Source organism: Pseudophryne corroboree, chromosome 7, assembly GCF_028390025.1.
Source record: "Pseudophryne corroboree isolate aPseCor3 chromosome 7, aPseCor3.hap2, whole genome shotgun sequence".
In the NCBI taxonomy this organism is placed as follows: Eukaryota; Metazoa; Chordata; class Amphibia; order Anura; family Myobatrachidae; genus Pseudophryne; species Pseudophryne corroboree.
The window spans coordinates 42,612,653-43,189,368 of NC_086450.1; the positions used below are offsets into that span (position 1 = coordinate 42,612,653).

The 576,716-nt window shown below is 46.9% G+C and overlaps 1 protein-coding gene and 1 pseudogene across 1 annotated transcript; one reads left to right on the top strand and one right to left on the bottom strand.

The window, feature by feature from the left end:
- The first annotated feature begins 53,453 nt into the window (after positions 1-53,453).
- Positions 53,454-318,599, top strand: SLX9 (SLX9 ribosome biogenesis factor). The gene is made up of 6 exons (XM_063933085.1): positions 53,454-53,714; positions 65,628-65,736; positions 217,869-217,931; positions 232,422-232,584; positions 294,369-294,440; positions 318,240-318,599. The coding sequence occupies exons 1-6, from the start codon at positions 53,556-53,558 to the stop codon at positions 318,361-318,363; spliced, it is 690 nt and encodes a 229-aa protein (XP_063789155.1). The 5' UTR covers positions 53,454-53,555; the 3' UTR covers positions 318,364-318,599.
- A 59,887-nt stretch (positions 318,600-378,486) lies between these two features.
- Positions 378,487-378,605, bottom strand: LOC134946334 (5S ribosomal RNA; annotated as a pseudogene).
- Between the last annotated feature and the right edge of the window lie 198,111 nt (positions 378,606-576,716).

The following is a 576,716-nucleotide window of genomic DNA, read 5'->3' on the forward strand; positions in this document are numbered from 1 at the left end:
TGTGATCATCACTTCAATATCAGACCTCCGATCCTTTGTTCTGGTATGTGTCCACTATCCCTAGTCCCTTCCATTAAGCCTCACTCTAGTGCCTAACTCTACCCCCCCCCCCCCCCCCCCCCACGTACGACCGGCAAACCTCTTGCCCGCTGCATAACTAGAGATGTGCACCGGAAATTTTTCGGGTTTTGTGTTTTGGTTTTGGGTTCGGTTCCGTGGCCGTGTTTTGGGTTCGAACGCGTTTTGGCAAATCCTCACCGAATTTTTTTTGTCGGATTCGGGTGTGTTTTGGATTCGGGTGTTTTTAAAAAAAACCTAAAAAACAGCTTAAATCATAGAATTTGGGGGTCATTTTGATCCCAAAGTATTATTAACCTCAATAACCATAATTTCCACTCATTTTCAGTCTATTCTGAACACCTCACACCTCACAATGGGGGTCATTCCGAGTCGTTCGCTCGGTAATTTTCTTCGCATCGCAGCGTTTTTCAGCTTAGTGCGCATGCGCAATGTTCGCACTGCGACTGCGCCAAGTAATTTTGCTATGAAGATAGTTTTTTTACTCACGGCTTTTTCTTCGCTCCGGCGATCGTAGTGTGATTGACAGGAAATGAGCGTTACTGGGCGGAAACACGGCGTTTTATGGGCGTGTGGATAAAAACGCTACCGTTTCCGGAAAAAACGCGGGAGTGGCTGGAGAAACGGAGGAGTGTCTGGGCGAACGCTGGGTGTGTTTATGACGTCAAACCAGGAACGACAAGCACTGAACTGATCGCAGATGCCGAGTAAGTCTGAAGCTACTCTGAAACTGCTAAGTAGTTTGTAATTGCAATATTGCGAATACATCGTTCGCAATTTTAAGAAGCTAAGATTCACTCCCAGTAGGCGGCGGCTTAGCGTGTGTAACTCTGCTAAAATCGCCTTGCGAGCGAACAACTCGGAATGAGGGCCAATATTATTTTTAGTCCTAAAATTTGCACCGAGGTCGCTGGATGACTAAGCTCAGCGACCCAAGTGGCCGACACAAACACCTGGCCCATCTAGGAGTGGCACTGCAGTGTCACGCAGGATGGCCCTTCCAAAAAACACTCCCCAAACAGCACATGACGCAAAGAAAAAAAGAGGCGCAATGAGGTAGCTGTGTGACTAAGATAAGTGACCCTAGTGGCCGACACAAACACCTGGCCCATCTAGGAGTGGCACTGCAGTGTCACGCAGGATGGCCCTTCCAAAAAATACTCCCCAAACAGCACATGACGCAAAGAAAAATGAAAGAAAAAAGAGGTGCAAGATGGAATTGTCCTTGGGCCCTCCCACCCACCCTTATGTTGTATAAACAGGACATGCACACTTTAACCAACCCATCATTTCAGTGACAGGGTCTGCCACACGACTGTGACTGAAATGACGGGTTGGTTTGGACCCCCACCAAAAAAGAAGTGTCACGATCCGGGTATCTGGACGCCATTTCTTACCCATCAGATGCCTCCTAAGGCTGGCTCAGCGCTCCAGGACCGGATCCCATCTGTTATCCTAATGTTCACATTCCTGCATCCTCTCCTGTCTCTCTGAGACGCTGTCACAGTAACGCCTTATTACATCTGGCATGGCGTCTCCCGCGGCCTCCGCCGCCGTCCCTGAGCTTCTGCATGCAGAGTGTCAGAGTGGCGATTACGTCAGCCGCGGCCTCCGCTGTGTCCGCGTGGTTGGATGTGCACTTGTCAGCCTGGCGTCTCCTGTCTCCAGTGGCCGGCGCCGCCATTACTGTTTTCATTACCACATGGATTACAAACCAAACTTCCCTCCAAGTGTCTGCATGGGCGCAGCCATCTTGGATTCTGTCAGATGATCATTTCCTCCAATCTGTTGTCAGTATTGTTAATCTGCATAATTGCCTAGCCAATCCCTTCCTTGCTGCAGGTATAAATACACTGTGCCTGAGCAAGGAAGGCGTCAGTGCTTTGGTTGTCAAACCTAGTTCCTGTTTGTCTCTCTCCTGTGATTGTCTTCCAGGTTCCAGCTCCTGTCTCAAGACTTCCACCATAGAGACCCGCACCAGCATTCCACCTGCGGTGTAGCCTGACTCTCCAATCCATTGTGGATTCATCTGTTTCCAGCTACAACATTACCTGCTTCCAGCTCAGCTTCCAGCAGAGTACAGCTTCCCTTAAAGGGCCGGTGTCCTTTCTACACTTTACCACTCTCCACCGGTATTATTATTTCTCCGCTCTCAAGTTCTACATTTCAGTTCATATTTCATCGCTCCCAAGTTCATTTATTATTTAACTGGTTCCAGCCAGTATCCACTCCGTGCTAACAACAGTCTGGTTCCAGCCAGTATCCACAGCAGCTGTTTTATCTTCAGCAACCCAGCTTTTCCTGGAACACCAGCTGGCACAATCCTGGGTTATCTCCATTGCTACAGTCGGGCCTGGTAAGGACTTTCCATCTAGAAGATCATAAGAACTATCTCACACTACCAGTGCCCTGTGGCTCCTGCCATCCTGTAGTACCCAGGAACTGTATTTATTCTTTGCTGACTTTTACGTTTTCTTTTACTGCTGCTGTGTTGCGGAGTTGTCATAATAAACATCATTGACTTTTATCCAAGTTGTCGTGGTCACGCCTTCGGGCAGTTATTATTCATGTTACTTACATGTCCAGGGGTCTGATACAACCTCCCAGGTTCCGGTACATCTCAGCCCCTACAACTGAGGCTGCCTCCCGTCAGCTCAGGCCCTCAGTTGTGACAGTAAGCACTGACCTAATGAATCCAGCCGGAGACCAGGATCAAGCGGCCAGGCCGATGCAAGAACTGGCAGCCCGACTAGAACATCAGGAGGCTGCACAGGGCCACATCATCCGCTGTCTCCAGGATCTCTCTACTCGGCTGGATGGGATTCAGACAACTCTCCGTGGATCAGGCGCGTCTGGTGCGTCAACCACAGTGACTCCAGCTATAACCCCACCCACCTTACCCATTTCTGCTCCACGTCTTCATCTTCCAACGCCAGCAAAATTTGACGGATCTCCAAGATTCTGCAGGGGATTTCTCAACCAGTGTAAGATTCAGTTTGAGCTACAACCTGGCAATTTTCCCAGCGACCGCACAAAAATTGCCTACATTATTTCTCTTCTCAGTGGCTCAGCCCTTGATTGGGCATCACCGTTATGGGAGAGGTCCGACACCCTGCTATCTTCCTACACTGCCTTCGTGTCAACATTCAGGCGCATCTTCGACGAGCCAGGCCGGGTAACCTCAGCTTCATCCGAGATTCTCAGTTTACGCCAGGGGTCACGTACTGTAGGACAATATCTGATACAGTTCCAGATCCTGGCATCCGAACTGGCATGGAACGACGAGGCCCTGTATGCTGCATTCTGGCATGGCTTATCTGAGCGTATTAAAGATGAGTTAGCTACCAGAGACTTACCTTCTAAGTTAGATGAGCTAATCTCACTCTGCACGAAAGTTGATTTACGTTTCAGAGAGAGAGCAACTGAGCGTGGAAGATCATCTGCTCCAAAATCTTCTGCTCCTCCTCCTCGTCAACTGTCACCATCTAAAGATGAGCCCATGCAACTTGGCCGTTCCCGTTTAACTCCTGCTGAGCGCCGAAGACGTCTCTCCGAGTTTCTCTGTCTCTATTGTGCAGCTCCGTCTCACACCATTAATGCCTGTCCCAAACGTCCGGGAAACTCCAAATCCTAGCTCGCCAAGGAGAGGGCCGGCTAGGAGTAATGATCTCCTCTCCATCTCCTCAAGATTGTAATCTCCCAGTCTCGCTTCAAGTTGCTCAACGTTATCGGAACGTCATTGCCCTCCTTGATTCCGGAGCAGCTGGGAACTTTATTACCGAAGCCTATGTTAAACGGTGGTCCCTACCCACCGAGAGACTTCCTTCGTCCATTTCTTTAACTGCCGTGGATGGCAGCAAAATTTTTGATGCAGTCATTTCTTTAAGGACTCTACCAGTTCGTCTGAGAGTGGGAGTTCTTCATTCCGAACTTATTTCTTTTTTAGTGATTCCAAGAGCCACACATCCTGTGGTCCTGGGCCTTCCATGGCTCCGTCTTCACAATCCTACAATTGATTGGACGACTACGCAAATCCTGGCATGGGGTTCCTCCTGTGCTGAGACATGTTTGTTTAAAGTATTGCCTGTCTGTTCTTCCTCCCCCAGGTCGTCTGATGTTCCACCTCCTCCATATCAAGATTTCACGGATGTGTTCAGTAAAGCTTCTGCTGATATCCTTCCTCCTCATAGAGAATGGGACTGTCCGATTGATCTCGTTCCAGGGAAGGTTCCACCTCGAGGCCGAACTTATCCGTTGTCTCTGCCTGAGACGCATTCTATGGAGGAATATATTAAAGAGAACCTAGCAAAGGGGTTCATTCGACCTTCTTCTTCTCCAGCCGGCGCAGGCTTCTTTTTTGTAAAAAAGAAAGATGGTGGTCTGCGGCCGTGCATCGACTACAGAGGTTTGAACGACATTACCATCAAGAACCGTTATCCTTTACCCCTGATTACTGAGCTCTTTGACAGAGTTAGCGGAGCTACCATCTTTACAAAGCTGGACTTGCGAGGTGCATACAATCTCATCCGGATCCGTGAGGGTGACGAGTGGAAGACCGCCTTTAACACCCGTGACGGACATTATGAGTACCTCGTCATGCCCTTCGGATTGAGCAATGCTCCAGCTGTCTTCCAGCATTTTGTCAATGAGATCTTCAGAGACATTCTATACCGTCATGTCGTGGTCTATCTAGACGATATCCTCATTTTTGCCAACGATTTAGAGGAACATCGTTTTTGGGTTAAAGAGGTTCTGTCCCGTCTCCGTGTCAATCATCTCTATTGCAAATTAGAAAAATGCGTCTTTGAAGTCAAGTCCATTCCGTTTCTAGGGTACATTGTGTCCGGTTCCGGACTAGAGATGGATCCTGAGAAACTACAAGCAATCCAAAATTGGCCGGTACCCTTAACCCTCAAAGGGGTCCAGAGGTTTTTAGGGTTCGCCAACTATTACCGAAAGTTTATACGAGACTTTTCCACCATTGTGGCGCCTATTACTGCTTTCACTAAGAAGGGTGCTAACCCGTCCAAGTGGTCTGAAGAAGCCATGCAAGCATTTCATCTTTTAAAACAAAGGTTCATCTCTGCGCCTGTTCTGAAACAGCCTGACATCGACTCTCCTTTCATCTTAGAGGTGGATGCCTCCTCCGTTGGAGTAGGAGCGGTGTTATCTCAGAGGGCTAAAGATGGCCATTTACACCCTTGCAGTTTCTTCTCCCGGAAGTTCTCCCCAGCTGAGCGCAACTATGCCATTGGCGACCAGGAGTTGCTAGCCATCAAGCTCGCTCTAGAAGAGTGGAGGTATCTGTTGGAGGGAGCTTCTCATTCAATCACCATACTTACAGACCACAAGAACCTTTTATACCTGAAGGGCGCACAATGTCTCAACCCTCGTCAGGCCAGATGGGCACTTTTCTTTTCCAGGTTCGACTTTAAACTCCAGTTCTGTCCGGGCTCTCAGAATCGCAAGGCCGATGCCCTTTCCCGCTCATGGGAGCAAGAAAATGAGTCAGAGTCTTCAGACAAGCATCCTATTATAAATCCGTTGGCATTCTCTACGGTAGGGATGGACTCTACGCCCCCATCAGGGAAAAGTTTTGTGAAGCCGATGCTAAGGAAGAAGCTCATGCATTGGGCCCATGCTTCCCGTTTTGCCGGACATACAGGTATCCAAAAAACCCTGGAGTTTATCTCTAGGTCCTATTGGTGGCCAACTCTGAAAAAGGACGTCTTGGAGTTTATTGCATCTTGCCCAAAGTGTGCCCAACATAAAGTATCCCGCCAGTCGCCTGCGGGGCAACTGGTTCCACTATCCGTTCCCCGTCGACCATGGACCCACTTGTCGATGGATTTCATTACAGACTTACCCATGTGCAACAAGTTCAATACCATCTGGGTGGTAGTTGACCGGTTCACCAAGATGGCACACTTCATTCCTCTCACCGGTCTTCCGTCAGCTTCCAAGTTGGCTCAAGTATTCATACAAGAGATCTTCCGACTCCACGGTCTTCCTGAAGAAATTATCTCAGATCGAGGAGTTCAATTCACAGCCAAATTCTGGCGAAGTTTATGTCAAGTCCTCCAAGTCAAGCTAAAGTTTTCCACGGCTTACCATCCTCAGACCAATGGTCAAACCGAGAGGGTGAATCAGGACTTGGAGGCCTTCCTCCGCATCTATGTGTCCTCCTCTCAAGATGACTGGGTTCAATTACTTCCCTGGGCCGAGTTCTGTCATAACAACCAGTATCATTCTTCATCTGCTTCAACACCATTCTTCACTAACTTTGGATTCCACCCTAAAGTCCCTGAGTTCCAACCGCTTCCAGCAACTTCTGTTCCCGCAGTGGATATCACCTTGCATCAGTTTGCCAATATCTGGAAGAGCGTACGATCAGCTCTGCTCAAGGCATCGTTCAGGTACAAGAAGTTTGCGGATAAGAAGCGTCGAGCAGTTCCTGCTCTCAAGGTGGGTGATCGGGTATGGTTATCCACGAAGAATTTGAGGTTAAGGGTTCCCAGTATGAAGTTTGCACCTCGCTATATCGGTCCTTTCAAGATTGAACAAGTCATCAATCCTGTTGCTTACAGACTCCTGTTGCCTCCCTTCTTAAAAATACCCAGGACATTCCATGTTTCCCTGTTGAAACCGCTAATCTTGAATCGGTTTCATTCCTCACTTCCTCCAACTCTGAAAGTCCAAACTCAACGAGGCGTTGAGTATGAAGTGGCCAAGATCCTGGACTCACGTCACCGTTACGGTCAACTACAGTATCTTATTGACTGGAAGGGTTACGGCCCTGAGGAACGTTCATGGACCAATGCTTCTGATGTCCATGCTCCTGCCTTGGTCCGGAGATTCCATTCCAAGTTTCCTCAAAAGCCAAAGAAGTGTCCTGGGGCCACTCCTAAAGGGGGGGGTGCTGTCACGATCCGGGTATCTGGACGCCATTTCTTACCCATCAGATGCCTCCTAAGGCTGGCTCAGCGCTCCAGGACCGGATCCCATCTGTTATCCTAATGTTCACATTCCTGCATCCTCTGCTGTCTCTCTGAGACGCTGTCACAGTAACGCCTTATTACATCTGGCATGGCGTCTCCCGCGGCCTCCGCCGCCGTCCCTGAGCTTCTGTATGCAGAGTGTCAGAGTGGCGATTACGTCAGCCGCGGCCTCCGCTGTGTCCGCGTGGTTGGATGTGCACTTGTCAGCCTGGCGTCTCCTGTCTCCAGTGGCCGGCGCCGCCATTACTGTTTTCATTACCACATGGATTACAAACCAAACTTCCCTCCAAGTGTCTGCATGGGCGCAGCCATCTTGGATTCTGTCAGCTGATCATTTCCTCCAATCTGTTGTCAGTATTGTTAATCTGCATAATTGCCTAGCCAATCCCTTCCTTGCTGCAGGTATAAATACACTGTGCCTGAGCAAGGAAGGCGTCAGTGCTTTGGTTGTCAAACCTAGTTCCTGTTTGTCTCTCTCCTGTGATTGTCTTCCAGGTTCCAGCTCCTGTCTCAAGACTTCCACCATAGAGACCCGCACCAGCATTCCACCTGCGGTGTAGCCTGACTCTCCAATCCATTGTGGATTCATCTGTTTCCAGCTACAACATTACCTGCTTCCAGCTCAGCTTCCAGCAGAGTACAGCTTCCCTTAAAGGGCCGGTGTCCTTTCTACACTTTACCACTCTCCACCGGTATTATTATTTCTCCGCTCTCAAGTTCTACATTTCAGTTCATATTTCATCGCTCCCAAGTTCATTTATTATTTAACTGGTTCCAGCCAGTATCCACTCCGTGCTAACAACAGTCTGGTTCCAGCCAGTATCCACAGCAGCTGTTTTATCTTCAGCAATCCAGCTTTTCCTGGAACACCAGCTGGCACAATCCTGGGTTATCTCCATTGCTACAGTCGGGCCTGGTAAGGACTTTCCATCTAGAAGATCATAAGAACTATCTCACACTACCAGTGCCCTGTGGCTCCTGCCATCCTGTAGTACCCAGGAACTGTATTTATTCTTTGCTGACTTTTACGTTTTCTTTTACTGCTGCTGTGTTGCGGAGTTGTCATAATAAACATCATTGACTTTTATCCAAGTTGTCGTGGTCACGCCTTCGGGCAGTTATTATTCATGTTACTTACATGTCCAGGGGTCTGATACAACCTCCCAGGTTCCGGTACATCTCAGCCCCTACAACTGAGGCTGCCTCCCGTCAGCTCAGGCCCTCAGTTGTGACAAGAAGCAATTAATCTCTCCTTGCACAAACTGGCTCTACAGAGGCAAGATGTCCACCTTATCATCATCCTCCGATTCATCACCGTGTACATCCCCCTCCTCACAGATTATCAATTCGTCCCCACTGGAATCCACCATCACAGCTCCCTGTGTACTTTGTGGAGGCAATTGCTGCTGGTGAATGTCTCCATGGAGGAATTGATTATAATTCATTTTAATGAACATCATCTTCTCCACATTTTCTGGAAGTAACCTCGTACGCCGATTGCTGACAAGGTGAGCGGCGGCACTAAACACTCTTTCGGAGTACACACTTGTGGGAGGGCAACTTAGGTAGAATAAAGCCAGTTTGTGCAAGGGCCTCCAAATTGCCTCTTTTTACTGCCAGTATACATACGGACTGTCTGACGTGCCTACTTGGATGCGGTCACTCATATAATCCTCCACCATTCTTTCAATGGTGAGAGAATCATATGCAGTGACAGTAGACGACATGTCCGTAATCGTTGGCAGGTCCTTCAGTCCGGACCAGATGTCAGCATCAGCAGTCGCTCCAGACTGCCCTGCATCACCGCCAGCGGGTGGGCTCGGAATTCTGAGCCTTTTCCTCGCACCCCCAGTTGCGGGAGAATGTGAAGGAGGAGATGTTGACTGGTCGCGTTCCGCTTCACTTGACAATTTTCTCACCAGCAGTTCTTTGAACCCCTGCAGACTTGTGTCTGCCGGAAAGAGAGATCCAAGGTAGGTTTTAAATCTAGGATCGAGCATGGTGGCCAAAATGTAGTGCTCTGATTTCAACAGATTGACCACCCGTGAATCCTTGTTAAGCGAATTAAGGGCTCCATCCACAAGTCCCACATGCCTAGCGGAATCGCTCAGTGTTAGCTCCTCCTTCAATGTCTCCAGCTTCTTCTGCAAAAGCCTGATGAGGGGAATGACCTGACTCAGGCTGGCAGTGTCTGAACTGACTTCACGTATTGGCAAGTTCAAAAGGTTGCAGAACCTTGCACAACGTTGAAATCATTCTCCACTGCGCTTGAGACAGGTGCATTCCACCTCCTATATCGTGGTCAGTTGTATAGGCTTGAATGGCCTTTTGCTGCTCCTCCAACCTCTGAAGCATATAGAGGGTTGAATTCCACCTCGTTACCACTTCTTGCTTCAGATGATGGCTGGGCAGGTTCAGGCGTTTTTGGTGTTGCTCCAGTCTTCTGTACGTGGTGCCTGTACGCCGAAAGTGTCCCGCAATTCTTCTGGCCACCGACAGCATCTCTTGCACGCCCCTGTCGTTTTTTAAATAATTCTGCACCACCAAATTCAAGGTATGTGCAAAACATGGGACGTGCTGGAATTTGCCCAGATTTAATGCACACACAATATTGCTGGCGTTGTCCGATGCCACAAATCCACAGGAGAGTCCAATTGGGGTAAGCCATTCTGCGATGATCTTCCTCAGTTGCCGTAAGAGGTTTTCAGCTGTGTGCGTATTCTGGAAAGCGGTGATACAAAGCGTAGCCTGCCTAGGAAAGAGTTGGCGTTTGCGAGTTGCTGCTACTGGTGCCGCCACTGCTGTTCTTGCGGCGGGAGTCAATACATCTACCCAGTGGGCTGTCACAGTCATATAGTCCTGAGTCTGCCCTGCTCCACTTGTCCACATGTCCGTGGTTAAGTGGACATTGGGTACAACTGCATTTTTTAGGACACTGGTGAGTCTTTTTCTGAGGTCTGTGTACATTTTCGGTATCGCCTGCCTAGAGAAATGGAACCTAGATGGTATTTGGTACCGGGGACACAGTACCTCAAACAAGTCTATAGTTGGCTCTGCAGTAATGATGGATACCGGAACCACGTTTCTCACCGCCCAGGATGCCAAGGCCTCAGTTATCCGCTTTGCAGCAGGATGACTGCTGTGATATTTCATCTTCCTCGCAAAGGACTGTTGGACAGTCAATTGCTTGGTGGAATTAGTAAAAGTCGTCTTACGACTTCCCCTCTGGGATGACCATCGACTCCCAGCAGCAACAACAGCAGCGCCAGCAGCAGTAGGCGTTACACGCAAGGATGCATCGGAGGAATCCCAGGCAGGAGAGGACTCGTCAGAATTGCCAGTGACATGGCCTGCAGGACTATTGGCATTCCTGGGGAAGGAGGAAATTGACACTGAGGGAGTTGGTGGGGTGGATTGCGTGAGCTTGGTTACAAGAGGAAGGGATTTACTGGTCAGTGGACTGCTTCCGCTGTCGCCCAAAGTTTTTGAACTTGTCACTGACTTATGATGAATGCGCTGCAGGTGACGTATAAGGGAGGATGTTCCGAGGTGGTTAACGTCCTTACCCCTACTTATTACAGCTTGACAAAGGCAACACACGGCTTGACACCTGTTGTCCGCATTTCTGTTGAAATACTTCCACACCGAAGAGCTGATTTTTTGGGTATTTTCACCAGGCATGTCAATGGCCATATTCCTCCCACGGACAACAGGTGTCTCCCCGGGTGCCTGACTTAAACAAACCACCTCACCATCAGAATCCTCCTTGTCAATTTCCTCCCCAGCGCCAGCAACACCCATATCCTCCTCATCCTGGTGTACTTCAACACTGACATCTTCAATCTGACTATCAGGAACTGGACTGCGGGTGCTCCTTCCAGCACTTGCAGGGGGCGTGCAAATGGTGGAAGGCGCATGCTCTTCACGTCCAGTGTTGGGAAGGTCAGGCATCGCAACCGACACAATTGGACTCTCCTTGTGGATTTGTGATTTCGAAGAACGCACAGTTCTTTGCTGTGCTTTTGCCAGCTTAAGTCTTTTCATTTTTCTAGCGAGAGGCTGAGTGCTTCCATCCTCATGTGAAGCTGAACCACTAGCCATGAACATAGGCCAGGGCCTCAGCCGTTCCTTGCCACTCCGTGTGGTAAATGGCATATTGGCAAGTTTACGCTTCTCCTCCGACGATTTTATTTTAGATTTTTGAGTCCTTTTTTTACTGATATTTTGTGTTTTGGATTTTACATGCTCTGTACTATGACATTGGGCATCGGCCTTGGCAGACGACGTTGATGGAATTTCATCGTCTCGGCCATGACTAGTGGCAGCAGCTTCAGCACGAGGTGGAAGTGGATCTTGATCTTTCCCTATTTTTGGAACCTCAACATTTTTGTTATCCATATTTTAATAGGCACAACTAAAAGGCACCTCAGGTAAACAATGGAGATGGATGGATACTAGTATACTTATGGATGACGAGTGACTGACGACACAGAGGTAGCTACAGCCGTGGACTACCGTACTGCGTCTGCTAGTATAGAGATGATAATGATATAAAAAATATATATATATCACTACTGCAGGTATATATAATATAATGACGGACCTGCTGGACACTGTCAGCAGACTCCTAAACTACTAGTATGAAGAAGATAGAAAAAAAAACCCACCACAGGTAGGTATACAATTATGGACGAGCACTGACGACACAGAGGTAGCTACAGCCGTGGACTACCGTACTGCGTCTGCTAGTATAGAGATGATAATGATATAAAAAATATATATATATCACTACTGCAGGTATATATAATATAATGACGGACCTGCTGGACACTGTCAGCAGACTCCTAAACTACTAGTATGAAGAAGATAGCAAAATAAACCCCACCACAGGTAGGTATACAATTATGGACGAGCACTGACGACACAGAGGTAGCCACAGCCGTGGACTACCGTACTGCGTCTGCTAATATAGAGATGATAAAGATGATAGAGATGAACAAAAAAAATATAGCACTACTGCAGGTAAATATTTATATAATATAATGAATGACGGACCTGCTGGACACTGTCAGCAGAATGCGTTTATAGAATTAAAAAAAAAAACACCACAGGAGTGTTTAACTTTTTCAGGCAGACAATATACTGGTGGTCACTGGTCAGTCACACTGGCAGCAAAAGTGTGCACTGTACTCCTGCTATAACTGCACCCCAGTCTCCCCCACAATTCAGCTGTGTGAGCAGTGAGCACTCAGCACAGTCAGATATACATAGATTATATTATCATGCAGCACACTGAGGCTGAGCACAGATATGGTATGTGACTGTGTATCGTTTTTTTTCAGGCAGAGAATGGATTATATTAAATAATAAATAAAACTGGTGGTGGTCACTAGTAACTATCAGCAAAACTCTGCACTCTGAGTACTCCTAATGCTCCCCAAAATTACTAAGTTAGTAGTAAATCAACTCAAGTGTCTCTATCTATTCTAACGGAGAGGACGCCAGCCACGTCCTCTCCCTATCAATCTCAATGCACGTGTGAAAAAATGGCGGCGACGCGCGGCTCCTTATATAGAATCCGAGTCTCGCGATAGAATACGAGCCTCGCGAGAATCCGACAGCGGGATGATGACGTTCGGGCGCGCTCGGGTTAACCGAGCATGGCGGGAAGACCCGAGACTGCCTCGGACCCGTGTAAAAAGGCTGAAGTTCGGGGGGGTTCGGATTCCGAGGAACCGAACCCGCTCATCTCTATGCATAACCCTATTGTAGTATGACTGCAGCATGAATACACCGGTCTCTGTGAGGCTCCCTCAGGTAGTTGGTGCATTTTCAAGGAAAGACTACAGAATGGAGGGAAGAGGACATTCCAAGCAGATTGGGGACAAAGTGAATGAGACGCAACAATCAGGAAAAGGGTGCAAGAATATTTCCAAGGCATTGACTATACCATGAGGTGCTGCAATCCCCCCTCATAAAAACATATAGAAAATATGGAACGACTGTGAGCCTGCCTAGAACATTTCATCCTCCATTCCTAAGTGCCCGGAGGAGAAGAGCTGCAGTAAGGGATGGAAACAAGAGGCCAATGGCAACTCTAAATGAGTTACAGTCCTCCATGGCAGAGATAGGAGTAACTGTGCCTGGGACAGCAATAGCACGCTACATACATCCGGGTGTATGGGAAGGTGGCAAGAAGAAAACCCATGTTGCAGCAAACTCACATCAAAGCCCAACTACAGTTTGCCCAAATGTGGGAGACATGACCATGTGGAGGCAGGTTCTATGGTCTGGAATGAAGTCCTCAGCTACAGGGCTAAGTGCTTGGCGCAAGCCTAACGCTGCATATCACCGGCACAGCATCATCCTTACAGTGATGAATGGCGTTGGCTGCATCTTGTCATAGGGAAGCTTATCTGCAGCAGGGACTGGGGAGCTCATAATTATAGAGGGGGAAATGGATGGAGCAAAGTACAGAGAAATCCCGGAGGAGAACCTGCTGCAGTCTACATGGAAGGTTTATCTTCCAGCATGACACGGATGGAAAGCTTACAGCAAGAGCTATGCTGGACTGGCCTAAGAACAATAAGGTTATTGTCTTGCAGTGTCCTAGTCAAAGCGCAGATCTCAACTGAAAAGAGATTCTGTGGTAACATTTAAAAACTCCTATAGTCCAAGAATCACCGTACATCCCGGTGGAGCTCCACCAATTTACACAAGAAGAAAGAGCTATAATCCCAGTGTCTATATGTGCAAAATGGGATGTAGTCATGTGACCGGCGGAACACCGACCCCTGCATCCCGCAGGCTCGTAATCCTGACAGTCGGCATGCCAACTAGCAGGGACTATTCCCACTTGTGGGTGTCCATGACACCCATAGAGTGGCAATAGAACCTCGCCACTGAGCCTGCTACGCTCGCCGCTCCCGCCAGCATTCTGTGGCCGGGATCCCGGCTTAGGTATGCTGACCGCCGGGATCCCAGCTGCCGGTACAGCATTCCCAACCCATGCAAAATAGATAGACTATTATAGAGTTATAATGGTCTGTCAAATGTGGTTTTACTTAGTATTTACTGTTTTTGGAGGGGGGAGGAGAGAGCTGGTGCAATTACTCATTTTCTGTTTTTTTGTTTTGTTTGCTTTTTTGGCACATTATCGAGTACTCTCTGTTGATAAGATGGAATACATTTCCATTATATCCATCCATGGTTCCATTTTGTAACATAGCAATATGGGCGGGATATACTAAGCATCGCATTCGCGATGCGTTACATACCTCCACTTATCAAATACATACCGGCATTATTAATGTCAGTATACCATACTTACCTACATTTACTTTCTCCTCTCCGGGAGATACTCGGAGAGGAGAAGCAGGTGGGCGTCGACAGAGGTGGGGCCAAGCCAATGATGTCATTAGGCCCACCCACTACACAAGCAAATACCGCGATTGGGCGGTATTTGCATATGGGTGGAGCTTCGATTATGCGATTAGCATATAATCGCGTCATCAAGCCCTGCCCCCTCCGCCAGGTCCGCGATTTGTCACTATTTAGCGCCCCATTCTGCCCACTTACATAGGAAGTGGGCAGAATGCGGGAGGGGTGCCCACTCTTCCGGGGCTGCGGGGGACTACCTGAGAAACCGGGTGTAAGCTGATCACACACGTATGAGGTGTATAGATCTATTGTGTCTAGTTAGACAGTCAGTAGGTCAACACCAAATTGTCGACACACATGAGGTCGACACAGTCATTAGGTGATGACTGTCATTATGCTTATGGTATAAAAAGGTCTAAAGGTTCAAATGGTCGACACAAATATGGTTGACGTGATGTGTGTGTTTTTTAAATCACCTTTAAAAAAAAAATTCAACTTTTTCATACTTTACCATCCACGTGGTCTACAATCGGGAATAGCAAGTAACCTGTGTGGAGCGCAACGGCAGCAGAGCGAGGCACCTTGTCTGAAGCGAGGGGACGCGGTACACAAGTGAAAAATTGTGCCAACCTTTTTTGTGTCGACCAGTTCCATGTCAACCTTTTGATAATGCTGGCTTTTGACCCTGTCGATATTTTCTGCTGTCTAACTACTCCATGTCGACCTAATGCATGTCGATCAATAGTGGTCGACTGGAGACCTTTTTAGTGTAGATCTAATGATCCACACCCCATGTATGCAGGAGGCGTCTATTTGCGCCAGAAGCCTGCTGCCGCATTACTATATGTTACCTAACAACGACCACATCGGAATTAGGCCCTATATTCACTAACCCTGATAATCCAATCACAAATATGAAATCAGGAAAATATTCTACATTTAAAGGGAACAAAAATAGCAAAAAAAAAAAAAATATTCCTCCCTTCCTCCCCCAAAATTATGTGGCCGTGGCCCTTTGGTGGGCAGCTTCTGCAGAAGGTCCCGAGTAGGGTGGCCAATCCAGGGCCATTTTTTCAATCCCGGGATTGGCTTGTTTTGTGTAAATTTACTTTTTTTCAATGTTTCCCTACGGGTAGGTAGGAGGGTCCACTTGCTGCGGCCTGCAGCGGTGTGAGATCCGTGTGGCTGGCATCAAGGTGTGCAAGGTGCAAGAGGAACTGGGCAGGGGGATCCGGGCAGCATCTGAAACTCCTGAGGACGCTCAACGCTGCCCGGCATTGAAAAAACAAAGGGAGCTGGCAATTCCAGAAATTCCAGGGATTGAATCCCGGGCAATTTTTGGTCAAAATCCCGGGATCCCTCCAATCCTGATCCCAGGATTGGCCACCATAGTCCCAAGATTCACAACAAGGCGCTGCCCTGCCTCAACACACTAGGTCATGCCCCTTAGTAATCGACACATGCAGCATTCACTTTAAACACATTGTTAAAAATATGAGGGCCAAGCATGAAGGAAATGGTTCCCCTGAGCCTCAAGATTTCTACTGTCAACCTAAGTACAGTATACATAGGACAAGGCATTGAGCCTTCTAAAGACTGAAAAAGTGGAGAAGTTGCCCTTAGCAACCAATCAGTTTGAGTTTTCAAGTACATTCTATAATAATAGGTACAAGCTGATTGGTTGCTGGAGCAGCTTCTTCACCTGTCCACTTCTCCACTCTTTAGAAGGCCCCAACCATGGTTTTGAGGCGCTAGGAACGTAGGTGCAGTCAGGCCTTAGACCTGTGGTGTATGTTAGGTGGGCAGAGAGCCCATGCCCCTGGTAAACGACCCTGGGGCATTAGGCCCAGGTCACTGGGCATTATTTTGAAGTGCGGGTATGCAAATATCGGGCGCTCAGGCCTCTGATATTTCCATACCCTCACTTCAAAACTTCCACTTCGACCACTGATTTGTATGGTGGCTGGTAGACAATTATATGTCCCATGTATATAACTATAAATTCTACATTGCGAATACCTGCTATTACATGCATGTGGATAGTATATCTTGATACATACGTCTAAGTCAGAGCAGAAAAGGAAAAGTATTTCTGGCTAAACTGGAAACTGTCTTTGTGAGTGGTTTAGCATGAGACTACTTATTATAGGCGTTTCTATAATGTGTGCAGTGTGTGCAGTGCACACAAGCTCCTGGGTCCAAGGGGGCCCCACACCGTACACCCTGCACTTATATTTAATAACTTACCTCTGCGGAGTCCCACATCGGCGCTGTTGTTACCAGAGAAATCACCAGGAAAATGGCACAACATCCATTTTCCTCGTGGTTCGCGCATGCACTGTGCAGATTTGTCTCCAGGAACGCAGTGGGCGCCATGTTTCCAGAGACTTGCGCATGTGCAGATTCTATGACACTGCAGAGAGGAGGGGGCTCACTCGAGTCTGCACACGGGTCCACTCCATTCTTAAGCCGCCCTTACTACTAATTATGGTCATACGAGCAGGGCTGGATTAAGGCCATGGGGGGCCCATGACACTTCAGTCAGGGGCGCACTATTCAAGAGGCAGGCAGACAAATATAAGTGTATATATATATATATATATATATATATTCAATGGATATTCTGAGCACCACAGGGATGCTTTGATATCTAATGGTGTGACCGATTTGAATGAAAACCCGTCTTCATATGCACATCGCCAGATTTGCGGTACAGCCGTTGGATGTCACATTAAGACACCCACCGGCTGTGGCATTAGCATAAAGACGCAGTAGTAGGGGCGTGCGCTGAGGTAAATGGCTGAGGAGGCACTGGCTTGTCCCAGAGCCAGATTTACACACAATATATAAGCCAAACAGTACATGTGGGCATTATACAGAGGGGCAGCAGTATATGGACTTATACGGCAGTACCACTGGACTGCATTTATTCGGCAGTACCACGGGACTTATATAGCAGTACCACTAGACTTATACAGCAGTACCACTAGACTTGACTTATATGGCAGCACCACTGGACTTACACGGCATTATCACTGGAGTTACACGGCAGTACCACTGGACTTATACGGCAGTACCACTGGACTTATACAGCAGTACCACTGGACTTACACAGCAGTACCACTGGACTTATACAGCAGTACCACTGGACTTATACAGCAGTACCACTGGACTTGACTTATACAGCAGTACCACTGGACTTACACGGCAGTATCACTGGAGTTACACGACAGTACCACTGGACTTATACGGCAGTACCACTGGACTTATACGGCAGTATCACTGGACTTATACGGCAGTATCACTGGACTTATTCAGCACTTATATGGCAGTACCACTGGACTTGACATATATACGGCAGCACCACTGGACTTATACGGCAGCACCACTGGACTTATACAGCAGTACCACTGGATTTGACTTATACGGCAGTACCACTGAACTTGACATATACGGCAGCACCACTGGACTTATACGGCAGTACCACTGGACTTATACGGCAGTACCACTGGACTTATACGGCAGTACCACTGGACTTATATGGCAGTACCACTGGACTTATACAGCAGTACCACTGGACTTGACTTATACGGAAGTACAACTGGACTTATGCGGCAGTATCACTGGACTTATGCGGCAGTACCACTGGACTTATACGGCAGTACCACTGGACTTATACGGCAGTACCACTGGACTTATACGGCAGTACCACTGGACTTATACGGCAGTACCACTGGACTTATACAGCAGTACCACTGGACTTGACTTATATGGCAGATCCACTGTACTTATGGCAGCACAGGGATACCACCACTGGACTGATGCAGGACAACACAGTACCACTGCAATGGACTGGACTTATACAGCAGCACTGGACATATGGCAGCAGAGGACACCACCACTGTGACTGGACTGATGCAACACAAGACACCACCACTGGACTGATGCAGCACAACAAAGCACCACTGGACTGGACTTATACAGCAGCACTGGACATATGGCAGTAGAGCACACCACCACTGTGACTTATACGGCAGTACCACTGGACTTATACAGCAGTGGTACCACTAGACTAATACGGCAGTATCACTGGACTTATACGGCAGTACCACTGGACTTATACGGCAGTACCACTGGACTTATACGGCAGTACCACTGGACTTATACGGCAGCACCACTGGACGTATATGGCAGTACCACTGGACTGGACTTATACGGCAGTACCTCTGGACTTATACGGCAGTACCACTGAACTTATACGGCAGTACAATCGAACTTATATGGCAGTACCACTGGACTGGACTTATACGGCAGTATCACTGGACTTATACGGCAGTACCGCTGGATTTATACGGCAGTACCACTTGACTTATGGCAGCACAGGGACACCACCACTGGACTGATGCAGGACAACACAGCACCACTGCAATGGACTGGACTTATACAGCAGCCCTCGACATATGGCAGCAGAGGACATCACCACTGTGACTGAACTGATGCAGCACAAGACACCACCACTGGACTGATGCAGCACAAGACACCACCACTGGACTGATGCAGTACAACACAGCACCACTGGACTGGTCTTATACAGCAGCACTGGACATATGGCAGCAGAGGACACCACCACTGTGACTGGACTGATGGCAGCACAAGACACCACCACTGGACTGATGCAAGACAACACAGCACCACTGGACTGGACTTATACAGCAGCACTGGACATATGGCAGCAGAGGACACCACCACTGTGACTGGACTGATGCAGCACAAGACACCACCACTGGACTGATGCAGCACAAGACAGCACTGGAATGACACATAAGACAGAGCAGGTCGCCACACCACTTTCCTGCACAGACAGACACTGAGGAAAGAGGCACGTCCTCTCGCTACACTCTCCAGGACTGGAGTGAAAATGGCGGCGACGCGCGGCTACTTATATGGAATCTAAAACCTGCGAGAATCCGACAGCGGGATGATGACGTTTTGTCTCGTTCTGGTTTCCGAGTCAGACGGGAAGTCCCGAGCCGGACTCAGATCCGGGGCTCGGGACGTGAAGTTAATGGGGGTTTGGTTCTCAGAGAACTGAACCCGCTCATCTCTAATTAATACACACCCCCACCCTTTCACCCAGATTGCAGTAATATACCCCCTTAACAGGGCCGTAACTACGTGTGTGCCAAGGGGGCTTGGCACACAGTGCAGTTGCCCTGTCGGCGCAACGGCCAGCGGCATGTAATGAGTCAAATTGACTCATTAAATGCCGCCTCTGTGTGCGCCGTGCGCCGCGCTGGAGGAGAGAGACCAGCGCCGGGTTCAAGGAGGAGGAGGGAGGGGGAGCAGGGAGCCGCAGCAGCGCTATTTGATTGGTAGTAAGCGCCGCTGCAGCATCCCCCTCTCCTTCTGTATTGGCTGCCCGGCGCTGCTATGGATGCTGGGATGCGGTTCCTTCATCCCAGCATCCACAGCAGCGCCAGGCAACCAATACAGAAGGAGAGGGGGATGCTGCAGCGGCGCTTACTACCAATCAAATAGCGCTGCTGCGGCTCCCTGCTCCCCCTCCCTCCTCCTCCTTCTCACCTCACACAGCCTGCACCGAGAGGGAGCTGCACGAGGAGCCTGTCAGCGGGGAGAAGGTAAGTATGTCTCTCTCTCTCTCTCTCTCTCTCTCTTTCTCTCTCTCTCTCAGGGGGACACCGTCTGCCGCAATGTGTAAAAAGGGGTCCTGGCTGCCGCAATGTATAAAAAGGGGGTCTGGCTGCCGCAATGTGTAAAAAGGGGTCCTGGCTGCCGCAATGTGTAAAAAGGGGGACTGGCTGCCGCAATGTGTAAAATGGGGTCCTGGCTGCCGCAATGTGTAAAAAGGGGGACTGGCTGCCGCAATGTGTAAAAAGGGGGCCTGGCTGCCGCAATGTGTAAAGAGGGGGCCTGGCTGCCGCAATGTGTAAAGAGGGGGACTGGCTGCCGTAATGTGTAAAAAGGGGGGGTCCTGGCTGCCGCAATGTGTAAAATGGGGTCCTGGCTGCCGCAATGTGTAAAATGGGGTCCTGGCTGCCGCAATGTGTAAAAAGGGGGACTGGCTGCCACAATGTATAAAAAGGGGGTCTGGCTGCCGCAATGTGTAAAAAGGGTGCGTGGCTGCCGCAATGTGTAAAGAGGGGGCCTGGCTGCCGCAATGTGTAAAGAGGGGGACTGGCTGCCGTAATGTGTAAAAAGGGGAACGCTGTCTGCTGTAATGTATAAAAGGGGCTCTACCTGGTGTAGTGGCGCTACTGTGCAGCATAATTTGAATAATGTAGACTACTGTGCACCGTAGTATGAATTGCTGTTATTTTGTGGCCACGCCCCTTCCCCGTGAAGCCACGCCCCTATAATTTTTTTGCACGCCTGCGGCGCGCACTGCCCCTGCCTTACATGGGGGGGGCGCCACTGTCGTTTCTTGCACACAGCGCTAAAATGGCTAGTTACGGCACTGCCCCTTAATATTAATACACCCCTGCCTATCCCACCATCCAGATAGCAGAAATATGCCGCCATAATAATTATACACCCCCACCCCACCACCCAGATAGCAGTAATGGGGGTGGATCATAGGGTCGACAGTAACTAGGTCGACAGTCATTAGGTAGACCAATATTGGTCAACAGTGAATAGGTCAACACAGTCATTATGTCGACTTTAACATGGTCGACATGGAAAAGGTGGACATGAGTTTAAAAAAATAATTGGTGTTGTTTTCTTCGTAAAGTGACCGGGAACCCCAATTAGTGCACCTTATCCCCTCGCATGGTGAGCGAGCTTCGGGCAAGCTTCCTGGTTACTATTCCCAAACGCAGTCCACGTGGTTCGTAAAGTATTACAAAGTTTTTAAAAAAAGAAAAAAAAAGTGAAAAACGCATGTCGACCTTTTTCAACATCGACCTTGTCCATGTCGACCTATAGACCATGTTAACCTAATGCATGTCAATCAATAGTGGTTGACCTAATGAGTGTCGACCTAAGTGCAGTCGATCTAAAGACTGGATCCCAGCAGTAATATACCCCCTTGGTGTACACAGGGGCGGATTGGGGACAAAAAGCGGCCCTGGAAAAAAATTGTACTAGTGGCCCCACTTGGGCAGCACCAGAGGTGTAAGGTCTAGCCATGGGCCATGGCAGCAGCACCTTCCCACCAAGACTTTCCAGATAGTGGGGATGTCCAGCATCAAGGGGAAGTTAAAAGGAAATAAAATTAAATGTTATGAGCACATTATATGATACACCTTTAGAATTTAGGAAACTATATAATTCTTTAGAAAGATATATTTTCTTGCTTATTACACCTGATAAAGCTAAATATATTTATCGTATAAATTACCCTTTAAGAGGTCTAAGAACACTGTACGCTGACTACGTAAGAAGTACCGTAAGGGTACGCTACTTGCGTAACGATCGCTCAGCCGTAGGCGAGACACTCAAGCGTCGCGTTCGCTCACGGCCCAGAGATCACAGACTGGCACACTATTGGCTACAGACAAACGTAATGACTCGCTATGGCGTAGCGGACGCTCGAGACCACGAGGAGATCACCAGCGGCGCAGACGCTCACAACGCTATACCTTGATATCTATACCTTTAACAATGAGATACACAGTATACCTTTATGTAGAGACAATGTGTAAGTGCAACCTGGTGTAACCTGATTAACTACAAAGCTGCTTGAGCGTCACCGACGCTCTGTGAACACTTAACACTATGAGAAAATACACAGATACTTGTTTAGGGTCCAAAGCCTATTAAATGTATTATAACTAATATACTTGTAAAAAGGAATCACAGTACAAATGATACACTACAATATAACAGAGACTTCCTAACCAAATAACTACACTATAAATACAATACAATTCAAGATACTTTAAGGAAAATATGAGAGAAAGAGTAGAGAGAGAGAGAGAGATGAGAGAAATGGCTCACAGTAAGACAATATGATCACGGAGAAAAACTTACGCACAAGGGGAAACGATCGCATGCGCCTGGACATCCAGCACCCGATTTTCAGCAATGAGAACCGTTGAAGAGTGAGAGCTGGATGTGGTCGGCCTGCCTATTTATGCCCCACACACAATGCAATCCAATGGTCCCTACAATCTTATCGTCCATTGGACACAGGAATTCGGCTTCGCACTATAACAAGAGGTCATAGGTTGATTCATACAGGTGGGCTGTGACGATTTCAAACAGCTCAGGTGGGTGGGACACTGGGTTTCCCACCGCATACCTGAGTAAGAGTAAATAATAGTAATGGACATAAACTTCTTATGTCCATAACTATTCGCACGAGCGATTAATACGCTCCAAACCAACACCGGAATATTGCTATTTAAATACTCTTCCGATGGGTACCAAACACTACTGTATGACTCCTGTTAGACCCTTCCTACAATACAAAGAGGGATTCCTCCGTTCAGGGACACTCTATATTAACCAAACTTTCAGAATCTATCAAAGGGACCATGATCTATAAACTACGTTAATTGTGGAAATATGTAACGATTGAGTCGCACGCTACGACTACATACTCTCTACCGTAAATACGCATACCGATGCGAGCGGGTGCACGCATCAGCGGGTATGCGCTATCACGGGAAAGCGCACGCATGCGCAGCGCGGACCAGTGCGAGGTGCAAATATGGCAGCGTGTATAGGGATATTTTTCTGACTTTGACAGTCCACCCTTTGGCAGTCAATAATAACTGCCACCTTCTAAAACATTTCAAAAAGAGAAAAATATATGTCAGGGGTTAATTCATTTCCATGGTTGGGTAGGGGAGGAGAGAGGAGTAGGTGTGAAGAGGGTATGACCTAGTGAGATAGCAGAAGCATGTGTGTATGAGTCCATGTTTGGGGGGGGGGTCATGTATCATCGTGCCGTACGTGTTGTAAATCAAGCTTCGAGGTATTGCGAAGTATACATTTGAATTCCTTCTTATCCTGTGGTACAGGTCTGTGGATGGGCTGTCAAACTTTACCGAGCTCTTTTCGGATTTTGAACAAAATGGGGAGCACATTTTAGTTGATGATACATGAATGGGGGAATATGTGATTGCTGATATCTGTGCCTGTATTCCCTATACTATGTGTGTTATTACCTGAGGGTTGTAGAGATGAAGATGAAGAACACTTATGGAAAAAGCAATGATATTCTATGTCAGGTAAATGTACATCTGTCGTCGAAGTTTTGTTCGGTATCAGTTGAAAGTCGTCTTCTTTGCGCTGTTTTGCTCCTTAGGCATGAGCAACAAGCTTTGTCAGTGCCATCAGATTTACAAAAAATGTTGGGCTAGCGTGAGTTTAAAAATACTAGGGAAACTGGGGATCCATGGCAAAGTTCATCAAGTGTCCATTTCTCAAGTGGTCAAAACTCTTTCTTTGGTCCATCCGTTGTCTGTATAGCGTCTCGTCAACTTCCTCGTCCAAGGGGGTCTTTTTATCTTGGAGAAAAGCAGAAAAACAGGTGAAAGAAACGGACCGTATAATCGCATTTTCATCACATCCTGGTTTCTATCATTGGGTCATAAATCAAATCCAGGTTAATTACAGTTTCCTCACTCCTCAAGCTCATCACTCTTGTACTTTGTTTGCACCTCATTAAAGCCTGCCCGCATCTAAATATCAATCCAATAGATATAACAACACCTAAAATACATAGGAGAAACTTTCCAACATCCATTATGACTCCTTGAGCCCAGTCTCCCAAACCGGAGAACCAATTTCGCGGGTTCAACCATGACACCCAACCAGTCAGCTCATTACCTACAGCAGCAAGAGTGAGATTGTGTTTTCGGCGAAATTCCCACTTCACTTGGAGAATATCGTCCATCTTTTGGTCTATGACCTCTACCGGATCCTCGGTGCTATTCGTGATATACGTGCAACACTTCACGCCGTACTGTGTTGCCAATGTAACACAATATCCGCCTGTCACTGCTGTGAGGTAATTAAGAACCATTCTATGCTGTACCAGTTCTGTTTTATAAGCTTGGAGTTCTCTTCCAGTGTATCTAAACGTGTCATCATACATTTCAGTGATATTATCTAACAAATTGGCGAGTGCGGAAATGTATTTATAATTCATCACTCCTCGAGCGGTGCGAGTGAAATCTAACGCCACCAGAACCTGAATCCCGGTGGATTCATGGATCAGATCAGAGGCCGGATGCTCTAACCTTTCTGACAGTTGTCTTTTAACGAGGTGCTCGTAATGAGTGTGAGTATAAGGAGCTTGGGCACCACGGTGTATGTCTTTCATTTTATCATGTGTTACAGTCATCACTTCAGGCAATACTTTTCCAATATAACACAATCCTTCAGAGTTTGGGGCAAGCCACTTGTACGCCTTTCTCCCGCATATGAAATATGCATCATCGGGGAGAACATATGGGACGGAGAAAGACATTACCATATTACAGACCTTCCAGGTGAAATCTCCTAGCCCTAATTCTTCCATCTACTTAATGCACGTATCAGGTTGTACGATATGTGCACAGTATCCTGGTGATACTTCTCCAACTCTAGTAATCCTATTTCCTAAGGTATATCTATACCTGAAAGATTTCCCTCTACTGGCTATGTGGCGTACAAGCTCTGTATCTGTAGGCATTCTATCTGCTCTATGCGAGAAGGTCATGGTCAGGTTGCTCCATGACACTTCCCAATTTCCCGGCTGTCGGGGATTGGAGATGTTGAAACATAAGAGGGACCTATCCACATGGTATTGGTGGAGCTTCAAACTAGGAGGGCTGGAGATATTAAACCTCCTGTCCACCGGTCTCCCACCATTTAACTCAAGTACCTCCCCTATCGTTAAAGGAAATGGTACTAGCCCTGATTTGCTATGACCCTGAGGTACTTGAGAGCATACCCAACAATCTGTTTTGTTTAACACATTACCCACTAAGGAGTGATAGTCACTCAATGGATGCCGGTCCATATGGATATTAAAACTGGATTGGCATTTTTGTTACAGAGCCTACAGATACAGTTTTCTTCAGCTAACAATCCTTCAAAGAAAATGTTTACAGATAACATGGTTGTTAGATCGTGCCCGGTACTCGCCTTTGCTTGGTGGTTGGGTTGCTATTGGAAATTTACACCTCCGTCTCAGTCATTAGAACCTTTCTGGATCCTTTCTCGACCTCACTGGTACTCTCACCGAAACAGACTGCTCTGGTCAACATCATGGTTAACGGGAAAATCCATATCACAGTCTCTTGGGGCAAGTCCATCTTACAGGAGGAGAAAAGAAGACATTTGTAAAGGGGGTATAAGAAAATCAGTTTGAGGGGGAGAGAACTCGTTACGATAATAAGTTCTCTCGTCTTGTTGTTCTTCTTGTTCTGCTGTCCTCTCAAAAGGTGCTGTCTCTTCAGTCTTCCAAACGAACATTCTGGTGATGCAATATTCCCTCCCTAACCGACGATCTTTCTGTAAGGAGCAAAAAATCTGGCATTACCATTGGTCCAACTGAGGGGTGACATAACATCTTTAAACCATGGAAACATGAGTGGGAAGAGAGAGACAACAAAAAAAAACAAAAGAGATAGAGAACAATTCATGTACATATATACATTACATAACTCGACAATAACCATCAATAAGAAAAGAGAAACAAAACATTTTTAAACATTGTCAACATTAAGAAAACATTGTTAGCATTAGAAAAACATTGTCAGACTTATTAGGCTGTCATATCTATGTATCTAATGGTCTCCTTGAGCAGTCCCTCCCCACCAGCACCTGCATTACTCCACTGTCTGTATCTGGCCAGAAATACATTGTGGCGGAGGTCAAGCTGGGGTTTGGTAGACTTCTGCAAGGACCAAGTGGATATGCAATGTGTGAATTCTTACCAATACTCGTCAGAGATGGGGATAGAGAGAGGGAGAGAAAAAAAACATTTCACTGATACATTTACAACGTTTCACCTGGTCATTCCTGTGTCTTTCAGTGAATGACCTCCCACTTTGTTAACCGTCACCTCAGGCTTACCATCAGTCCTAATGTTCACCTTTCCTGACTATATATCATGGGTGTGGCCCAAAATCCTTCCTATATGATCCCTGATTATAATTTGGTGTGTCATAACTTTTGCTCATTTTCATGTCTAGGGGGTCTGATTTTATGTGGGCTGTTGCAGTTACTGGCATAATGCCCTTCTCTTTTGCACAGATCACAAATCCTTAAGTTCCTCCATGTGCCGATGGCCTGGGGTTTTGGTTGATTTGATGCCTCCTCAAACGCTTGGATGCTCATCACCATCAACCGCTTTCCCTGTACCTACCTGATTCCTTGGATACCATGATTATGTCGTTGTCTAGGGGGTTCATATACCTTCTGTGAATCTTTGATCATACAGTTAGATCTTTCCTAGGATCTGGGTAATCAGACATGATTGATCTCAATTCTGTCCGGGACCAGGGATGGCGCATTGCACTGTCCTTGACGGGAATGGTTTCCTGATCGTCAGTCTCCCCATTGGGGACTGTGATCACCCTGACAGGGCTAAACTCAATTACATCACCTTGTTTTGGGTCTTACAATATGGGGTACATTTGTTTGTGCGTGATATAAAACATTGTACGTACCTGTGGACACGACCTCACCTGACCCTCCGTTAGGGGGTTTGATTATTGCCTTTACCAATTTGGTCGCGTCCACCTGGATGTCTTGTAGGATGGCTTCTGGAAGAGGTGTCGACATTGTTCTGGGCTCACTTTCTTGTTTGTATTCCTGAGGGAAGTTTGACATGGGGTGCAACTTGCATAGGTTAATAGTTGTACGTTCAACAACATTACAATAATCATTGTTACCTTTATTACACTTATTCTTATGATCTATACTACAGTTGCTAAGAGCGTTTTTATTGTTCAACCTTGTGCTTTTCTCCGCAACCACAATCCTCCCTGATGCCATGTCTCTCCTCTCAAGATAAGAGTCAGAAAAGTCAATTGACTCTCTTTGTAATTCACCTTCCTGTTGCCATAACTGTAAATAATCATAATGTTTACTTCGTCTCTTTGTTGGTTCAATGAGACATATCCTCCTCCTTAAATTTCGTAACACTTTTGGGCTGAAGCTACCTATTCTTGGGAATTTCTCCCTGTCTTGTACAGTCATTCTCTCCCATTCATCACATAAAACCTCTGTGTGACTTCCGTATTTCTCACACATGATGTACCTTGCCGACCCGACAGGTCGGTTCTCTGAATCAACCCGAACCGAGGTTGATCGCCCCCTACCTGAACAACTGGCCCCCATAATCTGCAGGTGTTGCTTACTACTCCTTTGATCTTTATATCACGGTCTTCAGCGAACCCTTACAGCAAACCAAATTATTCAAAATAGGCCGGCGGTGGCGGTTTACCGAGTACCCCACTCACTCGCCCACCTCGACCAATACGACCTGATCACACCGATATGGTGCTGGCGTACTCGATACAGGGCCCTACCAAAAAACCTTCTGTTTACTGGAACATATGAGGGTTACCCGCAGGACACTTACTCTTTCCAGTAAAGGTGGGGCTGTTAGATAGTTCCTGAGTGACCAGCGAACTTCCCTTCAAAAATAAAAAATTACACAAATCACGTCAGAATGTACAACTAGCGTTTATGACTTTTGTACGCAAAATGATACTAGTCAGGTTTACTAATGCACACAATGACGTGCGGTACAATCGTTCAGTACATAAGCACTACCTGTTATGTACTGAGAGATCAGTGGAATCGAAAATTTCGGCTGCGAATTCCTTCAGCCAGAGCTTATATGGCCTATATGGGTTCTGCACCAACCCCCGGGGTTGTGCCTCTTACCTTTATAGCGGACTTCTTTGTCTCCTTATGACCTCCTGGTCTGTTATGACCTCCTGGTCTTGTTCTGTACGACCTCCTGGTCTGACCTCCTGGTCTTGTTCTATACTGGTCCGCTATACTCTAATGCTCAAATATTATGTTTAACCAAGGATGCCTCCCTAGCCACCGTATATGTCACTTACACGTATGTCCCTTACGAGTACCCGATTTCTTTTTGGTTCAACCTCTTATGTGATAAAAACACACTCACTCAACACATGTACACTTTCGTTTCTATATCTATTTCTGCGCAGAAATTTTCTTTAGCCCAGCTGTGTTACCAATTAGGAGCAGGATCTGTTAAACTAAATTTCAGATTTTCCAAAAATAGACTTGCGTTATTTATCGCCTCTTGCGCTATTTACCACTTAGCGCTAACCATCGCCTTTGCGTTAATTATCGCTTTGCGCTAAAGTTTCAACTTTTCGTGATTTGAGCTACGTGGGCGTAACCGGACGCTCCGTTGCGTAATGTACGCTGCGTGCGTCGGCCTTTGGATTGCGTACGCTAGTCTTTGTTAGAGACACGTGTACGCAATGCAAAGATCCACCGTAACACAATATACTTTTATCAATGTAGACGATCCCTGATCATCTACCGCGTACCCCACTGGCTTTGCCTTATCTCCCAGGCAAACCTGTGTGTTTCTCTACACTTTTAACTATTACCTCTATTCTTAAACTATAAAATAACAGCAAGTCTCTTTTAGCACTTTTCTATCAACTATAAAATTGGCAAACGGGATAGTGATATACGAAAATGAAAAAGAAATGCAGATATATGTATGCGTGCGTGTGTACGCAAGACAGAAGACAAATAAACAGTTTTAAAAGACACAAGCGTTTTGTTCTTACCTCCGGTTCCCGGATTCCTTCAGCACTCTTTATCTAAGCGAAGCAGACGCTTATCCCGTCAGCACTGCGAGACAACCTCCCACCCTTTGCTGGGGGATAATGTCTGCTGATCTACCTAGTGCAGATATGTGAAGGACAGGACGAGCCGCCAATTGATAAAGCTAAATATATTTATCGTATAAATTACCCTTTAAGAGGTCTAAGAACACTGTACGCTGACTACGTAAGAAGTACCGTAAGGGTACGCTACTTGCGTAACGATCGCTCAGCCGTAGGCGAGACACTCAAGCGTCGCGTTCGCTCACGGCCCAGAGATCACAGACTGGCACACTATTGGCTACAGACAAACGTAATGATTCGCTATGGCGTAGCGGACGCTCGAGACCACGAGGAGATCACCAGCGGCGCAGACGCTCATAACGCTATACCTTGATATCTATACCTTTAACAATGAGATACACAGTATATCTTTATGTAGAGACAATGTGTAAGTGCAACCTGGTGTAACCTGATTAACTACAAAGCTGCTTGAGCGTCACCGACGCTCTGTGAACACTTAACACTATGAGAAAATACACAGATACTTGTTTAGGGTCCAAAGCCTATTAAATGTATTATAACTAATATACTTGTAAAAAGGAATCACAGTACAAATGATACACTACAATATAACAGAGACTTCCTAACCAAATAACTACACTATAAATACAATACAATTCAAGATACTTTAAGGAAAATATGAGAGAAAGAGTAGAGAGAGAGAGAGAGATGAGAGAAATGGCTCACAGTAAGACAATATGATCACGGAGAAAAACTTACGCACAAGGGGAAACGATCGCATGCGCCTGGACATCCAGCACCCGATTTTCAGCAATGAGAACCGTTGAAGAGTGAGAGCTGGATGTGGTCGGCCTGCCTATTTATGCCCCACACACAATGCAATCCAATGGTCCCTACAATCTTATCGTCCATTGGACACAGGAATTCGGCTTCGCACTATAACAAGAGGTCATAGGTTGATTCATACAGGTGGGCTGTGACGATTTCAAACAGCTCAGGTGGGTGGGACACTGGGTTTCCCGCCGCATACCTGAGTAAGAGTAAATAATAGTAATGGACATAAACTTCTTATGTCCATAACTATTCGCACGAGCGATTAATACGCTCCAAACCAACACCGGAATATTGCTATTTAAATACTCTTCCGATGGGTACCAAACACTACTGTATGACTCCTGTTAGACCCTTCCTACAATACAAAGAGGGATTCCTCCGTTCAGGGACACTCTATATTAACCAAACTTTCAGAATCTATCAAAGGGACCATGATCTATAAACTACGTTAATTGTGGAAATATGTAACGATTGAGTCGCACGCTACGACTACATACTCTCTACCGTAAATACGCATACCGATGCGAGCGGGTGCACGCATCAGCGGGTATGCGCTATCACGGGAAAGCGCACGCATGCGCAGCGCGGACCAGTGCGAGGTGCAAATATGGCAGCGTGTATAGGGATATTTTTCTGACTTTGACACACCAACCGTATCCAATCACTATTCACTCAATCTTATATGTCAGCCAAGCAGGCAGACAGAGCATACACTAGATCATCTGCAATCACAGGCTAAGTGGCACAGTAATTTTCATATATGCAAATTGTTTGGCATCTTATTCATTATGTCTATAAATAGGACCACATGTCCTCAAACAAAACAGGCCCCACGGGTGCGTCGGCCCACCGGGAATCTTCCCTGTAGACCCTATGGCCAATCCGCCTCTGGGTGTACATCTGCACAGCTGAATGTGCAAGGACTGAGATGCTCAAGTCTCAGCATCCATGGGCGCTGAAACAACGATTAGTGCATCTTTATACGCAACAACAGACGCACCATCCAGATTTGCGCCAACCCTATAGCGGGTGCATTTTCTCCTTTCCCGTATTTCCTCCTATGTGGGCGGATAAGCATCTATGGGGGTAATTCCGAGTTGATCGCAGCAACAAATTTGTTAGCATTTGGGCAAAACCAGGGTCCTCATTCCGAGTTGTTCGCTCGCTAGCTACTTTTAGCAGCTTTGTACACGCTAAGCCGCCGCCCTCTGGGAGTGTAACTTAGCATAGCAGAATTGCGAACGAAAGATTAGCAGAATTGCGAATAGAAATTTCTTAGCAGTTTCTGAGTAGCTCGAGACTTACTCCTACACTGCGATCAGTTCAGTCAGTTTCGTTCCTGGTTTGACGTCACAAACACACCCAGCGTTCGCCCAGACACTCCCCCGTTTCTTCAGACACTCCCGCATTCTTCCCTGAAACGCCAGCGTTTTTCGCACACACCCATAAAACGTCCATTTTCTGCCCAGAAACACCCACTTCCTGTCAATCACACTACGATCACCAGAACGATGAAAAATCTTTGTTAGGCTGTGAGTAAAATAACAAACTTTTGTGCTAATTTACTTGGCGCAGGCGCAATGCGAACATTGCGCATGCGCAGTTTGCGACTAATCGCTCCGTTGCAAAAAAATCTAACGAGCGAACAACTCGGAATGACCCCCCCATGTGCACTGCAGGGGGGGCAGATGTAACATGTGCAGAGAGAGTTAGATTTGGGTGGGGTGTGTTCAAACTGAAATCTAAATTGCAGTGTAAAAATAAAGCAGCCAGTATATACTCTGTACAGTAACAAAATAACCCACCCAAATCTAACTCTCTCTGCAAATGTTATATCTGCCACACCTGCAGTGCACATGGGCCCTCATTCCGAGTTGTTCGCTCGCAAGCTGCTTTTAGCAGCATTGCACACGCTAAGCCGCCGCCTAGTGGGAGTGAATCTTAGCTTCTTAAAATTGCGAACGAAAGATTTGCAATATAGCGAAAAGACATCTCTGTGCAGTTTCTGAGTAGCTCGAGACTTACTCGGCATCTGCGATCAGTTCAGTGCTTGTCGTTCCTGGTTTGACGTCACAAACACACCCAGCGTTCGCCCAGACACTCCTCCGTTTCTCCAGCCACTCCCGCGTTTTTCCCAGAAACGGTAGCGTTTTTTTGCACACACCCATAAAACGGCCAGTTTCCGCCCAGAAACACCCACTTCCTGTCAATCACACTACGATCACCAGAACGAAGAAAAAACCGTGAGTAAAAAACCTAACTGCATAGCAAATTTACTTTGCGCAGTCGCACTGCGGACATTGCGCATGCGCACTAAGCAGAAAATCGCTGCGATGCGAAAAAAATTACCGAGCGAACAACTCGGAATGACCCCCCTGGTTTTGCCCAACTGCTAACAAATTTGGTGCTGCGATCAACTCGGAATTACCCCCTATACTGTATGTAACCGATTTCACCGACACGGCTGCAGCACTCCCATAACATCCCATAAGACTATCTCCGTGCGTGTGGTAAGCCACCTCCCTGTCACCAACCAGGAGCGACCAGCACTTTTCCAAGACATTTCTGATACTGGGGGTCATTCCGAGATGATTGTAGCTGTGCTAAATTTAGCACAGCTACGATCATTCACACTGACATGCGGGGCGATGCCCAGCACAGGGCTATACCCTTCCCCCCCCCCGCAGAAGTCCAAAGGCATCGCACATTTCAGGAGTAGCTCCAGGCCAGCTCAGCTTTAGCGTGCTGGCTGGGAGCTACTCCTTGGTCCCCGGCCCGCAGCGGCTGCGTGTGACGTCACGCAGCCGCTGCGGCCCGCCTCCCATTCGATCCAGCCACGCCTGCGTTGGCCGGACCGCACCCACGAAACGGCGGCCAAACGCTGCCGTTCCGCCCCCGCCCAACGACCGCCTCTGACTGTCAATCAGGCAGAGGCGATCGTAGCGGCCCGACGGCCTTCGCCGTCTGGCGTGCGCTGGCGCACCGCGGCGCCGGTGCATGCGCAGTTCTGACCCGATCACACCGCTGCGATAAACTGCAGTGTGCGATCGGGTCAGAATGACCCCCACTGTGCGCTTGGTAACAGTGCCTCTGTACATACACTCTAAACGGCGGTTTACTGCATTCTCCGTTTAGTACATCCTGCCCTCTGTCTGAGGCATGCGCCGTTGGAGTCTTTAGGGATTTTCGCACACGCACGGCAGCAAAACAGCGCTCAGCTGCATAAACATCGTCACTGCATGTGTCTCTGAGGACCTCTGTTTCACTTACAGCAACCTAAAAGAAAACCCCAAAAAATAAAAACCAAACGCTTTGGTCAGAATTGAACATCCAGCCCCACATTACAAATGCAGCTACTAAACCTCTAAACCAAACCCACATCCTCATAAGGTCTGTGCACTACAATACGCCAAAAAACAATTAAACTGTTACTATGGACCTCTAAACGATTTAAAACATGTAGCATAGACTTATCGAGATCAGCCCCACCTAACCTGTGCTAGAAATAGTTAATATGGGGCTAAGAATTGCATTTTAATTTTACAATAAATATGTTAAAAATTGTTGAAGCAACCACATTTTTTTCAGAGATTGCACAAATATAACTTTGTAAGAAAAATGCTTATTTTATATTATTCTGTCTGTAAAAATAAATGCAATTATAACAATATTTACAAATGCATAATAACAGTTTATTTGGTCCAACTCATGATCACATTTTACATAGTCGACTCTAAAGTTGCTTTCATAGTGTTTAGCAATAACAGATAAACATAGCTTACAGCCTGAGTACTAAGGCCCCAAGTTCCGGATCACGCTGCTCCTGCTGGGCTGCCTGGCACCGAATCCTGTGCACTGCAGTGACGGTAGATGCTAGAATCAAGTTGGAGAAAGGACCAGGGGGAGGAGCCATTACACCAGGGGGAGGAGCTAGGCCAGCGGGATAGTTCTTGTATTATCCACACCACCAACTACTCCCTTAAGTAACCCGGTGGCGAGTGAAGCAAGCCCGCGAGGGTACATTTTGGGTACCCTGTATGGGCATGACTCCTCCCCCTGGTGACTTGGTTTTAGAACTAACCCTGCTGTAATCCCCGGTGCTGTAAAGTGCGCTGCAGCTTTGCAGCAGCACTTTACTAAACCGGGGTCACAGCGCAGCATATGGGGGACCCGGAGGCGGCAGCGCCTACCAGAGCAGCAGACACCGGTTCCCTGGACTGGTAAATATGTTTGGTTTTTTTTACAACTTTTTTTTTCTTTTTACACTTTGATCAGCTTGTGTGTCCATCGGACACACAGAGCTAATCACTGGAGCCAGGGCCCCGCTCAGCTTTCTCTACCAGGGGCAGAGAAAGCTGGTCTAATGCCTGCCTATCACAGTTAGAGATGAGCGGGTTCGGTTCCTCGGAATCCGAACCCCCCCGAACTTCAGCCTTTTTACACGGGTCCGAGGCAGACTCGGATCTTCCCGCCTTGCTCGGCTAACCCGAGCGCGCCCGAACGTCATCATCCCGCTGTCGGATTCTCGCGAGGCTCGTATTCTATCGCGAGACTCGGATTCTATATAAGGAGCCGCGCGTCGCCGCCATTTTCACACGTGCATTGAGATTGATAGGGAGAGGACGTGGCTGGCGTCCTCTCCGTTTAGATAGAGAGTTAGACACTTGATTTACTAGTAATTTAATTTTAGTAATTTTGGGGAGCATTAGGAGTACTCAGAGAGTGCAGAGTTTTGCTGATAGTTATACTAGTGACCACCAGTTTTATTTATTATTTAAAATCCGTTCTCTGCCTGAAAAAAAACGATACACAGTCACATACAATATCTGTGCTCAGCCTCAGTGTGCTGCATGATAATAATATCATCTATGTATATCTGACTGTGCTGAGTGCTCACTGCTCACACAGCTTAATTGTGGGGGAGACTGGGGAGCAGTTATAGCAGGAGTACATAACAGTGCACACTTTTGCTGCCAGTGTGACTGACCAGTGACCACCAGTATATTGTCTGCCTGAAAAAGTTAAACACTCGTGTGGTGTTTTTTTTTTTTATTCTATAAACGCATTCTGCTGACAGACAGTGTCCAGCAGGTCCGTCATTCATTATATTATAATATATACCTGCAGTAGTGATATATATATATTTTTTATATCATTATCATCCAGTCTATACTAGCAGACGCAGTACGGTAGTCCACGGCTGTAGCTACCTCTGTGTCGGCAGTGCTCGTCCATAATTGTATACCTACCTGTGGTGGGTTTTTTTTTTCTATCTTCTTCATACTAGTAGTTTAGGAGTCTGCTGCTGACAGTGTCCAGCAGGTCCGTCATTATATAATATATACCTGTCCTGCAGTAGTGATATATATATATTTTTTATATCATTATCATCCAGTCTATACTAGCAGACGCAGTACGGTAGTCCACGGCTGTAGCTACCTCTGTGTCGGCAGTGCTCGTCCATAATTGTATACCTACCTGTGGTGGTTTTTTTTTTTCTATCTTCTTCATACTAGTAGTTTAGGAGTCTGCTGCTGACAGTGTCCAGCAGGTCCGTCATTATATAATATATACCTGTCCTGCAGTAGTGATATATATATATTTTTTATATCATTATCATCCAGTCTATACTAGCAGACGCAGTACGGTAGTCCACGGCTGTAGCTACCTCTGTGTCGGCAGTGCTCGTCCATAATTGTATACCTACCTGTGGTGGGTTTTTTTTTTCTATCTTCTTCATACTAGTAGTTTAGGAGTCTGCTGCTGACAGTGTCCAGCAGGTCCGTCATTATATAATATATACCTGTCCTGCAGTAGTGATATATATATATTTTTTATATCATTATCATCCAGTCTATACTAGCAGACGCAGTACGGTAGTCCACGGCTGTAGCTACCTCTGTGTCGGCAGTGCTCGTCCATAATTGTATACCTACCTGTGGTGGGTTTTTTTTTTCTATCTTCTTCATACTAGTAGTTTAGGAGTCTGCTGCTGACAGTGTCCAGCAGGTCCGTCATTATATAATATATACCTGTCCTGCAGTAGTGATATATATATATATTTTATATCATTATCATCCAGTCTATACTAGCAGACGCAGTACGGTAGTCCACGGCTGTAGCTACCTCTGTGTCGGCAGTGCTCGTCCATAATTGTATACCTACCTGTGGTGGGGTTTTTTTTTCTATCTTCTTCATACTAGTAGTTTAGGAGTCTGCTGCTGACAGTGTCCAGCAGGTCCGTCATTATATAATATATACCTGTCCTGCAGTAGTGATATATATATATTTTTTATAAAATTTTGTCATCCAGTCTATACTAGCAGACGCAGTACGGTAGTCCACGGCTGTAGCTACCTCTGTGTCGGCAGTGCTCGTCCATAATTGTATACCTACCTGTAGTGGGTTTTTTTTTCTATCTTCTTCATACTAGTAGTTTAGGAGTCTGCTGCTGACAGTGTCCAGCAGGTCCGTCATTATATAATATATACCTGTCCTGCAGTAGTGATATATATATATTTTTTATATCATTATCATCCAGTCTATACTAGCAGACGCAGTACGGTAGTCCACGGCTGTAGCTACCTCTGTGTCGGCAGTGCTCGTCCATAATTGTATACCTACCTGTGGTGGTTTTTTTTTTTCTATCTTCTTCACACTAGTAGTTTAGGAGTCTGCTGCTGACAGTGTCCAGCAGGTCCGTCATTATATAATATATACCTGTCCTGCAGTAGTGATATATATATATTTTTTATATCATTATCATCCAGTCTATACTAGCAGACGCAGTACGGTAGTCCACGGCTGTAGCTACCTCTGTGTCGGCAGTGCTCGTCCATAATTGTATACCTACCTGTGGTGAGGTTTTTTTTTTCTATCTTCTTCATACTAGTAGTTTAGGAGTCTGCTGCTGACAGTGTCCAGCAGGTCCGTCATTATATAATATATACCTGTCCTGCAGTAGTGATATATATATATTTTTTATATCATTATCATCCAGTCTATACTAGCAGACGCAGTACGGTAGTCCACGGCTGTAGCTACCTCTGTGTCGGCAGTGCTCGTCCATAATTGTATACCTACCTGTGGTGGTTTTTTTTTCTTCTATCTTCTTCATACTAGTAGTTTGGGAGTCTGCTGCTGACAGTGTCCAGCAGGTCCGTCATTATATAATATATACCTGTCCTGCAGTAGTGATATATATATATTTTTTATATCATTATCATCCAGTCTATACTAGCAGACGCAGTACGGTAGTCCACGGCTGTAGCTACCTCTGTGTGGGCAGTGCTCGTCCATAATTGTATACCTACCTGTGGTGGGTTTTTTTTTCTATCTTCTTCATACTAGTAGTTTAGGAGTCTGCTGCTGACAGTGTCCAGCAGGTCCGTCATTATATAATATATACCTGTCCTGCAGTAGTGATATATATATATTTTTTATATCATTATCATCCAGTCTATACTAGCAGACGCAGTACGGTAGTCCACGGCTGTAGCTACCTCTGTTTTGGCAGTCACTCGTCATCCATAAGTATACTTGTATCCATCCATCTCCATTGTTTACCTGAGGTGCCTTTTAGTTGTGCCTATTAAAATATGGAGAACAAAAATGTTGAGGTTCCAAAAATAGGGAAAGATCAAGATCGACTTCCACCTCGTGCTGAAGCTGCTGCCACTAGTCATGGCCGAGACGATGAAATGCCATCAACGTCGTCTGCCAAGGCCGATGCCCAATGTCATAGTACAGAGCATGTAAAATCCAAAACACCAAATATCAGTAAAAAAAGGACTCAAAAATCTAAAATAAAATCGTCGGAGGAGAAGCGTAAACTTGCCAATATGCCATTTACCACACGGAGTGGCAAGGAACGGCTGAGGCCCTGGCCTATGTTCATGGCTAGTGGTTCAGCTTCACATGAGGATGGAAGCACTCAGCCTCTCGCTAGAAAAATGAAAAGACTTAAGCTGGCAAAAGCACAGCAAAGAACTGTGCGTTCTTCGAAATCACAAATCCACAAGGAGAGTCCAATTGTGTCGGTTGCGATGCCTGACCTTCCCAACACTGGACGTGAAGAGCATGCGCCTTCCACCATTTGCACGCCCCCTGCAAGTGCTGGAAGGAGCACCCGCAGTCCAGTTCCTGATAGTCAGACTGAAGATGTCAGTGTTGAAGTACACCAGGATGAGGAGGATATGGGTGTTGCTGGCGCTGGGGAGGAAATTGACCAGGAGGATTCTGATGGTGAGGTGGTTTGTTTAAGTCAGGCACCCGGGGAGACACCTGTTGTCCGTGGGAGGAATATGGCCATTGACATGCCTGGTGAAAATACCAAAAAAATCAGCTCTTCAGTGTGGAAGTATTTTAACAGAAATGCGGACAACATTTGTCAAGCCGTGTGTTGCCTTTGTCAAGCTGTAATAAGTAGGGGTAAGGACGTTAACCACCTCGGAACATCCTCCCTTATACGTCACCTGCAGCGCATTCATCATAAGTCAGTGACAAGTTCAAAAACTTTGGGCGACAGCGGAAGCAGTCCACTGACCAGTAAATCCCTTCCTCTTGTAACCAAGCTCACGCAAACCACCCCACCAACTCCCTCAGTGTCAATTTCCTCCTTCCCCAGGAATGCCAATAGTCCTGCAGGCCATGTCACTGGCAATTCTGACGAGTCCTCTCCTGCCTGGGATTCCTCCGATGCATCCTTGCGTGTAACGCCTACTGCTGCTGGCGCTGCTGTTGTTGCTGCTGGGAGTCGATGGTCATCCCAGAGGGGAAGTCGTAAGACCACTTTTACTACTTCCACCAAGCAATTGACTGTCCAACAGTCCTTTGCAAGGAAGATGAAATATCACAGCAGTCATCCTGCTGCAAAGCGGATAACTGAGGCCTTGGCATCCTGGGCGGTGAGAAACGTGGTTCCGGTATCCATCATTACTGCAGAGCCAACTATAGACTTGTTTGAGGTACTGTGTCCCCAGTACCAAATACCATCTAGGTTCCATTTCTCTGGGCAGGCGATACCGAAAATGTACACAGACCTCAGAAAAAGAGTCACCAGTGTCCTAAACAATGCAGTTGTACCCAATGTCCACTTAACCACGGACATGTGGACAAGTGGAGCAGGGCAGACTCAGGACTATATGACTGTGACAGCCCACTGGGTAGATGTATGGACTCCCGCCGCAAGAACAGCAGCGGCGGCACCAGTAGCAGCATCTCGCAAACGCCAACTCTTTCCTAGGCAGGCTACGCTTTGTATCACCGCTTTCCAGAATACGCACACAGCTAAAAACCTCTTACGGCAACTGAGGAAGATCATCGCAGAATGGCTTACCCCAATTGGACTCTCCTGTGGATTTGTGGCATCGGACAACGCCAGCAATATTGTGTGTGCATTAAATATGGGCAAATTCCAGCACGTCCCATGTTTTGCACATACCTTGAATTTGGTGGTGCAGAATTATTTAAAAAACGAGAGGGGCGTGCAAGAGATGCTGTTGGTGGCCAGAAGAATTGCGGGACACTTTCGGCGTACAGGCACCACGTACAGAAGACTGGAGCACCACCAAAAACGCCTGAACCTGCCCTGCCATCATCTGAAGCAAGAAGTGGTAACGAGGTGGAATTCAACCCTCTATATGCTTCAGAGGTTGGAGGAGCAGCAAAAGGCCATTCAAGCCTATACAACTGAGCACGATATAGGAGGTGGAATGCACCTGTCTCAAGCGCAGTGGAGAATGATTTCAACGTTGTGCAAGGTTCTGCAACCTCTTGAACTTGCCACACGTGAAGTCAGTTCAGACACTGCCAGCCTGAGTCAGGTCATTCCCCTCATCAGGCTTTTGCAGAAGAAGCTGGAGACATTGAAGGAGGAGCTAACACAGAGCGATTCCGCTAGGCACGTGGGACTTGTGGATGGAGCCCTTAATTCGCTTAACAAGGATTCACGGGTGGTCAATCTGTTGAAATCAGAGCACTACATTTTGGCCACCGTGCTCGATCCTAGATTTAAAACCTACCTTGGATCTCTCTTTCCGGCAGACACAAGTCTGCAGGGGTTCAAAGAACTGCTGGTGAGAAAATTGTCAAGTCAAGCGGAACGCGACCTGTCAACATCTCCTCCTTCACATTCTCCCGCAACTGGGGGTGCGAGGAAAAGGCTCAGAATTCCGAGCCCACCCGCTGGCGGTGATGCAGGGCAGTCTGGAGCGACTGCTGATGCTGACATCTGGTCCAGACTGAAGGACCTGCCAACGATTACGGACATGTCGTCTACTGTCACTGCATATGATTCTCTCCCCATTGAAAGAATGGTGGAGGATTATATGAGTGACCGCATCCAAGTAGGCACGTCAGACAGTCCGTACGTATACTGGCAGGAAAAAGAGGCAATTTGGAGGCCCTTGCACAAACTGGCTTTATTCTACCTAAGTTGCCCTCCCACAAGTGTGTACTCCGAAAGAGTGTTTAGTGCCGCCGCTCACCTTGTCAGCAATCGGCGTACGAGGTTACTTCCAGAAAATGTGGAGAAGATGATGTTCATTAAAATGAATTATAATCAATTCCTCCATGGAGACATTCACCAGCAGCAATTGCCTCCACAAAGTACACAGGGAGCTGTGATGGTGGATTCCAGTGGGGACGAATTGATAATCTGTGAGGAGGGGGATGTACACGGTGATGAATCGGAGGATGATGATGAGGTGGACATTTTGCCTCTGTAGAGCCAGTTTGTGCAAGGAGAGATTAATTGCTTCTTTTTTGGTGGGGGTCCAAACCAACCCGTCATTTCAGTCACAGTCGTGTGGCAGACCCTGTCACTGAAATGATGGGTTGGTTAAAGTGTGCATGTCCTGTTTATACAACATAAGGGTGGGTGGGAGGGCCCAAGGACAATTCCATCTTGCACCTCTTTTTTCTTTCATTTTTCTTTGCGTCATGTGCTGTTTGGGGAGTGTTTTTTGGAAGGGCCAGCCTGCGTGACACTGCAGTGCCACTCCTAGATGGGCCAGGTGTTTGTGTCGGCCACTTGGGTCGCTGAGCTTAGTCACACAGCTACCTCATTGCGCCTCTTTTTTTCTTTGCGTCATGTGCTGTTTGGGGAGTGTTTTTTGGAAGGGCCATCCTGCCTGACACTGCAGTGCCACTCCTAGATGGGCCAGGTGTTTGTGTCGGCCACTAGGGTCGCTGAGCTTACTCACACAGCTACCTCATTGCGCCTCTTTTTTTTCTTCTTTGCGTCATGTGCTGTTTGGGGAGTATTTTTTGGAAGGGTCATCCTGCCTGACACTGCAGTGCCACTCCTAGATGGGCCAGGTGTTTGTGTCGGACACTTGGGTCGCTGAGCTTAGTCACACAGCTACCTCATTGCGCCTCTTTTTTTCTTTGCGTCATGTGCTGTTTGGGGAGTGTTTTTTTGAAGGGCCATCCTGCGTGACACTGCAGTGCCACTCCTAGATGGGCCAGGTGTTTGTGTCGGCCACTAGGGTCGCTTAGCTTACTCACACAGCTACCTCATTGCGCCTCTTTTTTTCTTTGCGTCATGTGCTGTTTGGGGAGTGTTTTTTTGAAGGGCCATCCTGCGTGACACTGCAGTGCCACTCCTAGATGGGCCAGGTGTTTGTGTCGGCCACTAGGGTCGCTTAGCTTACTCACACAGCTACCTCATTGCGCCTCTTTTTTTCTTTGCATCATGTGCTGTTTGGGGAGTGTTTTTTTGAAGGGCCATCCTGCGTGACACTGCAGTGCCACTCCTAGATGGGCCAGGTGTTTGTGTCGGCCACTTGGGTCGCTGAGCTTAGTCACACAGCTACCTCATTGCGCCTCTTTTTTTCTTTGCGTCATGTGCTGTTTGGGGAGTGTTTTTTTGAAGGGCCATCCTGCGTGACACTGCAGTGCCACTCCTAGATGGGCCAGGTGTTTGTGTCGGCCACTAGGGTCGCTGAGCTTACTCACACAGCTACCTCATTGCGCCTCTTTTGTTCTTTGCGTCATGTGCTGTTTGGGGAGTGTTTTTTTGAAGGGCCATCCTGCGTGACACTGCAGTGCCACTCCTAGATGGGCCAGGTGTTTGTGTCGGCCACTAGGGTCGCTTAGCTTACTCACACAGCTACCTCATTGCGCCTCTTTTTTTCTTTGCGTCATGTGCTGTTTGGGGAGTGTTTTTTTGAAGGGCCATCCTGCGTGACACTGCAGTGCCACTCCTAGATGGGCCAGGTGTTTGTGTCGGCCACTAGGGTCGCTGAGCTTACTCACACAGCTACCTCATTGCGCCTCTTTTTTTCTTTGCGTCATGTGCTGTTTGGGGAGTGTTTTTTTGAAGGGCCATCCTGCGTGACACTGCAGTGCCACTCCTAGATGGGCCAGGTGTTTGTGTCGGCCACTAGGGTCGCTGAGCTTACTCACACAGCTACCTCATTGCGCCTCTTTTTTTCTTTGCGTCATGTGCTGTTTGGGGAGTGTTTTTTAGAAGGGCCATCCTGCCTGACACTGCAGTGCCACTCCTAAATGGGCCTGGTGTTTGTGTCGGCCACTAGGGTCGCTGAGCTTAGTCACACAGCTACCTCATTGCGCCTCTTTTTTTCTTTGCGTCATGTGCTGTTTGGGGAGTGTTTTTTTGAAGGGCCATCCTGCGTGACAATGCAGTGCCACTCCTAGATGGGCCAGGTGTTTGTGTCGGCCACTAGGGTTGCTGAGCTTACTCACACAGCTACCTCATTGCGCCTCTTTTTTTCTTTGCGTCATGTGCTGTTTGGGGAGTGTTTTTTTGAAGGGCCATCCTGCGTGACACTGCAGTGCCACTCCTAGATGGGCCAGGTGTTTGTGTCGGCCACTAGGGTCGCTTAGCTTACTCACACAGCTACCTCATTGCGCCTCTTTTTTTCTTTGCGTCATGTGCTGTTTGGGGAGTGTTTTTTTGAAGGGCTATCCTGCGTGACACTGCAGTGCCACTCCTAGATGGGCCAGGTGTTTGTGTCGGCCACTAGGGTCGCTGAGCTTACTCACACAGCTACCTCATTGCGCCTCTTTTTTCTTTGCGTCATGTGCTGTTTGGGGAGTGTTTTTTTGAAGGGCCATCCTGCGTGACACTGCAGTGCCACTCCTAGATGGGCCAGGTGTTTGTGTCGGCCACTAGGGTCGCTGAGCTTACTCACACAGCTACCTCATTGCGCCTCTTTTTTTCTTTGCGTCATGTGCTGTTTGGGGAGTGTTTTTTGGAAGGGCCATCCTGCCTGACACTGCAGTGCCACTCCTAGATGGGCCAGGTGTTTGTGTCGGCCACTAGGTTCGCTGAGCTTAGTCACACAGCTACCTCATTGCGCCTCTTTTTTTCTTTGCGTCATGTGCTGTTTGGGGAGTGTTTTTTGGAAGGGCCATCCTGCGTGACACTGCAGTGCTACTCCTAGATGGGCCAGGTGTTTGTGTCGGCCACTTGGGTCGCTGAGCTTAGTCATCCAGCGACCTCGGTGCAAAGTTTAGGACTAAAAATAATATTGTGAGGTGTGAGGTGTTCAGAATAGACTGAAAATGAGTGAAAATTATGGTTATTGAGGTTAATAATACTTTGGGATCAAAATGACCCCCAAATTCTATGATTTAAGCTGTTTTTTAGGGTTTTTTGAAAAAAACACCCGAATCCAAAACACACCCGAATCCGACAAAAAAAATTCGGTGAGGTTTTGCCAAAACGCGTTCGAACCCAAAACACGGCCGCGGAACCGAACCCAAAACCAAAACACAAAACCCGAAAAATTTCCGGTGCACATCTCTAATCACAGTGCTGCCATGTGATCTCGCCAGCCTGACCTGGCGAGATTATCACAGGGCACACTGCTGTGTTTTTTCACATTTTGTTTTTCAGTAAATTTGGCCACATCGCATTTCCCATTATAAGTATGTGGAATGCGATGTGGCTTACTAAAAAAAAAAGTGAATTAAAGGGTTTGGAGCAGTTTTTCATGAAAACTGTTCCAAATGCCATTTAATACATTCAGTGATACTAAAATAATATGAAAAAGGTGTGAAAACACCCTTTTTCACATTATTTTAGTAAAAATAATGTTAATAAATGGGCCCCTTAGCCTTGAAAAGTGATAAATTTCACAGTGATAAAATACCAGCCAATCAGCTCCAAACCGCCATGTCACAGGCGAGGTTTGAAAAACGACAGTCTGGAGACTAGGGGAAAGTCTTATGCTGGGTACACACTGGCCGATATATCGTCTGTTTTATTGAACGGCCGATATATCGCCAGTGTGTACCAATGATATGTTTGTGAACACCGTCGTTCACAGATATATTGCGTCGGCCCTGCAGCACACACAATGACCAGTATAGCTACAGATATATTGGTGCATCGTTGTGTGTGTAAGACAGCCCGTACACTCCCTGCAAGATCCGGCGCTGATTGAAAGCACAACTGGGCGGGCGCATATAAATGCCCGCCCACTTTGTGACGTCAGTCCCGATGGATCGGGCAGTGTGTATGCACAACACACTGCCCAGTCCGTCTATAGATATATCTGCAAATCAATTGATCTGCCGATATATCTAAGTGCGTACCCAAAATTACTGTGGGTGGGGGGACATTCTGCAAAGTGGGTGCAGCCTGAAAAAAAGTCTTCTAACCATGATTGGGAGCAGTAAATGAGTATGGATAAGAGATGCAGATCTTGTGCTGATCGTTTGAGTTAAGAGATATTATGGGATAAGCAATTCTGTAGAATACAGGTAACCAATGGCGGGACTGCCAGAGCGGAGCAGTAAACCATGAAGATTTAGCAGGAATCATGCATGTGAGACTTCAGCACCCAGCTGAGTATCGGGAACTCCAACGGAATCTGCATATCGAGGAGGCCAAAGCCTAATGGAGAGGTCAACGGGGGTTAGTGCTGACACTTCTAAATGGCTTTTCCAGCTGGGCAGAAACAGAGGTGGTATACCATACCGCCAGCAGGGAGGGTTGGTCGGTAGATTTTGAGTGACTTTTTGTCAGTTTGCTGTGAGGTGTTTTTTTTTTGTGCAACTGGAGCGGGGTTTCTGGTTACTTGGAAACACCTCCTAAGTGTACCACTGGTACCTGTCACATTCTGTGCTGAATATTGTGCATTATATTTAAGCCTTATTCTTATATATACCTTTTATATGGCGCTGTATACACCTTGTGGGCCCTAACAAATATATTTTGGTAATAGAAGCTGAATAACTTTTGTAACACTGTAAGGGTACAAGGTGCCGTTTCCTGGGGTAAATGGCAGCACGCAGCAGCTGAGGAATCACACAAGTCCAGTTTATGGTGCAACTGGCCACAGCCAGTTTATTAAACAGAAAATAAAACAAACACCAAAAGAAAATACCTTGCCTGTCCGGCACTAACTAAACACAAGACGTTCCTAACTATCACTAAACAAAAAACACAGAGTTCTCCAGTAAACACTGTATAGCTCACTTGTATAAAGAAGCGTGTTTCTCTCTTCAGAGAGTCTCCTGTCTCCTCAGGCAGTTTGCACACACTAATCAGGCTAGCAGCCCTAAAAGGCTCTTGCACAGCTGAAAGCCCTGATTAGCCCTCTGTGAGGCCAAAGACCCGAACTGGGCCCAATGTCTGGAACTTGCCCTATCTCTCTTTCAGGGCCCTTATCCAGCTTTTCCAATAAACTGAAAAGGTTCTGACAAAACAAAACATTTTCCTAGAAGTTTTCATTTTTCTAATACATGTAAGACAAGAACCTGGGACAAACATACCTGCCCTCAAACACTATTCCAGTGTTCTTGTCACATATCCCCCTCCCCTGTTTCGACCTAGGGGCCGGAACACTTGTAGCCCCCAAACAGGAGATGCGGGACAATGCATCTGCGTTGGCCAATTGTGTACCCGGTCTATGTTCAACAGTAAACTTAAAATCCTGCAATGCTAGAAACCATCTAGTTACCCGAGCATTCTGACCTCTATTTACATACATCCATTTTAAAGGGGCATGATCTGTCACTAGCCTGAATTGTCTACCCAAGAGGTAATATCTCAAGGCATCTAGTGCCCACTTAATGGCCAAAGCCTCCTTTTCCACAATGGCATACCTTTTTTCATGCTCATTGAGTTTCCTACTCAAATAAATGATAGGGTGTTCGTCCCCATCTCTGATTTGGGACAACACAGCCCCTATCCCTACCTCTGAGGCATCTGTCTGTACAACAAATTCTTTTGAAAAATCTGGTGTTATCAATACCGGTTGTGAACACAAAGCCACTTTTAATGTTTGGAACGCTTTTTCTGCATCAGGGTTCCATTTCACCATATTTGACTGCTTCCCTTTGGTAAGGTATGACAACGGCACTGCTGTGGTCGCAAAATTGGGAATAAACCGTCTATAGTACCCAGTTATTCCCAAAAAAGCCCTTACCTGTTTTTTATTTACTGGACGAGGCTAGTTTTGAATAGCATCAACTTTATTCATTTGGGGCCTAATCAGACCTCTGCCTATGGTGAAGCCCAAGTATTTGACCTCCTCCATTGCGAGGCAGCACTTCTTTGGGTTAACAGTTAACCCTGCCTCTCTGATTGAGTCCAGTATTGCTTGTACTTTAACCAAATGGGACCCCCAGTCTGTACTGTGAATTACCACATCATCTAAATAAGCAGCTGCATATTTTCTATGGGGCCTCAAAATTTTATCCATCGCCCGTTGAAAGGTTGCTGGAGCCCCATGCAACCCAAAGGGTAACATCTTATACTGGTATAGCCCCTCCGGAACCGAAAAGGCTGTTTTTTCTTTTGCGCTATCAGTCAAAGGTATTTGCCAGTAACCTTTGGTCAGGTCCAATGTGGTGAGAAACCTGGCTGTTCCCAGCCTTTCTATAAGCTCATCCACACGGGGCATGGGGTATGCGTTAAATTTGGACACCTCATTTAACTTACGAAAGTCATTACAAAAGCGTATGCTACCACCTGGCTTCGGGATGAGAACTATGGGACTGGACCACTCACTGTTAGATTCCTCTATGACTCCAAGTTCTTACATGGTTTTAACTTCTTTAGAAACAGCTTCTCGCTGAGCTTCAGGAATCCTATATGGCTTTAAATGGACCCTGACCCCTGGTTCTGTGACAATGTCATGTTTTGTTATGGTCGTTCGGCCAGGCAGCTCTGAAAATATCTCCCTATTTTGTATGAGAAATTATTTAACCTGATTGTTCTGATCAGCTGATAATGTCTCTGACACCTTTACTGCGGGAAGCAACCGAGGTGAAGACACCGAAGGGCAAGGCTCCGCTGACAGAGACAACCTATCTTTCCAGGGTTTGAATAAATTAACATGGTAGATTTGTTCGGGTTTTCTCTTTCCTGGCTGGTATACTTTGTAATTAACCTCATTCACTTTTTCCCTAATATCAAATGGACCCTGCCATCTAGCTAGGAATTTGCTTTCCACAGTGGGTACCAAAACAAGAACTCTATCTCCAGGAGCAAATTCCTGTATCTTGGCACTCCGGTTATATACCCTCTGTTGAGCACTTTGGGCCTGTTCCATGTGCTCTCTGACAATAGGTACCACGGCTGCAATCCTATCCTGCATTTGTGTTACATGTTCAATAACGCTTCTATAAGGAGTGGGCTGTTCTTCCCACGTCTCTTTGGCAATGTCCAACAACCCTCTGGGGTGTCTACCATACAACAAATCAAATGGAGAAAACCCCGTAGAGGACTGAGGAACTTCTCTGATGGCCATTAACAAGTAGGGCAACAAACAATCCCAGTTTTTCCCATCTCTATCAACAACCTTTTTTAACATACTTTTTAATGTTTTATTAAACCTTTCCACTAACCCGTCAGTTTGGGGATGGTAGATGGACGTCCTGAGGTGAGTGACCTTAAATAATTTGCACAATTCTTTCATGATCCTTGACATAAATGGAGTACCTTGGTCAGTCAAAATTTCTTTTGGTATTCCCACTCTACTAAAAACCTGCACCAGCTCCCTAGCTATCGCCTTGGTTGTGATAGTGCGTAAAGGGACAGCCTCAGGATATCGAGTGGCATAGTCCATAATTACCAGGATATACTGATGGCCCCGAGCGGACTTTAACAAGGGCCCCACGAGATCCATGGCTATTCTGTCAAACGGGACCTCTATAATAGGCATGGGAACTAGTGGGCTCCTGAAATGGGGTCTAGGGGCATGATACTGGCATTCAGGACAGGAAGAACAATATTCAGACACTTCTTTATAAACCCCTGGCCAAAAGAACCTTTGTGAAACTCTTTCAGTGGTTTTTTCTGCCCCTAAATGTCCTGCTGTAACGTGACTATGAGCTAAATCTAGTACCGTTCTCCGATAAGGCTGGGGAACTACCAGCTGTTCCACCACATCCTCACCCCTTTTGACAATGTGGTACAAGAGCTCATTACAGATGGCCATGTGGGGATACGTAACCCTGTCACCTGGTACCACAGGATCCCCATTAACAACCTTAACATTCTCTCTAGCCTTTATTAAGGTAGGATTCTTTAACTGTTCAGACGCAAACAGATCCTTCTTTACCTCCAGGTCAGGCACGCTTTCAGTTCTAACTACTATGTCTCTGTTCCCAGCAAGAGGGTCCTCACTGGACTCCCCATCTGTCACTTCCCCAGCCAAACTAGCAAAAGGCAAATGGTCAGAAAGTTCTGAAGACACACGTACATCCATAAAATCACTGGTATTATCAACTGGCTCTTTACTTCTCACATCTGTTGATAAACGTGATTCCCACAGTTTCCAAAAATGAGGAAAATCCCTCCCTATTATGGCCTCATGCACCAAGGTGGGGACCAGTCCTACTTTAACAATTGCTGACCCACAACAAGTTTCTATATTCACTTCAGCAGTGACATAATGTTGGGTATCCCCATGTATGCAAGTTACCCTAATAGGTATTTGCTGGACCTTTAAGGGGTTCACTAACCCAGCTTTCACGAGGGTAACTAAACTTCCTGAATCTAGCAAGGCCTCTACCCGGTTACCCTCTAAGAACACATCACACATTTGTTTTTCCAGCTCAGGTGAAGGTACCACAGTACAGGCTAACCTAGCAAAGAAAGACATTCTGCGACATTCAAAGGCAGCATCACATTGCATGGGTTCTTGCGTGACTGAGCAATTGGCAATAACATGACCTGGCATACCGCACCTAAAACATTTAACCACACGATTATCAACCCGTTTGGGCAGCATAGACCGTTCTAGCCCCATTGGCCTGTCTCCAGAGCTAGTGTTTACAGTCTCTCCAGCCTTGCGTTCTCTTAACCGCCCAGCAACGGTTTCCCACGGAACAGTCTTACCAGTCTTTACTGAAGGGCGCTGTCGAGGATCTATGGGTTGCTGGGTGGTCATCAGTATTTCCTCTGCCGCCAAATACCTCTCTACCATGTCCACTAATTGGTCAGCAGTATCCGGGTTTCCATGGCTCACCCACTTGCGCAGGACCACGGGCAAAGATCTCAAATAGCGGTCCATGACGACTCTTTCAACCATCTGGGGACCAGTTAATGTCTCTGGCTGTAACCATTTTTTTGTTATCTGAATAAGGTCATGCATCTGGGAGCGAGGAGGCTTCTCCATGGCGTACACCCAACGGTGCACCTGTTGTGCTCGTACTGACAGCGTGACTTCCAGGCGGGTCAGGATCTCAGTCTTTAGTTTATCATAGTCCCGAGCCTCAGCAGGGCTTAAATCAAAGTACGCTTTTTGGGGCTCACCTGACAGAAAAGGTGCCAGCAGACTGGCCCACTGTGCTTTCGGCCAGTTCTCACGCTCAGCAGTCCTTTTAAACGTGGTCAGGTAGGCCTCCACATCATCAGCCTCTGTCATTTTCTGCAGGAAGTGACTGGCCCGTATAGAACTAGAGCTGGTCGGAGCACTGATGGCCATATCCCCAATCCGGGCTGCAAGGCTCTGTACCACTTCTGTTAAGGCCTCTCTATCCTGACGCTGTTGCCTGTAAAGTTCGTCAATAGCCACCTGCTGCTGTCCTCCATTGCCACCTGCTGCTGTCTCCTATTTTCCTCCATTGCCACCTGCTGCTGTCTGTTGGCCTCCTGCTGAGCCGCTGTAGCTTGCAGCAAGGCTGTGAGCAGTTCCTCCATGTCGACAGACTTTTCAGGCGGCTTTGTAGCTGCTTTCACCCAGGACATATATCAAATCCTCAGGGCGAGTCTCAGTAACTTCACACTGGGCTGTATCTGCATAAACCACCGTTTTCTGCAGGTCTCATAAAGCTGCTGCTTTCACTTATGCGCAGAACGGCATGCTCGCATTCTCCACCAAGTTGTAACACTTAAGGGTACAAGGTGCCGTTTCCTGGGGTAAATGGCAGCACACAGCAGCTGAGGAATCACACAAGTCCAGTTTATGGTGCAATTGGCCACAGCCAGTTTATTAAACAGAAAATAAAACAAACACCAAAAGAAAATACCTTGCCTGTCTGGCACTTACTAAACACAAGACGTTCCTAACTATCACTAAACAAAAAACACAGAGTTCTCCAGTAAACACTGTATAGCTCACTTGTATAAAGAAGCGTGTTTCTCTCTTCAGAGAGTCTCCAGTCTCCTCAGGCAGTCTGCACACACTAATCAGGCTAGCAGCCCTAAAAGGCTCTTGCACAACTGAAAGCCCTGATTAGCCCTCTGTGAGGCCAAAGACCCGAACTGGGCCCAATGTCTGGAACTTGCCCTATCTCTCTTTCAGGGCCCTTATCCAGCTTTTCCAATAAACTGAAAAGGTTCTGACAAAACAAAACATTTTCCTAGAAGTTTTCATTTTTCTAATACATGTAAGACAAGAACCTGGGACAAACATACCTGCCCTCAAACACTATTCCAGTGTTCTTGTCACACTTTGTATAGTGTACCTGAGTAAAGGCTCTTTCTTATAAAGCAGTCCTATGTGCTTTTTGTCTTGACTCAATTAGTTCCAACATTTTGTGTTTCTTTGTCAATGGTGTGAGTCAGCATTAATGACTTTTTTTAATTGACTGCAGATTTAATTTTTATTTTTTTATTTTAGCACGACTGTGGAACCCAAATCCTTTTTGTCAAGAAGTCCTTGGATTTTAATTGATTGTTATATGGGTGAGAGACAATGAATTGAATTTTAGATTGTGATAAACTTTGTCATTTACTATTTGTGATGCCGCTGTTGTTATGTTATCATCCTGTTGTTGTGAATATGATGAAAAATGTAAACTTACTGAAATATTACCACAGCACTGTAATATTGTCCTGCGGTTCTATTGTCCCACACCATCATAGCTCAGGGTTTTTCTTTGTTATTATAGAAGTATTCACCTTATATTGATTACCAAGGTCTGTATAACTAAAGTACCCTCAAAAGTAAATATTCCCTATTATTAAAATGGTATGCAGTTAATTTGTCGATGGTCGAGATCCCGGCGGTCAGGATACCGACCCCGGGAATCCCGACCGCTGACAATGCTGACAGCCGGAATCTCGGCTAACAGGGTCTATTCCCACTCGCGGTATCCACGACACTCATAGAGTGGGAACCACAGAGTGCAGTAAGCCCGCAAGAGGCTGCCGGCATACTAACGGCCGGGATGCCGTTGATGGTATACTGATTGCCGGCATCCCGGCCGTCGGTATATCATACTGATCACATTATTATTATCTTTATATTTTTATGGTTCCACCAGGTGTCTACAGTACCATACAGGGATTATACATATTACCAATATATAGAATAACTATAACAAATCCATAGAACGCAGGGTGGAATGAAAGGGGGAAGCGAGTATGAAAGCTACTCATTATCATACTTCCTAATTGTCACGCCAGTCCCACTTTTTGTGGCCCCACCCATGGGCCACAGTGGCCTGTGGGGAAAGGGGGGGGGGTGAGTTGGGAAGGGGAGCACTGTTACCGTTGCTCTCACAGCAGCTGGTGAATAGCTTGCACTGCGTCTGTTCACAATGCGGGGAGAGTCTGGGGTCAGCCCAGCATCTCTGGAAGTGCTGGACACACCCCTAGAGTGATAAAAATGGGGGGGGGGGGGTCATGATGCCCCCTTTCTGCGCCACGCCATCGGCGCATGCTGAGCCCCGAATTTACACTGCAAAATGTCTGGTGGTATGTGTTATAGCTAATGAAAGCAAGTAACTAAAAATTTCTAGGGGAGAGGAGTATTATGTTAATCAGAATTCGACAAGTGGGTGTACACACAAGATCAGAGTTGCTGGTAGGAAATGGGAGACAGGGGAAAAGGGGAACATGTGCACTGGTGACGGTTATAGTGCTAGGACTAGCGAATAAGAGAGAAGGGCTCTGCCAGTAAGGGCTTCCAATCTACTGAGAGGGCCATACCCAGGAGGGTGAACTGAAAAGAGAGTAGGTGGGATGTCAGATTTGTATATTAATGAGTTATGAAGAAGCTGCTAGGCTTTTAGGAAGAGGTAAGTCTTAAGGGATCATGTGAAGGTATGGATACTGGAAGAGAGTCTTATAGGAAGAGGTAATGTGTTCCAGAGCAGTTGGGCAGCACAGGAGAAATCTTGGATGCTGGAGTGAGAGGTGTCCAGAGGTAAGGTAATGCGGGGGACAGTGAGCTGAGAAGGAGGAAAGGAGCGTGAACAGAAATGAGGCTGGAGACGTAAGGTTGGTCCTTCCCTTTGTACAGTAACAAAACTACTCAGTATAATGCAAAACAACAACATTTTATCTATGCTAGATTTTAAAGAAACCTATAACTGAAACCCGACAAAGGCCTTAAAGAAAAATGTCTTCTAACTTTCAGGATCATTTGTAGCCATTTATATTGAAGTCATATTTATATTTCCCTCTCCTTTGGAGGAATACCGTAACCACATCCAAGTAGGCCAAGCTCAAAGTAATTTATTTGTCTGACATGCTTGAAAAATATAATAAAAGTCAAAATCTATGGAAGATCCATTTCTTAGGTATGCAATTGTCAACTCAGGGTAGCACATGAATTCTATATACAGTATATAAAATTCTGTGTGCGTGTTATATATATATATATATATATATATATATATATATTATGCGCATACCCTCCAACATGACCTGCCCCACTAGGTACAAAATGCTCTGTTTCTGGACTTCCCTCTTAATTTTTTATTGCCATCACCTGTAAAGAAACAGCTTTCTTATCATTGAGCTAGTTCAACACAGGTGATGGAAATCATAAATTAAGAGGGAAGTCCAGGAACAGAGCATTTTGTACCTAGTGGTGCGGGTCATGTTGGAGGGTCTGTGTATATATATGTATATATATAGATCTATCGAATTTTATGATTTTTACACGGAAGAACTGAAGAGACCACAATCGCACCCGGAACGCGTTAGCATAACACCGGGGAAGGGGGAAGTATATGTTACCCGGACCGTTGCCGTGGAGACGCGGCTCTCTCTTATTTCCGTGCTGCCAGTGCTGCCAGCAATATGGTTGGCAAAATAAAACGTGCTCGGCAGAAGCTCCACCATGCTGCTGTGCGAGTCGCTTCCCCGGGGGAGAATGTGCTGTGTGCCCCGGAGTACAAGGCGCCCAGTCCCGCGGAGCTGTCGGGAGCCCTGGCGTGGAGCAAGCCGCTGGGGGGGAAGGTGAGAGCCCGTCTGGCTGCTGGGGGGTGGGGAGGAGAGATCCAGTACAGGGGTGAGGTGTGTGTATGGGCATGTCTCCCTGCAGCTGCCACCGCTGTCCGGCCTGTGGCCTCACTTCTGTTACCTTTCTGTGCAGTGTTGCCAACTGTGAAATGAAAAGCAATCAACTGATGACTAAAAAAAAAGCCCAAACCATTCCTAAAAAGCGACCCAAAAAGCCCAACTTAAGTCTTTAGTTTTTCTAATTAAAATACATATAATTATAAGTACTAAGGGGGTCATTCTGACCAGTTCGCTCGCTGCTTTTTATCGAAGCCGAGCAAACAAACGGGTCCCTACTGCGCGGCGCCAGCGCATGCCAGACTGCAAAAGGCCATAGCAGGGCTGTGATCGCCTCTGCTTGATTGACAGGCAGAGGTGGTCGCTGGGCGGAACGCCGCCGTTTAGGTGGAGCAGTCCGGCCAATGCAGGCGTGGCCGGGGACCGTTGGAGGGCGTCCGTGGCTGCGTGACGTCACATGCAGCTGCTGTGGGCTGGGGAGTGATGAGTAGCTCCCAGCCAGCACGCTAAAGCTGCGCTAGTCGGGAGCTACTCTTGAAGTGCAAAGGCATCGCCGCTTTGCAACGCCTTTGCACTTCTGCGAGGGGGGGGGGGGGGCGGCACTGACATGCAGGGCGGACTAGCCCTGTGCTGGGCGTCCCCCTGCATGTCATTGTGAATGATCGTAGCTATGCTAAATTTAGCACAGCTACGATCGACTCTGAAGACCCCCAATGTCTGGCTACTACTCAGTGTTATCTCAGCTGCTGCTGGATGGACTGAAGACAAGTTCTGGAACTTGAAGTCAAGTGGACAGCTTTCAGTTTCTTGAACTTTTTCTTCTGGTATCTGGTTCTCCAGTCGGGATGATAATGATATCCCGGCGGACAGGATGCTGGCTGTCAACATACCAAGAGCGGAATCCCGGCAGCGGGTCAAGCGCAAAGAGTCCGCTTGTGGGCTCGGTGGCTTGCTGCACTCACCACAGGTTTTATTCCCACTCTGTGGGTCTTGTGTACACCCACGAGTGGGAAAACCCGTGGCGAGTGCTGTTGGCATTCCCGTCTGCCAGAATTTCAGCTTTAGGATCCTGAACGCCGGGATCTCGACAGCCGGGTTATCTACATCCCCTCCAGTCTGTGGTAGACATTATGGGCCTTTTTCAGACCCTGACACAAACGGGCAAAAATAATCGCAAACAACCGATTTTCAGCCATCTGCGTATGCTATCATGATGCGATCGCATTACAGCATTGTGGGGGAGTGTCAGGGGAAATGCAGGCGTGTCATGGCCGTTTTCGGGGCCGACCAATGATGTCGCCTGCGTTTCATGCGACAGGACACATGGCGGCGGTGCCCCTGCTTATGCAGTTGTGCTACATAGGCAGGGGTCAACCTCTTTTTGAATTGCGATCGCATCACGGGGAGGCACCACACATGCTGGGTGGCCTTGCCCTGTGTGATTTTGGTGGTTGCAAAGTTTGCTAAAATAGCAAAATCTGCAACCAACTCTGAATAATCTCCTTAAGGCCCATACACACTGGGCGATTTTGAGCTGAAAGCAGGTCACTTTTGGTATGTTGAGCTGCTTTCAGCTCAAAGCCGCCCAGTGTGTATGCCCAAACGATGAGCGGTGAGCGCTGATGAGCGCTCCCGCTTCATCGCTGGCGGCCGCCGTTCATCTACTGGTATTATCAGTAGATGAACGGCGGGGTGAACGGCTTTCCATAGCGTCCTGCTATAGAAAGCCGCTCACCCCTGCTGATATCGCTGGGCAGTGGGGAAAAGCGGGGTGAACGGCTTTCCATAGCGTCCTGCTATAGAAAGCCGCTCACCCCTGGTGACATCGCTGGGAAGGGGGGAAAGCGTGTGTATGTACTGAGCACTTTTCAGCCCAGGGGTGTCAGTGATCATCGCTATGCATACACGCTGGGTAAAAACGCCAAGTGTGTATGGACCTTTAGTTTGCAGAAAAGAACTTTGCTTACTATAATTTCTCTGACGTCCTAGTGGATGCTGGGGACTCCGTAAGGACCATGGGGAATAGACGGCTCCGCAGGAGACTGGGCACATCTAAAGAAAGATTTAGGACTATCTGGTGTGCACTGGCTCCTCCCCCTATGACCCTCCTCCAAGCCTCAGTTAGATTTCTGTGCCCGGCTGAGCTGGATGCACACTAGGGGCTCTCCTGAGCTCCTAGAAGAAAGTATAGTTTAGGTTTTTTATTTTCAGTGAGACCTGCTGGCAACAGGCTCACTGCAACGAGGGACTAAGGGGAGAAGAAGCGAACCTACCTAAGTGGTGGTAGCTTGGGCTTCTTAGGCTACTGGACACCATTAGCTCCAGAGGGATCGTACACAGGACCCGACCTCGTCGTCCGTTCCCGGAGCCGCGCCGCCGTCCCCCTTACAGAGCCAGAAACAAGAAGGTGGTCCGGAAAATCGGCGGCTGAAGACTTCTGTCTTCTCCAAGGTAGCGCACAGCACTGCAGCTGTGCGCCATTGCTCCTCATGCACACCACAGTCCCTGAGCAGCAATAATAACACCTTGGCTGGCAAAACTAACACCATATATAGCCCCAGAGGCTATATAGGTGTATATTAACCCCTGCCAGAAACGATAAAATAGCGGGAGAAAGCCCGCCGAAAAAGGGGCGGAGCCAACTCCCTCAGCACACTAGCGCCATTATTCCCTCACAGCTTCGCTGGAAGGAAGCTCCCTGGCTCTCCCCTGCAGTCCTGCACTACAGAAAGGGTAAAAAAGAGAGGGGGGGCACAATTTAGGCGCTATATATATATATATATATATATATATATATATATATATATATATATATATATATATATATATATATATATATATATATATATATATATATATATATATAGGCAGCTATAGGGGAAAACACTCTGTATAGTGATATCCCTGTGTTATATAGCGCCCTGGTGTGTGCTGGCATACTCTCCCTCTGTCTTCCCAAAGGGCTTTGTGGGGTCCTGTCCTCTGTAAGAGCATTCCCTGTGTGTCTGCTGTGTGTCGGTACTGCTGTGTCGACATGTATGATGAGGATAATGATGTGGAGCAAATGCCTGTGAATGTGATGTCACCCCCTGCGGGGTCGACACCAGTGTGGATGGACTTATGGAAGGAATTACGTGACAGTGTCAGCTCCTTACATAAAAGGTTTGACGACATAGGACAGCCGGCTACTCAGCTTGTGCCTGTCCAAGCGTCTCAAATGTCATCAGGGGCTATAAAACGCCCGCTACCTCAGATGACAGATACAGATGTCGACACGGATACCGACTCCAGTGTCGACGATGATGAGACGAGTGTACCCTCCAATAGATCCACCCGTTATATGATTGAGGCTATGAAAAATGTATTACACATTTCTGATGATACCCCAGGTACCACAAAAAAGGGTATTATGTTTGGTGAGAAAAAACTACCAGTAGTTTTTCCTGCATCTGACGAATTAAATGAGGTGTGTGAGGAAGCGTGGTCTTCCCCAGATAAGAAATTGATCATTTCTAAACGGTTAATGGCTGCGTACCCTTTCCCGCCAGAGGATAGGTCACGCTGGGAAACTCCCCCTAGGGTAGATAAAGCGCTGACACGCTTATCAAAGAAGGTGGCACTACCGTCTCCGGATACGGCCGCCCTAAAAGAACCTGCTGATAGAAAGCAGGAAAGTACCCTAAAAGCTATATACACACACACGGGCATTATATTGAGACCCGCTATTGCATCAGCTTGGATGTGCAGTGCTGCTGCTGCGTGGTCAGACTCCCTGTCGGAAAACATTGATACCATGGATAGGGACAATATTTTGCTAACGATTGACCATATTAAAGACGCGGTCTTATACATGCGTGATGCACAGAGGGATATTTGCCGGCTGGCATCAAAAATAAGCGCTATGTCCATTGCCGCCAGACGGGGGTTATGGACTAGGCAATGGTCAGGTGATGCAGACTCCAAGCGGCAAATGGAAGTTTTACCCTATAAAGGGGTGGAACTTTTTGGGGAAGGTCTTTCAGACCTCGTTTCCACAGCTACTGCTGGGAAATCGACTTTTTTGCCACAGGCTACCCCACAGCAAAAGAAAGCACCGTATTATCAGGTACAGTCCTTTCGGCCCCAGAAAAATAAGCGGGCTAGAGGCTCATCCTTTCTGCCGAGGGGCAGAGGAAGGGGGAAAAAGCTGCAGCGCACAGCTAGTTCCCAGGAGCAGAAGTCCTCCCCTGCGTCCGGTAAGTCCACAGCATGACGCTGGAGCTGCTCAGGCGGAATCGGGAACGGTGGGGGCGCGTCTCAGGTTTTTCAGCACACAGTGGGCTCTCTCACAAGTGGATCCCTGGGTCCTTCAAGTAGTATCTCAGGGGTACAGGCTGGAATTCGAGACGTCTCCCCCTCCCGCCGTTTCCTAAAATCTGCCTTGCCGGCAACTCCCTCTGCCAGGGAGGCAGTGTTGGTGGCTATTCAAAAACTGTATTCACAGAAAGTGATCGTCAAGGTACCCCTCCTTCAACAAGGAAAGGGTTACTACTCCACAATGTTTGTGGTACCGAAACCGGACGGTTCGGTGAGACCCATCTTAAATTTAAAAGCCTTGAACACTTATATCAAAAGGTTCAAGTTCAAGATGGAATCGCTCAGGGCGGTTATTGCGAGCCTGGAGGAGGGGGATTACATGGTATCCCTGGACATCAAGGATGCATACCTGCATGTCCCCATTTACCCTCCGCACCAGGAGTACCTCAGATTTGTGCTACAGGACTGTCACTATCAGTTCCAGACGCTGCCGTTTGGGTTATCCACGGCACCGAGGGTCTTTACCAAGGTAATGGCCGAAATGATGATACTCCTTCGCAAGAAGGGAGTTTTAATTATCCCGTACTTGGACGATCTCCTGATAAAGGCGAGGTCCAAAGAACAGTTGATAGGGGGGGTGGCACTTTCTCAGGAAGTGCTACAACAGCACGGCTGGATTCTAAACATTCCAAAGTCACAGCTGGTCCCGACGACACGTCTTCTGTTCCTGGGAATGATTCTGGACACAGACCAGAAAAGAGTGTTTCTTCCACTGGAAAAAGCAGAGGAATTGTCATCTCTGGTCAGAGACATCCTAAAACCAGGAAAAGTGTCGGTACATCAATGCACACGAGTCCTGGGAAAAATGGTAGCTTCGTACGAAGCAATTCCATTCGGAAGGTTCCACGCAAGGACGTTCCAGTGGGACCTGTTGGACAAATGGTCCGGGTCCCATCTCCAGATGCAACAGCGGATAACCCTATCGGCCAGAACCAGGGTGTCGCTGCTGTGGTGGCTGCAGAGGGCTCATCTACTAGAGGGCCGCAGATTCGGAATACAGGACTGGGTCCTGGTGACCACGGATGCCAGCCTTCGGGGCTGGGGGGCAGTCACAAAGGGAAGAAATTTCCAGGGACTGTGGTCAAATCAGGAGATTTCTCTTCACATAAATATCCTGGAGTTAAGGGCCATTTACAATGCCCTAAGCCAGGCAAGACCCCTGCTTCAAAACCAGCCGGTACTGATCCAGTCAGACAACATCACGGCGGTCGGCCCATGTAAACAGACAGGGCGGCACAAGAAGCAGGATGGCGATGGCAGAAGCCACAAGGATTCTCAGATGTGTTAGCACTGACGGCAGTGTTCATTCCGGGAGTGGACAACTGGGAAGCAGACTTCCTCAGCAGACACGACCTCCACCCGGGAGAATGGGGACTTCATCCAGAAGTTTTCCAAATGCTGGTCAACCGGTGGGAAAAACCACAGGTAGACATGATGGCGTCCCGCCTCAACAAGAAGTTGAAAAGATATTGCGCCCGGTCAAGAGACCCTCAGGCGATAGCGGTGGACGCTCTAGTGACACCATGGGTGTACCAGTCGGTTTATGTGTTTCCTCCTCTACCTCTCATACCCAAGGTACTGAGAATAATAAGAAGGCGAGGAGTGAAAACCATACTCGTGGTTCCGGATTGGCCAAGAAGAGCTTGGTACCCGGAACTTCAAGAGATGCTTACAGAGGACCCTTGGCCTCTACCGCTCAGACAAGACCTGCTGCAGCAGGGACCCTGTCTGTTCCAAGACTTACCGCGGCTGCGTTTGACGGCATGGCGGTTGAACACCGGATCCTGAAGGAAAAGGGTATTCCGGAGGAAGTCATCCCTACCCTGATCAAAGCCAGGAAGGATGTCACCGCAAAACATTATCACCGCATTTGGCGAAAATACGTTGCTTGGTGTGAGGCCATGAAGGCCCCGACGGAGGAATTTCAACTGGGTCGATTCCTGCAAGCAGGGGTGACGTTGGGCCTCAAATTGGGGTCCATAAAGGTCCAGATTTCGGCTCTGTCGATTTTCTTCCAAAAAGGACTGGCTTCACTGCCCGAAGTTCAGACTTTTGTCAAAGGAGTACTGCATATTCAGCCTCCTTTTGTGCCCCCAGTGGCACCTTGGGATCTCAATGTGGTTTTGGCATTCCTGAAATCACATTGGTTCGAACCACTTAAGACTGTGGATTTAAAATATCTCACGTGTAAAGTGGTCATGCTGTTGGCCTTGGCGTCGGCCAGGCGGGTTTCAGAATTGGCGGCTTTGTCTTGTAAAAGCCCTTATCTGATTTTCCATATGGATAGGGCAGAATTGAGGACTCGTCCTCAGTTTCTCCCGAAGGTGGTCTCCGCTTTTCACTTGAACCAACCTATTGTGGTGCCTGCGGCTACTAGGGACTTGGAGGATTCCAAGTTGCTGGACGTAGTCAGGGCCCTAAAAATTTATATTTCCAGGACGGCTGGAGTCAGAAAGACTGACTCGCTGTTTATCCTGTATGCACCCACCAAGCTGGGTGCTCCTGCTTCTAAGCAGTCTATTGCGCGCTGGATTTGTAGCACTATTCAGTTGGCGCATTCTGCGGTAGGCTTACCGCAGCCTAAATCTGTAAAAGCCCATTCCACACGGAAGGTGGGCTCATCTTGGGCGGCTGCCCGAGGGGTCTCGGCTTTACAACTTTGCCGAGCAGCTACTTGGTCGGGGGCAAACACGTTTGCAAAATTCTACAAATTTGATACCCTGGCTGAGGAGGACCTGGAATTCTCTCATTCGGTGCTGCAGAGTCATCCGCACTCTCCCGCCCGTTTGGGAGCTTTGGTATAATCCCCATGGTCCTTACGGAGTCCCCAGCATCCACTAGGACGTCAGAGAAAATAAGATTTTACTCACCGGTAAATCTATTTCTCGTAGTGGATGCTGGGCGCCCGTCCCAAGTGCGGATTGTCTGCAATACTTGTACATAGTTATTGTTACAAAAATCTGGTTTTGTTGTGAGCCATCTCTTCAGAGGCTCCAATTGTTATCATACTGTTAACCGGGGTTCCTATCACGTGTTATATGGTGTGATTGGTGTGGCTGGTATGAGTCTTACCCGGGATTCAAAATCCTTCCTTATTGTGTCAGCTCTTCCGGGCACAGTTCCTAACTGAGGCTTGGAGGAGGGTCATAGGGGGAGGAGCCAGTGCACACCAGATAGTCCTAAATCTTTCTTTAGATGTGCCCAGTCTCCTGCGGTGCCGTCTATTCCCCATGGTCCTTACGGAGTCCCCAGCATCCACTACGGACTACGAGAAATAGATTTACCGGTGAGTAAAATCTTATTTTTTCCATTGTTTTAGAAAAATGCAGCCATTTGACACAATTTAAGACCCCCAAATTCATCTATTCATCCACAGCTTCTAACCTATGTCTTTGTGAGGATCTGTGTTGAATGAATGGCTACTTCTGATGGTCGGTGCCATCTGTACCTATAGAATTTTTTTTTTTCTAAATAGCCCCAAAACAAGCAGCACAATAAATATTAAGCCCAAAAACAAGCAACAAGCAACCATCAAAAAAATAAAGCAACTTGGAAATAAAGAAGAAGCCCAATTCCGCTTGTTATAAGCTGAATTGGCAACTATGTCTCTGTGCTGAGCCCTGGTGCCCCAGCCTGGGATCCCTTACACATTGTGATAAGTGCATGGTGATAAACGCACCAGCCAATCAGCTTCAATATGTAAATTAATAGTTAGGAGTTGATTGGCTGGTGTGTTTATCACCTTGCATTAATCACTGGTTTATCACTTCCTTATGCCTTCTCCATGTTAACACATCTGCCCCCCCCCCCCTCTATGTGTGTAATGTATATTCTGGCCTGTAGCAGTGTTAGGAGGGGTGTGGTTCGTTGGCTCGACAATAACTAGGTTGACCACTATTGGTCGACAGTGACTAGGTCGACACCTGAAATAGGTTGACACGGTCATTAGGTCGACATGGAAAAGGTCAACATGACAAAAGGTCAGCATGAGTTTATTTTTTTCTGTGTCGTTTTCACTCATGTTGACCGTTTCATGCGTTCACTTGTGCTATGTTGACCTAAAGACCATGTCGACCAGTAGTGCTTGACCTAATGCATGTCGACCTAAAGGCCGGATACCGTTAGGAGCTACACCCAGCTTTTGCCATGAATCATGATGGCACGGGGCAAGATGAATAAACTGTTACCGCTCGCACATTGCCCGTCGTCTCTGTAATAAATGACACTTGTCCTTCCGGCAGCTTGTTTCCAGCTGACCCATAGAAGTGTGCACACAAATCTGCCATGTTGGAGTACTGCTATAAACGCTGATGTACACTGACAAAACTAAATGCTATCCAGATGATAAGTCTACAGTCAGTATCTTCAAAACCGTGCAGTGTGTGCTGTACGTTCATTTGTGTATTATCTTTACTATATGCTTTGCTGTAAGTGAGCTGCTGCTATATGATATACCATCATCACTTCTCTCCCCACTATGGAGCTACTCCCCTGCTCTGCAATGTAACATCAGAATGCAGAGCCTGATATTACACACACTGCTGCTTCATTTTTATTGTCCCCGTGGGATACGGTCGTTGGGTCGACCCAACTTAGGTCGACATGTACTAGGTTGACAGGTCAAAAAGTCGACACGAGTTTTGTAAAAAAAAAAAAAAAACCCTTAAATTTTTTGGCTCTTTTCATACTTAGCGATCTACGTGGACTACGATTGGAACGGTAACAGAGCGAAGCAAGCCATGCGATCGGACACAGTGCACTAATTCGGGTTCCCCTACGGAGAAAACGTCACCAAAAACACTCAAATCTCAAGTCGACCTTTTGACCTGTCGACCTAATGCATGTCGACCTAATGGCAATGTCGACCTTCAGTGGTTGCCCTAATGAGTGTCGACCTAAGTTGGGTCGGCTCAACGACCCATACCCGTCCCCGTCAAGCCCATGAAAATCCATTGATGATCTCCTTTGCTGCACCCCATCAATCCTACCCGGTGGCCGGTTACCAACGTGGGATAGGCCTGCTATTATGGAACTATATGCTGTTCCTCCAGTGTCTTCCCTCCTGAGTAGGCTGGGACTTGTAGTCATGAAATAGCTGGAAAGCCACAGGATGGCATTTGAGTTCGATTCTTCTGGTATTCCCAGTCTTTTGTCTGTCTGTCTGTCTGTCTGTGTGTGTGTGTGTGTGTGTGTGTGTATATATATATATATATATAATATATATATATAAATATAGCAAAGTCACAGAACCGAGTCCCGGGAAGCCGCACTGACACTCTCCATTAGTTAAAAACAGGTGTCCGGTTAATTCATAAATAAAGTCACATGCCAAACACTCGGGATGAGGTTTAAGACAGAACCAGCACTCTGTGTAGTTTGCAAGATAGATTTTACTCCAAGCTGTGTTCCAAACATAGGTAATCACATCGACATCAGCATGAAAGACAAAGGCATATACTCATCACTGGTAACTTCCCAAACAGCCGTGTTCGGTGAACAACCTTCCTCAGGGGAATAACCATGTATACGGTCTAGCTGCCATGTGAAAAAGTGCTCACACAAGCACTTTTTCACATGGCAGCTAGACCGTATACATGGTTATTCCCCTGAGGAAGGTTGTTCACCGAAAACGGCTGTTTGGGAAGTTACCAGTGATGAGTATATGCCTTTGTCTTTCATGCTGATGTCGATGTGATTACCTATGTTTGGAACACAGCTTGGAGTAAAATCTATCTTGCAAACTACACAGAGTGCTGGTTCTGTCTTAAACCTCATCCCGAGTGTTTGGCATGTGACTATATATATATATATAATGTGTGTGTGTGTATATATATATATATATATATATATATATATGTGTATGTATATATGTGAGTGTGTGTGTGTGTATATATATATATATATATATATATATATATATATATATATATATGTGTGTGTATGTATATATATGTGTGTGTGTGTGTGTGTGTGTGTATGTATATATATATATATATATATATATATATATATATATATATATATATATATATATATATATATATATATATATATATATATATTTACATAAAAAAAAATTACCTCGCTAAAAAATAACTGGTATGATGAAGAAAGGAGCCAAAATGAATACCATTATACCATACAAGTAAATGCACATCTTGTGTGATGAATCATACGGATATCTTGAATAATTGATATTCGGTTCTGGTGCAATGGTTATATACTTAAAAATGTACTTTAAACTCCAATATCTCTTCCAAAGGGTTTCCAGTAGTGAATTGTTAAAAATACTTACAACCCACGGTCTTAAAAGCATAAAGCAAGTTCTTAATGTTGATTAGCAATGCAGAGTAACCACAGGTCATTGGTGGCCATTCAGAGTTGTTCGCTCGCTAACAGTTTTTAGCAGCTGTGCAAACGCTAAGCCGCCTCCCCCTGGGAGTGTATCTTAGCTTAGCAGAAGTGCGAATGAAAGGATCGCAGAGCGGCTACAAAGTTTTTTTTGTTTTTTTTTTGTGCAGTTTCAGAGTAGCTTCAGACCTACTCAGCGCTTGCGATCACTTCAGACTGTTTAGTTCTTGTTTTGATATCACTAACGCCCTGCGTTCTCCCAGCCACACCTGCATTTTTTATGGCACACCTGTGTTTTTCCGAACACTCCCTGACACCCAGAAACGCCCACTTCATGTCAATCACTCTGCGGTCAGCAGTGCGACTGAAAAGCTTTGCTAGACCCTGTGTGAAACGATAACGTTCGTTGTAATATTACTTCGCGCGTGCGCATTGCGCCGCATACACATGCACAGAAGTGCCTTTTTTTGCCTCAACGCTGCACAGCGAACGAATGCAGCTAGCGATCAACTCGGAATGACCACCATAGCCAAAAATATCATGTGCAATGCATGCACAATCCTGGAGCCTGTAATGATCTTTTACGGAATAACAGGTGCCAGCAAGGAATGGTAATGAAAATGTATTTGATAAATTCCACCATAATGAATAGAGATTATTGAAGGCTTGGGAAAGTAATACTGGAAGTTTATTCAGAGTCTTCGGTCTCCCAGTCCATTTCTCTTGACAATTATTCTATTAGTATGTAGTTTTATTGAGAATGCCACAAATGGGGGGAAATTCCATTCAATGCACACTGCACACATCAGCATCACAAGTTTTCTTTCTATATGAATTATTTGTATTGCTCATTTTGGCAATTTTACGATCAAACGGGCTATTTACTATATGTGGGTGGTAAGTACGATTTTCTATAACCGTGTTTGTTTTTTTCTTCTTTTTCTCGCTCAATTTACATACATAATGTTGTTATGACAACTGAATGATGCTCAGCTTCCCGGCATTTCTGGCTGGCGTTGGTAAAAGGAGCATTACAGTTCGCCGGTTCACACGCGCAGTGGACAGGAAGCCTGCAAACAAATACTAAAAGTAAAAGAAAAGAAAAATTTATTCTACAGAGTAATGTTTTTTTATTTTATTCCACAGGATTGGACGTTTTCATCCTCTGATATATTTGCCTCAACAACAATTGACCCTAAAGTTTTAACGCAGAAGTTGGACGTGGACACACAAAGTTTGGTGTCTGTTAAAAAAGGTATGTAGTCTACAATATTCATCTAACAATATGGGTTCTCTAATGAACAGTGTGTGTGTCTATAATATATTTTATAGTTGATTCCCCATCCCACCTCGTTCCTTATTATTCCCTATGTCAGGGATGGGGAACCTTCGGCCCTCCAGCTGTTGTTGAACTACACATCCCAGCATGCCCTGCAACAGTTTTAGCATGGCCAAATAGTAGCAAGGCATGCTGGTCCCTGCCCTATGTAGTAGATTACCTGATATAACGTAGTGCTTACAGTATAATACACTAACATTGGGGGTCATTCCGAGTTGATCGCTCGCTGACGTTTTTCGCAGCGCAGCGATCAGGTTACTACTGCGCATGCGTATGCACCGCAATGAGCACGCGCGTTGTACGTGCACAAAGCAAATCGTTGCTCGGCGATGGATTTAACAAAGAATCCATTCGCACAGCGATCGCAAGGAGATTGACAGAAAGTAGGCGTTTGTGGGTGTCAACTGACCGTTTTCTTGGAGTGGTTGGAAAAACGCAGGCGGGTTAAAGCGTTTGCAGGGCGGGTGTCTGACGTCAATTCCGGGACCGGACAGGATGAAGTGATCGCAAGGGCTGAGTAAGTCCAGAGCTACTCAGAAACTGCACAAACTGTTTTTGTACCGCTCGGCTGCACACACGTTAGCACACTTGCATAGCGAAAATACACTCCCCCGTGGGCGGCGACTGTGCGTTTGCACGGCTGCTAAAAGTAGCTAGCGAGCGATCAACTCTGAAGGACCCCCATTGTACACATTGTTCTACGTTTATCAAGTGTTACACGGGTCTCACTAGTTTGTGAATACACAACTCTGCATACTCGGAATACCGACCGCTCGCTGGAATCCCCACTCGGGTTGTGGCCCACGCCACCACCCGAGGGGGAATCTAATCCTGGCCACCGGGCCCGAAGTGTGGCAAACGCAGCGAGCCCGCGAGAAGACACGCTGCGCTCGCTGCCGGTATTCCGGCTATTGGGATCCTACGCCGGCCTCCTGACCGCCGGGATATCATACTGAATGCGTGTGGGACTGATCTAGCCTAAGTGTGGTAATAATTGTGGTTCTTGGATCTTCATGGCAAAGACCACTTTATTGAAATAGACCAGGGATCAACAATTCAGTACTTTAGCTCTTCTGTCATACACTGATCTGAGTTTCCATAACTCTGAATGCTTTCTTATTTCTTTGATTTAATATGTGTGTTCTACCAGGGTGTCCTTAGTAATTTTCAGGTCTGTAGTCTGTCCCCCTAGTACGCTGCTTTCTGCGCGCTTGTTTTGAACATAAACCATTTACATTTGAGAAACAAGAGAACGAGAAGTTGGTTAATGATTCATACTCTGCTTCTGTAAAACGATGTGGATGAAAGTGATTGCTTCTGTAAAATATATTGCCCATTGTTTGTCACTAGTATTTTGGACACACTATAAAACAGAATGCAAAGTAAAATTTCCATTTACAAAAAAGGGGATTATTGTAGCTTTGCAGGTGGTCTGAAGACGATAAAACTAAATAGGGGACTGATTTAAGCAAGGGACTTTTATCTGCAAGTTGATGGTTTTGAATGTTTTATCGTGGAGGAAAAGGTGGAGTTAAGAGGATGCTGCAAGGCCAAATAATAGGACACCACCCATGTACCCGAAAACTATATAGACTACAGATTAAAAGTTTTCATTCAAACTTGTTGGAAGTTTTTTAACTAATGGGAAGCAATCTGAAATATCCTGTAAGCACATTGGCCCATTTTGCTTACAGATCCAGACATTGCTGTTTTAAAGGATAAAGGGGGGGGGGGGGGGGGGGGGGTTGCAGAGTTAAAGGATGTCAGACACCGTTTTTGGGGTGTGCCTGCAAATATTAAGTGTCCCCAAGAAATATTGTGGAGCGATCACAGAACATTTATCTGATACAGAACATCTATCCGTTATATGCCACAGTCCCTCCATTTAGGCTTCTACGGGAGCTGCTTTGCTGCTGTATTTACCAAGCTCTGCTGGCTCCGATTGGTAACGCTATCTCCATATGGTATTATCCTACAGTAGACTATGGGCTACTGTTTTGCATATTTTTATGGAGTGGGATCCCCTGGATCCCTCTGTGTTGGTCAACTCTGACGCCAGTTGACTCATGCACATTCTGCGCCGGAGGCCGGAGCCAGGAAGCTGTGTAATAGTGTTACGCTATCCCACTGCTTCCTTCTCTTCACCAGGAGGACCTGTTATCGGAGCCTGGATGCTGGTAAGAGAAACATAGTAAATTTGCAGGAAAATACTCATTTTCACTTTGCAAATTTACTCAACCAATTATTTATCACATTCGCATCATGCGGTTTGTGATAAATATGCCCCTAAACATCAAGGACTTCCAGAGATTGGAAAGATGCAAAGCTTTTGGTTATGGAACAGAACTCTGGGAATTTCAGGACAAACGTTATTGCACTTGGGAAAATGAAATCCTTTATTACCTGACCTGACCACAAGTCCCTGTTAGCGAAGACTCCTAGATAATGAAGTGATGAACTATGAATGCAAAATATAAATGTATAGTAATTATTATAATTTCTGATTACGTATGTGCACTAACGCCATGCACACGCTGCCGGTATATTGGTAAATGCACGCTCCGCCCCACACTCGTGCACTGTATGTATCGGGGACACAACAGGTTCAATGTTTGGTGCATCGAGAACTTTGTTCTGTTCGGAACACCAAAAAATACAGGTTGGATAGGGGAGACCGCCAGCCGGGATCCCAGTGATCAGCATAGTGACAGCGGTATCCCGGCAGCAGAGCTCGCCACAGGTTCTATTCCCACTCTATGGGTGTTGTGGACACCCACAAGTGGGAATAGTCCCTGTGGGTCGGCAGCGCGTTTGGCGGCATTTTGTATGATCAGGATTCCGGCACGGGCATGGTGACATAACCGCTTCCCAAAAATACATCTGACCACATTTATAGCCAACTTATGGTATTCACTGTCGGCGGCATGCGCCCTCCATTTTTTTAAATAATGCTGAAATGATAGCCCACAAACTTGACACGCCCTTAATGGGGCTAAATCCGATGTGGGTGGAGTTGCTGTCACTTCCTTGGAATCAGCTGCGATAGCTAGCACTGTACGGTGATGCAGCAGGAAGCGTCTATTACAAGCACCCATAGGGTCCTGCAAGCCGTCTATTGCAGATCGATTGTAAGTGGCCTCATTCCTCCCACAGCGGCAGCATGCCCCCATTTTCCCAAACGGAGACCGTCACAGCCCCCCCCCCCCCGTTGATTTATACTGACAATCACTAACAGTCTGATGCCGTACTACATCCTGTGACGCAGGACCCAGTCGAGCACGCACAGAACGGATCCTGCTAATGCTGAACATTGGTACTTTGCGCATCAGGACACATATCCTATGGGATGAGAATGGGAAATGTGTGATAAACTTTAGATCCAAATAATGAAAGTAATGTTGTCATGGGATAAGGATAAAAGGATGGAATGTAACTGATGAAAACCTACCACCAGTGTATGTGGAATGATAGGGTGGATGTTGTCTAAAGGTGGCCATCCACTACTCAGACTTGTCTGAACTGCAGATAGCATCAGATTTCTCTTGAACTCTCCCGGGAGCGTCCCGGGAATCGGATCTGACCCTGGCTTTAATTTTCATTACATTCACTTCAGATATATCTGATGCAATATATCATGTGCCAGATCGCATGAGATATATCTGATGCACACATGCTACATGCGATTGATCTGATGCTGCTGCTGCCGCTGTTCCTCCTCTTGGTGGGTGGGAGTGGTCAGGGAGATGCCAGTCAAGTGACGCTTCAGATGAATCTGATCAGATACATCTGAAGTAAATAAAACAATCCGATGTGCACCTGTTTTCTTCAGATTCAGATAAATAGTTGGGGCAGCCTCAGAGATCTGTAGTTCAGACATATCTGACACGGGAGTGAGCATTGGATCTGAAGAGCCATCCAATGTGACACTTTTCTTCAGATATGACGGTCAGATGCATCGAAATCTGAAAAAAACTGCCCAAATCTGACTAGTGGATGGGGGCCTTAACATTGGGAGTCATTCCGAGTTGATCGCTAGCTGCCGTTGTTTGCAGTGCAGCGATCAGGCTAAAAATCAGCATTTCTGCGCATGCGTATGCACCGCAATGCGCAGGCGAGTCGTACGAGTACAATGAGCATTGTGCGTTTGCACAGTGTGTAACGAAGATTCCAGTCGCACGGCCGAATGCAGGAAGATTGTCATGAAGTGGGCGTTTCTGGTTGGCAACTGACCGTTTTTAGGGAGTGCTTAGTAAAACGCAGGCGTGGCTGGGCGAATGCTGGGCGGGTATGTGACGTCAAAAGCCGCCCCTCTGTCGTTAGAATCAACGCACACTGAGAGTAACTACAGGGCTGGTCTTGTTTTGCAGAAAATTATTTTGCAGACGCTCTGCTGCACAAGCGTTCGCACTTCTGCAAAGCGAAAATACACTCCCCAGTGGGCGGCGACAATGCGTTTGCACGGCTGCTAAAAGTAGCTAGCGAGCGATCAACTCGGAATGACCCCCTATATCTCTTCATTTGAAACCGCTCAAACTGTTTATAGCGGTGTAGTATGGTATGCCGGCGGCCGGTTTCCCGGCGACCAGCATACCGGCGCCGGGAGCCTGACCGCCGGCATACCGACAGCGTGGCAAGCGCAAATGAGCCCCTTGCGGGCACCGGGGAGAATATCTGTCGGTATGCTGGGTGTCGGGATTCTGGCGCCGGTATACTGTGTGCCGCGATCGCGACATTTGGCAACCTGAAGACCACCCGTTTTTAGATCTGCCCATGTCGCCCACAGTGCCCCAAACGCTGCAGTATGATTGACACGCAGCCGGTGTTTGGGGGGCGTTAGGGGGCCGAGCCGCTGTATCGGTAGCTGTTAATAAATCGATGAGTACAACATGGGTTGGTGTAAACTGAATGTTGGACAAGAATCCTAAAGAAAATGTGCCGGTTTATTCATTAAATGGAACAAAGAAGGTGGCATTGAATACAGCACTCTACAAAAATGATCGCTCGTAGATGTAAGAATAGATTGAATGCAGTAAGAGGTTCTAGACTAGGGGTGGGCAAAATACGGCCCGCTGCCTCCCACCTGCATGCAATGACAAGCGGCCCGACAGGGCCGCTTGTCATTGTCCCGGCCAGCTTCCAGCCCAGGTCACCAGCAGCGGCTGCGAGCTGATGCCTGCGGCAGCGCGGCTCTCTTAACCGCAGCCGGCACTATGCGATCTCTCCCCCCCTGCTACCTGTCAGCGCAGCTCCTCCTCCCCCCCCTGCTACTCTCACTCACCCAGCCAGGCAAAGCTCCGCCTCTGAGACAGGGGGAAGGACTGCTTGCTTTGCCGTGCGGAGAATGGAGGGCTCTCAGTAGCAGGGGTCTCTCGGGGCATGTGTCCTGGGCCCCCCTCCTTCAATGGGCCATCCCTGATTATCAGAAGTAAGAAAGAAGGAGGAAGTAGTGTCCCTGCAGGGGGCGGGGCTATCCAGCACGGAGCACAGCCCTGATGCTCCTGCACTTTATATGCATGGCAGGTAGGATGATGGACTTCCAAAGAAGTCAAAGTTTTCATGCAGTGACATTCTTTCATTTAAGGTATGAGGGACCATAACTTATATTATGTCTGTGTAAATGATAATGTGCCTGTAACTCTGTGTATGTGTCTGTATATGTATATGTCTCTGTGTAACTCTATATGTGTCTATAGCTCTGTATATGTGTCTATAGCTCTGTATATGTGTCTATAGCTCTGTATATGTGTCTGTAGCTCTGTATATGTGTCTGTAGCTCTGTATACGTGTCTGTAGCTCTATATGTGTCTGTGTAACTCTATGTATACTGTATGTCTGTAACTCTGTATATGTGTCTGTGTAACTCTGTATATGTAGCTCTGTGTATGTGTTGGATCAGTATGATTCACCGCCACTTGGGATCCCGTCGGTCAAAATACCGACGCTGGGATCCCGATATCTCGAAACTGACAGGGGTGAGTAAGGGGTGTTCTCCCTTCTCCCCAACCCCCTAACCTTCCCTCCCCGCAACCTAACCCTTGGTGCCTAACCCTAACCACCCCCCATGGCTGCCTAAACCTAGGGCCCTTTCCCCAGTAGCCTAACCCTAACCCTCCGAGGGCGGTGCCCAACCCTAACCTCCCCTCCCCACAGCCTAACCCAAACCCTCCCCCCCCACCCACAGTGTGTAAAAGAGAGCTCTACCTGCTGTAATGTAAAAGGGGCTCTACCTGGTGTAATGTGTGTAAGTGGCGCTACTGTGTGGCATCATTTAAATAATGGAGACTATTGTGCAGCCTAATATGAATCTGTATGATTTTTGGCCACGCCCCTTCCACACAAGCCACATCCCTATATTTTTGGTGCATTGAGGAGGGGGGGAGCTGCTATTTTGTGTGCGGCCCTCGAATACTGACAGGAAAGTGTCAAGTGGCCCCTCAGCTGAAATAATTGCCCACCCCTGTTCTAGACTCTAAAGCTAAAGTGATGGCACATTGTATGTGCTTTTTGTTATGTAATATGCTTAACCAAACACTTTGTTCTCCCTTCGCTTGTGTGACGTTGTATAACCTTCAATGTGAATCTATTGAGCTATATATGTAGCACTACTAAAAGAATGCTCAGGCTGAACGAAACTGATCACATTAACTATATGAATTGTGGGGGTCATTCCGAGTTGATCGCTTGCTAGCAGTTTTTAGCAGCTGTGCAAATGCTCTGCCGCCTCCCACTTGGAGTGTATTTTAGCTTAGCAGAAGTGCGACCGAAAGGATCGCAGAGCGGCTACAAAATGATTTGGTGCAGTTTCAGAGTAGCTTCAGACCTACTCAGCGCTTGCGATGACTTCAGACTGTTCAGTTCCTTTTTTGACGTCCCGAACACACGCCCTGCGTTCGCCCATCCACACCTGCATTTTTCCTGGCACGTTTTTCCGAACACTCCCTGAAAACGGTCAGTTTACACCCAGAAATGCCCACTTCATGTCAATCACTCTGCGGCCAGCAGTGCGACTGAAAAGCTTCGTTAGACCTTGTTGTGAAAGTACGTCACATGTGCGCATTGCGCCGCATGCGCAGGAGTGCCTTTTTTCGCATCATCGCTGCGTAGCGAACACTTTCATCTAGCGATCAACTCGGAATGACCCCCTGTGAGTGCACTGATCACTGGATCCCTTAAATATATATCAGAGTGAAAGACCAAAATGTGTCCGCCTATTGTTTTGAGAATTAATAAATCAGTAAGGGGTCTATTCATGAAGCAGTGAAAAGTGTGGAAGTTGCCCATGGCAACCAATCAGCATTGAAGTAACATTTTATAATTTGCATACTATACAATTGTACGGAGCAGCTGATTGGTTGCCATGGGCAACTTCTCCACAGGGTCACTTCTTCACTCTTATCACTGCTTCATGAATAGACCCCTAAATAGGTTTAAGAATATATCCTGCATATACAACAGTTTGTTCACAAATAAAATAATAATAATAATAATAATAATAATAATAATATTAATAAATAGATGGACATGAAAGTACCAGGGATGTGCTAACCGCTACAAAATGGTAATTAAATAACTCCTCCAACCCACTGTATGGCTATATTAGTGTTGAAGGTGAATGCAAAACAAACGTAAGGAGCCTACAGTGGGGCCAAACTCTCAAACACTGATCAATAAATCTGTGTGTATCTTGGCATGGCAAGTTTTCATCGTCTGCGTTAACCCTTTATCGCGTCAAATTTACTTACTGTCTATTATGAAAAGCAGCAGTCAGGCTATTGGCAAATGGGACTAGTGCAGGGGTGGGGAACCTTTTTTCTACCGAGGGCCATTTGGATATTTATAAAATCCTTCGGGGGCCATACAAGTCTTCCCTCGCGCGCGCCAAAAAATGGGTGTGGCCCGTTAAAATGGGATGTGATACACATATGCCCCCAATAGTGCAGTGCCAGATCCACAATTGCCCCTCACAGTGCCAGGTATACAAATGCCCCTCACTGTGCCAGGTATACAGATGCCCCTCACTGTGCCAGGTATACAGATGCCCCCACAGTGCCAGGTATACAGATGCCCCCACAGTGCCAGGTATACAAATGCCCCTCACAGTGCCAGGTATACAAATGCCCCTCACAGTGCCAGGCATACAGATGTCCCTCACAGTGCCAGGCATACAGATGCCCCTCACAGTGCCAGGCATACAGATGCCCCCCACAGTGCCAGGTATACAGATGCCCCCCACAGTGCCAGGTATACAGATGCCCCTCACAGTGCCAGGTATACAGATGCCCCTCACAGTGCCAGGTATACAGATGCCCCTCACAGTGCCAGGTATACAGATGCTTCCCCCCCCCCCCCCCTTCCCGCTTACCGCTCCTTTCGGAGGGGACACGGAGGAGAGCGCGGCTATATTAGGCGGCGGCGTGTAAGACTTGAAACCAGCCGCCGGTTCGAGAGCCAATCAGAGCTCGCGGACCGGCAGCCGCGGCTCCTGATTGGCTGCCGGTCCGCGAGCTCAGATTGGCTCACGAACCGGCGGCTGGTTTCAAGTCCTACACGCCGCCGCCGCCCGACAATAGCCGCGCTCTCCTCCGTGTGGTGACAGCTGAAACACGCTGCCGCCGGACTGTGTGGCGGCGTGTCTCACTGAGAGGAGCGGGTGGGCCGGACCAAGCGGCTTCGCGGGCCTTATTCGGCCCGCGGGCCAGAGGTTCCCCACCCCTGGACTAGAGTAAAGCTTTTGGGCTATGGGGTGTATTCAATAGATGTCGGATGCTTTCCAGCGGATAGGATCTGACATCTCAGTATTAAATGAATGGCCAAATTCGACAGGATTTGGCCGCTCCCAACAATGCCAACCAGAGGTTGTTTTTTTTAAGTCGGATTGACGTTGTCGGAACCGGGGCCAAAACCTGTCGGATTTGGCCGTGGAATCCGACAAAACACATGGATCCGCGGCTAATCCGCATATGCACGTGTTTTCAGACGTGTCAAGAAAAAAAGCAGCCCGATTGAATTGGTCGGAACCCCTTCCAACCTAAAAAAGTCGGAAACTTTTCTTTCCGACAAGACGGCAGTTTCCGTCTTCAATTGAATACCCCCCTATGTAGATACAGGTGATCTGTACTGTTTGTGTTCTATGGGAGTCATTCCGAGTTGATAGCTCACTAGCAGTTTTTAGCAGCCGTGCAAACGCTATGCCGCCGCCTACTAGGAGTGTATTTTAGCTTGGCAGAAGCGCAAACGTTTTAATCGCAGAGTGGCTGCAAAAAGTTTTTGTGTAGTTTCAGAGTAGCTCAAAACCTACTCGGCGCTTGCGATCACTTCAGCCTATTCAGTTCCGGATTTGACATCACACACCCGCCCAGCGTTCGCCCAGCCATGCCTGCGTTTTTCCAAACACTCCCTGAAAACGGTCAGTTGCCACCCAGAAATGCCCACTTCATGTCAATCACTCTGCGGCAAGCAGTGCGGCTGAAATGCATCGCTAGACCCTGTGCAAAACTGCATGGTTCGTTGTGCCCGTACATCGCGCGTGCGCATTGCTACGCAGAAATGCAGTTTTGTAGCCTGATCACTGCGCTGCGAACAAATGCAGCTAGCGATCAACTCTGAATGACCCCCTATTTCTGATGCCGTTAGAAAATGAATGAGTATGCACAATGTATTTCTGAAAGCTTCTAGAGACGTCATACACTCAAGAATTGTTTCTTTTCTACTAATAAAGTTTCCCTTTTTGAGTCTTATCTGCAGCTCTTGAGCATCAAATAGACCTTAAAACCAGGGTTTTCATTGTTAAAATGTTCTTTATTGATATGCTTCTGTATTGGTTGGTCCAGGAGACGGGGGTATTGGGTTCCTCTCCTGGGACTGGCAGGGCAGCAGCATCCGGTTACATGTTCTCTGTGTGCACAGTATAGATGTGTGATTTCCTAGCTCCTCCGGGAGACAGAAGCAGCTCTGTATCTTTCCTTGTGCTACAATCTGTCATTCCTCATTTGCCGTAGAAATGCAGACTCTATTGTCCGTTCAGTCTGGGCTCTGTGTTAGCATTGCTTCGGAGCTGTAATACATTAGTTGCTGCGTGGTTGTCAGTATTTAATTTTGTCCTATTTTAAATATATATATATGTATATGTATATATATATATATATATATATATATATATATATATATATATATATATATATATATATATATATATATATATATATATATATAAAAATATATAAAAAAAAAATAAAATTTTTTTTTTTATATATTTTTATATATATATATATATATATATATATATATATATATATATATATATATATATATATATATATATATATATATATATATATATATATATATATATATAAAAAAAATTTTTTTTTTTTTTTTAATTATTTTTTCTAATAGAGAGAAATAGTGTTTCTGGAGTTGGTTCTTGGGAACTTGTCAGCCATTTGTTTTTTTTGTTTTTTTTTGGGTGTCAAAGAATTCCATTGAAAATGGAGACCTTCCCCCTATCCCATAACCCAGAGGTTCCCAAACTTGGTGGTCCAGGACCAATTCAAATTATTCATGGTCAATATAATAGGCAAAACCAGTGCTAGTGGCTGCCAGTCATAAAATATGTGGCCAAACAGAAGCAAATCTTGTCCCTCACCACACAACTGACCCTAAGGATGACATATAAACGCGATAAACTTTATGTAATATTTCTTTCAAAATTTCTCAATAAGAAATTTTTGGCCTAGGGGTGCCGTGAAAAAAATTCTGATATTCTAGGGCGCCGTGATTCAAAAAAGTTTGGAAACCACTGTCATAACCCCTTCTCCCCTTTCTCGTTTTTTAAAGTTGTAGCAGTAGTCAGCTAAGTGGTTACATACTGTATATGTCTGCTGCAGCTTTTGCCTATTTAACATTTATACAGGTTGAGTATCCATTATCCAAAATGCTTGGGACCAGAGGTATTTTGGATATCGAATTTTTCCGTATTTTGGAATAATTGCATACCATAATGAGATATCACGGTGATGGGACCTAAGTCTAAGCACATAATGTTTTTATGTTTTATATACACCTTATACACACAGCTTGATGGTAATTTTAGCCAATATTTTTTATAACTTTGTACATTAAACAAAGTGTGTACATTCACACAATTCATTTGTCATATACACCTTATACACACAGCCTGAAGGCCATTTAATACAATATTTTTAATTCTTTTGTGTATTAAACAAAGTTTGTGTACATTGAGTCATCAAAAAACAAAGGTCCCTCACCGAGAGGCTGAATCCCTTTGCGCCAACTTCAATTTTAAATGGCAGCCCACAAAGATTAAATATTTGTGGAGTTATTTGATCTCCCGCTACGACTCTCTCTTCCGGGAAAACTTTCCACCCCTCCTCACCAAAACACTCGCTGACCTGACATCCTGGAACAGTCTCTTCATTTCGTGGCTGGGCAGGATCATAGCGGTTAAGATGACCATAGTCCCCAAATGGCTTTACCTTTTCCAGACCCTCCCTGTGGCAGTCCCGGCCTCCTTTCTTCGCACTATCCAACGAGCCCTCGTGCGTTTTATCTGGAACCACAGACCCCCCCGCATCGCCGCCAATACCCTGAAACGGCCAACCTCCGCTGGCGGTAGAGGTCTTCCTGATGTCAAACTCTACTACCTAGCCTCTCACCTATCCCATATTGTCACCTCTTATGCTCCCCTGGGGTCTGTATCCTGGTTGGATATCGAGGCAGCCCTCGTTAACCTCTCGGACCTGACCCCCTTATGGGGTCTGCCCTCTACCTCCCGACCCCCAACCTCCAAACTCCTCCCCACTATTAAATTTAACCTTCAAATTTGGTATTCCCTCTCCCTGAAGATGGGTCTTACCACTACCCCCTCGCCCTTGACCCCTATCTGGCAGAACCCTATGTTTCCTCCAGGATTCTCGATTACGAGATTCCGTACATGGATAACGCTGGGCTTCAAATTTCCGACTAATTTTGCCGATCGGGGTGAATGGCTGTCCCTGCCTGACCTCCAACAGAAGACCCCTTCGTACTCACTTAATCCCTTCCAATTCCTACAAATCCGCCACTTCCTAGGTTCTCTGCCCTCCTCCGCTTTGCTTCGAGTCCTCACCCCCTTTGAAAGTTTATGCATTAACTCTCACGTCTCCAAAGGCTTAATCTCCCAACTTTACTCCCTTTTACTAGATTCTTCCCTTCCCTCCTCCCGGCCCCACGAACTCGCATGGGAACGTGATCTTGGACCTCCTCCAGAGAGCGAAGATTGGGAGGACAGGAGACTGGGGATTGCTAAATGTTCTATTGCTACTGCTTTTAAGGAGACTGCTTACAAAATTTACTACCGTTGGTACTACACCCCTGATAGACTTGACTTAAACTCTTTCCGTCTTCCTCCCCTAGTTGCTGGAGGAACTGCGGATCTAGAGGCACTATGCTACACATATGGTGGACCTGCCCGTCCATCGTTTCCTTTTGGAATCTAGTCCACTCCCTCCTTAACTCGCTTCTGGATTCTCCCGTGCTGAAGGATCCCTGGATCTTTTTGCTGTGTTACCCTCCCCCGATGCTTAATAAATTCTCCCAAAAACTGGCTACACATATTCTAACGGCGGCGAAATCGCTGATAGCTCTAACTGGAAGAACCCCTCCCCGCCCTCTCTCCCGTCTCTTAAAACCAAAATTTGGCATATTGCGTCAATGGAGAAGATTACATATTATCTCCATGACCGGGGTCACATTTTTGAGCAGGTTTGGGCCCCCTGGCTCGCTGCTGAACAAAAATCGCCGTCACCCCCCTCTTGCTCCTAGTTCCTTCCGTAGACCCATGGGCATTGCCTACTACTCCTCCTCCATCACCTCCCTCCTCCTCTTCTCTTTTCTCTTCCTCTCTCCTCTTTTCTCTTTCTTATCCTTATCTTCTTTCGTCTCTCCCTTGACCTCCCTCTCCCTCTTTCTCCTGATCTCACTACTTCCAAGATATGTACTGTGATTGGATTATACCGTGGTCTTCCCCCCGTCCCCCTCTCCCTCCTTTTCCTCCCTCCCCGAATTTCATACTTGATTACTATTGTTAATTTTTTGATTATTCTCGCTGTTTATTGTAAAATTGTGGTTTCTGCTGGACGTTGGGTCTTATGACCACCTGTCCCATATGTCCATGTAATGTTTGTCTATCTTGTTTAACCACGCACAAATAAAGAATAAAAAAAAAAAAAAAGGTTTTACTATCTCACGCTCACTCAAAGTCCGTATTTCGGAATATTTGGATATGGGATACTCAACCTGTATTAATGTATACATTTTTGCGTTATTGCTCGACATCCTTCAGAATGGATTGCTATTTGCTGTTTCACCATAGATGGTTAGAGGATTTGTGATCAGTGTCCTTTGGATTGTGAAGGGGTTAAAGATTCTGATGGCCTTTTTGTGGCGAAACATACTGTGCCTGTTAATGAATAAGCAGGATGCAATGTCCGAAGGCCGTTGGTGTGACAAAATGAAGGTGTTTGTGGTTCTCCCCTGACTCTTGTGAGATAAATAAATATGTATAATGTTTTCAATAGGACTTTCTGCCCTTTAACTTGTATTTACTTCCAAAGAGATTTTGGCACTACTAAAACTTTAGTGGGCCCAATGTAATGTTTAGTTCACGGTTTCAGCTGCGCTGTTCAAGTTATGTCGGTTAGTTAGAATATTGGTTGGATTTCACGTTCCCTTTTACCTCCACATGAAAACTGATAACGTGTTATACTTTGGGGAGGAGTTGGTGGTTCCATCCTATTGGCTATCTGCAACTTATGCCCCCTCCCTATTGGTTAGACCAAATTAATCAGCGTTACTCGCCTATCCACAGATGTACGCAAACCCCGTTCTATATCAGTACTTGAGGAAATATATATACTGAAATGCTTCAATGTGACATTTCATTTTTTTTGTAATTATTAACCCTTATCCGTCTTACGTTTTTTGTTTTTTTTTAACCACGCCTATTTTTTTTTTTTTGGGGGGGGGGGGGGGGTGTCAATATTTTTGTTACATTGGGATCCAGGTCTATAAAGGCTTGAAAATGAGACATACAGTAGTGCAAGCAGAGGTAACTGATTAATCTTCAAATTTGCACAACCCTACGCTGAAGGATAATTAGAAAATATTTGGCATGTACATACATTTCACCAGGCTAGGCACAGTTAAGCACAGAGGTGATTTAGATCCTCAAAACAACTTCCCCACGGTGAGTTAAAGCACAGCAGGTGAACTAGCCTTCCCTTGAAACCGGGTAGATCCCTTGATGTATGCTTCTTATAGGGTAATGGAGCATCGGCACATGTCAAATTCTTTTTACATCACCAATCTAATATTGGAGACTTCAGATCATAATTTACACCTGTAACCCCTAACAAAGACTTTTCTAAGTGAAACGCGTTGGTTTTGTGGCAGTGCCTTTTATTTACTTGTTTTTGGCAAACATCTCTTATGTACTGATGGTATACTCTGGTCCTTTCTTTAGGGAGTGTGGTTTTTAGATATACTTGTACGCCATCTTTCGTCTGATACTGCTGGGAACCATTATGAACCGGATCTCCAATATTGGATTAGTGATTAGTTTATGGATTTTGTGATGTGCGGGTAAGCCATTACCCCATAGTAAGAACATAACTATTAAGTGGTCGTCTTACCCCCCCCACTCATATCAAGGGGAACTTCTTTGAGTGACTAAATCAACTTTGTCACTGAGGTGTGAAAGGTTGGATTCAAAGCACCATTATTTTGTTTCTTCTTTTCTTAAGTGAAACATCTCTGAGCCGGCCCTAAATTGGAAGAATGAGGAAAACTTTTCTCTTTACCGTTTGGAGTGACATAGGAGAGTCCAAGTTTCTGGACTGTACAGGAAAATAATTAGTGACATTCCACTGTCTGCTGGTCTGTGTATAGTGTATTCAATTGGAGATTTAGTGGTCTCTGGTGGGTCAAAGAGTCTGCTAGTAAGAGATTATGGTGGTCATTCCGAGTTGTTCGCTCGCTAGCTGCTTTTAGCAGCATTGCAAACGCTAGGCCGCTGCCCTCTGGGAGTGTATCTTAGCTTAGCAGAATAGCGAACGAAAGATTAGCAGAATTGCTACAAAAAATTTTCAAGCAGTTTCTGAGTAGCTCCAGACCTACTCCTAGATTGCAATCACCTCAGTCCGTTTAGTTCCTGGTTTGACGTCACAAACACGCCCTGCATTCGGCCAGCCACTCCCCCGTTTCCCCAACCACTCCTGCGTTTTTACCTGGCACGCCTGCGTTTTTTAGCACACTCCCTGAAAATGCTCAGTTACCTCCCAGAAACGCCCCTTTGCTGTCAATCACTCACCGATCAGCAGTGCGACAAAAAGTTTTGTGTTAAATAACTTAGCGCATGCGCACTGCGTACCATGCGCATGCGCATTTTCCATCTATTCGCTGCGTTGCGAAAAATGGCAACGAGCGACCAACTCGGAATGACCACCTATGTTTGCATACAATTAAGAACAGAACACTTGAGTTTAGTGTCTTTTAAAAAATTAAAAAAATGCAATGCTACTTATGTAGACACAGTTTGGTTGCTATGGGCGATAAAATTGCGCTTTAGTTAATTTACCCCTAAGGGCTGTATTCAATTAAAGTCGGAAGTTCCGACAGGGCGGAAAGCCGTCACTTTCCGCCGTTGATCGGAACTTTCGACACATCAATATTCAATTGAAGTGCCGGTTTTCCACCCTGTCGTAGATTCCGACAAGTCTAAAAACACATGGAAGAGCGGAATCTCTGGTCATACATGTGTTATCAACACCGGCGCTGTCGAAAACGGGCCATTTACGACCATGAATGGTCGAAAGGGAGGGGGAAACGGCTCGCTACTGAATAGGCTGCATTCGGATCCTTTCCGTTAGAGAGGATCCGACTGTAATTGAATATAGCCCAAGTGTTATTGGGTGGTTTTTTTTGTTTTTTGTAATGGATCTTTGTGATATAGGGCAGCGATTCTCAAACGTTTTTGAATCACGGCTCCCTAAAGTATCCCTAAACATTTTTTTTTTCACGGCACCCCTAGGCCAAAAATTTCTCGGAAATAAATATTAAATTAAGTAAATTGTGTTTATATGTCTTACTTAGGTTTAATTGAGTGGTAAGGGACAAGATTTGCTTCTGTTTGTCCACATATTTTAAGTTAAATACCAACCAGCTCATCCTCAATGTGATCACTTTGTATGCCGTCTGGATTATTTTACATTCTTAAAGTATTGTCATTAACATCTGGTTTCAAAATACAGGAACATTTGCGACGAATTGGCCAAGCAGAGGAAGACTTGTGCTGTAACTACAGAAAACCTGTTATCTGATCCCTTGTCTTTCCTCTGAAAGTTGCTCGCTATTACTTGCAGGATACTCTATTAGTTTGTTTGAAAGGTGGTAGATCCAAATGATAGTAATAGGATCCGAGTCCCAAATGTGATACCGTTCAAGAAAACAATCAATGATTGAAGGTCGTGTTGGTTTGGAAAGCTAACCTATGTGACTTGGAATCAATGAGATAAATTTCATAAGGTTAATGGGCCAAAACCATTTATTAATTATTCATGTTGTCTGCAGCTCATATTTTGCACATGGTAAGCATAGTAGAACGCGGCGTGTGTTGTATACTGTATGTGGAGTTTTAAAATTGTCTATTTGTTGGTCATCACTTTGGGCCTAATTCCGATCTGATCGCTGGGCTGCGTTTTTTGCTGCCCTGTGATCAGATAGTCGCCGCCTACAGGGTGAGAGTTAAATCTCTGTGCAAGAGTGCGTTCCTATGTGTTGCAGAGCTGCACAAAAATCAGTTTGTTCAGTCTCTGCGCAGCCCAAGACTGACTTATCCCAGTGCGATTGAATCCCGCTGATCGGGGCCGGAGCTGACGTTAGACACCCTCCCTGAAATATGCTTGCGCCCGCCCGCATTTTTCCGGACGCTCCCTGGAAACGGTCAGTTGCCACCCACAAACGGGCTCTTCCTGTCGATAACTTTGCGAACGCCCGTGCGAATGGATCCTTCTCACCATCCCGTCGCTGACCACTGATGCCGTTGTAGCCGTCCGACGCGCCTGCGCATTGTGGTGCATAGGCAGTTCGGATCTGATCGCCCGCTGCGTGATCACATCTGAATTACGCCCATTGTTCGCGAACATTAGCCAGTCTTGACTGGACTATAACACGTTGTAGATAATGACCATGTAATGGAATAGTACAGTATTGTATGTTTGTTTTCACATAATTTAACCCTTTGGTCTAATTTTGAATCACGGCACCATCAGATTTTTTTTTTTTTTTTACTGCACATCATAAGTTTCTTATACCCCTTTCACATCGCAAAAAATAACCCGGTATCGACCCGATATATTGCCGGGTCGACACTGGTCACTGTGCGGTGTGAAAGGGTCCATGGAGAATTCTCCGTTCACCTGACACTGTAATTCAACCCGAGCTATAAGAAGGATTACTCCCGGGTCAGTGGCAGTGTGAATGGGTTGCTGGGTCGATGCGACACGGGACCCTTTACTACATAGGGAGAGGCGGCGCGGAGATGAGCTCACCTTCCAGCACCGCCCCCAGAGCTGGCTCCAGCCCTGCAGTTACTTACCCTGTGCGATGGATTCAGCGATGAATGTCCTGGAATTGACGTCAGACAACCTCCCTCCAAACGCCTGCTTTCGGATCTCCACGCCCGGAAAATGGTTAGTATCCGCCCCGGAACGCCTCCCCGCTGTCCATCTTCTTGCGATCGTGCTAGTGATAACTTTCTTCTGGTCGTTACCCGGCGACAGCTGTCGCTGGGCAGCGACGCGCGTGCGCATTGCGGACGCCGCGCATGCGAATTTCCGACCCGTTCGCACCGCAGCGACGAACCGCTGCGTGCGAACAGGTCGGAATGACCCCCAGTGTCTTTCTGGACCTAGTGTGTGTTTTAGTTCTGCATGCTCTAGCTCACGTCTGACCGTGCTATGAGTCTTTGTAAGATGTTTCTCATGTGTCTAGTTGTATTCGCGTCTGCCTGTCAGCATGGAAGAACTGCACATTCCATGGTGTAAGGAGCAGATTTTGAAAATAGGATGTGACGTCAGGGTCGCTCATTGTTTATAACCATGGCTGGATTATAGGTAGGCGATTGCCCAGGGCCCTGCACACACAGCTTACCCCTCCCCCAAAAAAACTCACATCGCAGACTGTAAATGCGTTGGGACGCTTCCATTAGTGGATGTTGGTCAGATTCCCGAGAAAGCAGGTTAGGCTGAGGTAAGCTTAGCGATGGGATGCGCAGAGGTGAATGGTGGCCAATGGATGCTTGACTGTAGGGGCCCACACAAGTCAGTTGCCCAGAAGCCCACAAACTGCTTAGTCTAGCCCTGTTTATGAGTAATATTGGTTAAAATGTAAAGCACAGTCCCTTCTGTACAGCATTGGCGTTGCAGAGTATTTTGGAGATTTCATCATCTTGTGTTTGGGAATGTTTTAGGCCGCTGTGTAGTTTTGACAGGCAGTGAAGGACCAAAGGTCATTTCCCTTCCTCACCATGAATTCCCTGGGCGTGCTTGGAGGTCATTTCACCAGCTCCGGTTATTAGGCCTGCGTCTGTGTAATGATTTGTTTTCCCTGGAGCTTCTTCTACCGCTGCGTCCTGACACTTTGTGTCATTTCTCACTGTACTCTGCCCTGTCCTGGGTGCTCAAATACATATACATATTTTTTTACTTGATGTCATTAACAGGGAAAATCAATTAAGAATTGATTATTTATGTATTTTGCTCATGGCACCATCAGAGCAAAACTAATGTAGCTTTCCATTTAGGCATGTCCTCTGATGACTCCTCATATGTCTTGTGCCTCTCCATCAGCAGGGTATGCATTATTATTTATATACCCGGTGTATCAGGCTCTCCGTGCTGCAGCGAGTGCGGCTGAGTATACGGCTGATTTCCAGTAATGGAGGGTGGCCCTATTCCTAAATATAATTTTATTGTGGTTGTTAGAGTCTAAACTTGTTGCAGAACTTGGGACATAGTCAGTGGAATTACGGCGGGTGCACCCGCTCCCTATACCCACAGTATTCAATTTTAAAAAAAATATTTTAATTTTTGTTTCTTTAAATCCGACCAGGAAGATCCACTATTGAACCAGGGGAGTCTGGCACCAAGGCTGGCACCAGGGGCATGCAGCATGAGACCCCTCATCTAGTAAGATCAGTCCCTCCCTGCAGCCTTTTCTGGTTCCTGAGAGGTTGAGGTGTGAGGTTCCCCCCTCCCTTCCCCTCCCCTCTCTTCCCTTCTCCTCCCCTCTCCTGCCTCATCCTCCAACACTCCTCTTCTGCTCTGTGGCCCCCTGTGTGATAGCGGAGCAGATGATGGGGGGTGGCAAGTTAGAGAGGTGATAGGACACAATCCCTTAGGCCCCCTCCTTAGCAGCCATCTTGTGTCCCCCACACACCTCACATAATGGTAGCACAATCCTTTGGCCCTCTCCTCAGCAGCCATCTTGTGCCCCCCGCACCCCTTACCTCACATGGTGGCTGTGCAATCCATTGACTCCCTCCTCGGCAGCTATTAGATGCCCCCCCTCAACCCCTACCTCACATGATGGCTGCGCAGCGTTTGCTCCCTCCTCAGCAGGCATCCTTTGCCCTCATCACCCCTTACCTCAGATGGTGGCAGCGCCTTCATGAAAATCCCAGGCTGGTGATCAGGCGAATTCCTTCATCACTGCATGTCGGGCAGGGCTGCAGGCACAATAATGACATGTAATTAATGTCTAATTTAAGCAAATTGGAAACTTCCAATTGCCTAATGAGTCATTAGAAGGAGGTGTCCAGAAGTTCAGTATCAAGTCCCGACAACATTTTTATAAAATAACGATTTTAGGAAAATTTTGACTTTCTCTAAAGCTGCGAAAAAATAAGAATTTACTTACCGATAATTCTATTTCTCGTAGTCCGTAGTGGATGCTGGGAACTCCGTAAGGACCATGGGGAATAGCGGCTCCGCAGGAGACTGGGCACAAAAAGAAAAGCTTTAGGACTACCTGGTGTGCACTGGCTCCTCCCCCTATGACCCTCCTCCAAGCCTCAGTTAGGATACTGTGCCCGGACGAGCGTACACAATAAGGAAGAATTTTGAATCCCGGGTAAGACTCATACCAGCCACACCAATCACACCGTACAACCTGTGATATGAACCCAGTTAACAGCATGATAACAGAGGAGCCTCTGGATAGATGGCTCACAACAACAATAACCCGATTTGTTAACAATAACTATGTACAAGTATTGCAGATAATCCGCACTTGGGATGGGCGCCCAGCATCCACTACGGACTACGAGAAATAGAATTATCGGTAAGTAAATTCTTATTTTCTCTGACGTCCTAGTGGATGCTGGGAACTCCGTAAGGACCATGGGGATTATACCAAAGCTCCCAAACGGGCGGGAGAGTGCGGATAACTCTCTGCAGCACCGAGTGAGAAAACTCCAGGTCCTCCTCAGCCAGAGTGTCAAATTTGTAAAATTTTACAAAAGTATTTGACCCTGACCAAGGAGCAGCTCGGCAGAGTTGTAAAGCCGAGACCCCTCGGGCAGCCGCCCAAGAAGAGCCCACCTTCCTTGTGGAGTGGGCTTTTACAGATTTTGGCTGTGGCAGGCCTGCCACAGAATGCTCAAGCTGAATTGTACTACAAATCCAGCGAGCAATAGTCTGCTTAGAAGCAGGAGCACCCAGCTTGTTGGGTGCGTACAGGATAAATAGCGAGTCAGATTTTCTGACTCCAGCCGTCCTGGAAACATATATTTTCAGGGCCCTGACAACGTCCAGCAACTTGGAGTCCTCCAAGTCCTTAGTAGCCGCAGGTACCACAATAGGCTGGTTTAGATGAAACGCTGAAACCACCTTTGGGAGAAATTGAGGACGAGTCCTCAATTCTGCCCTGTCCGTATGAAAAATCAGGTAAGGGCTTTTGCAGGATAAAGCCGCCAATTCTGACACACGCCTGGCTGAAGCCAGGGCCAACAACATGACCACTTTCCATGTGAGATATTTTATTTCCACAGTGTTGAATGGTTCAAACCAATGTGATTTTAGGAAATCCAAAACAACATTCAGATCCCAGGGTGCCACTGGAGGCACAAAAGGAAGCTGTATATGTAGCACTCCCTTAACAAACGTCTGGACTTCAGGCACTGAAGCCAGTTCTCTCTGAAAGAAAATCGACAGAGCCGAAATCTGGACCTTAATGGATCCTAATTTTAGGCCCATAGACACTCCTGCTTGCAGGAAATGCAGGAATCGACCCAGTTGAAATTCCTCCGTCGGGGCCTTTTTGGCCTCGCACCACGCAACATATTTCCGCCAGATGCGGTGATAATGCTTTGCGGTTGCATCCTTTCTGGCTTTTATCAAAGTAGGGATGACTTCGTCTGGAATGCCTTTTTCCTTTAGGATCCGGCGTTCAACCGCCATGCCGTCAAACGCAGCCGCGGTAAGTCTTGGAACAGACAGGGTCCCTGCTGGAGCAGGTCCCTTCTCAGAGGTAGAGGACACGGGTCCTCTGTGAGCATCTCTTGAAGTTCCGGGTACCAAGTCCTTCTTGGCCAATCCGGAGCCACGAGAATAGTTCTTACTCCTCCCCGCCGTATAATTCTCAGCACTTTGGGTATGAGAGGCAGAGGAGGGAACACATACACCGACTGGTACACCCACGGTGTTACCAGAGCGTCCACAGCTATTGCTTGAGGGTCCCTTGACCTGGCGCAATACCTGTCCAGTTTTATGTTGAGGCGGGACGCCATCATGTCCACCTTTGGTTTTTCCCAACGGTTTATCATCATGTGGAAGACTTCTGGGTGAAGTCCCCACTCTCCCGGGTGGAGGTCGTGCCTGCTGAGGAAGTCTGCTTCCCAGTTGTCCATTCCCGGAATGAACACTGCTGACAGTGCTATCACATGATTTTCCGCCCAGCGAAGAATCCTTGCAGCTTCTGCCATTGCCCTCCTGCTTCTTGTGCCGCCCTGTCTGTTTACGTGGGCGACTGCCGTGATGTTGTCCGACTGGATCAGCACCGGCTGACCTTGAAGCAGAGGTCTTGCTTGGCTTAGAGCATTGTAAATGGCTCTTAACTCCAGGATATTTATGTGAAGTGATGTCTCCAGGCTTGACCACAAGCCCTGGAAGTTTCTTCCCTGTGTGACTGCTCCCCAGCCTCGCAGGCTGGCATCCGTGGTCACCAGAACCCAGTCCTGAATGCCGAATCTGCGGCCCTCTAGAAGATGAGCACTCTGCAACCACCACAGGAGAGACACCCTTGTCCTTGGGGACAGGGTTATTCGCTGATGCATCTGAAGATGCGATCCGGACCATTTGTCCAGCAGGTCCCACTGGAATGTTCTTGCGTGGAATCTGCCGAATGGGATTGCTTCGTAGGAAGCTACCATTTTTCCCAGGACCCTTGTGCATTGGTGCACTGATACTTGGCCTGGTTTTAGGAGGTTTCTGACTAGCTCGGATAACTCTCTGGCTTTCTCTTCCGGGAGAAACACCTTTTTCTGGACTGTGTCCAGGATCATCCCTAGGAATAGAAGACGTGTCGTCGGGATCAGCTGCGATTTTGGAATATTGAGAATCCAACCGTGCTGCCGCAGCACTACTTGAGATAGTGCTACTCCGACTACCAACTGTTCCTTGGATCTTGCCCTTATCAGGAGATCGTCCAAGTAAGGGATAATTAAAACTCCCTTCCTTCGAAGGAGTATCATCATTTCGGCCATTACTTTGGTAAAGACCCGGGGCGCCGTGGACAATCCAAACGGCAGCGTCTGAAACTGATAGTGGCAGTTCTGTACCACAAACCTGAGGTACCTTTGGTGAGAAGGGTAAATTGGGACATGGAGGTAAGCATCCTTGATGTCCAGAGACACCATATAATCCCCTTCTTCCAGGTTCGCGATCACCGCTCTGAGTGACTCCATCTTGAATTTGAACCTCTGTATGTAAGTGTTCAAAGATTTTAGATTTAGAATAGGTCTCACCGAGCCATCCGGCTTCGGTACCACAAACAGCGTGGAATAATACCCCTTTCCCTGTTGCAGGAGGGGTACCTTGATTATCACCTGCTGTGAATACAGCTTGTGAATGGCTTCCAATACCGCCTCCCTGTCGGAGGGAGACGTCGGTAAGGCAGACTTTAGGAAACGGCGAGGGGGAGACGCCTCTAATTCCAATTTGTACCCCTGAGATACCACTTGAAGGATCCAGGGATCCACTTGTGAGTGAGCCCACTGCGCGCTGAAATTCTTGAGACGGGCCCCCACCGTGCCTGAGTCCGCTTGTAGAGCCCCAGCGTCATGCTGAGGACTTGGCAGAAGCGGGAGAGGGCTTCTGTTCCTGGGAACTGGCTGTTTGCTGCAGCCTTTTTCCTCTCCCTCTGCCACGGGGCAGAAATGAGGAGCCTTTCGCCCGCTTGCCCTTATGGGGCCGAAAGGACTGCGCCTGATAATACGGCGTCTTTTTATGTTGAGAGGCTACCTGGGGTAAAAATGTGGATTTCCCAGCAGTTGCCGTGGATACCAGGTCCGATAGACCTACCCCAAATAACTCCTCCCCTTTTATAAGGCAATACTTCCATATGCCTTTTGGAATCAGCATCACCTGACCACTGCCGCGTCCATAGCCCTCTTCTGGCAGATATGGACAGCGCACTTACTCTTGATGCCAGTCGGCAAATATCCCTCTGTGCATCACGCATATATAAAAACGCATTTTTTAAATGCTCTATAGTCAGTAATATAGTGTCCCTATCCAGGGTATCAATATTTTCAGTCAGGGAATCCGACCAAGCCACCCCAGCACTGCACATCCAGGCTGAGGCGATTGCTGGTCGCAGTATAACACCCGTGTGAGTGTATATACATTTTAGGATATTCTCCTGCTTTCTGTCAGCAGGTTCCTTAAGGGCGGCCGTATCCGGAGACGGTAGTGCCACCTGTTTTGACAAGCGTGTGAGCGCTTTATCCACCCTAGGAGGTGTTTCCCAACGTGCCCTATCCTCTGGCGGGAAGGGGTATGATGCCAATAACTTTTTAGGAATTATCAGTCTTTTATCGGGAGAAACCCACGCTTCATCACACACTTCATTTAATTCCTCAGAAGCAGGAAAAACTACAGGTAGTTTTTTCTCACCAAACATAATACCCTTGATAAAGCTAAATATTTATCGTATATAATACCCTTTATGAGGTCTAAGAACACTGTACGCTATCTACGTATGAAGTACCGTAAGGGTACGCTAGTTGCGTAACAATCGCTTTGCCGTGATCAAGACGCTCAAGCGTCACTTTCACTCACGGCCAAGAGATCACAGGCAGGCACGTTATTGGCTGTTGACTAACGTAATGATTCGCTATAGCGTAGCGGACGCTCGGGACCACGAGGAGATCATCAGCGGCGCTGACGCTCACTATATTAAACCTTTGTATCTAAACCATAAACAGTGTATTGTGCAGTAAAACCTTAGTGTAATGTAAGAGTGTAAATGCAACACAGTATAACCTTATTACCTTTAAAGCTGTTCGAGCGTCACCGACGCTCTGAGAATACTTAATACTATAAGAAACACACAGATACCGTGCTCAGGGTCCAACGCCTAATATATATATTATGAATGCTATACTTGCAAAAGAGTTAAACACAATACAAGTCATACACTACAATATAACATAGACTACCTAACCAGATAACTACACAGGAAATACAATACAATACAATTTAAGGGAAAATGAGAGAGAAAGAGAAGGAGAGAGAGAGAGAAATTGAGAGAGATTGGCTCGGAATAACAAGAAGATCAATATGATTGCGGAGAAACACTTACGCACAAGGGGAAACGATCGCATGCGCCTCGATATCCAGCTCCCGATTATCAGCAATGAGAACCGTTGAAGAGAGTGTACTGGATATGGTCGGCCTGCCTATTTATGCCCCACACACAATACAATTCAATGGTCCCTACAATCTCATTGTTCATTGGACACAGGAATTCGGCTTCGCATTATAACAAAAGGTCATAGGTTGATTCATACAGGTGGGCTGTGACTGCTTCCAACTGTTCAGGTGGGTGGGATACTGAGTTTCCCGCCGCATGACTAAATAAGAACAAATAATAGTAAATGGACATAAACTTCTTATGTCCATAACTATTCGCATGAGCGATTAATCCGCTCCAAACCAACACCGGAATATTGCTATTTAAATACTCTTCCGATGGGTACCAAACACCACTGTATGACCCCTGTTAGACCCTTCGTACAATACAAAGAGGGATCTCTCTGTTCAGGAACATGCTATATTAACTAAACTTTCAGAATCTATCAAAGGGACCATGATCTACAAAATACATTATTACTGAAAATATGTAACGATTGAGTCGCACGCTACGATCACATAAACTCTACCGTAAATACGCATACCGTGCGCCTGCGGGTGCCCGCGACTGTGAGTATGCGCACGCACGGGAGAGCGCACGCATGCGCAGCGCGGACCAGAATGAGGTGCAAATATGGCAGTGTGTATAGAGATATTTTTCTGACTTTGACAGTCCACCCTTTGGCAGTCAATAATAACTGCCACCTTTTAAAACATTTCAAAAGAGAAAAATATATGTCAGGGGTTACATGGTTGGGTAGGGGAGGAGAGGAGAAGGTAGGAAAAGGGTATGACCTAGTGAGATAGCAGAAGCATGTGTGTATGAATCCGTGCTTGGGGGTCATGTATCATCGTGCCGTACGTGTTTTAAATCAAGCTTCGAGGTATTGCGAAGTATACATTTGAATTCCTTCTTATCCCGTGGTACGGGTCTGTGGATGGGCTGTCAAACTTTACCGAGCTCTTTTCGGCTTTGGTTGTAACAAAATGGGGGAGTACATTTTAGTTGATGATACATGAATGGGGGAGATATGTGATTGCTGATATCTGTGCCTGTATTCCCTATCGACTATGTGTGTCATTACCTGAGGGTTGTAGAAATGAAGAAAAGACATAATTACGGTAAATGCGGTGGTATTCTATGTCAGGTAAATGTACATTCGTCGATTGAGGTCTTGTTTGGTGTCTGTTGAATGCAGTCTTCTTTGTGCTTTTGCCCATAAGGTGCGAGCAAAAGCTGTCAATGTCCATAGATTTACAAAAGTGTTGGGCTAGCGTAATTTTAAAATTTCTAGGGAAACTGGGGATCCATGGCATAGTTCAGGCCTGGCCAACCTGTGGCTCTCCAGCTGTTGTAAAACTACAAGTCCCATCATGCTTTGCCACAGTTTTGCTATTAAGGAATGCTAAAACCATGGCAGGGCATGCTGGGATGTGTAGTTTCACAACATCTGGAGAGCCACAGGTTGGCCAGGCCTGGCATAGTTCATCAAAAATCTGTGTATCAGGTTGTCAAAACTTCTTCTTTAATCCCTCTGTTGTCTGTATATCGGCTCATCAAATTCCTCGTCCAAGTGGGTCTTTTTACCTTGGAGAAAACGGAAAAACAGGTGAAAGAAACGGACCGTATAATCGCATTTTCATTACATCATTGTTTCTACCGTTGGGTCGTAAATCAAGTCCATTGGAATTACAGTTTCCTCACTCCTCAAACTCATTACCCTTGTACGATGTTTGCACTTCATTAAAGCCTGACCGCATCTAAATATCAATCCAATCGATATGACAACACCTAAGATACATAGGAGAAACTTCCCAACATCCATTATGACTCCTTGAGCCCATTCTCCTAAACCAGAAAACCAATTTCGCGGGTTCAACCATGACACCCAACCAGTCAGCTCATTACCTACAGCAGCAAGAGTGAGATTGTGTCTCCTGCGAAATTCCCACTTCAATTGGAGAATATCGTCCATCTTTTGGTCTATGACCTCGACCGGATCCTCGGTGCTATTCGTAATATATGTGCAACATTTCACGCCATATTGTGTTGCCAGTGTGACACAATATCCGCCTGTCACTGCTGTGAGGTAATTGAGAACCATTCTATGCTGTACCAGTTCTGTTTTGTAAGCTTGAAGTTCCCTTCCAGTATACATAAATGTGTCATCATACATCTCAGTGATATTATCTAACAAATTGGCGAGCGCAGATATGTATTTATAATTCAGCACTCCTCTAGCGGTGCGGGTGAAATCTAACGCGATTAAGAATTGAATCCCGGTGGATTCACTTATCAGATCAGAGGCCGGATGCTCTGTCTTCTCTATCAGGTGCCTTTTAACAACGTGCTCGTAATGGGTGTGAGTATAAGGAGCTTGGGCACCACGGTGTATGTCTTTCATTTTGTCATGTGATACAGTCATTACTTCAGGCAGTACTTTTCCAATATAACACAATCCTTCAGAGTTTGGGGCAAGCCACTTGTACGCCTTTCTCCCGCATATGAAATATGCATCATCGGGGAGAACATATGGGACGGAGTAGGACATAACCATATTACACACCTTCCATGTGAAATCTCCTAACCCTAATTCTTCCATCTGCTTAGTACACGTATCAGGTTGTACGATATGTGCACAGTATCCTGGTGATACCTCTCCAACTCTAGTAATCCTATTTCCTAAGGTATACCTATACCGGAAAGATTTTCCTCTACTGGCTATGTGGCGTACAAGCTCTGTATCTGTAGGCATTCTATCTGCTCTATGCGAAAAGGTCATGGTTTGGTTACTCCATGACACTTCCCAATTTCCCGGCTTTCGGGGATTGGAGATGTTGAAACATAATAGGGACCTATCCACATGGTATTGGTGGAGCTTCAAACTAGGAGGACTGGAGATATTAAACCTTCTGTCCACCGGTCTCCCACCACTTAACTCAAGTACCTCCCCTATCGTTAAAGGAAATGGTACTAGTCCTGATTTGCTATGACCTTGAGGTACTTGAGAGCATACCCAACAATCTGTTTTATTTAACACACTACCCACTAAGGAGTGATAGTCACTCAATGGATGCCGGTCCATATGGATATTAATACTGGATTGGCATTTCTTTATGCACCCATCCTCAATGACATTGTTACAGAGCCGACAGATACAGTTTTCTTCAGCTAACAATCCTTCACAATTCCTTCTATGGTCAATGCTATCGGATCGTTTTCTGATACTCGCCTTTACTTGTTGGTTAAGTTGTTCTTGGAAAACTACGCCTCCATCTCTGTCATCAGAACCCATTCCAGAACCTCTCTCGACCTCCATGGTACTCTCGCCGGAACAGACTGCTCTGGTCAACATCATGGTCAACAGGAAAATCCGGATCACAGTCTCTTGGGGCAAGTCCATCTTGTAGGAGGAAACGGAGAAGAATGAGAAGGGGGAAAAAAAATAATTTGAGGGAGAGGGGATGGGGAGTTGGAGAAAGACAATAAAAGGGAACAGGGGATCGACAACTGCTTTTGGTCTTGTGATTTTCAATGCTCAGGTGCCGCCTCAATCTTCCTGGAACAGACACTCCAGTGATACAACCTCTACCGTCTGTTCCTTATCACGGGACCTCTCTGGATCAGCAACCTTTTTACAGTGGGACGAATGAACCCAAGTCTCTCTCTCAGCAACCTTCAATGCTGTAGTGCTAGTCAATAAGACCTGGTATGGTCCTTCCCATCTGTCAATAAGGCAACCTGAGGGTAGAAAATTCCGTATCATTACATAATCCCCAGGTTCAATGTCATGACAATTACTATCTGGTAAATCAGGAATCACTAACTTCAGATTATCATTTTGATTCCTTAACTGTTTACTCATGTTAATCAAGTATTTTACAGTCACTTCATTGTTACATTTCAAATCATCCTGAGGGTTAATCATGACATGCGGTTGTCGACCAAACAAGATTTCAAAGGGAGACAGATTAAGAGGGGACCTGGGAGTGGTTCTGATGCTGTACAGTACAATGGGTAAAGCTTCTGGCCATGTCAATCCTGTCTCTGCCATCACTTTACTCAGTTTATTTTTAATAGTGCTGTTCACTCTTTCCACTTTCGCACTCGCTTGTGGACGGTATGGAGTGTGCAGCTTGCTATCAATTCCCATCAATTTACACATTCCTTGAAAGACATCACCTGTAAAATGGGTACCCCTATCACTTTCGATAATTCTAGGGATACCATATCTACATACAAATTCCTGCACAATTTTCTTAGCAGTAAACATAGCGGTATTTGTGGCCGCCGGAAATGCTTCGACCCAATTTGAAAAAACATCTATACAAACAAGTACATATTTCAAATTTCGACAAGGGGGTAATTGAATGAAGTCAATCTGTATTACCTGGAAAGGGCCGCCGGCAGGTGGGATATGGGATGGTTCTGTAGGTATTGCCTTTCCAATATTCTTTCTCAAACAGGTAAGGCATGACATGGCTCTTTTACTCGCATGAGAGGAGAATCCTGGGGCGCACCAATATGCTCTTACCAACTTGCACATCCCTTCCTTGCCTAGATGAGTCAGCCCGTGAGCTGCTTCAGCCAAACATGGAAGATATGCTCTGGGGGCCACTGGTTTACCATGTCCATCCGTCCAGAGTCCTGAGGACTTCTGGCCATATCCCTTTGCCTTCCAGACTGCCTTTTCCTGTGTGGAACACAAATTTTGCATTTCACACAACTTCTGTGTGTTGATGGTATTAAATACCATCAGTTGTGTGGTGTCTGTCTGGGGGTAGCAGCTGCTAATTTAGCAGCTTCGTCTGCTCGGCTGTTACCAAGTGATACTGGGTCTTGGCTATGTGTATGTGCTTTACATTTGATAACAGCCACTCTGTCGGGTTCCTGTATCGCTGTTAGAAGCCTTTTTATGTGAGCTGCATGCGCTACCGGTGTACCAGCTGCCGTCATGAAATTTCTGAGGCGCCATAGGGCTCCGAAATCATGGACTACCCCGAATGCGTATCTAGAATCGGTGTAGATATTGGCTGATTTGCCCTTAGCCAATTCACATGCTCTGGTTAGGGCGACCAGTTCAGCAACCTGGGCTGAGTGAGGTGGGCCCAGCGGTTCCGCTTCTATGGTGCCTTGGTCATCTACGACTGCGTATCCAGTACACAAGTCTCCCGAGTCTGACTGTCTATGACAACTACCGTCCGTGTAGAACGTAAGTTCTACATCTTCCAGTGGGTTGTCACTGATGTCAGGCCTTGCGGTAAAATTTTGGGTCAAATATTCCATACAATCATGAGTGTCTTCCTTTGTATTAAATCCTCCTTCCCCACCACTCTCATCCTCCACCCTTTGTGCCTGTCCAGGCACACCTGGGAGATATGTTGCAGGATTTAATGCACTGCATCTCCTTATGGTGATGTTTACGGGGGCCATTAGTGCCAATTCCCATCTTGTAAACCGCGCTGATGAGACGTGCCTGGTTTGGGCAGAATTTAACAAGGCTGACACTGCATGTGGTGTATGAATTGTGAGGTTGTGACCTAGCACGACGTCTTCGCTTTTTGTTACTAGCAATGCTATCGCAGCAACGCTTCGCAAGCATGTGGGGAGGGATCGCGCTACCGTATCAAGCTGAGCGCTGTAATATGCTACTGGCCTGCTGGCATCACCGTGCTTTTGGGTTAGTACGCCTGCCGCGCAACCAGCACTTTCTGTTCCGTATAGTTCAAAGGGTTTCCCATAGTCTGGCATACCTAATGCTGGTGCCTGCGTTAGGCACTGTTTAAGTCTCTCAAATGCTGCCTCAGACTCGTCTGTATGCGAAATCCGATCAGGTTTGTTTGAGGAGACCATCTCCTGCAAAGGTAACGCTAAAATGGAAAACCCTGGGATCTAATTACGGCAATACCCACACATTCCTAAAAATGTTCTGATCTGTTGCTGGGTTTGTGGCAGAGTCATGTCTCTAATTGCTTGAATTCTATCAGCGGTCAGGTGTCTCAGTCCTTGTGTTAAACAGTGTCCCAAATATTTTACCTTAGTTTGGCATAATTGCAACTTGTCTTTGGAAACCTTGTGTCCTGTGTCTGAAAGATGAAACAGGAGCTGTTTCGTATCCTTCAGGGATGCCTCCAATGAATCAGATCACAGTAGTAGATCATCCACGTACTGTATTAATACTGATCCACTCACTGGTTGGAAAGACTGTAAACAATCATGCAAAGCCTGAGAAAATATACTTGGGCTATCTATGAATCCTTGTGGTAATCGAGTCCATGTGTATTGGACTCCTCTGTATGTAAATGCAAACAAATATTGACTGTCAGGGTGCAGAGGTACCGAAAAGAAAGCGGAGCAGAGGTCAATAACAGTGAAAAATTTCGCAGTGGGAGGGATTTGCATTAGGATGACAGCTGGATTTGGCACTACGGGGAACTGACTCTCAACTATTTTGTTAATCCCCCTTAGATCCTGCACTAGCCTGTAACCCCTCCCCCCACTCTTTTTCACAGGGAAGATGGGACTATTAGCAGTGCTGGACGTTCTTACCAGAATGCCCTGTTGTAGCAAGCGCTCTATTACTGGGTAAACTCCTAACTCCACTTCTGGCTTCAGAGGGTACTGTGGGATTTTTGGAGCTATCCTACCATCTTTTACTTGTACAACTACCGGAGCTACGTTTGCCATTAATCCAGTGTCCTGTCCATCTTTAGTCCAAAGTGACTCTGGTATCTGAGATGTCATTTCTTCTACTTGGGATGGAGTCCTATTTGTCATAATGGTATGTGACATTAATTTTGATGGGGAGTCTAACATGTCTCGCACTTCCTGAGCGTGATTCTCAGGTATGTCCAAGAATACACCTTCAGGAGTACAATAAATGACGCACCCCATTTTACACAGTAAGTCTCTACCCAGGAGATTGGTCGGTGCCGATGCAGCCAGCAAAAAGGAATGCTTGGTATGTAAAGGCCCTACTGTAATCTCGGCTGGTTTGCTAACAGGGTAGTGCTGGACTACTCCCGTTACCCCTATGGCTGGAATTGTCTTACCAGTGGTTCTCATGCCCACTGTCGAATTTATCACTGATTTGGCCGCCCCTGTGTCTACAAGAAAGTTTAATGATTTACCAGCTACATTGATTGCAATTTCTGGTTCACTTCCAAGATTTGCAATCAATTTTACTGGCTGCAGATTACAGGTATGGCCACACCCCTATTGGGTATGGTGACCTCCCTGAATCCCGCTGGCAGCAACTACTTGTGATGGAGTTAATTGGGAGCTACCAGAGGCGTGCCAGTCTCTGTTCGGGGGGTATCTTTTTGTTTCCCCTGCATGTGGCTCATAACTCCGTTTCTGCGGACCCTGATCCCAATGTCGCGTGTCGTGTCGTTGTCTAGGGGGTTGGTATGAGTTTCGTGAATTCTTTACTCTACAATCTCGTGCCATGTGTCCCTGTTTATGACAAGAATAACAAGTAACCACACTTGACTTACCCACAGGGTTTGGTGATACAAACAAAGGCTGCCTTGTGGTCAGGGCCTGTATACTTACGGCCATTAATTTATCACCTTGTTGTTCCCTGTGTCTGGTGATGTTCCTATCGTGATCAATAGCAGCCTCTCTCAAAGTAGCCACAGACAGACCTCGCCAACATGGTTGTGTGGTCTGTACCCTAGTCTTCAATTACTCTTTTAAACCATCCATCAGTACCGATACTGCTACTTCTCGATGGTTTGTGTCTGTTTCAATGTCCTCTATGCCTGTGTATTTTGCCATTTCTGATAATGCTCTGTGAAAATACTCTGCAGCTGTTTCTGACTCCTTCTGTTTAATGGAGAATATCTTGTTCCATCTGACTACCGCTGGGAAATACTCTTTTAACTGTAAGCTTATTCTTTTTACATTATCTTTGTTGTACACATCTGTAAGAGGTACATCCTGATCTAATCCGCAATCAGCTAAAAATTGAGTTGCGTCAACATTGGAGGGTAAACATGCTCTCAGCAATATCTGCCAGTCTTTATTGTTGGGCTCTACAGTGTTACCTAAGTCTCTGATGTATTTTTGACTGGCAACTAAGTCTTTTCTAGGGTCAGGGAATTCAGACACTATGGTCCTTAATTCCATTCGGGAAAATGGGGTGTACATGGCAATGTTCCTAATGGGAGTGGCTCCTGATGTGTCTGTTTTCCCATTTGGCACTGCTATTACTCTAACGGGATTAACTCTAACAACCTCATTCTGTGTAGATTCTACAGGCTGTGGTGAAATAGTTTCAGCATAGTGTATGGTGCCGTACTTACCTGTTGATACGACCTCACCTATCCCTCCGCTAGGGGCCTTTGTTACTAATCTCGGGGGTGGAGCTGTGCCTACTGTGGTCTCTGCTATGGTGGCTGCTAGAGAGAGCGCTGAAATTGTTGCCGATTCGTCCTCTTGATCACACTCCTGAGGGAAGTTCAAAACAGGGTACAACTTGCACGGGTTAATACTTGCATTGGTTAATTGGTTAACATTATCTTTAACATTTACACAGTTGCTAAGAGTTTGTTGTTTGTTACACCTTAATGCGTCATTCTCCGCAACCAATTTTTCTCCTGATATATATGGTGGCGGTGGGGCCGTGGCGATCAGTTTCCTGATAGGGCCAGATCCCGCCGCTTGAGCCAATCCTCTCTGTATGTCACCTTCCTGTTGCCACAACTGCAAATAATCGTAATGTTTGATTCGTCTCTTTGTTGATTTAATGAGACATATCCTCCTCCTTAAATTTTGTAACACTTCTGAGCTGAAGCTACCTACTCTTGGGAATTTCTCCCCGTCATGTACTGTCATTCTCTCCCATTCATCACATAAAGCTTCTGTGTGACTTCCGTATTTCTCACACATTACATACCTTGCCGACCCAATTGGTCGGTTCACTGAATCAACCCGAACCGAGGTTGATCGCCCCCTACCTGAACAAGTGGCCCCCATAGTTCGAAAGTGTTGCTTTATCCAGCCAACCCTTACGCAAACCAAATGTCCAAAATAGGCTGACGGTGGCGGTTTACCGAGTACCCCACTCACTCGCCCACGCCGACCAATACGACCTGATCACACCGATATGGTGCTGGCGTACTCGACCTAGGGCCCCTGCGACCTGAACCTCTATTTACTGGAACCTGTGAGGGTGATCCGAAGAACACTTACTCTTTCCAGTAACTATTGGTTGCTGGATAGTTCCTGAGTGAGCAGCGAACTTCCCTTAAAATAAAAAAAAATTACACAAATCACGTTAGAATGTACAAATAGCGTTTATGACCTTCGTACACAAATAGTACCGGTCAGGTTTACTAATGCACACAATTACGTGCGGTACAATCGTTCAGTACACAAGCAACTAATCTTATGTACTGAGCGACCAACGGAATCGAAAATTTCGGCTGCAAATTCCTTCAGCCAGAGCTTATATGGCCTATATAGGTGTTGCACCAACCCTTTCTTGGTGTTGTGCCTGTGGACTGTATAGCGGACTTCCTTGTCTGCTGTACCTGAACCTGCTGGTCTGTTATGACCTCCTGGTCTGTTACAGTATGACCTCCTGGTCTGCTACACTCTAATGCTCAAATTGTATATTTCTCTATCGTCCTAGTGGATGCTGGGGTTCCTGAAAGGACCATGGGGAATAGCGGCTCCGCAGGAGACAGGGCACAAAAAGTAAAGCTTTTTCAGATCAGGTGGTGTGCACTGGCTCCTCCCCCTATGACCCTCCTCCAGACTCCAGTTAGATTTTTGTGCCCGGCCGAGAAGGGTGCAATCTAGGTGGCTCTCCTAAAGAGCTGCTTAGAAAAAGTTTAGCTAGGTTTTTTATTTTACAGGGATTCCTGCTGGCAACAGGATCACTGCAGCGAGGGACTGAGGGGAGAAGGAGTCAACTCACCTGCGTGCAGGATGGATTGGCTTCTTGGCTACTGGACATCAAGCTCCAGAGGGACGATCACAGGTACAGCCTGGATGGTCACCGGAGCCGCGCCGCCGGCCCCCTTGCAGATGCTGAAGTCAGAAGAGGTCCAGAATCGGCGGCTGAAGACTCCTGCAGTCTTCTAAAGGTAGCGCACAGCACTGCAGCTGTGCGCCATTTTCCTCTCAGCACACTTCACACGGCAGTCACTGAGGGTGCAGGGCGCTGGGAGGGGGGCGCCCTGGGAGGCAAATGAATACCTATAAAGGCTAAAAATACCTCACATATAGCCCCTAGAGGCTATATGGAGATATTTAACCCCTGCCTGATTTTTCTAAATAGCGGGAGACGAGCCCGCCAGAAAAGGGGCGGGGCCTATCTCCTCAGCACACGGCGCCATTTCCTCTCACAGCTCCGCTGGTCAGGACGGCTCCCAAGTCTCTCCCCTGCACTGCACTACAGAAACAGGGTAAAACAGAGAGGGGGGGGCAAATTTATGGCGATATTTTGATATAACAAAGCAGCTATAAGGGAGCACTTATTATAAGGCTATCCCTGATATATATATAGCGCTTTTGGTGTGTGCTGGCAAACTCTCCCTCTGTCTCCCCAAAGGGCTAGTGGGTCCTGTCTTCGTTAGGAGCATTCCCTGTGTGTCTGCTGTGTGGCGGTACGTGTGTGTCGACATGTATGAGGACGATATTGGTGTGGAGGCGGAGCAATTGCCAAATATGAGGATGTCACCCCCTAGGGAGTCGACACCAGAATGGATGCCTTTATTTATGGAACTACGGGATAGTGTCAACACGCTAAAGCAGTCGTTTGACGACATGAGGCGGCCGGACAATCAATTAGTGCCTGTCCAGGCGACTCAAACACCGTCAGGGGCTGTGAAACGCCCTTTGCCTCAGTCGGTCGACACAGACCCAGACACAGGCGATGACTCCAGTGGTGACGGTGACGAATCAACCGTATTTTCCAGTAGGGCCACACGTTATATGATTTTGGCAATGAAGGAGGCGTTACATTTAGCTGATACTACAGGTACCACTAAACAGGGTATTATGTGGGGTATGAAAAAACTACCTATAGTTTTTCCTGAATCAGAAGAATTAAATGACGTGTGTAATGAAGCGTGGGTTGCCCCTGATAAAAAGCTGATAATTTCAAAGAAATTATTGGCATTATACCCTTTCCCGCCAGAGGTTAGGGAGCGCTGGGAAACACCTCCTAGGGTGGACAAGGCGCTAACACGCTTATCTAAACAAGTGGCGTTACCCTCTCCTGAGACGGCCGCACTTAAAGATCCATCAGATAGGAGGATGGAAAATATCCAAAAAAGTATATACACACATGCAGGTGTTATACTACGACCAGCTGTAGCGACTGCCTGGATGGGCAGTGCTGGGGTAGTTTGGTCAGAGTCCCTGATTGAAAATATTGATACCCTGGACAGGGACAATATTTTACTGTCGTTAGAACAAATAAAGGATGCATTTCTTTATATGCGTGATGCACAGAGGGATATCTGCACACTGGCATCACGGGTAAGTGCTATGTCCATTTCGGCCAGAAGAGCTTTATGGACGCGACAGTGGACAGGCGATGCGGATTCAAAACGGCATATGGAAGTTTTGCCGTATAAAGGGGAGGAGTTATTTGGAGTCGGTCTATCAGATTTGGTGGCCACGGCTACAGCCGGGAAATCCACCTTTCTACCTCAAGTCACTCCCCAACAGAAAAAGGCACCGACTTTTCAACCGCAGCCCTTTCGTTCCTTTAAAAATAAGAGAGCAAAGGGCTATTCATATCTGCCACGAGGCAGAGGTCGAGGGAAGAGACAGCAACACGCAGCTCCTTCCCAGGAACAGAAGCCCTCCCCGGCTTCTACAAAAGCCTCAGCATGACGCTGGGGCTTCTCAAGCGGACTCGGGGACGGTGGGCGGTCGTCTCAAAAATTACAGCGCGCAGTGGGCTCACTCGCAGGTAGATCCCTGGATCCTGCAGATAATATCTCAAGGGTACAGGTTGGAATTAGAGACAGATCCACCTCGCCGTTTCCTGAAGTCTGCTTTACCAACGTCCCCCTCCGAAAGGGAGACGGTTTTGGAAGCCATTCACAAGCTGTACTCTCAGCAGGTGATAGTCAAGGTACCTCTTCTACAACAAGGGAAGGGGTATTATTCCACTCTTTTTGTGGTACCGAAGCCGGATGGCTCGGTAAGGCCTATTCTAAATCTGAAGTCCTTGAACCTGTACATAAAGAAGTTCAAGTTCAAGATGGAGTCACTCAGAGCAGTGATAGCGAACCTGGAAGAGGGGGACTTTATGGTATCCTTGGACATCAAGGATGCGTATCTCCACGTTCCAATTTACCCCTCACACCAGGGGTACCTCAGGTTCGTTGTACAAAACTGTCACTATCAGTTTCAGACGCTGCCGTTCGGATTGTCCACGGCACCTCGGATCTTTACAAAGGTAATGGCCGAGATGATGATTCTTCTTCGAAGAAAAGGCATATTAATTATCCCATACTTGGACGATCTCCTAATAAGGGCGAGGTCCAGAGAACAGCTAGAGATGGGATTAGCACTGTCTCAAGAAGTGCTAAAACAGCACGGGTGGATTCTGAATATTCCAAAATCCCAGTTAATGCCGACAACTCGTCTGCTGTTCCTAGGGATGATTCTGGACACGGTTCAGAAAAAGGTTTTTCTCCCGGAGGAAAAAGCCAAGGAGTTATCCGAGCTTGTCAGGAACCTCCTAAAACCAGGAAAGGTGTCTGTACATCAATGCACAAGAGTCCTGGGAAAAATGGTGGCTTCTTACGAAGCAATTCCATTCGGCAGATTCCACGCAAGAATTTTCCAAAGGGATCTGTTGGACAAATGGTCAGGGTCGCATCTTCAGATGCACCTACGGATAACCCTGTCTCCAAGGACAAGGGTGTCTCTTCTGTGGTGGTTGCAGAGTCCTCATCTATTGGAGGGCCGCAGATTCGGCATACAGGATTGGATCCTGGTGACCACGGACGCCAGCCTGAGAGGCTGGGGAGCAGTCACACAAGGAAGAAACTTCCAGGGAGTATGGACAAGCCTGGAAACGTCTCTTCACATAAACATTCTGGAACTAAGAGCAATATACAATGCTCTAAGCCAGGCAGAACCTCTGCTTCAGGGAAAACCGGTGTTGATCCAGTCGGACAACATCACGGCAGTCGCCCATGTGAACAGACAGGGCGGCACAAGAAGCAGGAGTGCAATGGCAGAAGCTGCAAGGATTCTTCGCTGGGCAGAGAATCATGTGATAGCACTGTCAGCAGTGTTCATCCCGGGAGTGGACAACTGGGAAGCAGACTTCCTCAGCAGACACGATCTTCACCCGGGAGAGTGGGGACTTCATCCAGAAGTCTTCCACATGCTGGTAACCCGTTGGGAAAGACCAATGGTGGACATGATGGCGTCTCGCCTCAACAAAAAACTGGACAGGTATTGCGCCAGGTCAAGAGATCCGCAAGCAATAGCTGTGGACGCGCTGGTAACGCCTTGGGTGTACCAGTCGGTGTATGTGTTTCCTCCTCTGCCTCTCATACCAAAAGTATTGAGAATTATACGGCAAAGAGGCGTAAGAACGATACTAGTGGTTCCGGATTGGCCAAGAAGGACTTGGTACCCGGAACTTCAAGAGATGATCACGGAAGATCCGTGGCCTCTACCTCTAAGGAGGGACTTGCTTCAGCAGGGTCCCTGTCTGTTTCAAGACTTACCGCGGCTGCGTTTGACGGCATGGCGGTTGAACGCCGGATCCTAAAGGAAAAAGGCATGCCGGAAGAAGTCATTCCTACTTTGATTAAAGCAAGGAAGGAAGTAACCGTGCAACATTATCACCGAATTTGGCGAAAATATGTTGCGTGGTGCGAAGATCGGAGTGCTCCGACGGAGGAATTTCAACTGGGTCGATTCCTACATTTCCTGCAATCAGGATTGTCTATGGGTCTCAAATTGGGATCTATTAAGGTTCAAATTTCGGCCCTGTCCGATTTTCTTTCAAAAAGAATTGGCTTCAGTCCCTGAAGTCCAGACCTTTGTTAAGGGAGTGCTGCATATACAGCCTCCTGTGGTGCCTCCAGTGGCACCGTGGGATCTCAATGTGGTTTTGGACTTTCTAAAATCTCATTGGTTTGAACCACTAAATAAGGTGGATTTGAAATATCTCACTTGGAAAGTGACCATGCTTCTAGCCCTGGCTTCTGCCAGGAGAGTATCAGAATTGGCAGCTTTATCTTACAAAAGCCCATATCTGATTTTCCATTCGGACAGGGCAGAACTGCGGACTCGTCCGCATTTTCTCCCTAAGGTGGTGTCAGCATTTCATCTGAACCAGCCTATTGTAGTGCCTGCGGCTACAAGTGACTTGGAGGACTCCAAGTTACTGGACGTTGTCAGAGCATTAAAAATATATATTGCAAGGACAGCTGGAGTCAGAAAATCTGACTCGTTGTTTATATTGTATGCACCCAACAAGATGGGTGCTCCTGCGTCTAAGCAGACGATTGCTCGTTGGATCTGTAGCACAATCCAACTTGCACATTCTGTGGCAGGCCTGCCACAGCCTAAATCTGTAAAGGCCCACTCCACAAGGAAGGTGGGCTCATCTTGGGCGGCTTCCCGAGGGGTCTCGGCATTACAACTTTGCCGAGCAGCTACGTGGTCAGGGGAGAACACGTTTGTAAAATTTTACAAATTTGATACTCTGGCTAAGGAGGACCTGGAGTTCTCTCATTCGGTGCTGCAGAGTCATCCGCACTCTCCCGCCCGTTTGGGAGCTTTGGTATAATCCCCATGGTCCTTTCAGGAACCCCAGCATCCACTAGGACGATAGAGAAAATAAGATTTTACTTACCGATAAATCTATTTCTCGGAGTCCGTAGTGGATGCTGGGCGCCCATCCCAAGTGCGGATTATCTGCATAAATTGTACATAGTTATTGTTAACTAATTCGGGTTATTGTTGAAGGAAGCCATCTTTCAGAGGCTCCGCTGTTATCATACTGTTAACTGGGTTTAGATCACAGGTTGTACGGTGTGATTGGTGTGGCTGGTATGAGTCTTACCCGGGATTCAAAATCCTCCCTTATTGTGTACGCTCGTCCGGGCACAGTACCTAACTGGAGTCTGGAGGAGGGTCATAGGGGGAGGAGCCAGTGCACACCACCTGATCTGAAAAAGCTTTACTTTTTGTGCCCTGTCTCCTGCGGAGCCGCTATTCCCCATGGTCCTTTCAGGAACCCCAGCATCCACTACGGACTCCGAGAAATAGATTTATCGGTAAATAAAATCTTATTTTAACCAGGGATGCCTCCCTAGCCACCGTGTACGTCACTTACACGCATGTACCTCACGAGTACTCGACTTTTCTTGTGGTTCAACCTTTAAAATTGTAAAAACAAACACTCATTCACCGCATATACACTTTTGTTTCTATTTCTATTTCTGCGCAGAAATTTTTTCTTTAGACCAGATGTGTTACCAATTAGGAGAAGGATCTGTTAATTTAAATTTGGAATGTAAAAAAAAATAGATTTGCGCGATTTATCGCCTGGCGTTATTTACCGCGTGGCGCTACTTATCGCGTTGAGAGGAGAGAAAAAAAAACTTGTGATTTGAGTTACGTGGGCGTACCCGGACGCTCCGCTGCGTGGTATACGCTGCGTGCATCGGCCTTTGGTTTGCGTGCACAAATCTCAGTCCTTGTTAGAGACACGTGTACGCAAAATAAAGATCCACCGTAACACAATTTATATGTTTATCAATGTAGATGATCCTTGATCATCTACCGCACACCACACTGACTTCGCCTTATCTCCCAGGCAAAACTGTGTGTTTGTCTATACTTTAACTATGTTACCTTTACTCTTAAACTATAAAATAGTGACAAATCTCTCTAAGCACGTTTATCAACTATAGAACTGGCAAACAGGAGAGTGACATACGAAAATACACCAATGAAAAGGAAATGCAGATATATATGTGTGCGTGCGTGTGTACGCAAGACAGAAAAATAAACAGTTTTAAAAAGACACTATTGTTTTGTTCTTACCTCCGGTTCCCGGATTCCTTCAGCACCCTTTACTAAGAGAAGCAGACGCTTATCCCGACAGCACCACGAGGAATACAACCTCCCGCCCTTTGCTGATGGATAATGTCTGCTGTATCTACCTAGTGCAGATATGTGAAGGACGGGCGAGCCGGCAATTGATAAAGCTAAATATTTATCGTATATAATACCCTTTATGAGGTCTAAGAACACTGTACGCTATCTACGTATGAAGTACCGTAAGGGTACGCTAGTTGCGTAACAATCGCTTTGCCGTGATCAAGACGCTCAAGCGTCACTTTCACTCACGGCCAAGAGATCACAGGCAGGCACGTTATTGGCTGTTGACTAACGTAATGATTCGCTATAGCGTAGCGGACGCTCGGGACCACGAGGAGATCATCAGCGGCGCTGACGCTCACTATATTAAACCTTTGTATCTAAACCATAAACAGTGTATTGTGCAGTAAAACCTTAGTGTAATGTAAGAGTGTAAATGCAACACAGTATAACCTTATTACCTTTAAAGCTGTTCGAGCGTCACCGACGCTCTGAGAATACTTAATACTATAAGAAACACACAGATACCGTGCTCAGGGTCCAACGCCTAATATATATATTATGAATGCTATACTTGCAAAAGAGTTAAACACAATACAAGTCATACACTACAATATAACATAGACTACCTAACCAGATAACTACACAGGAAATACAATACAATACAATTTAAGGGAAAATGAGAGAGAAAGAGAAGGAGAGAGAGAGAGAAATTGAGAGAGATTGGCTCGGAATAACAAGAAGATCAATATGATTGCGGAGAAACACTTACGCACAAGGGGAAACGATCGCATGCGCCTCGATATCCAGCTCCCGATTATCAGCAATGAGAACCGTTGAAGAGAGTGTACTGGATATGGTCGGCCTGCCTATTTATGCCCCACTCACAATACAATTCAATGGTCCCTACAATCTCATTGTTCATTGGACACAGGAATTCGGCTTCGCATTATAACAAAAGGTCATAGGTTGATTCATACAGGTGGGCTGTGACTGCTTCCAACTGTTCAGGTGGGTGGGATACTGAGTTTCCCGCCGCATGACTAAATAAGAACAAATAATAGTAAATGGACATAAACTTCTTATGTCCATAACTATTCGCATGAGCGATTAATCCGCTCCAAACCAACACCGGAATATTGCTATTTAAATACTCTTCCGATGGGTACCAAACACCACTGTATGACCCCTGTTAGACCCTTCGTACAATACAAAGAGGGATCTCTCTGTTCAGGAACATGCTATATTAACTAAACTTTCAGAATCTATCAAAGGGACCATGATCTACAAAATACATTATTACTGAAAATATGTAACGATTGAGTCGCACGCTACGATCACATAAACTCTACCGTAAATACGCATACCGTGCGCCTGCGGGTGCCCGCGACTGTGAGTATGCGCACGCACGGGAGAGCGCACGCATGCGCAGCGCGGACCAGAATGAGGTGCAAATATGGCAGTGTGTATAGAGATATTTTTCTGACTTTGACACCCTTTTTAGTGGTACTTGTACTATTAGAAATGTGTAAAACATTTTTCATTGCCTCAATCATGTAACGTGTGGCCCTACTGGAAGTCACATTCGTCTCTTCATCGTCGACACTGGAGTCAGTATCCGTGTCGGCGTCTGTATCTACCATCTGAGGTAGCGGGCGTTTTAGAGCCCCTGATGGTCTTTGAGACGCCTGGACAGGCACCAGCTGAGTAGCCGGCTGTCTCATGTCATCAACAGTCTTTTGTAAAGAGCTGACACTTTAACGTAAATCCTTCCATAAGCTCATCCACTCAGGTGTCGACTCCCTAGGGGGTGACATCACCAGTACAGGCAATTGCTCCGCCTCCACATCATTTTCCTCTTCATACATGTCGACACAGTCGTACCGACACACAGCACACACACAGGGAATGCTCTGATAGAGGACAGGACCCCACTAGCCCTTTGGGGAGACAGAGGGAGAGTATGCCAGCACACACCAGAGCGCTATATATATGTTGGGATAACACCATACAGAGTGTTTTTCCCTTTATAGCTGCTGTGTATATTATACTGCGCCTAATTAGTGCCCCCCCCTCTTGTTTTACCCTTTTCTGTAGTGCAGGACTGCAGGGGAGAGTCGGGGAGACGTCCTTCCAGCGGAGCTGTGAGGGAAAATGGCGCCAGCGTGCTGAGGAGATAGGCTCCGCCCCCTTCTCGGCTGACTTTTCTCCCGCTTTTTTTCGAAATCTGGCAGGGGTTAATATACATCCATATAGCCCTGGGGGTTATATGTGATGTAATTTAGCCAGCCAAGGTGTTTATATTGCTGCTCAGGGCGCCCCCCCCCCCCCAGCGCCCTGCACCCATCAGTGACCGGAGCGTGTGGTGCATGAGGAGCAATGGCGCACAGCTGCAGTGCTGTGCGCTACCTTGGTGAAGACATGTCTTCTGCCGCCGATTTTCCGGACCTCTTCTTGCTTCTGGCTCTGTAAGGGGGCCGGCGGCGCGGCTCTGGGACCGGACTCCGAGGCTGGGCCTGTGTTCGGGGTCTCTGGAGCTAATGGTGTCCAGTAGCCTAAGAAGCCCAAGCTGGCTGCAAGCAGGCAGGTTCGCTTCTTCTCCCCTTAGTCCCTCGATGCAGTGAGCCTGTTGCCAGCAGGTCTCACTGAAAATAAAAAACCTAAAACTTACTTTTCCTAAGAAGCTCAGGAGAGCCTCCTAGATTGCACCCAGCTCGGTCGGGCACAAAAATCTAACTGAGGCTTGGAGGAGGGTCATAGGAGGAGGAGCCAGTGCACACCAGGTAGTCCTAAAGCTTTTCTTTTTGTGCCCAGTCTCCTGCGGAGCCGCTATTCCCCATGGTCCTTACGGAGTTCCCAGCATCCACTAGGACGTCAGAGAAAAAGCTGTGTTCATTTCTATAAAGTATAGACATTAATCAACTGATTTCCTCTCCTTCGATCTGAATAGAAAAACCTTGTGGCCGCAGGAAAGACCCCACCCCTGCAGGGTTTTTCAGTATTTCACCCCTAATTGACCCCGCCCCTTCGTTTTGTTTACAGGGAACCAACATCCTGACTGTAAAACTCTCAGTCCGTCTAGTTACTGCTCTTTTAGACCAGTTCTTCCCAAGCGCAGTCCTTAAGGCACACTAACAGTCCAAGTTTTAAGGCCATCCATGTTTGAGCATAGGTGACTCAGTTAGTACCTCAGTCACTTTTGCTTTAACCCTCTGTGGTCATGCATGGATTTACTTAAAGCCTGGACGGTTAGTGCGTCTTAAGGACGGGGTTTGAGAAGCACTGACTGGCTGTAGGCTAATTCACATAGACGGGCAGAGAACAGTGAGCAACCGTACCAAAGGTAGACAACATGTCATCCTGGATATACACATTCATTTACAGTATACACTATAGCATGACAGCATAGTGGAGGAGAGGCGGCCAGTACGTATAAAGTAAGTGGTTCAATGAAAGAAAAGCTCTGCAGGTTTCAGACACAAACTCCCCCACCTCCTATTACTTTTTATGGAAAGAGGATGTCTGGGAATAGTATTTATTAGTAGTCCATTATTACATCATATTTCCGTCTTTGTCTAGAGTGGCCAGCACTATGGTTACACTATTTACAGTATATTCAACAGAGATAATAGAACACTCACTAGAGATTTAATTTAGACTTATTTTGAAATATGTCCTTTTTGTATTTAAAGTAAATTTGACACTGGCTGAACCTTCTCGACCCAATTTATCGTATGTTGTGTTTTTTTATTATGGAACGTCACTTTCTGGTTTCCGCATTAAAACTGACAGAATGGACGCTATAGGGAATAGACTTGACTATACATTACAGGGTGTGAAACCTAGTGTTTGGGTGGTCCCCATGTTGTATCAGGCAAGTTTACATTTTGGTCTGCCAAACAGTAAGCTTTATCTACGCCAAAAGGTAACCTAGATATTTTCCATTTAGTGCAAGTTATTCTCCTCTTAACTGTTTATACAAAGCTCCTATAACTCTTCAACCCCACTCATCCTTTGTAATTCATTTTCCACCAATAGCACCCTACCATCCTATAGAATTAATTTCACCACATCCAACCCATTACCATATATTCCTCGGAGGCACCGACAAGAGTTTTTGTTTACTTATTAAAATAATTGGATTGCAATTAGGAGTCAGTGGACTGCTTTTTTTTTGTTACTCGGCAATGAAGTTTATGTGCAACCCTTTCACTGCTGAGTTGTTGTTTTTCTGCTGCGGGGTACACTGGGCTCCACAAGGATTAACATCGTGGTGTAGAGTAGGATCTTGTTTCGAGACACCAACAGGCTCAAAGCTTTGACTGTTCCCAAGATGCACAGCGCCGCCTCCTGTATAACCCCGCCTCCGTGCACAGGAGCTCAGTTTGTAAGTTGGTGCCATGCAGTAAGCAGACACTTAACAGGGGGGCTGCCTTTTGCAGCCCATTTGATAGCTTTATTTGAAGAAAGAAGAATACTTTTACAGACTACAGGGGCTGCAGCGTGTAAAGTCACTTAGACTTTCTTTGCTGCAGCTTCATCACCCCCAGCGGCGCTGTATACTCCCGCGCCCTGGTTGCCGGGTCACTGCAGAGGAGGCTCCGGTGTTTTTCCAGTGTCAGTCACACACACGCCGCTGTCCTCCAGGATCGCGTGGCCGCAGGTAAGGGGTCTCTTTGGCCGTTCTGTACCGCGATCCGTTGCGGCCGTGGATGGCGGGCCGCGCGCTTGATGGCGTGGACATTGTTATTGGGCAGCCGCTCCAATAGCCACCAGGGACATTGGGCACAGGTGTGGGGGTTTTTACTCTCTAAAAAGCCCCGTTTTCAGAGCCCGCAGCGCCTGGTGGGGATGCCAGAAGGGGGAGAAGGCCTAACCTGTAGTCCCCTTGCCCCAGGGCGCCATTTCTGTGAATGCTCCCGCCCTGGAGCTGCATATCTCTCCCTGTCAGCAGCCATTACAAACTGAGCTGAGCTGTTCCTGGGACTGTTGGGGCAAATCCTCCTCTGTAAAGCCGCCTGATCGCCAGCGCTGAGCATTTTACAGGACACTTAAGGGGTATATGCAATTGCGGTCGAATTCCCGAAAATGTCGAAAAACGGGACATTTTCGCCCCCCCCAAAAAAAGTCGACAATGCAATTCAGTACTTTTCGTCAAAAAAACGGACTTGTAAAATTCAACTTTTTGAAATTCGACATTTGTCAAATTCGACATTTCTGCAATGGTACAAATGTGGCAATTCGACAAAAGTATATTCAATTGAAGATTGTAAATTCGACAACAGTGCTTTTAGACAGTAAATTCGTCATTTTCAATCCGCCACACTTTGCTGGCCGAATCTAATAAAAAAATTTAAAAACATGTTTTTTTTGTGTTTTTTTTTTATTGGTAATAGCATATCTATTTATATTAGAAGGGATTAGGTACTTTGTTTGTCTATTTTGGAGGCACAAGTATTTATATATTTAAAAATAAAATAAAAATAAATATATATATATTTTTAAATGGAATGGTAAAAATCAGAAAAAAAAAATGCGTGGGGTCCCCCCTCCTAAGCATAACCAGCCTCTGGCTCTTCAAGCCGGTCCTGGTTCTAAAAATCCGGGGGAAAAACTGACAGGGGATCCCCCGTATTTTTAAAACCAGCACCGGGCTCTGCGCCTGGTGCTGGTGCAAAAAATACGGGGGACAAAAAGCGTAGGGGCCCCCCGTATTTTTTACACCAGCATCGGGCTCCATTAGCTGGGTAGATAATGCCACAGCCGGGGGTCACTTTTATACAGCGCCCTGCGGCCGTGGCATTAAATACGCAACTAGTCACCCCTGGCCGGGGTACCCTGGAGGAGTGGGGACCCCTTCAATCAAGGGGTCCCCCCCCTCCAGCCACCCAAGGGCCAGGTGTGAAGCCCGAGGCTGTCTCCCCCCCCCCCCCCCCCCCCCATCCAAGGGCTGCGGATGGGGGGCTGATAGCCTTGTGAAAATTGAAAGAATATTGTTTTTTCCAGTAGTACTACAAGTCTCGGCAAGCCTCCCCCGCAAGCTGGTACTTGGAGAACCACAAGTACCAGCATGCGGGAGAAAAACGGGCCCGCTGGTACCTGTAGTTCTACTGGAAAAAAATACCCAAATAAAAACAGGACACGCACACCGTGAGAGTACAACTTTATTTCACATATGTCGACACACACATACTTACCTATGTTCACACGCCGACCTCTGTCCACTTGTCCAAGTAGAATCCACGGTGTACCTGAAAATAAAATTATACTCACCTGATCCAGTGTCCTGTGGTCTTTTATTATTATCCACGTACTTGGCAAAAAAAAAAAAAAACGAACACCCGGACCAGGCGGACTGAAAGGGGTCCCATGTTTACACATGGGACCCCTTTCCCCTAATGCAGAGACCCCCCCCGTCACAGAAAGGTCTCTTCAGCCAATCAGGAAGCGCCACTTCGTGGCAGACAGCGCTTCGCACAGCTCCCTCCATTAGTTTCAATGGTGGGAACTTTTCGGTCAGCGGTGGGGTTACCCGCGGTCAGCCGCTGACCGCGGGTGACCTGACCGCAAAGTTCCCACCATTGAATATAATGGTAAGGCTTTGCGATGCGCTGTCTGACAGCTCAGACGCGCATAGCCAATCAGCAGAGTGCCACGACGTTGCGCTCGCTGATTGGCTGAAGGGACCCTCTGTGACAGGAGTCACGTGGGGTCCCGGCATTTGTGGAAAGGGGTCCCATGTGTAAACATGGGACCCCTTTCAGTCCGTTTGGTCCGGGTTGCCGTTTTGTTGTTTTGCCAAGTACGAGGATTATTTTAAAAGATCCGGACACTGGATCAGGTGAGTATAATTTTATTCACAGGTACCCCGGATTCTTCAGTGACGAGGGGGGCGTGGCAGTCGGCGGGTCAACATAGGTAAGTATGTATGTGTCGGCATGTATGAAATAAACTTTTACTTTCACGGTGTGTCTCCTGTTTTTATTTGGGTATTTTTTTTCCAGTAGAACTACAGGTACCAGCGGGCCCGTTTTTCCACCCGCATGCTGGTACTTGTGGTTCTCCAAGTACCAGCTTGCGGGGGAGGCTTGCTGGGACTTGTAGTTCTTCTGGAAAAAACAATATTCTATCATTTTACTCAAGGCTATCAGCCCCCCATCCGCAGCCCTTGGATGGGGGGGACAGCCTCGGGCTTCACCCCTGGCCCTTGGGTGGCTGGGGGGGGGACCCCTTGATTGAAGGGGTCCCCACTCCCCCAGGGTACCCCGGCCAGGGGTGACTAGTTGGATATTTAATGCCACGGCCGCAGGGCGCTGTGTAAAAGTGACCCCCGGCTGTGGCATTATCTACCCAGCTAGTGGAGCCCGATGCTGGTGTAAAAAATACGGGGGACCCCTACGCTTTTTGTCCCCCGTATTTTTTGCACCAGGCGCAGAGCCCGGTGCTGGTTTTAAAAATACGGGGGATCCCCTGTCAGTTTTCCCCCCGGATTTTTAGAACCAGGACCGGCTCGAAGAGCCCGAGGCTGGTTATGCTTAAGAGGGGGGACCCCACGCAATTTTTTTTTCGTGGTTTTTCCCGTTTTTTTTTTTTACATTTTTACAAGTCTAATCAAAATCCGTCAAATCGGCCGTTTTTCGACAGCGGGACTGTCAAATCCGTTTTTTATTGAATATGTTGAATTCCGGCACCCACTTGCCGGAATTCGGCGGTCGAATTGTGTAGAATTAAAAACCGGGCGAAAAATTGCCGCGATTCGCCGGCAATTGCATATACCCCTTAAGTATTCTACCTGTCACTGGGACAGTGCATACATTCAGGGTTGTGTGGTACAAACGCCCTGTGATATACATCCAGTATCTACTGTGCTTTGTTATATCTATTGTTGACACCTATAGCTTTACTGAGTATTACTTTGTATTGCTAGTCCAGTGCAGTTTTATGATGCATAATTTCTGCATGGTACGCTTGTGACTGTGTGTGCATGTAGCTGCTACGTGGCTGCCTTATTGGGTATTTCACTCAGCGTGCTATTCCTATATTCCATAACCTGTGGGGGCTAAGTGTATCAGGTTTTCTGTATAATATAGGATTTTTCTCTGACGTCCTAGTGGATGCTGGGAACTCCGTAAGGACCATGGGGAATAGACGGGCTCCGCAGGAGACTGGGCACTCTAAAAGAAAGATTTGGTACTATCTGGTGTGCACTGGCTCCTCCCTCTATGCCCCTCCTCCAGACCTCAGTTAGATTTCTGTGCCCGGCCCGAGCTGGTTGCACACTAGGAGCTCTCCTGAGCTTCTAGAAAGAAAGTTTAAATTAGGTTTTTTATTTTACAGTGAGACCTGCTGGCAACAGGCTCACTGCATCGAGGGACTAAGGGGAGAAGAAGCGAACCTACCTGCCTGCAGCTAGCTTGGGCTTCTTAGGCTACTGGACACCATTAGCTCCAGAGGGATCGACCGCAGGACCCGTCCTTGGTGTTCGTTCCCGGAGCCGCGCCGCCGTCCCCCTTACAGAGCCAGAAGCATGAAGATGGTCCGGAAAATCGGCGGCAGAAGACTTCAGTCTTCATCAAGGTAGCGCACAGCACTGCAGCTGTGCGCCATTGCTCCTCATACACACTTCACACTTCGGTCACTGAGGGTGCAGGGCGCTGGGGGGGGGCGCCCTGAGCAGCAATAAAAACACCTCGGCTGGCAAAATAGCCACAATATATAGCCCCAGAGGCTATATATGTGGTAATTACCCCTGCCAGAATACAGAAAAAAGCGGGAGAAAAGTCAGCCGAAAAAGGGGCGGAGCCATCTCCCTCAGCACATCGGCGCCATTTTCTCTTCACAGTGTAGCTGGAAGACAGCTCCCCAGGCTCTCCCCTGTAGTTTTCAGGCTCAAAGGGTTAAAAAGAGAGGGGGGGCACTAAATTTAGGCGCAATATTGTTTATACAAGCAGCTATTGGGGAAAATTCACTCAGTGATAGTGTTTATCCCTACATTATATAGCGCTCCGGTGTGTGCTGGCATACTCTCTCTCTGTCTCCCCAAAGGGCTGTGTGGGGTCCTGTCCTCAGTCAGAGCATTCCCTGTGTGTGTGCGGTGTGTCGGTACGGCTGTGTCGACATGTTTGATGAGGAGGCTTATGTGGAGGCGGAGCAGATGCCGATAAATGAGATGTCGCCCCCTGTGGGCCGACACCAGAGTGGATGGATAGGTGGAAGGTATTAACCGACAGTGTCAACTCCTTACATAAAAGGCTGGATGACGTAACAGCTATGGGACAGCCGGCTTTTCAGCCCGCGCCTGCCCAGGCGTCTCAAAGGCCATCAGGGGCTTAAAAACGCCCGCTCCCTCAGATGGCAGACACAGATGTCGACACGGAGTCTGACTCCAGTGTCGACGAGGTTGAGACATATACACAATCCACTAGGAACATCCGTTACATGATCCCGGCAATAAAAAATGTGTTACACATTTCTGACATTAACCCAAGTACCACTAAAAACAAAAAAGGGTTTTATGTGTGGGGAGAAAAAGCAGGCAGTGTTTTGTTCCCCCATCAAATGAGTGAATGAGGTGTGAAAAAGCGTGGGTTCCCCCGATAAGAAACTGGTAATTTCTAAAAAGTTACTGATGGCGTACCCTTTCCCGTCAGAGGATAAGTTACGCTGGGAGATATCCCCTAGGGTGGATAAGGCGCTCACACGTTTGTCAAAAAAAAGGTGGCACTGCCGTCTTAGGATACGGCCACTTTGAAGGTACCTGCTGATAAATAGCAGGAGGCTATCCTGAAGTCTGTATTTACACACTCAGGTACTAGACTGAGACCTGCAGATAGTGCTGCTGCAGCGTGGTCTGTAACCCTTTCAAACAGGGATACTATTTTGCGAACATAAGACGTCGTCTTATATATGAGGGATGCACAGAGGGATTTTTTGCCGGCTGGCATCCAGAATTATTGCAATGTCCATTCTGTCAGGAGGGTATTAGAGACCCGACACTGGACAGGTGATGCTGACTTTAAAAGGCACATAGAGCCTTATAAGGGTGAGGAATTGTTTGGGGATGGTCTCTGGGACCTCGTATCCACAGCAACAGCTTGGATGAAATTTTTTTTACCTCAGGTTTCCTCACAGCCTAAGAAAAACACTGTATTATCAGGTACAGTCCTTTCGGCTTCAGAAAAGCAAGCGGTTCAACGGCGCTTCCTTTCTGCACAGAGACGAGGGAAGAGGGAAAAAGCTGCACCAGTCAGCCAGTTCCCAGAATCAAAATTCTTCCCCCGCTTCCTCTGAGTCCACCGCATGACGCGGGGGCTCCACAGGCGTAACCAGGTACGGTGGGGGGCCGCCTCAAAAATTTCAGCGATCAGTGGGCTCGCTCACAGGTGGATCCCTGGATCCTTTCAAGTAGTATCTCAGGGGTACAAGCTGGAATTCGAGGCGTCTCCCCCCCGCCGTTTCCTCAAATCTGCCTTGCCGACAACTCCCTCAGGCAGGGAGGCTGTGCTAGAGGCAATTCACAAGCTGTATTCCCAGCAGGTGATAGTCAAGGTGCCCCTACTTCAACAAGGACGGGGTTACTATTCCACACTGGTTGTGGTACCGAAACCGGACGGTTCGGTGAGACCCATTTTAAATTTGAAATCCTTGAACACATACAAATTCAAGTTCAAGATGGAATCGCTCAGGGCGGTTATTGCAAGCCTGGAGGAGGGGGATTACATGGTATCCCTGGACATCAAGGATGCTTACCTACATGTCCCCATTTACCATCCTCATCAGGAGTACCTCAGATTTGTGGTACAGGATTGCCATTACCAATTCCAGAAACCAAAACAGGTATCGGTGCATCACTGCACACGAGTCCTGGGAAAAAATGGTAGTTTCTTACGAAGCAAAATTCCATTCGGCAGGTTCCATACATACAGGACAGGGTCCTGGTAACCACGGATGCCAGCCTTCGAGGCTGGGGGGCAGTCACACAGGGAAGAAACTTCCAAGGACTTTGGTCAAGTCAGGAGTCGTCCCTACACATAAATATTCTGGAACTGAGGGCCATTTACAATGCCCTAAGTCTGGCAAGGCCTCTGCTTCAAAACCAGCCGGTGCTGATCCAATCAGACAACATCACGGCAGTCGCCCATGTAAACCGACAGGGCGGCACAAGAAGCAGGATGGCGATGGCAGAAGCCACAAGGATTCTCCGATGGGCGGAAAATCACGTCTTAGCACTGTCAGCAGTGTTCATTCCGGGAGTGGACAACTGGGAAGCAGGCTTCCTCAGCAGACACGACCGACACCCGGGAGAGTGGGGACTTCATCCAGAAGTCTTCCAACTGTTGGTAAACCGTTGGGAAAGGCCACAGGTGGACATGATGGCGTCCCGCCTAAACAAAAAACTAGATATTGCGCCAGGTCAAGGGACCCTCAGGCAATAGCTGTGGACGCTCTAGTGACATCGTGGGTGTACCAGTTGGTTTATGTATTCCCTCCTCTGCCTCTCATACCAAGGGTACTGAGAATAATAAGAAAACGAGGAGGAAGAACGATACTCGTGGTTCCGGATGGGCCAAGAAGAGCTTGGTACCCAGAACTTACAGAAATTATATCAGAGGACCCATGGCCTCTACCGCTCAGACAGGATCTGCTACAGCAGGGGCCCTGTCTGTTCCAAGACTTACCGCGGCTGCGTTGGACGGCATGGCGGTTGAATTCCGGATCCTAAAGCAAAAGGGCATTCCGGAGGCAGTCATTCCTACGCTGATAAAAGCCAGGAAAGAAGTAACCGCAAACCATTATCACCGTATTTGGCGAAAATATGTTGCGTGGTGTGAGGCCAGGAAGGCCCCAACAGAGGAATTTCAGCTGGGTCGTTTTCTGCACTTCCTACAGTCGGGAGTGACTATGGGCCTAAAATTGGGTTCCATTAAGGTCCAGATTTCGGCTCTGTCGATTTTCTTCCAGAAAGAACTGGCTTCACTGCCTGAAGTTCAGACTTTTGTAAAGGGAGTGCTACATATTCAGCCCCTTTTTGTGCCTCCTGTGGCACCGTGGGATCTCAACGTGGTGTTGAGTTTCCTGAAATCACATTGGTTTGAGCCACTTAAAACTGTGGATCTGAAATATCTCACGTAAAAAGTGGTCATGTTATTGGCCTTGGCTTCGGCCAGGCGTGTGTCAAAATTGGCGGCTTTGTTATGTAAAAGCCCTTATCTGATTTTCCATATGGATAGGGCAGAATTGAGGACTCGTCCCCAGTTTCTCCCTAAGGTGGTATCAGCTTTTCACTTGAACCAACCTATTGTAGTGCCTGCGGCTACTAGGGACTTGGAAGATTCCAAGTTACTGGACGTAGTCAGGGCCTTAAAAAATTATATTTTCAGGACGGCTGGAGTCAGGAAAACTGACTCGCTTCTTATCCTGTAGGCACCCAACAAAATAGGTGCTCCTGCTTCTAAGCAGACTATTGCTCGCTGAATTTGTAGCACAATTCAGCTGGAGCATTCTGCGGCTGGATTGCCGCATCCTAAATTAGTGAAAGCCCATTCCACGAGGAAGGGGGCTCATCTTGGGCAGCTGCCCGAGCGGTCTCGGCTTTACAACTTTGCCGAGCTGCAACTTGGTCAGGGGAAACACGTTTGCTAAATTCTACAAATTTGATACCCTGGCTGAGGAGGACCTTGAGTTCTCTCATTCGGTGCTGCAGAGTCACCCGCACTCTCCCGCCCGTTTGGGAGCTTTGGTATAATCCCCATGGTCCTTACGGAGTTCCCAGCATCCACTAGGACGTCAGAGAAAATAAGATTTTACTCTCCGGTAAATCTATTTCTCGTAGTCCGTAGTGGATGCTGGGCGCCCATCCCAAGTGCGGATTGTCTGCAATACTTGTATATAGTTATTGCCTAACTAAAGGGTTATTGTTGAGCCATCTGTTGAGAGGCTCTGTTATATTTCATACTGTTAACTGGGTATAGTATCACGAGTTATACGGTGTGATTGGTGTGGCTGGTATGAGTCTTACCCTGGATTCAAAATCCTTCCTTATTGTGTCAGCTCTTCCGGGCACAGTATCCTAACTGAGGTCTGGAGGAGGGGCATAGAGGGAGGAGCCAGTGCACACCAGATAGTACCAAATCTTTCTTATAGAGTGCCCAGTCTCCTGCGGAGCCCGTCTATTCCCCATGGTCCTTACGGAGTTCCCAGCATCCACTACGGACTACGAGAAATAGATTTACCGGTGAGTAAAATCTTATTTTTTCACAAGATATACTTGCTGTGTATTTTTACTTGTGATTTATATTCACCCTATATATGTCTTGGATTCCCGGTAATTGTTCTGCCACAGTCGCACTTCACGGGGGGTTCTTGCTAGGTATATCGCTGCTACGAATTGTACCAGGTTGCCCAATATTATGCTTTCTATTATGTCAGCTACAAGAGGTAATGGAACTGGGGCTTCTTCCACACTGCGTGGTGATGATGCTGCAGACGTCTTGGAGGAAAATTTGGCAGCAGAGAGTTCAGGTTCAGGGGGTTCCTTACCCCCCAGTGGGTCCGTAGCACCGGGGGCAACAAATGACCCACCTTTGGCTGCCTTTTCCATGCTATTAAACACGCTTGTAACTAAATTGGTGCCCCCTGTGGGACCACCTGTGCCATTGCAGCAGTTTATGGTCCCTGCTATTAATCCGCCATGGGCAGATCAAATCTCCATTCAGTTACAGCATTTGAACCGGTCACTGACTAAATCTGAGTGTCACTCTCGCCCGCCTAAGACTAAGTCGTTTTCTAAACGGGCCATTACCTCCTCCCAATCCACTGTTATCCCGGCCACGTCCTCTGAGGAGTATGGTGCATATACTGATCCCACAGACACTGACTCAGATGTATCTGATGGGGAAGGGAAGACATTGGTGGATGTCCCTGATCTGATTGAGGCAGTTAGGCTCATTCTTCAGGTGTCTGATGATCCTGAGGCTGTCTCTAAAAAGCCGGATAGGTTTAAATGTAAAAAGGTTGTTAAACAAGTTTTACCTCATTCTGAACACCTGGTTGACATACGTCAGGAATCCTGGGAAAATCTGGGGACAAAATTCACACCTAATAAGAGATTGTTGGCTCGCTATCCTCTCTCTGAGATATATGTAAGAATTGGGAAACTACTCCCCCTGTAGATTCTCATGTGGCGCGCATGGTAGTTTCCTCTGCTCTGCCAGTAACTACCGTCACCTCTCTGAAGGAACCGACGGATAGACGTGTGGAGGGTTGTTTGAAAGCGATTTACACCCTAACAAGGGCTGTGCATAGGCCAACCATTGCAGCAACATGGGCTTCTGGAGCTGTTGAGGCGTGGGCTCAGGAGCTTGAGGAGGAGCTGCCTTCCAACGCAGCTCGGCTTCTCTGTACCTTAAGGAGGTGGCCTCCGATGCCGCGGTGCTGGCGGCCAAGGCTGCTGCTACGTACGTCTTAGCCAGACGTATCCTTTGGTTGAGATCGTGGTCGGTGGATATGGATTCCAAGAAATCATGGAGGTGCTTCCTTTCAAGGGAGACATCCTCTTTGGAGAAGACCTCAATAAGATTGTGGCTGATCTGGCTACAGCTAAAACAGCTTGCCTACCTAGTACGGCTCCTTCCGCACAGAAGGCTAAAAGTACTTTCCCTCTGCCCTTTTGTCGTCCAGGTAAAGCAAAAGGTCAGGCGTACCCAAAGCAAGCTCGTGCTTCCAGACCTGCCAAGCCCAGACCTAAACGAGCCTGGGCTGCCCGTCAGCCTGCTTCCAAAACTGACGAGCCTGCCGCATGACGGGGCAGACCTCCCTCTGGGGGGATCCCAGGGTGGGGGGCCGACTGCTAGGTTTTGCCCAGGAATGGTTGAAGACCACTTCCGATGCCTGGGTAAGGGAAGTCGTCACTCGAGGTTACGCCGTACCCTTCAAGAATCGTCCCCCTCTTCGATTTTGCCTGAGAGATGTTCCTTTGGACCCGACCAAGGAAAACAATCTGTATTCGGTGGTACATTTCCCTCCTGACCACAGGAGTGGTAGTACAGGTGCCTCTGGCTCAGAGAGGCAAGGGGTACTATTCACCGCTGTTTCTAGTCCCGAAATCAAACGGGTCCTCGCGGCCCATTCTCAATCTGAAGTCCTTGAACAAGCATGTGTGGGTCTCCGAGTTTCGTATGGAAACTCTGCGCTCTATTGTTCTGGCCTTGGAGAATGGGGACTATATGGTCTCCCTGGACATACAGGATGCCTACCTGCATATTCCTATTGCAGTGTCTCATCAGCAGTACTTGAGGTTTGCGGTTGGCAACCTTCATTACCAATTTCGGGCGTTACCCTTTGGTTTGACAACGGCTCCCCGAGTTTTCAACAAAGTAATGGCGGCAATGACGGCTGTACTCCGCTGTCAAGGGGTCAGGATCCTACCGTACTTGGGCGATTTGTTGATCCTGGCAAATTCCCCAAAACTTCTCCTGTGTCATCTCGATCTGACGGTCCAGTGCATGAAAGCCCACGGGTGGCTGATCAACTGGATGAAATCCTCCCTGGTTCCTGCTCGGAGTATGTTACATCTGGGTGCGTTATTGGACACTCACAACCAACGGTTGTTCTTGTCTCAGAAGAAAGTCCTGAAGCTTCAGGACAGGATTCGATGCTTCCTATCTTGTCCGCAAGTGTCGATACATTCGGCAATGCAAGTACTAGGTCTCATGGTGTCGGCTTTCGACATGGAGTATGCTCAATTCCATTCTCGCCCTCTACAGAAATTAATTCTGACCAAGTGGGACGGCCTGCCTTACCGGATCAGATCTCACATGATCTCCTTGTCTCCGGAGGTCCGCCTGTCACTGAGCTGGTGGCTTTGGGACCAACGATTGAGCAGGGGCCGTCCCTTCTGGATATCCAATTGGGTCCTTCTCACGACGGATGCTAGTCTGAGAGGTTGGGGCGCGGTGTTGGAACAACACTCTCTTCAGGGTGGTGGACCAAGGAGGAGTCTCTACTCCCGATAAATATTCTGGAACTGCGGGCAGTGCTCAATGCATTGGCAATGGCCCAGCATCTAAATACAGAACAGGCCTGTTCAAGTACAATCTGACAACGCAACCACGGTGGCGTACATAAATCATCAAGGCGGCACTCGAAGCCGCATGGCACTGAGGGAAGTATCACGGATTCTTCAGTGGGCAGAACGCCATATGCTGGCCATATCGGCAGTGTTCATTCCGGGGGTCCTAAACTGGGAAGCAGACTTTCTCAGTCGTCAGGACATACACGCCGGAGAATGGAGCCTCCATCCAGAGGTGTTTCAACTTCTCATGGACAAGTGGGACCTTCCAGATTAGGACCTGATGGCATCTCAACACAATCGCAAGGTTCCGGTCTTCGGAGCAAGGACAAGGGATCCTCAAGCATTGTTTGTGGATGCTCTGTCAATCCCATGGAACGTTCGGCTGCCGTACGTGTTCCCTCCGGTGTCACGCCCAGAGTAATACGGAAGTTCAAGATAGAAGGAGGAAACCTTCTTCTGGTCGCTCCAGCGTGGTCCAGACGGCACTGGTTCTCCGATCTACAGGGCCTCTACTGACCTTAAGTGGCTTTCCCTTAAGGTGATATTTCTACTGGCAATTGCCTCAGCTAGAAGGGTCTCGGACTTGGGTGCCTTATCCTGTAAGTCCCCCCGTTTGATTTTTCGTCGTGACCGGGCGGTTCTTAGAACGCGACCAGGTTATTTACCAAAGGTGGGGTCTGCCTTCCACCTTAACCAGGAGATTGTGGTTCCGGCCTTTAATTCTCCTGAGTTGTCTTCCAAAGAGCGGTTTTTGGATGTGGTACGGGCTCTCCGTATCAATGTGAAGAGAACATCCTCCATTAGGAAATCTGATTCTCTGTTTGAATTGTTTGGTTTTCACAAACGTGGCTGGCCTGCTTCCAAGCAGACTCTGGCCAGATGGGTTAGAATGGTGATTGCACATGCTTATGTACAGGCTGGTCGTCCAGCTCCTGCTACCATCAAATCCCATTCTACTCGGTCGGTTGGACCTTCTTGGGCGGCCCACCGTGGTGCGACCCTTAAACAATTGTGCAAGGTGGCTACGTGGTCCTCAGGGAACACGTTTATAAGGTTCTATGCCTTTGATACTTCCGCCTCCCAGGATTCTTCTTTTGGACGCCGGGTTCTTGTGCCCGCTACAGTGCGTCCCCTCCCATAAGGAACTGCTTTAGGACATCCCCGATGTGGATCATTGTGGAGCCCAGTGTATCCCGCAGCAGAAAACGAGATTTATGGTAAGAACTTACCATTGTTAAATCTTTCTGCGAGGTACACTGGGCTCCACCCTGACACACTTAGCTTCTTTGGGTTGGTGTGGCATAGCCGCTGACACCGTCTCCTGTGGTGAGTGTGTTGTGTAATTGGCTACGAGCGATTGTCGTCTCTAGTACATGCTACTGCATTGGGCTGGTTAACGAAACTGGGCTCCTGTGCACGGAGGTGGGGTTATAGAGGAGGTGGCGCTGTGCATCTTGGTAACAGTCAAAGCTTTGAGCCTGTTGGTGCCTCGGATCAAGATCCTACTCTACACCCCGATGCTAATCCTTGTGGCGCTCAGTGTACCTCGCAGAAAGAGATTTAACAACCGTAAGTTCTTACCATAATTCTCATTTTTCTCAACCCTGTGCTGAGCCCATTTTGGAATTTCAGCTGATTCACTGTAAAAAACTATTTGCGCTGGTTGGTTTGACAGTGGTCCTCTTTCTGTGGCATCAAATATGACTACTGTTCTGAATAGAGAGAAGTCCATGAATGGCGCAGAGCCTCTTTGTTGGCACTAGTACGTATACGGTGTTGTTTAGTATACATTCGCATCTATCTTTATATCTAATCTTATTTCAGGTGTCAAGTTCTCCTTTTAATATAAATTCCCCTTCCCATTCTTGAGAAATAGTCATGTGTAATCTGTATATCGTCTTCCTTTTTTTTTTTTTTTTTTTTTACATTTGGAAACCACGCTTCACCTTCCGCCCACTGGGGTGAGCAAACCTTCATAAATGACCACAATATCTGCCTCGTGGCAATGCATGCATCCACTTCAGCTGCATGTGCAAAGGGATGTGAAAATGGTTCTAAATGAGCCAGTACATATAATTTAACTTGCATTGCACTGCAGGTATTTTTTCAATCCATGTCTCGCGCACATCAGCCCAGTTTAATGCCTGAATGTATGTAATTGTGAGCGCATTCTGAACGCGCCAGAGAAGCACTTACATGTGTTTAGCATCAACCAGATAAAATCCTGTTTTGTCCGATGCCCCCAAAGCTCTCCTTGCTGAAGGCAGGAAAAGATTCAGGGCCGGTGTCAGAAGATGGCACCATTGATGGAGATGGTTAAACCTTCGATGGCCATCCCTCGGCCAATCTCTGAAAAGTAATACTTGGGAAATAGGGGCATCTGTTATTTAGACTTGTTTCTGGTATCTCTTGCATTTAGCATATACACCCCAATACCTAAATCGTGTAAATTTTGCCATTTTTGCATCATTTAACATCAAAGGGGCTTGATAAATAGATTCCTTAGAGTTAACCCCTACCTCCCCAACTAGTAAAGCAAGGAGGATAATGGCGCCATTTTGTGTTGGGTAGAGACTGGATCAGCGTTACATACTCTGGTTTTGGTTCTTATGAAAGTCATCTTTTACCTTCAGCTTAGCCGTCATTAAAGTCTTGTTAATGTTTGCCCCACCCTGGCACCCTCCATGCCAATTATACTGGGTGAGGCAAAAAAAACCTCCCCCAGTTTATTTTCAATTGGTTTTAAATATGATAATGTTATTTCTTGGCTTATTACACCCTTAATGTGTGTGGACCTCCGCTGTCAGATGGCCCCATTGTTGGTGTAGGGGCCTGTCATGAAGCGGGTGAGGATTCTTTTTTTTTATTATTGTTTTTTTTTAGTTTAGTTTTTTTTACCCTTTAACGAAAATTCTGCTTGCTAACGCAGCCAGACAAATGAATGTAAGCTTCGGCAAGAAATGACGCCGGAAATGACGCGCAGAGTGATGACTACAAATGTGTATCACGAATGAAGGCCACATCTGGACCATATCCTATTCAAAATCAGCTGAAAATAATCTATTTCATGCACTTTTAGATTATATACCAACGTTTTGAATAGCATTTACCAAGCCTTTTTTTGTGTGACCCTTTAATATCTGGGAGCTTCTTTGCCCCACCGCTGTATAATGTTTTTCTTACTTACAGTTAGTCTGCCACCAGTGTTTGCACCGTGCTTATCATGCGTTGTGCGTATTTGGGACGATTACAAGGTGCTGCTTAGAGGTGCTGGAATTCACACGCTGCATCTATAACTACTTCTTGTAACCTGTATACATATTACTGTACGCCACCAATGGACTTAAAATGCTTTTTTCACATCTATATACTTGAGCGTATTAGAGGAGGTGTTTGAGGTTTGGGAGTGGAAACCATTGTGTGTAAGCGTGCTGTGCTCTGCTGCTGGTTGTGGTGCAGAGGGCTGATTACAGAAGATGTGGTGAGCAGCCTTTCTCTAGCACTCGCAAGAAGTATGTTCATTAGTATCTCCGTCTTCTTGGTAAGTGTAGATGAGCCAGGTGTAATGAGGTGCTCTTGTTTGTGTGCAGATCATTAGGTCAACCCCATATGGCCGATACGCTCGTGGTCGGCAGGGTCATAAGGTAGACATCTGAAAAGGTTGACACAGTGAAAACAGAAAGGTTGACATAGGTCCCCCCTTCATTTTTGGATGCCATTTTGTATGTCTAACCACATGAGCCTCTTTGCTCACCATACTTTGGGCAAGGTTACTATCTCCTATATATTTGCCCAAGTCTGTGACTCTGTGCCCGTAACGCTGGGCGGAGTCACAGGCACAGATCTGGCCAGGACAGTCCCCTCCCGCTCTCCGCCCAGTCCCCTCCCCATCTCCGCCCAGTCCCCTGTCTCCCTCCTCCCCGTACACTCTCTGGTGACATCGCAGCCGCTGACTGTGAGCGCAACTCACACTACCCGCCTCACAGACTAGCGGCTGCTGCAGAGTTCAGGGGGACATGCTGAGCACTGGCAGCTGCTCTCGCTCCCTCTCCCACCCGCGGCAACCACCCGTCACTTACCCGCGGTCGCGGGTGAAAAGGGTGCGTGGCTTCGCGGAAGGGGGCGTGGCTCCGCGTCCGGACCCCCATTTTCGGCACAACTCTCCCCCCCCTCCCACCCGCGGCAACCACCCGCATCTGCCCCCCACCCGCGGCATCCACCCGTCACTTACCCGCGGTCGCAGGTGAAAAGGGGGCGTGGCTTCGATGAAGGGGGCGTGGCTCCACGTCCCGACCCCCGTTTTCGGCACAACTCGCCCACCCTCCCACCCGCAGCAACCACCCGCATCTGCCCCCCACCCGCGGCATCCACCCGTCACTTACCCGCGGTCGCGGGTGAAAAGGGGGCGTGGCTTCACGGAAGGGGCGTGGCTCCGCGTCCCGACCCCCGTTTTCGGCACATTGTGGGTCGGGGCATGCGGCCTTCACCCGGACACTGCTGAATCTGCAGTGCTGGCTTCTGGACTGTGACAGAAGCCGGCACTTTGGTGTCACCCCTCAGAGGGTAACACCCGGGTGCGGGCCGCACCCCCCGCACCCACGTTGTGGCGCCATTGCTCCCGCCCCCACCCGTAGCACAAACACCCGCCGCATCCACCCACCACCCGCGGCACTCCCGTCCCCTCCCCCACCCAGAGCACAAGCACCCGCGCCACCCACCCGCGGAACTCCCGCCCCCTCCCCCACCCGTAGCACCAACACCCGAGGCAACCAACTGCATTCGCCCCCCACCCGCGGCACTCCCACCCGCAGCACCAACACCCGCGCCACCTACCCGCGACACCCACCCACCACCCGTGGCACTCCACCCCCTCCCCCACCCGCAGCACCAACACCCGCACCACCCGTGGCACTCTGCCCCCTCCCCCACCCACAGCACCAACACCCGCTGGCCCCCAACGCATCCCCCACATCCGCTCCCACCCGCGGCACTCACGCCCCCACCCGTAGCTCCCACACATGCAGCACCCCCCGCCCCTCCCCCACCCGCTGCAACCCTGCCCCTCCCCCATACCCACCTCTCCCCCCTGCTGCACACTTCACCCAACCCGCACCACCACCGCAACTGCCCCATCCTGCACCCACCCCTCCTGCACCCGCACCACCGCCCCAACCCTCGGAACCCCAGCAGCTGCCTCCCACCACCCAACTGCACCACCACTGCTCCAGCCCCTGCCCCCCCATCCGCACCTGTCCCTCCACCCCCCCTCCCCCATCCACGGCACTCCCACACCAGCTTCTCCCACACCCACATCACCCCTGCTCCCAACCCCCCACCCATGGCACCCCCGCCCCTCTCCTACGCACAGCACCCCTGCTCCCGCACCCCCACCCCTCCCCTACCTGTAGCACCTGCCCCTGCAACCGTGGCACCCTCAAACCCACCACCCCCCTAAATGCACCACACCGGCAAACCGCCCCCTCCCCCACCCGTGACACCCCCCCACTCCACCCCCATACCCACCTCTCCCCCCGCTACACCCGGTTAATGGGGCGTAGCCCCTAACGACGGTGTGAAGAGCGCCCGTAGGGCGCGATGAATCACCTAGTTCCCAATAATAGTCTACGTTGATGGTTAAATATGAAAAAGAATGGGAAAAATAAAAATGTGTGTCAACCGTTTGTGCCTGTCGACCTATTAACCTTTTGAACCAGTTGACCTAATGCATGTCTATTATATGGGGTCGACTTATTACTGACGGCCTATCATCCGAATACCGTGTGCAGACCTGTGTTTCTTATTTGCACACAGGAACCAGACACAGTAGTATTTTTAACACTTTTTAACTCTTCAAACCGTTTCACACTGTGCGATGTGCGAGTATTTGTGTGGCTTAAAATAATGCAAATGATACATATACTTTTTTTTTTAACTCGGGACCAAATAGATCATTTTGGTAGTCAGTATAGTCTATGGTAGTCTATGTAGAGAATGATTACTGACTGAGTACATTCACGCAAAGAAGACACTGCACACGCTGTGGCTCACCCATACCAGGCACATTGAGCTGCATGCTGTATTGAGGCTAAGGGGGGTATTCAATTAGCCGCACCAAGGGAAACCTGTTAGTGGGGATTGCCCCCCATAATACCCCCCGCTCCGCGTGAATCCCCGCAGTCATACTGAACCTTGCAGCTACATGAGCTGTGAGATAAAGTCTGTGTAAAAAAGACAAAATCGGGATCCGACGTGGGAAAAACCCATGGATTCCACCAGGTTGGATTCCGCGCATGAATCACGATTTTTAGGTGCGGAAAAAGGCTATTTAATTGTATAGTCTTTTCCTTTCCTGCACCATGGGGATTTTAGCAGGCAATTAGCCACGGGGTAAACCCGGCAGCTAATTTAATATCCCTTAATTGTGTTCAGCCTCTGAAGACTGTATAATGGGGGTCATTCCGAGTTGTTTGCTTGTTGCTGATTTTCGCAACGGAGCGATTAAGGCAAAAATGCACATGCGCATGGTGGTCCGCAGTGCGCATGCGCTAAGTATTTTAGCACAAAACTTAGTAGATTTACTCGCATCCGAACGAAGAATTTCCATTGTTGAAGTGATCAGAGTGTGATTGACAGGAAGTGGGTGTTTCTGGGCGGAAACTGACCGTTTTCTGGGAGTGTGCGGAAAAACGCAGGAGTGGCTGGAGAAACGGGGGAGTGGCTGGCCGAACGCAGGGCGTGTTTGTGACGTCAAACCAGGAACTAAACGGGCTGAGCTGATCGCAGTGTAGGAGTAAGTCTCGAGCTACTCAGAAACTGCTAAGAATTATTTAATCGCAATTCTGCTAATTTTTCCGTTCGCAATTCTGCTAAGCGAAGATACACTCCCAGAGGGCGGCGGCCTAGCGTGTGCAATGCTGCTAAAAGTAGCTAGCGAGCGAACAACTCGGAATGAAGGCTAATATCTTTGTGTGCCACAGGATTTTTTTTGTTGTTGTTGATATTTTAGTTTATTTTTTTCTATGTTTTGGCAAACCTATTAGACCACATCTCAGTCACTTTGGTCTAGATACCCCTGGGTGCTTTCTATCCTACTGTGTTTATGATGATGCATGAGGCAGATATGGGAACTCATGATCTCTTTGTACTAATGAATGTGGGTTAAAGGAAATGTAAGCGGCACAAGCATCCTTTAGTCCTTTGTAAAGAGTTTGATTTCATTTGCTACATGAAGAAGGATCGCTGTGTATGCATTATTGGCTGCTAGATACCTCCAAGGTGTTCTCATTTTAGTAGCAGTAGTACCTGTTCTTTCAAATTTAAATCTAGCCTATATTGGAAAAATGACGGACAATTAATTTTCAAAACTGTATATTGTAAGTTAACTTCTGTTGGGCGCTTTATGATGGTGCTTCTTCGTTAGTCAGTTAAAAAAGTATTTGTGTTATTTGTATGGGATTTAATTGTTTGCGCTGCCAGTAGATGTAGCTCAATGGAGAGATTCAATTGTTGCTCAGTTCGGTCGTGATCACCTGCTCTGGTGCCTGCAATACAGCTCACATGCCCAAGGGGTGAGATTAGCGAAATAGTGACCCGTTCGGGCACCCAAACTAAACTTTCCGGGGTGTGCCTAATACTTTGGTTGGGTTTAGCTGCTTCATGTGGCTAAACCCAACCTCTCTGGGCACAATCAACAAGATACAAAAACAATTGAATATCACCCCCTCCCCCGATCTTTCATCACTTTAAAGAGGAGATAGGGCATAATAAAACAATTGAATCTGTCCCTTTGTGTTGAAACTAATTTGCATACGAACGTGTGTTATTATTAAAATGTGTTTTAGTGGTCGTTTACCAACTACAATATTTGTGTATGATGACTACTTTAGGAGGAAGCTCCAAATTTGTTTAAGATACGACTTTACTGTGATGACTAATTTCTGTAATGTTTCATGCCTGACTTTTTTTTATTTTTTCTCTAACGTCCTAGTGGATGCTGGGGACTCCGTAAGCACCATGGGGAATAGACGGGCTCCGCAGGAGACTGGGCACTCTAAGAAAGATTTAGTACTACTGGTGTGCACTGGCTCCTCCCTCTATGCCCCTCCTCCAGACCTCAGTTAGAATCTGTGCCCGGACAGAGCTGGGTGCATTTTAGTGAGCTCTCCTGAGCTTGCTAATAAGAAAGTATTTTAGTTAGGTTTTTTTATTTTCAGAGAGTTTCTGCTGGCAACAGACTCTCTACTACGTGGGACTGAGGGGAGAGAAGCAAACCTACTAACTGCGGCTAGGTTGCGCTTCTTAGGCTACTGGACACCATTAGCTCCAGAGGGATCGAACACAGGACCTGACCTTGTCGTCCGTTCCCGGAGCCGCGCCGCCGTCCCCCTCGCAGAGCCAGAAGTCAGAAGCCGGCGGGTTGAAGAAAGAAGACATCAAAATTGGCGGCAGAAGACTCCTGTCTTCATATGAGGTAGCGCACAGCACTGCAGCTGTGCGCCATTGCGCCCACACTAACCCACACACTCCGGTCACTGCAGGGCGCAGGGGGGGGCGCCCTGGGCAGCAATTTGATACCTCCTGGCAAAAGCAGCATATATACAGTTGGACACTGTTATATGCATGAGCCCCCGCCATTAATTTTACACAATCGCGGGACAGAAGCCCGCCGCTGAGGGGGCGGGGCCTTCTTCCTCAGCACTCACCAGCGCCATTTTCTCTCCACAGCTCCGCTGAGAGGAAGCTCCCCAGGCTCTCCCCTGCAGACTCACGGTAGAAAGGGTAAAAAGAGAGGGGGGGCACATAAATTTAGCGCATTTAATATATATACAGCAGCTACTGGGTAAACACTAAGTTACTGTGTGATTCCTGGGTCATATAGCGCTGGGGTGTGTGCTGGCATACTCTCTCTCTGTCTCTCCAAAAGGCCTTGTGGGGGTCCTGTCCTTATATAGAGCATCCCCTGTGTGTGTGGTGTGTCGGTACGTGTGTGTCGACATGTTAGACGAAGAGGGCTATGTGGAGGCAGAGCAAGTACAGATGAATGAGGTGTCTCCGCCGACGGCGCCGACACCTGATTGGATGGATATGTGGAAGGTGTTAAATGATAATGTAAACTCCTTACATAAAAGGTTGGATAAAGCTGATGCCTTGGGACAGTCGGGGTCTCAGCCCATGCCTGATCCTACAGTGCAGAGGCCGTCAGGGTCTCAGAAGCGCCCACTATCCAAAATGGTTGACACAGATATCGACACGGATTCTGACTCCAGTGTCGATGACGATGATGCAAAATTGCAGCCTAAAATGGCTAAAGCCATCCGCTACATGATTATAGCAATGAAGGATGTATTGCACATATCAGAGGTAAACCCTGTCCCTGACAAAAGGGTGTATATGTATGGGGAGAAAAAGCAAGAGGTGACTTTTCCCCCTTCACATGAGTTAAATGAATTATGTGAAAAATCGCGGGATTCCCCCGATAAGAAAGTGCTGATTTCCAAAAGGTTACTTATGGCGTACCCTTTCCCGCCAACGGACAGGATGCGCTGGGAATCCTCCGCTAGGGTAGATAAAGCTCTGACACGCTTATCTAAAAAGGTGGCCCTGCCGTCACAGGATACGGCCGCCCTAAAGGATCCTGCAGATAGGAAGCAGGAAAGTATCCTGAAGTCTGTTTATGCACACTCAGGTACTATACTGAGGCCGGCCATTGTGTCGGCCTGGATGTGTAGTGCTGTAGCAGCATGGACAGATAATCTGTCTGAGGAAATGGATACCTTAGACAAGGATACCATTTTACTGACCCTGGGGCATATAAAAGACGCTGTCCTATATATGAGGGATGCCCAGAGGGACATTTGCCTACTGGGCTCTAGAATAAATGCAATGTCAATTTCTGCCAGAAGGGTCCTGTGGACTCTGCAATGGACAGGTAATGCCGACTCCAAAAAGCACATGGAGGTGTTACCTTACAAGGGTGAGGAATTGTTTGGGGACGGTCTCTCGGACCTAGTTTCCACAGCTATGGCTGGGAAGTCAAACTTTTTGCCATATATTCCCTTACAGCCTAAGAAAGCACCGTATTACCAAATGCAGTCCTTTCGATCACAGAGAAGCAAGAAGGTCAGAGGTGCGTCCTTTCTTGCCAGAGGCAGGGGTAGAGGAAAGAAGCTGTACCAAACAGCTAGTTCCCAGGAACAGAAGTCCTCCCCGGCTTCCACTAAATCCACCGCATGACGCTGGGGCTCCACAGGAGCCAGGAGCGGTGGGGGCGCGTCTCCGAAATTTCAGCCACCAGTGGATTCGCTCACAGGTGGATCCCTGGGCTGTACAGATTGTGTCTCAGGGATACAAGCTGGAATTCGAAGTGATACCCCCTCACCGTTACCTCAAATCGGCCCTGCCAGCTTCCCCCATAGAAAGGGAAGTAGTGTTAGCGGCAATTCACAAGTTATATCTCCAGCAGGTGGTGGTAAAGGTTCCCCTCCTTCAACAAGGAAGAGGTTACTATTCCACAATGTTTGTGGTACCGAAACCGGACGGTTCGGTCAGACCCATATTGAATTTAAAATCCCTGAACATTTATCTGAAAAGATTCAAGTTCAAAATGGAATCGCTCAGAGCGGTCATTGCAAGCCTGGAAGAGGGGGATTTTATGGTGTCTCTGGACATCAAGGATGCTTACTTGCATGTCCCCATTTATCCGCCTCATCACGAGTACCTCAGATTTGTGGTACAGGACTGTCATTAACAATTCCAGATGTTGCCGTTTGGGCTCTCCACGGCACCGAGAATATTTACCAAGGTAATGGCAGAAATGATAGTGCTCCTTCGAAAGCAAGGAGTCACAATTATCCCATACTTGGACGATCTCCTCATAAAGGCGAGGTCCAGAGAACAGTTGCTAATCAGCGTAGCACACTCTCAGGAAGTGTTGCAACAGCACGGCTGGATTCTGAATATTCCAAAGTCGCAGCTGATTCCTACGACGCGTCTGCCTTTTCTGGGCATGATTCTGGACACGGACCAGAAGAAGGTGTTTCTCCCGGCGGAGAAGGCTCAAGAGCTCGTGACTCTAGTCAGAGACCTCTTGAAACCGAAACAGGTGTCGGTGCATCGCTGCACGCGAGTCCTGGGAAAGATGGTGGCATCATACGAAGCCATTCCCTTCGGCAGGTTCCATGCGAGATGCTCACCTTCTCGAGGGCCGCATGTTCGGCATACAGGACTGGGTCCTGGTGACCACGGATGCGAGCCTCCGAGGATGGGGGGCAGTCACTCAGGGAAGTAACTTCCAAGGGTTGTGGACAAGTCAGGAGGCTTGTCTGCACATAAATATCCTGGAACTAAGGGCCATATACAACGCCCTGAGTCAAGCGGAGCCTCTGCTTCGCGACCAACCGGTGCTGATTCAGTCAGACAACATCACCGCAGTGGCTCATGTAAACCGCCAGGGCGGCACAAGAAGCAGAGTGGCGATGGCAGAAGCCACCAGGATTCTTCGTTGGGCGGAGAATCACGTGCAAGCACTGTCAGCAGTGTTCATTCCGGGAGTGGACAACTGGGAAGCAGACTTCCTCAGCAGGCACGACCTCCACCCGGGAGAGTGGGGACTTCATCACGAAGTCTTCACTCAGATTACAAATCGATGGGAACTGCCACAGGTGGACACGATGGCGTCCCGTCTCAACAAAAAGCTACAAAGGTATTGCGCCAGGTCAAGAGACCCTCAGGCGATATCTGTGAACGCCCTGATAACACCGTGGGTGTTCCAGTCGGTCTATGTGTTTCCTCCTCTTCCTCTCATACCCAAGGTGCTGAGAATCGTAAGAAAAAGAGGAGTGAGAACAATACTCATTGTTCCGGATTGGCCAAGAAGGACTTGGTACCCGGAACTGCAAGAAATGCTCACAGAGGACCCATGGCCTCTGCCTCTCAGACAGGACCTGTTGCAACAGGGGCCCTGTCTGTTCCAAGACTTACCGCGGCTGCGTTTGACGGCATGGCGGTTGAACGCAGGATCCTAGCGGAAAAAGGCATTCCGGATGAAGTTATTCCTACGCTGATAAAGGCTAGGAAGGACGTGACGGCAAAACACTATAACCGTATATGGCGAAAATATGTTGCCTGGTGTGAGGCCAGGAAGGCCCCTACAGAGGAATTCCAGCTGGGCTGGTTCCTGCACTTCCTACAGTCTGGAGTGACTATGGGCCTGAAGTTGGGGTCCATAAAGGTCCAGATTTCGGCCCTATCCATTTTCTTTCAAAAGGAACTGGCTTCTCTTCCTGAAGTTCAGACGTTTGTTAAGGGAGTGCTGCATATTCAGCCCCCTTTTGTGCCACCAGTGGCACCTTGGGATCTCAACGTGGTGTTGGGTTTCCTGAAATCCCACTGGTTTGAGCCACTTAAGACCGTGGAGCTAAAGTATCTCACGTGGAAGGTGGTCATGCTATTGGCCTTAGCTTCGGCTAGGCGTGTGTCAGAATTGGCGGCTTTATCATGTAAAAGCCCCTATCTAGTTTTCCATATGGACAGGGCAGAATTACGGACTCGTCCGCAATTTCTGCCGAAGGGGGTGTCATCTTTTCATTTGAACCATCCTATTGAGGTGCCTGCGGCTACTCGTGACTTGGAGGATTCCAAGTTGCTTGATGTAGTCAGTGCTTTGAAGATCTATGTAGCCAGGACAACTGGAGTCAGGAAGACTGACTCGCTGTTTATCCTGTATGCATCCAACAAGCTGGGTGCTCCTGCTTCAAAGCAAACTATTGCTCGCTGGATCTGTAGCACGATTCAGCAGGCTCATTCTGCGGCTGGATTGCCGCATCCAAAATCAGTGAAAGCCCATTCCACAAGGAAAGTGGGCTCTTCTTGGGTGGCTGCCCGAGGGGTCTCGGCATTACAGCTTTGCCGAGCAGCTACTTGGTCGGGTTCAAACACATTTGCTAAGTTCTACAAGTTTGATACCCTGGCTGAGGAGGACCTTGTGTTTGCCCATTCGGTGCTGCAGAGTCATCCGCACTCTCCCGCCCGTTTGGGAGCTTTGGTATAATCCCCATGGTCCTTACGGAGTCCCCAGCATCCACTAGGACGTTAGAGAAAATAAGATTTTACTCACCGGTAAATCTATTTCTCGTAGTCCGTAGTGGATGTTGGGCGCCCGTCCCAAGTGCGGACTTCTTCTGCAATACTTGTATATAGTTATTGCTTAATAAAGGGTTACGTTATGTTGGCATCCATTGTTGATGCTCTGTTGTTGTTCATACTGTTGACTGGGTAAGTTTATCACAAGTTATACGGTGTGATTGGTGTGGCTGGTATGAGTCTTACCCTGGATTCCAAAATCCTTTCCTTGTAATGTCCGCTCTTCCGGGCACAGTTTCCTTAACTGAGGTCTGGAGGAGGGGCATAGAGGGAGGAGCCAGTGCACACCAGTAGTACTAAATCTTTCTTAGAGTGCCCAATCTCCTGCGGAGCCCGTCTATTCCCCATGGTCCTTACGGAGTCCCCAGCATCCACTACGGACTACGAGAAATAGATTTACTGGTGAGTAAAATCTTATTTTTTCCCTTGTTTTATTCTTCATGATTGTAATGTATTTTCATGCTTTTGGTTGTTTTTGTTTTTTTCGCTCCAATAAAATAAAATGTAAAAAAAGAAAATATTTTAGTAAAAATTATAGAGCTTGGACTCTACTGTCCAGCTTGCTATTCATAAAGGGTCTAGCGGCAACTTAAATTAACCAAGACACAAAATACTGCTTTTGGTTTTTAGAATTACTCATGTATTTCTCTAGCATACATAAGGGAAATTGGGGACAGATTAGTACGATGGGTATAGACTGGTCCAAAGGAGCCAGTGCACTTTACATTTCTTCAACTGGGTGTGCTGGCTCCTCCCCTCTATGCCCCCTCCTACAGGCAGTTTAGAAAAGAGTGCCCTCAGGAGAGGATGCACATCTCGGGTGTGGTTCATCAAATCGACAGTATCTAGGTCGACAATGTTTAGGCCGACCACTATAGGTCGACAGTCACTAAGTCGACAGGGTTTCTAGGTCGACATGTGCTAGGTCGACAGGTCAAAAGGTCGACATGAGGGTTTTGGTGGGTTTTTTTTGTGTTGTTTTCTTCGTAGAGTGACTGGGAACCCCAATTAGTGCACCGTGTCCCCTCGCATGGCTCGCTTCACTTACCATGCTTCGGGCACAGATTACCGTTCCAATCGTAGTCCACGTGGATCGTTAAGTATGAAAAAGTTCAAAAAAAGATTATTTTTTTGAAAAACTCATGTCGACCTAGCACATGTCGACCTACAAACACTGTTGACCTTCCATCCCTGTCAGCCTAGTGACTGTCGACCTAAATATTGTCGACCTAGACAGTGTCGATCTTCAGACCGGATCCCGCACATCTCTGCAAGCTTCAGAGTTTTTTCTTCAATTTCTTTAAAACTTTTATTTCTTTCGGTATGCGGTTTGTGCAACAGCATACCTGCGCCGTGGGAGTTAGGGGGGGGGGATGGTCACTGGCCTCGTGAGGTGCAGAGCCGCTACCCCGCTGCAGGACCACCGTCCAGAGGGGCTGTTTGTTCAGCGGGGCATTGCACCGTAGCTGTCGCAGCCTCAGCATGCCGCATACCCCAAACAAAGCCTGAAGGTGAATGTCGTGGTGAGTACAAACCGGGGGCCCCGCAAGGGGGGTCCACCGGTTCATTGTGCAGAAGAGGTGCGGGCGAGGCGCACGGGTCCCTCCTGGGGGGGGACCCGCTGGAGCCCCTGCGTGAGACTGGCTGGCGTTATTGTACCAAACATTTATGTGAGGCTACAAATGGTGTGGGAGACATAGCCAGTATAAATCATTATTAGTAGCTCCGGCGCCATTACGGGGGGTGGATCTACATCAGCGCGGTCTCAGCGGCATTTTGGCGCCTTCCTCTGCATAAGCAGCACCCTCATACAGCTCATCCACACATTCACAGGATCACTGGTACCAGGTGTAGAGGGGGAGAGCCGCTATTGGTGCACAGTTTACAGACCGTATACATAAACGCTGACGGCCTCACTGGGGCTGTACAGCGTTTGGTGCGATGGGTTCCACTCTTCTGTGTCTCCTCTCACATGCATTAGTGCAGGCTTGTATTGTAATCAGTCTGTGTGTATGTGTATTGTATCTGTATTTCATTATGGTGAAACAGAAGTTATGTAGTGCCAGATTCTCCCCTATTTCATCTGGCTCCATATCCTATGAGCAGTATAGTCAGTCATCACAAAATACTGATAATGTGGGGGAAGAGTCCAGAGCCTTCCTGGCTGGGGGCTATCAAAACTATGATGTCTGATATGTCATCTCAACTCTTTGCCAATGGCAATAAAACACAAGAACTGCAACAAGCAGTAGCTAACCTAGCTGCCAAGGCTGATGTTCCCCATCCCCCCATGTCTACTACAGGTGCACAAAAACGTGCTTTACCTGCAATCCTATCAGATACTGATGATAGGGATGATGTGGATGCCATTAGTGGGGATTCCACTCCTACACAAGGTATTGAACCCATCATATTGGCTATACTGGATGTGTTACAGCTCCCCCTGGAGGACGATACTAATCGGCAGTCGTTTTTCCTCCCACAAGACAAACTGACAGTCACATTTCCTAATTCCAAGGAATTGGATGATTTATTTAAATTAGCCTGGAAAAATCCTGATAAAAAATATCAGGTGTCCAAACGGTTTTTGCATACCTTCCCCTTTGCCCCTGAATGCAGGAAATTCTGGGAAGAATCTCCAGCAGTAGACGACTCAGTCTCTCGCCTTTCTAAGAAGGCGGTGCTCCCAGCTCCGGGCTCCTTTACGGTAAAGGACTTGGGGGATAGGAAAATTGAGACCACGCTGAAATCTATCTACATTGCTGCAGGTGTAGCTCAAAGACTGATCGTTTCTGGTTGATGGATGACACATGCAATTCATACGTAGGCTACTCAAATTCAGGAGGGTCTTTTGGGTGATATGACCTTAGTCACTACTGTAATGTTCCTAAAACACATTCAGGACACCGCAAGAGATTGACAATATTAATGCTAGGACCACTGCTATGGCTGTGTCTGCACGCAGAGCCATATGGTTGCGTCAGTGGATTGCAGACGCTGACTACAAACGTAATGTGGAATCTCTTCCCTTCACAGGGGAATGGCTCTTCGGAGATGAGTTGGACGCATGGATCTCCAAAGCTACTGCTGGGAAATCCACGTTTCTCCCTTCAGGGGCTCCGCCTGCTAGGCGTGCCTACCCGGGACCGTCTACTTAGTCCTTTTGGTCCTCCAGATTTCGATCAAGAGCCAGGGGTGCCTCCAACGCAGCTAGAGGCTCCAGAGGTAAGCCTAAGAAATCAGCCGTTGCCGGTTCTCAAGAACAGAGCACCAGTTCAGCTTCCACAAAGACTTTGGCATGATGGTGGCAACCCACCCCGAGGGGATCTCGTGGTGGGAGCTCTGTTACGTCACTACAGCCACATCAGGGACGGTTCCTGCCAAGCTGCCTGGGTAAGGGACCTTCTCACAGGGTTACAAGCTGGATTTCGACGGTGCTCCTCCCCAATGATTATTCAAATCAAGCTTACCAGCTTTAGAAAATATGCGTGTTACGCTACTACTGGCCATCGACAAGTTGGTCTAGTCCCAAGTTATTGTTCCAGTACCCCTGCTACAGCAAGGACAAGGTTACTACTCCAGTCTGTTCGTAATGCCAAAAGCAGACTGGTCTGTGAGACCCATTTTGAATCTGAAGTCCTTGAATCCTTACCTGAAGTTTTTCAAATTCAAGATGGAATCTTTGAGAGCAGTGATCGCAGGCCTGGAACACCGAGAATTTATTAGTGTCCCTGGATATCAAGGATGCTTACCTCCATATCCCAATTTGGCCTTCTCATCAGGCCTATCTGCGGTTCGCCCTACTGAGCGATCACTACCAGTTTCAGGCATTACCCTTCGACCTGTCTACAGCTCTTAGGGTGTTCACGAAGGTGATGGTGGAAATTATGTTTCAACTCAGAGTCCAGGGGGTCAACATTGTCCCTTAGCTGGACCATCTCCTGATAAAAGCCAGCTCCAGGGAGCTTCTACTGCTCCATATAGATCTCACTATCCAACTTCTGTCTTACCACGGGTGGATTCTCAATTTACAGAAGTTCCATCTGGAACCGTCTCAACGGCTCCTGTTTCTGGGCAGGGTACTGGATACTGTAGCTCAGAGAGTGTTCCTCCCATAGGACAAAGTGAGAAAACTTCAAGAAATGGTTCGCATGGTTCTCCGACCTGCTCGAGTTTCCATTCATCTTTGCATAAAATTGTTGGTAAAGATGGTGGCCTCATACGAGGCGATACAGTTCAGAAGGTTCCATGCCAGACCCTTCCAATTGAACATCCTGAACAAGTGGTCCGGTTCCCATCTTCAGATGCACCGGATGATTCGGCTGTCACCCCAGGCCAGGGTTTCACTCCTGTGGTGGCTACAGTCTTCCAACCTACTGGAGGGTCGACGATTCAGGATGAGATACTCCTCACGACGGATACGAGTCTGAGAGGATGGGGAGCTGTAACCCAGGGGGTGCAGTTCCAGGGCAGGTGGTCAGCCCAAGAGGCCCTACTTCGAATCAACATACTGGAACTTCGGGCTATCTACAATGCTCTGATTCAGGCCTCCCCTCTATCAGGCGATCCAGGTTCAGTCGGACAACGCCACGGCAGTGGTGTACATCAATCGACAAGGAGAGACAAAAAGCAAGGCCTGCATGCGAGAAGTGTCCAAAATACTTCTCTGGGCAGAAAGAAATGCAAGAGCACTGTCCGCAATTTTCATTCCGGGAGTGGACAACTGGGAAGTGGACTTCCTGAGTCGCCACAATCTCCACCCGGGGGAGTGGGGATTACACCCTCAGTTGTTTCAACAGATCGTCGACAGGTGGGGATGCCCACAGATCGACATGATGGCGTCTCGCCTCAACAAGAAGCTTCGCTGCTACTGTTCGTGAGCCAGAGACCCTCAGGCTAGTGCAGTGGATGCGCTGAGATCACCTTGGCCTTACCAGCTGGTCTACCTATTCCTCCGATTCCGTTGATGCTAAGTGTGCTAAAGCGGATCAGACATCACGGAGTACAAGCAATCTTGATTGCACCGGATTGGCCCCAGAGAGTGTGGTACGCGGCTCTTCTGGACATGTCCATAGAAGACCCTTGGCCTCTCCCACTAAGAAGGGTTCTTCTTCAGCAAGGACCATTCGTCTACCCGGACTTACGGCGGCTTCGTTTGACGGCATGGAAGTTGAGCGGAACATCCTAGCTCAAAAAGGGCTTTCCAAAAAGGTCATTGCCACATTGGACCAAACAGAAAACCTGTGACGTCTTGATACTATCATCATATCTGGCGGAGATATGTCTCTTGGTGCGAGGAACGCACATATCCATCTGCAGAATTCCACTTGGGAAGATTCCTTCATTTCCTACAGTCTGGAGTGGATAAAGGCTTACGTCTTGGATCCATTTAAGATCCAGATTTCAGCTCTTTCCGTCTTCTTCCAGAAGAAGTTGGCTATCCTGCCAGAAGTTCAGACCTTCTTGCAAGGGGTGTTTCACATACAACCTACGGCACCTTGGGATTTGGATGTTGTGTTACGCTTTCTACAGTCCTGGTTTGAACCTCTGACGATAGAAGACAAATACCTCACGTGGAAGACAGTGATGTTACTGGCCCTGGCTTCTGCTAGACGTGTCTCAGAATTGGGGGCCTTATCGTGTATAAGTCCATAGTTAGTCTTTTACGAGGACAGAGCGAAGCGGAGCACTAGGCAGCAGTTCCTGCCAAAGGTGGTCCCCGCATTTCACTTGAATCAACCTCTTGTGATTCCGTCCAGTTCTGGCTCTTCTGCCCCTCCGGATGCATTGGATGCAGTGCGAGACTTGAAGATCTAAGTTAAGAGGACGGCTCGGATCAGAAAGACTGATTCCTTGTTCGTGCTGTATGATGTGCAGAAAAATGGTTGCCCTGCTTCAAAGCAGTCCATTGCCCGTTGAATGCAGCTTACTATCCAACAGGCCTATGTGTCGGCAGCCTTGCCGGTTCCTATGTCTCTAAACGCCCACTCTACTAGATCGGTGGGCTCCTCCTGGGCGGCTGCCTGGGGAGTCTCGGCCTTGCAACTATGCCGAGCTGCTACCTGGTCGGGGAAGAACACCTTTGTGAAGTTCTACTAGTTTGATACCCTGGCCAAAGAGGATACCCAGTTTGGGCAGGCAGTGCTGCAGATGTCTCCACACGTTCCCGCCCGTTCTGGAAGCTTTGGGACATCCCCATCGTACTAATCTGTCCCCAATATCCCTTATGGATGCTAGAGAAAATAGGATTTTAACACCTACCGGTAAATCCTTTTCTTGTAGTCCATAAGGTATATTGGGCGCCCGCCTCTGTGCGGTGACTTTCTGCAGGTTTTCTGTTTGTGTTGCCTGTTAAGATGTTGCTGTTTCTGTTGCTGGCCCGGTTATGTTATGGTGTGCCGGTATAAATCTCACCACACTTACTGTTATGTTCCTTCTCTCAAGTATGTCATTTCTACTTCGGGTACGGTTTACCTATACTGCCTGTGGGAGGGGGCATAGAGGGGTGGGTCCAGCACACCCAGTTGAAGACATTTAAAGTGCACTGGCTCCTTTGGACCCGTCTGTACCCATCGTACTAATCTGTCCCCAATTTCCCTTATGGACTACGAGAAAAGGATTTACTGGTAGGTATTAAAATCCTGTTTTCCTCCCACCATCACTGACCCCCTTTGAGATGCTGGACATTGATGACCCAGATCAGTAGTTCTCAACATGGTCCCCAGGGCATCCTAATACTATTAAAGATGACCATGCTTAAGCACAGATGATTTAGTTAGTACCTTATGGTGCCCATACACTTATGAGATAATCGGTGCTGTCCTTCGATTTCGACCACATCTATGAGAGAAATCGAAGGATTGTATGCACATTTTAGGTACCTTGAGACGTGATGCGCGGGCACGCCAGTTGAATATCGCGTGTCAAGATATTATGTGCTGCACTTAATATTTCTCGCATAGCAGTGCGATCGCATGTGGTTTTAAGCCCACATGAGATATATTGCACTGCGATGTGCGATGGGCACCTGCCGGGAGCGGCCAGGGGCCGCTCCCACTCGGCGGTGACGTGCCCATCGTGATTACCATGCGATCTATAGCATGATTGCATGGTAATCACTTTGGCAGTTCAGGTGCGATTTCATCGCACCTGAACTGCCGGTGCGATGCCCCGCAATGTCGCGGGGCATCGCACAAGTGTATGGCAGCATTAGTTTGATTATACCATCAGTGCATAAGCATGGATATCCTTAAAACCTGCACTGGAACAGTAACTCGTTGTTATTACAGTTACTGTAAATCAGTATATATTTGGACTCCGACACAATTTTTGTTCTATAACTGTTTACCAACACATTCAATTTAGGCTGGATGCACACTGGAACAATATATATATCGGAGGACGGATGTGTGCACCCAGTATGTCTGTGAACGGCGTCGTTCGCAGACATATTGCATCGTCCCTACAGCACAGCCGATGGGCATGTGTGTATGGGCAACCTGCCGCCTGCCCGTCCGCCAATTGGCTAACGGGACCGCCAACACTGACATCACAACTGAGTGGGCAAATTCATATGTCCACTTAGTTGTGTTATCTGCACAGACCTATCGAGCAGCCGTGCGTATGTTTACCAAATCGGCAGCTATGTCGGCGGCTATGTCGGCATAGTGTGTACCCAGTTTTACAGTCCTTTAATCGTTTCGAAGTACAGCTTTTAATTTGAAGGTATTCACATCCAAATTGGAAGAAGGTTTTAGGAATTACAGCTGCTAAATATGTAGCCGCCTCTTTTTTTGAGGGACCAAAAGTAATTGGGCTATTGACTCAAAAGCGGTTTCCTGGACAGATGTGGGCTATTCCTTTGTTATTTCTTTATCAATTAAGCGAGCGAAAGGTTTGGAGATGATTCCAAGTGCTGCATTTGTATATGGAAGATGTTGCTGTGAATCCACAACATGCAGTCGAAGGAGCTCTCAATGCAAGTCACACACCCAATCCAAATGAAGCTAAAAAAAAGAATCCAAGATCCTTTCTATTTTAAAGTAATACGTTGTGCACAACACCTAGCCAATTGAACATTTTCTAGGAGGTAGGCATATCCTTGTCCAAGTCTACTGTAAAGAGAAGACTCCACAAGAGCTCATACAAAGGGTTCACCACAAGGTGCAAACCATTTAGAAGCCTCAAGAATAAAAGGCCAGAATAGACATTGGCCAAAAAAACATCTAAAAAAGCCAGCCCAGCACTGGAACTGCTTTCTTTGGACAGATTAAACTAAGATCAATCTGTACCAGAATGATGAAAAGAAAAAACATATGGAGAAGGCTTGAAATGGCTCGTGATCCAATGTATACCACATGATCTGTAAAACACAATGGAGGCAGTGTGATGACATGTTCCTGCATGGCTTCCAATGGCACTGGGTCACTAGTGTTTACTAATGATGCAGTCGGATGAATTCTGAAGTGTATAGGACTATACTGTCTGCTTGGATCAGACAAATTCTGCAACGTTGATTGGTCGACACCTCACAGTACATACTGACTATTTTTTTAAGGCAAAGAAGTGGAATATTCTGCAATGGCCTGGTCAGCCACCTGATCTCGCCCTGATCAAGAATGCATTTCACTTGCTGAAGACAATACTAAAGACAAAAAGAACCACGGACATTCAACCGCTGAAGACATCTGCATTAAAGGCCAGGCAAAGCAGAACAAAGTCGGAAACCCAGCATTTGGTGATGTCCTTGGGTTCCAGCTTTTAGGCATTCAGTGCCTACAAGAGATTCCTGAGAAAGTATTAGCAATTAGCATTTTATTTATTATTGTTAATTTGTACAACTAAATTTGAGCCTTGGAGAACGAGACAATGGGTCTGAATCAGAGATGTATGCCTTTCCGCTCCTAACATTATTTCTTAAAATTCTGTTTGCACTGTCTTTTGCTTACATTACTCCCCACATTCTCCTTGTTCATTATATATTACACCCACACCATTCTATTCCTCTGAACACTACTGTACCAAATTATGGCTCCTCGATCATGTCACATACCAATCCTCACTGCCAGGTCTCACCTCCCAAATTCAAAATCACCCACAAACACTCAGAACCCAGCCAACCTTATCCCTATCTCCCCTGTCCCCTCCCTTCCTTTCTCCTGTGCACTCTGGAATGCTAGATCAATCTGCAACAAGCTGCCAACTATCCACGACCTCTTCATCTACCACTCTTTTCACCTTCTCGCCATCAGTGAAACCTGGCTCTCCTCCTCTGACACCACCTCCCCTGCTGCCCTCTCCTACGGAGGTCTCTCCTTCACCCACACGGTCAGACCTGATGGTCGCCAGGGTGGAGGCGTGGGCATCCTTCTCTCCCCTAACTGCACCTTTCGTGTCATCCCACCTGAGCCCTCCCTCACCTTCTCCACCTTCGAGGTCCACACTATCCGCCTCTTCTACCCCATTCACCTCCTTGTGGCAGTGATCTACCGCCCCCCTGGCCACTGTTCACCTTTCCTTGACAACTTTGCTGCCTGGCTTCCCCACTTTCTCTCCTCCGACCTCCCCTCTGTCATCCTCGGTGACTTTAACATCCCTATTGACATCACTAATGCCGCTTCCACTAATCTTCTCGCCCTTTCCACCTCCTTTGGACTTTCTCAATGGACCACCACCCCTTCTCACAATCTCGGCCACTCCCTCGACCTTGTCTTCACCCACCGATGTGATCTCTCTGATTTCTCAAACTCTTCCTACCCTCTCTTTGACCACCATCTGCTTTCTTTCACCCTCTCATCCTCCTTCCTCCTCTCCACGCCCAGACCCACCACCACCAGACGCAATCTCGGGTTTCTCAACCCCACTTTCATGTCCTCCCTCGAAACTTTCCTATCTCCTCTTTCCACTATAACTTGTTCCAACCAGGCAGCCTCCTTTTTATAACTCTTCCCTAACCGCTGCTCTCGACTCTGTGGCCCCCCTCTCCTCTGTCCCCCTCCGCCGCTCCAAACCCCAACCCTGGCACACCACACTAACACGTTTCTTACAAAAATGCTCACGCTCCGCTGAACGCTGCTGGAGGAAATCACACTTTCTGCCGGACTTCCTCCATTTCAAGTTTATTCTCTCTTCCTACAGCTCTGCTCTTTCCCTCGCCAAGCAATCCTTTTTCCAAGCACTCATCTCGTCTCAGTCCTCCTGTCCACGCCGTCTCTTTGAAACTTTCAACACTCTCCTTCGCCCCCCTCCTCCTCCCCTCCCATCCTCCCTCACTGCCACTGACTTTGCCTCCTTCTTCATCTCCAAAATTGAGGACATCCAACACGACATCTCCCACCGTCACCCCTCTGCTACCCCCTGCCCCCTTTATCCCTCCCCTCCATCTATCCCACCCTGTCCTCCTTCTGTCCCACTTCAGAAAATGAAGTCCACTCCCTCATCTTATCCTCCCCCCCCCCCCCCCCCCCCCCCTCCACCTGCCCCCTGTACCACCTTCCCTCCCGTCTTCTCCGCTCCCTCTCCCCCACTGCCTGCTCCCACCTTGCTTACCTCTTTAACCTGTCCCTCTCCACCGGCATCTTCCCCTCACCATTCAAACATGCTCTGGTCTCTCCTATTCTCAAAAAACCCAACCTCGACCCCTCATCACCCACTAACTACCGCCCCATCTCTCTTCTCCCTTTCGCCTCCAAATTTCTTGAACGGCTAGTCTACAGCCGTCTCACAAGCTACCTCTCTGACAACTCCATCCTCGATCCACTACAATCTTGCTTTCGCCCACTCCACTCAACTGAGACTTCCCTGGTGAAAGTCACCAATGACCTGCTTTCGGCCAAATCCAAGGGCCACTTCTCTCTGCTCATCCTTCTGGACCTCTCTGCTGCCTTTGACACCGTAGATCATCCTCTCCTCCGCACACTCCAAAACGCTGGCCTCTCTAGCACTGTCCTTGACTGGTTTTCTTCTTACCTCACTAACCGCTCCTTCTCTGTGTCTGCCTCCAGCACCACCTCACACCCTTCCATCCTTCCTGTTGGTGTCCCTCAGGGTTCTGTCCTTGGACCCCTTCTGTTCTCCCTGTATACCTCTGCCCTGGGTGCGCTCATTAACTCATTTGGCCTTCAATACCACCTCTATGCTGATGACACACAACTCTACCTCTCATCTCCTGATCTGTCCCCCTCTGTCCTCTCTCAGGTTTCCAGCTGCCTCTCCGCAATCTCCTCCTGGATGTCTGAACGCTCTCTAAAGCTCAACATTTAGAAAACTGAACTCCTCATCTTCCCCCTATCCAGAGCAACACCCCCGACCAATATCTCCATCATTGTTGACAACACCACCATCTCCCCCGTTCCCCAACTCCGCTGCTTGGGCGTCACTCTTGACTCCTCCCTCTCCTTTGCACCCCACATCCAAGCTTTGGCACAATCCTGTCGTTTCCAGCTACGCAACATTGCTCGTATCAGGCCATATCTCTCCCAGAGTGCAACTAAACTCATCATCCACTCACTGGTCATCTCACGACTTGACTACTGCAATGTCCTCCTCACTGGCCTCGCTTGCTCCCATCTTGCTCCCCTCCAATCTGTCCTGAACTCCACAGCTAGGCTTATCTTCCTCTCCCGCCGCACCACATCTGTCACTACCCTTCGACAAAATCTACACTGGCTCCCATTCCCCTACAGAATCCTCTTTAAACTCCTCACCCTCACATACAAGGCCATCTCTAATTCCACTGCTCCCTACATCTCCAACCTCCTTTCCCTTCATACTCCCTCCCGCCGCCTACGGTCGACTAATGACCGTCGCCTCTCCACCGCCCTGGTCACTGCTTCCCAGGCACGAGTTCAGGATTTTGCCCGTGCTGCACCCCTTCAGTGGAACGCACTCCCCCGCTCCATTAGACTCTCCCCGACCTTGCAAAGCTTCAAACGGGCACTAAAAACCCACCTATTCATCAAATACCCTCCCGATGCATAACCCAGTGCTGAAGCCGCACCTCCACCCCCCTGTCTCATGCCGTGAACATCTCAGCTTTGCTTGCATACTGCCATCAGGCTACCTCCCACTTGCCTGCACCTCTTGTCATCTGTCTGTCGCCCCTCCCCACTAGATTGTTAGCTCTTCAGAGCAGGGCCCTCTTTCCTCTTGTTATCTAAGCCCTCGTCTCGACACATTTCACTCGCAGCTCTCCCCTACTCAACGACCATCTTTATCCTGCTGGTAAAGGCTCATCTCCATCTATGGCCACCAGCCTCTAGTAGTACGATGATCACTCCATCAATACTTACATCTTAGCTGTATTATGTCTTGAAAACGTGTGGTGCTCTGTTACTTGTATTCTATTTCTGTTATTTATTTACTGTAATGCTATGTTTTGTCTCCCTGTTTTGTCCTTTGTACGGCGCTGCGAAACACATGTGGCGCCTTATAAATAAAATGTAATAATAATAATATGCATTGCCGATCGGTACATCTGTCACATGCGCATGTACCAAGGTGCTTTTGCAAAATCAGTGGCTGAAGAATACTGGATACTAGGGTTTGGAAAGCCAATGTTGAATTTTAGCCTATTGTAGGAGGCAGTAGCGGTGTGACAGGAGATGAAAATGTGTCGCTCCTCAGAAAAAAGGATGGATTAAAGTAGAGAAGAGGTTGCAGTAGTCGAGCTTGGAGCTGATAAGTTGATTGGAGATTTGATGGCATCATGGGTGAGAAAGTGTTTTGACTTGGCAATGTTTAGAATGGACAATATTGAGAGAGCGATTGGAAGGTGGAGTCTAGGATGACACACAGGCAGCAAACATGAGGAGCAAAGGAGAGTATTGGGTTGTCCATGGAGAGAGATGTGGAGAGTTTTGAGACTAGTTAGGGAAGGAAGTGGAGTGGTTACAGGAGGAGAGGTAGATTTGGATGTCATACGTGTAGAGGGAGTACTGGAGACCAAAGGAGTTTATTAGTTCACCAAGGAGTTCACCGGGGAGATGTTCAGCAAGAAATGGAGCTGAAGACACAGCCTTATAAGATCCTGACAGGTGAGAAGAGTTGAGGGAAGAAAGATCAGCAAGTAGAAACCAGGAGAAAACTGTGCCATGATGACCAAATGAGTGAGGGGTGCACTGGAGGAGAGTAGGGTCCAGACTGTAAAAACAAAGGGAGACCCAGGATGTTGTGTATGTCGAAATTACTTCTAGGCTTGGCAGAGAGAACATCATTGGTTACTTTGAGAGCAGTTTCTGGACCAAAGAAGATATCTGATTGGATTTAGGAATGGAAGGAACGGGAGGAGCTGAAAATTGAGTCAGTTAATTACTTGCCCCTCGTTTAGCTGTGAGGTAAATAAGAAAAAATTACTATTGAATAGAAATAGGTTCAAGAAAGTAGAGTTTATATATATATATATATATATATATATATATATATATATATATATATATATATATATATATAATATACACTGCTCAAAAAAATAAAGAGAACACTAAAATAACACATCCTTCGATCTGAATGAATGAAATATTCTGATTAAATACTTGTTCTTTACATAGTTGAATGTGCTGACAACAAAAACACACAAAAATTATCAATGGAAATCAAATTTATTAACCCATGGAGGTCTGGATTTGGAGTCACACTCAAAATTAAAGTGGAAAAACACACTACAGGCTGATCCAACTTTGATGTAATGTCCTTAAAACAAGTCAAAATGAGGCTCAGTAGTGTGTGTGGCCTCCACGTGCCTGTATGACCTCCCTACAATGCCTGGGCATGCTCCTAATGAGGTGGCGGATGGTCTCCTGAGGGATCTCCTCCCAGACCTGGACTAAAGCATCCGCCAACTCCTGGACAGTCTGTGGTGCAACGTGGCGTTGGTGGATGGAGCGAGACATGATGTCCCAGATGTGCTCAATTGGATTCAGGTCTGGGGAACGGGCGGGCCAGTCCATAGCATCAATGCCTTCGTCTTGCAGGAACTGCTAACGCACTCCAGCCACATAAGGTCTAGCATTGTCTTGCATTAGGAGGAACCCAGGGCCAACCGCACCAGCATATGGTCTCACAAGGGGTCTGGGGATCTCATCTCGGTACCTAACGGCAGTCAGGCTAGCTCTGGCGAGCACATGGAGGACTGTGCGGCCCCCCCAAAGAAATGCCACCCCACACCATTACTGACCCACTGCCAAACTGGTCATGCTGGAGGATGTTGCAGGCAGCAGAACGTTCTCCTTGGCGTTTCCAGACTCTGTCACATCTGTCACATGTGCGCAGTGAGAACCTGCTTTCATCTGTGAAGCGCCAGTGGCGAATTTGCCAATCTTGGTGTTCTCTGGCAAATGCCAAACGTCCTGCACAGTGTTGGGCTATAAGCACAACCCCCACCTGTGGACGTCGGGCCCTCATACCACCCTCATGGAGTCTGTTTCTGATCGTCTGAGTAGACACATGCACATTTGTGGCTTGCTGGAGGTCATTTTGCAGGGCTCTGGCAGTGCTCCTCCTGTTCCTCCTTGCACAAAGGCGGAGGTAGCGGTCCTGCTGCTGGGTTCTTGCCCTCCTACGGCCTCCTCCACGTCTCCTGATGTACTGGCCTGTCTCCTGGTAGCGCCTCCATGCTCTGGACACTACGCTGACAGACACAGCAAACCACCTTGCCACCACTCGCATTGATGTGCCATCCTGGATGAGCTGCACTACCTGAGCGACTTGTGTGGGTTGTAGACTCCGTCTCATGCTACCACTAGAGTGGAAGCACTGCCAGCTTTCAAAAGTGACCAGAACATCAGCCAGAAAGCATAGGAGCTGAGAAGTGGTCTATGGTCACCACCTGCAGAACAACTCCTTTTATTGGGGGTGTCTTGCTAATTGCCTATAATTTCCACCTGTTGTCTACTCCATTTGCACAACAGCATGTGAAATTGATTGTCAATCAGTGTTGCTTCCTAAGTGGACAGTTTGATTTCACAGAAGTGTGAGTGACTTGGAGTTACATTGTGTTGTTTAAGTGTTCCCTTTTATTTTTTTGATCAGTGTGTATGTATGTGTGTATATATATGTATATATATATATATATATATATATATATATATATATATATATATATATATACACAGAAAGTTCAGCACTCACCATAGCAAGCTCACTTATCCTCACAACATTTTAATGTGAATGCCAGGCGTCCTGTTTAGAGGAAACCAGGCACCGCTCATCACCGGGCCACTACCATCCCTACAGTGAAGCATGGTGGTGGCAGCATCATGCTGTGGGAATGTTTTTCAGTGGCAGGAACTGGGAGATTAGTCAGGATAGAGGAAAAGATGAATGCAGCAATGTACAGAGACATTAGAGCGCTCTTGGCCTCAGACTGGGGTGATGGTTCATCTTTCAACAGGACAACGACCCTAAGCACACAGCCAAGATAGCAAAGGAGTGGCTTCAGGACAACTCTGTGAATGTCTTTGAGTGGCCCAGCCAGAGCCCAACCTGATGGAGCTTGAGAGGTGCTGCAACGAGGAATGGCCGAAACTGCCCAAAGATAGGTGTGCCAAGCTTGTGGCATCATATACAAAAAGCTTGCGGCTGTAATTACTGCCAAAGGTGCATCAACAAAGTATTGTGCAAAGGCTGTGAATACTTATGTACATGTGCTTTCTTAGTTTTTTATAAATTTGCAAAAATCTCAAAAACACTTTTCACGTTGTCATTATAGGGTATTGTGTGTAGAATTTTGAGGGAAAAAATTAATTTATTCCAGTTTGGAATAAGGCTATAACATAACAAAATGTGGAAAAAGTGAAGCACTGTGAATACTTTCTGGATGCACTGTATATTATAATATTACTGTATATACCAAAGATTATACTTGCCATTCAAATAGAGGCAGCATATAATCACATTACATAGACCTGACCGAGTCGCCTATGCTGGGAAGCAGCCTACATAGATTGTAGAGACGTACGCACCAGATTCTCCAGCGGCATGTAAGCACCCTGAGAAGTGTGGGCAAGACATGTCATTTTGCTTTTCTGCTTGAAGTACACTGTAAAGAGTGTTTTCATACGGAGTGATGTCACTGAATGAGTAAAGCAATTTAGATGTAACATTTGTTTCGTCGTCGTTCCCCTCCCATCTCCCACTGGCAGAAGGGATTTAACGAAATGTTTGGGTGTACAAATGGTAAGCGTATATACAAGCGGTGCGCTGTGCATTGGCTGTAGTCTAGAAGAATGACTCACTGCCCTCATGGGGCCATTGGTGCTCTGTTGCTATGGTAACCTTTTTAAATATTACCATACCAAGGCGGACTTTCCTTACTTTGCAGCACTGAATTCTTCTCTCTACCTTCTGCTTTATCCTCCTTGTTTCATATTCCTGTTCTATTAGTCTGGCATCAACCGTACAGCCAATCTGCAATTCATTAGTGGGAAATGGCAATCAATTACTGTCAGCAGCTGATAGTGTGTTATTTTCCGAAAATGTGCCAGGAATGGCTGAAGCCTGTTTTACGTTAGCCGTGCCTTGGGCAGTTTCTTATAAGCGGCATCAAATGGGAGAGCTCCTGCCTTTTATGAAAATATAACAATTTTTTTTTTTTTTTTTTTTTTTTAAGTTTCTCAGCTTGCATGCCAGTCTATTACCCAAAAATGGAGTTTATTCATAGGTATGGCGAACGTGCAGACTGCACTGTAAAATGAGGAGTAATACAATTTGTGGTTCTAGCAGCCATGCTTCTAAAATCCATATTGCAGTGATGGACAGGTCCTGTACTCCATGTGGTCGTGAATGCATCCTCCCGTGATGTGTGCTGATTAAGTGCCACTAGAGACCTTAGGTTGCGGATAACGGCTCATGTTTTGGACAAACTCTGAATCCCTTCCCAGAGAAATGCAGAATGGCAGCTTGTTCTGTATTTGGTGGAATGTTTTACTCCATAGCTCGGCAAATAAAGGGAAACGCACTCTCCGAGCATTCTCTCTGCCAGGCAGAGACTTGTAGACTCGCACAGAAAAAAGGAAAGATGCAGGTGCACACTCCAAACATCAAGAGCACTGGTAATCAGAACAATTATAACAAACTCTGCTATTTCACATAGAGTAATAATGAGGTTCTTTGCATTTTTGGGAAAAAAATTATGGCCTACATACCACGGCCAGGTGACATCATCAGGTGGGTCCATAACATTACTAAGCTTCAGCACACGGTAACACACACGCTCATCCCAATGTTGCCTTGTTTCATGTCACTAAAATATATCAGATATTATTAAGTATAGGGGTATGGGTCATTAGGTCGACCACACTTAGGTCGACAGTCATTAGGTCGACATGGTCACTAGGTCAACATGAACAAGGCCGACATGGAAAAAGGTCAACGTGAGTTTTTTTTTTTTCCTTTTTTTTTTTGGTGTAGTTTTCTTCGTAAAGTGACGGGGAACCCCAATTAGTGCACCATGGTGGTCATTCCGAGTTGTTCGCTAGCAGTTTTCGTTTGCAGCGCAGCGTTTAGGCAAAAAGCGACACTTCTGCGCATGTGCAATGCGCATGCATATGCGGCGCATGCTCGACGTACTTTCGCAAAAGCCGAAGTAGTTTTACACCAGGTCTAGCGACGCTTTTCAGTCGCACTGCTGACCGCAGAGTGATTGACAGGAAGTGGGTGTTTCTGTGAGTTAACTGACCATTTTCGGGGAGTGTGTGGGAAAACGCAGGCGTGTCAGATACAAATGCAGGCATGCCGTGTGAAACGCGGGCGTGGCTGGCCGAACGCAGGGCGCGTTCGTGACGTCAAAACAGGAACTAAATAGTCTGAAGTGATCGCAAGGTAGGAGTAAGTCTGCAGCTGCTCAGAAACTCCACAATATTTTTTTCTTAGCCGCGCTGCGATCCTTTCAGTCGCACTTCTGCTAAGCTAAAATACATTCCCAGAGGGCGGTGGTATAGCGTTTGCACGGCTGCTAAAAGCAGCTAGCGGGCGAACAAATTGGAATGAGGGCCTGTGTCCCCTGGCGAGCGATACTATACCCAATCGTAGTACACGTGAATCGTAAAGTATGAAAAAGTAAAAAAAAAGATGTGAAAAACGCATGTCGACCTAATGACCGTATCCCCTCTTAAGCATTTGCAAACAATGTGGTTTGGATTATCGGAAATTATAATAAAATATTAATATCCATTGCACTCCGATGACTGAAATATTGTTCATTAAAAAAAATTAATTTGCAGAACAGGAAAGTGTGGTACGCGCTAAGTTTCAGAATTCCCATCATTACATCAGGCAAAGCTGAAATCCATTAGTCGTCTGGCATTTAAAATGATTTTAGGAACTTCTGAGGTCTGTAAAATGCTGGGTAAATGAGACACAGACTGTAGTGAAAGCAGGGGCGGCTTCCAGCTAGACCATGTTTTGTGCAAAATAATGTACTCTACCACCTCTTTAAACTGTGTCATCGTCTCCATTTTTCTCAAGTTTTACCTCCTTGCGGAAAAGATTCCAGGGTCCTCCGGTCATCAAACCAAATTGATACGCCACATCATATCAGTGTGATGTATTGGACGAAACCTCTTGTTATCCAACATGTTTATAAAATGGAGTTTATGGTGTTTTATAATAAATCCCTATCTTTTTCGAAGAGGTAGAATCCATGGATATTCTTATACTTCCAACTCCAGCCCTTTATTCACTTAGGGCAGTATTCAATTGATGTCTGATCCTTTCCGACAGAATGGATCCGACAGTTCAGTATTCAATTTGAGGCCAAATCCGTCAGGTTCTGATCGTTTTCAACAATGTCAATCCAATTTATTTTTAAAGTCGGATTGACATTGTCGAAAACGAGGCTAAAACCTGTCTGATATGTCCACAAATCCGACAAAACACGAGGATCGGCGGCTAATCTGCCGATCCACGTGTGTTACGACAAGTCGGAAAAATGTCAGGACCATTTGAATAGGTTGAATCATGAATTGAATACTGCCCATAGTCTGCAGGTCTTCCCACTCTCCGCGTCTTCTTTCCCCTCAATGTTCAAAACACAACTCTGCCTTTTTATTTTGAGAAATCGCTTGGATCTTCCCCTCTTGCGTTCTCCCTCTATTTTTTTTTTTTAAATAATCCCCCCTCCCCCGTTCTCTTGCCCCAGCCTCTTCTGAATCACCACTCCACCATGCTTCTCTACTCTCCAATACAATAAGCAGACCAACACTGTTCCTGTTGATTTTTGTTTTGTTTTTTTTAACGTGCAATTAGGGTGGCCAATCCCGGGCCATTTTTTTCAGTCCTGGGAATCGGGATTGAAAAATGTTTAATCCCAGGATTCCCGGCATTGGCTGAATTTCAGTGTCTTCCCCCGCCCTGCCGAAGTTATGTAAATCACAACAATCTCACTGAGCGGGTTGGAGGAATACTTGCGTCGTTTTCTGGCGGCTGGGTGGGCACTGCGGCGGTAAGGTCCTGCGGCTGCGCAGGGTGACGTAAAGTCAGAGGTCACTCTGCGCAGCTGCCGGATCTCACCGCTGGAGCCGGGGGAGGTGAGCAGAGGGAGCCGGGCAGTGTCGGAGTGTCCTGAGGACGCTCAACGCTGCCCGACATATCCAAAAATAGGTTGCTGGCCGATCCCAAAATCCCTGGGATTGGAAGCTCCAATCCCGGGATTGAATCCCAGCCAATTTTAGGCCGGGATCCCGCCGATCCCAATTTCGGGATTGGCCACCGTACGTGCAATCTTTCATTATGTTTTTTTCTATTATTATTATTATTATTATTATTTACCAGTAACAGCTTAGTTTTTGTAATTTTGTGGTTCTTTGAACTTTGTTTCGCTCATGCCTGTCTGCTTTTGTGTGCTATTGACCTGTTCCACAAATAGCCTAGGGGTACTCATAATTTAAATCCGAGTTTGTCATTTTGAATATCAATTGAAACTCCGTATTTATTCTGTCGCAGACACAGGTCTATAAAAATGTTATCTAAATTTGCTAATTCATAGTAAATTTACATGGCACTTTGTATGTTACAGTTTTGTCACGTGAAGCTTACGGATATCGTACACAAGTACCGGTATAGCAATCACACTGCTTGCTAGAATATAGTAGTGTTCATATCTCATACATCAATTTTTATTTTTGTATTATCGTATGCCAACTATATCCGAAATATCAGCCCAAGTCTAGAAGCTTGTCCTTCCATATTTTAACTTGGTTTGTTGGTTACTTTTCCACCATCTTCTCAACAACGTCAGACGTTTAATTTTTCTTAGGGTTACCAAAATTTTGCCTTTTTAAGTACAGTAGGTTTATAATTTGTGAACGCACACATGTTGGGGGACATTCAGGTGCGGTTGGTTTAGCTATCGCTGCTGTTTCCTTGGAAGCAGCAGTAATAGCGCTGTATGTAGATGCAGCAGGAAGCATCTATTACATGCAAACACCTCCTGCTGCGCTAGTGGACAGAGCTGCGGCCCGCATCTGATCAAAGCACCCACCATGGGGCAGCTTGTGGGACTCATGGTGCCGGGCAAGCCACCCGTCGCAGAGGCCAGGAAATCTCCATCCTACGACGGAGATCCCTGGCCTCTTCCCACCTCGGAAATGGCGGTAACAATCATCCATTTTTCCAAACTGAGCCTCTTGCTGCCCCGAAACTGCATCAGACTGTCAGTGAATGAGTCTGATCCCTGCCTGCGTCCTGTGCCACAGGACCCGTTCACGCACGTGCAGAACAGGTGCTACGCCTGCGTAAAGTCTTGAAAATTGGTACTTTGCGCTGATGGTCTCAGGTGCAACCGCACCTGAATTACCCCCGTTATTTCCACATTGCTTCAATTTAGTGTTTAGACTCTTTAATGCGCCGTAAAATATAAGTGAATGGTATCAGTCATAAATATTGCTTGGGTGCGGGTTCCTGACCAGGAAAATCCTGTACATTTTCGGTTAGTATTCTAGGGCTAACCCTAACCCACACATCCCATATCCTAACCCTAGCCGCTCCTCTCCCCAGCCCCCCCCCCCCCCCCGCTCCCCTGCAACCTTACTCTACCTGCTCCCTCGACCCTCCTTCAGCCAAACTCTAACCACTTCCTCGACCCCTCCCACAGCCTCACCCTAATCCCTTCCCTCTTGCGGCCCATCCCTAACTCTGATACTTACCGTTTACAGTTGTCGCCATTTTGACCCGTCACGTTTCCACCTCCGGCATTGAGTGTTCAGATTCTGACCACCAGGATCCTGACTGAATCCCATAAGTGCAATGTAAGACTTTTTATGAGGCTCCCATAAAGCTTGGACAAAGTACAATGATTTGCATAAAAAACAATGTTTTTTCTTCTTCTTCTGAAACCCCAGCCAGTAATTGTGCACACGCAGTACAGCATACACAAGGTGCCGACTGGGAATCCTGACTCTGACCAGCGAGTACCTTGTGAAGTGTAAAGAATGATTTCTCAGTATGCAGAGCGAGTCCTTCACTGTCCTTCCATCTGTAGTAGCTGCTTGGGCCTGGTCCAGGTATTGCGGCTAGCTATTTTCTCTCAAGGTGCCCTAGATGCCGGTTATATTTGAAAGCCATAACTGCCAGGCTTCTTTTTTAATTGGTGCTTTATTTTGTGTGTGGTTGCTTCAAGACTGATGCTCTGGACTCCCAAAAAAGACAGCTATGATCAAGAAATACTGACCTTACAGAAGCACGTAAAGTAACTAATGTTGGGTTATTGGGTTACTGAGCTGTGTCGCTGAATTCATGGTGGTTCAGTGCGAGTTTTCATCCCAATGATTGTATACAGATATATTTCAGAATATGGGTGTAAGTTGCGAGACGCCATATATTTTTGCACAAAGAGGGTTTTTACTAGTCTATATTATCGTCCAGTTCTAAATCAGGACCAAAGATGACGAAGCGGGCCTTAAGGAAATGTGTGTCTGTATGGACTGATGTACACTACCGCATGTATGAGACTTGGTGTACTTCTACAGTATGTTGCTATGTATTCCTGGCTATAGGAACTCTACTTTAGGTTTATATTTATAGCCAGTGAGATTAATTACTGAAGAGTACCATAAAATAATTTATGCACAATTAATTAAAACATTTTTAACTGTCTAGAAAGACACATATTTAGCTGACTGTTCTACTCCTTTTCCACCAAACTTATATCCCGGGTTATTGCCAGGTAACCTGGGACTAAATGACAGATGTATTAAGCCTGGAGAAGTGATAAATGTGGACGGTGATGGCGCATTAGCCAGTTCGTTCCCAAGTCATTTTTCAAACACACTGAGGCAGATGTATTAACCTGGAGAAGGCATAAGGAAGTGATAAACCAGTGATAAGTGCAAGGTGATAAAGGCACCAGCCAATCATCTCCAATATGTAAATGAACAGTTAGGATCTGATTGGCTGGTGCACTTATCACCTTGCACTTATCACTTCCTTATGCCGTCTCCAGGCTTAATACATCCGCTCCATTATTATTGCTATAATCCTTTATGTATCTTGCACTGCCAAGTGTCCATACTGTCGTACAGAAAACATTCACACAATCTGTAAGCTATGAGGAGGTTAGCGGTGACCGTACATTGGGGAAAATCCTCAGAGGAGACATAAAGACAAGAGTGACCATTATTAACAATAGATCAGTGACTTAACCATGGGCCAAATGTAACCGGGCACGGGATTCCAAGGCTGCTAAGACTGTTCTAAATTACCAGTTAAATTTAAGGCGGCAATGCTTCATACTGTGCTAAATTACCAGTCAAATTTAAAGCGGCAATGCTTCATAAGAAAACACAGGGTGCTTCTGCCTTCTCTTCATATAGGAAGATGTAATCAGAACATAACCAGCCATTCTGTCACAAAATCACCCAACACCCTCATACATCTCCCGGAAGAAAATACTCTTTGAATTCATTAATTTAATAAAATGGTGTAACCAGAATGTGGGGGGTGGTATTTTAGTAATGATGGGTGAATTTGTTTTCTTTATTGTGAGGTACACTAACGTGGCACTTGTATGCTCCATGTGCCCTAGTCCTAGTGCTGGCATGTGGCTGCCATGGGCAATACTTGTGGCTGATTCACAAGCAGTGACTGAGTATGTAACAGAGTAATTAGTGATGATGCGCTTTATTACCCTGGCGCCCACCACCCCAGAGGTTGCCCTGTGGGGGAGCGGTTCGTTTCTCATTACGACAGGGGGTCTGTACTCTATGTACTCTGTGCCGCGAGTTGCTAATATAGGGAGTGTGTATTAATTCAGGCCGTTACATTAGAGTATGGCCGTTCACATGCATCACTAATGGTGCAGCATAATATCCGGTTCATGCTTTCTAAGTCTGTAGCTTCCATAAGGTCATTTTCTTGAATGCAGAAGCTGGGGCAGCAGTTGATTTACCGACGGACACAATACAGACTGTCGTAATCCCAACACCCATTGACCGACAGTCAAAATATCGACACTGTCAAAATATCTGCATTCATTATGCCGACATACATAGAATACCTGCATGCGTTTTAAAGGAATTTTTGCCCAAAAACAGACTTGTTCATACTTTACCATCCCAGTGCAACTGGAGGAGGAATATAATAGTGTGCCGAGCGCAGCGAGGCACCGTGCCCGAAGCATAGCGAGCGCAGCAGTCCACTTAGACGGTGTCCATGTTGACTTATGTCACCAAAAACCCCAGAAAATCTCATGTTGGTATTTTGACATGTCAGCATTTCAAATGTCGGTATTCTGATTATGTCGGCATTTTGAACATGTCGGCATAATGAATGTCTGTATTTTCACCGTGTCCGTATCGTTACTGTAGGCCAATGGCTGACGGGGATTATGACCATCGGTATTGTGTCCGACGGTATCTCATACTGAACCCAATAGCTGTGGATTTCTTTGGGGTGTGGTTTGCAAGGTCGACATGAGGGTTTTTTTTTATGTTTTTTTTTTTTTAAATTAAAAAAAAATAAAAATTTGAGTCGTTTTCACTGTACAGTGACCGGGAACCCCAATTAGTGCACCGTGACCGGGTTCAGGCAAGGTTACTATTCCCAATCATAGTCCACGTGGATTGTAAAGTATGAAAAAGTAAAAAAAAAAAAAAGAAAAGAAATAAATTGTGAGAAACTTATGTCGACCTAGAGACCCTGTCAACCTAGTTGGTGTTGACCAATAGTGGTAGACCTAGGTACTGTCGACCTAGAGACCGGATCCTATTTCTTTGCACTAAAAATATGATCCTACTTCCTACCTCTCAGCCTTTTATGTTTGCTACAATTATGTGCTTAATTTATTTGCTAGTGTTATGGGCCCTACACGATATGAACGTTCTCGTTCATTAATAAATGACAACTCGTTCATATCGTTCAGTGTGTAGGCACCAGCGATGAACAATGCGCGGCCCCGCAATCGTTCATCGTTGGTGCCCCGTCGCTTATGCATGCAGGCTAATATAGACAATCACGTCCATGTTAGTACATACTGCTATGGAGCCGGGTGACGGAGGGAGTGAAGAAACTTCACTCGCCCCGTCATCCCCCCCCCCCCCCCCCCGCCTCTGGGGCGCCCGACTGCCGTATTAGCGGTTGAGCAGCTCGGCGGCGGGTCACCGAGTCTGTAGGACCCAGTAGTGTTTGTACTTTGTAATGTGTTCATGTTTTCTGTATTATTCATATACGGAGCACTGGTTGCTATATGTGGGTTCGTTTTATATCAGAATTATTAATAGGACCAAAAAAAAAACCCCACCTTAACTACTGTTTTTGGGCAAAATCTCAAATGCCAGATGATCAGCGCATCTGCTGCCAAAGGTTCGGGAGTCCATTCTGTGGAGGTAGCTGGATGAATGTGTTTCCTGGCTTATTTCTGAAAGATCCTGCAGGCTCCTTGACTTCTACTTCACTTTGGGGGTCATTCCGAGTTGGTCGCTGCGTAGCGATCAGTGAAAAAAACGGGTAATCTGCGCATGCACCGCAATGCGCATGTGTGTCGTATGGGTACGAAGTCCATTGTGGTTTTACACTGGTTCTAGCCAAACGCAAGGAGATTGACAGGAAGAGGGCATTTATGGGTATCAACTGACCGTTTTCTGGGAGTGTTTGGAAAAACGCAGGCGTGGCCAAGCATTTGCTGGGCGGGTATCTGACGTCATTACCGTGTCACTCGTCCCAGCAATCACCACACAGGATAAGTAACTACAGGGCTGGTCTTGTATTGCACAAAATGTGTTTGCAGGCGCTCTGCTGCACAGGCGTTCGCACTCCTGCAAAGCGAAAATACACTCCCCTGTGGACGGCGACTATGCGTTTGCACGGCTGCTAAAAACTGCTAGCGAGCGATCAACTCGGAATGACCCCCTTTATCCACTCTTGATGAACAGACATCAGTCATCACTCACATGTATCTAAAGCTTTGCATTCCACCACAGGAGGAAAGATTCTTGTTGGTGTATAACATTTTCTAATAGATGGCAGAATACAGGCTGATAACCAAGTTACACATAAATGTGTCTATATACCGACAGTTGCCTCTTTTATTAGGTGCACTTGATTGTTAATGCAAATATCAAATTGGCAAACCATGGTGCAGCAACTCAATGCATAAAAGCATACAGACCTGATCAAGTGGTTCAGTTGTTGTTCAGTCTAAACACAGGAATGGGGAAGAAGCGTGATCTGTGTGACCTTGTAGCTGGGCTAATTATTAGTGCCAAATGGTCGGGTGTCTTTGGGTGATATTCAATTGTTTATCGCGCCCCATCTCCTGTTTAAAGTGACAGGAGATTGCGGAGGCGATATCCGATTGTTTCTGGTTTTTCGTGCTGATTGCGCCATAGCGCAAGTGGCGTTTGGGCGCCCAAACGGGTCACTTTTCGCACATTTCAGCTCGCCACCCCTGGTGGGTATGAGCTGAAATGCAGACGCTGGCAGCCATCGAGCCCGAACAGAGATACAATCGAATAGCTCCATTTCGGTGCTATGTAGTGGCTGCTGGCGGATAAACATTTCTGTGGGCAAATGCCTTATTAATGAGAGCATTTAGAGAATAGAGGCCAGACTAGTTCAAGCTTATCGGAAGGTGCACCCCCCCTCCCCTGCAGGTAGATCTCCAGCTTCCTAGTGAAGCTGGCAGGATGGGGATATAAATCATGGCACTGTGTGCAGGGGGCAGATCTAAATGGCATTTTAGCCACACCCTCCCCACGTATCTTCAAATCGGGGTATTATCCAGAGGGCCTAATGACATAAGAGCCTGGCCCGCTCCCGGAAGTGGCCAGCAGCGTCTGCTCTCCGGACTTCTCCTCGAGAGACGGAAAAGGTAGGCAACTATGGATAAAGTACCAACCAATCAGCTGCTGTTATTTTCCAGCCTGTATTTGAAAATTGACTATTAGGAGCTGATTGGTTGGCACTTGATCTCTCCAAACTTTGATAAATCCCCCCCCTTCCCCATGTGTTAGATCTGAGACACACACAAGAGCCTCTCTGATTGCACAGCACAGCGGCACATGATCACACTGGGCTCCACTCCTGCAAACACTGCATGATGCTGTTAGCGTTCCTACCAACTGTTATTCCTCAGTGTGTCTCACGAGCGCATATGACAATAGTGGGCAGATGTATTAACCAGGAGAAGGGATAAAGCAGTGATAAGATCAAGGTGATAATGCACCAGCCAATCATTACGGATTTGAAAAATGACAGGAGCTGATTGTCTGGTGCGTTATCACCTTGCACTTATCACTGCTTTATCCCTTCTCCAGGCTTAATACATCTGCCCTTAGGAGTGTTATCAGCAACACTTTTTTCTGCCATGGCGGTGGTATTTTTGAGACTGTTATTTTTTTCTATTTTTGCATCTTGGTAAGCCCACCGTGAGTTCTAAAATGTTAGTTGAAAAGCAATATCCAACGTGTAAGATAAAGGCCAGTGGGCATGAAGCCTTAACTGCACTGTTGTTTTGTACAGCTCTTGGAATTTAATAACCCTTATTTATGTGTGTTTGAGAAGTGGTTCGTGTCCGGCTATACTATTTACAGATTCTGAGCCAATTACAGTATAACTGTGATTACCCCTGGCCAGTTCTAGGGAAGGAATGTCACCGTAAGCACCTGTAAATGTAAATATTTTAGCACACGGTCTGCCTGGCACACAATGCATAGGCCTTCCATGAAAACCGAGATGTCTGACATCAATAGCTGCTGTCCGACTAGATTGTGAGCCAGCGCGAGAAGATATAAGAAAGCCTGTTATAAATAATGCAGACGTGACTGTCTACATCTTCTCATGCCAAGTCTGGCCGATGACGAGAAAGCTTTGTGCGTTATCACAATACTCCGGGGCACACACCAGGGTGACTGATGTTCCCATGCCTTATTTATCTGTTTGGAATTTGGCAGGTTAGCATGCTTGCATAACTGTATACATTACTTCCACATTGGGTTTACTCTTAACTCTTAGTTCTTAATTCTATCCGTAAACTTATTTTCTCTGACGTCCTAGTGGATGCTGGGAACTCCGTAAGGACCATGGGGAATAGCGGCTACGCAGGAGACTGGGCACAAATAGAAAGCTTTAGTACTACCTGGTGTGCACTGGCTCCTCCCCCTATGACCCTCCTCCAAGCCTCAGTTAGATCTTTGTGCCCGAACGAGAAGGGTGCACACTAGGGGCTCTCCTGAGCTTCTTAGTGAAAGTTTTAGTTTAGGTTTTTTATTTTCAGTGAGACCTGCTGGCAACAGGCTCACTGCATCGAGGGACTAAGGGGAGAAGAAGCGAACTCACCTGCGTGCAGAGTGGATTGGGCTTCTTAGGCTACTAGACACCATTAGCTCCAGAGGGACCGATCACAGGCCCAGCCTTGGAGCTCGGTCCCAGAGCCGCGCCGCCGGCCCCCTTACAGAGCCAGAAGCAAGAACAGGTCCGGAAAATCGGCGGCAGAAGACATCCTGTCTTCCACAAGGTAGCGCACAGCACTGCAGCTGTGCGCCATTGCTTCTCAGCACACTTCACACTCCGGTCACTGAGGGTGCAGGGCGCTAGGGGGGGGAGCCCTGAGCAGCAATAGAAACACCTTGGCTGGCGAAAATGCATCACATATAGCCCCCTGGGCTATATGGATGAATTTTAACCCCTGCCAGATTTCCACAAAAAGCGGGAGAAAGGCCGCCGAGAAGGGGGCGGAGCCTATCTCCTCAGCACACAGGCGCCATTTTCCCTCACAGCTCCGCTGGAAGGACGTCTCCCTGACTCTCCCCTGCAGTCCTGCACTACAGAAACAGGGAAAAAAGAGAGGGGGGCACTAATTGGCGGGATATTAACAATACAGCAGCTATAAAGGGAGAAACACTTTTCTCTAACGTCCTAGTGGATGCTGGGGACTCCGTCAGGACCATGGGGAATAGCGGCTCCGCAGGAGACAGGGCACAAAAGCAAGCTTTTAGGATCACATGGTGTGTACTGGCTCCTCCCCCTATGACCCTCCTCCAAGCCTCAGTTAGGTTTTTGTGCCCGGCCGAGAAGGGTGCAATCTAGGTGGCTCTCTTAAAGAGTTACTTAGAAAAAGTTTTTAGGTTCTTTATTTTCAGTGAGTCCTGCTGGCAACAGGCTCACTGCATCGAGGGACTTAGGGGAGAGATTTTCAACTCACCTGCGTGCAGGATGGATTGGATTCTTAGGCTACTGGACATAGCTCCAGAGGGAGTCGGAACACAGGGCTCGCCCTGGGGTTCGTCCCGGAGCCGCGCCGCCGACCCCCCTTGCAGACGCTGAAGATGAAGAGGTCCGGAACCAGGCGGCAGAAGACTCTCAGTCTTCATCAGGTAGCGCACAGCACTGCAGCTGTGCGCCATTGTTGTCAGCACACTTCACACAGCGGTCACGGAGGGTGCAGGGCGCTGGGGGGGGGCGCCCTGGGCAGCAATGTATAATACCTGTATGGCGAAAAATACATCACATATAGCCCTTGAGGCTATATGGATGTATTTAACCCCTGCCAGATATCTAAAACTCCGGAGAAGAAGCCCGCCGAAAAGGGGGCGGGGCCTATTCTCCTCAGCACACAGCGCCATTTTCCCTCACAGAAAGGCTGGTGGGAAGGCTCCCATGCTCTCCCCTGCACTGCACTACAGAAACAGGGTTAAAACAGAGAGGGGGGGCACTGATTTGGCGATATGTATATATATTGAAATGCTATAAGGGAGGAACACTTATATAAAGGTTGTCCCTGGATAATTATAGCGTTTTGGTGTGTGCTGGCAAACTCTCCCTCTGTCTCCCCAAAGGGCTAGTGGGTCCTGTCCTCTATCAGAGCATTCCCTATGTGTGTGCTGTATGTCGGTACGTGTGTGTCGACATGTATGAGGAAAATATTGGTGAGGAGGCGGAGCAAATTGCCTGTAATGGTGATGTCACTCTCTAGGGAGTCGACACCGGAATGGATGGCTTATTTATGGAAATTACGTGACAATGTCAACACGCTGCAAGCCGGTTGACGACATGAGCGGGCCGGCGAACAAATTAGTATCTGTCCAGGCGTCTCAAACACCGTCAGGGGCTGTAAAATGCCCATTTACCTCAGTCGGTCGACACAGACCCAGACACGGACACTGATTTCAGTGTCGACGGTGAAGAAACAAACGTATTTTCTTTTAGGGCCACACGTTAAGGGCAATGAAGGAGGTGTTACATATTTCTGATACTCCAAGTACCACAAAAAAGGGTATTATGTGTGAGGTGAAAAAACTACCTGTAGTTTTTCCTGAATCAGATAAATTAAATGAAGTGTGTGATGATGCGTGGGTTTCCCCCGATAGAAAATTATTGGCGGTATACCCTTTCCCGCCAGAAGTTAAGGCGCGGTGGGAAACACCCCTCAGGGTGGATAAGGCGCTCACACGCTTATCAGAACAAGTGGCGGTACCATCTACGGATAGGGCCGTACTTAAGGAGCCAGCTGATAGGAGGCTGAAAAATATCCTAAAAAGTATACACACACATGCTGGTGTTATACTGCGACCAGCGATCGCCTCAGCCTGGATGTGCAGAGCTGAGGTGGCTTGGTCGGATTCCCTGACTAAAAATATTGATACCTTTGACAGGGACAGTATTTTATTGACTATAGAGCATTTAAAGGATGCATTTCTATATATGCGAGATGCGCAGAGGGATATTTGCACTCTGGCATCAAGAGTAAATGCGATGTCCATATCTGCAAGAAGATGTTTATGGACACGACAGTGGTCAGGTGATGCAGATTCCAAACGGCACAAAGATGTATTGCCGTATAAAGGGGAGGAGTTATTTGGGGTCGGTCCATGGGACCTGGTGGCCAGGGCAACTGCTGGAAAATCCACCGTTTTTTACCCTAAGTCACATCTCTGCAGAAAAAGACACCGTCTTTTCAGCCTCAGTCCTTTCGTCCCTATAAGAGTCATATCTGCCCAGGGATAGAGGAAAGGGAAGAAGACTGCAGCAGGCAGCCCATTCCCAGGAACAGAAGCCCTCCACCGCTTCTACCAAGTTCTCAGCATGACGCTGGGACCGTACAGGACCCCTGGATCCTACAAGTAGTATCCAAGGGGTACAGATTGGAATGTCGAGAGGTTTCCCCCCTCGCAGGTTCCTGTAGTCTGCTGTACCAATGTCTCCCTCCGACAGGGAGGCAGTATTGAAAACAATTCACAAGCTGTATTCCCAGTAGGTGATAATAAAATTACCCCTCCGACAACAAGGAAAGGGGTATTACTCCACACTATATGGTGGTACTGAAGGCTAGGTGAGACCTATTCTAAATCTGAAAAATTTGAACACTTACAAGGGTTCAAATCCAGATGGAGTCACTCAGAGCAGTGATAGCAAAGAACAAGGGGACTATATGGTGTCCCGGGACATCAGGAATGCTTACCTCCATGTCCCAAAATTTGCCTTTTCTCACCAAGGGTACCTCAGGTTCGTGGTACAGAACTGTCACTATCAGTTTCAAGACGATGCCGTTGGATTGTCCAAGGCAACCCGGGTCCTTACCAAGGTAATGACCGAAAGGAGGATTCGTCTTCAAAGAAAATGGACGACCTCCTGATAAGAACAAGGTCCAGAGAACAGTTGGAGGTCGGAGTAGCACTATCTCAAGTAGTTCTACGACAGCACGGGTGGATTCTAAATATTCCAAAACCGCAGTTGTTCCGACGACACGTCTGCTGGTCCTAGGGATGATTCTGGACACAGTCCAGGAAAAGGTGTTTCTCCCAGAGGAGAAAGCCAGGGAGTTATCCGAGCTAATCGGGATCCTCCTAAAACCAGGAAAAGTGTCAGTGCATCATTGCACAAGAGTCCTGGTAAAAATGGTGGCTTATTACGAAGCGCTTCCATTCGGCAGATTTCACGCAAGAACTCTTCAGTGGGATCTGCTGGACAAATGGTCCGGATCGCATCTTCAGATGCATCAGCGGATAACCCTATATCCAAGGACAAGGGTGTCTCTCCTGTGGTGATTACAGAGTGCTCATCTTCTAGAGGGCCGCAGATTCGGCATTCAGGATTGGATGCTCGTGACCACGGAGGCCAGCCTGAGAGGCTGGGGAGCAGTCACACAAGGAGTGTGATCAAGTCTGGAGAATTCTCTCCACATAAATATACTGGAGCTAAGAGCAAATTTATAATGCTCTAAGCTTAGCAAGACCTCTGCTTCAAGGTCAGCCGGTATTGATCCAGTGGGATAACATCACGGCAGTCGCCCACGTAAACAGAAAGGGCGGCACAAGAAGCAGGAGGGCAGTGGCAAAACTGCAAGGATTTTTCGCTAGGCGGAAAATCATGTGATAGCACTGTCAGCAGTGTTCATTCCGGGAGTGGACGACTGGGAAGCAGACTTCCGCAGCAGGCACGACCTCCACCCGGGAGAGTGGGAACTTCATCGGGAAGTTTTCCGCATGATTGTGAACCGTTGGGAAAGACCAAAGGTGGACATGATGGCGTCCCGCCCGAACAAAAAATGGGACAGGTATTGCGCCAGGTCACGAGACCTTCAGGCGATAGCTGTGGACGTCCTGGTAACACCGTGGGTGTAACAGTCGGTGTATGTATTCCCTCCTCTGCTTCTCATAACCAAGGTATTGAGAAGTATAAGACATAGAGGAGTAAGAACTATACTCGTGGCTCCGGATTGGCCAAGAGGGACTTGGTAACCGGAACTTCAAGAGATGCTCACAGAGGACTAATGGCCTCGGGAGCTAAGAAGGGATTTGCTTTCAGCAAGTACCATGTCTGTTCCAAGAGGAACCGTGGCATCGGCCTTTAAGAAAGGACCTGCTCCAGCAGGGACCTTGTCTGTTCCAAGACTTACCGCGACTGCGTTTGACGGCATGGCGGTTGAACGCCGGATCCTAAGGAAAAAGGCATTCCGGAAGAGGTCATACCTACCCTGGTCAAAGCCAGGAAGGAAGTGACCGCACAACGTTATCACCACATGTGGTAAAAATATGTTGCGTGGGTGAGGCCAGGAAGGCCCCACGAAAAAATTTCAACTAGGTCGATTTCTGCACTTCCTGCAAACAGGAGTGTCTAGGAGCCTCAAATTGGGGTCCATTAAGGTTCAAGTTTCGGCCCTATAGATTTTCTTCCAGAAAGAATTGGCTTCAGTTCCTGAAGTCCAGACGTTTGTCAAGGGAGTATTGCATATACAGCCCTTGTGTGCCTCCAGTGGCACCGTGGGATCTCAACGTAGTGTTGGGATTCCTCAAATCATATTGGTTTGAACCACTCAAATCTGTGGATTTGAAATATCTCACATGGAAAGTGACCATGCTGTTGGCCCTGGCCTCGGCCAGGCGATTGTCAAAATTGGCGGCTTTGTCTTACAAAAGCCCATATTTGATTTTCCATTCGGACAGGGCAGAACTGCGGACTCGTCCCCAGTTTCTTCCTAAGGTGGTGTCAGCGTTTCACCTGAAACAACCTATTGTGGTGCCTGCGGCTACTAGGGACTTGGAAGACTCCAAGTTGCTAGACGTTGTCAGGGCCCTGAAAATATATATATATATAATTCCAGGACGGCTGGAGTCAGAAAGTCTGACTTGCTGTTTATATTGTAGGCACCCAAAAAGCTGGGTGCTTCTAAGCAGACTATTGCTCGTTGGATTTGTAGTACAATTCAGCTTGCACATTCTGTGGCAGGCCTGCCACAGCCAAAATCTGTAAATGCCCATTCCACAAGGAAGGTGGGCTCATCTTGGGCGGCTGCCCGAGGGGTCTCGGCTTTACAACTTTGCCGAGCAGCTACTTGGTCAGGGGCAAACACGTTTGCTAAATTCTACAAATTTGATACCCTGGCTGAGGAGGACCTGGAGTTCTCTCATTCGGTGCTGCAGAGTCATCCGCACTCTCCCGCCCGTTTGGGAGCTTTGGTATAATCCCCATGGTCCTGACGGAGTCCCCAGCATCCACTAGGACGTCAGAGAAAATAAGAATTTACTTACCGATAAATCTATTTCTCATAGTCCGTAGTGGATGCTGGGCGCCCATCCCAAGTGCGGATTGTCTGCATTACTTGTACATAGTTATTGTTACAAAAAAATCGGGTTATTATTGTTGTGAGCCATCTTTTTTAGAGGCTACTTCATTGTTATCATACTGTTAACTGGGTTCAAATCACAAGTTGTACGGTGTGATTGGTGTGGCTGGTATGAGTCTTACCCGGGATTCAAGATCCTTCCTTATTGTGTACGCTCGTCCGGGCACAGTACCTAACTGAGGCTTGGAGGAGGGTCATAGGGGGAGGAGCCAGTACACACCATGTGATCCTAAAAGCTTGCTTTTGTGCCCTGTCTCCTGCGGAGCCGCTATTCCCCATGGTCCTGACGGAGTCCCCAGCATCCACTACGGACTATGAGAAATAGATTTATCGGTAAGTAAAATCTTATTATAAAGGTTGTCCCTATATATATATATATATATATATATATATATATATATATATATATATATATATATAGCGCTCTGGTGTGTGCTGGCATACTCTCCCTCTGTCTCCCCAAAGGGCTAGTGGGGTCCTGTCCTCTATCAGAGCATTCCCTGTGCGTGTGCTGTGTGTCGGTACGTTTGTGTCGACATGTATGAGGAGGAAAATGATGTGGAGGCGGAGCAATTGCCTATAATAGAGATGTCACCCCCTAGGGAGTCGACACCTGAGTGGATGGCTTTATGGTAGGATTTACGTGACAATGTCAGCTCTTTACAAAAGACAGTTGATGACATGAGACAGCCGGCTAATCAGCTAGTCCCTGTCCAGGCGTCTCAGAAACCATCAGGGGCTCTAAAACGGCCGTTACCTCAGATGGTAGATACAGACGTCGACACGGATACTGACTCCAGTGTCGACGGTGAGGAGACAAACGTGACTTCCAGTAGGGCCACACGTTACATGATCACGGCAATGAGAGAGGTTTTAAACATTTCTGATACTGCAAGTACCACTAAAAAGGGTATTATGTGGGGTGTGAAAAAGCTACCTGTAGTTTTTCCTGAATCAGATGAATTAAATGAGGTGTGTGATGAAGCGTGGGTTTCCCCCGATAAAAAACTGATAATTTCTAAAAAGTTATTGGCATTATACCCTTTCCCGCCAGAGGTTAGGGCGCGTTGGGAAACACCCCCTAGAGTGGATAAAGCACTCACACACTTATCAAAACAAGTGGCGTTACCGTCTCCTGATACGGCCGCCCTCAAGGAACCAGGTGACAGAAAACTGGAGAATATCCTTAAAAGTATATACACACATACTGGTGTTATACTGCGACCAGCAATCGCCTCAGCCTGGATGTGCAGTGCGGGGCTGGCTTGGTCGGATTCCCTGACTGAAAATATTGATACCCTGGATAGGGACAGTATATTGTTGACTATAGAGCATTTAAAAGATGCATTTCTATATATGCGAGATGCACAGAGGGATATTTGCACTCTGGCATCAAGAGTGAGTGCGCTGTCCATTTCTGCCAGAAGAGGGTTATGGACGCGACAGTGGTCAGGTGATGCGGATTCTAAACGGCATATGGAAATATTGCCTTATAAAGGGGAGGAGTTATTTGGGGTCGGTCTATCGGACCTGGTGGCCACGGCAACTGCTGGGAAATCCACATTTTTACCCCAGGTCGCCTCTCAGCATAAAAAGACGCCGTCTTATCAGGCTCAGTCCTTTCGTCCCCATAAGGGCAAGCGGGCAAAAGGTTCCTCTTTTCTGCCCCGGGGCAGAGGAAGGGGAAAAAGACTGCAACAGACAGCCAATTCCCAGGAACAAAAGCCCTCTCCCGCTTCTGCCAAGTCCTCAGCATGACGCTGGGGCCTTACAAGCGGACTCAGGCACCGTGGGGGCCCGTCTCAAGAATTTCAGCGCGCAGTGGGCTCACTCGCAAGTGGACCCCTGGATCCTTCAAGTAGTATCTCAGGGGTACAAATTGGAGTTCGAGACGTCTCCCCCTCGCCGGTTCCTGAAGTCTGCTTTACCAACGTCTCCCTCCGACAGGGAGGCAGTATTGGAGGCAGTTCACAAGCTGTATTCCCAGCAGGTGATAATCAAGGTACCCCTCCAGCAACAAGGGAAGGGGTATTATTCCACGCTGTTTGTGGTACCGAAGCCGGACGGCTCGGTGAGACCTATTTTAAATCTGAAGTCTTTGAACACTTACATACAGAGGTTCAAATTCAAGATGGAGTCACTCAGGGCAGTGATCGCGAACCTGGAAGAGGGGGACTATATGGTGTCTCTGGACATCAAAGATGCCTACCTCCATGTCCCCATTTACCCTTCTCATCAAGGGTACCTCAGGTTTGTGTTACAAAACTGTCACTATCAGTTTCAGACGCTGCCGTTTGGATTATCCACGGCACCCCGGGTCTTTACCAAGGTAATGGCCGAAATGATGATTCTTCTTCGAAGAAAAGGCGTTTTAATTATCCCTTACTTGGACGATCTCCTGATAAGAGCAAGATCCAGAGAACAGTTAGTAGTCGGAGTAGCCCTATCTCAAGTAGTGCTACGGCAGCACGGCTGGATTCTAAATATCCCAAAATCGCAGCTGATTCCGACAACACGTCTTCTGTTCCTAGGGATGATTCTGGACACAGTCCAGAAAAAGGTGTTCCTTCCGGAGGAGAAAGCCAGGGAGCTATCCGAACTGGTCAGAAACCTCCTGAAACCAGGGCAAGTCTCAGTGCTTCAATGCACAAGAGTCCTGGGAAAGATGGTAGCTTCCTACGAAGCGATTCCATTCGGCAGATTCCACGCAAGAACGTTCCAGTGGGATCTGCTGGAAAAATGGTCCGGATCGCATCTTCAGATGCATCAGCGGATAACCCTGTCCCCAAGGACAAGGGTGTCTCTTCTGTGGTGGCTGCAGAGTGCTCATCTTCTAGAGGGCCGCAGATTCGGCATTCAGGACTGGGTCCTGGTGACCACGGATGCCAGCCTGAGAGGCTGGGGAGCAGTCACACAAGGAAGAAATTTCCAGGGCTTGTGGTCAAGCCTGGAGACAACACTTCACATAAATATACTGGAGCTAAGAGCCATTTACAATGCTCTAAGCCTAGCAAGGCCTCTGCTTCAGGGTCAGCCGGTGTTGATCCAGTCGGACAACATCACGGCAGTCGCCCACGTAAACAGACAGGGCGGCACAAGAAGCAGGAGGGCAATGGCAGAAGTTGCAAGGATTCTTCGCTGGGCGGAAAATCATGTGATAGCACTGTCAGCAGTATTCATTCCGGGAGTGGACAACTGGGAAGCAGACTTCCTCAGCAGACACGACCTCCACCCGGGAGAGTGGGGACTTCACCCAGAAGTCTTCCACATGATTGTGAACCGTTGGGAAAAACCAAAGGTGGACATGATGGCGTCCCGCCTCAATTGCGCCAGGTCACGGGACCCTCAGGCAATAGCTGTGGACGCTCTGGTAACACCGTGGGTGTACCAGTCAGTGTATGTGTTCCCTCCTCTGCCTCTCATACCCAAGGTACTGAGAATCATAAGAAGGAGAGGAGTAAGGACTATACTCGTGGCTCCGGATTGGCCAAGAAGGACTTGGTACCCGGAACTTCAAGAGATGCTCACAGAGGACCCGTGGCCTCTACCTCTAAGAAGGGACCTGCTCCAGCAGGGACCCTGTCTGTTCCAAGACTTACCGCGGCTGCGTTTGACGGCATGGCGGTTGAACGCCGGATCCTGAAGGAAAAAGGCATTCCGGATGAAGTCATCCCTACCCTGATCAAAGCCAGGGAGGATGTAACCGTGCAGCATTATCACCGTATTTGGCGTAAATATGTTGCGTGGTGCGAGGCCAGGAAGGCCCCTACAGAGGAATTTCAACTGGGTCGTTTCCTGCATTTCCTGCAAACAGGACTGTCTATGGGCCTAAAATTAGGGTCCATTAAGGTTCAAATTTCGGCCCTGTCGATTTTCTTCCAGAAAGAACTGGCTTCAGTTCCTGAGGTTCAGACGTTTGTCAAAGGGGTAAGAAATGCTCTGCGCACCAAAAATCACTTTGAATTGATTGATTAATTAAGTGCAGTCTAGCAAGGAGAATGATTGACTCAATGAAACTTGACCTTTTTTATAGTGAATGCAGAGTCCTGTATGCCCCTTTCTACGAGTGCAGTGCAGTGGATATCAGTTACTCCACAGACGGGCTCCTACCATCTCGGTCCTGCTATTCCGGTTCCGTCCACATCTAAGCCAAGTGACCTACAGTAATTATACCTCCGCAGTGAGGTTAAAGGGAGTCCAGCTGCTAACGGCACTTCTACATCAGAATCCCGCTGCGACAAGCTGGATATAGACGGATCTCCGCTGTGAGACCAGTGCGGCGCCAGCCATCAGCGGTTTTGCCGTTCCATGCTGTTACCGATAGCCATACGGATCAGGTCCCTTGCTGGGAAACTCCCTACATGTCATCATCTGACGGTCAACTGACGGCTATTATTACGGAGAATAAATATTCCAACAAGTCTGTCCTTTAATTACCATTGTGGCAGCAACTACAAATCTTTACATTCTCCCCGTGCAAATGCATACAGGACTCTGCATTACATCTCAGGAATCAGCACGAGGGTAACTATTATTACTTGCTTTGCTTCTAATAATTTTATTGTGGAGCCATCTGTGGACATTTTATTTGATTCCACACTGGGACGCCAGTGTTAGAATCGATTGTTGCTCTTTGTATAGAGCCTCTTTCACTTAAGATATCCGATCTGCATTTTAGATACAGTGTATGCTGTTTAAACAGCACGTTTATAAAAGTTAGATACAGTGTTTCTATTTACACTTGCAAGAGGTGAAATACCTCCGGTTTCTCTGACGTCCTAGTGGATGCTGGGAACTCCGTAAGGACCATGGGGAATAGCGGCTCCGCAGGAGACTGGGCACATCTAAAGAAAGCTTTAGGACTAGCTGGTGTGCACTGGCTCCTCCCCCTATGACCCTCCTCCAAGCCTCAGTTAGATTTCTGTGCCCGACGAGAAGGGTGCACACTAGGGGCTCTCCTGAGCTCTTTGTGAAAGTTTTAGTTTAGGTTTATTATTTTCAGTGAGACCTGCTGGCAACAGGCTCACTGCATCGTGGGACTAAGGGGAGAAGAAACGGACTCACCTGAGTGCAGAGTGGATCGGGTTTCTTAGGCTACTGGACATTAGCTCCAGAGGGACGATCACAGGTTCAGCCTGGATGGGTCACCGGAGCCGCGCCGCCGTCCCCCTTACAGAGCCAGAAGAGCGAAGAGGTCCGGTGAAATCGGCGGCAGAAGACGATCCTGTCTTCAGATAAGGTAGCGCACAGCACCGCAGCTGTGCGCCATTGCTCTCAGCACACTTCACACTCCGGTCACTGAGGGTGCAGGGCGCTGGGGGGGCAGCGCCCTGAGACGCAATAAATCGATAAAACCTTATATGGCTAAAATAAATGCATCACATATAACTCCTGGGCTATATGGATGCATTTAACCCCTGCCAAAACATATAAAAAAACGGATGATAAGGACGCAGAGAAAGGGGCGGAGCCTATCTCCTCAGCACACTGGCGCCATTTTCCCTCACAGCTCAGTTGGAGGGAAGCTCCCTGGCTCTCCCCTGCAGTCACTACACTACAGAAAGGGGTTAAAAAAGAGAGGGGGGCACAAATTAGGCGCAGTATAAACAATACAGCAGCTATAAAGGGAAAAACACTTATATAAGGTTATCCCTGTATATATATAGCGCTCTGGTGTGTGCTGGCAAACTCTCCCTCTGTCTCCCCAAAGGGCTAGTGGGTCCTGTCCTCTATCAGAGCATTCCCTGTGTGTGTGCTGTGTGTCGGTACTTTTGTGTCGACATGTATGAGGAGAAAAATGATGTGGAGACGGAGTAGAGTGTCTGTAATAGTGTTGTCACCCCCTAGGGGGTCGACACCTGAGTGGATGTACTGTTGAAATTGCGTGACAGTGTCAGCTTTGTATAAAAGACAGTGGTTGACATGAGACAGCCGGCTACTCAGCTTGTGCCTGTCCAGACGTCTCATACAGGGGCTCTAAAGCGCCCGTTACCTCAGATACAGACGCCGACACGGATACTGGCTCCTGTGTCGACGGTGAAGAGACAACCGTGATTTCCAATAGGGCCACACATTGCATGATTGAGGCAATGGTAAATGTTTACACTTTTCTGATAATATGAATACCACCAAAAAAGGGGTATTATGTTTGGTGAGGAAAAACTTCCTATAGTTTTCCTGACTCTGAAAAATAAAATGAGGTGTGTGATGATGCGTGGGTTTTCCTCCGATAACAATTGATAATTCTAAAAAGTTATTGGCAGTATACCTTTTCCCGCCAGAGGTTAGGGTGCGTTGGGAAACACCCCCTACAGGGGATAAGGCGCTCACACGATTGTAAGAACAAGGGATCTACCCTCTCTTGAGATGGCCGCCCTTAAGGATCCTGCTGATAAAAAGCAGGAGGGTATCCTAAAATGTATTTACACACATACTGGTGTTATACTGCGACCAGCAATCGCCTCAGCCTGGATGTGCAGTGCTGGGTGGCGTGGTCGGATTCCCTGACTGGAAATATTGATATCCTAGATAAGGACAGTATATTATTGCCTATAGAGCAATTAAAAGATACTTTTCTATATATGCATGATGCACAGCGGAATATTTGCCGACTGGCATCAAGTATAAGTGTTTTGTATTCTAGTAAAGTGGTCAGGGATTCCAAACGGCATTTGGAAGTATTGCCTTAAAAAAGGGGATGTACCCTAGGTCGCCTCTCAAAATAAGACGCCGTATTATCAGGCGCAGTCCTGGTTGGCAAGCGGACAAAAGGGTTCCTCTTTTCTGCTCGTGACAGAGGGAGAGGAAAATGGCTGCAGAGATCAGCCAGTTCCCAGGAACAGAAACCCTTTTCCACCGCTGCCAAGCCCTCAGTATGACGCTAGGGCTTTACAAGTTCAGGCACGGTGGGGGCCCGTTCTCAGTGAATTTCAGTGCGCAGTGGGCTCACTCGCAAGTAGACCCCTGGATCCTTCAGGTAATATTTCAGGGGTACAAATTGGAATTCGAGACGTATTCCCCTCGCCGTTTCCAAAAGTCTGTTTTACCGACGTCTCCCGCTGACAGGGAGGCAGTTTTGGAAGCCATTCACAAGCTGTATTCCCAGCAGGTGATAATAAAGGTACCCCTCCTGCAACAGGGAACGGGGTATTATTCCACACTATTGTGGTACCGAAGCCAGACGGCTCGGTGAGACCGATTTTAAAATCTAAAATCTTTGAACACTTACATACAGAGGTTCAAATTCAAAATTGAGTCACTCAGAGCAGTGATTGCAAACCTGGAAGAAGGGGACTACATGATGTCTCGGGACATCAAGGATGCTTACCTTCATGTCAAAATTTACCCTTCTCACCAAAGGTATCTCAGGTTATGGTACAGAACTGTCACTATCAGTTCAGACGCTGCCGTAGGGATGGTCCACGGCACCCCGGGTCTTTACTGAAGTAATGACCGAAATGATGATATTCCTTCGAAGGAAGGGAATTTAGTTATCCTTTACTTGGACGATTCCCTGATAAGGGTAAGATCCAGAGAACAGTTGGAGGTCGGTGTAGCACTATCTCAGGTAGTGTTGCGGCAGCACGAGTGGATTCTCAATATTCCAAAATCGCAGCTGGTTCCGACGACTTGTCTTCTGTTCCTAGGGATGATCCTGGACACAGTCCAGAAAGAAGGTGTTTCTCCCGGAGGAGAAAGCCAGGGAGTTATCCGAGCTAGTCAGGAACCTCCTAAAACCGAACCAAGTCTCAGTGCATCAATGCACAAGGGTTCTGGGTAAAAATGGTGGCTTCCTACGAAGCAATCCCATTCGGCAGATTCCACACACAAATGGTCCGGGTCGCATCTTCAGATGCATCAGCAGATAACCCTGTCACCAAGGACAAGGGTGTCCCTCCTGTGGTGGTTGCAGAGTGCTCATCTTCTAGAGGGCCGCAGATTCGGCATTCAGGACTGGGTCCTGGTGACCACGGATGCCAGCCTGCGAGGCTGGGGAGCAGTCACACAGGGAAGGAATATCCAGGGCTTATGGTCAAGCCTGGAGACAAAAATATCCTGGAACTAAGGGCCATTTACAATGCCCTAAGTCAAGAAAAGCCTCTGCTTCAGGGTCAACCGGTATTGATCCAGTCGGACAACATCACGGCTGTCGCCCACGTAAACAGACAGGGCGGCACAAGAAGCAGGAGGGCAATGGCAGAAGCTGCAAGGATTCTCTGCTGGGCGGAAAATCATGTGATAGCACTGTCAGCAGTGTTCATTCAGGGAGTGGACAACTGGGAAGCAGACTTCCTCAGCATGACCTCCACCCGGGGGAGTGGGGACTTCGCCCAGAAGTCTTCCAACTGATTGTAAACCGTTGGGAAAAACCAAAGGTGGACATGATGGCGTCCCATCTTAACAAGAAACTGGACAGATATTGCGCAAGGTCAAGGGACCCTCAGGCAATAGCGGTGGACGCTCTGGTGACACCGTGGGTGTACCAGTCAGTGTATGTGTTCCCTCCTCTGCCTCTCATACCAAAAGTACTGAGAATCATAAGAAGGAGAGGAGTAAGAACGATACTCGTGGTTCCGGATTGGCCAAGAAGGACTTGGTACCCGGAACTTCAAGAGATGCTCACGGAAGACCCGTGGCCTCTACCTCTAAGAAAGGACCTGCTCCAGCAGGGGCCTTGTCTGTTCCAAGACTTACCGCGGCTGCGTTTGACGGCATGGCGGTTGAACGCCGGATCCTGAAGGAAAAAGGCATTCCAGATGAAGTCATCCCTACCCTGGTCAAAGCCAGGAAGGATGTAACCGCAAAACATTATCACCGCATTTGGCAAAAATATGTTGCGTGGTGTGAGGCCAAGAGGGCCCCTACAGAGGAATTTCAACTAGGTCGTTTCCTCCATTTCCTGCAGACAGGACTGTCTATGGGCCTAAAATTAGGGTCCATTAAGGTTCAAATTTCGGCCCTGTCGATTTTCTTCCAGAAAGAACTGGCTTCAGTACCTGAAGTTCAGACATTTGTAAAAGGGGTACTGCATATACAACCTCCTTTTGTGCCTCCAGTGGCACCTTGGGATCTCAATGTTGTTTTGAGGTTCCTTAAGTCACATTGGTTTGAACCACTCACCACTATGGACTTAAAATATCTCACATGGAAGGTGACGATGCGGTTAGCCCTGGTTTCAACCAGGCGTGTGTCAGAATTGGCGGCTTTTATCATATAAAAGCCCTTACTTAATGTTTCATTCTGACAGGGCAGAATTGAGGACTCGTCCTCAATTTCTCCCTAAGGTGGTTTCTGCTTTTCACATGAACCAACCTATTGTGGTGCCTGCGGCTACTAGGGACTTGGAGGACTCCAAGTTACTTGACGTTGTCAGGGCCCTGAAAATATGTTTCCAGGACGGCTGGAGTCAGAAAGTCTGACTCGCTGTTTATCCTGTATGCACCCAACAAGCTGGGTGCTCCTGCTTCTAAGCAGACTATTGCTCGTTGGATTTGTAGTACAATTCAGCTTGCACATTCTGTGGCAGGCCTGCCACAGCCAAAATCTGTAAAAGCCCATTCCACAAGGAAAGTGGGCTCATCTTGGGCGGCTGCCCGAGGGGTCTCGGCTTTACAACTTTGCCGAGCAGCTACTTGGTCAGGGGCAAACACGTTTGCTAAATTCTACAAATTTGATACCCTGGCTGAGGAGGACCTGGAGTTCTCTCATTCGGTGCTGCAGAGTCATCCGCACTCTCCCGCCCGTTTGGGAGCTTTGGTATAATCCCCATGGTCCTTACGGAGTTCCCAGCATCCACTAGGACGTCAGAGAAAATAAGATTTTACTTACCGATAAATCTATTTCTCGTAGTCCGTAGTGGATGCTGGGCGCCCATCCCAAGTGCGGATTGTCTGCAATACTTGTACATAGTTATTGTTAACTAAATCGGGTTATTGTTGTTGTGAGCCATCTTTTCAGAGGCTCCTTCGTTGTTATCATACTGTTAACTGGGTTCAGATCACAAGTTGTACGGTGTGATTGGTGTGGCTGGTATGAGTCTTACCCGGGATTCAATATCCTTCCTTATTATGTACGCTCGTCCGGGCACAGTATCCTAACTGAGGCTTGGAGGAGGGTCATAGGGGGAGGAGCCAGAGCACACCAGCTAGTCCTAAAGCTTTCTTTAGATGTGCCCAGTCTCCTGCGGAGCCGCTATTCCCCATGGTCCTTACGGAGTTCCCAGCATCCACTACGGACTACGAGAAATAGATTTATCGGTAAGTAAAATCTTATTTTTTATACTGCTATATATATATATGTATTGTTTGTCTTATTTACTTTGTTTTGTGTCATTAACTGTTTTATAAAATATTTTTCACTATAAAAAAGGTCAAGTTTCATTGAGTCAATCATTCTCCTTGCTAGACTGCACTTAATTAATCAATCAATTAATTCAAAGTGATTTTTGGTGCGCAGAGCATTTCTTTCTCCTTTTGTATTTCAATTAGTTGTTCAGCCTAACCAGCTGTTTTTGCTCAGCAGCCCTAGAGATCACAATTTTCACTGATTACCATCTGGTAAATTACTACCATACATTATTTTAGCGCCAGATATATATACAGTTTGAGATTTATCTCTAGCTGTAGGTATATATAAGTTTTCACGCTAAGTTTGTCAAAGGGGTACTGCATATACAGCCTCCTTTTGTGCCTCCAGTGGCACCTTGGGATCTCAATGTAGTTTTGGGGTTCCTAAAATCACATTGGTTTGAACCACTCACCACTGTGGACTTAAAATATCTCACATGGAAAGTGGTAATGCTGTTGGCCCTGGCTTCAGCCAGGCGTGTCTCAGAATTGGCGGCTTTGTCATATAAAAGCCCTTACCTAATTTTTCATACGGACAGGGCAGAATTGAGGACTCGTCCTCAATTTCTCCCTAAGGTGGTTTCAGCGTTTCACTTGAACCAGCCTATTGTGGTACCTGCGGCTACTAGGGACTTGGAGGACTCCAAGTTGCTGGACGTAGTCAGGGCACTGAAAATATATGTTTCCAGGACAGCTGGAGTCAGAAAATCTGACTCGCTGTTTATCCTGTATGCACCCAACAAGCTGGGTGCTCCTGCTTCTAAGCAGACTATTGCTCGTTGGATTTGTAGTACAATTCAGCTTGCTCATTCTGTGGCAGGCCTGCCACAGCCAAAATCTGTAAAAGCCCATTCCACACGGAAAGTGGGCTCATCTTGGGCGGCTGCCCGAGGGGTCTCGGCTTTACAACTTTGCCGAGCAGCTACTTGGTCAGGGGCAAACACGTTTGCTAAATTCTACAAATTTGATACCCTGGCTGAGGAGGACCTGGAGTTCTCTCATTCGGTGCTGCAGAGTCATCCGCACTCTCCCGCCCGTTTGGGAGCTTTGGTATAATCCCCATGGTCCTTACGGAGTTCCCAGCATCCACTAGGACGTCAGAGAAAATAAGAATTTACTTACCGATAATTCTATTTCTCGTAGTCCGTAGTGGATGCTGGGCGCCCATCCCAAGTGCGGATTGTCTGCAATACTTGTACATAGTTATTGTTAACTAAATCGGGTTATTGTTGTAGTGAGCCATCTTTTCTAGAGGCTCCTCTGTTATCATACTGTTAACTGGGTTCAGATCACAAGTTATACGGTGTGATTGGTGTGGCTGGTATGAGTCTTACCCGGGATTCAAAATCCTTCCTTATTGTGTACGCTCGTCCGGGCACAGTATCCTAACTGAGGCTTGGAGGAGGGTCATAGGGGGAGGAGCCAGTGCACACCAGGTAGTACTAAAGCTTTCTATTTGTGCCCAGTCTCCTGCGGAGCCGCTATTCCCCATGGTCCTTACGGAGTTCCCAGCATCCACTGCGGACTACGAGAAATAGAATTATCGGTAAGTAAATTCTTATTATTTTCTATATTTTATTAAGCCTGTGCTTCAGATAAGACATTGGACAGCTTTCATTACGTAACCTCACCAGTAGGGAGGCCAATCCCAGGGATGGGTGGGATCCCGGGACTTAGGCCCAAAAACGTCCGGGATTGGAAGCTCCAATCCCGGGGATTGAGGAATCCGCGTTGAGCGTCCTCTGGACGCACAGACGCTGCCTGGCTTCCTCCTCCCGGTTCTCCAGCGCAGCGTGACATGCAGTAAGAGGTCACGCTGCGCCGTCACCCACAGCTGACCGCCGCCGGGAGAGAAATGGTGTTTCCCACCCGCCCGCGATATACGGTGAGTTATGTGGGCGGCGGGGCGAGGGGTGGCCACATAGGGAAAAGCCAATCCCGGGAATCCCGGGGGTTGACCATTTTTCAATCCCGATACCCGAGATTGAAAAAATGGCCCGGGATTGGCCTCCCAACTCACCAGCTATTTGCACACTGTTCCTTCAAGACATGAGGGGGCCAAGTGAGATGATCATAACTGTTGTCTCCCAGCCTGGAATACATACTATATCCCGGCGGTTGGGATGCCGACAGTCAGATGACCGAACGTGCCGGCATCCTGACATCAGAGGGGGTATATATTTCTACACCCAAACCTTAGGGGGTGACTGCTATGGCTATCCTCGGGGGTGCCAAATAGGAGGCTAATTCCCCCTAGTGATTAACCCTAACATTTACCCCCCGGACTCTAACCAATACCACAATACTTACCTTTGGGATGTCGGTAATCTGGCGTCAGGATTCCGGCGTTGTTCACATGTGCGCCAACATCCCCCCCCCCAGACCCCAGTGGCATGGCAAAATAAACTATTGTTATAATTCAGATTGTCTTGGAGCTTGAGCGGCTTTGGATTTTGTGGCCATATTTAGATCCAGGACTTCACAATGCAGCTATGGCAGGGCTCAGAATAAGCGTGTGATGTTGGAGGTTAGAGGAATATGCTCAGTTGAAAGAGAAGACTCTTCCTTTTGAAACAAGTGAGCAGATTTCCGAAGCGGCGTTTTTACAAAGCAGCCGGGATTTTAAACACCAGGATATCATACCCAATCCGTAGTAACGAATGCTAAACCAGGCTGATTTAGCAATAATGACTGTTGCCCTCTGTAAACAGGACGGAGAGTAAAGGCCCATACACACTAGGAGATTTTCATTTCAAAAGACTTTGACAACAAGTGCGTACACACTGAGCTATTTTCCCAGAGAGCAAGAGATTTTTAGGAGGCGAAAGACTTTGCTGAAAATCTTTCATTAGAAAGGCTATTTACATAATGGGCTGGGTTTGAATTTTACGACTCTGCTGCCGTAATGTGTACAAAGGGGGACTTTGCTGCCGTAATGTGTAAAAAGGGGGGCTGCAGCCATAATGTGTAAAAAGGGGGGCTGCTACCATAATGTGTAAATAGGGGGGCTGCTACCATAATGTGTAAAAAGGGGGGCTGCTACCATAATGTGTAAAAAGGGGGGCTGCTACCATAATGTGTAAAAAGGGGGGCTGCTGCCATAATGTGTAAAAAGGGGGACTCTGCTGCCGTAATGTGTAAAAAGGGGGGCTGCTGCCGTAATGTGTAAAAAGGGGGACGCTGGCTGCCGTAATGTGTAAAAAGGGGGACGCTGGCTGCCGTAATGTGTAAAAAGGGGGACGCTGGCTGCCGTAATGTGTAAAAAGGGGGACGCTGGCTGCCGTAATGTGTAAAAAGGGGGACGCTGGCTGCCATAATGTGTAAAAAGGGGGACTCTGCTGCCGTAATGTGTAAAAAGGGGGCTGCTGCCAGAATGTGTAAATAGGGGGACACTGCTGCTGTAATATGTATAAAGGGGGGCTGCTGCCGTAATGTGTAAAAAGGGGGACGCTGGCTGCCGTAATGTGTAAAAAGGGGGACGCTGGCTGCCGTAATGTGTAAAAAGGGGGACGCTGCTGCCGTAATTTGTAAAAAGTGGGGCTGCTGCCATAATGTGTAAAGAGGGACACTGTCTGCCGTAATGTGTAAAAAGGGGGGCTGTCTGCCATAATGTGTAAGAAAGAGGACTCTGCCTGCATTTTATATATTATGTATATATTATACATAATCATTGGTGGGCAGTGGTGCCAGAACATATACATTTGCTGGCCTCTGCCAGCAATGTATATATTACTGGCATACATACTGTAACCATTGGTGGCCGGTGGATACCTGGTCACTGCAGTGCTCCTGCATTGTGCTGCTGCTGCTCCGTGAGTTATGGTGCGGGAGGGAGCAGGACGGGCCGGAGTGCGAGGACAGTTCATCCATCATTGCTCGTCGCCGTACACACTGAGCGATCATAGATGAACAGGGAGCGAGGTGGGCAAAACATTGCGTGCAAAACACACGATTGCCCACCTCGCTGGCGATGATGTGGGAGTGCGCATCAGCGCTCATCTCCCACCCATACAGACTAGCAGATTCTGAGCTCAAAGCAGCTCAAAACGCCAAAAGTAGCTGCTTCCAGCTCAAAATCTTCTAGTTTATATGGGCCTTAAATCTACCCCAAGGTGTATGTTGTCCTGAACTATAATTGTATGTAATCCAGTGGTAATACGTGTAAAAAAACAAAACAAAAACAAATAAACCTGTTCTATGAAATGAGACCTTACATAATTGCGTATAGTGCATGTTGCAAATGTTTCTTGTTTCATTCCATGGTCTGTGACGCACACAAACACACTTGTAAGACTGCGGGGTCATACCTGCCTTCTAAACGGTTATTGCACCGAGTGTACATACAGTAGTAACTGTCTCTTTTTAAACACTAAAGGGCCCTACAAACTCTGCGACCCGCCGCCGAGCTGTCCGACAGGTGATACGGCCGGCGGGCATCCCGGCGGCGGGGGGGATGTGACGGGGCGAATTAAGTTTCTTCACTCCCCCCGTCACCCGGCTCCATAGCAGTGCATGCTAATATGGATGAGGTTGTCCATATTGGCCTGCATGCATAAGTGACGGGGCACCAACAATGAACAGGGGGCCGCGCGTCGTTCATCGTTGGTGCCTCCACACTGAACGATATGAACGAGTTCATATCGTTCACTGAAATCTTTTAAGTGTGTAGGGCCCATTAGTCTATATAGTGCAGCCATTTGAGAATACATAGTGTATCTTGAGTAGAATCTGTTGTGGGCAGGAAAGTAGAAGAGGAAGTGTAAAATTAGGGAAATGAGCCTGTTCTATACATTACAGAAGGAGTGGACTGTAATATTATGCTCCAGGAAAGGATAAAGTGGGGCTCTGACTATATGTGCAGAAGCATCCAATAGTCTCAGTCTGTGTGTACACCGTCACAGTCTGCACTGCTCAATGATGATGTCACGCTAGGGCTTATACCTGTCAGATTGCTGAATCAGCCCTGTGATGTCACGCTAGGGCTTGTACCTGTCAGATTGCTGAATCAGCCTTGTGATGTCATGCTAGGGCTTATACCTGTCAGATTGCTGAATCAGCCCTGTGATGTCACGCTAGGGCTTATACCTGTCAGATTGCTGAATCAGCCCTGTGATGTCACGCTAGGGCTTATACCTGTCAGATTGCTGAATCAGCCTTGTGATGTCACGCTAGGGCTTGTACCTGTCAGATTGCTGAATCAGCCCTGTGATGTCACGCTAGGGCTTGTACCTGTCAGATTGCTGAATCAGCCCTGTGATGTCACGCTAGGGCTTATACCTGTCAGATTGCTGAATCAGCCCTGTGATGTCACACTAGGGCTTATACCTGTCAGATTGCTGAATCAGCCTTGTGATGTCACGCTAGGGCTTGTACCTGTCAGATTGCTGAATCAGCCTTGTGATGTCACGCTAGGGCTTATACCTGTCAGATTGCTGAATCAGCCCTGTGATGTCACGCTAGGGCTTGTACTTGTCAGATTGCTGAATCACCCCTGTGATGTCACGCTAGGGCTTGTACTTGTCAGATTGCTGAATCACCCCTGTGATGTCACGCTAGGGCTTGTACCTGTCAGATTGCTGAATCAGCCCTGTGATGTCACGCTAGGGCTTGTACTTGTCAGATTGCTGAATCACCCCTGTGATGTCACGCTAGGGCTTGTACTTGTCAGATTGCTGAATCACCCCTGTGATGTCACGCTAGGGCTTGTACTTGTCAGATTGCTGAATCACCCCTGTGATGTCACGCTAGGGCTTGTACCTGTCAGATTGCTGAATCAGCCCTGTGATGTCACGCTAGGGCTTGTACTTGTCAGATTGCTGAATCACCCCTGTGATGTCACGCTAGGGCTTGTACTTGTCAGATTGCTGAATCACCCCTGTGATGTCACGCTAGGGCTTATACCTGTCAGATTGCTGAATCAGCCCTGTGATGTCACGCTAGGGCTTGTACCTGTCAGATAGCTGAATCACCCCTGTGATGTCACGCTAGGGCTTGTACCTGTCAGATTGCTGAATCAGCCTTGTGATGTCACGCTAGGGCTTGTACCTGTCAGATTGCTGAATCAGCCCTGTGATGTCACGCTAGGGCTTATACCTGTCAGATTGCTGAATCAGCCCTGTGATGTCACGCTAGGGCTTGTACCTGTCAGATTGCTGAATCAGCCCTGTGATGTCACGCTAGGGCTTATACCTGTCAGATTGCTGAATCAGCCTTGTGATGTTACGCTAGGGCTTGTACCTCTCAGATTGCTGAATCAGCCCTGTGATGTCACGCTAGGGCTTATACCTGTCAGATTGCTGAATCAGCCCTGTGATGTCACGCTAGGGCTTGTACCTGTCAGATTGCTGAATCACCCCTGTGATGTCACGCTAGGGCTTGTACCTGTCAGATTGCTGAATCACCCCTGTGATGTCACGCTAGGGCTTGTACCTGTCAGATTGCTGAATCAGCCCTGTGATGTCACGCTAGGGCTTATACCTGTCAGATTGCTGAATCAGCCCTGTGATGTCACGCTAGGGCTTATACCTGTCAGATTGCTGAATCAGCCCTGTGATGTCACGCTAGGGCTTATACCTGTCAGATTGCTGAATCAGCCCTGTGATGTCACGCTAGGGCTTGTACCTGTCAGATTGCTGAATCAGCCTTGTGATGTCACGCTAGGGCTTGTACCTGTCAGATTGCTGAATCAGCCCTGTGATGTCACGCTAGGGCTTGTACCTGTCAGATTGCTGAATCACCCCTGTGATGTCACGCTAGGGCTTATACCTGTCAGATTGCTGAATCACCCCTGTGATGTCACGCTAGGGCTTGTACTTGTCAGATTGCTGAATCAGCCTTGTGATGTCACGCTAGGGCTTGTACTTGTCAGATTGCTGAATCACCCCTGTGATGTCACGCTAGGGCTTATACCTGTCAGATTGCTGAATCACCCCTGTGATGTCACGCTAGGGCTTGTACTTGTCAGATTGCTGAATCAGCCTTGTGATGTCACGCTAGGGCTTGTACTTGTCAGATTGCTGAATCACCCCTGTGATGTCACGCTAGGGCTTGTACCTGTCAGATTGCTGAATTGCTCCTTGCATGACTGAGATGTTCCGAGTGGGGTAGCAGCGTACAGGGCCGACGGAGGTTGTTGTTAGCGACGACGTGCTGCAGAATGCAGCATGTCACGTGCCTCCCCCCTGTCAGACCTGGCAAGTGTGTATTCCATTGCTGCTTGCCGGGTCCTGCCGGCGGCAGTGTCGGGCTGGGTACTCATCGCTAAATGTGTACACAGCTTTAGTTGCACTGACACAGAGAATCCCCACCCACAGTGTACCAGAGACGCCGGGCTGTGACTGTAACCGCACAGGAACTGGTATAACACATACAAAGTCGCAGATGAAGCACAACAGAACTTGCAGTAAGAAAAATCCACGGCTGCTGGCACCGGAGCCTTTCTTACACAGATTCGGACTCCGTCGCACACAAATGTACAGACATCGCAAGCCCCAGTGGTCAGTGTTTACTACGATCACAGTATGAATTCTTTTGTGGACACGAGTACAGCCCCGGGAGTCCAGTGAGATGCTAAAAGCATCTCTGCTGCGATTGCCTCTGTCTGATTGGCAGGCGGAGGTGTTCGAGGGGCGGGAGGGGGCTTTAGAACGCCATTGGTGGGGCACAGTCCGGACAACGGAGGCATGTCCGGACCGTTGCGGGGGGGGGGGGGGGGGCTGCGGCGGCGCAGGAGCTGTACCAGCAGTGAGCTGCTCACCAGGTACAAATGCATTGCCGCCGTGCGATGCTTTTGTGCCTGCGCAAGGGGGTAGAGCCTGACATGCGGGACGGACTAGTCCTGTGCTCGGCGTCTTCCCGCATGTCAGAGTACATGATCGTAGGAGTGCTAAATTTAGCACATCTACGATCAGATCTGAATTGCCCCCATAGCTGGAGGAAGTTCTGCCAGTATGGCGCCATATTGGGGGCTCTCCGGGTGCCTCCAGGTAAGTTAGCTCTAAATGTAAATACACATGTATATATGAAAAGACTCCGTGTAGGAGATGATATATAATGTTAGGGCCACCTTAGGACAGGTGCCATGATGTGGCTAGTAGTTTGCTATACATTTGTAAATGTGCGTAACCGCGTCTTCTGCGTTTTATTACCATGTAGAGTGCAGGCCTTTTTGCTGGTTTATTGCAATGTGCTGGGGGATCTTTTGTGTCTTTTTTTTGTGACTTTTCTAAATAGTGCATGCATACATATCAGTGTGTGCACAGTGCTGTATTCTGCATTTAGATCTTTATATAAAAGAAACTATTGGGTCCCAGGCAGAGAAATGTACGGTTTACTGTAACCGCGTAAAAGGTCTCGGTGAAGTAATAATACTTTTGTGATCCTAATCGGCCTATGTTATCAGGAACTGTGACAAGTCCTTATTGCTGATCTGAAGGTCAGTGTTTGCGCATTCCACTGAGAAACTCTTTGGGCAAGATGCAATTGTTTGTGCTGCCAGCAGATGGGGCCCAACGGAGCTATTCAATTGTTGCTCCTTTCGGGAGCGATCAGCTGTCGGCGCCAGCATTTTAGCTCGCAATCCCTTGGCGATGGCGAGCAGAAATGAGCAAGAAGGGACCCGTTTGGCGCCTAAACTGGACTTTTCACGACAATTGAGTATCGTCCCCGGATCTTCCGTCACTTTACATGAGAGATCAGGCACAATAAAACAATTGAATCCCGCCCTTTATGTCACATTTGTACATCTCCACCATTTGTAGTTACGTGGCTAACCAAGGGCAGAAAGAAGGCTTTCCAGAGAGAAGTTTCCAAATGCCTGATTGCAAAACATACAGAAAACAACAACTTGCAGCATCATTTTGTAACAGATCCTTTTTTTTCTAATGAAATTACTTTATGTACATCTACATACAGCTTAGTCACAAGACGTTTCTACACATCGTATTTGTAAGATTTACGCTAATGGCAACATTGAGAATTAATAGTACATTTTACCTTTTTGGAACACAAGTTTTGTGAGCTACTAGGTCTTAAGGGGCGTACACACTTAAAGATTTTACTGAAAGATATGAACGATCTCGTTATACCGTTCATATCTTTCAGTGTGTAGGCACCAACGATGAACGATGCGCTGCCCCACGCTTGTTCATCGTTGGTGTCGGCTCATTCATACCTGCAGGCCAATATGGAAAATTTCGTCCATATTAGCAGGCAGGGCTATGGAGCCGGGTGACTGAGGGAGTGAAGAAACTTCACTCCCCCCGCCGCCAGGTCGTCAGCCGGTCGTATCGGACGCCCGTCAGCTTGGCGGCCATTCGCTGAATGTGTAGGGCCCATTATGCTCCTTAATTGTGTGCCCTGAAGTGGGTGTCTGCTTGGTTTGCTACCAGTCACCATCTGTGTGCGTGTACACCGGCTCTATCCTTGCTGCAAAAGATATATCTGAGAACTCACGTTACAGCCTTGTTACGCCTACTCACTCTCAAGTGTAGATGCGCTGGACTCCCTCATGCTTCCATATGCCTGGTTCCAGAGCATGCACATTGTGAAAACATGCGGGATCAACTCTGCATCAAGTCCCTTGTGTCTTATGTTTAGTGTATAGTTTGTCTTGATTTACATGATGCAATGGTTACTTGGCCATAAAGAAATGACACGGGATGATACCAAAGAAGCTGAAGAACTGAAGTAGGGATGGCCATCAACCATCGATAATTCGAAATACTCGATGGTCTATGACTGATGTTGAATACTTTTACCATCAATGGAAGAGAACCAGATTGTTTCTTGCCATCGATTCAGTGCCACCTTTTTTTTTTTTTAATCCCTCAAAGTGTCAGGGCACGGAGCTTAGCCCGGCCCCTGACACCACATGAAGCCACGCCCCCAGGCCCTGATTGGCCCGCATTTCATTGTACTGTAATGCAGGGTTGACCATCGATGGGTAAAACCATAGATGGATCCCTTCCAGATGGTTTTACACCATCAAGGTTATCCATTAATGGTACCATCGATGGGGACCATCAATGGATAACCCACCGATGGCCATCCCTAAACTGAAGAAAGTTTTCCATGCCCAGCTGTTGGCCCCACTTATGGGGGGCGTGCCCAGCCATCAGTGTCACCAGTGGGAGGGTTCTGGGTTTCCCCCAAGCTCTCCCTTTAATGTGAACAGCATGGCAACAGGCAGGCCGTTTTAGCAGGGCGCTGCTAATAGGGCAGGCCAGCATTCCGTGATGAACTCGTAAATGGTAAAACAGTATATTCATAGGGATATCTCCATGCCTTTTTTTTATTTTCATATACGGTACTAGTGTTCCCTCTTGACTTTGGGCAGGACAGGATGCTGAGGTTCCGGACACGAATAGGGGTCGCGGCGTGGCTGGCGGGGGGAGGAGGGAATGGCAACGTCATTACCGCTCTTGGATGCGTGCCTAGCACTTACGGACATGCTGGGCTGCCCCATAGCTCTTCCTTCACTGTGAGTAAATGGCGTGCACATGTGCATGACCTCTCACCTGGCGGTGATTGTTTAACGCAACTTTTCCCACCTGCAGGACACTGTGGCCCGCGGGGCAGGCTGCTTTAGCAGGGCGCTGTAAAAAGGGCAGGGTACGTTTTGCCATTTAAAAATTGTGCGGCACCCCGATAAGGCAGCCTAGAGCGATCCGTCCAGTACGGATACAAAATGAATTTTACAAAAGGATAATTGTTCATGGGTAATTAATTTATATTGGTGCATTTTTCACACATTACTACTGTTTCATTCATACACAGCACTAACAGGTTTTTTCCTGGTTTATCACTAGATGGAACGGCGGGTTGTGTAGAGTTGGACATAAGAGGAAAAACAGCTGTTTCCCGGCACCTAGATAGGGCAGGGGCAGAGGTTCACTGATCATGACCAGGTGCAATCTAGGCATAAAGATAGGTGCGTCACATTGCAAGGTGCATGCAGCGCTGCATACATGCGTATAAACACGTGCTTCTTTTCCAAGTAGTACAGCAACATACACCTGATTGCTGTCAGCACTTCATCAGGCCCATTGTGTTTAACAGTTCTCCCTTCACAGGAAGATAAGGAAATGCGGAACATTGAAAACAAAAATAAATAAATAAATAAATAATAATTTAAAAAAAAAATAAAAAAAAAAAAATATATATATATATATATATATATATATATATATATATATAAATTTGTTGATACTTCAGAATGTCAAATGATGTACGTGGGACAGGCAGAAGACTGGTGGTGTATATGGACCTTGGCATTACAGATGCAGTGTGAGAGTACGTGGGTGTAGAGGGGGTTTTAGCAGGAAGAAGGAAGTTCTATCGCCTTGTCATAGGTCACTAGTGGTAAGACCTCGGCTTGAATCAGAGATCATGCTGAAGTATGACTCCTGATCAGTCCTCTATGTCCTGATGGAAGTAGGTGGCCAGGAACGAGTCACTAAAAGCAGAATTTTAGCATTTACTAAAGGTCTGTTTTAATTTATCTGAAATCCGTGAAAATCTATCTAAATTGACGTGGTGTTTCAGGGGGTAACTTTTTTCAGAATTAATATTCAAAATAGTCTGTTAGTAAATGTGTGGTATAGCCCCTGAAACACAGTGATGTTGGTTAAGATTGATTCTCTATTATTTTAAATATATGAAAATGATCCCTTTGTAAATATACCACTAACTATTAAAAGAAGGCAATCCACTGATACAATAGAACCCAATCACAAAGGCCTAGTAAAGTGCTGCATGGGCTGGGTAACCAGGCTGATCAGGACAGACCTCAGGAGCTGAACACGTGCTGCTTATTAGAGAGGAGATGGAAACATTTATACGTTTTTTGTTTTTTTTACACTAGAGAATATTTAGAACAAGGGGACACATTTTAAAGCAGAAATCACACATAGGTTTATTTTTCGCCTTTAAATAGCAAATGATGAGTATTTAAGCACAGATCTGTCCTCTTATCTGTGCTGTCCTACAAATCAATGGGGTGATGTATCAAGTTGGGATCGCTTATGGTATCCCGCTGCACGGGATGCAGAAGGTCAGTATACCGACATCGGCATCCCAGTCGGTGGAATGCCACCAGTGGGGCGAGCGTAGGAAGCCACTTGCGGGCTTTGTGGTGAGCTACGCTCGCCACAGGTTCTATTCTCCCTCTATGTGTGTCGTGGACACCCATAGAGGGGGAATCCCCTACCTCGCCAGTATACCGGCGGCGGTATGGTGCCCCAGTCGAGATCCCAGTGTCAATATTGTGACAGCCGCGATCCCGATGAGCGGGAAGCTGACCGCATACCATCAAGTCTTCTAAATAGTGGAGAAGTTACTCATATCTTCTAGTTATAACTCTGTAGAAAGCACTCGAGTTATGCTAGATGGAAGCCGGGCGCTAGGAGCAACTTCTCCACTCTTTAAAATACTTCATACACCCCCCCCCCCTTTTAAAAAAAAAACTGGGCTCCTGAGGGAACTATTTACAAGCCCCACCACGACAAGCGTACATTCCCGCAGCACGCCGCCACCCCTAACAGAGCCAGAAGAATGAAGAGTGGTAAGTTCTAAGCTGGCGTCCCGGTTAGCGTGGTGCCGGCCGTTATGCCGGCACGAGATTACGGAGGCGCACGGCTTGTAAACGGGGTGGAATGCATCTCCAGACACAGTGCACAACTGCGTCTCAGTAGACTGTACTCAGTACCCACACTGGCAAACACAGCCTCAAAACGGTTCTGCTCCATTTTAAGCACACAAATTACCTCAGCCAGTATAAAAAAAGCGGGAAGACGCGCGCCATTGAAGGGGCGGGGCTTCACTATGAGAGGATCCAGCAGCTCACCAGCGCCATTTTCCCTGTGCAGTGGACACAGACGCTGACTGGCAGGGACGCGAAGCTCCTCTGGTGTGACTCCAAATTACCTCAGCGGTACCAGGGGGTCATAGCAGGGGGGGGGAATGACTATTAGTGTACTAAGTCCCCAATGAGGGTACTTAGTCTGCGATCATTAGCGGACAAGGGCGCAGTGGGGGCTGGCTCAAAACAACTGTGTCTTCCTGGTGGGCTCTTTGTGGGTTACTTGTGCTTAACCTTTTCCTGTGTGTGTGTGTGTGTGTGTGTGTGTGTGTGTGTGTGTGTGCCGTCACATTTACATTGTACCAGGCAAAGCGGAGTGTTCCTCTTCACCAGAGGGCTCACTATTGGGTACTCAGGGTTCACAGAATAGCGGGGCTGAACCGGAGTGGGTTAATTCTCTTAAAGGAATGATCTCCACTCTTTCTACATAATTGTCCCGCAATGAGAAAGAGACGCAATACTTAAAACAGACTGTAGATGAGTTTGTGAACAGAGACTCAGTCCCCAAAACAGCGTCAATCCCCTCCCATTTGTCCGCAAAACCGTTCTCTGGCCCATATCCTGCAATCGGACTCTGATGGGTCAGACTTGGAGTAGGGTGAGGTGGACTTGGAGCGGGGAATGCGGCTCTGTCACAGGGAATAGAGGCTCTTATAGAGGCTATCGGAGATGTTCTGCATATTCCTGATCAGGTGTCAGAGGAGTGTGAGGAATCTTATTTTAATGTAAAAAAGAAGTCCTCAGTCACTTTTCCTGTGTCAAAGGAATTGAATACCCTGTTTGAAGAACCGTGGGTTAATCCTGTTAAGAAATTTCAGATCCCTAAAAGGTTACTCTCATCTTTTCCCTTTCCTCTGGAGGATAGGAAAAAAATGGGAAAATCCACCGATAGTGGACGCATCAGTCTCTAGGCTGTCACGAAAAATTGTATTACCTGTTGCTGGTGCAGCCTTCCTAAAAGACACGGTTGATCATAAAATTGAGACTACACTCATATCATTGTACACAGCTGCTGGGGTGGCCCAAAGACCCACTATTGCATGTGCGTGGATCGCAAAAGCCATTGCTAAATGGTCAGGTAACCTAATTGAGGGGTTAGATTCGTTGTCTAGGTGGGATGTTTTACTCCTGCAGCATATACAGAACTCTGCAAACTTTATGGTGGAAGCCATAAAAGAGATATATTTGCTTAACGCACGCACCACCGCTATGGCAGTGTCGGCACGCAGAGGCTTGTGGCTATGCCAGTGGACTGCTGACGCGGACTCCAGGAAATGCGTGTCAGGCCTACCATTCACAGGAGAGGCCTTGTTTGAAGATGAACTAGACAAATGGATCTCCACAGCTACTGCGGATAAGTCTACTTATCTTCCTTCTGCAGCCCCCCAACCAAGAAGACTTATTCAGCTTCTAAGTTACAGTTCTTTAGGACCGCCAAGTTTAAGGGCAAATCCAGAGGTGCTTCTATGTCCTCCAGTGACGCAAGAGGTAAACCATGCAAACCAGCAATTGCAGGTGCTCAGGAACAGAGCTCAGGCTCTGCTTCCTCAAAGACTTCAGCATGACGGTGAACTGCAATGTCTGGAAGGCTGTCAGGTGGGAGCCCGCCTACAATTCTGCAGTCAGATCTGGTCACGTTCGTGCCAAGATCCCTGGGTCATAGATTTTATTTCCCAGGGCTGCAGACTGGAGTTCCAAAAGCTCCCACCTCACAGATTCTTCAAATCGGGCTTGCCAGTTTCACAAGAGACAAGTATTACTTTACAACATGCCATCCAAAAACTGGTACAGACTCAGGTCATTGTTCCAGTTCCACCTCATCTGCTCAACAAGGGGTACTACTCCAACTTGTTTGTAGTACCGAAACCGGACAGTTCGGTAAGACCGATTCTGTACATCAAGTCTTTGATCCTGTACTTACGAGTGTTCAAATTCAGGATGGAGTCTCTGAGGCCGGTAATCTCAGGTCTGTAGGAGGAGGAATTCCTAGTGTCTCTGGATATCAAGGATGCGTACCTTCACATTCCGATCTGTCCACCTCATCAGGCTTATCTACGGTTTGCATTGCAGGACTGTCTCTACCAGTTCCAGGTACTGCCATTTGGTGTCTCCACGGCACCGAGGGTGTTCACCAAGGTGATGGCAGAGATGATGTTTCTGCTCCGCAAACAGGGAGTGAACTTATTTCCGTACCTGGACGATCTACTGATAAAAGCACCATCCAGGGAATGGTTGCTGGACAGCATTGGTCTCTCAACCAAACTCCTCCAGTATCACGGGTGCATTCTGAACCTTCGAAAGTCTCACGTAGGGCCAACAAGTACGCTCTCATTCCTGGGAATGATACTTGACACTGAGTCGCAGAAAGTGTTCCTTCCGTTGGAGAAGGCATTGGTAATACAATCGATGGTTCGGGATGTCCTGAAGCTAACCCGGGTGTCGGTGCATCTATGTATTCGTCTTCTGGGGAAATGGTGGCCTCTTACGAGGCTCTTCAATACGGAAGGTTTCACGCACGACCCTTCCAGCTATATCTGTTGGACAAATGGTCTGGATCGCATCTTCACATGCACCAGAGGATCCGTCTGTCGCCAAAAGCCAGGATCTCCCTTCTGTGGTTGCTACAGGCTTTTCACCTTGTCGAGGGTCGGAGGTTCGGAATTCAGAACTGGATTCTGCTAACTACAGATGCAAGCCTCAGAGGTTGGGGAGCAGTCACTCGGGGTGCAGTTTCAAGGAAGATGGTCCAGTCAGGAAGTCATCCTTCTAATCAACATTCTGGAACTCAGGGCCATATACAACGCTCTTCTGCAGGCCTCGCATCTTTTTCAAGATCGGTCCATTCAGGTCCAGTCGGACAATGTGAAGGCAGTGACGTACATAAACCGACAGGGCGGAACGAAAAGCAGAGCAGCAATGTCAGAGGTGTCAAGAATTCTCCTCTAGGCAGAAAGAAACGCTGTGGCGTTGTCAGCGGTCTTCATTCCGGAAGTAGACAACTGGGAAGCAGACTTCCTCAGCAGACACGACCTTCACCCGGGGGAGTGGGGCCTTCACCCGGAAGTGTTCAGGTGCTTGACAAGTCGATTGGGAATATCCACAGATCGACATGATGGCCTCTCGTCTCAACAAGAAGCTCAAGCGGTATTGTTCCAGGTCGAGAGACCCACAGGCAGTGGCGGTGGACGCCTTGACGACTCCATGGGTCTATCAGATGGTGTACGTGTTTCCTCCACTTCCTCTGATCCCAAGAATTCTAAAGAGAATAAAAAGGGAAAGGATTCAAGCAATATTCATTGCTCCGGGCTGGCCAAGAAGGGCCTGGAACGCGGACCTTCTGGAGTTGCTCCTCGAAGATCCGTGGCCTCCTACTTCTTCGCAAGGATCTTCTGCAACAGGGCCCATTCGTCTTTCAGGACTTACTGTGTCCCTATTTAATTTTCCATGAGGACAGAGCTGAACTCAGAACTCGTCTGCAATTTCTTCCTAAAGTGGTGTCCGCATTTCACATCAACCAACCTATTGTGGTTCCGGTTGTCACCGGCACCTCTGCTACTTCAAAGTGTTTGGATGTTGTGAGGGCTTTGAAGGTGTGTGTAAAGCGAACAGTTCGTCACAGAAAATCTGACTTGCTGTTTGTTCTTTATGATTCTAATAAAATTGGGTGTCCTGCTTCAAAGCAGTCCATTGCACACTGGATCAGGCTTACTATTCAGCATGCTTATTCCACGGCAGGCTTGCCATGTCCAAAATCTGTACAGGCCCACTCTACTAGGTCGGTGGGTTCTTCCTGGGCGGCTGCCTGGGGTGTCTCTGCTTTACAGCTCTGCCGAGCGGCTACTTGGTCAGGTTTGAACACGTTTGCTAAGTTCTACAAGTTCGATACTTTGACCAATCTGAAGGTCCTCAGAGGCCAATCAGTTGTGCGGGCACCTCAGCACTCTCCCACCTGGTTTGGGAGCTTTGGTACATCCCCATGGTACTAAATGGACCCCAGTATCCTCTAGGACGTAAGAGAAAATAGGATTTCAATTACCTACCAGTAAATCCTTTTCTCGTAGTCCGTAGAGGATACTGGGCGCCTGCCCGGTGCTTCGTTCTTCCTGCACTGTTACTTGGTTAAGTATTGTTGGTTCAGCCGTTGCTGTTCCTGTTTCAAGTTTGGTTAGCTTGGCTTTCCTCTTTTTGTGTGTGCTGGTTCGGAGTCTCTCCACTATCCTTATCTATCCTTCTCTCAAAGTATGTCCGCCTCCTCGGGCACAGTTTCCTAGACTTTGAGTCTGGTAGGAGGGGCATAGAGGGAGGAGCCAGCCCACACTATCAAATTCTTAAAGTGCCCATGGCTCCTAGAGGACCCATCTATTCCCCATGGTACTAAATGGACCCCAGTATGCTCTACGAACTACGAGAAAAGGATTTACCGGTAGGTAATTAAAATCCTATTTTCCCTCTCCAGTGGCATGGTTTTGTACAGTACCTGCTTTGAATCTCCATTTGTTTAGCAATTGCTTTTAGTTGGCGCTGCCATTTTGTTTGTACCCTGGAGGTAAAATTAAAGATTTCATGAATCTTAGATTGAGGCCAGTTACCGGACTGTTATGAAAAAAGACGACATAATTTTTTGTTTTTCTATAGCTGCTCTCTGCATATGTTTTTGATAAATATATGTCTTGTTAGAATTTTTTTTTTTTTTTTTTTTTAGCTTAAAAAGGAAGGGCACTAGGTTACGCTGCATAGCAAATCAGCATATCTTATGAAATATCCGTTTTAGAATTAGGACATGATATATCAGCAGTGACACCTGCAGGTTGTAAAACACTGGCTTGCCAGTATATTAAAGTGAATTTTAGTGGAACAATATTTCACAAAGTCCTTGACACCCACAGGCAGTCACTCAAGTCTCACCCATTGGAAATCCCCATGTTTCTGAAGTTCCAGATGTTTTGTAAGAATTTATGGATGAGGCGCTCCCTGTTGTTAAATTTTAAGATTATTGTAAGGCTGCAAGGTCTTCCTTGACTTGGGTGGAGATGTACTAAGCAGTGATAAAAGTGAAAAGTGAGCCAGTGGAGAAGTTGCCCATGGCAACCAATCAGCATTGACGTAACATTTATAATTTTCGTAATATAAAAGTATACAGAGGTAATGGGTCTAGACTGCACATCCTAGTGGTTGTAATGAGAGGTGTTATCTGCTGAGATTTTATGGTAATACAGGGGAAGAAATGGGTACAGATGAACTATGCAATCATTACTGTAAATTACAATATATAATAAGAGGTTAGCATATAATTGGCCAATGATATGGGCTTGCTCACCATGTTGAGGTCACCTCTATCGAGCAAGTCCCTAACACTTTGGGGTTCACACTGGGGCGCAGGGCACCCCCAAAACAGCCCAGCCACGAACCCCCCCCCCCCCCCAGGGCATCACACTAGTAGAAAATCGTGAGGTGTAATAAAGTATAGGATAAGCATATGAAGTTACTGAGTGTAGAAAGTGTTTTAAAATTAAATATAAAGTGGGTGAAAAAAATATACATGGATAAAATAACACATAATGATATAAAAGTATACAGAGCAGCTGATTGGTTGCCATGGGCAACTTCTCCACTGGCTCACTTCTCCACTTTTATCACTGCTTAGTTTATGTCCCCCTATATCTCAGTCTGGGATGCAGTCATTTTACCTTCATTCAAAATCCTGACGGTCAAAATACCGACAACCATTGACCTATGGTCAAAATACCGACATTTAACATGTCGGCAAGTCACACAAAAAAATCAACATTCGTTTTTCATGATTTTTTCATTGAAACCAATTTGTTCGTACTTTACCATGCCAGTGGACATGGAGGAGGAATATAATAGTGTGCCCGAATCATGGCGAGTGGGCGTGGTACACTTATGTGGTGTCCATGTTGACCTATGTTGTCACATAACCACCATTTCAAAAAAAAAAAAAAACCTTGTGTCAACTTTTTTGACCATGTTGACATTTTGACCTTGTTGGTATTTTGACCATCGGTCAATTGCTGTCTGTATATTGGGGGTCATTCCGAGTTGATCGCTTGCTGAAAATGTTTGCTGCGCACCGATGATGCAAAAGAACGGCACTTCTGCGTATGCGGTGCAGTGCGCATGCGCGACGTACTTACACAACGGCCGATGTAGTTTCACACAGGGTCTAGCTGAGCTTTTCAGTCGCACTGCTGGCCGCAGAGTGATTGACAGGAAGGGGGTGTTTCTGGGTGTCAACTGACTGTTTTCAGGGAGTGTTCGAAAAACACAGGCGTGCCAGGAAAAACGCAGGTGTGGCTGGCAAACGCAGGGCGTGTTTGTGACGTCAAAACAGGAACTGAATAGTCTGAAGTGATTGCAAGCGCTGAGTAGGTCTGGAGCTACTCTGAAACTGCACAAAATTGTTTTGTAGCCGCTCTTCGATCCTTTCGTTCGCACTTCTGCTAAGCTAAAATACACTCCCAGTGGGAGGCGACCTAGCGTTTGCACAGCTGCTAAAAACTGCTAGCGAGCAATCAACTCGGAATGACCCCCCATTGATTGTAGGTAAATCTTACTGATCTTACTGATCTCCTCAGTCTGCACCCTGCTCTGTCCTCTGTTGTGACTGTTTGGCATCCTGTTTCCCCTCTGCCCTACCTGTCCCTCTCCCACTCCCATGCTTAACCCATCCCCATTGCTCTTCTGCGGTAGGTCTGACCCGTCGCCCTCACAGTTTCTGTCATCTGAGCCGTTGGAGGGGGCTGCGCGCTCCCCGGTTCCGACTAAGACAATACCTTAGCAAATGTGTGTGTATGTATATATAGATAGATAGATTTGAATCCATTATTTAGCTGTGAAGAACTGGTATATGCACCTGACAGTGGCAGCTCTTTTCTTGCTAACCTTCAGAGACTGTCTAGTCCAGTCCTCGAGATCTACCAACAGTTCATGTTTTCCAGGCCTCCTGGAGATCTGTAGAATTGTCAGTTAGGAATGAATGCAGCACATCTTAATTAGTAATGACTACACCTGTGGACTAGCTAGGTGGTCTGGAAAATGTGAACTGTTGGTAGATCTCGAGGACCGGTTTGGCCAGCCCTGGTCTAGTCTGTGTGTGATGAGATTAATTGAAAATCCAGATTAATGGCGTCTGTGAATGGTCAGGGTAATTCCTCTTCAGCTAGAACCTAACTGAGCTTTAGTGACCTGCCATCCTTGGGCCTCATTCTGCCTTGCCACGCAGCAGCCGGCTCACCATGGGAAGGTGCGGAAGGTCTACATGACTTGTCATTGCAACGGCCGTTAGGCTGCAGCTCTGTCGGATGTGGCTGAGCTCTGTTGTGCTAGGATAGAAAGATACTGAATGTCTGTATATTTGCAGGATCTGTCAGCTCCTCTGCTGCTCTACAGAGACATATTGGGCCTATTAAGTATGCACCGTTTTTCCACTTAAGAGCAACACCCACATATCTGTATAGAAATATGTTCTCCATATGGCTGCAGCATTTCACCAGCGCATTAGTATTCTCTACAGTCCATTCACAATGTGATACATGGACCTTTCAATAAACTAATGTAAGCTGTCACGAGCAGGGTACTCAACCCTCATGTGCTTATTCTTCTCTAACTTAAACCGTCTTCGACAGCACCAAATCCCGCGGTTTTCTGCCACCCTGATACTTATGTCAGTGTCGCCTGCGTATGTAGCTGTGTTTATTCACCTTGTACTTGTCCTATATTGTCTTCAACTGTAAGTCGCTGTTTTCCTGATTTGATTATTTTGTTTATGTACTCTGTAATTGGGCGCTGCGGAACCCTTGTGGCGCCATATAAATAAAGTATAATAACGTATGTATATACTGTGAGCAGAAAGTAGCCTTTTGTTTAAAGTTCCATGGAGACGGATTGGGTTGGAAATGCTGGGATCCTTTCCGGATCACTGTTTAAATTTAGATGTGACAGTCCGTCCTGCTTTGGGGGTTCCTTTCCTTTGCTCCTATTGGGACTGCTTTGTCCCATCTGGGTAGTAAGCTGGGAAGGTCTATAACTGATGCTCTGCATGACGGCAAATGGGGCGGCACATGCTTTTTAGGGGAGCACAAAGTGTTTGGGGGCAGTTCATTGCTTCCGAAGTTCTGCACACGGGAATCATGCACTCTCCTGCCTTGTGTGTGTCCTGATTCCCCAACCTAAAAGTTGGGGGGTAGATGGGTTTTTCCGCTGACATTCCATGACTTCTATGTCATTTTTGGATCTGCCATAATGGGTTGGGGCTGTGAGACCGGCAGTGGGGATCCCGGAGGTCAGCATACCGACCCGGGATCCCGACCGCAGAATGCCACCGGGGGAGGCCAGTGCAACAGAGCCCCTTGTGGGTTCGCTGCGTTCGCCACAGGTTCTGTTCCCACTCTATGGGGCAGATGTATTAACCTGGAGAAGGTATAAGGAAGTGATAAACCAGTGATCAATGCACCAGCCAATCAGCTCCAATATGTAAATGACCAGTTAGGAGTTGATTGGCTGGTGCGTTATCACCTTGCACATATCACTGGTTCATCACTTCCTTATGCCTTCTCCAGGTTAATACATCTGCCCCTATGGGTGTTGTGGACACCCACGAGTGGAAATAGTCCCTGTTAGTCGGCATGCCGACTGTCGGGCGCTTGATCACCCGGGATCCCGGCATCGGCATGGTGACCGCCAGGACCCCGAGCGGCGGCCACATGAACGCATACCTGCCATAATAGCTACTAATAGATCTAGTTATGAAAATGGATGATGGTAATACATAAAACTGAACGATTTGCTTTTCTTCCATTGCACCATACTATACTGGTAGTGCACTTTAGTACATAAGACATACGGCCTGCTGCAGTGCACCAACATTTTACAATGCAATGCTGGGAATAAGCGCATAAGCTAAAGCAAGAAAACCAGTACCAGGCCCCATAAAACGGTGCCTCGTATTGCAGTAAGAATAACTGCTGCTCCCACATGTGGGATGTAGACGGCTACAAAATAGAGAATTAGCAGCGCTGATAAGCCAGCCGTAAAGCTAGTGAGATGGATGTGTGCACGCAGGCTCATACAGTACCTCCGATGTTCTGTAATCACTGATGATTTATACAGAACATTCTGTTTGCACAGTAGATGCACGACACAGAACTGGAATGCAGCGCACAAACGTATCGCAGTCAGTAATGTGTCAGCATTGGAGATATGTGCTTGAAAAATCATTCTCCTAAGTCTGTTTATAAAACAAAAACGTAATGCGCCGTCAGCTGGGCTCTTAAAGTGTTTATTTGGCAGGAGATTCTTTTTTTTTTTACCCCCCTTAATAACCTGTATGTTTTGGAAATCTTGCTCACATTTCTGGCAACCTTTGTTACATTAACAAAACCGTATCCTATTGTTTGTCACATCGTTCAATTCCGACATTAAATCAATAGCCATAATCTATAATGCAGCCAGGGTATAGGTTGTTGGGTCGACACACATTAGGTCGACATGCATTGGGTCCACCACGGAAGGTCGACATGCACTAGGTCGACAGGGTCGTTAGGTCAACATGTGCAAGGTCGACAGGTCAAAATGTCGACTTGGGATTTTTGACTGTTTTTGGTGTCGTTTTCTTCGTAAGGTGACGGGGAACCCCAATTAGTGCACCGCGTCCCCTCGCATGGGCAAGGTGCCTCGCTCCGCTACCCCTGCGCCCGGCACAGCTTTCCGTTCCCATTAGTAGTCCACGTGGATCGTAAAGTATGAAAAAGATCAAAAAATTAAAACACTCGTGAAAACTCATGTCGACCTTTTGACCTGTAGACCTTGCACATGTCGACTTAATGACCCTGACGACCTAGTGCATGTCAACCTTTAGTGGTCGACCGAACGACCGCAACCCTGCAGCCATTTGGCCTCTGTTTACATGTTTCTGAAACAAATGCAAAGCCAGCCTGGTTTTGCCTTTAAATTAATTGGCGCTATAAATTTAATTACGATCTTGCCGGAATTGCATCGGCTCCTGCAAATTGCAGGATGTTGCGTTTGGCCCCAAACCCTATAGAGGGGATGTAGTTAATATTCCAGCTGTCGGGATCCCAGCGTTCAGGATCCTGGCTCCGGAATCCCGACAGCCGGTAAAATTCCGACTGCTCCCCAGTATTCCCATTCGGGTGGTGGGTCAAAGCCACCACCCGAGGGAGAATAGAACCTGTAGCGAGCGAAGCCGGGATATCATCCTGAACCCACTTAGAGCTCTATCTGCCAAATTCCTTCCTTATTCCAACATAATAAATTCAGGCCTTGCATGAAGCTTCACGTTTAGGCCATAATAACTCTTTGAAGAAGGTAATTATCGACCAGTTTATTTACAATGTTAGACCAATTTCTTGTCCCATACAATTTTTGTTTTCCTAAAAGAAGCTTTCACAGTCTTATTCGGGGACAAATACCCACAAGCATAGCCTGATTCATTATTAACATCTCTAATCTGCGATGTGAATTAAAGGCTTAATGCGCAGCAGTCATTTCAAGCGGTTTTAAGCTACTTCTCTGACAACTCCATGCCCACTTCACTTCACTTCACTGAAGCTGCCCTGGTCAAAGTCACCAATGACCTTCTTTTGCCCAAATCCAGTGGTTACTTTTCTCTGCTTATCCTTTTTAACCTCTCCTCTGCCTGACACCATGGACCAGCCTCTCCTGCGCCGCACTCTACAGTCCATTGGCTTCTCTTGCACTGTCCTTGCCTGGTTCACTTCTTACCTCACCAACCGCCATCCTTCTCTGCCTCCTGCTCCACTTCACCCTCTTCTATCCTTCCCGTTGGTATCCCCCAGGGTTCTGTCCTTGGCCCCCTTCTCTTCTCCCTGTACACCCCTTCCCTGGGTGAACTCCTAAGCGCCTTGGCCTCCAATACCACTTCTATGCCGACAACACTCAACTATACCTCTCCTTGCCTGACCTCTCCGCCTCCGTCCTTTCTCAGGTATACAGCTGCCTCTCCACCATCTCCTCCTAGATGTCTGAGAACTTCCTGAAGTATGGACATAACCAAACTCATTATCATTCCCCCCCCCCCCCCCCATTGTATAGACCCCACCTTCTCCTCCCCACCCCATAGCTCTATCTCTGTTGACAACACAATCATCTCCCCTGTTCCCCAACTCCATTGCCTGGGTGTCACTCTTGACTCCTCGCTGGATTGAGATTTGTAGTACACTTGTTACTCCCTCGCTGGATTGAGATTTGTAGTACACTTGTTACTCCCTTGCTGGATTGAGATTTGTAGTACAGTGATTACTCCCTCGCTGGATTGAGATTTGTAGTACACTTGTTACTCCCTCGCTGGATTGAGATTTGTAGTACACTTGTTACTCCCTCGCTGGATTGAGATTTGTAGTACACTTGTTACTCCCTCGCTGGATTGAGATATGTAGTACAGTGATTACTCCCTCGCTGGATTGAGATTTGTAGTACACTTGTTACTCCCTCGCTGGATTGAGATTTGTAGTACACTTGTTACTCCCTCGCTGGATTGAGATTTGTAGTACACTTGTTACTCCCTCGCTGGATTGAGATTTGTAGTACACTTGTTACTCCCTCGCTGGATTGAGATTTGTAGTACACTTGTTACTCCCTCGCTGGATTGAGATTTGTAGTACAGTGATTACTCCCTCGCTGGATTGAGATTTGTAGTACACTTGTTACTCCCTCGCTGGATTGAGATTTGTAGTACACTTGTTACTCCCTCGCTGGATTGAGATTTGTAGTACACTTGTTACTCCCTCGCTGGATTGAGATTTGTAGTACAGTGATTACTCCCTCGCTGGATTGAGATTTGTAGTACACTTGTTACTCCCTCGCTGGATTGAGATTTGTAGTACAGTGATTACTCCCTCGCTGGAGAGATGTGTGCTGAGCGAACCGCTCAGCACACATCTCTCCCGGCGCTCAGCACAGCGCGATCTGTGCTGAGCGTGCGGGGGGAGACGGGGGGGCCGCTCACTTCACCCAGCGGGTGAAGTGAGCGACCCGCTAGATTGGCCTGCATGCAGGCCAATCTAGCAGCAGCGATAGCGATGCGTGGGGCTGCGCATCGCTATCGCTGTTAGGGCTACACACGGAGCGATCTTGCTGAAAATCTAAGCAATCTAGTCAGATTGCTTAGATTATCGCTCCGTGTGTACCCCCCTTTACTCCCTCGCTGGATTGAGATTTGTAGTACACTTGTTACTCCCTCGCTGGATTGAGATTTGTAGTACACTTGTTACTCCCTCGCTGGATTGAGATTTGTAGTACACCGAGTACTCCCTCGCTGGATTGAGATTTGTAGTACACTGAGTACTCCCTCGCTGGATTGAGATTTGTAGTACATGGAGTATTCCCTCGCTGCATTGAGATTTGTAGTACACTTGTTACTCCCTCGCTGGATTGAGATTTGTAGTACACTTGTTACTCCCTCGCTGGATTGAGATTTGTAGTACACTGATTACTCCCTCGCTGGATTGAGATTTGTAGTACACGGAGTACTCCCTCGCTGGATTGAGATTTGTAGTACACTTATTACTCCCTCGCTGGATTGAGATTTGTAGTACACGGAGTACTCCCTCGCTGGATTGAGATTTGTAGTACACTGATTACTCCCTCGCTGGATTGAGATTTGTAGTACACGGAGTACTCCCTCGCTGGATTGAGATTTGTAGTACACGGAGTACTCCCTCGCTGGATTGAGATTTGTAGTACACTGAGTACTCCCTCGCTGGATTGAGATTTGTAGTGCTAATCGTAACACTCCAAAAATATACAGGTATGTCAATTCGCTCCTAACAAAAAAATAACCCTAGTATGTATGCATCTACAATGTAGCAGGGAAAATAGATTGCAAGCTCCACTGGTACAGGGATCGATTTGCTGGTAGTAAACTGCAGTCCATATATCTATCCGTAGGTTTGACAATTGTTCCCATCAGAAATCATTACTAAATGAACGAATAGATCTCTTTTATTTATTTTTCTCTTACGTTCTAGAGGATGCTGGGACTCCGTAAGGACCATGGGGTATAGACGGGCTCCGCAGGAGATAGGGCACCTAAAAAGAACTTTGACTATGGGTGTGCACTGGCTCCTCCCTCTATGCCCCTCCTCCAGACCTCAGTTAGATCTTGTGCCCAGAGGAGAATGGGTGCACTGCAGAGAGCTCTCCAGAGTTTTCTGTGGAAAAAGAATTTTGTTAGGTTTTTTATTTTCAGGGAGTCCTGTTGGCAACAGGCTCCCTGCATCGTGGGACCGAGGAGAGAGAAGCAGAGCTGGCTTGTCAAGTTGGGCACTGCTTCTAAGGCTACTGGACACCATTAGCTCCAGAGGGAGTCGGAACACAGGTCTCACCTGGGGTTCGTCCCGGAGCCGCGCCGCCGTCGTCCTCACAGATGCCGAAGGTAGAAGCGGATAGAGAAGACAGAAGACATCTTAGGCGGCAGAAGACATCAGATCTTCATGAGGTAAGGCGCGCAGCGGTAAGCTGCGCGCCATTGCTCCCAGTCACACACACACAGAGCAGCACTGAAGGGTGCAGGGCGCAGGGGGGGGCGCCCTGGGCAGCAATAAACCTCACATTTTGGCACAAATACAGTGGGATTAGACTGCGGAGGCAGTAAATCGCTGATCCCCCGCCATTTTATTGAAAAATCACTGGGACCGAAGCCTGCCGTCGGGTGGGCGGGGCTTGATCCTCAGCACTAACCAGCGCCATTTTCTCCACAGAAACTGCATGAGAAAGAAAACGCTAGCTCCCTGGTCTCTCCCTTGCTGAACACAGGCTGGAAAAAAGAGGAGGGGGGCACTTTGGCGACGCTGTGAGTGGGAATTGACAATATATATAAAAAAGCGCTATCTGGATATATATATATTTTTTTACAGTGTTGTTAAGCGCTGGTGTGTGCTGGCATACTCTTTCTCTGTCTCTCCTTAGACCTGGTTGGGGTTTTGTCCCCTTATAGGTTAATCCCTGTGTGTGTGGGGTGTCGGTACGTGTGTGTCGACATGTCTGAGGCGGAAGGCTTCTCCAAGGAGGAGGTGGAGCAAATGAGTGGTGTGTCCCCGTCGGTTGTGCCGACTCCAGATTGGATGGACATGTGGCATACGTTGCATGCAAGTGTGGCATCTTTACATAAAAGGCTTGATAAGGCTGGTTTAGGGGGAACATCAGGCGGTCAATCCTCAGATTGGACCGACTCACAGGGCCCGTCGGGGTCTCAAAAGCGTCCCTTAACACAAGACACTACTACCGACACGGATTCTGATTCCAGTGTCGACTATGACGAAGTAAAATTGCACCCTAGGGTGACTAAAACCATTCAGTGTATGATTGTGGCAATAAGGGATGTGTTGCATATTGTGGATGAACCCTCAGTCCCCGACACAAGGGTACACATGTTTAAGGAAAAGAAACAGATTATTAACTTTCCCACATCTCATGAATTAAATGAGTTCTTTGGAAAAGCTTGGGAGACTCCGGATAAGAGACCGCAGATCCCCCAAAAGAATTTTTATGGCATACCCTTTCCCTAAGCAGGACTGGGAGATTTGGGAATCACCCCCCACTGTGGACAAGGCCCTGACGCGCTTGTCCAAGAAAGTGGCGCTACCGTCTCCTGACACAGCGGCCCTTAAGGACCCTACAGATCGCAGGCAAGAAACTACCTTAAAGGGTATTTATTCTCATACGGGTGCTGTGTTAAGACCAACGATTGTGTCGGCATGGGTGTGTAGCACAATTGCAGCTTGGACAGATGAGCTGACAGATCAATTTGATACTATGGATAAGGATACTATATTCCTAACTCTAGCCCATATAAAAGACGCAGTCTTATTTATGAGGGATGCTCAAAGGGACATTGGATTGCTAGCTTCTAGGGCCAATGCCATGTCTATCTCAGCGAGAAGATCCTTATGGACTCGCCAATGGACGGGTGATGCGGATTCCAAAAAACATATGGAAGTACTACCCTATAAGGGTGATGTATTGTTTGGGGATGGGCTGACGGACCTGGTTTCCACAGCTACAGCAGGTAAATCAAATTTTTTTACCATATATTCCCCAACAGCAAAAGAAAGCAACACCCTATCAGATGCAGTCCTTTCGGTCGCACAAGTCCAAAAGAGGTTGGGGATCCTCTTTCCTCGCCAGAGGTAAGGGCAGAGGCAAGAGAGCACCTGCTTCGGCAGGTGCCCAGGAACAAAAGTCCTCCCCAGCTGCTCCAAAAAACACAGCATATCGCTGGGACTCCCCTGAGGGAGTCCGCACCGGTGGGGGCACGTCTTAGACTTTTCAGTCAGGCCTGGGTCAGTTCGCACCTGAATCCCTGGGTGTTGGAAATAGTTTCCCAGGGTTACAAATTGGAATTCGAGGATGTGCCCCCGAGACGATTTTTCAAATCGGCCCTACCAGCTTCCACATCGGAAAGGGATGTAGTGTTAGCTGCAATTCAAACGCTGTGTATACAGCAAGTGATAATCAAGGTTCCACTGCACAACCCTATTTGTGGTCCCGAAACCGGACGGTACGGTCAGACCGATTTTGAATCTGAAATCCCTAAACCTGTACATAAAAAGATTCAAATTCAAAATGGAATCTCTCAGAGCAATAATAGCCAACATGGAGGAGGGGGAGTTTATGGTGTCTCTGGACATGAAGGATGCGTACCTTCATGTCCCCATATATGCCCCCCATCAGGAATACCTGAGATTCGCTGTACAGGATTGTCATTACCAATTTCAGACGTTGCCGTTTGGACTTTCCACGGCCCCGAGGATTTTCACCATGATAATGGCGGAAATGATGGTGGTCCTGCGCAAGCATGGAGTCACAATTATCCCATACTTGGACGATCTCCTGATAAAAGCGAGATCAAGGGAGAAATTGCTGAGCAGTGTGGCGCTCTCTCTGAGAGTGCTCCATCAACACGGTTGGATTCTAAATCTACCGAAGTCTCAGTTGATTCCGACAACTCGACTACCGTTCCTAGGTATGATACTGGATACGGAACAAATGAAGGTCTTCCTCCCAATAGAGAAAGCCCAAGACATACAGAACATGGTCAGAGACCTGCTAAAACCGAAAAGGGTGTCAGTTCACCAATGCACTCGAGTTTTGGGGAAAATGGTGGAGGCCTACGAGGCCATTCCCTTCGGAAGGTTCCATGCAAGGACTTTTCAATGGGACCTTCTGGACAAGTGGTCCGGGTCCCATCTGCACTTACATCGGAAAATAACTCTGTCCCCAGGAACCAGAGTGTCCCTCCTGTGGTGGTTGCAAAGTGCTCACCTGCTGGAGGGTCGCCGGTTCGGGATTCAGGAATGGATCCTGGTTACCACGGACGCGAGCCTCCGAGGATGGGGAGCGGTCACACAGGGAAAGACTTTTCAGGGTCTTTGGTCAGACCTGGAGTCCTGTCTACACATCAATGTGTTGAAACTCAGGGCCATTTACAACGGCCTTCGACATGCGGAGAGTTTTCTTCGAAACCTTCCGGTTCTGATTCAATCAGACAATGTCACAGCAGTGGCTCATGTGAACCTCCAAGGCGGGACAAGAAGCAGAGTCGCGATGGCGGAAGCCACAAGGATCCTTCGCTGGGCGGAAAATCATGTAAGCGCTCTGTCGGCTGTCTTCATTCCGGGAGTGGACAACTGGGAAGCAGACTTCCTCAGCAGACACGATCTCCATCCAGGAGAGTGGGGACTTCATCAAGAAGTCTTTGCAGACGTAACACGTCTTTGGGGAACTCCTCAAATAGACATGATGGCGTCACGCCTCAACAAAAAGCTTTGGAGGTATTGCGCCAGGTCTCGGGACCCTCAGGCAGTAGCAGTAGATGCACTGGTAACACCGTGGGTGTTCGAATCGGTCTACGTGTTTCCTCCTCTTCCTCTCATCACGAAAGTGTTGAGGATCATAAGACGAAGAAGAGTACAGACGATACTCGTTGTCCCAGACTGGCCTCGAAGGGCCTGGTACTCGGATCTACAAGAGATGCTCACAGGAGACCCCTGGCCTCTTCCTCTGAGGGAAGACCTGTTGCAGCAGGGGCCCTGTGTATTTCAAGACTTACCGCGGTTACGTTTGACGGCATGGCGGTTGAACGCCGAATCCTAGCAAAAAAGGGGATTCCGGAAGAGGTCATCCCTACTTTAATAAAGGCTAGGAAGGAGATGACGATAAAACATTATCACCATATCTGGCAAAAGTATGTGTCTTGGTGTGAGACCAAGAATGCACCTACGGAAGATTTTCATCTGGGTCGTCTTCTCCACTTCCTACAGACAGGAGTGGATATGGGCCTGAAATTAGACTCCGTTAAGGTACAGATTTCGGCCCTCTCGATTTTCTTTCAGGAGGAATTGGCTTCTCTTCCAGAAGTCCAGACGTTTGTAAAGGGAGTGCTGCACATCCAGCCCCCTTTTGTGCCTCCAGTGGCACCATGGGACCTGAACGTGGTGTTGCAGTTCCTAAAATCACACTGGTTTGAACCGCTTAACAAGGTTGAGTTGAAATTTCTTACCTGGAAGGTGGTCATGTTGTTGGCCTTAGCATCAGCAAGGCGAGTGTCAGAATTGGCGGCTCTATCACACAAGAGCCCCTACTTGATTTTTCATGTGGATCGAGCTGAATTGAGGACACGTCCGCAATTTTTGCCTAAAGTGGTTTCGTCGTTCCATATGAATCAACCTATTGTGGTGCCTGTGGCTACCGATGACCTGGAGGATTCCAGATACCTGGACGTAGTCAGGGCCTTAAAAATTTATGTAGCCAGGACGGCTAGAATTAGGAAAACAGAGGCTCTGTTTGTCCTGTATGCGGCCAATAAGATTGGCGCTCCTGCTTCAAAGCAGACTATTGCTCGCTGGATCTGTAATACGATTCAGCAGGCTCACTCTACGGCTGGATTGCCGGTACCAAATTCGGTTAAGGCCCATTCCACTAGGAAGGTGGGCTCTTCTTGGACGGCTGCCCGAGGCGTCTCGGCTTTACAACTTTGCCGAGCGGCGACTTGGTTGGGGTCAAACACTTTTGCTAAATTCTACAAGTTTGATACCCTGGCTGATGAGAACCTAGCGTTTACTCGGTCGGTGCTGCAGAGTCGTCCGCACTCTCCCGCCCGATTGGATGCTTTGGTATAAACCCCATGGTCCTTACGGAGTCCCCAGCATCCTCTAGGACGTAAGAGAAAAATAAGATTTTACTCACCGGTAAATCTATTTCTCGTAGTCCGTAGTGGATGCTGGGAACTCCGTAAGGACCATGGGGAATAGACGGGCTCCGCAGGAGACTGGGCACTCTAAAAGAAAGATTAGGTACTATCTGGTGTGCACTGACTCCTCCCTCTATGCCCCTCCTCCAGACCTCAGTTAGGATACTGTGCCCGGAAGAGCTGACACAATAAGGAAGGATTTTGAATCCCGGGTAAGACTCATACCAGCCACACCAATCACACCGTATTACTCGTGATACTATACCCAGTTAACAGTATGAAATATAACTGAGCCTCTCAACAGATGGCTCAACAATAACCCTTTAGTTAGGCAATAACTATATACAAGTATTGCAGACAATCCGCACTTGGGATGGGCGCCCAGCATCCACTACGGACTACGAGAAATATATTTACCGGTGAGTAAAATCTTATTTTCTCTGACGTCCTAGTGGATGCTGGGAACTCCGTAAGGACCATGGGGATTATACCAAAGCTCCCAAACGGGCGGGAGAGTGCGGATGACTCTGCAGCACCGAATGAGAGAACTCAAGGTCCTCCTCAGCCAGGGTATCAAATTTGTAGAATTTAGCAAACGTGTTTGCCCCTGACCAAGTTGCAGCTCTGCAAAGTTGTAAAGCCGAGACCCCTCGGGCAGCCGCCCAAGATGAGCCCACCTTCCTTGTGAAATGGGCTTTTACTGATTTAGGATGCAGCAATCCAGCCGCAGAATGCGCCAGCTGAATTGTGCTACAAATCCAGCGAGCAATAGTCTGCTTAGAAGCAGGAGCACCTATTTTGTTAGGTGCATACAGGATAAAAAGCGAGTCAGTTTTCCTGACTCCAGCCATCCTGGAAACATAAATTTTCAAGGCCCTGACTACGTCCAGTAACTTGGAATCTTCCAAGTCCCTAGTAGCCGCAGGCACTACAATAGGTTGGTTCAAGTGAAAAGCTGATACCACCTTAGGGAGAAACTGGGGACGAGTCCTCAATTCTGCCCTATCCATATGGAAAATCAGATAAGGGCTTTTACATGACAAAGCCGCCAATTCTGACACCCGCCTGGCCGAAGCCAAGGCCAATAACATGACCACTTTCCACGTGAGATATTTCAGATCCACAGTTTTAAGTGGCTCAAACCAATGTGATTTCAGGAAACTCAACACCACGTTGAGATCCCAAGGTGCCACAGGAGGCACAAAAGGGGGCTGAATTTGTAGCACTCCCTTTACAAAAGTCTGAACTTCAGGCAGTGAAGCCAGTTCTTTCTGGAAGAAAATCGACAGAGCCGAAATCTGGACCTTAATGGAACCCAATTTTAGGCCCATAGTCACTCCCGACTGTAGGAAGTGCAGAAAACGACCCAGCTGAAATTGCTCTATAGGGGCCTTCCTGGCCTCACACCACGCAACATATTTTCGCCAAATACGGTGATAATGGTTTGCGGTTACTTCTTTCCTGGCTTTTATCAGCGTAGGAATGACTTCCTCCGGAATGCCCTTTTCCATTAGGATCCGGAATTCAACCGCCATGCCGTCAAACGCAGCCGCGGTAAGTCTTGGAACAGACAGGGCCCCTGCTGTAGCAGATCCTGTCTGAGCGGTAGAGGCCATGGGTCCTCTGATATAATTTCTTGAAGTTCTGGGTACCAAGCTCTTCTTGGCCAATCCGGAACCACGAGTATCGTTCTTACTCCTCGCCTTCTTATTATTCTCAGTACCTTTGGTATGAGAGGCAGAGGAGGGAACACATAAACCGACTGGTACACCCACGGTGTCACTAGAGCGTCCACAGCTATCGCCTGAGGGTCCCTTGACCTGGCGCAATATCTCTTTAGCTTTTTGTTGAGGCGGGACGCCATCATGTCCACCTGTGACCTTTCCCAACGGTGTACCAACAGTTGGAAGACTTCTGGATGAAGTCCCCACTCTCCCGGGTGTAGGTCGTGTCTGCTGAGGAAGTCTGCTTCCCAGTTGTCCACTCCCGGAATGAACACTGCTGACAGTGCTAAGACGTGATTTTCCGCCCATCGGAGAATCCTTGTGGCTTCTGCCATCGCCATCCTGCTTCTTGTGCCGCCCTGTCGGTTTACATGGGCGACTGCCGTGATGTTGTCTGATTGGATCAGTACCGGCTGGTTTTGAAGCAGGGGTCTTGCCTGACTTAGGGCATTGTAAATAGCCCTCAGTTCCAGAATATTTATGTGTAGGGACGACTCTTGACTTGACCAAAGTCCTTGGAAATTTCTTCCCTGTGTGACTGCCCCCCAGCCTCGAAGGCTGGCATCCGTGGTCACCAGGACCCAGTCCTGTATGCCGAATCTGCGGCCCTCTAGAAGATGAGCACTCTGCAGCCACCACAGTAGAGATACCCTGGTCCTTGGAGACAGGGTTATCAGCCGATGCATCTGAAGATGCGATCCCGACCACTTGTCCAAGAGGTCCCACTGAAAGGTTCTTGCATGGAACCTGCCGAATGGAATTGCTTCGTAAGAAGCTACCATTTTTCCCAGGACTCGTGTGCAGTGATGCACCGATACCTGTTTTGGTTTCAGGAGGTCTCTGACTAGAGATGACAGCTCCTTGGCTTTCTCCTGCGGGAGAAACACTTTTTTCTGTTCTGTGTCCAGAACCATCCCCAGGAACAGTAGGCGTGTGTTAGGAACCAGCTGTGACTTTGAAATGTTTAGAATCCATCCGTGCTGTTGTAGCACTTCCCGAGATAGTGCTACTCCGACCAACAACTGTTCCTTGGACCTCGCCTTTATAAGGAGATCGTCCAAGTACGGTATAATTAAAACTTCCTTTTTTCGAAGGAGTATCATCATTTCTGCCATTACCTTGGTAAAGACCCTCAGTGCCGTGGACAGTCCAAACGGCAGTGTTTGGAATTGTTAATGGCAATCCTGTACCACAAATCTGAGGTACTCCTGGTGAGGAAGGTAAATGGGGACATGTAGGTAAGCATCCTTGATGTCCAGGGATACCATGTAATCCCCCTCCTCCAGGCTTGCAATACCGCCCTGAGCGATTCCATCTTGAACTTGAATTTTTTTATGTATGTGTTCAAGGATTTCAAATTTAAAATGGGTCTCACCGAACCGTCCGGTTTCGGTACCACAAACAGTGTGGAATAGTAACCCCGTCCTTGTTGAAGTAGGGGCACCTTGACTATCACCTGCTGGGAATACAGCTTGTGAATTGCCTCTAGCACAGCCTCCCTGCCCGAGGGAGTTGTCGGCAAGGCAGATTTGAGGAAACGGCGGGGGGGAGACGCCTCGAATTCCAGCTTGTACCCCTGAGATACTACTTGAAGGATCCAGGGATCCACCTGTGAGCGAGCCCACTGATCGCTGAAATTTTTGAGGCGGCCCCCCACCGTACCTGGCTCCGCCTGTGGAGCCCCACCGTCATGCGGCGGACTTGGAAGAAGCGGGGGAGGACTTTTGTTCCTGGGAACCTGCTGTTTGTTGCAGCTTTTTTCCCCTACCTCTGCCTCTGGACAGAAAGGACCCGCCTTTTCCCCGCCTGTTTTTCTGGGGTCGAAAGGACTGTACCTGATAATACGGCGCTTTCTTAGGCTGTGAGGGAACATGGGGCAAAAATGCTGACTTCCCAGCTGTTGCTGTGGAAACTAGGTCTGAGAGACCATCCCCGAATAACTCCTCACCCTTATAAGGCAAAACTTCCATGTGCCTTTTCGAATCTGCATCCCCTGTCCACTGCCGAGTCCATAAGCCTCTCCTAGCAGAGATGGACAGTGCACTTATTTTTGATGCCAGCCGGCAGATCTCCCTCTGTGCATCTCTCATGTATAAGACTGAGTCTTTTATATGCTCTACGGTTAGCAGAATAGTGTCCCTGTCTAGGGTGTCAATATTTTCCGACAGGGAATCTGACCACGCAGCTGCAGCACTGCACATCCATGCCGAAGCAATCGCTGGTCTCAGTATAATGCCTGAGTGTGTATATACAGACTTCAGGATCGCCTCCTGCTTTCTATCAGCAGGCTCCTTTAGGGCGGCCGGAGACGGTAGTGCCACCTTTTTTGACAAACGCGTGAGCGCTTTATCCACCCTAAGGGGTGTTTCCCAACGTGACCTATCCTCTGGCGAGAAAGGGAACGCCATTAGTAACTTTTTAGAAATTACCAATTTTTTATCGGGGGAAGCCCACGCTTCTTCACACACTTCATTTAATTCTTCAGACGGGGGAAAAACTATTGGTAGTTTTTTCTCCCCAAACATAATACCCTTTTTTGAGGTTCCTGGGTTTATATCAGAAATGTGTAATACCTCTTTCATTGCCTCAATCATGCAACGAATGGCCCTAGTGGACATTAAATTAGACTCTTCGTCGTCGACACTGGTATCAGTATCTGTGTCGACATCTGTGTCTGCCATCTGAGGTAGCGGGCGCTTTAGAGCCCCTGATGGCCTTTGAGTCGTCTGGGCAGGCACGAGCTGAGAAGCCGGCTGTCCCGCATTTGGCATGTCGTCAAATTTTTTATGTAAGGAGTCGACGCTTGCACGTAATTCCTTCCATAAGTCCATCCACTCAGGTGTCTGCCCCGCAGGGGGTGACATCACATTTATAGGCATCTGCTCCGCCTCCACATAAGCCTCCTCATCAAACATGTCGACACAGCCGTACCGACACACCGCACACACACAGGGAATGCTCTGACAGAGGACAGGACCCCACAAAAAGCCCTTTGGGGAGACAGAGAGAGAGTATGCCAGCACACACCAGAGCGCTATATAATACAAGGATTAACTAAATTATATCCCCTTATAGCTGCTATAATTTATATACTGCGCCTAAATTTAGTGCCACCCGCTCTCTTTTTTTACCCTTCTGTAGTGCAGACTGCAGGGGAGAGCCAGGGAGCTTCCTTCCAGCGGAGCTGTGAGGGAGAAATGGCGCCAGTGTGCTGAGGGAGATAGCTCCGCCCCTTTTTCGCGGCCTTTTCTCACGCTTTTTTATGGATTCTGGCAGGGGTATTTATCACATATATAGCCTCTGGGGCTATATATTGTGATTATTTTGCCAGCCAAGGTGTTTTTATTGCTGCTCAGGGCGCCCCCCCCCCCAGCGCCCTGCACCCATCAGTGACCGGAGTGTGAGGTGTACATGAGGAGCAATGGCGCACAGCTGCAGTGCTGTGCGCTACCTTGGTGAAGACTGAAGTTTTCTGCCGCCGATTTTCCGGACCATCTTTGTGCTTCTGGCTCTGTAAGGGGGACGGCGGCGCGGCTCCGGGAACGAACACCAAGGACGGGTCCTGCGGTCGATCCCTCTGGAGCTAATGGTGTCCAGTAGCCTAAGAAGCCCAAGCTAGCTGCAAGCAGGTAGGTTCGCTTCTTCTCCCCTTAGTCCCTCGATGCAGTGAGCCTGTTGCCAGCAGGTCTCACTGTAAAATAAAAAACTAAAATAAACTTTCTTTCTAGGAGCTCAGGAGAGCCCCTAGTGTGCATCCAGCTCGGCCGGGCACAGAAATCTAACTGAGGTCTGGAGGAGGGGCATAGAGGGAGGAGACAGTGCACACCAGATAGTACCTAATCTTTCTTTTAGAGTGCCCAGTCTCCTGCGGAGCCCGTCTATTCCCCATGGTCCTTACGGAGCTCCCAGCATCCACTAGGACGTCAGAGAAATAAGATTTTAAACCTACCGGTAAATCAATTTCTCCTAGTCCGTAGAGGATGCTGGGCGCCCGTCCCAGTGCGGAAACTCTGCAAGACTTGTATATAGTTGTTGCTTACATAAGGGTTATGTTACAGTTGACATCGGTCTTGGACCGTTACTGTTGTTTTTGTTCATACTGTTAACTGGTTATGTATGTTACAGGTTACATGGTATGATTGGTGTGGGCTGGTATGAATCTTGCTCTTGGATTGCTAAATCCTGCCTTGTATTGTCCATCTCCTCTGGGCACAGTTCTCTAACTGAGGTCTGGAGGAGGGGCATAGAGGGAGGAGCCAGTGCACACCCATAGTCAAAGTTCTTTTTAGGTGCCCTATCTCCTGCGGAGCCCGTCTATACCCCATGGTCCTTATGGAGTCCCCAGCATCCTCTACGGACTAGGAGAAATAGATTTACCGGTAGGTTTAAAATCTTATTATTTATTTATTTATTTATTTATTTATTTATTTAGGGGGGCGGGGGTCACAAATTTGGGCCCCCTGTAGTATCAAATTACCAAGCTTACAACAAAAGCAAAAATTAATTAAACCCGAGCTCATAAAGCAGTAGGAAAGCGGTCGTAAAATATTGTGGAAATGTGATTTCCATCTCATTAACAGTTGCCTGGCTAATCCTTTTTAATTTAACCCTGTCAGAGCTCTACTATAATGTTACCTTTTTTTAAATCCTGATATTGAATGCAATAAGACATCCTGCATCCAATCTTGGTGCTTCCCAACTCCATGCATCTTTCTCCAAGTTATTATTGAGTATCAGTGATTCTTTATCCATTTAGTTAGAGCCGTACGACTATGAATGGGAAAAATGGACGCATTTTGTATGTTTAAAACAACACTGTTGCACAGTGATTAGCATTGCTGCCTCACAGCACTGAGGCCGTGACTTTGATTCCGTCCATGGCTTTATCTGTGTGGAGTTTGTATGTTATCCATGTTTCTGTGTGGGGCTTCCCTCGGGTACTCTTGGTTTCCTCCCACAATACAAAAAAGTAAAGGTAGGTTAATTGACCTTGGGACGACACTTACTAAATCTCTCTATCTCTTTCTTTCATTCCAGAAGAGAAGATATTACTGCCCAAGAAAGAAAAGGCAAAGCAGAGGCGGGAGCGATGGTTACAGAGTGAGTACTTCTATCTTTGCAAGTTAAAAACTAAAAAACAAATAAAAAAACAAATGTATTTTTAAGTATATTACCTTTTGTGTAAAGATCTGATATACGCAGACAGGGATCAACTACTTAAGCTCGCACGGATGGTGTAATGGTTAGCATTACTGCCTCACAGCACTGAGGTCATGGGCTAAATTCGCACCATGGCCTTAACTGTGTGGAGTTTGTATATTCTCCCCATACTTGAGTGGGTTTCCTCTGGGTACTCCAGTTTCCTCCCACAATCCAAAAATAAACTGGTAGGTTAATTAGCTCCCAACAAAATGAACCCTAGTGTGAATCTGTGTGTGTATAAATGTGCAAGGGAATATAGATTGTAAGCTCCACTGGGGCAGGGACTGATGTGAATGGCCAAATATTCTATTTAAAGCGCTACGGAATATGTGTGCGCTATATAAATAACTGGTAATGAATAAATAAATAAGCATATTAAAGTTTTTGTTTTTCCGCCAGATGTTTTTGTACCATTAAAAGCAGCCGCATTAAACCAAAACTAATTTTGCCTTTCCGCGTTAGTAAATAAAAATATTACCGGCAACAAATTGTTAGACACACATTTAGGCAATAATATTTGGCAAAGGATAGGAATAACTGAGAGGGCACAGATTGGATATTCTACAGCGTGCTGTCGCCTGTAGAGCTTGGGCTATGGGTTCTCCTGTACCCCACATTACGGGTGGGGGTTCTTACATATGCTACATTTAATGCAAAATCACATCACATCACATTACATATTTTTAGTGGAGTATAAACCCTTTGTAGAACTATTACCAAAGTATTGTATATGAGCAATGAATGCCAGCGCTATAACAGTTAATAATAAATACATAGGAGGTGGCTTGGTGTGCATTATATACGTGTAGACAGATTAGGGAGCTGGTTCCCAGATGGTGTCTGGTGGGATTGGAGATCCTTATGGTGGTGTAGTGGCAGGAGCAAGCATTGAAAGTTGTTTACATGGTTATTTTGCTATTTTCTTTACTCTGCTAAAAGATGACGGCATTATGTAACGAGAGCACCTCTGCTGAGCAGCAGGCGTCGCACTATGGGATGTGGTATATCCGTGCCACTGGAGTATTAGGGCTGCAGGCTATTCTTTCCCTCTGCTGTGTACCCTATACTTCTCTGACCCCTTTTAGGTGAATGTGGCGTTTCTCTGTTGTACACGACGGTCAGTGGGACACTAGAGGTTCTTTTATTGCGGAGTTATTGTACTGGCATAATGGCTATAGGTAATCAGACCACACCGATCACTTCTTACAGGCTGAGATTTGTTATTTCAGTCACTACAATCATCAGATTGATACCACTGGTCGTACAATGACCTAAAGAGGGGCATCACGATGCATGCTCTGACCTGCTAGATTCCCAGAATGATATATTAGGAACGATTCAAAACAGCAACTCTACTTTCTGATGCATGTGTGTATAAAGCCATTTGTATGAGGAACATATTGGCATGGACTGGAATGTGCTATCCAAGTGTCCAATAGCCCAAACTTATCATCATAGTGTTCATTCTAGCATCCTGCACCTGTCACAACCCGTGCAGTTCCTCTTTCCTGCCTGGGATGTCTCTTTGCTCTGGTGCTTCTAGCACACTCTGTATCTTGGTGCTGAGATACAGACCAGAATGTGCTAGAAGCACCAGAGCAGAGAGCGACACCCCAGGCAGGAAAGAGGATCTGCACGGCTTGTGACACATGCAGGGTGCTAGAATGAACATTAAATGATGTGAATGGAACATACCTTTTACTTCCAATATAGTTGTCTTTAAACCCGCTTTAATTATTACTTTTGGCACATTATTTAATTAGCTGTACTGACGGAGACCCCCAAAATGGGCCACTAACCTGCTTCACTGACCTAGTTAGGTCCTGGTTAAAAGGCTTAAGAACCAACTAAACATTTAGACTGTTGCGGTTTTCCAAGGCTTATCCTTTGCTCCTTTCTATGGAACACCCCCCCCCCCCCCAGCTTCTTTATCTCAAGTTACTAATCTTTATTTGGCATTCTCCAAAGTAAATACAATGTTCCATGCACTAGGCTCCAGGCACAGCCAATGTGTATAATTCATGATTCCTACAATATAACTCATTCACTTGCCTAATTGCTCTTTCAGAGGTTGGACGAGGCTGCTAACGTACAGTTGAGTTCTGCAGAACACGTCATTGTGGTGACAAATCTGTCAGTGTATAAGGTTTGGTCAGGCTTACGTGATTTATTTATAATAGACAGAGAAGAGCTTACGTTTACTTAACACAAGCAGTGATTCTGGCCAACTGCACGCTACTAATGTTCCCTTTAAAAATATATATTCAGAAGTTATTCAATATATAAAAAACAGAGCCTGATTTACAGACGGACTCTAATGCCGCCGCAGCTGGGAATGTGCACGCAGCCACTGTGCGAAACTCTGCAAATGCTGCAGCTGCCTTGGTTTGTATTGAGATGCCCACCGGCATAGGTGTGCGCAGGGGGGGTGCCTGGTGCGCACAGGCACCCCCTAATGTCTGGCACCCCGATCTCACATGCCTGATACAACGATCGCCGAGCAGGCTGATTACTGACCCCTCTGCGCTGCACCCTGTCAGGACTGCATTACTGACCGGACGCCTGGGTTAATCAAGGGTGCCACTGCCACCGGCTTTCAAACTCCTGGCTCCACCTCTATGTACAAAAACAGCGTGATGTGACGTAATGACATCATGCTGCTTGCACGCCCACCCGTCACACCAGCCACATATACACCTCTCTCCTTCTATGCTATGCCAACGCCAGCCACTGATGAGGATCAGCATGCAGCCAGCATTCCTCTTAGGAAGACAAATTCAATACTGGAAGGTGGTCGGCAGCAACATTGACACGTCACTTGTTTTTCCAGCAGCAGCAGCAGTACTAGTCTGCGACTGTCAGTTTCAGTGAGTGACTGACTTGTAAGTAAGCTGCTGCAGCTTGCACGGGAAAGAGAGGGGGAGCCAGACCAGGCTGAGGAGGAGCAGTGTAATTGCAGTGAGTGCCATCAGGGTGTTTGTTTGGTGCACACCACAACATCTGACAATGTATCTGCTTTATTAGGATTGGTACAAGGGTGGATATTTTATATGCGTTTACCACCAATAGATGTTGCTAGACACGCCCAGAAGGCGGTGCTAGACACACCACTCCAGCGGTGCACCCCCTAATAAAATGTGCTGCGCGCGCCAGTGCCCACCGGCAACTTTGCGAGGTCCAGCCGGTACGTGCAAAGAGTCAGCATTGGTGGATTATTACCAAACTTCTCCTTAGCCGTATGACTGCACTGTGTGGCCGCAGAAATTAAGATGCCGGAGCCATTGCAGCTGCATTCAGAATTGCAGTAGCAGGCTGAGACGCATCCCTAAAATGGTCTGCGGTTTCCCCCCCCCCCCCCCCCCCCACTCCCTGTTACCACCTCTTAGCGATCCCTGACTGTCAGTCACTTTGCAAAAAAATCCTCCCTGCGAATTCCTTCACAAGACCTTCATTGTAAATGGGCAATATGACTTAGGTGCATCAGCAGTCGGAAGATGATCGCTCAACTGCTTAAAAATCGGGTTTAGTTCATCTTTGAATCAGGCCCACATTTCGGATTCCTTTGACTGTCTTTTGATATCTATTTACGGACTTGTCAGATCTAGTTTGGCTTGTATGTAATAAATTTTGGGTTTTCAAAGAACTCTTTGTAACATGCCTGGTGTCATGTGTAAAAGGGGGCTCTGCCTGGCGTCATGTGTAAGAGGGGGCTCTGCCTGGCGTCATGTGTAAAAGGGGGCTCTGCCTGGCATCATGTGTAAAAGGGGGCTCTGCCTGGCGTCATGTGTAAAAGGGGGCTCTGCCTGGCGTCATGTGTAAAAGGGGGCTCTGCCTGGCGTCATGTGTAAAAGGGGGCTCTGCCTGGCGTCATGTGTAAAAGGGGGCTCTGCCTGGCGTCATGTGTAAAAGGGGGCTCTGCCTGGCGTCATGTGTAAAAGGGGGCTCTGCCTGGCGTCATGTGTAAAAGGGGGCTCTGCCTGGCGTCATGTGTAAAAGGGGGCTCTGCCTGGCGTCATGTGTAAAAGGGACACTGCTGTGGTGTAATTTGAATAAGGGAGACTACTGAGCAACATAATATTAATTGGTATTATTATGTGGCCACGCCCTTCCCCATGCATTGTCCCTATATTAAATATGGGGTGGGGCTCCAATTCTCTTTCTGGCACTAGTTACGGCCCCGCTATCATGTTTGAGTGTATAGCCAGCCTGATTACGGCAGAGCACTTGGAATGATAGAGAAACTGCTGTTAGCTGCAACTGACATTTGTGTTGACTTCTGTTATGTGATTATACATACATTTCTTTTACACTCTGTTTTATACTTAAGATTTACAGTGCAGTGCCATTACTGTCATCTGAATGAATACAATGTGCAGAGGCTTGTAATAATTCCTTTTAGGTATAGTTTCTTAGTGTAAAGTGACAGTCTGTATACCGCCTTGTGTATGTAATTATCCTGTACCCGATGTGATCGTTAACCAAGTATACCCCTATAGCTAGTTCTCTTTCTATAGATAGATAGATAGATAGATGGATAGATGGATTATGCAATGTATGGTAAGACAATATTGAGCAGGTTGTATTGTAGTGCACATAACAATAAAATATCTTGCAAATACTAGACAAGCACTAATTATTATTTTCTCTAACGTCCTAGTGGATGCTGCGGACTCCGTAAGGACCATGGGGATAGACGGGCTCCGCAGGAGACATGGGCACTTTAAGAAAGAATTTAGGTTCTGGTGTGCACTGGCTCCTCCCTCTATGCCCCTCCTCCAGACCTCAGTTTGATACTGTGCCCAGACGAGCTGGGTGCTTTTCAGTGAGCTCTCCTGAGTTTGCTGAGAGAAAGTATTTTGTTAGGTTTTTTATTTTCAGGGAGCTCTGCTGGCAACAGACTCCCTGCATCGTGGGACTGAGGGGAGAGAAGCTAGGTCCTGCTTCTTAGGCTACTGGACACCATTAGCTCCAGAGGGATCGGTACGCAGGATCTCACCCTCGCCGTCCGGTCCCGGAGCCGCGCTGCTGTCCCCCTCGCAGAGCCGGAAAACAGAAGCCGGGTGAGTATGAGAAGCAAAGAAGACTTCACAGGCGGCACATCTCCCCTGCAGATACACGGTAGAAGAGGGTAAAAAGAGAGGGGGGGGGCACATAATTAGGCGCAAAAAGCAATATAAACAGCAGCTACTGGGTTAACATTAAGTTACTGTGTTATTCCTGGGTTTATAGCGCTGGGGTGTGTGCTGGCATACTCTCTCTCTGTCTCTCCAAAGGGCCTTGTGGGGGAACTGTCTTCAGAGAGGGCATTCCCTGTGTGTGTGGTGTGTCGGTACGCTTGTGTCGACATGTCTGATGAGGAAGGCTATATGGAAGCAGAGCGGGAGCAAATGAATGTGGTGTCTCCGCCGACGGCGCCGACACCTGATTGGATGGATATGTGGAAGGTTTTAAATGATAATGTTAATTCCTTGCATAAAAAGTTAGAAAAAGCTGAAGCCTCGGGACAGTCAGGGTCCCAACCCGTGCCTGATCCTATGTCGCAGAGGCCGTCAGGGTCTCAGAAGCGCCCACTATCCCAAACTGTTGACACAGATACCGACATAGATTCTGACTCCAGTGTCGATTACGATGATGCAAAGTTACAGCCAAAATTGGCTAAATCCATCCGTTATATGATTATAGCAATTAAGGATGTGTTGCACATCACAGAGGAAACCCCAGTCCCTGACAAGAGGGTGCATATGTATGGGGAAAAGAAGACTGAGGTAACCTTTTTCCCCCTCACACGAGCTAAATGAGTTATGTGAAAAGGCTTGGGAATCTCCAGATAAAAAACTGCAGATTTTCAAAAGGATTCTTATGGCGTATCCTTTCCCGCCAACGGACAGGTTACGCTGGGAATCCTCCCCTAGGGTGGACAAAGCTTTAAGACGCTAATCCAAGAAGGTAGCCCTGCCGTCACAGGATACGGCTACCCTCAAAGATGCTGCGGATCGCAAACAGGAGGTTACCCTGAAGTCCATTTATACACATTCAGGTACCTTACTGAGGCCGGCAATCGCGACGGCCTGGGTGTGTAGTGCTGTAGCAGCATGGACGGATACCTTATCTGAGGAAATTGATACCTTAGACAAGGATACTGTATTGTTGATCCTGGGGCATATTAAAGACGCTGTCCTATATATGAGAGATGCTCAAAGAGACATTCGTCTACTGGGTTCTAGAATAAATGCTATGTCGATTTCTGCCAGAAGGGTCCTGTGGACTCGGCAATGGACAGGTGATGCCGACTCAAAAAGGCATATGGAGGTTTTACCTTACAAGGGTGAGGAATTGTTTGGGGAGGGTCTCTCGGACCTGGTCTCCACAGCTACAGCTGGAAAGTAAAATTTTTTGCCTTTTATTCCCTCACAGCCTAAGAGAGCACCGTATTATCAAATGCAGTCCTTTCGATCACAAAGAAACAAAGTCCGAGGTGCGTCCTTTCTTGCCAGAGGCAGGGGCAGAGGTAAGAAGCTGCACAACACCGCTAGTTCCCAGGAACAGAAGTCCTCCCCGGCCTCTACAAAATCCACCGCATGACGCTGGGGCTCCACAGGCAGAGCTAGGCCCGGTGGGGGCACTTCTTCGAAATTTCAGCCACAAGTGGGTTCACTCCCATGTGGATTCCTGGGCGATAGAAATTGTGTCTCAGGGATACAAGCTGGACTTCGAACAGATGCCCCCTCACCGATACCTCAAATCGGCCCTACCAGCTTCCCCCCACGAGAGGGAAATAGTGTTAACTGCAATTCACAAATTGTATCTTCAACAGGTGGTGGTCAAGGTTCCCCTCCTTCAACAGGGAAGGGGTTATTATTCGACCATGTTTGTAGTCCCGAAACCGGACGGTTCGGTCAGACCCATATTGAATTTAAAATCCCTGAACATATACCTGAAAAGGTTCAAGTTCAAGATGGAATCGCTGAGAGCGGTCATCGCAAGCCTGGAAGGGGGGGATTTTATGGTGTCTCTGGATATAAAGGATGCATACCTTCATGTCCCCATTTATCCACCTCATCAGGCGTACCTCAGATTTGTGGTACAGGATTGTCATTACCAATTTCAGACGTTGCCGTTTGGTCTCTCCACGGCAACGAGAATATTTACCAAGGTAATGGCGGAAATGATGGTACTCCTGCAGAAGCAAGGGGTCACCATTATCCCGTACTTGGACGATCTCCTCATAAAAGCGAGATCAAGAGAGCAGTTGCTGAACAGCATCACACTTTCTCTGGAAGTGTTACGGCAACACGGCTGGATTCTGAATATTCCAAAGTCGCAGTTGGTTCCTACAACTCGTCTGCCTTTCCTGGGCATGATTCTAGACACAGACCAGAAAAGGGTTTATCTCCCGATAGAGAAAGCTCAGGAACTCATGACACTGGTCAGGAACCTATTAAAACCAAAACAGGTGTCAGTACATCACTGCACTTGAGTCCTGGGAAAGATGGTGGCATCATACGATGCCATTCCCTGCGGCAGGTTCCATGCGAGGACCTTTCAATGAGACTTACTGGACAAGTGGTCCGGATCACATCTTCAAATGCATCAGTTAATCACCCTATCCCCCAGGGCCAGGGTGTCACTCCTGTGGTGGCTGCAGAGCGCTCACCTTCTCGAGGGCCGCAGATTCGACATTCAGGACTGGGTCCTGGTGACCACGGACGCAAGCCTCCGAGGTTGGGGAGCAGTCACACAGGGAAGAAATTTCCAAGGTCTGTGGTCAAGTCAAGAGACTTGCCTTCACATCAACATCCTGGAACTAAGAGCCATATACAACGACCTACGTCAAGCGGAGACCTTGCTTCGCGACCAACCGGTTCTGATTCAGTCAGACAACATCACCGCAGTGGCTCATGTAAACCGACAAGGCGGCACAAGGAGCAGGGTGGCGATGGCGGAAGCCACCAGAATTCTTCGCTGGGCGGATAATCACGTAAGCGCACTGTCAGCAGTGTTCATCTCGGGAGTGGACAACTGGGAAGCAGACTTCCTCAGCAGACACGACCTCCGCCCGGGAGAGTGGGGACTTCATCAGGAAATCTTCGCACAGATTACAAGTCGGTGGGAACTGCCACAGGTGGACATGATGGCGTCCCGCCTCAACAAAAAGCTACAGAGGTATTGCGCCAGGTCAAGAGACCCTCAGGCGATAGCTGTGGACGCCCTGGTGACACCGTGGGTGTTCCAGTCGGTCTATGCTTTTCCTCCTCTTCCTCTCATACCCAAGGTGCTGAGGATAATAAGAAAAAGAGGAGTGAGAACAATCCTCATTGTTCCAGATTGCCCACGAAGGACTTGGTATCCAGATCTGCAAGAAATGCTCACAGAGGACCCGTGCCCTCTTCCTCTAAGACAGGACTTGTTGCAACAGGGGCCCTGTCTGTTCCAAGACTTACCGCGGCTGCGTTTGAACGCCGGATCCTAGCAGAGAAAGGCATTCCGGATGAGGTCATTCCTACGCTGATAAAGGCTAGGAAGGACGTGACAGCTCAACATTATCACCGTATATGGCGAAAATATGTTGCTTGGTGTGAGGCCAGGAATGCTCCTACGGAGGAATTCCAGCTGGGCCGTTTCCTTCACTTCCTACAGTCCGGAGTGAATTTGGGCCTAAAATTGGGTTCCATTAAGGTCCAGATTTCGGCCCTATCCATTTTCTTTCAAAAGGAGTTGGCTTCTCTACCTGATGTTCAGACGTTTGTAAAGGGAGTGCTGCATATTCAGCCTCCTTTTGTGCCTCCAGTGGCACCTTGGGATCTTAACGTGGTGTTAAGTTTCCTAAAATCCCACTGGTTTGAACCACTTAAAACGGTGGAGTTGAAATATCTCACGTGGAAGGTGGTCATGCTATTAGCCTTGGCTTCGGCTAGGCGTGTGTCAGAGTTGGCGGCTTTGTCACATAAAAGCCCCTATCTGGTTTTTCATGTGGATAGAGCAGAATTGCGGACCCGTCCACAATTTCTGCCGAAAGTGGTTTCATCTTTTCATATAAACCAACCTATTGTGGTGCCTGTGGCTACTATTGACTTGGAGGATTCCGAGTTGCTTGATGTGGTCAGGGCTTTGAAGGTTTATGTAGCCAGAACAGCTAGGGTCAGGAAAACAGTTGTTTATCCTGTATGCATCCAACAAGCTTGGTGCTCCTGCTTCAAAGCAAACTATTGCTCCCTGGATCTGTAACACGATTCAGCAGGCTCATTCTGCTGCTGGATTGCCGCTGCCAAAATCAGTTAAGGCCCATTCCACTAGGAAGGTGGGCTCTTCTTGGGCGGCTGCCCGAGGGGTCTCGGCATTACAACTTTACCGAGCGGCTACTTGGTCAGGTTCAAACACTTTTGCAAAGTTCTACAAGTTTGATACCCTGGCTGAGGAGGACCTCTTGTTTGCTCAATCGGTGCTGCAGAGTCATCCGCACTCTCCCGCCCGTTTGGGAGCTTTGGTATAATCCCCATGGTCCTTACGGAGTCCCCAGCATCCACTAGGACGTTAGAGAAAATAAGATTTTACTTACCGGTAAATCTATTTCTCGTAGTCCGTAGTGGATGCTGGGCGCCCGTCCCAAGTGCGGACTTCTTCTGCAATGCTTGTATATAGTTGTTGCCTCAATAAGGGTTATGTTATGGTTGCATCAGGGTTTGACCTGATGCTCTGTCGTTTGTCATACTGTTAACTGGTTGTTTTCACATGTTATACGGTATGATTGGTGTGGCTGGTATGAATCTTGATCTGGATTACCAAAATCCTTTCCTTGTACTATCAGCTCTTCTGGGCACAGTTTCTCTAACTGAGGTCTGGAGGAGGGGCATAGAGGGAGGAGCCAGTGCACACCAGAACCTAAATTCTTTCTTAAAGTGCCCATGTCTCCTGCGGAGCCCGTCTATCCCCATGGTCCTTACGGAGTCCCCAGCATCCACTACGGACTTCGAGAAATAGATTTACCGGTAAGTAAAATCTTATTATTTATTATTATCCTATATTTATATGGTGCCACAAGGGTTCCGCAGCGCCCAATTACAGAGTACATAAACAAATAATCAAACATGAAAACAGCAACTTAACAGTTGATGACAGTATAGGACAAGTACAGGGTAAATAAACATAGTTACATCAGCAGATGACACTGGAATAAGTATCAGGTGGCAGAAGACTGCTGGATTTGGTGCAGTTGAAGATTATTAAAGTAAGAAAGGATAAGCACATGAGGGAAGAGGTCCCTGCTCGTGAGAGCTTACATTCTAAAGGGGAGGGGTAGACAGACAGGGGTGACATAGATGGGGTACATAGAGAGCGTGGAACAGAGGGTTATGATGAGATTTGGCTGGGTTCGGTGAAGAAGTGGGTCTTGAGAGCCCGTTTGAAGTTTTGTAAAGAGGTGGAGAGTCTGAGGGGGAGAGGTAGGGAATTCCAAAGAAGTGGTGCAGCACGTGAAAAATCTTGGAGGTAGGAGTGGGAGGAAGTAATCCGTAGGCAGGAGAGTCAGCGTGCATTAGCAGAGCGAAGAGGACGGGTGGGAGAGTAAAGGGAGATAACGTCAGAGATGTAGATGGGAGAGGAGTGGGTGAGGGCTTTGTAATAAATATCCTTCACTGAATGTTATACCTGCCTCTTTAGCAATAGACTCCTAGCCTTACAGGGTAAATACCTTGTTTCTCCCAGGTGTAAAAAATCAGGAAGTATAGAAAAAGCAGTGTAGGGGGTATCGTGATGAAATGTCAAACTAGTACGGACAAGTAATCATTTACCAAATAAAAAGTAATGGTATCTGAGAACCAGAAAGAACTACCTTTTTCCAGACGGCCCTTGCTGTGTATATTAATTATACTCCAAGGTAGAGCAGCAGTATAAAGACACGTACAGTGTAATATTGCTAAAAATGTTTATTGGCAGTTTTAGGAAAATGTACATTTTTTAAAAGGGGCAATAAAATCTGCAAGGTGAGGCGTACCTCAAAAGCTTCATTGAACCGATGATCCTAGAATCTCTTTGCATATTGTAACAGCCAGTTATAGTATTGGTAGAATTGCCTGTTTGTTTCACTGCTGTTGCCATTGGTATTTCTGAGAAAAGAAAGATATATAAGATAAATTCTACAATTTCACATGGATTAAGATTGCAGTGTGATTTCTTGTCTGTATAATGGAAGAATGCATTGCATTTGCGGACTGAGGAAGAGATTTATCAAAGCTTTGAGAGAGAGAAAGTACTTAGCCAGTCAGCTTTTGTGATTTTACAGGCTGTGTTTGCAAAATGGCAGTTAGGAGTTGATTGGTTGGTACTTTACCTCTCTCTGCACTATATTTCACTCCAAGCTTTGATAAATCTCCCCCACAGTTGGAATGGTGACACCCTTTTTGAGGACGGCGAAGTACAGACCTATATTCCCCACCCCGTCACTAGTGCTCAAGATTATGTGTGTGTGCAAATAATTTTGGGTCAACAAAGTTTTTTGGTTTTTTGTACGTCAAGTGTACATGAAAATAGAGCACCCTGCACTTGCCACAACCCCTGCAGTTCCTCTTTCTTGCCTGGGGTGTCAGCCTCTGCTCTGGTGCTTCTAGCACACTCTGGTCTGTTTCCAGGCAGGAATGAGGAACAGCACGGGTTGTGACAGGTGCAGAATGCCAGCATAAGCACTACCGAATATATATTACAAGATCTTAAAAATGTTATTTGTATGCTCATAGATTTTATAGCAAATGAATGTCCTTTTACTTTTTTGAACTGTAGATAGATGTTATCTTTGTATAGCCTAGCTTAGTAGTGTAGATTTTAAACAATATTGGCTCTTATAAGATTATAACCATTTTAATTTGAAATTTTCTCTTTTAACATTTGCAAAGAACGTATTGAATTCCTGGGCTGCATTGTGGAGAAATCCCATTGTGAAAATGGCAATATCGCAACAAAATGCTTCTATTTAGTGTAGATGCCAGCAACTCTCCGCATTTTGTGCTTGTTACCATAAAAGGAAATGAAACACAAATTTTCCATTTTCATTTTGGAAGAAACTGTAACAGTACTGATATATTTGAAGAACGGTTACTGGAATGTGGTAATAGGTTAAGAGAAAGAGGATACCCCTGGGCGAGCATGCCAGGCTGACGCAGAGGAACACGTGATTGAGAGCAATTTTTTTTTTTTTTAATTAAGATGAGCTAAAATTAGTAATGAATTTTGTTTTTATTTTTTACATAATTCAGTAGTGAAATATAAAAAGTATTAATTATTAGTAGGATTCTTAACCGCTATTGGAGCATTCCATTAGTGGATCTCATCTTGGCACCTTAGCTCTCTATAAACCTGAAATTGTTTTCAGGATGACATTAAGGGGAATGCCGAGCCCCTACCGTACAGTTATTTGTCTATAACGCAGATTTTTTTTGTCTTCTTTTTTTTTTTTTTTAAAGAGAAAATTAGTCTGATTTTGTCTTTTAAAAAATTGCTGCTTTAAATTCTTTATCAGAAATGGCAGAAAATCCTGCTAATTACGTTTCCTCCTCCATTCTGTAGACTGGAAGGAGGCTAGGTACTAAATCATTAGGTATTTCAACTTCAGTCAGAGCAATATTTTTAGTATAGCAGTAAGAGTAACAGATCTGTCAAGAGGTTGCTCTCTGAAACCATTCTAACATCATATTGCTAACTGTACAGTGCGTTTCGTTGTCGAGTGATCCACAACTTCATCAGAGGTGAAATGGAGAGAGATTTACAAGGCGCAGTGGATTTGATTTGAAATGCTTCATCAGAGTCTGTATAGAAAAGGCAGGTCTGAGCACCTGTATGTCTCTACAAATAGTCTGGTTCACATTCTATTACTATAACTATACTTTAAATCATCTAAGGAGGCAATTCCTTCTTTAATAACACGACCGTTCCAAAAAAATACATACATTATTTTGTAGAATCTAACATATCGTAATGTAAATTGAACAAGTCAAATTAGCAGATCGTAGGTGTTTGAGGAAAAAAACATTTGCTCCACAACTGAGGTCTAGTAAATTTATCCCTGAATATCCAAAAGTATTGGTTTACAAAAACTGGAGGTTGGGGAGTAAGAGATGAGAAAAATGGTGAGGGAGAGGGGGCAGAGATGAAACGGAGAGGGGACAGATGAAAGAGAGAAGGTGAAGGAGAACAGTGATGAAAGGGACAGTTGGAGCAGGTTGTGGGGATGGGAAGGTGAGGAAGATACTTAGTGGCACTTGGAGCTTGGGCTGGAGAGAATACAGGAAGGGCAAGAGACTGGTTGGCAAGTTAATTTATAGCTCTTACTCATAGGTTTTCATTTAAAAAAAAATAACAGGCTCATAATACAAAGTGTTGAGCAGAATTATCAAGTAGATGTTTCCTTTATGTCCTGTATGTGACCTGGAATGGTCAACTCAACAAGCCTCCACAGCTATTTTATTATAGCTGCCCAGTCTAGTGTCCGTGCCAAGGTTAGCAATACACTTAAAGCATATCACGTAAGCAAGCCACTGTATCTGTTCTAAAGTACAGCTGGGGAGGGGAATATAATTTACTGTCTGTCAGCACCGCATTTCTATTGCGCCTGAACATCTGTCTTCAATAGCTTTCTGGGCCTGGCTTCCCTACATGTCCTTTCATTCTGACCCATTCTGCATTACATTTTCTCCGTTTGATTTTTTTTTTCTTAGTATACAGTTTTGTACAGTCATCCTCTATCCCAGACAGAATGTGGCCCTGTACATAAAAGTCGCAAGCAACCAGAGCTTAACCTACTGTATGGCTTGCACACGCGATTCTTTCTCCCAGATGCGTTCTCTCGTTATTCTGTCTCACGGACACTTATTTTTACAAATAATTAGGAGTTAATAGAGTCTCTGGCATATTTGCAGATGGATTATGAAACTGCGGTTACAGAGATCACGTAGAGGTGTTATAAAGTTAATTGTCAGATTATATGTTAGGGCAGCGTTTTACAATGTAAATATAGCTGCAGAGCCTGTTGTTACGATGGGGCTTGGTAGCAATCCAAAACATGGATTACTGTAGGAATTCCAGCGTTTTGGCATGAATTGAGGTATTTAAATTAAATACATTTGTTTCTGCTAACTCTGTACAGAATGTACGTTATTTTCAATGTACTTGGTGAGATATCAAAGTAACAGACTATTGGAAACCTTGTAAGTGGAAGGTCCGCCGTAACACGGAGAACATTAAACAGCTGTGTAAAGAGCTGGAGTCATCAGGTGCAATGCTTACAGATGTGTAGCTCTGGTTACACAATGCACTTTTATGTAGGTTCGTGGATGCCTGTTGTCTGTACATTGTGACAATATGAAGCTTTGCCATTGTTCTGTATGCCTCCATGTGTTCTAGAAATCGATTCCTTGATACTGGCTCAGCAGACCAAGAAGGCCCAGGCCAAGAGGAGAGCTACACCTGTTGTCGGCGACATGCGACCACTTGCAGACGCCCTACCTGATCTATCAGAACTAACCTCTGCCCGCAAACCCAAAGCACCAAGGAAGCAGCCTAAAGAGTAAGTCCCACTGAGCGAAACCCATGGGAAAGTCTTTGTAATGTGTAAAGAGTAAGTCCCACTGAGCGAAACCTATGGGAAAGTCTTTGTAATGTGTAAAGAGTAAGTCCCACTGAGCGAAACCCATGGGAATGTCTTTGTAACGTGTAAAGAGTAAGTCCCACTGAGCGAAACCCATGGGAACGTCTTTGTAATGTGTAAAGAGTAAGTCCCAGTGAGCGAAACCCATGGGAACGTCATTGTAATGTGTGAAACTAGATTGTTTCAGAAGACCTGTTTATTGCATATAATGTCATGTTCTAGAACACAGGTTCTCAAACTTGGTCCTCAGGACCCCACACAGTGCATGTTTTGCAGGTAACCCAGCAGGTGCACAGGTGTATTAATTACTCACTGACAGTGTAAAAGGTCCACAGGTGGAGCTAATTATTTCACTTGTGATTCTGTGAGGAGACCTGCAAAACATGCACCGTGTGGGGTCCTGAGGACCGAGTTTGAGAACCTATGTTCTAGAATGATGCACTCTTGTGACACCAGCCGTATATATCACACAGCGTGTAACCTCCTTTCACCTTTTCCCTTGTAAAACACAATCAACAATTGCTCCTGATGTGCCCATAGAGATAACAGGAGCTTACCCGTACTCGTTCATATATGAGCTGCATTGTGGCAAATTAATTCCGTGCTTCCCTGACAGCCTGGCAGCTTCCAATGCTAAGCCTAAGGCAAATGAGATTGAAGCAGCAGATACAGAGGGATCGGTAAAGTATTACAGATGATTACAGATGCACTGTAAGGTACATTTAAGGTCATTGGTTGAAATGACATTTGTGTTTTATATGGATAGGTAGCGATTTGTTCACTTGCAGCCGTACAGGGGTGTAACCCAGTAAAGGGAAGACCAGGTGCGCCCAGGTGAGGCGTTATGACTGCGTTGTGACCCGTATAACTGCACAACTAATTATTCTTTGGACAGAAACTTTGGAACAGTGTTTAAAGCAAATATCAAAACTTCTTAAGCACTGTGAGAGTTGGAGGCTTAGGGGGAGATTTATCAAACCTAAAGAGGACAAGTTGGGTGGTACAGTATGTTATCCCGGTTGTTGGGATCACGACAGTCAGAATACCAGTGGTGAGCGCAGCGTGCCCCCTTGCGGGCTAACTGCGCTCACTACTCTGCGGGCCCGGTGGCGACCTCCGCCACACTAATTTTATTCCTCCTCAGGTGGTGGCGTGGACCATTACTCAAGTGGGGAATGTGGCCGGGATTTTGACCGGATTAGTACCGGGTTTCGGGATTCTGGCGTCTGTATCCTGGCCGCCGGGATTCCGTCAGCTGGTTAAACTGATTGCCTCCCAAGTGGGGTGGTCCCCGTAGTAACCAATCAGATTGGAGCAGTCAGCTAGTACACTGGATAAAATAAGAGCTTGGATCTGATTTTTTTTCCTACAGGGAATTTCTCCACTTTTCCTCTTGGGAAGGTTTGATAGATCTCCCTGAATTTCGCTTTGAAGGGAACAGAAATAAAGTTTATATGGTAATTCCAGCAAATTGACCTAAATGAGTGTAGATGCCTGTACAGCCATACTCTGTAGGGGGGTTTGGATTGTAAGCTCTCTGGGAAAGGCTCCTCTACCGTAATGTAATTTTCTCTGACGTCCTAGTGGATGCTGGGAACTCCGTAAGGACCATGGGGGATAGCGACTATACATTACAGGGTGTGAAACCTAGTGTTTGGGTGGTCCCCATGTTGTATCAGGCAAGTTTACATTTTGGTCTGCCAAACAGTAAGCTTTATCTACGCCAAAAGGTAACCTAGATATTTTCTCTGACGTCCTAAGTGGATGCTGGGGACTCCGTCAGGACCATGGGGAATAGCGGCTCCGCAGGAGACTGGGCACAAAAGTAAAGCTTTAGGACTACCTGGTGTGCACTGGCTCCTCCCCCTATGACCCTCCTCCAAGCCTCAGTTAGATTTTTGTGCCCGGCCGAGAAGGGTGCACACTAGGGGCTCTCCTGAGCTTCTTAGTGAAAGTTTAGTTTTAGGTTTTTTATTTTCAGTGAGACCTGCTGGCAACAGGCTCACTGCATCGAGGGACTAAGGGGAGAAGAAGCGAACCTGCCTGCTTGCAGCCAGCTTGGGCTTCTTAGGCTACTGGACACCATTAGAGACAGAGGGACCGAACACAGGCCCAGCCTCGGAGCTCGGACCCAGAGCCGCGCCGCCGGCCCCCTTACAGAGCCAGAAGCAAGAAGAGGTCCGGAAAAATCGGCGGCAGAAGACATCAGTCTTCAACAAGGTAGCGCACAGCACTGCAGCTGTGCGCCATTGTTACTCAGGCACACTTCACACTTCGGTCACTGAGGGTGCAGGGCGCTAGGGGGGGGCGCCCTGAGCAGCAATGTAAACACCTTGGCTGGCATAAATACACCACATATAACCCCCAGGGCTATATGGATGTATTTTAACCCCTGCCAAAACTCACCAAAAAGCGTGAGAAAAGGCAGCCGAGAAGGGGGCGGAGCCTATCTCCTCAGCACACGGGCGCCATTTTCCATCACAGCTCCGCTGGAAGGACGTCTCCCTGACTCTCCCCTGCAGTCCTGCACTACAGAAAAGGGTAAAAAAGAGAGGGGGGCACTAATTTGGCGCAGTTTTAATACTAACAGCAGCTATAAAGGGAAAAGCACATTTTATAGTGGTATTCCTGTCTATATATAGCGCTCTGGTGTGTGCTGGCATACTCTCCCTCTGTCTCCCCAAAGGGCTAGTGGGGTCCTGTCCTCTATCAGAGCATTCCCTGTGTGCGTGCGGTGTGTCGGTACGATTGTGTCGACATGTTTGAGGAGGAAAATGAGATGGAGGCGGAGCAATTGCCTATTATAGAGTTGTCACCCCCTAGGGAGTCGACACCTGAGTGGATGAGCTTATGGAAGGAATTGCGTGACAGTGTCAGCTCTTTACGACAGACAGTTGACGACATGAGACAGCCGGCTACTCAGCTTGTGCCTGTCCAGGGGTCTCAAACGCCATCAGGGGCTTTAAAACGCCCGTTACCTCAAATGGCAGACACAGACACGGATACTGACTCCAGTGTCGATGATGAGGAGACAAACGTGACTTCCACTAGGGCCACACGTTACATGATTGAAGCAATGAAAAATGTATTGCATATCTCTGATAATACAAGTACCACTAAAAAGGGTATTATGTTTGGTGAGAAAAAACTGCCTGTAGTTTTTCCTGTATCCGAGGAATTAAATGAAGTGTGTGATGAGGCGTGGGTTTCCCCTGATAAAAAACTGATAATTCCTAAAAGGTTATTGGCATCGTACCCTTTCCCGCCAGAGGATAGGGCACGTTGGGAAACACCCCCTAGGGTGGATAAAGCGCTCACACGCTTGTCTAAACAGGTAGCACTACCCTCTCCTGATACGGCCGCCCTAAAGGAACCTGCCGATAGAAAGCTGGAGAATATCCTAAAATGTATATACACTCACACGGGTGTTATACTGCGACCAGCAATCGCCTCAGCCTGGATGTGCAGTGCGGGCCTGGCGTGGTCGGATTCCCTGACTGAAAATATTGATACCCTAGATAGGGACAGTATATTACTGACTATAGAGCATTTGAAGGATGCATTTCTATATATGCGTGATGCACAGAGGGATATTTGCCGACTGGCATCAAGAGTTAGCGCGCTGTCCATTTCTGCAAGAAGAGGTTTATGGACGCGGCAGTGTTCAGGTGATGCGGATTCTAAAAGGCATATGGAAGTATTGCCTTATAAGGGGGAGGAGTTATTTGGAGTAGGTCTATCAGACCTGGTAGCCACGGCAACTGCTGGAAAATCCACATTTTTACCCCAGGTAGCTTCTCAACCTAAGAAGACGCCGTATTATCAGGCGCAGTCCTTTCGGCCCCATAAGCGCAAGCGGGCAAAAGGCGCCTCATTTCTGCCCCGTGGCAGAGGGAGAGGAAAAAGGCTGCAACAAACAGCCAGTTCCCAGGAACAAAAGCCCTCTCCCGCCTCCGCAAAGTCCTCAGCATGACGCTGGGGCTTTACAAGCGGACTCAGGCACGGTGGGGGCCCGTCTCAAGAAGTTCAGTGCGCAGTGGGCCCACTCGCAAGTGGACCCCTGGATCCTTCAGGTGGTATCTCAGGGGTACAAATTGGAATTCGAGACGTCTCCCCCTCACCGTTTTCTAAAGTCTGCTTTACCGACGTCTCCCTCAGACAGGGAGGCAGTATTGGAAGCCATTCACAAGCTATATTCCCAGCAGGTGATAATCAAGGTACCCCTCCTACAACAGGGAAAGGGGTACTATTCCACACTATTTGTGGTACCGAAGCCGGACGGCTCGGTGAGACCAATTTTAAACCTAAAATCCTTGAACACTTACATACAAAGGTTCAAATTCAAGATGGAGTCACTCAGAGCAGTGATTGCAAACCTGGAAGAAGGGGACTATATGGTGTCTCTGGACATCAAAGATGCTTACCTACATGTCCCAATTTACCCTTCTCACCAAGGGTACCTCAGGTTTGTGGTACAGAACTGTCACTATCAGTTTCAGACGCTGCCGTTTGGATTGTCCACGGCACCCCGGGTCTTTACCAAGGTAATGGCCGAAATGATGATACTCCTTCGAAGGAAGGGAGTTTTAGTTATCCCTTACTTGGACGATCTCCTGATAAGGGCAAGATCCAGGGAACAGTTGGAAGTCGGAGTAGCACTATCTCAGATAGTGCTGCGCCAGCACGGTTGGATTCTCAATATTCCAAAATCGCAGCTGATCCCGACGACACGACTTCTATTCCTAGGGATGATCCTGGACACAGTCCAGAAAATGGTGTTTTTCCCCTATGGAGAATGCCAGGGAGTTATCCGAACTAGTCAGAAATCTCCTAAAACCAGGCCAAGTCTCAGTGCATCAATGCACAAGGGTCCTGGGAAAGATGGTGGCTTCTTACGAAGCAATCCCATTCGGCAGATTCCACGCAAGAACCTTCCAGTGGGATCTGCTAGACAAATGGTCCGGGTCGCATCTTCAGATGCATCAGCGGATAATCTTGTCACCAAGGACAAGGGTGTCTCTCCTGTGGTGGTTGCAGAGTGCTCATCTTCTAGAGGGCCGCAGATTCGGCATTCAGGACTGGGTCCTGGTGACCACGGATGCCAGCCTGAGAGGCTGGGGAGCAGTCACACAGGGAAGAAATTTCCAGGGCTTGTGGTCAAGCCTGTAGACATCACTTCACATAAATATCCTGGAGCTAAGGGCCATCTACAATGCTCTAAGCCTAGCAAGACCTCTGCTTCAAGGTCAGCCGGTGCTGATCCAGTCAGACAACATCACGGCAGTCGCCCACGTAAACAGACAGGGCGGCACAAGAAGCAGGAGGGCAATGGCAGAAGTTGCAAGGATTCTTCGCTGGGCGGAAAATCATGTGATAGCACTGTCAGCAGTGTTCATTCCGAGAGTGGACAACTGGGAAGCAGACTTCCTCAGCAGACACGACCTCCACCCGGGAGAGTGGGGACTTCACCCAGAAGTCTTCCACATGATTGTGAACCGTTGGGAAAAACCAAAGGTGGACATGATGGCGTCCCGCCTCAACAAAAAACTAGACAGGTATTGCGCCAGGTCAAGGGACCCTCAAGCAATAGCTGTGGACGCTCTGGTAACACCGTGGGTGTACCAGTCAGTGTATGTGTTCCCTCCTCTGCCTCTCATACCCAAGGTACTGAGAATCATAAGAAGGAGAGGAGTAAGGACTATACTCGTGGCTCCGGATTGGCCAAGAAGGACTTGGTAACCGGAACTTCAAGAGATGCTCACAGAGGACCCGTTGCCTCTACCTCTAAGAAAGGACCTGCTCCAGCAGGGACCCTGTCTGTTCCAAGACTTACCGCGGCTGCGTTTGACGGCATGGCGGTTGAACGCCGGATCCTGAAGGAAAAAGGCATTCCGGATGAAGTCATCCCTACCCTGATCAAAGCCAGGAAGGATGTAACCGTACAGCATTATCACCGTATTTGGCGTAAATATGTTGCGTGGTGCGAGGCCAGGAAGGCCCCTACAGAGGAATTTCAACTGGGTCGTTTCCTGCATTTCCTGCAAACAGGACTGTCTATGGGCCTAAAATTAGGGTCCATTAAGGGTCAAATTTCGGCCCTGTTGATTTTCTTCCAGAAAGAACTGGCTTCAGTTCCTGAAGTTCAGACGTTTGTCAAGGGGGTACTGCATATACAGCCTCCTTTTGTGCCTCCAGTGGCACCTTGGGATCTCAATGTAGTTTTGGGGTTCCTAAAATCACATTGGTTTGAACCACTCACCACTGTGGACTTAAAATATCTCACATGGAAAGTGGTAATGCTGTTGGCCCTGGCTTCAGCCAGGCGTGTCTCAGAATTGGCGGCTTTATCCTATAAAAGCCCTTACCTAATTTTTCATACGGACAGGGCAGAATTGAGGACTCGTCCTCAATTTCTCCCTAAGGTGGTTTCAGCGTTTCACTTGAACCAGCCTATTGTGGTACCTGCGGCTACTAGGGACTTGGAGGACTCCAAGTTGCTGGACGTAGTCAGGGCCCTGAAAATATATGTTTCCAGGACGGCTGGAGTCAGAAAATCTGACTCGCTGTTTATCCTGTATGCACCCAACAAGCTGGGTGCTCCTGCTTCTAATCAGACTATTGCTCGTTGGATTTGTAGTACAATTCAGCTTGCACATTCTGTGGCAGGCCTGCCACAGCCAAAATCTGTAAAAGCCCATTCCACAAGGAAGGTGGGCTCATCTTGGGCGGCTGCCCGAGGGATCTCGGCTTTACAACTTTGCCGAGCAGCTACTTGGTCAGGGGCAAACACGTTTGCTAAATTCTACAAATTTGATACCCTGGCTGAGGAGGACCTGGAGTTCTCTCATTCGGTGCTGCAGAGTCATCCGCACTCTCCCGCCCGTTTGGGAGCTTTGGTATAATCCCCATGGTCCTTACGGAGTTCCCAGCATCCACTAGGACGTCAGAGAAAATAAGAATTTACTTACCGATAATTCTATTTCTCGTAGTCCGTAGTGGATGCTGGGCGCCCATCCCAAGTGCGGATTGTCTGCAATACTGGTACATAGTTATTGTTACCAAAAAATCGGGTTATTGCTGTAGTGAGCCATCTTTTCTAGAGGCTCCTCTGTTATCATGCTGTTAACTGGGTTTAGATCACAAGTTATATGGTGTGATTGGTGTGGCTGGTATGAGTCTTACCCGGGATTCAAAATCCTTCCTTATTGTGTACGCTCGTCTGGGCACAGTATCCTAACTGAGGCTTGGAGGAGGGTCATAGGGGGAGGAGCCAGTGCACACCAGGTAGTCCTAAAGCTTTACTTTTGTGCCCAGTCTCCTGCGGAGCCGCTATCCCCCATGGTCCTTACGGAGTTCCCAGCATCCACTACGGACTATGAGAAATAGAATTACCGGTAAGTAAATTCTTATTTTTCCATCATTGCAAATCTTGCTTCCAATATGAGGTTTTCGTTTATTTTATGCCCAGTGATGTCACCTGTATACTTACGTGTATACACACCTAGTCATTTACTAATGGTTGCAGGGTAGGAATGAGATCTCTTAAATTAAGAGCAGCCTTGATGAGTGAATGCGTCTAATGGTGACAGAATTGATGTGTTCGTGAGAATGGAAGACGAAAAGAAGCTGGAAAAGGGATTTGAGATTAAGGGTGGGACGACGCGTGACGGAACTTGCTCAGTGTATGCCCTAGTGCTGTATATACTGTTGCTTTGGATGACATTGCTTTCAGGAAACAAATGTGCCAGTAGCGGGTTAGGCCATTTACAGGAAGTTTTTTTTTTACATGTGATTAGAAATACCCAGTAATCAACTAATCAAATAAAAACCAAATATGACCATCTGGGTTTTATTAGACATGCAGTGGACATTTTTCCTTTAAACACTTGTCTGTGCTCTAATACTCATATAAACTAAGTATTTAATAGTATTCATGTACGTCGGTTACTATGTAAGCGCTGAGACTATAGTCTATAAGAAGGTTTCTATAAAGAACATGTAAGGGTCACACATGGACTGTGGGGGGAATTCAGACCTGATCGTAGCAGCAAATTTGTTAGCAGTTGGGCAAAACCATGTGCACTGCAGGGGGGGGGGGGGCATATATAACATGTGCAGAGAGAGTTAGATTTGGGTGGGGTGTGTTCAAACTGAAATCTAAATTGCATTGTAAAAATAAAATAAAGCAGCCAGTATTTACCATGCACAGAAACAATATAACCCACCCAAATCTAACTCTCTCTGCATATGTTACATCTGCCCCCCCTGCAGTGCTCATGGTTTTGCCCAACTACTACCAAATTTGCTGCTACAATCAGGTCTGAATTGCCCCCTGTGTGCCGACGCCCTTGTATAGTCTGTATTAGAATAATAAAATCAGAAGCACATATTAGAGCTGTATACACAGGTGGAGAGAGAATTGTGTATGTACACCAATATTCAATATGTAAAATACAGGTTAGGTTAAGTACCGGCTATGTTCTTACACTTTATAGGCAGATGTTTCCTAAAGTTGACAAAGGTTCGGGTGGTAGGCGTCTAAAAAGAGGAGGGGGGGGGGGGGGGGAGAGGGATAGTATCACAGCAGCAAGTCAGGCCTGGTCTGCACTGTTTAGTCCTACTTCTTCCCATCTGAGTGGGGAATTCAGTTGTGTTGCGTGCCCAATCGCCTATCTAAAATGACAGGAGGTCACGGGGTGCACTGATCGCACCCAGATGGCTAAACCCAAGCAAAGTGCTGGGTGCGATGCGAAAAGTGCCGTTTTGGGCACCCAAATGGATCACTTTTCGCTCATTTCTGGTTGCCAGCACGGGGAAGGGGGTGGTGCGAGCAAAGAGGTCAGCGCCGGCGGCTGCTCGCACTCGATATGGAGCAACAATTGAATTGCTGTATCTGGCTCCACCTAGTAGCAGCCAGTGCAAGCAACAATTGCATTCATCCCAATGTATCTCTTGGTATATTACAATAATGCACAGATAGGCAATGCTTTCATTGGCCAACTCCCACTGCGCTTGCTTTTTTAAGGGTTAAAACAGGGATGTTGAGCAAGGAGAAGGTCTACATTGTGTTTTTCATTATGCTATAATTGTGACCATGATCTGGGGCCGATTCAATTGTTCTACCACTAGGGGGGCGCAAAACGGAGCAATTCAGTTGTTGCTCCGTTTAGACACACAGTAGCTGCAGGGATTACATTTCTTTCTGCAGCTTCCTGAGGTGTAAGAAGTAATGTGCGCTGCTAAGCAGGACTTTAGATGGGTTTAGCAGTTTTACGTGGCTGAACCCTGTCTTTTTGGGCGTGACATGCCCAATGTGCATGTGTGCCCAAACATCAATTGAATCCTGACAGTTGTTTTGGCGTCTAAACAGTCTTGTTTAGATGGGAAAATCAGATTTTTAAAACCATTGAATCGGCCCCTATATTTCTCTTACGTCCTAGAGGATGCTGGGGACTCCAAAAGGACCATGGGGTATAGACTGGATCCGCAGCAGCTTGTGCACACTGAAAAGACTTTAACTGGGTGTGAACTGGCTCCTCCCTCTATGCCCCTCCTCCAGACCTCAGTTAGACTTTGTGCCCAGGACTGACTGGACACTCACTAGGGGAGCTTTACTGAGTTTCTCTAGAAAGACTTTTGTTAGGTTTTTTTTTTCAGGTAGACCTGCTGGCTACAGGCTCCCTGCAGCGTGGGACTGAGGGGAGAGAAGTCAGACCTACTTCTTCTTAGTTTAAGGACTCTGCTTCTCGGCTACTGGACACCATTAGCTCCAGAGGGTTCGATCACTTGGTGCGCCTAGCTGCTTGTTCCCGGAGCCGCGCCGTCACCCCCCTCACAGAAGCCAGAAGAAAGAAGCCGGGTAAATATTGGAAGAACAGAAGATTTCAGTGATGGCAGAAGACTTCAGTAATGAGGTACAGCGCAGCGCTCCATGCTCCCACACACTTCTGCAACGGCACTCACAGGGTGCTGGGGGGGGGGGGTGCGCCCTGGGCAGCATCTACTGAGGTCTGGGATACCGGTAGAAGGCTTTTCGGTGTGCCTCGGCACCGTTTTTCAAACCCCCGCCGGCATTTTCATCTTTCAAATTTAGCGGGCTGAAGCGCGCCGGGAAGGGGCGGAGCTTAGTCGCGCGGCTCACCAGCGCCATTTTCCCTCATACACGCGGCTGCATGAGACGCTGGCCCGGGACCTCCAAAAGCTCCACTACAAGTAACCGGGAGCTAATCGGGGGGGGGGGGGGGGGAGCACAGTTTTATGGTGCATAATGTAATGTTTTAAAGCAGCGCTTTTTCCATATATTAGTTGGTGTGATATATGGGCGCTGGGGTGTGAGCTGGCATACTCCCTCCGTGTTCCTCTATCCGGGCTTCCTTGTGGGCTTGTCCCCTAGCTGAGGCATTGTGTGTGTGTGTGTCGCTGTGTCGATACTCCGTGTCGACATGTCTGAGGCTGAATGTTATTCACCGGAGGAGGTTACTGGGGGAGCAGATGCGGGTCTGGAGTTGGCTCTGTCGGCGCAGCCGACACCTGAGTTATTCACATTGTTAAGTACACTTAATACAAATGTGGCTTCTTTGTCAAAGAGGTTAGATAAATCGGAGTCGCAGACACAGGTGTGGAGAAAATCCATGGAGGATGCTTTGTCTCAGGTGCAGACCCCATCGGGGTTGCAAAAGCGGCCGTTTACCCAGGTAGATACTGATACCGACACGGATTCTGATTCCGAGGTCGATTTCACTGAGGCTGCTTTACATCCACGAGTGGTTAAGAGTATTCAATACATGATTGTGGCTGTAAAAGATGTTTTACGCATTTCTGATGAACCTGCGGTGCAGGAAACAAGGATTTGTTTGTTCAAAGGGAAAAAACCTGAGGTGAAGTTTCCCCCCTCTCATGAAATGAATACTCTTTGTGAAAAGGCTTGGGAGTCGCCGGACAAGAGGTGGCAGATTCCCAAGAGGATTTACATGGCGTATCCTTTCCCCTCTGATGACCGGGAAAAATGGGAGGCGTCTCCAAATGTTGACAAAGCTCTATCTCGTTTGTCTAAGAAGGTGGCGCTTCTGTCTCCTGACATGGCAGCTCTCAAGGATCCGGCGGATCGCAAGCTGGAGACGTCTCTGAAGTCCATTTTCGCTAATACGGGTGCATTGCTCAGACCTGCTGTGGCGTCCGTAAGGGTGAGTAGTGCTATAGCTAAATGGGCTGAGAATTTAGCTGCTGATATGGATACCCTTGATAAAAGATACTGTTCTTTTGACTCTTGGTTATATCAAGGACGCTGCAGATTACCTGAAGGATGCGGCAAGGGATGTTGGTCTCTTGGGATCAAGAGCCAATGCCATGTCGATCTCGGACAGGAGGGCGCTGTGGATCCATCAATGGAATGCTGATGCCGACTCCAAGAGAGCTATTGAAGCTTTACCCTTCAAAGGTAATGTCTTGTTTGGGGACGGCTTGGCTGACCTGGTTTATACCGCGACTGCGGGTAAGTCGTCTTTTCTTCCCTATGTTCCCACACAACAGAAAAAGGCACCACATCAGCAGATGCAGTCCTTTCATCCAAATAAATACAGGCGGGGAAAAGGTTCGTCCTTTCTCGCTTCAAAGGGTAGAGGAAGGGGAAGGAAGTCGCCTGCAGTGTCAGGCGCCCAGGACCAAAAGTCCTCCCCTGCCTCTACCAAGTCCACCGCATGACGCTGGGGCTTCCCTGGGGGAGTCCGGACCGGTGGGGGGCCGTCTGCGGATCTTCAGTCACGTCTGGATTCAATCAGGCCTGGATCCTTGGGTCCTAGAGATTGTATCTCAGGGATACAAGCTGGAGTTTCAGGAGGTGCCCTCTCACCGGTTTTTCATTTCGGCCTTGCCAGTGTCTCTTCCGGACAGGTAGGTGGTGCTGGCAGCAATACAAAAGTTGTGTCAACAGAGGGTCATTGTTCCCGTTCCCCCATCCCAACGGGGGGAGAGGTTCTACTCGAGCCTCTTTGTGGTACCGAAACCGAACTGTTCGGTCAGACCGATTCCGAACCTAAAGTCCCTCAATCCATACTTGAAGGTTTTCAAGTTCAAGATGGAATCTCTTCGAGCTGTGATTGCCAGCCTAGAAGGGGGGGGGGACACTTTATGGCGTCAGTCGACATAAAGGATGCCTACTTACACGTCCCGATATATCCTTTGCACCAAGCCTTCCTAAGGTTTGCGGTACAGGATTCTCATTACCAATTTCAGACGTTGCCGTTTGGGCTTTCCACGGCCCCGAGGATTTTCACCAAAGTCATGGCAGAAATTATGGTTACCATTATCCCGTACTTGGACGATCTCCTGATAAAGGCGATGTCCAGGGAACGGTTACTAAGAAATGTGGATTGGTCTCTGTCCGTTCTGCGACAACACGGTTGGCTGCTAAATTTGCCAAAGTCTCAGTTGATTCCGACCACTCGGTTGCCCTTTCTGGGCATGATTCTGGACACGGGCTTACAGAAGGTGATTCTTCTGGAAGAAAAAGCTCTGGAACTTCAGACGATGGTCAGGGAACTTCTGAGGCCAAAGAGTGTGTCGGTTCATCAATGTACTCGGGTTCTGGGGAAGATGGTTGCGGCGTACGAAGCCATTCCGTTTGGCAGGTTTCATGCCCGGGCGTTTCAGTGGGATCTGCTGAGCAAGTGGTCCGGGTCTCACCTGCACATGCACTGGCAGATACGTCTATCTCCCAGGGCCAGGATTTCTCTCCTGTGGTGGCTACAAAGTTCTCACCTCCTAGGAGGCCGCCGATTCGGTATCCTGGATTGGGTCCTGTTGACAACAGATGCAAGTCTCCGAGGCTGGGGCGCAGTCACCCAGGGAAGAAACTTCCAGGGGAAATGGTCGCTCCAGGAATCTTGTCTCCACATAAATGTTCTCGAGTTAAGAGCCATTTACAACGGCCTGCTACAAGCAAGAAGCCTTCTTCAGGGTCGGCCTGTCCTGATACAATCAGACAACATAACTGCGGTGGCGCATATAAACAGTCAAGGCGGAACAAGGAGCAGGGCGGCTATGGCGGAGGCCACAAGAATCCTTCGCTGGGCGGAACAGCACGTGAGCGCCCTGTCAGCAGTCTTCTTTCCAGGAGTGGACAACTGGGAAGCAGACTTCCTCAGCAGACACGATCTCCATCCAGGAGAGTGGGCTCTTCATATAGAGGTGTTTGCAGAACTGACGAAGCGTTGGGGAACTCCGATGATCGACATGATGGCGTCTCGCCTCAACAAGAAGCTTCCGAGGTATTGTTCCAGGTCAAGGGACCCCCAAGCCAGTGCAGTGGATGCCCTGGTGACTCCGTGGGTCTTTCAGTCGGTGTATGTGTTCCCTCCGCTTCTTCTCATTCCAAAGGTGCTGGGAATCATTTGACGAGCAAGAGTGCAAGCAATTCTTGTCGTTCCAGATTGGCCAAGAAGGGCCTGGTATCCAGATCTTCAGGAATTACTTGTGGAAGATCCTTGGCCACTTCCTCTAAGGGAGGACCTGTTATTGCAGGGACCATGCGTGTTTCCAGACTTACCGCGGCTGTGTTTGACGGCATGGAAGTTGAGCGCCAAATCTTAGCTCGTAAAGGTATTCCCGGGGAGGTCATTCCCACTCTCCTTAAGGCGAGGAAGGAAGTTACGGCGAAACATTATCACCGTATTTGGAGAAAGTATGTTTCGTGGTGTGAAACTAAAGCTGCTCCTGCGGAAAAATTTCACTTGGGTCGGTTTCTCCATTTTTTGCAGGCAGGCGTCGATGCCGGCCTGAAATTGGGTTCCATCAAGGTGCAGATTTCGGCTTTATCTATCTTCTTTCAGAAGGAATTGGCGGTTCTCCCTGAGGTTCAAACTTTTGTGAAGGGAGTGATGCATATCCATCCTCCGTTTGTGCCCCCGGTGGCACCATGGGACCTTGACGTGGTCTTACAGTTTCTTATGTCTTCCTGGTTTGGACCTTTGCGTAAGGTTGAGTTAAAATTTCTCACTTGGAAGGTGGTCATGCTGTTAGCTCTGGCGTCTGCCAGGCGGGTGTCTGAGTTGGCGGCCTTGTCACACAAGAGTCCGTACTTGATCTTCCATTCGGATAGGGCGGAATTGAGGACTCGTCAACAATTTCTGCCGAAGGTGGTTTCTTCATTTCACATTAACCAACCTGTTGTGGTGCCTGTGGCTACAGATGCTGTGGCAGTTCCAAAGTCTCTAGATGTTGTGAGAGCTTTGAAGATCTACGTCGCCAGAACGGCGGTGGCCAGGAAAACAGAGGCGCTGTTTGTCCTGTATGCTTCCAACAAGATTGGTCATCCTGCTTCGAAGCAGACTATTGCACGCTGGATTTGTAACACGATTCAGCAAGCTCATTCTTCGGCTGGGCTACCGGTGCCAAAGTCAGTGAAGGCCCATTCTACCAGGAAGGTGGGCTCATCTTGGGCGGCTGCCCGAGGGGTCTCGGCACTTCAGCTTAGCCGAGCAGCTACGTGGTCGGGTTCAAACACCTTTGCTAAGTTTTACAAGTTTGATACCCTGGCTGAGGAGGACCTCATGTTTGCTCAATCGGTGATGCAGAGTCGTCCGCACTCTCCCGCCCGTGTTGGAGCTTTGGTATAGACCCCATGGTCCTTTTGGAGTCCCCAGCATCCTCTAGGACGCAAGAGAAAATAGGATTTTAGTACCTACCGGTAAATCCTTTTCTCCTAGTCCGTAGAGGATGCTGGGCGCCCGTCCCAGTGCGGACGGTTACTTGCAGTGTGTTCTTATTAGTTGCATTGGTTTACACACAGGTTGTGTATTTGTTGTTTCAGCTTGTTGCTGTTGTTAATTCATACTGTTATCTGGTTTACTGTTACTCCGGTTGTACGGTATGTTTGTGGTGTGGGCTGGTATGTTCTAGCCTTAGTTTGAACTAAAATCTTTTCCTCGAAATGTCCGTCTTTCCTGGGCACAGTTCCTATAACTGAGGTCTGGAGGAGGGGCATAGAGGGAGGAGCCAGTTCACACCCATTTAAAGTCTTTTCAGTGTGCCCAAGCTCCTGCGGATCCCGTCTATACCCCATGGTCCTTTTGGAGTCCCCAGCATCCTCTACGGACTAGGAGAAAAGGATTTACCGGTAGGTACTAAAATCCTATTTTTTTCTATCCTTTGCTTCATTTGTTCATTCTGGTCCTTGCATTAATTCAGGTTGGCCCTGATAACCCCAGCTTCTGTTCAGGCTGTGATCTAGTTTCTGTGCTGTGACATGGTATAATTTGGGATCATTTGTTTGCTACTAGTTATACTTTTATTGATATGGTTTTGTGGGCTTTTTATGTCACCGACCCACCCAGCTAGTATTGAAATGCAGCCTGTCATAGCGGGTTACGGTTCAATAAATTTACGGTAAGAAGATCTACAATCATTAGGTCGACAGTGAAAAGATCGATAGGTGCAAAATATCGACGCATAAAAAGGTCGACATGGAAAATGGTCTACACAAAACAAAGGTCAACACAACATTTTTTTTTGTTTTTGTGTGTCCTTTTCAACGTCTCTGCACGTGGACCCCCATTTACTGCACCGCGTCCCCTCGCATTGTTCGATTAACTCACCATGTTTTCGGCAAGGTGATCCACTACCGCTGCGCTTGGCACAGGTTACTTTTTTCCAATCGTTGTCGATGTGGATGGTAAAGTATGAAAAAGTTGCATTCCCCCCCCCCAAAAAAACTCATGTTGACCTTATGTGAGTTGACCATTAGTATGTCGATCATGTGAACCCGTTGACCTTTTCGTACCTGTTGACCATAAACACTGTTGGCATGTTGACATATTGACTAGACTAGAGGTTCCCAAACGTGGCCCTCAAGGCACCCCAACAGTCCAGAATTTCGGTATATCCATTGCTCAGCACAGATGGTTAAATCAAATTAACTGAGGTGCTGATTAAGTCACCTGTGGCCAAGCATGGATACATTTACAACCTGGACCGTTGGGGTGCCTTGAGGACCGCGTTTGGGAACCTCTGGCCTAGACACTGTAGATCTGTTGACTGCATACCTCATAGCGGACCTCATCAGGAGACTTAAGGTGCCCACACACTGGAACGATTCTATGGACGATGTGCACGATTTCAACACATCTGATTGATATATTGTTAGCAAAAGTGCAAATAGTGTACCTTTCACTAACGATCCGATGCGCAGTCCCTCAGGTCGTTTGAAATATCTATAGATCTTCCCTACTGCATGGAAGGTCTGAAGCTATCATTAGTGACCACATGCTCCTGGATGTGGCCGCTCCTTAGATCTTAAGATCTGTTTTATGTGTATGCACAAAATTGTTTGTCCTGGACTGCCAGGGAGTTCAAGGGAAATCGTTAAAGGATTCGCATATTTTGCAAGTCCTTCTAGTGTGTGGGCACCTTGGGATTTCTGCAGCTGCTCTGTTACATGCAGAACATTTGCACAGGGGGTAACTTGCTGGCTGGTAAGGAACACGCACATTCTGTAACACACTGGTACATCGTTAATTATACAAAGCTACTGAAATAGTTTGGCTACAATTATCTGGAGAGAAAGCAGCCTAGTTCTGAGAGGATTTCTGGGTCACGCTAGGAGCCCATAGTTTGGAGATAGACTGGAGGAAACACAAGGAGCTGGACGCACACTGTACCGGTAATGTGACTAAAATGTAATGGAAGAGAGAAGACCACTTCTAGAGATTCACAGCCCAAGCTTTCCCCAGGGACGTCCTGAGTGATGCTGGAAGCTCCGTGCAGAACTTATCTCATACCCTCATGAACCCTGCCAATAAAAATCCTGCTTTGTCACTGCTGAATGTTACTTCTGTCATATCAATAAAGCTACTTTTAAATGATTTAATTAGTAGGGTGTATACTGATAGGGATAATGCAGGTTTCCTCTTACAGTTGCTGGTCCCATCCGTCACAGAAAGCACGTGCCCCACAGTAATTACAGTGGGCCAATGGTTCTAAATAAAATATCAAAGCTGGAAAATGAGCCTTAGTGAGACGATGGACCTCATTCATCAAGGATTGCCGTTTCTACTAAAAAGCAGTTGCTGCGATCAAATAGTTGCCACCCAGAAAGAGAAAAAAACGCCCAGTGCAGAAATTGCGAATGCATCGCAATGTGCACTCTGATCGCAAAACCACGAGATTACCGGAACATCAAAGTCTTTTCCCATGTGCGGCAGGCAAAGTCGTCCACAATTCTTGCAACGCAAGAGGCTGGAAGTGGTAATCACAGATGTCCGAGGCACTGCTTAAAAATGACTGGGCACGCCTGCGTTTTTTTAGACACACTCAGAAAACGTCAGGTTTCCGGCCAGAAACGCCGGCTTCCTGTCGAACAAACAGCGGCTAAGTTGCGATTACGATCTCTGCACAATTTATGTTGCTATTTTCCCTCGCACGTGCGGAATCTGAACACTGCGGATGCGCAGTCGTTCGATAATTGGTCGGATTGCGATTCTCAAATTTTGAAATCCAACCTTAATAAAGCCCTATATATGATTTAATTACTCGGCATTGTCAGGGGGGTCAGGAGGTTGAGCATAGTGCAGCAGTAAATGTTAAGGGGGGTACTCACGGAGCGATCGCTGCTTAAAATCTAAGCAATCTGACTAGATTGCTTAGATTTTAAGCACGATCGCTCCGTGTGTAGCCCCCTTAGCGATAGCGATGCGCAGCCCCGCGCATCGCTATCGCTGCTGCTAGATTGGCCTGCATGCAGGCCAATCTAGCGGGTCGCTCACTTCACCCGCTGGGTGAAGTGAGCGGCCCCCCCGTCTCCCCCCGCCCGCTCAGCACAGATCGCGGTGTGCTGAGCGCCGGGAGAGATGTGTGCTGAGCGGTTCGCTCAGCACACATCTCTCTGCCATCGGCCAGTGAGTACTGGCCTTTAGTTTTGAATGAACTGTGCGGATGGGTGGTAATCCGGTAATATAGCATGGGAAGGTTAAAATGATGGTTTGGGAATTCGGAAGTCATTTAAATTTCCCATGGAGGGAATGCTTGGATGCTGGGAGAACACCTCGTTTTACAAAGTCGGTGCATTAAAAAAAAAAAAAAAAAAAAGTATTTTATGATATTGGATTTGTTAAGTACAGGCAGCAATGATAGGAGCTGAGTGGTAGGTAGGGGCAAAGAATCAGCCTAGCAGCAACATTCATATTACTGTGGATAATTGGGGTAAATAGCTTGTTAGGGGAAGAAGGAAGGAATTGCAATAGTCTGTGCAGGAGATGATCAGGGCGTGAAATCTCTGTGTATAATTAGCTAAGTGCAGATAGACTCAGAATATGCCAAATTCCCCCATCATATATTGGGGTGTGGTATGTTAGATAGACTAGACTTGGGTCGACAGTGTCTAGGTCGACCACTATTGGTTGACATGGTTTCCAGGTTGATATGTACTAGGTCGACATATATTGTTTGGTGTCGTTCTCTTCGTAGAGTGCCCGGGAACCCCAATTAGTGCACCGTGTCGCTTCGCTCACCATGCTTCGGGCAAGGTGCCTCACTCCGATGCTGCTGTGCTCGGCACAGGTTACCGTTCCCAATTGTAGTCCACATGGATTGTAAAGTATGAAAAAGTCCAAAAATGTAAACAATTTTTTGAAAAACTCATGTCGACCTTTTGTCATGTCGACCTAGAGTCCCTGTTGACCTAATAACCATGTCAACCTACTTACTGTCAACCAATAGTGGTTGACCTAGACAATGTCGACCTAAGACCGGATCCCCATATATTGCACCCCCCATACACTGCCATCTTTCCTCAAACATCTCTATCAAACCTATATTTGTATATCCTGAAATACCTCCCAGCACCTCCTCTACTGCCACTGAAAACCATTCATCTGTCTGTGATTGTCACTACCTTTTATAAGTCTGTTTCTTACCATGACAAGTAACATGGCACTTAGGTGATGCCGCGTCCCACCCTCCTGTACACAACTGTGACCACCCACCATGCCCAAATTGTACCAAAGCACTTTACACTGTAACGTTTCTGATAAGACTTGAACGTTTGCATTTAAAAGCTGAATATGTATGACGAGCTGGGCATTTTCTAGGCTTGTCAGCACTGTATGACCCGGACAACTCTCCCTGAAATGCCTTTAGTTTAGTATATTTGGGCTAGTTTGGATGCTGACATAAGTGACGTTTACAACACTGACCTTGGATACGGGGTTATGGTCTTGGGTTGTGTATAGTATATTGTAATCGTGTGGTAGCAGTCTCTCTGAATTACACAAAAACTGTATGTCCCTTTTTCAGTATTGACTGTGATGGCGGGTGTGGAAAGCAAGGTCAACCACACTTAGATCGACAGTAAGTAAGTCAACAGTAAGTAGGTCGACGGGGACTATAGGTCAACATGTACAAAAGGTCGTCATGAGTTTTTGCACTTTTTTGGGTGTCGTTTTCTCCGTACAGTGACCCGGAACCCCAGTTAGTGTGCCGTATCCCCTCTCATGGCTCGCTTAGCTCGCCATGCTTCAGGCAAGGTGCCTCGCTGCGCTCGTTTAAAAAAAAATCTCATGTTGACTTTTTGTCATGTCGACCTACTTACTGTCAACCAATAGTGCTCGGCCTAGACACTGTCGACCCAATTGCGCTCGACCTAGAGACCGGATACCGTGAAGGCATCCCAAGTGTGGGACAGCAAGAACCCAACAGCACCGTGTACTCACCTGCCAGCTCACAAAATCCCGTATCCTCTCTACAGCAGCCAGAATAGTGTTAGTACATGTCTGCAGATACTATATCATGGGGGTCATTCCGAGTTGATCGCTAGCTGCCATTGTTCGCTGCGTAGCGATCAGTGAAAAAAATGGCTAATCTGCGCATGCGTATGGTCCGCAATGCTCACGTGTGTCGTACCGGTACAAAGTCCTTAGTGGTTTTGCACTGGTTCTAGCGACGATTCCAATCGCACAGACGGCCGCAAGGTGATTGACAGAAAGTAGGCGTTTCTGGGTGTCAACTGACCGTTTTCAGGAAGTGCTTAGAAAAACGCAGGCGTGTCGGGGAAAACGCAGGCGTGGCTGGGCGGGTGTGTGACGTCAATAGAAGCAACGAACAGGATAAGTACCTACAGGGCTGGTCTTGTTTTGCACAAAAAGATTTTGCAGGCGCTCTGCTGCACAGGCGTTCACACTTCTGCAAAGCGAAAATACACTCCCCGGAGGGCGGCGACAATGCGTTTGCACGGCTGCTACAAACTGCTAGTGAGCGATCAACTCGGAATTACCCCCCATGTACGTTAATTGTATATGCACTAACTGTGGCCCACTTTTATAGACCCAGCCTGCAATAAATGTATTTGTTACTACTGCAGGTGCTAGAAGTAGCAGAGCGACATTGGGGGTAATTCAGACCTGATCACAGCAACAAATTTGTTAGCAGTTGGGCAAAACCATGTGCACTGCAGGAGGGGCAGATGTAACCTGTGCAGAGAGAGTTAGATTTGGGTGGGGTGTGTTCAAACTGAAATCTAAATTGCAGTGTAAAAATAAAGCAACCAGTTTTTACCCTGCACAGAAACAAAATAACCCACCCAAATCTAACTCTCTCTGCACATGTTATATCTGCCCCCCCTGCAGTGCACATGGTTTTGCTCAACTGCTAACAAATTTGCTGCTGCGATGAACTCTGAATTATCCCCATTATCGGTATATCTCATAAATTCAGATACGTTTCTGAAAGACACAAAGGAAATACAATTATAAAATGTCTAGTGCTGTATTTCACTTCTGAATGATGGTTTATAGGATATGAAATGGGTAGCAGTTGATTTACCGTCTGACGCAATACCGACGGTCATAATCCCGACAGTCAAAATACCGACATTCATTATGCCGACATGTTGAAAATGCAGACTTAGTCCGATTACCGACATGTCAAAACGCAGACATGCATTTTAAGGAATTTTTGCCCCAAAACAGACTTGTTGATACTCTACCATTCCAGTGGACCTGTAGGGGGAATATAATAGTGTGCCGAGGGGATGCGGTACACTTAGACTGTGTCCATGTTGACCTATGTCAACATTTACAGAAAAACTTGTGTCGGTATTTTGACATGTCAGCATTTAAAATGTCTGTATTCTGACTATGTCGGCATTTTGAACAAGTCTGCACAATTAATGTCTCTATTTTGACCATGTCGGTATTTTGACTGGCGGGATTATGTCTGTTGGTATTGTGTCTGTCAGTAAATCATACTGAACCCTATGAAATCGTTAGCGAGCACAGAATGAGATAAATGTTGGTAATTCCTTACTTCACAGCTGGGCATCCCCTCGCTACTGACAAACAGGAAAGTGGACAGATGTGATACTGTGACGATGGATTAAATTCTTCGCTGACGTTTAAGGGATATTGTTTATATCAAGGTTTTTTTAATCCATGTCAGGCATGCAGAGACGTTAGAGGTCATTAGTGGTTTGTTAATCCAGCAGGGCAGCTTTATATTCACTTACGTGGTAATACACAGTCTGCCGCTAGATTACATTGCCGAGACTTTCTTCCGTTCTAATGTGCAACTCTGACCCCCTAATGTAATATGACCATTATTAAAATCATCTATTTGGAATCTGTGGTTCTCACTTTTATTGCAATTGCTTAATTGCACCTTGAAGGTAATGATCTGCCTTGAAAGGGGGTGGCGAGATTAGGGATCAGCCTCCCAATAGGGCCATGTGAAATTTAGAGACTTGTGGATTCTTTGGGAGACTCCTTCACCTTGTATTCTTGTACTGATAGACCCCCCCCCCCCCCTCCACCACCCCCAATCCCTGCCCCAAGTGCACATACAATATGCAATAGTTACTGATCTGCTATTATTTTCCTCGGTGTGACCAGACAGATGCGGCTGGTAGTCCAAAGCAGTGAATTGCAAGGGCATAATGTCTCCTGATGGGTTGGGATGGATATGGTGGGTGCAGGGAATACTGACCGCATAATCCCGATGCTCAGAATCCTGACAGGGTGTTCTTACCTTCCCCCGATGGCGCCCTGGCCCTGATCCTACCTTGGCCCGCAGCCTAACACTTTCCCCGGAGCCTAAACCCAACCTCCTCCCTCTCTGCGGTCCGGCACACAATCGTTCGGGGTCCCAGTGCCAGTTTTGTGACCCTATTCTCCTGCGGTCCGGCAGACGATCGGTTGGGATTTTGGCGCCGGTCTTGGTATGCCGGTGTCGGTATTTCGACAGCTGGGATTTTGAGCGGATCCCCAGACAAATAAATAGACATTCCATTCTGATTATGTGCCAACAAAGATTTAAAGCCGATTGAAGAATTTTGGCAAACACATCGGAGATACAGAACATTGTACAGTTTACCTAATGTTCTCTTCGGCTTTACTCTTGGCCTCATTACTTGCACGGAGTAGCTTTGTTTTTTTTATTTTTCTCATACGTCCTAGAGGATGCTGGGGATGCTTCAAGAACCATGGGGTATAGACGGGATCCGCAGGAGACATGGGCACTTTAAGACTTTAAAAGGGGTATGAACTGGCTCCTCCCTCTATGCCCCTCCTCCAGACTCCAGTTAGATTCTGTGCCCAGAGAGACTGGACACACACTAGGGGAGCTCTACAGAGTTTCTCTAGAAAAGACTTTATTAGGTTTATTATTTTCAGGGAGACCTGCTGGCTACAGGCTCCCTGCATCGTGAAACTGAGGGGAGAGAAGCAGACCTACTTCTTCTGAGTTAAAGGCTCTGCTTCTTAGGCTACTGGACACCATTAGCTCCAGAGGGTCCGATCACTTGGTGCGCCTAGCTGCTTGTTCCCGGAGCCGCGCGCCGTCACCCCCCTTGCAGAGCCAGAAGAAAGAAGCCGGGTGAGTAAATGAAGAACAGAAGACTTCAGTGATGGCAGAAGACTTTGTGGCTCTGAGGTACCGCACAGAGGGCGCGCTGCGCGCCATTGCTCCCACACACAAGCGGCACTACAAGGGTGCAGGGGGGGGGGGCGCCCTGGGCAGCATGTATACCTCAGAGTTAGACTGGCAAGAGAGATATTAAGTGCCTGTGCACTAAATACAGATCCCCGCCAGTGTAAATATCTAGAAAATAGCGGGGCTGAAGAGCGCCATTAAGGGGCGTGGCTTAGCCCTCCAGCTCTATCCAGCACCATTTTCTCCTCAAAAACGCTGGCCCTGCCAATCAGCACTGCTGAGCAGATCACAGTAAAAAATGTTTAGTGCAATATATGTTAGAAATAAAGCACAATGTATAATGAGTATGGTGTAAATAGAGCTGCTAAACGTCTGCTATGTTTCCCTGACAGAAAGTACTGGGTCTATTCCTTACAGTCGGCATGTCTGAGGCTGAGGGCTCTGCCACAAACGGCTATAGGAGTGTGTCTATCTGCACTGCCGACTCCTGGGGGTACTTGGTTCATGTAAATAATGTCAGTAGATGTATGCTCTCCCAATGAGAAAACTATATGGGAGACACAGACGTGTGTGGGTGACCCTGTCGGCACCAACTAATCTGACTGGGTAAAAAAAAAATGGACATGATGATAATGTGATGCATTTCAGAAAGCTATACCTGTATGTATGTATGTATGTATGTATGTATGTATGTATGTGTATATATATATATATGTATGGCACGATTGCATAGATCTGTGGCTCGAACACAGACGTAGTAATTTTGTGGAGGGCGTAATATTAATAATATATTTCCCTCAGACCACTTGGGGTTGCAAAAATGTTATTTTGCCCAGTTACTACTCCCTGATATCGACACGAATATTATTTCTTATGTCGACCATGATGTTTCCTGATTAGATGCACAACATCGGCATTCAGTACATGTTTCATACACATTAAGAACGTATTAACGTCACGAGGGACCCTGCTGTTCCTGACAAAAAAAAAAAATATATATATATAGATATATAGATATATAGATATATATAGATATATATATATAGATTATAGATATGTGTGTATTTAAATGTGTATATTCATATTAAAATTTATAATGACTGCTGAAGTAAAGTTATTCCTTCTCATGTGCTGATCGCTCTGTTGAAAAAGTCTAGGTCAGCCGTGACAAGATGGTTTCGAATCCTCACGAGGAGTCCGAGGGTTTATTCTTTTCCTGCCGTGGATAGAATAAAGTGAGAGTCAGCCCCTAGTCTGCACGAGGCCCTGATCACAAAGGATCGCATACTGGAAGCTAAGTGATATTTTAATCATATGCTTTGATTATATTTGCATTACATGCGCATGGGGGAGTGCTTGTATTCAGAAATGGTCGGTTACCTTGTCATCCGATATAATTACCCTGGGGAGAGATGGGATACTTCTTAAGTTGGGTCATATCTAAAACATTGCAGCATGCTGCCGTGCGACAAGAGGTATGGGACTCTTGGGTTCGCGGGCCAATTCCATGGCGGTCTCGGCTAGGAGGGCGTTGTGGATTCACCAATGGAATGCTGAGGGTGACTCCGAGAAGTTCTGGAGTATCTTCCCTATGAAGGTGAAACCTGGTTTGGGGATGGCTTTGTTATGTTGATCTCGGCAGATGCCACTGGTAAGTCTAACTTCTTGAGCTATGTTCCCTCACAACGGTTGGTGACGCATTTTTGTAGGATGCAGTCATTTCGACCGGATGGATACGGTTTTTCCCCTTCTTTGCAGGTAGAGATAGGTGAAAAGGTAAAAGGTCAGCAGCCTTTTTCAAGTTCGCAGAAGCAGAAATCATCCTTTGTTTCTGCCACATCCACCGCATGTCGCTGGGTCTATCTTGCGGGAGCCCACACCGGTGGGACCATGTCTAATATTCTTCAGTCAGTCCTGGAATGGACATGGACCAGTGAGTTAAGAATAGAGTCCCAAGGGGAACATACTGGAGTGTCCAGATAATTCCCCTCCCTGATTTTTCAAATAGATCTTACCGATTCTCCTCTGGACGGGGAGGTAGTATGCAACGCCATACAAGAGTTGGGTCAGGATCAGGACATTACAAAAAAGAAAAGAAAAAGCTGTTATTCAAGCTTTTTCGTGCTTCTGAGCCCGTACAGCTCGGTCAGAACAATTCCAAAAAATTTCTACTTAAGAAGTTGAACTACAAGATGGAATCTCTAAGGGCAGGGATCTCCAATCTGTTAAAGGAGAAAGAGTTTTTAAGTGCGGTTTCTTCCTCGTTAGGCTTACCTGGGTTGGCTATTCAGGTTTGTCATTGCCAGTTCACCGGAGTGATGGCAGTATGATGGTTTTCCTTCGATAGTAAAAGCCATTATTATTCTGTACTGGGACGCTCTCCTGACTACGGCAAGGTCAAGAAACAAGTGGTGCAAGTCGTTGTTTCTCTCTGACAGTTCTTCAACACAGTGGTTGGCTCCTGAACTTGCCAGAATCACTGTTGATCCCAACGACGCGGATGTCGGAGTTAGGATTAAGGTTAGATACAGAACTGTTGAGAGTTCGTTTTTCCAGTGGAAAGAGATCTGAGGATCCAGAGTAGGTTCAGATTTTCAACAGTGTAAACCCATCAATACGTTCCGTTGATGAAGAAGATGGTTGCGGCCTACGAGGCCATTCGGTGAGCAGGTTAAATGCCAGAGTGGTTTTAGCGGGACCAGTTGGACATGTGGTCCGGGTCTCACCTGCACATGCACCGGAAAATAATCCTATTTCTCTGACGTCCTAGTGGATGCTTTGAACTCCGTAAGGACCATGGGGAATAGACGGGCTCCGCAGGAGACTGGGCACTCTAAAGAATAGATTAGCTACTATCTGGTGTGCACTGGCTCCTCCCTCTATGCCCCTCCTCCAGACCTCAGTTAGAATCTGTGCCCGGTAAGAGCTGGGTGCTCCTAGTGGGCTCTCCTGAGCTTACTAGTAAAGAAAGTATTTATTAGGTTTTTTATTTTCAGTGAGCTTCTGCTGGCAACAGACTCACTGCTACGTGGGACTAAGGGGAGAGAAGCAAACCTACCTGCTTGCAGCTAGCTTTTTGCTTCTTAGGCTACTGGACACCATTAGCTCCAGAGGGTTCGAACACAGGCACCTGTCCTCGATCGTCCGTTCCCGGAGCCGCGCCGCCGTCCCCCTCGCAGAGCCAGAAGAACAGAAGCTTGAAGACGACGAAATCGGCGGCAGAAGACTCCTGTCTTCATTTAAGGTAGCGCTGGAACTGTATATATGTAAAAAACCCCGCCATTTTTTTACACAGAAAGCGGGACAGAAGCCCGCCACTGAGGGGGCGGGGCCTTCTTCCTCAGCACACCAGCGCCATTTTCTCTTCACAGCTCCGCTGGAAGCAGCTCCGTATGCTCTCCCCTGCAGTATCCAGGTACAAGAAGGGTAAAAAAGAGAGGGGGGGCACATAAATTTAGGCGCAAATAAAACATATAAGGCAGCTATTGGGTAATCACTTATTATAAGTGAAAATCCCTGTGTTATATAGCGCTGTGGTGTGTGCTGGCATACTCTCTCTCTGTCTCCCCAAAGGACTTTGTGGGGTCCTGTCCTCAGTCAGAGCATTCCCTGTGTGTGTGCGGTGTGTCGGTACGGCTGTGTCGACATGTTTGATGAGGAGGCTTATGTGGAGGCGGAGCAGGTGCCGATAAATGTGATGTCACCCCCTGCGGGGTCGACACCAGAGTGGATGGATATGTGGAAGGTATTAACCGACAGTGTCAACTCCTTACATAAAAGGCTGGATGACGTAACGGCCGTGGGACAGCCGGCTTCTCAGCCAGTGCCTGCCCAGGCGTCTCAAAGGCCATCAGGGGCTCAAAAACGCCCACTACCTCAGATGGCAGACACAGATGTCGACAAGGAGTCTGACTCCAGTGTCGACGAGGATGAGACATATACACAATCCACAAGGGGCATACGTTGCATGATTACGGCAATAAAAAATGTGTTGCACATTTCTGACATTAACCCGGGTACCACTAAAAAGGGTATTATGTTTGGGGAGAAAAAGCAACCAGTGGTTTTTCCCCCATCTGATGAGTTAAATGAAGTGTGTGAAGAAGCGTGGGCTTCCCCCGATAAGAAACTGGTGATTTCTAAAAAGTTACTGATGGCGTACCCTTTCCCGCCAGAGGACAGGTTACGCTGGGAGACGTCCCCGAGGGTGGATAAAGCGCTCACACGCTTGTCAAAAAAGGTGGCACTGCCGTCTCAGGATACGGCCGCCTTAAAGGAGCCTGCGGATAGAAAGCAGGAGGCTATCCTGAAGTCTGTATATACACACTCAGGTACTATACTGAGACCTGCTATTGCTTCAGCATGGATGTGCAGTTCTGCAGCAGCGTGGTCTGATTCCCTGTCTGATAACATTGATTCCCTTGACAGGGACACTATATTGCTAACCATAGAGCATATTAAAGACATAGTCTTGTCTATGAGAGATGCACAGAGGGATATTTGCCGGCTGGCATCTAGAATAAATGCAATGTCCATCTCTGCCAGGAGAGTATTATGGACTCGGCAGTGGACAGGTGATGCGGATTCTAAAAGGCACATGGAGGTTTTGCCTTACAAGGGTGAGGAATTGTGTGGGGATGGTCTCTCGGACCTCGTTTCCACAGCAACAGCTGGGAAGTCGACATTTTTACCTCAGGTTCCCTCACAGCCTAAGAAAGCACCGTATTATCAGGTACAGTCCTTTCGGCCCCAGAAAGGCAGGCGGGTTAAAGGCGCGTCCTTTCTGCCCAGAGGCAGGGGTAGAGGGAAAAAGCTGCACCATACAGCCAGTTCCCAAGAACAAAAATCCTCCCCTGCTTCCACTAAATCCTCCGCATGACGCTGGGGCTCCACTGGTGGAGCCAGGTGCGGTGGGGGCCCGTCTCCGGGACTTCAGCGACCGGTGGGTTCGCTCACAGGTGGATCCCTGGGTTCTACAAGTGGTATCTCAGGGATACAAGCTGGAATTCGAGACGTCTCCCCCTCGCCGTTACCTCAAATCGGCCTTGCCAGCCACTCCCCAGGACAGGGAGGTAGTACTGGCGGCAATTCACAAGCTGTACCTCCAGCAGGTGATAATAAAAGTTCCCCTCCTTCAACAGGGAAGGGGTTACTATTCCACAATGTTTGTGGTACCGAAACCAGACTGTTCGGTGAGACCCATTCTACATTTGAAATCCTTGAACACTTATATAAGAAGGTTCAAGTTCAAAATGGAATCGCTCAGGGCGGTTATTGCAAGCCTGGAAGAAGGGGATTACATGGTATCACTGGACGTCAAGGATGCTTACCTGCATGTCCCCATTTACCCACCTCACCAGGTGTACCTCCGTTTTGTGGTACAAGACTGCCATTACCAATTCCAGACGTTGCCGTTTGGTCTGTCCACGGCACCGAGGGTATTTACCAAAGTAATGGCCGAAATGATGATACTCCTTCGAAAGAAGGGAGTTATAATTATCCCATACTTGGACGATCTCCTTATAAAGGCGAGGTCCAGGGAGCAGTTGTTGGTCGGAGTAGCACTATCTCAGGAAGTGCTACAATAGCACGGCTGGATTCTGAATTTTCCAAAGTCGCAGCTGGTTCCTACGACGCGTCTGCTGTTCCTGGGTATGATTCTGGACACAGAACAGAAAAAGGTGTTTCTCCCGGAGGAGAAGGCCAAGGAGTTGTCATCTCTGGTCAGAGACCTCCTAAAATCAAAACAGGTGTCGGTGCATCACTGCACGCGAGTCCTGGGAAAGATGGTAGCTTCTTACGAGGCAATTCCATTCGGCAGATTCCATGCAAGGATCTTTCAGTGGGATCTGTTAGACAAGTGGTCCGGATCGCATCTTCAGATGCATCGGCTGATCACCCTGTCCCCGAGGGCCAGGGTGTCTCTGCTGTGGTGGCTGCAAAGTGCTCATCTTCTCGAGGGCCGCAGATTCGGCATACAGGACTGGGTCCTGGTGACAACGGATGCAAGCCTCCGAGGTTGGGGGGCAGTCACTCAGGGAATAAACTTCCAAGGACAATGGTCGAGTCAGGAGGCTTCCCTACACATAAATATTCTGGAACTAAGGGCCATTTACAATGCCCTAAGTCAGGCAAGACCCCTGCTTCAAAACCAGCCGGTGCTGATTCAGTCAGACAACATCACGGCGGTCGCCCATGTAAACCGACAGGGCGGCACAAGAAGCAGGATGGCGATGGTAGAAGCCACAAGGATTCTCCGATGGGCGGAAAATCACGTGATAGCACTGTCAGCAGTGTTTATACCGGGAGTCGACAACTGGGAAGCAGACTTCCTCAGCAGGCACGACCTCCACCCGGGAGAGTGGGGACTTCATCCAGAAGTCTTCCAACTGATTGTAAACCGTTGGGAAAGGCCACAGGTGGACATGATGGCGTCCCGCCTAAACAAAAAGCTAAAAAGATATTGCGCCAGGTCAAGGGACCCTCAAGCAATAGCTGTGGACGCTCTAGTGACACCGTGGGTGTACCAGTCGGTTTATGTGTTCCCTCCTCTTCCTCTCATACCAAAGGTGCTGAGGATAATAAGAAAGAGAGGAGTAAGAACTATACTCATCGTTCCGGATTGGCCAAGACGGACTTGGTACCCGGAACTGCAAGAAATGATCTCAGAGGACCCTTGGCCTCTGCCTCTCAGACAGGACCTGCTACAGCAGGGGCCCTGTCTGTTCCAAGACTTACCGTGGCTGCGTTTGACGGCATGGTGGTTGAACGCCGGATCCTGATGGAAAAGGGCATTCCGGTTGAAGTCATTCCTATGCTGATAAAAGCTAGGAAAGATGTGACAGCAAAGCATTATCACCGCATATGGCGAAAATATGTTGCTTGGTGTGAGGCTATGAAGGCCCCCACAGAAGAATTTCAGCGGGGTCGTTTTCTGCACTTCCTACAGTCAGGACTGACTATGGGCCTAAAATTGGGTTCCATTAAAGTCCAGATTTCGGCCCTGTCTATTTTCTTTCAAAAAGAACTGGCTTCACTGCCTGAAGTTCAGACGTTTGTTAAGGGAGTGCTGCACATTCAGCCCCCTTTTGTGCCCCCGGTGGCACCTTGGGATCTCAACGTTGTGTTGGATTTCCTAAAATCACATTGGTTTGAGCCACTTCAGACCGTGGAATTAAAATATCTCACGTGGAAAGTGGTCATGCTTTTGGCCTTGGCTTCGGCTAGGCGGGTGTCAGGGGCTTTTACAGGACAAAGCCGCCAATTCTATCTGATTTTCCATATGGACAGAGCAGAATTGAGGACGCGTCCCCAATTCCTCACTAAGGTGGTATCAGCGTTTCATTTGAACCAACCTATTGTGGTGCCTGCGGCTACTCGGGACTTGGAGGCCTCCAAGTTGCTGGACGTAGTCCGGGCCCTGAAAATCTATGTTTCCAGGACGGCTAGAGTCAGAAAGACTGACTCGCTGTTTATCCTGCATGCACCCAACAAGCTGGGTGCTCCTGCTTCTAAGCAGACTATTGCTCGCTGGATCTGCTCCACGATTCAACTTGCACATTCTGCGGCTGGACTGCCGCATCCTAAATCAGTCAAAGCCCATTCCACGAGGAAGGTGGGCTCTTCTTGGGCGGCTGCCCGAGGGGTCTCGGCTTTACAACTTTGTCGAGCTGCTACCTGGTCGGGATCAAACACTTCGCTAAATTCTACAAGTTTGATACCCTGGCTGAGGAGGACCTTGAGTTTGCTCATTCGGTGCTGCAGAGTCATCCGCACTCTCCGCCCGTTTGGGAGCTTTGGTATAATCCCCATGGTCCTTACGGAGTTCCCAGCATCCACTAGGACGTCAGAGAAAATAAGAATTTACTCACCGGTAATTCTATTTCTCGTAGTCCGTAGTGGATGCTGGGCGCCCATCCCAAGTGCGGATTGTCTGCAATACTTGTATATAGTTATTGCCTAACTAAAGGGTTATTGTTATGAGCCATCTGTTAGTGAGGCTCAGTTGTTATTCATACTGTTAACTGGGTATAGTATCACGAGTTGTACGGTGTGATTGGTGTGGCTGGTATGAGTCTTACCCGGGATTCCAAATCCTTTCCTTATTGTGTCAGCTCTTCCGGGCACAGTTTCCCTAACTGAGGTCTGGAGGAGGGGCATAGAGGGAGGAGCCAGTGCACACCAGATAGTACCTAATCTTTTCTTTAGAGTGCCCAATCTCCTGCGGAGCCCGTCTATTCCCCATGGTCCTTACGGAGTTCCCAGCATCCACTACGGACTACGAGAAATAGAATTACCGGTGAGTACATTCTTATTTTTTCCAGGACCAGGATATCTCTCCTGTGGTGGCTTCACAGTTCTCACCTCCTAGAGGGACGAAGGTTCCGGATCCAGGATTAGATCCCGGTGGCCATGGATACAAGTCTCCAGGGCTGGGGAGCAGTCTTTCCAGGGGAAGAATTTCCAGGGAAAAAGGTCAAGCCGGGACGCTTGTCTGCAATAAGCATTCTGGAATAAAGAGCTATTTACAACGGAACATCTTCTTCGCGTTCTGCCCGTCTTAATTCAGTCGGACAGCTTAACAGCAGTGGCGTAAGTAAACCGCTAGGGCGGAACGAAGAGCAAAGCGGCAATGGCAGAAGCCACAAAGGTTTTCCGCTGGGCGGAAAGGCATGTAAACGTTCGTTAGCGATCTTCATTCCGGGTGTAGACAACTGAGAAACAGACTTCCTCAGCAGACACGATCTCCATCCAGGAGAATGGGATCTTCATCATGAGGTTTTCACGGAAGTGACAAGTCTTTGGGGAATTCCTCAAATAGACATGATGGCGTCTCGCCTCAACAAGAACCTTCAGGGGATATTGTTCCAGGTCGAGGGACCCTCAAGCAATAGCGGTGGACGCCCTTGTGACACCGTGGGTGTTTCAGTCGGTCTATGTGTTTCCTCCACTTCCACTCTTTCCGAAGGTGATAAAAGTCATAAGAAGAACAAAGGTCAGGCGATCCTCATTGTTCCGGTCTAGCCAAGGAGGGCTTGGTATCCAGATCTTTAAGAATTACTCATAGAAGATGCCTGGCCTCTTCCTCTACGAGAGGACCTGTTACAGCAAGGACAGTGCGTGTATCAAGGCTTACCGCGGCTGCGTTTGACGGCATGGCGGTTGAACGCCATATCCTAGCCCGAAAGGGTATTCCCAGTGAAGTCATTCCCACACTGCTTCAGGCTAGGAAAGAAGTAACGCCGAAGCTTTACCACCGTATTTGGAGGAAGTATGTGTCTTGGTGTGACTCCCAAGAAGGCTCCTACGGAAGAATTTCGTCTGGGGCGTTTGCTCTATTTTTTGCAAGCAGGTGTGGATGCGGGCCTAAAGTTAGGCTCCATTAAGTACAAATTTCGGCCTTATCTATTTTCTTTCAGAAAGAATTGGCCTCCCTTCCAGAAGTTCAGACCTTTGTGAAGGGCGTGCTGCACATCCAACCTCCCTTTGTGCCCCGGTGGCACCATGAGATCTTAATGTGGTGTTCCAGTTCCTGCATTTCTCATTAGTTCGAACCTTTCCGTGAGGTTGAGTTGAAATTCCTTACTTGGAAAGTGGTCATGCTTTTGGCCTTGGCATCCGCAAGGCGGGTGTCTGAATTGGCGGCTTTGTCTCACAAAAGCCCCTATTTAATCTTCCATGCTGATAGAGCGGAGTTGAGAACTCGTCAGCAATTTCTGCCAAAAGTGGTTTCATCGTTTCACGTAAACCAGCCTGTTGTTGTGCCAGTGGCTACTGACGCCTGGGCGGAAAATCGAAGTCTCTCGATGTGGTCAGAGCTTTGAAAATCTATGTCGCCAGAACGGCTCAGATTAGGAAAACAGAGGCTCTGTTTGTCCTGTGGGCTCCCAACAAGATTGGGGCTCCTGCTTCCAAGCAGACTATTGCACGCTGGATCTGTAATACGATTCAGCAGGCTCAATCTACGGCAGGTTTGCCGTTGCCAAAATCGGTGAAGGCCCATTCTACCAGAAAGGTGGGCTCATCCTGGGCGGCTGCCCGGGGGATCTCGGCATTACAACTTTGCAGAGTAACTGCTTGGTCATGTCCACCTTTGCAAAGTATTACAAGTTTGATACCCTGGCTGTTGAGGACCTCTTGTTGGGTCAATCGGTGCTGCAGAGTCATCCGCACTCTCCCGTCCGTTCTAGAGCTTTGGTATAAACCCCATAGTTCTTGAAGCATCCCCAGCATCCTCTAGGACGTATGAGAAAATAGGATTTTAATACCTACCGGTAAATCCTTTTCTCTTAGTCCGTAGAGCAGTGATTTTCAACCTTTTTTTACTCGCGGCACACCGAACAATATTTTTAAAATTGCCAAGGCACACCATCACTTCACCCACAGGAAAAAGTAAAAAATAAAAACACACATTGGCCCTCACAGTGAGAAAAAAAAATCCACACATACATTGGCCTACACAGAAAATACAATCACATTGCTCCCCACATAAATCATGTTGCTCCCTACATACATCCTATTGCTTCCCACATTAATTATTCACATTGTTCCCCCCCAATAAATACTATTGCTCCCCACAGAAGAAATAAAATAACAAATATTAGCCCCTACCGGTCAGCTGTCCCTCAGTGGCGTGGGTTATTCATAGTGGAGTGCTGCAAATACTGAGCAGCGAGCGGTCGGGCAGGTGTGGATGTGGGCTGGCAAGGAAAGCTGTGGATGCAGGTGGGAACTGGAAGTTGTGTATGCAGGCGGGTGGGCTGGCTGAGTGATGAGACGCGGTGGCCGTGACCTGTGATATCACACCGCCGCGTCACCAAGGCATAGGTCATGACCGGAGTATGACTGATCCGCTAAGAGGAGCCTGGGCCAACAGTTCATTCTGAAGGTGCAGGAAGCTGCTCTGGCTCCGCGGCACACCTTGCAACTGGTCGCGGCACACTGGTTGAAAAAGACTGCCGTAGAGGATGCTGGGCGCCCGTCCCAGTGCGTACTGTATCTGCAGTCATTGGATATGTTTACACACATGGTGTGTTGTGGTTAAGTCGGCCTGTTGCTGTCGTTATTCAGGCGATAACATGCGTTATGCTGTTACTGGTTGTGTTTACACATAGATTGTGTTACGGTTTATGTCAGCGTATTGCTGCATATTCTTCATGCCGTCGGCTGGTGTTCTATTGAAGGCCACGTTCTGCGGCATACTGCAGGTGTGAGCTGGTAAAATGCTCACCGTGGTTTAACAATAACTTCTTTCCTCGAAATGTCCGTCTCCCTGGGCACAGTTCCTATAACTGGAGTCTGGAGGAGGGGCTTAGAGGGAGGAGCCAGTTCACACCCCTTTTAAAGTCTTAAAGTGCCCATGTCTCCGGATCCCGTCTATGCCCCATGGTTCTTGAAGCATCCCCAGCATCCTCTACGGACTAAGAGAAAAGGATTTACCGGTAGGTATTAAAATCCTATTATTATTTTTTTTACTTGCATTGCTTGTTACCTACTTTTAATATTAAAATCCTACCCTGTATACTATGGGTGAAATACTGTAGTCATTTGTTTCACACTTTGGTCACACGCATAGTCCTTAAACAAAACATCCTTTAACTTATTAATTAATGGGCAGTACGGATGGTGTAATGGTTAGCATTACTGCCTCACAGCACTGAGGTCATGGGGTTGATTGCCAGCATGGCCCTAACTGTGTGGAGTTTGTATATTCTCCCCGTACTTGCCTGGGTTTCCTCCGGGTACTCCGGTTTCCTCCCACAATCCAAATATATACTGGTAGGTTAATTGGCTCCCAACAAAATTAACCCTAGCGTGACTGTGTCTGTGTGTACATGTGATAGGGAATATACATTGTAAGCTCCACTGGGGCAGGGACTGATGTGAATGGCCAAATCTCTGTAAAGCGCTGCGGAATATGTGTGCGCTATATAACTAACCGTCTATATAAATTAAATGAATTTGCTTGAGTGGCTAAACATCTTACTGTTGTCAGTCTGAACGGGCGTCTTATGCTGGCCATAGATTAGTACGATCCAGTTCTACAGCTGATTTACCTTCAATTCCCCCTGGCACACGATTTGGTTTTTATTTTACATACGATCTATCGTATGATCATATGCCTCACCTAAGCACGCAGTCACTAAAAGCAAAAAAGAATTGCATTTAAAAGGACGCTAATCATGTGCATACGATTATGACTGATAATAATATATTCTTATACGAGATAGCTCTAGTGTATGGTCAGCATTACAGTCCTGTGTCCTGCGCTTTTCACACCATCTATATAATCCACTCCCTGCTGATCGCCCTAGCTTTACTTATGAAAGTCTACAGTATACAACAAGCATGTGCTGTATGTAGGATTTGCATGTCTGCAGGAAAATAAGCAGAATCAGAAAGAAAGGAGATTATTCTTTATTTACAGCCACCCACTCTTTGCACGTTGTCAGCAGTGCTGTTTTATTACGAGCTGGGGGAGTATTGGACACGTGTTTGTGCTGTCAAATGCAAGTATTAGTCAGTGTAAGCAAAACCAAACCATTTTGGAGTAGTCGTTTCTACAGCTGGGAATTGAGCAGAGACACATAGGAAACCATTTACAAGCGGACACTAAATTTACTCCATGGCATTATTTTGCTCAGAGGTCCCTTACTCCTCCATTTCTTGCATTCATGCTTCCCATCCACTTTCTAGTCTTTGGAGCGGCAGGTCAGGCTGGTGTCTTTGGCGGTTTCAGCATGTAGATTTGGGCCATTCCATGAAAATTAACAAATATGTCAAATATGTGACATTGGAAAAAAACAAAAAAACTATAGATGTGTATCTTTAATATTACACCCATCTTATTATAATGACTTCCTCGTATTAAGTTTGCACAAAAACTGATATGTTAAAACTTGTACAAATGTCCCGTACGTGACAGTGGAATGGCCCATTTAAAGCAGCAATAATATGGAGTTCAAAAATCAGACCTGTTTTGTTTAATAGTTTTGCCCTTTAAATCTACCGGCGGAAGGCACGGCGACTTTGAAATGGGCCACCTAGGAAATTTAGCCTGACGTGTGAAGACACCACTCCAGATTTATCCTACTGTGACATTAAGATCTTCTCTGTTTTTTCGTTTAAAATCTGCTGGTTTCGGCCTCGACTATGGCTTAAATTAATTATGAAGTGAAGTCAGCATTGTTAAATAGCTGTAACACACACACACACACACACACACACACACACACACACACACACACACACACACATAATGTCTCATAAGGGAATACTTGTGTATTTCTTGTTTCAACATTAATATGTTTTTGCAAACGGCAGCCGTGTAAGTTAAGTTTTTACTCAAAGAAATGTGCACTTGAAAATGATAATGCCTGTATTTCTGTTTTTGCACATTTTTCCAGTCTCCGTTTAAACTCTTAGGGCAGTATCCTATTAGCCGCTGTAATTTACAGCATCGAGTTGCCTCCCCTGGGGCTATCCAGTTATCCCCCAAGGCTGGCACTTATTTGGGATTTAATTAGCTAAAACCAAGGGCCTAATTCAGATCTGATCGCTGGGCTGCGTTTTTTGCAGTCCTGCGATCAGATAGTCGCCGCCTACAGGGGGAGTGTATTTTCGCTGTGCAAGTGTGCGATCCTATGTGTAGCAGAGCTGCTCAAAATCAGTGTGTGCAGTCTCTGCGCAGCCCAGGACTCACTCCTCCAGTGCGATTGGATCCTGCTGATCGGGGCCGGAGCTGACGTCAGATACTCTCCCTGAAAATGCTTGGACGCGCCTGCGTATTTCCGGACACTCCCTGTAAGCAGTCATTAGCCATCCACAAACGCCTCTTCACCTTGCGTACGCCCGTGCTACTTGATCCTTTTCCACCATCCCGTTGCTGAATGCCGATGCCCATTGTAGCCGTCATGACGCATGTGCGCATTGTGGCGCAGTGATCAGACCTGAATTAGACCAAATCCGCAATAAGCTTTATTTTGTTTTTTACCTGAATGCGGCAGTGCAAAATACAAAGGGTCCTCAACTTTTCAATTTTTGGGCAGAAAAAAACGGGCTATTTAGTGCAAAATACACTAGTTTTTCACACCTGAAAAAGGTTCAGGACAAGATAGCAGGTTCAAGGGTACTCCCATCTTTTATCTTCTATGGGACGTAAAGTCCTCCTCCTACCACTATTATTATTATTATATTTTATTTTTTTGTAACAGTGCTGCCGGTGCACATATATATATGTCCACGTCATCTCCGTATTCAGCGGTCTCTGCAGGGAGTCACCACTGGTCGCCTGGACTGGTGGACACAAGGTCATTTCATTTGGGGGGACACTCTACCCATTGTTGTGCAGTATGAGTGGGGCCCGTCCTCCACACTCTGGGTATATATGTGAGGACGAGTCCCACTTGTCCTCTGCAGTAAAGTAGTTAACGTTTTAAACATGCTTTGGCACTGATAGCACAAAAAATAAAATAAGCATGTAGATTTTTGTGACACGCCTGATTCATGTTTGTAAGTAAAGCAAAAAAGCAAGTAACTGGGCAAAACCATGCTGCCCTGCAGGAGGGGCAGACGTAACATGTGCAGAGATATGTAGATTTGGGTGGGGTGTATTCAAACTGAAATCTAAAGTGCAGTGTAAAATTTAAACCTGTCCGGTGTTCGTGGGCTACATGCAAAAGCAGCCAGTATGTGCCCTGCGCAGAAATAATTTTATTTATTAACAGTTTCTTATATAGCGCAGCATATTCCGTTGCGCTTTACAATTAGAACAACAGTAATAGAACAAAACTGGGTAAAAACAGACAGACATAGAGGTAGGAAGGCCCTGCTCGCAAGCTTACAATCTATAGGGAAATAGGCATAGATACACAAGGATAGATGCTACCTATTGCATAATGGTCCACCAGATTGCTAGGTTCTTAATGGGTTGTATGATGATACCCCACAAAGTTATCCAAGTGTCAGGAGGGTGTGAGACTGAAGAAAGACAAGATATGTGATGTTATGAATACTCTACAGAGGATGTAATTAGATAGGGAAGCACTGAAGGTTATGTGGGTGGGTCTGGAATTTGATAGGCTTGTCTGAAGAGGTGAGTTTTCAGGGAACATTTAAAGGTTTGGAGACTAGAGGCGAGTCTTACTGTGCGTGGGAGGGCATTCCACAGAGTGGGTGAAGCCCGGATAAAGTCCTGTAATTTTGAGTGTGAACAAGTAATGCGTGTGGATGAGAGACGTAGATCTTGTGCAGAGCGGAGAGGTCGGGTAGGGAGATATTTTGAGATGAGTGAAGAGATGTATGTTGGTGCAGTTTGGTTAATAGCCTTGTATGTGAGTAAAAGTATTTTCTCTGACGTCCTAAGTGAATGCTGGGGACTCCGTCAGGACCATGGGGATTAGCGGCTCCGCAGGAGACAGGGCACAAAAATAAAAGCTTTAGGACTAGGTGGTGTGCACTGGCTCCTCCCCCTATGACCCTCCTCCAAGCCTCAGTTAGGTTTTTGTGCCCGGCCGAGAAGGGTGCAATCTAGGTGGCTCTCCTAAAGAGCTGCTTAGAATAAAAGTTTGTTAGGTTTTTTATTTTCAGTGAGTCCTGCTGGCAACAGGCTCACTGCATCGAGGGACTAAGGGGAGAAGAAGTGAACTCACCTGCGTGCAGGATGGATTGGCTTCTTGGGCTACTGGACACTAGCTCCAGAGGGACGATCACAGGTACAGCCTGGATGGGTCACCGGAGCCGCGCCGCCGGCCCCCTTACAGATGCTGAAGAGAGAAGAGGTCCAGAAATCGGCGGCTGAAGACTTCCCAGTCTTCTTAAGGTAGCGCACAGCACTGCAGCTGTGCGGCATTGCTCTCAGCACACTTCACACCGCGGTCACTGAGGGTGCAGGGCGCTGGGGGGGGCGCCCTGGGCAGCAATGTAATTACCTTTACTGGCTAAAAATACATCACATATAGCCCCTGGGCTATATGGATGTATTTAACCCCTGCCAGGATTACAGAAAAAACCAGGAGAAGAGCCCGCCGTGAAGGGGGCGGGGCCTATCTCCTCAGCACACAGCGCCATTTTTCCCACACAGATCCGCTGGTGGGAAGGCTCCCAGGCTCTCCCCTGCACTGCACTACAGAAACAGGGTTAAAACAGAGAGGGGGGGCATATTTTGGCGATATAAATATATATTAAGCTGCTATAAGGGAAAACACTTACTATAAGGTTGTCCCTGTATAATTATAGCGCCTTGGTGTGTGCTGGCAAACTCTCCCTCTGTCTCCCCAAAGGGCTAGTGGGGTCCTGTCCTCTATCAGAGCATTCCCTGTGTGTGTGCTGTGTGTCGGTACGTGTGTGTCGACAGGTATGAGGACGATGTTAGTGGAGGCGGAGCAATTGCCTGTAATGGGATGTCACCCCATAGGGAGTCGACACCGGAATGGATGGCTTTATTTATGGAATTACGTGATAGTGTCAACACGCTACAAGGTCGGTTGACGATATGAGACGGCCGGCAAACCAATTAGTACCTGTCCAGGCGTCTCAAACACCGTCAGGGGCTTTAAAACGCCCATTACCTCAGTCGGTCGACATAGACACAGACACTGACTCCAGTGTCGACGGTGAAGAAACAAACGTATTTTCCAGTAGGGCCACACGTTACATAATCACGGCAATGAAGGAGGCGTTACATATTCTGATACTACAAGTACCAAAAAAAATGGGTATTATGTGGGGTGTGAAAAAAACTACCTGTAGTTTCTCTGACGTCCTAGTGGATGCTGGGACTCCGTCAGGACCATGCTGGGACTCCGTCAGGACCATGGGGAATAGCGGCTCCGCAGGAGACAGGGCACAAAATTTAAAAGTTTGACCACTAGGTGGTGTGTACTGGCTCCTCCCCCTATGACCCTCCTCCAAGCCTCAGTTAGGTTTTTGTGCCCGTCCGAGCAGGGTGCAATCTAGGTGGCTCTCATAAAGAGCTGCTTAGAGTAAACGTTTTGATAGGTTTCTTATTTTCAGTGAGTCCTGCTGGCAACAGGCTCACTGCAACGAGGGACCTAGGGGAGAAGGAGTGAACTCACCTGCATGCAGGATGGATTTGCTTCTTAGGCTACTGGACACTAGCTCCAGAGGGACGATCACAGGTACAGCCTGGATGGGTCACCGGAGCCGCGCCGCCGACCCCCTTGCAGATGCCGAAGTAAGAAGAGGTCCAGAAACCGGCGGCTGAAGGCTTTTCAGTCTTCATGAGGTAGCGCACAGCACTGCAGCTGTGCGCCATTGCGCTCAGGCACACTTCACACCAGCGGTCACGGAGGGTGCAGGGCGCTGGGGGGGGGCGCCCTGGGCAGCAATGAGATTACCTTTCTGGCTAAAAAGAATACATCACCCCTGCCAGGTCTCAGAAAAACCGGGAGAAGAGCCCGCCGGAATAGGGGGCGGGGCCTATCTCCTCAGCACACAGTGCCATTTTCCTACACAGCTCCGCTGCTAGGAAGGCTCCCAGGCTCTCCCCTGCACTGCACAGAAACAGGGTAAAAAACAGAGAGGGGGGGCATTTTTTGGCGATATTATATATATTTAAGCAGCTATAAGGAAACAACACTTATATAAGGTTGTTCCTATATAATTATAGCGCTTTGGTGTGTGCTGGCAAACTCTCCCTCTGTCTCCCCAAAGGGCTAGTGGGGTCCTGTCTTCTATCAGAGCATTCCCTGTGTGTCTGCTGTGTGTCGGTACGTGTGTGTCGACATGTATGAGGACGATGTTGGTGTGGAGGCGGAGCAATTGCCGGTAATGGTGATGTCACCCCCTAGGGAGTCGACACCGGAATGGATGGCTTTGTTTATGGAATTACGTGATAATGTCAGCACGCTGCAAAAGTCGGTTGACGACATGAGACGGCCGACAAACCAATTAGCACCTGTACAGGCGTCTCAAACACCGTCAGGGGCTGTAAAACGCCCTTTGCCTCAGTCGGTCGACACAGACCCAGACACGGACACCGAATCTAGTGTCGACGGTGAAGAAACGAACGTATTTTCCAGTAGGGCCACACGTTATATGATCACGGCAATGAAGGAGGCTTTGCATATCTCTGATACTGCAAGTACCACAAAAAGGGGTATTATGTGGGGTCTGAAAAAACTACCTGTAGTTTTTCCTGAATCAGAGGAATTGAATGACGTGTGTGATGAAGCGTGGGTTACCCCTGATAAAAAACTGCTAATTTCAAAGAAGTTATTGGCATTATACCCTTTCCCGCCAGAGGTTAGGGCGCGCTGGGAAACACCCCCTAGGGTGGACAAGGCGCTCACACGTTTATCCAAACAAGTGGCGTTACCGTCTCCTGATACGGCCGCCCTCAAGGATCCAGCTGATAGGAGGCTGGAAAATACTCTAAAAAGTATATAAACACATACTGGTGTTATACTGCGACCAGCAATCGCCTCAGCCTGGATGTGCAGTGCTGGGGTGGCTTGGTCGGAGTCCCTGACTGAAAATATTGATACCCTGGATAGGGACAGTATTTTATTGACTATAGAGCAATTAAAGGATGCATTCCTTTATATGCGAGATGCACAGAGAGATATCTGCACTCTGGCATCAAGAGTAAGTGCGATGTCCATATCTGCCAGAAGAAGTCTATGGACACGACAGTGGTCAGGCGATGCGGATTCCAAACGGCATATGGAAGTATTACCGTATAAAGGGGAGGAATTATTTGGGGTCGGTCTATCGGATTTGGTAGCCACGGCAACAGCCGGGAAGTCCACCTTTTTACCTCAAGTCCCCTCCCAACAGAAAAAGACGCAGTCTTTTCAGCCGCAGTCCTTTCGTTCCTATAAGAACAAGCGAGCAAAAGGACATTCATATTTGCCCCGAGACAAAGGAAAGGGTAAGAGACTGCACCAAGCAGCCCCTTCCCAGGAGCAGAAGTCCTCCCCGGCTTCTGCAAAGGCCTCAGCATGACGCTGGGACCTTACAAGCGGACTCAGGGGCGGGGGGGGGTCGCCTCAAGAATTTCAGCGCACAGTGGGCTCACTCGCAGGTGGACCCCTGGATCCTGCAGGTAGTATCTCAGGGTTACAGGTTGGAATTCGAGAAGTCTCCCCCTCGCCGGTTCCTAAAGTCTGCTTTGCCAACGTCTCCCTCCGACAGGGCGACGGTATTGGAAGCCATTCACAAGCTGTATTCTCAGCAGGTGATAGTCAAGGTACCCCTTCTACAACAGGGAAAGGGGTATTACTCCACGCTATTTGTGGTACCGAAGCCGGACGGCTCGGTAAGACCTATTTTAAATCTGAAATCTCTGAACCTGTACATACAAAAATTCAAGTTCAAGATGGAGTCACTCAGAGCAGTGATAGCGAATCTGGAAGAAGGGGATTTTATGGTGTCCTTGGACATCAAGGATGCTTACCTTCATGTCCCAATTTGCCCTTCACACCAAGGGTTCCTCAGGTTCGTGGTACAAAACTGTCATTATCCGTTTCAGACGCTGCCGTTTGGATTGTCCACGGCACCCAGGGTCTTTACCAAGGTGATGGCCGAAATGATGATCCTTCTTCGAAGAGAAGGCGTATTAATTATCCCTTACTTGGACGATCTCCTGATAAGGGCAAGATCCAGAGAACAGCTGGAGGTCGGAGTAGCACTAACTCAAGTAGTGCTCCAACAGCACGGGTGGATTCTGAATTTTCCAAAATCCCAACTGATCCCGACGACACGTCTGCTGTTCCTAGGGATGATTCTGGACACTGTTCAGAAAAAGGTATTTCTTCCAGAGGAGAAAGCCAGGGAGATATCCGAACTAGTCAGGAACCTCCTAAAACCAGGGACAGTGTCTGTGCATCAATGCACAAGAGTCCTGGGAAAAATGGTGGCTTCTTACGAAGCGATTCCATTCGGCAGATTCCATGCACAAATTTTTCAGTGGGATCTGCTAGACAAATGGTCCGGATCGCATCTGCAGATGCATCAGCGGATAAAATTGTCGACAAGGACAAGGGTCTCTCTGCTATGGTGGTTGCAGAGTGCTCATCTGTTGGAGGGCCGCAGATTCGGCATACAGAACTGGGTCCTAGTGACCACGGATGCCAGCCTGAGAGGCTGGGGAGCGGTCACACAAGGAAGAAACTTCCAGTGCGTGTGGTCAAGCCTGGAAACGTCTCTTCACATAAATATACTGGAACTAAGAGCAATCTACAATGCTCTAAGCCTGGCAAAACCCCTCTGCTTCAGGGTCAGCCGGTGTTGATCCAGTCGGACAACATCACGGCAGTCGCCCACGTAAACAGACAGGGCGGCACAAGAAGCAGGAGGGCAATGGCAGAAGCTGCAAGGATTCTTCGCTGGGCGGAAAATCATGTGATAGCACTGTCGGCAGTGTTCATTCCGGGAGTGGACAACTGGGAAGCAGACTTCCTCAGCAGACACGATCTTCACCCGGGAGAGTGGGGACTTCATCCAGAAGTCTTCCACATGATTGTGGTCCATTGGGAAAGACCAATGGTGGACATGATGGCGTCCCGCCTCAACAAAAAACTGGACAGGTATTGCGCTAGGTCAAGAGATCCTCAGGCAATAGCTGTGGATGCTCTGGTAACACCATGGGTGTACCAGTCAGTGTATGTGTTCCCTCCTCTGCCTCTCATACCCAAGGTACTGAAAATTATACGGCAAAGGGGAGTAAGAACGATACTAGTGGCTCCGGACTGGCCAAGAAGGACTTGGTACCCGGAACTTCAGGAGATGCTCACGGAAGATCCGTGGCCTCTACCTCTAAGAAGGGATCTGCTTCAGCAGGGACCGTGTCTATTCCAAAACTTACCGCGGCTGCGTTTGACGGCATGGCGGTTGAACGCCGGATCCTAAAGGAAAAAGGCATTCCGGAAGAGGTCATCCCTACCCTGTTCAAAGCCAGGAAGGAGGTGACTGCACAACATTATCACCGCATTTGGAGAAAATATGTTGCATGGTGTGAGGCCAGGAAGGCCCCGACAGAGGAATTTCAACTGGGTCGATTCCTACATTTCCTGCAAACAGGATTATCTATGGGCCTCAAATTAGGGTCCATTAAGGTTCAAATTTCGGCCCTGTCGATTTTCTTCCAGAATGAATTGGCTTCAGTTCCTGAAGTCCAGACTTTTGTAAAAGGAGTACTACATATACAGCCCCCGGTTGTGCCCCCAGTGGCACCGTGGGATCTCAATGTAGTTTTGGATTTTCTCAAATCCCATTGGTTTGAGCCACTCAAATCGGTAGATTTGAAATATCTTACATGGAAAGTAACCATGCTACTGGCTCTGGCTTCAGCCAGGAGAGTGTCAGAATTGGCGGCTTTGTCGTATAAAAGCCCATATCTGATTTTCCATTCGGACAGGGCAGAATTGAGGACGCGTCCTCATTTTCTGCCTAAGGTGGTATCAGCGTTTCACCTGAACCAGCCTATTGTGGTGCCTGCGGCTACTAGCGATTTGGAGGATTCCAAGTTGCTGGACGTTGTCAGAGCATTGAAAATATATATTTCAAGGACGGCTGGAGTCAGAAAATCTGACTCGCTGTTTATACTATATGCACCCAACAAGATGGGTGCTCCTGCTTCTAAGCAGACGATTGCTCGTTGGATTTGTAGCACAATTCAACTGGCACATTCTGTGGCAGGCCTGCCACAGCCTAAATCTGTCAATGCCCACTCCACAAGGAAGGTGGGCTCATCTTGGGCGGCTGCCCGAGGGGTCTCGGCATTACAACTCTGCCGAGCAGCTACGTGGTCAGGGGAGAACACGTTTGTAAAATTCTACAAATTTGATACCCTGGCTAAGGAGGACCTGGAGTTCTCTCATTCGGTGCTGCAGAGTCATCCGCACTCTCCCGCCCGTTTGGGAGCTTTGGTATAATCCCCATGGTCCTGACGGAGTCCCAGCATCCACTAGGACGTCAGAGAAAATAAGATTTTACTTACCGATAAATCTATTTCTCATAGTCCGTAGTGGATGCTGGGCGCCCATCCCAAGTGCGGATTGTCTGCAATACTTGTACATAGTTATTGTTACAAAAAAATCGGGTTGTTTATTGTTGTGAGCCATCTTTTCAGAGGCTCCTACGTTATCATACTGTTAACTGGGTTCAGATCACAAGTTGTACGGTGTGATTGGTGTGGCTGGTATGAGTCTTACCCGGGATTCAAAATCCTTCCTTATTGTGTACGCTCGTCCGGGCACAGTATCCTAACTGAGGCTTGGAGGAGGGTCATAGGGGGAGGAGCCAGTACACACCACCTAGTGGTCAAACTTTTAAATTTTGTGCCCTGTCTCCTGCGGAGCCGCTATTCCCCATGGTCCTGACGGAGTCCCAGCATGGTCCTGACGGAGTCCCAGCATCCACTACGGACTATGAGAAATAGATTTATCGGTAAGTAAAATCTTATTTTTTCCTGAATCAGATAAATTGATTGAAGTGTGTGATGAAGCGTGGGTTACCCCCGATAGGAAGTGCTAATTTCAAAGAAGTTATTGGCATTATACCCTTTCCCGCCAGAGGTTAGGGCGCGCTGGGAAACACCCCCTAGGGTAGATAAGGCGCTCACACGCTTATCAAAACAAGTGGCGTTACCGTCTCCTGATACGGCCGCCCTCAAAGATCCAGCTGATAGGAGGCTGGAAAATACTCTAAAAAGTATATACACACATACTGATGTTATACTGCGACCAGCATCGCCCCAGCATAGATGTGCAGTGCTGGGGGGGTTTGGTCGGAATCTCTGACTGAAAATATTGATACCCTTGACAGGGACAGTATTTTATTGACTATAGAGCATTTAAAGGATGCATTTCTATATATGCGTGATGCACAGAGGGATATTTGCACTCTGGCATCAAGAGTAAGTGCGATGTCCATTTCTGCCAGAAGATGTTTATGGACACGACAGTGGTCAGGTGATGCAAAAACGGCACATGGAAGTATTGCCGTATAAAGGGGAGGAGTTATTTGGGGTCGGTCTATCGGACCTGGTGGCCACGGCAACAGCTGGAAAATCCCAAGTCACCTCTCAGCAGAAAAAGACACCGTCTTTTCAGCCTCAGTCCTTTCGTCCCCATAAGGGCAAGCAGGCAAAAGGCCAGTCATATCTGCCCCGGGGTAGAGGAAAGGGAAAAAGACTGCAGCAGGCAGCCCCTTCCCAGGAACAGAAGCCCTCCACCGCTTCTGCCAAGGCCTCAGCATGACGCTGGGGCCTTACAAGCGGACTCAGGTACGGTGGGGGGTCGTCTCAAGAGTTTCAGCGCGCAGTGGGCTCACTCGCAAGTGGACCCCTGGATCCTACAGGTAGTATCCCAGGGGTACAGATTGGAATTCGAGACGTCTCCCCCTCGCAGGTTCCTGAAGTCTGCTTTACCAACGTCTCCCTCCGACAGGGAGGCAGTATTGGAAGCAATTCACAAGCTGTATTCCCAGCAGGTGATAATAAGAGTACCCCTCCTACGACAGGGAAAGGGGTATTATTCCACACTATTTGTGGTACCGAAGCCAGACGGCTCGGTGAGACCTATTTTAAATCTGAAATCTTTGAACACTTACATACAAAGGTTCAAATTCAAGATGGAGTCACTCAGAGCAGAGATAGCGAACCTGGAAGAAGGGGACTATATGGTGTCCCTGGACATCAAGGATGCTTTCCTCCATGTCCAAATTTGCCCTTCTCACCAAGGGTACCTCAGGTTCGTAGTACAGAACTGTCACTATCAGTTTCAGACGCTGCCGTTTGGATTGTCCACGGCACCCCGGGTCTTTACCAAGGTAATGGCCGAAATGATGATTCTTCTTCGAAGAAAAGGCGTCTTAATTATCCCTTACTTGGACGATCTCCTGATAAGGGCAAAGTCCAGGGAACAGTTGGAGGTCGGAGTAGCACTATCTTGGATACTGCTACAACAGCACGAGTGGATTCTAAATATTCCAAAATCGCAGCTGATCCCGACGACACGTCTGCTGTTCCTAGGGATGATTCTGGACACAGTCCAGAAAAAGGTGTTTCTCCCGGAGGAGAAAGCCAGGGAGTTATCCGAGCTAGTCAGGAACCTCCTAAAACCAGGAAAAGTGTCAGTGCATTATTGCACAAGGGTCCTGGGAAAAATGGTGGCTTCCTACGAAGCGATTCCATTCGGCAGATTTCACGCAAGAACTTTTCAGTGGGATCTGCTGGACAAATGGTCCGGATCGCATCTTCAGATGCATCAGCGGATAACCCTGTCTCCAAGGACAAGGGTGTCTCTTCTGTGGTGGCTGCAGAGTGCTCATCTACTAGAGGGCCGCAGATTCGGCATTCAGGACTGGGTCCTGGTGACCACGGATGCCAGCCTGAGGGGCTGGGGAGCAGTCACACAGGGAAAAAATTTCCAGGGAGTGTGGTCAAGTCTGGAGACTTCACTTCACATAAACATACTGGAGTTAAGGGCAATTTACAATGCTCTAAGCCTAGCAAGACCTCTGCTTCAAGGTCAACCGGTGCTGATCCAGTCGGACAACATCACGGCAGTCGCCCACGTAAACAGACAGGGCGGCACAAGAAGCAGGAGGGCAATGGCAGAAGCTGCAAGGATTTTCCGCTGGGCGGAAAATCATGTGATAGCACTGTCAGCAGTGTTCACGATCTCCACCCGGGAGAGTGGGGACTTCATCCGGAAGTCTTCCACATGATTGTGAACCGTTGGGAAAGACCAAAGGTGGACATGATGGCGTCCCGCCTCAACAAAAAACTGGACAGGTATTGCGCCAGGTCAAGGGACCCTCAGGCAATAGCTGTGGACGCTCTGGTAACACCGTGGGTGTACCAGTCAGTGTATGTGTTCCCTCCTCTGCCTCTCATACCCAAGGTACTGAGAATTATAAGACGGAGAGGAGTAAGAACTATACTTGTGGCTCCGGATTGGCCAAGAAGGACTTGGTTCCCGGAATTTCAAGAGATGCTCACAGAGGACCCATGGCCTCTGCCGCTAAGAAGGGAATTGCTTCAGCAAGGACCCTGTCTGTTCCAAGACTTACCGCGGCTGCGTTTGACGGCATGGCGGTTGAACGCCGGATTCTAAGGGAAAAAGGCATTCCGGAAGAAGTCATACCTACCCTGGTCAAAGCCAGGAAGGAGGTGACCGCACAACATTATCACCGCATTTGGCGAAAATATGTTGTGTGGTGTGAGGCCAGGAAGGCCCCCACGGAGGAATTTCAACTCGGTCGATTCCTGCATTTCCTGCAAACAGGAGTGTCTATGGGCCTCAAATTGGGGTCCATTAAGGTTCAAATTTCGGCCCTGTCGATTTTCTTCCAGAAAGAATTGGCTTCAGTTCCTGAAGTCCAGACATTCGTCAAGGGAGTACTGCATATATAACCCCCTTTTGTGCCTCCAGTGGCACCGTGGGATCTCAACGTAGTTCTGGGATTCCTCAAATCACATTGGTTTGAACCGCTCAAATCTGTGGATTTGAAATATCTCACATGGAAAGTGACCATGCTGTTGGCCCTGGCCTCGGCCAGGCGAGTGTCAGAATTGGCGGCTTTGTCTCACAAAAGCCCATATCTGATTTTCCATTCGGACAGGGCAGAACTGCGGACTCGTCCCCAGTTTCCCCCTAAGGTGGTGTCAGCGTTTCACCTGAACCAACCTATTGTGGTGCCTGCGGCTACTAGGGACTTGGAGGACTCCAAGTTGCTAGACGTTGTCAGGGCCCTGAAAACATATATGTTTCCAGGACGGCTGGAGTCAGGAAAACTGACTCGCTGTTTATCCTGTATGCACCCAACAAGCTGGGTGCTCCTGCTTCTAAGCAGACGATTGCTCGTTGGATTTGTAGTACAATTCAGCTTGCACATTCTGTGGCAGGCCTGCCACAGCCAAAATCTGTAAATGCCCATTCCACAAGGAAGGTGGGCTCATCTTGGGCGGCTGCCCGAGGGGTCTCGGCTTTACAACTCTGCCGAGCTGCTACTTGGTCAGGGGCAAACACGTTTGCAAAATTCTACAAATTTGATACCCTGGCTGAGGAGGACCTGGAGTTCTCTCATTCGGTGCTGCAGAGTCATCCGCACTCTCCCGCCCGTTTGGGAGCTTTGGTATAATCCCCATGGTCCTGACGGAGTCCCCAGCATCCACTTAGGACGTCAGAGAAAATAAGAATTTACTTACCGATAATTCTATTTCTCGTAGTCTGTAGTGGATGCTGGGCGCCCATCCCAAGTGCGGATTGTCTGCAATACTTGTACATAGTTATTGTTACAAAAATCGGGTTATTATTGTTGTGAGCCATCTTTTCAGAGGCTCCTCTGTTATCATGCTGTTAACTGGGTTCAGATCACAAGTTGTACAGTGTGATTGGTGTGGCTGGTATGAGTCTTACCCGGGATTCAAAATCCTTCCTTATTGTGTACGCTCGTCCGGGCACAGTATCCTAACTGAGGCTTGGAGGAGGGTCATAGGGGGAGGAGCCAGTGCACACCACCTAGTCCTAAAGCTTTTATTTTTGTGCCCTGTCTCCTGCGGAGCCGCTAATCCCCATGGTCCTGACGGAGTCCCCAGCATCCACTACGGACTACGAGAAATAGAATTATCGGTAAGTAAATTCTTATTTTATATTTAATACGGTAGAATACCGGTAACCAATGGAGGGACTGACAGAGCGGATCTGCAGACGATGAACGTCTGGCAAGGAAGATTAGCCTCGCAGCTGCATTCAAAATGGATTGTAGTGGTGAGAGCCTATGTTTGGGAAGACCGGTCAGGAGACGATTACAATAATCAATGCGGGAGATTATGAGAGCATGGATTAGAGTTTTTGCTGTGTCTTGTGTAAGATAAGGGCGTATTTTGGATATGTTTCTTAGATGTATGTAACATGATCTTGAGACAGATTGAATGTGGGTAACAAAGGACAGTTCAGAGTTAAGAATGACACCTAGGCAGCGAGCTTGTGGGGTAGGGGTGATTGCCGAGTTCTCAACAGTGATAGAGATATCAGGTTGGAAACTACTATTGGCCGGTGGAAATATAATTAATTCTGTTTTGGAAATATTAAGTTTGAGGTGGCGAGATGTCATCCATGATGAAATGGCAGAAAGGCATTCAGTGACACGGCCCAATACAGATGGTGACAAATCAGGGGAGGATAGGTAGATTTGAGTATTATCCGCATACAGATGGTACTGAAATCCGAAAGAGTTGATTAGTTTGCCAAGAGATGTGGTATAGATAGAGAAAAGCAGAGGACCTAGGACTGAGCCCTGCGGTACTCCAACTGAGAGAGGTAGTGAAGAAGAGGTGGAATCAGAGAAACGAACACTGAAGAAGCGATTAGATAGGTAGGATGAGAACTAAGAAAGGGCTGTGTCCTTAATACCTAGGGATTGTAGTGTTTGTATGAGAAGAGAGTGGTCAACAGTGTCAAAAGCAGCAGAGAGATCAAGGAGAATAAGTAGAGAGTAATGTCCTTTAGATTTAGCAGTGACCAAATCATTCACTACCTTAGTCAGTGCTGTCTCTGGAGTGTTGGGCACGAAATCCTGACTGAAGTGGGTCCAGTAGGCTGTGTGAGTTAAGAAAGTGTGTGAGGCGAGTGTAGGCAAGTCTCTCCAGTAGCTTGGAGGGGCATGGGAGCTGAGAGATGGGACGGTAGTTAGAGAGAGAGTTCGGGTCAGAGTTTTGTTTTTTCAGAATGGGAGTAATCACTGCATGCTTGTATAGAGAAGGAAAGATACCAGTAGACAGGGAGAGATTACAGATTTTCGTTAAGGTTGGGATGAGCACAGTAGACAGAGCTTTACTAATTTGTGAGGGTATAGAGTCAAGGGGAGAGGTATTAGAGTAGGCAGACCCACCCAAATCTAAGTCTCTCTGCCTGTGTGACATCTACATCACCTGCAGTGCAATATGGCTTTGCCCAGTTGCTTGCTCTTTTACTTTACTTACAAACATGAATCAGACCCAGTGTGCATTGTGTCCATGTCACCTATAACATTTGCTTGCCTTATCATTCAGTGGAGTTCTCTGGGATTCATTATTAACTGTCATTTATTTTTACTTTTTATTCATTTTTAAGGTGCCACTAAGTTTCCATAGCGCCGTAGAAGGCATTTGCATAATTTACCTTGACAAAAAAGTACAATATAGTATAACTCCGCTTCCAATAATAAAATAAGCATGTAGACAAAGGGGGATATCCAATTATTCCCGGTAAAACATAGGGTCCGAAAAACGTCCGTTTTCGGACATTTTTCTGACTTTTTTTTCCCGATGTTTCACCCATTTTTTTTATTTTTTTTGTTGTTTTTTTTTTTTAGGCTATCCAGATTGATCGCATGTGAAACAAAATCCCCAATAAGACGCGACACGCGCCGGCTTATTGGGGCTAATTAGCTAGTCCCTGGTGGGACAATTAGCCCCGGTAAATTACCGGGGCTAATTGGATATCCCCCAAAGACGGATATGGGTCATTAGGTCGACCACTATTGGTAGACAGTGACTAGGTCGACACCTGAAATAGGTCGACAGTCATTAGGTCGACGCGAGCAAGGTCAGAAGGTCAACATGAGTTGTTTTGTTATTTATTTGGTGTCGTGTTCTCCGTAGAGTGACCGGGAACCCCAATCAGTGCACCGTGTTCCCTCGCATTGGCACGCTTCGCTCGCCATGCTTCGGGCAAGGTTCCTCGCTGCGCTTGGCACAGGTTACCGTTCCGTATTGTAGTCTACGTGGATCGTAATGTATGAAGACGTTTAAAAAATAAAAAGAAAATGTGAGAAATGCATGTCGACCTTTTTACATGTCGACCTTTTTCCATGTCGACCTAGTACATGTCGACCTAGTGGCCATGTCGATCTAATGCATGTTGACCAATAGTGGTCGACCTAATGACCGTATCCCGACAAAGACACGGGTCTAGGTTAAGTTGCAGTTAAGCTGGGTACACACTGGTAGATATATCTGCAGATCAATTGATCAGCAGATATATCTGTAGTGCATACACACTGCCCGATCCGTCGTGACTGACATCACAAACTGGGCGGGCACTTACATGCACCTGCCCAGTTCAGCCGTCAATCCCCGGCGGCTGCTGCAGCATGTGTACGAGTGGCCGGCTGACCACCCATACACACACCAATGTACCAATATGTCTGTAGATATAGTGGTCATCGTGTGTGCTGCAGGGCCGTCGCAATATGTCTGTGAGCGACTGCGTTCACAGACATATAGTTGGTACACACTGGCCGACAGGTCATCGATATATCGGTCGTTCCCAGCAATAGAATAGGCAGTTTGACTCTTGATGGTCCTGTACACAAGATAAGGAGGAGCGCGCAGCATCGCTGACAGGACTTGGAGACAGAACAAGGGGCGCAGATGGCATGGGTAGTGCTGAGGGAGGAACAAGTGCCTCTGAGAGCTGACGTGGTGTGCTGCGGCGTCGGGAAGTGCTGAGTTGCGTGTGTGAGGGAGTGCTACTAATTGTCTGCTAAAGTCTGAGCTTGGAACTGGAACAGCGTGTAACTGTCAGGGACAAACCGCAATAGCAGCATTTTATTTTATTGTTACTTATATTCTCTGAAGACGTTTCAAACAGTGCAAGCCAATTCAATGTTGGAATTCAGTCACCTCAGAGAGGGATTTTAATTGTGCGAGACAACGGCATAGCAATGTGGAAGGTGTGGGCAGTGCTGCTTAATACTGGCAGTAATAATTGGATAATTGTCATTCAATGTTCTTATCTGCTGGAAAGCCGCGGAGGATATAACCAGTTGTGAAACTCTGTTTCCATCACCTGTATTTCTACTAGACTCCTATATTTCTGAGAGATTTTTATTCTGTTAGTCTTCCTTTATTTTTATTGCAGGTTTTATTTTTGTAAAAATTTTTGGAGGGGAGTTGGTGTAATAATTTTTCTTTTAATACACTAAATCCATACAGACACATTGGCCGTCAGAACTTGTCGATGTTCCAGGCAAAGTAAGTCTGAATGGGAAAACCGGTGTCATTGAAACAGGAGACAACAATATACTAGACTAGAGCATCACTAAGGAGATGGGCCATACATACTGGCCGATTACACTGAAAGATATGAACGTTCTCGTACATATCCTTCAGTGGGCAGGCACCAACGATGAATGATGTGTGGCCCTGCGTTCGTTCATCGTTGGTGCCGGCTCGTTTATGCATGCAAGCCAATATGGACAATATTGTCCATATTAGCATGAACTGAAACTTCACTCCCCTGCCGCCGGCGGGGCGTCCGTCGGCCGTATCGGCAGGCGGGCAGGGCCCTTAAATGTCAATGTAAACCTGTTTGATAAAAAAATAATGTACATAGTATGCAGTTAAGGGCCCGATTCTGCCTGGCATGCAGTGCCGATATTCCTGCATTAGTTTTCTTTAAGATACTGTGCAATCATCTTAGTAGCTATAAAGTCATACAGTGCATGACCGTGTGTGCACACAGAGGCGCAGTGCGGTTGGTAAGCACGGTATCAAAACTTTACTGGACATGTGCTTTGGCTTTCCGGGGCAGAAACTGTCCGGTGGCTATTCAGGCGTACGGGGATAGTCTGTCTTATGGGCGTTTTATGCGAGTGTGGCTGAAGTGATTGCGAACTTAGATGCAGAATTGTTCACATTGCAGGCCAGACTCTGGTCCTAAGAGCCCACAATACACCCCATATAAAATATTATTAAAATAGCTTAAGTGCGATCTTGTGTAAGTTTAACCTTGGTAAATCTGCCTGCTTTCAAAGTCTGTAACGGAATCACCATTCATGAGCCGATATTATGGGGCGAATACAATTACGGGGGACGTTTCAGCCACATTTTACAGCAACCTAATCTCGCACAAAACTGTTCCGTGCGCATTCAGGATTTGGGTGCGAAACGTGCTCTTTGCCAGCGTTAAAGCACCGCAACAAATGCAATTCACACACTTCGTCTGAAATTCAATCCCTCCACCCCCGCCCCCCAGCCCCCCCCCCCCCCCCCCCCCCCGTGTGTGCATAGAAAATTGCTAAATTCACCTTCCAGAATTAACTGTAGATTTTCACAATTTTATTGCAAGATGGGGAAATCCTGGGGATACAGCTGTACAGCTACATACATTTGGTAAAAGTGACAATACCGTGCTTTGGTAACAGAATCGCCAATATTGTTTTCATTCAACAAACACTGATGGTTTAACGAGCCCTGATACGAAATACTAGATCACAAATCAAAATTCTTTTCCTCTGTCAGCAAAAAAAAGAGCTCTTAACCTGAGTAATATTTCGGACATCTTGTGTTGCCTTTTATGTTTTAGGCTTTTGATGGGGGCAATTCAATTGTTTGAGAGAGCGCGATAATTAATGATTGCCCCTTTGTTGCTATTCAGTTGTTTTGGGCACCCCTTAATTATTGTGCCCAATTAGTCAGAGTTAAGCCATGTATAGCATGGGGACCCCAGAAGTATCATAGCTCAATGAACTAGCTGCTCCTGAGATTATTGGTAGATAATTTTACTTTTAATTATGAAATTATCAGTAATATCTATGATTAAATCCATCATTGAGAGCTTACCAACAATGTGTGTGTGATCTGTTTGGTGGTAGTATTCTTTTTAGAATTATTATTTTTTATTATTTTTGCTGTGTGTATAGACGTGCACTTTTTATCCCCTATATCAGGGGTAGGCAAGTAATTTTTAATGGAGTCCGGATGTGATCTAATTATTTTGATCGAGGTCCAAAAAAAACACAAAATCAAATATCTGGAATGTAAATAATAACAAGCTTTTATTTTATCGCGTACGTGGGGACGGGCAGGCTGCAACCCGCAGACGCACTAAAAAGTGCCTCCCGGCTCCGCCGCCTGGTAGCTGGGTTTCCTCTTGAGAGGGCGAGTCCCCTGGGTGCGGGGACTGGGTCCATTCGGGGGTCCTCCATGCTGTGGTGCGGTGCGCGGGATCCAGTCAGCGCCTCAGCCTCCATCAGTCCCGTGACGCCGCGTCAGCCCGCTCACAAGAGACGTCGCGTCAGCCCGCTCACGTGGGACACCGCGTCAGCCCGCTCACGTGGGACGCTGCGTCAGCACGCTCTGCAGGGGAAGGAAGATGGACGCTCTTGCCTCTCTGCATCATTACAGTGTGAGCTTCCTCCCCCTGCCAGTATCCTGCCAGTAGTAAAGTATTTATAATTAGAGTGAACCGGTCCGCTGTTCTGTCCTTTGCGGTCCGGAGATGGACCGCGGTCCGCCAGTTGCCGGTTCCTGCCCTATATTATTCACTAGGGATGCTCACAAGAAGGGACTTATAAACATGCCAAAGGATTAATGAAAGTCCAGAGGAATTCGAGTTTCAGGCGTCTCAGGATTTTGGCACATAGCGGGGATTTGTTCCCTTTTAAACTCTCCTGAATCACAAATAGAGGAGATGTACTGAGCGGAGGCTATCTGAGTGAGGCATGCACGCACCCATTACACAGGAATGCAGCGTGTTTGTAGTTTGGATGTTACCGGGGAGAGGGAAGATGGTGAGCTGGGCAGAATAAGTACTAGGATGTCATTATGTATACAGTATATATTATATATGGGATGCAGTCAATTTACCTACAATCAAAATCCTGATGGTCAAAATACAGACAACCATTGACCGATGGTCAAAATACCGACATTTAAAATGTCGACAGGTCAAAAAGTCCACATGAGTTTTTCATAATTTTTCCATTGAAACTGACTTGTTCATACTTCACCATCCCAGTGGACCTGGAGGGGGAATATAATAGTGTGCCGAGCGCAGCGAGTCACCGTGCCCGAAGCATGGCGAGTGCAGCGAGGGGACGCGGTACACTTATACGGTGTCCATGTCGAGCTATCACGACATACGCACCCCCCAAAAAAAAATAATGAAAGACCTGCGTCAACTTTTTGACCTGTCTGTATTTTAAATGTCGGTATTTTGACCTTGTCGGGATATTGTTGTCTATATTTTGACCATCAGGATTTTGGTTGTAGGTATTTCATATTGAACCCTTATATATTACACAACCCAACAAAAAAAAAAAAAAAACTTGTTTAGTTGCCAAGGATATTTGAACCTTGATGCGGAATTCAAAAATGGAGGAAGTTCTTTCAAATGGTCTCTAGTTGTTGAGATTAATAAATACCCTCAATTGATGAGGCAGTTAGCCATAATGGGACAGATGTATTAACCTGGAGAAGACATAAGGAAGTGATAAACCAGTGATAAATGCAAGGTGATAAACGCGCCAGCAAATCAGCTCCAATATGTAAATTGACGGTTAGGAGCCGATTGGCTGGTGGTTTTTTCACCTTGCACTTATCACTGCTTTATCACTTCCTTATGCCTTCTCCAGGTTAGTACATCTGCCCCAATGTTTGAACATGGGAATCTACCGGCACATTCTAGAAGGTGAGACACACGAATATTCTAGGTGTTCACTCCGCGATCATTCTGGAGTATTCCCCCAGCGATCAGCCACCCAACCAGCAGGCAGTTGAGCAGTTTGCATTGTCTGTTGTGTTTTTCTTGTTTTTCTGATCCGTGTATATCAAACGTTAGAGGAGATCTCGGAAAACCCACGTACTATTCATTATCGGCACCATAACGTTACCCCAAAATCACTCTAATGCAATATATATGTGTGTGTGTGTGTGTGTATATGTGTGTGTATATATATATATATATATATATATATGTGTGTATATATATATATATATGTACTAGGTGCTTCATCGCGCCCTACGGGCGCTCTTCACACCGTCGGAAGGGGCTACGCCCCCTTAACCCCTGCACGCCTTTCTGGGGTTCAATATATGGAGTATTACCTGCATTCCTAGTTTTGTTAGTGTTTGAATATTGCACAATGATAGGGCGTCCGATGGTGAAGGGGGCGTAGTCCCTTGCAACAGGAAGGGGTTTGGGGAGTGGGGACCGCGGATGGGGGAGGGGGTATGAAGGCGCTGTGGGTGGGGTAGGAGCAGGGGTGTCGCAGGTGGGGGATGGCAGCTGCAGGGCTGTTGCGGATGGAGGAGGGGTTCCGAAGGCGCTGCAGATGGGGAAGGGGTGGGTGCGGGTGTGCAGTGGATGGGGGAGGTGTCCAGGGGGCGCAGTGGGTGAGGGAGGGGTGGATGCGGGGGTAACGTGGGTGGGGGAGTGGCGGGTGCGGTGCTGTTGCGAATGGTGTAGGCGATGCGGATTGGGAAGGACCTGCTGCGTGGGTGGGGTAGGGGATCCAAAGGTGCAGCGGGCGGGGGAGAGCCAGATGCGGGGTGTGGCGGATGGGGGAGGGGCTGCTGTAGATGGGGGAGGGGTTTGGAAGACACTGCGGGTGGGGTAGGGGGTCCGAAGGCGCAGTGGGTGGGGGTGCCACGGGTGGTGGAGGGGCAGGTGCGGGGGATGGGGAGGGGTCCAGGGGCGCTGCAGGTGGTGGAGGGGCAGATATCAGTGCACATAGTCTCTGTGGTAGTTAGTGAGGGTTGGTGATGGTGTAAGAGGGGTGAAGGCCAGTACACAGACAGGCAGTTAGAGAGCAGGATGAGGGTGACAGGGCATAGTGACGGGGAGTACTTAGCAGATATAGGGGTGGGCTACAGGTGTGATGTCACAGTGTGTGTACCTTTGCTCTCATGTGTGAGGTATGTGAGGTATATGTGAAGTATATGTGAGGTATGTGTGAGGTAAGGATGTGCGGGTCGTGGTGGCCACTAACCTCCAGGCTGCTGCTGTGAGATGGTGACTGCAGAGGGAGGGAGCTCAGACCCAGCAGCAATGGGTCGTGGTCAGCATTCCTTCCTGGCCCCGTTCCGCCGCACACTGTCCGCCCCGTCTGACGGGCGTCATTCCTCCATCCTGCATGGCAGCGTCAGCTGCTGTGATCGCGGAGCATAGGTAAGCGTCCGGAGCCCTGTGGGCGGGCAGGCATGGTGTTTCCCTGGAGATGTGCGGCGCGCGTCCTTAGGCTGCAGACGGAGGGAGCTCCGGCCCAGCAGCAATATTGATTAGTGCGTGTCCCGTCCTGGCGCTGTCCCGCTGCACATGCTCCGCACCGTTTGCCGCTGAGCATGGCAGCCCTTGTCTGTATGCTGCAGATGCTGATCTAGCGGTGCCTGAGCTAGCGCCCTCTCCCTGGGGTGTGGGTGTCAGGCGGCAGGTATGGTGTGTAGGTGGGAGAGGAGCTGCGGGCGGCGACTCGCTGCCTGCAAGTACCCTCCATATCAGCGCTGTTCCCCTCCCTGCAGATAGTGTCAGTGGCTGTGGTGTACTTTTGCTACTGGTGGCCAGGGCCGGTGCTAGGGTGTTCGGCGCCCCCCTGCAAACTATGAATTTTGCGCCCTCCCATATTCCTTTGTTGTGCATCGGGAAAAGTGGTGTGGTCTCACAACTAAGGGGCATGGCCACACAATAGTACGCCCATTTAAAATTACGCCACAATGTAGCACAATCTTATTAATCTTATACGTAATGCCCCACCCGTAGTAGTAGCGTCCGTATACGTAATGCCCCACCCGTAGTAGTAGCGTCCATATACGTAATGCCCCCCCAATAGTAGTAGTGTCCTTATACATAATGCCCCCCCAGTAGTAGTAGCAGTTATATGCAATGCTCCCCAACAGTAATAGTAGTGTCCTTATACATAATGCCCCCCCAGTAGTAGTAGCATCCTTATACATAATGCCCCCCCAGTAGTAGTAGCATCCTTATACATAATGCCCCCCCAGTAGTAGTAGCGTCCTAATACATAATGCCCCCCCAATAGTAGTAGTGTCCTTATACATAATGCCCCCCCAGTAGTAGTAGCAGTTATATGTAATGCCCCACAACAGTAATAGTAGCATCCTTATACGTAATGCCCCACCCGTAGTAGTAGCGTCCTTATACGTAATGCCCCCCAGTAGTAGTAGCAGTTATATGTAATGCCCCCAACAGTAATAGTAGCGTCCTTATACGTAATGCCACCCCTGTAGTAGTAGCATCCTTATACATAATGTGCCCCCAGTAGTAGTACCGTCCTTATACATAATGCCCCCCAGTAGTCGTAGCATCCTTACATGTAATGCCCTCCCAGTAGTAGTAGCACCGTCCTTATACATAATGCCCCCCAGTAGTAGTAGCAGTTATATGTAATGCCCCCCAACAGTAATAGTAGCGTCCTTATACGTAATGCCCCCCCTATAGTAGTAGCGTCCTTATACGTAATGCCCCCCCTATATTAGTAGCGTCCTTGCATGTAATGGCCCCCTCAGCAGTGGCGTCCATAAAGTGCGCACACACAGACATACCTCACACACACACAATTCACACATATACACAAACACACACACCCCACCATATATACACACACACACACACACACACACACACACACACACACACACACACACACACACACTATATACACACACGCACACACATTTCTCTCTCACCCTCCACTTACCAAGTCTGGCTGGCCGTCACTGCAATGCTGATTCCACCACTGTTCAGCTGTCTGGTCCCGTGTAGCTCCGCCCCTCTATTCCGTGTAGCTCCGCCCCCTCGTGACGCCGTAGCTCCGCCCCCTTTTCGGGATCCGCACTGCAAAGCACACAGCCCGCTGTCAGAGGTGATTGGGGGGTGGGGGGAGGACAGGCACAGCAGCCGGCAGCTAGTGGCCATCCTCACCTCCTATACTGTAAGGTAGGGACTTGCACCTGACTGCTGCTGGCACTGGGTATGGGGTAGCTCTCTGCAGCAGATGCAGTTGACTCCGCCCAGCTCTGTGACTCCGCCCAGCGTTACGAGCACAGAGTCACAGATTAAGGCAAATATATAGGAGATGTATATATATGTATGTGTGTATTTATATGTATGTATGTATGTGTGTATGTATATATATATATATATATATATATATATATATATACCAAACACAGATCGACACTTATTTTATTGCCGATCAGTCATAACATTAAAGCCGCTGACGGGTGTAGTGAATAACGATTATCTCGTCACAATGTCACCTGTCAAGAGTTGGTATCGTATCGCGATGTTCAGAATCCCCACTGATTTTGATAAGCTTTTTACCCATCGCCCACCACTCCCACGCCTAATCCTCACCGTCCCTTACCTCAGCCCAATGGCGTTTGTGTGTGTCCCACAGCCCCACCCTAATCCTTCCTCTAGTGTCTATACTCTTGACAGAGGGGAATAGTCATTGGAGGCTAGTTTATTTTATGAATCCTCATGTGGCTTAGATTGCTCTGTGACCCGCTGTAGGATTGTATAGAAGAGACAGCACACACTACAATGAATCCTCTACACAATATAAGAAGCACAAAAAAATCCAACACTCCGGTGGGAAGGTTCTGTTACATCCTAACAAGATCTCTTACACACCATACATGTACTCCAAACAGTGTCTGTCTGCCGACATGTATCACTCTCATCTACACGATATCACCCTATCACTCAACTTTTATTCCATTGTATTATGCGTGTATATTGCTATATACTTTCCTAGTCTATCCCTGCTTTTTATATGTTAGTAAATAGCAGCAGTGTCGGTTTGCCTCTTTACTTTGGGGACCATTCGCATTAAATATTTGCGGCTTATTCCCAGGAAAACACACGTTCTTCGTGGGGGTAACCGCCAATATTTACTATCACCCTAATGTATGACTGAGGGACTGCAGCGGATATCTCCAATATATGCTGCGATCCCTCCATTTCCGACTGCAGCTGCAACCCCCATAGGTTTCTATAGGGAACGCGATGGTGTGAGATTTACCAATATCCGGATTGTGAAGCATTCACAAGCTTGGCTACCGCCATCAGAAGATGGCGTAAGCTTGTTGTAGCCTATGGGCCGCACTTTGCATAATTAGCCGGAGACTTCATTTATTATTTTGTTATATAGGTCTTGCAACGTTAGTCTCTTGGTTGCAACGTTAGTCTCTTGGTTACAACGTTAGTCTCTTGACTGGGCTGTAGGTTTGTTTGTAAACTGCTTTTTAATGCCAGATCATTGTTCCCATTATTGCTTTGTCTGCTGTTACGGGTTGGCATTGGGAGAACGGCATTTGGGATCCCGGAGGTCATCATACCGATCCTGATCTCTACAGTGCCGGTGACAAAGGGGGGGTCAAGCGCAACGAATCCCCTTGCGGCTCGTCGCAGGTTTTATTCCCACTCTGACTGTCGGGCTGTCCAGCGCGCGTGATTCCGGCGTCTGTATAGTGGTGACATGACTATATCCCGCTCTTACGACAGGACTCCACAAAATGTGCTGGTCCCAGTGACTTGTGCTAAAATGTTGGTTCTTAAAATAAATTGCTGGGGCATATGCAGGATTTCTGGAGGGGGGGTTTCAAATGTTTGATTTTAGAGTGATACACACACACACACACACACACACACACACACACACACACACACACACACACACACACACACACACACACACACACACACACACACACACACACACACACACACACACACGTTGGCCAGGCTGTGGGGAAGGGAGTTTCCGGGCAACTGGAAACCCGCCTTGTGTTTTCCTATGAATTACATATAGTATAGAGCATGGGGTTTGTAATATTTGTAGGACTTTGTACCAGAGCCTAGGAATACTGAAGTTACCCCAGCAGTGCAATGCACCGTATGCTACTGATGTACGTCTCACTAGTTTTATTCTCCCATATAAACAATCCGCTCCACAAGCCCATTCGTTACACGTGCATGGAATATCTCGTTGCAGGTCAGTTTCTTAATAGCGCTTTCTCATTCTTCTCCTTTCAGCTCTGTGAGGAAGAAGAAGCCAGAGCAAACCGATTACAGGAAAATGAAGCCGGCCCAGAAACGGAAATTAATGTGAGTATAGACCGAAGCACTTCATAAACAGTCCCCATATAAATTAGGATAGGATTGTATAATAATAATAATTTTGTTACAGCACCTGGTTTCTGTGTTAGTAAGTGAAGTCTGTAGGGCTCAGCAGTCAGTAGAGTTCCTTAGTTTGTGTTCTCCTCCCCAATACCCTCTGTATCTTACCTTTCTTTATCTTCTCCTAGGGGAGACTCATTTAGGTGCAAGGTTGGTTTCTTTCCCGGATATCCCGCCTTTCTACTAGTCTGCAAGGTCCCGATGGAACCTCGCTAACAATTGTATCCCACCCCAGAGTTTTAATCAGGAATGATAAATATTGTGGGTGTGAGAAAGGTAAATCAGATCTTTTCTCTCCAGTAGATAATGTGACGAGTGCAGACTGATATTTATCATGTAGAATCATGCTCCACGTTATCTTCTGTTAAGCCAGCATAAAGCAAATATGTTTTTCCATCACCTGCATTTTATTGTGTCTCAGTGTATTTCTAAACTCAAACATAATAGTGTAATGCTGATGGTAAAGCAGATCTTGCTGAGAAAGTCCGTTGCACTCCCAATGCCCTAGGGCAGAGGTTCCCAAACTGTGTGCCGTGGCTCCCTGGGGTGCCTCGGGACACTTGCAGGGGTGCCTTGGATTGGTGGTCCAGGACCAATTCAAATTATTCATGGTCAAAATAATAGGCAAAACCAGTGCTGGTGGCTGCCAGTCATAAAATATGTGGCCAAACAGAAGCAAATCTTGTCCCTCACCGCACAACTGACCCTAAGGATGACATAAACGCGATCTACTTAATGTAATATTTCTTTCTAAATTTCTCAATAAGAAATTTGTGGCCATGGGGTGCCGTGAAAAAAATTCTGATATTCTAGGGCGCCGTGATTCAGAAAAGTTTGGAAACCACTGCCCCTAGGGACAACAGTCATCTTTCCTATATGGGGGGGAGGGAATTCATACGGATAGTAAGACATTGGTGTTTTCTAAAAGGTGTCACAGTGTGCATGTGGTAGACACCATACCTTCCAACATTTAGATGGTTTAAATCTGTACAGGGGGCGGGGCCATGGCTGAAGTGGGCAGGGCCATGGGTAAAGGGGGGGGTGTCCACGGGGCGTGAGACATGTCAGCAGTGACTCGTCTATGGGACTGGCGGCTATTCCTGGGGTCTGCTGGTGCTGCCAGGGAAGAGTGGAAGAAGCTGCCTGACGCTGCCGCAGCATTGCAGGACTCTGTGACCGTGTTCCCGCAGCGCTGCAATACATACAGTATCTGGACACTCCAAAAACCGGTACAGTCTGTACACCCCGTTTTAGCCGGTACAGACATTTTTTTAAAAACGGTACTGTACCGGCTAAAACGGTACAGTTGTAGGGTATGAGGCACTTGCTAAATGTCTCAAAAAGCAGTATACAGTAAACTTACATATAGAATGTATTGAAAAGGTCTATCCCATCTCCAACATGCAGTGAGACTTGGGACACATGTCCAACAGCTCCCACTGCGAGGGAGACCCCGACAGACCTAGTGCTGCACAGGAACAGGACCTGGGTAAGTGTGTGTGACAGCGGGAGTACTAGCAGCAGTTATATATGGGGGGGGGGGGGGCATTGGAGCAGGACAATAGCGGAGGGTAGGGCAGACTTGGGTGACCCTGGGTGTCTTTACTAGTGTATGTACAGTATGTGTGTGCATGTATACAGTACAATGCCCTGTGCTAGGCAAATAACCATGCGTCTCCCCCTCCCAATATCTTATCTTTATTCATATACCCAGTCACACCACAAATTACCACCACCTGTACAGGGGACAAACATTTGCGGGGGGGTTTGTTATTTTTTCCATTGGGTTGTATTCCTCCCTCCCCATTTATTACAGTAAGGTATGAGAGCAGCCTGCATCGGTCACGGGTGAAAACACAGCAGATCAGATCAAACAGGGAGGATAAGTAAGGTGTGTATGTGCAGACTAGCTGAATACCTGTGCTTCGCTACGGGATGAGGATGGTAAATGAGAATTATAGTTGGTTGGAGATCTAGTATATAGGCATATCTTGCTTCCCTGACCCACTTCGTGTGGTGGCCGGTCCCTTTTTTGGTCCCCCGAGGGACGGGACCCTGCTCTTCCCACTATATAACGGTCAGTCTGTGGCTTCTTGCTGCCTCCATTCCCCTCCTCACATCATGTCAATGCCCTGTGAAATTGATTTATTTACAGTTTTTTATATAGCACAGCACATTATGTATCTCCTGATATACTCTGTGCTGGGGGGGGGGCCGTGGTACTTCCACTATCGAACACTCAGTGTGTGGGTTTGTGCTACCTGCATTCCCCTCCTCACATCATGTCACTGGCCCTGTCACATGCAGCCCTGTCCTACCTGACATATTATGCATCTCCTAATATACTCTGTGCTGCTGGGGACCCTCCTTCTCCCACTATATAACTCTCAGTGTGTGTCTTCCTGCTACCTCCATTCCCCTCCTCACATCATGTCACTACCAGTGCCACATGCTGCCCTGTCATCACTGACATATAATACATGTGCTGATCTAGTCTGTACTGCTGGCCCACCCCTACGGATGCTAGTGATGTGTTACCCCCACAGTGTTTGTTCCCAGAGTGTAAGTCATATGTGTACCAAGTTTGGTGCAATTTGCGGGTGTAGTATGGTTTGCCGGCAGTCGGGGTCCCGGCGACCAGCATACCGGCGCCGGAATCCTAACTGCCGGCATACCAACAGCTGGGCGAGCGCAAATGAGCCCCTTGCGGGCTCGCTACGTGCGCCACGCTATCTATTCTCTCTCCAGGGTGGTCGTGGACCCCCAAGAGGGAGAAAAGATGTCTGTATGCCGGCGCCAGTATGGTGGTCGCAGGGAGGCCAGCCGCCGGCAACCTGAAAACCACCCGTAATTTGCTCCAGGCATTTCAGAGTTATGCTGTCTGCTTAAATACTCTGTGCTGCTGCCTCACCTCTAGGGGTGTGTTACCCCCACAGTGTTTGTTCCCAGATTATAAGTCATATGTGTACCAAGTTTGGTGTAAATTGGTCCAGGCATTCCGGAGTTATGCTGTCTCCTGATATACTCTGTGCTGCTGTCCCACCTCTCGAGGTGCTAGGGTTGTCTTACCCCCACAGTGTTTGTTCCCAAATTGTAAGTCATATGTGTACCAAGTTTGGTGTAAATTGCTGCAGGCATTCCGGAGTTATGCTGGAGCATACATATACACATACATACACACATCCAATTGATGGATAGTGACAATTGTAAAACCGGCTCTTAGCAAGCACCTGGGACCTAAGGAGAAGCTACCTGCCAAGTTTCAAGATTGTAGACCTTGTGGTTTGAGATTTCGTGATGAGTCAATCAGTGAGTCAACCTCCTTTTTTGCCTCTGAGGTGATAAGGGACCAGCACAGCTGATGTGGCCTGCAACCACAGTGTCCAGCACTACAGCAGGCTGGCCATAGGTGGAATACAGGCACTGCACAGTATATCATAGTAATAAGTGGTTGTACCAAAACTTCTAAAATGTAACTATATAAATGCAAATTAACACACACACACACACACAAAAATAAATTATATATAACCTCCTGATGAAGTCCTAAGGACTGGACGAAACCTGTTTAGGCATTCCTCCTGTTGGATTGTCCCAGATATTCTGCCGTGATTCCCAATGTTCAGATAAGCTCCACATATTAACCCTAAATGTACATTTTTGTATGCATGGAATAAATTTGTTTTTTAGTAGTATGTCACTCTATATTGTTTCTTCCACTTCACATTTTATTAGTGTCATTGAACGTGTGTATTTCCTGAAGTATCCTTATGGGTTCACTACGAGAATACACTTGGGGAGTGTGTATAAAGCTGATTTAATAAAGGAATTTTTTGCTTCAGCACACAGGGGTTTATTCAGTTTGGATCGCAATCCAACCCGCATTTTCCCAACTGTCTGGAAACTGCGCATTTGCAGAACTGGTCCTGCGATCGCAATTCAGGGATACGAATGCCTCTGCCTGATTGACAGACGGAAGGGGCAGGAGCGGGCGGTGTTGCTGGAGACGGGGTTGTGTCACCCCCATTTTCTGGGAGTGGCCAGGCTAAGGACTGCAACGCTGTCGCAGTTTCCTTGGCGTCTCTAGACTCCCTGCGACTGCAAGCCTGAGTAAGGTCAGCCTTAAGGTGGTCACACACTAGGCGATGTGCTCGTTGTGCGAAATCGCCTAGTGTTTCCCCTCCAGGGCCGGGCCGCCCGACAGCGGGCATACACACTGTGCGATATCACTAATGATATTGCACAGTGACGTCATGCCGAGGCCGGGCGGAGCACGCAGCTTTGGGCGATGAGTCCAAATTGAGCTCCATATACGGCCAAGACCAAGGGTTATTAACGACCCGCTCATCGTCAGCGCCATACACACTGGCCGATATAGTAAACTATATCGCTCACTAGGGGGGAAATGAGTGATATTTGGACTTATTTATCAATGAGTGATACATTTCACTGTGAGCGATAAATTGCACCAGCCAATCAGCTCATAACTATCATTTCTCTGACGTCCTAGTGGATGCTGGGAACTCCGTAAGGACCATGGGGAACAGCGGGCTCCGAAGGAGGCTGGGCACTCTAGAAAGATTTATGACTACCTGGTGTGCACTGGCTCCTCCCACTATGACCCTCCTCCAAGCCTCAGTTAGATCTTGTGCCCGGCCGAGGTTGGATGCACACTAGGGGCTCTCCTGAGCCCTTAGAAAGAAAGTATAGATTTAGGTTTTTTATTTTCAGTGAGATCTGCTGGCAACAGGCTCACTGCAGCGAGGGACTAAGGGGAGAAGAAGCGAACTCGCCTGCTTGCAGCCGGATTGGGCTTCTTAGGCTACTGGACACCATTAGCTCCAGAGGGATCGACCGCAGGCCCAGTCCTTGGTGTTCGGTCCCGGAGCCGCGCCGCCGTCCCCCTTACAGAGCCAGAAGCAAGCAAGAAAAGCGGCGGCAGAAGACACCAGTCTTCACCAAGGTAGCGCACAGCACTGCAGCTGTGCGCCATTGCTCCTCATACACACTTCACACTCCGGTCACTGAGGGTGCAGGGCGCTTGGGGGGGGCGCCCTGAACAGCAATAAAAACACCTTGGCTGGCAAAAATACCACAATATATAGCCCCAGAGGCTATATATGTGGTAAATACCCCTGCCAGAATCCAGAAAAAAAGCGGGAGAATAGGCCGCGGAAAAGGGGCGGAGCTATTTCCCTCAGACACACTGGCGCCATTTTCTCTTCACAGTGCAGCTGGGAAGAAAGCTCCCCAGGCTCTCCCCTGTAGTTTTCAGGCTCAAAGGGTTAAAAAGAGAGGGGGGGCACTAAATTTAGGCGCAATATTGTATATGCAAGCAGCTATGGGGGAAAATTCACTCAGTTATAGTGTTAATCCCCACATTATATAGCGCTCTGGTGTGTGCTGGCATACTCTCTCTCTGTCTCCCCAAAGGGCTTTATGGGGTCCTGTCCTCAGTCGGAGCATTCCCTGTGTGTGTGCGGTGTGTCGGTACGGCTGTGTCGACATGTTTGAGGAGGAGGCTTATATAGTGACGGAGCAGATGCCGATAAATGTGATGTCGCCCCCTGTGGGGCCGACACCAGAGTGGATGGTTAGGTGAAAGGTATTAACCGACAGTGTCAACTCCTTACATAAAAGGGTGGATGACGTAACAGCTGTGGGCCAGCCGGCTTCTCAGCCCGCGCCTGCCCAGGCGTCTCAAAGGCCATCAGGGGCTCAAAAACACCCGCTCATTCAGATGGCAGACACAGATGTCGACACGGAGTCTGCCTCCAGTGTCGACAAGGTTGAGACATATACACAATCCACTAGGAACATCCGTGACTTGATCCCGGCAATAAAAAATGTGTTACACATTTCTGACATTAACCTATAAAAATGGGTTTTTATGTTTGGGGAGAAAAAGCAGGCAGTGTTTTGTTCCCCCATCAGTTGAATGAATGAAGTGTGTGAAAAGCGTGGGTTCCCCCTGATAAGAAACTGGTAATTTCTAAAAAGTTACTGATGGCGTACCTTTTCCCGCCAGAGGATAAGTTACGCTGGGAGATCTCCCCTAGGGTGGATAAGGCGCTCACACGGTTGTCAAAATAGGTGGCACTGCCGTTTTAGGAACGGCCACTTTGAAGGTACCTGTTGATAAAAAGCAGGAGGCTATCCTGAAGTCTGTATTTACACACTCGGGTACTAGACTGAAACCTGCAGAGCGTGCTGCTGCAGCGTGGTCGGTGATCCTGTCAAACATACTAGTTTGCTAACATGACAACATATTAAAGACGTCGTCTTATGTATGAGGGATGCACAGAGGGATATTTTGCCGGCTGGCATCCAAAATGAATGTAATGTCCATTCTGTCAGGAGGGTATTAGAGACCTGTCACTGGACAGGTGATGCTGACTTTAAAAGGCGCATAGAGATTCTGCCTTATAAGGGTGAGGAATTACTTGGGGATGGTCTCTGGGACCTCGTATCCGCAGCAACAGCTGGGAAGAAATATTTTTACCTCAGTTTTCCTCACAGACTAAGAAAGCACTGTATTATCAGGTACAGTCCTTTCGGCTTCAGAAAAGCAAGCGGGTCAAAGCCGCTTCCTTTCTGTACAGAGACAAGGGAAGAGGGAAAAAGCTGCACCAGTCAGCCTGTTCCCAGAATCATAATTCTTCTCTCGCTTCCTCTGAGTCCACAGCATGACGCGGTGGCTCCACAGGTATAGCCAGGTACGGTGGGGGGCCGTCTCAAAAATTTCAGCGATCAGTGGGCTCGCTCACAGGTGGATCCCTGTTTCATTCAAGTAGTATTTCAGGGGTACAAGCTGGAATTCGAGATGTCTTCCCCCCGCCGTTTCCTCAAATATGCCTTGCCGACAACTCCCTCAGGCAGGGAGGCTGTGCTAGAGGCAATTAATAAGCTGTATTCCCAGCAGGTAATACTTAAGGTGCCCCTACTTCAACAAGGACGGGGTTACTATTCCACACGGTTTGGGGTACCGAAACCGCATGGTTCGGTGTGACCATTTTTTATATTTAAAATCCTTGAACACATACATAAAAAAATTCAAGTTCAAGATGAAATCGCTCAGGGCGGTTATTGCAAGCCTGGACGAGGGGGATTACATGGTATCCCGGGACATCAAGGATGCTTACCTGCATGTCCCCATTTACTATCCTCGCCAGGAGTACCTCAGATTTGTGGTACAGGATTACCATTACCAAGTCCAGACTCTGCCTTTTGGACTGTACATGGCACCGAGGGTGTTACCAAGGTAATGGCCGGAATGATGATACTCCTTCGAAAAAGGGGAGTTTTTAATTATCCCGTACTTGGACAATCTCCTTATAAGGGCGAGGTCCAAGGAGCAGTTGCTAGTCGGGGTATCACTATTTTGGAAAGTGCTACAACAGCACGGTTGGATTCTAAACAGTCCAAAGTCACAGCTGGTTCCTACGACACGTCTACTGTTCCTGGGGATGGTTCTGGACACAGACCAGAAATAAGTGTTTCTCCCGGAGGAGAAAGCCAAGGAGCTGTCATCTCTAGTCCGAGACCTCCTGAAGCCAAAACAGTTATCGGTGCATCATTGCACGCGAGTCCTGGGAAAAATGATAGCTTCCTACGAAGCAATCCCATTCGGCAGGTTCCATGCAAGAACTTTTCAGGGGGACCTGTTAGACAAGTGGTCCGGGTCGCATCTTCAGATGCATCGGCTGATAACCCTGTCTCCAAGGACCAGGGTATCTCTACTGTAGTGGCTGCAGAGTGCCCATCTTCAAGAGGGCCGCAGGTTCGACATACAGGACTAGGTCCTAGTGACCATGGATGCCAGCCTTTGAGGCTGGGGGGCAGTCACACAGGGAAGAAACTTCCAGGGACTTTGGTCAAGTCAGGTGACTTCCCTACATAAATATTCTGGAACTGAGGGCCATTTACAATGCCCTGAGTCAGGCAAGGCCTCTGCTTTAAAACCAGCCGGTCCTGATCCAATCAGACAACATCACGGCAGTCGCCCATGTAAACCAACAGGGCGGCACAAGAAGCAGGATGGCGATGGCAGAAGCCACAAGGATTCTCCGATGGGCGGAAATTCATGTGTTAGCACTGTCAGCAGTGTTCATTCCCGGAGTGGACAACTGGGAAGCAGATCTTCTCAGCAGACACGACTTCCACCCGAGAGAGTGGGGACTTCTTCCAGAAGTCTTCCAAAGGATTGTACACCATTGGGAAAGGCCACAGGTGGACATGAAGGCGTCCCGCCTCAACAAAAAGCTATAAAAGATATTGCGCCAGGTCAAGGGACCTTCAGGCGATAGCTGTGGACGCTCTGGTAACACCGTGGGTGTACCAGTCGGTTTATGTGTTCCCCCCTCTGCCTCTCATACCAAAGGTACTGAGAATAATAAGAAGGCGAGGAGTAAGAACGATACTCGTGGTTCCGGATTGGCCAAGAAGAGCCTGGTACCCAGAACTTCAAGAAATTATATCAGAGGACCCATGGCCTCTGCCGCTCAGACAGGACCTGCTGCAGCAGGGGCCCTGTCTGTTCCAAGACTTACCGCGGCTACGTTTTGATGGCATGGCGGTTGAACGCCGGATCCTAAAGGAAAAGGGCATTCCGGAGGAAGTCATTCCTACGCTGATTCAAGCCAGGAAAGATGTAACTGCAAAACATTATCACCGCATATGGCGGAAATATGTTGCTTGGTGTGAGGCCAAAAAAGGCCCCAACAGAGGAATTTCAACTAGGTCGATTTCTGCATTTCCTACAAGCAGGAGTGTCTATGGGCCTAAAATTAGGCTCCATTAAGATACAGATCTCGGCTCTGTCGATTTTCTTCCTGAAAGAATTAGCTTCAGTACCTGAAGTTCAGACATTGTAAAAGGAGTGCTGCATATTCAGCCCCCGGTTGTGCCTCCAGTGGCACCTTCGGATCTCAACGTGGTGTTGAGTTTCTTAAAATCACATTGGTTTGAACCACTAAAAACCGTGGATCTAAAATATCTCACGTTGAAAGTGGTCATGTTATTGGCCTTGGTTTCGGCCAGGCGTGAATCAGAATTGGCGGCTTTGTCATATAAAAGTCCTTATCTGATTTTGCATATGGATAGGGCAGAATTGAGGACTCGTCCCCAGTTTCTCCCTAAGGTGGTATCAGCTTTTCACTTGAACCAACCTATTGTGGTGCCTGCGGCTACTAGGGACTTGGAGGATTCCAAGTTACTGGACGTAGTCAGGGCCTTGAAAAAATTATGTTTCCAGGACGGCTAGAGTCAGGAAAATTGACTCGCTATTTATCCTGTATGCACCCAACAGACTGGGTGCTCCTGCTTCTAAGCAGACTATCGCTCGCTGGATCTGTGACACGATTCAGCAGGCGCATTCTGCGGCTGGACTGCCGCATCCTAAATCAGTGAAAGCCCGTTCCACAGGGAAGGTGGGCTCATCTTGGGCGGCTGCCCGAGGGGTCTCGGCTTTACAACTTTGCCGAGCTGTTACTTGGTCAGGGGCAAACACGTTTGCAAAATTCTACAAATTTGATACCCTGGCTGAGGAGGACCTTGAGTTCTCTCATTCGGTGCTGCAGAGTCATCCGCACTCTCCCGCCCGTTTGGGAGCTTTGGTATAATCCCCATGGTCCTTACGGAGTTCCCAGCATCCACTAGGACGTCAGAGAAAATAAGAATTTACTCACCGGTAATTCTATTTCTCGTAGTCCGTAGTGGATGCTGGGCGCCCATCCCAAGTGCGGATTGTCTGCAATACTTGTAAATAGTTATTGTTAACTAAAGGGTTATTGTTGAGCCATCTGTTGAGAGGCTTAGTTGTTTTCATACTGTCAAACTGGATATAGTATCACGAGTTGTACGGTGTGATTGGTGTGGCTGGTAAGAGTCTTACCCGGGATTCTAAATCCTTCCTTATTATGTCAGCTCGTCCGGGCACAGTGTCCTAACTGAGGCTTGGAGGAGGGTCATAGTGGGAGGAGCCAGTGCACACCAGGTAGTCATAAATCTTTCTAGAGTGCCCTGCCTCCTTCGGAGCCCGCTGTTCCCCATGGTCCTTACGGAGTTCCCAGCATCCACTACGGACTACGAGAAATAGAATTACCGTGAGTAAATTCTTATTTTTCAAACAGTCTGTTACATGGCAGTTAGGAGCTGATTGGCTGGTGTAATTTATCACTCACAGTGAAATGTATCACTCACAGTGAAATGTATCACTCACAGTGAAATGTATCACTCACAGTGAAATGTATCACTCATTGATAAATAAGCCCAATAGTTTACTATATCGCTATGGGTGTATGCACCTTTACTGAGACTGCAGTCGCAGATGAACATCACGGCCGATGGTCACGATGTTCATTTGGAACTCCGATAGCATCGCAGTTTTTAGCAATCGCAAATGCTGGAAGGAGGTGCTATACACCTAATCCTGCATTTGCATTGCTAAGGATTGTAATACAATACTGCATTGCCTACCTTTTATTATAGAGATGGTCGGTTTGTCTCCTGGGACATTGATGTTTTATATAAGAATGGCATCATATCTGCTCAGTGCCCTACATATGGGCTCAGACTGCATTATTACAAATCATCTGTTCCGTGCGTTCCCCGGTGACCCTATCTGCAGGCTGACTGTGCTTCTGCTGTTCCCTCTCATCCCTCCTTCCGTCCCATTGGAGGCAAACAGGAGCTGCATCAGCTGTTAGCAGTGGGCAAGTCGCCATCTGACGTGCCTCAGAGTCTTGCCAGCCTGGAAACCATCTAGCTAATCTGTGATACACCAGTGGAGACATGACCAGACAGACGGCCTGTATTATACTGCAGGTCTAGGGTAGAAACCAGTAAATGTGTTTTTTAAATGTATTTCGTATCTACCACAAAAGCCGGGGAGGGGGGATGTCACCCACTATAAAGTGTGCTCATTTGTTCTGTTGGTTTGAGCTGTGATATGGTCAGGTGATCTTTATATAGCCGTGCTTCTGGGATATCTTTGAGTGTGTGCAGAACCTAACTTAATGAATGCATGCAGGTGCAAATTTGCCAGGTGACGCTGTGGACTAAAGCCTTCTAGTACAAGGTATAACTGCATTGCTTAGGTCACGTTTCTCATATCTTATTTTCTATACTGGAGCGGAAGTTTAGCCAATCACAGCAGGTGCTATAACTAGACGAGAGACTTAAGGGGGAAGGATATTCTGCTGCTGTTCTCCTTAAATCCAGAAATCTGTTACACACACACACTTGTGTATATATAGGGCATAGGTCTGCAAACTCGGTCCTCAGGACCCGACACAGTGCATATTTTGTAGGTAACCCAGCAGGTGCACAGGTGTATTAATTACTCACAGACACATATTAAAAGGTCCACAGGTGGAGTTAATTATTTCACTTGTGATTCTGTGAGGAGACCTGCAAAACGTGCACTGTGTGGGGTAATGAGGACCGAGTTTGCAGAACTATGATATAGGGTGACACACCTGCCACATCAGGGTGCTTCTACTATTATAGCGGATCTAACTGTAACCAAGGCGTTTCCCTATATTGGGCTACATATTAATGTGTATGTTATATTGAAGGCCAATTTAGCAAAAGGTAACAGACATTGCGGATAAAGGGAAGATGGATGAACCATTTGTTTAATCAATGTGAGCTGGGATGTGTTCAAGTTTAGGGCTACGCCATATAGCCATACTTACCAGTGGCTCTGCCGGACTCCGGAAAGGAAAGGCAAATCTCCCGCAAACGGCTTTGTGCCGCTCGGTGCCACCTGCTTACTGAGTGAAGTAGACAGTCCCGGTGGATTAATGATGCAATTTGTGCTAAATTACAATTTCCAATATTGGCTTTGTATAGTGGGGGGGGGGGGCCTGGGACTCCAGGTCGACAACAAAAAGGTTGACACACCTTATGTCGACCCCAATTGGTCGACACACCTTAGGTCGACATGGACAAAAGGTCGACAGGAACAAGGTCGACATGGAAAAAGGTCGACCTGGGTTTTTTAATGTTTTTTCGTAGTCTACGTGGATCGTTAAGTATGAAAAGGTTCCAAAAAAGAAAAAAATTGTGAAAAACTCATGTCGACCTTTTTCCATGTCGACCTTGCCCATGTCGACCTTTTGTCCATGTCGACCTTTTGTCCATGTCAACCTAAGGTGTGTCGACCAATTGACGTCGACCTAAGGTGTGTTGACCTTTTTGTGGTCGACCTGGAGTCCGGATACCAGTGGGGGGCAGGCTGTGATGATGTGATTGTTGTGCCACACCCCGTGCACCTCCCGCCTGGCTGTTTAGGGGACAGTCTAAATGTGAGTTTATATGACATATCTTTTGGGTGCTTTGGATATCTGTGAATGTCATGGAAAACTTAAATTATTCAAAACTTGCTGTTAAAATTTGTCCAAGGGAATCTCCGTGGAATAAAAGTTTAAACACCTTTTTAATATATCAGAGTGTCTATTTGGGAAGTATCATTAACATCTGTCCATGACCGTTTCTGCCAGTTGCTTTCAGGGTAGATGAGCACCACTTCTTCTAACAGCAGTTTCCAAATAAACTGGACACAGCTGTGTTACTAGCATTTAGTCTCCTCTACTTTATAATGAGCTCTACACTGCCAAGGGGTGGGGGGCCTGATATTTTCTAAAATTTCTTTCCTTAGGGTGTGTACACACGTGAGATAAATCTGTGAGATTTAGACTTTATAGTCAAAATCTTATGATAAGTTAGTGCATATCTCATGGTGATAGGCAGCTTGCGATACAGATTCGATCCCGATGCGCGCTCCTGTGGGGTCGGTATCGTAAGGCTAGATAGACTGTGCAGGCAAGTCAATCTTGACGATCTAGTGTACAATCTAGTACAAAGTATAGTCAAAATTGGCACTTAGTCAAAATCGTACATAGACAAAATGTCAAGCACAGATAGTCAAAATCTGTACAATCTGTGCTATCTGGGCTCTGGGGGAGTTCAAGGGAAATCGCATATTCAAAATCGGGCATAGCAGGGATCTCACCGTGTGTACACACCCTTACTCTGGTCAGTTTCATTTTTTTCCCCTCAAATTTGCTTTGCTTGCTTTTTGATCTTCATGATGAAGCTCTTGCTTGAGAATGCAGTGGCCAACTTTGGCATCTGTCATCTGCAGATGAATTTATTTGAAAACAATTTTTAGTACTATACAGGGTGGGATACAAGCAAATTATTGTGATCTGTAAAGACCACTAATTGCTACAGGGTTTATTTCTGGCCACCTTAGAAAGGGGTGAATAGTTATGCAGTAATTTTTATTATTATTTCTCTGACATCCTAGTGGATGCTGGGACTCCGTCAGGACCATGGGGAATAGCGGCTCCGCAGGAGACAGGGCACAAAATTTAAAAGTTTGACCACTAGGTGGTGTGTACTGGCTCCTCCCCCTATGACCCTCCTCCAAGCCTCAGTTAGGTTTTTGTGCCCGTCCGAGCAGGGTGCAATCTAGGTGGCTCTCCTAAAGAGCTGCTTAGAAAAAGTTTGTTAGGTTTTTTATTTTCAGTGAGTCCTGCTGGCAACAGGCTCACTGCAACGAGGGACTTAGGGGAGAAGAAGTGAACTCACCTGCGTGCAGGATGGATTTGCTTCTTAGGCTACTGGACACTAGCTCCAGAGGGACGATCACAGGTACAGCCTGGATGGGTTACCGGAGCCGCGCCGCCGACCCCCTTGCAGATGCCGAATAGAGAAGAGGTCCAGAAACCGGCGGCAGAAGACGTCTCAGTCTTCATGAGGTAGCGCACAGCACTGCAGCTGTGCGCCATTGCTCTCCGCACACTTCACACCAGCGGTCACTGAGGGTGCAGGGCGCTGGGGGGGGCGCCCTGGGCAGCAATGTAATATACCTATTCTGGCTAAAATATATCACATATAGCCCCTGGGGCTATATGGATGTATTTAACCCCTGCCAGGTTCCAAAAAAACCGGGAGAAGAAGCCCGCCGAAAAGGGGGCGGGGCCTATTCTCCTCAGCACACAGCGCCATTTTCCTGCCCAGCTCCGCTGCGAGGAAGGCTCCCAGGACTCTCCCCTGCACTGCACTACAGAAACAGGGTAAAAACAGAGAGGGGGGGCACTTATTGGCGATATTTATAATATTTGAGCTGCTATAAAGGGAACACACTTATTAAGGTTGTCCCTATATATATTTATAGCGCTTGGGTGTGTGCTGGCAAACTCTCCCTCTGTCTCCCCAAAGGGCTAGTGGGGTCCTGTCTTCTATCAGAGCATTCCCTGTGTGTCTGCTGTGTGTCGGTACGTGTGTGTCGACATGTATGAGGACGATGTTGGCGTGGAGGCGGAGCAATTGCCTGTAATGGTGATGTCACCCCCTAGGGAGTCGACACCAGAATGGATGGCTTTGTTTATGGAATTACGGGATAGTGTCAGCACGCTACAAAAGTCGGTTGACGACATGAGACAGCCGGCAAACCAGTTAGTACCTGTCCAGGCGTCTCACACACCGTCAGGGGCTGTAAAACGCCCTTTACCTCAGTCGGTCGACACAGACCCAGACACTGACACTGAATCCAGTGTCGACGGTGAAGAAACAAACGTATTTTCCAGTAGGGCCACACGTTATATGATCACGGCAATGAAGGAGGCTTTGCATATCTCTGATACTGCAAGTACCACAAAAAGGGGTATTATGTGGGGTGTGAAAAAACTACCGATAGTTTTTCCTGAATCAGAGGAACTGAATGAAGTGTGTGATGAAGCGTGGGTTACCCCAGATAGAAAACTGCTAATTTCAAAGAAGTTATTGGCATTATACCCTTTCCCGCCAGAGGTTAGGGCGCGCTGGGAAACACCTCCTAGGGTGGATAAGGCGCTCACACGCTTATCAAAGCAAGTGGCGTTACCGTCTCCTGATACGGCCGCCCTCAAGGATCCAGCTGATAGGAGGCTGGAGAATACATTAAAAAGTATATACACACATACTGGTGTTATACTGCGACCAGCAATCGCCTCAGCCTGGATGTGCAGTGCTGGGGTGGCTTGGTCGGAGTCACTGTCTGAAAATATTGATACCCTGGATAGGGACAGTATTTTACTGACTATAGAGCAGTTAAAGGATGCATTTCTTTATATGCGAGATGCACAGAGAGATATTTGCACTCTGGCATCAAGAGTAAGTGCGATGTCCATATCTGCCAGAAGAAGTTTATGGACGCGCCAGTGGTCAGGTGATGCGGATTCCAAACGACATATGGAAGTATTGCCGTATAAGGGGGAGGAATTATTTGGGGTCGGTCTATCGGATCTGGTGGCCACGGCAACGGCTGGAAAATCCACCTTTTTACCCCAGGTCACCTCCCAGCAGACCCCTGGATCCTGCAGGTAGTATCTCAGGGTTACAGGTTGGAATTCGAGAAGTCCCCTCCTCGCCGTTTCCTAAAGTCTGCTTTGCCAACGTCTCCCTCCGACAGGGCGACGGTATTGGAGGCCATTCACAAGCTGTATTCTCAGCAGGTGATAGTCAGGGTACCCCTCCTACAACAGGGACAGGGGTATTACTCAACGCTATTTGTGGTACCGAAGCCGGACGGCTCGGTAAGACCGATTCTAAATCTAAAATCTCTGAACCTGTACATCCAAAAATTCAAGTTCAAGATGGAGTCACTCAGAGCAGTGATAGCGAATCTGGAAGAAGGGGATTTTATGGTGTCCTTGGACATCAAGGATGCTTACCTTCATGTTCCAATTTGTCCTTCACACCAAGGGTACCTCAGGTTCGTGGTCCAAAACTGTCATCATCGGTTTCAGACGCTGCCGTTTGGATTGTCCACGGCACCCCGGGTCTTTACCAAGGTAATGGCCGAAATGATGATCCTTCTTCGAAGAGAAGGCGTCTTAATTATCCCTTACTTGGACGATCTCCTGATAAGGGCAAGATCCAGAGAACAGCTGGAGGTCGGAGTAGCACTAACCCAAGTAGTGCTCCAACAACACGGGTGGATTCTGAATTTTCCAAAATCCCAACTGATCCCGACGACACGTCTGTTGTTCCTAGGGATGATTCTGGACACTGTTCAGAAAAAGGTATTTCTTCCGGAGGAGAAAGCCAGGGAGTTATCCGATCTAGTCAGGAACCTCCTAAAACCAGGAAAAGTATCTGTGCATCAATGCACAAGAGTCCTGGGAAAAATGGTAGCTTCTTACGAAGCGATTCCATTCGGCAGATTCCATGCACGAACTTTTCAGTGGGATCTGCTGGACAAATGGTCCGGATCGCATCTGCAGATGCATCAGCGGATAAAATTGTCCACAAGGACAAGAGTGTCTCTGCTATGGTGGTTGCAGAGTGCTCATCTGTTAGAGGGCCGCAGATTCGGCATACAGAACTGGGTCCTAGTGACCACGGATGCCAGCCTGAGAGGCTGGGGAGCGGTCACACAGGGAAGAAACTTCCAGGGCGTGTGGTCAAGCCTGGAGACGTCTCTTCACATAAATATACTGGAGCTAAGAGCAATCTACAATGCTCTAAGCCTGGCAAAACCTCTGCTTCAGGGTCAGCCAGTGTTGATTCAGTCGGACAACATCACAGCAGTCGCCCACGTAAACAGACAGGGCGGCACAAGAAGCAGGAGGGCAATGGCAGAAGCTGCAAGGATTCTCCGCTGGGCAGAAAATCATGTGTTAGCACTGTCAGCTGTGTTCATCCCGGGAGTGGACAACTGGGAAGCAGACTTCCTCAGCAGACACGATCTGCACCCGGGAGAGTGGGGACTTCATCCAGAAGTCTTCCACATGATTGTGGTCCATTGGGAAAGACCAATGGTGGACATGATGGCGTCCCGCCTCAACAAAAAACTGGACAGGTATTGCGCCAGGTCAAGAGACCCTCAGGCAATAGCTGTAGACGCTCTGGTAACACCATGGGTGTACCAGTCAGTGTATGTGTTTCCTCCTCTGCCTCTCATACCAAAAGTACTGAGAATTATACGGCAAAGGGGAGTAAGAACGATACTCGTGGCTCCGGATTGGCCAAGAAGAACTTGGTACCCGGAACTTCAGGAGATGCTCACGGAAGATCCGTGGCCTCTACCTCTAAGACGGGACCTGCTTCAGCAGGGACCGTGTCTATTCCAAGACTTACCGCGGCTGCGTTTGACGGCATAGCGGTTGAACGCCGAATCCTAAGGGAAAAAGGCATTCCGGAAGAGGTCATCCCTACCCTGGTAAAAGCCAGGAAGGAGGTGACTGCACAACATTATCACCGCATTTGGAGAAAATATGTTGCGTGGTGTGAGGCCAGGAAGGCCCCGACGGAGGAATTTCAACTGGGTCGATTCCTACATTTCCTGCAAACAGGATTGTCTATGGGCCTCAAATTAGGGTCCATTAAGGTTCAAATTTCGGCCCTGTCGATTTTCTTCCAGAAAGAATTGGCTTCAGTTCCTGAAGTCCAGACTTTTGTAAAAGGAGTACTACATATACAGCCCCCGGTTGTGCCCCCACTGGCACCGTGGGATCTTAATGTAGTTTTGGATTTTCTCAAATCCCATTGGTTTGAGCCACTCAAATCGGTGGATTTGAAATATCTTACATGGAAAGTAACCATGCTACTGGCCCTGGCTTCAGCCAGGAGAGTGTCAAAATTGGCGGCTTTATCGTATAAAAGCCCATATCTGATTTTCCATTCGGACAGGGCAGAACTGCGGACGCGTCCTCACTTTCTGCCTAAGGTGGTTTCAGCGTTTCACCTGAACCAGCCTATTGTGGTGCCTGTGGCTACTAGCGATTTGGAGGATTCCAAGTTGCTGGACGTTGTCAGAGCATTGAAAATATATATTTCAAGGACGGCTGGAGTCAGAAAATCTGACTCGCTGTTTATACTGTATGCACCCAACAAGCTGGGTGCTCCTGCTTCTAAGCAGACGATTGCTCGTTGGATTTGTAGCACAATTCAACTTGCACATTCTGTGGCAGGCCTGCCACAGCCTAAATCTGTCAAGGCCCATTCCACAAGGAAGGTGGGCTCATCTTGGGCGGCTGCCCGAGGGGTCTCGGCATTACAACTCTGCCGAGCAGCTACGTGGTCAGGGGAGAACACGTTTGTAAAATTCTACAAATTTGATACCCTGGCTAAGGAGGACCTGGAGTTCTCTCATTCGGTGCTGCAGAGTCATCCGCACTCTCCCGCCCGTTTGGGAGCTTTGGTATAATCCCCATGGTCCTGACGGAGTCCCAGCATCCACTAGGACGTCAGAGAAAATAAGATTTTACTTACCGATAAATCTATTTCTCGTAGTCCGTAGTGGATGCTGGGCGCCCATCCCAAGTGCGGATTGTCTGCAATACTTGTACATAGTTATTGTTACAAAAAAATCGGGTTGTTATTGTTGTGAGCCGTCTGTTCAGAGGCTCCTACGTTTGTCATACTGTTAACTGGGTTCAGATCACAAGTTGTACGGTGTGATTGGTGTGGCTGGTATGAGTCTTACCCGGGATTCAAAATCCTTCCTTATTGTGTACGCTCGTCCGGGCACAGTATCCTAACTGAGGCTTGGAGGAGGGTCATAGGGGGAGGAGCCAGTACACACCACCTAGTGGTCAAACTTTTAAATTTTGCGCCCTGTCTCCTGCGGAGCCGCTATTCCCCATGGTCCTGACGGAGTCCCAGCATCCACTGCGGACTACGAGAAATAGATTTATCGGTAAGTAAAATCTTATTTTTACACTTACATTGTATTTAGTGCTTTTACCTTGTTAAAATTGAATACATTATTTCTGCAGCGGGGTACACTGTATTCCACAGGGAATAACATCGGAATGTAGAGTAGGATCTTGATCCGAGGCACCAACAGGCTAAAAGCTTTGACTGTTCCCAAGATGCATAGCGCCGCCTCCTCTATAACCCCGCCTCCGTGCACAGGAGCTTAGTTTGTAAGTTGGTGCCTGCAAGCAGGTCACTAACAGGGATGGCTGCTCTAGCAGCCCAGAAAAGAGCTTTTAAATAGGAAACTTAAAGGGCTGCAGCATAGGTATTGAGTACTAGATGTCACTCTGACATCTCATGTTGCAGCTCCATCACCTTCCCCAGCGGCGCTGTATACTCCCGCGCCCTGGTTGCCGGGTACTTACAGCGGAGGGCTCCGGTCTCCATCAGGGCACACACACTCACCGCTGCTCTCCAGGATCGCGTGGCCGCACCAAGGGAGGAGGTAAGAGGGTCCCCCAGGCGGGACCCGCTGAAATCGCGATCCGGCGCGGTCATAGTGGACACTGTGGCCGTACAAGGACCCCACTAGACCACCAGGGCACAGATCGGATTTTACTAAAAATCTGTTTTGACAAGGCCCGCAGTACCCGGTGGTGAAGTCCAGCAAGGGGATAAGGATAAGACTGGGAAGCGGACTTCCTCAGTTGTCAGGACTTACACGCCGGAGAGTGGAGCCTTAATCCAGAAGTATTTAAACTCCTAGTGGACAAGTGGGGCCTACCAGATGTAGACCTGATGGCGTCTCGACACAATCACAAGGTTCCGGTCTTCTGTGCAAGAACAAGGGATCCTCAAGCAGCGTTCGTGGACGCACTGGCTATTCCATGTAACTTTTGGCTGCCGTACGTGTTCCATCCGGTGTCACTCCTGCCCAGGGTAATAAGGAAGTTCAAGCAAGAAGGGGGAATCCTACATCTGCTCGCTCCAGCGTGGCACAGACGGCATTGGTTCTCAGACCTTCAGGGTCTCTCGATAGAGCGTCCTCTTCTGCTTCCACAACGCCCAGTCCTTCTCGTTCAGGGCCCCTGTGTCTACCAGGGTTTGGCCCAACTGGCTTTGACTGCGTGGCTCTTGAAGCTTACGTCCTAAGGTCCAAAGGTTTTTCGAAGGCGGTCATTCAAACTATGTTGAAGGCCCGTAAACCGGCTTCGGCTCGGATTTATTATGGGGTCTAGAATTCTTATTTCACATGGTGTGCTGCTAAGAATGTTGACGTATTCAAATTCAGTACTGCCAAACTCTTGGCCTTTCTCCAACAGGGCCTGGACTTAGGCTTGCGTCTGGCCTCTCTCAAGGTTCATATTTCGGCCTTGTCAGTTTGGTTTCAGAGAAAGATTGCGACTTTGCCTGATGTTCATTCTTTCACTCAGGCTGTTCTCCGAATTCAACCTCCCTACGTGCCTCCTGTGGCTCCTTGGGATTTGTTGGTTGTTCTGGACGCCTTACAAGAGGCTCCTTTTGAACCCCTAGTGTCGGTGGACCTTAAATGGCTTACTTTTAAGGTCTTGTTTTTGCTGGCTATTGCCTCTGCTAGACGGGTTTCAGATTTGGGTGCCTTGTCCTCTCAGTCACCTTACCTGATTTTTCACCTGATCGGGTGGTTCTTCGGACCCGCCCTGGTTATCTGCCTAAGGTGGTGTCTTCTTTCCCCCTTAACCAAGAAAGTGTGGTTTCGGCATTTACCTCTCCAGGTTTGTCATCCAAAGAGAAGTCTTTGGATGTGGTACAGGCTCTCCATATTTATGTGAAAAGAACAGAGAATCTGACTCGGTTTGTTCTTTTTGGTTTTCACAAACGTGGCTGGACTGCTAATAAGCAGACCTTGGCCAGATGGATTAGAATGGTGATTGCACATGCTTATGTACAGGCTGGCCTTCCAGCTCCTGATACCTTTAAAGCCCATTCAACTCAGTCGGTTGGACCCGCCGTGGTGGGACCCTTGAACAATTGTGCAAGACGGCTACGTGGTCCTCGGTGAACACGTTCATAAGGTTCTGCACCTTCTATACTTCCGCCTCCCAGGATGCTTCCTTTGGACGCCGGGTTCTTGTGCCCGCTACAGTGCGTCCCCCCTCCCATAAAGAACTGGTTTTTTTTTTACATCCCCGATGTTATTCCCTGTGGAATACAGTGTACCCCACTGCAGAAAAGGAGATTTATGGTAAGAACTTACCTTTTTATTAAATCTTTCTGCGAGGTACACTGAATTCCACAGGGCGCCCACCCTGACGCACTTAGCTTCTTCGGGTTTGTATGGCATTAGCCGCTGGCACCTTCTCCTGTCTTGAGAATGTGGTTCTGTGTGGCTACTAACTGTTGTCGTCTCTTTTCTACCTGCTGCTGCATTGGACTGGTTAACAAAAAGGAGCTCCTGTGCACGGAGGCGGGGTTATAGAGGAGGCGGCGCTATGCATCTTGGGAATAGTCAAAGCTTTTAGCCTGTTGGTGCCTCGGATCAAGATCCTACTCTACACCCATCCAGTGTACTTTGCAGAAAGAGATTTGACAAAGGTAAGTTCTTACCATAAATCTACTTTTTTGAGTCATTGATGTTGGAAAATAAAATATGAAATATGCCAAAGGGGACAGTACTTTTGTATAGCCACTGTATATAGGGTGGTCTTCAGTGTATATAAGTGCTTTGCGTTGCCAGCTCCAGATAGGAAGGTCCTGAACCAGTAAAATGCAAGTGTTGAGTTATATCTGTTCATTGTGTGGAGACGCTGTCCATATGGAATCTGTATCCACAGCTAATTTTAAACGGAAGCAGAGTGTTAACTAATAAGGCGGATAATGACTTTCCCCAGTTTACGCTCTGTAGTCAGCCTCGCAGCCGTGCAGCCTGATAATTGCCCATTTATGGGAACCTGTGTCTTTACTTTGACGTCCAGCTTTGATAACGTTTGTATATAAAATATACCATGAATCACATCACCTCCATCTGTGCAGTTAGCTTTGGATCACACATTATTTTCCCTGGCTTGCAGCCTCTGGTTTTTACTAACCTTTTCATGCCAGACCCTAGGGAGCGATAGCCACTTCTCAGACATTGCTGTTGATGTGCAGAGAGAACTGGCACTGCTTTTAAGGTTGGGGAAATGTTTAACACTCTCTGTGTGTTTTATGCACTCTTAACAACATATGTGATTCCCCCTCTGGGAGAAGGGCAGCCAAGTGCATTGCTCATTGTGAGCCCTTTATACCAAGCCACTAGTCCTAGCATTATACAGTGGGGGGGGGAGGAGCCAATTTCCCATAGGAAATCAATTCCTTGCTGAACAGGTAAGGCTGGGTCACATTAGGAGATTGTAGTGTGACCAGTGCAAGATGCATCTGAGTCCGCAATACAGTGAACCTTCCAGTATGTTGTGGCAGTGTGGGATGGAAATCCACGCAAATGTACACATACAAACTCCACACAGACATGTCCTAAGTCTGCAAGTGAACTCATGACCTTATTGCTGTTCAGCAGCAATGCTAACCTTTATGCATTTATTTTAATGTGGGAACATCTCAATTAATTTTGAGTAATATTATTAAATATACCTACGTGTGTGTGTGTGTGTGTGTGTGTGTGTGTGTGTGTGTGTGTGTGTGTGTGTGTGTGTGTGTTTATGGTTTACTGTATCCGACTTGGGAGTCCTCTGTAAAGCTTGTTTACTAGAATGTTGTGAATCTTCCTCTACTAATGAGAAACCTTAGTTACTTTCTGCCAATTAAAGAAAAATGGAGATAAAATATTCACCGCCAGCAGCAACCTGTAACATCTACTGGTATACAAATCACAGCAGCAGCGAAACCACATATGTGTGGGCCACTGTACACAGTGCTTGCTTCTTATTGACGCTGATACATTGACAAATATGCATTGGGGTCAGTCCGATGAACTCGCCGTTGCGATGTGAGGGGGGCGAGTTGCCGATGCTGCAGTGTGTAAATGCCGGCAACAACATCGAAATTTGCCCCCCGTTCTCACCCCAGAGTCTCTGCTTTTTGTAAACCGTGAACAGAAATCCAGCAGCACTGTAATTTCGGCTTATAGCTGCGCTTTCACCTGCAAGTAAATTGCGGCTAATTGGGTTGAACCCACTGTCATTCATATTACTCCTAACAGTGCTTCTAGAACACAGGTTCTCAAACTCGGTCCTCAGGACCCCACGCGGTTCATGTTTTGCAGGTCACCTGTAGTTCTTTTTAAATGTGACAGTTGGTGATACACAGTGCAGCTGCTGGGAGACATGGAAAACGTGAAACGTGTGGGGTCCTGAGGACCGAGTTTGAGAACCACTGATCTAGAATAAAAGTCTTGGAATAGGCAAAGTAATGGCAGTTTCTATTCAGTACTTAGAACAAATACATTATGAAAGTAAATTGTCGATCGTGTCCACAATCTCTTTGTGACCAATAACTTTGATTAGTTGTGTTTCCGTATCTGCTGAACTGTAAATCCCATCTAGTCCTGTCACCCCCCAGGGCATGCCCAACAGGCAGTTTGTAAACCTAAAGGGGGGTACTCACCGAGAGATCCATGCTTAAAATCTAAGCAGTCTGACTAGATTGCTTCGATTTTAAGCACAGATCACTCGTGTGTACCCCCCACAGCGATGCGCGGCCCCGTGCCTCGCTATCGCCGGTGCTAGCTTGGCCTGCATGCAGACTCAATCTAGTACGTCGCTCATTTCACCCGCTGGGTGAAATAAGCGCCCTCCCCCGCATCGCTCAGCACACATCTCTCCCGTGTATATGGCCCTTAATCCTTATGCTCCCGGAATCTCTTGAATCTTGGATCCCTGATAATTCATATCCCTTCCGGCAACCGAAAGATTTGTTGTGACTGATTACATTGGAAAAGTGGAGTTGGTCTTGATTGTGATGAAAGCTGGAATAATGTTGTATATATGTTGTCGTAAAGAACTGTTATCGCAGGTTTATTTCAGTAAAAGTCACTCTTTCTTACATATCGTTTTATAGGGAGGAAGAAGTGTCTCGGGTCCAAGAATTGGTCAAAAACCCTTCCTACAAAGTCAGCCCACTGTCTGCGGTAGCGGAGCACCTGCTGAAGCGTATGAAGGCAGAGCAAGCCAATCTCAGCTAACACCGGACAGGGGTATATGAAGTGCGTCTGTACCTGGAACCCGGTTCTGGCGTCAGATGAAGACTGTCTGCGTCACCCTGCGTTTCCAGAAGAATCTTATACCAACATTGGGGTATAGTAGCAATCGGATACAAGGGCCTTTGGTTGTATCTGCACTGTCAGACGCACCTGGTACTGTTATTAGTGATTGCCATTTGTTTAAGCTATTCTACCCAATAAAATATGTATAATATGAAGTCTGTGTGCTTTACATTTAAATGTGTCCGTGAGTACGTGTGATGTTGCTCCTACAGTAGCTTATGGATCGCAGGTCCTAATTGAAACTTTAGCCCTTGGCGCCACAAGGTCTAGAACCGGCCTTCTCAAGGACCCCCAACAGTTCATGTGTTCCAGGCCACCTAGCAGGTGCACAGGTGTATTCATTACTAATTGACACATTTTAAAAGATCCACAGGTGGAGCTAATTATTTCACTTTTGAAAATGTGAACTGTTAGGGGGTCCTTGAGGACTGAGCTTGGGAACCGCTGTTCTAAATCATTGAGAAATCAGGTCCCGTTATACAAAGCATGTACCGGAAGGAGGGTGCTTCATCAGGGTTCAAGCTGCTGTTCTGCTGTTTGAGCGGTAATGACTGTCTGTACGAGGGTGGTTCAATAAGTATGGTAACAAGACCTCCCGTATGTCATGTTCCCTATTTCACTCTAATCTCCCACCAGGCCAGAGCAGGTAGACCACTGCTTCCCCTCACGGCCATTACACTGTGCCTGCTATCAGTCATACTGTCCCAATATCAGGTGTCCGATTTGGGTGTGGATCATAGGATCGACCACTTTTGGTCGACATTGACTTGGTTAACATGAACAAAGTCGACATGGAAAAAAACATGTTGACCACATGATTTTTTATTTTATTTATTTTTATTTTTTTTATATGTCGTTTTCTTCGTAAAGTGACCAGGAACTCCAATTAGTGCACCGTGTCCCCTCACATGGCGAGCGAACTTTGGGAAGGTGCCTCGCTGCGCTTGACACAAGTTACTATTCCCAATCGTAGTCTATGTGGACCGTAAAGTATGAAAAAGTTTAAAAAAAAACAAAAGAAAATACTCATGTCGACCTAGTGTCCATGTCGACCAATAGTGGTAGACCTAATGAGTGTTGACCTAGGTATAGTCGACCTAAAGACCGGATCCCGTCTGTTTTACCATAAATGATCTGTAATTACCCAGTGACCATTAAAGTGCCTGCATATTATTCTAGCAGCGCTGAGACATTGGGGACATATGTATTAAGCCTGGAGAAGGCATAAAGAAGAGATAAATCGGTGATAAGTGCAAGGAGATAACGCACCAGCCAATCAGCTCCAATATGTAAATTGGCAGTTATGAGCTGATTGGCTGGTGCGTTATCACCTTTCTTTTATCACCACTTTATTGGGGATATTCAATTTTCCCCCGAAGAGACATCGGGAGTAAAAACTCCCGATGTTTCTTCGGGTGTTGCGGTTGGGCTGTTCGATTTTAGCTCGGCCTATAAAAAGTGTATTTACACCCGTATACACACAGGTTCAGTGAAACCTGTGTGTCTTTGGGTGAAATGGCCCCGTTTTCGGATGAAACTGGGGCTGTTATCGGGGATTTCGGAGACAGGTGGAACAAAATCCCTGATAAGCCGCGGCACGCGCCGGCTTATCGGGGCTAATTAGATAGCCACGCCCCCTCCCCCCCCCTCCTTGCCGATACAATACACCTGACAGCAAGTCGGGGTAATTGAATATGTAAAGCGCAACTGTATATGCTGCGCTATATAAGAAACTGTTAATAAATAAATAAATATCCCTGTATGCCTTCTCCAGGCTTAATATATCTGCTCCATTATATCTTAGTGTGGGGTACTGGGTCTGCCCCTATTTATATTTGGGGGGTGCTCTTACAGGGCATCTCTGCGGCTGTAATCTTTCTTGAACATCTGTAACACATTAATTACACATTGGGGGGAATTCAATTGTTTGAAAAGTCAGTTGGGTGTCTGTTTTTTCCTGTCTAATAGGAAAAAAACAGACATCCAGCTGACTTTTCAAACATTTGAATTCCCCCCATTGTGTTTTGGGTGTTTTTGGAATTGATCTGGTGAAACGAATCCCTTTCTCTCATCATGGTGTTCCGTAGCGGTCTGTTCAGACCAGTGCTAGTTCCCATCTGGGAATCTCCTACAATTGCATTCACGCCAACGCTTCATAAACTACCTTTGGAGTCAAACGAAATAAGAGTCTGTTCCAGTCTTCCTATTCTCATGATCTACAATGGCGGCTTTGCCTTGTGCTTCACAGTGACTGGTGTCAGCCCCCAATTTGTCACAAATGCATTTAATTCCCCTTCCTCCAGGATAACCCACAATCAGGGTCTTGCGGAAATCGTTTGAAATGAAAATGGATCAAACTTGGCTGCAAGGAGGCTTTCTCCTGTGAAGCGCTGTGGGACTCGGTGAAACGCCCAAGCTTCCCGAAGGCAAGAATGGATCAATTCCAGTAATGAGACGATGAAGGACGTGCTGCTTGGAGAATGATTGCTGTGTTATCGCATTGCTTCCCTGGTGATTTGCTGCTGCAGAGGAAATGTGTGGGCCCCTATATTACCATCACATGTGACCACTTACAGAGATAATGTAAGGGAGAGATTCCGTGTACTGATATAGTGGCTGGTCCCGCAATCTGCATTCCTGCACGTAGTCATGTAAGACCCTGTTCTATGTCTCGCTACTACATACAAAGCGGGGGTATGAAATAGGGGTGTGGTATGTAAGGTTGACAGTAAGTAGGTCAACAGGGATGCTAGGTCGACAGGTCAAAAGGTCGACATGAGTTTTTTGTGTGTGTTTTTTGTGTCGTTTTCTCTGTACAGTGCACGGGAACCCTAATTAGTGCACCGTGTCCCCTCGCATGGGTCGCTTCACTCGCCATGCTTCAGGCAAGGTGCCTCGCTTCACTACCGCTGCGTTCGGCACAGGCTACCGTTCCCAATTGTAGTCCACGTGGATCGTTAAGTCTGAAAAATGAAAAAAAAAATTGAAAAACTCATGTTGACCTGTCGACCTAGAACATGTTGACCTAGAAACCCTGTCGACCTACTTACTGTTGACCAATAGTGGTCGACCAAAACCATGTCGACCTACAGACCATTCCTGCAAGAGCCCCTTACTGTTATACAAAGGAGCCATGGGGCTGATTCGTTCCCAGTTTCCCAATGTACTTGGATTTGCGCATGGGCAGATCCGGGGATGCGATGTCGCTCACTTTGCCCCAATTGACGCAACATGATTGATACTGTGCTGGCGTTTGGGGGCAGTGACCAGAAGAGTCCCGGAAAATGTATGTACGTGGCACAGGGAACGGAACCTTTATTATTTGTATGTATTGTTTTCCAGTGTTAATGCGGTTTGAAGATATAAACATAGAAAGGCAAGAATAGAATCCGCATCCTAAGTAACCTCACTCAGTGGGGGTAATTCATACGTGTGTACGGTGTATACAAATATGATGTTTGGGGGTCTGCGCAGGTGTGGGACGAGTCTTGTGATCGCAGCCCTGCGGCGTTTGGGGAGCAGCGTCGACACTGTGCTTTAAAGCTGGTCACCCCTGTTTTGAAGGCGTGAAGGATCCGCGGATGTAGCGTTCCTGGACACAGGTGTTTGGATCCGACAGGCAACCTGAGGATGCTCTAGCTTGCACAGGCTGGCCAGTGCCTGTAACCATTGCAAATCCTAACCGATGGCCGCACTGGGATCTCGCTAATGCTAACAGGAAGCGTCTATCTCCTACAGACGCCCCCTGCTGCGTTAGAGTTGTAATGACACTGTACTGCACAGCCGCTTCCTTACAGCTGTGCAATTCCTTACAAGCTTACAAGCATAAATGAGGCCCCTTGTTCAGCGTGTGAGCCTTTCCCTGTATGCGTGATGCATCCGTCAGATGCGGATACAGCCGGACTCTGTGAATATGGAAGCAATCTGCTTACGTCAGGAAGTTAGTGAAGGAAACCATCAATGGTGGTCATTCAGAGTTGTTCGCTCGGTAATTTTCTTCGCATCGCAGCGATTTTCCGCTAATTGCGCATGCGCAATGTTCGCACTGCGACTGCGCCAAGTAAATTTGCTATGAAGATTGGTATTTTGCTCACGGCATTAGAATTTTTTTTCTTCGTTCTGGTGATCGTAGTGTGATTGACAGGAAGTGGGTGTTTCTGGGCGGAAACTGGCCGTTTTATGGGAGTGTTTCAAAAAACGCTACCGTTTCTGGGAAAAACGCGGGAGTGGCTGGAGAAACGGAGGAGTGTCTGAGCGAACGCTGGGTGTGTTTGTGACGTCAAACCAGGAACGACAAGCACTGAACTGATCGCACTGGAAGAGTAAGTCTTGAGCTACTCAGAAACTGCACAGAGAAGTCTTTTCGCAATATTGCGAATCTTTCGTTCGCAATTTTGATAAGCTAAAATTCACTCCCAGTAGGCGGCGGCTTAGCGTGTGCAAAGCTGCTAAAAGCAGCTAGCGAGCGAACAACTCGGAATGAGGGCCAATATTAACTAAAAATCAATACATAGACTAGCGTGTAACAGCTCTGTCCCTTGTCCGCTCCTGTTGTTGTCATCGTGTTTCCTCAAACTCTTCTCGTTGGTCTTTATTTATACCGCCAGCACATTGCGCAGCGCATTACCAGTACATATTTGGGTACCTGCTGTTTCTAGTTGACCAAATACGTTTTAAAAAATGTATCACCGGAAGTCTGATGATTGTTGAACCCTACGGATGACAACTGTCCGGTGATATTCCCGAGAACGTTTGGACCGGATTCAGAGATTGACGCAATGTTGATGTTTGCAGCTTAGCGAGTCACTGCGCATACGTCGCGATGGCGGTCACACAAAGGATTTATTCACAGAGTGAGTGACGGTGCGTTTCTGGGAGGAAGTGACAGCCTGGGGCATGAATGGCCCACCGGGCGGATGCAGTTATAGGGGCTTATATTTAGGGATGTCGGAAGTCTAGAGAGGGTGCTAGGGACCATTTCATGTTATCCCTGGCACCAGTTGCCAGCGCATGACCCCAGTGGAGGCTATGTTCTGTAAGACCCAGATGGAGGGCAGTACTAGTGTGCCATGCCTGAAACTGCTAAATCAGCCTATTGCGTCTCAGGGGTAGGGGGATTTAAAGGGAACCCAATTCCATGAAAACAGCCCCATACCGGTGTTGTGTAGGATGACCGTGCACAGAGAGAGGAGAAGACATTAGGGCCTGCGTCAGGGATGGACTGGGGCCGTAAAGCAGTCCTGACACAACACTGCACAAGACAAGGGGGGGTGTCCATGGCTGAAGACATAGGGGGAGCATCCATGGATCACAGGGGCTTGCCACAAGTCAGCATGGCCCCATCTATCTGTATGCCAGCTGCAAGCGGGTAGTTGGGCTGCTCGGCCAGCCCCGCGCTCTGTGTGGCAGGACGGGCCCAGTAGTGCCAGATGGACAGTCCGGCCCTTGCCTGATTTTTAGTTGGATGAAATGCAGATGTTCACTCATTTGAGGTATTTTTGTTCTACTGCGCAGGCATCTAACTCACTAAAAAGTTGCACTGCACATGTGTCCAGAGTCGCAGTACTGATTGAGACGCATGGTCTCAGGGGTGTATTGGCTGGCACTGACTGGTGATGACTGTGAGGGGGCGATGTGGGACGCGTAGAGATGGGCCGTCTTATGGCATGTTATGGGTGTATCATGGCCATACTGTGATGGAGAATCTGTGTAAGATGTGTTGGTGCGACCAATGGTTGTGTCTAAAGACGCCCTAAGCTATGTTTCACCATCTAAAGGTGCGCAAAGTATGGTTAAATATCGTCAACCATAGAAACCCTTTGGGACGGCTGCTGTAGTGGCTGGCGGACAGGAATCAGGAGCTCTGTGCATTCTGTATTGGTACATATAAGGGATACGTCATTCTGCACTTAAACGTGAGACAACAGCAGCAGGAAAAAGACATCGCTGAAGCAAATTGTGAGCAGTCTGTGGTGGCCGAGAACTTGTGCCTCGGTTATCATTGCAGATAATCTGCTTACAAAGGGATGCAGTCAGTACAAGCAGTAAAGTGGATGGTGTGATATTGATCAGAAGCAAAACATCCACATGAAACATGAGCCTCCCGGCCTGCGATCATAGCTACGATAAGGTGTAATGGTAGAAAGCTGCCGCCATTAAGTTCCCAGTCACGCTTGGCCTGCTCGCAATGGACTTGTGTTCATTAGCAAGAAAACAGAAATGTTTCTCTTTCCTAAAGGGCATTACATATACAGCACATGAGGTGTGGCATGTATCTGCGGAACTATATTCCCTGGCATAAAAACATTGATATGCAGTAATGAAGACCCGCAGGAGACTGCCAGCTTGCCTGATTTACTACAGCGCTGTAGCCTTACAATATACATCGTCTTATGGTGAATAATAATAACAGCAGCTGTATTACATCTCATTTTCACTGACTGTAGAAACTCCTTGCCACCTTCTCCACTCAATGGTATAAAGTGCAGAGCCTTTGTTAGGGATGGCCTTTGACCATCGATGATTCAAAATCTTTGATGGTTTATGGGCGATGTCGAATACTTTAGCCATCGATGGTGGAGAACCACATGGTTTCCTGCCATCGATGGTAAAGGCCAACCAAATAGTTTTTTTTTTTCCTTTAAAATGTGTCTAGACACGGAGCATAGCTCCGCCTCCTGACACCCATGAAGCCCCGCCTCCCGGTCACTGATTCGCCCACAGTCCACTTCATAGGAAAGCAGGAATAACCATCGATAGATGAAACCATTAATGGATCCCTAGCAGATAGTTTTATACCATTGATGGTTGCAATAAATGGTACAATCGATGGATAACCCGACAATGGCTATTTCTAGCCTTTGTGTCTCACGCGATCACCATACAGCAACTTACTTTAACTGGGTGCTGGTGCTGACCAATTAGAAGCCTCAGAACATCCTTCCATGTGTAAAAGTGTCTCCACGGTATCCTAAACTGATGTGAAGAGGGGAACGTGACAAGAAAGTAAGGGGTAGATTTAACCAATGAGGATAAGTGGAGGTGTTTTCCCATAGCAACCAATCAGAATCCTTGTTAAAAATGTAATAGATAAAAGATAGTAAGAATCTGATTGATTGTCCTAATTATAAAATAATAATTATACGAGGGGTGTGCAATTAGTTTCCAGATGCACAGAAGTACTATATTTATAAACAAAGTGAACATTACATTTGATCAAAGTATTCGCCAGAGGAGTTTATACCAGTGGTTCCCAAACTGTTTTGAATCACGGCGCACTAGATCATCAGAATTTTTTTCACGGCACGCCCAGGCCAAAAGTTTCTTATTGAGAAATTTAGAAAGAAATATTAAATTAATTGAATTGTGTTTAAATGTGTTCCTTAGGTTCAATTGTGTGGTGACGGACAAGATATGCTTCTGTTTGTCCACATATGTTATGATTGAGAGCCACCAGCACTGGTTTTGCCTCTTACATTGACCATAAAGCATTTGAATTTGAACTGGACCGCCAACCCAAGGCACCAGTGCTAGTGTCCTGAGGCACCCCAGGGTGCCGCAGCACACAGTTTGAGAATCGCTGGTCTATGCAAAGTTGCATGCGCTCAAACCACTTGGTGAAACAGCTAGACAAGTCCGAAGCAGGTATGTCTTCTGCATGCTGGGTGAAGGTCTCCACTGCGGCTTCTGGTGACTCAAAATTAATTCCATGCGCCTGATTTGTTGGAACATGAAGTCATAGGTGGCCAGGTCTAGACTGTACAGCAGCTGACCAAGCTCCTGGATGTGTTCATGGGCCAGATAATTCACCACTTTCCTAGACTTGTGGGCAAGCGCAAGTTCTTGAACAGTGCCTGTAAATGGCTTCCAGCACTTGTGGCAGGCATTTGTTGGCATACCAGTGACGGTGCGCTGCTGCACGAATGGTACAGTAGCTACATCACCAGTCTTGGCCACAAAAACAGCCACCATCTGCTTGGCTCACGTCAGAGCTTCTGTGGTGGCACACCTCCAACTGGGGTCCACTGGGCTGGCTGTTGCTTGGTCTCTGAGTCGAAACTGTAAAAAATAATCTGCATTTTTGTCTGTTTTTTCCAGCATCATGCAAAAACTACTGGATGAATTTGGATGGCATTTTCACTATTGTATAGCTTAGTGACATAGAAACTGAGGTATGTAGGATCTTCATGTGAAATCAGGGAGAGGAGCAATAAAGGAAAAACCAGACCCTTGACACTTGGTACTCTGAAAGTTGGTGTTCCGATCATGATACTGCAGAACTTGATTCTACCCAAGAAATGCAACAGAACCCGACTTAAAGTGACTGCTCTGCAGAAGAAACTAATTGAGGCAGAGATTCAATGGTATGTGGTGCAGGTGAGACTGTGTCTATATTAGAGAGACTGCAGCAGACCATTTTTGCTTGTTTTGGTTCTAATTTGTTGTCAGGTTTTGGATTCGGTTTGGATTTGGCCATGAGTTGATCAATTGATAACAAAATCTAAAATCACATAATGTGGGTCTTTTTGTGTCTCTAGAGTATTATTAACCTCAATAACATTAATTTTACAACCTCTCAGCTCACAATATTGTTTTCATCCGCTTTAGACCAAAGGCTGCAGCGAGCTGGCTGGTAACTAAGCGACAGAGCAGCGGCACAAACACACAGCAGTTTATAGCACATCTAAGAAACCTTGCCATGCAGCAGTGGCAGAAAGAAAAGTGGTGCAAGATAGAACTGTCCTTGGGATCTCCAACCCACCCTTATTGTTGGATATTAATAAGTACATGCACAGTTTAACAAACCAAGCACTTCAGTGACAGGGACTGCCACTTTTGTAGCTGAAGTGCTTGGTTTGTTTGGGTTCCCACAAAACAAGCTACCAATGGGCTTAAGGCAGCTAAGTTAACAGCTCTGCAGTGGCAAGATGTCATTGTCACCACCATCCTCATCCTCACCATCATCAGTGCGTACATCATCCTCACCCAATATCTATTCAATCCTACTGGAATCCACCATTACAGAAGTGTCTGTACTTTGATGTAATTGCCATGAAAGGTCCTTCTAGTGGAATCTGAAAAACATTTTGATGAAAATCATATTTTCCACATTTTGAGGAAGTAGCCTCCTACACCGATCACTGATAAGGTTCCCGACTGCGCTGAAAACCCTTTGAGTCCACACTGGAGGGTGGACAGCTCAAGTAATGCAAAGCCACTGTACAAGGGCCTCCAAATTGCCTTTTTGTCTTTCCAGTAGTCAAAGGGACTCTGTGACATGCCTATTTGTACAGTGTCATGAAAATAATACATCATTCTTTGTATGGTTACCGTATTAGATGTTACGGTAGAAGTGTCACTAATTTTAGGTGATTCTTTTGGACCCGACCAGATTTAAAAATACAAATATATATATATTTTTTTTTCTTTTTTATAACTGGCAGGTCGGCTCACACTGTGTGGAGACTGCTTTTACGCATGCATACTGTGGTGCAGCATACAGAGGTGCAGAGCGCAGGACAGTACAAACAATTTATACAATTTTGTAAAATTATTATTTTTTTTTTTTTTTTTTTTTTTTTTACTTTTTCTGGCATAATGTGTGTAAGTTACTCTACCTGGTGTAATGTGTATAAGAGTTTTACCTGACGTAATGTGTATAGTGACTCTACCTGGCATAATGTGTATAAAGGGTACTACTGGATGGTGTGATGTGCATTGGTACTATTCTGTGGCCACGCCTCTTCCCCATGAAGCAATGGTCCTATATTTTTTACACATGCCATCGGCCAAAATGTCTAGTTACAGCTCTGTGTCATGGTGAGTCATCAATGTGCTAAAAGCAGCATCTAGGGTGTTTGACTGCGGTGCATCATACAGATTCGTGTACATGATATCAGCAAATAACGTGTATGATATTATGGCCTGGTGGCTTAGGTGTGCAGAGACACAGGTGACCTACATATTGTGCACGTTATATACTGTAAATATGTGCAGGACTCCTTATGCCTTCCCTGGGAGAAGCTGCCCGATGCTGGACTCGGCTGTTACTACAGAGGTTTAGCACCAGCTGCAGCACAATCTGTTCTCTGGAGAGATGAAGGTGTGAGGGTTTCTCCTCATATCGTTGGCTTGGCCTATATTCTTCTGCCTGTCTGGCCACTCAGGATCTAAAAATACTCGCTGCTTTTTCTTTCCTGTAGCGTTATCCATCATTTTAATGAGCTTTCAAGGCTGACCCTTCCATGGGGAAAGATTTCATGTCATAGCAGCCGGGGAAATTAAATATGCTCAATCAATGCATACCGGCTCTTACATCATGTGGGATGGGAACGCTGCGCTGTAATTCTGCTCCTGTACGTATTATAGATGCTGCTGGTGCTGTCAGCGACTGATACGTGTTTCATCCTGGGTTCAATATTGCCAGGCTTGTATAGCAAACATGAGAATACATATATGCCAAATCACTGCCTGGGGTCCGGGGGTGGTATAAAAGGTCGACAGTCAACAAGTTCACCTCAAGTGGTCAACATGCATTAGGTCCACAGGTACAAAGGATCGACGGGGGTCAAAAGGTCGACATGGCAACAAATTGTCGACACCACAAGTTTTTTAAAAGAAAACTTGTATGTTTGGTAATAAGTAACCACTATCGGTAAAAGCGCATACCCTGGAGGCCTCACCTCGCACGCCACGCTGCAGGCAAGGTGGCTCACTCCGCTTGCAATACGTTCCTATTCCTAATCGTAGTCCACGCGAATAGTAAATCAAGAAAATGTTGGGAAAACATTTTTTTTTTTTAAACATACAAAAAAAAGTGTTCACCTTTTGTACCTGTCTGCTTAATGCATGTCAACTATATGGTGTCGACCTATCATCCACTTACCGCCCCCATTCTAGGTTACTGGGCTAAGCAGGACCATTGATGAAGATGGGTTCTTGCTTTGTTTCTATGGAAACTACACCAAGATTTGCCCCTACTGACAATCAAAGTTACATCTTAGATTAACAGATTTTAAGAAATAACATTTAAAATAAATTAGATTGTAAGCTTGCGAGCAGGGCCTTCCTACCTCTGTCTGTCTGTTTTTACCCAGTTTTGTTCTATTACTGTTGTTCTAAATGTAAAGCGCAACGGAATATGCTGCGCTATATAAGAAACTGTTAATAAATAAATAATATTTATAAAAACTCAATCTCCGTGGTAAGAATTTAGAAAATAGAAAGTTTTTTTTTTTTGTTTTTTTACAATGTCATGTATTTGGCATGTACTAGTCTGAATGCAGGTCTCATTGAGGTTTAAACACGGGTAGTGAGTACGAGTGTCCCCCTATTACATGTGCAGTGCATTACTGTGGTATGTACAGACAGGATCACCATCATGTGCTATATTATATTTATTATACATGTTACATTATACAGCATTCCCAGGGCTAGTGTAGGCACTAGAGTGCATTGCTGGCATCACTCTGGCACATTATATAATATACAGTATAATAAATATCTTTTTTGTATTATTGTAATCAATTTTATAGTCAAAACTCTGGAGTAAAAAGTCTATGGCAGGTGAGACAGTGTCCGTCCGTCCCCCCCCGCCTACATTTTCTACACATCTCTGATTAGAACTCACCAAATGTCTAGCAGTATATACTGCTGCACCTGTGTATAATGCCCACATGTATATACTGCTGCACCTGTGTATAATGCCCACATGTATATACTGCTGCACCTGTGTATAATGCCCACATGTATATACTGCTGCACCAGTGTATAATGCCCACATGTATATACTGCTGCACCTCTGTATAATGCCCACATGTATATACTGCTGCACCTCTGTATAATGCCCACATGTATATACTGCTGCACCTGTGTATAATGCCCACATGTATATACTGCTGCACCTGTGTATAATGCCCACATGTATATACTGCTGCACCTGTGTATAATGCCCACATGTGTACACTGCTGCACCTGTGTATAATGCCCACATGTGTACACTGCTGCACCTGTGTATAATGCCCACATGTGTACACTCCTGCACCGGTGTATAATGCCCACATGTATACACTGCTGCACCTGTGTATAATGCCCACATGTATACACTGCTGCACCTGTGTATAATGCCTACATGCACCCTTGGGCTCATATATTGCATGTAAATCTGGCTCTGGTATTATCCAGTGCCTCCTGAGCTATTTACCTCACTGCACGTCTAGCGCCAGACTAAGCCTTGGGGGGCCTGGTGCACTTGAGACGGGGGGGCCCTCCACATCTTGTCAATACCATCCCCACTTATCATCCTGCCCGCCCCCAGTATGGGACTGCACAGTGTAAGTACAGCAGTGTGCTTGGGGATGAGCGGGAGGGTTATTAGATTGTGTATATTAAAATTAAATCAATTATGTACTACTTACACACTGGGACAGGACTTGGAGGACTCTGTATGTATGCCTCTTTCTCTAATACTGATTGATCTCATCAGATAACAGGTTACACAGGACCCAGACACATAAATCTAGCCCTCTCCCCACTCCTATCTCTCCTCTGGTCAGGAAGCTCTGTGGGTAGTTCACGAAACCTTATAAACCTGTGTGTCTCCCTGCACTGCACACATTCTGGCTGCCTGGTTCTTTCTTCTGCTGCAATACAAGAGGAAGAGCTGGTGATGTCAGTGTGTTCAAGCCAAGGGGAACCCCTGACAGAGAAGAGCCTGGGGTACAGTGTCCTTTGCACCCCTCCCTTAATCTGGCTCTGCGCACATCCCTGGACCACACCCCTTAAGCATAGGCCCCTACCACTGCATTCCCAATAGGCTTTTTATGCCACACTTTGACATTGGGTACTGCCCTCTACGAGCCTGATCCTCGCCTCTTTCAAACTTGTCCTGCGCTGATCGCTGCCCAGGCAATTCTTTTCTTTTATACATATTAATGATAACTAGGAAACGCATTTGCCCCAGCATGTGCACCAATGGAAGGAGGACCCGCTTACGCATTTCTTCTCCATGTCCATGCAGGCCACCAGTGGACAATACCCTCACAGTCTGGTTCTTGGTACCACAGTCTCTAGGGTTACCAGGTTTTATCTTGAGGGGTCCAGCTTCTTCTGCTAAGACAATGCATTTTGTGTAACTGTCAGTCATTCTTGTTTGAGGACAATATGAAAATCAGACATCTAAAATTCTAGTGGGCCGTGGTCAGGAAGGGGGGGGGTGTTGCTGGCAGGCATATAGTGTGTGTGTGTGTGTGTGTGTGTGTGTGTGTGTGTGTGTGTGTGTGTGTGTGTGTGTGTGTCTGCTCTCCCAGGCAGAGGAGCAGCAGGAGGATTCCACCTTCTGGTCCCACAGGCAGCAGGTGGAGTCCAGAATGCAGTACAGAACAGGCTCGGATTTTAGACCATGCCCATTTCTGTGGGAGGTGGGCCTTAGCGGCCCGTGGTCGGGGTGGGGGATGCTGTACAACATTTACAAGTCTGCCCTCCAGACCACTTCCCTCCCAGCCAGTCAGAGGGGCAGCAGGAGGAATTTCACTGGTCCCGAAGGAAGCAGGTGGAGTCCAGAATGCAGTGCAGGAGACAACCACTAAACTGCGGCTGTCATTCAGGGCTACAACACAGAGGGATTAGGAGGAATCTTTTTAATCTCCTTTCCAGGAGAAGCCCAAAGAGGTGATGCAGGTGACCTGGGATGGAGGCAGTGTTGTTCTAGCTGCAGAGGTTCCAGAAGAGTAGGTAAGTACAGTATGATATAAATGCTGTGCAATTACTGGCAGCTTCCCACATTAGTAGACCTCCCAACCATTCCAATATTGGCAGGGTAGATCTTCTTTTCAGACTCTGTCCCACCTGCAGGCCGTAGTGTTCTGCAAGGTTGGGAGGTCTCCCTCTCCTCTGCTACTCTGCTCACATCATCCATACACTAGGGAGAGGGACTTGGGGCAGACCAGCAACTCGGGCAGTGCTGAGCATCACCCCAGCCAGCATGGTACAATATTGGAGGCATGACCACACACCCATACCCAGGGTCATCTTAATGTATAGACACTCTGGGCAGCTGCCCAGGACCCTACAATTCTAGAGACCTTGGAGCAGGGGTGGGTGGTGGTCACACAATCAAGAGTGGTGAGGTAGCATTCTCTACCTGCCTCTGCCTGTAGCCAGACAGTGAATGGCTATCAGCATGCTGATTGGGGGTGGCTGGAGCTATCCACCAATCAGAGTGTTGACAGTCAGTCATTGTATGGAAGCATGTAGAGGGGCCGCAGGAGGGCCATGTTGTGATTTTTTTAAAATTGGTTCCGGTGAATGGGAGTCTAGGGGCCCCAGCGCATTGACTTGCCCAAGGCCTACAAAGCTTTTTAAGACATCCATACCCATACCTTGAGGCCACGCTCCCAAAGCATAGCACACAGCACATGCTGAACCATGTCGGTATTTTATTGCCGACATTGTGGTGTCGTCTCTGTCAACAATGTGACCGGATCCCAGAAAAATTTACTGGACAACTCAGTAATAAATTGTCTATGGAGTCACCTTGGGAAGACTGATTAGAGAAAGAGTATCTATAGCTATCGGGTAGATGATTACGTTGGCAGTGTGACCCATCATTAAGTCTGTGAGCAGAGCTAGCTGCTTGCAGCGTATAGATATTGGGCAATTAATTATAGCGGTGTAGGGAGAGATCAAGTGAGCCAAGCCTGTTTCCAGCTGGATGAGGGCGAGCCGCCCCAGTGAACTGTATGACCGGTGACTAGTCTTCCATCGGAGGTCAGCAGGAGGTTATTCATTCAGAGAAGCCGGGGAAGGTTCACCCAGCAGCCAGGCAACACAGCATAATATTGTTCCTGGCATCACATAACATTGGATAATACATCTAGTGTTTGCTGGCAGGATGGCTGGGAAATGCCGAGCTTTGTGTGCCCTGCTTCATCAGGCGTCTTCCTTAATTGTGCAAGAACACAGGCAATTTGTTTCCAGAAGAGAAAACAAAATATGTCTCCATAATTCCTATTAACTCCTTCAGTAATAAGGGACATTGGGGGTCATTCAGACCCGATCGCACGCTAGCTTTTTTTGCCGGTGCGATCGGGTCTGAACTGCGCACGCGTATGCTCCGCAATGCACAGGTGTGTCGGCCGCCACCGCCGGGGATTGCCGGACAGCGTCGAATTTAACGAAGAAAGCGATCGCACCGTCGATCGCAAGAAGATTGACAGGAAGAGGGCATTTGTGGGTGTCGACTGACCGTTTTTAAGGCGTGTCCGGGAGAACGCAGGCGTGTCCAGCCGTTTTAAGGGAGTTTTCCTGACGTCAGCTCCAGGCCGGATCGTCGCAGCGGCTGAGTAAGTCCTGAGCTCTGCAGAGACACTGCACATGCGATCGCACCCCGCACAGCAATTACCCCCTCTTCCTGTAGGTGGCGACTACCTGATCGCAGCACTGCAAAAAAACGCCTGCGTGCGATCAGGTCTGAATCGCCCCCATTGTCCTACTCACCCATCTGGGTCATCACCTCTAGTACAACCTCCTTTCTTTTGGAAAGTAAGACATTCTGTGCTCCACTATTGTGGCAAACATTTTATTTGTAAGTGTAATAAATGGCAAATAATCCATGTGTAATATTAACGGTAGCGGTGTTTACAGCCGAAAGCATCACTGTGTTTCCTCGCTACCGCTCCTATGAGATTGCAAGGTGTCACTAAGGAAGTGATCTCCCAACTCATCCACATGTAAATTCAATGAGCCGGGAATATATTATTGCAAACAGGTAAAAATAGCGGATGCACTGGAAGAACACAGGTCAGCGAAGTGGAGGTGAGGCTTCAAACTTTTCTTTACAACGTCCAGACAAGGAGATGGAGTCAAGAGTTCAACAATAACAATGTTGCCATTTATAATATCGACGCCTCTATGTCGACAGTCAGTAGCAGATCTTGCTACGAGCACGCAGGATTTTTGCCTGGGGCGCCGCCCTCCGATGATCAATGGCCTGCGTGCCCTTACCACAATACAATAAATAGCTTGTGGAATCACACCTGAGCAAGGTGCGAATACACGGAACAGCACTGCAGGACTTAAACAGCAATCAAACTTTATTGACGTTTCGGAGCCTCACAGACCCCGTCTTCGGAATAGCACATAAAAGGGTTATTATTTGGATAATAATAACTCTTTTATTTGGACCTATTATAATAATATGCAGCACAGGCGAGCGTACCCCTGCACCACACAGGGCAAACCCTGTAAAAATTATATTTGGATTAGATGTTAATAACCCCTTTTCTCATACGTCCTAGAGGATGCTGGGGACTCCAAAAGGACCATGGGGTATAGACGGATCCGCAGGAGCTTGGGCACACTATAAAGACTTAAACTGGGTGTGAACTGGCTCCTCCCTCTATGCCCCTCCTCCAGACCTCAGTTAGACTTTGTGCCCAGGAGTGATGGGTCACTCACTAGGGGAGCTCTACTGAGTTTCTCTAAAAGACTTTGTTAGGTTTTTTATTTTCAGGGAGACCTGCTGGCTACAGGCTCCCTGCAGCCTGGGAGTGAGGGGAGAGAAGCAGGACCTACTTCTGTGAGTTTCAAGGCTCTGCTTCTCGGCTACTGGACACCATTAGCTCCAGAGGGTTCGATCACTTGGTGCGCCTAGCTGCTTGTTCCCGGAGCCACGCCGTCACCCCCCTCACAGAAGACAGAAGCCGGGTGAGTATGTGAAGATCCGAAGACTTCAGTAACGGAGGTAACATGCGGAGATCGTGCTACCCTCCATGCTCCCACGCCAACGCACTCACAGGGTGCAGGGCGCTGGGGGGGGGGAGCGCCCTGGGCAGCAAGTTACTGGTTTTCTTATTGTAGTCTGGCATTAAAAGCATTTCGGTGCCTGAGCACCGTGTTTCATTCCCCCGTCAGCGTGGTTTAGCGCTACACGCCTTTGATCCCCCGCCGCCTCTTACACGGGTGCAGGGCGCGCGCGCAAGGGGGGGGGAGCGCCCTGGGCAGCGAGTTAGTTTTTCTCTTTCTTAAACGGACAGGCTTGTGCTGCCGGGGCTCCGTATACAGACCCTCGCCGGCGCGTTATAGCGCTCTGCGCGCCATTCTCCTCAGCCGGCTTCCATGGGTGCAGGGCGCCAGGGGGGGGGTGGCGCCCTGGGCAGCATAGAATATATGTGCATGTGATAACCCGCCATTAGAGCTGCGGGCCGCGGCGCGCCGGGGCTCCTGCTCGCTGACGGTTGCCTGGGTGCAGGGCGCACAGGGAAGGCGCCCTGAGCAGCATTGCTTTCTGTAAGTGTATAGTGTTTTACACTATATATGGTGCTCGACCTGGCTTTTTAGTATAGCTATAGCACACCGAGGGAGGCGGGGCATAGCCTCACACATAGAGTCAGCGCCATTTTCCCTGCTGTCCCCGCCAAGAAGTTTGTCAGGCACAAACAAGGGGGGGCATAGTGTTTGAGTGTTATGTTGCACTTATATACCACTAATTGAGTTGAGAATGTCCATGAATTCATTCTTGTGTGTAATGTCTGTGTGCCCCCTCTCAGATATACCCATTTTGGTACACTTATGTCGGCAGGCGTGAGTGTTCTGTTAAAAAAATCCTATGGGGTTTCCTGTCTGCATCGCTGACGCACGTGAGTACTCGTTACAACATAAAAAGTAAATATTTTATGGAATGGGTGACCCTGTCGACACCGTCGGTTGTCGCCAGGGTAAATGGACATGCGGTATCTGACTTATACCTGTGTATATACAGTTGTACGTTGTTTCCCTCGGACCGCCTGGGGTAGCAAGACAGTAATTTTGCCGGGTTACTAATCCCTGCTGTCAAAAAAGGGGATAACTGTCGGCTTCGCCGGCGCATGGCAGTACTTAATTCGGGAAATTAAGTATTAGCAAATTGGTGTTTGTGTGATTAAAACAGTAAACACGATAGGGGAGATACAGTTGTTTGGGGATGCCCTGTCGGCATCAACTGTATTTCCTGGGTAAAAAAATGGTCAGGCTGTTATTGCCTTGTACCTGTATATATATATATTTATATATTTTTATGGGTATATGTGGGGGGAGTGTTATCAGAATTGTATTTGTATACTTCCCTCGGACCCCTCGGGGTTCCGTGATTATTTCCCCCCCCCCCGCTTACTATTCCTTGCTGTCGACATTTACTAAGTTTCTGTCGACCTTAACGTTCCTAGTAGATCCACATCGGGGCTATGTCAGTGCATGGTCATACACATTCCCAACACATTACTGTCACTAGGGACCTGACAGGTCTGGACAATCCACTTGCGTATAGGTTATATCTATAGGTGTATATGTGTAGATATAGGTTTATATATGCATGGTTAGGATATATGTGTTTTATTGTGTATTACGTGATGTATATACATGAATGCTGAAATAATGGTATTCTTATCATGTACTGGTCGCCCTGTTGATTAAGCTCTAGATTGGCCGTAACGAGTTGATTCGATCCTCTCAAGAAGTCCGAATATTCTTCTCTTCACATCGCGGGGAGAAAATTATGACAGTCAACTCCTGGCCGACGCAGAGCCCGGTTGCAAGAGATCATACGCCGGCAGCTAAGTGAAATTTTATTTCTATACTTTGACCTTGTTGCGCTGTATGCACTTGTGGGAGTGTTTTATTCGGGTAGGCATTACCCTACCCAGAGTGGGTAGGCTTGTCTAGGTTTGTTCTACCTTATAACATTACAGCAGGCTGCCACGTGACAGAGGTGTGACCGGAAGAATGCGAGGATCTCTCCGGGAGATGAGGGAGGAACATATACAGCTGTTTGGTGCCCTATGGTCAGTCAATCTCGGCGATTTCCTCTGGTAAGTCTAACTTCGTGAGGTAGCCTCCTTCACAACGGTTGGTGACGCATTCTTTTGTGGGATGCAGTCGTTTTAACCGGTTCGATACCGTTCTTTTTTTCCTTTCTGTGCAGACAGTGGAAGGTGAAAAGGTAAGAGTTCTGCAGCCTTGTTGGGTTCGCAAAAGTGGATGTCGTTGTCTGTTTCCTCCACATCCACCACTGGTCGCTGAGTCTATCGGGCTGGTCCCCACTCCGATGGGCACTCGTCTACTATTTTTCAGTTGGTCCTGGAATAGACTAGGACCTGTGGGTTATTTATAGAATCCAAGGGGGAACATTCTGTGTTGCGGTTGTTTGCCCTTACTGTTTTTCTAGTAGTTCTTGCCGTTCCACTCTGGAAGGGAAGATAGTACGCGACGCCATACAGAGGTGCGTCAGGATCAGGACGTTGTCCCTGTTTAAAGGTGCAAATCGTTGCTTCTCTCTGACTGTTCTTCGACACAGGGATTGGCTGTTGTTTCCAACAACACAGATGTCGGAGGTGGGTTTCAGAGTAGAAAGTGACCTGTTAAAGTTCGGTGTTTTTTCCAGGTGAAAAGATGTCTGAAGATCCAGAGTTGGATCGGCTTTACTGTGACACTTCATCAGGATGTTCCGTTACTTAACCGGTTGGGGGCGACCTGAGAGGCCTTTTTTGGTGAGCGGCTCTAATGCCAGAGTGGTTTCAAGAGACCAGTTGGAAATGTGGTCCGGGTTTCACCTGCACATGCACCTGAATATAATCCTAAAGGCCAGGACATCGCTCCTGTGGTGTCTGCTCGGTTCTCTCCTTCTAGAGGGATGAAGGTTCGGGTTCCGAGTGTAGATCCTGGTGTCCATGCATACAGATCTCCGAGTCGGAGGAACAGTACTTGCAAGGGACGTGTTTCCAGGGGATAAGGTCAAGTTGTTAAGCTTGTCTGCTATAAATTTTCTTGAATTAAGAGTTAGTTTCGACAAACGTATTCTTCATGTTCTGCCCGTGTTAGTTCTGCTAGACGGCTTGTCAGCAGTGGCGTAAGTAAATCGCTATGGCGAAACAAGGAGCAATGCGGCAATGGCAGAAGATGCACAAGTTTGCCGTTGGGTGGAGAGTCTGGTAAACGCTGTATTAGCAGTCTTCGTTCCGGAGGTGAACGACGGAGAAATGGATTTCCTCTGCTGACGCGATCTCCATCCGGGAGAATTTCAGTCATCATCGAGAAGTTTTCCCAGACGTGACAAGTCTTTGAGGATTGTCGCATTGGATATGCTGACGTCTCTCCTCAATGAGAGGCCTCAGGGATATTGTTCCAGGTCATGGGACGCTCAAGCTGTTGCAGTGAACAACCTTGTGACACCGTGGGTGTTTTAGTCACGATCCTCTTGGATCCGGTCTAGCCAAGGAGGGTTTGCTATCCAGTTTTTCATGATTTACTCATAGAAGATTCCTGCCCTCTTCCTCTACGTGAGGATCTGTTGCAACAAGATCAGGGCGTGTTTCAAGACTTACCGCGGCTGCGTCTGACGTCGTGGCGGTTGAATCCCATATCCTAAGCCGAAAGGGTGTTCCCAGTGAAGTCATTTCCTCAATTCTTCAGGCTAAGAAAGAAGTAACAGCTAAGCTTTACCACCGTAGTTGGCGTAACTATGGGTTTTGGTGTGTATCCAGGAAGGCTCCTATGGAAGACATTCAGCTAGGTCGTTCTTATCCATACTTTACAAACCGGTGTGGATGCAAGCCTAAAGTTGGGCTACATTTCAGTGCAGTGTGGCCTAATAATTTCTTTACAAACATTTCTCTCTTGGAAAGTGATCATGCTCTTGGCTTTGACATCCGCAAGGGGGGTGTCGGAAGTGGTGGTTTTTGTCTTACAAGAGCTTTGTTTGATCTTTCATGTGGATAGAGAGGAATTGAGAACTCGGTTAGTAGTTCTGCCAAGAGTGGTTTCTGGGTTTCGCAGAAATTGGACCTTTTTGATGCCGGTGGTTTCTTAGGCATTAGCTGATTCAAATTCTCTCAATATAGCCAGGGATTTGAATATTTAGGTCGCCAGTTTGGCTCAGATTGGAGAAACAGGAGCTCTGTTGTCTGGTATGTTCCCAGCACGGGTTGGGTGACTGTGTTGTGCAGTCGGTTACTCGCTGGATCTGTGATGATATTTGGCATGTTCGTTCTACGGATGGATTGTCGTCACCGAAGTCGGTGGAGGCCCATTATACTGGGAAGATGGGCTCTTCTTGGGCGGATGCCCGAGGAGTCTCGGCGGTTTAACTTTGCCGAGTGGATACTTGGTCGGGTTCAAACGCTTTTGCTATGCTCTACACGTTTGATACCCTGGTTAAGGGGGACCTTTTGTTTGCTCAATCGGTGCTGCAGAGTCGTCCGCACTCTCCCGCCCGTTCTGGAGCTTTGGTATTGACCCCATGGTCCTTTTGGAGTCCCCAGCATCCTCTAGGACGTATGAGAAAATAGGATTTTAGTACCTACCAGTAAATCCTTTTCTCTTAGTCCGTAGAGGATGCTGGGCGCCCGTCCCAGTGCGTACTGTGTCTGCAGTTATTGCTTTTGGTTACACTATAGTAGTGTTTCTTCTCTGTCAGACTGTTGCTGGCGAGGTTCATGCCATGGCATGCGGTGTCTTATTATTGGTTGTGTTGGCACACAGGTTGTGTTACATATTCTCTCAGCATGTGGCTGGGTCTTTTTCATGCCGTAGGCCACGTTCTGCGGTATGTTCGTGGTGTGAGCTGGTATGACACTCTCCGTGTTTATAAATTCTTTCCTCGAAATGTCCATCTCTCCTGGGCACAGTTTCTAACTGAGGTCTGGAGGAGGGGCATAGAGGGAGGAGCCAGTTCACACCCAGTTTAAGTCTTTATAGTGTGCTCAAGCTCCTGCGGATCCGTCTATACCCCATGGTCCTTTTGGAGTCCCCAGCATCCTCTACGGACTAAGAGAAAAGGATTTACCGGTAGGTACTAAAATCCTATTTTCTCTTACGTCCTAGAGGATGCTGGGGTTCCATTTAGTACCATGGGGTATAGACGTGTCCATTAGGAGCCATGGGCACTTTAAGAGTTTAATAGTGTGGGCTGGCTCCTCCCTCTATGCCCCTCCTACCAGGCTCAGTTTAGAAAATGTGCCCGGAGGAGCCGGTCACAGCTAGGGGAGCTCCTAGGAGTTTTCTAAGTTTTGTTATTTTCTGAGTTAGGTTACAGGAAGGCTGTTGGCAACAGCCTCCCTGCTTCGTGGAACTTAGGAAGGGGGAAAGTAGGAACCAACTTCCTGAAGAGTTAATGGTTCTCTACTCCGCTGGCAGGACACTGAGCTCCTGAGGGTGCTGATCGCAAGCCCACGAGGCGACTGCTCACTCCCGCAGCACAGCCGCCACCCCCTAACAGAGCCAGAAGATAGAAGGTGGTGAGTACAATGACAGCGGCCCGGTTAGCGGGTCGCCGGCAGGTATAGCGGCACGAGGGTTGGAGTGCAGCTCTGACAGGCTGAGCTCCTGAAAGGCTCATCAACATTGCACATGTAGATGCTGGAGAGGCATCCTGAGCCAGCGCGTTAACCCTACACTGGTGACATCGTTAACAGGGGCTAATCCCACTGTTAACAAACAAAATCCTCAGGCCAGTATAAAGAATAAGTGTGGGAAACCACACGCCATTACAGGGTGCGGGTCTTCCTCTCACAGTGGATCCAGCACTCACCAGTGCCATTTTCTCCCTGCAGAGACAAGAAACGCTGCAGGGAGCGCTGCCCTCCCTATAACTCCAGCATACCTCTGCGGTACCAGGGTGTTATAGACGGGGGGGAGTGTGATAATAGTACTAACTAGCCTATTAAGGTTAGCTAGTTAGCACCAGGCTTTTATCTAAACAGCCTACAGAGGCACTGTGTGGCTGGCTCCTTTTGCTCTGTGACTCTCTGAAGGTGCTCTGGGGGAAACTGTGTCTGACATTTTCGTGTGTGTGTGTGTGTGTGTGTGTGTGTGTGTGTGTGTGTGTGTATGTGTATACCCCACATTACCATGTCTAAGGACTCTGTGTCCTGTGCTGCAGAATGTTTATCTTCTCCAGAAGAGTCTATTCCATGTACTCAGGACTGCAATGTCCTTTCCCAGCCTTCTGATTCCGAACCCCCATGGGTGAATTCTTTAAGGGGAATGATATCCCAGATTTATGGAGGGGTTGTCATACTCAGCCCCCACTACTTCGTCTAAGACCCCTTCTACATACCCACAAAAACGTTCACTTGCCCAGATAATGCAAGCTGACACTGATACCGACTCTGATACAGGGGACGGTGATGGGGATATGCAGGGGAGGGATGAATCCCTTGCTAAAGGGGTGCAACTAATTATTGAAGCCATTAGGGATGTTTTGCATATTACTGAGAAGGTACCTGAGCAAGAACAGGAATCTTATTTTACCGTAAATAAGAAATCCTCGCTTAAATTCCCTGCTTCTAAGAAGTTAAACTCCTTGTTTGAAAAATCCTGGGAAAACCCTGAGAAAAAATTCCAGATCCCTAAAAGAATTCTCCTTGCTTTCCATTTCCCTGAAGAGGAAAGAAAAAAGTGGGAGAACCCACCTATAGTAGATGCTTTTGTATCTAAGTTGTCAAAAAAGGTGGTTTTACCTGTCTCTGGTTCAACCTCTTTGAATGAGCCGGCTGACCGCAAGATTGAGTCTACACTCAAATCACTATACACTGCTAAAGGCGTGGCTTTAAGGCCCACTATTGCTTGTGCGTGGATTTCTAAAGCCATAGTGAAGTGGTCAGGTACATTACTGGAGGACTTGGATACTATGGATAGGAGTGACATTGAATTGTTTTTGCATCACATACAGGATTCTGTGGGTTTCATGATGGAAGCCATGAAGAACATTGGCCTGTTTAATGCAAGAGCTACTTCCATGGCAGTCTCGGCACGCAGAGGTCTCTGGCTACACCAATGGACTGTGGATGCAGAATCCAAGAAAAGTGCGAGAACCTACCCTTCACAAGTCAGGCCGTGTTTGGGGATGCATTGGATGCGTGGATTTCCATGGCGACTGCGGGTAAGTCAACCTTTCTTCCCTCAGCAGCACCACCGGCTAGGAAATCTTATCCTACGCCTACACTGCAGTCCTTTCGGACCGCAAAATTAAAAAAATCCAAACCCCCCCTTCCACCTTCTTTAGAAGAGATCGGGGAAAGTCCAGAAAACCTGCACCAACAGATTCCCACGAACAGAAACCAGGTTCTGCTTCCTCAAAATCTTAGCATTACGGTTATCCTCCCAGCCTGGAGATCAGGCAGGTGGGATCGAGACTAAAAGATTTCAGTCAAATCTGGGCGTCATCATGCCTAGACCCCTGGGTAAAAGATGTTGTTACCCAGGGCTACAGACTGGAATTTCGACAAGTCCCACCTCACAGATTCTTCAAATCAAGCTTACCTGCTTCGATATCCTACAGGAAGCCATTCAAAAATTGGTACAAACCAATGTCATTGTTCCAGTTCCACCGCACCTAAAACACAAGGGTTATTACTCAAACCTGTTTGTGGTACCGAAACTGGATGGTTCGGTAAGGCTAATATTGAACCTAAAGTCATTGAACCCCTACTAGATGGTATTCACATTCCGATCTGGCCGCCTCACCAGGCTTATCTAAGATTTGCGCTGCAGGACTGTCACTATCAGTTCCAGACACTGCCATTTGGCCTCTCCACAGAACCGAGGGTGTTCACCAAGGTCATGGCAGAGATGATGCTCCTCCTCCTCCTCATGCAGGGAGTGAACATAATTCCATATCTGGACGATCTTCTGAAAAAAGCATCTTCCAGGGAGAGGTTGTTGCGGAATATTGCTCTCTCAACTCAACTACTCCAGGATCATGGGTGAATCCAGAACCTTCCAAAGTCACATTTGGAGCCGACAAGGAGTCTGCCCTTCCTGGGGATGATACTCAACACGGAGGTGCTGAGGGTGTTTCTACTGGTGGAGAAAGCGTTGGTGATCCAATCAATGGTCCGGGATGTCCTGAAGCCAGTACGGGTATCGGCTCATCAGTGCATTCACCTTTTGGGAAAGACTGTAGCCTCTTACGAGGCTCTGCAATACAGAAGATTCCATGCAAGGCCCTTCCAGCTGGAGCTCCTGGACAAGTGGTCGGGATCACATCTTCACATGTACCAGCGGATACGCCTGTCGCCGAAGGCCTGGATTTCACTCCTCTGGTGGCTGCAAACTTCTCACCTACTCGAGGGCGCTGGTTCGGGATTCAGAATTGGATCCTTCTAACCACGGATGCAAGTCTCAGAGGTTGGGGAGCAGTCACCCAAGGGGAAAACTTCCAAGGAAAGTGGTCAAGTCAGGAATCTCTCCTTCCAATACACATTCTGGAACTAAAAGCCATATACAACGCCCTTCTACAAGCGGCACATCTTCTGCGAGATCAAGCCATTCAGGTTCAGTCGGACAAGTAATGGCAGTGTCCTACATAAACCAACAGGGAGGAACGAAGAGCAGAGCGGCAATGTCAGAGGTAACAAGAATCCTCCTCTGGGCAGAAAGACACGCGGTAGCGCTTTGGTACATCCCCATGGTACTAAACGGAACCCCAGCATCCTCTAATATGTAAGAGAAAATATGATTTTAATTACCTACCGGTAAATCCTTTTCTCGTAGACCGTAGAGGATGCTGGGCGCCCACCCAGTGCTTTGTTTTCCTGCATTGTTACTTGGTTAAGTATTGTTGGTTCAGTCGTTGCTGAATCATTTCAAATTGGTTAGCTTGGCTTTCCTTTGTTATGTGTGAGCTGGTGTGAATCTCAGCACTATCTGTGTATTTCCTTCTCTCGAAGTATGTCCGTCTCCTCGGGCACAGTTTCTAGACGGAGTCTGGTAGGAGGGGCATAGAGGGAGGAGCCAGCCCACACTATTATACTCTTAAAGTGCCCATGGCTCCTAGTGGACCTGTCTATACCCCATGGTACTAAATGGAACCCCAGCTTCCTCTACGGACTACGAGAAAAGGATTTACTGGTAGGTAATTAAAATCCTATTATTTGGAGTAAATAATATACAGCACAAGACCAGGAGCGGTTCTAGGTGCGGGCAAGCAGTGCTTGCACCCAGGGCGCTGCAGCAGACGCCGTGGGCAGACATTACCAGGCTGTGGCCAGAGCACGGGGAGAAGGTAAGGCATCTGTTCCGCTTAGAAGGGGAATACGGACATAGCCGCACTGTTTTAGGAGTAGACTACCAAACAGACGCTTATGTGGCTGCCACCCCGGGTGCACCAGCGCTAGGCCTTAGAAATCAGAGGCTCCATGATTAGTATGAGACGGTAATCCCTATGGTTGATGGCAGCAGTGGGGAGTTAGACGTTCTCCTGGTTGCCCCTCCCCCCGATTCATGACCAGTTTCCTCCGAGTCTCCCGCCATGAACTGTTTTTCCGCTTCCGTCTCAGACGCTGTACACGAGGGGACCCAGTCGCAGCATAGGCAGCTGTGTGACTGGTGTATCCGTGTTCACTGAGCGTCTGTGTTCACTATAGGTATATGGAGCGGCAGTGTACACTAGTAGTGCCTGGATCCACTCGGCGTTCGCTCATGTATTGATCGGTCCTGGAAGCGAGGTGAGTCTCCCTGTATTCCACTCTGAGTACGGGTTATACAGCACTAAAGACTCTATCTACCTTTTGAGTACGAATAGTTAGATAAGTGCCTATTGCATATGAGTCTGTATACATTTACTGTTGTTTCTTTCGTATTTGCACCTGAATACGTTAGATCTGTTTTAAACATGATGCAGTAATATGTTCTCCTACATACTTAAAATGTAGTTGTAGTTAATGATGTGCTCATATTGCTTAATATACTAATGTATAACATGTGACTGACTGCTAGTGTGATTGCTGACTTTACTATATTTCTGTCAGTTTGTTTATTCCTATCCTCAATGCTGGTGCATGGATAGGGTTGGATTGTATAGAAAGAAATTGTAAGTGATTACAGTCAAAAATTGTGTAGTACACTGTGGAAGTGTTGATTATTTATCATGTCTAAGAGTGGCAAAGGTAAGGAAGGTACACTCACAGCAACACCAACACTCATATCATGTTTGTCTTGCAAAATTGTATTATCCTCTAAGGATCTGGTTCAGGGTAGTTTGTGTGCAAATTGTTTTAGCTTTTATCAGGGGTTCATGAAAAATACAAGACAGATTCAGGTGCAGATGGATCCACCTTGGGCTATGTTTGCACAGAGTTTATCCAGTATAGCTGAATGGATAATTCCTCCAACTCCTGTACCAGGGATAGGTTACACTATTAAACCTTACATGCAGCTCCCCGCCTATGGTGTATCACTTCCAGCAGCAGCTTCTCAAAAGAAACAAGCTGATAAACCGGTGGTAAGTAAATCTTCACCCTCACAGGTTACACATGATTCAGATGAGGATTCATTGGAAGATGGAAGCTCAATTTATTCTACTTCGGCATACGAAGAGGAGGAGGAAGGTTTCAGCTCAGTGGATATAGCTGAGTTAATTAAAGCAATGAAAGCCATTCTATCCTTAGAGGATTCAGCAGAGCCTGTGTTAAAAACCAAGGCACCTGTGTTTAAACATCCCAAAACAGTTAAGACTGAGTTTCCAGGGTCAAATCAGCTAACGGAAATTATGGAAGAGGCCTGGGCTATGCCCAATAAGAAGTTTAGAATTCATAAGAAATAGAATTCCAATTATCCTCTTCCATCTGGGGATTGTTTAAAAAGGGAGGTGGCTCCTAAAGTAGATACGCATGTGATTCGATTAGTGCGAAAATCTACATTATCTTTGCCTTCAACATCATTAAATGATGCCACGGATAGGAGAGTGGATGGTTTTCTAAAAAACATTTTTTCCTTGTCTTTGGCAGTCATAAGGCCAGCCATGGCTTCAGCTTGGATGGCAAAGGCAGTGGCTGCCTGGGCTGATGCATTGTAGGGCGATTTTTCTATAGCTTCTAGAGAGCAAAAATCCCATATAGCTCATATAAAACAAGCTGCAATGTTCCTGGAAGAAGCAACATTGGATATGGGTACTATTGTCTCCAGGGCATCAGCTTCAACAGTAGCTGCTCGCAGAGCAGTTTGGCTACATACGTGGAAAGCTGATTCAGAATCTTAGAAGGTTTTGGAATCGTTACCTTTTTCTGGAGATATTTTTTTTGGTAAAGAATTGACACATATTCTGGAGTCAGAAGCAGACTCCAAGAAGGTCACGTTTCCTTCCACATACAATTTCAAACCTAAAGTTCCGGCTTTTCGGGGGCGTGGCCACGGCGGCAAAGGACTAGGCAGCGGGACCGAGGAGCTCCCTGGATAATTAATCCTGCATCAATCCTGGGGCTCTGTTTGTGGTCTCCTCTGGACTCATCTCCTGCCTGGAGGTACTGGGGAGGCGGCGGGCACCGCTGTGGATCCGTGCGAGCGCTCCTGGCTCGCGTCGGCGGCCGCCCGGACTCCGGGCCTAGGCCGCAGTTCAGTCCCCGGCCTCGATTTTGGAGCTCCGCCGGGCGCGTGCGCGCGCGCACACGATCGAGCGCCCGAGGCGGTCACGGCGGCCAGCGGCACCGGAGAAGAGCGGCACCCCACTCCTGCACCCCCAGGGCTCCACATATAAATTATCCTGCTCCCCTGAAGGCTGGTGCAGGGAGGGAAGAGGGAGAAATCTGTGTGCTGGGCGGCCATTTTACCTGCAGCTCCCTGTATTACTACTCACAGCAAGGTGCAGTGTGGATGAAGACTGTACTGGGCTGGAGGATTGGATCTTGTCCCAGCTGCCCTGCCAATTGCTTATATTGTTGGAGTATCACACACTGGACATATTTATTTATACCATTGGACCCCCCTGGTCCCCCTTCTCCCTTCACTATAACAGCTGGCTATCCCAGTGCCTGGCTTGCTGCCGATACTGCATTTACCGCCCACTGTTATACTTTTTGACACTGAATATTGGGACTCTCAGTACTGCTGGGCCTTAACACGATGGTGAGGGGCGGCCAGAGTGCGGCCGCGGCTAAACTGGAGAAGTTTGCTAGACAACCTGCAACCCAGTCGACGCAGTCATCTCCTAAGCTCTCCCCCCCTGCCAGAATGGATCCATCGGCTGGGACCGACTCGGGGGCGAACGCACAGCCATCTGCTCCTTCCATCCAGCAGGTCCTGGAGGCCATAGCGGCCAGTGAACAACGTCTGTCGGACAAGATGGAGAAGGTGCAGTGTGATCTATCACTGCTGCGACAGGACGTCCAGCGAGTATGGGAGAGGGTGGGCGAAACTGAGACAAGGGTCTCCAACTACAACGATCGGTGTCTGCAGTCACACAACAAGTCACAACGTTGCAAACCAAACTCCTGGACATGGAGGGCAGACTCCGCAGAAATAATGTGAGGTTCGTAGGCCTCCCCGAAAAGGAAGAGGGGACACATCCCGAAGATTTCTTGGAATCCTGGCTAAAAGAGGCATACAGTGCTGAATCCTTTACCTCTCAGTTTGCAGTGGAGCGGGCTCACCGCGTGCCCTTCCGGCCTTTACCCCCAGGCGCCCCACCACGAACTTTTATAGCAAAATTCCTGCACTACAAGGAGCGGGACTCAGTCCTGCGCCTGGGACGCGTGAAGGGCCCCCTGATCCGGAATGGAATCCGGGTGTCGGCATTTCCGGACTTTGCAGCAGACGTTCAAAAAGACCGACCCCAGTTTCTTCCCATAAAGCGACGCCTTCGTGACCTGAACCTACCCTACTCGATGCTGTTTCCCTCCAGGTTGCGTGTGGTGGCGGACGGGGAGACCAAATTCTTCAGCTCGCCCAGGGAAGCGGCTTCCTGGTTCGACAGATATGCTCCGCGGGCCCGCCAGCTGGCTCCAGACTGACATCGGGTCGCCCTCCTCTATGGGCCTACATTCCGCAAGTATAAGTCCAGGGAGCTTCCTCTCGTTTAGTGGTTCTGGACTTTGCTGAGAAGTGTTATAAACGCATAAACGCATAGAGGTTTAGGTATTTGGGTTGTTTTGATCTGTATGCCTAGTACAGTGTTGCCGTAGGCTTTGGGATCTCCAGGGCTAGAGTTCGGTTAGGGATATGGGTATGCCACAGTTCGGGGAGGTATACGGGGTGGGGGGATGCTTGGGGGCCGCTGTTGGCCCCTCAGCAGTTTTTTTTTCTGTTTTATGTTTTGAATTTACGAAGCCTATATACTTGTTATTCAGAGGGTGTGATGGGGTCGCACTGTTTTCAGGGGTTCGGCTCGGGGTCCGGGGCCTGCGGACGACATGATTACGTGAGCGGAGCGCCGGGTGGATGGGTGGTTGCTAGGAGTGTTGTGCCCCTGTTGATGACTTGGCCGACATGCCTCCCTTAAAAATCTTGGCGTGGAATGTCCGGGGCATCAACAACAAAGTAAAGCGATCCTTAGTATTTAAAGTGATCAAGAAATATGGCCCGGATATCATTTGTCTAAGTGAAACCCATTTGGAGGGAAATAGGCTGTTGTCGCTCCGCAGGCCTTGGGTGGGGTGGGCATATCATTCCTCGCACTCCTCTTATTCCCGAGGGGTGTCGGTAATGATAAAGAGGACCGTACAATTTGAGATGATCAGAGTAAATACAGATCCACATGGTAGATACGTGTTCATAGAATGTAAACTGTTCTCACGTAGTCTTTTCCTATTGTCTGTGTATGTTCCCTCCCCTTTTTCATATGTTGTCCTGCAAAAGGCCGCCTCATTTGTTGCCTCCTCCCCCCATACCCCTGTCATCTGCCTGGGGGACTTCAACGCTGTGTTGGATGCCTCTTTGGACAGATGGAGGGCTCCTCGTGATCAAGGGACGGGGGGCGGCTTAACCTCATCTGGATCTAAATTTGCAGATTTTCTAGATAGCATGCAGTGGGTAGACGTCTGGAGGATTCGGAATCCTAATCTTCGGCAATACTCCTGTTATTCGGGTACACATGGCTCTTTTTCCAGAATCGACCTGGCCCTGGTCTCACCTGGGCTTCTGCCTGGTGTGACGGATGTCCGTTACGAAGCACGGGGGGTGTCCGATCATTCGCCCCTGGTGCTCTCAATAGATGGGGACTGTCAGAGGGGACAGTCATATTGGCGACTGCACCCATCTTGGCTGGCCCAGCTGGGCGATTGCCCGGATTTAGCGCCCAAATGGGAGGGATTTTTTGCGGATAATGTGGGATCGGCCCCGGCCCCGGTTGTTTGGGATGCATTCAAAGCGTATTTGCGAGGTACATTGATTGGCAAAATTGCTGCCTGCAAGGTGGCTAGCAGGGCGATGGAAAGACAGCTTGAGACTGAGTGTAGGGATCTGGAGACGCGATACCTGACTGAGGGTACCCCCGCGCTGAAGGCCCGCTGGCTGGTGGCTCAGGAGGCCTGGCTGGCTCACCTTTCAGACAAAAATGCACGTTCCCTTTTGTTTAGGGCCACTAACATCTATATGCAGGCGGACAGACCAGGTAGCTTGCTGGCCCACTTAGTGCATTACGATCGACCTGGGACCACGATAGCGCAGCTGCTTGACTCCGACGGCTCCATGGTAGATACCACCCCTGACATCGCACAGATGTTCCTTGGCTACTTCAGGGAGGTATACGATAGCCGACTGACATGTTTCACGGAGGAATTAGACCTGTACCTGACAAATATTCCCCTTTCTAAACTCTCCCCTGAGGCTAGGGACGCCTTGGACGCGCCTCTGACCTTGGAGGAGGTGACGTCGGCGGTGGAGGTGTCTCCTAGTGGTAAATCCCCGGGTAGTGACGGTATTCCCACGGAACTATATAAACAATACATTGACTTCTTTGGTCCTCAGCTGCTTGACACGTACGTTGAAATGTTTGCCGCTAACAGCCTTCCTCCCTCAATGTCCGAGGCGATTCTCATAATGCTTCCAAAGCCTGGTAAGGACTCCAAGCTGTTGGAGTCCTACAGGCCGATCTCCCTTATCCCCACTGACGCCAAAATCCTGGCGAAAATTCTTGCTGTCCGGCTCAACCTAGTAATTGAATCTATAATTCATCCGGATCAAACCGGCTTCATGCCTGGGAAATCCACATCCATTAACTTGCGCAGGCTATACACCATTTTGCAGGCTCCTCGCGACTTCCCCTCGGACGCGGCTGTGGTCTCATTGGATGCAGCCAAGGCGTTCGACAGTGTTGAGTGGCCTTACCTATGGGGAGTCATGAGGAACATGGGCTTTGGCCCAAACTTTATTCAGTGGATCAAACTGCTATACCAGAATCCACGTGCCAGGGTCCTGGTGAACGGCTATATTTCCTCCTCCTTCCCTTTGACACGGGGCACCAGACAGGGATGCCCCCTCTCTCCTGCCCTGTTTGCCATAGCCATAGAGCCCCTCGCCTGCTTGATCAGATCGCACCCGGACATTGGGGGAATAGGTACGGGTTCCTGCACCGATAAAATAGCCCTTTATGCAGATGACTTGCTGTTATTTTTTCGAGACTACGCGGTGGAGATGCCCACTGTGCTGCGGGTCATCGAGACCTTCGGTGGGTATTCGGGTCTCCGCATAAACTGGTCCAAATCATTTATTATGCCCATTATAGGCTCCCTCCCCCAGGTTCCGAAAATATCCCTGCCGCTGTGTTGGACAGTCCAGTTTAAGTACCTCGGGATTCTGATTACCAACGACCCATCAGACTTTGTGCCCTTAAACCTTGACCCTCTTGTACAGACAGTAGTGCGCAAATCGAGAGCTTGGTGTAAGCTACCACTGACAATGACGGGCAGGGTCGGCCTCATTAAAATGGTAGTTTTGCCTAAACTATTATATGTTCTATTGCAGTCCCCTGTATACATCTTTCCAGCCTTCTTCAGGAAATTAAATAGTGTCCTGACGTCCTTGATATGGGCCAATAAAAGATCTAGAATATAATTAACCACCCTCACCAGACAAAAAAGGGACGGCGGCCTGGCCTTGCCCCACTTCCAACTGTATTACTATGCTGCCCAGCTATCACATATCGGTATGTGGCTTCAAGGAAGGGAGGGGGCGGAGCTGGGTCGGGCGTTCCTTCGGTGCTATTACCCGGATCTTTCTCCGGCACAGGTCCTGGTGGGGGGAAACCCTTCTAGATTCTCACCTCCTATTGTCTTTCAGGCAATGAAGATATGGCTAGCATTGAAGGGCCTGCTCGGGTATGAGGGTATGGACCCAGATACTCCCCTATGGCACTCCACATTGCTTAATGAACTGAGGTCTCTAGAGGGCGGGGAGGTATGGGCTCCATATTCGATAGACTCGCTGTCCCAGTTATACGGTGACGGTTCATTGAAATCATTTCAGCAATTAAAGGAGGAGTTTGGACTCCTGAACTCTCACTTTTACAGATTTTTACAGCTCCGGCACGCCTTGCAGGCGCAATTCGGAGATTCCCCCCCGGCGCTCCTCCCCTTTCCCATAAAAACATTTCTACATTCACTGGGTCGAGTCAAGGTGATCTCCTTCACCTACTCGTACCTTCTTCAAACAATACATGCAGACCCGCTCTCGAATCTTCGGGAGAACTGGGAGTGTGACTTGGGTCCTATAGACGGGGAAGACTGGGAGGGCGCTCTGGGCAATCCGAGCCAGGTCACCAAATCGCTGCGGTTTCAGCAGATACAGCTTTTCATTCTGCATAGATCGTACATGACACCGAGCAGGCTGGCCAGATTTAGGTCTGATAGTGCTGATGTTTGTCCCAAGTGCGGGGCTGCCGGAGGCACATTCTGGCACCTCATATGGGAATGCCTGTTGCTGCAGGTGTTCTGGGCTGGGGTCGGGTCGATTCTGGAACATATGGGAATGCCGAGAGGATTGCTGACTCCGAGATTTTGTATTTTGGGGGTGGGCGACTCTGATTCTGGGTCCCGATGGGAAAGCATGTATGCCCGCAGTGTGTGCAGGCTTGCAAAAGTGTGTATCGCGCGGACATGGATGGCCCCGCGTCCTCCCACGATACCTGCTTTCAAAAGTTTGGTAAACGATACCCTACTAAAAGAACGATATGTATATATGAAATATAATGCCCTTACCAGATACGAGAAGATATGGTCTCCCTGGATTGCTTCCACATACTCCTCCCTTGCCCTTCAAACTTAGAGGGCACTGGCTCTCGCTGCGGAAGCGCTATTTGGGCCCCGGGGCGTTGGGCCGAGCCTTTTATCTCCCCTTTAATGCAGCTGGTTAACTATCTAGCTGCCACACCACACCATACACACCTTAGCTTGAATAGGCTTGAGTTTGTTTCAGAGGGTTCAGTTCGGGGGTAGTGGGGTTGTGGGCTATATATGGCCCACTAGACGGGGTAATTACACTAAAGATGCGGGGAGAAAATATTTAAAATGTTAAGTATGTGAATCATGACCTGCTTACAGACTTCAAACAATATGCATATTGCGGGAAGACCGCACGGGAATAGTAACTCGGGGAATGTCATTCGTATATGTATACCATTTAAAATAAAAAAGAATGACTCAGAATATTGTGATATTCCAACTGTGCTTCCCAATGTATACTGAAATGTCTGTATCTTTAACATGCTGTTGAATAGAAATTACTCTATTTAAAAAAAAGTTCCGGCTTTTCGGCCCTTTCGGTCTCAAGGAAAAGCTAATGGAAAAAGTGATGGCAAGCAGGCCCAATACAACAAGTCTGGTAAGACTAAAAAGCATTGGGCTACCAGAGGACCGGGTGGGAAGACAGATAATAAACCATCAGCCTGATGGTGTGGGCCTCCACCTGGGGGACCCCAGGGTGGGGGGCCGACTTCTTCAGTTTGCACAAATCTGGCAGCAGTCTACAACAGATGCCTGGGTGCAGTAAGCGTTTTTCTCTAGGTCAGGCATGTCCAAACTGCGGCCCTCCAGCTGTTGTGAAACTACATATCCCAGCATGCCCTAACACAGTTTTGCGGTCAGTGAATGCTAAAGCTGTGTCAGGGCATGCTGGGATGTGTAGTTTCTCAACAGCTGGAGGGCCGCAGTTTGGACATGCCTGCTCTAGGTTATGCTTTTGCCTTCAAGAAGCACCTTCCTCAAAGGTTTTTTTGTACCAGCCTATCTCGGGTAGAGATGAAGGCCAGGGCTTTGTTAGAGGCAGTTCAGAAATGGCTTCACTCAGGAGTAGTCATTCCAGTTCCTCCTGCACAACGAGGACAGGGTTTTTACTCCAACCTGTTTTTAGTTCAGAAGCCAAATGGGTCTTTTCAGCCCATTCTCAATCTCAAAGTACTGAACAAATACATTTGGGTACCTCGGTTTCACATGGAGACGTAACGTGTTCCATCATTTTGGCCATGGAACCAGGGGATTATATGGTATCCCTGGATATACAGGATGCTTACCTACATGTTCCTATAGCACCGTCCCATCAGTGCTATCTCAGGTTCGCTATCCTCCAACAGCATTTTCAGTTTCAATCCCTACCTTTTGGGTTAGCCATGGCCCGCAGAGTATTTACCAAGATTATGGTAGTAACGGCAGCTTATCTCCGCCAGCAGGGAATAAGAATGTTTCCATACCTCAACGATCTTTTAATCCTGGCAGAGACGCAGGATTTGCTTTTATGTCATCTGTAACAGACAATAACGTGTCTGCAGAACCACGGGTGGTTCATAAACTGGGCAAAATCGTCTCTGGTTCTGTCACAACGGATGACTCACTTGGGGGCTGTACTGGATTCAGGTCTTCAGAGAGTAAGTTTACCTCTGAAAAAGATATCCAAGGTCCAGTCAAGGATTCAGGACTTGTTACACAGTCAAAAGGTATCCATTCACGCAGCAATGCGCGTGATGGGTTTGATGGTGTCAACATTCGACATGGTGGAGTATGCACAATTCTACTCGAGGCCTCTGCAGCGTCTGATTCTTGCCAAATGGAGTGGGTTGCATCAGACGATAGAAACACAGACCATGTCTCTTACGATAGAAGTAAGAAGGTCATTAGCCTGGTGGTTACAGACATACCATCTGGACAAGGGAAGACCCTTTGGATATCAGATCGGGAAATTCTGACGACAGACACCAGTCTCCAGGGCTGGGGAGCAGTGTCAGGAAGGTTGTGTTTTCAGGGGAAATGGACCAGGGAAGAAAGTTGCCTGCCAATAAACATATTGTAACTTCGGGCCATATACAAGGCACTGATTCAGGCAAAGGACATTCTTCGGGCAAAATCAGTCCAGATCTGCTCGGACAATGTGACGGCGGTAGCATACCTCAACCATAAGAGAGGAACTCGCAGCCGAAAAGCGATGAAAGAGGTAAGTCACATATTAAAGTGGGCAGAACTTCATCATCCAGCCTTGTCCGCAGTGTTCGTTCCGGGAGTCCTAAACTGGGAAGCGGACTTTCTTAGTTGACACGCCATTCAGGCATGCGAATGGTCTCTACACCCGGAGGTCTTCCAGCCTCTAGTAGACAAGTGGGGGTTGCCAGAGATAGATATCATGACGTCCCGTCTGAACAACAAGGTTCTCACATACGGGTCAAGAACAAAGGATCCCGGAGCGATCTTTGTGGATGCCCTGTCGGTGAGATGGGACTTTCATCTGGCTTATGTGTTTCCTCCAATCACCCTATTACCCAGGGTGGTGAGAAAGATAAAGCAAGTGAATGGTGCTGTGATACTAATAGCTCCGTCTTGGCACAGAAGACATTGGTACACAGATCTGCAGAGGATGTCTATGGATGTTCCACTTCTGCTCCCTCAACGTCCAGATCTACTGATGCAGGGTCCTTGTTATCACAGACATCTGAGTCGACTGTCTTTGACGGCGTGGCTCTTGAAACCTCTATCCTGAAGTCAAGAGGATTCTCACAACAGGTAATTCAAACTATGCTTAGAGCAAGGAAACCTTCCTCAGCTCGCATTTATCACCAAATATGGAAAGCCTATATTCACTGGTGCAGTGAACAAAAAATGGTCCCTAAAGCTTTCAGAGTTTCCAGGGTCTTAGCATTCCTTCAGGCAGGAATGGATACAGGTTTGAAGGTGTCTTCCGTGAGAGTGCAAATGTTGGCAAAAACTGTATGGTTCCAAAAGAAAATTGCCAATTTACAGGATGTGCGTACTTTTTTCCAGGGAATGCTCCGCATTCAACCTCCTTTTGTTTCTCCTACAGTGCCTTGGGACTTAAGTCTAATCCTGAAAGCCCTTCAAGTTGCACCGTTTGAACCACTTAATAAAGTGGATCTTAAATGGTTGACAGCTAAAGTTCTCTTTCTACTGGCTATGGTGTCAGCTAGAAGAGTATCAGATTTAGGGGCATTATCATGTCGTTCCCCATTTCTGATTTTTTATCCAGATAAAGCAGTTCTCAGAACTAGATCTGGGTATCTTCCGAAGGTGGTGTCTAAATTCCACCTTAATGAAGGAATTGTAGTCCCGGCTTTCCAGGTACCGGGCCTTTCTGCGGGAGATGCATTGTTGGCCATGGTCCGTGCATTAAGGGTCTACGTGGATCGTACCAGTGCCATCAGAAAGACAGATTCTCTCTTCATTCTCTACGGATTTCACAAGAGAGGATGGCCTGCTACAAAACAGATGCTGGCAAGATGGCTTCGAATGACTATTTCAGAAGCATATTCTGAGGCTGATCTCCCTGTTCCGGCAAAAGGCTCTGCTCACTTTACTCATAAGGTAGGTCCATCATGAGCAGCACAATGTGGTGCTTCAGCAGAACAGATATGTAAGGCAGACACATGGTCTACCATTAACGCATTCATTAGACAGTATGCCTTGGATACCTTTGCCTCTCATGACGCTGAATTCGGGTGAAGGATTCTCCTGTCCAAACAGGAGCGTCTCCACCACTAAATTGCTTTGGGAAATCCCATTGTTATCCTGTGGATCTAGGAGAAATACAATTATCAACGGTAAGTTCTTACCATAACGTATATATTAGATTTAAACTAATAGTTGAATCGTGCCAGGTTACATAGGATCCAGACACCCAGGCGGGGAGGAGAAGGTGGAATCCCTGTGTCACTTACAGCTCTCTCCACCCTCCTATCCCTTCTCTGGTCGGAAAGCTCAATTGGTAGCCCATAAAACCTGATACTCTACCTGCAATGCATACTGCCATGCTCACATTCTGGCTGCCTGGTTCTGCTACTGCGTGAGAGGGAAAGCTAGTGATGTCGGTGTGCTCTGTCTTGGGGGGCCCCCTAACAAACGGGGGCCCAGGATACTGTATGCCCTGAGACCCCCCCCCCCCCTCCCCTTAATCTGGCTACGGTGCAGATACAAGATTTGGCGCCCTGGAAATAAGTCGCTGTGCAACAAACAAGCTTCAAAACAGCTTTGCTGCACAATACCAATTATTTCATTATGATTCTTCCATTAAAACATGTTTGTTAACAAGTGGAAACAGCTCCGCAGCCTCCTCTGGAAGCTGATGTAAGACACATTAGTGCATCTCTTTAAAAAGGGATTTTCTATATCACTTTTATTATGTGGAGGGTTACTGGGAATGTAGACCAACAAGTATTGACTGGAATTGTGTTCTGTCTATGGGCTGGTGGATCAAAGTGATTTACGTGACAATAGTTACCCACACATGCCTTATCACATGCAACACACACCTGTCTCTCATTTATCTCTTCTTCTCCATGTCCTGGAGATAAATGATTCACTTGGAGCATGCAGCCTGGGCAGGAGCCTGTTTGTCATTGATGACATTTTGGCAGTGAAATAGTTCTGATTATAGGGGGTAATTCAGAGTTGATCGCAGCAGCAAATTTGTTAGCAGATGAGCAAAACCATGTGCATTGCAGGGGGGCAGATATAACATTTGCAGAGAGAGATAGATTTGGGTGGGTCATATTGTTTCTGTGCAGGGTAAATACTGGCTGCTTTATTTTTACACTGCAATTTAGATTTCAGTTTGAACACACCCTACCCATATCTATCTGCACGTTATATCTGCCCCCCCCCTGCAGTGTACATGGGGGGTCATTCTGACCCGTTCGCTGGGGTGCGAACGGGTCAGAACTGCGCATGCATGGCGTGCGCATTGCGGATGCGCGCCGTTGCCCGGCGACAGAAGTCGCCAGGCAATGGAGCGCCTAGCAAAAAGAAAAGACGCAGCGCTGGACGGGAGAAGATTGACAGCGGAGAGACGTTCCGGGGCGGATACTCACCGTTGGAGGCCGTTTTCGGGGAGAGGTAAGAAGAACGCAGGCGTGTCCAGGCGAACGGAGGGCGGATGTCTGACGTCAGGACCACAGGACCTTCATCGCTGGATTCGTCGCACAGGGTAAGTAGGTATAGGGCTGGTCTTGTTTTGCAGGAAAAATTTTAAGCATAGCAGGGCTGCACAAGCGATCGCAGCCCTGCTAAGCTAAACTACACTCCCATAGGCGGGGATTAGTTGCTGGCTGTGATCAACTTGGAATGACCCCCATGGTTTTGCCAAACTGCTAAAATATTTGCTGCTGCGATCAACTCTGAATTAGGCCCATACTCCACTGTGTCACACATGCAATCCCTCCATCACTAGCATACCGAAATATGACCTTTTTTTTCATATGTGCAGAAGACAAAGGGGACCATTTATCAACAAACGATAAAACCTGTTGCGTATGACAAATGGGTTTCCAGCCAATCAGCTCCCAACTGTCACTTTCAAGCCAATCAGCTGAACACATGACAGGAGACCATTTATCATATGCAGAAATCCTAACTATGGGGGTCATTCCGAGTTGATCGCTCGTTGACGATTTTCACAACGGAGCGATTAAGGCAAAAATGCGCATGGTACGCAGTGCGCATGCGCTAAGTATTTTAGCACAAAACTTAGTAGATTTACTCACGTCCGAACGAAGAATTTTCATAGTTGAAGTGGTCGAGTGTGATTGACAGGAAGTGGGTGTTTCTGGGCGGAAACTGGCCGTTTTCTGGGAGTGTGCGGAAAAACGCAGGCGTGCCAGGATAAAACGTGGGAGTGTCTGGAGAAATGGGGGAGTGGCTGACCGAACGCTGGGCGTGTTTGTGACGTCAAACCAGGAACGAAACGGCCTGAGCTGATCGCAGTGTAGGAGTAAGTCTCGAGCTACTCAGAAACTGCTACGAAATTTCTATTCCCAATTCTGCTAATCTTTCGTTCGCTATTCTGCTAAGGTAAGATACACTCCCAGAAGGCGGCGGCTTAGCGTGTGCAATGCTGCTAAAATCTGCTAGCGAGCGAACTCTGAATGACCCCCTATATTGGACCGTTACTAAATATATGCACCTGTGACAGCTCAATTGCTCCTCCATCTCATTACTAACCCTCCAACTTCATTCGTTCTTCATCCCTGGGTAGTAACCCAGATAGTGTGCTTCGTACAGCCTGTGTCTGCTTCTCAGTATGCAAGTGCACGAAGAAAAGACGGGGAGACAATGGGGGTAATTCAGACCTGATCGCTCGCTAGCTATTTTTTGCAGTCCTGCGTTCGCATAGTCGCCGCCCACCGGGGAGTGTATTTTAGCTGTGCAAGTGTGCGATCGCATGTGAAGCCGAGTGGTACAAAAAGATTTTGTGCAGTTTCTGAGCAGCCCAGGACTTACTCAGCCGCTGCGATCACTTCAGCCTGTCCAGGGCTGGAATTGACATCAGACACCCGCCCTGCAAACGCTTGGGAACGCCTGCGTTTTCCAAACACTCCCAGAAAACGGTCAGTTGGCACCCACAAACGCCCTCTTCCTGTCAATCACCTTGCGATCGTCCGTGCAAGTGGATTCTTTGCACAAACCCATTGCAGAGCAAAGAACCGCTTTGTACCTGTGCAACGCGCCTGCGCTTTGCGGTGCATGCGCAGTTCTGACCTGATCGCAGCGCTGCAAAAAAACGCTAGCGAGCGCTTCGGTCTGAATTACCCCCAAAGAGCGCTGATAAGGATAGTGTAAGGGGGAGAGTAAGAGAGATGAGGGATTGCGTGAATAGTTAGAAGGTGAACTGGAAACATGGTGGCAAAAGGAGGGAGTGAGAGCGGAGTTTCAAGGAAGGCTGGTTGGCTTTAGTATCAAGGTTATCTGTGTGTATTATAGCAGACGTGCCAATGACATGCCAACATGCCTCATCTCATACAGGAAGACATTTGTCTAATCAAGGTATAAGCAACATGTGACACCAGCTGCTGTACAACTATACATGCCAGCATGCCCTGCTACAGGCTAATTCATGTAGTGGTTACTATGCAGGCATGCCTGAATCTGCCAACCATAAGTCACTGCAGCCTGAATCTGCCAGCCATATGTCACTGCAGCCTGAATCTGCCAACCATAAGTCACCACAGCCTGAGTCTGCCAGCCATAAGTCACCACAGCCTGAGTCTGCTAGCCATAAGTCACTGCAGCCTGAATCTGCCAACCATAAGTCACTGCAGCCTGAATCTGCCAGCCACAAGTCACTGCAGCCTGAATCTGCCAGCCATAAGTCACCACAGCTTGAGTCTGCCAGCCATAAGTCACCACAGCCTGAGTCTGCCAGCCATAAGTCACTGCAGCCTGAATCTGCCAACCATAAGTCACTGCAGCCTGAATCTGCCAGCCACAAGTCACTGCATCCTGAATCTGCCGCCCATAAGTCACTGCATCCTGAATCTGCCGGCCATTCGTCGCTGCAGCCTGACTCTGCCGACCATTCGTCGCTGCAGCCGGAATCTGCCAGCCATTCGTCGCTGCCAGCCATAAGTCGCTGCAGCCTGAATCTGCTGGCCATAAGTCACTGCAGCCTGAATCTGCCGCCCATAAGTCACTGCATCCTGAATCTGCCGGCCATTCGTCGCTGCAGCCTGACTCTGCCGACCATTCGTCGCTGCAGCCGGAATCTGCCAGCCATTCGTCGCTGCCAGCCATAAGTCGCTGCAGCCTGAATCTGCTGGCCATAAGTCACTGCAGCCTGAATCTGCCAGCCATATGTCACTGCAGCCTGAATCTGCCAACCATAAGTCACCACAGCCTGAGTCTGCCAGCCATAAGTCACCACAGCCTGAGTCTGCCAGCCATAAGTCACTGCAGCCTGAGTCTGCCAGCCATAAGTCACCACAGCCTGAGTCTGCCAGCCATAAGTCACTGCAGCCTGAGTCTGCCAGCCATAAGTCACTGCAGCCTGAGTCTGCCAGCCATAAGTCACCACAGCCTGAGTCTGCCAGCCATAAGTCACCACAGCCTGAATCTGCCAGCCATACGTCACTGCACCAAGAATCTGCCAGCCATAAGTCACTGCATCCTGAATCTGCCGCCCATAAGTCACTGCATCCTGAATCTGCCGGCCATTCGTCGCTGCAGCCTGACTCTGCCGACCATTCGTCGCTGCAGCCGGAATCTGCCAGCCATTCGTCGCTGCCAGCCATAAGTCGCTGCAGCCTGAATCTGCTGGCCATAAGTCACTGCAGCCTGAATCTGCCGCCCATAAGTCACTGCATCCTGAATCTGCCGGCCATTCGTCGCTGCAGCCTGACTCTGCCGACCATTCGTCGCTGCAGCCGGAATCTGCCAGCCATTCGTCGCTGCCAGCCATAAGTCGCTGCAGCCTGAATCTGCTGGCCATAAGTCACTGCAGCCTGAATCTGCCAGCCATATGTCACTGCAGCCTGAATCTGCCAACCATAAGTCACCACAGCCTGAGTCTGCTAGCCATAAGTCACTGCAGCCTGAATCTGCCAACCATAAGTCACCACAGCCTGAGTCTGCTAGCCATAAGTCACTGCAGCCTGAATCTGCCAACCATAAGTCACTGCAGCCTGAATCTGCCAACCATAAGTCACTGCAGCCTGAATCTGCCAGCCATAAGTCACCACAGCTTGAGTCTGCCAGCCATAAGTCACCACAGCCTGAGTCTGCCAGCCATAAGTCACCGCAGCCTGAGTCTGCCAGCCATAAGTCACCACAGCCTGAGTCTGCCAGCCATAAGTCACCACAGCCTGAGTCTGCCAGCCATAAGTCACCACAGCCTGAGTCTGCCAGCCATAAGTCACCACAGCCTGAATCTGCCAGCCATACGTCACTGCACCAAGAATCTGCCAGCCATAAGTCACTGCAGCCTGAATCTGCCAGCCATAAGTCACTGCATCCTGAATCTGCCGCCCATAAGTCACTGCATCCTGAATCTGCCGGCCATACGTCACTGCAGCAGAATCACTACACTACGGATAAGGCACTTTGGGGCAGATTTAATGAGTGATTATCTTGTTATCACTTGTTACGAATGATAAATGGTGCTCCAACCAATCAGCTCCTAACTGTCCCATTCTTATTTAAACAGAAGCCACTCTCCCCCTTCACCCCACCCACGGCCTGACTAAATAGTAACATATGCATTTAGAGTAGAGACACCTTTGAGGTGGGGAAAACTGGCATTTTTTTATTTAGTTTCCCTCTGTGGCTGTATGCCATTTCCAGATCTGAGATTGTTACAATATGGTCTAGAAGGAGCAGCTACTGTAGTAACATGTTGTCTTCATTAGGAATTCATATCCTAGAAGCATTTTGTGCAGTCTTTGTTTTAAACGTCCTCTGAACTTTACTTTTGCATTAATTATGTATTACCTAATTTTGACATCAAATGGAACTGGAAATTTCACTGACAGTGTCCCCTTTTACACTCTGAAACTGAGCTGTTTTCTGTCCTTGTTCCTTTCATTATCCCAACAATGGCCAGGTAACAGAGATTCTAGGTTATCACTGGCGTTTATTGGGATGGCTGCTCGAGTTTCACATGCACTGAATGAAACGGAAGACAAAGGTACATTTATAGCAAGGGGCAAATCACATAGCACAGATAGGAGAATGCCACCTCATTTGTAATAGGACCATCACTGAGCACCACAGCGGCAGGCCATCTGCACTACCATTAGGCAGCTGTCTAGGGCACCAGCACCTGGGGGCATCACTGAGGCTGCCTAGTACTAAACATAAGGATATCTCTGAAAAATGCTCATGCTGCTTAATTATGGCGGCACCACAGATTTTATAAGCCACAGATGCCGCCACTCCTATATGTTTCCCCTGCTCCGGCTTCTGACGTGGTGGGTAAGTGTCTGTCTAAAGAAAGAACTCAAAGCAACAAGCAATGTCCACCTCCTTCCCTCTGTAGATCCCCCGCCCCCCTCTTTTCCCTCTCCTCTTATGGGCCCTACACACTGGGCGATATTAGTGAAAGATATGAAGGATCTCGTTCATTAATGAACGAGATACCGTTCATATCTTTCAGTGTGTAGGCACCAGCGATGAATAATGTGCGGCCCCGTGCTCGTTCATCGCTGGTGCCCCGTCGCTTGTGCATGCAGGCCAATATGGACGAGATCGTCCATATTTGCCTGCACTGCTATGGAGCCAGGTGACGGGGGGAGTGAAGAAACTTCACTCCCCCCCGTCATGGCCCCCCGCCGCCAGGTCGCCCGTATCCGCCGTCAGGCAGCTCGGCGGTGGATCGCGCAATGTGTAGTGCCTATTAGACAGACATTCATAGAATAAGAGCCACCTCCTAGACAGGACAAGGAGCTGCTCAATCGTAATGTTGCCGGGTAAAAGACATGAGCTTCTGTTCATACTGCAAGACTGCCCTGAGGAAGTCTTCATGACGAAACGCGTTGGTTGAGCCCTCTTCACCCGGACACTGGCCTGCATAATTCCATGGTGATACCCTTCAGCTGAAGCTAGCTCCGACCTATATGTATGAAACAGAAATTGCTGACAATTACATCTACCTGGGACTGTTGCCTTTGGGCCTCATTCAGAGAAGCAGTCAATGTCCCGCTCAACAGAGCAGCTATCGGCAGACTGCACATGTTCCCCGTTCGCATTGCGCAAGCATCAATGTGCCGCTGCGAACCTGCACACATTGAGGACTCCTTTGCAAAGTGATTAACAGGAAGTGACCATTTGAGGGTGTAAATGGGGGGTGGATGAAAAAACAGGTGTCATGGTCATTTGCGGGGCGTGTATCAGACAGTTCTGGTATGAATGGTCGGTCATGTTAAGGTCGACATTCATTAGGTCGACCACTATTGGTCGACATAGACATGGTCGACGTGGACTAACAGTAGACACATGAAAATGGTCGACACGGGACAGGTCGACATATGGAAAGGTTGACATGGATTTTTTTATTGTTTTTGGTGGCATTTTTTCCGTAACATGACCAGGAACCCCAATTAGTATACCGCGTTCCCTTGCATGGCTCGTGGCTCGGCACAGGTTACTGTTCCCAATCGTAGTCCACGTGGATGGTAAAGTATGAAAAAGTTAAAAATTAAAAAAAAAAAGGCATGTTGACCTTTTCATGTGTCGCTCTGTCCTGTGTTAACCATTTTTCATTGTCAACCATAAGTCCATGTCGACCATGTCAATGTCGACCAATAGTGGTCGACCTAATGACTGTCGACCTTAACATGGTCGACCATCCAAACAGATACCGTATCGGATGTCAGCTGTGTGCCTTAATATACAAAAACATGGCATCTGCGAGACTACTGTTTTGTCAAGTCTGCGCAGCCACAGGTCTACTCATCAGCCTGATGTTCCCTGTTCTTGCGTATAGGCTGCGTATGTGTATGCAATTGCGAATGAGTAGCGGTAGCTCTGGTGGGCGTCTCTGTATTTCTGGGTGGCAGCTTCACTTGCTGCTATCTGCAGCTGCATTTTCGGCTTTCCTGGATTAGACCCTTTATCAGATCAAGGCCCAGATTTATCAAATCTTGGATGTGATAAATAGCACAGTGATAAAGTACCAGCCAATCAGCTTCTGTCATTTTTCAAACCCAGCCTGTAACATGGCAGTTAGGAGCTGATTGGCTGGTACTTTATCACCATGCCATTGATCACTCTTAAAGGCTTGATAAATCTGGGCCCAAGTTTTATCTAGTCATACTATTAAAAATGTACGCATGGAAATTTGAGATAATGGGGCAGATGTACTAACCTGGAGAAGGCATAAGGAAGTGATAAACCAGTGATATGTGCAAGGTGATAAACGCACCAGCCAACCAGCTCCTAAGTGTTAATTTACATATTGGAGTTGATTGGCTGGTGCTTTTATCACCTTGCACTTATTACTGGTTTATCACTTCCTTATGCCTTCTCCAGGTTAGTACATCTGCTCCATTGCCAGGGCCGGCGCTACCATTAGGCAGCTTTAGGCAGCTGCCTAGAGCGCCGGCCACCGGAGGGCGCCGCTTTGTCAGCACATTAACATGAGGGATGAGCGTCCGACAATGTCCCCTGCAACCCACAGTACCTTTTTTTTTTTTCTTATTAAATCTATCTCTGCGGGTTTCGGATGATAAAAGCCGGCAATTGATCAGAGGCTGCAGCCGCCCGCCCCTCGCCAGCCGCAGCCGCCCGCCCGCCCCTCTCCAACCCTCAGCCGCCCGCCCCTCTCCAGCCTCAGCCGCCCGCCCCTCTCCAGCCGCAGCTGCGCGCCTCTCTCCAGCCGCAGCCGCCTGCCCCTCGCCATCCGCAGCCGCCCGCCTCTTACCAGTGTCAGCGTCCATCATGGACTATGTAGCCAAAGTCAGAAACGGGAGCAGTGCCTCCCCGCCAGCAGCAGCAGTGCTATCCTGGGCAGCATCGTGATCCGCGAGATGGTGGCAACAACATGGAGCAGTATTCCCTCCATGGCTCCCTGGCCAGCGGTAAGATGCCGCTGCCTGGAATCACACCCCGGGGAATTGACCAAAGTTCACCCTGGCTGGGGGAGGGGGGGTTGGATTTATGTATGTATGAGTATGTATATATGGAGACTGTATCAGGATGGATGGATATATGTATGTATGAAGGCTATGTATGTATGAGAGAGGTGGTGTATGGATGGATATATGTATGTATGGATATATTTATGTATGTATGTATGAAAGAGGTAGTGTATGGATGGATGTATGAGAGAGGTAGTGTATGGATGGATATATGTATGTATGTATGGATGTATATATGTATGAATGTATGTACGGACGGACGGACGGAGGCAGTGTATGGATGTATGTATGTATGGGGGCAGTGTATAGATGTGTGTGTATGTGTGTCTATGTATATATGTGTGTGTCTATGTATATATGTGTGTGTCTATGTGTATATATATATATATATATATATATATATGTATGTATATATATATATGTGTATAGAGGCAGTGTATAGATGTATATATGTATGTGTGGAGGCAGTGTATGTTTGTATGAGAGATGCAGTGTATGTATGTGTGAGAGAGGCAGTGTATGGATGTATAATGTACGCAAGGAGGCAGCGTATGGATGTATATGTATGTCTGTATGGAGGCAGTGTATGGATGAATGTTTGAGAGAGGCAGTGTATGTATGTATGAGAGGCAGTGTATGGATGTATATATGCATGAAAGAGGCAGTGTATGTATGTATGTATGTATGCATGCGAGAGGCAGTGTATGGATGTATGAGAGAGGCTGTGTATGTATGCATGTATGAGAGAGACAGTGTATATATGTATGTATGTGAGAGGCAGTGGATGTATGTATGTGAGATGCAGTGGATGTATGTATGTGAGAGGCAGTGTATGTATTTATTTATGTATGTATGTATGTATGCGAGAGGCAGTGTATGGATACATATATGCATGAAAGAGGCAGTGTATGTATGTATGTATGCGAGAGGCAGTGTATGGATGTATGAGAGAGACAGTGTACGTGTGTGAGAGGCTATGTATGTATGTATGTATGTATGAGAGAGACAGTGTATGTATGTATGTATGTATGTATGTGAGAGGCAGTGGATGTATGTATGTGAGAGGCAGTGTATAGATGTATGTATGAGAGAGGCTATGTATGTATGTATGAGAGAGGCTATGTATGTTTGTATGAGAGAGGCTATGTATGTATGTATGTATGTGAGAGGCAGTGTATGGATGTATGAGAGAGCCTGTGTATGTATGTATGTATGTATGTATGTATGAGAGAGGCTGTGTATGTATGTATGTATGTATGAGAGAGACAGTGTATGGATGTATGGATGTGAGAGGCAGTGGATGTATGTGAGAGGCAATGTATAGATGTATGTATGTATGTATGTATGTATGTATGAGAGAGGCTATGTATGTAAGTATGTATGTGAGAGGCAGTGTATGGATGTATGTATGAGAGAGACAGTGTATGGATGTATGGATGTGAGAGGCAGTGGATGTATGTATGTGAGAGGCTATGTATGTATGTATGAGAGAGGCTATGTATGTATGTATGTTTGTATGAGAGAGGCTATGTATGTATGTATGTGAGAGGCAGTGTATGGATGTATGAGAGAGCGTATGTATGTATGTATGTATGTATGAGAGAGGCTGTGTATGTATGTATGTATGTATGTATGTATGAGAGAGACAGTGTATGGATGTATGTATGTGAGAGGCAGTGGATGTATGTATGTGAGAGGCAATGTATAGATGTATGTATGTATGAGAGAGGCTATGTATGTAAGTATGTATGTGAGAGGCAGTGTATGGATGTATGAGAGAGGCTGTGTATGTATGTATGTATGTATGTATGTATGAGAGAGGCAGTGTATGGATGTATGTATGTATGTATGTATGTATGAGAGAGACAGTGTGTGTATGTATAATATATGTATGTATGTATGTATGTATGTGAGAGGCAGTGGATGTATGTATGTGAGAGGCAGTGTATGGATGTATGGATGAGAGAGGCTATGTATGTATGTATGTATGTATGTATGTATGTATGTATGTGAGAGGCAGTGTATGGCTGTATGAGAGAGGCTATGTATGTATGTATGTATGAATGAGAGAGGCAGTGTATGGATGTATGAGAGAGGCTATGTATGTATGAATGAGAGAGGCAGTGTATGTATGTATGTATGAGAGAGACAGTGTATGGATGGATGGATGGATGTGAGAGGCAGTGGATGTATGTATGTGAGAGGCAGTGTATGGATGTATGTATGAGAGAGGCTATGTATGTATGTATGTATGTGAGAGGCAGTGTATGGATGTATGAGAGAGGCTATGTATGTATGTATGTATGTATGTATGTATGAGAGAGGCAGTGTATGTATGTATGAGAGAGGCAGTGTATGGATGTATGTATGAGAGAGGCAGTATATGCATGTATGGATGAGAGGCAGTGTATGGATGTATGTATGTGAGAGGCAGTGTGTGGATGTATGTGAGAGGCAGTGTATGAGAGACAAAATCAAATAGAAAAAGATAGGCAACTGGGTAGGGTGCCAGGATCTGGGAAGGGGGTACCCATCAAATAATTAAGGATGTCTTTGAGAGATACATCCTTGTTGTAGTCAATGCAGTCAGACGACTGAGAAACGTATAATACTCTGCCTAATCACTTTCACCTTACTGACTGGGAAAGTGGGTAATTGATAGTGTTGGAGGGCAGTAGGGAGATGTTTTGCCTAGGGTGCCAAGAAACCTTGCACCGGCCCTGTCCATTGCATGTAATTAAATCCTTCCTTAAAATACTACACTATCATCTCTGTTCCATATCAGGTGCTTTGTGGTATGTGGGGTGTTTTAGAGTCCCCACTGGCATATTTATAAGGGGTGCAGTGCAGACAGGCTCCTGAGGTCCAGGGGGGGCCACATTGCACACCCTGCATCCATTATTCTTAATACTTACTCTCCGCAGCGCTGAAGGAATATATTTATATTGTACACATTGATCACAACATTTCTTTGTAAACAATACTTCAGTTTTTCCTTCGGGGATTAACACAAAAAGATGCGTGGGGCTACTAACTCGTGTCCTGATAACATTTTTGTAATAAAAAAGGAACATTGGGGGTAATTCTGAGTTGATCGCAACAGGAACTTTGTTAGCAGTTGGGCAAAAGCATGGGGGTCATTCCGAGTAGAGATGTGCACTTGAAATTTTTCGGGTTTTGGTTTTGGGTTCGGTTCCGCGGCCGTGTTTTGGGTTCGACCGCGTTTTGGCAAAACCTCACCGAATTTTTTTTGTCGGATTCGGGTGTGTTTTGGATTCGGGTGTTTTTTTCAAAAAACACTAAAAAACAGCTTAAATCATAGAATTTGGGGGTCATTTTGATCCCAAAGTATTATTAACCTCAAAAACCATAATTTCCACTCATTTTCAGTCTATTCTGAACACCTCACACCTCACAATATTATTTTTAGTCCTAAAATTTGCACCGAGGTCGCTGGATGACTAAGCTAAGCGACCCTAGTGGCCGACACAAACACCTGGCCCATCTAGGAGTGGCACTGCAGTGTCACGCAGGATGGCCCTTCCAAAAAACACTCCCCAAACAGCACATGACGCAAAGAAAAAAAGAGGCGCAATGAGGTAGCTGTGTGAGTAAGCTAAGCGACCCTAGTGGCCGACACAAACACCTGGTCCATCTAGGAGTGGCACTGCAGTGTCACGCAGGATGGCCCTTCCAAAAAACACTCCCCAAACAGCACATGACGCAAAGAAAAAAAGAGGCGCAATGAGGTAGCTGTGTGAGTAAGATAAGCGACCCTAGTGGCCGACACAAACACCTGGCCCATCTAGGAGTGTCACTGCAGTGTCACGCAGGATGGCCCTTCCAAAAAACACTCCCCAAACAGCACATGACGCAAAGAAAAAAAGAGGCGCAATGAGGTAGCTGTGTGAGTAAGATAAGCGACCCTAGTGGCCGACACAAACACCTGGCCCATCTAGGAGTGGCACTGCAGTGTCACGCAGGATGGCCCTTCAAAAAAATACTCCCCAAACAGCACATGACGCAAAGAAAAATGAAAGAAAAAAGAGGTGCAAGATGGAATTGTCCTTGGGCCCTCCCACCCACCCTTATGTTGTATAAACAGGACATGCACACTTTAACCAACCCATCATTTCAGTGACAGGGTCTGCCACACGACTGTGACTGAAATGACGGGTTGGTTTGGACCCCCACCAAAAAAGAAGCAATTAATCTCTCCTTGCACAAACTGGCTCTACAGAGGCAAGATGTCCACCTCATCATCATCCTCCGATATATCACCGTGTACATCCCCCTCCTCACAGATTATCAATTCGTCCCCACTGGAATCCACCATCTCAGCTCCCTGTGTACTTTGTGGAGGCAATTGCTGCTGGTCAATGTCTCCACGGAGGAATTGATTATAATTCATTTTAATGAACATCATCTTCTCCACATTTTCTGGAAGTAACCTCGTACGCAGATTGCTGACAAGGTGAGCGGCGGCACTAAACACTCTTTCGGAGTACACACTTGTGGGAGGGCAACTTAGGTAGAATAAAGCCAGTTTGTGCAAGGGCCTCCAAATTGCCTCTTTTTCCTGCCAGTATAAGTACGGACTGTCTGACGTGCCTACTTGGATGCGGTCACTCATATAATCCTCCACCATTCTTTCAATGGGGAGAGACTCATATGCAGTGCCAGTAGACGACATGTCCGTATCCGTAATCGTTGGCAGGTCCTTCAGTCCGGACCAGATGTCAGCATCAGCAGTCGCTCCAGACTGCCCTGCATCACCGCCAGCGGGTGGGCTCGGAATTCTGAGCCTTTTCCTCGCACCCCCAGTTGCTGGAGAATGTGAAGGAGGAGATGTTGACAGGTCGCGTTCCGCTTGACTTGACAATTTTCTCACCAGCAGGTCTTTGAACCCCAGCAGACTTGTGTGTGCCGGAAAGAGAGATCCAAGGTAGGTTTTAAATCTAGGATCGAGCACGGTGGCCAAAATGTAGTGCTCTGATTTCAACAGATTGACCACCCGTGAATCCTTGTTAAGCGAATTAAGGGCTCCATCCACAAGTCCCACATGCCTAGCGGAATCGCTCTGTGTTAGCTCCTCCTTCAATGTCTCCAGCTTCTTCTGCAAAAGCCTGATGAGGGGAATGACCTGACTCAGGCTGGCAGTGTCTGAACTGACTTCACGTGTGGCAAGTTCAAAGGGCAGCAGAACCTTGCACAACGTTGAAATCATTCTCCACTGCGCTTGAGACAGGTGCATTCCACCTCCTATATCGTGCTCAATTGTATAGGCTTGAATGGCCTTTTGCTGCTCCTCCAACCTCTGAAGCATATATAGGGTTGAATTCCACCTCGTTACCACTTCTTGCTTCAGATGATGGCAGGGCAGGTTCAGGCGTTTTTGGTGGTGCTCCAGTCTTCTGTACGTGGTGCCTGTACGCCGAAAGTGTCCCGCAATTCTTCTGGCCACCGACAGCATCTCTTGCACGCCCCTCTCGTTTTTTAAATAATTCTGCACCACCAAATTCAAGGTATGTGCAAAACATGGGACGTGCTGGAATTTGCCCATATTTAATGCACACACAATATTGCTGGCGTTGTCCGATGCCACAAATCCACAGGAGAGTCCAATTGGGGTAAGCCATTCCGCGATGATCTTCCTCAGTTGCCGTAAGAGGTTTTCAGCTGTGTGCGTATTCTGGAAACCGGTGATACAAAGCGTAGCCTGCCTAGGAAAGAGTTGGCGTTTGCGAGATGCTGCTACTGGTGCCGCCGCTGCTGTTCTTGCGGCGGGAGTCCATACATCTACCCAGTGGGCTGTCACAGTCATATAGTCCTGACCCTGCCCTGCTCCACTTGTCCACATGTCCGTGGTTAAGTGGACATTGGGTACAACTGCATTTTTTAGGACACTGGTGAGTCTTTTTCTGACGTCCGTGTACATTCTCGGTATCGCCTGCCTAGAGAAGTGGAACCTAGATGGTATTTGGTAACGGGGGCACACTACCTCACGAAATTGTCTAGTTCCCTGTGAACTAACGGCGGATACCGGACGCACGTCTAACACCAACATAGTTGTCAAGGCCTCAGTTATCCGCTTTGCAACAGGATGACTGCTGTGATATTTCATCTTCCTCGCAAAGGACTGTTGGACAGTCAATTGCTTACTGGAAGTAGTACAAGTGGTCTTCCGACTTCCCCTCTGGGATGACCATCGACTCCCAGCAGCAACAACAGCAGCGCCAGCAGCAGTAGGCGTTACACGCAAGGATGCATCGGAGGAATCCCAGGCAGGAGAGGACTCGTCAGAATTGCCAGTGACATGGCCTGCAGGACTATTGGCATTCCTGGGGAAGGAGGAAATTGACACTGAGGGAGTTGGTGGGGTGGTTTGCGTGAGCTTGGTTACAAGAGGAAGGGATTTAGTGGTCAGTGGACTGCTTCCGCTGTCATCCAAAGTTTTTGAACTTGTCACTGACTTATTATGAATGCGCTGCAGGTGACGTATAAGGGAGGATGTTCCGAGGTGGTTAACGTCCTTACCCCTACTTATTACAGCTTGACAAAGGCAACACACGGCTTGACAAATGTTGTCCGCATTTCTGTTGAAATACTTCCACACCGAAGAGCTGATTTTTTTGGTATTTTCACCTGGCATGTCAATGGCCATATTCCTCCCACGGACAACAGGTGTCTCCCCGGGTGCCTGACTTAAACAAACCACCTCACCATCAGAATCCTCCTTGTCAATTTCCTCCCCAGCGCCAGCAACACCCATATCCTCCTCATCCTGGTGTACTTCAACACTGACATCTTCAATCTGACTATCAGGAACTGGACTGCGGGTGCTCCTTCCAGCACTTGCAGGGGACGTGCAAATGGTGGAAGGCGCATGCTCTTCACGTCCAGTGTTGGGAAGGTCAGGCATCGCAACCGATACAATTGGACTCTCCTTGTGGATTTGGGATTTCGAAGAACGCACAGTTCTTTGCTGTGCTTTTGCCAGCTTGAGTCTTTTCATTTTTCTAGCGAGAGGCTGAGTGCTTCCATCCTCATGTGAAGCTGAACCACTAGCCATGAACATAGGCCAGGGCCTCAGCCGTTCCTTGCCACTCCGTGTGGTAAATGGCATATTGGCAAGTTTACGCTTCTCCTCCGACAATTTTATTTTAGATTTTTGAGTCCTTTTTTTACTGATATTTGGTGTTTTGGATTTTACATGCTCTGTACTATGACATTGGGCATCGGCCTTGGCAGACGACGTTGCTGGCATTTCATCGTTTCGGCCATGACTAGTGGCAGCAGCTTCAGCACGAGGTGGAAGTCGATCTTGATCTTTCCCTATTTTTGGAACCTCAACATTTTTGTTCTCCATATTTTAATAGGCACAACTAAAAGGCACCTCAGGTAAACAATGGAGATGGATGGATACTAGTATACTTATGGATGGACGAGCGACTGCCGACACAGAGGTAGCTACAGCCGTGGACTACCGTACTGTGTCTGCTGCTAATATAGACTGGATGATAATGAGATAAAATTAAAATATATATATATATATATCACTAGTACTGCAGCCGGACAGGTATATATTATGTAATGACGGACCTGCTGGACACTGTCTGTCAGCACTGCAGACTCCTAAAGTAAGCTACTAGTATCAAGAAGATAGAAAAAAAAAAACCACGGGTAGGTGGTATACAATTATGGATGGACGAGCGACTGCCGACACAGAGGTAGCTACAGCCGTGGACTACCGTACTGTGTCTGCTGCTAATATAGACTGGATGATAATGAGATAAAATTAAAATATATATATATCACACTAGTACTGCAGCCGGACAGGTATATATTATGTAATGACGGACCTGCTGGACACTGTCTGCAGAATGCGTTTATAAAAACACCACACGACGAGTGTTTAACTTTTTCAGGCAGACAATCACAATATACTGGTGGTCAGCAGACAATCACAATACTGGTGGTCAGTGGTCACTGGTCAGTCACACTGGCAGTGGCACTCTGGCAGCAAAAGTGTGCACTGTTCTTAAAATATGTACTCCTGCTATAACTGCTCCCCAGTCTCCCCCACAATTAAGCTGTGTGAGCAGTGAGCACTCAGCACAGTCAGATAATGATATACAGTATTACATATGATGCAGCACACTGGGCTGAGCACAGATATGGTATGTGACTGTATCACACTGTGTATCGTTTTTTATCAGGCAGAGAACGGATTAATTAAACTGGTGGTCACTGGTCACACTATCAGCAGCAAGTAGTACTCCTCCTAATAATATGCTCCCCAAAATTTGTGTCTCTCTCTAGTACTCTAGTCTAAACGTAGAGGACACCAGCCACGTCCTCTCCCTATCAATCTCAATGCACGTGTGAAAATGGCGGCGACGCGCGGCTCCTTATATAGAATCCGAGTCTCGCGATAGAATCCGAGCCTCGCGACAATCCGACAGCGGGATGATGACGTTCGGGCGCGCTCGGGTTAACCGAGCAAGGCGGGAAGATCCGAGTCGCTCGGCCCCGTGTAAAAAAACCTGAAGTTCGGGCGGGTTCGGATTCCGAGGAACCGAACCCGCTCATCTCTAATTCCGAGTTGTTCGCTCGCTGCCGTTTTTAGCAGAATTGCGATCTGGCTAAAATCCGCCAGTTCTGCGCATGCGTATGGGCCGCAGGGCGCACGTGCTAAGAACTTTCATACAAAACTATGCAATTTTACACAGGGCCAAGCGACGCTTTTCAGTCGCTGTGCTGAGCGGTAAGTGATTGACAGGAAGTGGGTGTTTCTGGGCGGAAACTGAGCGTTTTCCGGGAGTGTGCTAAAAAACGCAGGCGTGTCAGGTAAAAACGCAGGCGTGCCTGGGAAAACGGGGGAGTGCCTGGCCGAACGCAGGGCGTGTTTGTGACGTCAAACCAGGAACCAAACAGTCTGCAGTGATCGTAATCTAGGAGTAGGTCTGGAGCGACTCAGAAACTGCAGGGAAATTTCTATTCGCAATTCTGCTAACCTTTCGTTGGCAATTCTGCTAAGCTAAGATACACTCCCAGAGGGCGGCGGCCTAGTGTGTGCAATGCTGCTAAAAGCAGCTAGCGAGCGAACAATTCGGAATGAGGGCCCATGTACGCTGCAGAGGAGGCAGATATAACATGTGCAGAGAGAGTTAGATTTGGGTGGGTTATTTTGTTTCTGTGCAGGGTAAATACTGGCTGCTTTATTTTTACACTGCAATTTAGAATGCAGATTGAACACACCACACCCAAATCTAATTCTCTCTGCACATGTTACATCTGCCTCCCCTGCAGTGCACATTGGGGGTGATTCCGAGTTGTTCGCTCGCTAGCTGCTTTTAGCAGCATTGCACACGTTAAGCCGCCGCCTACTGGGAGTGTATCTTAGCATAGCAAAATTGCGAACAAAAGCTTCGCTAATTTTCTCGTAACGATTACCCCGCAGTTTCTGAGTAGCTCCAGACTTACTCAGCCATTGCGACCAGCTCAGTCCTTTTAGTTCCTGGTTTGACGTCACAAACACACCCAGCGTTCGCCCAGCCACTCCCCCGTTTATCCAGCCACTCCCGCGTTTTGGAACTCAAACGGTAGCGTTTTTCCGCACTCTCCCATAAAACGTCCAGTTTCCGCCCAGAAACACCCACTTCCTGTCAATCACACTACGATCACCACAGCGATCAAAAAGCTTCGTAATGCCGTGAGTAAAATTATTACAAGTCCTGTGAGTACTGTGGTCTTCTGCTCCACTTCATCTAATTTCCTCCGTGGGCACCAGGGCATACTGTAGTGCCAGCCATATGATACATTCTCTCTCTCTCTCTCTCTCTCTCTCTCTCTCTCTCTCTATATATATATATATATATATATATATATATATATATATATATACACACACACACACATATAGTACAGGATTCACCTCATAAGAGTACATTGTGCATCTCTTTAAAAGCCATTTCCCATTCTATGTTGTATTTGCTTAAGTCCGTCATAGGGGTCTATTCAATTGAAGTCGGAATTGCCGACAAGTTGGAAAGACTGCACTTTCCGACTTTTTTAGGTCGAATCAGGATTCGACCTATGCAACTCAGTTGCCGTTTTTCCGACTAGCCGCGGATCCACGTATTTTGAAGGATTTGCGGGCATTTCTAACAGGTTTTTGGCCCGTTTTTGACAATGCCGATCCGACTTTAAAGAAAGTCGGATCGGCATTGTTGAAACCGGGCTAAACCTGTCGGAAATGCCTGCAATTTCAATACTGAACTGTCGAATCCTCTCCGTCGGAGAGGATCTGACAGAAATTGAATAGACCCCATAGTCTACACAATCTACATCCTAGTCACGACCTAAGGGACAGACACACACACACACACACACACACACACACACACACATTTGTATTTACAAATGTAGTTTTTATCTTTTTTTCTGTCTAATTTTCATTGCCCAACTGATAGTAGGAAAGTTACAGATTGCTATGATATAAGGCTGTAATATAAATGTACAGGTGGAAGTAAGTAAGAGGGATACTTCGATATAAGGTGTTACTAGATATATGCACAATAGGGGAGAAAAGGGCTAGACAAGTGGTTCCCAAACTTTTTTCAGTGACGGCGTCAAGACTATAACGATTTTGTTTCACAGTACCCGAGGCCAAAAGGGTCTTATGGAATAATTTGAGAAAAAATATGAAGTTATATGTGTTTTTATATGTTATCGTTAGGATCAGTTATGTGGGGAGGGACAGCATTCACTTATGATTATCCACATATTGTATGACTGGAAGCCACCAGCACTGGTGTTGCCTATTACATTGTCCATAATGAGTTGGTCCTGCACCTCAACGCAATGCACCCCTGCTAGTTCCCCAAGGCACCAGGTAGAGAACCACTGGTCTATATTATTAATGTAATATGTGGGGAGAGGGAAAGGTGGTAATGGTGTATTTATATAGTACATAGACAAAGACCCATAACAAATAATCTCAAAAATATATCTGTTGATTATTGCAAAAACAATTTGTGACACCAAAGTGTACGTGGAGTTGAGGATGAGGAAGCACTTGCCTAAGGCTGCTGAGAACGAGTCTTTGGGCTGCGCTATTATCAACTGACAGCTTCCCATTATTTTTACAGTTAAGTGCTGCGAGACTTCCTGGGGATGTGATTCCAACAACAAGCTGGAAAAGTGGCAAATTTCCCATTAGGCATGTGAGGCACGTGCCTAGGGGTGACATTTGTTTGGGGGCGGCACTTGCGTTGGTACTGCGATCCTAAAAAGTACCAGTAACTACAAAATATTTCCACTGTACTGTACCATATGCCATCTAGAATGGAGTGTAAGCAGGTAGGACATGCACACACTGCAACTGTAAGCTGTCCCACTTAGTAAATATATGTATACATAATTAAAAATAAACAAATGTCATAGTTAGTGGCTTTATTTCTTATTATTCTATTAAATTGGCTATCATCAACTGAGGGTTTATAACAAGTCAATAAAAATAATACAGTTTGACAGGGGAGGGGCCACCATTACTGTTGTGCCTAGGGGCGGCCTCACAGCTAAATCCGCCCCTGGCTGGAAGTGTTGATAATATGACATTGCAGCATTATTGCCTTACCAGCTATCTGTTCCAGATAATAATAATCATTTCTTTCTTCTACAAAGTGGGCACTGCCAGGTATTTCTTTCCACCCCACCTCCCGCTCGTTTTTCTGGGCCGTCCCACCTGCAGGCCACAGTGTCCCATGGTGAAGGGTGGGGGGAGGGGTTGGTAGAGCACGTACTGTTGATCTGCAAAGCATATACTCACAAAGGAGGGAGAGTGCAGGGCGAGCCCCCAAAGTGACACTATTGGGGGTGTCACAAGATTCCACCCCTTTAATCGAGGATCCACCCCCTTTTCACATCAGAAGGGTCCCGCTTCTGATGCCTCCAATGTTGGGAGGTGTGTTTCACTACAACGGTCAGTAATAATTCTGAATAATCATTTATATATTTACATAACACATTTCTCCTAATAGGGGGGAGCTCGAAAGTCAATGGGTCAACCCCTTGGTCTACATCAGGGATGGGGAACCTTTGGCCCTCCAGCTGTTGTGAACTACACATCCCAGAATGCCCTGCAACAGTTTAAGCATGGCCGAATATCAAAGCTGTTGCAGGGAATGCTGGTATGTGTAGTTCAACAACAGCTGGAGGGCTAAAAGTTCCCCATCCCTGGTCTACATGCAAAAGGTTGACAGGGTCAAAAGGTTAACAGGTTCACTACAACAACATGTAAAAGGTAAACACTTGAAAAGTTCTACAGGAACAAAAAAAAAAAGCAGACACAGTCAAGAGGTCAACGTGGAAATGGTCGACACATTTTTTTTTTTTTTTTTTAGAAGTAATTTTCTATGTTAAAGCATATGTGACCCCAATTAGTCTACAGCTTCGCTTGCCAAGCTTCAGGCAAGGTTTCTATTCCCAATCGTAGTCCACGTGGATGGTAAATGATGAAATAGTTGAAAAAAATGTATGTTGACTATATACAATTGCCATGTCAACCGTTTGAACCTGTTGACCTTTTGTAACTGTAGACTAATAGGGGTCGGCACCGCACTGGATTTGAGATTGCAAGGAGTTGTGTATATATACCCTTGTGAGTGGACCAAGAGTGTGTAACAATAGAAGGATCCCTGGTAGGGGTGCTTGGTGTAAAAGTTGGAGGTGCTCCCAGAGTCAGTGGTATAAAGCAGAGGTTCTCAAACTCGGTCCTCGGGAGCCCACACAGTGCATGTTTTGCAGGTAACCCAGCAGGTGCACAGGTGTATTAATTACTCACTGACACATTTTAAAAGGTCCACAGGTGGAGCTAATTATTTCACTTGCGATTCTGTGAGGAGACCTGCAAAACATGCACTGTGTGGGCTCCCGAGGACCGAGTTTGAGATCTCTGGTATAAAGTATAGTGTACAAAGAAAAAAGAAAGACTCCATGTTGGGGCACACTCGATGGATATAAAATATGTTAAAATTTAACTTTTATTATGGTTAATCATAAAAGAAGAATGGACACAGACTTACATACAAAAAACAGTCACTTTAGGTGGAGTTGAATGGTATTAGTATAAGGGGTTGACATGCCCCATGTTGACACCAAGCAAATTGCTAAGTGTATATAACCAATTCCAATACCCCTCTGGTGAAAAATATTAAAATCAAAGATATGTATAATATCTTAGTATATCAGGAGTGTAATATCGTTATGGAGGAAAATGATTTTCAATAATGGTAGATATACTCCTTGATAATGGCTCCCTTGGTATTTGTAATGGTTGTGCTATTGCAGCTTCTTTCTCTGGTAGGTGGTCTTGCAAAGATTGTAGTTCTAATAAGTAGAAAAGGTATAGAGGTAAGGCCAATGTTTTCTCCACCACTTCTGCTGTTTGTTGATGATTGGAGCTACTGCACCTGATATTCCAAGGTAGTCACCTCACCTTGTACTGATCAGGCCTGTCACTGCTTTGTTTCCAAGATCAGACGGATTTGGGCGTAGCCAGTGAAGTATGGCAGTAGTAATATGATTCAAACAAAAGAGAGAGCGTGTGGTTTCGGCATTTATACCAAGTTGAGAACTTCTGCTGTCCCGATGATCTGCCCCAAGTCCCGTCAATTTACTAAAAAATCGAGTTTGTCCGATTTGTGTTTTTTTCTTCTAATAGGCCCTACACACTGGCCGATTTTTTGAAAGATATGAACGATCTCGTTCATAAATGAACGAGAACTCGTTCATATCTTTCAGTGTGGAGACTCCAGCGATGAACGATGCGCGGCCCCCGCGCTCGTTCATCGCTGGTCTCCCGTCGGCTGTGCATGCAGGCCAATATGGACGATCTCGTCCATATTTGCCTGCACTTCAATGCAGCCGCGTGACGGGGGGAGTGAAGAAACTTCACTCCCCCCGTCACTGCCCCCCCCGCTGCCGGGTCGCTCGTCGGCCGTATCCGCCGTCGGGCAGCTCGGCGGCGGGTCGGCCAGTGAGTAGGGCCCTTTAGTCCCAACGCGGGAATTCACTAAGCACAAATCTCGGCAGTGTTTGGACTATTCATAATGGTTTGAATGACAAAGTTCAGAAATACGAATGAATAGACCATCGGTCAAATGCGGCTGTTATTTCCTACAACATGGGTATTCACTATTCATTCGTATTTGGGTGTTAGTCTCTGAGTGCTCAAGTGCGGGTGTATTTTTTTGCGAATCGTTAAAAAAAGCAGCAAAAAAATAGACCTGCTTGTTCCAGTCGAGTTTGGATAACTATGCACGGATCAGTGAGATCTGTGCATGGTTATCCATGGGAAAGGGTCTGTTTAATGTAAAAACTGGGGGGGGAAATTGCGTGGGGTCCCTCCTCCTAAGCATAACCAGCCTCGGGCTCTTTGAGCCGGTCCTGGTAGCAAAAATATGGGGGGGAAATTGACAGGGGTTCCCCCATATTTTAACAACCAGCACCGGGCTCTGCGCCTGGTCCTGGTGCCAAAAATACGGGGGACAAAAAGCGTAGGAGTCCCCCGTATTTTTGGAACCAGCACCGGGCTCCACTAGCCAGATACATAATGCCACAGCCGGGGGACACTTTTATATAGGTCCCTGCGGCCCTGGCATTAAATCACTAACTAGTCACCCCTGGCCGGGGTACCCTGGAGGAGTGGGAACCCCTTAAATCAAGGGGTCCCCCCCTCCAGCCACCCAAGGGCCAGGGGTGAAGCCCGAGGATGTCCCCCCCCCATCCAATGGGGGGCTGATAGCCTTGTGAATAAAATAGAATATTGTTTTTTGTAGCAGTACTACAAGTCCCAGCAAGCCTCCCTCGCAAGCTGGTACTTGGAGAACCACAAGTACCAGCATGCGGTGGAAAAATGGGCCTGCTGGTACCTGTAGTACTACTACAAAAAAAATACCCAAATAAAAACAGAACTCACACCTTGAAAGTACAACTTTATTACATACATGCACACCTACATTCACACATACTTACCTATGTTCACACGAGGGTCGGTGCTGGTTGTTAAAATATGGGGGAACCCCTGTCAATTTTTCCCCCATATTTTTGCAACCAGGACCGGCTGAAAGAGCCCGAGGCTGGTTGTGCTTAGGAGGGGGGACCCTACGCAATTTTTTCTTGATTTTTAACACTTTAATTTTTTTTTTAAAGGTGCACAATGAAGCCCTGCACAGATCTCACAGATCCGGCCGGGATTCCTTGTGTTTTGTCAGGCAGTGTTTTACTCATCACTCCCGTAAAACACTGCCTGACATTACGAATCACATCGACATCGGAAAAAACGAATGTGGTAAACTCGGCAGCTTAGTAACTGGCCGTATCAGGATTCAAAAAGTTGCAGTAAAATGCACCCGATACCATTCGAGTTCAAACACCCTTAAAAACGGCTAAAACACGAATATTAGTAAATTTTGGCCCCTGTTACAGTTGCATTACAGGGAACTTGATATCTGGCAGTGGATGAGAGGGGTCTCAAAGAAAAAGAAAGTGGAGAGAGAGAGAGTGTTACTGGTACTTGATTACTGCGGCATGGGGATAATAGCTGTGAAGACTGAGAGTTGGATAACTATTACTATCAGTGCCGTAGACAGCGTCCCCTTTTTACACATTACGGCAGAGAGCGTCCCCTTTTTACACATTACGGCAGACAGCGTCTCCTTTTTACACATTACGGCAGACAGCGCCCCCTTTTTACACATTACAGCAGACAGCGTTCCCTTTTTTACACATTACGGCAGACAGCGTCCCCCTTATTATACATTACGGCAGACAGCGTCCCCCTTATTATACATTACGGCAGCAAGTGTCCCCCTTTTTACACATTACGGCAGACAGCGTCCCCCTTTTTACACATTACGGCAGGAAGCGTCACCCTTTTTACTCATTACGGCAGACAGCGTCCCCCTTTTTACACATTACGGCAGGATAGATAGATAGATAGATAGATAGATAGATAGATAGATAGATAGATAGATTAGTTGATACTTACCATCTCTCCGGAGGAAGGGGGCTGTCAGTACATGACTACAGCAGCAGCATCACAGCCGGGTGAGTGCAGCGGCAGCCAGACCCTTAAGTGTAAAAGCAGCGCCGGCGGTGGAGGACGGGACACAGGCGGCGCTGCACACTGAACACAGGGGGCACCATCAGCGGGAGTCGGGACACAGGCGGCGCCGCACGCTGGACACAGGCGGCGCCGCCAGCGGCACACAGGGGGCATCACCAGCGGGAGTCGGGACTCGGGACACAGGCGGCGCCGCACGCTGGACACAGACGGCGCCAATAGCGGCAGTGACTGTGTGCAGGCTGGAGTCTGGAGATTGCGGCCCTGCGGGTGTGTTGCCAGATGGCGCGCCTCAGTGCATTTGCGCTGTGGGCAATGCACCATCGGCACACACCTAGTTACGGCTCTGATTACTGTAAAGACAGGTTGCTTGATGGCTGGGACTTGTAGACAATAACTGTGAAAACTGAGTACTTGATGACTGGTACTTGGAGATAATAACTGTGAAGACTGGAGGCTGAGTTGTTGCAGGTCAAAGACAAGGATTAACAGAACTGGATACTTGGAAAACAAGGCTGAAGAACTCGTACTTGGAAACGAGATTCTTAGAAAACATGACTGAATTTGAAACTGGATTCTTGGAAAACGTGACTGAAGAACTGAGACTTTGGAAACTGGATTCTTGGAAGACGTGATTGAAGAACTCATAATTTGTAACTGGATTCTTGGAAGACATGACTGAACAACTCAGACTTTGGAAACTGGATTTTTGGCAACTGGGCAAAGATTACAAGGAACTACCAGCAGTTCTGGCTTACCATCAGATTCCACCTGATGAGCTGGAAGTGGCAATGGTACAGGACTCTGGATAAGAGCGCGGAGAGAAGTGTAGTAACGTGCAGATGAGCAAGGCAGGAGACTTCTAAGGACTCAAAGCACCAAGTTACATATTTGCCTCATGTCCCAGAAAGTCCGCTACTGCTGCCCGCCCACATCATGAGTAAAGCGGGATACCCTGGCATCTTAACGACGTGATTCTCTCTGAAGCACGTCATTGTTGCTCCACCCCTTGCTTTCCCGAGCCAGGAATCACCCCTCGCTGGTCTGCCCCCTTCCCTGGATCCTCATGGAGAACCCTGCCGAGAAGTTGTAATTTCTGTTCTGTCTTTAGCTCCTGGCCTGCATTCTCCTTTGAATACCAATTCTTAGAATTGGTATTCAAGTGCATCATGTCACCCAGTATGGTCAGTTTCCCTAATTATAGGAAATGAACACTGACTTCCAGTTATATTGGTGACAGCAGTCGGTTACAGCCTATTGGCTCCCAATTTGGGATTGCTTACAGCAGCTCCATAGAAAATACCGATGATATCATGGTCCACATTTCCCAAGCAGCCCTGGAAGGGGATGAGGATAAAATGCCTGGAAGACCTTCAGACTAGGCATCGACATCGGAAGCCCACCATTAAATGATGTCTGGGCTTCCGCCATCAAATCTTTTGTTGCAATGGTAACTAACCACCACTTCAAAATAATGAAATAGAAAAAAAATTCATATTATTTGTGCATGTGAATAAATCCTGTCTGCTCATGGGCAAAACCTCTGCAGTGTGGCCGCCGGGGAAGAGATCGAGGGCAGGACCCAGAGTAAACATCGATACACCATCAAATGTTTATCATTCAATGGAAACAAATATCGGAATGCCGCCATTGAATGGTAAAAACACTAACATTAAATCAAAAACATTGATGATTTCAAACCATCGAGTTCCGATGTCCATCCCTACTTCAGCCTGTGATGTCAGAAGTGGCGACGGTTTCTATGTCCTGCTTTGTGTTTGCCAGTGGTGAGTGCAGATCAGACGCCGGTGAGCACAGCTTGTTCCAGGCACATGGGGGGTAATTCAGACCTGATCGCTAGGCCGCGTTTTCGCACAGCGGGCGATCAGGTATAAACTGTGCATGCGTATGCACTGCAATGCGCAGGTGCGTCGCACGGGTACAAAGCGGATCGCTGCTCAGCGATGGGTTTGTGCGAAGAATCCATTTGCACGGGCGTTCGCAAGAAGATTGACAGGAAGAGGGCGTTTGTGGGTGTCAACTGACCGTTTTCTGGGAGTGTTTGGAAAAACGCAGGCGTGTCCAAGCGTTTGCAGGGAGGGTTCCTGACGTCAATTCCGGTCCCGGACAGGCTGAAGTGATCGCAGCGGCTGAGTAAGTCCTGGGCTGCGCAGAGACTGCATACGATCTGTTTGTACAGCTCTGCTACACAGGCGTTCGCACACTTGCAAACCGAAAATACACTCCCCTATGGGCGGCGACTATCTGATCGCAGCAGTGCAAAAATCGCCTGCTAGCCTGAATTACCCCCTCTGTCTCTCTCTCTCGGGGGGCGGTGCCCAGAGTTAGGACATAGAAACATCCAGCCACAAAAAGAAAATAATGGTCATAATTAGACTGTAATTAAGACTATGACATGATCAACCACTGCTTTCACATCTAGGGAGTTTGTCAGTGGAAAAACAGCTTTGAATGCTTAAATTGTTGTGTGTAATGATGGAAAATATTTATGCGCTTAACGCAGTTAATAGTTTTTCCATAAACAACAGATTCTTTCATTTTATTTTATTTTTTTCATTAAGTCTGATACCTTTATTGTTTGTTTGTGTGTTTGTTTTTTGGAAGAAGTATTTCATGCGAGACCCCTAGTTTCTTATTACTAGATATATCAAAGTTTCTAAAAAGGAGTAGTGGAGAAATGACCCATAGCAACCAATCAGATTCTGTTTTCTTCTAGAAGCAGCTAGATAAATGTTAAGTGGAATCGGATTGGTTGCTATGAGCAACAACACCAGTTCTAAAAAAAACTCCCACGTCGGGGGCAGACACCAATAGCTTTAAATGTATCAGATAAGGACTTGTTGAGTTTTTAATCCTTTTTATTACACACTATACACACGAGTGGCCTTTGGTCTGTTTTTGCACTATCACAGTGATCTCCGTCACACATTTAAGGGGTTAAAAGAATTCCAAAGCATCACGGACATGAAAATTCCCCACTACTTGTCAGATAAGTGCATAATTCATTAATTGGAGTGTGCATATTAATTACATTTGCATATTTGATTACTAACACTACACCATGAGTTCCCTCTGGTTTTCTATTTTGATTGTTTTTAAGGTTCCTTATACACACTCAGTGGCCTTTGTTAGGGGCTCCTGTCTAGTACTGGGTAGGACCCCTCAGAGCAACATATATTATTTGTGTCATGGATTCAACAAGGTACTAGAAAACATTCCCAAAAGAATCTGGCCAGTGTTGACAAGAGTTTAGAAATCAAAATGTTACCCACGCGTTTCATCCTTTGTCCAGGACTTCATCAGAGGGTAGATTACAGCTGCATTTGAATATACTGTATGTCTACAGATCAATGGCTTCTGGTGCCATCTTTTGAAGAAAGTATGGGAAACATGGTGCCACCAGTAGTGGGTATAGGAGGGGGGTTTCTGAAGCACAGCACAGTGGAACTGGCTGTTCTGGGTACAGGCCGTGCAGCATAGGGCCCCCTTGAACAACTCGCCTGTCCCCTGTACGGGTGGTCTTCAGGTTGCCGACTGTCGGGATCCCGGCGCACAGTATACTGGCGCCGGAATCCCGACAGCCGGCATACCGACAGTTTTTCTCCCTCATGGGGGTCCCCGACCCCCTGGAGGGAGAATAAATAGTGTAGCGCGCCACCGTGCCTGCAAGGGGCTCATTTGCGCTCGCCACGCTGTCGGTATGCCGGCGGTCTGGCTTCCGGCGCCGGTATGCTGGTCGCCGGGAGCCCGGCCGCCGGCATACCATACCACACACCCCTAAACGGGTCGTTCACATGCGCAAAGTACCGAACATTGGTACATAATCATTAAATAAATGTGGCCACTAATATTTAATATCTGTACAATTTTTTATATTTCATTTTTGTAGTCAGATCTGCAGGTTACTGGCTGCTCCATGTCTGTGCATGCTACAAGTTTAAACTACAGAAGGGCGTCTTCTTATAAAGTGCTGGCTTCAGTGCAGCTCAAGGAAATCCTATGTCCGGAATTTGAAACTTCCTTTTGTTGTTTATAGAAAAAGCGTTGAAGGAACAAGGAGCACAATCTTTACATTATTATTTTTTTTAAGTCATGTGAGATCCAGCTAGAAGACTTTTATCTAGTCTTGCAGAGTCTTCTGGTTTGCAGGCAAATAGTGAAAAATCAGAGCCGGCCACAGGCATAGGCAAACTAGGCAATTGCCTAGGGCATTTGATATGCCTAGGGGCATCATCAGCTTCTGCTGATTAAAATGATATGCGGCATGCCTATATTCTGTATGTAGCATTTCATATGCAGATACAGCCACAGTCTCACACAGTGTATAGGCATGCTGCATATCATTTTAATCAGCAGAAGCTGCTTGTGCATCCTAGCCACATAGCAATGCAAATAAGATGCATTTTCATTTAAAAAAAGGTGCCCGACGTTAGCATTGATGCAAGATTTGTGAGGACACATCTGTTTCCAAGCAGAGGCAGAGGTCACAGTGTTAGTGGAAGTGTGAGTGCTGTGTGCATGTGAGTGGGTTGGTTGTGCAGTAGTGTTCAGAATATGTGTAAGGAGTAGTGATGTGCACCGGTCATTTTTCGGGTTTTGATTTTGGATTCGGTTCCGTGGCCGTGTTTTGAATTCGGACGCGTTTTGGCAAAACCTCCCTGAAAATTTTTTGTCGGATTCGGGTGTGTTTTGGATTCGGGTGTTTTTTACAAAAAAAACTCAAAAACAGCTTAAATCATAGAATTTGGGGGTCATTTTGATCCCATAGTATTATTAACCTCAATAACCATAATTTCCACTCATTTCCAGTCTATTCTGAACACGTCACACCTCACAATATTATTTTTAGTCCTAAAATTTGCACCGAGGTCGTTGGATGACTAAGCTAAGCGACCCAAGTAGCCGACAAACACCTGGCCCATCTAGGAGTGGCACTGCAGTGTCAGACAGGATGGTCGATTTAAAAAAATAGTCCCCAAACAGCACATGATGCAAAGAAAAAAAGAGGTGCACTGTGGTCGCTGGATGGCTAAGCTAAGCGACACAAGTGGCCGACACAAACACCTGGCCCATCTAGGAGTGGCACTGCAGTTTCAGGCAGGATGGCACTTCAAAAAAATAGTCCCCAAACAGCACATGATGCAAAGAAAAATGAAAGAAAAAAGAGGTGCAAGATGGAATTGTCCTTGGGCCCTCCCACCCACCCTTATGTTGTATAAACAGGACATGCACACTTTAACAAACCCCATCATTTCAGCGACAGGGTCTGCCACAATACTGTGACTGAAATGACTGGTTGGTTTGGGCCCCCACCAAAAAAGAAGCAATCAATCTCTCCTTGCACAAACTGGCTCTACAGAGGCAAGATGTCCACCTCCTCCTCATCGTCCGATTCCTCACCCCTTTCACTGTGTACATCCCCCTCCTCACAGATTATTAATTCGTCCCCACTGGAATCCACCATCTCAGGTCCCTGTGTACTTTCTGGAGGCAATTGCTGGTGAATGTCTCCACGGAGGAATTGATTATAATTCATTTTGATGAACATCATCTTCTCCACATTTTCTGGAAGTAACCTCGTATGCCGATTGCTGACAAGGTGAGCGGCTGCACTAAACACTCTTTCGGAGTACACACTGGAGGGGGGGCAACTTAGGTAAAATAAAGCCAGTTTGTGCAAGGGCCTCCAAATTGCCTCTTTTTCCTGCCAGTATACGTACGGACTATCTGACGTGCCTACTTGGATGCGGTCACTCATATAATCCTCCACCATTCTTTCAATGGGGAGAGAATCATATGCAGTGACAGTAGACGACATGTCAGTAATCGTTGGCAGGTCCTTCAGTCCGCACTCGCTCCAGACTGCCCTGCATCACCGCCAGCGGGTGGGCTCGGAATTCTTAGCCTTTTCCTCGCACCCCCAGTTGCGGGAGAATGTGAAGTAGCAGCTGTTGACGGGTCACGTTCCGCTTGACTTGACAATTTTCTCACCAGCAGGTCTTTGAACCTCTGCAGACTTGTGTCTGCCGGAAAGAGAGATACAACGTAGGTTTTAAATCTAGGATCGAGCACGGTGGCCAAAATGTAGTGCTCTGATTTCAACAGATTGACCACCCGTGAATCCTGGTTAAGCGAATTAAGGGCTCCATCCACAAGTCCCACATGCCTAGCGGAATCGCTCTGTTTTAGCTCCTCCTTCAATGTCTCCAACTTCTTCTGCAAAAGCCTGATGAGGGGAATGACCTGAGTCAGGCTGGCAGTGTCTGAACTGACTTCACGTGTGGCAAGTTCAAAGGGTTGCAGAACCTTGCACAACGTTGAAATCATTCTCCACTGCGCTTGAGTCAGGTGCATTCCCCCTCCTTTGCCTATATCGTAGGCAGATGTATAGGCTTGAATGGCCTTTTGCTGCTCCTCCATCCTCTGAAGCATATAGAGGGTTGAATTCCACCTCGTTACCACCTCTTGCTTCAGATGATGGCAGGGCAGGTTCAGGACTGTTTGCTGGTGCTCCAGTCTTCGGCACGCGGTGGCTGAATGCCGAAAGTGGCCCGCAATTCTTCGGGCCACTAACAGCATCTCTTGCACGCCCCTGTCGTTTTTTAAATAATTCTGCACCACCAAATTCAATGTATGTGCAAAACATGGGACGTGCTGGAATTTGCCCAGATGTAATGCACGCACAATATTGCTGGCTTTGTCCGATGTCACAAATCCCCAGGAGAGTCCATTTGGGGTAAGCCATTCTGCGATGATGTTCCTCAGTTTCCGTAAGAGGTTGTCAGCTGTGTGCCTCTTCTGGAAAGCGGTGATACAAAGCGTAGCCTGCCTAGGAATGAGTTGGCGTTTGCGAGATGCTGCTACTGGTGCCGCCGCTGCTGTTCTTGCTGCGGGAGTCAATACATCTACCCAGTGGGCTGTCACAGTCATATAGTCCTGAGTCTGCCCTGCTCCACTTGTCCACATGTCCGTGGTTAAGTGGACATTGGGTACAACTGCATTTTTTAGGACACTGGTGACTCATTTTCTGAGGTCTGTGTACATTTTCGGTATCGCCTGCCTAGAGAAATGGAACCTAGATGGTATTTGGTACCGGGGACACAGTATCTCAATCAAGTCTGTAGTTGCCTGTGAATTAACGGTGGATAACGGAAACACGTTTCTCACCGCCCAGGCTGCCAAGGCCTGAGTTATCCGCTTTGCAGCAGGATGACTGCTGTGATATTTCATCTTCCTCGCAAAGGACTGTTGGACAGTCAATTGCTTACTGGAAGTAGTACAAGTGGTCTTCCGACTTCCCCTCTGGGATGACGATCGACTCCCAGCAGCAACAACAGCAGCGCTAGCAGCAGTAGGTGTTACACTCAAGGATGCATCGGAGGAATCCCAGGCAGGAGAGGACTCGTCAGACTTGCCAGTGACATAGCCTGTAGGACTATTGGCTTTCCTGGGTAAGGAGGAAATTGACACGGAGGGAGTTGGTGGGGTGGTTTGCAGGAGCTTGGTTACAAGAGGAAGGGATTTACTGGTCAGTGGACTGCTTCCGCTGTCATCCAAAGTTTTTGAACTTGTCACTGACTTATGATGAATGCGCTGCAGGTGACGTATAAGGGAGGATGTTCCGAGGTGGTTAACGTCCTTACCCCTACTTATTACAGCTTGACAAAGGCAACACACGGCTTGACACCTGTTGTCCGCATTTGTGTTAAAATAATTCCACACCGAAGAGCTGATTTTTTTTTTGTAATTTGACCAGGCATGTCAATGGCCATATTCGTCCCACGGACAACAGGTGTCTCCCCGGGTGCCTGACTTAAACAAACCACCTCACCATCAGAATCCTCCTGGTCAATTTCCTCCCCAGCGCCAGCAACACCCATATCCTCCTCATCCTGGTGTACTTCAACAGTGACATCTTCAATCTGACTATCAGGAACTGGACTGCGGGTGCTCCTTCCAGCACTTGCAGGGGGCGTGCAAATGGTGGAAGGCGCAAGCTCTTCCCGTCCAGTGTTGGGAAGGTCAGGCATCGCAGCCGACACAATTGGACTCTCCTTGGGGATTTGTGATTTAGAAGAACGCACAGTTCTTTGCTATGCTTTTGCCAGCTTAAGTCTTTTCATTTTTCTAGCGAGAGGCTGAGTGCTTCCATCCTCATGTGAAGCTGAACCACTAGCCATGAACATAGGCCAGGGCCTCAGCCGTTCCTTGCCACTCCGTGTCGTAAATGGCATATTGGCAAGTTTACGCTTCTCCTCAGACGCTTTTAATTTAGATTTTTGGGTCATTTTACTGAACTATTTATTTTTTGGATTTTACATGCTCTCTACTATGACATTGGGCATCGGCCTTGGCAGACGACGTTGATGGCATTTCATCATCTCGGCCATGACTAGTGGCAGCAGCTTCAGCACGAGGTGGAAATGGATCTTGATCTTTCCCTATTTTACCCTCCACATTTTTGTTCTACATTTTTTAATGTGTGGAATTATATGCCAGTATCAATAGCAATGGCCTACTACTATATATACTGCGCACAACTGAAATGCACCACAGGTATGGATGGATAGTATACTTGATGACACAGAGGTAGGTAGAGCAGTGGCCTACTGTACCGTACTGCTATATATTATATACTAATGGTCAGCAAACTGTGCAAAACTGAAATGCACCACAGGTATGGATGGATAGTATACTTGACGACACAGAGGTAGGTAGAGCAGTGGCCTACTGTACCGTACTGCTATATATTATATACTGGTGGTCAGCAAACTGTGCAAAACTTAAATGCACCACAGGTATGGATGGATAGTATACCGTATATACTCGAGTATAAGTCGACCCGAATATAAGCCGAGGCACCTAATTTTACCACAAAAAACTGGGAAAAATGACTGACTCGAGTATAAGCCTAGGGTGGGAAATGCACAGTGCCGGGGGTTTTCATGCTCAGGGTGTCATGCTCGTTGCCAGGGGTTTCATGCGGTAGGTGTTATGCTTGTTGCCAGGGGGTAATGCTTGTTGCTAGGGTTGTGCCCCCAGTGCCACATATACCCCCAGCGACATATATCTCCCCACAGTGCCAGATAAAAACATGCCCCCGCTGCTTTACCCCCAGTAGTTATGCCCCTTCTTTGCCCCCAGTAGTTGTGCCCCCTCTTTCATTGCCCCCAGTAGTTATGCCCTCTCTTTTTTTGCCCCCAGTAGTTGTGCCCCCTCTTTCATTGCCCCCAGTAGTTATGCCCTCTCTTTCTTTGCCCCCAGTAGTTGTGCCCCCTCTTTCATTGCCCCCAGTAGTTATGACCCCTCTTTCTTTGCCCTCAGTAATTGTGCCCCCTGTCTTTGCCCCCAGTAGTTGTTGTTGTTGTGCCACCTTTCTTTGCCCCCTGTTACTGTGCCCCCGTTGCCGCTTACAAACACACACTAAAACAATACTTACCACTGCCCCGCTCCTGCTTCCCGACCGCTTCTTCTGCTGCTGCGCTGCTCCGCTCCGTCTGTCCACCCGCTCCGTCTGGCCGCCGCTCCATCTGGCCGCCCGCTCCGGCGCCCGCTTCCCAGCACCCGATCATCTCTATGGGAGAGACGTCATGACGTCTCTCCCATAGCAACGCCGCACAGACACTAGAGGTCAATAATGACCTCTAGTGTCTGTCCCTGGAGCTGGCTGCAGCGGACGCCCACACAGCCCACGGCGTCTGCTGCAGCCGTTGACTCGAGTATAAGCCGAGGGGGGCTTTTTCAGCATAGAAAAATGTGCTGAAAAAGTTGGCTTATACTCGAGTATATACGGTACTTGACAACACAGAGGTAGGTAGAGTAGTGGCCTTCTGTACCGTACTCCTATATATTATATACTGGTGGTCAGCAAAATTATGCACTGTACTCCTACTATATACTACAATGCAGCACAGATATGGAGCGTTTTTCAGGCAGAGAACGTATAATACTGGTGGTCACTGGTCAGCAAAACTCTGCACTGTACTCCTCCTATATAATACTGCTGGTCCCCAGTCCCCACAATAAAGCAGTGTGAGCACAGATATGGAGCGTTTTTCAGGCAGACAACGTATACTGGTGGTCACTGGGCAGCAAAACTCTGCACTGTACTCCTCCTATATAATACTGCTGGTCCCCAGTCCCCACAATAAAGCAGTGTGAGCACAGATATATGCAGCACACTGAGCACAGATATGGAGCGTTTTTCAGGCAGACAACGTATAATACTGGTGGTCACTGGTCAGCAAAACTCTGCACTGTACTCCTCCTATAACACTGCTGGTCCCCAGAATGAAGATATGCAGCCCCCTGAAACAAAGTGAGAGGACGCCAGCCACGTCCTCTTACTATCATTTCCAATGCACGAGTGAAAAATGGCGGTGACGCGCGGCTCCTTATATAGAATCCGAATCTCGCGAGAATCGGACAGCGGGATGATGACGTTCGGGCGCGCTCGTGTTAACCGAGCCATACGGGAGAATCCGAGTATGCCTCGGACCCGTGTAAAATGGGTGAAGTTCGGGGGGGTTCGGTTTCCGAGGAACCGAACCCGCTCATCTCTAGTAAGGAGCATTATGTGTGTCATGTAAAAATGCATTAATAATGTGCAACATATGTGTAAAGGGCCACTATGTGTGAGATTATGTGTATAAGGGCATTAATAATGTGCGGCATATGTGTAACAGGGTACTACTGTATGTGTGTCATTATGTGTAAAAGGACATTAATAAAGGTTGACATAATGTGTAAGGTGCATTAAGTTTATAAGGACATTAATGTATCTCATATGTGTAAGGGGCATTACTGTGTGGAATTGTGTATAAATGCATTACTAATGTGTGGCATTATGTGTATAAGGTGCTCTACTATGTGGCGTTGCATATAGAAAGGGCACTACTGTGTCGTCTAATGTGAATAAAGAGCAATAAGGTGTGGTGTAATGTGAATAAGGAGAAATTCAGTGTGATGTAATGTGAATAAGGGGCTCTACTGTGAGGAGTAATGTTTATAAGGTAAAGTGATACTACTGTGGGATGTAATATGAATTATGGACACTATCGCAAGATAAAATGTGAATAAAGTTGCAGTACTGTGTGGCGTAATTGGAATTGGGGTTACTATTGTGTGGCCATGCCCCTTCCCAGCAAGAAGATTCCCCTTTTTGGGCTGTGCGTCAAATGTGCGAACTGTTCCTATTTAAAATATAGGGGGTCAAGGACTGCTATGGGTGAGGGGTGATGGTGCTGGGAAAGAGGTGCAAGGTCAGAGGCAGAACCAGCGGTGGTGCTAGGGGGCACCAGACAAAATCTTGCCTAGGGCATCATAGGTACAGGGAGTGCAGCTGCTATGGGGCCAGAGCTGAGAGGGGCCACTTTCCCTGTCAGTTACATGTGTTATATACAGGGTGTAGCTACCATAGGTGCAGGCAGTGCAGCTGCTATGGGGCCCAGAGCTGAGAGGGGCCCACCTTCCCTGTCACAGTTACATGTATTATACAAGTGTGTAGCTACCATAGGTGCAGGGAGTGCAGCTCATAGTTGCCTACATTCTATTTCTCCTCTCCGGGAGAAGCCCGGAGAGGAGACGCTACAGGTGTCTTCGGGGGGCGGACTGTGACATCACTAATCCCCGCCCCCCACATCGGGAAATGCCGCGATTCGCGGGTCCGCTGGAAGGGGGCGTGGCTAAAATGACGCGATTTGCGTCATTTTAACCCCGTCTCCACCCGACGGACCCGCGAAAGCGGGAGGTTATCTCTCCATCCTGCTCCCATCACTAAGGTGCGAGCAGGATGCGGGAGACCTGCCCACTCTTCCGGGGGTGCGGGGTGTTGGTATAGTGCGATGGATCGATACCATAGGTGTGCAGTGGGGAGCCTTAGATAAAGTATTACCTCAGGAGTTACCTTGTATACAGACAGAACGAGACTTGAGATGTATATCTCCTTTATATAGTACTGAATTAGCAGGATCAATACAACAGGTTTCAGTATCATCAGCTTAACTCCATCTCCCTCAGAGACTCTTCTAGAAAGACACATGTGAGGTAAAACAAACAAGTACATAACATATGCAACAGACAAACACTACATCTCTGTAACTATACAGCGCCATCTGCTGCCCCTGTACAGTAACTACATGCATTTAAACAAAACCATAGTCTGTTGTCCATATTTCAACACCCCTTCTCAACAGACTGGGTTTCTTCAGTTAGACCCATCTTTGACGTAAGTCTCCAATGTCTCTCTCTGGTAAGAGGCTTAGTCATGATATCAGCTGTCATATCTTCTGTTGGGCAATAGTTCAACTCTATAAGACCTTGTTCCTGTAGATCCCTCAGGAAGTGATGCTTGACATCAATGTGCTTGGTTCTTGGGTTCACTCTTTCTGTTTGCGCTAATGCAATGCATCCTTGATTATCCTCATATATCTTGATAGGTCCTTCTTGAGGCATTCCTAGGTCTGATAGTAGTTGCATTAACCATACCACTTCTTGACTTAGTGTGAATGTTCCATCACCTTCTCTTGAGATTTGCATTCCCAAGTAATGCGTTATGTGGCCGAGGTCTTTTGTTTCAAACTGACGGTTTAGTTCTTGTAACAATTCAACTTCGTCCCCTTCTTGTTCGAAACAAACTAGCAAATCGTCCACGTAAATTAATACATAGAACCATCTTTCCTCTATCAACTTCGTATAGAGACATGGGTCTGCTTTGCTTCTGATGAATCCCTTTTCTGTCAGAACTCCATTTATCTTTGTATTCCATGCTCTTGCTGCTTGTTTAAGACCATATATACTCTTGTTCAGTTTACATACGTGATCTGGTTTCTGAGAATTCACGAAGCCTGGTGGTTGTTCCATGTATATATCTTCCTTTAGTTCACCATGTAGGAAAGCCGTCTTTACATCGAAATGTTTCACTTGCATACCCTTTATGGCTGCTGTTAGGAGTAAGGTTCTAATGGTAGTGTGCTTCACGACTGGAGCAAACGTTTCATCATAATCTTCTCCAAATTTCTGTGAATATCCTTTAGCAACTTCTTCTCGTGATGCAGGTTCTTGCATGTTAACGGCTTTTGCTTTGTAAGATAAACGTGTAGGTGCTTTTCCCTTATTTTCTCTTGAAGAGCGTCTCACACCCTCGGATGCACTCTCATGAGTGTCGCTGGTATTTGTCTTGTGTTGTACTTCAACTTCTTGAATGATCTCTACTTCATCTGTTTCTTTGGATTTGGTGCTTTCTTCTTCTTCAGTAGAGTCTACTGGAATTATGATATCATCTCGTGTTTCTTCTATGAATGTCACACTGTTGCTTATAACTACCTTTCCAGTTCTTGGATTTAAGATTCTGTAGCCTTTTGAATGTTCACTATAGCCGACTAGAACTCCCTCTTCTGCTCGGTTCTGCAACTTGCTTCGTCTTTCAGCAGGAATGTAAACGAAGGCTCTGCATCCAAAAACTCTAATGTGCTTTAAGCTGGGTTTCTTACCGTGCCACAGCTCATATGGTGTTTTCCTTACTGCTTTGGAAAGTAGTCTGTTTTGAAGATAGGTGGCTGTTGCTGCTGCTTCACCCCAATATTTATCAGGTAGTCCTGAATCTGTAAGCATGCACCTTATCATTTCTGTTAGTGATCTGTTTTTCCTCTCAGATACGCCATTTTGCTCTGGTGTATATGGTACTGTCTTCTGATGCTCAATACCGAGTCCTCTTAAGTACCGTTCTGTTTTCTGTCCTGTGAACTCGCCTCCATTGTCGCTGCGAAGAGTTAGCATATTCCTCTTGAACCTGTTTCTGGTCATGTTCACGTAGTCTTGCAGCTTTTCAAAGACTTCATCTTTACTTTTTATTAGATAAGTGACTGTGAACCTGGAGTAGTCGTCAATGAATGTCAGCATGTACCTTTTGTCTCCTACGGTTCGCGTTTTCATAGGTCCGCATACATCACTATGTACCAGGTCTAGTGGTCTGGAAGCTCTGTTTTCACTTTTCTTAGGAATTGTTGTCCTTGTCGCTTTCGCTTTTATGCAGCATTGACACTTCATCATTTCTGAACAGTCTGACACTTTGAGATCCCTGGCTAGGTCTCTCTTCTGCATTTCCTTTATGCAATCTGGGTGTCTGTGTCCTAATCTTCTATGCCACTTGTGAATACAGTCAGCGTGTTTCTGTGTACTCAGCTTTGCCTGCTGTGCTGCGATATCCAGACAGTATAAATGTTCTTTTATTCTGGCTGTAGCTAGTGTTTCTCTTCCGTTTTGGATAAAACACTTATTATTCTGAAACTTTACAGTAAGTCCTTTTTCTACTAGATTCTTTACTGATAGCAGTGCTCCCTCAAGCTTGGGAACATATAGCACATCTGTTACGGGTATTTCTGCATAGCTGCCATTACCCTTGGAACATAGGAATTTACCATTCCCTTTCCCTTCTGCAATGATATTTGTTCCATCTGCTAGGTAGATTGTTTCTTTATGGTTCAAATCAAGTTCAGTAAAAAAGTCCTTGTTATTTGTCATGTGACTAGTCGCTCCTGAGTCTACATACCACTTTTCTGATAATTGGTTTACTGTCGCTTTAAATGTTCCATTCCACTTGTGTGCTCCTGTATCTGTAAGTGTGGCTTTGGCTCTTTGTTTGTGTAATCTTTCTGGTGGTTTGTGCTGCTCTGTCTTCCATATGGTGCAATCTCTTTTCAGGTGACCCACTTTCTTGCATCTGAAACATGCTCTTGTTTCCCTGGTGTGTGGCTTAGTGTCCACCATTTTAAGTGCTTTCTCTGTGTCACTTTCAGTATTGCACTCTGTAAGCTCCTTTCTGCGTTGATACTCCTCTATGAGCCTGTTCTTCACAAAGTCTGGTGTGATTTCTGCTTCAGGTCTCATTTCTAGTGCGTTTATTAGTGCACTGTATGTATCTGGTAAACTGCACAGGAGGATGGCTACTATGTGGTTGCTTTTGATTTCTTCTCCCATTGACCTGAGCTGTATGGTTATCTCTAGTAGTGCACTGATGTGTTCTTGCATTGTCTTGCCTTTATTAAATCTCATTTGATATAATTTTCTTAATAGGAATAGTTTGCTGTTCAAACTTGCTCCTTCATGCACTCTCTGCAAAGCACACCACATGCCTTTAGCTGTACTCTCTTGTCTTATGTGTATAAGCTGTTCATCTTCCACTAGTAAACTTATAGTGGCTCTTGCCTGTCTGTCCTTCTTAATCCACTGCTGATCCTCTCCTTCAGGTCTGTCTGCATTTATAACATCCCATAAATCATCTCTGGTTAATAGCATTTCTACTTTAAACTTCCATGTTTGATAGTTCTCATTAGAAAGCTTGCTAGCAGCTAGTCTGAGATCTGTGTAATTTGCCATAACCCTTCCTTGTATAGATCTCTCTATTCTTCTGTGGTATTAAACTTGTTTTACTCACAGTTTTCTTTCCAAGGTTCTCCTGGGTTGTTTCTTGTGCGCGTTACACAGTCTGCTGTCTGCGCCTGCTGGGACTTGCAGTGCGACTCGTGATCTGGATGCTGCTTAGGATGCGCTCCTGAAAACTTTATCTTGTACAGACTCCAGTCTGGGCCCATAACCTGTTGGTATGCTTGCAGCTAGTCTGAGATCTGTGTAATTTGCCATAACCCTTCCTTGTATAGATCTCTCTATTCTTCTGTGGTATTAAACTTGTTTTACTCACAGTTTTCTTTCCAAGGTTCTCCTGGGTTGTTTCTTGTGCGCGTTACACAGTCTGCTGTCTGCGCCTGCTGGGACTTGCAGTGCGACTCGTGATCTGGATGCTGCTTAGGATGCGCTCCTGAAAACTTTATCTTGTACAGACTCCAGTCTGGGCCCATAACCTGTTGGTATAGTGCGATGGATCGATACCATAGGTGTGCAGTGGGGAGCCTTAGATAAAGTATTACCTCAGGAGTTACCTTGTATACAGACAGAACGAGACTTGAGATGTATATCTCCTTTATATAGTACTGAATTAGCAGGATCAATACAACAGGTTTCAGTATCATCAGCTTAACTCCATCTCCCTCAGAGACTCTTCTAGAAAGACACATGTGAGGTAAAACAAACAAGTACATAACATATGCAACAGACAAACACTACATCTCTGTAACTATACAGCGCCATCTGCTGCCCCTGTACGGTAACTACATGCATTTAAACAAAACCATAGTCTGTTGTCCATATTTCAACACGGGGGGCTACCCCAAAAAACGGGAGCCTCCCGCAGCTTCCGGGAGAGTAGGTAAGTATGGTGCAGCTGCTATGGGGCCCAAAGCTGAGAGGGGCCACCTTCCCTGTCACAGTTACATGTGTTATATACAGGGTGTAGCTACCATAGGTGCAGGGAGTGCAGCTGCTATGGGGCCCAGAGCTGAGAGGGGCCACCTTCCCTGTCACAGTTACATGTGTTATGTCACGATCCAGGTAATTCCTTTTATCAGTATTTACCTTCCAAATGCCTCCTGAGACTGTCCCAGCCTTCCAAGCCTGGATTCCATCTGCACTGTCTGCATGCAGCACGCTGCATCTCATTGTCTCAAATCTCTTTACTGTGATTCTGGCAGCATCAGGGTTAAGTTTCACATGCAAGTTACAAACAATCTTTCCCTCCAAAAGCTAACATGGGCGCAGCCATGTTTTCCTGGTCACATGTTACCTTTCAGCATATCAGCTGCACTCTGCTCTCAGCCTGATTACCCAGCAGCTGCACTCTGGTCTCAGGTTAATCAGCCAGCCAATCCCTGCTTGCTAGCAGGTATAAATATCCTGTTCCTGGGGTGGAAAGATGTCAGTGCTTCAGTTGTCTTCAGTGATTCCAGTGTGCAGTCCTCCCATGGGCTTTCTCTGCAGTACAGCCTGACTCTGCAGTGTCTCATCATTGCACCCTGTAACTGGCAATTACCCGACACCGGCTTCCAGCGGTGCTCTGCCCTGCCAGTAACCATCGGTGTTATGCCATCGATCTCCAGTAACCATCGGTGTTCTGCCATCGATCTCCAGTAACCATTGGTGTTCTGCCATCGATCTCCAGTAACCATCGGTGTTCTGCCATCGATCTCCAGTAACCATCGGTGTTCTGCCATCGATCTCCAGTAACCATCGGTGTTCCGCCATCGATCTCCGTTAACCATCGGTGTTCCGCCATCGATCTCCAGTAATCATCGGTATTCCGTCATCGATCCCAAGTCACCATCGGTATTCCGTCATCGATCCAAAGTCACCATCGGTGTTCCGTCATCGATCCCAAGTCACCATCGGTGCTCTGTCATCGATCTCTTGCATCACCAGTGTTTCTGCGTCTGATCTTCCATTACACTGGTATCTGACACCATTTCACAGCTCACCACCTGTGTCTGTTCTATCCGGCAGTTCAGTCATCAGCTTCTGTTTCCCATCAGCTACCCAGTGCATCGGTGTTGGTAAGGACATATCATCTCCAAGTCCTTCAAGACTGTGCTCAATTATACCACACCTAGAGACTGCCTATATGCACTCCTGTGCAGGGTCGGTGGAAGGTTTCTCGGCACCCTAGGCAAAACTTAAGCCTAAACACCCCCCCCCCCGTCCTTATTCATGTTACGTTACAGTAATGCCTCTTATTGAAGTTGCATCACACAGTAATGCCTCTTATTCATGATACACCACAGTAGAGCCTATTTACATTAAACCACACAGTAGAGTCCATTCACGTCCTGCCACACAGTAGTACTCCTTATACACATTATGCCACACAGTAATAGTGCCCCTTATAACACTATATGCCATAAAGTAATGCCCCCTATACATTATGCCACACAAAGTAATGCCCCTTACACATTATGCCACATTATGATTGGCTTGCGGTCCACGAGCTCCGATTGGCTTGTGGATGGCTCCAGATTCAAAATGATGGTGTCGTTGTCTCTCACATGGTTGTGTGCACTGGCCAGTGCACCACCTATAAACAGTTGGCACATAAAACAAAAGTGTGCTTGTACTGGAGTAAAAATGCTAATTATATATACACACATACATACATACATACATACATACATACATACATACATACATACAACCTTTTTTATAATACAGTGTATACATTTCATGAAAAGTGAGTGCCTATTATGTTTCTTTCTTTAATTATAGTTGTTGTAAATGCTAGTTACACGTGTGTGTGTGTGTGTGTGTGTGTGTGTGTGTGTGTGTGTGTGTGTGTGTGTGTGTGATGTATATATGTATGTAAGTATAGTGGTCGAAGTGGAAATTTTGAAGTGGAGGTATGGAAAAGTGATGATTGCAATTATGCGCGCACCTCTGGAAAAGGTGGCATGGCCACTCAAAAGGGGGCGTGTCCTTCAGTGTAGTTTACAACACCATATACCCCTTATACACATTATGCACCGCACCACAATAGTAGGACCCCATTATACTATCTAGTACTCGTGCCCCTTTCACATTATACCACACAGTATGAGCCGAAATTCACATTATACCACATAGTATCAGCTAAAATTCACTTTATACCACACGGTATGAGCCAAAATTCACATTATAGCACACGGTATGAGCCGAAATTCACATTATAGCACACAGAATGAGCCGAAATTCACATTATAGCACCCAGAATGAGCCGAAATTCACATTATAGCACACAGAATGAGCCGAAATTCACATTATGCCACATGGAATGAGACAAAATTCAGGGAGAGTGACAGCTGGGACATAGGGACAGGGAGTGTGACAGAGGGACAGGGAGAGTGACAGCTGGGATATAGGGACAGGGAGTGTGACAGAGGGACAGGGAAAGTGACAGCAGGGACAGGGAGAGTGACAGAGAGAAGGATAGCAAGGGCATACAGTAGGGACTAGGGAGAGAGAAAGGCAGCAGGGTAAGCAGTGGTGTAACTTTAACTCAATTGCCCAGAGGCCAGAAAAATGTTGTGCCCCCCCTCCCTTGCAAAAAAATTATTTGTATTTTACTAGAGATGAGCGGGTTCGGTTCCTCGGAATCCGAACCCCCCCGAACTTCAGCCTTTTTACATGGGTCCAAGGCAGACTCGGATCTTCCCGCCTTGCTCGGCTAACCCGAGCGCGCCCGAACGTCATCATCCCGCTGTCGGATTCTCGCGAGGCTCGTAATCTATCGCGAGACTCGGATTCTATATAAGGAGCCGCGCGGCGCCGCCATTTTCACACGTGCATTGAGATTGATAGGGAGAGGACGTGGCTGGCGTCCTCTCCGTTTATAGTTACTGTTAGTAGTTAGTTGATCTGATTGCTGCTTAGCTTATTGTGGGGAGGATTGGGGAGAGCTGTTAGGAGGAGTACAGTCAGTGCAGAGTTTTGCTAGTTTTTTTTAATCCGTTCTCTGCCTGAAAAAAACGCTCCATACCATATCTGTGCTCAGCCTCAGTGTGCTGCATGATATATCTATGTATATCTGACTGTGCTGAGTGCTCACTGCTCACACAGCTGAATTGTGGGGGAGACTGGGGTGCAGTTATAGCAGGAGTACAGTGCACACTTTTGCTGCCAGTGTGACTGACCAGTGACCACCAGTATATTGTCTGCCTGAAAAAGTTAAACACTCCTGTGGTGTTTTTTTTTTTTTATTCTATAAACGCATTCTGCTGACAGTGTCCAGCAGGTCCGTCATTCATTATATTATATAAATATTTACCTGCAGTAGTGTTATATTTTTTTTGTTCATCTCTATCATCTTTATCATCTCTATATTAGCAGACGCAGTACGGTAGTCCACGGCTGTGGCTACCTCTGTGTCGTCAGTGCTCGTCCATAATTGTATACCTACCTGTGGTGGGGTTTTTTTTTCTATCTTCTTCATACTAGTAGTTTAGGAGTCTGCTGACAGTGTCCAGCAGGTCCGTCATTATATGATATATATACCTGCAGTAGTGATATATATATATTTTTTATATCATTATCATCTCTATACTAGCAGACGCAGTACGGTAGTCCACGGCTGTAGCTACCTCTGTGTCGTCAAGTGCTCGTCCATAATTGTATACCTACCTGTGGTGGGGTTTTTTTTTCTATCTTCTTCATACTAGTAGTTTAGGAGTCTGCTGACAGTGTCCAGCAGGTCCGTCATTATATTATATATATATACCTGCAGTAGTGATATATATATATATATATATATTTTTTTTTTATATCATTATCATCTCTATACTAGCAGACGCAGTACGGTAGTCCATGGCTGTAGCTACCTCTGTGTCGTCAGTGCTCGTCCATAATTGTATACCTACCTGTGGTGGGGTTTTTTTTTCTATCTTCTTCATACTAGTAGTTTAGGAGTCTGCTGACAGTGTCCAGCAGGTCCGTCATTATATTATATATACCTGCAGTAGTGATATATATATATTTTTTATATCATTATCATCTCTATACTAGCAGACGCAGTACGGTAGTCCACGGCTGTAGCTACCTCTGTGTCGTCAAGTGCTCGTCCATAATTGTATACCTACCTGTGGTGGGGTTTTTTTTTCTATCTTCTTCATACTAGTAGTTTAGGAGTCTGCTGACAGTGTCCAGCAGGTCCGTCATTATATGATATATATACCTGCAGTAGTGATATATATATATTTTTTATATCATTATCATCTCTATACTAGCAGACGCAGTACGGTAGTCCACGGCTGTAGCTACCTCTGTGTCGTCAAGTGCTCGTCCATAATTGTATACCTACCTGTGGTGGGTTTTTTTTTTCTATCTTCTTCATACTAGTAGTTTAGGAGTCTGCTGACAGTGTCCAGCAGGTCCGTCATTATATTATATATATATACCTGCAGTAGTGATAGATATATATATATATATATATATATATATTTTTTTTATATCATTATCATCTCTATACTAGCAGACGCAGTACGGTAGTCCATGGCTGTAGCTACCTCTGTGTCGTCAGTGCTCGTCCATAATTGTATACCTACCTGTGGTGGGGTTTTTTTTTCTATCTTCTTCATACTAGTAGTTTAGGAGTCTGCTGACAGTGTCCAGCAGGTCCGTCATTATATTATATATACCTGCAGTAGTGATATATATATATTTTTTATATCATTATCATCTCTATACTAGCAGACGCAGTACGGTAGTCCACGGCTGTAGCTACCTCTGTGTCGTCAGTCACTCGTCATCCATAAGTATACTAGTATCCATCCATCTCCATTGTTTACCTGAGGTGCCTTTTAGTTGTGCCTATTAAAATATGGAGAACAAAAATGTTGAGGTTCCAAAAATAGGGAAAGATCAAGATCCACTTCCACCTCGTGCTGAAGCTGCTGCCACTAGTCATGGCCGAGACGATGAAATTCCATCAACGTCGTCTGCCAAGGCCGATGCCCAATGTCATAGTACAGAGCATGTAAAATCCAAAACACAAAAGATCAGTAAAAAAAGGACTCAAATATCTAAATTCAAATCGTCGGAGGAGAAGCGTAAACTTGCCAATATGCCATTTACCACACGGAGTGGTAAGGAACGGCTGAGGCCCTGGCCTATGTTCATGGCTAGTGGTTCAGCTTCACATGAGGATGGAAGCACTCAGCCTCTCGCTAGAAAAATGAAAAGACTTAAGCTGGCAAAAGCACATCAAAGAACTGTGCGTTCTTCGAAATCACAAATCCACAAGGAGAGTCCAATTGTGTCGGTTGCGATGCCTGACCTTCCCAACACTGGACGTGAAGAGCATGCGCCTTCCACCATTTGCACGCCCCCTGCAAGTGCTGGAAGGAGCACCCGCAGTCCAGTTCCTGATAGTCAGATTGAAGATGTCAGTGTTGAAGTACACCAGGATGAGGAGGATATGGGTGTTGCTGGCGCTGGGGAGGAAATTGACAAGGAGGATGCTGATGGTGAGGTGGTTTGTTTAAGTCAGGCACCCGGGGAGACACCTGTTGTCCGTGGGAGGAATATGGCCATTGACATGCCTGGTGAAAATACCAAAAAAATCAGCTCTTCGGTGTGGAAGTATTTCAACAGAAATGCGGACAACATTTGTCAAGCCGTGTGTTGCCTTTGTCAAGCTGTAATAAGTAGGGGTAAGGACGTTAACCACCTCGGAACATCCTCCCTTATACGTCACCTGCAGCGCATTCATAATAAGTCAGTGACAAGTTCAAAAACTTTGGGCGACAGCGGAAGCAGTCCACTGACCAGTAAATCCCTTCCTCTTGTAACCAAGCTCACGCAAACCACACCACCAACTCCCTCAGTGTCAATTTGCTCCTTCCCCAGGAATGCCAATAGTCCTGCAGGCCATGTCACTGGCAATTCTGACGAGTCCTCTCCTGCCTGGGATTCCTCCGATGCATCCTTGCGTGTAACGCCTACTGCTGCTGGCGCTGCTGCTGTTGTTGCTGCTGGGAGTCGATGGTCATCCCAGAGGGGAAATCGTAAGACCACTTTTACTACTTCCACCAAGCAATTGACTGTCCAACAGTCCTTTGCGAGGAAGATGAAATATCACAGCAGTCATCCTGCTGCAAAGCGGATAACTGAGGCCTTGGCATCCTGGGCGGTGAGAAACGTGGTTCCGGTATCCATCATTACTGCAGAGCCAACTATAGACTTGATTGACGTACTGTGTCCCCGGTACCAAATACCATCTAGGTTCCATTTCTCTAGGCAGGCGATACCGAAAATGTACACAGACCTCAGAAAAAGACTCACCAGTGTCCTAAAAAATGCAGTTGTACCCAATGTCCACTTAACCACGGACATGTGGACAAGTGGAGCAGGGCAGACTCAGGACTATATGACTGTGACAGCCCACTGGGTAGATGTATTGACTCTCGCCACAAGAACAGCAGCGGCGGCACCAGTAGCAGCATCTCGCAAACGCCAACTCTTTCCTAGGCAGGCTACGCTTTGTATCACCGCTTTCCAGAATACGCACACAGCTAAAAACCTCTTACGGCAACTGAGGAAGATCATCGCAGAATGGCTTACCCAAATTGGACTCTCCTGTGGATTTGTGGCATCGGACAACGCCAGCAATATTGTGTGTGCATTAAATATGGGCAAATTCCAGCACGTCCCATGTTTTGCACATACCTTGAATTTGGTGGTGCAGAATTATTTAAAAAACGAGAGGGGCGTGCAAGAGATGCTGTCGGTGGCCAGAAGAATTGCGGGACACTTTCGGCGTACAGGCACCACGTACAGAAGACTGGAGCAACACCAAAAACGCCTGAACCTGCCCTGCCATCATCTGAAGCAAGAAGTGGTAACGAGGTGGAATTCAACCCTCTATATGCTTCAGAGGTTGGAGGAGCAGCAAAAGGCCATTCAAGCCTATACAACTGAGCACGATATAGGAGGTGGAATGCACCTGTCTCAAGCGCAGTGGAGAATGATTTCAACGTTGTGCAAGGTTCTGCAACCTTTTGAACTTGCCACACGTGAAGTCAGTTCAGACACTGCCAGCCTGAGTCAGGTCATTCCCCTCATCAGGCTTTTGCAGAAGAAGCTGGAGACATTGAAGGAGGAGCTAACACAGAGCGATTCCGCTAGGCATGTGGGACTTGTGGATGGAGCCCTTAATTCGCTTAACAAGGATTCACGGGTGGTCAATCTGTTGAAATCAGAGCACTACATTTTGGCCACCGTGCTCGATCCTAGATTTAAAACCTACCTTGGATCTCTCTTTCCGGCAGACACAAGTCTGCAGGGGTTCAAAGAACTGCTGGTGAGAAAATTGTCAAGTCAAGCGGAACGCGACCTGTCAACATCTCCTCCTTCACATTCTCCCGCAACTGGGGGTGCGAGGAAAAGGCTCAGAATTCCGAGCCCACCCGCTGGCGGTGATGCAGGGCAGTCTGGAGCGACTGCTGATGCTGACATCTGGTCCGGACTGAAGGACCTGCCAACGATTACGGACATGTCGTCTACTGTCACTGCATATGATTCTCTCCCCATTGAAAGAATGGTGGAGGATTATACGAGTGACCGCATCCAAGTAGGCACGTCAGACAGTCCGTACGTATACTGGCAGGAAAAAGAGGCAATTTGGAGGCCCTTGCACAAACTGGCTTTATTCTACCTAAGTTGCCCTCCCACAAGTGTGTACTCCGAAAGAGTGTTTAGTGCCGCCGCTCACCTTGTCAGCAATCGGCGTACGAGGTTACTTTCAGAAAATGTGGAGAAGATGATGTTCATTAAAATGAATTATAATCAATTCCTCCATGGAGACATTCACCAGCAGCAATTGCCTCCACAAAGTACACAGGGAGCTGTGATGGTGGATTCCAGTGGGGACGAATTGATAATCTGTGAGGAGGGGGATGTACACGGTGATGAATCGGAGGATGATGATGAGGTGGACATCTTGCCTCTGTAGAGCCAGTTTGTGCAAGGAGAGATTAATTGCTTCTTTTTTGGTGGGGGTCCAAACCAACCCGTCATTTCAGTCACAGTCGTGTGGCAGACCCTGTCACTGAAATGATGGGTTGGTTAAAGTGTGCATGTCCTGTTTATACAACATAAGGGTGGGTGGGAGGGCCCAAGGACAATTCCATCTTGCACCTCCTTTTTTCTTTCATTTTTCTTTGCGTCATGTGCTGTTTGGGGAGTGTTTTTTGGAAGGGCCATCCTGCGTGACACTGCAGTGCCACTCCTAGATGGGCACGGTGTTTGTGTCGGCCACTTGGGTCGCTGAGCTTAGTCATCCAGCGACCTCGGTGCAAATTTTAGGACTAAAAATAATATTGTGAGGTGTTCAGAATAGACTGAAAATGAGTGGAAATTATGGTTATTGAGGTTAATAATACTTTGGGATCAAAATGACCCCCAAATTCTATGATTTAAGCTGTTTTTTAGGGTTTTTTTGAAAAAAACACCCGAATCCAAAACACACCCGAATCCGACAAAAAAAATTCGGTGAGGTTTTGCCAAAACGCGTTCGAACCCAAAACACGGCCACGGAACCGAACCCAAAACCAAAACACAAAACCCGAAAAATTTCCGGTGCACATCTCTATATTTTACTGACTCCTTTGCCTGTGTGAGTGATAACCCCCCTTCCCCTGTGTGAGCCATGCACCCCCCCCCCCCCCAACACACACACACACACACACACACACACACACACACACACACACACACTTCTCCTGTGTGAGTGATATCGCCCTATTCCTCCTTTTCTGAGCCATGTCCCCCTTCCTACTGTGTGAGACACAGAGACAGGGAGAGAGCGAGAGAGACTTGGAAAGAGAGAAAGATGAGAGAGAGGCATGGAGAGAGAGAGAGATAAGGAGAGAGAGAGACGGAGAGGGGAAGAGAGACGAGGTAGAGAGAGACAAGGAGGGGAGGGGAGGGGAGGGGCAAGAGAGAGAGAGAGATGGACGAGGGGGAGAGAGATGGACGAGGGGGGGAGAGAGAGACAGAGATGGGGAGAGAAACAGAGAGAATGATGCAGAGACAGGGAGAAAGGGACACAGGGAGGGGGTGAGAGACAGGAGAGAGAGACAGCGAGAGACATGCAGAGACGCAGAGAGAGAGACGGAAAGGGAGAGACACAGGGACACAGACAGGGAAATGGAGACGGAGAGAGAGAGACGAGGGAGACAGAAAGGAAGAGAGGGGGGAGGGAGACAGACAGGGAGAGAGAGATGCGGGAGAGAGACAGGGGGTGGGATGTACTATAAGACATAGCCGCCCCTCGCCAACTACCGCAGCGATACTAATCGCATATGTACTAACATATGCGATTAGTATCACAATGCGGTATAGGAGGCCTCCCGCAATGATGTCTGCGGGGATCGGCGGGGGTCAGCGGAGGTCTCCGTCACCTCCCAGACCCAGGAGGTGACTTGCGCAGGGAGTCCCCGGGCTCCTCCTCCTCCCCCCCGCAGCCGGAAGGAGACAAGGCTGTGCTGCGGGGGAGAAGGAGGAGGGGGGCCGCACCAGCAGCCTCTCAGGTATGCCGGGGGGAAGGGGGGGGTCGTCGTGAGCGGGGCGGCAGCGGGATGCGGCGAAATCCGGCAGCAAGAGTCCCATAGGCTTCTATAGGGTATCGCCATAAAAAGATGGCGATACCCTATGGGGCGAAAACGCGGCGGTCGGGGGTTAGTACATATGAAAATGCGGTAAAACAGGGGTTTTACTGCATTTTTCCTTTAGTAAATCCCGCTGAGGGAGAGACAGATGGGGAGAGAGGGAAAGGGGGAGAGAGTGAGAGGGAAAGAGACGCAGAGAGGGAGACAGAGAGACAGGGAGAGAGACGCAGAGACAGGGAGACAGAGCTGGGGAGAAAGAGAGAGACAGGGAGAAAGAGGGAAGAGCACAGGGTGAGGTGCACGGAACCTTTGCCGCTCTGCGGGACGCTGGGTGATGAAGAAGGGCACCAAGTGCGGGCGGCTGTGGTATCACCTCTAGTTTCCCATGCATAAGAGCTGCAAACTTTCTGCACAGTCCACACTTACCCTCCCTCCTTGTCCGTCATGGTGGTAGCTGCGGTGCGGCGCTTCTTCCAGCCTCGCTGTCCGGACCCTGTACCCCTCTCTGTCAGGGTGGCTGGTTGTATGGGCGGCTCCTCCCGGTGTCCCCCGGTCTCCACTCTGCTCCTTGGCCTCCTCCCGCTAATGTTCCTCCCCATGTCTCGCTAATTCTGCAGCCACTGAATGGCAGTGAGTGGGGTACTTTTATGTGTCCCTGGCTGAGAGGGGGTCTTTTAGTGACCCCTTCGTCCTACTGTGGTTGGCGGCACAGCGGCTCCTAAGAACGCAGCGCTACTATTTTAAATCTGCCGCGGACCGGCAGCCAATCAGGAGCGGTCCGCGGCAGATTTGAAATAGTAGCGCAGCTGTCAGGAGCGAGAGCTCGATGCGGCGGTCTTCAAAGCACTGAGGGCGGGCGGAGGGCGGCCAACAGCTGGTGGGAGACCGACGGCTGAAGGAGCATGGAAGGCTTGGGGCAGCGAATGGACCTCCCTGTCTACGACTGTAGGGGGAGGAGGGTAGTGGATGATGCTGCTGCCTGCCAGGATTTAGGACACAGCAGCATCGCGCTGCTGCTCCCGCTTGTTGCCGGCGTCTGTCAGCAGAGGGGGCGCGGCAGGGCAGACGCAGTTCACCCTGGTCAGAGGTGACTGATAGTGCTGGCTAGACCGGCGCCGCGGCCGCCGCTAACCGGCCCTGCACAACAGGATTTTTAGGTAAAATTAATTCAGGAGGGGCGTGCCTAAAGCTGCCTAATGGTAGCGCCGGCCCTGAGCGGGAGCCTAATAGCTTGTGGGGAGCTGGTAACAAGAAGAGGCGGCAGGGGGGGGGGTTATGAAATTAACCTAGGTACAAGATGCGGGAGGGGGGAGCAGAGGGAGCCTAATAGCCGTGGGGCAGCTGGTAAAAGGAAGAGGCGGCAGCAGAGCGGGGGGGGGGAGAAATGAACCTAGGTACAAGAGGCAGGAGGGGGGAGTAGCGGGAGCCTAATAGCTGTGGGGGACCTGGTAATAAGAAGAGGCGGCAGCAGAGGGGGGGGGGGGGTGATGATATTAACCTAGGTACAAGATGCAGGAGGGGGGAGCAGAGGGAGCCTAATAGCCGTGGGGCAGCTGGTAAAAGGAAGAGGCGGCAGCAGAGCGGGGGGGGGGGAGAAATGAACCTAGGTACAAGAGGCAGGAGGGGGGAGTAGCGGGAGCCTAATAGCTGTGGGGGAGCTGGTAATAAGAAGAGGCAGAGCAGGGGGGGAGGAGATGAACCTAGGTACAAGATGCAGGAGGGGGGGAGCCGCGGGAGCCTAATAGCCGTGGGGGACCTGGTAATAAGAAGAGGCAGCAGCAGGGGGGGCGGGTGATGAAATGAAACTAGGTGCAAGATGCAGGAGGGGGGGGGGGGAGGGGGGAGCAGTGGGAGCCTAATAGACGTGGGGGAGCTGGTAATAAGAAGAGGCGGCAGCAGAGGGGGGGGGGAGGGGTGATGAAATTAACCTAGGTACAAGATGCAGGAGGGGGGGGGAGGGGGGAGCAGAGGGAGCCTAATAGCCGTGGGGGAGCTGGTAATAAGAAGAGGCGGAAGCAGCAGCAGAGCAGGGGGGGGAGAAATGAACCTAGGTACAAGATGCAGGAGGGGGAGCAGCGGGAGCCTAATAGCTGTGGGGGAGCTGGTAATAAGAAGATGCAGCAGCAGCAGAGTTGGGGGGGGGGAAGAAATGGACCCAGGTACAAGATGCAGGAGGGGGGAGGGGGGGGAGCAGCGGGAGCCTAATAGCCGTGGGGGACCTGGTAATAAGAAGAGGCAGCAGAGGAGGGGGGGGGTGACGAAATGAACCTAGGTACAAGATGCAGGAGGAGGGGGAGGGGGGAGCAGAGGGAGCCTAATAGCCGTGGGGGAGCTGGTAATAAGAAGAGGCGGCGGCAGCAGGAGCAGAGCGGGGGGGGGGGGAGAAATTAACCTAGGTACAAGATGCAGGAGGGGGGAGCAGCGGGAGCCTAATAGCTGGGGGAGCTGGCAATAAGAAGAGGCAGCAGAGCGGGGGGGGGGGGGGGGGGGTGATGAAATTAAACTAGGTACAAGATGCAGGAGGGGGGGAGCAGCGGGAGCCTAATAGCCGGGACCTGGTAATAAGAAGAGGCAGCAGCAAGGGGGGGGGGGGGGGGGGTGATGAAATGAAACTAGGTACAAGATGCAGTAGGGGGGGGAGGGGGGAGCAGTGGGAGCCTAACAGCCGTGGGGGAGCTGGTAATAAGCAGAGGCAGCAGCAAAGGGGGGAGGAGGGAGAATTGAACATAGCTAGGAACAAGATGCAGGAAGGGGGGGGGGGGGGGGGTGCAGCGGGAACCCAATAGCTGTGGGGGCGCTGGTAACAAAAAGAGGCAGCAGCAGGTACTGATGAGATGCTGGAGCCAGTCGCGGGATTGCGGGGGGAGCGCGGATAACAATTTGCACAGTTGCACTCGATTGTAGGGAGAGGCGGCGCCCGATGCGGCAGTGGAGCGGACCAGGCCAGCGGGTGACTCCTTCATGTGCCCTGTGCCCAAATGCAGGTGTGATGAGGTGGGGACGCGGGAGACCATCGCGTGGGGGAGCGGCGGGTAGTCAGTGAGAGACTGATAGCTCATAACGTGGGACTCGGGACCCCGGACTGAGTCAGGAGCACATGCGGCAGGCAGAAGCAGGCTGCACATAACACATTCCACTATGTGGGCTATGATCGCAGAGGTGGGGGGGCGGCGGCACGGCAGGGTTGCAGAAGTAGGCACACAGTCAGTCAACTCACGTTAGAAGGCAGACAGAGACGTGGTGGGCGCCCAAGAGCTGCTCCTCTGTTTCTTAAAGAATAGGAGGAGTTTGGCTGGGCTGAGGCAGATGATAAAAATAAGAATTTACTTACCGATAATTCTATTTCTCGTAGTCCGTAGTGGATGCTGGGGACTCCGTAAGGACCATGGGGAATAGCGGCTCCGCAGGAGACAGGGCACAAAAGTAAAAGCTTTAGGATCAGGTGGTGTGCACTGGCTCCTCCCCCTATGACCCTCCTCCAAGCCTCAGTTAGGATACTGTGCCCGGACGAGCGTACACAATAAGGAAGGATCTTGAATCCCGGGTAAGACTCATACCAGCCACACCAATCACACTGTACAACCTGTGATCTGAACCCAGTTAACAGCATGATAACAGCGGAGCCTCTGAAAAGATGGCTCACAACAATAATAACCCGATTTTTGTAACAATAACTATGTACAAGTATTGCAGACAATCCGCACTTGGGATGGGCGCCCAGCATCCACTACGGACTACGAGAAATAGAATTATCGGTAAGTAAATTCTTATTTTCTCTGACGTCCTAAGTGGATGCTGGGGACTCCGTAAGGACCATGGGGATTATACCAAAGCTCCCAAACGGGCGGGAGAGTGCGGATGACTCTGCAACACCGAATGAGAGAACTCCAGGTCCTCCTCAGCCAGGGTATCAAATTTGTAGAATTTTGCAAACGTGTTTGCCCCTGACCAAGTAGCAGCTCGGCAAAGTTGTAAAGCCGAGACCCCTTGGGCAGTCGCCCAAGATGAGCCCACCTTCCTTGTGGAATGGGCATTTACAGATTTTGGCTGTGGCAGGCCTGCCACAGAATGTGCAAGCTGAATTGTACTACAAATCCAACGAGCAATCGTCTGCTTAGAAGCAGGAGCACCCAGTTTGTTGGGTGCATACAGGATAAACAGCGAGTCAGTTTTCCTGACTCCAGCCGTCCTGGAAACATATATTTTCAGGGCCCTGACAACATCTAGCAACTTGGAGTCCTCCAAGTCCCTATTAGCCGCAGGTACCACAATAGGCTGGTTCAGGTGAAACGCTGACACCACCTTAGGGAAAAACTGGGGACGAGTCCGCAGTTCTGCCCTGTCCGAATGGAAAAAGAGATATGGGCTTTTGTGAGACAAAGCCGCCAATTCTGACACTCGCCTGGCCGAGGCCAGGGCCAACCGCATGGTCACTTTCCATGTGAGATATTTCAAATCCACAGATTTGAGCGGTTCAAACCAATGTGATTTGAGGAATCCCAGAACTACGTTGAGATCCCACGGTGCCACTGGAGGCACAAAAGGGGGTTGTATATGCAGTACTCCCTTGACAAACGTCTGGACTTCAGGAACTGAAACCAATTCTTTCTGGAAGAAAAACGACAGGGCCGAAATTTGAACCTTAATGGACCCCAATTTTAGGCCCATAGACACTCCTGTTTGCAGGAAATGCAGGAATCGACCGAGTTGAAATTTCTTCGTGGGGGCCTTCCTGGCCTCACACCACGCAACATATTTTCGCCACCTGTGGTGATAATGTTGTGCGGTCACCTCCTTCCTGGCTTTGACCAGGGTAGGGATGACCTCTTTCGGAATGCCTTTTTCCCTTAGGATCCGGCGTTCAACCGCCATGCCGTCAAACGCAGCCGCGGTAAGTCTTGGAACAGACATGGTACTTGCTGAAGCAAGTCCCTTCTTAGCGGCAGAGGCCATGGGTCCTCTGTGAGCATCTCTTGAAGTTCCGGGTACCAAGTCCTTCTTGGCCAATCCGGAGCCACGAGTATAGTTCTTACTCCTCTACGTCTCATAATTCTCAGTACCTTGGGTATGAGAAGCAGAGGAGGGAACACATACACCGACTGGTACACCCACGGTGTTACCAGAACGTCCACAGCTATTGCCTGAGGGTCTCTTGACCTGGCGCAATACCTGTCCAGTTTTTTGTTCAGGCGGGACGCCATCATGTCCACCTTTGGTCTTTCCCAACGGTTCACAATCATGTGGAAGACTTCCAGATGAAGTCCCCACTCTCCCGGGTGGAGGTCGTGCCTGCTGAGGAAGTCTGCTTCCCAGTTGTCCACTCCCGGAATGAACACTGCTATCACATGATTTTCCGCCCAGCGAAGAATCCTTGCAGTTTCTGCCATTGCCCTCCTGCTTCTTGTGCCGCCCTGTCTGTTTACGTGGGCGACTGCCGTGATGATGTCCGACTGGATCAATACCGGCTGACCTTGAAGCAGAGGTCTTGCTAAGCTTAGAGCATTGTAAATTGCCCTTAGCTCCAGTATATTTATGTGGAGAGAAGTCTCCAGACTTGACCACACTCCCTGGAAATTTTTTCCCTGTGTGACTGCTCCCCAGCCTCTCAGGCTGGCATCCGTGGTCACCAGGACCCAGTCCTGAATGCCGAATCTGCGGCCCTCTAGTAGATGAGCACTCTGCAGCCACCACAGAAGAGACACCCTTGTCCTTGGAGACAGGGTTATCCGCTGATGCATCTGAAGATGCGATCCGGACCATTTTTCCAGCAGATCCCACTGAAAAGTTCTTGCGTGAAATCTGCCGAATGGAATCGCTTCGTAAGAAGCCACCATTTTTCCCAGGACCCTTGTGCAATGATGCACTGACACTTTTCCTGGTTTTAGGAGGTTCCTGACTAGCTCGGATAACTCCCTGGCTTTCTCCTCCGGGAGAAACACCTTTTTCTGGACTGTGTCCAGAATCATCCCTAGGAACAGCAGACGTGTCGTCGGGATCAGCTGCGATTTTGGAATATTTAGAATCCACCCGTGCTGTTGTAGCAGTACCCGAGATAGTGCTACTCCGACCTCCAACTGTTCCCTGGACTTTGCCCTTATCAGGAGATCGCCCAAGTAAGGGATAATTAAGACGTCTTTTCTTCGAAGAAGAATCATCATTTCGGCCCTTACCTTGGTAAAGACCCGGGGTGCCGTGGACAATCCAAACGGCAGCGTCTGAACTGATAGTGACAGTTCAGTACCACGAACCTGAGGTACCCTTGGTGAGAAGGGCAAATTGGGACATGGAGGTAAGCATCCTTGATGTCCAAGGACACCATATAGTCCCCTCTTCCAGGTTCGCTATCACTGCTCTGAGTGACTCCATCTTGATTTGAACCTTTGTATGTAAGTGTTCAAAGATTTCAGATTTAGAATAGGTCTCACCGAGCCGTCTGGCTTCGGTACCACAAATAGTGTGGAATAATACCCCTTTCCTTGTTGTAGGAGGGGTACTTTGATTATCACCTGCTGGTGAATTGCTTCCAATACTGCCTCCCTGTCGGAGGGAGACGTTGGTAAAGCAGACTTCAGGAACCTGCGAGGAGGCGACGTCTCGAATTCCAATCTGTACCCCTGAGATACTACCTGTAGGATCCAGGGGTCCACTTGCGAGTGAGCCCACTGCGCGCTGAAACTCTTGAGACGACCCCCCACCGCACCTGAGTCCGCTTGTAAGGCCCCAGCGTCATGCTGAGGACTTGGCAGAAGCGGTGGAGGGCTTCTGTTCCTGGGAAGGGGCTGCCTGCTGCAGTCTTTTTTCCTTTCCTCTACCCCTGGGCAGATATGACTGGCCTTTTGCCCGCTTGCCCTTATGGGGATGAAAGGACTGAGGCTGAAAAGACGGTGTCTTTTTCTGCTGAGAGGTGACTTGGGGTAAAAAGGTGGATTTTCCAGCTGTTGCCGTGGCCACCAGGTCCGATAGACCTACCCCAAATAACTCCTCCCCTTTATACGGCAATACTTCCATGTGCCGTTTGGAATCCGCATCACCTGACCACTGTCGTGTCCATAAACATCTTCTGGCAGAAATGGACATCGCACTTACTCTTGATGCCAGAGTGCAAATATCCCTCTGTGCATCTCGCATATATAGAAATGCATCCTTTAAATGCTCTATAGTCAATAAAATACTGTCCCTGTCAAGGGTATCAATATTTTCAGTCAGGGAAACAGACCAAGCCACCCCAGCACTGCACATCCAGGCTGAGGTGATCGCTGGTCGCAGTATAACACCAGTATGTGTGTATATACTTTTTAGGATATTTTCCAGCCTCCTATCAGCTGGTTCCTTGAGGGCGGCCGTATCTGGAGACGGTAACGCCACTTGTTTTGATAAGCGTGAGAATGCCTTATCCACCCTAGGGGGTGTTTCCCAACGCGCCCTAACTTCTGGCGGGAAAGGGTATAACGCCAATAATTTCTTAGATATTAGCAATTTTTAATTCATCTGATTCAGGAAAAACTACAGGTAGTTTTTTCACACCCCACATAATACCCTTTTTTGTGGTACTTGTAGTATCAGAAATATGTAACACCTCCTTCATTGCCCTTATCATGTAACGTGTGGCCCTACTGGAAAATACGTCTGTTTCTTCACCGTCGACACTGGAGTCAGTGTCCGTGTCTGTGTCTGTGTCGACCGACTGAGGTAATGGCCGTTTTAAAGCCCCTGACGGTGTTTGAGACGCCTGGACAGGTACTAATTGGTTTGCCGGCCGTCTCATGTCGTCAACCGACCTTGCAGCGTGTTGACATTATCACGTAATTCCATAAATAAGCCATCCATTCCGGTGTCGACTCCCTAGGGGGTGACATCACCATTACAGGCAATTTCTCCGCCTCCACACCAACATCGTCCTCATACATGTCGACACACATGTACCGACACACAGCACACACACAGGGAATGCTCTGATAGAGGACAGGACCCCACTAGCCCTTTGGGGAGACAGAGGGAGAGTTTGCCAGCACACACCAAAACGCTATAATTATACAGGGACAACCTTATAATAAGTGTTTTCCCTTATAGCATCTTAATATATTATAATATCGCCACACAAAATGCCCCCCCTCTCTGTTTTAACCCTGTTTCTGTAGTGCAGTGCAGGGGAGAGCCTGGGAGCCTTCCTAGCAACGGAGCTGTGTAGGAAAATGGCGCTGTGTGCTGAGGAGAATAGGCCCCGCCCACTTTCCGGCGGGCTCTTCTCCCGGTTTTTCTGACAACCTGGCAGGGGTTAAATACATCCATATAGCCTCAGGGGCTATATGTGATGTATTTTTAGCCAGCATAGGTACTTTCATTGCTGCCCAGGGCGCCCCCCCCCAGCGCCCTGCACCCTCAGTGACCGTTGGTGTGAAGTGTGCTGAGAGCAATGGCGCACAGCTGCCGTGCTGTGCGCTACCTTAAGAAGACTGGGAAGTCTTCAGCCGCCGATTTCTGGACCTCTTCTCTCTTCAGCATCTGCAAGGGGGTCGGCGGCGCGGCTCCGGTGACCCATCCAGGCTGTACCTGTGACCGTCCCTCTGGAGCTAGTGTCCAGTAGCCTAAGAAGCCAATCCATCCTGCACGCAGGTGAGTTCACTTCTTCTCCCCTAAGTCCCACGTTGCAGTGAGCCTGTTGCCAGCAGGACTCACTGAAAATAAAAAACCTAACAAAACTTTTACTCTAAGCAGCTCTTTAGGAGAGCCACCTAGATTGCACCCTTCTCGGCCGGGCACAAAAACCTAACTGAGGCTTGGAGGAGGGTCATAGGGGGAGGAGACAGTGCACACCACCTGATCCTAAAGCTTTTACTTTTGTGCCCTGTCTCCTGCGGAGCCGCTATTCCCCATGGTCCTTACGGAGTCCCCAGCATCCACTTAGGACGTCAGAGAAAAAGTGTTCTCTTTCACTTTCGTTCACTAAGCGGTGCCGCCCTCCAGTGGTCGCCGCCCATAGGCAGCTGCCTAAAGCTGCCTAGTGGTAGCGCCGTCGCTGCTCCTGGGAACTGTGACTTATATGCTGTTCTTAATATTGCTAACTGCCGACATATGCTTGTGAGCTGAGTTTCAATAAAAACTTTGAACTTTCCTTTGTTGTCGTGGTCACGCCTTCGGGCATCTGTGGTAAAGGTTCCCTGCATGTCTAAGAACCCTGTACTGCCTCCCAGGTTCACATATACCTCAGTCCCTACAACTGAGGCTTCTCCTGGTCAGCACCAGCCCTCAGTTGTGACATGTTATATACAAGGGCGTAGCTATCATAGGTGCATGAAGTGTAGCTGCTATGGGGCCCAGAGCAGAGAGGGCCATCTTCCCTGTCACAGTTACATAGGCTGACCATACTATCCCTTCAAACTGGGACACTTATGAATTACACAGGTTCTGCGGCTGGCTGACTTCAAGCCTACATGTCACCTGGTTTTAATCAGCCACAAAACCTGTGTAATTCATGAGCACACCAGTTTAAAGGGATAGTATGGTCAGCCTACAGTTACATGTATTATATACATTTTTCAGCATTGACCACTTTAAGAGAATCCCTCCCCATGAACAGCAGCGAGACACCTCTGTTTTCACAAACGGAAGCCGTCGCCACTCCCTCCCCACCCCCAAATGGCATCAGACTGTCAATCACTGACATTCTGATGCCGTACTGCATCCTGTGTCACATAACCCATTCGCACACATGCAGAACGAGTCCTTCACATGCGTAAAGTACCGAACATCAGTACATTGCACATCAGGAGCAGATCCTTTGGGATCTGAAAAAGGTCCCAATATTCTCCTCTATTTTTGGTCAGCGGGCTGAAGTCGGCTATGGAGGAAATGCTTTATAGTGGAGCAGTTCCCCCTCCTTTTGGCTCCTTTTTTGCTTCATCATTAGACACCCTGGCAGCTTGTAATGCTAAGCCTGAGGCAAATGATCAGTGTGTGCACCTGCATTTTCTCTTTTTTTCTGTAGGCACTAATGGGTGTCAACGGGAGAGGAGCTGTGGGTATGTACCGAGCGTTGCAACCTATTATGAGTCGTGTGCATGCACAACGTCCGCCGTTTTCAGTGGCATCTCCTACACTAGGCATGTCAAACTCAAATCCCAACTGGGCCGAATTATGAAGGTCTAAGTCTTGTGTGGGTCACAAGAAAAAGGAAGAGTTTATTTATATATATATATATATATACACACACACACATATACACAGGTCGAGTATCCCTTATCAAGAATATATTCAGTATAGTGCCAGTTACACATAATGTCCCCCAGTATGGGGCCAGTTACACATAATGTCCCCCAGTATACTGCCAGGTACACATAATGTCCCCCAGTATAGTGCCAGATTCACATAATGTCCCCCAGTATAGTCCCAGTTACACATAATGTCCCCCAGTATAGTGGCAGTTACACATAATGTACCCCCAGTATAGTCCCAGTTACACATAATGTCTCCCAGTATAGTGCCAGTTACACATAATGTACCCCCAGTATAGTCCCAGTTACACATAATGTCCCCCAGTATAGTGGCAGTTACACATAATGTACCCCCAGTATAGTCCCAGTTACACATAATGTACCCCCAGTATAGTCCCAGTTACACATAATGTACCACCAGTATAGTCCCAGTTACACATAATGTACCCCCAGTATAGTCCCAGTTACACATAATGTCTCCCAGTATAGTGCCAGTTACACATAATGTCCACCAGTATAGTGTCAGTTATATATAATGTCCCCCAGTATAGTGCCTGTTACACATAATATCTCCCAGTATATTGCCAGTTACACATAATGTCTCCCTGTATAGTGCCAGTTACACATAATATCCCCCAGTACAGTGCCAGTTACACGTCTCCCAATATAGTGCCAGTTACACATAATGCCCCAGTATAGTGCCAGTTACACATAATGTCCCCAGTATAGTGCCAGTTACACATAATGGGGCAGATGTATTAACCTGGAGAAAGCATAAGGAAGTGATAAACCAGTGATATGTGCAAAGTGATAAAGACAGCAGCCAATCAGCTCCAATATGTAAATTAACAGTTAGGATCTGATTCGCTGCTGCCTTTATCACCTTGCACATATCACTGGTTTATCACTTCCTTATGCCTTCTCCAGGTTAATACATCTGCCCCAATGTCCCTTGTATAGTGCCAGTTACACATGTCTCCCAGTATAGTGCCAGTTACACATAATGTACCCCCAGTATAGTCCCAGTTACACATAATGTCCCCCAGTATAGTGGCAGTACCACATAATGTACCCCCAGTATAGTCCCAGTTACACATAATGTCTCCCAGTATAGTGCCAGTTACACATAATGTCCCCCAGTATAGTCCCAGTTACACATAATGTACCCCCAGTATAGTCCCAGTTACACATAATGTACCCCCAGTATAGTCCCAGTAACACATAATGTCTCCCAGTATAGTGCCAGTTACACATAATGTCCCCCAGTATAGTGTCAGTTATATATAATGTCCCCCAGTATAGTGCCTGTTACACATAATATCTCCCAGTATATTGCCAGTTACATATAATGTCTCCCTGTATAGTGCCAGTTACACATAATATCCCCCAGTATAGTGCCAGTTACACAGGTCTCCCAATATAGTGCCAGTTACACATAATGCCCCAGTATAGTGCCAGTTACACATAATGTCCCCAGTATAGTGCCAGTTACACATAATGTCCCTTGTATAGTGCCAGTTACACATGTCTCCCAGTATAGTGCCAGTTACACATAATGTGCCCCAGTATAGTGTCAGTTACACATGTCCCCAGTATACTGCCAGTTACACATAATGTCCGCAGTATAGTGCCAGTTACACATAATGTCTCCCAGTATAGTGCCAGTTACACATAATATCTCCCAGTATAGTGGCAGTTACACATAATGTCCCCAGTATAGTGCCAGTTACACATAATGTCTCCCAGTATAGTGCCAGTTACACATAATGTCTCCCAGTATAGTGCCAGTTACACATAATGTCCGCAGTATAGTGCCAGTTACACATAATGGCCCTCATTCCGAGTTGATCGGTCGCAAGGCGAATTTAGCAGAGTTACACACGCTAAGCCGCCGCCTACTGGGAGTGTATCTTAGCATCTTAAAATTGCGACCGATGTATTCGCAATATTGCGCTCACAAACTACTTAGCAGTTTTAGAGTAGCTCCAGACTTACTCTGCCTGTGCGATCAGTTCAGTGCTTGTCGTTCCTGGTTTGACGTCACAAACACACCCAGCGTTCGCCCAACCACTCCCCCGTTTCTCCGGCCACTCCTGCGTTTTTTCCGGAAACGGTAGCGTTTTTAGCCACACTCCCATAAAACGGCCTGTTTCCGCCCAGTAACACCCATTTCCTGTCAATCACATTACGATCGCCGGAGCGATGAAAAAGCCGTGAGTAAAAATACTATCTTCATAGCAAAGATACTTGGCGCAGTCGCAGTGCGAATATTGCGCATGCGCACTAAGCGGAATTTCACTGCGATGCGATGAAAAATACCGAGCGAACGACTCGGAATGAGGGCCAATGTCTCCCAGTATAGTGCCAGTTACACATAATATCTCCCAGTATAGTGGCAGTTACACATAATGTACCCCCAGTATAGTCCTTTTTTATATTCATTGTTTACTTATGATTGTGTATCAGCGGACGTATCAGTTAAATTGATTAAATTTGCGGATGATATTGCCGTAGTTGGGTTAATTAGTGGTGATGATGAGCTGGCATATCGGACGGAAGTTGCAAAGTTAGTCGATTGGAGTAATGAAAATCATTTATTTTTAAATAGCAAGAAGACAAAAGAACTGATTATTGATTTTAGGAGAAGGCAGCTGCCGAAGTCACCAGTGTTTGTTGGTGATCAGGAAGTGGAAATGGTCACCTCATTCCGTTTTTTAGGCATTCAGATCTCGTCATGTTTGACTTGGTCTGAGCACCTGTTATTGATAGGAAAAAAGGCTCAACAACGACTTTTTTTCCTGCGGCGTTTAAGGGCCGCAGGTGTTGGTGCTCAGACCATGTTAAATTTTTACAGGTGCTCGATAGAGAGCATTCTTAGTTATGGGATCGTGGCATGGTATGGTGGTTGTACTCTAAAAGATCGATGGGCATTAGAAAGGATAAGGAAAACGGCAAGTAAAATCATTGGCATGCCATTGCCTAGCTTTGATGATTTGTATAGGAGTAGGGTTTTAAGCAAAGTCAGGTGTATTTTACTAGATAGTGCGCATCCTTTTAATATGCTTTTTGTAAAACTTCCATCGCGAAAGAGATTTCGTTCTCTGATAGCTCGTACCAACCGGTTTAGGGTTAGTTTTATTCCATCTGCTGTACGTATGTTAAATGAATGATTCATTTTTATGTTTGTTTTATGTTGTCGCCTGCTACTACTTGATGCTTTGTACAATGTAATTTCGTCTGTCAACTTGTTTTGGCTGATGACAATAAACTTGAACTTGAACTTGATAATGTCTCCCAGTATAGTGCCAGTTACACATAATGTCCCCCAGTATAGTCCCAGTTACACATAATGTACCCCCAGTATAGTCCCAGTTACACATAATGTACCCCCAGTATAGTCCCAGTTACACATAATGTACCCCCAGTATAGTCCCAGTTACACATAATGTCTCCCAGTATAGTGCCAGTTACATAATGTCCACCAGTATAGTGTCAGTTATATATAATGTCCCCCAGTATAGTGCCTGTTACACATAATATCTCCCAGTATATTGCCAGTTACACATAATGTCTCCCTGTATAGTGCCAGTTACACATAATATCCCCCAGTATAGTGCCAGTTACACATGTCTCCCAATATAGTGCCAGTTACACATAATGCCCCAGTATAGTGCCAGTTACACATAATGTCCCCAGTATAGTGCAAGTTACACATAATGTCCCTTGTATAGTGCCAGTTACACAGGTCTCCCAGTATAGTGCCAGTTACACATAATGTCCCCCAGTATAGTGTCAGTTACACATGTCCCCAGTTTAGTGCCAGTTACACATAATGTCTGCAGTATAGTGCCAGTTACACATAATGTCTCCCAGTATAGTGCCAGTTACACATAATATCTCCCAGTATAGTCCCAGTTACACATAATGTACCCCCAGTATAGTCCCAGTTACACATAATGTACCCCCAGTATAGTCCCAGTTACACATAATGTACCCCAGTATAGTGGCAGTTACACATAATGTACCCCCAGTATAGTCCCAGTTACACATAATGTACCCCCAGTATAGTCCCAGTTACACATAATGTCCCCCAGTATAGTCCCAGTTACACATAATGTACCCCCAGTATAGTCCCAGTAACACATAATGTCCCCCAGTATAGTGCCAGTTACACATAATGTCCCCCAGTATAGTCCCAGTAACACATAATTTCCCCAGTATAGTGCCAGTTACACATAATGTCCCCAGTATAGTGCCAGTTACACATAATGTCCCCCAGTATAGTGCCAGTTACACATAATGTCTCCCCGTATAGTGCCAGTTACACATAATGTCTCCCCGTATAGTGCCAGTTACACATAATGTCCCCATTACACCCTCATCGTCCTGTGCAGCATGCCCCGGAGACTTACATTAGCAGGATGCTCCTTTGCGGGCATGCTGCTTCAGGAGTCTAGGCTCCGGCTGTAAGGGCTGCGGCTTCTAGGGGCACTGGCGGCCAAGGTTGTGGCTGTCAGGGCTCCCCGACTCCCTGCTTGATGCTTCACACTGCCGATTGGGTGCTGGTGGGCAGTGCATGCAGCGGGGCAACGTCACTGAAAGCGGACAGAAGCAGAACGTCGGGGACGCAGTTCTGCCCCATTTCGACCAGCCAAAGGGCTGCAAAAGGACCCCTGCCCGCGGGCCAAAAAATGATGCGGTAGGGGCCGCATGCGGCCCGCGGTCCGCGAGTTTGAAACCCCTGTCCTACAGCAAACATAGGGATGCTGTAAGTGCCATTAGTGGTGATGCTGGCTGTTGGCATCTGAGATTGCCACCGTATTAAACACATCTAAGAACAAGGCCCAGTGTATTCTTCAAATTCTGGTCAGAGTGCGAAGGCTGCATTCTGATTGGCTGCAGTGCTAATATTGCTTCTTGTAAAGAGCAGCACTGGTCTGCATTTTCCTCCTGCGAGTGAAGCATAAAATGTGATAAGCTTTGCTCATAGGTGACAGTTAAACATGGTATTAAACTGTGTGTCACTCACTGGAACTCCGAGATGACAGGTCTGCAGAGTTGCTGCGCCACGCGCCACCCTGCAGGCACAAACGAATCAGACAAAGGTCAAAGAAAAATTGTCCTGCCATGGGTCTGGATTGCAGAAATATGATAGCTGAATACCGCCGTCAATAATTTGCACAAGTTAACGTATTCTTGTCTTGGTGTATAAATACCGGGTTTAAGCTGTGTATGAGCGTGCATTGTACAGCATTTGCTGGAATAAAAAAGACCCCCCCCCCCCCAACACACACACACACACACACACACACACACACACACACACACACACACACACACACACACACACACACACACACACACACTCCTAGGATTTAATCTCCCTCCAAAACGTTGGCTGCCAGTCAAATCCCATTTATTTCTCTGTATTATTCTTACAGATTGTTGTGGCTTTCTGAGCAGAAGCTCGACTGTTCCCAGACATTCCATGGAACAGTTAAACAAAGAGAGTGGCATCCATGGCTTTCCCAACGGGGTGCTGTCAAGCCTTACAAACTGGAGGAGCCTTTCCCTGTAACCATTACAGCTGGTGTCTTATATGAATTCTGGCTGAACACCATACAAGATGTATGGACGCAGATAATACATAATGTGACCTATGTCAAGCGTCTGTTGTTGCCTTGGTAATACATATGGACATAAATTATTCTGAAACTGGAGAATATATTTCAGCTCCAATAATACTGTCCCACCGAAGGCATGTTTGAAAATTTGACAATGAAATCAAAAGCACAACATTTCTCTGGCTGGGTCCACAGGTTATCCACAGGATAACATTGGGATATGCTGGAGCGACAGCGGAAATGGCACCAAACGGTCACAAGCTTTCTGGCCTCCCAGGATGCATGGAGGCTTCACCATATAATGCCACCCACTGACTCCGTCAAATCAGTTTTTTGTTTGGTGCGGCAGGAGCCGGACCATGGTCACAGGGCTGCTGTTAATAGCAGCCTGAAGCTTTTATTATTTTATTTTTATAGTCTTACTATGTTTTTTTTAGTGACTTTTCTTAACAGCGTCTTAAACACATATTAGAAAGAGTCGCTCCAACGACTCTCCACCGGGTCGCAACAACGCTTACCTTCGCGGTATAGTGCTGTCTCGACTGACGTCTGTGTCAACTGATTCTAGCAGGTCCAGCAGACGTAACCAGCTGTGTCCGGAGCATGGGGAGAAGGTAAGTCAATGGATTTCCTCTTACTAGGGGTTCCGGACACAGCTACACTGTATTGGAGGAGACTACAAACAGTGTGTTGATGCGCCGACCACTCTTAGATGCGACAGCGCTATGCTTTAGGGATCATAGGCGCCAGGACTAGGTTGAGGCCGCGATCCTTAGAGTTTAAGTCAACAGGGGGAATTAGACGCTCTCCTGGCCGCCACTCCCCCAAGTTCATGACCAGTTTCCGCGCGTCTCCCGTCCATGAACTAAATGACCTCACTTCCGTCTCAGACGCTACCACGAGGGTACTCGGTCGCAGCTTAGACGCTGCGGTTGTGTACACTAGAGTTGCCGCCTAGACCGAGTTGCAGGCCTTAGCGTCTGCATACACGTGGCATTCACTGAGTGTCTGTGTCCATTAGTGAGCGTCCGTGTCTCTCATCAGTTATCAGAACGGCAGTGTACACCAGTAGCGTCTTACGAGCGTATTGATGGATATGGAAGTGTGGTGAGTCTCCCTGTATCCCGCTCTATGGAGGAAGGTTATACAGTACTAAAAATTCTCTGTACTTGTTAGTTTGAATTGTTAATTTTTGGTACATATTGCATATGGGACCTGTATATTACTGTTGTTTTCTGCATGATATGTCTGAAAAACTGGTTAAAAACAGAAATACAATTTCTCTGACGTCCTAGTGGATGCTGGGACTTCCGTAAGGACCAAGGGGAATAGCGGCTCCGCAGGAGACTGGGCACAAAAAGTAAAAGCTTTAGACTAGCTGGTGTGCACTGGCTCCTCCCCCTATGACCCTCCTCCAAGCCTCAGTTAGATTTTTGTGCCCGAACGAGAAGGGTGCATGCTAGGTGGCTCTCCTGAGCTGCTTAGAAGTAAAAGTTTAAATAGGTTTTTTATTTTCAGTGAGTCCTGCTGGCAACAGGCTCACTGCATCGTGGGACTAAGGGGAGAAGAAGCGAACTCACCTGCGTGCAGAGTGGATTGGGCTTCTTGGCTACTGGACATTAGCTCCAGAGGGACGATCACAGGTTCAGCCTGGATGGGTCCCGGAGCCGCGCCGCCGGCCCCCTTACAGAGCCAGAAGAGCGAAGAGGTCCGGAGAAATCGGCGGCAGAAGACGTTCCTGTCTTCAGATAAGGTAGCGCACAGCACTGCAGCTGTGCGCCATTGCTCTCAGCACACTTCACACTCCGGTCACTGAGGGTGCAGGGCGCTGGGGGGGAGCGCTCTGAGACGCAATAAAACATGTTTAAACCTTATATGGCTAAAGAAATACATCACATATAGCTCCTGGGCTATATGGATGCATTTCACCCCTGCCAGTTTTCCTAAAAAAAGCGGGAGATAGGCTCCGCCCCCTTCACGGCGGCCTTATCTCCTCAGCACACAAGCGCCATTTTCCCTCACAGTTCCGCTGGAAGGAAGGCTCCCAGACTCTCCCCTGCAGTCCTGCTACAGAATCAGGGTAAAACAAGAGAGGGGGGGCACTATTGGCAGCTAATATAAAACAGCAGCTATAAAGGGAGTAACACTTACATAAGGTTATCCCTGTGTATATATATATAGCGCTCTGGTGTGTGCTGGCAAACTCTCCCTCTGTCTCCCCAAAGGGCTCGTGGGGTCCTGTCCTCTTTCAGAGCATTCCCTGTGTGTGTGCTGGGTGTCGGTACGATTGTGTCGACATGTATGAGGAGGAAAATGATGTGGAAGCAGAGCAATTGCCTGTGTTAGTGATGTCACCCCCTAGGGAGTCGACACCTGACTGGATGGTCGTATTTAAAGAATTACGTGACAGTGTCAGCACTTTGCAAAAAACTGTTGACGACATGAGACAGCCGGCAAATCAATTAGTGCCTGTTCAGGAGTCTCAGACACCGTCGGGGGCGCTAAAACGCCCGTTACCTCAGATGGTCGACACAGACCCAGACACGGATACTGAATCCAGTGTCGACGGTGAGGAGACAAACGTAATGTCCAGTAGGGCCACACGTTACATGATCACGGCAATGAAGGAGGCATTGAATATTTCTGACACTACAAGTACCACAAAAAAGGGTATTATGTGGGGTGTGAAAAAACTACCAGTAGTTTTTCCTGAATCAGATGAATTAAATGAGGTGTGTGATAAAGCATGGTTTTCCCCCCGATAAAAAACTGCTGATTTCTAATAAATTATTGGCACTATACCCTTTCCCGCCAGAGGTTAGGGCGCTTTGGGAAACACCCCCTAGGGTAGATAAGGCGCTCACACGCTTATCAAAACAAGTGGCGTTACCGTCTCCCGATACGGCCGCCCTTAAGGAACCAGCTGATAGAAGGCTGGAAAATATCCTAAAAGGTATATACACACATACTGGTGTTATACTGCGACCAGCAATCGCCTCAGCCTGGATGTGCAGTGCTGGAGTGGCTTGGTCGGATTCCCTGACTGAAAATATTGATACCCTGGATAGGGACAGTATATTATTAACTATAGAGCATTTAAAGGATGCATTACTATATATGCGAGATGCACAGAGAGATATTTGCACCCTGGCATCTAGAGTGAGTGCGATGTCCATTTCTGCCAGAAGAGCGTTATGGACGCGACAGTGGTCAGGTGATGCGGATTCCAAACGACATATGGAAGTATTGCCGTATAAAGGGGAGGAGTTATTTGGGGTCGGTCTATCGGACCTGGTGGCCACAGCAACGGCTGGAAAATCCACCTTTTTACCCCAGGTCACCTCTCAGCAGAAAAAGACACCGTCTTTTCAAACTCAGTCCTTTCGTTCCCATAAGGGCAAGCGGGCAAAAGGCCACTCATTTCTGCCCCGGGGCAGAGGAAGGGGAAAAAGACTGCACCAGGCAGCCACTTCCCAGGAGCAGAAGCCCTCCCCCGCTTCTGCCAAGTCTTCAGCATGACGCTGGGGCCTTACAAGCGGACTCAGGCACGGTGGGGGGCCGTCTCAAGAATTTCAGCGCGCAGTGGGCTCACTCGCAAGTGGACCCCTGGATCCTGCAGGTAGTATCACAGGGGTACAAATTGGAATTCGAGACGTCTCCCCCTCGCCGGTTCCTGAAGTCTGCTCTACCAACGTCTCCCTCCGACAGGGAGGCGGTAGTGGAAGCTATTCACAAGCTGTATTCCCAGCAGGTGATAATCAAGGTACCCCTCCTACAACAGGGAAAGGGGTATTATTCCACGCTGTTTGTGGTACCGAAGCCGGACGGCTCGGTGAGACCAATTTTAAATCTAAAATCTTGAACACTTACATAAAAAGGTTCAAATTCAAGATGGAGTCACTCAGAGCAGTGATAGCGAACCTGGAAGAAGGGGACTATATGGTGTCTCTGGACATCAAAGATGCTTATCTCCATGTCCCAATCTACCCTTCTCACCAAGGGTACCTCAGGTTTGTGGTACAAAACTGTCATTATCAGTTTCAGACGCTGCCGTTTGGATTGTCCACGGCACCACGGGTCTTTACCAAGGTAATGGCCGAAATGATGATTCTTCTTCGAAGAAAAGGCGTCTTAATTATCCCTTACTTGGACGATCTCCTGATAAGGGCAAGGTCCAGGGAACAGTTAGAGGTCGGAGTAGCACTATCTCAGGTAGTGCTACGTCAGCACGGGTGGATCCTAAATATCCCAAAATCACAGCTGATTCCAACAACACGTCTACTGTTCCTGGGGATGATTCTGGACGCAGTCCAGAAAAAGGTGTTTCTCCCGGAGGAGAAGGCCAGGGAGTTATCCGAGCTAGTCAGAAAACTCCTAAAACCAGGCCAAGTGTCAGTGCATCAATGCACGAGGGTCCTGGGAAAAATGGTGGCTTCTTACGAAGCGATTCCATTCGGAAGATTCCATGCAAGAACTTTTCAGTGGGATCTGCTGGACAAATGGTCCGGATCGCATCTTCAGATGCATCAGCGGATAACCCTATCTCCAAGGACAAGGGTGTCTCTCCTGTGGTGGTTACAGAGTGCTCATCTTCTAGAGGGCCGCAGATTCGGCATTCAGGATTGGATGCTGGTGACCACCGATGCCAGCCTGAGAGGCTGGGGAGCAGTCACACAGGGAAGAAATTTCCAGGGCTTGTGGTCAAGCATGGAAACGTCTCTTCACATAAATATCCTGGAACTAAGGGCCATTTACAATGCCCTAAGTCAAGCAAGGCCTCTGCTTCAGGGTCAGTCGGTATTGATCCAATCGGACAACATCACGGCAGTCGCCCACGTCAACAGACAGGGCGGCACAAGAAGCAGGAGGGCAATGGCAGAAGCTGCAAGGATTCTTCGCTGGGCGGAAAATCATGTGGTGGCACTGTCAGCAGTGTTCATTCCGGGAGTGGACAACTGGGAAGCAGACTTCCTCAGCAGACACGACCTCCACCCGGGGGAGTGGGGACTTCACCCAGAAGTCTTTCAAGTGATTGTAAACCGTTGCGAAAAACCAAAGGTGGACATGATGGCGTCCCGTCTCAACAAAAAACTGGACAGATATTGCGCCAGGTCAAGGGACCCTCAGGCAATAGCGGTGGACGCTCTGGTAACACCGTGGGTGTACCAGTCGGTGTATGTGTTCCCTCCTCTGCCTCTCATTCCAAAAGTACTGAGAATCATAAGAAGGAGAGGAGTGAAGACTATACTCGTGGCTCCGGATTGGCCAAGAAGAACTTGGTACCCGGAACTGCAAGAGATGCTCACGGAGGACCCGTGGCCTCTACCTCTAAGAAAGGACCTGCTCCAGCAGGGACCTTGTCTGTTCCAAGACTTACCGCGTCTGCGTTTGACGGCATGGCGGTTGAACGCCGGATCCTGATGGAAAAAGGCATTCCAGATGAAGTCATCCCTACCCTGATCAAAGCCAGGAAGGATGTTACTGCGAAACATTATCACCGCATTTGGCGAAAATATGTTTCCTGGTGTGAGGCTAAGAAGGCCCCCACAGAGGAATTTCAACTGGGTCGTTTCCTGCATTTCCTGCAAGCAGGACTGTCTATGGGCCTAAAATTAGGATCCATTAAGGTTCAAATTTCGGCCCTGTCGATCTTCTTCCAGAAAGAACTGGCTTCATTGCCTGAAGTTCAGACGTTTGTCAAGGGGGTACTGCATATACAACCTCCTTTTGTGCCACCAGTGGCACCTTGGGATCTCAATGTAGTTTTAGGGTTCCTAAAATCACATTGGTTTGAACCACTCACCACTGTGGAATTAAAATATCTCACATGGAAGGTGGTCATGCTGTTAGCTCTGGCATCAGCCAGGCGTGTCTCAGAAATGGCGGCTTTGTCATATAAAAGCCCTTACCTAATTTTTCATTCAGACAGGGCAGAATTGAGGACTCGTCCTCAATTTCTCCCTAAGGTGGTTTCAGCGTTTCACATGAACCAACCTATTGTGGTGCCTGCGGCTACTAGGGACTTGGAGGACTCCAAGTTGTTGGACGTAGTCAGGGCCCTGAAAATATATGTTTCCAGGACGGCTGGAGTCAGAAAATCTGACTCGCTGTTTATCCTATATGCACCCAACAAGCTGGGTGCTCCTGCTTCTAAGCAGACGATTGCTCGTTGGATTTGTAGTACAATTCAGCTTGCACATTCTGTGGCAGGACTGCCACAGCCAAAATCTGTTAAAGCCCATTCCACAAGAAAAGTGGGCTCATCTTGGGCGGCTGCCCGAGGGGTCTCGGCTTTACAACTTTGCCGAGCAGCTACTTGGTCAGGGGCAAACACGTTTGCAAAATTTTACAAATTCGATACCCTGGCTGAGGAGGACCTGGAGTTCTCTCATTCGGTGCTGCAGAGTCATCCGCACTCTCCCGCCCGTTTGGGAGCTTTGGTATAATCCCCATGGTCCTTACGGAAGTCCCAGCATCCACTAGGACGTCAGAGAAAATAAGAATTTACTTACCGATAATTCTATTTCTCATAGTCCGTAGTGGATGCTGGGCGCCCATCCCAAGTGCGGATTGTCTGCAATACTTGTATATAGTTATTGTTACAAAAAAAAAAATCGGGTTGTTTATTGTTGTGAGCCATCTTTTCAGAGGCTCCTACGTTTATCATACTGTTAACTGGGTTCAGATCACAGGTTGTACAGTGTGATTGGTGTGGCTGGTATGAGTCTTACCCGGGATTCAAAATCCTTCCTTATTATGTACGCTCGTCCGGGCACAGTATCCTAACTGAGGCTTGGAGGAGGGTCATAGGGGGAGGAGCCAGTGCACACCAGCTAGTCTAAAGCTTTTACTTTTTGTGCCCAGTCTCCTGCGGAGCCGCTATTCCCCATGGTCCTTACGGAAGTCCCAGCATCCACTACGGACTATGAGAAATAGAATTATCGGTAAGTAAATTATTATTTTTCCTACTTACTTGTAAGTTGTTATGGGGGTTGTATTCTCATATGACAATGTTTAATGTTTTAACATGTGACTGGCTGCTAGTATGTGTGCTTTTATATGTTGTCAGTTCTGTTCTGAACCTCAATTCAGGTGCACGGTTGCGGTCAGATTGATCTCACTTCTATATATTTATATATAGGTGATTTTCAGTCACAAATTGTGTAGTCATAAACAGAATATTACCATGTCTGTGAGCGGCAAAAGTGACGAGGAGAATTTATCAGGCACTCCTACATCCTTAACATGTTTATCTTGTAAAACAGGGTTAATTGGTATAGGCCAGTTGGTCACTTATGAAGGGTTATGTGCGACCTGTTTTGCTTCTCAGCAAAGTAAAAAACATGAATTGGTTCAACAACCAGCAGAGCCACCATGGAGTATGTTCGCACAGACTTTGTCTTCAATAGCGGACAGATTAACTCCGGCAGCGCCACCCCAGGGAATAGGTTACACTATTAACCCATACATGCAGCTCCCTTCCTATGGTTTGGTTCAAGTAGCTTCTACAAGTAACCAAGGTACAGGTAAGACTAAGATAGATACGTCTATGTTGCAGACTACACAAGATGATACAACAGATGATGATACTGTATATTCAAATACTCCGTATGATAATCAATCGCAGAGTTTCAGCTCAAAGGATGTAGCTGAACTTATTGATGCAATGAAGGCTATTCTCTCTTTGGAGGAAACAGCCAAAACAGTGTCAAAATCTTAAGCACCTGTGTTTAAACAAACAAAAACAGTTAAGACTGAATTCCCAGCATCAGAGGATCTGACGGAAATGATGGAAGAATCCTGGGTGACGCCCAGTAAAAAATATAAGATTCTGAAAAAATGGGATTCTTATTATCCATTTCCAGCTGCGGATTGTTCAAAAAGAGAAGTTCCTCCTAAAGTAGATGCGCATGTACTGCGACTTGTGCATAAATCTGCTTTGCCATTGTCGTCTTCCTCTTTAAATGATGTCGCTGACAGAAGGGTAGATAGCTTCTTGAAAAATATATTTTCTCTCTCAGGAGCAGTGGTAAGGCCTCAGCCTGGATGGCAAGGGCAATGGTAGAATGGATGGAGGAACTAGAGAATGGCCTCTCCCCTCTTAATAGGGAGCAGGAGTGTCATCTGGGCCGTTTAAGACAAGCTGCCCAATATTTGGAAGAAGCAGCAATTGATATGGGTACGATTGCTTCTAAAGCATCAGCCTTGACAGTAGCCGCTCGTAGAGCAGTTTGGCTACGCACTTGAAAAGCAGATGCTGAATCCAAGAAAGAATTGGAAACATTGCCTTTCATTGGAAATATATTGTTTGGGAAACAATTGTCAGATATTCTAGAATCGGAAGCTGAATCAAAAAAGGTCAGATTTCCGGCTAGTTATAACCCTAGGACTAGGGGTTCAAAGTTTCGGTCATTTCGATGGCAAGGCAAAGCAAAGGCTAAAGAGGAGTCTAAGCAACCCCAGTTCAATAGATCGGCCAGGGGTAGGAAGCAATGGGCTAGTAGAAACCAGCTTCCAAGCCTGAACAGAAACCATCAGCCTGAAGAGACGGGCCTCCGCCTGGAGGATTCCAGGGTTGGGGGCCGACTCCTTCGTTTTGCACACATATGGCAACAGTCGACGACAGATGCTTGGGTGCAGAAGGTGGTATCTCGCGGGTATGGGTTCTCCTTCAGGAGGCAGCCTCCTCAAAGATTTTTTTGCACCAGCCCGTCTCGTATAGAGTCGAAGGCCAATGCCCTGCAAGAAGCAGTTCAGAAATTGCTTCAGTCCGGTGTAATTGTCCCAGTTCCCCCATCACAAAGGGGACAGGGTTTTTACTCCAATCTATTTTTGATTCAGAAGCCAAATGGGTCATTCCGACCAATTCTCAATCTCAAAATGTTAAACAAATACATTTGGATTCCAAGGTTCCACATGGAGACATTACGCTCCATAGTGTTGGCTATAGAACCGGGGGATTACATGGTATCTCTGGATATACAGGATGCTTACCTACATGTGCCTATAGCAAGGTCTCATCAATGTTACCTCAGGTTTGCCATCCTCCAGCAACATTTTCAGTTTGAAGCCTTGCCCTTCGGGCTAGCAACAGCACCCAGGGTGTTTACCAAAATTATGGTCGTGATGGCAGCTTATCTCTGCGAGCAGGGGATAAGAATATTTCCATACCTCGACAATCTGTTAATCCTAGCACATTCGCAGGAGTTACTTTTGAGCCATCTTCAACAGACAGTAGTTTGTCTACAGAGACACGGGTGGCTCATAAACTGGGAAAAGTCGTCTCTGAATCCGTCACAGCGGATGGTTCATCTGGGGGCCATATTGGATTCAGGTCTACAGAGAGTTTTCTTACCAGAGAAAAAGATAGTCAAGGTGCAGGTCATGACTCAGGAGGTGTTGCACACTCAGTCAATGTCAGTCCAGGCAGCAATGCGACTGTTGGGTCTGATGGTATCAACCTTCGACATGGTGGAATATGCGCAATTCCACTCCAGACCACTACAGCACCTTATTCTGTCCAAATGGAACGGAAATCAGACAATAAAAAAAAAGATGATAAAGTTTCCGGTAAACGTAAAAAGGTCTCTGGCTTGGTGGCTACAGAGGGACCATTTAAACAAGGGGAGACCCTTTTGGATAAAAGAATGGCAAGTCCTGACAACAGATGCCAGTCTTCAAGGCTGGGGAGCGGTACTCGAAAGCCTTTGGTTCCAGGGAAAATGGACCATAAGGGAAAGTCGCCTGCCAATAAGTCTGTTGGAAATAAGGGCCATTTATATGTCTCTAGTTCAGGCAAAGGACAGTCTGCAAGGAAGACCGGTCCAGATTCACTCAGACAATGCAACAGCAGTAGCATACCTCAATCCTCAGGGAGGAACTCACAGCAAAAGATTGATGGAAGAAGTAACTCCCATACTAAGGTGGGCAGAACTCCATCTTCCAGCATTGTCAGCAGTGTTTGTTCCAGGTGTACTGAACTGGGAAGCGGATTTTCTCAGTCGACACACCATTCAGGAAACCGAATGGGCATTACACCGAGAAGTGTTTCAGACTATAGTGAACAGATGGGGTCTACCAGAAATAGACCTCATGGCGTCTCGTCTAAACAACAAAGTTCCGAGGTACGGATCAACAACAAAGGATCCCGGAGCGGTCCTTGTAGATGCATTGTCAGTAAAATGGAAATTTCATCTGGCATATCTGTTCCCTCCAATATCTCTGTTACCCAGAGTAGTGAGAAAAATAAAGCAAGCAAAGGGAGCCATAATTCTAATAGCTCCAGCTTGGGCAAGAAGGCATTGGTACACAGATCTACTGAGAATGTCCGTGGAAGCACCGATACTACTCCCTCAACGTCCAGATCTGCTAATGCAGGATCCTTGTTGCCACAGCCATCTGGATCGTCTGTCTTTGACAGCGTGGCTGTTGAAACCTCTATCCTAGACGCTAGAGGATTTTCAAAGCAAGTAATTCAAACTATGCTTAGAGCAAGAAAACCTTCTTCAGCTCGTATTTATAATCGAATATGGCAAGCCTATATTCAATGGTGTAGTGAAAAAAGTTTGAATCCAAGATCTTTTAAAGTATCCAGGATTTTGGATTTCCTTCAAGCAGGATTGGATAAGGGTTTGAAAGTAGCTACCTTGAGAGTTCAAGTATCAGCATTAACTGTATGGTTTCAGCGAAAGATTGTTGACTTATAGGATGTGCCTACTTTCTTTCAGGGAGTTGTACACATTCAACCTCCATTTGCTCCTCCTGCAGCTCCCTGGGATTTGAATCTAGTTCTTAAATTCCTTCAGGGAACCTCCATTTGAACCACTTAAGAGAGCAGATCTTAAATGGTTAACGGCTAAAGTACTCTTTCTACTGGCAATGGCGTCAGCCAGAAGAGTGTCAGATTTAGCAGCGTTATCATGTAAGTCTCCTTTCCTAAGTTTTTTTCCAGATAAAGCAGTTCTCAGAACTAGATCTGGTTATCTTCCGAAGGTGGTTTCAAAGTTTCACCTTAATGAAGTGTAACCCTCCTACCCCTTCTCTATAATGAGGGTTATGGATAATTTGGCGTGCCTCCACCCAAGCAAGCAGATATACACCCGGGTTTGCTTGAGAGAACCCTACCTAATATAGGCCGTGGGTGTTGTGAGTGTGTTACTGTTGATTTAGATTCGATATAGGGTGATCACCTCACCTTCCTTATCCAGTACTTTCTTTGTTTCCAGGTTTACCTCCCGGTACAGGACTCTCCAGGATCAGGTTCTCGTGGATACACAAGACAAGTGAACTTAGGTAAGTAATTTTAATGTCACTATCAACATGTAATTAATCCTCTTATAGATCGAATCAAATTGTGCTTTACATCAGCTAAAACAATACTTCTTACAATATTATGCTACAACATAACTGCATGCAAAGACAAAAAATAAAATAACCACAGTCTGATAGACTATGGACCCGGGGCTTACCTCGTACCTTCTGCGCAGTTTACCTAAAATGTTACCTTAAGTGATCACTGTACAGTTCAATGGTTAGGAGTGGCCACAACTGTTGAGTTAAAATCCAATAGGGGTACGGCAAATTGGGTACCGAATTAAGAATCCAAGAGCGGTAGTAAGCTACCAGGGCAGTAGAAGCACTATATCCTGAGTACATAGAAACCGTGTACCTCTAGTCGGTGGACTCAATAGAGGTAGTTCAGAGTAATCCTCACAATCGGCGTAATCCCTAAAGTATTCTGGGTAGGTGCACACTTAGCTTTTTAGTTCCCGAAATAGTGATATTCTACTTATCTCCTTTCAGAGAAGGCGGGGAAGACCTAACACTTGGACGACGACCCCTCGTGATAAGAAAGTGTCTTTATAATGTAAGGGTCCACGGAGAATCTAATATATTATTTATATAAATTCCAGTTGCAGTTCATATCCGGCCATGAATATGGCTATGATACATATATATAGTACACTTCTCTGTGTTTTCTATGGTGTCCTCTGACTATCGCTCTGCTGGGAATATGTAGCTAATATCAGCTGCGATTGCCGGAGGTGGTACAATTTCTCCAGCTCTTGCACTCCCCCTAATTTTGGACCACTTCTGTCAGCTATCCTCCAAAGCGCTACTTAGTCCACAACGACTAATCCTTTATAATTAGCTCCCAACTACCTCTGCAGAAGTTGAATAGTCTCTCCTGATATGTACTATACCACGCTTAAAGATAGCGGGCGGCTCCTTTATAAACGAAGTATCGGCAGCTCGGAGCTGTAGGGTACCACTTGGGTCAACAGACTTAGATGTGTCTATGCTCTTCTGGCTGTCTAACGGCTATACTATGCGGGACTTGGGTGCTTGTATGCGTGTTGGGGATCAGCTCACTGATACAAGTATCTGATTAGCGGGATACTGAGTTATATTCCCCTCCTCACTCTGTGTTTTCTCTCTTCAATAGGTGGCCCCTGGTCACTCTCATTTTAGCCTACCTATTCCGCTCACCTTCCTGGCTCTCTCTGTCTTTTCTCCGACTAGGAGCTCCCCTCACGTCCTCTACGATATTGCTGCGTCAGCTCAGCTCCTCCTGCCACCGCCGCGCTGACGGACTTCCGTACCTGGGTTCTCCGTTTCTCCGCTGGCATCAGCCGCGCCTGTATCCCTTCCCGGCAGCTCTGGAGAAAGGTAACATCCTCAGCCATCTACCGGGGTACAATCAGGGTACGGCTCCCATCGTTTCCAGTCAGCAGCCCGGTCAATCGATCATCTCTCCTCTCTCAGTTTTTCTCCGTCCGTGTCCTTCCTCAGCCGCTGCTCCTCCGTTCTGGTAACCGTCGTCCTTCCCTCGAGCTCTCTATATTTATATCTAGCATGCGGGCACTTAACTTCCCTGCACGAGGGGCTTCTAGAAAAGTCTCTAGCGCAGCTCATGCCATTTTGATCCCTATTGTCCATCCCCTACTTCCAGATCCATATAGACCTGGTCTCTTATAGTTCATAAATTTACACCCCTGTGTAGTTTACTGCATACATATTATACAATTTACATACATTTACAATTAGTTCATACAATCACATATATCTAGCCCACAGGGCAGTGGAACTATACTCAGAACCCCCCATGATCATATATTATAGGGGCTACAGAAGAGATTGTAGTCCGAGCTTTTCAGGTATCGGGACTTTCTGCGGGAGAAGCGTCGCTGGACGTAGTCCGAGCATTAAGAATCTACATAGATCGTACTAGTGCCATCAGGAAAACAGATTCTCTCTTCATCCTCTACGGATTTCATAGAAGAGGATGGCCTGCTAGTAAACAGACGCTGGCGAGATGGCTCCGAATGGTAATATCAGAAGCTTATTCTCGTGCAGATCTCCCTACTCCGGCTAATGTCTCTGCTCACTCTACACGTAAGGTAGGTTCTTCGTGGGCAGCACAAAATGGTGCTTCAGCAGAACAGATTTGTAAGGCAGCCACATGGTCTTTCATAAACACATTCATCAGACATTATGCCTTGGATACTTATGCCTCTCATGACGCAGGATTCGGGCGAAAGGTTCTCCTGGGTAATCAGGAGCGTCCCCACCACTAAAACTGGCTTTGGGAATCCCAATGTTATCCTGTGGATAACCTGTGGACCCAGCCAGAGAATTATACGTTATGGTAAGAACTTACCGTTGATAACGTGATTTCTCTTATGTCCACAGGGATCCCACCCTGACGCACCTGATTTGAGGATCTTTACAATTACTAAACCTCTTCCCTCTTGCATGGAAGGGTGTGCATGTGTGTTCTTATCGCCTGAATAGGTTTCTACCTGATGCTCCTGCCTAATTGCTGTGGAAAGAACTGATTTGACTGAGTCAGTGGGCGGGATTATATGGTGAAGCCCCAATGCATCCTGGGAGGCCAGAAAGCTCTTGACCGTTTGGTGCCATTTCCGCTGTCGCTCCGGCATATCCCAATGTTATCCTGTGGATAATCCTGCGGACATAAGAAAAATCACGTTATCAACGGTAAGTTCTTACCATAACGTATATATTTCAACGTAACTTTTATAATGAGTCTAGACACAGGAGAGAACATAGATAGATAGATAGATAGATAGATAGAGAGAGAGAGAGAGAGAGAGAGAGAGAGAGCCGGCCCTAATCAATATGATGCCCTGGGCAAGATTATAGCTGGTGCCCCCTAGCACCGCCGCTAGTTCCGCTCTGACCCTGCACCCCTTTCCCATCACCACAACCCCTCACCCATAGCAGTCCTCATTTTGGTGCTCCTTCCCACTATATTTTAAATAGGAACAGTGCGCACATTCTGTGCGCAGCCCAAAAAGGGGCGTGTTCATGCTGGGAAGGGGCATGGCCACAAAATAGTGCCCCCAATTCAAATTACGCCACACAGTAGTGCAGCATTATTACCATTATATCATGCCATATCGTGTCCATTTCACTTTAAATAAGACAGTAGTTTCACTTTAAGTTATATACATTACTAATCACAGTAGTTCTCCTTATTCGCATTACATCACACTGAATTGATCCCTATTCACATTACACCACACCATATTATATTGCTATTTATTCACATTAGACCACACAGTAGTGCCTTTTCTGTACATTACGCCACACAGTAGAGCACCTTATACACATAATGCCACACATTCGTAATGCCTTTATACACATAATACCACACAGTAATGGCCCTTACACATATGAGACACATTATTAATGTCCTTATAAACATAATGCACCTTACACATTATGCAACCTTTATTAATGCCCTTATACACATAATGACACACATAATGCCCCTTACATGTCGTACATTATTAATGCATTTATACACATGACACACATAATGCCCCTTACACATATGCCGAACACTATTGCACAACAAACCTACTCACACGGCCGCTAACACTGTACCTCTTCCTCTGCTTGGATACAGATGTTTCCTCATACATCTTGCATCAATATGCCATGCAGCTCCCGCCCAGCTCTGCTAACGTTGGGTGCCTTTTTTTTGCAAAAAATGTGTCTTATTTTCATTGCTATGTGACTAGGACGCACAAGCAGCTTCTGTTGATTAACCTGATAATTAGCATGCCTGTATTCTGTATACAACTGTGACTGTATCTGCATGCAAAATGCTACATTACAGTGATTTCCAGGAATACTGTCACAACTGAGGGCCTGAGCTGACGGAAGGCAGCCTCAGTTGTAGGGGCTGAGACGTACCGGAACCTGGGAGGTTGTATCAGACCCCTGGACATGTAAGTAACATGAAGAGAAACCGCCCGAAGGCGTGACCACGACAACTTGAGTAAAAGTCAATGATATTTATTTATGACTAACTCCATGCATCACAGTAGCAGTAAAAATAAACATAAAAATCAGCAGAGAAATAATAATACAGTTCCTGGGTACTACAGGGTGGCAGGGGCCACAGAGCTCTGGTGGTATGAGACAGTTCTTATTATCTGCAAGTTGGAAAGTCCTTACCAGGCTCAACTGTAGCAATGAGGAAAGCCCAGGGTCGTACCAGCTGGTGTTCCAGGGAAAGCTGGACTGCTGTAGATAAAATGCTGCTGTGGGTACTGGTTAGAACCAGACAGGTGTTGGCACGGAGTGGATACTGGCTGGAACCAGTTAAATAATAAATAAAGCTTGAGAGCGATGCAATATAGATGAAATGTAGAATTTGAGAGCGGAGAAATAATAATACCGGTGGAGAGTGGTAAACTGCAGAAAGGACACCGGCCCTTTAAGAGAAGCTGTACACTGCTGGAAGCTGAGCTGGAAGCAGGTGATGTTGTAGCTGGAAACAGGTGAGTCCAGAATGGATCGGAGAGTCAGGCTACACCGCAGATGGAATGCTGGTGCGGGTCTCTATAGCAGAAGTCTGGAGACAGGAGCTGGAACCTGGAAGACAATCACAGGAGAGAGAAAACTGGAACTAGGTTTGACAACCAAAGCACTGACGCCTTCCTTGCTCAGGCACAACCTATTTATACCTGCAGCAAGGAAGGCATTGGCTAGGCAATTATGCAAATTAATAATACTGACAACGGATTGGTAGGAAAGATCAGCTGACAGAATCCAAGATGGCTGCGCCCATGCAGACACTTGGAGGGAAGTTTGGATTGTAATCCATGTGGTCTGGAAAACAGTAATGGCGGCGCCGGCCACCGGAGACAGGAGACGCCAGGCTGACAGATGCACATCCGACCACGCGGACACAGCGGAGGCCGCGGCTGACGTAATCGCCACTCTGAATGCAGAAGCTCAGGGACGGTGGCGGAGGCCGCGGGAGACGCCATGCCAGATGTATAAGGCGTTACTGTGACTGCGTCCAGAGAGACAGGAGAGGATGCGGGAATGTGCACATCAGGATAACAGATGGGATCCGGTCCTGGAGCGCTGAGCCAGCCTTAGGAGGCATCTGATAGGTAAGAAATGGCGTCCAGATACCCGGATCGTGACAGCACCCCCCCTTTAGGAGTGGCCCCAGGACACTTCTTTGGCTTTTGAGGAAACTTGGAATGGAATCTCCGGACCAAGGCAGGAGCATGGACATCAGAAGCATTGGTCCATGAACGTTCCTCAGGGCCATAACCCTTCCAGTCAATAAGATACTGAAGTTGACCGTAACGGTGACGTGAGTCCAGGATCTTGGCTACTTCATACTCAACGCCTCGTTGAGTTTGGACTTTCGGAGTTGGAGGAAGTGAGGAATGAAACCGATTCAAGATTAGCGGTTTCAACAGGGAAACATGGAATGTCCTGGGTATTTTTAAGAAGGGAGGCAACTGGAGTCTGTAAGCAACAGGATTGATGACTTGATCAATTTTAAAAGGACCAATGTAGCGAGGTGCAAACTTCATACTGGGAACTCTTAACCTCAAATTCTTCGTGGATAACCATACCCGATCACCCACCTTGAGAGCAGGAACTGCTCGACGCTTCTTATCCGCAAACTTCTTGTACCTGAACGATGCCTTGAGCAGAGCTGATCGTACGCTCTTCCAGATATTGGCAAACTGATGCAAGGTGATATCCACTGCGGGAACAGAAGTTGCTGGAAGCGGTTGGAACTCAGGGACTTTAGGGTGGAATCCAAAGTTGGTGAAGAATGGTGTTGAAGAAGATGAAGAATGATACTGGTTGTTATGACAGAACTCGGCCCAGGGAAGTAATTGAACCCAGTCATCTTGAGAGGAGGACACATAGATGCGGAGGAAGGACTCCAAGTCCTGATTCACCCTCTCAGTTTGACCATTGGTCTGAGGATGGTAAGCCGTGGAAAACTTTAGCTTGACTTGGAGGACTTGACATAAACTTCGCCAGAATTTGGCTGTGAATTGAACTCCTCGATCTGAGATAATTTCTTCTGGAAGACCGTGGAGTCGAAAGATCTCTTGTATGAATACTTGAGCCAACTTGGAAGCTGACGGAAGACCGGTAAGAGGAATGAAGTGTGCCATCTTGGTGAACCGGTCAACTACCACCCAGATGGTATTAAACTTGTTGCACATGGGCAAATCTGTAATAAAATCCATCGACAAATGGGTCCATGGTCGACGAGGAACAGATAGTGGAACCAGTTGCCCCGCAGGCGACTGGCGGGATACTTTATGTTGAGCACACTTTGGGCAAGATGCAATAAACTCCAAAACGTCCTTTTTCAGAGTTGGCCACCAATAGGACCTAGAGATAAACTCCAGGGTTTTTTGGATACCTGTATGTCCGGCAAAGCGGGAAGCATGGGCCCAATGCATGAGCTTCTTCCTTAGTGTCGGCTTCACAAAACTTTTCCCTGATGGGGGCGTAGAGTCCATCCCTACCGTGGAGAATGCCAACGGATTTATAATAGGATGCATGTCTGAAGACTCTGACTCATTTTCTTGCTCCCATGAGCGGGAAAGGGCATCGGCCTTGCGATTCTGAGAGCCCGGACAGAACTGGAGTTTAAAGTCGAACCTGGAAAAGAAAAGTGCCCATCTGGCCTGACGAGGGTTGAGACATTGTGCGCCTTTCAGATATAGAAGGTTCTTGTGGTCTGTAAGGATGGTGATTGAATGAGAAGCTCCCTCCAACAGATATCTCCACTCCTCTAGAGCGAGCTTGATGGCTAGCAACTCCTGGTCGCCAATGGCATAGTTGCGCTCCGCTGGGGAGAACTTCCGTGAGAAGAAACTGCAAGGATGTAAATGGCCATCTTTAGCCCTCTGAGATAACACCGCTCCTACTCCAACGGAGGAGGCATCCACCTCTAAGATGAAAGGAGAGTCGATGTCAGGCTGTTTCAGGACAGGCGCAGAGATGAACCTCTGTTTTAAAAGATGAAAAGCTTGCATGGCTTCTTCAGACCACTTGGACGGGTTAGCACCCTTCTTGGTGAAAGCAGTAATAGGCGCCACAATGGTGGAAAAGTCTCGTATAAACTTTCGGTAATAATTGGCGAACCCTAAGAACCTCTGGACCCCTTTGAGGGTTAAGGGTACCGGCCAATTCTGGATTGCTTGTAGTTTCTCAGGATCCATCTCTAGTCCGGAACCGGACACAATGTACCCTAGAAACGGAATGGACTTGACTTCAAAGACGCATTTCTCTAATTTGCAATAGAGATGATTGACACGGAGACGGGACAGAACCTCCTTTACCCAAAAACGATGTTCCTCTAAATTGTTGGCAAAAATGAGGATATCATCTAGATAGACCACGACATGACGGTATAGAATGTCTCTGAAAATCTCATTGACGAAATGCTGGAAGACAGCTGGAGCATTGCTCAATCCGAAGGGCATGACGAGGTACTCATAATGTCCGTCACGGGTGTTAAATGCGGTCTTCCACTCGTCACCCTCACGGATCCGGATGAGATTGTATGCACCTCTCAAGTCCAGCTTTGTAAAGATGGTAGCTCCGCTAACTCTGTCAAAGAGCTCAGTAATCAGGGGTAAAGGATAGCGGTTCTTGATGGTAATGTCGTTCAAACCTCTGTAGTCGATGCACGGCCGCAGACCACCATCTTTCTTTTTTACAAAAAAGAAGCCTGCGCCGGCTGGAGAAGAAGAAGGTCGAATGAACCCCTTTGCTAGGTTCTCTTTAATGTATTCCTCCATAGAATGCGTCTCAGGCAGAGACAACGGATAAGTTCGGCCTCGAGGTGGAACCTTCCCTGGAACGAGATCAATCGGGCAGTCCCATTCTCTATGAGGAGGAAGGATATCAGCAGAAGCTTTACTGAACACATCCGTGAAATCTTGATATGGAGGAGGTGGAACATCAGACGACCTGGGGGAGGAAGAACAGACAGGCAACACTTTAAACAAACATGTCTCAGCACAGGAGGGACCCCATGCCAGAATTTGCGTAGTCGACCAATCAATTGTAGGATTGTGAAGACGGAGCCATGGAAGGCCAAGGACCACAGGATGTGTGGCTCTTGGAATCACTAAAAGTGAAATAAGTTCGGAATGAAGAACTCCCACTCTCAGACGAACCGGTAGAGTCCTTAGAGCAATAACTGTATCAAAAATTTTACTGCCATCCACGGCAGTTAAGGAAAAGGAGGAAGGAAGTCTCTCGGTGGGTAGGGACCACCGTTTAACATAGGCTTCGGTAATAAAGTTCCCAGCTGCTCCGGAATCCAGGAGGGCAATGACGTTCTGATAACGTTGAGCAACTTGAAGCGAGACTGGGAGATTACAATCTTGAGGAGATGGAGAGGAGATCATTACTCCTAGCCGGCCCTCTCCTTGGCGAGCTAGGATTTGGAGTTTCCCGGACATTTGGGACAGGCATTAATAGTGTGAGACGGAGCTGCACAATACAGACAGAGAGACTCAGAGAGACGTCTTCGGCGCTCAGCAGGAGTTAAACGGGAACGGCCAATTTGCATGGGTTCATCTTTAGTTGGTGACAGTTGGCGAGGAGGAGGAGCAGAAGATTTTGGAGCAGATGATCTTCCACGCTCAGTTGCTCTCTCTCTGAAACGTAAGTCAACTTTCGTACAAAGTGAGATTAGCTCATCTAACTTGGAGGGTAAGTCTCTGGTAGCTAACTCATCTTTAATACGCTCGGATAAACCATGCCAGAATGCAGCATACAGGGCCTCGTCGTTCCATGCCAGTTCAGATGCCAGAATCTGGAACTGTATAAGATATTGTCCTACAGTACGTGATCCCTGGCGTAAACGGAGAATCTCAGACGAAGCTGAAGTTACCCGGCCTGGCTCGTCGAAGATGCGTCTGAATGTTGACACGAATGCAGTGTAAGAAGATAGCAGGGTGTCGGACCTCTCCCATAACGGTGATGCCCAGTCGAGGGCTGAGCCACTGAGAAGAGAGATGATGTAGGCAATTTTTGTACGGTCACTGGGAAAATTGCCAGGTTGTAGCTCAAACTGAATCTCACACTGGTTGAGAAATCCCCTGCAGAATCTTGGAGATCCGTCAAATTTTGCTGGCGTTGGAAGATGAAGACGTGGAGCAGAAACGGGTAAGGTGGGTGGGGTTATAGTTGAAGTCACTGTGGTTGATGCCCCAGATGCGCCTGATCCACGGAGAGTTGTCTGAATCCCATCCAGCCGAGTAGAGAGATCCTGGAGACAGCGGATGATGTGGCCCTGTGCAGCCTCCTGATGTTCAAGTCGGGCTGCCAGTTCTTGCATCGGCCTGGCCGCTTGATCCTGGTCTCCGGCTGGATTCATTTGGTCAGTGCTTACTGTCACAACTGAGGGCCTGAGCTGACGGAAGGCAGCCTCAGTTGTAGGGGCTGAGACGTACCGGAACCTGGGAGGTTGTATCAGACCCCTGGACATGTAAGTAACATGAAGAGAAACCGCCCGAAGGCGTGACCACGACAACTTGAGTAAAAGTCAATGATATTTATTTATGACAAACTCCATGCATCACAGTAGCAGTAAAAAGAAACATAAAAATCAGCAGAGAAATAATAATACAGTTCCTGGGTACTACAGGGTGGCAGGGGCCACAGAGCTCTGGTGGTATGAGACAGTTCTTATTATCTGCAAGTTGGAAAGTCCTTACCAGGCTCAACTGTAGCAATGAGGAAAGCCCAGGGTCGTACCAGCTGGTGTTCCAGGGAAAGCTGGACTGCTGTAGATAAAATGCTGCTGTGGGTACTGGTTAGAACCAGACAGGTGTTGGCACGGAGTGGATACTGGCTGGAACCAGTTAAATAATAAATAAAGCTTGAGAGCGATGCAATATAGATGAAATGTAGAATTTGAGAGCGGAGAAATAATAATACCGGTGGAGAGTGGTAAACTGCAGAAAGGACACCGGCCCTTTAAGAGAAGCTGTACACTGCTGGAAGCTGAGCTGGAAGCAGGTGATGTTGTAGCTGGAAACAGGTGAGTCCAGAATGGATCGGAGAGTCAGGCTACACCGCAGATGGAATGCTGGTGCGGGTCTCTATAGCAGAAGTCTGGAGACAGGAGCTGGAACCTGGAAGACAATCACAGGAGAGAGACAAACTGGAACTAGGTTTGACAACCAAAGCACTGACGCCTTCCTTGCTCAGGCACAACCTATTTATACCTGCAGCAAGGAAGGCATTGGCTAGGCAATTATGCAAATTAATAATACTGACAACGGATTGGTAGGAAAGATCAGCTGACAGAATCCAAGATGGCTGCGCCCATGCAGACACTTGGAGGGAAGTTTGGATTGTAATCCATGTGGTCTGGAAAACAGTAATGGCGGCGCCGGCCACCGGAGACAGGAGACGCCAGGCTGACAGATGCACATCCGACCACGCGGACACAGCGGAGGCCGCGGCTGACGTAATCGCCACTCTGAATGCAGAAGCTCAGGGACGGCGGCGGAGGCCGCGGGAGACGCCATGCCAGATGTATAAGGCGTTACTGTGACTGCGTCCAGAGAGACAGGAGAGGATGCGGGAATGTGCACATCAGGATAACAGATGGGATCCGGTCCTGGAGCGCTGAGCCAGCCTTAGGAGGCATCTGATAGGTAAGAAATGGCGTCCAGATACCCGGATCGTGACAAATACACTGTAACATAGCATTTGGTATGCAGATACAGCCGCAGTCACACACAGAGTATAGGCATGCCGTATATCATTTTAATCAGCAGAATTTGCTTGTGCCTGTAAACACTCCAAATGCCTAGGCATTTGCCTAGTCTGCCTATGACTAGGGCTGGCTCTGGATGGATGGATGGATAGATAGATAGACAGATTTTTAATTCTTTTTTGTGCCTCTGATCCTTTTTGCCTTCTTCTGTCCCCACCTGTTTATCTTTTTCCCTTTATAATCTCATAGCCCTTGTAGTAAGACCCACCTGACCATACCCAAATTACGCTTATGTGGCTATAGCACCTGGCACTGGTGGAAGTCTGTGTAGCCCAGCCCCCATGGTGACGTAGAGGCAGAAAGGCTGTGAAAATCTCATTAATAAAATCTTTAAAAATGGCCAAAGGAAGGTTTAATAAAACCCTTATTCACAGTTTCTTTAATATATTTTTCCATGGCCTTGGACTGAAACAGTCGGCCTACCGATTAGGACATTTTTAGCCAGGAGTTTGGTCAGTGATGCAGATAAAGTTTATGTATAGAATCATGAGGAAAGTAAAAAAGGTCTATAAATTCCCTGTAATGTTCTGATATATTTTTTAAGACATATACTGTAGACTTCCGGTGGGCGGGCCGAACGATCCGGCTGCCTCTCTCCTGAGCTCTCCCTCCAGGCTCACTAACTAGCCTATTCCAGCGGCTCAACCTGGACCGGAGACCCCGCAATTACACCCGCGGGTCCCGGAGATAATAGGGAGCGAAGTGGTGTGTGTCCCGGCTCGCTCCCCACCCCCGTTTCGCCCGCCGGAGTCCGCACACGCTGTGTGCAGTGAATGACGGCGGCCATCTTGGACCTCTTGCAGGGCCGAGACTAGGCTGCCTGAGGGATCCCGGACCGCTTGCAGCACTCCGCTGTGCTCCCCGGCGGCCCGCTGGACCCCACAATGCTGACTGGCAATTCCGCTCTCTCAGGTGCGTGCGGACGTGACTCGTCCTGCCGCTGCAGCGGCTGTGTCTCCCCCTGACCCTCTGTCTGGGAACCTGGTGCACCCTGCTCCCCCCTGCCCTCATTGAAGAGACGCGGACCCCTGCCTTCTCTGCACCGCACCGCCGGCCTACACCATCGGCTGGCTGGCACTAGTGGCAACGTGTGCATCCTGCGGGCCCCTGCTCGTGCCTGTCGGAGAAGAGTCCACACTACACATCTAGGGCCTCTCAGGTACCGAGATGGTCGCTGCCTGAGCTCTGCCCTTACTGCTGTAACACGTGGGCTGTCTTGTTTCCCTGCCTCACCTCCCCCTACCACAACTTGTGCCTGGATGAAGCATATTCTGCCTCGACCCTCCTGAATGTAGTTGCTTGAATCACATTCTCCACTATGGAAAAGTATGTGGCCAAAACACTCCGCGCGAATAAGAATTCTCAAAATAAAAATAAACCAACAGCTAAAGATAAAGAGCAAAGTCCTATTCAGCAGGGGTATCCGTCCTCTCCTGGCAGGAGAGACGCAGATGATCTGTCACTTGCCGATGTCCGAGCTAGCCCGTCCTCAATACAAAAGGCCAGAGAAATTTCAGAAATCATCTCCCCACTTTTAGACGCAAAGCTGGCGCCATTGATGGAGGCCATTACATCAGCGGCAGCTCAATTGACCCAACACACACAACGTTTGGCAGAGGCCGAGGAACGAATCTCCACATTGGAGGATGATCATCATGCGATCGAATCCCAACAGCAATCACATGACAGCACATTGGCGGCCATGAGCGATAAACTCGAGGATTTGGAAAATCGTAACCGCCGGAACAACTTGCGCCTAATTGGCCTCCCAGAATCGGTTAGACAGAAAGACCTGCTAGACTTGGTTACTCGCTGGCTCCCCACAACTCTTGATTTTCCCCCCTCACCCACTTTTTATCTGGTTGAACGAGCGCACCGCATCGGCCCCGATAGACAATCTTCACAATCTTCCCAGTCACGTCCTAGATCTGTCATTTTCAAGCTACTGAATTATCTTGACAAGGTGAAGATCTTGGAGGCCTATCGCAGATGCTCTGACCTCCGTTATGAAGGATCTAAACTTCTGCTTTTTCAGGACTTTTCTTTCCAAGTTTCAACACAACCAAGAGAATTCTCCCCTGTCTGCAAAGAACTGTTTTCCAAAAGCATCAGATTCGCTCTTCTTTACCTTGCAAAATTAAGACTCTTTCATGCCGGCAAACCACATTATTTCGATACCCCGGACTCTGCTCGCAACTTTCTCAAGTCTTTACCCGCATCACAACCTGATTCTCGGATGGACGATGCTGATTGACTTTTCTAAAACCAAGTATTTTGTCTCCTTTCTCTTCTTTTATCTCTTCTTTCTGCTCCGATGGATAGTACACTGTTGATTATTTACATTTGGCTCTTACAGCCATTGCTGTGTAAGTGCTTTTCTTACTCATTAAGGTTGCGGGGATGGCGGGAGGCCCTTCTTCCATTTTCTCTGTTTTTTTTCTCTTTCTCTATTCATACTAAGGTTTCAGTTACATATGGATGGTTATTACTACTATCATATTGGGTTAAAAAATTAAAAAATGTTTTTGACGGGGGGCCAAAGTTATATCGGTTAGTATTTTATACATGTATCATATTGTTTCGTTATATGTTTATTGTGACTCCACGTGACTTCCTGACGTGCTCCTTTAGCCCTTCCCCTGCTCGCTGGGACAGGGGATTGGGCTTTCGATTGTGGCTTCTCCTTCTGCGTTCCATCATACTGGGCATTGGATAATGCCGGACCCTAAAGATGTTGAGCCCCCCCTTGATAGCTCAAGGAGGTCTCTCAAGTTTGTCTCGTGGAACGTAGAGGGTTTGAACACACCAATCAAGAGGAAAAAAGTACTGAACCACCTTAAAAAATTCCATCCCGATGTGGTGTTTCTACAAGAGACACACTGGCGCATTACTGATCCTTACATACTTAGGGTCACCTGGGTTGGAGACTTTAGAAGTGCCTCATATACTACCAAAACAAGGGGAGTATTGCTCCTTTTTCGTAAATCATTGCACTATGAGAATAGGGAGGAATGGATAGACCCTGTCACAACTGAGGGCCTGAGCTGACGGGAGGCAGCCTCAGTTGTAGGGGCTGAGATGTACCGGAACCTGGGAGGTTGTATCAGACCCCTGGACATGTAAGTAACATGAATAATAACTGCCTGAAGGCGTGACCACGACAACTTGGATAAAAGTCAATGATGTTTATTATGACAACTCCGCAACACAGCAGCAGTAAAAGAAAACGTAAAAGTCAGCAAAGAATAAATACAGTTCCTGGGTACTACAGGATGGCAGGAGCCACAGGGCACTGGTAGTGTGAGATAGTTCTTATGATCTTCTAGATGGAAAGTCCTTACCAGGCCCGACTGTAGCAATGGAGATAACCCAGGATTGTGCCAGCTGGTGTTCCAGGAAAAGCTGGGTTGCTGAAGATAAAACGGCTGCTGTGGATACTGGCTGGAACCAGACTGTTGTTAGCACGGAGTGGATACTGGCTGGAACCAGTTAAATAATAAATGAACTTGGGAGCGATGAAATATGAACTGAAATGTAGAACTTGAGAGCGGAGAAATAATAATACCGGTGGAGAGTGGTAAAGTGTAGAAAGGACACCGGCCCTTTAAGAGAAGCTGTACTCTGCTGGAAGCTGAGCTGGAAGCAGGTAATGTTGTAGCTGGAAACAGATGAATCCACAATGGATTGGAGAGTCAGGCTACACCGCAGGTGGAATGCTGGTGCGGGTCTCTATGGTGGAAGTCTTGAGACAGGAGCTGGAACCTGGAAGACAATCACAGGAGAGAGACAAACAGGAACTAGGTATGACAACCAAAGCACTGACGCCTTCCTTGCTCAGGCACAGTGTATTTATACCTGCAGCAAGGAAGGGATTGGCTAGGCAATTATGCAGATTATCAATACTGAGAACAGATTGGTGGAAATGATCAGCTGACAGAATCCAAGATGGCTGCGCCCATGCAGACACTTGGAGGGAAGTTTGGTTTGTAATCCATGTGGTAATGAAAACAGTAATGGCGGCGCCGGCCACCGGAGACAGGAGGCGCCAGGCTGACAGATGCACATCCAACCACGCGGACACAGCGGAGGCCGCGGCTGACGTAATCGCCACTCAAACACTCTGCATGCAGAAGTTCAGGGACGGCGGCGGAGGCCGCGGGAGACGCCACGCCAGGTGTAATATGGCGTTTACTGTGACAGCGTCCCAGAGTGACAGGAGAGGATACAGGAATGTACACATCAGGATAACAGATGGGATCCGGTCCTGGAGCGCTGAGCCAGCCTTAGGAGGCATCTGATGGGTAAGAAATGGCGTCCAGATACCCGGATCGTGACAGACCCAGAGGGCCGATTTTTTTTTTAAAGGTTGATATTGAGGGGGAACGGTTTACTCTGGCACGTATCTATGCCCCCAAAGGGCCAAACGCTTCTTTTTTTTCAGACATCTTTGTTAATTTGCAGGACTGGGTAGAAGGTTCCTCGGTTTTAGGGGGAGATCTTAATGTTGTTTTAGATCCGCTGCTAGACGTGTCAGGTGGTCCCAGACAATCGGGTTTGAATAGATCCACTCCCCCACCATTGTCCCTAATGCTGGACTCCCTACAGCTCTTGGACCCCTGGCGATTTCTTTATCCTGACTCTAGGGAATACTCTTTCTTTTCTCACCCACACAAAATATTCTCTAGATTAGATTACTGGCTAGTATCCGCCTCTTTGATCCATAGAGTAGAAGACACCACCATAGCTAATATTCTTCTATCAGACCACGCTCCAATCACCCTATCAATTGCTTTGACCACACCCCGCTCGTATTCTCATATCTTGCGGTTCCCAGAACATCTAGCCCACGCAGAAGACTTCAAACTCTATTTGACCCAATCATATCTCAATTACACAGGTGACAATGCAACACATATTGATGATATGAACCTTTTCTGGCAGGCTTCTAAGCCTGTTATTAGAGGTCAAATAATCTCATATGTTGCCGCCAGGAAGAAACAACTTCGGGAGAGGATGGCTAAGGCTTGCCTCCAGGTTGCCTCTGTTTATTCCCAACTACTGGCTGACCCGTCTGAATCTAATAGAATACGATATAAAGATGCTAAATTAGTCCATGATAACCTCTGTACTGAGCAAGCCAAACTGTTTCTTTCCTTCCAGTCCAACAAATCTTTTCGTTGGGGTAACCGCCCCGGGAAATTATTGGCAAATATGGTGAAGGCTCATACGACCCCTAGGCATATCTCCTCTATTCGAGACACTCACACTTCACCTGCACTGACGCAGCAAACAATCAGTGACACCTTTCTGACTTTCTTTGAGACTTTATATACCGCCCCTCCCGACCAACCAGAAATTGGCACGGACTTTTTAACACAAGCTGGCCTTCCCGCTTTATCGGAAGAGGACACAGAATTCCTCACTACTCCCATCACTACAGCGGAATTGGAAGAGGCCATTAAATCCTTAACCAATGGGAAGTCCCCGGGTCCTGACGGATTGTCGGCAGCCTATTACAAACTACTCCTCCCACATATAAGTGACCACCTTTTAACATTGTATAATTCAATCTTGGCAGGCCATCCAGCCCCTCCTGACTTTAACACGGCACGGGTTATAGTCCTCCCTAAACCCAATAAAGATCACACTTTGGTCTCGTCTTACCGGCCAATTTCATTATTAAATCAAGATTTTAAATTATTCACGAAGATGCTTGCTTCCCGCCTCCAGTTGGTTCTACCTAAACTGCTCCATCCTGCTCAGACAGGATTTCTACGCAATAGGCACTCTGTACATAATATTCGCTCTTTACTAGCGGCCATGATTAAAACTCATAGCTCACTGGAGACGGGAAACATAGTCCTAAGTTGCAATGCAGACAAGGCCTTTGACCGAGTCTCTTGGGCCCATATTGATAGAATACTTAGATTTCAGAATTTTGGCCTTGATTTTCTCCAGGTGTTTCGCACCCTCTACCAAACTCCACAAGCCTTCTTAACGATTAATGGTCACAACTCCAGACTCTTTTCCCTACACCGTGGCACCAGACAGGGCTGCCCCCTATCTCTCCTACTCTTTAACTTAGCTTTAGATCCTCTCCTCCGCCACTTTATAAAGGAAATCAGATGGCAGGGTATAAAACTAGCGGATCGAGAACTTAAATTCTCGGCATTCGCGGATGATATTTTACTTTACTTTGGCAACCCCCGGGTGGCCGTACCACATCTACTCAACATTTTAGACTCCTTTGAACAAGTTTCTGGGTTCAAAATCAATTAATCTAAAACGGAGGCTTTGGCCTTCTTTCCCTCGGCCAAAATGGGTTGGGGCGACACTTTCCCATTTCACTGGGCCTCAAATAACTGTATTACCTATCTAGGTATTGTGTTCCCTAATCATCCTTCCGAACTGTACTCCCTTAACTTTCCCCCATTGTTCACTAGGACATATGCTGACTTCGCTAGGTGGGCCCACCTCCCCCTTACGTTTCTTATATGTGCTTCAGATGCTTCCGCTGATTCCGCCCAGAGACATATTCACTCAATTGGATAAGGCACTATCCAAATTTATTTGGGCGGGTAAACGCCCTAGATTCTCATTGTTTAAACTACGTCAACCTCGGTCCCTTGGTGGCTTGAATTTGCCGTGCCTGTATACTTACGCTTTAGCAGCCAATTACAGGATTGCTTTGGACAGGATCGGCGGACAGAGCGTATATGCTAACACATATTTAGAACAATCCTTTGCACCTTCTTGGAATCTGGTAGCCCTATTACACGCAACTCCCAATTCCATGCCAAATAGTGTAAAGGACAATTTACTTATATCCTCTACCTGTGCAGCATGGCGGTTGGTCCGCTCACAGCTTAAACTATCACGATATACGGCACTGTTCTTACCTCTCTGGGGTAACCCAGACTTTCAACCCCACACAATTTCCCACATATTTCATACTTGGTATGACAGAGGCCTGAAATACATTCATAATTTTTTGGATGCTGAAACTTTGACCTTGCTAACACATTCACAGGTTATAGCACGTTTTCCACATTTACAGATACCATTATTTCCTTTTCTCCAAGCCTGTAGCTATGTGCAGAAGGTTCTGTCCTTGATACCGCTACACGACAAATCCCACAATTTGGATAAAACTCTACGCCTGACCGTGAATAGTAGCTTTTCCACAGCCCTCATACACTCGCACTCTCGCACCTTACTAAACATAGAATCCGGCTCAGTGGGACTCATGAAATGGCGACTGGAGTTCTATCTATCTATCTATCTATCTATCTATCTATCTATCTATCTATCTATCTATCTATCTATCTTTAAAGTTGATCCTAGAGGCCAACACTTACTTAGATAAAACATTGGGTTCCATTTCATATTCAGAAATGCATCAGAAAATCTTACACAGAGCACATGTCACCCCAAAGTTGCGACACCTTATTGGAGCTGCCTCCTCATCCCATTGTTTCAAATGCGCTGCTCCAGACGCAGATCTGGTTCATTGTCTATGGTCCTGCCCTAAGGTGCAGGCTCTCTGGCAAGCACTCTAGTCATATATCACAACAGACCTACAGATACAGTTTGATATTACTAAAACATGGGCATTTTGGGGCATATATCCGAAATCCTCTCCTATCAGGCTGTCTAAAGGACAACGTATTTTATTAATTAAACTAGCAGCTGCCACTAAGAAGACAATCCTCTCCCAGTGGATCTCTGCTGATCCCATACCCATCTCACTAGTACACCCTAGGATCTCTCATCTTTTCCACCTTGACTGGACTAACACCACTTTACAGAAGGAAAAACTGACTGCACAATACTTTCATATTTGGTTACCCTATGTCCTGACTCTTCCCCCGATCATAAAAGAGGCTCTACGAAAATGTTTTAAGGATACTAAATGGTATATTTTGGAGACTCTTGATTCCGCAGCCCCCTTCTGATCGTACTGCTCCTAAATGTTCAACTGGCCCGATTGTTACTGCTCTCTTTTGTTGATACGATATTTGTGTGCCTCCTCTAGTGTATAGTTTTGATATCGCTCGGGGTCTACGTGGAGCACTGTTACAATCGCAATTACTTTTACTATTACGGTATTACATATCTCTCAATGTTCTCATGTATAACTTGTTGTCTATCATTTGTATGTCTTTGATGTTCACCTGTAAATAAAAAACTTTTGTTAAAAAATAAAATAATAAAAAAAAAGACATATACTGTAGGCCCAGATTTATCAAGCCTTGGAGAGTGATAAATAGCACGATGATAAAGTGGCATCCAATCAGCTCCTATTGCGGTAAATGTATGAAGCAGTGATAAGAGTGGAGAAGTTGCTAATGGCAACCAATCAGCTACTCTGTATAATTTTATATTATGCAAATTATAAATGTTACATCAATGCTAATTGGTTGCCATGGGCAACTTCTCCACTGGCTCACTTCTCCACTCTTAACACTGCTTCATACATTTACCCCAATGTTATAGGCTGTGTTTGAAAAATGACAGGAGCTGATACTTTATCACCGTGCAATCAGGTCTGTACTGCGCATGCACCGCAATGCGTCGGCGCGTCGGACGACTGCACCGGGCATCGGAGCATAGCGATGGGATGGTGCGAAAAAAGCGATCGCACGGGCGATCGCAAGGTGACTGACAGGAAGACGCCATTTTTGGGTGGCAACTGACCATTTTGTAGGAGTGTTCATGAAAACGCAGGAGGGACCAGGCGTTTGGAGGGAGGGTTTCTGACATCAGCTCCGGCCCCGATCATCGCAGCGGCTGAGTAAGTCCTGGGCTGAGCAGAGACTGCAGAAACTCATGTTTGTGCAGCTCTGCTACAAATGCGAACGCACACCTTCACACAGCAAATACCCTCCCCCTGTAGGCGGTGACTACCTGATCGCAGGGATGCAAAAAACACCCTAGCAATCAGGTCTGAATTAGCCCCCAAGTCTTAGTGCACCTAACAATCCCATTCAGAAAATATTCAACCTCTTTATTTGTTATTTGTGTCCACAGACAACATACAGCAACAGAAAAGTGAGACCATATGACATACAAACAAGTCTAGTTTACAAAAAGGGATAAATTAAGATCTCTTTGGTATACAATGAAATCTATAACTCAGAAAATAAGATTATAGGCAAGGGTTAAAGCTATGATTGTACAGTGACTTTTGTTGTTGAAAATACATAGAAATAATATCTGAGATTTTTGATGAAGTAGTGAAGGGAAAGAAGGGTGGGAAAATACGGAAGGGGGGACGGGAGCGCGGGGGGGGGGGGGGGGCAAGGTAGCAGCATCTCAGGAACAGGGCTATGTGCAAACCAAAGCACCCAGATAGCATGAAATACCTCAATTTTATCTTGTAGAAGACTGTGATGTATTCCATGGAGGCAATACACCATATATTGGGGGTCATTCCGAGTTGTTCGCTCGTTGCCAATTTTCGCTATGCTGCGATTTGTTGCAAATTGCGCATGCGCAAAACACGCAGGGCGCATGCGCTTAGTTATTTAACACAAAACTTAGCCGTTTTGCTGTGGCTTCTGCGGCGCTTTTAAGTCGCACCGCTGTTCGGTAAATGATTTACAGGAAAGGGGCGTTTCTGGGCGTTTTCCCGGCGTTTGCTAAAAAACGCAGGCGTGTCAGGGAAAAACGCAGGAGTGTCTGGAGAAACAGGGGAGTGGCTGGCCGAATGCAGGGCGTGTTTGTGACGTCAAACCAGGAACTAAACGGACTGAGCTGATCACAATCTGTGAGTAGGTCTGGAGCTACTCAGAAACTGCTAAGAATTATTTAGTAGCAGTTCTGCTAATCTTTCGTTCGCAATTCTGCTAAGCTAAAATCCACTCCCAGAGGGCGGCGGCCTAGCGTGTGCAATGCTGCTAAAAGCAGCTAGCGAGCGAATAACTCAGAATGAGGGCCATTGTTAATAACCACGGTGAGAGAGGGTGCTATTGGTTGCTTTCAATTCTTGCCAATAAGAAGTTTGGCGGCATTACAAATATGGCTACACATTTAATGATTTGGTTTAGAGAGCGATGAAATATTTAAAGGTTTGTTGGGTAGAGACATTTATCTAATCCTATCAATCAAAGCAAGGGACCTCATAGAGATAGTTGGACGGTCTCACCATATATGGATAAAAGTGAATCTCTGGCCGAAATGTCACCAACAAAGATCGAAGGTCAATGGAAAGGGTGGAGTTTGTCAGGGACCAGATACCAGCGAGAGTATATCTTATACGCATTTACTTTGATATTAGTGTAGATAGAGGTCTTAGCGTGTCTATGACGGATGAGCAACCACCCCTCCTGGCCCAAACAGACGACTAAATCATGGTCCCAAGCAAGTTCTAGCAGCTCAGGTCTCGAAGGAGTAGATGAGACAATCATCATAGGCGTTTCTATAATGGGTGCACACTGCACTGCACTGAGCGGTGCACAAAGGCTCCTGAGTCCAGGGAGGACCACACCGCAGACCAGGCACCCATATATTATACTTACCCCTCTGGAGTCCTGCAGCGGCGGCCCTGCACTGAGGACACAAGTCACTTGGAAAATGGCCACCGCGGCCACCACGTCCGAGATTGGCCAGGAACCCGCACCTCCGACGATCTCGGGCGTTATTACATCCGGCACATGGAGGCTTATAGACCGAGGCAGGTCGCAATTGCGGGAGGGACCATGGAAGAAACCCGATAGCCTGATCACCTAATACAGAACTTTCAATAGCCAACCATTTTTTTACTCACTAGATCCAGGTGCCAGGACATAATGAGGCTCAATTGAATAGCATGATAGCGTCGTTTGAAAATAAGTAGGCCGAGTACCCCGGCAGCTGTGAACTTAACTAAGTAGGCCATGTGAATTCTTGGTTTTAACACAAAGTGATTGGAGATTCCTGAGATATGAAATCTCAGCCAAATTTCAATGACTCCTAGGGTTACGATGGATAAAATGAAACCGTGGGAAAAGTAGGGCAGCGTATCATCACTTAACATGATATCTCTTCCGCATGCAGACCAACCACAGATAAGGTGAACAATGGAGTCTTCTTGGACAAACACAGGTGAAATTAACCCTCCCCCCCCCCCACACACGCACAAACGCACGCACGCACGTCCCCCCACACACATACACACACAGTATACTGTATGCATAGATCAAAGGTTTGCTAGAGTAGTTCTGTTTCGCATCAGTGTGTAACCTAAAGCCTCATGTTCTAGATGGTCCATATTCATAGGAGGAGATGTAGTGGAAGGAACTAATGTATAGAGTTACAGAAAGGAAAGAAAGTTAAGAAACACATTCAAAGTAAACAAGAAAGAGCAAATTTAATTAGAAAAATTGGCCCCTAAAGGCACATTCCATAGTTGCTGGCTTTTTGGCTGCCCCCTCCGGGAGGGCACAGTGGGGGGCATGGCCTGGCATACGGTGTGGGTAGGGGGCATAACACAGCGGAGGAGACTATGGATGGGGGCGTGGCAGCGCGATCACGTCATTGTGGCCACACCCCCATTCAACATTGGTGAGATTACTGGCACTGTACAGTGCGGGGCGTGGCTACGATGATGCGATTCAGTGTCAATTTGGGAGACTTGCCGGTAGCATCACCCCATTTTTGGAAGCCTCCCGGCCGTTCCGAGATAATAGGCAAGTATACCAAAATTTCTTAGAAGCTCATTTAAATATATTATCCAGCAATTAAATCAATGTGCCTAGTCTGGAATCAGCAAAGAATGTCCTTATCTGTTCCTTCAATCAAGGGCAAATTAACCTCCCCCCCAGCCCTGCATACATACATACATACATACATACATACATACATACATACATACATACATACATCACCACCATGAAACATCAGCCAATGCTCTTACTAGCCACCACCCCAGGTAAGTTAGGGTGAGGGGTAAAATAATTACACCATCCCGTTGGCATTCTCAATGTAGGGAATCTGGTGTCGGTCATGTGACCGCTGGGTTCCCATGCCGAACCAGGTAGATCTCATGAACTGACACACAGTATGCACTGAGTGGTCTTTATCTCAGAAAACAGCACTTGTGTTGTGCAGGAAGAAGAATCTGCAAATTGTATTTAAAGGTCTATTAAAAAGTTGGTAAAGTAATTATGTTCTAGGCCTGTTGGGGGTAGCCAAAAGTTAATAGTTTATTCCCTTAATTAATTAAAATTTAGTTCTTGTGTTTTTTTTTTATTCCAGAAACTAGATAAACATAATTCAATTAAAACCTTCCAAACCCATCAATCTCTCTTACTGCAAATTGATGGGTATTGGTATTATACAATCTTACGTAGATGCAATTATGCTGTCTGGATGATGATGTTAAGCTATTAGACCACATATAAACTGTTTATATTCTCGCAGGATTTGTTTGCAGGGAGTTTTCAGATAAATATAATCAGAATGCAACTGCTTTTGTTGCTGTGCAGCATGATTGACGTGCTGCCGCGTTTCAGGGGGCGGAGCCGTGGGTGGCATCCGGCACTGTTCTTCAAAACAGGGGCGTGGCGGGTCCAGAGTTTATGCTGTCGGACACAGACTTGCTGGACCCCAGTGTTCCGAATACTACGACTGGCCTGAATAAGCTGCAGCTTATGCAGGCTGGCCAGTGCCCGTAACCATTGCAAATCGCAGCGAGGGTGATGCGGGGCTGCGTCCTCAGGCGCAGCACTCGGATCCTCACTATTACTACGGCTATGTACACACTAGGACGACTCACTTAAAAATACGATGTCGTGCACGACAGGACCCGGCAGGTCCGACGGCGGATGTTGCTGACGACGCGCGGGAGTTTGCCCCTAAATTTCTGTGCATCTGCCCCACCTGTGGTGCAGCATGGTTTTGTCAGAATGCAAAGTTACTTTTGTTTTTGCTGTGCTTCCGTCACACAATCACCCCCTAGATTATTAACACCATCTAGTATTACTAAAATGTAATAAATAATAGGATTTTGATAACCTACCGGTAAATCCTTTTCTCCTAGTCCAAAGAGGATGCTGGGGACGACATCAAGACCATGGGGTATAGACGGGATCCGCAGGAGACGTGCACTCTTAAGACTTTTCATTGGGTGTGAACTGGCTCCTCTCTCTATGCCCCTCCTCCAGACCTCAGTTGTAGGAACTGTGCCCAGGAAAACTGACATTTCGAGGAAAGGAATTACTTAACTAGTTGTGAGATATCTACCAACTCACACCCTCAACCATGCCGCACACATGTCATTCAACATAACACACGGCCAACAGGCATGCACCAATTGCAGCAACATGCTGAAACCAAGAAAACACAACTTGTGTAACTATAATAACTAAACTGCAGGTAAAGTACGCACTGGGACGGGCGCCCAGCATCTTCTACGGACTAGGAGAAAAGGATTTACCGGTAGGTTATCAAAATCCTATTTTCTCATACATCCTAGAGGATGCTGGGGACGACATCAAGACCATGGGGTCTATACCAAAGCTCCAGTATGGGCCGGAGAGTGCGGCTGACCCTGCAGCACCGATTGACCAAACTTGAGGTCCTCATCGGCCAAGGTGTCAAACTTGTAGAACTTAGCAAATGTGTTTGACCCTGACCAAGTAGCTGCTCGGCAAAGTTGTAATGCCGAGACCCCCCGGGCAGCTGCCCAGGATGAGCCCACCTTCCTAGTGGAGTGGGCCTTTACTGACGTCGGTAACGGCAAACCAGCCGTAGTATGAGCTTGCTGAATCATATTTCTAATCCAACGTGCAATAGTCTGCTTGGAAGCAGGACAGCCAATCTTGTTGTGAGCATACAGGACAAACAGAGCCTCTGTTTTCCGTATACGAGCCGTTCTAGCGACATAGATTTTCAAAGCTCTAACCACATCTACAGATTTTGAATCAGTGAATGTGTCAGTAACTACTGGCACTACAATAGGTTGGTTTATGTGGAAAGATGAAACCACCTTCGGAAGAAAATGTTGACGAGTCCTCAACTCTGCCCTATCTTCATGGAAGATCAGGTAAGGGCTCTTGTGAGACAAGGCCCCCAATTCAGACACCCGCCTTGCGGATGCCAAAGCCAAGAGCATCACCACTTTCCAAGTGAGAAATTTCAACTCTATCTTTTTTTGTAGAGGCTCAAACCAATCCAATTGAAGGAACTGCAATACCACGTTAAGGTCCCATGGTGCCACTGGAGGCACGAATGGAGGCTGGATGTGCAGAACCCCTTTCACAAAGGTCTGAACCTCTGGAAAAGAGGCCAATTGTTTCTGGAAGAACACTGACAAGGCCGAAATCTGGACCTTGATTGATCCCAATCGGAGGCCGCCTCCACACCATCCTGCAAAAAATTGAGAAAACGTCCCAACTCAAACTCTTCCATAGGAGCCTTCTTGGATTCACACCAAGACACATATTTTCTCCAAATACGGTGGTAATGTTTCGACGTTACTCCCTTTCTGGCCTGAATAAGGGTGGGTATGACCTTCTCGGGAATATCCTTCCTGGCTAGGATACGGCGCTCAACAGCTATGCCGTCAAATGTATCCGCGGTAAGTTTTGGTACACGCACGGCCCCTGCTGCAGCAGGTCGTTTCGAGGAGGAAGAGGCCGAGGATCTTCTATGAGCAACTGCTGAAGATCTGGTTACCAAGCCCTCCTTGGCCAGCCTGGGGCAATGAAGATTGCTCGAACCCTTGTTTTTCTTATGATCCTGAGTACTTTTGGGATCAGCGGAAGTGGAGGGAAGACATACACTGACGGAAACACCCACTGGGTCACCAGTGCATCCACTGCTACTGCTTGAGGGTCTCTCGACCTGGAACAGTATCTCTGAAGCTTCTTGTTGAGACGAGACGCCATCATGTCTATTTGAGGAACTCCCCAAAGACTTGTCACCTCTGCGAAGACTTCTTTGTGGAGGCCCCACTCTCCTGGATGGAGATCGTGTCTGCTGAGGAAGTCTGCTTCCCAGTTGTCTACTCCCTGAATGAATATTGCCGACAGAGCTTGTTGATGTTTTCCTGCCCAGCGGAGGATTTTTGTCGCCTCTGCCATTGCCGCTCTGCTTTTCGTTCCGCCCTGCCTGTTTATGTATGCGACTGCTGTTACATTGTCCACCTGGATCTGCACGGGACAGTCTTGAAGAAGATGTACCGCTGTTATGAGCCACGGCTGTGGCTCATTCCTGTTTTGCAGTTTTGTTTTGTATTTCATGTTATACTTCTGTTTATGTTCCCCGTAGGTGTCATGGGGTGCTCGGAGCTCACCCTTAAGGAGGGGATACTGTTATGAACCACAGGTAGTGGTTCATTCCTATTTTATGTTTATAAAGTTGTCTTGCATGCCAGGATTTGCTGTTGCTCTGTTTTAGAATCCTCTTGTCTGCTGCCGCTGGTGAGTCTGTGTAATTGCAGCTTGTTCCCTTGTGTTCAGCCTCACCTGGCTGCTAATTGCATCTGGTCAGTTGGAATCATGCAACAAGGCAGCTGCATGGGATTACTAATTAGGCCTCTCTGTTATATGCTGGCTGTTTGCAATTCACAGATGCTGGTGATATTTCCTGGGTTTTCAGTCTGCTTGAGTTCTGAGCTTGGTTCCTGCTAGTTCCTGAGCTTCCTGTGTCGATTCCTGTGTCAGTCCCTGTGTCGATTCCTATGTCTGATCCCGTGTCCTGCCGTGAGGCGTTCCTGTCCTGAGGTCCAGTACCTTTGCCTGTGCAAGTTTCTGGCTTCTTGGTGTCCACCGGTCTGTCGTTTGGGATTCTGCCTGTCCTCCAGTTCTGAGAGTCTGTGTCAGCAGCATTGGGAGTTCCTGTCCGTTTGCCAGTATTCGTACCGGTTCCGTGAGTAGCGGCACGGCCGCGTCCGTTGGCTTAGGCCGCTGTATTCCCTTATTATTTCTGTCACTGGTGTTTTGCAGAGGGTTCTGCTTATGCTGTCACTGCCGGTACACAAAAGTATAGTCGGCGTGTGGTCAGCATTTCCTTTGTTGTTCTTTTCCTTTGGCGGCAAGCCGCACATACTTTGGCTTTAGGTTTGTTAGTAGCCCCTGGCCTTGTTGTTTAGTCAGAGGGCCCCTTGTTATCACCCTGTCTCGGTTCACTCTTTGTCTCTCATTAAGACCTGAGGGGGCATCGAAGTTGGGCAGACGTAATCCGCCCTTCAAACGCGGCTGCCATGGGCTCAAGCAACCATAGTCTCGCAAGAGTGTACTGACAGCACGGGTGAGACAACGGAGATAGGGCGCCAGGGGCTATTTCCTTTCCATTCCCCTTTCCCAGCATTACGTCCTGGTGCTCTGGACTCGCTTCATAACATCTCCCTTGTTCTGAGCACCAGGAACCTAACAACCGCTTGTTGAAGGCCGTTGTAAATGGCTCTTAGCTCCAGAACGTTTATGTGAAGGCAGGCTTCCTGTTGTGACCAACGTCCCTGGAAGTTTTCTCCCTGAGAGACTTCTCCCCAGCCTCGGAGACTTGCATCCGTGGTTACTAGGACCCAGTCCTGAATCCCGAACCTGCGTCCCTCTAGCAGGTGAGAGCTGTGCAACCTCCACAGGAGCAAAATCCTGGTTTTTGACGATAGGATTATCTTTCTGTGCATGTGTAGGTGTGACCCCGACCACTTGTCCAACAGGTCCCACTGGAATACTCTGGCATGGAACCTGCCAAACTGTATGGCATCGTAGGCCGCCACCATCTTCCCCGACAACCGAATGCACTGATGGATCGACACATTTGATGGTTTCAATATCTGTTTTACCATTTTCTGGATTTCCAGAGCCTTTTCCAGTGGAAGAAATACTCTCTGAACTTCTGTGTCCATAATCATCCCGAGGAAAGACAACCTTGTCGTCGGTTCCAACTGTGACTTTGGGTAATTTATGATCCACCCGTGTTGTTGGAGTATTGACAGATAGAGTGATATGTTTTGTAACAACTGCTCCCTGGATCTCGCCTTTATCAGGAGGTCGTCCAGATAAGGAATTATATTGACTCCTTTCTGGCGAAGGAGAACCATCATCTCCGCCATCACCTTGGTGAATACCCTCGGCGCCATGGAGAGACCGAATGGTAACGTCTGGAATTGGTAATGGCAATCCTGAACCGCAAATCTCAGATAAGCCTGGTGAGGAGGATAAATGGGAACATGCAGGTAAGCATCCTTTATGTCCACCGACACCAAGTAGTCCCCCTCCTCCAGACTGGCAATCACTGCCCGAAGTGATTCCATCTTGAACTTGAACCTTTTTAGGTAACAATTCAGATCCTTTAGATTTAGGATCGGTCTGACCAAGCCGTCCGGCTTCGGAACCACAAAGAGGCTTTAATAAAAAACCCTCCCTTGTTGTGACAACGGTACCAGGACTATGACCTGGTCTTGACATAATTTTTGGATTGCTGCTGTTACTGCTTCTCTTTTTGACAGAGAAACTGGCAAGGTCAATTTGAAAAATCGGCATGGGGGAACGTCTTGAAACTCCAGCTTGTACCCCTGGGATACTATTTGCAACACCCAGGGATCCAGGCCAGACAGAATCCAATCCTGGCTGAAGAGTCTGAGACGTGCTCCCACCCGAGCGGCCTCCCGCAAGTGAGCTCCAACGTCATGCTGGGGATTTGGCAGAAGTAGGGGTAGACTTCTGCTCTTGGGAACCTGGAGCCACTGTGGGCTTCTTTCCACTTCCCCTTCCCCTACCTGCGAAGAAGGGGGAACCTCTCGTCTTTTTGTATTTATTGGGCCGAAAGGACTGCATTTGCGGGTGATAGGTCTTTTTAGCCGGTGCAGGCGCAGAGGGCAAAAATGTCGACTTACCTGCGGTCAGAGCTGGATTAAGGCTTTGGGGGGCCCAGGGTACTTAAAACAGGGGACTTAAGGACTAAAATTAATCATATATATATATATTTGGATATAGTTATGTAACCACGGTCACAATACCGACCCGAACATCCCACCCCGCTCACAATCTCGACAGTTGGCATGCCGACTAACAGGGACTATTCCGAATCCCAGCCCCCCCCCACCCCCAGCAAGCATTCTGCGACTGGGATCCCGACGTCGCGGTGCTGACCACCGATATCCCGATACCAACCCTTTATGTATACATGGTCGAGTTACATTATTATGACCACCTCCTCCTGACAGCCTTCTACAGGCTTCCCACTGACAAAAGCTAAGGCTGAAATTCGTTTGGGGAGAGACACAGGCAAAGTGACCTCTATGTTACAGTGCTTAGCAGTGGAGAATCAGAGCCGGAAGTCGAGCACAAGAGATCAGTGGCGTCACAAGGGGGGTGCGGGGGGTGCGGCCCGGCTGTCACGAGCAGGGTACTGAGACACCATTTTCCCTTCTGGATGTACGTCCTCCATGGGCCTCTGCTGCCGCTCCTGTCTCGCTGACCGCCGCTGGGCGCATGTGATTCTGCTACTGCGGCCTTCATCGCCATTGTTACACCTTTCCTATAGTACTTAATTCCCCTTCCTTGTGTGTTCATGGGCGCAGCCATGTTAGACTCCAGTCACATGACATTATTCCTCCTATCCACGGTGCTGGAGCCTTGTCATAATTGTCAGACCAATCCCTGCTATGCAGCAGGTATAAATATCCTGTCCCAGCTCCCAAAAGATTGTTAGTGCTTTCATTGTCATCTGTGATTCCAGCCTACAAGCTTCACTACAGACTTTCTCCTGCAATTCCATTCTGCAGTTCAGCCTGACTTCCCTGGTGATTACACTCTGCTGTGTAACCCGACTCTCCAGTGTTAACCCCCTACAGCCTACTTTGGATTCCTGTGTTTGAACTTTTGCTTTACAGTAATCATCCTTCATTCCTCGGTTCCAGCGCACTCCAGCTTCATTATTCAACTTCCAGCGAACCCCAGCTTCATTACTGATCTTCCAGCGAACCCCAGCTTCATTTATTGTTTACAGAACTTTCCTCCATATTCCAGGTTACTGGTCTTTACCAAATGTGCACCTAATTATCACGTGTGACTTTCTATTATTCTTTTGCACGTTATTTGACTTTTTATTTAATAAAAGCACTTAAGGAATTCCCTTGTTGTCGTGGTCACGCCTTCGGGCATTCTTTGCTGCTGTCAATACGCATGTCCAGGAGTCACATAGCTCCTCCTAAATTTAAGTACCCGTCAGCCCCTACAACTGAGGCTCTCAGTCACGGTCTCCAGCCCTCAGTTGTGACAGTAAGCACTGACCATATGGATCCAGCCGGAGACCAGGCCCAAGCGCTTAGGCTGATACAAGAACTGGCAACCCGCCTTGAACGTCAGGAGGCTGCTGTAGGCCATGTTGGTCGCTGTCTCCAGGACCTCTCCTCCCGGCTGGATGAAATTCAAGCGGCCCTCCGTGGATCAGGGGCGTCCAGTGTGTCGACTCCAGCGCCTCCGGTGGTGTCCCCACCCACCATACCTGTTCCTGCTCCCTATCTTCACTTGCCGACTCCTGCTAAATATGTTGGATCTCCTAAAGCATGCAGGGGTTTCCTAAACCAGTGCGAGATCCAATTTGAATTGCAACCCAGCAGTTTCCCTACTGACCGCATTAAGGTGGTATACCTTATTTCTCTACTCACTGGTGCCGCTCTAGATTGGGCTTCACCTATATGGGAAAGGTCTGATGCTCTGTTGTCATCCTATGCTAACTTCGTGGCAACGTTCAGACGAATTTTCGATGAGCCAGGTCGAGTGACATCAGCTTCTTCAGAGATCCTTCGACTGCGTCAGGGGACGCGAACTGTCGGTCAGTATTTGGTGCAATTCCAGACCTTGGCATCTGAAGTCTCCTGGAATGATGACGCTCTTTATGCAGCCTTCTGGGGAGGGCTATCCAAGCGTATCAAAGATGAGCTCGCTGCTAGAGACTTGCCTTTAACATTAAACGAGCTCATTTCCCTCTGCACTAAGGTCGATTTACGGTTCCGTGAAAGGGCTGTTGAACGAGGAAGATCCACATTTCCCAGGATTCCTACTGTTTCCATTCCTTGTCAGCCATCTCCGTCTAGGGAGGAACCTATGCAGATAGGTCGCTCTCGTTTATTTCAGGCAGAGCGTAGTAGACGTCTTGCTGAGCGTCTCTGTTTGTATTGTGCCGAATCTTCTCACGTTATCAAGTCCTGTCCCAAGCGTCCGGGACAACCTCAAGTCCTAGCCCACCAAGGAGAAGACCAGCTAGGAGTGACGAATTTCTCTCCATTTCCAAGCAACTGCAATCTCTCTGTTTCTCTGCAGGTGGCTCAGCGTACAAAGAATCTCACTGCCTTATTGGATTCTGGAGCAGCCGGAAACTTTATTACAGAGAGGTTCGTTAAGCAATGGTCTCTACCCACTGAGAGACTGTCATCTCCTATATCTCTAACTGCCGTGGACGGCAGTAGGATTCCTGATGCGGTGATTACCTCCAAGACCCTACCTATCCGTCTGAAGGTAGGGGACCAGCATACAGAGTTGATTTCTTTCCAGGTTATCCCCAGGGCCACCCATCCTGTGGTCCTAGGCCTCCCATGGCTACGTCTGCATAATCCTCAAGTTGATTGGAAGTCGACCCGTATCCTGGCATGGGGTCCTTCCTGCTCAGAGACTTGTCTCCAAAAAGAGCTTCCAGTTTGCATATCCTCCTACAAGTCTTCTGATGTCCCATCTCCTCCGTGCCAAGACTCCAAACTACAGTTTTGTCCGCGGTCACCGAATCACAAGGCTGATGCCCTTTCCCGCTCCTGGGAGCAAGAAAATGAGTCTGAGTCTACTGACAAGCATTGTATTGTTGATCCAGTGGCGTTCTCCGCAGTGAGGATGGACTCTATGCCCCCGCCAGGGAAAAATTTTGTGAAGCCGGCTTTCAGGAGGAAGCTCTTGCATCGGGCACATTCCTCTCGCTTTGCCGGACATGCGGGCATACGCAAGACCTTAAAATTCGTTTCCAGGTCAAATTGGTGGCCGACCCTAAAAAAGGACATTGCTGAATTTGTGGCCTCCTGCCCAAAATGTGCCCAGCACAAAGTATCCCGCCAGTCACCCACTAGGCAACTGGTTTCCTTGTCTGTTCCTCATCGTCCGTGGGCTCATCCCTCAATGGATTCTGTCATGGATTCCCCACTTCCAAGTTGGCACAAGCCTTCATCCAGAAGTTCCATTCCAGATGGCCAGGTAAACTTAAGAAGTGTCCTGGGGCCACTCCTAAAAGGGGGGGTACTGTCACGATCCGGGTACTGAGACACCATTTTCCCTTCTGGATGTACGTCCTCCATGGGCCTCTGCTGCCGCTCCTGTCTCGCTGACCGCCGCTGGGCGCATGTGATTCTGCTACTGCGGCCTTCATCGCCATTGTTACACCTTTCCTATAGTACTTAATTCCCCTTCCTTGTGTGTTCATGGGCGCAGCCATGTTAGACTCCAGTCACATGACATTATTCCTTCTATCCACGGTGCTGGAGCCTTGTCATAATTGTCAGACCAATCCCTGCTATGCAGCAGGTATAAATATCCTGTCCCAGCTCCCAAAAGATTGTCAGTGCTTTCATTGTCATCTGTGATTCCAGCCTACAAGCTTCACTACAGACTTTCTCCTGCAATTCCATTCTGCAGTTCAGCCTGACTTCCCTGGTGATTACACTCTGCTGTGTAACCCGACTCTCCAGTGTTAACCCCCTACAGCCTACTTTGGATTCCTGTGTTTGAACTTTTGCTTTACAGTAATCATCCTTCATTCCTCGGTTCCAGCGCACTCCAGCTTCATTATTCATCTTCCAGCGAACCCCAGCTTCATTACTGATCTTCCAGCGAACCCCAGCTTCATTTATTGTTTACAGAACTTTCCTCCATATTCCAGGTTACTGGTCTTTACCAAATGTGCACCTAATTATCACGTGTGACTTTCTATTATTCTTTTGCACGTTATTTGACTTTTTATTTAATAAAAGCACTTAAGGAATTCCCTTGTTGTCGTGGTCACGCCTTCGGGCATTCTTTGCTGCTGTCAATACGCATGTCCAGGAGTCACATAGCTCCTCCTAAATTTAAGTACCCGTCAGCCCCTACAACTGAGGCTCTCAGTCAGGGTCTCCAGCCCTCAGTTGTGACACAGGCTGTGTAAAGAGCCGGATGTGTGTCGGGAGAAGCCCACTGCCACTGCAACTAATGACGCGAGTCTAACCCACTGTGCCTTTGGATGACTAACCTCCATTGTGATATTCCCATTTTAACTTTTTATGTGTATGTGCAAAATTGAAGTAAAGCCGTATGTGTTTTAAAAGATACTATACTATCTGCGCTACCCTGTGTATTTACGTTTTTTAGGTCTATCAATTACCCTTGAGGAAGGGTGTGTAGGGGACAAGCGACAGCTGCAGCAAGTTTGAAGTTATAAACATAATGGACTAAGAGATTTGCGCATGAATATTGTTATGCTATATATATATATATATATATATATATATATACTTGTTGCAAACTCCGGCACTCCTGAAATAGCAGCACATACCTTGCTCCGATGCCTTCCATCAGGGGGGCTGCCCCAGAATATAAACGTGACACAAATGAGGCGGCACTCAGAGACTGATGAAAAAGTGATCTTTGTATTAGCAAAAGGTTAACACGTTTTCGGGGACGTGCTCCCCTTCCTCAGAACAATTTGAATAATGTGACAGATAAAACTTAAATACACACTACTTACCCCCAGAACCTCCCACCACCGGCGACCTCCCTCGGCACGTTGCCCGCAGCTCCGATCTGTCACTTCCGGCTTCCGGCAGCGGTGCGGTGATGACGCAACGGGACCCCGAACAGTAGTCATGGCAACCTAATACTATTGAAATTTCTAAGTGTCCTCTATCCTGCGCTCCCCCTAGTTTAAGCAAAACAAACAGAGAGGGGTGGATCTTTACTTATCTTAGATCGGGTATTTTTCTCCCAATGGTACACCTTCTTTATACCCCCTTGTGCTGTCAAACGGGGTGTATATTCATTCAGAGGTGATACATGTAAGAGAGAGGTCAAAGAAAACACTCTAGTGCATTAACCTTTTAACAGTTAGGCCACAATTCTTTATCGGAAATTGTGGAATGTAATGACAAGAAATGTTTATGATAAAAAAATTTCTGTTTAATGATTCAAAAAAAGGTTCAAAGAAAAATCAGATGATAAAATCCAGGCATAGAATTTTCATCACATAGAACAAGATTCTCATATCCAAGCAAAGTATGAGGGTGGCTTCCTACCAGATTTGGGGTTTTGTAAGTGCACCAAAATTTGTCGCTGTATTGATGTTGCCAACGTCCCCGGGAACGGTCAGCTCCAAGCAATGGGCACCTCGTCCTCTCCTCGTCCAGGTAATCAGCCACCAGGATGTCACAAGTCAGCCAACGCGTTTCGATCCGTGGATCTTTTTCAAGGCATGTCCTTCTGGCTCCTCTTCCCAGCTATTTATACCCTTATAGATTGATACTCCCAAATACTGGGAGGAGCCACTCCCATTTATAATTCAATATGCATACATACATGTTATAATCATCCTATATCCTAATCTAAAAAGGACACTCTATTCTGTACTGTATGGTGTACCCATTCAGGCAAAAATCGCAATTTAAAATGTATATATTAAATAAAAAAACCCATAAAATATAAAAATATCGTAACCGGAAGTGCTGTGCGCACCCCCGTTCTTTTCCACAAATTCTCTAAGAGGTTGGTTCCGCCTTGTGGTTTGCAATGGTAAGGTTCCCAGTGTAGTTTCCGGTCACCTGACCGTTCTAATCACTGGTTCCCGCCAACAGAAAGACTCCGGTCACGTGACGTGACCGGAAGTACCGTCGCCGCCATTTTTGAAAATCCCAAAAACGGACCAGATCGGTCCTGGGTGTTCCTTCCAATTTAATGTTTAAAAACCATGAATGGACATTGAAAAACACATTCTCCCGAAAAGGTGCAATCATTAGCTCATAAAAATCGATAGATTAAATTCGGCAAAATACGGCCGGTCATGTGATCAGACCGGAAGTCCCCTTTCGGCCATCTTTCTAAATCCAATACATATTAGTTCAATGGTAAAGTAGATAAAGCAATTCCTGGACAATTTATAATATAGTAAAATTATACAAAATCGCCATGAATGTTAACAATATTGAAAACAAGATGAAAGATATAATATTACAAATAATAAAAATAATACAATTATGTACACATTTCATATTTGTATCTAAATTGATTCTTCTTGGATACTTGTGACAATGCCAAATTCCTTTGTCGTATAAACAACCCTTTATGAAGCTAAGAACACTGTACGCTGTTTACTTAAGAAGTACCGTAATGGTACGCTAGTTGCGTAACGATCGCTCAGCCGTAGGCGAGACGCTCAAGCGTCACGTTCGCTCACGGCCCAGGGATCACAGGACACGTTATTGGCTATGACTAGAGTAATGATTCGCTATGGCGTAGCTTACGCTCGAAACCACGAGGAGGTCACCAGCGGCGCAGACGCTCACAACGCTATACCTTAATGTTTAAACCTTATACCAAAGAAATACACAGAATACCTTAATGTGAGTACAGGGTGTAAGTGCAACCTTGTGTAACCTGACTAATTACAAAGCTGCTTGAGCGTCACCGACGCTCAAGTGAACACTTAACACTATAGGAAATACACAGATGCTGGTTTAGGTTCCAAAGCCTATTAACTGTATTATATCTAATATACTTGTAAAAGGGGATAACAGTACAAATGATACACTACAATATAACAGAGACTTCCTAACCACAGAACTAAACAATAAATACAAAAAGACAATAATACACTGACCTAAATGCAATACAATACAATACTATCTAATACAATACAATACTAGCCTAGTCTAGGGGAGATATGAGAGAACAGAACAGAGAGAGAGAGAGAGAGAGAGATGAGATGAGAGAAATTGGCTCACAGAAAGACAATGATTACGGAGAGAAACTTACGCACAAAGGGTATGATCGCCTGCGCCTCGATATCCAGCTCCCGGCTATCAGCAGATAACCGTTGATGAGAGAGTGAGAGCTGGATGTGGTCGGCCTGCCTATTTATGCCCCACACACAATGCAATCTCCTGGTCCTACAATCCCATTGTCCATTGGCCGAAGGAATTCGGCCCTGCATCATAACAAAAGGTCATAGGGTGATTCATACAGGTGGGCTGTGACGATTTCCAACAGCTCAGGTGGGTGGGAAACTGGGTTTCCCGCCGCATACCTGAGTATGTGTAAATAATAGAAATGGACATAAACTTCTTATGTCCATAACTATTCGCACGAGCGATTAATACGCTCCAAACCAACACCGGAATATTGCTAATTAAATACTCTTCCGATGGGTACCAAACACTGCTGTATGATTCCTGTTAGACCCTTCGTACGATATAAAGAGGGATTCCTCAGCTCTGGGACTTTGTATTTTAACCAAACTTTCAGAATCTATCAAAGGGACCATGATCTATAAACTACATTAATTGTGAAAATATGTAACGAATGAGTCGCACGCTACGACTATATAAACTCTACCGTAAATACGCATACCGCGCCTGCGAGTGCACGCTATTGCGGGTATGCGCCTTCACGGGAGAGCGTACGCACGCGCAGCGCGGACCAGTGTGCGGTGCAAATATGGCAACGTGCATTGAGACATTTTTCTGACTTTGACAGTCCACCCTTTGGCAGTCAATAATAACTGCCACAAAACATTTAAGGAGAAAAATGTAAGTCAGGGGTTAATTGATTTCCATGGTTGGGTAGGGGAGGAGAGAGGAGAAGGTGTGAAGAGGGTATGACCTAGTGAGATAGCAGAAGCATGTGTGTATGAATCCATGTTTGGGGGGTCATGTATCATCGTGCCGTACGTGTTGTAAATCAAGCTTCGAGGTATTGCGAAGTATACATTTGAATTCCTTCTTATCCTGTGGTACAGGTCTGTGGATGGGCTGTCAAACTTTACCGAGCTCTTTTCGGATTTTGAACAAAATGGGGAGCACATTTTAGTTGATGATACATGAGTGGGGGAGGTATGTGGTTGCTGATATCTGTGCCTGTATTCCCTATCGTCTATGTGTGTCATTACCTGAGGGTTGTAGAGATGAAGATAAAGAACACTTACGAAAAATGCAATGATATTCTATGTCAGGGAAATGTACATCTGTTGTTGAAGTTGTGTTCGGTATCTGTTGAGAGTCGTCTTCTTTGCGCTGTTTTGCTCCTTAGGCATGAGCAACAAGCTTTGTCAGTGCCATCAGATTTACAAAAATGTTGGGCTAGCGTGAGTTTAAAAATACTAGGGAAACTGGGGATCCATGGCAAAGTTCATCAAGTGTCCATATTTAAAGTTGTCAAATCTTCTTCTTTGGTCAATCCGTTGTCTGTATACATCTCGTCTCGTCAGCTTCCTCGTCCAAGGGGGTCTTTGTATCTTGGAGAAAAGCAGAAAAACAGGTGAAAGAAACGGGCCGTATAATCGCATTTTCATCACATTCTGGTTTCTATCATTGGGTCATAAATCAAATCCAGGTTAATTACGGTTTCCTCACTCCTCAAGCTCATCACTTTTGTACTTTGTTTGCACCTCATTAAAGCCTGCCCGCATCTAAATATCAATCCAATCGATATAACGACACCCAAGATACATAGTAGAAACTTTCCAACATCCATTATGACTCCTTGAGCCCAGTCTCCCAAACCGGAGAACCAATTTCGCGGGTTCAACCATGACACCCAACCAGTCAGCTCATTACCTACAGCAGCAAGGGTGAGATTGTGTTTTCAACGAAATTCCCACTTTAGTTGGAGAATATCGTCCATCTTTTGGTCTATGACCTCTACCGGATCCTCGGTGCTATTTGTGATATACGTGCAACACTTTATGCCGTACTGTGTTGCCAATGTAACACAATATCCGCCTGTTACTGCTGTAAGATAATTAAGAACCATCCTATGCTGAACTAGTTCTGTTTTATAAGCTTGAAGTTCTCTTCCAGTGTATCTAAACGTGTCATCATACATTTCAGTGATATTATCTAACAAATTGGCGAGTGCGGAAATGTATTTATAATTCATCACACCTCGAGCGGTGCGAGTGAAATCTAACGCTACCAGAACCTGAATCCCGGTGGATTCATGGATAAGATCAGAGGCCGGATGCTCTAACCTTTCTGACAGTTGTCTTTTAACTCGGTGCTCGTAATGAGTGTGAGTATAAGGAGCTTGGGCACCACGGTGTATGTCCTTCATTTTGTCATGTGTAACAGTCATCACTTCAGGCAATACCTTTCCAATATAACACAATCCTTCAGAGTTTGGGGCAAGCCACTTGTACGCCTTTCTCCCGCATATGAAATATGCATCATCGGGGAGAACATATGGGACGGAGAAGGACATGACCATGTTACAAACCTTCCAGGTGAAATCTCCTGACCCTAATTCTTCCATCTGCCTAATGCACGTATCGGTTTGTACGATATGTGCACAGTATCCTGGTGATACCTCTCCAACTCTAGTAATCCTATTTCCTAAGGTATATCGATACCGGAAAGATTTTCCTCTACTGGCTATGTGGCGTACGAGCTCTGTATCTGTAGGCATTCTATCTGCTCGGTGTGAAAAGGTCATGGTAAGGTTGCTCCATGACACTTCCCAATTTCCCGGTTTTCTGGGGTTGGAGATGTTAAAACATATGAGGGACCTATCCACATGGTATTGGTGGAGCTTCAAACTAGGAGGGCTGGAGATATTAAACCTCCGGTCCACCGGTCTCCCACCACTTAGCTCAAGTACCTCCCCTAACGTTAAAGGAAATGGTACTAGCCCTGATTTACTGTGACCCTGAGGTACTTGAGAGCATACCCAACAATCTGTTTGGTTTAACACGTTACCCACTAAGGAGTGATAGTCACTCAATGGATGCCGGTCTATATGGATATTAAAACTAGATTGGCATTTCTTTATGCATCCATCTTCAACCAGATTATCACAGAGCCTACAGATACAATTTTCTTCAGCTAACAATCCATCACAATTTCTTCTATCGGATCGTTTTCTGATACTCGCCTTTGCTTGTTGGTTTGGTTGATCTTGGAAAACTACACCTCCATCATCATAATCGGAACCCATTCCAGAACCTCTTTCGACCTCTATGGTACTCTCGCCGGAACAGACTGCTCTGGTCAACATCATGGTTAACATCAAAATCCGGATCACAGTCTCTTGGGGCAAATCCATCTTTGAGGAGGAAATAGAGAAGAATGAGAAGGGGGAAAAAGAAATTTTAAGGGAGAGGGGCTGGGAAGTGGAGAAAAACAATAAAAGGGAGAAGGGAGTCGACAACTGCTTTCGGTCTTCAAGGCTCAGGTGCCGCCTCAGTCCTCCTGGAACAGACACTCTAGTGATACAACCTCTACCGTCTGTTCCTTATCACGGGACTTCTCTGGATCAGCAACCTTTTTGCAGTGGGATGAATGGACCCAAGTCTCTCTCTCAGCAACCTTCAATGCTGTGGTGCTGGTCAATAAGACCTGGTATGGTCCTTCCCATCTATCAATAAGACAACCTGAGCGTAGAAAATTTCGTATCATTACATAATCCCCAGGTTCAATGTCATGACAATTACTATCTGGTAAATCAGGAATCACCAACTTCAGATTATCATTTTGATTCCTCAACTGTTTACTCATGTTAATCAAGTACTTTACAGTTACTTCATTGTTACATTTCAAATCATCCTGAGGGTTAATCATGACATGCGGTTGTCGACCAAACAGAATTTCAAAAGGGGACAGGTTAAGAGGGGACCTGGGAGTGGTTCTGATGCTATACAAAACAATGGGTAAAGCTTCTGGCCACGTCAATCCTGTCTCTGCCATTACTTTACTCAATTTATTTTTAATAGTGCTGTTCACTCTTTCGACCTTCGCACTCGCCTGTGGACGGTACGGAGTGTGCAGCTTGCTATCAATACCCATCAACTTACACATTCCTTGAAAGACATCACCTGTAAAATGGGTACCCCTATCACTTTCAATGATTCTAGGGATACCATATCTACATACAAATTCCTGCACAATTTTCTTAGCTGTAAACATAGCGGTATTTGTAGCTGCTGGAAAAGCTTCGACCCAATTCGAGAAAACATCTATACAGACAAGTACATATTTCAAATTTCTACATGGGGGTAATTGAATGAAGTCAATTTGTATTACCTGGAAAGGGCCGCCGGCAGGTGGGATATGGGATGGTTCTGTAGGTATTGCTTTTCCAATATTCTTTCTCAGACAGGTAAGGCATGACATTGCTCTTTTACCCGCATGAGAGGAGAATCCTGGGGCGCACCAGTATGCTCTTACCAATTTGCACATCCCCTCCTTGCCTAGATGAGTCAGCCCGTGAGCTGCTTCAGCCAGAAATGGAAGGTATGCCCTGGGGGCCACTGGTTTACCATGTCCATCCGTCCAGAGCCCTGAGGACTCCTGGCCATATCCCTTTGCCTTCCAGACTGCTCTTTCCTGTGTGGAACACAAATTCTGCATCTCACACAACTTCTGTGTGTTGATGGTATTAAATACCATCAGTTGTGTGGTGTCTGTCTGTGTGGGGGTAGCAGCTGCAAGCTTTGCGGCTTCGTCTGCTCGGCTGTTACCAAGGGATACTGGGTCTTGGCTATATGTATGTGCTTTACATTTGATAACAGCCACTCTGTCGGGTTCCTGTATCGCTGTTAGAAGCCTTTTTATGTGAGCTGCATGCGCTATCGGTGTACCAGCTGCCGTCATGAAATTTCTGAGACGCCATAGCGCTCCGAAATCATGTACTACCCCGAACGCGTATCTAGAATCGGTGTAGATATTGGCAGACTTACCCTTAGCCAATTCACATGCTCTGGTTAGGGCGACCAGTTCAGCAACCTGGGCTGAGTGAGGTGGGCCTAGCGGTTCCGCTTCTATGGTGTCTTGGTCATCTACGACTGCGTATCCAGTACACAAGTCTCCCGAGTCTGACTGTCTGTGACAACTACCGTCCGTGTAGAACGTGAGTTCTGCATCTTCCAGTGGATTGTCACTGATGTCAGGCCTTGCGGTAAAATTTTGGGTCAAATATTCCATACAATCATGTGTATCTTCCTTTGCATTAAATCCTCCTTCCCCATCACTCTCACCTCCCACCCTTTGTGCCTGACCAGGCACACCTGGGAGGAATGTTGCAGGGTTTAATGCGCTGCATCTCCTTATGGTGATGTTTACGGGGGCCATTAATGCCAATTCCCATCTTGTAAACCTTGCTGATGAGACGTGTCTGGTTTGGGCAGAATTCAATAAGGCAGATACCGCATGCGGTGTATGGATTGTGAGGTTGTGGCCTAGCACGACATCTTCGCTTTTTGTCACTAGCAATGCTATCGCCGCAACGCTACGCAAGCATGTGGGGAGGGATCGCGCTACCGTATCTAGCTGAGCGCTGTAGTATGCAATTGGCCTGCTGGCATCACCGTGTTTTTGTGTTAGTACACCTGCTGCGCACCCAGCACTTTCTGTTCCGTATAGTTCAAAGGGTTTCCCATAGTCTGGCATACCTAGTGCTGGTGCCTGCGTTAGACACTGTTTGAGTCTCTCAAATGCTGTTTCGGATTCGTCTGTATGCGAAATCCGATCAGGTTTGTTTGAAGAGACCATTTCCTGCAAAGGTAGCGCCAATATGGAAAACCCTGGGATCCAATTACGGCAATACCCACACATTCCTAAAAACGTCCTGATCTGTTGTTGGGTTTGTGGCAGTGTCATGTCTCTAATGGCTTGGATTCTATCAGCGGTCAGGTGTCTCAGTCCTTGTGTTAGACAGTGTCCCAAATATTTTACCTTAGCTTGGCATAATTGCAACTTGTCTTTGGAAACCTTGTGACCTGTGTCTGAAAGATGAAACAGGAGCTGTTTCGTATCCTTCAGAGATGCTTCCAGTGAATCTGAACACAGTAATAAATCGTCCACATACTGTATCAATACTGATCCACTGTCTGGTTGGAAAGACTGTAAACAATCATGCAAAGCCTGAGAAAATATACTTGGACTGTCTATGAAACCTTGGGGTAACCGAGTCCACGTGTATTGGACTCCTCTGTATGTGAATGCAAACAAATATTGGCTGTCAGGGTGCAGAGGTACCGAAAAGAAAGCGGAGCAGAGGTCAATAACAGTGAAAAATTTGGCAGTGGGAGGAATTTGCATTAGGATGACAGCTGGATTAGGCACTACGGGGAACTGACTCTCAACTATTTTGTTAATCCCCCTTAGATCCTGCACTAGCCTGTAACCCCTCCCCCCACTCTTTTTAACAGGGAAGATGGGACTATTTGCGGTGCTGGACGTTCTTACTAGAATGCCCTGTTGTAGCAAGCGCTCTATTACTGGGAAAACTCCTAACTCCACCTCTGGCTTCAGAGGATACTGTGGGATTTTTGGAGCTATCCTACCATCTTTTACTTGTACAACTACTGGAGCTACGTTTGCCATTAATCCAGTGTCCTGTCCATCTTTTGTCCAAAGCGACTCTGGTATCTGAGATGTCATCTCTTCTACTTGGGATGGATTCCTATTTGTCATAATGGAATGTGACATTAATTTTGATGGGGAGTCTAGCATGTCTCGTACTTCCTGAGCGTGATTCTCAGGGATGTCCAAGAATACACCTTCAGGAGTACAATAAATGACGCAACCCATTTTACATAGTAAGTCTCTTCCCAGGAGATTAGTTGGTGCAGATGCAGCCAGCAAAAAGGAATGCTTGGTATGCAAAGGCCCTATTGTAATCTCGGCTGGTTTGCTAACAGGGTAGTGCTGGACTACTCCTGTTACTCCCATGGCTGGAATTGTCCTACCAGTGGTTCTCATGCCCACTGTCGAATTTATCACTGACTTGGCCGCCCCTGTGTCTACAAGAAAGTTTAAAGTTTTACCAGCCACATTGATTGCAATCTCTGGTTCGCTTCCAAGACTGGCAATCAACTTAACTGGCTGCAGATTACAGGTATGGCCACACCCCTATTGGGTATGCTGACCTCCCTGAATCCCATTGGCAGCAACTACTTGTGAGGGAGTTAGCTGGGAACTACCAGAGGCATGCCAATCTCTGTTCGGGGGATATCTTTTTGTTTCCCCTGTATGTGGCTCAAAACTCCGCCTCTGTGGACCCTGCTCCCAATGTCGTGTGTTGTGTTGTTGTCTAGGGGGTTGAAAAGATCTTTGTACATTCTTTGTTCTACATTCTCGTGCATAGTGTCCCGGTCTGTTACAAGAAAAACATGTTATTACACTTGCCTTACCCACAGGATTCGGTGGTACATACGCAGGTTGCCTTGTGGTCAGCGCCTGTATACTTACGGACATCAACTTATCACTTTGCGACTCCCTGTGCCTAGTGATGTTTCTGTCGTGATCAATAGCAGCCTCTCTCAAGCCGGACACTGACAGACCTCGCCAACATGGTTGTGTGGTCTGTACCCTAGCTTTTAATGTTTCTTTCAAACCATCCATCAGTACAGATACTGCTACTTCTCGATGGTTTGGGTTGGTCTTAATGTCTTCTATACCAGTGTACTTTGCCATTTCTAATAGTGCCCGGTGAAAATATTCTGTTGCCGTTTCGGACTCCTTTTGCTTAATGGAAAATATCTTGTTCCATTTAACAACGGCTGGGAAATACTCCTTTAGCTGTAAATTTATCCTTTTTACATTATCCTTGTTGTACACGTCTGTAAGCGGTACATCTTTATCCAATGCACAATCAGCTAAAAATTGAGTTGCGTCGACATTGGAAGGTAAACAAGCTCTTAGCAGTATCTGCCAATCCTTGTTGTTGGGTTCTACAGTGTTACCTAAATCCCTGATGTATTTTTGGCTAGCAACTAAATCCTTCCTGGGGTCAGGAAATTCGGACACTATTGTTCTTAATTCCATTCTGGAAAATGGAGTGTACATGGCAATGTTCCTTATGGGAGTGGCTCCAGACACATCTGTTTTTCCATTGGGAACTGCTATTACCCTTACAGGAGCAATTCTAACAGCCTCTTCCTGTGTAGATTCTACTGCTTGTTGTGGTACAATTGTTTCAGTGTAGTGCATGGTGCCGTACTTACCCGTTGACACGACCTCACCTATCCCTCCGCTAGGGGCTTTCACTAATCTCGTGGGTGTCGCTGTGCCTACTGTGGTCTCTGCTATGGTGGCTGCAAGAGAGAGAGCTGAAATTGTTGCTGAATCGTCTTCTTGATCACACTCCTGAGGAAGGTTCAAAACAGGGTACATCTTGCACGGGTTAATACTTGCATGAGTTATTTGGTTAACATCATTAACATTTACAGGGTTACTAAGAGTTTGTGTTTTACAACCCAGTGCGTTTCTCTCCGCAATCAACTTCTCTCCTGCAATGTATGGTGGAGGAGGAGCTGTGGCAATCAACTTCCTGACTGCCCCAGATCCTGCCGCCAGAGCCAAACCTCTCTGTATCTCACCTTCCTGGTGCCATAACTGTAAATAATCATGATGTTGAATTCGTCTCTTTGCTGATTTTACGAGACATATCCTCCTCCTTAAATTTTGTAACACTTCTGGACTAAAGCTACCTATTCTTGGGAATTTGTCCCTGTCTTGTACAGTCATTCTCTCCCATTCATCACATAAAACCTCTGTGTGACTACCGTATTTTTCACACATTACATATCGTGCCGACCCAACTGGTCGGTTCTCTGAATCAACCCGAACCGAGGTTGATCGCCCCCTACCTGAACAAATGGCCCCCATAATCTGCAGGCGTTGCTTATTCCTCCTTGGATCTTTATCTCAAGGTTTTCAGCGAACCCTTACAAACAAACCAAGATGTCCTTGGGCAGGCCGGCGGTGGTGGTTTATCAAGTACCCCACTTACTTCTCGCCCACGTTGGCCAGTACTGCAATCACTGTAACCAGAGCTGCTGCACCCAACCTAGGGCCCCTGTGAACCTTTATTTACTGGGGCGCGTTCCCCAGCAAGTATCGGTTGTTGGATAGTTCCTGAGTGACCAGCGAACTTCCCTTCCAAAAATAAAAAATTACACAAATCACGTCAGAATGTACAAATAGCGTTTGTGACCACTTTACTCTAATGGTATTAGGTCAGATTACTAACTACTGCACACAATTACGTGCGGTCCAATCGTTCAGTACACGAGCACTACTTGTCATGTACTGAAAGATCAATGGAATCGATGTTTCCGGCCGCGATTCCTTCAGCAAGAGCTTGTATGGCCTATATGGGTTCTGCACCAACACCCCAGGCGTTGTGCCACTGGACTTTTATAGCGGACCTCTTTGTCTATTTTACCTGTTACCTTATGACCTCCTGGTCTGTTACCTTATGACCTCCTGGTCTTGTTACCTTATGACCTCCTGGTCTTGTTACCTTATGGTCCGCTATACTCTAATGCTCAAATATTATTTAACCAGGGATGCCTCCCTAGCCACCGTATATGTCACTTACACGTGTGTCCCTTGACGAGTACCCGGCTTTCCTTTTGGTTCCACCTTAAAGTTATATAAACTTTTGTATACAAAACACACTCACTCAACACATGTACACTTTTGTTTCTATATCTATTTCTGCGCAGAAATTGTCTTTAGGCCAAAAGTGTTACCAATTAGGAGCAGGATCTGTTAAACTAAATTTCAGATTTTTTCCAAAAATAGATTTGCGTTATTTACCGCGTCGCGTTATCTACCGCTGTGCGTTAATTATCGCCTTTGCGTTACTTCACTTTATCACAGCTTGAGCTACGTGGGCGTAACCGGACGCTACGTTGCGTAATGAACGCTGCGTGCGTCTGCCTTTGGATTGCGTACGCTAGTCTTTGTTAGCGACACGTGTACGCAATATAAAGATCCACCGTAACACAATTTCTATTTTTATCAATGTAAATGATCCCTGATCATCTACCGCAATCCACACTGACTGCCTTGTATCTCAGACAAACCGTGTGTTTGTTCTATACTTTAACTATCACCTCTACTATGAAATAACAGCAAATCTCTTTTTAGCACTTTCTATCAACTATAAAATTTGGCAAACAGGAATAGTGATATACGAAAATGAAACAGAAAATGCAGATATATGCGTGCGTACGCAAGACAAAAGAAAAATAAACAGTTTTAAAAGGACACAAGCGTTTTGTTCTTACTTCCGGTTCCCGGATTCCTTCAGCACTCTTTATCTAAGCGAAGCAGACGCTTATCCCGTCAGCACTGTGAGACAACCTCCCACCCTTTGCTGGAGGGATAATGTCTGCTGATCTACCTAGTGCAGATATGAGAAGGATAGGACGAGCCCCCAATTGACAATGCCAAATTCCTTTGTCGTATAAACAACCCTTTATGAAGCTAAGAACACTGTACGCTGTTTACTTAAGAAGTACCGTAATGGTACGCTAGTTGCGTAACGATCGCTCAGCCGTAGGCGAGACGCTCAAGCGTCACGTTCGCTCACGGCCCAGGGATCACAGGACACGTTATTGGCTATGACTAGAGTAATGATTCGCTATGGCGTAGCTTACGCTCGAAACCACGAGGAGGTCACCAGCGGCGCAGACGCTCACAACGCTATACCTTAATGTTTAAACCTTATACCAAAGAAATACACAGAATACCTTAATGTGAGTACAGGGTGTAAGTGCAACCTTGTGTAACCTGACTAATTACAAAGCTGCTTGAGCGTCACCGACGCTCAAGTGAACACTTAACACTATAGGAAATACACAGATGCTGGTTTAGGTTCCAAAGCCTATTAACTGTATTATATCTAATATACTTGTAAAAGGGGATAACAGTACAAATGATACACTACAATATAACAGAGACTTCCTAACCACAGAACTAAACAATAAATACAAAAAGACAATAATACACTGACCTAAATGCAATACAATACAATACTATCTAATACAATACAATACTAGCCTAGTCTAGGGGAGATATGAGAGAACAGAACAGAGAGAGAGAGAGAGAGAGAGAGAGAGAGATGAGATGAGAGAAATTGGCTCACAGAAAGACAATGATTACGGAGAGAAACTTACGCACAAAGGGTATGATCGCCTGCGCCTCGATATCCAGCTCCCGGCTATCAGCAGATAACCGTTGATGAGAGAGTGAGAGCTGGATGTGGTCGGCCTGCCTATTTATGCCCCACACACAATGCAATCTCCTGGTCCTACAATCCCATTGTCCATTGGCCGAAGGAATTCGGCCCTGCATCATAACAAAAGGTCATAGGGTGATTCATACAGGTGGGCTGTGACGATTTCCAACAGCTCAGGTGGGTGGGAAACTGGGTTTCCCGCCGCATACCTGAGTATGTGTAAATAATAGAAATGGACATAAACTTCTTATGTCCATAACTATTCGCACGAGCGATTAATACGCTCCAAACCAACACCGGAATATTGCTAATTAAATACTCTTCCGATGGGTACCAAACACTGCTGTATGATTCCTGTTAGACCCTTCGTACGATATAAAGAGGGATTCCTCAGCTCTGGGACTTTGTATTTTAACCAAACTTTCAGAATCTATCAAAGGGACCATGATCTATAAACTACATTAATTGTGAAAATATGTAACGAATGAGTCGCACGCTACGACTATATAAACTCTACCGTAAATACGCATACCGCGCCTGCGAGTGCACGCTATTGCGGGTATGCGCCTTCACGGGAGAGCGTACGCACGCGCAGCGCGGACCAGTGTGCGGTGCAAATATGGCAACGTGCATTGAGACATTTTTCTGACTTTGACACTTGAGATGGTTCATATTCAGGGATTCTTTTCTCCAAAATCATATGGTCAAAAATAAGAATTGTGATACTCCAAACATTATGTGGTTTTTCTAATATGAGAAAAAAATGTAATAAATAGATTAATTAAACATGATGTAATATCAGATCTCATACATTTGAAGGGGCTTATTCTTATGTAAGGAACCACTTGACCTCAAAATCCTTATTTAAACCCCCCGGAATCAAAGTTTTTAAGGAATGTATGTATCGCATCTCAGTTTTTGCTAAAATTGCTGATACATTATTACGCCTCCAGCTCCCTTTCACTTGTTTAAGTGCACCAAATTTAATAAGGTGTTTTACATCTTGATTGTGGATTTTTTGAAATGAGCTGAAAGTGCGTGGGTTTCCACACCATTTTTTATGTTGCGTAGGTGTTCGGCATATCTTACTTTCAAGTGCCGGCTAGTTCTACCAATGTAAAACAAATCACAACTACATCCCAAAAAATATATTACATTTATAGAGGTGCAAGTTATGAATTCCTCAATCTTAACGTTTTGACCATTTATATCTACCTCTATACATTTGTTAGGTCCCCTAACCGATTTGCACATACGACAAATTCCACATCGAAAGAAACCTTTCGAAAGGGTGCGAACATTAGCCTTAGGAGGTGAGTAAGCACTCCTTACTAAATTATCTTTTATGTTTTTGGCCTTCCGATAGATAAATTGAGGTCGTTCAGGGAGTACTGACTCCAATAGTGGATCCCCTTTTAAGATTTGCCAGTGTTTTTTAAATATATTTTCAATTTGTTTATGTTGCACATTAAAATTTGTGATAAAAGCCATGGAATAGTCCTTCTCTTTTGATATACTGGACATTTCCCTGGGGGTAAGTAGGTCTGTTCTATCTATATTAGCACATTTAATTTTTGCTTTTTCAATGCTCTTTTGACTATACCCACTTTTTCTGAATTTATCCACCATTATCTCTGCTTGTTCCTCATATATTTTATTATCTGTACAGTTTCTTTTGAGTCTTTGTAGTTGACTACTTGGTATAGAATCTAACCAGTTGTCATGATGACAACTGGTCGTATGAATGTATACCCCCGAGTCCGTCGGTTTTGTGTAATTACAAGTTTTTAAAGAACCATTTTCTACATAAATGTTCAAATCCAGGAAATTAATACTGCTACGACTGATTTCAAAGGTCAATACAATATTGTACTCATTTCTATTCAAGTGTTCACAAAAGAGGGTTAAAGTTTCTTTGTCTCCTCTCCAGAGGAAGATGATATCGTCAATGTATCTTGACCAGGATACCAGGCTCGCCCCGAACTGATTATTCTGCCAAACATGCTGGTCCTCCCACATACCCATAAACATGTTGGCATAGCTCGGGGCGAACCTGGTACCCATAGCCGTTCCCACCTTCTGGAGGTAGAAGCAATCTTTGAAGTGGAAATAATTATTACATAAAATAAACTCCACTCCTTTAACCAAAAGGTCACATAAATCAGATTCATAACCACTATCTTCTAGATATGAAATGACCGCCTCTATCCCTAAGTCGTGATTAATGATCGTATACAACGAGCTTACGTCCGCTGTGACGATATAGCAGTTGTCATCCCATTGTATATTACTCAAGACATTTAGGGCATCTCTCGTGTCTTTCAAATGAGAGCGGTTCTTTAAAACCAGAGGCTGTAAATGAAAATCAATAAATTCAGACATATTCGCGGTCACAGAATTTATCCCAGACACAATCGGTCTACCGGGGGGATTTTGTATATCTTTGTGGACCTTTGGCAAGATATAAATGACAGGTATACTGGGGTCCGTGGGTACCAGAAACTTGCCCTCTGTTTCCGTAATGGTGCCTTTGTCTACATAAGTCTTAACTAATGATGTTATATTCCCCAAAATTCTTTTAGTGGGGTCTCCTTTTAATTTTTTATATGTGTGACCATCATTCAGCTGTCGTAGTACCTCTGTCTCATATTTTTCAACATCCATTAGTACTATTCCACCACCTTTGTCTGTAGGTTTTATTATGAGTTCTTTATTTGATTTTAAACTTTCTAGGGCCTCCTTTTCCCTTCTCGTTAAGTTGTAATCAATTTTAGGTGGTATAAGAGCCTCTATGTCCTTATTGACAAAAGAGAAGAAAGTCTCAACAAAATTTCCCTTCATAAAGGTGGGGTTGAATATGGACTTTGGTTTAAATGTTTTTTCAGAAGTATTTTCTACTCCTATATCTTCTTCCACTTCTGACCTACAGGCAAAAAACCTTTTCAATGATAGCTTCCTAATATATTTCTGAAGGTCCACATATACATTGAATTTGTTTAGTTTTGCTACCGGGGCAAATTTAAGTCCCTTTGTTAGTAGTGAGGTTTCTGATTCACCCAATATGTGTTTACTTAGATTAAAGATTTTCACCTTATTTTCCACAATTGGGGTCTCCTCACCTGAGGGTATCTTACCAGTGTCATTAACATTAACTCTCTTCCTTCGTTTCCTCTTTGATTTATTGTTTTTAATTGATCTTCTTCTCTTTCCCCCTCGTTTTCCTCTATATTTCCTGTTGATTATGTGTGGGGATGCTCCCTCCTCCCATTCTCTAAAAAAGAATCTCTATTCTGCAGACGACTGTAGCGATTATGATCGTAATGTGAATAGTTTGGAACATTACGATTGTTCCTAATGCGGGGGGACATATCTGTCCTTCTCCAGTTTCCTGATTCATATTTGTTCCTCTCTTTTTTAGATGTTTCTATCTCCTCCCTATTCCTGGGGGTATATCTATATGTATCTCTGGAGTAGAGTCTCCCTCTGTTGGGCCTCCATCTTGATGGTGACCCAGGATCCCTTAGTCTTTCATGTGGTATCCTATCTATTTCAAATCGTACATTCCGATCTCTCAAATTTGTCCCCTGTCTTGATGTATTTTTTGAGGAGACCCGATGGGTGTCCTCCTGTGGGGTTTCTCCTATATTATTTCGATCTCTGTTGAATTTTTTAGATTTTTTTAACATTAGTTCTTTTTCATTCTTTTGTAATCTGAATAGAATGTTATCCTCTAATTCCTTATATTCAGATAGTTTTGAGAAGGGTGCAATTAGACTTTTCAATATATCAATTTCCTCCTCTACAATCCTCAGGTTGTTTTTCCTCTCCTGTATAATTAATTAGATTAGGCGGAAAGAGCACCTATCCACAATTTTCTCCCACTCCCTCTTGAATTCCTCAGTGGAGTCGGAAAAAGTGGATGTTTTTGTGATCTTAAGGCCCTTTGGTATCAATTTATGTGCCAAATATTTCTCAAGAGACGTTACTTCCCACCACAATCTTCCCTCTTTTAATAGTAACTTCTCCATTTTCTTCATACTACTGTCTAGGTCGTCATCCTCAGTAGAGACGATATCCTCACTCTCGTCAAATAGTTTTGTGCACATATTGTGCCTATTTTCTCTTACAGAAAACATGATTGCGAGCAGCAATTTACACCAGTGTAATAGGTAAAAACAATACACAACGATTCACAAAAATTTTACACCAGAAAAAAATTGCGCTATCGAGCTGCGGGTTAGTGGACACTCAGAGGTGGGATGTTACCCTCATCCCTAGAAAGAATACCTAATACTATTGAAATTTCTAAGTGTCCTCTATCCTGCGCTCCCCCTAGTTTAAGCAAAACAAACAGAGAGGGGTGGATCTTTACTTATCTTAGATCGGGTATTTTTCTCCCAATGGTACACCTTCTTTATACCCCCTTGTGCTGTCAAACGGGGTGTATATTCATTCAGAGGTGATACATGTAAGAGAGAGGTCAAAGAAAACACTCTAGTGCATTAACCTTTTAACAGTTAGGCCACAATTCTTTATCGGAAATTGTGGAATGTAATGACAAGAAATGTTTATGATAAAAAATTTCTGTTTAATGATTCAAAAAAAGGTTCAAAGAAAAATCAGATGATAAAATCCAGGCATAGAATTTTCATCACATAGAACAAGATTCTCATATCCAAGCAAAGTATGAGGGTGGCTTCCTACCAGATTTGGGGTTTTGTAAGTGCACCAAAATTTGTCGCTGTATTGATGTTGCCAACGTCCCCGGGAACGGTCAGCTCCAAGCAATGGGCACCTCGTCCTCTCCTCGTCCAGGTAATCAGCCACCAGGATGTCACAAGTCAGCCAACGCGTTTCGATCCGTGGATCTTTTTCAAGGCATGTCCTTCTGGCTCCTCTTCCCAGCTATTTATACCCTTATAGATTGATACTCCCAAATACTGGGAGGAGCCACTCCCATTTATAATTCAATATGCATACATACATGTTATAATCATCCTATATCCTAATCTAAAAAGGACACTCTATTCTGTACTGTATGGTGTACCCATTCAGGCAAAAATCGCAATTTAAAATGTATATATTAAATAAAAAAAACCATAAAATATAAAAATATCGTAACCGGAAGTGCTGTGCGCACCCCCGTTCTTTTCCACAAATTCTCTAAGAGGTTGGTTCCGCCTTGTGGTTTGCAATGGTAAGGTTCCCAGTGTAGTTTCCGGTCACCTGACCGTTCTAATCACTGGTTCCCGCCAACAGAAAGACTCCGGTCACGTGACGTGACCGGAAGTACCGTCGCCGCCATTTTTGAAAATCCCAAAAACGGACCAGATCGGTCCTGGGTGTTCCTTCCAATTTAATGTTTAAAAACCATGAATGGACATTGAAAAACACATTCTCCCGAAAAGGTGCAATCATTAGCTCATAAAAATCGATAGATTAAATTCGGCAAAATACGGCCGGTCATGTGATCAGACCGGAAGTCCCCTTTCGGCCATCTTTCTAAATCCAATACATATTAGTTCAATGGTAAAGTAGATAAAGCAATTCCTGGACAATTTATAATATAGTAAAATTATACAAAATCGCCATGAATGTTAACAATATTGAAAACAAGATGAAAGATATAATATTACAAATAATAAAAATAATACAATTATGTACACATTTCATATTTGTATCTAAATTGATTCTTCTTGGATACTTGAGATGGTTCATATTCAGGGATTCTTTTCTCCAAAATCATATGGTCAAAAATAAGAATTGTGATACTCCAAACATTATGTGGTTTTTCTAATATGAGAAAAAAATGTAATAAATAGATTAATTAAACATGATGTAATATCAGATCTCATACATTTGAAGGGGCTTATTCTTATGTAAGGAACCACTTGACCTCAAAATCCTTATTTAAACCCCCCGGAATCAAAGTTTTTAAGGAATGTATGTATCGCATCTCAGTTTTTGCTAAAATTGCTGATACATTATTACGCCTCCAGCTCCCTTTCACTTGTTTAAGTGCACCAAATTTAATAAGGTGTTTTACATCTTGATTGTGGATTTTTTTGAAATGAGCTGAAAGTGCGTGGGTTTCCACACCATTTTTTATGTTGCGTAGGTGTTCGGCATATCTTACTTTCAAGTGCCGGCTAGTTCTACCAATGTAAAACAAATCACAACTACATCCCAAAAAATATATTACATTTATAGAGGTGCAAGTTATGAATTCCTCAATCTTAACGTTTTGACCATTTATATCTACCTCTATACATTTGTTAGGTCCCCTAACCGATTTGCACATACGACAAATTCCACATCGAAAGAAACCTTTCGAAAGGGTGCGAACATTAGCCTTAGGAGGTGAGTAAGCACTCCTTACTAAATTATCTTTTATGTTTTTGGCCTTCCGATAGATAAATTGAGGTCGTTCAGGGAGTACTGACTCCAATAGTGGATCCCCTTTTAAGATTTGCCAGTGTTTTTTAAATATATTTTCAATTTGTTTATGTTGCACATTAAAATTTGTGATAAAAGCCATGGAATAGTCCTTCTCTTTTGATATACTGGACATTTCCCTGGGGGTAAGTAGGTCTGTTCTATCTATATTAGCACATTTAATTTTTGCTTTTTCAATGCTCTTTTGACTATACCCACTTTTTCTGAATTTATCCACCATTATCTCTGCTTGTTCCTCATATATTTTATTATCTGTACAGTTTCTTTTGAGTCTTTGTAGTTGACTACTTGGTATAGAATCTAACCAGTTGTCATGATGACAACTGGTCGTATGAATGTATACCCCCGAGTCCGTCGGTTTTGTGTAATTACGAGTTTTTAAAGAACCATTTTCTACATAAATGTTCAAATCCAGGAAATTAATACTGCTACGACTGATTTCAAAGGTCAATACAATATTGTACTCATTTCTATTCAAGTGTTCACAAAAGAGGGTTAAAGTTTCTTTGTCTCCTCTCCAGAGGAAGATGATATCGTCAATGTATCTTGACCAGGATACCAGGCTCGCCCCGAACTGATTATTCTGCCAAACATGCTGGTCCTCCCACATACCCATAAACATGTTGGCATAGCTCGGGGCGAACCTGGTACCCATAGCCGTTCCCACCTTCTGGAGGTAGAAGCAATCTTTGAAGTGGAAATAATTATTACATAAAATAAACTCCACTCCTTTAACCAAAAGGTCACATAAATCAGATTCATAACCACTATCTTCTAGATATGAAATGACCGCCTCTATCCCTAAGTCGTGATTAATGATCGTATACAACGAGCTTACGTCCGCTGTGACGATATAGCAGTTGTCATCCCATTGTATATTACTCAAGACATTTAGGGCATCTCTCGTGTCTTTCAAATGAGAGCGGTTCTTTAAAACCAGAGGCTGTAAATGAAAATCAATAAATTCAGACATATTCGCGGTCACAGAATTTATCCCAGACACAATCGGTCTACCGGGGGGATTTTGTATATCTTTGTGGACCTTTGGCAAGATATAAATGACAGGTATACTGGGGTCCGTGGGTACCAGAAACTTGCCCTCTGTTTCCGTAATGGTGCCTTTGTCTACATAAGTCTTAACTAATGATGTTATATTCCCCAAAATTCTTTTAGTGGGGTCTCCTTTTAATTTTTTATATGTGTGACCATCATTCAGCTGTCGTAGTACCTCTGTCTCATATTTTTCAACATCCATTAGTACTATTCCACCACCTTTGTCTGTAGGTTTTATTATGAGTTCTTTATTTGATTTTAAACTTTCTAGGGCCTCCTTTTCCCTTCTCGTTAAGTTGTAATCAATTTTAGGTGGTATAAGAGCCTCTATGTCCTTATTGACAAAAGAGAAGAAAGTCTCAACAAAATTTCCCTTCATAAAGGTGGGGTTGAATATGGACTTTGGTTTAAATGTTTTTTCAGAAGTATTTTCTACTCCTATATCTTCTTCCACTTCTGACCTACAGGCAAAAAACCTTTTCAATGATAGCTTCCTAATATATTTCTGAAGGTCCACATATACATTGAATTTGTTTAGTTTTGCTACCGGGGCAAATTTAAGTCCCTTTGTTAGTAGTGAGGTTTCTGATTCACCCAATATGTGTTTACTTAGATTAAAGATTTTCACCTTATTTTCCACAATTGGGGTCTCCTCACCTGAGGGTATCTTACCAGTGTCATTAACATTAACTCTCTTCCTTCGTTTCCTCTTTGATTTATTGTTTTTAATTGATCTTCTTCTCTTTCCCCCTCGTTTTCCTCTATATTTCCTGTTGATTATGTGTGGGGATGCTCCCTCCTCCCATTCTCTAAAAAAGAATCTCTATTCTGCAGACGACTGTAGCGATTATGATCGTAATGTGAATAGTTTGGAACATTACGATTGTTCCTAATGCGGGGGGACATATCTGTCCTTCTCCAGTTTCCTGATTCATATTTGTTCCTCTCTTTTTTAGATGTTTCTATCTCCTCCCTATTCCTGGGGGTATATCTATATGTATCTCTGGAGTAGAGTCTCCCTCTGTTGGGCCTCCATCTTGATGGTGACCCAGGATCCCTTAGTCTTTCATGTGGTATCCTATCTATTTCAAATCGTACATTCCGATCTCTCAAATTTGTCCCCTGTCTTGATGTATTTTTTGAGGAGACCCGATGGGTGTCCTCCTGTGGGGTTTCTCCTATATTATTTCGATCTCTGTTGAATTTTTTAGATTTTTTTAACATTAGTTCTTTTTCATTCTTTTGTAATCTGAATAGAATGTTATCCTCTAATTCCTTATATTCAGATAGTTTTGAGAAGGGTGCAATTAGACTTTTCAATATATCAATTTCCTCCTCTACAATCCTCAGGTTGTTTTTCCTCTCCTGTATAATTAATTCCATTAGGCGGAAAGAGCACCTATCCACAATTTTCTCCCACTCCCTCTTGAATTCCTCAGTGGAGTCGGAAAAAGTGGATGTTTTTGTGATCTTAAGGCCCTTTGGTATCAATTTATGTGCCAAATATTTCTCAAGAGACGTTACTTCCCACCACAATCTTCCCTCTTTTAATAGTAACTTCTCCATTTTCTTCATACTACTGTCTAGGTCGTCATCCTCAGTAGAGACGATATCCTCACTCTCGTCAAATAGTTTTGTGCACATATTGTGCCTATTTTCTCTTACAGAAAACATGATTGCGAGCAGCAATTTACACCAGTGTAATAGGTAAAAACAATACACAACGATTCACAAAAATTTTACACCAGAAAAAAATTGCGCTATCGAGCTGCGGGTTAGTGGACACTCAGAGGTGGGATGTTACCCTCATCCCTAGAAAGAATACCTAATACTATTGAAATTTCTAAGTGTCCTCTATCCTGCGCTCCCCCTAGTTTAAGCAAAACAAACAGAGAGGGGTGGATCTTTACTTATCTTAGATCGGGTATTTTTCTCCCAATGGTACACCTTCTTTATACCCCCTTGTGCTGTCAAACGGGGTGTATATTCATTCAGAGGTGATACATGTAAGAGAGAGGTCAAAGAAAACACTCTAGTGCATTAACCTTTTAACAGTTAGGCCACAATTCTTTATCGGAAATTGTGGAATGTAATGACAAGAAATGTTTATGATAAAAAATTTCTGTTTAATGATTCAAAAAAAGGTTCAAAGAAAAATCAGATGATAAAATCCAGGCATAGAATTTTCATCACATAGAACAAGATTCTCATATCCAAGCAAAGTATGAGGGTGGCTTCCTACCAGATTTGGGGTTTTGTAAGTGCACCAAAATTTGTCGCTGTATTGATGTTGCCAACGTCCCCGGGAACGGTCAGCTCCAAGCAATGGGCACCTCGTCCTCTCCTCGTCCAGGTAATCAGCCACCAGGATGTCACAAGTCAGCCAACGCGTTTCGATCCGTGGATCTTTTTCAAGGCATGTCCTTCTGGCTCCTCTTCCCAGCTATTTATACCCTTATAGATTGATACTCCCAAATACTGGGAGGAGCCACTCCCATTTATAATTCAATATGCATACATACATGTTATAATCATCCTATATCCTAATCTAAAAAGGACACTCTATTCTGTACTGTATGGTGTACCCATTCAGGCAAAAATCGCAATTTAAAATGTATATATTAAATAAAAAAAACCATAAAATATAAAAATATCGTAACCGGAAGTGCTGTGCGCACCCCCGTTCTTTTCCACAAATTCTCTAAGAGGTTGGTTCCGCCTTGTGGTTTGCAATGGTAAGGTTCCCAGTGTAGTTTCCGGTCACCTGACCGTTCTAATCACTGGTTCCCGCCAACAGAAAGACTCCGGTCACGTGACGTGACCGGAAGTACCGTCGCCGCCATTTTTGAAAATCCCAAAAACGGACCAGATCGGTCCTGGGTGTTCCTTCCAATTTAATGTTTAAAAACCATGAATGGACATTGAAAAACACATTCTCCCGAAAAGGTGCAATCATTAGCTCATAAAAATCGATAGATTAAATTCGGCAAAATACGGCCGGTCATGTGATCAGACCGGAAGTCCCCTTTCGGCCATCTTTCTAAATCCAATACATATTAGTTCAATGGTAAAGTAGATAAAGCAATTCCTGGACAATTTATAATATAGTAAAATTATACAAAATCGCCATGAATGTTAACAATATTGAAAACAAGATGAAAGATATAATATTACAAATAATAAAAATAATACAATTATGTACACATTTCATATTTGTATCTAAATTGATTCTTCTTGGATACTTGAGATGGTTCATATTCAGGGATTCTTTTCTCCAAAATCATATGGTCAAAAATAAGAATTGTGATACTCCAAACATTATGTGGTTTTTCTAATATGAGAAAAAAATGTAATAAATAGATTAATTAAACATGATGTAATATCAGATCTCATACATTTGAAGGGGCTTATTCTTATGTAAGGAACCACTTGACCTCAAAATCCTTATTTAAACCCCCCGGAATCAAAGTTTTTAAGGAATGTATGTATCGCATCTCAGTTTTTGCTAAAATTGCTGATACATTATTACGCCTCCAGCTCCCTTTCACTTGTTTAAGTGCACCAAATTTAATAAGGTGTTTTACATCTTGATTGTGGATTTTTTTGAAATGAGCTGAAAGTGCGTGGGTTTCCACACCATTTTTTATGTTGCGTAGGTGTTCGGCATATCTTACTTTCAAGTGCCGGCTAGTTCTACCAATGTAAAACAAATCACAACTACATCCCAAAAAATATATTACATTTATAGAGGTGCAAGTTATGAATTCCTCAATCTTAACGTTTTGACCATTTATATCTACCTCTATACATTTGTTAGGTCCCCTAACCGATTTGCACATACGACAAATTCCACATCGAAAGAAACCTTTCGAAAGGGTGCGAACATTAGCCTTAGGAGGTGAGTAAGCACTCCTTACTAAATTATCTTTTATGTTTTTGGCCTTCCGATAGATAAATTGAGGTCGTTCAGGGAGTACTGACTCCAATAGTGGATCCCCTTTTAAGATTTGCCAGTGTTTTTTAAATATATTTTCAATTTGTTTATGTTGCACATTAAAATTTGTGATAAAAGCCATGGAATAGTCCTTCTCTTTTGATATACTGGACATTTCCCTGGGGGTAAGTAGGTCTGTTCTATCTATATTAGCACATTTAATTTTTGCTTTTTCAATGCTCTTTTGACTATACCCACTTTTTCTGAATTTATCCACCATTATCTCTGCTTGTTCCTCATATATTTTATTATCTGTACAGTTTCTTTTGAGTCTTTGTAGTTGACTACTTGGTATAGAATCTAACCAGTTGTCATGATGACAACTGGTCGTATGAATGTATACCCCCGAGTCCGTCGGTTTTGTGTAATTACGAGTTTTTAAAGAACCATTTTCTACATAAATGTTCAAATCCAGGAAATTAATACTGCTACGACTGATTTCAAAGGTCAATACAATATTGTACTCATTTCTATTCAAGTGTTCACAAAAGAGGGTTAAAGTTTCTTTGTCTCCTCTCCAGAGGAAGATGATATCGTCAATGTATCTTGACCAGGATACCAGGCTCGCCCCGAACTGATTATTCTGCCAAACATGCTGGTCCTCCCACATACCCATAAACATGTTGGCATAGCTCGGGGCGAACCTGGTACCCATAGCCGTTCCCACCTTCTGGAGGTAGAAGCAATCTTTGAAGTGGAAATAATTATTACATAAAATAAACTCCACTCCTTTAACCAAAAGGTCACATAAATCAGATTCATAACCACTATCTTCTAGATATGAAATGACCGCCTCTATCCCTAAGTCGTGATTAATGATCGTATACAACGAGCTTACGTCCGCTGTGACGATATAGCAGTTGTCATCCCATTGTATATTACTCAAGACATTTAGGGCATCTCTCGTGTCTTTCAAATGAGAGCGGTTCTTTAAAACCAGAGGCTGTAAATGAAAATCAATAAATTCAGACATATTCGCGGTCACAGAATTTATCCCAGACACAATCGGTCTACCGGGGGGATTTTGTATATCTTTGTGGACCTTTGGCAAGATATAAATGACAGGTATACTGGGGTCCGTGGGTACCAGAAACTTGCCCTCTGTTTCCGTAATGGTGCCTTTGTCTACATAAGTCTTAACTAATGATGTTATATTCCCCAAAATTCTTTTAGTGGGGTCTCCTTTTAATTTTTTATATGTGTGACCATCATTCAGCTGTCGTAGTACCTCTGTCTCATATTTTTCAACATCCATTAGTACTATTCCACCACCTTTGTCTGTAGGTTTTATTATGAGTTCTTTATTTGATTTTAAACTTTCTAGGGCCTCCTTTTCCCTTCTCGTTAAGTTGTAATCAATTTTAGGTGGTATAAGAGCCTCTATGTCCTTATTGACAAAAGAGAAGAAAGTCTCAACAAAATTTCCCTTCATAAAGGTGGGGTTGAATATGGACTTTGGTTTAAATGTTTTTTCAGAAGTATTTTCTACTCCTATATCTTCTTCCACTTCTGACCTACAGGCAAAAAACCTTTTCAATGATAGCTTCCTAATATATTTCTGAAGGTCCACATATACATTGAATTTGTTTAGTTTTGCTACCGGGGCAAATTTAAGTCCCTTTGTTAGTAGTGAGGTTTCTGATTCACCCAATATGTGTTTACTTAGATTAAAGATTTTCACCTTATTTTCCACAATTGGGGTCTCCTCACCTGAGGGTATCTTACCAGTGTCATTAACATTAACTCTCTTCCTTCGTTTCCTCTTTGATTTATTGTTTTTAATTGATCTTCTTCTCTTTCCCCCTCGTTTTCCTCTATATTTCCTGTTGATTATGTGTGGGGATGCTCCCTCCTCCCATTCTCTAAAAAAGAATCTCTATTCTGCAGACGACTGTAGCGATTATGATCGTAATGTGAATAGTTTGGAACATTACGATTGTTCCTAATGCGGGGGGACATATCTGTCCTTCTCCTAATCGCTACAGTCGTCTGCAGAATAGAGATTCTTTTTTAGAGAATGGGAGGAGGGAGCATCCCCACACATAATCAACAGGAAATATAGAGGAAAACGAGGGGGAAAGAGAAGAAGATCAATTAAAAACAATAAATCAAAGAGGAAACGAAGGAAGAGAGTTAATGTTAATGACACTGGTAAGATACCCTCAGGTGAGGAGACCCCAATTGTGGAAAATAAGGTGAAAATCTTTAATCTAAGTAAACACATATTGGGTGAATCAGAAACCTCACTACTAACAAAGGGACTTAAATTTGCCCCGGTAGCAAAACTAAACAAATTCAATGTATATGTGGACCTTCAGAAATATATTAGGAAGCTATCATTGAAAAGGTTTTTTGCCTGTAGGTCAGAAGTGGAAGAAGATATAGGAGTAGAAAATACTTCTGAAAAAACATTTAAACCAAAGTCCATATTCAACCCCACCTTTATGAAGGGAAATTTTGTTGAGACTTTCTTCTCTTTTGTCAATAAGGACATAGAGGCTCTTATACCACCTAAAATTGATTACAACTTAACGAGAAGGGAAAAGGAGGCCCTAGAAAGTTTAAAATCAAATAAAGAACTCATAATAAAACCTACAGACAAAGGTGGTGGAATAGTACTAATGGATGTTGAAAAATATGAGACAGAGGTACTACGACAGCTGAATGATGGTCACACATATAAAAAATTAAAAGGAGACCCCACTAAAAGAATTTTGGGGAATATAACATCATTAGTTAAGACTTATGTAGACAAAGGCACCATTACGGAAACAGAGGGCAAGTTTCTGGTACCCACGGACCCCAGTATACCTGTCATTTATATCTTGCCAAAGGTCCACAAAGATATACAAAATCCCCCCGGTAGACCGATTGTGTCTGGGATAAATTCTGTGACCGCGAATATGTCTGAATTTATTGATTTTCATTTACAGCCTCTGGTTTTAAAGAACCGCTCTCATTTGAAAGACACGAGAGATGCCCTAAATGTCTTGAGTAATATACAATGGGATGACAACTGCTATATCGTCACAGCGGACGTAAGCTCGTTGTATACGATCATTAATCACGACTTAGGGATAGAGGCGGTCATTTCATATCTAGAAGATAGTGGTTATGAATCTGATTTATGTGACCTTTTGGTTAAAGGAGTGGAGTTTATTTTATGTAATAATTATTTCCACTTCAAAGATTGCTTCTACCTCCAGAAGGTGGGAACGGCTATGGGTACCAGGTTCGCCCCGAGCTATGCCAACATGTTTATGGGTATGTGGGAGGACCAGCATGTTTGGCAGAATAATCAGTTCGGGGCGAGCCTGGTATCCTGGTCAAGATACATTGACGATATCATCTTCCTCTGGAGAGGAGACAAAGAAACTTTAACCCTCTTTTGTGAACACTTGAATAGAAATGAGTACAATATTGTATTGACCTTTGAAATCAGTCGTAGCAGTATTAATTTCCTGGATTTGAACATTTATGTAGAAAATGGTTCTTTAAAAACTCGTAATTACACAAAACCGACGGACTCGGGGGTATACATTCATACGACCAGTTGTCATCATGACAACTGGTTAGATTCTATACCAAGTAGTCAACTACAAAGACTCAAAAGAAACTGTACAGATAATAAAATATATGAGGAACTAGCAGAGATAATGGTGGATAAATTCAGAAAAAGTGGGTATAGTCAAAAGAGCATTGAAAAAGCAAAAATTAAATGTGCTAATATAGATAGAACAGACCTACTTACCCCCAGGGAAATGTCCAGTATATCAAAAGAGAAGGACTATTCCATGGCTTTTATCACAAATTTTAATGTGCAACATAAACAAATTGAAAATATATTTAAAAAACACTGGCAAATCTTAAAAGGGGATCCACTATTGGAGTCAGTACTCCCTGAACGACCTCAATTTATCTATCGGAAGGCCAAAAACATAAAAGATAATTTAGTAAGGAGTGCTTACTCACCTCCTAAGGCTAATGTTCGCACCCTTTCGAAAGGTTTCTTTCGATGTGGAATTTGTCGTATGTGCAAATCGGTTAGGGGACCTAACAAATGTATAGAGGTAGATATAAATGGTCAAAACGTTAAGATTGAGGAATTCATAACTTGCACCTCTATAAATGTAATATATTTTTTGGGATGTAGTTGTGATTTGTTTTACATTGGTAGAACTAGCCGGCACTTGAAAGTAAGATATGCCGAACACCTACGCAACATAAAAAATGGTGTGGAAACCCACGCACTTTCAGCTCATTTCAAAAAAATCCACAATCAAGATGTAAAACACCTTATTAAATTTGGTGCACTTAAACAAGTGAAAGGGAGCTGGAGGCGTAATAATGTATCAGCAATTTTAGCAAAAACTGAGATGCGATACATACATTCCTTAAAAACTTTGATTCCGGGGGGTTTAAATAAGGATTTTGAGGTCAAGTGGTTCCTTACATAAGAATAAGCCCCTTCAAATGTATGAGATCTGATATTACATCATGTTTAATTAATCTATTTATTACATTTTTTTCTCATATTAGAAAAACCACATAATGTTTGGAGTATCACAATTCTTATTTTTGACCATATGATTTTGGAGAAAAGAATCCCTGAATATGAACCATCTCAAGTATCCAAGAAGAATCAATTTAGATACAAATATGAAATGTGTACATAATTGTATTATTTTTATTATTTGTAATATTATATCTTTCATCTTGTTTTCAATATTGTTAACATTCATGGCGATTTTGTATAATTTTACTATATTATAAATTGTCCAGGAATTGCTTTATCTACTTTACCATTGAACTAATATGTATTGGATTTAGAAAGATGGCCGAAAGGGGACTTCCGGTCTGATCACATGACCGGCCGTATTTTGCCGAATTTAATCTATCGATTTTTATGAGCTAATGATTGCACCTTTTCGGGAGAATGTGTTTTTCAATGTCCATTCATGGTTTTTAAACATTAAATTGGAAGGAACACCCAGGACCGATCTGGTCCGTTTTTGGGATTTTCAAAAATGGCGGCGACGGTACTTCCGGTCACGTCACGTGACCGGAGTCTTTCTGTTGGCGGGAACCAGTGATTAGAACGGTCAGGTGACCAGAAACTACACTGGGAACCTTACCATTGCAAACCACAAGGCGGAACCAACCTCTTAGAGAATTTGTGGAAAAGAACGGGGGTGCGCACAGCACTTCCGGTTACGATATTTTTATATTTTATGGTTTTTTTTATTTAATATATACATTTTAAATTGCGATTTTTGCCTGAATGGGTACACCATACAGTACAGAATAGAGTGTCCTTTTTAGATTAGGATATAGGATGATTATAACATGTATGTATGCATATTGAATTATAAATGGGAGTGGCTCCTCCCAGTATTTGGGAGTATCAATCTATAAGGGTATAAATAGCTGGGAAGAGGAGCCAGAAGGACATGCCTTGAAAAAGATCCACGGATCGAAACGCGTTGGCTGACTTGTGACATCCTGGTGGCTGATTACCTGGACGAGGAGAGGACGAGGTGCCCATTGCTTGGAGCTGACCGTTCCCGGGGACGTTGGCAACATCAATACAGCGACAAATTTTGGTGCACTTACAAAACCCCAAATCTGGTAGGAAGCCACCCTCATACTTTGCTTGGATATGAGAATCTTGTTCTATGTGATGAAAATTCTATGCCTGGATTTTATCATCTGATTTTTCTTTGAACCTTTTTTTGAATCATTAAACAGAAATTTTTTTATCATAAACATTTCTTGTCATTACATTCCACAATTTCCGATAAAGAATTGTGGCCTAACTGTTAAAAGGTTAATGCACTAGAGTGTTTTCTTTGACCTCTCTCTTACATGTATCACCTCTGAATGAATATACACCCCGTTTGACAGCACAAGGGGGTATAAAGAAGGTGTACCATTGGGAGAAAAATACCCGATCTAAGATAAGTAAAGATCCACCCCTCTCTGTTTGTTTTGCTTAAACTAGGGGGAGCGCAGGATAGAGGACACTTAGAAATTTCAATAGTATTAGGTATTCTTTCTAGGGATGAGGGTAACATCCCACCTCTGAGTGTCCACTAACCCGCAGCTCGATAGCGCAATTTTTTTCTGGTGTAAAATTTTTGTGAATCGTTGTGTATTGTTTTTACCTATTACACTGGTGTAAATTGCTGCTCGCAATCATGTTTTCTGTAAGAGAAAATAGGCACAATATGTGCACAAAACTATTTGACGAGAGTGAGGATATCGTCTCTACTGAGGATGACGACCTAGACAGTAGTATGAAGAAAATGGAGAAGTTACTATTAAAAGAGGGAAGATTGTGGTGGGAAGTAACGTCTCTTGAGAAATATTTGGCACATAAATTGATACCAAAGGGCCTTAAGATCACAAAAACATCCACTTTTTCCGACTCCACTGAGGAATTCAAGAGGGAGTGGGAGAAAATTGTGGATGGGTGCTCTTTCCGCCTAATGGAATTAATTATACAGGAGAGGAAAAACAACCTGAGGATTGTAGAGGAGGAAATTGATATATTGAAAAGTCTAATTGCACCCTTCTCAAAACTATCTGAATATAAGGAATTAGAGGATAACATTCTATTCAGATTACAAAAGAATGAAAAAGAACTAATGTTAAAAAAATCTAAAAAATTCAACAGAGATCGAAATAATATAGGAGAAACCCCACAGGAGGACACCCATCGGGTCTCCTCAAAAAATACATCAAGACAGGGGACAAATTTGAGAGATCGGAATGTACGATTTGAAATAGATAGGATACCACATGAAAGACTAAGGGATCCTGGGTCACCATCAAGATGGAGGCCCAACAGAGGGAGACTCTACTCCAGAGATACATATAGATATACCCCCAGGAATAGGGAGGAGATAGAAACATCTAAAAAAGAGAGGAACAAATATGAATCAGGAAACTGGAGAAGGACAGATATGTCCCCCCGCATTAGGAACAATCGTAATGTTCCAAACTATTCACATTACGATCATAATCGCTACAGTCGTCTGCAGAATAGAGATTCTTTTTTAGAGAATGGGAGGAGGGAGCATCCCCACACATAATCAACAGGAAATATAGAGGAAAACGAGGGGGAAAGAGAAGAAGATCAATTAAAAACAATAAATCAAAGAGGAAACGAAGGAAGAGAGTTAATGTTAATGACACTGGTAAGATACCCTCAGGTGAGGAGACCCCAATTGTGGAAAATAAGGTGAAAATCTTTAATCTAAGTAAACACATATTGGGTGAATCAGAAACCTCACTACTAACAAAGGGACTTAAATTTGCCCCGGTAGCAAAACTAAACAAATTCAATGTATATGTGGACCTTCAGAAATATATTAGGAAGCTATCATTGAAAAGGTTTTTTGCCTGTAGGTCAGAAGTGGAAGAAGATATAGGAGTAGAAAATACTTCTGAAAAAACATTTAAACCAAAGTCCATATTCAACCCCACCTTTATGAAGGGAAATTTTGTTGAGACTTTCTTCTCTTTTGTCAATAAGGACATAGAGGCTCTTATACCACCTAAAATTGATTACAACTTAACGAGAAGGGAAAAGGAGGCCCTAGAAAGTTTAAAATCAAATAAAGAACTCATAATAAAACCTACAGACAAAGGTGGTGGAATAGTACTAATGGATGTTGATAAATATGAGACAGAGGTACTACGACAGCTGAATGATGGTCACACATATAAAAAATTAAAAGGAGACCCCACTAAAAGAATTTTGGGGAATATAACATCATTAGTTAAGACTTATGTAGACAAAGGCACCATTACGGAAACAGAGGGCAAGTTTCTGGTACCCACGGACCCCAGTATACCTGTCATTTATATCTTGCCAAAGGTCCACAAAGATATACAAAATCCCCCCGGTAGACCGATTGTGTCTGGGATAAATTCTGTGACCGCGAATATGTCTGAATTTATTGATTTTCATTTACAGCCTCTGGTTTTAAAGAACCGCTCTCATTTGAAAGACACGAGAGATGCCCTAAATGTCTTGAGTAATATACAATGGGATGACAACTGCTATATCGTCACAGCGGACGTAAGCTCGTTGTATACGATCATTAATCACGACTTAGGGATAGAGGCGGTCATTTCATATCTAGAAGATAGTGGTTATGAATCTGATTTATGTGACCTTTTGGTTAAAGGAGTGGAGTTTATTTTATGTAATAATTATTTCCACTTCAAAGATTGCTTCTACCTCCAGAAGGTGGGAACGGCTATGGGTACCAGGTTCGCCCCGAGCTATGCCAACATGTTTATGGGTATGTGGGAGGACCAGCATGTTTGGCAGAATAATCAGTTCGGGGCGAGCCTGGTATCCTGGTCAAGATACATTGACGATATCATCTTCCTCTGGAGAGGAGACAAAGAAACTTTAACCCTCTTTTGTGAACACTTGAATAGAAATGAGTACAATATTGTATTGACCTTTGAAATCAGTCGTAGCAGTATTAATTTCCTGGATTTGAACATTTATGTAGAAAATGGTTCTTTAAAAACTTGTAATTACACAAAACCGACGGACTCGGGGGTATACATTCATACGACCAGTTGTCATCATGACAACTGGTTAGATTCTATACCAAGTAGTCAACTACAAAGACTCAAAAGAAACTGTACAGATAATAAAATATATGAGGAACAAGCAGAGATAATGGTGGATAAATTCAGAAAAAGTGGGTATAGTCAAAAGAGCATTGAAAAAGCAAAAATTAAATGTGCTAATATAGATAGAACAGACCTACTTACCCCCAGGGAAATGTCCAGTATATCAAAAGAGAAGGACTATTCCATGGCTTTTATCACAAATTTTAATGTGCAACATAAACAAATTGAAAATATATTTAAAAAACACTGGCAAATCTTAAAAGGGGATCCACTATTGGAGTCAGTACTCCCTGAACGACCTCAATTTATCTATCGGAAGGCCAAAAACATAAAAGATAATTTAGTAAGGAGTGCTTACTCACCTCCTAAGGCTAATGTTCGCACCCTTTCGAAAGGTTTCTTTCGATGTGGAATTTGTCGTATGTGCAAATCGGTTAGGGGACCTAACAAATGTATAGAGGTAGATATAAATGGTCAAAACGTTAAGATTGAGGAATTCATAACTTGCACCTCTATAAATGTAATATATTTTTTGGGATGTAGTTGTGATTTGTTTTACATTGGTAGAACTAGCCGGCACTTGAAAGTAAGATATGCCGAACACCTACGCAACATAAAAAATGGTGTGGAAACCCACGCACTTTCAGCTCATTTCAAAAAAATCCACAATCAAGATGTAAAACACCTTATTAAATTTGGTGCACTTAAACAAGTGAAAGGGAGCTGGAGGCGTAATAATGTATCAGCAATTTTAGCAAAAACTGAGATGCGATACATACATTCCTTAAAAACTTTGATTCCGGGGGGTTTAAATAAGGATTTTGAGGTCAAGTGGTTCCTTACATAAGAATAAGCCCCTTCAAATGTATGAGATCTGATATTACATCATGTTTAATTAATCTATTTATTACATTTTTTTCTCATATTAGAAAAACCACATAATGTTTGGAGTATCACAATTCTTATTTTTGACCATATGATTTTGGAGAAAAGAATCCCTGAATATGAACCATCTCAAGTATCCAAGAAGAATCAATTTAGATACAAATATGAAATGTGTACATAATTGTATTATTTTTATTATTTGTAATATTATATCTTTCATCTTGTTTTCAATATTGTTAACATTCATGGCGATTTTGTATAATTTTACTATATTATAAATTGTCCAGGAATTGCTTTATCTACTTTACCATTGAACTAATATGTATTGGATTTAGAAAGATGGCCGAAAGGGGACTTCCGGTCTGATCACATGACCGGCCGTATTTTGCCGAATTTAATCTATCGATTTTTATGAGCTAATGATTGCACCTTTTCGGGAGAATGTGTTTTTCAATGTCCATTCATGGTTTTTAAACATTAAATTGGAAGGAACACCCAGGACCGATCTGGTCCGTTTTTGGGATTTTCAAAAATGGCGGCGACGGTACTTCCGGTCACGTCACGTGACCGGAGTCTTTCTGTTGGCGGGAACCAGTGATTAGAACGGTCAGGTGACCGGAAACTACACTGGGAACCTTACCATTGCAAACCACAAGGCGGAACCAACCTCTTAGAGAATTTGTGGAAAAGAACGGGGGTGCGCACAGCACTTCCGGTTACGATATTTTTATATTTTATGGTTTTTTTTATTTAATATATACATTTTAAATTGCGATTTTTGCCTGAATGGGTACACCATACAGTACAGAATAGAGTGTCCTTTTTAGATTAGGATATAGGATGATTATAACATGTATGTATGCATATTGAATTATAAATGGGAGTGGCTCCTCCCAGTATTTGGGAGTATCAATCTATAAGGGTATAAATAGCTGGGAAGAGGAGCCAGAAGGACATGCCTTGAAAAAGATCCACGGATCGAAACGCGTTGGCTGACTTGTGACATCCTGGTGGCTGATTACCTGGACGAGGAGAGGACGAGGTGCCCATTGCTTGGAGCTGACCGTTCCCGGGGACGTTGGCAACATCAATACAGCGACAAATTTTGGTGCACTTACAAAACCCCAAATCTGGTAGGAAGCCACCCTCACACTTTGCTTGGATATGAGAATCTTGTTCTATGTGATGAAAATTCTATGCCTGGATTTTATCATCTGATTTTTCTTTGAACCTTTTTTTGAATCATTAAACAGAAAATTTTTTATCATAAACATTTCTTGTCATTACATTCCACAATTTCCGATAAAGAATTGTGGCCTAACTGTTAAAAGGTTAATGCACTAGAGTGTTTTCTTTGACCTCTCTCTTACATGTATCACCTCTGAATGAATATACACCCCGTTTGACAGCACAAGGGGGTATAAAGAAGGTGTACCATTGGGAGAAAAATACCCGATCTAAGATAAGTAAAGATCCACCCCTCTCTGTTTGTTTTGCTTAAACTAGGGGGAGCGCAGGATAGAGGACACTTAGAAATTTCAATAGTATTAGGTATTCTTTCTAGGGATGAGGGTAACATCCCACCTCTGAGTGTCCACTAACCCGCAGCTCGATAGCGCAATTTTTTTCTGGTGTAAAATTTTTGTGAATCGTTGTGTATTGTTTTTACCTATTACACTGGTGTAAATTGCTGCTCGCAATCATGTTTTCTGTAAGAGAAAATAGGCACAATATGTGCACAAAACTATTTGACGAGAGTGAGGATATCGTCTCTACTGAGGATGACGACCTAGACAGTAGTATGAAGAAAATGGAGAAGTTACTATTAAAAGAGGGAAGATTGTGGTGGGAAGTAACGTCTCTTGAGAAATATTTGGCACATAAATTGATACCAAAGGGCCTTAAGATCACAAAAACATCCACTTTTTCCGACTCCACTGAGGAATTCAAGAGGGAGTGGGAGAAAATTGTGGATGGGTGCTCTTTCCGCCTAATGGAATTAATTATACAGGAGAGGAAAAACAACCTGAGGATTGTAGAGGAGGAAATTGATATATTGAAAAGTCTAATTGCACCCTTCTCAAAACTATCTGAATATAAGGAATTAGAGGATAACATTCTATTCAGATTACAAAAGAATGAAAAAGAACTAATGTTAAAAAAATCTAAAAAATTCAACAGAGATCGAAATAATATAGGAGAAACCCCACAGGAGGACACCCATCGGGTCTCCTCAAAAAATACATCAAGACAGGGGACAAATTTGAGAGATCGGAATGTACGATTTGAAATAGATAGGATACCACATGAAAGACTAAGGGATCCTGGGTCACCATCAAGATGGAGGCCCAACAGAGGGAGACTCTACTCCAGAGATACATATAGATATACCCCCAGGAATAGGGAGGAGATAGAAACATCTAAAAAAGAGAGGAACAAATATGAATCAGGAAACTGGAGAAGGACAGATATGTCCCCCCGCATTAGGAACAATCGTAATGTTCCAAACTATTCACATTACGATCATAATCGCTACAGTCGTCTGCAGAATAGAGATTCTTTTTTAGAGAATGGGAGGAGGGAGCATCCCCACACATAATCAACAGGAAATATAGAGGAAAACGAGGGGGAAAGAGAAGAAGATCAATTAAAAACAATAAATCAAAGAGGAAACGAAGGAAGAGAGTTAATGTTAATGACACTGGTAAGATACCCTCAGGTGAGGAGACCCCAATTGTGGAAAATAAGGTGAAAATCTTTAATCTAAGTAAACACATATTGGGTGAATCAGAAACCTCACTACTAACAAAGGGACTTAAATTTGCCCCGGTAGCAAAACTAAACAAATTCAATGTATATGTGGACCTTCAGAAATATATTAGGAAGCTATCATTGAAAAGGTTTTTTGCCTGTAGGTCAGAAGTGGAAGAAGATATAGGAGTAGAAAATACTTCTGAAAAAACATTTAAACCAAAGTCCATATTCAACCCCACCTTTATGAAGGGAAATTTTGTTGAGACTTTCTTCTCTTTTGTCAATAAGGACATAGAGGCTCTTATACCACCTAAAATTGATTACAACTTAACGAGAAGGGAAAAGGAGGCCCTAGAAAGTTTAAAATCAAATAAAGAACTCATAATAAAACCTACAGACAAAGGTGGTGGAATAGTACTAATGGATGTTGAAAAATATGAGACAGAGGTACTACGACAGCTGAATGATGGTCACACATATAAAAAATTAAAAGGAGACCCCACTAAAAGAATTTTGGGGAATATAACATCATTAGTTAAGACTTATGTAGACAAAGGCACCATTACGGAAACAGAGGGCAAGTTTCTGGTACCCACGGACCCCAGTATACCTGTCATTTATATCTTGCCAAAGGTCCACAAAGATATACAAAATCCCCCCGGTAGACCGATTGTGTCTGGGATAAATTCTGTGACCGCGAATATGTCTGAATTTATTGATTTTCATTTACAGCCTCTGGTTTTAAAGAACCGCTCTCATTTGAAAGACACGAGAGATGCCCTAAATGTCTTGAGTAATATACAATGGGATGACAACTGCTATATCGTCACAGCGGACGTAAGCTCGTTGTATACGATCATTAATCACGACTTAGGGATAGAGGCGGTCATTTCATATCTAGAAGATAGTGGTTATGAATCTGATTTATGTGACCTTTTGGTTAAAGGAGTGGAGTTTATTTTATGTAATAATTATTTCCACTTCAAAGATTGCTTCTACCTCCAGAAGGTGGGAACGGCTATGGGTACCAGGTTCGCCCCGAGCTATGCCAACATGTTTATGGGTATGTGGGAGGACCAGCATGTTTGGCAGAATAATCAGTTCGGGGCGAGCCTGGTATCCTGGTCAAGATACATTGACGATATCATCTTCCTCTGGAGAGGAGACAAAGAAACTTTAACCCTCTTTTGTGAACACTTGAATAGAAATGAGTACAATATTGTATTGACCTTTGAAATCAGTCGTAGCAGTATTAATTTCCTGGATTTGAACATTTATGTAGAAAATGGTTCTTTAAAAACTCGTAATTACACAAAACCGACGGACTCGGGGGTATACATTCATACGACCAGTTGTCATCATGACAACTGGTTAGATTCTATACCAAGTAGTCAACTACAAAGACTCAAAAGAAACTGTACAGATAATAAAATATATGAGGAACAAGCAGAGATAATGGTGGATAAATTCAGAAAAAGTGGGTATAGTCAAAAGAGCATTGAAAAAGCAAAAATTAAATGTGCTAATATAGATAGAACAGACCTACTTACCCCCAGGGAAATGTCCAGTATATCAAAAGAGAAGGACTATTCCATGGCTTTTATCACAAATTTTAATGTGCAACATAAACAAATTGAAAATATATTTAAAAAACACTGGCAAATCTTAAAAGGGGATCCACTATTGGAGTCAGTACTCCCTGAACGACCTCAATTTATCTATCGGAAGGCCAAAAACATAAAAGATAATTTAGTAAGGAGTGCTTACTCACCTCCTAAAGCTAATGTTCGCACCCTTTCGAAAGGTTTCTTTCGATGTGGAATTTGTCGTATGTGCAAATCGGTTAGGGGACCTAACAAATGTATAGAGGTAGATATAAATGGTCAAAACGTTAAGATTGAGGAATTCATAACTTGCACCTCTATAAATGTAATATATTTTTTGGGATGTAGTTGTGATTTGTTTTACATTGGTAGAACTAGCCGGCACTTGAAAGTAAGATATGCCGAACACCTACGCAACATAAAAAATGGTGTGGAAACCCACGCACTTTCAGCTCATTTCAAAAAAATCCACAATCAAGATGTAAAACACCTTATTAAATTTGGTGCACTTAAACAAGTGAAAGGGAGCTGGAGGCGTAATAATGTATCAGCAATTTTAGCAAAAACTGAGATGCGATACATACATACATTCCTTAAAAACTTTGATTCCGGGGGGTTTAAATAAGGATTTTGAGGTCAAGTGGTTCCTTACATAAGAATAAGCCCCTTCAAATGTATGAGATCTGATATTACATCATGTTTAATTAATCTATTTATTACATTTTTTTCTCATATTAGAAAAACCACATAATGTTTGGAGTATCACAATTCTTATTTTTGACCATATGATTTTGGAGAAAAGAATCCCTGAATATGAACCATCTCAAGTATCCAAGAAGAATCAATTTAGATACAAATATGAAATGTGTACATAATTGTATTATTTTTATTATTTGTAATATTATATCTTTCATCTTGTTTTCAATATTGTTAACATTCATGGCGATTTTGTATAATTTTACTATATTATAAATTGTCCAGGAATTGCTTTATCTACTTTACCATTGAACTAATATGTATTGGATTTAGAAAGATGGCCGAAAGGGGACTTCCGGTCTGATCACATGACCGGCCGTATTTTGCCAAATTTAATCTATCGATTTTTATGAGCTAATGATTGCACCTTTTCGGGAGAATGTGTTTTTCAATGTCCATTCATGGTTTTTAAACATTAAATTGGAAGGAACACCCAGGACCGATCTGGTTGGCGGGAACCAGTGATTAGAACGGTCAGGTGACCGGAAACTACACTGGGAACCTTACCATTGCAAACCACAAGGCGGAACCAACCTCTTAGAGAATTTGTGGAAAAGAACGGGGGTGCGCACAGCACTTCCGGTTACGATATTTTTATATTTTATGTTTTTTTTTATTTAATATATACATTTTAAATTGCGATTTTTGCCTGAATGGGTACACCATACAGTACAGAATAGAGTGTCCTTTTTAGATTAGGATATAGGATGATTATAACATGTATGTATGCATATTGAATTATAAATGGGAGTGGCTCCTCCCAGTATTTGGGAGTATCAATCTATAAGGGTATAAATAGCTGGGAAGAGGAGCCAGAAGGACATGCCTTGAAAAAGATCCACGGATCGAAACGCGTTGGCTGACTTGTGACATCCTGGTGGCTGATTACCTGGACGAGGAGAGGACGAGGTGCCCATTGCTTGGAGCTGACCGTTCCCGGGGACGTTGGCAACATCAATACAGCGACAAATTTTGGTGCACTTACAAAACCCCAAATCTGGTAGGAAGCCACCCTCATACTTTGCTTGGATATGAGAATCTTGTTCTATGTGATGAAAATTCTATGCCTGGATTTTATCATCTGATTTTTCTTTGAACCTTTTTTTGAATCATTAAACAGAAATTTTTTTATCATAAACATTTCTTGTCATTACATTCCACAATTTCCGATAAAGAATTGTGGCCTAACTGTTAAAAGGTTAATGCACTAGAGTGTTTTCTTTGACCTCTCTCTTACATGTATCACCTCTGAATGAATATACACCCCGTTTGACAGCACAAGGGGGTATAAAGAAGGTGTACCATTGGGAGAAAAATACCCGATCTAAGATAAGTAAAGATCCACCCCTCTCTGTTTGTTTTGCTTAAACTAGGGGGAGCGCAGGATAGAGGACACTTAGAAATTTCAATAGTATTAGGTATTCTTTCTAGGGATGAGGGTAACATCCCACCTCTGAGTGTCCACTAACCCGCAGCTCGATAGCGCAATTTTTTTCTGGTGTAAAATTTTTGTGAGTAGTCATGGCAACGCCTAGCCTGGCCGGCGCTCAGCTCCCGCGATCTCACCAGCTGCCAAACAGCCGGGCGGATGTGACGTCCCGGGACCCGGCTCTGTTGTCAAGGAGACGCTGAAAGTAAACCAACAAAAACATAATGAACGAAGACAATACTTCATGTAGTACAGTGCACATAAATAGCATTATAAAATATGCATAACATTGGAAACACTATTTGCATAAATAAACATATTGAATTTGATTAAAAAACTTAGCAATGTGTGAAACATGAAAAATCTTTTTAAGACACGGTGACCATACACACTATGCCCTATTTCACCTCCATGTGTTAAAATAAGATTTTACTTACCGATAAATCTATTTCTCGTAGTCCGTAGTGGATGCTGGGACTCCGTAAGGACCATGGGGATATAGCGGCTCCGCAGGAGACAGGGCACAAAATAAAAGCTTAAGGATCAGGTGGTGTGCACTGGCTCCTCCCCCTATGACCCTCCTCCAAGCCTCAGTTAGGATACTGTGCCCGGACGAGCGTACATAATAAGGAAGGATATTGAATCCCGGGTAAGACTCATACCAGCCACACCAATCACACCGTACCACTTGTGATCTGAACCCAGTTAACAGTATGATAAACGCAAAGGAGCCTCTGAAAAGATGGCTCACAACAATAATAACCCGAATTTTTGTAACAATAACTATATACAAGTATTGCAGACAATCCGCACTAGGGATGGGCGCCCAGCATCCACTACGGACTACGAGAAATAGATTTATCGGTAAGTAAAATCTTATTTTCTCTGACGTCCTAGTGGATGCTGGGACTCCGTAAGGACCATGGGGATTATACCAAAGCTCCCAAACGGGCGGGAGAGTGCGGATGACTCTGCAGCACCGAATGAGAGAACTCCAGGTCCTCCTCAGCCAGGGTATCAAATTTGTAGAATTTAGCAAACGTGTTTGCCCCTGACCAAGTAGCTGCTCGGCAAAGTTGTAAAGCCGAGACCCCTCGGGCAGCCGCCCAAGATGAGCCCACCTTCCTTGTGGAATGGGCTTTTACTGATTTTGGCTGTGGCAATCCTGCCACAGAATGTGCAAGCTGAATTGTACTACAAATCCAACGAGCAATCGTCTGCTTAGAAGCAGGAGCACCCAGCTTGTTGGGTGCATACAGGATAAACAGCGAGTCAGATTTTCTGACTCCAGCCGTCCTGGAAACATATATTTTCAAGGCCCTGACAACGTCAAGCAACTTAGAGTCCTCTAAGTCCCTGGTAGCCGCAGGTACCACAATAGGTTGGTTCATGTGAAATGCAGAAACCACCTTAGGTAGAAATTGAGGACGAGTCCTCAATTCCGCCCTGTCAGAATGAAAAATTAAGTAAGGGCTTTTATATGATAAAGCCGCCAATTCTGACACACGCCTGGCTGAAGCCAAGGCTAACAGCATCGACACCTTCCATGTGAGATATTTTAAGTCCACAGTGGAAAGTGGTTCAAACCAATGTGACTTTAGAAAACTCAACACCACATTGAGATCCCAAGGTGCCACTGGAGGCACAAAAGGAGGCTGTATGTGCAGCACCCCTTTTACAAATGTCTGAACTTCAGGTACTGAAGCCAGTTCTTTCTGGAAGAAAATCGACAGGGCCGAAATTTGAACCTTAATGGACCCTAATTTTAGGCCCATAGACAGTCCTGTTTGCAGGAAATGAAGGAAACGACCCAGTTGAAATTCCTCTGTAGGGGCCTTCTTGGCCTCACACCACGCAACATATTTACGCCAAATGCGGTGATAATGTTTTGCGGTTACGTCCTTCCTGGCTTTGACCAGAGTAGGGATGACTTCTTCTGGAATGCCTTTTTCCCTCAGGATTCGGCGTTCAACCGCCATGCCGTCAAACGCAGCCGCGGTAAGTCTTGGAACAGACAAGGCCCCTGCAGTAGCAGGTCCTTTCTTAGAGGTAGAGGCCACGGTTCGTCCGTGAGCATCTCTTGAAGTTCCGGGTACCAAGTCCGTCTTGGCCAATCCGGAACCACGAGTATAGTTCTTACTCCTCTCCTTCTTATGATTCTCAGTACTTTTGGTATGAGAGGCAGAGGAGGGAACACATACACTGACAGGTACACCCACGGCGTTACCAGAGCGTCCACTGCTATTGCATGAGGGTCCCTTGACCTGGCGCAATATCTGTCCAGTTTTTTGTTTAGACGTGACGCCATCATGTCCACCTTTGGTTTTTCCCAACGGTTTACAATCAGGTGGAAGACTTCTGGGTGAAGTCCCCACTCTCCCGGGTGAAGGTCGTGTCTGCTGAGGAAGTCTGCTTCCCAGTTGTCCACTCCCGGAATGAATACTGCTGACAGTGCTATCACATGATTTTCCGCCCAGCGAAGAATCCTTGCAGCTTCTGCCATTGCTCTCCTGCTTCTCGTGCCGCCCTGTCTGTTTACGTGGGCGACTGACGTGATGTTGTCCGATTGGATCAACACCGCCTGACCCTGAAGCAGAGGTTTTGCTTGACTTAGGGCATTGTAAATGGCCCTTAGTTCCAGAATGTTTATATGAAGAGACGTTTCCAAGCTTGACCACAGGCCCTGGAAATTCCTTCCCTGTGTGACTGCTCCCCAGCCTCTCAGGCTGGCATCCGTGGTTACCAGGATCCAATCCTGAATGCCAAATCTGCGGCCCTCTAGTAGATGAGCACTCTGCAGCCACCACAGGAGAGACACCCTTGTCCTTGGCGACAGGGTTATCCGCTGATGCATCTGCAGATGCGATCCGGACCATTTGTCCAGTAGATCCCACTGAAATGTTCTTGCATGGAATCTTCCGAATGGAATCGCTTCGTAAGAAGCCACCATTTTCCCCAGGACCCTCGTGCACTGATGCACTGAGACCTGTCCTGGTTTTAGGAGGTTCCTGACTAGCTCGGATAACTCCCTGGCCTTCTCCTCCGGGAGAAATACCTTCTTCTGGACTGTGTCCAGAATCATTCCTAGGAACAGTAGACGTGTCGTTGGAATCAGCTGCGATTTTGGAATATTTAGAATGCACCCGTGCTGACGTAACACTACCTGAGATAGTGCTACTCCGACTTCTAACTGTTCCCTGGATCTTGCCCTTATCAGGAGATCGTCCAAGTAAGGGATAATTGAAATGCCTTTTCTTCGTAGAAGAATCATCATTTCGGCCATTACCTTGGTAAAGACCCGAGGTGCCGTGGACAATCCAAACGGCAGCGTCTGAAACTGATAATGACAGTTTTGTACTACAAACCTGAGGTACCCTTGGTGAGAAGGGTATATCGGGACGTGGAGATAAGCATCTTTGATGTCCAGAGACACCATATAGTCCCCTTCTTCCAGGTTCGCTATCACTGCTCTGAGTGACTCCATCTTGAATTTGAACCTTTTTATGTAAGTGTTCAAGGATTTCAGATTTAAAATTGGTCTCACCGAGCCGTCCGGCTTCGGTACCACAAACAGCGTGGAATAATACCCCTTTCCTTGTTGCAGGAGGGGTACCTTGATTATCACCTGCTGGGAATACAGCTTGTGAATGGCTTCTAGAACTGCCTCCCTGTCGGAGGGAGACTTTGGTAAAGCAGACTTCAGGAAACGATGAGGGGGAAACGCCTCGAATTCCAGTTTGTACCCCTGCGATACTACCTGTAGAATCCAGGGATCCACTTGCGAGTGAGCTCACTGCGCGTTGAAATTTTTGAGACGGGCCCCCACCATATCTGAGTCTGCTTGTAAAGCCCCAGCGTCATGCTGAAGACTTGGCAGAAGCAGGGGAGGGCTTCTGCTCTTGGGAAGCGGCTGCATGGTGCAGTCTTTTTCCTCTTCCTCTGCCCCGGGGCAGAAAGGAGTGGCCTTTTGCTCGCTTGTACTTATGGGAACGAAAGGACTGAGATTGAAAAGACGGTGTCTTTTTCTGCTGATGTGGAGTGATCTGGGGTAAAAAGGTGGATTTTCCAGCCGTTGCCGTGGCCACCAGGTCCGATAGACCAGCCCCAAATAACTCCTCCCCTTTATACGGCAATACTTCCATGTGCCGTTTGGAATCCGCATCCCCTGACCACTGTCGCGTCCACAACGCTCTTCTGGCAGAGATGGACATAGCACTTACTCTTGATGCCAGGGTGCAAATATCCCTCTGTACATCACGCATATATAATAATGCATCCTTTAAATGTTCTATAGTTAACAAAATATTGTCCCTATCCAGGGTATCAATATTCTCAGTCAGGGAATCCGACCATGCGACTCCAGCACTGCACATCCAGGCTGAGGCGATTGCTGGTCGCAGTATAACACCAGTATGTGTGTATATACTTTTTAGGATATTTTCCAGCCTTCTATCAGCTGGTTCTTTGAGGGTAGCCGTATCAGGAGACGGTAACGCTACTTGTTTAGATAAACGTGTGAGCGCCTTATCTACCCTAGGGGGTGTTTCCCAACGCGCCCTAACCTCTGGCGGGAAAGGATATAATGCTAATAATTTTTTAGAAATTAGCTGTTTTTTTATCGGGAGAAACCCACGCTTTTTCACACACCTCATTTATTTCCTCTGACTCAGGAAAAAATATTGGTAGTTTTTTCTCACCCCACATAATACCCTTCTTTGTGGTACTTGTAGTGTCAGAAAGGTTCAATGCCTCTTTCATTGCCGTGATCATGTAACGTGTGGCCCTACTGGACATTACGTTTGTCTCGTCACCGTCGACACTAGACTCAGTATCTGTGTCAGGGTCTGTGTCGACCCACTGAGGTAACGGGCGTTTTAGCGCCCCTGACGGTGTCTGAGACGCCTGGACAGGCACTAACTGATTTGCCGGCTGTCTCATGTCGTCAACAGTTTTTTGCAAATTGCTGACATTATCACTTAATTGTTTAAATACAATCATCCAGTCAGGTGTCGACTCCCTAGGGGGTGACATCACCAACGCAGGCAACTGCTCCCCTCCACATAATTTTCCTCCTCATACATGTCGACACACGCGTACCGACACACAGCACACACACACCGGGAATGCTCTGATAGAGGACAGGACCCCACTTAGCCCTTTGGAGAGACAGAGGGAGAGTCTGCCAGCACACACCCAGCGCTATATATATATACAGGGATAACCTTATATAAGTGTTATTCCCTTATAGCTGCTGTTAATTATTGTTATTTGCTGCCAACAATGCCCCCCCTTCTCTTTTTTACCCTGATTCTGAAGCAGGACTGCAGGGGAGAGTCAGGGAGCCGTCCTTCCAGCGGAGCTGTGAGGGAAAATGGCGCTTGTGTGCTGAGGAGATAGGCTCCGCCCCTTCACGACGTCCTTATCTCCCGCTTTTTTGTGTAAAATGGCAGGGGATTAAAATACATCCATATAGCCCAGGAGCTATATGTGATGTATTCTGTTTTGCCACCTAAGGTATTCTGTTATATTGCGTCTCAGGGCGCTCCCCCCCCAGCGCCCTGCACCCTCAGTGACCGGAGTGTGAAGTGTGCTGAGAGCAATGGCGCACAGCTGCGGTGCTGTGCGCTACCTTAGTCTGAAGACAGGATGTCTTCTGCCGCCGATTTCACCAGACCTCTTCGTCTCTTCTGGCTCTGTAAGGGGGACGGCGGCGCGGCTCCGGTGACCCATCCAGGCTGAACCTGTGATCGTCCCTCTGGAGCTAGTGTCCAGTAGCCTAAGAAACCCGATCCACTCTGCACTCAGGTGAGTCCGTTTCTTCTCCCCTTAGTCCCACGATGCAGTGAGCCTGTTGCCAGCAGGACTCACTGAAAATAAAAAAACCTAACTAAACTTTTATTCTAAGCAGCTCAGGAGAGCCACCTAGATTGCACCCTTCTCGGCCGGGCACAAAAATCTAACTGAGGCTTGGAGGAGGGTCATAGGGGGAGGAGCCAGTGCACACCACCTGATCCTTAAGCTTTTATTTTGTGCCCTGTCTCCTGCGGAGCCGCTATATCCCCATGGTCCTTACGGAGTCCCAGCATCCACTAGGACGTCAGAGAAATACAGTATACATGAACAGTGCACTAAACCTAACCTCCATAGAGGGTACACTACGTCATAATAATGTTTAAAGAAAATCAGTAGTCTAAAAAAATGTTGTAAAAATTTCCTACTGCAATGCTATCTGAGACCTCTTTCAGAAGCCCGGGCACGAACATTCCCTATGTCATCATACTGCGTGTGGGGATTCCGCTTCAATACTGTATCCCCACTCGTATGTTAATAGATCATGTGCTTCAACGCTGTCACCCATTCATAAAAAATGAACAAGGCCCAGCGTGTCATTCAGTCCTTAAGTCCTTTAGGACGAAGCGTCTGTAGTTTAAAAATCCACTTGGATTCAAGTTGCAACAATTTTCTCCCCCTGTCACCTCTTCTAATAGACTCAGGGACATGGTCAATGACCCTGTGTCTAAGCATTGCCATATTGTGCTTTTGTTCTAAAAAATGTCTGGCTACCGGTTGTTCTGCCACCCCTGTATGCCAGGCATTACGTATTGCCTGTCTGTGTTGTGCCATCCCAGTTTTGAATTGGCATTCGGTCTTGCCAATATAGTAGGTACCACACGGGCACATGATGACATACACCACGAACTTGGTACTACATGTCAAAGGCCACTTGATGGGAAACTTTTTCCCTGAATAGGGGTGCGTGATGGAATCCCCAGGTGACATGAAAGTGCACGTAGTGCATCCAAGACATTTATAGCACCCATTTTTTCTGGTAAGGAAATGTGTGGGTGCTGCTTTAAAATTTGTGATGTCAGTTCTAACTACAAAATCCCGTATGTTGCGCCCCCTCGTGTAACTGGGCATCATTCTTTTTTTGTACAAGTTGGGAAGATCTGTGTCGGACGACACAATGGGCCACAATTTTTTGGCTACACTGGTTGTCCTGGTACTAGCAGAATTAAACTCGTTGACCCATGTGATGCCATTATTTGCCTTCTGTCCTACCCAGGGATTAAGCAGATCGTGTCTGTCTTTAAGAAGGGCCTTCCTTCTAGCAGTAGCTAAAAGCTGCCTAGGATACCCTCTTTGTTTGAATTTTTCTTCCATGTCATCTAGCTGCTTGTCTCTTTCAGTACTCTCACTGTTAACCCTACACACCCTTAAAAACTGGGAGTAGAGTAGACCTTTTCTAGTAGGAACAGGATGAAAACTGTCATGCCGTAAGAGAGTATTATGGTCAGTTGGTTTGGAATACAACTTAGTAATAATCTTGCCTGACTGGATTCTAATGTGGATGTCAAGGGAACAAATTTCTTCTCTATTCATAGTCATAGTTAATTTAATCGGACTAGATGATCTGTTATGAGTCAAGATAATATCCTCTAATTGTTCCTCTGTACCCTTCCACATGACCAGCAGGTCGTCAATATACCTATAGTACAAGAATAGCTGGCCAGCAATTTCTGGTTTTTCAAAAAATAAACTACGTTCCACATCCCACATAAACGTGTTGGCGAAAGACGGGGCCACTGAGGACCCCATCGCACAACCAGTCAGTTGTCTATAAAATCTACCGTCAAACATGAAATAATTATGTGATAACGTAAATTCAAGTAAATCCAGAAAAAACTCAACATCAGGCCCAGCATATGTAGTATTCCCAACCAATAGCCTTTTGACAGCCTGTAGCCCTGCATCATGAGGAATACAGGTGTATAAACTAGAGATGAGCGGGTTCGGTTCCTCGGAATCCGAACCCGCCCGAACTTCATGTTTTCTTTCACGGGTCCGAGCGACTCAGATCTTCCCGCCTTGCTCGGTTAACCCGAGCGCGCCCGAACGTCATCATGACGCTGTCGGATTCTCGCGAGGCTCGGATTCTATCGCGAGACTCGGATTCTATATAAGGAGCCGCGCGTCGCCGCCATTTTCACACGTGCATTGAGATTGATAGGGAGAGGACGTGGCTGGCGTCCTCTCCATTTAGATTAGAAGAGAGAGAGTGAGATTGATTTGAGACAGAGACACTTGATTTACTGGAGCTTAGGAGTACTGTAGAGAGTGCAGAGTTTAGTAGTGACTGACCACAGTGACCACCAGACAGTGCAGTTTTATTTAATATAATCCGTTCTCTGCCTGAAAAAAATGATACACAGTGACTCAGTCACATACCATATCTGTGTGCACTGCTCAGCCCAGTGTGCTGCATCATCTATGTATATATCTGACTGTGCTCACACAGCTTATAATTGTGGGGGAGACTGGGGAGCAGTGCCAGTTATAGGTTATAGCAGGAGCCAGGAGTACATATTATTAAAATTAAACAGTGCACACTTTTGCTGCAGGAGTGCCACTGCCAGTGTGACTGACCAGTGACCTGACCACACTGACCACCAGTATAGTTAGTAGTATACTATATTGTGATTGCCTGAAAAAGTTAAACACTCGTCGTGTGACTTGTGTGGTGTTTTTTTTTTTTATTCTATAAAAAACTCATTCTGCTGACAGACAGTGTCCAGCAGGTCCGTCATTATATAATATATACCTGTCCGGCTGCAGTAGTGATATATATATATTTTTTATATCATTATTTATCATCCAGTCGCAGCAGACACAGTACGGTAGTTCACGGCTGTAGCTACCTCTGTGTCGGCACTCGGCAGTCCATCCATAATTGTATACCACCTACCCGTGGGTTTTTTTTCTTTCTTCTTTATACATACATACTACATCTCATTATCAACCAGTCTATATTAGCAGCAGACACAGTACAGTAGTCCACGGCTGTTGCTACCTCTGTGTCGGCACTCGGCAGTCCGTCCATAATTGTATACCACCTACCCGTGGTTTTTTTTTCTTTCTTCTTTATACATACATACTACATCTCTTTATCAACCAGTCTATATTAGCAGCAGACACAGTACAGTAGTCCACGGCTGTAGCTACCTCTGTGTCGGCACTCGGCAGTCCATCCATAATTGTATACCACCTACCCGTGTTTTTTTTTTCTTTCTTCTTTATACATACATACTACATCTCATTATCAACCAGTCTATATTAGCAGCAGACACAGTACAGTACGGTAGTCCACGGCTGTAGCTACCTCTGTGTCGGCACTCGGCAGTCCGTCCATAATTGTATACCACCTACCCGTGGTGTTTTTTTTTTCTTCTTTATACATACATACTACATCTCTTTATCAACCAGTCTATATTAGCAGCAGACACAGTACAGTAGTCCACGGCTGTAGCTACCTCTGTGTCGGCACTCGGCAGTCCATCCATAATTGTATACCACCTACCCGTGGTTTTTTTTTCTTTCTTCTTTATACATACATACTACATCTCTTTATCAACCAGTCTATATTAGCAGCAGACACAGTACAGTAGTCCACGGCTGTAGCTACCTCTGTGTCGGCACTCGGCAGTCCATCCATAATTGTATACCACCTACCCGTGGTTTTTTTTTCTTTCTTCTTTATACATACATACTACATCTCTTTAACACAACCAGTCTATACTAGCAGCAGACACAGTACAGTACGGTAGTCCACGGCTGTAGCTACCTCTGTGTCGGCACTCGGCAGTCCGTCCATAATTGTATACCACCTACCCGTGGTTTTTTTTTCTTTCTTCTTTATACATACATACTACATCTCTTTATCAACCAGTCTATATTAGCAGCAGACACAGTACAGTAGTCCACGGCTGTAGCTACCTCTGTGTCGGCACTCGGCAGTCCATCCATAATTGTATACCACCTACCCGTGGTTTTTTTTTCTTTCTTCTTTATACATACATACTACATCTCTTTATTAACCAGTCTATATTAGCAGCAGACACAGTACAGTAGTCCACGGCTGTAGCTACCTCTGTGTCGGCACTCGGCAGTCCATCCATAATTGTATACCACCTACCCGTGGTTTTTTTTCTTTCTTCTTTATACATACATACTACATCTCTTTATCAACCAGTCTATATTAGCAGCAGACACAGTACAGTACGGTAGTCCACGGCTGTAGCTACCTCTGTGTCGGCACTCGGCAGTCCGTCCATAATTGTATACCACCTACCCGTGTTTTTTTTTTTCTTTCTTCTTTATACATACATACTACATCTCTTTATCAACCAGTCTATATTAGCAGCAGACACAGTAGAGTACGGTAGTCCACGGCTGTAGCTACCTCTGTGTCGGCACTCGGCAGTCCGTCCATAATTGTATACCACCTACCCGTGGTTTTTTTTTCTTTCTTCTTTATACATACATACTACATCTCTTTATTAACCAGTCTATATTAGCAGCAGACACAGTACAGTAGTCCACGGCTGTAGCTACCTCTGTGTCGGCACTCGGCAGTCCATCCATAATTGTATACTAGTATCCATCCATCTCCATTGTTTACCTGAGGTGCCTTTTAGTTGTGCCTATTAAAATATGGAGAACAAAAATGTTGAGGTTCCAAAATTAGGGAAAGATCAAGATCCACTTCCACCTCGTGCTGAAGCTGCTGCCACTAGTCATGGCCGAGACGATGAAATGCCAGCAACGTCGTCTGCCAAGGCCGATGCCCAATGTCATAGTACAGAGCATGTCAAATCCAAAACACCAAATATCAGTAAAAAAAGGACTCCAAAACCTAAAATAAAATTGTCGGAGGAGAAGCGTAAACTTGCCAATATGCCATTTACCACACGGAGTGGCAAGGAACGGCTGAGGCCCTGGCCTATGTTCATGGCTAGTGGTTCAGCTTCACATGAGGATGGAAGCACTCAGCCTCTCGCTAGAAAAATGAAAAGACTCAAGCTGGCAAAAGCAGTAGCACCGCAAAGAACTGTGCGTTCTTCGAAATCCCAAATCCACAAGGAGAGTCCGACTCCAATTGTGTTGGTTGCGATGCCTGACCTTCCCAACACTGGACGTGAAGAGCATGCGCCTTCCACCATTTGCACGCCCCCTGCAAGTGATGGAAGGAGCACCCGCAGTCCAGTTCCTGATAGTCAGATTGAAGATGTCAGTGTTGAAGTACACCAGGATGAGGAGGATATGGGTGTTGCTGGCGCTGGGGAGGAAATTGACCAGGAGGATTCTGATGGTGAGGTGGTTTGTTTAAGTCAGGCACCCGGGGAGACACCTGTTGTCCGTGGGAGGAATATGGCCGTTGACATGCCTGGTGAAAATACCAAAAAAATCAGCTCTTCGGTGTGGAAGTATTTCACCAGAAATGCGGACAACAGGTGTCAAGCCGTGTGTTCCCTTTGTCAAGCTGTAATAAGTAGGGGTAAGGACGTTAACCACCTCGGAACATCCTCCCTTATACGTCACCTGCAGCGCATTCATAATAAGTCAGTGACAAGTTCAAAAACTTGGGCCGACAGCGGAAGCAGTCCACTGACCAGTAAATCCCTTCCTCTTGTAACCAAGCTCACGCAAACCACCCCACCAACTCCCTCAGTGTCAATTTCCTCCTTCCCCAGGAATGCCAATAGTCCTGCAGGCCATGTCACTGGCAATTCTGATGATTCCTCTCCTGCCTGGGATTCCTCCGATGCATCCTTGCGTGTAACGCCTACTGCTGCTGGCGCTGCTGTTGTTGCTGCTGGGAGTCGATGGTCATCCCAGAGGGGAAGTCGTAAGACCACTTGTACTACTTCCACCAAGCAATTGACTGTCCAACAGTCCTTTGCGAGGAAGATGAAATATCACAGCAGTCATCCTACTGCAAAGCGGATAACTGAGGCCTTGACATCCTGGGTGGTGAGAAACGTGGTTCCGGTATCCATCATTACTGCAGAGCCAACTAGAGACTTGTTGGAGGTACTGTGTCCCCGGTACCAAATACTATCTAGGTTCCATTTCTCTAGGCAGGCGATACCGAAAATGTACACAGACCTCAGAAAAAGAGTCACCAGTGTCCTAAAAAATGCAGCTGTACCCAATGTCCACTTAACCACGGACATGTGGACAAGTGGAGCAGGGCAGGGTCAGGACTATATGACTGTGACAGCCCACTGGGTAGATGTATGGACTCCCGCCGCAACAACAGCAGCGGCGGCACCAGTAGCAGCATCTCGCAAACGCCAACTCTTTCCTAGGCAGGCTACGCTTTGTATCACCGGTTTCCAGAATACGCACACAGCTGAAAACCTCTTACGGCAACTGAGGAAGATCATCGCGGAATGGCTTACCCCAATTGGGCTCTCCTGTGGATTTGTGGCATCGGACAACGCCAGCAATATTGTGTGTGCATTAAATCTGGGCAAATTCCAGCACGTCCCATGTTTTGCACATACCTTGAATTTGGTGGTGCAGAATTTTTTAAAAAACGACAGGGGCGTGCAAGAGATGCTGTCGGTGGCCAGAAGAATTGCGGGACACTTTCGGCGTACAGGCACCACGTACAGAAAACTGGAGCACCACCAAAAACAACTGAACCTGCCCTGCCATCATCTGAAGCAAGAAGTGGTAACGAGGTGGAATTCAACCCTCTATATGCTTCAGAGGTTGGAGGAGCAGCAAAAGGCCATTCAAGCCTATACAATTGAGCACGATATAGGAGGTGGAATGCACCTGTCTCAAGCGCAGTGGAGAATGATTTCAACGTTGTGCAAGGTTCTGATGCCCTTTGAACTTGCCACACGTGAAGTCAGTTCAGACACTGCCAGCCTGAGTCAGGTCATTCCCCTCATCAGGCTTTTGCAGAAGAAGCTGGAGACATTGAAGGAGGAGCTAACACGGAGCGATTCCGCTAGGCATGTGGGACTTGTGGATGGAGCCCTTAATTCGCTTAACAAGGATTCACGGGTGGTCAATCTGTTGAAATCAGAGCACTACATTTTGGCCACCGTGCTCGATCCTAGATTTAAAGCCTACCTTGGATCTCTCTTTCCGGCAGACACGAGTCTGCTGGGGTTGAAAGACCTGCTGGTGAGAAAATTGTCAAGTCAAGCGGAACGCGACCTGTCAACAACATCTCCTCCTTCACATTCTCCCGCAACTGGGGGTGCGAGGAAAAGGCTCAGAATTCCGAGCCCACCCGCTGGCGGTGATGCAGGGCAGTCTGGAGCGACTGCTGATGCTGACATCTGGTCCGGACTGAAGGACCTGACAACGATTACGGACATGTCGTCTACTGTCACTGCATATGATTCTCTCACCATTGAAAGAATGGTGGAGGATTATATGAGTGACCGCATCCAAGTAGGCACGTCACACAGTCCGTACTTATACTGGCAGGAAAAAGAGGCAATTTGGAGGCCCTTGCACAAACTGGCTTTATTCTACCTAAGTTGCCCTCCCACAAGTGTGTACTCCGAAAGAGTGTTTAGTGCCGCCGCTCACCTTGTCAGCAATCGGCGTACGAGGTTACATCCAGAAAATGTGGAGAAGATGATGTTCATTAAAATGAATTATAATCAATTCCTCCGTGGAGACATTCACCAGCAGCAATTGCCTCCACAAAGTACACAGGGTACTGAGATGGTGGATTCCAGTGGGGACGAATTGATAATCTGTGAGGAGGGGGATGTACACGGTGATATATCGGAGGATGATGATGAGGTGGACATCTTGCCTCTGTAGAGCCAGTTTGTGCAAGGAGAGATTAATTGCTTCTTTTTTGGGGGGGGTCCAAACCAACCCGTCATATCAGTCACAGTCGTGTGGCAGACCCTGTCACTGAAATGATGGGTTGGTTAAAGTGTGCATGTCCTGTTTATACAACATAAGGGTGGGTGGGAGGGCCCAAGGACAATTCCATCTTGCACCTCTTTTTTCTTTTCTTTTTCTTTGCGTCATGTGCTGTTTGGGGAGGGTTTTTAGGAAGGGCCATCCTGCGTGACACTGCAGTGCCACTCCTAGATGGGCCCGGTGTTTGTGTCGGCCACTAGGGTTGCTTATCTTACTCACACAGTCAGCTACCTCATTGCGCCTCTTTTTTTCTTTGCGTCATGTGCTGTTTGGGGAGGGTTTTTTGGAAGGGACATCCTGCGTGACACTGCAGTGCCACTCCTAGATGGGCCCGGTGTTTGTGTCGGCCACTAGGGTCGCTTATCTTACTCACACAGTCAGCTACCTCATTGCGCCTCTTTTTTTTTCTTTGCGTCATGTGCTGTTTGGGGAGGGTTTTTTGGAAGGGACATCCTGCGTGACACTGCAGTGCCACTCCTAGATGGGCCCGGTGTTTGTGTCGGCCACTAGGGTCGCTTATCTTACTCACACAGCGACCTCGGTGCAAATTTTAGGACTAAAAATAATATTGTGAGGTGTGAGGTATTCAGAATAGACTGAAAATGAGTGTAAATTATGGTTTTTGAGGTTAATAATACTTTGGGATCAAAATGACCCCCAAATTCTATGATTTAAGCTGTTTTTAAGGGTTTTTTGAAAAAAAACACCCGAATCCAAAACACACCCGAATCCGACAAAAAAAATTCGGTGAGGTTTTGTCAAAACGCGGTCGAACCCAAAACACGGCCGCGGAACCGAACCCAAAACCAAAACACAAAACCCGAAAAATTTCAGGCGCTCATCTCTAGTATAAACTGGCCACATCCATCGTGGCCAGAACCGTACCCTCCGGGACTACATCCAAATCAAGAAATCTTTTTAGCAACATGTTAGAATCTTTCAGATGCATAAATGTCTGCTGAACACACGGTTGCAGATAAGTGTCCAAATAAATAGCCACGGTCGCACAGGGACCCGCGGGCATACACATTGGGCCTGCCCGGGGGTCTCTGAGCGTCCTTGTGCACCTTGGGGATAGTGTACAAAATGAGGGTGATGGGATGCTCAGTCAGCAATTTTTCATAGATCGTATTTCCAATGATACCCTTATCCCTCGCTGTTCCAAGCAACTGGATCAGTTCTTGTTTATAGACCTCTGTAGGGTCCTTTTCAAGTGAACAGTAAGTTTCTGAGTCCCTCAATTGCCTCATGCATTCTTCTTTGTAAACCTGCAGATCCTGCACCACAATGGCCCCACCCTTGTCCGCGCCGCGGATCACTATATCTCTTCTACTGCCCAACCCCCTTAATGCCTGATATTCTTCCTTTGATAGATTGGCATGAACAGTATGGGTATCTGCCTTGTTACCTGATACTTCTAGCAACCGGTGGAAGGTTTTCAATGAGGCATTGTGTGAAATGGGGTCAAACTTGGAACTAGGACCAAGTTTTTGTATGCGGGGGGGTAAAGTCTCTTTGGCACTCTTGGATGGTGTTTTACCAAAAAATTCCTGTATCTTGAGCTTGCGATTCAATTTAAACGTGTCCACCTTCCATTTAAAAGGATCAAGTCGGTTAGTGGGAACATAGGAAAGTCCTTTGCTTAAAACCTTTACCTCAATCGGTGTGAGGGGGGTGGATGACAAATTAAAGATCATTGTTTCTTCCCCTTTGGGGGTTTCTTTCCCCCTTTGCCTTTGGTTTTGTCCCCCTCTTCGTGTGTACTTGCGCTTTTGCCCGTGACTCCTGCCCGGGTCTTGATCCCTAAAGGGATGGTACGTAGAGTGGAAGTGCTGGTAGTGCTTTGATCATCAGATTCACTAGCCGAAGTGCTGTGAAAGTTGACACGTGGTTTACGTCTGGCGATTCTCGGTGTCTTACCCCATGTATCGGTTGAGTTGGAACCACTCAACCAAGTGTAAACTCTATGTTGTGCATAGTCCATCTGCACTTTAATTAACTTATCCCGTTTGAATTTTAACAGTTCCACTTTATATTGTTCCAACTGAGTGGATAATTTCAGCAGCCACGCATCGGCTTGATCAGCAGCAAGGGTCTTCAGGTTTTCTTTCTCAAAATCAGAGATTTTTTCTTTAATTGCATTATACTCTCTAGTGCAGGGGCGGCCAGACTTTTGGAGTCGTGATCTACTGTGAAAGCTAAAAAGCTTTTGTGATCTACCTAGGAGGAATAATAGCGCGCGCCGTAGGCGCGCACAAAAAAGGGGCGTGACATAACAAAAGTGGGCGTGGTATAACAAAAAGTGGGCGTGGTATAACAAAAAAAGGGACGTAGCCTTTTCCGTGAATGCTGAAAAGATCTGTGCTAATTCAGAAGATATGTACAGAGAACTATTTAAAATGAAAAAACGTGAACTTGACTATTTATACCACAGCCGCACTCTGTCAGATTATTACAGGGCAAAACAATTGCCAAGAGGGTTCAGGGTCCACAATACCCCTACCATCGGGAGATATAATGCCAGTTTTTGTAAAAAGTGGATTTCAGTATTGAACAAATGTTCTATGGACCTGATCCTTCTTGTCATTGAGGAATCCACTAGAGAGTATAATGCGAGTGAATCTGATGATCAAAGCACTACCAGCACTTCCACTCTACGTACCATCCCTTTAGGGATCAAGACCCGGGCAGGAGTCACGGGCAAAAGCGCAAGTACACACGAAGAGGGGGACAAAACCAAAGGCAAAGGGGGAAAGAAACCCCCAAAGGGGAAGAAACAATGATCTTTAATTTGTCATCCACCCCCCTCACACCGATTGAGGTAAAGGTTTTAAGCAAAGGACTTTCCTATGTTCCCACTAACCGACTTGATCCTTTTAAATGGAAGGTGGACACGTTTAAATTGAATCGTAAGCTCAAGATACAGGAATTTTTTGGTAAAACACCATCCAAGAGTGCCAAAGAGACTTTACCCCCCCGCATACAAAAACTTGGTCCTAGTTCCAAGTTTGACCCCATTTCACACAATGCCTCATTGAAAACCTTCCACCGGTTGCTAGAAGTATCAGGTAACAAGGCAGATACCCATACTGTTCATCCCAATCTATCAAAGGAAGAATATCAGGCATTAAGGGGGTTGGGCAGTAGAAGAGATATAGTGATCCGCGGCGCGGACAAGGGTGGGGCCATTGACGGTAGATTTTATAGACAACTGACTGGTTGTGCGATGGGGTCCTCAGTGGCCCCGTCTTTCGCCAACACATTTATGTGGGATGTGGAACGTAGTTTATTTTTTGAAAAACCAGAAATTGCTGGCCAGCTATTCTTGTACTATAGGTATATTGACGACCTGCTGGTCATGTGGAAGGGTACAGAGGAACAATTAGAGGATATTATCTTGACTCATAACAGATCATCTAGTCCACAGGTTCTCAAACTCGGTCCTCAGGACCCCACACGGTGCATGTTTTGCAGGTCTCCTCACAGAATCACAAGTAACATAATTAGCTCCACCTGTGGACCTTTTAAAACGTGTCAGTGAGTAATTAATACACCTGTGCACTTACTGGGTTACCTGCAAAGCATGCACTGTGTGGGGTCCTGAGGACCGAGTTTGGGAACCACTGATCTAGTCCGATTAAATTAACTATGACTATGAATAGAGAAGAAATTTGTTTCCTTGACATCCACATTAGAATCCAGTCAGGCAAGATTATTACTAAATTGTATTCTAAACCAACTGACAGTAATACTCTCTTACGGCATGACAGTTTTCATCCTGTACCTACTAGAAAAGGTCTACTCTACTCCCAGTTTTTTAGGGTGTGTAGGGTTAACAGTGAGAGTACTGAAAGAGACAAGCAGCTAGATGACATGGAAGAAAAATTCAAACAAAGAGGGTATCCTAGGCAGCTTTTAGCTACTGCTAGAAGGAAGGCCCATCTTAAAGACAGACACGATCTGCTTAATCCCTGGGTAGGACAGAAGGCAAATAATGCCATCACATGGGTCAACGAGTTTAATTCTGCTAGTACCAGGACAACCAGTGTAGCCAAAAAATTGTGGCCCATTGTGTCGTCCGACACAGATCTTCCCAACTTGTACAAAAAAAGAATGATGCCCAGTTACACGAGGGGGCGCAACATACGGGATTTTGTAGTTAGAACTGACATCACAAATTTTAAAGCAGCACCCACACATTTCCTTACCAGAAAAAATGGGTGCTATAAATGTCTTGGATGCACTACGTGCACTTTCATGTCACCTGGGGATTCCATCACGCAACCCTATTCAGGGAAAAAGTTTCCCATCAATTGGCCTTTGACATGTAGTACCAAGTTCGTGGTGTATGTCATCATGTGCCCGTGTGGTACCTACTATATTGGCAAGACCGAATGCCAATTCAAAACTGGGATGGCACAACACAGACAGGCAATACGTAATGCCTTGAATACAGGGGTGGCAGAACAACCGGTAGCCAGACATTTTTTAGAACAAAAGCACAATATGGCAATGCTTAGACACAGGGTCATTGACCATGTCCCTGAGTCTATTAGAGGAGGTGACAGGGGGAGAAAATTGTTGCAACTTGAATCCAAGTGGATTTTTAAACTACAGACGCTTCGTCCTTAAGGACTGAATGACACGCTGGGCCTTGTTCATTTTTTATGAATGGGTGACAGCGTTGAAGCACATGATCTATTAACATACGAGTGGGGATACAGTATTGAAGCGGAATCCCCACACGCAGTATGATGACATAGGGAATGTTCGTGCCCGGGCTTCTGAAAGAGGTCTCAGATAGCATTGCAGTAGGAAATTTTTTTAATTTTTTTTTAAACTACTGATTTTCTTTAAACATTATTATGACGTAGTGTACCCTCTATGGAGGTTAGGTTTAGTGCACTGTTCATGTATACTGTATTTAACACATGGAGGTGAAATAGGGCATAGTGTGTATGGTCACCATGTCTTAAAAAGATTTTTCATGTTTCACACATTGCTAAGTTTTTTAATCAAATTCAATATGTTTATTTATGCAAATAGTGTTTCCATTAATGTTGTGCATATTTTATAATGCTATTTATGTGCACTGTACTACATGAAGTATTGTCTTCGTTCATTATGTTTTTGTTGGATTACTTTCAGCGTCTCCTTGACAACAGAGCCGGGTCCCGGGACGTCACATCCGCCCGGCTGTTTGGCAGCTGGTGAGATCGCGGGAGCTGAGCGCCGGCCAGGCTAGGCGTTGCCATGACTACCGTTCGGGGTCCCGTTGCGTCATCACCGCTCCGCCACCGGAAGCCGGAAGTGACAGATCGGAGCTGCGGGCAACGTGCCGAGGGAGGACGCCGGTGATGGGAGGTTCTTGGGGTAAGTAGTGTGTATTTAAGTTTTATCTGTCACATTATTCAAGTTGTTCTGAGGAAGGGGAGCACGTCCCCGAAACGTTAACCTTTTGCTAATACAAAGATCACTTTTTCATCAGTCTCTGAGTGCCGCCTCATTTGTGTCACGTTTATATATATATATATATATATATATATATATATATACACATACAGTCTAGCGGCACTCCTCCCGATGCGTGTATAGCAACGTGTAAACGCCGGTGCCCTCCGTAGGAACCATGCAATTCCCCAAATTCAGCAACCAATTCGGCGGCACTCACGGCAAAGAACGACAAGAATCAGCTCTGTGGCCAACGTTTCAATGTTATTCACTCAACATTTTCGTCAGGGCATGCCCTGACGAAAATGTTGAGTGAATAACATTGAAACGTTGGCCACAGAGCTGATTCTTGTCGTTCTTTGCCGTGAGTGCCGCCGAATTGGTTGCTATATATATATATATATATATATATATATATATATATATAATACATACAGTGGGGATTGAAAGTTTGGGCACCCCAGGCAAAAATTAATTTTATTGTGCAAAAAGAAGCCAAGGAAAGATGGAAAAATCTCCAAAAGGCATCAAATTACAGATTAGACATTCTTATAACATGTCAAAAAAAAGGTATTAACCTGCAGGGTGCCCAAATTTTTGAAGACGCCATTTTTTGTTTTCTGTTCTTTTGAAAGTGTAAATGATGGAAATCAAATCAAACTTTTTTTTGACATGTTATAAGAATATCTAATCTGTAATTTGATGCCTTTTGGAGATTTTTCCATCTTTCCTTGGCTTCTTTTTGCACATCAAAATGAATTTTTGCCTGGGGTGCCCAAACTTTCAATCCCCACTGTATGTATGTATGTATATATATATATCTATCTGGCATCCCTGCACCAGACATTATGGGGCCCAGTATAAATTAAATAGAAATATCCCCCCCAGCCCCATCCTGTGTACGCACACATACACAAATATAAAATAGAAATATATAATTATTAACAATGGAAATTGTGCTTACCCGCCAACCTTAAGATAATTTAAGTGGCGCTGTACACAGTTTTATTCTGTTGGTCTTTGCCACTTCTGATGTCAGACGCACACGAGGAGGTAGCAAAGCTACAGATGGGGAAGGGCATACGCACACATAGAGGGGGGAAGGGGCAAATGGAGATGGCAGCAGAGGCATTGAGGGGGGAAGTATCAGAAGCACATATAGAGGGGACAAAGGCCCTGGTGAAAAATGTGGCAAAGGTGCAGATGGCAGAGTTGGCAAAGCACAGATGGCAAAGGAGCATAGAAGGGGGAGACGAAAATGCTGGGGGGGGGGGGGGTCAGATACTCAGCTGATATAGCTGACAGAAGCAAACATGGGGTGGAGGGCAGAGGCACACATGGAGTGGGTGAAAGGAAGAGACACACAGGTGGAGTGGGGGGGCACAGACACACACATGGAGTGGAAGGGGGCAGAGACACACATGGAGTGGGACAGAAGCAGAGACACACATGGGGTGGAAGAGACACACATGGGGTGGGGTGAGGCAGACACACATCGAGTGGGACGGATGCAGAGACACACATGGGGTGGGAGGCAGGCAGAGACACACATGGGGTGGTGGGGTGGGGATCAGAGACACACATGGGGTGGAGTGGGGGGGCAGAGACACACTTTGGGTGGGAGGTAGGCAGAGACACACATGGGGTGGTGGGGTGGGGAGCAGAGACACACATGGGGTGAGGGGGTGGGGATCAGAGATACACATGGGGTGGAGTGGGGGGGGGGGGGGCAGAGACACACTTGGGGTGGGAGGGAGGCAGAGACACACATGGGGTGGGGGGGCAGCAGAGACACACATGGGCTGAGGGGGTGGGGAGCAGAAACACACATTGGGGGGCTTGGAGAAGAGGCACAGCTTAGGAACTGTTTTCATATGAGTGACTAACACAGGCAGGGAAGCAGGAAGAGGAGAAGGGAGGAGCTAAAGGAGACCTGGGGGCTGAATAACTCGTGGAGGAGTCAGGACTGTAGGAGACCGAGGAAGCTGAACTAGTCCTAGCTGAAGTGCTTTTGAGCATGAGAGAGGGAGAACACAAGCTGTATATTAAACCTAGCTCCGATGTGCACAGGCAGCCATGTGACAATGAGTGAGAAACAGGCACCAACCACGATTACCAGCACCAGCGGATTCCTCTGGTACGTCCTGTACCCAGCATACTCCCCTGAGTCTTCCAGCAGCTCTAGTAAGCTCCACCCGCCGCCCACCACATCAGTCAGCCTGGCCTCTAAGCACTCACCGCACGTCCCTGCTAAGCACAGTCGGCTGACTGCGTGAGTACACTATACTGTGCAGCCCCCTCAGCTCCGCCCAGTGGCAGCTTGTCAGTCAGCCTTGCCCCTTAGCCCCTGTCTGCTGCAAATATGTGCCTGGCCTCAGAGTCACACTTCAAGTTCTCACTATCGCCGCCCGCCTATCACGTAATGCGGACCGGCCCCGCAGCACACCCTCCAGCTGCCCTGCCTTCCTGTACTGCTGTGCGGCGCTGGCGTTTGCCAGGCCAGAGCCGGGGCTTCAGCATCGCAGATCGGATCGGTAAGAGAGATTCGTTCTGCTGCTGGTGGCGGGGGCCCCTTTTAAAAAAGGGGGGCCCGGGGTACTTACCCCCAGGGCCTTCCCCTTAATCCGGCTCTGCCTGCGGTAGCCGCCGAGACTAACGCATCCAAGCCATTGCCAAATAAGGCCTCACCTTTATATGGGAGAGCCTCCATATTTCTTTTGGAATCTGCATCCGCGTTCCACTGGCGAATCTACAACGCCCGCCTAGCCGATACTGCCATGGTAGCGGCCTGTGAACTCAAGAGTCCAATATCCTTCATTGCTTCCAGCATGTATGCGGCAGCGTCCTTGATATTCCCTAACTTAAGGAGTATCTCATCTTTATCAATCGTGTCAATTTCTGATGACACGCTTTCTGACCATTTTTCAATAGCGCGACTCACCCATGCGCAGGCAATAGTGGGCCTAATCAGTGTACCATTGGTAACATAAATGGATTTCAATGTCGTTTCCATTTTGCGGTCTGCCGGCTCTTTAAGAGAAGCCGTGTCAGGAGCAGGGAGAATTACCTTCTTTGTCAACCTGCAAAGGGCACTGGCTAACACAGGGGGTGACTCCCACTTTTTCCTGTCCTCAGCCGGGAAAGGGTAAGCTATGTGAATCCTTTTGGGAATACGAAATCTTTTATCAGGATTCACCCACATCCCTTCAAACAGAGCATTTAGTTCGTGTGAAGGCGGGAACGTGACTTTGGACTTCTTTTCCTTACATAAATAAGCCGTCTCCTGAGGCACAGGAGTGGTTTCTGTACCCTCCAGCACGTCCCTTATAGCCACAATCATATATTGTATATTTTTTTCCAATTTATGATCTATCTCTCTGGATTCACTGTCGTCGACACAAGAGTCAGAATCCGTGTCGGTATCAGTGTTTACAACATTTGCAAATGGTCTCTTATGTAACCCAGAGGGGCCGCCCGTATAAGGAATAACAGCATCCTGAAAAATCACATCTTCCACAGATTTTCTCCAGCATGCAGCCTTAGATTCAGACTTATCCAATCTACGGTTAATCAGATGCATACTGTCACGTATCTCTTTCACCCATGCAGGCTCTTGGTGTGCTGGTAGCGCCACCACATTACAACTCTGTGTTGCTAAAATGGCTTCCTCCGGGGAGGAACTCCCTGCCTCAGACATGCCTCACACTTGTACAGCACACCAACAGACACACTGGGACTTATTTTGGGGACAGACCCACAGTAAAATCTGTCAGAGGGACACAGGATAGGAGCAGCCAGTTCACAACCCCAGCGCCAGTAGTCCCTGTGAACACAGAATGTCCACAGCCAAATAGAGCCTTTAAACAGTAATTCACACTATTAAATGCACCACAATTGCTTTGTGCCCCCCCCCCCCCCCTAATAGCACCCTGTACTTGTCAGACGTGGAGGAGAGGACCAGCGTGTTCTCTGCAGCCTGAGGAGAGAGAGAAAATGGCGCTGAGTAGTGTGCTAGCTGCCTGAGGAAGAAGCTCCGCCCCCGCAATGGCGCGTCCTTACACTCATATAAACACTGCAATATTTATACTGGTGGGGGTAGGGCTGTGCCAGCGGCAACTTATGCCCCCTTTTAGCCAAGTTTGAGGTATTTTTCTTGCTGCCCAGGCCCCCCCCCCGCGCCCTGCACCCTGTAGTGCCTGTGTGTGTGGGCAGCAATGGCGCGCTGCGCTCTCGCCAGCCGCGCCACACCTCAGCCGTCACTTACTTGATAGAAGATCATTCTTCATATACTCACCTGTCTTCTGACTTCTGGCTCGGTGAGGGGGGTGACGGCGTGCTGTGGGAGTGAGCATCTAGACACGGCTAGCGTTCAGTTCCCTTCAGGAGCTAATGGTGTTCTGTCAGCCAGAAGCAGAGCCATGAAACTCTGAGGAAGTTGGTTCTGCTTCTGCCCCCTCAGTCCCACGAATCAGAGAGTCTGATGCCAGCAGATCTCCCTGAAAATAAAAAAACCTAACATAAGTCTTTTCAGAGAAACTCAGTAGAGCTCGTCACAGTGCATCCAGTCGACCTGGGCACATTTCTAAAACTGAGGTCTGGAGAAGGGGCATAGAGGGAGGAGCCAGTTCACACCCAATGAAAAGTCTTTAGAGTGCCCATGTCTCCTGCGGATCCCGTCTATACCCCATGGTCTAGATGTCGTCCCCAGCATCCTCTAGGACGTATGAGAAATTACATATAAAACCTGGGGGTAAATTTACTAAGAAGGGAGTTCTATTTAAGATGGGGTGTTGCCCTTAGCAACCAATCAGATTCTACTTCTCATTTATCTGGCACCCTCTAGAAGATAATACCTGGAATATGATTGGTTGCTATGGGCAACATCCCATCTTAAACAGAACTCCCATCTTAGGTAAATTTACCCCCTGGATAACATTCTTGCGTGCTGTCACTTACCAGTCTCACTCCACCTCATATGGATAACTCCAATTAGTTTTAATTAAATGTTGTGGCTGACTAATAATTTTGAAGTAATCGCTGTAGTTTACTTTGTCTTCTGCAATGGTTTCTAAGCTACATAAATCTGGGAAGCTAACGCATTTCTTGCAGGCCTGCTCGGCCGCTGACCAAGTCCTCTAGTGCTGATTTATAAATATGTATAAACAGTTGTGAGATCACCTAATACACCACCACGCAGATGAAAAGAAGTGATTTAAATAAGAGTGGTATGATGACACTATGGATAGTCTGGTCATCATCAAAGGGACATCCAGTGTAATTTAAGATCAACAACGTCAGATTACACAAATAACAGTTATTTTAAGAGCTAATTCCGTGTTCTTATTTAACGCTTGTTGAAGGTGACCTAGGTTTACACATATCTGTCGCAGATTGAGGTGTCCAGCTGTTGTGGAAAAATAAGGACGGGCATGCACTGTTCATCCATTTAATACTGACGTATGCTATCAGTGGCGCACCCAGGGGGGGTTTCCGAGCACCCAGAAACCCCCCTCCACTAAAAAAAAAAATATATATATATATATTTTTTTTAAATAGCTGCATGAGTATTATTAATGGCTGTCTAGCGTCCTCTGCAGCCTGCTGTCTTCCTGGTGGCACTTGTAAGTGCAATAAAAGTTTACTTTATTTTAATTATAGTACATATATATCCATGTGCATACATATATACACACATGTATATACATACATATAAACACACACACACACACACACATGATAGATATATATATATATATATATATATATACATGTGTATATATATGTGTACTGTAGGTGTGTGTACATATATATATATATATATGCATGTTTAATATGCTATGTATATGTGTATATGTATGTATATATATATATATATATATATATGTATATATATATATATATATATATATGTGTGTGTAGATATATATATATATATATATATATATATATATATATACACACACACACTAGTTTTACGGACCCAGCATATACTGGGTCACCTAAGTCCGCACCCCCGTGATTGGCTCCGCCCAGTTCTGGAAACCCCCCCATGCAAATCCTGCGTTTGCCACTGGCTATTTGAGATTGGTCGGGCCACAGCAGTAGGTGATGTGGCCAGAGATGGATTAAGCCTTAGGGGTGCCTGGGGCACTTAAGACAGGAGGGCCCCCGGCGGGGAAGTGTATTTTAGATAATATTGTATTGTGCATAACCCCAACATGATCCATTCCATGAGGGACAAAGTGCTGTCTATCTGGACTACCCTCTTAATATATGATTGGTGTAACCTGTGTTGAACTATTTAATAGACAAGAAAGGTAGTTCCACACAGGTGATTACAGTCATAATTTAAGACAGCATGTTATCACTCCAGGAATGGGTCATGTTAGGATGTAAGGATTGTGTGTATTAAATTTAACCCAATGGTGTACTGTATATTAGATTTTAACTAATAGTTTAATAATGCCTGGTTACTGCTTATAGCTTTACCTAATTGAAAGAACATATTGTATAAAATTTTCTTGTAGTAGAACAAAGACAACTTAAACAACCTTAAAATGCACATAGAAAAATAAAATCTATAATCTATCTTGTCACATGTAGAATAGCAGCAGCCTCTGTACTACTTATACACTGGGACAGGACTCAGGAGGACTCTGTATATGTGTGTGTCTCTCTCTCTAGATCCTCATTAGATAACAGATTACACAGACTCAAACACCCAGTCTGGGAGGAGGAGAAGCTGGAATCCCTGTGTCAGTTACAGCTCTCTCCACCCTCCAATCGCTACTCTGGTCGGATAGCTCAATCGGTAGTTTGTAAAACCTGATACTCTGCCTGCAATGCATACTACCCTGCTCGCATTCTGGCTATCTGGTTCTGCTACTGCATGAGAGGGAAAGCTAGCGATGTAGGTGTGCTCTGGCCGGAGGGGCCCTAACAAAGGGGGCCCAGGGTACATTATGCCCTGCGACCCCCCCCCCCCCCCTTAATCTGGCTATGGATGTGGCCAGTGTCAGGCTGGGGCATGAAGGTCCCACTAGGAGCAGCAGTGGAAGGGCCCATGCTTAGTGGTGTGGCCAGCTAGCAGATGGGGTGAAGCCAACCACCACAAAAGCTTGGCTAACCATTAGCCGAGCCTCTGTATATAATGTACCTGATTGATAACAGCAATACACTGTAGTGAACACACCATTGTCCAGGGAATACAGTTTAATGTAATATACTGCATATGTAATACATTAGCACATAATAGTGATCCTGTTTATACCCTGTATATACCACATTAATGCACTGTACATGTGATAGGGGACCCCAGTACTGACCGGTCAGTCTCTAAAACTCAATAGGAACTGCAAGTCTAGTAAAAGTGAACTACATGATGCTGTAAAAAAATAAATAATTTTACTATCCAAGGTCTTATCCATGAGATGACTTAATTGTAAGTTATACCCCTTTCAGACCGCCTGAGGCGGGTCACACCTAGGAGCCTGACACGGGAGCTCCCAGGATGCGACCCACCTCAGGCGCCTGTCTGCAACCCGACAAATTGCGCTTGGAGATCCCGTCCACACAGTGTGATCGGGAAACAGGTCACATCGACCTGGTTCTCGTTCACACAGCACAGCGAGGCCGGGTTGAACATGAATTCATTCATGATCCTGCAGTATCAGGTAACTGAAACTCTAACAGAGTAACAATTCAGGTGTACAGTCTGAAAACTGACCCCTTGAAGAGGAGGTGTGCCCTCAGGCTCAATATTACCCACTGGGAATTTCACCTCTACCCCATTGGGCTAGTCTGACTGTGGATGTAGCCAAGAGTGAAGGCGCATGGACTCACCCATAAGGTGCAGCTTGTAGCACCATTTTTGTGGGTTGGTTATGCCTTTCTACCAGGCTTGGGCCTCAATTGGCCACCTCTGCCTGTGGCTCTTCGTGAGTTGCTGATGTGTTCAACAGCCTGGCAACCTGAAATGTGTCATTCCACCATAGCTAGAGATTCACAGGTTGCCTAAACTCTCATAGGATGGATGCTTTTCATCCTTGATAAAATATTCCAAACAACATTTTTGATGATGTATTCAGTGGTGCAAGTGTGCGGGTACGGGTGGGTACGGCGTACCCTTAAGAATTTAACCGTGGGTACGCCGTACCCACACTGACGGGCTGCCGCACCTCGCCGCTCCCCGTCCCTCCCTCTGCTGCTCACCGCCGCTCACCGCCGCTGATGTGAGGGGAGGAGAGCGCATATCTGGAAAAGGGGCGACGTGTATCTGGCACTGGGGGCATGTATACCTGGCACTGGGGGCATACCTGGCACTGGGGGCATATCTGGCACTGGGGGCATGTATACCTGGCACTGGGGGCATATCTGGCACTGGGGGCATATCTGGCAAAGGGGGGACATGTGTATCTGGCACTGGGGGCATATCTGGCAATGGGGGCATGTATACCTGGCACTGGGGGCATATCTGGCAAAGGGGGACATGTGTATCTGGCACTGGGGGCATATCTGGCACTGGGGGCATGAATACCTCGCACTGGTGGCATATCTGGCAAAGGGGGGACATGTGTATCTGGCACTGGGGACATATGTGGCACTGCGGGAATATGTGTATCTGGCACTGGGGGGCATGTATATCTAGCAATGGGGGGACATGTGTATCTGGCACTGGGGCATATCTGACACCGAGGGCATATCTGGCACTGGGGCATATCTGACACTGAGGGCATATCTGGCACTGGGGGGACATGTGTATCTGGCACTGGGGGCATATCTGGCACTGTGGGTGCATTTCTGTATCTGGCACTGGGGGGCAATGTATATCTGACACAGTGGGGGCATTTGTGTATCTGGACCTGTGGGGCAATGTGTATCTGGCACTGTGGGGCAATGTGTATCTGGCACTGTGAAGCAATGTGTATCTGGCACTCTGGGGGCATTAGTGTTTCTGGCACAGTGAAGCAATGTATATCTGGCACTGTGGGGCAATGTATATCTGGCACTGTGGGGCAATGTATATCTGGCACTGTGAAGCAATGTGTATCTGGCACTGTGGGGCAATGTATATCTGGCACTGTGGGGCAACTTGTATCTGGCACTATTGGGGTCATATGTGTATCTGCCCCTCCCCCATATGTGTATCACGCCCCCATTTTCATTGGCCACGCCCCGTGTAGCATTTGGCCACACCCATTTTTGGGCGCGTGCACACAGTACCCGTAAGACATTTTTTCTACTTGCACCACTGGATGTATTATATAGCCAAATGAAATCTAGATTGAAAGACCTCATCTCAAATCTCAGTCTTCACTTTAATGTAGATGTATATTAATAATATTTAGATTAATTGTAAAAGTGCCAGTGTGCAGCATGTGCAGATATTCTAGCAGGTGAGTAAATAATCTCTTACTGTGTGCCAGCCCCCAAATGCCCTCAACATAACATCAGTGGTGAGCCACACACATGCACCACTGCAAGACAAGGTAAGGTCTTATGGTGCAAGCTCCAACCTCCTGGCAATTAAGGCCCATTCCTTGTATTAAACTTTTCTATCTTCCTGCTAAACAATTGCTCAGTAATTCTTACTTACGGCCTAAATTAATAAAGATGACAAGGAGAAATAGGAAAGCTTTGCAATCATTATTTTAATGTATTTATTTGGGGAAATTGGTTGGTAAGGGGCTGCATTTGTTTTACATTTTTTTTATTCTATCTTTGCAGCACATTGCAATATTGGCACTATAGCATGTGGAAGAAGAAAAGTCATTTATTGACTTTTTTGAAGTTAGTATTTTTTGGGGGGCAGGGGTGGCCCTTTATTCTTTATGTGGGAGACCAAGAGAAGGGTATGATCTTTTCCTTGAATACCGCTTTCTATTTTCTGGACCCCTACCCAGTGGCGTAACTAGAAATTTTTCTCCCCCAAGCCAAAACATTCTTGGGGGAAAATAGACTGTTATCAAATGACAAATACTCTAAACACAGGTCAAACCCGGGATTTGAACCAGTGACCCCGCCGTCACCATCTGCACTGTGGGGGGGGGAGCCTAACCACTGGGCGACAGAGCCTGCCCAGGATTTTCTATAGCAGAGAGATTTATCTCAATGTATTTTAAGTGTATTTAGTATTGACGTTGAAATTTTACAAAATAAAAAATAATAATAACAATAACAAACACAGTGCAACATCCAACTTAGGATACAGCAATCATCCACAAGCCAGGTACTCTAAGCCATATGGAAGCATTTCCAAAGTACTCACTGGGCTACGGAGCCTGCCACTGTTTTTGCATAGCAGAGAGACTTTTCTCAATGTATATTATGTGTATTTAGTACTGATGTTGAACTTTAACAAAAATAATAATAACAAACACAGTGCAACATCCAACTGAGGATAAAACCATCATCCACAAGCCAGGTACTCTAAGCCATATGGAAGCATTCCCAAGGTACTCACTAAGGCACCGCATGGCCAATCATGTACTGAGACTGTTTTTAATATCATGCGGAAAATGACAAATACTCTAAACACAGGTCAAACCCGGAATTCAAACCAGTGACCCTACCATCACAATCGGCACTGGGGACGGGAAGCCTAACCACTAAGCTACGGAGCCTAACCAGGACTTTGCACAGCAGGGAGACTTATCTCAATGTATATTATGTGTATTTAGTATTGACGTACTGCCGAGCAACAATGGAGGAAATCACGCTCTAAAGCAGACTTCCTCCATTTCAAATTCATGCTCTCATCCTTCAGTGCTGCCCTTTCCCTCGCTAAACAATCATACTTCAAAATCCTCATCTCTACCCAGTCTTCCAACCCCCGGCGCCTCTTTGCCACTGTTAACTCCCTCCTCTGCCCACCATCACCTTCTCTCCCTTCCTCATTGTCTGCTCTCGACTTTGCCACTTATTTCACATCCAAGATTGACTCCATACGTCAGGACATCACATCCCACCAGACCAGCAACCAGCCACCACCCATCCTTTGCCACCCCTCCCCTTCCCTCTTACCAACTCTTACATCTTTCTCCCATGTATCTGGCGAGGAAGTCATGGCCCTCATACATTCCTCCCTCCCCACAACCTCCCCACTCGACCCTATCCCCTCCTACTTCCTCCACTTCCTCTCTCCTTCTGCCTGTTCCCATCTTGCCCACCTTCTCAATCTCTCCCTCTCATCAAGCACTGTCCCCCCTGCCTTCAAGCATGCTCTTGTCTCCCCTATTCTTAAAAAAACCTACCCTTGATCCTAACACTCTCTCCAACTATCGACCCATCTCTATCCTCCCCTTTGCCTTCAAACTTCTTGAGCGTATTGTCTATAATCGCCTCACTGCCTTTCTTTCCTCTCACTCACTGCTTGACCCATTCCGGTCTGGTTTCCGCTCTCTCCACTCCACTGAAACTGCCCTCACAAAAGTCTGCAATGACCTCCATGCAGCCAAATCTAAGGGCCACTACTCTCTGCTTATTCTTATTGACCTCTCTGCTGCTTTTGACACTGTGGACCACCCTCTCCTTCTGCAAATTCTTAACTCTCTTGGTCTACGCGGTACTGCCCTCTCCTGGCTGTCCTCCTACCTCTCTGATCGTACCTTCTCTGTCTCCTCTCATGATGCTACCTCGCCCCCACTTCCACTAACTGTTGGTGTCCCCCAAGGTTCTGTTCTTGGTCCTCTCCTTTTCTCTCTCTATACGTCCTCTTTAGGTGCACTCATTATTTCTTTTAACTTCCAGTATCACCTCTATGCTGATGACACTCAAATCTACCTCTCCTCCCCTGATCTCTCCACGGCTCTCCTCAGTCGTACCTCTAACTGTCTTTCTGCTATCTCTTCCTGGATGTCCCAGCGCTTTCTTAAACTCAACATGTCTAAGACTGAGCTGATCATCTTCCCACCCTCCCGCACAACCTCACCTCCCACAATCTCACTATCCATTGATGGCACGACTATCTCCTCTAGCCCCCAAGTACGCTGTCTTGGTGTAATTCTTGACTCCTCCCTCTCCTTCAAACCACACATTCAGCACCTCTCACAAACCTGTCATTTTCATCTCAAAAACATTTCCAGGATCAGACCTTTTCTCACCCAGGATGCTACTAAGATCATTATTCACTCACTGATTATTTCCAGACTGGACTACTGTAATCTCCTCCTAACTGGCCTCCCTGACAATTAACTCTCTCCACTCCAATTTATCCTCAATGTTGCTGCCCGGCTTATCTTCCTCACCAAACGCATTACGTCCACCTCCCGTCTCCTACAAGCCCTTCACTGGCTCCCCTTCCCTTTCAGAATCCAATTCAAACTTCTCACACTCACTTACAAAGCCCTCACCCACTCCTCTCCCATTTACATCTCTGACCTTATCTCCCTTTACTCTCCCACCCGTCCTCTTCGCTCTGCTAATGCACGCCGACTCTCCTGTCTTCTGATTACTTCCTCCCACTCCTATCTCCAAGATTTTTCACGTGCTGCTCCCTTCCTCTGGAATACTTTACCTTTACCCCTCAGACTCTCCACCTCTCTACAAAACTTTAAACGGGCTCTTAAGACCCATTTCTTTATCAAACCCAGCCAATTCTCATCCTAACCCTCTGTTCCACGCTCTCTATGTACCCCATCTGTGTCACCCCTGTCTGTCTACCCCTCCCCTTAGAATGTCAGCTCTCACGAGCAGGGCCCTCTTCCCTCATGTGCTTATCCTTTTCTTACTTTAATAATCCTCAACTGCCCAAATCTCGCAGTTTTTGGCCACCTGGAACTTATCTCTGTCATTTACTGGTGTAGTTATGCTTAGTTACCCTGTCCTTGTCCTATATTGTCTTCAACTGTAAGTCACTGTTTTCCTGTTTTGATTATGTGCTTATGTACTCTGTAACTGGGTGCTGCGGAACCCTTGTGGCGCCATATAAATAAAGGATAATAATAATAATAATAATAATAACAAAAGCAATAATAATATCTACAAGCCAGCAACTCTAAGCCATACGGAAGCATTTCCAAAGTACTCATGAGGCACCACAAGGCCAATCATGTACTGAGACTGTTTTCAATATCACGCAGAAAATGACAAATACTCTAAACAAAGGTCAAACCCAGAATTTGAGCCAGTGTCCCTGCCATCACCATCTGCTCTTTGGGCAGGAAGCCTAACCACTAGGCTGCAGAGCCTGCCCATGATTTTGCACAGCAGAGAGACTTATCTCAATGTATGTTATGTGTACTTAGTATTGATGTTTAACTTTAACAAATTAAATAATAATAATAATAATAATAATAATAAACACAGTGCAACATCCAACTGAGGATACAACCATCATCCACAAGCCAGGAACTCTAAGCCATATGGAAGCATTTCCAAAGTACTCACTGAGGCACCACAAGGTCAATCATGTACTGAGACTGTTTTCAATATCAGGCGGAAAATGACAAAAACTCTAAACACAGGGAAAACCCTGGATTCAAGCCAGTGACCCTGCCAGCACCATCTGCACTGAGGGCGGGAAGCCTAACCACTAAGCTACGGAGCCTGCCCAGGACACTGCACAGCAGAGAGACTTATCTCAAAGTATATTATGTGTATTTAGTTTTGACGTTGATCTTTAACAAAATCAATAATAATAATAACAATAACAAACACAGTGCAACATCCAACTGAGGATACAACCATCATCCACAACCCAGGTACTCTAAGCCATATGGAAGCATTTCCAAGATACTCACTGAGGCACCACATGGCCAATCATGTACTGAGACTGTTTTCAATATCAGGCGGAAAATGACAAATACTCTAAACACAGGTCAAACCTGGATTTTGAGCCAATGACCCTGCCATCGCCATCTGCTCTTTGGGCGGGAAGCCTAACCACTAGGCTATGGAGCCTGCCCATGATTTTGCACAGCAGAGAGACTTATCTCAATGTATATTATGTGTATTTAGTATTGACAATGAACTTTAACAAAATTAATAATAATATTAATAACAAACACAGTGCAACATCCAACTGAAAGCATTTCCAAAGTACTCACTGAGGCACCACAAGGCCAATCATGTACTGAGACTGTTTTCAATATCAGGCGGAAAATTACAAATACTCTAAACACAGGTCAAGCCCGGAATTCGAGCCAGTGTCCATCACCATCTGCTCTTTGGGCGGGAAACCTAACCACTAGGCTGCGGAGCCTGCCCATGATTTTGCACAGCAGAGAGACTTATCTCAATGTATGTTATGTGTACTTAGTATTGACGTTGAACTTTAACAAAATCAATAATAATAATAATAATAACAAGCACATGCAACATCCAACTGAGGATACAACCATCATCCACAAGCCAGGAACTCTAAGCCATATGCAAACATTTCCAAGGTACTCACTGAGGCACCACATGGCCAATCATGTACTGAGTCTGTTTTCAATATCAGGCAGATAATGACAAATACTCTAAACACATGGCAAACCTGGGATTCAAGTCAGTGACCCTGCTATCACTACCTGCACTGGGGGCGGGAAGCCTAACCACTAAGCTACGGTGCCTGCCCGGGACTTTGCACAGCAGAGAGACTTATCTCAATGTATATTATGTGTATTTAGTATTGACGTTGAACTTTAAAACAATGAATAATAATAATAATAATAACAAACACAGTGCAACATCCAACTGAGGATACAACCATCATCCACAAGCCAGGTAATCTAAGCCATATGGAAGCATTTCCAAGGTACTCACTGAGGCACCACATGGCCAATCATGTACTGAGCCTGTTTTCAATATCAGGCGGAAAATGACAAATACTCTAAACACCGGTCGAACCCAGAATTCGAGCCAGTGACCTTGCCATCACCATCTGTTCTTTGGGCGGGAAGCCTAACCACTAGGCTACGGAGCCTTTCTATGATTTTGCACAGCATAGAGACTTATCTCAATGTATATTATGTGTATTTAGTATTGACGTTGAACTTTAAAACAATTAATAATAATAATAATAATAATAATAACAAACACTGTGCAACATCCAACTGAGGATACAACCATCATCCACAAGTCAGGTACTCTAATACCCCTTTCACACCGCAGCTTATACCCGGTATTTTGCCGTTTTAACTGGCTTCCTAAACGGGTCAAGCTGCGATGTGAAAGGGTCCCCTTCAATTTACCGTTTTCAAAATACCGGTATTTTGAAACGGTAAAAAAGCAGGGTCCTACCCGTTTCAGTCCCATTTCACTGTGCAGTGTGAAAGGGTCTGAAACGGTATTTGCAAGCCCCAGAAGATGATAGGCTGTCTCCATGTGTGATGTCACCAGCCACAACCAGGAAACAGCTTGGAAAACACAGGAGACACATGAGAGAGTGGCTTTATAAACGTTTAAATGTGAAAAACACGGAAAAAAATGGCGTGGGGTCCCCCCTCCAAAGCATAACCAGCCTCGGGCTCTTCGAGCTGGTCCTGGTTCTAAAAATGCGGGGAAAAAATTGACAGGGGATCCCCCGTATTTTTAAAACCAGCACCGGGCTCTGCGCCTGGTGCTGGTGCAAAAAATACGGGGGACAAAACGAGTAGGGGTCCCCCGTATTTTTCACACCAGCATCGGGCTCCACTAGCTGGACAGATAATGCCACAGCCGGGGGTCACTTTTATGCCGTGCCCTGCGGCCGTGGCATTAAATATCCAACTAGTCACCCCTGGCCGGGGTACCCTGGGGGAGTGGGGACCCCTTCAATCAAGGGGTCCCCCCCCCCAGCCACCCAAGGGCCAGGGGTGAAGCCCGAGGCTGTCCCCCCCCATCCAATGGGCTGCGGATGGGGGGGCTGATAGCCTTTGTTGTAAATGAAAAGATATTGTTTTTTCCAGTAGTACTACAAGTCCCAGCAAGCCTCCCCCACAAGCTGGTACTTGGAGAACCACAAGTACCAGCATGCGGGAGAAAAACGGGCCCGCTGGTACCTGTAGTTCTAATGGGAAAAAAATACCCAAATAAAAACAGGACACAGACACCGTCGACAGTAAAACTTTATTACACACTGCCGACACACACATACTTACCTATGTTCACACGCCGACATCGGTCCTCTTCTCCATGTAGAATCCAGGGGTACCTGAAAATAAAAGTTCAATATACTCACCTCAGCCATGGTCCAGAGATAAATCCACGGACTTGGCAAAAAAAGAAAACGAACACCCGGACCTGCGGACCGAAAGGGGTCCCATGCTAACATATGAGACCCCCTCTCCCCGAATGCCGGGACATCACGTGACTCCTGTCACTGAAGTCCCTTCAGCCAATCAGGAAGCGCTACTTCCGTGGCGCTCACCTGATTGGCTGTGCACTGTCTGAGCTGTCAGACAGCGCATCGCAAAGCCGCTCCATTACTTTCAATGGTGGGAAGTTTGCGGCTAGCGGTGGGGTCACCCGCCGGTCAGCCGCTGACCGGCGGGTGACCCCACCGCTAGCCGCAAACTTCCCACCATTGAAAGTAATGGAGCGGCTTTGCGATGCGCTGTCTGACAGCTCAGACAGTGCACAGCCAATCAGGTGCTTCAGTAGCGCTTCCTGATTGGCTGAAGGGACTTCAGTGACAGGAGTCACGTGATGTCCCGGCATTCGGGGAGAGGGGTCTCATATGTTAGCATGGGACCCCTTTCGGTCCGCAGGTCCGGGTGTTCGTTTTCTTTTTTTGCCAAGTCCGTGGATTTATCTCTGGACCATGGCTGAGGTGAGTATATTGAACTTTTATTTTCAGGTACCCCTGGATTCTACATGGAGAAGAGGACCGATGTCGGCGTGTGAACATAGGTAAGTATGTGTGTGTCGGCAGTGTGTAATAAAGTTTTACTGTCGACGGTGTCTGTGTCCTGTTTTTATTTGGGTATTTTTTTTCCATTAGAACTACAGGTACCAGCGGGCCCGTTTTTCTCCCGCATGCTGGTACTTGTGGTTCTCCAAGTACCAGCTTGCGGGGGAGGCTTGCTGGGACTTGTAGTACTACTGGAAAAAACAATATCTTTTCATTTACAACAAAGGCTATCAGCCCCCCCATCCGCAGCCCATTGGATGGGGGGGGACAGCCTCGGGCTTCATCCCTGGCCCTTGGGTGGCTGGGGGGGGGGGACCCCTTGATTGAAGGGGTCCCCACTCCCCCAGGGTACCCCGGCCAGGGGTGACTAGTTGGATATTTAATGCCACGGCCGCAGGGCACGGCATAAAAGTGACCCCCGGCTGTGGCATTATCTGTCCAGCTAGTGGAGCCCGATGCTGGTGTGAAAAATACGGGGGACCCCTACTCGTTTTGTCCCCCGTATTTTTTGCACCAGCACCAGGCGCAGAGCCCGGTGCTGGTTTTAAAAATACGGGGGATCCCCTGTCAATTTTTCCCCCGCATTTTTAGAACCAGGACCAGCTCGAAGAGCCCGAGGCTGGTTATGCTTTGGAGGGGGGACCCCACGCCATTTTTTTCCGTGTTTTTAACCATTCCATCTAAAAAAAAAATAATAATTTTAAAAAATATATAAATAATACTTGTGCCTCCAAAAAAGACAAACCAAGTACCTAATCCCATCTAATAAAAATAGATATGCTTCAAGCTGCTGGGTTCCATCGTACGACTATCCAAATTATTAATAATGAATTAATTAGTGATTAATAATAATGTGTGGGCCAGAAAAGTCCATTTATAATGACAACCACTGTTTTCTATGGGTGAAACGGGTTCAGTGTGAAAGGTACCAAAACGGGAATGAAATGGTAATTTACTGGTTACAACATGAGATGTGAAAGGGGTTTAACTGCTCAGACCCGTTTTAAGAACCGTTTCAAATACCATTTCAAAAGCAGGTTTTGCGATGTGAAAGCAGCATTAGCCATATGGAAGCATTTCCAAGGAACTCACTGAGGCACCACATGGCCAATCATGTACTGAGCCTGTTTTCAATATCAGGCAGAAAATGACAAATAATCTAAACAAAGGTCAAACCTGGTATTAGAACCAGTGACCCTGCCATCACCATCTGTACTGTGAAAAGGAAGTAGTTGTGCCCCATCGCTGTGCCCCGTTGCTTTGCCCCCAGTAGTTGTGCCCTCTGTTGCTTTGCCCCATTAGTTGTGCCCTCTGTTGCTGTGACCCCAGTAGATTTGCCCCCAGTAGTTATGTCCCCTGTCGCTGTGCCCCCAATAGTTGTGCCCTCTGCTGCTGTGCCCCTTGTTGTGCCCTCTGCTGCTGTGCCCACTGTCGCTGTGCCCCCAATAGTTGTGTCCTCTGCTGCTGTGCACCCAATAGATGTGCCCTCTGCTGCTGTGCCCCCTGTTGTGCCCTCTGCTGCTGTGCCCACTGTGCCCCCAATAGTTGTGCCCTCTGCTGCTGTGCCCCCTGTTGCTGTGCCCCCAATAGTTGTGCCCTCTGCTGCTGTGCCCCCAGTAGTTGTGCCTCCTGTCAAACACACACAAAAATAAAAAACACACTGCAATGCCCATTACACATTAAGCCCTACAGTAAGGCTTCTAATAACTTTTAAATTACCTGCTCGTTGCCAGGGGTTTCATGCTCTTGGTTCCATGCACGGTGCCAGGGGTTTTCATGCTCAGGGTGTCATGCTCGTTGCCAGGGGTTTCATGTGGAAGGTGTTATGCTTGTTGCCAGAGGTATCATGTGCTGGGTTTCAAGCTTGTTGCCAGGGGGTAATATTCATTGCCAGGGGTTTCATGCACTGGGTGTCATGCTCATTGCTAGGGGGTAATGCTTGTTGTCAGGGATTTCATGAGCTGGGTGTTGTGCTTGTATCCAGGGGGTAATGCTTTTTGCTGGAGCTGTACTCCCAGTGTCACATATGCCCCCAGTGCCAGATATTCCCCCACAGTGCCAAACACATATGCCTCCAGTACCCCATATGCCCCCCCCCCAGTGCCAGCTACACACATACCCCCAGTACCAAATATGCCCCCACAGTGACAGACACATATGCCCCCAGTGCCAAATATGCCCGCCCAGTGCCAGCTACAAATATACCCCCAGTGCCAAACATGCCCCCCCAGTGCCAGCAACACATATACCCCCAGTGCCATATATGCCCCAACAGTGCCAGCTACACATACACCCCCAGTGCCAATTCTGCCCCCCCCAGTACCAGCTACACAAATACCCCCAGTGCCAAATATGCCCCCCCCCCCGGTGTCAGCTACACATATACCCCCAGTGCCAAATATGCCCCCCAGTGCCAGGTACACATATACCCCCCAGTGCCAAATATGCTCCCCCAGTGCCAGGTACACATATACCCCCCCAGTGCCAAATATGCCCCCCCCCCCCCCGCCAAAAGGGTGTGTGGCTTTGTTGAAATGGGTGTGGCTTCGCATAAAGGGGCGTGGCATTGCAGGAAAAGACTACCTTATACCCCAGTTTTGCAACCTGCACGCCCAGACGTTAGCCACCACAGGAAAGAAAAATAATCCTGATTCATACCCCTTACATTATTTGTCATTTTTCCTCCTTATAGTAATGCCCAGTATACATTATGCCACATACTGCAATGGCCCTTAGACATTATGCCACACACAATATGCACACACTGTAATGCCCCCGACACATTATGCCACACACCGTAATGCCTGTGACACATTATGACAGGAATCGCAATGCCCGTTATACATTATGCTACACACTGCAATGCCCCTGATACATTATAGCACATAGAATGTCTGTGACACATTATGACACACATCGCAATGACCCTGAGACATTATACCACATACCACAATGATCGTAATATAGTATACAACACACCGTAATGCCTGACACATTATGACACACACCGCAATGTCCGTGATACATTATGCCACACACCGTAATGCCCATTACACATTAAGTTCTACAGTAAGGCTTCTAATTACTTTTAAATTACCTGCTCGTTGCCAGGGGTTTCATGCTCTTGGTTCCATGCACGGTGCCAGGGATTTTCATGCTCAGGGTGTCATGCTCGTTGCCAGGGGTTTCATGCACTGGGTGTCATGCTCGTTGCTAGGGGGTAGTGCTTGTTGGTAGGGCCGTGCTCCCAGTGCCACATATGCCCCCAGTGCCAGATATTCCCCCACAGTGCCAGGTACATGCCCCCAGTGCCAAATATACCCCCCAGTGCCACATATGCCCCCAGTGCCAGATATTCCCGCACAGTGCCAGGTATATGCCCCCAGTGCCAGATATTCCCCCACAGTGCCATATATGCCCCCTCAGTGCCTGCTCCCCCCAGTGCCAGATATTCCCCCACAGTGCCAGGTATTTGCCCCCAGTGCCAGATATTCCCCCACAGTGCCACATATGCCCCCTCAGTGCCTGCTCCCCACAGTGCCAGATATTCCCCCACAGTGCCAGGTATATGCCCCCAGTGCCAGATATTCCCCCACAGTGCCAGGTATATGCCCCCATTGCCAGATATTCCCCCACAGTGCCACATAAGCCCCCTCAGTGCCTGCTCCCCCCAGTGCCAGATATTACCCCACAGTGCCAGGTATATGCCCCCAGTGCCAGATATTCCCCCACAGTGTCACATAAGCCCCCTCAGTGCCTGCTCCCCCCAGTGCCAGATATTGCCCCACAGTGCCAGGTATATGCCCCCAGTGCCAGATATTCCTCCACACAGTGCCAGGTATATGCCCCCAGTGCCAGATATTCTCCCACAGTGCCAGATATTCCCCCACAGTGCCAGGTATATGCCCCCAGTGCCAGATCTTCCCCCACAGTGCCACATAAGCCCCCTCAGTGCCTGCTCCCCCCAGTGCCAGATATTACCCCACAGTGCCAGGTATATGCCCCCAGTGCCAGATATTCCCCCACAGTGTCACATAAGCCCCCTCAGTGCCTGCTCCCCCCAGTGCCAGATATTGCCCCACAGTGCCAGGTATATGCCCCCAGTGCCAGATATTCCTCCACACAGTGCCAGGTATATGCCCCCAGTGCCAGATATTCCCCCACAGTGCCGCCAGGTAAATGCCCTCAGTGCCAGATATTCCCCCACAGTGCCTGCTCCCCTATTCCCCCACCCCCGCTCCTTTGTGTTGGAGGGACACGGAGGGCACAGCGCGCGCCTCTCCCGTGTCCTTCCTGGCTCTCCTGCGGGTCTAATAAAGGAAGTGCCGGTTCGTGAGCCAATCAGAGCTCACGAACGGCACTTCCTTTATTAGATCGGCCGGAGAGCCAGGAGGGACACTGGAGAGGCGCGCGCGGTGCCCTCCGTGTCCCTCCAACACAGCAGCCGAGGGAAGGAGACCGCAGATTGACATGCGGACGCTCGTCCGCATGTCAATCTGTTCTAAGTCAGTGACGCCCCTGCAGCCCCTCGCCCCCAAGCCACCGCGAGGACTGCAGGGGCAGTAGTTACGCCACTGCGTTCAGGGCAGTCGAGAGCCGAGATGGGCCCAGGTACTTTTCAATGGGTGTGGCCTAATCACAGGAGGTGTGGTCATGTACCCTTAGAAAAAAAATACTGAAAAAAATAGTCATTTAAGAACCTCCGTGGCCACACTGCAGCCCAGTACACAGCAGCGTGGGCTGGGCTGAGGAAAAGAGCTGCAGCTGCTGCTGCCAGGTAAGGGGGAGGGGGCCTGGGCCCCTACTGGACCCTCACTGGGCCCCTTCATCAGACCTGAGCCCAGGTAATTTGTACCCTCTCCCCCCCTCTCTCAAGACCACTGGATCCGTTATTCCAGAGACTACGTTTCCACTGCTCCAGAGTCCACCGGTGGTATACTTTCCCCATTTCAAGTGACATTTGGCAGGGTGGTCTGTGTGACTGCTCGACCATGGAAAGCCCAATCGGAGAAGCTCCCGACAGTCAGTAGTGAGTGTTGCAACAGAAAACAATGCACGTGGTTGGCTGGAGTATTGTTTTTTTGCACCTGAATCACACAGGCTAAATGGGACACTTACTTGTAGCAGATGTATAACTTACAGCAACAAGACCTTTACAAATAATACACTGGGTGAGTAAGCTAGTATTAAAGGTGACACAGGAAAAGAAGAACTTATATTAAAAGTAGATGGTACACAGATGTCGTATTTTAAAGAGCAAATAAAGACAGACATACGCGTATGGGGGTGATTCCGAGTTGTTCGCTCGCAAGCTGCTTTTAGCAGCATTGCACACGCTAAGCCGCCGCCTACTGGGAGTGAATCTTAGCTTAGCAAAATTGCGAACGAAAGGTTCTCAAAATTGCGCATAGAAATTTCTTTGCAGTTTCTGAGTAGCTCGAGACTTACTCTTCCAGTGCGATCAGTTCAGTGCTTGTTGTTCCTGGTTTGACGTCACAAACACACCCAGCGTTCGCCCAGACACTCCTCCGTTTCTCCAGACACTCCCGCGTTTTTCCCAGAAACGGTAGCGTTTTTTCACACACTCCCATAAAACGGCCAGTTTCCGCCCAGAAACGCCCACTTCCTGTCAATCACACTCCGATCACCAGAACGAAGAAAAAACCTTGTAATGCCGTGAGTAAAATACCTAACTGCATAGCAAATTTACTTGGCGCAGTCGCAGTGCGAACATTGCGCATGCGCAGTTAGCGGAAAATCGCTGTGATGCGAAATAAATTACCGAGCGAACAACTCGGAATGACCACCATAGTTGGATCCGGTCAGGATCCCAGCGTTTGGGATCCCAGCAGTTGGCATACCGAAACCCGATTCCCAACCCCGCTTAGAATACCGACCCTGGGATCCCGTCATGGCTAGCAATGCCAGCACCAGAATTCCTAAATGCCGGGTTCCCGAAACAAAAGACTGCTGGCTCTGCAGCAAGATAAGCTGCGGGAGTGGGGGGGGGGGGGGGAGTTAGGCTGCAGCAGGAGGGCTAGGGTTAGGATGTGGGGAGGGTTAGGCTGCGGGGGAGGGAGGGTTAGGTGGTTTAGGCTGCAGGGAGGGGGGGGGGGTTAGGGTTAGGCTGAGGGAGGGGGGGTTAGGGTTAGGCTGAGGGAGGGGGAAGAGGGTTTGGGTCAGTCTGTGGATAAAGAGGGTTAGGGATTAGGGTGACACACTTACCTTTTAGGTGTTGGGATCCTAAGCGTCGGGATGCCACTGTTGGTATTCTTACTGCCGACATCCCGAACGTCGGGCTCCCAATACCATCCAGTATGTAATATACAGCATGTTGTTGTATCCGAGAAGCAAATATATAATTATAGCTGGAATTTTTATACTTAGGGAAACGTGTGCTCCCCACCATGCTCTACTGTATGTCACTTCTGTGCAGCAGGCCGCCATGTTAGGAGGGAGGAGCCTCTGTAACTAAGCAGGCAGAGTAGGAGTGACAGCTCGACATCCTAGCTTTACAAAATGCTGCACGTTTGGAATTGTGGATTCATATATGGAGACAGGGGGGTAAATTAACTAAGATGGGAGTTCTATTTAAGATGGGATGTTGCCCATAGCAACCAATCAGATTCTACTTCTCATTTCCCTAGCACCTTCTAGAAGATAATACCTGGAATCTGATTGGTTGCTATGGGCAACATCCCATCTTAAATAGAATTTCCATCTTAGTAAATTTACCCCCTGGTCTGTGATGTGACTTTACTGGAAGGCCCCCCTGCAGATGTCGCTTTCTGACCCTGTTTGAGGTTCCATCAGTGATCCGATGGAGCTGAATGCTAATACTTTCTTTCAGTGCTGCAGTGTAATGTAAAGGTAGGTGCCTCTCAGCAATGCATTGTACTGTATCTCCATGGTTCATTTCCAGACATTTTCATTCTGTAGTTCGTTGTTTCTTTAAATATAAATGTAACAATTAATGTAAAAGTGTAAAGTCAGGATAGCAAGGACAGAACCTGAAAACGTAATTAATTGCTAAAGAAAGCAAGTCTGGCACCATAAAAGCTTTTCAAGCATATAAATAGCAATGTTGTAAATGCTGACAGCATAAAATAGAGTTGATTGACTCACATAAAACATATCTCCCAACTGTATCATTCCCAGCAGAACAGTCCTGAACTGTGGAGCTAAAAAAAACAGGAGTGGGGCTTCACTCACAAGTGGGAGTTTTGGGGTGGAATGGGGGCTTTGGCTGAAATCAGACCTATTTTGTACCAATTTTGCATTTCAAAATGTTGGGAGATACACATAAAAGAAATAAACTAGTAAAAAACGTATGTAGGTGCAGTGGCAAACGCAGGATTTCTCGAGGGGGGTTTCCAAACGCAATCCACAATCTCCCACTCTGCAGCACATGGAATACAGTATTAATATTTAACACTATAGATGGTCTATAGCACAGGTTCTCAAACTCAGTCCTCAGGACCCCAGTCAGTGCATGTTTTACAGGTCTCCTCACAGAATCGCAAGTGAAATAATTAGCTCCGCCTGTGGACCTTTTCAAATGCGTCAGTGAGTAATTAATACACCTGTGCACCTGCTGGGTTACCTGCAAAACATGTACTGTGTGGTTAAACATTCTATAATAAATAAATAAATAAATAAATAAATAAATACACAAACATAATATAACCAGTACTGTACTTTCTAAGCTCACGTTCTTCCACCTCATGGTAAGGCTCCTGTCTCTTCTTCCTGGTAGCTAGTCTCAGGTCCAGTGCACTGATTGAGGACTCAGAACCACACAAACAGCAAACTTGATAGAAGAAGCTGCTTCCACTAGGCATGTGCATCAACTTTGCTCTGTCTCTTAAACTGCATGATGTGGCTGCAGCTCTAGTAATTGTATTATATACCATTGCTATTGTTGTCATAATTTGAGCCACTTGCCAAGAGGAGGGGGTTTCTAGGCAACCAGAACCCCCCCCTGCGTTTGCCTATGAGGTGGATAGATAACTGGTAGACGGATAGGAGGCAGAGGCCTGTCAGTACTGTACAGAGGGCTGTACTGGGTTATCTCCACAGGGATGCGGTCATGTGACCGCCGCTCAGGATCCCGGCGGTCACCACACTGACGCCGGGATCCCCAGCAATCAAACGCCCAACAGTCGACCAACAGGGACTATTCCCACTCGCCCCAACCCCTCTCCTTATTACTGTTTTTATTAATGATCTTAAGAAGACCTAGGTAGCGGCCTACTCAATTCCCTGGGAGTACTCCTAGCAGAGTAGGCTATCCTCAAGGATCCCACTTCACTCTCTTCCAATGGCATGGCATGATCCCCCCCCCCCCTTCCCCACACTTACACACACACTTGCCCCTTGTCCGAAATATTGGACCATGCAACGTTTTGTAAGGTTATCATCATCAAGACATTAATAGGATCCTAGATAAAGAGAGCATAGCCCGAAACGCGTTGGAGAGACTATGGAGATTGAGGAGAGAGGCGCACAGGTGACAACCACGCCAGCACTCAGTAGCGGATCTTGCCACGGAGAAGCAGGACTTTTGCCCGGGGCGCCACATTCCGGAGGGCGACGGCGCCACCCGGAGGGCGCCACACCATGGCAAGATCCGCTACTGCTGTGCTGCCCGCTGTGTCACCCGCTGGTCCCGCTGTGAAGTTAACTAGACGCTACGCGTCTAGTTTCCCTTCGTGGAGAGGACCTTTGCTGTACGGTGTGCGATGACATAATCGCGCACCGCACAGCATTTCAGCGGCACTACTCTACTGTACAGCGGGCATAACTGACCATGCCCCCTGTATGAAGCCACGCCCCTATTTCCCGCCCCGGGCGCAAAAAGTGCTAGAACCGGCCCTGCCAGCACTCTCTGTAGACTTGAGCCACACTGAGGAATCCAAGCCGCAGCCACAAGGGATACGGGAGCCGCTGAAACAAGCACACAGCCGTTCAGGATGCTCAAACATCGAAACCGCTACAGCTGGCATCACAGGTAGGGAAAGCAGGGAAAGTTATCTCGCACCCAGGCAAAAACCGGACCTTTTGGAATCCCTTGAACCCCGATCTCCTTTTAAAAATATTCACAAAAGAGCTGTTACATTATTAACTAACCCCCTTTATTTATTTTTTTACAGGTAGGAGCGTTCTTTTTACACATCCAAGCGCTCCTTTTTCTTACTTTATTAATTGCCATATTGACCATGCTATATTTTAAATGTCTGAATTTTGGCCACTTCGGGATTTTGACCTTGTGAGAATTTTGACCATCGGTCAATGTTTGCCTGTATTTTGACGGTTGGGATTTTGATTGTAGGTAAATTGACCGCATCCCTAACAGGCATCTATAGTTAGGATTAGCAAATGAACCAATTAAAATAATTGATCCAGCCAGGGAATTAATCTGAGCTATTTATTAGGTGAGAAAATCTTTCCTGTCTGTGACGTTAAATTGACAGCTGGTTGTGTGGGTATCATTACCCTGAATATGGGCGTAGGGCCACATTTATTTCCAAACACGCAATGCAGCCGCATCTGAGGCCGTCTAGCGAGCGTCTCTGAAATAGCCCATATGCGCTGTTATGTATACTATGTCTGCTAATATGCAGCGCACATGGCTACAGGACACCTGACCCCGTCGCTACGGTGACAGCAGATTGCAATGAGTGATGCCTTCATTTTTTTTCCCCCGGCAAGACGAGTACCAAATGACATTAACAAAAATCATACAACACATTTTAACTGCCAATAATTCAGAATGAATACATGATTCCGGTGGCCTACCTATATGAGGAGACAGCTCTCCATCCAATAACCACAGTGCATGGTACCACTTCCAGTCAGCAAGGACTAGGTTAAAGAAGATGAGATGATAGTCTGCTTTTCTTCCCAGATTTGGCACAATGCACAACAGTGCCCTAGAAAAGAAGCAAGGAGACAAAAATAGCAGAGTTAATAAACTGTAATGTTGTTCTCTGGCTGCAACAGCTGCCAGGAGGCTGCATTAATTCTGCAGATAAAGAGATCCGTTCGCGGTTTCTGAGAGCAAGGGGTTAACAAGAGCTATGACTGAGCTAGAGTACACGGCGGCAGTCAGCACCATGGAGAGATCGCACTGAAAAAAAAGACTTTGGGCTAAATGTACTACGCCAAAGTCACCACATCTCGTGTTGGTCACACCATCAAAACCAGGGTGTCCTGTGTGCGCAGTTCTGTGCTTTGAGACCCCCAGGAACGCCCACTGAAATGCATCTTCCCTGCATCCAAATTCGTTCTGAGCGGGAACCATTTTAGCGCATGCGCAGCGCGACCCGGACGTATGTGCAGATTTCAAATGACGGATGCTTGCGTGCAACATCGCCACAGGCCCCATAAACTAAACAAAAATGTTGCTTTCGACATTCAGTTTAACCATGAGATATATTAAAGACTAATAAAAAATAGATGTGGTATAATAGATCTACACAAATTACATATACAGTCGATAGGTTTCCCCCAAATGGTCACCATACAAAGGTGAACAGGTACAAAATGTCAACCGAGAAAAGGTCAACTGTGTCTCAGGTCAACAGGGTTATAAGGTGAACAGGGTTAAAAGGTTGACGTGGGAATGGTTGAAACAAGTTTCTTCATGTTTTTGGACATAATTTGTCGTAGACGCTTATGGGCTCGCTTCTCTCGCCTCGCTTCAAGCAAGATGTTTCGCTCCGCTACCGCTGCCCTCAGCACAGGTTACTAATCACAGATCGTAATCCACTTGGATCGTAAAAAAATCCACAAAAACTTGTGTCGACCATTGTCATGTCAACTGTTTGAACCTGTCAACATTTTGTGCCTGTAGATAATAAACACAATAAACCTTTTATCTGTTCACCTTTTGACTATGTGGGCCTTTTGAAAATGTCAAGCATGTCGACCATATGGGGCAACCTATTGACTGCGGCTGGGTATGCGTGACCGCCAGTATCCCGGCAGCAGAATGCCACCGGGGGGGGGGGGTTTGAGCGCAACAAGCCCCTTGCGGGCTCGGTGGCGACTCCCACTCTATACCCATTTGTGGGAATAGTCCCTCTTGGGGTGTCCACGACACCCCTGGAGGGTGAGTAAATAGCGTGGTGTGTGGTGCGTGCTCTTTTGTGCTCACCCATTCCGGCGGTTGGGGTCCCGGCACCAGAATACTGGGCGCCAGGATCCAGACAGCCGGGATATCATAGTACACCCGTACCAGGAAACCTCCCCTGAGATAAGGGTCGTTGGGCCTAATTCAGATCTGATTGTAGCAGCAAATTTGTTAGCTGTTGGGCAAAACCATGTGCACTGCAGGGGGGGCAGATGTAACATGTGCAGAGAGAGTTAGATTTGGGTGGGGTGTGTTCAAACTGAAATCTAAATTACAGTGTAAAAATAACGCAGCCATTATTTACGCTGCAAAGAAACAATACACCCCACCCAAATCTAACTATCTCTGCACATGTTATATCTGCCCCCCCCCCCCCCCCCCTGCAGTACACATGGTCCCTCATTCCGAGTTGTTCGCTCGGAGTTTTTCATCGCATCGCAGTGAGAATTCTCTTAGTGCGCATGCGCAATGTTCGCACTGCGACTGCGCCAAGTAACTTTACTATGAAGAAAGTAAGTTTACTCACGGCATTTTCATCGCTCCGACGTTCGCATTGTGATTGACAGGAAATGGGTGTTACTGGGCGGATGCACGGCGTTTTAGGGGCGTGTGGCTGGAAACGCTACCGTTTCCGGAAAAAACGCAGGAGTGGCCGGAGAAACGGTGGGAGTGCCTGGGCGAACGCTGGGTGTGTTTATGACGTCAGCCAGGAACGAAAAGCACTGAACTGATCGCACAGGCAGAGTAAGTCTGAAGCTACTCAGAAACTGCTAACTCGTTTGTAATCGCAATATTGCGCGTACGTCGGTCGCAATTTTAAGAAGCTAAGATTCACTCCCAGTAGGCGGCGGCTTAGCGTGTGTAACTCTGCTACATTCGCCTTGCGAGCGAACAACTCGGAATGAGGGCCATGGTTTTGCCCAACTGCTAACAAATTTGCTGCTGCTGTTCATTAGTAAATATAACCCTAGGAGTGCACTCAAGAGAAGGCAGTAGGAAGTGCAAAGTACATCCAACAAAATAAGTGTTGGGACAAGAGCTAATCCCCGGAAGCTGCTGTATGGGTATGAGGTTAGCATACCGCTCGTCAGGGTTCCGGCTGTCTTAATACCGATGCCGGGATCCTAACATGGTCACCATACCGCTGCCGGAATACCGGCGAGGTAGGTGATTCTCCCTCTATGGTCTATGGGTGCGTAGCGAGCTCACAAGGGGCTTCATTGCGCTCACCCCCTGCCGGCATTTTGCCGCACAGGAACGTACCGCCACTTTGATCTGGGCCTTTATCATTTGAATAATCTTGTCTTGTAAGATTAAATATTGTTTCCCACCTAAGTACAAACCTAGGCGATCTTATGCACTTGGCAAAGAGTACTGTACCTCCAACACGTACCTAGAATAGGTGAAGCTTTATTCATTTTGGACCATACATTCATAGCCATCCCTATAAGACCAGGCACCATTGCTGGAATGTAAAGTATAATGCCGCAAAGACCGTGTGCGCTGACGTTACACTTTTGCAGTTGGTAAGGAGCGCTAATGAATCCTAATGATCGCATGAAATTAAAGTAGGTTACAGAAAACCCACAGGAAATTTCAGCCAACAAATATTTTACATTCCGCCTATGGCACAGTGGCGTGAAGTGTTTCGGAAAGGATTTTCTCATGAATGGAATCCGCATTCATAATTATGCTAGCAGGCAATACTATTACTGCCAGGCTGTGCAATGTGCATTGTAGACGGGTGCGGTATGGAAGGTCGACAGTAACTAGGTTGACAGTTTCTAGATCAGTGATGTCTAACCTTGACACTCCAGCTGTTGTTGAACTACACATCCCAGCATGTCTTGCTACAGTTTTGCTATTTGGCCTTGCTAAAACTGATGCAGGGCATGCTGGGATGTGTAGTTCAACAACAGCTGGAGTGTCAAGGTTAGCCATCACTGGTCTATATCGACCATTATTGGTCGTCAGTAACTAGGTCGACAGGGTCTCTAGGTCGACATGAGTTTTTTTATGTTTTTTTTGGTGTCGTTTTCCCCGTACAGTGACTGGGAACCCCAATTAGTGCACCGTGTCCCCTGGCATGGCTTGCTTCGCAGGTCACTATTCCCAGTCGTAGTACGCGTGGATCGTTAAGTATGAAAACCTTCAAAAAAAGAAAAACTCATGTCGACCTTTTGACATGTCGACCTAGAGACCCTGTCGACCCAGAGACCCTGTCAACCAATAGTGGTCGACCTAGTTACTGACGACCTAGAGACCGGATCCCATTGTAGACACACACGTGCACTGTCATAAATATTAGTGTCTGTTATTCTAGCATACAAATCAATAAACACAGCACAATATACTGTATGTGCTTGTCAAAGGAAAAAATTGAGCGTGGCATATAATTAACCATAGTGATTTGATACTGAACATCCTTAAATAAGGTTTAGTCTTTCTTGTGCTCATGTATTAACCTATTTAAAAACCTTAATAATAATAATAATAATAATAATAATAAATAATACAAAACTAAAAATGCACCAAAATGAATCACATAATTATACAAGGATGTTTGACCTACTTTCTTCCTGCACACAATCAATCTTCTGGCCTGGTACCTGCACTAGTCTTACTGGGGTTATTATGTTGCAGCCTGAAAAACTGGGACACGTAATATTTTTGACAGCTGGAAAAAAAAGAAACAACACTGCAATTAAAACAAAGTGGTTCTTTGTCTGTGAGCCGGGCGCTAGATTGGCCCCAGATTTCAGACAGACTGACAACTAATATCCTCAATTCAATTCAGTCTTTCCCTTTGTAACCCAAGTAGGGATTCTACAACCCCTTCTCATTGTGTCACTATAACCTTTAAAAGTGTGGTTTACAGCCAACAGATCTACATATGGCCCCAGAACACAACAGCTCGCTCTACACTGTCTGCAACACACTCATCAGACGCCACCCCCAGCATCAGCCGCTGCACTAAACACATAAAATATAAGACACCCTAGAAGCTCTGCGCTGTTTAATCCAACTTGCAGCATGAGTCAATGTTTATGCATTTGCCTCGCTACATAATGCTATTTAAATCTTGGAAAATGATATTGCAAAAAAAAAAAAAAAAGGTGCAAACATAAAATTCAATTAAAGAAATACAAGTTAATATCCTAAAAACTCATGTAAAATGAATGCAGAATGGTAAATGCTTCTCAAGATCTTTCCATTAACTTCCAGTGACAGCAGAAATGCTACTCCTGGAGGGAATATTCAGACACTGCAGGCTTGTTGTGCTAATGATCAGAGCAGACCGATGCTTCTAATTGGTGCTGGCGGCAGTCACTGTGCAAAGGCCTCGTCCAATCAATGCATCCAACTACTGTCTAGACAACCTAACTATATATGTATATATATATATATATATATATATATATAAATATATATATATGGGGGTGTAGTATGGAAGGTAGATAGTAACTAGGTCGACAGTGTCTAGATCGACCACTATTGGTCGACAGTAACTAGGTCGACAGGGTCTCTAGGTCGACAGAGTCTTTAGGTCGACATGGTCTAGGTCAACAGGTCGACATGAGTTTTTAATATTTTTTGGGTGTCGTTTTCTTCATAGAGTGACCGGGAACCCCAATTAGTGCACCGTGTCCCATCGCTTCGCTCGCCATACTTCGGGCAAGGTGCCTCGCTCCACTGTTCCAATTGTAGTCCACGTGGATCGTTAAGTATAAAAAGGTTCAAAAAAAGAAAAAAATTGTCTTTCGACCTAGAACATGTCGACCTAGAGACACTGTCGACCTAGAAACCCTGTCGACCTAGTTACTGTCGACCATTAGTGGTCGACCTAGATAGTGTCGACCTACTTACTGTCGACCTAGAGACCGGATCCCAAATATATATATATAGATATATAGCTATATATATAGATATATTACACACAGGGCCAGTTTTACGCATACGCCTGTTACGCAGGTGAGTAAGGCGCAGCATAGAGGAGGACGCCCTACTCAGCTGCGCCAGCGATATGTGTAACACTGGCCATTCCTGATGCGCCCTGATATGTAGCGCCTGCCTGGAGACTCACCGAGCAGGCAGTAATGTTGGCGCCGCTGCGCTATGTCCGGCAGCGCACCCCACTAGTACAACAGTAATGTGAAGAAAAATAAAATAAACTACTGCTCCCAGAATCCTTTGCTTCCAGACAGCACGGGCTGCTGGGAGCGGTAGTTTATTTTGAGATTCTTCACATTACTGTACATGCAAAATAAACTACCGCTCCCAGAAGCCCTTGCTGTCCGGCTACTAGGAGCGGTAGTTTATTTTGAGATTCTTCTTCATCTAGTAGTATAGGGGGTCATTCCGAGTTGACCGCTCGCTAGCTACTTTTAGCAGCCGTGCAAACGCATAGTCGCCCCCCACGGGGGAGTGTATTTTCGCTTTGCAAGTGTTCGAACGCCTGTGCAGCCGAGTGGTACAAAAACATTTAGTGCAAAACATGACCAGCCCTGTAGTTACTTATTCTGTGCGATGATTGCTGCGACGAAGGTCCTGGAATTGACATCAGATACCCGCCCTACAAACGCATGGACAAGCCTGTGTTTTTCCAAACACTCCCAGAAAACGGTCAGTTGACACCCATAAACGCCCACTTCCTGTCAATCTCCTTGCGATCAACTGTGCGAATGGAATCATCGCTAGTAGCAGTGCAAAACAACGATGCTCTTTGCACCCGTACGCCGCGCGGTGCCGGGCACGGAGGAGGTGCCGACACCACTGACTGCTTTGTGAGTCTCCGGGCACGGGGGGCATATCAGGTAATACAGTACTTTGATTAGATTCATTTCATATGTAAGTGTTAGGCGCCGGGGTCCGCATGTCCGCGCGGCCCGGCGCCTAGCAACTAGGGACGCCGTGCGCGTTCAGCCGCCGGCTCCCTAGCAACGCTAGACGCCGGGCGCGCTGAGCCGCACGGACCCTAGCAACGGGGACGCCACGGGCGGACCGCGTTCCCCGTTGCAGGGCCTAATTAACAAACACACACACTTGTTCTCTGGCCGTGCAGCAAGGCAGCTGCACGGCATTTATTCCCAATCAGGCTCTAAGCAGCTGATTGGAGGACTCCCTGTTAAATACCTTCCCAGTACTTCTCACAGACGCCGGTAATAGCTTCCTGCATGCTGCCTTGGTTTGCTGAGAGTCTGTTCCAGTTCTGCTGTATCCGGTCATTCCTGTCCTCAGAAGTCCTGTATTCGGGAGTTGTCATCTCATCCCAGGAAGTCGTTTGGTCCCCAGTTGTCCTGACTGATCACCTTTGTATATCGAGTGGTGTTCCGTGAGTTGCGGCTCTGCCGTGTGTTGCGGCTCAGCCGCTTTATCTTTATATATTCCGTTTTTGGAGCATTTGCGTAGGGTTCCGCTTCCACAAGTCCTCTCTGGAACTCGGCGGTGCCGGGTAGGAGAAGTGGACAAGTGGATATTTTGGTTGTCCTTTTCCCTGGCGGTGTTTTCGCACATATTCTAGTTTTAAGTTAGCTTGTAGCCCCTGGCCTGGTTGTTTAGTCAGAGGGCCCCTTGTTATCACCCTGTCTCGGATTTCCCTTTGTCTCTCATTAAGACCTGGGGGGGCATCGGAGTTGGGCAGACATAATCCGCCCTTCAAACACGGCTGCCATGGGCTCAAGCAACCATAGTCTCGCAGGGGATTTCCGACAGCACGGGTGAGACAACGGAGTTAGGGTGCCAGGGGCTATTTTCCATTCCCGCTCCCTTCCCCAGCATTTCGTTCCAGTGCTCCGGTCCTCGCAAAAAGATCTCCTCAGACCAGAGTGCTGGAATCATAACATTATTACCGGCCATACCAAAAAATTAAAATTAAACAGGGCTTTAATTTTTTCCTCTCATTCAGTTTTTGTTAAAAATTTTTGGCCTCATGAATCCGACAGGTTTAGGGCCAAACCCTGGCCAGCTCTTAGTCAATCAGATTCAAGAACTTACTCAGATGGTTCAGGATCTTTCCCTTCGGGTGAGGTCGCAGGAAGATCTTTTGCGAGCCTCCCCAAAGGTAGTCCCTGAACCAAAGATGCATTTGCCTGACCGTTTTTCTGGCGATAGAAAATCATTTTTTAGTTTTAAAGAATCCTGTAAACTTTATTTCCGTTTAAGACCTACTTCCTCTGGTTCTGAATCTCAGCGGGTTGGGATTATTATTTCTTTACTCCAGGGGGATCCTCAGACCTGGGCGTTCGGTTTAAGGGCAGAGGATCCTGCGTTGTTGTCAGTAGACGCTTTCTTTAAGTCTTTAGGGCTTTTGTATGATGACCCAGATAGAGAGGCGTCCGCTGAAAGCCAGCTGCGCGCTCTCAAACAAGGAAGAAATCCTGCAGAGGTTTATAGTACTGAGTTTCGCCGTTGGTCGAACGACTGTGGCTGGAATGACCCAGCCCTGCGCAGTCAGTTTCGCCTCGGCTTATCAGAGTCTATTAAAGACAGTCTCCTCCAGTACCCCGCTCCTGAGACTCTCGATAAACTCATGGAGCTTTCTATTAAGATTGATTGTCGTCTCAGAGAGCGGAGGGCTGAAAGAGGAACACCTGTAAGGTCAAGTCCTTGTGTTTATTCCATTCCAGAAGACGTAGAGGAGCCCATGCAGATGGGTCTCTCCCGGCTGTCTCCTGAGGAAAGGGCCAGAAGGCAAAATTCCGGTCTTTGTTTGTACTGTGGTGGTAAGGGACATTTTGCTCGTAACTGTCCGAACAAGTCGGGAAACGCTTTGACCAGGTGAATTGTGAGGGGGTTCACCTAGGTCTGCAGCTTATCTCCTCGAATAACTCTCTTTTAGTCCCAGTTAAGGTTTCCTTTGGCAGCCTCAGTTCTTTGGTGTCGGCTTTTGTTGACAGTGGAGCTGCAGGAAACTTTATGGATTTAACTTGGGCTAAGGCCTTACGCATTCCTCAGTTACCATTGGGTAGGTGTGTCAACATGCATGGCTTAGATGGGAGTCCGCTTTCCAACGGGGTTATTACTCACCGTACACCTCCCGTAGTACTTACAGTAGGAGCTTTACATTCCGAAAAGATCGAGTTCTATCTAACACATTGCCCAGCAGTTCCAGTTGTTCTGGGTCACCCTTGGCTGGCCTTTCATAATCCCACCATTGATTGGCGGTCCGGGGAGATTTTACAATGGGGTACTTTTTGTGCTAAGGAATGTATTTCGTTTCCAGTTAGAGTAGCAGCTATCATTCCAGAACTCATTCCTGTGGAATACCAGGAGTTTGCCGATGTATTCTCCAAAGGCAATGCGGACATTCTGCCTCCCCATCGGCCTTATGATTGTGCTATTGAGCTAATCCCTGGTGCCGCATTGCCAAAGGGGAGATTATATGCATTGTCCGGGCCAGAAACTTCGGCTATGTATGAATGACTATGGCCCTCATTCCGAGTTGTTCGCTCGGTATTTTTCATCGCATCGCAGTGAAAATCCGCTTAGTACGCATGCGCAATGTTCGCACTGCGACTGCGCCAAGTAACTTTACTATGAAGAAAGTATTTTTACTCATGGCTTTTTCTTCGCTCCGGCGATCGTAATGTGATTGACAGGAAATGGGTGTTACTGGGCGGAAACACGGCGTTTCAGGGGCGTGTGGCTGAAAACGCTACCGTTTCCGGAAAAAACGCAGGAGTGGCCGGAGAAACGGTGGGAGTGCCTGGGCGAACGCTGGGTGTGTTTGTGACGTCAACCAGGAACGACAAGCACTGAACTGATCGCACAGGCAGAGTAAGTCTGAAGCTACTCTGAAACTGCTAAGTAGTTAGTAATCGCAATATTGCGAATACATCGGTCGCAATTTTAAGAAGCTAAGATTCACTCCCAGTAGGCGGCGGCTTAGCGTGTGTAACTCTGCTAAATTCGCCTTGCGACCGATCAACTCGGAATGAGGGCCTATGTTCAGGAGAGCTTACAGAAAGGTTTTATTAGACCATCAAAATCCCCTTTAAGTGCTGGTTTTTTCTTTGTGGAGAAAAAGGATGGCTCGCTTAGACCATGCATAGATTTTAGAGCCTTGAATAAAATCTCAGTCAAAAACACCTATCCTTTGCCGTTGATTTCTGTACTCTTTGATCAGTTACGTTCTGCTGTGATTTTTTCTAAAATTGACCTGAGAGGAGCTTACAACCTCATCCGAATTAAATCTGGAGATGAGTGGAAGACGGCTTTCAGTACTCAGTCGGGTCACTACGAATACCTGGTGATGCCGTTCGGCCTGTCTAATGCTCCAGCAGTTTTTCAAGACCTCATTAACGATGTGCTCCGTGACTTCCTAGGGAAATTCGTGGTCGTTTATTTAGACGACATCTTGATTTTTTCTGAATCGATGGAACAACATATCACCCAGGTGCGTCTGGTTCTTCAAAAGTTACGTAAGAATCATTTATATGCCAAACTGGAGAAGTGTGAATTTCACGTCACGAAAGTATCTTTTTTAGGGTACATAATTTCCCCTCAGGGATTTTCCATGGAACCTAAGAAGCTTCAGGCCATCCTTAATTGGGCGCAACCCACCAATTTAAAAGCAATTCAGCGCTTTTTAGGGTTTGCGAATTATTATAGGAGGTTCATTCATTCTTTTTCTGACCTGGTTGCTCCCATTGTGGCTCTGACAAAGAAAGGAGCGGATCCTACCAACTGGTCGCATGAAGCTGAGTTGTCCTTCCGGGCCCTGAAACAAGCCTTTGTCTCAGCTCCAGTCCTCAGACATCCTAATCCGGAATTGCCCTTTGTTGTGGAGGTTGATGCCTCAGAGGTTGGAGTGGGGGCTGTCCTTTCTCAAAAGGATCCGGTGTCTTTGGACTTACATCCTTGTGCCTTTATGTCCAGGAAGTTCTCCTCCGCTGAATCCAATTATGACGTTGGTAATCGGGAGTTACTGGCGGTAAAGTGGGCTTTTGAGGAGTGGAGGCATTGGCTGGAAGGAGCAAAGCATACTATTTCGGTATTGACTGACCATAAGAACCTGCAATACATTGAATCAGCTAAACGGCTTAATGCCCGGCAGGCACGTTGGGCATTATTTTTTACTCGTTTCAAATTTATAATCACTTTCAGGCCTGGTTCCAAGAATACTAAAGCTGATGCCCTGTCACGTAGTTTTCTTCCGGTTCACAATAACAATCCTGTTGTTACCCCAATACTTCCATCTTCGGTCATCCGGGCAGGCCTCACACAGGATTTATTTACCCAGTTAAACCAGCTTCAACACCAAGCTCCTAGATTTACTCCTGCTGGTCGTCTTTACGTTCCTGAATTTTTGAGAGCTACTGTTTTAACTGAATTCCATGACAACAAGGTTTCAGGGCATCCGGGAATCACTAAGACATTGGAGTTAGTCTCTCGCTCAGTATGGTGGCCTAGTATGTCTAAAGACGTTAGGGAATTTGTTTTTTCATGTCAGGTTTGTGCACAGCATAAGGTTCCCCGTTCCTTGCCTATCGGGCAACTTATGCCCTTAAGTGTCCCTCTCAGGCCATGGTCTCATATTTCCATGGATTTTGTGGTTGACCTTCCCCTTTCAGCCGGATTCCGAGTCATATGGGTGGTAGTGGACCGTTTTAGTAAAATGGCTCATTTTATTGCTCTTCCCCAATTGCCTTCTGCTCAAGGGTTGGCAGTTTTGTTCCTCCGCCATGTGTTTAGGCTTCATGGGTTACCCACTGATATTGTTTCTGATCGGGGTCCACAATTCATCGCACAATTCTGGAGATGTTTTTGTGCTTCATTAAAAATGAAACTGTCATTAACATCCAGTTATCACCCACAATCCAACGGGCAAACCGAACGAGTTAACCAGTCATTAAAACAATATCTGCGCTTGTATTCAGCCAAACTCCAGAATGATTGGTCCGAGTTTCTTCCTTTGGCTGAATTTGCTTACAATAATTCCTGTCATTCCTCCACTAAAGAGTCTCCATTCTTTTCAGTTTTTGGTTTTCACCCCAGAGCTAATTCTTTTTTTTATCATTCTCCAGTCTCCTCGCTGGCATTGACCTCCCATCTCAGAGCAATTTGGAAAAAAGTGCACCTTGCTCCCAGAAAAGCGGCCTTTCGAGAAAAGAAATTTTCTGACAGGCTCCGACGTCCTTGCACTTTTAAGGTGGGAGACAAGGTGTGGTTGTCAACTCGCAACATCAGGCTTCGACAATCCTCGGCTAGACTGGGACCCAAATTTATTGGACCATTTCTTATTATTAAAAGAGTCAACCCAGTTGCCTTTCGGCTACGTTTACCAAGATCTCTCAAGATTGGAAATACGTTTCATTGTTCCCTGTTGAAACAATACGTTTCTTCCAGTAGATTTCCTCGGAGGATCTCTCAGGGTAGATCTCCAGTGGATGTACAGGGACAACAGGAGTTCTTGGTAAAGAAAGTTCTTGATTCCAAATTGTCCCGGGGTCGGCTTTATTTTTTAGTTCACTGGAAAGGCTATGGTCCGGAGGAAAGGTCTTGGGTCCTAGATAAGGATCTTCATGCCCCTAGGCTCAAGAGGGCATTTTTTCGGGAATTTCCTCAGAAGCCTGGCTTTAGGGGTTCCTTGACCCCTCCTCAAGGGGGGGGTACTGTTAGGTGCCGGGGTCCGCATGTCCGCGCGGCCCGGCGCCTAGCAACTAGGGACGCCGTGCGCGTTCAGCCGCCGGCTCCCTAGCAACGCTAGACGCCAGGCGCGCTGAGCCGCACGGACCCTAGCAACGGGGACGCCACGGGCGGACCGCGTTCCCCGTTGCAGGGCCTAATTAACAAACACACACACTTGTTCTCTGGCCGTGCAGCAAGGCAGCTGCACGGCATTTATTCCCAATCAGGCTCTAAGCAGCTGATTGGAGGACTCCCTGTTAAATACCTTCCCAGTACTTCTCACAGACGCCGGTAATAGCTTCCTGCATGCTGCCTTGGTTTGCTGAGAGTCTGTTCCAGTCCTGCTGTATCCGGTCATTCCTGTCCTCAGAAGTCCTGTATTCGGGAGTTGTCATCTCATCCCAGGAAGTCGTTTGGTCCCCAGTTGTCCTGACTGATCACCTTTGTATATCGAGTGGTGTTCCGTGAGTTGCGGCTCTGCCGTGTGTTGCGGCTCAGCCGCTTTATCTTTATATATTCCGTTTTTGGAGCATTTGCGGAGGGTTCCGCTTCCACAAGTCCTCTCTGGAACTCGGCGGTGCCGGGTAGGAGAAGTGGACAAGTGGATATTTTGGTTGTCCTTTTCCCTGGCGGTGTTTTCGCACATATTCTAGTTTTAAGTTAGCTTGTAGCCCCTGGCCTGGTTGTTTAGTCAGAGGGCCCCTTGTTATCACCCTGTCTCGGATTTCCCTTTGTCTCTCATTAAGACCTGGGGGGGCATCGGAGTTGGGCAGACATAATCCGCCCTTCAAACGCGGCTGCCATGGGCTCAAGCAACCATAGTCTCGCAGGGGATTTCCGACAGCACGGGTGAGACAACGGAGTTAGGGTGCCAGGGGCTATTTTCCATTCCCGCTCCCTTCCCCAGCATTTCGTTCCAGTGCTCCGGTCCTCGCAAAAAGATCTCCTCAGACCAGAGTGCTGGAATCATAACAGTAAGGAGAAGTATTAAGGTGGGCAAAATATGTAAGGGGAACTTCAACAGAGGGCAAATGTGTCAGGGGCACTTATATAGTGGGCAAATGTGTAAGGTGCACTTATATAGTGGGCAAATGTGTAAGGTGCACTTATATAGTGGGCAAATGTGTAAGGTGCACTTATATAGTGGGCAAATGTGTAAGGGGCACTTATATAGTGGGCAAATGTGTAAGGGGCACTACAACTGGGCATTTACAATGAGACCACGTGCAAAAGTGCTTAGGTGGGCGCCAAGGTATTTATTCGCTTACCAAATAATTTGGCCTCGGGCCGGCCCTGATTACACAACTGTTAGCAACTTACTCTGAATATGTTCCAGCAACAGCAGAACACGTGTTTCAAGAAGTAGAAGACAGGTCATAGATTCTGTACGTTTTCTGTGTTACTTACTATTGATCACTAATGATGTAGAAGTTTGTTTTCGAAACCAACACTATGAATGCAATGCACATAACTTATATGTACATAGGGGGTTATTCAGAGTTGTTAACAAACAATAAAAGTTAGCAATTGGGCAACACAATGCTGCACTGCAGGGGGGGGCAGATGTAACGTGCAGAGAGAGTTAGATTTGAGTGTGGTGTGTTCAAACTGAACTCTAAATTGCAGCGTAGAAACTAATCAGCCAGTATTTACCATGCACAGAAACAATATAACCCACCAAGGGCTTTTTCTAGACAACCTGGCTCCCAGTGTGAGCATTAAAAAAAATGCCCCCCCCCGTCCCCACTCCATAGACATAAAAAATACCCATTTTGTGCGCGCTACCGGCAATGGGGCATGGCCTGGCAGGAAAAGACTACCTTACACACCAGCTTTTGACCCTACAACTACAGACCTCAGCCACCACAGGAAAAAAAAAAAACATTCCAGCATATTAAGCACCACACAGTAATGCCCCTGCACCAAATTATGCCACACACCACAATGCTTGTGATACATTATGCCCTACAGTAAAGCTTCTAATTATTTTTAAATTACCTGCTCGTTGCCAGGGGTTTCATGCGCTGGGTGTCATGGTCATTGCTAGGGATTTCATGCGCTGGGTGTCATGGTCGTTGCTAGGGGTTTCATGCACTGGGTGTCATGCTCATTGCCAGGGGTTTCCCGCACTGGGTGTCATGCTCGTTGCCAGGGGTCTCCTGCACTGGGTGTCATACTCATTGCCAGGGGTTTCATGTGCTGGGTGTCATGCTTGTTGCCAGGGGTTTCATGCGCTGAGTATCATGCTCTTTGCTAGGGGTTTCATGCGCTCGGTGTCATTCTCGTCGCCAGGGGTTTCATGCTCTGGGATCCATGCTCGTTGCTAAGGGTAATGCTCATTGCCAAGGGGGTGTATATTTGCTGGCGGGTAGAGATATCCCACTCCCCCTCCTCCCTCTTCCCAGGTACTCCGCTGGGTGGGCAGAGTTTCTCAGAATGACAAGGTTGCATCATGACATCATCACACAACTGTGTCATTCCACTAAACTCCGCCTCACAAGCGGAGTACTAGGGAAGCGGAAGGAGGGGAATTTTACGGCATGGACTGACTGAGAATAAAGTGTGGGGAGAACACTGCCCATGTTATATCCCTGCAGACACCTGGGGTTTGCACAGGGATAAGGGACACAGGATAGCAGGGTCCCCCTCCCCTATGTGCACAAGCAGTATAGGTGATGTCAGATTTATGTGAAGCAGTCTTTCAAAATACACATGTGGTATCATAAGGAGCCATCCAGTAATAATCTTATATAATAGGCAAAAATGTCACCGGTCCAGGAATTTCAGTTACCCGGCTTCTGCTGTCTCACAAGTCATGTCGGAGGGAGTTAAAGGGACAGTGTGCATTCTATTTGACAAATGTAAACAGCAGTGTATACAAGTACTGATTGAATACATTTAGAAAGTAACAGATAGTTTGCAGACTGTCCCTCCCAGTATGAGATACTGCAGGGACATGCTTGGATGCCCCTAGACATGCTTGGATGCCCTAGGCAAATGCCTAGCCTGCCTATATCTAAGGCTGGCTCTGCCCACAAAGGGCTCTAATTCTAATTCAAATGGGTCTAAATGTGTCTGCTCCATCCCATTTGCATTCCTCCTCCTTTTAAGTAAAAAATGCGACACAATCTGGATACGTCTGATTCTACATGTGCTGAGATTAAGGAAAGGGTATGCCATTACAAGTTATGGCTGGTGCTTGATTATCACTAACAATGAGGATATACTCAAATAAGTTGTTTTGTAAATCAAAAAATCTCAGTAGGCACCCAGTGACTCACAAAGTGCCATCTCCAGTACTCAAAGTGCATGAGATGAGGGTTTCTTACCCTATGGTGTGTGTGTCCCTAGGAGTACATCGGACACATTCAAAAATATTGAAAATAACCGTCTGAGTAATGAGCAAACTCAAGACAAAATGGTTTTATTTGAAACAATTAAACACATATGTAGTTGGCAAACAATAAAACGAATGGTGGACACACAGAGGGTGATTGGCACTCATATATGGACCCAGAAAACAACATTTGGGGAATTCTGCATTATGATAGATAGATAGATAGATAGATAGATAGATAGATAGATAGATAGATAGATAGATAGATAGATAGAGATATTTTATTGTCATTGTAAAAAGAAACAACGAAATTAAGATCTGGGACATTCACATAAACCATTACAAATGACAGGTCAAATGAAGACGAACAATAACAGATGGAAAGAAACTGTACTTAAAATGAGATGTTCTCGTTCTAATACACCTCAAGCGTCTACCGGAAGGAAGAAGGGAGAAGATGCAATGGTTAGGATGATAACAATCTTGTACAATGCTTTTTCCTTTGTGGAGGCAATTTTCAACATAAATATCATCAATTGACGGAAGCTCACAGCCAGCAATACTCCTAGCTGTATGTACAACACGCTCCAGTATCTTCCGCTCACCCTTGGTGCTGTCACCATACCACACTATAATACAGTACGTCAACACTCTTTCAATGACACAACGATAAAATCTAACTAAATTTGCCCTGGATAGATTTGCAGCGTGCAATTTCCCAAGGAAAAATAGGCGCTGCTGGGCTTTCCTTGCAATACATGCAATATTAGTAGCCCACGATAAATCATCTGAAATAACAGTGCCCGAGAGTTTGAAATCTCTAACTCGCTCAACCGCTAAGTTCTCGATAGTTAAAGGAATCAGCTCAGATCTCCCCTGTAGGGAAATTTACTAAGCTCCCGATTTTGACCGAGATGGTGTTTTTTCTTCAAAGTGTCATCTCGGGAATTTACTAAACTCAAATCACGGCAGTGATGAGGGCATTCATATTTTTTTGGAACTCAAAGAAAAAAATTACGAATGAATACACCATCGGTCAAATACGCCTGTAATTTGGTAGAACTCGGTAATTTACTAAAAAGTGTAATTCACAAACACTGCCGGCAATAGCCAAACACTGCCGTGAAAAAATACAAATCGTAAAAAAGTGCTAAAATAAAACAGACCTGCTTTTTTTTACCGTGTTTTGATAGGCATGCACGGATCCATTGGATACGTGCATGTTTATCAGTGGGAAGGGGTGGGAAAGTGTTAAATTTGTTGATAAAAAATGCGTAGGGTCCCCCCTCCTAAGCAAAACCAGCCTCGGGCTCTTTGAGCTGGTCCTGGTTGAAAAAATATGGGGGAAAAAATGACAGGGGTACCCCCATATTTAATCAACCAGCACTGGGCTCTGCGCCTGGTCCTGGTTCCAAAAATACGGGGGACAAAAAGCGTAGGGGTCCCCCGTATTTCTGAAACCAGCACCGGGCTCCACTAGCCAGATACATAATGCCACAGCCGGGGGACACTTTTATATTGGTCCCTGCGGCCCTGGCATTACATACCGAACTAGTCACCCCTGGCCGGGGTACCCTGGAGGAGTGGGAACCCCTTAAATCAAGGGGTCCCCCCACCTCCAGCCACCCAAGGGCCAGGGGTGAAGCCCGAGGCTGTCCCCCCATTCAAGGGCGGCGGATGGGGGGCTGATAGCCTTTTTGTCAAAATGTGAATATTGTTTTTAGTAGCAGTACTACAAGTCCCAGCAAGCCTCCCCCGCAAGCTGGTACTTGGAGAACCACAAGTACCAGCATGCAGAGGAAAACCGGGCCCGCTGGTACATGTAGTACTACTACAAAAAAAATACCCCAATAAAAACAGGAGACACACACCTTGAAAGTAAAAGTTTATTACATACATCCACACCTCCAAACATACATACTTACCTATGTTCACACGAGGGTCGGTCCTCTTCTCCATGTAGAATCCATGGGGTACCTGTGGGAAAAATTTTACTCACATAATCCAGTGTAGATCGGTCCTCTTCTGTTCTTTTTGTAATCCACGTACTTTGCAAAATAACAAAACGGACACCCGACCACGCACTGAAAGGGGCCCCATGTTTTCACATGGGACCCCTTTCCCCGACTGCCAGGAACCCCCCCTGATTTCTGTCTAAGAGGGTTCCTTCAGCCAATCAGGGAGCGCCACGTCGTGGCACCCTCCTGATTGGCTGTGTACTCCTGTAGTGTCTGTCAGGCAGCACACGGCAGTGATACAATGTAGCGCCTATGCGCTTCATTGTAACCAATGGTGGGAACTTTGTGGTCAGCGGTTGACCGAAAGTAACCTCACCGCTGACCACAAAGTGACCCATCATGTAGCTGACCCATCATGTAGCTGACCAGGGTCAGACCCAGAAATAACCCTGGTCATGGACCAAGGATGCACGATCAGGGTTAACCCTTTCACACTGAGCCAGGACCCAGGTTGTGGTGGCATGCCCTGACAATAACCCGGGTCAGAGGCTCAGTGTGAAAGGGGTATTAGTGATGATGTGCAGGTGCCAAGATTGCTCTATGGGGCGTGAAGAAAAATTTGCAAAGCTGGCGGCTGCAAGGAGCCATGGGAAGTGGTCAATACGCCAGAACCTTGCGTCCTTCTTCACTAATTGATTACCCTCTATTTACTAAGCCTTAGATGGAGATAAAGGGCCTAATTCAGAGTTGATCACAGCAGCAAATTTATTAGCAGTTGGACAAAACAATGGGGGTCATTCCGAGTTGATCGCACGTAGCAACTTTTTGCTGCTCGTGCGATCAACTAGACGCCGCCTATGGGGGAGTGTATTTTAGCATAGCAGGGCTGAGAACGCTTGTGCAGTCCTGCTATGCTAAAAAAGTTTCCTGCAAAACACGACCAGGGCTGCAGTTACTTACCCTCTGCGATGGATCCAGCGATGAAGATCCCGGAATTGACGTCAGACATCCGCCCTCCAAACGCCTGGACACGCCTGTGTTCGCTGCTCCACTCCCAGAAAACGGTCAGTTGACGCCCCGGATCGCCTCCCTACTGTCACTCTTCTTGCGATCGCGGCAGCGATCACTTTCTTCGTCATCCTAGTTGTTGCCCAGCGACGGAGGTCGCTGAGCAATGGCGTGCGTGTGCATTACGGTCGGCGCACACGTGCAGAACCGACACGTTTGCACCGCTGCAAAGAACCGCAGCGTGCGAACGGGTTGGAATTACCCCCCATGTGCACCACAGGTGTGGCAGATGTAACATGTGCAGAGAGAGTTAGATTTGGGTGGGGTGTGTTCAAACTGAAATCTAAATTGCAGTGTAAAAATAAAGCAGCCAGTATTTACCCTGCACAGAAACAATATAACCCACCCAAATCTAACTCTCTCTGCACATGTTATACCTGCCACACCTGCAGTGCACATGGTTTTGCCCAATTGCTAACAAATTTGCTGCTGCGATCAGGTCTGAATTACCCCCAAAGTACCAGTCAGTCAGCTCCCTAACTACCATGGTACAGGCAGTGTTTGAAAAATGACAGTTGGGAGCTGATTGGCTGGTACTTTGGGGCAGATGTATTAAGCCTGAAGAAGTGATAAAGTGGAAGGTGATAACGTGCCAGCCAATCAGTTCCAAACTGTCATTTTTCAAACACTGCCTGTACCATGGAAGTTAGGAGCTGATGATTGGCTGGTGCGTTATCACCTTCCACTTTATCACTTCACCAGGCTTAATAAATCTGCCCCTTTATCTCTGTCCACTTTATCTCCATCCAAGGCTTAGTAAATAGACCCCTTAGTGTGAAGCCTGATTGTTCACTAGCTTTAAAGGGCCATACTGACGGGGAGATTTCCCCAAAGATGTGTGCTGAGCGGTCTAGCCAGGGCTGTTTCTAGCCAATTTGGCTCCCAGTGCGAGATTTAAAAATGCGCCCCCCCCATTGGCATAACAAAAAAATGCGCCCCCCCCATTGGCATAACAAAAAAATGCGCCCCCCCCATTGGCATAACAAAAAAATGCACCCCCCCCATAGATATAAAAAGTAAAAGGTATGTGTGCGCCAAAGGCGTGTGCGCTCCCGGCAAAGGGGGCGTGGCCTTGATAAAATGGCCGTGGTCTCTGTCAAATGGGCGTGGCCTCGTCTGAATCGACTACCTTACACCCCAGTTTTTGACCTTGCACCGACAGATCACAGCGAGCACAGGAAAAAAAGAGAAAAAATAAATAAAATATATATATATATTATGCCATACACCGCAATGCCTTTGATACATTAAATCCCCATTTTACACGTTCCAGCAGGCAAGAGTCCCCATTTTCCACATTACGGCAAGCAAGAGTCCCCATTTTCCACAATACGGCAAGCAAGAGTCCCCATTTTCCACAATACGGCATGCAAGAGTCCCCATTTTCCACAATACGGCAGGCAAGTGTCCCCATTTTCCACATTACGGCAGGCAAGTGTCGCCATTTTCCACAATACGGCACGCAGGTGTCCCCATTTTACACAATACGGCAGGCAAGAATCCCCATTTTACACAATACGGCAGGCAAGAGTCCCCATTTTACACAATATGGCAGGCAAGCGTCCCCATTTTACACAACACGGCAGGCGAGTGTCCCCATTTCTCTTACGTCCTAGAGGATGCTGGGGACTCTGTAAGGACCATGGGGTATAGACGGGCTCCGCAGGAGACATGGGCACTATAAAGAACTGTTAGATGGGTGTGCACTGGCTCCTCCCTCTATGCCCCTCCTCCAGACCCCAGTTAGATCCTGTGCCCAGAGGAGACTGGGTGCATTACAGGGGAGCTCTCCTGAGTTTCTCTGAAAAAGAATTTTGTTAGGTTTTTTATTTTCAGGGAGCACTGCAGGCAACAGGCTCCCTGCATCGTGGGACTGAGGAGAGAGAAGCAGACCTACTTAAATGATAGGCTCTGCTTCTTAGGCTACTGGACACCATTAGCTCCAGAGGGTCGGAACGCAGGTCTCACCCTCGCCGTTCGTCCCGGAGCCGCGCCGCCGTCCTCCTCGCAGAGCCGGAAGATAGAAGCCGGGTGAGTATAAGAAGAAAGAAGACTTCAAAGGCGGCAGAAGACTTCAGATCTTCTCTGAGGTAACGCTGCGCACCATTGCTCACACACACAACACACACTGCAGGCACAGATGGGTGCAGGGCGCAGGGGGGGGGGGGGGCGCCCTGGGCAGCAATAAAAGACCTCTAGGACTGGCTAAAAGGCATATATAAGCTGAGGTGGCAATATATATTAAATCCCCCGCCAGTATTAAACAAATTGAGCGGTACCGAAGGCCGCCGCTGAGGGGGCGGAGCTTGATCCCACAGCACTAACCAGCGCCATTTTTCTCCACAGCACATGCAGAGAAGCTGGCTCCCCGGACTCTCCCCTGGTGAACACGGTGACACAGGGCAAAAAAGAGGGGGGGGGGGCACTTGTAAGGTGCAGTGAGTGTATAGGTATATACAGATAATCATATAAAAGCGCTGTTATCTGGGAATTTTGTTTCCAGTGTCAGTTGGCGCTGGGTGTGTGCTGGCATACTCTCTCTCTGTCTCTCCAAAGGGCCTTATTGGGTAACTGTCTCCATATAAATATATCCCTGTGTGTGTGGGGGTGTCGGTACGTGTGTGTCGGCATGTCTGAAGCGGAAGGCTCATCTAAGGAGGAGGTGGAGCAGATGATTGTGGTGTCTCCGTCGGCAACGCCGACACCTGATTGGTTGGACATGTGGAATGTTTTAAATGCAAATGTGACTTTGTTACATAAGAGATTAGACAAAGCAGAGTTCAGGGATAATACAGGGAGTCAATTAATGGCTTTGACTGTGTCACAGAACGCTTCAGGGTCTCAAAAACGTCCCCTATCCCAAATAGCAGACACTGATACCGACACGGATTCTGACTCCAGTGTCGACTACGATGATACGAGGTTACACCCAAGGGTGGATAAAAGCATTCATTATATGATTATTGCAATAAAAGATGTTTTGCATATCACAGATGACCCCTCTGTCCTTGACACTAGGGTACACATGTTTAAGGAAAAGAAACCTGAGGTAACCTTTCCCCCATCTCATGAGCTGAATGCGTTATTTGAAAAGGCTTGGGAATCTCCAGACAAGAAACTGCAGATTCCCAAAAGAATTCTTATGGCGTCAGTGCCGTAACTAGGTATGTGCCGGCGGTGCCTGGCACACAGCGCATGTGCACTGAGGGCGCAGGACCGCCGGCAACACCTGCAGGTTCCCGCTGCTCAGTGCTCGTCTGCAGAAGGCAGAAGCACTGTAGCTGCAGCGGCGGAGCAGGACGCTGGATGTGAGTGCCGTACGTCCGGTCCTGTGCCTCGTTGTCTCCCAGGCCGCCTGTCGGTGCTGAAAGGGGGCGTGGCCATGGGGGTCCGCGATTAGTCCACGCCCCCCGTCTTAGCTGTTTGGTCTGTATGCTCTCCTTGAGGTAAAGTTGGCACGAGGGGGGGGGGGGGATGTGTGTGTGTGTGGTGTGACTGTAGGTAACAGGGTGTGTGTGTGTGTGTGTGTGTGTGTGTGTGTGTGTGTGTGTGTGTGTGTGTGTGTGTGTGTGTGTGTGTGTAGGGACTGTCTGCCATAATATGTAATATGGGGAAGCTGTCTGCCGTAATGTGTAAAACAGGGGACGCTGTCTGCCGTAATGTGTAAAACAGGGGACGCTG

What these genes read in the sequence shown, in the direction of transcription:
- SLX9 (XM_063933085.1), top strand. Translation starts at nt 53,556, where the DNA reads ATGGTTGGCAAAATAAAACGTGCTCGGCAGAAGCTCCACCATGCTGCT. An exon ending in GCGGGAGCGATGGTTACAGA is followed by an intron (nt 217,932 to 232,421) that starts GTGAGTACTTCT and finishes CATGTGTTCTAG; the next exon opens with AAATCGATTCCTTGATACTG. An exon ending in GCCCAGAAACGGAAATTAAT is followed by an intron (nt 294,441 to 318,239) that starts GTGAGTATAGAC and finishes ATCGTTTTATAG; the next exon opens with GGAGGAAGAAGTGTCTCGGG.